Genomic DNA, 576,716 nt, shown 5'->3' on the forward strand with positions numbered 1-576,716 from the left:
CAGAACTAATGACAGTCAAACAAACACCACCACCCGCCCGTGATACATGAACAAAACCGGAGTCTTTCATAGAATCATAGAAGCATTGAGGTTGGAAAAGACCTCTAAGATCATCGAGTCCAACCGTCAACCCAACACCCCCATGCCCACTAAACCATGTCCCTAAGCGCCTCATCTACACATCTTTTAAATACCCCCAGGGATGGGGACTCCACCACTTCCCTGGGCAGCCTGTTCCAATGTTTAACCACTCTTTCAGTAAAGAAATTTTTCCTCACATCCAATCTAAACCTCCCCTGCCGCAACTTGAGGCTGTGTCCTCTCGTCCTATCGCTTGTTACTTGGGAGAAGAGACTGACACCCACCTCACTACAACCTCCTTTCAGGGAGTTGTAGAGAGCAATGAGGTCTCCCCTCAGCCTCCTTTTCTCCAGGCTAAACAAGCCCAGTTCCCTCAGCCGCTCCTCATCAGACTTGTTCTCCAGACCCCTCACCAGCCTCGTTGCCCTTCTCTGGACACGCTCCAGCACCTCAACGTCCTTCTTGTAGTGAGGGGCCCAAAACTGAACACAGTATTCGAGGTGCGGCCTCACCAGGGCCAAGTACAGGGGGACGATCACTTCCCTACTCCTGCTGGCCACACTATTTCTGATACAGGCCAGGATGCCATTGGCCTTCTTGGCCGCCTGGGCACGCTGCCGGCTCACGTTCAGCTGGCTGTCGACCAACACCCCCAGGTCCTTCTCTGCTGGGCAGCTTTCCAGCCGCTCTTCCCCAAGCCTGTAGCGCTGCATGGGGTTGTTGTGACCGAAGTGCAGGACCCGGCACTTGTCCTTGTTGAACCTCATACAGTTGGCCTGGGCCCATCGATCCAGCCTGTCCAGGTCCCTCTGCAGAGCCTTCCTACCCTCGAGCAGATCAACACTCCCGCCCAACTTGGTGTCATCTGCAAACTGACTGAGGGTGCACTCGATCCCCTCATCCGGATCATCGATAAAGATATTGAACAAGACCGGCCCCAAAACTGAGCCCTGGGGAACACCGCTCGTGACCGGCCGCCAACTGGATGTAACTCCATTCACCACAACTCTCTGGGCCCGGCTGTCCAGCCAGTTTTTTACCCAGCGCAGAGTCCACCTGTCTAAGCCAAACAACTTTCAAACAACTAACTTATCTTAGAGCGAATTACTTCAGTCCCACTTAATCCAAAAGAGAACAATCAAATAAAACATAACAGTGAATTAAAAAGCCATCTCATGTGTTGTATACAAACTCTAGATTCCCTGCCTATTCTAAACAGATAAGAAACTACAATTAGTATACTATCATTAGTAGTATAATAGTATACTACTATACTACACTAGTAAGAGAAAGACGCAAGTCTTTTAGGCATATAGATACATGGGCAAATAGACCATACAGTTCTAACGTATGAAACTGCACGGAGAAACTAAATTCCATAAAAATCTGGCAAAAGGTTTTATATATACAAACTGAAAACTGCTTTGAATCCCCACATAGAGTTAGTTATCTGGCAAAAATGACTCACAGCTAAAATATTCCTATTACGAGATGTCACTAAGTGCATTTAGGATTTCGTATCAGAACTACTTGTAATTCTTGTAATTCGTAAACAGCTCTACCCCAGTTCCGCCTGTCATTAGCATATCACTGCAGCTAAAAGAAGCAGTCATCAAAAAAAAGAATAAACCAAATAATACTGTAAATATATCTAAGTGGGGAAAAAATAATCAGAAAATGCTTTGTATTTCACAAAGAATGGTTTTTAATAATAATTCATTGTTTAAGCCTGCTTTAAAAAAACCCTGCCTTCAGGATTTTGTAACAGGTATACCCCAGTAAACAACATAAATACTTGATTTTTACTTTCACAACATTAAAATGTGTCATGTCAAGCCCTGGTGAGCAGAAGAATGCTTGATCAGATGTGTGTACTTGGTAACTTCCTTAGTCCAAATAAAAGACTTGGAAGAACATCTTTAAGGCCTTTGTTTTTTGTGTTAGCTTGTTTAAACATGCATACAAACAGCTCTCCAGAACATCATCCAAACAAAAATTGGCTCAGACATTTTGAAATAGTTGTTTGTATTGTTTAAAAGGCAAAAATGGGAAAGAATTTATTGGACTCATTCTTGAAGCTTTCAAGAATTCATGAGCTCTTCTAAAAACAATACTCTTAATAAAGGAAGATATAAGCAGAAATCCAGAAAACATGAAACAAAAGCAATGATAGAGAATGTAATTTTCGAGCCTCAATTTCAAGGATTGTTTCTGTTGAAATTCTGTTTGATGAAACACTGAAAGTATGTACCATAAAATAGCTGTAATGCAGAGAAATCTTCCCTCACAAGCAATCATGTTACTTACAAACACACCACAGAATACAATGTGTTTATATACTAACATTCAAAACAACTTTAATTTTTCCATGCAACTCATATTCACCAGGAAACCACACATCACCACATTGCTTGGACTTTTCATAGACAGCAAGTATTCTCTTTTCCTAACTTCCCTCTATCGGTTTGGCTCTAAATTTCAAGCAAACTGCTGATGTACAGCATAGACTGGTTGGGTTTTTGGAACGATGACTAAGGCCTTGATCCTATCACTTGTTCCTCAACGCAAACCTTAATATCTCAGGTAAGCACTACTGCATATCAATGTGCAATCCGATATGAGATTTAGGCTGTAGCCATTAAGTAATATAGTAAATAACTGCAATATCCATTTTTGAAGACACGCCAGAATCCAAACAATTTTTGGAAATTGTTTCGGGGAAGCATAAAAATATGTATTTTAACTGTTTAGCTGTACTCTTAAGTTTCCTAGTGCAAATTTATGGCACATACTATTCAAATAAACACAGTTTTTGTTCCCCAAACCTCATTTGTTAATGTATTTTTATTTCTCTAAAAAGAAAATGTATTTTTACAAGTAATTTAAAAACTGGTAGACGCTGTGTATTAAAGGGATTAAGTAATTAAATCCAAATCGTTCCCCTTATGCACATTACACAAAGTAAAATATAATTTTAAAATATGTCAGAATAAAAATCCGTAGTGATTCTGGAAGAACTAAGAAAGCTAAAAAGTTATTTTTCTTGTTGTTATGTGATATCAGATATTGCTGTCGACCACTGCTTCATTCTTCAAGTTGTAGTTTTTCTGCGAAAGTCATGAGACCAACAGAAGATACTGTTGTCCTCTACCCTCAGCTGCAGAGACTTGCCTTTTTTTCCTCTGCCTGAATTTGAGATTTTCACTTGAAATGTGTCCACTGAGGTAAGAAAGGGTTAAAGGTTTATAGAATGTTTCAGCTGTGGAGGCATTTCCCCTGCCAGCTTGTTCTGGCTCCTTTGAAGCTGCAAGAAAGCCTCAGATTTTTTTGTTTTGTCTTGTCCTTCTCCAGGCCATACTTATCACAGCATGGTTCAGCTATTCCTACTTCAGCTGCATTTTGTTGTACTTCATTTTCCACTTTTTCTTCATCATTCTTTGTTTGCAGTAATTCTTCCTCAGCTTCTTTGTAGCCACACCTTCATTTCTAACAGGCTTAGCTGGATTGCCTTTTGTTTCCATAGCTACTGGCTTTCCCTCATAGGGTGTGTCCGATTGTCCTTTTGCCCCAGTCATCTAGACACATATGGGGAGAGAACAAAAAAAAAAAAAAAAAAAAAAGAACTAGAATTATTAATCTTAAATCTGTATTAAGTACAAACATATAAAACTACCCTCAGAGAACTGCCTTCTACTTCTTGTCATTCCAGCCAGACTCAGAGGCCACATCTGGACTGGGCGACAGGCACAGCTAGTCTTCCTGTCACCAGTGGGATCTGACCAATCCTGCTTCTTTCTTGCCCACATGCCTGGATTTCCTTCTGGCAGAACCCAAAGTGCATAACGTAATTAGGAACTTATGCACAACTCTATTTTGCCCTCATATGAAGTCAGGATGTGGCTAAAACATATAACTGGGCCTAAAAAGCATCCCCCAGTCCGCTAAGCTAGGCATAGTTAGCATGTGGCTTTTACACACATGAGTAAATCTATGCTGAAGATAAATAACGCTTGAAACTTTTCTTACTTTTTAAAAGTGTCATACTACCTGTTCAAAACATTAGGGGTGAGAGTGGGATCTGTGGGAAATTTCCAAAGCATGATATGCATCACTTATTCACCAGCATAAATTACAAAGCAGACTGGATTCCTAAAAAATTTCCACAAAATTTCTATCAAAAGTTGCTTTAGATACAGACAATTAGTTATTCTTCTCGTAATAAATTCTGTTCTGTTTTAAAAACAACAGCAACAAAAACCAGATGTTAGTGACTTTTAGACTATATTAATTTTTACTTATCCTAATGATGTCTGGAAGGAAGATCACATTTAAACATTTTATTTCTTTAGATTTAACTGCACTCTGAAGAAATGCAGAATATAAATGCTGTGTGAGGTTGTTCATTTTCAGTGAAAACGAGTAAGCCATCCACACACGATTTTATATTTATGTCTGAGACACAGAAATTGTGTTTTCCTAAGTTAAGTTACTCCCATGCCTCTAGACAAAGTATATATGTCTCTACACAAAACAACATATTACTCTTATTTTAGAAACGGTATTGCATATATATTGTTATGAATGTTTCACTGTATAGGGAACAGCACACCCATGAGAATTTAAGTTTCTGTATGTCAGGGAAGCCACCTGAATTGCAATGAAAGTTTCCTCAAAGGTGAAGGAGTTCAGAGCAACCAGAGACAATGGCAAAATCAATGGCAATTTGTCTGACTGAGCTAACATAGGGGGCCAAAAGGAAACCTTATTTTTGCTGCAGAGAATCATTGTTATCCCTACATGAGCTTCATTTAAAATTACAAACAACCAAGAACAGATGTAAGATGCTCCACCCTAGCTGCTGAAATCAGGAATCAATAAATTAAGACATGAAAGATTTCAAAGAGTGGCATGAGGGGACTGAGGAAAGTACTTAAACTTTCAGTAAAGAGTAACGTCATTTGGTGTCCTGGTTTCGGCTGGGATAATTTCCTTCCTAGTAGCTGGTACAGTGCTGTGTTTTGGATTTAGTATGAGAATAATGCTGATAACACACCGATGTTTTAGTTGTTGCTAAGTGGTGCTTACACCAGTCAAGGACTTTTCAGCTTCCCATGCTCTACTGACTGAGAAGGCTGGAGGTGCACAAGAAGCTGGGAGGGGGCACAGCCAGGACAGCTGACCCCAACTGGCCACAGGGACATTCCATCCCACGGGACATCGTGCTCAGTGCATAAACTGGGGAAAGCTGGCCGGGGGGGGCCGCTGCTCGGGGACTGGCTGGGCATTGGTCGGCGGGTGGTGAGCAACTGCACTGTGCATCACTTGCTTTGTATATTCTTCTTCTTATTATTATTATTAGGATTTTATTCTATTTCAATTATTAAACTGTCTTTATCTCAACCCATGAGTTTTTCTCATTTCCACTCCTCCAGTTCTCTCCCCCATCCCACCGGGGGGGTGGGGCGTGAGCAAGCAGCTGTGTGATGCTCAGTTGCCAACTGAGGTTAAACCACGACATTTGGCGTTCTGTCTAGCCATACGATTATCCCACACCTAGAAATGTAAAAGCTCTGACAATATTTTTTTTGTGTGGCTGATTTGCTTACAACCTCTCTTGTCTGCATGACATTTCAGGTATCGAATATTACAGTTGAATGCTCATTACCGTCCCCACAGAGGAAGCACTAATCTGGATCCCTCTACTCTGGATCCCTCTACTCTACCTGACTACTTATTTTCACTAAGCTGGTTAGAATTCAATATCTTAGGCCTCCAAGACATGCCAGTTTCTGCTGAAATAGCCCAACAAGTTCAAAATTTTGAGATCGGGGGGAAAGACAGAGGGACAAATGGAGATGGAAGTGGGATTGAAAAAAAAGGAAACCAGGTTAAAATGTCCTTCCTGAAATTGTTTGAAGAAAAAGTATATCAACAAAAAGCACCATCACAGAGGCAAAATTAGAAAATCCTTATAAATGCAAATATTGTATCTGTTTCAGCTGTACTGCAAGCCTATAAATTTGAAAGATTTTAATTAAGCCAAATGCTACATTCTTTTTGCCATCCAAAAGTATTATTAGCTCATATTAAAGATGCAAAACTTCATTTTGAAAGAATTTTGCCATCAAATGGGGGGGGGGGGGGGGGAGTGTATTTAAAAAAAACCCCACCATTTAATGTATCACAGAGAACTACAATAAAAGCTCAATGGAATAGACCATGACAGTAGAATTCACCTTACCTGATTTTACCTGTCCACAGTTGTGCTTTAGATCTGCAGTCATCAGAGAGAAAATGACAGCTCTACAGCATGAGTCCTACAATCTACTTAAGAGGCCCACCCTGGTGTGGAGATGCATCTTGCAAAATATTCCATTTCCCTCTGTTAACAGCACAACGAGCTTAAACGTTGTTTTTCCATACTGTAATGTTTAAAGCTAGGTGAGATAAATCTCACCTGAAATATTTTTCAGGAAAAAGGCATTCCTATTCTTGGTAGCGGATCCAGAACTCTAAAGGGTCTCTCTGACCCCCAAAGATGACAGATAAATATATCAGCTATATATCCAAAGGACTGAAATAGATTATTTCGAAACTGCTAATCTGCTTTTCCATCAAGTGTGATACTGACCTTCTGTTTCCACGTGGCTTCCTGGGGTGCAGGTGGAAAGGTGCATGGAACTCTTCCATGATTCATGTGATAGGGCAAAGGGAGGCTGGGATCTAGTGGCACCCAGGGGACCGAAAGGGTGGCAGGTACAGTAGGCAGATCACAATGAGCTTTATGTAAGTTATATGATGCTCTTGTCGTCTTGTCAAGAGAACTCTTGTAGATTCCAACGGATGAATCTCCTGCAGCATGAGTCAATAAATAAGAGCCCTCCTGCAAACTAAAAAGATAAAGTTCAAAACGAAAAATATTATTTAAATGTTTTTCTTTTGTTTCATTTGATCAGGATAGCTAAGTTCTTAATGCAAAAGCAAAACATCTTTAGATATTTACTTATCAGTCCCTGTTTAATAAAAAGACTATAGACAAATCCCACAAATTAAACTGTATTGATAAATACATACTAATTCATGTGTTTATAATGTATTCATAATGAACTAATTTATCATCAATGTAAAGATTGTCGTCATATTCAACAAAACATACACTGAAAAACATCCATATTTAGCAGACTATAATTCTTTAACCAGCGCCTTACAAAGTATAATGCATATATGGACACAGACACAAGAACAGACATGCTTTAAATACATGCCGGATTAAACAGGTTTTCAGGAAGATAAATGTCAACCAACTGCCCATATCAAAAATCTTAGTTGCAAATCACAAAGCTACAGAAATTATCAAGTGCGGGAAAGCTCTTCTGTAATTCGAATTAAGAGGCTTCACACACAGTGCAAGAAACCTGCTCCACAAAAAAAAAAAATTAAAAGACACTTGCAGACCGAAAGCCTTGAAGTAGCTAAATAAAGAAAAGGAAGGAGCAAGAGAAAGGTTGCAATGTTGTACAAAGACATATGCTGTTTTAAGTCAAGCTAAGCAGAAGGGAACACAAACAGTATTATTTCTACAGATTAAGCAAAAAGACTAACAAAAAACAGAAGTCCAAATTTTAAATGTCAGCCTACATACATAATATTACAACTGTCTCTTGTGAACTGTTAAATCAGCTCAGAAGTGTCCAATCTCCTCTCTCAAGTAAGTGGTTTATAAAAATCAAGTTCTTATTCTTTTGCATCACTTATACAGAACCTGTAATCCTAAACACATTTTTACACAGTACTGCATTATGCTATGCTACACCTAAAAGAATCTGTAAAATATTTCCTGTATCTGAAGAAATAAAAATCAAAGCATAGACAAGCATTCTACAGAAGAAATAGGATGACCTGGGTAACATTGCAAATAAATACAATGAACAAGAATGGAGCACTTACTCAGACACTTTCTTCAAAATGTGATGAAGTATATTTAATGAATTTGCAGGCCTGTGAAGAAGAAAAAAAATTTACAAAAGTAGTAACTTGCAACGCTTGTTAGGGTTTCCAATTCATTGCTAAAAAGCCTACTAAAAATACTCACTTAATCAATCCAAGTTTTTCTCTTAAAATTTCTGGAGAAATCTTTTCTAGCATAATAAGCTTTGATGTAAAAGCATCAATACGTCCTGAAAAATATTAAACCAATTAATACACTAAAAATAAAAGAGAACAAATGCAAAAGCATAATTTGCAGACCTAATGCATTTTAAAAGGAATAAAAAATTTTGTTCTTTCACAGCATAGAACAGTGAGAAGTATTTATCAATGTTGTACAATAACAGAAAGTAAAACATATACCTGCTTTAAGTACAGACATCTGTATTTGGGCTGTCTTTCTAAATCAGGGAGATGCCCATAATTCCAGCAAATCTTACATCTTGGGTGATGTCTGGGATATCCAACCTCATTTTGCCATGGCCTTAATCTCATCAGTTAGTTTGTATCTTCTCAAGTTCTTTTGATCCTTATCACTATGCTTCCTCACTGGACAGATCATGAAAGTTTATCTTTTACAAGAAATTTAATATACTTGTTTTTCTATGCTGATACATTATACGAACAATTGTGTTATTTGATTTTCTGGGGATTCTGTACCTTCGTCTCTTGATTTTTTTTTTTTTTCCTCTCCTGAAAAATTACAATTTACAGTTCAGGCCTTGTTCATGGCAAATTGTTAAAAGACTATTTGTCCTTGACATAGCTAGGAGCAACAATTCAAAGCTCTCCTCATCACCTTTTTAAAGTAAAGGCTGACAAGAACAGTTTAGCCACGTTTTCACTTGATAAGCAATAAAGATCATTAGCATAGCTTGTACACTGATGTGGTGACCGTGCCTTACCTTCAGGTTCTCTCTCATGTTGAGGTTTTCATAGATATCTGTTCTATTCCAGCTCCCACAAGGAGGATGAGGAGAAGGCAGCATAATAAAATACGACCTACTCAGTGGAATTTACTGCCTTACTACAAATCTGCTCTCACAGGAAGCGTAAATGCTTCAGTTGTACAGTTAAAACTGCTAAACCAAAGCGTTTCACATTCCAAGCTAAACATTACTAGCAATTTGTTATGTGATATGCAAGACCACCAACTAAGAATGCTCATTTTTAACAAATTTTTAAAAAATGCACCAGGACAACTAATTTCTTTTAAACACTGTACATTCGTTACTTTTCTTGATATCAGTATTTTGTGCAAGACTAAGCAGCTAGATTTAATATTCTGCATTGCTGACTAGAGGAAAAGAAACTCGAAGTCGTTATAAACACAGATTTTTTTTTTTTTTCTCCATTCCTTATCAGCCTCTCCTCAAATCAGAAACTTCTCCATTTCTAAACTCATCGACAGCATAGCTGAGAAAAAAATATCTATGAACTACTCATATCTAATTTATATTACTGTATCTTATATTTGAGAAGTGACTGATTGAAAACACTTGACATTCAGTAAGTTAGCCATACAGTAAGTACTTCTTTCCAACCCATTTTTCAAATAATCTTTATTTAAAGGCCAATATTATCCTATTCAAGTGAAGGTAAACTATTCTTTTTGTAGTAAGTTTTGTTTAGGCACTTAATGCAAATAAGTGAATAATGGTCGGGGTAAAATGTTCCTATTAATCAGCACAGCTTATCACAACTTTATTTACTGCTTTGATCAAGTACAAGTATCTTATTTTAGAAACACGTCACAGAGATTACTCCCTTTGCAGATGCAGGATTTCCTATCTGAGTAGCAAGAGGACTTAAATCAACAACGAAGCAAGGTGCTCTACTAGCAAGAGGAGGACAGCACTCAAGTTTGTTTGATGATATCCCTGCTTTTGTGCAAACAATCACTACCTTCTTTGACAACATACAAAATAAAAAATTCAACTTAATATCACACCTTGCAATTTCTTCAGGAGGCCATAGTTACACTTCTGTTTTCTTTCTCACCTCCTGAGGTGGCAGCACTGCTGAGTCACTGCGCTGAGCTATGAGATTCCTCCCTCAGCCACACAGAGCGATACAACACTTAAAAGCAATGCTGGACAATCACGGCGCACAGACCAAGGTCCAAAGAACTTTCCATCCATACTTATTTGGCAATACAAAAGATTGTTGAGACAGTGAATTAAGTTTTTTCAAGACCCAGGAAGTCCTAAGCAATTTAATACTGAGGTCTGCTCATGCTCAAAACTTCAACTTCAGAGGCCTCACTTAAGATCTATACAGTCTCAGGACTATCTGAACAAGAATGCAAGTTGTAGGTACTGTGTTAGTAATCACAGTTTTCAAACAGTAGTTCCATACTTCCACACTCATACTGTGGGGTAAGTTTAAAAAGAGCAATAAGTCTATGGCTCTACTATGGTTGATTTAAAAATTCCTTTGTTGTAAGACATGATATTTCACTTAAAATAATTCAAATTATAGCACGATCTGAGAAGTCAAGTCTGTCTTTCTGCTTACACCAAATACATGATAGGAGTAGTCTTCTTACTTTCAGGTATCAGATTAATGAAAAAGAACGAGACATTCACCCCATTTTAAGTTGTCTATAATACAGGGATATTGTCACTCTTAGAGAATTGTCCCTGAAGTTTCAGGACAAAGCTTTCTGTCGCAAAGAGCCATCTAACTAAATCAGGACATTTGCAACATTGTATTTTTCACAGCTCCCCAAAAATACAAAATGAAAGGCAGAATTTCACAGCTACGTTCCAATATTTCTCAATGAGAGCAAAAAGAATCCCTAAGTAGAATACGATAACAGTTTCCTATTAAAAGCTGCAGTAGATGCTCTTTCATAAAATGGATCATTTACTTCCACGTATGTCTTTATACCTACCTCTATTAGAAAGTACATGGCGGTACCAAAAATCTGCAGTACCCAATTTGCCTACCTGAAATCACATATTCTGTCAGTATCAAAAGTTGGTGACATGCTAACAGTCCAACTCCGTATTTGTAGCAGACTACTACTATATATATATATATATTTTTTTTTTTTTTTTTTTTAAAGTGGTGGGAGGGCGCCTGCCCCACACACTGGGAGTACTAATTTACTGTGCAGGACAGTGACAACCCATACAGTAATCCTGTGCTTCCTAGGAGCACGCAAAAAGAGAACCCCTGTGGACCCCAGGGTTTGCTGCTGGAAGAAGCACATCCAAGAGCTGACAAAACAAACACCACTGGAATAACCAGTGTTTCTCAATGCCAACGACTTTTTCTCCCAAGCATGCGAACAGAGACAGCATGTTGGAGGCCAGGCCGCTGAAGCCTGCCAGCCTAGGGCTCCGTGCCTGTCTCACGGCGAGCAGGTTATCTACGAAGGAGACACTGAGGAACCTCTGTATCAGAAGGGGAGGGCTGTTTATGCCAGAACAACTCCTGCAGCATGCAGCCTGCTTTCTCCTACACTCCTGAGAGCCTCTATAAAAAGGGGTGTTGGCTGGATGAGCTGTCTGCAAACTTCTGCACACAAGCCATGCTGTAACTGATGGGAGATTAGATAGACTTGCATTCTTTCAGTTTGTGTACTTTGTAAGCAGATTAGCCCTCTCTCTACAGTTTCACTATTTCCTCACACTGCTTGTGACTCTGGAAACGTTAATAAAGATGTTGATAAAATTTCCTACAGAGGGTTAAATTTCAGTGCAATTCAATATACTGTTCTGCTTGTTTAAAAAAAAAAAAAAAAGAAGAGAAGAAATGCTTCAGGACTGTACGTTAAGATATAATTAGAAATGGAGAACTGTGTACATAATTATCTTTGTGAGGGTATTTTTTTAGAGAAGGGAAAAAATACAGCAAATATTGCTTTTAAAATTTAAAATTAGAAATATAATTTCCATTAACTATGGACAGCAGACAAAGATAGCTGTAATCAGCGAAACTATCACCTCAAATATACTAAATTTCACATAAACCTTATAATTCTATGATAGGATGCAAAGTTTGTATGTAAAAATTAGGAAAGAGAGAACTCAGCATTTCTAAGACAGTATTCTGACGTGAGCCACCAACAGCAAAAGTGTAATTCAGTGCACAAGTGGAAAGGTTAGGCAACCACAGGCCACAACTGCTGCCATAACAACCATAAAAAACAGAGAATCTTTTCTACAACAGGAAAGCGAGGCAGTTCCCACTGCAGAACATTCATTCACTGTACAAACGGGATCGCCTTCACTCCGTAGCAAGTGCCAAACATATTCTAAAATGCATGTTGACTAACCACTTTTAAAACATTATTAATTATGGGATAATTGGTATCAGAGAGCTCTCCATATGCTAAAAGGGTTGTTAAAATAATTTTTTTATATGCATCGTTTTCATTTCTCTACAGAACATATATATCCTAATAGACATAAACTTTCCTAACATTTAAAATGTCATTGTACAAACATGAATACAGCATTTTCTACAGGACATTTGTTAGTGAAACTTTCCTTAGAACACTGCATTCCTAGTGTGCTTGGTTTATGTGACTTTGGATAAATGGCCTTTACAAGTAAGATAGCTTTCTGCTAACATTTCCATGCTTTTTATCCCTGCTTTATTGTGTTTTTATTTTCCATGCTCTGAATTACAGCTGTCATCTCTTCTACACGAGATTTGTAGTTTCCTGCTTCATTCTCACTGAATGTATGTTATTTCTCATTCATAGATTCTATTACATTATCTCCTGTTTCAATCTGCTACATGATACAGGACACGGAGTATCAAGACCATCCCTTTGACAGGGATGTTTCAAGTCGTATCACATATCAGGAAATTAAATTTCATGGATCAGTTAGAGATGGACAATTGAAAACCTGGAAAATGTGTTTGTTTAAGTAAGATCATCCAGTGTTCAGACTCCTGAGGAATATCATAGCTATGGAAAGAAGTTTTCAACAAACTTATGCTAAGTATTTTCCTTCTTCCTGTTAAGAATTTCATTTCTGCAAAGCCAGAAAATTATTTCCAGTACCTTAGATATGAGACACATGTACATTGTTTTCAAAGCATGTAATTTCTCTTATTTCTGAATGACAGAACTTGGTTTAGCCCTGTCTTGCTTGTTTTTCCTCATTCTCTTGTATCTTATCTGTCTACATGTCATCAGTGTAGAAATACGAACATTATTGCTTGTTTTCAAGGAAAAATAAGTAACGTTTGACCTTTTCTTATACTGCAAGCTCAAAGGCCAAGGAATCAGAATCCTCTGAGCCACATATCTGACCCTCTGTTCGTCTTCTATTTTGGTATGTAATAACAAATTTATTTAAAATTATTTCACAAAATGATAAGATATATTTACAGCTCATATTTAATCAAGAAATATTTTTACCACTCCTGCAATAATTCATGTTCTATATGACTCACAAAAAACCCCCAAAGAAAAACCAACCAACAAACAAAAAACCCCAAAACCAAAGATACTTTAAGTCATGAAGATTACTAACTTCAGAGAACTAAATTCATGCTTACAGACACGTTTGTCTTTGAAAGGCAAATAAATGCAGTTCTTGAAAACAGAGATTACTGGATGCTATTCACCTAAAACCAAAGTTGAAATATCCTCTTTCATCACCCAACAGAAATTTTAGACAAAGTGCTTATTTAAGATAAAAGTGAAAACCAAAGTTAGAAAGTTAAAATAAATAAGGACATATGGAATATACATTTGATAAGTATTTTTCTCTTCTGTTATTCTATGAATATTCAGACATACCTGTTTCTTAAGCAAAAATCAACACATGAACTTACCAATATAAAACAAGCATTCAGAATGCAACATACTCTCTGTCCACAACTGACATACTTCACTTTCTGTAAGAGCTTCAACACCGTAATAGGCTTGGTATTCTAGTTTTGGCAACAGGAATATTGGAGTAAGCTATAAAAGTGGAGGTACAAGAAAAATCAGCACTTGCTGTCCAAAAAATGTCCACAACTGAACTATATTTTGTAGCTGATAATCATCATAGTCTTCCACTACAGCTGAAGCAACAAAGACATTTCACAGATTTTCTGTGATGGCTCACATTCTATGAAACCCACAGTACAAACTTCGGACTACAGAGACTCTACATAGAGGAAGGTGAAATGGACAAAAAAAAAAGCCTAGGCAAGTTTTTACAAATAATAAAGCTTTGCCACTAAGTAATTTTTCCATGCAACTAAATTAATTTGAAGTTCACACTTCTGTGCTCTACTGCCCTCTGCAGGAATTTAAGAAAAAATACATTATTATATTTCTGATTTGCTTATTATCAGTGGAATCCTGCCATTTATTCCCCTTGTCAGAATCTCGCTTGAAATTAGAACCTAACGTTTGGACTCTCATTTGAAATCAGAGGCTAACCTTTGCATGTTAACACTAACAGAGAAAATATAAGCCTCTTCTCACTGACAAATCACAGTGGAATTTCAGCAGGAATTTTCAAAAATAAACAACAGTGCTCAGTTTCTGATGAACAAACTAAGCAGCTATTCACAGGCATTTATAAACAGTGGATCAATAGCAAAGAGATGGTATTTCTCCAAAATAAGAATCTGAGCAGAGAACCTTAGCAAGTAATTAGAATTACAAAGATCTATTTCCATTTCAACAAAGCACAAACACCTCACAAAATGCCTGCCTACCATAACTCTAGTATTCTGGGGAGGGAGATACCACATCAAATTTATTGAATGATTCAGAGGACTCTTGAAAAAATAAATGGCTGAGGATTCCAGAATAAGCCTTTCTTCTCCTGATGTTTCATGGAATATTCAGATAACATCTGCATTTAAAGGATTTTATTCCTCAAGACAATTTGCTAAGATGTATATCATAGTCTTTTCAAGCAGAATGAATAGGATCTCTTTTTATCTTTAAATGTGTCCTCTGTTGTTCATTCTATCTCCTATTTCTCTGCTTAACTAGGCATAATAGCAAGGCTGAATCCTGCTTGAAGGTATTTATGATCATGAACATTCTCAAAGCCTTGGCCCAAAACCCTAATTACTGCATTAACTTTTAAGAATAGTTCAACCTGACATTAGTTTATATAATTACCTATGCATATTACTGTAATGCATTTGTAGTAAGAAATGCAGAATCACACTTGCTTATCTTCTAATCAAGTAGGTTTAAAGAGACCACAAGTCATTCTTCCCTCTCTTCCTACAACAAATATTTACTTAAAAGACACACACTGTAGAGTTACAATTAAATGTACTAGTTGTCTGAGTGAAAACACAGATGCTATGAAGGACTGGGAATCCCAGAGATGCCAGTTGAGCACAACCGTTTAAAAAAAACGAACAAAAAAGCTAAAAGCAGAATCTGTACCTTTTGCGCTTTTTTCTTTTTATGGTATCGTGGCACTGACTTCACTTTTTGCACACTGCAACGCACAAGTAACAACAGATCGTTCAAACTGAATAGCTTGTACACAAGGTTGCCATCCTGAGGTGCTTTATACTCTGAAGGGTCTTCTTCAAGCATCTGAAGTTCATTTGGCAGCTTTCCTATAGAAAATACATAAAACAGGAAATGACAAGCTTGCACATTCTTTAACATGAAGCTAATTAGTTTTTTCCTCTTGCAGTAGACTTTTTTTTTTTTTAATATTTTTTAATTTTTTTTAATAGGATCTGTTTTGTTTCCTAAGATTTTGGAGTGAAAACCATCTCATTAGGCACAAGAAGTCACTTATGTATTAAAAAAAAATGAAATTTGGAAAATGTCTGCTATAAATTTTAAAGAGTGTATTTTTAAATATTCCACATATTTTATCCTAATCATTATATTTCTTATACAAACAGAGCTGTGAGACTCCATTCTTGTACAAATGGAGTTCAAAGGCTGGTTTTTAAGCCACAGTCACTCAAGCACAAAGGAGACAAAAATTTTATTTACAATGAATGCCTCCTGAGAGCTGCCATCCATTTGTCAGTTACTGAAATAACTCAAGCCTCAGGTTTGGACGGTAGCATAAGCTTCTGTTCCAAACTGAGTTTGCTTCAATTCAACTTCAACTTCAATTTCAATACTAGCATATCAAAAGAAACACTTCTTAGATCTCCAAGTGCAGCTTTGAGGTAGGTTAACAAACATCCCTGCATCCCTTAGAGGTATTTTAACAGAACATTTAAAATAAACAAGAATAAACTCCAACTTGTTTAAGATTATTTATTGAAAATTTTTTCAGCTCTGTTTTGTTGTCCTGCAGATATATGGAAATATGTGTCAAAACTACAACTACAAATAGGTATTTGCTGTAGTGCTACGAATAAATACATTTAACATTAAATTTAGAGTTTAGTGCATCTTTGAATAAATGTATACTGTGTGAGATATTATCATCCAAATGACCAGAAATAATTTTCTGGTTGTAAAATATTTAACTCAGTTCTGGCTTTCTGCAAAGAAGACATGCATAAAGGCTTATCTGCTTGCTATAGAACTTTCAATTTGTAGAATTACGCTTTCTGTTCTTTCACAGTCACACTTCAAGCATCTTAGCAATATTGGTTTCACTACCTCTATTTAAAAAAAAAATATTTACTATTATGAAACACCTGAATTCCATACTCTGGCTTTTTAAGAGAAGGAGAAATAGAAAGAGTACCATGCTGCTCAACCCTTCAAACTGAGGGAGGAGACATCGTCTTTTAGTGACTACTTGTGATAACAAAATTTCAACTAAAACAGAATTAGTTGTGTTAACTGTTTCCATTACAGATTAAGTAGTTAATTAAGATTAATTCCTAGGTGATCAAATGCACAGCTAGTCAGAAAATACCAGCAAAACATTTTCCCACCAAAAGCATTGATTCATTGGAATTAAATATTTGAGAAAAAGAGTATCTGTCCTGATGCAACCTGTCTGGTTTCCTGTCAATTTACCTAACACAATAAAGTGCTTCTAACTTCAGTTGTACAGAGCTCAGAAACAACTCAGGCATGTGAGAAAAACCTCAAAGTTCACGATCCCTAGGACCTTCAAGACTTCTCGGTTGAGGTCTGGGTGCAGCACAGGTTCAACTTCCAGCTAAATGCCTGTAAACCTGTAGAGGTGGCTTGTAGTGAGTCCTCATTAGTCTTCTGGAAAAGATTGCTAGGAGCTAAGAAACAGCAACTGAACTGGGAATCTCAGAACTAAGACACCCAAATTTCAAGTTTTCTTTCAAGTTTTAATTGCATAATTTGCTTAATTTTTCTTCTACAGAAAATGTAAATTAATTTCATATTTTTGATTGACAAGAAACTATTTTTGCAGACCAGACTACTCAAATATTTGAATTTCTGAGGAAAAGTAACTCATTTCACTACCAAATTATTTCTTTTCCTTGCTTAAAAACCTCACGTATAACAACTTTTTGTTTCGCTAAAGTAAAACAATATTTCACATTCACATTCACCTCTGTGGACAAATGACTCCCAAAATGCTCCCTTATATGTACAAGTAATTCTCACACAGAGAAGGAATTGTTAAAAAAAAAAAAAATTAAGTCACATCTCTAAATAAATGTAACAGGTACTATTAGGATGTTCTTCAGATGAAGGAGTTAAAATGTTTTTCTGTTGAATTTTACTGAAAATTTGAAATTTTCCTCCTTAAACAATGTACACCATTACTTACTCTTTGGCACACCCTGAAAAAGCCAAGTCCAGGTATTTCTAGACGAGCCGTTGGGATTTGAGGCAGGGGCTGGCACAGTTTCTGTGCTAGAGGTCACCAATGGTTTTGGAGATTGAGACACATGGGCTGGTGAAGCATTACAATTATCACAGCTCACTACTGGCTGCTCATGAGCTTTTTGGGAAGGTGACTTGAGAAGTTCAGTTTGCATTTTCAAAATCTGTCCGACAGGATCAAATTCTTTGGACAACTTTCTTACAGGCTTTCTGGAGGCATTTTTTCCCTGATCCATGATATCTGAGCAATCAGTCATGCTTGCTAATGGAATCTGGGTGGGGGAAGGTGATCTGGCAGTCTCTGCTGAGGTATGTGAAACAGTGTTTGATACAGTCCTTTTGCAACAATCAGTGTTTTTACATTCGGTATCAATTATCAAACGCTCTTCATCCGTGTCACTGCTGCATAAAGAAGTGTAAGTCTCATTTTTTTGTGCAGAATCAGACTCCTTCTTGTAACTAACAGCATTAGATAGAGTATTTAATTTTGTTTCATTGCCTGACACTTCTTTGGTCATGACATGCTGTGCTTTGTTCAGTCCTATCTCCTCTGAATTAAAGCTCGTACAAGATGAATTTTCTTCAGGGCTGAAGTATAGAATGCCATCTAACGATGGAAGCTGCGTGCTGACACATGCTGAAACTCCTTGCTCAGAAATGGTGTTTTTCTCTTCTTCACCTCCACTGTTTATGGTGGATGTATTTTTTTTCCCCATTTTTAGGCCATGTGATAAAACTTTAGCTGTGTTACTAACTGTAGGAAAAGTATTCTCCATTTTAGACGTTCTTGAGAGCTTGACGGTTGCTCCAAAAGTTTCCAGTTCTGTAACGTCATCATCGAAGTCCATCCCTGTGTCATCTGGAAGAGGAATCTTCCTGTACTGGTAGGTATCAGAAGACATCTTAACACAGGGAGGAAAAAATAATAATATTAAAAAAAAATAAAAACCAAACAAACCAAGAAATAGAACGTGTTAATCACAAATGAGACACTGTCAAATTGAAAACATGAAAAATGTTCTACTATCCATATTTTGACTGTTGGGAGAGAAGGACAGTAATTGGAAAAAAAAAAAAAGTTTCCTGTGTTTAACACTGAATATCTTAAGTCCGAGGAGTTGAAACGTCTTTCAAAAGAGAAATAATGTTCGTAAAACTTTTCCCACTTAAATAAACTGATCAAAATACATTTTAATGAAGTAAAGATTAAAGCCGAGATGCCGATGTAATAGAAGCATTTAAAGGAACTAAACAGACATTTTAAAACATAGGGTCCATAACTCAGCAGCAGAAAAACTACCAACAGGAAACCTAAATTTTCCTTCATTATCACAGAACAAGTAACTTAGGAATTATAACATAGGTTTTTGGTTTTTTGTTTGTTTTTAGTAAGAGGTGAAGCTACATACATCCCACTGAAACAGACTGTCCTCAGCTGGTTTGTCCATCAATACATCAGAAATTGAAACATAAGACGTTTTAGTTGCTAGGAAGTCCATTGGAATTTCATGGAAGATTTGGTTCTTCTCTCTTACTGTCATTTCCTTTCTCAGCAGGGGTGAATCAACATAAACCACTTTAGCTGGTTTGCTACCTTTTCAAGAACAGAAAGAGATTGAGTACATATTAAATGAAAGGAAAAAAGACTGTTGTATAACTTAAAAAATAAATTTTTCAACTTCCAATTATGGTCGAATCCATTCCACATTCACACTAGAAGAAATGAAAAACTATCCTCTCATTCATTAACGACAGAAAACAAAAGTATGTCCAGATACACTGTGAATTATTAGGATCCTGCAGCAGCAATACATACCACATTAACAGTTGATCATAGTTTAAATGCAGTTCTAAATAGAGAATTGTAAAATAAGAATTTAGAATTCATCATTCCTTAAGCTGCATTATATCATCAAATGTATTGTTTTCCAAAAAGATCTTTTTTCTTCCTTTGATGAACTTTTTTTTTTTTTTTTTTTTTTTTTTTTTTTTTTTTTACAAGTCTCATTGCCCCAAAGTGATGGGAGCAGTTTATATTTCTTCTAATCAGTAACTATGTCCAGGCTCTGCTGTCCCACTCTTTTGTTTACACCTTAACACACTTACGCATGAAACATTCATAGATTCATCCAGAAGTAACAGCAATACCCTGCCCAGTATCATACAGAAAGCAAAGGCACATGGTGAACATACTATCACTGTTTTAGAAAAAAAAATACCCGTGGATGAAAAAAAATTCATTAATGCAAGAGGTGGGTTACAGGAAAAGTGGAAAAGGAAGGAGAGGAGAAACGCTTCAGGAAACAGTATATATTGCTAACAATATTCTGAATGCCCTTTAGGTATTAACTTTGAATCTAAAAATTAAGTTTAAAAAATGTAAAGCTGATATAAAGGGAGTCAGACATATCTTTACAGATAAAGTAATTTAATTTCACGTAGGAAAGTGCAAAATTTGTGAGGTTTGCAGATATTCGACAGCTTATTTACTACGATCCAGAAGTCTACTATACAAATTTGTGTGAAATACACACAACACAGACATTCCAAGACAACAATCATTATAAATACTCATCATGAAAAAAACCCTAGTGTATTACACCCCCCCCCCCCACAACAAAAACAAACAAAAAAACAAGCCAAAACCATAACAAGAGAGGAAATCTATATTCATATTACTGATGGAGTGCTTGACAACTAGGAGTATAGCATTCAGATGAGTTAATCAGTTTATTCAAAACATTTTTTGTTGCAAATGGGAAAAGTGATCTCCATGGACATTAATTATTTATTCATTATTTTATGATGTAAATAGGTCCTTTTAATCCCAGAAAATGTTTGCTCTTTGTTTTTTCGTAAAACTTCAGAATTTCTCTTTTTTAGCTTATTGAAATCCGTTCACTTGATAATTTTAACAGCTTCATGCAGTTGTTTTCTTTCCAAGAATCAGAGCTTACAGTTTTGAAAAGCAAAAGGACATTTAACTGATATTTTTTTCCCCCCAAGTGGAAAATACCTGTATGTCCAAATTCAATGTTAATGGTGATACCTCTAGAGATTGTTACTATTCTCAGTAACAAGGTGGAACAAGGTGTAGAAAACTACGAAATGACCTTGCTATCAGCTTTCCTCCTTGAAAACAGAGGACAAACTACAGCAATGGCTTTTTTTAAGTTCATTTTTTACAATAACTTCGATTGAACTAAACATTTTTCTTTACAACACAAAGGTCCCTGACTCCTTACCAGCCAACAGCTGAAAACTATTAACTTCAGAATTCTGCCCTTTAAGATGTGTGAACTAAATAACTCACATTTTATTACTTTGTTTGATTCCTTACATTAAAAACATTGAAGTACTTAAGAGAAACTATTTTCTTACAGCTGCATTCTAGAGCGCTGCTTCTTCAGAAAAGGTAAAAATCTGAGCTTATAATTACAATTATGATTTTCATTAACCTTAGCTTCTTTCTTTTTCAAATAAAACCAAAATTAAACTATTCTATTATTGTGTGAACTAAACCAGACTACCTCCTACCTTCCTGCAGTTGGTTTTACTGGATTTTCTAATTTCCTGTTCTTCAGTCAACTTGAAAAGGATTATGAGAATATATAAAGGTCTTTGCAGACAAAAAAGTAATTTTTATAACAAAAACATACTATACCTGCAACAGGGATCATTTTAATACAAACTGGAATTTCCCATTGTTCCTTGTAGTTTAGTCCATGATTATTCAGTAAAGTAAATAATGATTGATTACTTAAAACAACTTGAGGACAGTATTTCAAAGCAAGTTTTTCTGCATTTGAATCTGAACTAATATCCTAAACAGAAAAAAAGTTAAATTTTTAAAGGCTTTTAAGAAAGGCACACATAAATTTAAATTCGTAAGAAAAACCCCAAACCCAAACAAACACAGATTAACCCCCTCTGCCCCCAAATGCCCAAATATCACCACCGTGCTAGGCTTCAGAATCAAATGAAAAAGCAAAAAATTCCCCTGAACGTTTCTGGCTGAATCTTATACATCCACCTTGCAGCATGAGAAAAATATATCTTCTTAACTTGTATCTTTCAGTTCATTCCTATTAATTTGAATTACTAGGTTGAATAGGAATTTAGATGATTATGAAATATGGGAGTGCATTGCAGAAGAAAAAAAACATTCACTCGCACATATTACAGATCTTATGAGTTAAGTAATAGCACAATAAAGACATCTAACATTAAAATATGGTTAAAACTGCGCAGTTGTTTGAATATAGATTACATATAAAGAATCTTAAAACAAATATAAAGACATGAAGAATACAAATTAAGAATTTAAATTATAAAATTATTAAACATTATGAGTACAGGTTTCCAATGAGAAGCAGCTAAGAATGCTCACAAGGTGGGAGGAGAACATCAAGGACTAAGAAGGTAATGGAAGCCCAGAACTGAGGACCATGAGAGAGAAATAAGAAAAACCTAGCTATGTTCTTTTTTCTGCCACCTGAGACATCATCAGAAATATTCTCTGTTTATAGCTATAACATCTCTTGAGGTATGTATCCTTCTCATGTGTCACCTCTGCTACTTTCTTAAGCAAAAGTGTCTTTGCAATCACAGTGCCTCTGTTGAAAGTTTGGGTTTTGAGATGTGAACAAACTCCTTAAATTAGCGGATAACAAATTATCTGAAATAAACAGGCAGAAAAAACGAGTTCTATAGAATGAAAAGCTCATTGATTTTGTCTGTGGAAGAACACAAACAGAAATATCAGATATTTAATGGTAAGGTGGAATGGAATCTAAAAATTGTTCAACTCGGAAATGGAGTTTATGCTGTTTAGCAAAATAAATTCCCAGGGTAAGCTAACCTAATCGACTTTTCAGAAAACTAGACAGTCTAAAGCATTTCTTCTTACCCTCAGGACTTCTTTCTTAAATCGGAAGCCTTTACACCTACATGCATTCATATGTATGTATACACACTCACACACAGAGAGGCCAGCTTAGAAATTGCAAAGCGAAGTTTAAAAAGAACACCACTGTAATAAACAATTCTACCTAGATTTCACAGACAGTGTGTTCCAATTTAAGGACCTCTCTAATGTTTCATTGAGGGAACAGAGGAAGTCCTTTCAAGAGGCACTAGGTCCAAAAGGTAATAACCCAACTTTTGAAGAGGGCAGTGTGATTGCTGTAAATGAAATACTAAACAAATAATGATACAGTATATGTTCCTATGCTACAAGATGTGTAAGATTTGGGGGGGGGGGGGGGGACGGACACACACACACGACACAACGGGATGGGGGACAGAGAAGAAACTTAATGCTGCCACATAAAAAGAACCACATTGGTCTTCTCTACAAAATATGCCTTAAAAATGACAGTAAAAAGGCTACTTACGTTGTGCATAATAGAAGCTTTCTTTTCTGGAGTTATAATAGATGTAACAGTTTTATAATCTGTGGGCAGTTGAACAGGCATGGTAGGGAAATCTGTTTTACCACGTCTTGCTGTACCCTTGAAGAAATCAAGCAGTATCAGAAAATAGCTTTAACTGAAATCATGCTGACCCAACATTGCACTTCTTATAATGAAAAATATTAAGAATTTATAGAGGTACATTATAAAGTTAGTGTTATATTAATATCATCTTTTTATTGCAAACATACAGCGAAGGGTGTTAACAGCCTTACTACCAAAATAATTTCATTAATGTTTTCATTAACAATTTTAATTATAAATTATAACCCCTAACCCAAGCACTGAATAATACTTGCAAAAAACATGAATCGTTGCATAACACAATCCACATGTAATTCTACTTATTTGAAAATAACAACAAAACAAGATGTATATGTAAGATATTACCATTACAAGAAGATTTTTTTCCAGCCTAAAGGTCAACTGTGTATGAAACTTTCCTCCCATGATACTCATGATCTCCTGGAGCACGTAAAACTCAGGATACTTTTGCACATGTCCAATACAAGCACGGAATAATTCCTAACATAAAAAGAAAAAATAGTTTATGCATTTGTGTCTTTCATAAGAATTTCATTTAGAAAAGTTTTTTCTGCAATTGCAAGTTGCATTTACATATACTTTCTGTAGAGAATACAGATATATTTAGCAGATTACTGCTAACAGACTTGTTCAACTTTTCCAGTTAGAGACAGTGTTTAAAAACTTAGAGATAACAGTACGACTCTATAATAACCTTAGAATCACTGCTATCAGAACTGAAACATATTCTAAATTCTCCTCAACCCTTCATACGCAAGGCTAACAATGTATGCACACAGGCTCAGACCAATCATAAAAAAAAAAAATTTAGTACAGTTTGAACTGTACTTAACCAGGTAATGATTTTATTTTCAGTTTATTTATCTTCACTTTCAGAGGGACTAGTACTTTTTTTGTGTTACTACCTAATTTACACTAGGCCTGGGTAAAAGTCACAAAGGTAAAGACACAGGAAGATTCCGTATGTGTTGAAACTTGCTATCATGTCAACTCTAGATCCTAACATAGTTTTTTCTGATAACTGAACTATGTATTTAAGGCATAATGTTTTATTTAGTAACTAGAACGAGTTATTTCTGCAAGTATTGTTTAATATGTGCCTCTGTTTCATTTTTAACTCAGGATACCAACTTAACTATAAATAGGACTTCAAGTTTGGAGATACATTTTGTGACCAGATGACAATATCACTTAGAAAAACAGACACAAGTGTAAGATAAAAAATTACAAAGCCAATCCCAATTTTTAGGAAAAAAAGCAAGATTTTTGTCCTCACGTGTGCCCAAACCGTGTGTTAACGGGAGAACACATTTATCTTGTGCATGAAAATGCAGGTAATAAAAAGTGTTATGGTGAAATAGAAGCAATCCTTCTGAATTTAACTAAATGCTCTACTCTCTAGTAAACACATTTATTTTTCTGTTTTATTCTGTAAAAGAAAGTGATGCAGCACTTACTAGGAAAGATTGAAATTTTAACAGAAAGTATATAAGTAGGCCATTTCAGTTAAGGCAAGAGACTATGGGGAAAACAAGCAAGAGCAAGTCAACCCACTGATGGGAAAGTTTAACGAACCTGTACTCTGGAATTCTTTTCCCGAAATGTGCTATTAAACCAAGAACAATATATAAGGTTGCATTCATGTTTGATTTTAGAATCATCAAAGTGGATATGTAACACAGCATGAACTTGCAGATGATTATGGTTAAAGCCTGAGTAACTTCTGATTACAGTGACTTTGTAACATGCTGCTGTGGAGGAAAACTTAACATTCTGTCCAGTAGTGTATATTTGGGAGCAGCTTGTTAATGTAAAAGCATACTTAAAATGCAATTACTCCCTTCCCAAATATAAAGATGTCATTTACTTAATTGATGATTAAATCTTTGTACAGTATTGTATTCAGTGACCTCACTTATATCGTACCTTATTGGCTACAATAAACTGTGGGCCAAGCCATGCTGCACAGCATAAAGGAAATGGCAACTTGTCATATCTCAATCCCAACGTGGAATGAGCAGAAGTTCAGGGAACATCAGATCGTGTGAGCAGTGCCTATGTATCTCAATCACGATTCCAATATGATTATTTAAGAAGAGAAGGAATTAAACACAGTATTGGTAATTACCTCAGTATAACATAGTGCATCTTCAGAGATGGCATCATAATCTTGGGCGCAGCTTTTTGCAGCGTTCTGGGCAAATTTCATAAATTCTGCAATTTCATTGTTTACTACTTCTTTCATTTGCTGGGGGGAAGGAAAAATTTATTTTTTTAAGACAGAATGGAATCCTGTAGGCTAGGTATGTAATCAGCAAAATTTCCAGAGAGGTAGTACAGGTGATGGTATGAGGGAGGGCACAGGTTCCTCTTGCTGCTCGATTTGGCAAGTCTTTGCATATGTTCAGAGTTTCACTTAAGTAAAAAAATATTTTGCAAGGCCCATTTCCTTAAAAAACATCCCAAAACAACAAAACACTACCCCCCAACAAACAGCAAGCTTCTTTTGATCATACGCTGGTGGTTTATAAAAAGCAAGGTTGCAAGACATTGTTGGAGCAAGTTTACATGACAGAGCCACAAAGATATCTGAGCTCTGACTTCATAAGCAATTATAAGTAACAACAACGCAGTAGGTACTGATTTGCCTGGGAATGACATTCCCATTATTACAGCATAAAATAAGGGAATTAGCATGAACAAGGAAGCATGGGAAACCAAATGCAATGGCTCAAAAACACGTGCTGATTAATTACATTACACAGGATTCAACTAAAATGATACTTCCAACCAACATGAGACATAGCCTTTCACTATTTAAACAACATTGCTGAGACTGAGCAGCAAGTGTGAACCTGTGCCTTTCTACTCCCGTAAGCACTGATGTGGCAAGCATAGAAGGTGAACGCACAGGTCCCCTCGTGCTAATGAAGAAAGTTCCCATTACAGGGTGCTGTCAAAGATCACATCAAAATGTATCCATCTCCTAACATTATACAAGACTGCTACATGCCATTATGAAATGCTAAAATCACATTAAGGTCAACTCTTAACTTCCTTCTCCTAAAGAAATGTGGGTTTTTTGGGGGGTGGGTGGGTGTTTGATCAGCTATCAAAGATCTATGCTTACCATCAGTTGTTTAGACTACTACTGAAAAACAAAACAAAAAACCCCACAAAAACCCCATCCACTTTCAATGAAATAACCAAATACATTTTCAATTTATATTAAAAATGTTATCCTGAATACTTTAAACCTTTATTACCATTCATAATACTATGTTAAAAGGAAAATACGACAAATTGAATTTAAAAATATTTTTGCTGCCTTTTCCTTAACTCTTTGTAACAAAAAAATTGTATGACTCCCTCTGTGATGTTCATATGTACATATATGCACACTTACCAGATACGTGAATAACTCTCTTTGACTTGCTGCATTAACTTGAAAATGGTTTATTTTTTTTGAGTACTTAGTCATCAGATATAAGTATGTTTTCTGCTCCTTCTCAGTCAAACAAGAGGTAAATGGATAGGGGAGTCTAGGTTCTGGAAAAGGATGATCGTCAGTTGTGCTTTTAGCCTCCACCTCAACTGGGTCTGCAGCCTGCATGCTACAAGTCTGTCTGTTTTCTGAAGAGTTTGCCAATGCCGCCACATTTTTCTTTGCCTCTCTGAAAGAAAAGTAATAAATGAAAGAACTTACAATTCTCACATAAATATTAATATTTGTCAGAATTAATAAAAGGCAGTCATGCAAGCCTAAACTTCAAATCCAGCAAAATGCACTGTGAGATACTGTACTATTCCAATTCCTAGTCTATGTCATAGGAATTTTCTTATTCTGAAACTTCACTTGGACGATCAGACTAACCCTTAGTACCAACAGCAGGTTTGCCACAAGTTTAAAGATGGAAAAAAAAAAAATTACTTTTTTTTTTTTTTAAACGAATTAGTGTATATATTAGTCTGTATACTCAATATTGAGGTGGCAAGTGAAATATGAAACTGATTCTTTGTTCTGGAAACATTAATGAAAAGATAAAGAGTCTCAACATTTCGTCATTCACTGATGGCTGGTGTTCAGAAACAGTTTGCACTTAGAAAGGTCTAACTTATGAGTCAAAGTTATGATAGTAAAAGAGTAAGACTTAACTAGAAAAAGCCTTTCTTTCACTGTAAAAGAAGTAAATTAAAACTACTTAATTGTAACAATAGAAATTCCAGATTTCAATGAAGAAATTCCTAAAAACAGAGTACACAATTCGAGAGTTTCATTTTCTACTCTAAACAATGCTGAAATCAGTTGCCAAAAATAATATTGGGCTAAGGCAAGGGGCCTAGCTGCCCTAACAACAACAAAGAAGTAACATTATAAAGCTGGTTCTTAAAACAACTCCAGTATATGAAGGCCATTTTAGCCCTGCTCTATTTAAAATAACTGTTCTTAAGAGAGAAAATATTTAAGGTTAACAAAATGAACATTAACTGCTGATCTTGGAAAAAGCATATTTTTAAGATACGATTTCAGCAGTAGAAAACATCTCGAGTGTTATTCAAACCCAGCAGTATCACGTCCACAGTTCTTAATAATACTTCACAGCTGTCTCTCTGAATATGAGAATGTGTCCATCCTCATGGCACAAACTGGCAAATTTAATTAAGCTGCAGCAGCAACAAGATGCTGACTCAGATATGCCAATGTAGGAACATCAAGAAATTCTAGCAGCTTAAATTGGTTATATTCAGCACTGAATGAAATGGCAGCACATCAAGATCATTTCAGTATGCAGTGCTGTCACAGTCTTCATCGGGGTGCAAACCAAAATAATCTGACAGAGCTTTTCTGTCCATATTTACAGCATTATGCTTTATTTGAGCTGACGGCTTAAATTTTTCCCCTTCATTTTATCAGCAACCTGCCTTCACAGCTTCTATGGTGAGAGAACATACACTTTAGTAAATATCTATCAGAAACCAATATAAAAATTGACAAATTTCCTCCAGTTTTTACCTTCATATTTGCCCCAATAGGTTCCATTTCTCTTCCTCTTGACTATGGCCACACAACCCAGTTCCATCAATTTCTGAATTTTTCTGGTTGCAACCTCTTTTCTGGCTATAAACCCACTTCTACCATACACAACTGAACACAATTCCACTCTTGAGTGCAGTCATGTCTACTCCAGAAACCCTTTTTCTACATCATCTAAAGGAAGAATCCTACAGTAATATCCAGAGTACCCAGTAGCAAGCTGTGAGGGCTGTGCTCATCTCTGCCAGTTCAAGGAAAGTTGCTCCAACAGAGATGAACCAGAAAAGCCTTCTCTAGGTAAAGATGTGGGATATAGAGAGTCACGTGATGTAGAGAGGTATTCCCTTCAAATGCGCCTTCTCAGCATCAGTTCATAAAAATACAGTAATTCCCCTTTACAACAAATTATTTCTCCACATGCTGAACTCCCCACTTAGAGCACAGTAGCTACCTTGGTCTCCCATCCGCATTCTTTGTGGTGTGAATGTTCATCCACCGTGAGACACTTGTCACTTGTACCTCCCCACCAGCTTAATGACTTCTTAAAAAAACCCAATAGCCTCAATACAGTCCTCCAACTTCTGAAATCCAGCAGCACGAGCTATGCTTTTCACTATGCAAAACAAATGTTGATTCTACTTCCCCAACTTAAGAAAATAAAAAGACATCGAAACTGCACAACCAATGCTACCTGTACCACCTGTGTTCACATAATTTCATTTCCCATTCTTCAGCTAACACTCTATACAGTTTCTTCATTACTCAAAGAATTAATTGTATCGCCACTGCACCTAAGACAATGTTGGATCTATGTAAACAGTGTTGGCTACTTCCAAAAGATACAAGTAAAAACCATTTCAGTCTACACTACTGTCAGCCTTCTACAAAGTGAGAAGACATGGACAGATAGCAAGGCATTAATTTCTAAAAAGGATTAGGTCTGGTTTACGGGTTACAGGATCCTTACCATGACCAGTTAACAGTGTGGGTCAAACTTCATCCCTCTTTGGTATACATAAGAGAAAGCAAAAAACAACAAGCACCACCCCCCAAAAAAATAACCCAAACCCCATCCCCAAACCCCCAAAATACCACTCTACCCCCCAAAAGACACGAAAGACCAGAGGTCCCAACCTAGTCTCTTCCTGCTTTCTGAGGTTTCACAATAGGTAAAGCTTGACCAAGGAGTCAGTAACAAATCCTTGCATACCGGATAACATGCAGCTTTCCCCCAAAACAGTAAGGTTATGTATCAACAGGATGATGACAAACAGCACAAAATTATAACATAACAGAATATACCTGTTTGATAAATGCCATAGTTCAGAGAGGCTCGGAGCCAATGAATATTTTTCATAAATTTTGTGTGAGAAAAATACTTCACTGCCATTTTTTGGTGAAATATCCCTGATAATAAAAAAAAAACAAAAACACAAAACAAGAACATTGCAATACACAAGCAATTAAAGGCCACATCTGCCCCTGAGAAACAAAGAACATAATTATTTATTTTTAAAAAAAGAGGCTATCTACACAGCATTTCCACATCCCCTCTTTATGGAAGTTACATATATACTAATTCCCTACTGGTTTTCAATAGCAAAACACACGTTGTCCGCAGTCCAAAAAGAACCATTTCATTAATACAGGGTATAAATTCTAGATTTGATGAGAGGAATTCTGATGGAACTACACACTTCCAGATGTTCATTAATTAAAACCACACATTGGGTTGAACTTGCTGGAATTTTGAGAAAAACACAACCACCTTGGTTTTATTTTTCACAAGAGATATTTTGCCTTCTACACAGACCTTACCTTCTAAACTTTTTTTTTTTTTTAATATAACCCTTCCAGTGTACAGGCTTGATACAATGCCAATCTTCCCAAACTATTCTGAAAGGCATGAGAAAAGATTTATTTCCGTCTTCCTCACAAACAAATTCAAAACCTACTCACCTCTCTAGGCTTAAAAAGCCGAATTACTTCTTTGTGGGGCTATTCGTATTAAAAAAAAGAAAAACATCACTGCCCCAAATTCATATCGTGGATGTGTATTACTTAATTGTTCCTCACGTCTGAACATACATAAACACACAGGCTAACCCTCCCCCAGGGAGAGCGCACTCACTCCTCCCTCCCTCCCTCCCTCACAGCTAAGAGAACGACAAAAAATGGCGCCACCCCGCCCTCCCGCAGCGACGGGGCGGAGCCAGGCGGGCGCGGCAACCCAGGCCCGCCCCGCTCCCCCCGGGCGCATGCGGGCCCCCGCCGCGCGGCGGGCTGGGCGGCGCGTTCTCCTGTCGGCCGGGCAGCGGGGAGCGAAGGGACGCCTTCCCGCCCCCCGCTCTTCAGACGCGCCCTGCTAGGTTAGGGGGAGAGGGGTCAACGCGCTCACCAGCTCAGCAGCTGCCCTTTGGCCGCCATCTTGACGGACCCCTCGGGGAAGCGTGTTCGCCGGTTCTTCGTCTCTCTGCCGCGTGAGCCTGCCTCACGGCATTGGCCAATCAGCGTAGCAGAGCGCCCGGCGCGCGGGATCAGGTGTTGCGAGCGGGCCAATGGCAACGTGGGCTCGAGCAGCTGCTGGAGGGGCTGCGGCGGCCATCTTGCGGCAGGCGGCACTGCTGCAGGGTGGGGGTGAGGGCGCGGGGGGGGCGCCGCCGCCGAGACCCGTGCCGGTGCCGGCCCCGTCCCGTCCCGTCCCGCCGGGAGATGAAATGTGCCCAAGGCCTCTCCGCGCTGTGGGCTCCGCTCCGACTCCACGTTCTTCGCTAAGGTGTGGCCCTGACCAGATGTTGGGTGCCTCGAGCGGCAGTTCCCGCCCTGGGTGTGCAGAGGTGGCTCGGCGGGGCTCTGCCGGGAGGCTCGTCCCTGAAGGGGTGTGGGACCGTGTGTGAGAGGGCTGAGGTCCCCCGTGGAGGTTGCTGCCTTTATTAGCTTCTCTCCTCTCCTGGGTTTCCAGTTTCCCTGGCTCACATCCCACCTATTAACATGGGGGCAGAGCCACAAAACCTTTTTTCTGATGATCAGGCTTCCTAGTGTGGTAAAATGTGGAATTCAAATATTCTGAGGACCTGTAGGTCTAGGTGATGGAAACTCATTTGCTTTTGGTGTTATAAGAAAAGGTGACCCCCTTCACAGCTCTACAGATGGAGAAACAAAGAGGGAAGTGAGGATTGTGGCATGAAGCAATTGAAGCGTTCACAGTACCTAGTCCTGTAACTAAAACTGGGCACTATACATAAATACATAAAAATACTGAGATGATTCAGAATGATGTCCAAACCCACCAACAAAGGAGTCTCTTTAGCTTGCCTGCAGATCAGTTTCAAGAACACTGTTTGATTTTAATTCTACCCTTTTTTGGTTTGTGTTATCTCAGAGAAGCAGAAAGGTTTCTATGTCCCTACTGGATCCACTGAGAGCCCAGTCCTGGCGGTAGCCTTGTAAGGAGTAATCTTACTTCAAAACCCAGGTATGGTAACAGTTACAAAGCCAAATGATTAGAAGACTTACCCCAGACTGTGAATGTGGCAGGTTAAATCCTACTTCAGTCTGCATCTCTCTAAAACCTGCAGTGTCTGGTTTTTTTTTTTAATGGTGCTACTTTCTACATATGATCTTTCTACTTCCATGACATAAACGTGAACAGCAGGAAACACTTCTTCACTGTGAGGGTGACCAAGCACTGGCACACGTTGCCCAGGGAGGTCATGGAGTCTCCATCCTTGGAGATACTCAAAAGCCGCCTGGACATGGACCTGGGCAACTGGCTCTAGGTGGCCCTGCTTGTGACCTCTGGAGGTCCCTGCCAACCTCAACCATTCTGGGAAATAGTCGGGGATCAAAACCACCACCTCCTAACCCACAGTTTAGCTTTCCTTATGGGTGGGCATGGGAGTACCTGGTTTGTCTCTCACTTCAGAAAAATTCCGGTTTTTTACATTGAACATACCTAGTTGTTTATATAGTTGTTGCCTAACCTGTATCTTCGTGGTTAGCAACTCCTGTGAGTGGAAAGATTGGGCAGAAATCATGTCCTGAGGATGAGGAAATTAAATCTGGATTTTCAGTGTGTTGAAGACTGCTTTAGTCATGGAGCTGCTGTAGAACAAATGACACTACTTAGTGCTACAGTTCTAAGAAAGAGATGACTTCCACTACTTTTTTTTGTAAACTTGATCTGTAGGTGTAGGCTGCTTCCAGATACAGTCCTTCAAAGATGAATGCTAATACCTATTTCTGGATCATGGTCAGGCATATAAATACTGAGCTGTTAAAGCTCTGTCAAGACTGAGGCATTTCTGGGTAGGCGCAGAAGTAGAATTTTACATGCCTGAAGTCTTAAGACCAAGCATGCTGCTGACATTCAGGTGCTCCCAAAGTTAGCACAGCAGAGGGGAGTTGCAACTTTGAATTTTGATGCCTAAATTGTATTAAAACCTCAATTTTGATACCCAAATCCTCATTTAGATCTAGCCCGAAGTGGTATTTCCAAAGTCACTGGGAGGGCCTTAAGCCAGACTTCTTTTATCTTGCACTTCATGCAGTGAACTGTGATTTCAAACAAGACGACACCTTCAAGGAGAGGGAAGCTACATTAATCCACATTCATTCTGAGGAGGTTTAAAGCTCTTGTTGGCCAAAAGGGGAGCTTAAAAGGTGCTCAGGAGTCTTGTTTCCCCACTGCCAAACATTACTTGATGTATTTGCTAAACAGCTCTGATACGTGTGCTTGGAAGCACAGCCTAATTTTGTAATGGTGCATTCCTTAAGGAATAAACCTAATAAACCACAATTCAGAAAAACAAACAAGATGCTACTGATAAAAAATTAAGACAGATTTTTCCATTAGAAGCTGAAGTTTTATTACAGGATAACAGTACATAAAGCACATCTAAAATCGATGTGTTCAATGCACTTAATAAAGGTAATGTAATATTAAAGGTACAGTTTCTAAGTACAATATAACAACATTCATATTAGAATGAAAATTGGAGTATTTAAAAGACAACATTAAATCTCTTATTTTTACAGTCATATTTACAAAATGAATAAAATACTTTTTTCGGGACTGAGTAAAATAACAAACTTGAATATAAGCAGGCTATCGTGAGAGTGAGTGGGAAGGGTCCATGAAAGTGAAAAGTTAAGTGATTGGGTAAAGATCATTAGCAAAGGTTTAGTACAATACCACTTTAGTATTCCTCTTGATGGCTTACATTTTATTGTGGCTAGAAAAGGAATTTATACATACTGTACACATAACAGACAGCATATATTTACATGTACAGTATAATTGCATTTAAACTTGTGTGTATTTACAGAAATTTGAGCATATCACTCAACGAGGTCTTTGAAGTCTATGTGCTTAATCTTCAGACCGATGTATATTTGTAATCAGCATTTATTCTGGTCTTGTTACGTTGAACATTTAGTAAACAGGGAGAATATATGTTAACCAAATGGTTTTGCATAAATATATCAAACTATTAAAATTAAAACAATAGGGAGAACATGTTCCTAGCATTATGTATAGGTTAGTACATACAAATTTAAGAGCGACTCCTTTTCTCTTTGAAAATATCAAAAGGTGACTTAAATCAACAAGGGAAAATAAAATTGTCATGGCTTATATTTAAGTAAGATTGTAGCTTCAAGAGGTTTTTATAATTGTCCTGATAGTGTTTGCAATTAAACATTCCACTTATGAAAATATACCCACGGTGCAGTAAAGTTTGTATTTATTTTTAGGACAACAGTATGTTTGCTGTTTAAAAAAAATTATTTATATATATATTTTCCTTGGATTGAGGGTATAAAAGCAGTGCATGGAAGCCAAGAATCACGGCTTTAAAATTCACTACCTTCTATTATCAAAAAGTGCAGTAAACAGAAACACTGTATTTAATAAATTGCTCAAAAATCTTTGCTAAAGATCTTATAAATTCAGTAATATTACAGAAAAATTCTAATAAATATTTAAAAGGTTAATTACCTCCTTAGTTAGATATTTGATATCCATCAGTTTTTAGGAATTAACATGAAAACAGTATCTAGAATGAAAGGAACAGGGGATAGGAATACTTTTAAGGGTACATGACTACGTAAATTAAGGTACACATTAAAAATAAAAACAAAACCCCCAGACCTGACAAAACGTTGCAAATTCCACTTCTTAACTAACTTTAGTTGCTAATGGCTGTCCTTGGATATGTATGCATGATTTATAAAGCATATCCAAGGACTGAATTTAGCCATCCATCATGGAAGATTTACAGAAAATTCCTATTTACAGTAACTGGAGTTAAGTGTGTAGGCATGGCCTAGTAACATCCACAGTTTGAGCGTGTACAGATCCTATTTAAAGTGAAGAGGGAGGAAGGCACCCAGCAGAATAACATCTATAAATATCAGATGCGACGACAGGATAGAACTCTCCCAACAAGCCAAACAACTACCTCCCTTTCAGACAGACAGCATATTGTAATTACTTTATACTGGCAGATTAGATGTTTTTCTTTTTTCTGATACAATACAGGAAGACTGTTTTAGCAACCAAAAGGATAACAAGCTGGACAGAACATTTTTAATAACGTTAATAATTAATAATGTTAATAATGTAGAAAAAATTCTACATTTGATATCAAGTATCTGTACCGGTGAAGTAATTTTCTCCTTATTAAATATACTATAGAATAATTTATATAATGATACTATGCATTTAAAGAGAAAACCATGTCCCAAATCTTGTACTCTGATACAGGTACTTGTTGGGCATATGTTGGTGTATATATATATATATATACAAATATATATATATTTATATATAGTTATACTCAGTGAAATTAACAAGACCCAAAGGTGGTATTGTCTAGGAATAAAAGGGGTTTGTTTGCTTTTGTTCACAAAAGTAACTTATCTAGCACCACACATCAGAAAAACACAAAAATAGCACACTCTAGTTCTAAACAGCTATGTCTAAAATAGATTATATAGTAAAACAGATATTATACAGCATAATGTGGTATTTGATAAACAGATAAATATTTGCACTGTGTAGGCTGTTTATAGTATAACTTTATCTATACAGAATGAAAGCAAAAAGTTAACTGTATAGAGGTGAGCAGAACAACATTAAATATTATGACTCCAAAGCAGAGACAAAGTTAGAGTTGAAAGAATAGAGCAAGATAAAATGTTTACAGGCCATTACAAGTCCTTAAATTAGTAGTAAAATAAGGAATCAGTTGCTCAAGTTTAAGAAAGCAGTAAACAAGAGATTGCATTTACATGCAGATGTCTAAAACTTGTATTTCTTTTAAATCTATGCACAAAAAGTCATTTGTTTTTATTGCTTGACATTCAGTTATGGCTAGAGTATTTTTAACCTTTTTTTTTTGTACTTTGGAAACAAGAATATTGTTAAAGGTGCCATAAAAATGGACAGCATTGAAAACAGTTTGCAAATAAACCACCTAACACTGCAGTTCTTTATACATTTTAAAAAGCCTTGTCTGGGGTTTGTCATATGTTAAATATATTTAATCTGGGAAAATACATTGTAGCTTGAAGCCTCCCATTGGCCCAAACATCCGATACAAAAACACATCTCCAGAAAAGGAGCAGGCAGACAATACAGTTACATATAAAGAAGCAGCCAGTTAATGTCCTAATAGTTCAAATATTCACCACTGTTCTGTAGCTTGTTTCTAAATCACTGTAGACATGAGGAACATTTTGGATTTAGAAAGGTGTACAGTACGTATGCCTTTTTGTGAAATAAAATTCACTGTATTGCTTATGAATTCTCTGCATTAGATATAGATAGAATTACAGATTGCAAGTTCCTGTAAAGTTTGTGCATCTACATTAAGACTTTGTGGGGTAATTTAGGCTAGTGTTTCTCAAACCGAAAGTCACAACCATTTGAAAGTTGCCACAGTGTTTAGATTATTATCAAACACTATGCAAGGCAAACGTAGCTCGGTTCTCCAGCGCAGAGCGTGCAGTTGTGCTGGCTGCAGATGAGCACGCTGGCCAGGGAACTTGTCCCACTTACTGGATGCAGCTCAGCTCCCGCGGCGTGGAGGAGCTGCAAGAGCTGGCTGTTGGCTGCAAGCATTTGCAGGAGATGTGGAGTTACCGAGTACTAGCAGCAGCCCAGTTCCTTCAGTTAGGAAATGCCACCAGTAATTACAGCTGGTTCGCACTCTCTGCCTCAGCAAAAGTAAGTTAATTCCAACACGGAGAGCCCTATGAACAAATACAGCCCGGAGGGATTGTGCTTTCAGAAAGCTTGAGAAACACTGACTTATAGGAAAACAAGTATACAAAGGACATATGAACACCGGAAACATGCAGATGTTAACAAAAAGGTGGTGTGTCACACATCAAGTTGAACAACTTGATTGTGACGTTCAGCTTGAAGAAGTAATGAGATTATGAGGGAAGACATACAAGTGAATAGTGGCAGAAGAAATGAACCTATGAGTATTGATCTGAAGCCTTTATCATGTTTTGTTTCTTATTTGGATAGCCTACTTATTGCTATAAAGTTATTGCTATATTCTACCAATGATAAAGGCAAAAAAAAAAGATAAACAGCAACATTACATATGAAAAAGGTAGAATACAGCTTTATTTTGATGTTAAAATTCTATTTAGTACCTGAATAAAGTTCCAAAGATAGACTGTATATTATCCTAAATGTCACGTATTTTTCCCCTCAAGTCCAGTGACTTAGCATTATTTAGTGAGCTATTATCACAGTACTAGTATTAAAGCACATACTGCAATGATTTTTAAATAAATACTCATTTAAATTTTAAAACTTCTCTTTTATTGTTGTATTTGGTATCTGTACGCATTTGCCCTCATTTCCACCAAATGATACTGACAGGAATATTTAAGCGTAAATAAAATAGCAGGCTAATATTCAAATATATTCATGGATGAAACTTTTAAAGTAATAAATACTAGTATTAATAATGGAAAAATAATTCAAATAGTTGTATTTCTCCAGCTAAGGAAAACAAGGATGTTTCTTCTGTGCAATCTGAATCAGCTAGCACAGGTAGAATTTCATAAACTCAATACTCAAGAGAAAATTGCATATTATTTTTGGATATTGGAGAGTAAATGCTGTTTCTGACATTTATATTAATAAGTTTATCTACATCGGGGAGTTTCGGAATGTGTAGAGAAAAAAATACACATTGTTTGTACAGCTTATACTGTGCAACCTGTTTCGTTCATCAAGTACGGACTGGGGAATGTCTACGCCAATCCAAAAAAAGATACTGTAATGTTTGGATCACCCCACTACATAGTTAAAACATCTAATAGATTGTACATATTAGCAGTATGTTTAATTGATCGCAAGTATGTAAAGAATAGGTTCTCCTGTGAATCAGCAACGGCATTTTCTTCTGCTGAAGATGCCAGAACACAAACTGGTCAAGAGGTCATACTTGCTAAGCCGCTGTCTGCCTTGGAAGGCCATTCCAAGCTAAACTCGACCGTCAGCTTGTAAAACCGTAAGAAAGGTTTCCCTATGTATTAAGCAACTGAAAGTAAACAACTGGAAGCCAAATACCCAGTGAAAAACCCTCAATAACCTAAGATACTGGAGAACTGATGCTTTTTGCAAGAAGAAAGTCATGTTTGATGGAGAAATTCAGTCTCTTCCCAGTCTAACCAAAGTCTTGAAATCTTGCTCATTTCGTTTGTAGTTGCTTATTTACTTCTCTACTTGCATTTTCAAAAGAATGTGAAGCCATAAACCAAGGCTAATTGGGACAGGCTTCCAGAATCCTGCAGTTTGGCACTTGGAGACTTCCTAGACATTGCTGGTTTTTGGTGCCATTGTACTCACTTGGAATTGCTGTATTTGATGTACTAGATATGCAAATGTCTTCAGCCTCAGTGTTTCTTTCCAGTCAGGTTTTTTCCTTTACCATGAAGCATATGCAACAATGACAGACAACGTCTGAATTGTTGTTCTTGTATTCCTGCAGATCTATGTTCCTTTCTATGCGACGTCATTGCCGAAACCTAATCATTACCTTTTCAATCTTACTGTACTATCATAAACTGATTTGTTGTCTTTGACAATAATTTAAATACTGAAAATCCATTTTCTATGGCAAAACACTGAAATTCAGCTGGAAAAATAGTCCTATCATTATAAAAATGTCCAGAGGTGACTGAAATTAATTTCAATCACTTTTTTAATGGGTCAGCATTCATTTATTTTCTCAAATACAACTGCAAAACCTTTGCGCTGTTCGGAGTACTTTTGTTTTGAACAAAATAAAGACCAAAGAGCAGCTATACTGCAAAACTGAGTGAGAGAATGAGGCACGCATAGAGCATTTAGTTAAAAAAAAAATCCAGTTCTCCTGTGCCGGGGGGGGGGGGGGGGAAGGGAAGAAATACTAGCATTTTTTTTTTTAAGTAATTTGTTCCGCCAGTAGCACTGGCCACCCTGTTGAAGAGTTTTAGAAGATCCCTGAGCACATTAGTTTCTGACTCTTAACCCCAGCTCCAAAATGATAGGGCTTCTGTTGTTGATAACGAGATGGATTGTCATTCACAGTTAAGTCAATCGTAAGGTGCTTATCTATTTACCCTTTTTTTCACCAATCAGCACAAAGAACTGTCAGAAAATAACTTTTATTTTTCTTTTTTAAATAATAAAAGGGAACAAAATTTAAACAATCAATGTTTTGTGACAGTGGCTTAGGATTATTATCTGGCTGCCCCTCAACAACAGACAAGTGATTCAATCGACATTCCTTAGCAAAAGAAAAAAAAAAGAAAAAAAGGCAAAAAAAGAAAAATCCTGTACAAATATGTATTTTTCCCTGAGGGATCAAGGTTACACCCGCAAGTGCTCTATGTACATATTGCACTGTAGAGGAATGAAGAACATGTGCAAAAAAAGCAACAATGATTGAAGCTTACTAATCAAACCTTTTAATCATGACTGCTATGTCATCTTGCATTTTGGAATGTCGGAACACAGCTATTCCTTTAATCTAAAATGTAAAAAACGAAAAAAAGAAAAGAAAAAGAAAAACACACCTCTACTATGGCACATTCAATGAAATAAAAAGTTTTCCAAAGACAAATAGACAAATTCCATCAAGAAAATAATACAAAGTTCGTTCGTTTGTTTTTTTTTTTGTTTTTTAGAAAAATTACATTACTTTCTTTCATTGTTTCACATTACAAAATCTTTTTTTTAATGTTTACACAAATCACATTTTATTGCAGGAATATTTCAAGTGCCATCAAACATTTATAGAAGGGTTAAAAAAATAGAAGTCTCTCTAAAGTGGTCCAGACAAGGCTTTGTATAGAATAAATCTTTTTTCCACCTTCTATTTTTGACTTAAGTATTTTGAATACATTTTCTTTATTCCATTGACACTTAACAGCCTAGAAGCAGCCGCTCACACGTACCCACGCATATATTCATGTGCGCACACAAATGTACTCTCACACACACACACACAGGTGCACATACACACACAGATATCTTGGTATCCATACTAAGATAGATAAGCTTTAATAAAGAACAACCAAACTTAAAACCAGCCTCCCTTTTCACCTAATCCCATAGTTTTTAAAACGTCAACCAATGCTGGAGATGTTGAAGTGCATTAGGGTGGTTCAGATGACAGTATAGTATAGTATCCCTTTCCTAGAAAGCCAGAAAACATCTCTGCAGATAGAGATAACACCCAATGAAAACCTCTTTGCAGACTTTAAGGAACAGATCATTCAAACCCAAGACATTATTCCTTTATCTTCAGCTATCCTCATGTTTTTGTTTGTAGTGAACTGGGCAGATTATGGAAATACTCACGTGCATATCCATTGACCCCGAATATGTTTTTAACTGAATATTCGGTTGATCATCTGATACCAGGCCATAGTCCCAGAGGTTCTGCAGAGTGCATTTTCTCTGCTGCGTTGGGGTCTTAAATGGCCGTTGCTTGGACCAGCCACTCCAACGTTATTCTATGTCCCCTTTCATAAAACCCTCCTTGGCACCAGAAGTCTTACCAGTACACCTGCCATGCTGTACCCCCTTTTTCCCCTGTCTACGAAGAGCAAAACAACAACAATATTCTACTGCCAAGTGGCTGTTAACTGTGATCAGGAAAGCGGAGTTACTTGGAGTATGTACGCACAGCCTGATTTAACAAGGTGCCGGTACACAGGAGCTCCCACGGACAAAAATGATGGCACTTTCTGGCCTGGAAGATCACGTCACAAGCTGTTTTCAGATGCAAAGGGCTTTCAGCTAAGGCCCTGTCTGGAACCTTTTTATGGTTATGTATTTTATTAGTAAATGCTCCAAAAATCTGTATTGTCAATGACTTATGGGTGTAAATACGCTGAACTAGATACCAAACAAAACCACTGGTACCTAGATGCCTGGTAGAGTACTAATATTCATCAGGAAAAGGCAAGAAAAGGACGTGACTGAAAATTAATCCCAAAATATTTTGCCTGGTAATCTACTTATTGTCAGAAGTAGGAGTTGTATCTCGCTCTCTAAAAAAGTACAGGTCTTACTTCATTATTCATTAGTTGACACTGAAATTAAGTTTAGTTGATCTTTACAGGACTAGCACCTAAGGCTGGTCACATTCAGAAAACGTTTGTTAGTTAAAAGGGTTGCTTTAAAAATAGGAACACACATTAGAATTGAAGTACCATATCATGCCAGTTACTCCAATAAAGTAAACAATGATTCTAGGAAAAGTGTTTCAGTGAGGCTGGAGAGAGCATGTGCTGGGCTGTGAGCCGCCTCTTCGGGAGCAGGCAGGATGGAGCAGTAAAAGGATGGCTCTATGGACTTTTTCCAAAAGCCCTCTCATGCCTCCACCCCAGTGCTCACGGAGGTGCAGGTGTTCCCATCCCATCCTGCTTGGAAGGGGAAACATACGATGCTCGTCTCCCCCTCCTTTCAAACCATAGAGATGAGTGATAGCTGTAAGCTTCCCTGATGTGGCAGACTATAAAATTTTTAACAGGTGTCACAGCTAAATGTCTCAATTTGACCCCAGAGGAAACGTGTTCAAATCACAGAATAAAACTCTATTTTGCTTATAACACCCCACTGACCTAGTTCTACTTTTTACAATAGTTAGGCTTCAGTGTGCTTCTCTTCACTTCTGTTACTTCTCAACAACTATAATATGTGTAAGAGATTGTTTATCCTTGGAAATTAAAGCAGTGGAGCGCATTCTGTCTCGTTCCTTTTTCTTTTCTAAAGTTCCTGGCTTTGTCTTATGTACTTGATCAGAAACTTCATTTGTGTAGGCCTACAAGGCATCCAGTTATACATCCTCATCTCATCCAAACCAGGTATGCGCCTCTGGCTCAAACAGCCACAGTTTCTTTTGTGATGTCATTTACTGTGAATCTGCTTCCTTCAGAACTCGGTTTGCTTGCCAAATTTGTTCAGAGACGGTATTCTTCCTAAAGCGAATGGTTATTAATAAAGACTGCAAGATTCGGCTTATTGGTTGGTTATGCAATACGGGAATCACCATTTCAGAATTACAGAATGCAGATTTATGATACTAGTGATTTCCAGGCATTATACAGAGCACAAAACAACGCCTTCTAGCAACAGCGTGCCTTTACTTGGTTAGTCTGTCCTCGTCTGATAAACTTTAAAGTGCATCTTTTTAAATAAGGAGAGCAATGGACTTCTCTGTTCAGCTACCTGAAATTGAACTGCCGGATGCTGGAAGAACATGGGTCAGTGTCTCATCTCACTGAAGTCAAAGACAAACCTCCTATGGATTTTGGTAGGCTAGAGTTTGGAGTTTGAAGGCATTGTTTACGATATGGAGTACAAAAGTATGTAATATTATGTATCAAAATTACCTTTCCACATACATGTCATACACACATACTTTTACTGTAGATACAGACTTGAGTAAATACCTTCAAACCTGGATTTAGGGTGGGCAGAAATACACTTTATTTAATAGCCTGATTTTCAAGGATGCTCTGTTACTCATTCGTAAATGATCTGTAATTGCTTAGTTTAACTTTGACCACGGAAGCTCAGCACCTTTGAAAATGAGGCTTTTGACTTGCGCACCTAAATCTGAATTTAGGCACGTAATTTTAAACATCCAGGTTTGAAAGATTTGAAAATAAAAGTACCTTAGAAATTAACAGCTGAAAAGCTGATTTTAATTTACAAAATTGTCATTATTTTCAACTCTTTAAAAAAATCTGTGTAACCATTTCAGGATATGACCAGCCTCTCTTTAAAAGTCACATGGAAAACAGCAGCATAAATACCTCCCAATGTACCAGTACCTGCCAAACCTTTTTCAGTTAAACTTGAATTTCTGGTGCACATGCAACACAACAATGAACACGCTAGCATTTAATTTAAAGAAAAAGGTGCAAAATGAAAGTGCCTTATCAATTCAACAAGAAAAGCTATACCAGTAACTACATTTTATATTAATTAAAACAATATATAAACAATATCTCTTTTGCTATATATAGTCTTCATGCCCATTTACCCTGTAATATATTATAATGCTATTGTTGCTATTGCTATGGACCCTTTTCATGCCGTTCTGTCTACTGGCAAACAGTGGTAGGTGAAAAAAATTGTCCTTCATGAAACAATGAGCAAGTTGTGCAAACTGATGCTGAAATCTCTGCAATGCACACCAGTCGCCGATTACTAGGTGGACTCTCTGTTCTGATCAACAAATTGATTGTTCTGTCAAAAGTCTGGGCAGTGAACTACAAGAGAAAACAACCTTCTGACATTAGTACCCTCAGTCTGTGTAAACAGAGGTCAAGGATTGAGAAGCTGAGACAGAAAAAGGGTCCATATTTGTAGGCATAATGGAAATCATATGCATGAGAAAAACAAGTTCAACTTTGTTTCATTGTTTCCCATCCTTCGCCTGACCCCGACCGCCAAGAGATGTGCAGTGTGTTGGCTCCCTAGGTCTGTGCAGGGCCATATAAAGTGTCTTGGTTTTCTTTCTTTTTTTTCTTTTTTTTTTTTTTTCTTTTCCTTTCTTTTGTTTTAATGTTTGTACTTCGGACATTCTAGAAGTGCTTAGGTGATACGTTTACCCATCAATTTGCATCGCTGGCTCAAATTCAGAAGTGAACAACTCCTTGTAAAGTGGAGGAAAATGAAGTCGTACAATGTCTGGGTATATTGCTTTAAATGCCATAAGCTTTTCTGTATGTCGTCCACACAGTGCTCTTAAAGTAGACACTTTGCATATTAACTGTAAAAAAATGAACAGAAGTCATACGGTCATATATATGGAACCAGGCCTCCCAATCTTGCTCTTAGGATTAAAGTTCTCAAACACTTTGAGTTCACTTCGGTTGTTTACCTTAACAATGACGTTTCAGATGCGTAGTCATCGATGTTTGTTATGTTAGATTTAAAAAAAAAAAAAAAAAGAGGAAGCCACTAAAAGGCTATTTAAGTAATGGATTAATGCGCTATTTGTGAAATAGTCTTTTCTTTAAGTTCCTAGGAAAACGCATCATTAGGTTTCCTCACTTGCCTACCAAGTACTGGATTGATACAGAAGTATTTCATGGCTGGATCTTAATTCATGCAACTTAGTCATTGTGTTGGAAGAAGGCAGTCCTGACTACTTTTAAACCCACTGTGAATATTATGGAGGGAACTGGCAATGCAATTGATTAATCTGTTTTAATTTATTGCCAAACAAGGTGAAAAGGAACAGACCAGAAAAATCCGTAATTCAAAAATATCACTACAGTACTCCCTGAACTTACTGAGTAAATTATTTTTATCAAAGCACATGGAAGAAACTTTCTTCCAACAAAGGTATCCAAAGTATATGCTGGGAAAAGAATTATATGAGCTAGGATTTGAAATGAGGACAATTTGCAAAGCCTGGGCTGGACCATCCTGCTTCTATTGTAATTAATTCTGTGGTGTGAAACTAAGCATAAGCTTTCCGGCTGTGTAGAGTTCTAAAAGGAACTACCTCTGTAAGGAAGTGCCTATCCTTCCCCGGTTCTTCAGATTTTTTTTTTTTGTAACACCACACCACTTTTCCATTTTTTAAAAATTAAGTGAAGATACTTTAGATTAGTGTAATAGAATGTAGTATCCCTTTTCTCTTCCCTAGGTATCAATATTTGGAAGAACTGCTGAGAAAAAGTCTGTGTGGGGAACTTCTCATGGAAGACTGAAAAACAAGGTTAGTTTGGGTATTGCATGTTATAACAACTTAATTGTCATGCAGGCAGAGATTTCACAAGGATTAAGGCATGCATGTTGTAGAACTGAAATAGTATTCTGTGTGGCAGAAACGTTGTGTAGGGGGAATAGGATAAAAACCTTCATCGCTTTTCATGAAGTTCAGCATTAAAATACTACTTTTCAGACCATTATCAACCTTGGTCACTAGTACATCATCATTTCACCCTTCTAGATTTTAGTAAATAGTTTCAGCTAAGCACCTTGGTTTTGAACAAAGAATTCTGGGTTTATAAATTAACAAATAATTGCAAATTAACTGCGTAAAAGCTTTTACACCGTCATTAGGATACCGTTCATAAGAAAGCATACTTTCACAGCCATGTGACACGGCACAGTATGAGGCTTACCTTTGTTAGAATTCCATCTTCTCGGTGGTTCTTCTGTAGGACGTGCTGAAGTGCTAGCTGGATCTTCTGTTGGAGTTTCTCAATTTTTACTTTCTCCTGAAGCCATGAGCGATCTAAATATAAACGGAGTTAACACCTCTAGTACTGCACACATCAATCACAGTGCACCAGGAAGTACTAAGTCTTACAGGTTCATCTTTCTTGTTTGCAACCTTCCGTCCACTTCTTATATACTCTTATACAGAAAATGAGTTTCAAAATTAATAGGTTTTGGAGTATATTTATTACGTGCATTTAAAATTACTTTTATAAAGCCCTTAATTAGAAGAATGCAGTGTATCCGAGTAAGATTTATTAATCATGTGCTAACAAGGTCTGTAAAATGCAGGGTATTTACAAAATGAAGCTAGCAACTTTTTAGTGGGGAACGAATAGATCACATAATGAACAAGTAGTTGGAGTGGATTTTCCTGCTAAGATCTACAGCGACATACAGAAAAATCAGAAGCAAATATTTGGCTATTATAAAAAAAGAAGCTCCTAAACTTCCTAGCAGAAAAGTAGTATTAGCTGCTACATCCTCTGTGTGGCAGAACTGTGGGATTCTGTGGGGTTCTGTGGCTTACATACTAAGACACAGGGCTAACATACTTCCGATCTGGCAAACAGCATGAGGATGTATTTACGACAGTCTCAATAAACCCACTGTTGCTAACAGACTCTTCCACCACCACTCCCGAGTCCACTATACCGCAGTCTAAAACCAGCATTTATTTCCTTGGGTGTTATGCCAGAGACGAACTGACTTTCTGCACTGGTATCTTGTTTCACCTGACCTACTGAGCCTTCCCAGAACCTGGAGTGCTGTGCGTATCTACTTCAGATTATTAAGTTATTTCAGTCATGGGTATGGTAGACCCAGGCTGACTCTTGGGGTGATCTGTATGTCTGACACCATAGTTCCCGGCGTACCCAGTTTCACGATGGGGACAGATACCTAAGCTTCCTTGGTACCTTTGTACCACACTAAAATGGCAACCCTGCTTAACAGACCTGCGGTGACACCGGAAGCGCTCTGTCATGTGCTTGAGATAATTCTGCTACAGATGCAAGCTCACATACATTGAAAGCTGACTACATAAATTCAGTGGCTACCTTCTGCCTGTCTCACCTAGATTGACCCAGTGGTCTCACTCACATGCATTTAAGCTTTCCCAAAGAAGCTGAGTCCTCAACAAGGTGAAAATTTGGAAAACAAGGGCTTAGATTAGGATTTCCAACTTAACAAATTTATTCCTAAATTCATAGTTTTAATGTGTTTATTAAAATAAAAATTCTGGTCAAGAAGGAGACACTGAAAAAGATGATGCCATTTCACACCGTCCAGTAGTCTTAACATTATCATTAAAAAGACTTCAAAATAAAAACAACCTCTACCAAATAAACCTAGAGCAAAGCTTTATCTCTTACCTGCCGACATTAAAACAAACGCAGAAAACAAAGCTATCTCATCTTCTGTCAGGTGCATAGAACATAAACTTTTTCCAAATTCAAACACAAAACTAATGAAGTCTTCACAACCTGCCAAAAAGAAGGTACAGCTCATGCCACATTGTTTAAAGCTACTTCAGAGCTACAGAGTTGTTGATTTATTCTGATGGAAGTGAAAAATGGATGTAAAATACTTCATAGGTGAATGGTCGTCTCCTTAAGGACTGTGGAGTGATGGTAGTGAGATCTCACTCATGCTTGAGCTTTATACCCCGTTCCCACGAGTCCCCAGCTCCCACACCCTGACAGCCAGTATGTTGAAGGTTTTGCACGCTGTATCTTTTCCACATTTGGTTCTTCTGGGATAAATACGGATAAAGCCCAAGCCATTTTCAAGCTCAAAATTGGTTTAGCTTTGTTTCTGTTCTAAATGGAACTTTCTCATGTCACTGTGGACTGGAGGTTTCGAACGTGTACTTGAAAAGTGCTGATTTTAAGACTATTGAGTACACAGAAGAGGGAGGGGAGAGATGCATACAAGGTACATGCAGGAGCAAAGGGAGAAGCCAAGGTCTGAAAGCTTTTCATGCAGAAAAGGAACTCTGTCTCCTTTCGTCCATTCTCTTGCTCACGCAGGTGTAAGTCAGGTTACTGCTGCTGTTACACATGCTGTTACGCGGTTTGCGGCAGTGGAGCCCTGCTCTGAAGGGGATTGCAACCTGATGGAAGAGGGCTGTTCTCTGCAGATCTCAGCCCCAACCCAGCCTAAATTTCTGGATGTAGTTGGTAACAGATTAAAGTTATGTTTCATTGGAACCCACATCTGATACTGCATCCTCTGAATTGTTTGCAGTCAGACCTTGTACCTTGAGGTGTTTTAGAAAGGCAGAGAGTACTTCAGTAATTGTACAGCATTCTCTGCTGCTGTATTTTCACTGCCCTCCAAAATGGCTTACATCCCAAGTCTATACCCAGTGAAATGCATCCTTTTAAAATTAGCAAAAATATACAGAAAAATTTTTCAAAATTATGAACTGCAGTTTAATATAAAAATTGATTTACAGTATTTTGCTTGGAAATAACTGGACTTTGCATATTACAAAACACTACTAACATCTTCAAAGCAGTAACGTCAGTCTATCCAAAATTAGCTTAAAATCTGCTGCCCTTTCCAACAGGATACATAAAATGTTACACTAGATATGAAATCTGGGCTTCTGTCCTTAACAAGTGTGTCCAAACTGCTCTACCCCGATCTAAGTGTTGAATTTCAACACCAACAGTCCTTTACTGCATGGAGTTAAGCTGTTTTAACTCCTGGAATCAGCTTGGCCTCAAACAGAGCCAGCATGACTGCTTGCAAAATAAGCAGTTTGAGCTTTGGAACTCTTTTATTTGAATACTATAGCCTGAATTTTTCAAAGCAGCTGTCCCCTTGCTTTTCCACCTTATTATTTTTATTCTGTTTTTTTAAGGTACAACACTTGACATTTCCTTACCTAAGGACTTGAAAACCTCTGGGCTAGCATACTTGCCATCAAAGTAGACTGTGTTGTTCTGGGAGTCAAAGGCACGGCACATTCTGATGAACACAACCTCTAAAGACCCTAAAACAGAAACAATGTATGTTTGACTATTGAAGTAGAGACTTCAGTTGCAAAGAGCAAGTGAGGATTTAAAAATTTCCTATGCTCTGCCTTCAAGTATCAATCGAGTAGGGTAGTAGGTTTCTGTGGTGTAACAGAGCATAGTTTGATTTGCCAGTAGAATTAAAAGAATTCCCATAAACCCCTTTAGAAGTTTTTGCTAAAGCAACTTAGTTAATGCTAATAAAGTCCAGTAATTTTTTATTAGAGTAATGAAGTCTCTGAAGTCAAAGCAGCTCATTTAGATTTATGTTCACGAAGCTTTGACAACTTTGTCCAGTATTTGTACTTCTAAAACAACTCGCATAGAACAATCTGGATTTTTACCTTGAAATAGGTTGTTCACTATTAGTAAGCCAAATAAAAAATTTGAATCCAACTTTTCCATCTTTACACACTCATTGCTCCCTTTGTTCATAATGGAAATTTCATACGTAGACTTGAACTCGTTCTACGCAGAGCAACTAAGAAGGTATAGTACTTCAGACAGACACAGACAATTTGTAAGGGTTTTCCCCTGTATTATTTTAAATGATTGTTGTACAACATATGCATATATGTGTATACAGTCACTGTATACAGGTAACACCTTCCTCAGTCAAAACTAATAGAAGCAGACCTTAAAACTGACCCACATACCTGCTTTTAAAAGCACAATTTGATCGTTTTGACACAGTTCCATAAAGCCATCAATGCGTTTGGCAAATTCCACTACATACTGTATAGCTTCTGTTATTTTGACTGCGCATAACTGCCACATTACCTCCCTTTGCTGTTTGAGAGAGAAGAAAAATTGAAAAATTACTAATCAAGGTATGGAAAGCCCATTTTCATAAAGTAAAACTGAGCTGAAAAAAAAAGCGGAGTGAATTCCCTCCAGCACTCCTGCCTACAGTCTGCTGATAAGACAAGGGGAATTAACCTCAAAGCCAAAGCCTCATGTGGATGAGTGACAATGCAAACACGTAAGACTTCTTCAGCGATCTCAGAAGAGATCCAGGTTGGAGTGTTTTTACTTCATAAGCCAAAAATGTCAAAGTATAACGATTCTGGTGATTTCAGTGGGAATTTTATTCACTGCATCAAAAGAAAATGCCAATTTATGCTAGCAGTGTATAATCACATTTTTCCTACCAACTTCTGTATTTTGTACTGAATGTAAATTATCTAACTAGCTCATCCTCATAAAGATACATATTAAGATATACTTATATGAAGACCATCTCGTTGACAACATAAAGAAGGCATGCAAGTAGGCATTTTTTCTTATGTTGATAATAATTCAGAATGAGTTTACCTAACGGGTGGAAAAAATGATATTCTTAAAGGCTAAATATTTTGTTGTGGAAATGAAAAATATGTTCAAAGAACAGTGTGCTTTAATAGTGCGCTTCCCAAGACAGTTTTCCAAAAGTAGCCATTTGGTAGTAGTTTGTGGATGGAAGGCATATTGGAAATACAACCATCGATTAAATCTTACAATACCCACTGGTGGTACAGCAGCAGTGTGCTGCTATTCTATAGGTAAAACTGAAACACTGAGTGACAATTGTCGAATGAATCAGGATTACAACCAGGCATTGAAGGCTGGAAACCTGACAGAGTTCTGTGTTTGTAAGCTCAAAACAAAACACACCATGTAAAATTACAAAACTTGGTGGCTTCAGCTTTTTTTGGTGGTGTTGCTGACCCGGGAGATTACAAATTAAGAAATGAAAATAACGTGCCATTTAGGATTGAAAAAAATTTCTCTAGTTTCTTATCCTTGTTTATCAGTCACAGACAGATAGATTTTAGGAGTATGGCTTTGCCTTTTCCTGTACCTGTAAAAATCACAAATGCAAAGGATATCCTAACCGTCCTGCCGCTTTTGATTCTAGCGTATTATTTTTTTGAAAACACACAGAAATATACATTCCTGATAGTAAACAGAAAGCAGTGAAAAAGTGCATTTTGCAGTGTGTTATGGAAATACCATGCTTTAAAAAAAGCATGCCATAGTTTGGCATGCTTTTATACCTTGTTCTGATAGTTCTCAATTTCTTCCTGCAGAAAAGTCTGCCATGTTATCTGCTGTAGCTCCTCTCTCAAGTACTGGCAAGTTTCCATGTGTGACTTGGAAATATTCTGTGCAAGATGTTCTAAAAGAAAGACCAGAAAGTGACACATGTTAAAAAAGCAAAGCTATACCTTCAGACATGAGAAAGATAACATATTCCAGTTGCAACGGGGGAGGGGGGGGGGCGGGGAGAGGGTCAGCTGTTGGGAAAAAAAATGGTTTCATTTCAGATCTTGGATTTTGCTTTATGAAAATAAACACATCTAATGCCAACCGCTAACAGACTCGAGGAAAACAAAGCAGAAACCTGGTTCTTGACACAGCTGGCCCGGCTCCTCTGGCGCATCCGTTAGAGGGCACTCCGTGCACACACACGCGCCCCGCTCGCCCTCTCGCAAAGCAGGTCTGAGATTTTAATGCAGGAACACCAAGCAGAGTCCTTCCACTACGTTATAAGATGTTTAGGTGAACTTGAGTTTATTTTTGAATAAATAAACTTCTGCTGGGGACAAACTTCTCTCTCACACAGCAGTGGGTGCGCAAGAAAGCTTGCAAGATCAAAATCTTGCAAAATAAAGGCAAACTTGGTGAAACCTGGGAGCATTCGAACCATTGCAAATTCAGTAAGTGGCCTTGCTGCCTTTAGTAAGGTAAAGACAGCTTTGAAACCTGGACTGAGAATTACACTATGAAGTAGAGCCATAGGAGAAAAATCCGAATGAGCGAGGTGATGGACCCCTCAAGTTAAGAGTACTAGAATCTCTGTGGGGACAGCCTTGCTGAAGACAGGACACTATGTATCATGTGTAGGGAATATAGCACTGCCAACCAGGCAGTAGATCTTCAAAAGCTAAAATCATTTGCGTTTTATACAACAGAAGCTTTCTAATAAAGAAATACAGATAGTTACCACCTGTCTAGTGAGGCTGCCTGTGAGGGAAAAGTTTCGTTTCTTTTCTACTCTCATATCATTAAAAAAATACTGGGAAAATACACTTATTAGAGAATCCAGATAATTAATATAACACACTGAAGACTCAAAGGTCTTTTTTCCTCAGCTTTAGAGTAGTCGCTTAGTTAACTGCACATGATTTAAAATTTCCATACAACATTTTACTTCCAAATAAGCTATTTGCTGCTGCTATACTTGGTTAAAAGACCCGTAAGGCAGATTTATATTTATTAATAAAACTTGATTCCATAAACCTTTAGGAACACCTTCAAAAGCATGAACAGCATTTCGACATCAGAATTCCACTTCTACTTTGTCTTTCTCTTTTCTACCCTGACTCTTCACAGGTGTCTGTTCTCCTATTTTAGCACGTGACAAGTAAAGGCCTGGTGACTTGTCACACAATTCTGCAGCTGGTGCTTTTGCAGGTTAGGCCACTGAAAAGGAAGGCTTAAAATGAACAAGAACGGTGGTCATTAACAACATGGGAGTATTCTGAGGGACTCGTGCGTTGGGTCTTCTGTGAAACTTGCTTTGTTTAATAACGACCAAACCCAACTCTTCAAAATTGAACTGCTGGACCAATCAGTCTGTTTAGTATCATACTTACTGCATTAATAGTTTGATATAAGATACCACCTGGAAAGTATTTAGCATACAGCTGAGGTAAAAGCAGATTATATGCACTACCTGAGCAATCAATAATGTAGATTATATAAAGTCGCTTATACTTTGGTTGTCATCATAGCTTTCATGTATTTCAGGGCAATTTTTTTTTTTCTTTACAAGTGTGTACTTAAAACACTTGCTCTCACTAGCAGCAACTGACAGCATTATACCTGTGCCCTTGCAGGATACCGAAGGTGAAATAATACTGTGTTATTCACAAACCTCAGCCTCAGTTCTGGACTGTATTTCAGCACACACCTAAATACTTTCATTGAACAGCCACACCTTTCTAAATTGAAACCTTAGTCTGGAAGACAAACATTCTTCAAACATTGTTTGGCAATGTCAATGCTGGGCACCCAAATCACGCTCTGTAGGGCTTAAATGCAAGCACTATGTAAATAAAGGTAAGCAACATGACAAACTTATTTTAGGCCAGTGTTCCAAACTCAACACCTGGCCTAGGAAGGAAAAGCCCTTTCTTTTTCCTGTGGGTTTAATGTAGATCTTTTAATAACTCCCACGAGAATATTAACAACCCCTTGATTGAGACAAAGCTGGTAGCATAGCCTTTATCCTAATTTTTCTTCTCATTTTTACTTATCTGTACGTGATGTTATTTGAACTCAGGCCAGACACAATATTTTGGCTGTCACAACAAATTATATCACAGAGAACTGCATTCTGCAACATAAGGACATTAAAAAGTAAGCCTTCTTGTCCCTTCCCCTCTGCAAAATTTCTCAAAAGAACATAAACTACAATAATCCAAGCAAAATTTCGTATCATGTACTTGCCTTTAATTAAAAGAAGTTAGCAAAAAGAGAAGAATTTAACTTGGAATACCTGATTTTTCAAACTATTTTTAGGTTTTCATAATGGAATAATTCGCAAAAATGTTGCTTAAGCAAGCAAAATCACTGTTTTAAACGCCTGACTGCTTATATAAGTAATAGACTCTTAAAGCCACTTCTCTAATGTCCTGTTCCAGTTTGCTTATAACCAGTTCACACAGCACGCTCTAACTCGAGTCTCGGATGTTGACAAGTCATAGTTGTGGAATTCAGCCCCAGTGTAATCATTGAGGAAAGAGTTTAAAGTAAAACGTGCTCGTTAATGTGGTCCTTATAAGGCTCTTAGGGAAAGTATCAAAACTTGCTACATTCAAAAATTTTCTGATGTATCTGGGGCCAGATTCTCTTCAACCAGTGGCAAGGAGAACTGCCCTCAGATTAGACCAGTGCTTTGGTTTCATATTTCCCAGGTACAGGTGAAGAGTGGAAGAAAATCAGCCTCATCACTTTTTGTTAGAAAATAAGAGTACTGAGGTAATGAAAAAGAAGATAAAATGTTCAAAAATAATCTGCAAATTACGAAATACTCTGTTTGCTCAGCACTAAAAATTAGCTTGTTAATCAGTATTCAAAGGGTTCTATTACAAGGACTGAAAAGAAAAGCAACACTACTAGAGCTGATCAACCACAAGATCCTGGCACTTTTAGTCCAGTTCCGTAAGGTGTTCACCATGTACCCCCGGTTAGGGTACTGTGCACTTCACAGAAGAATGCCCATACATGCTCACGGCTGTACTGAAGCAGCATTCTCACTATCAGCTGCCTAAATGTGTCACTTTAATCCAAAGGGTACTATTAAGACAATTACAATGGAAGCTTTTCTCTCTCATTACCTAATTCTGCCATGGACACAGTTGGAGAGGTCTCCCCATTTGTAAAAGAACAATAAGGGAAGAAGCCCGATGCTGGTGTGTAGTCACATATTGGTTCTGGTTTGATTCCATTAATATCAAGACCCGACTGATCTGGAGAAGGCTGTATGTCTAAGTAGAAGCTGCTAACTGCAGAGTCTGCTTTGCTACCTTCAGGGGTATGCCCATCAATGTAATTACTGAGGTCATCATGTAGCTCTGTTAACCCATTGGTGGTGATATTGTATGTTGGTGTTAGTGGTTCTGCCTCTCCTGGTTGCTGCTGATGATCTCGCTGCTGCTGCTGCATTCGATGTTTCTGCACCTCCGCATACAGGCTGTCCCTCTGCTTTTTTGACATTCGACCAAACTTTACAGCTGAAATACAGACACACAATATATTACATTTCTACAAATCCACTACTGCATTCTAATTGTCTTGGGTCTTTAAATACTACATGTAAGGACACAGTCTAAAAGGCAAACCAGCAGGATGGGCAGACCTAAGAATCACTTCTGTCAGTTACAGGTAACATAGCTGCAGCATCTACTCTTTAAAAGACCATTTTAACATACTACTTAAATGGACCATTAGAAGTCACCGTTTTAGCTTAATTCATTAACTTTCCACTTCTATGCTGAAAAGATTTTCTCTTACATATCTACTGCAGTTGACAGATGCATCTCTTCAGCATTCAAATCCTACCTGGAAAAGTAGAAGCTAAACCAGAATATGCTGGCCTGAGATGAACTGTCCAATTCCTACTACCTGTATATTCATACTACAGAGTGAACCTAGAGTTAGGTATAAACATGTGGGGTCTATCTCAAAGGGTACCAAAAGCAAACTTTATTGATATTAGGACCGAAGCACAGTGGAAGAACCACAGAACCTGCTTGCAGTGCAGCTTACTGTGACAAGCAGAAATGTTTACCCGGTGAATTATTGTTAAAACTATATGTATGTGTGTGCGCGCACGCGCGCGCATGTGTAACTCTCCACAAAATTATTACTACTTTGAGAAGTATTACTATTAAGCGTAAGCCAGAAGCAACTGGTTTGGCACATCCAGGGAATTCCTGAGAACATGGTATGTGATTTCTGGGACCTGTATCAGCTGTAAAAGCCTCATTGTTTAGGAAGATGGCTACCACCTTGTGCTTTTCTACAGGAAAGCAAACATGTCGGAGGGACTAGTCATTACACGATCATCCGTTTCAGGTTTTTAGTTTCATGCCCAATAAAAAAATTAAGACATCGTAATTCAAGAAGTAAATGCAATCTGAACATGATCTCGTTAATTGGGCCTCATGTACATAGAGTAATGCGTATGTATTTGTAGAACATGTAGCGTTGCTGTCGCTATTGCAGGGGAAGACTGAGTCAGACCTTCAAACTGGGGAAGCGATGGCAGCTTTATTACATCTGTGGGGGAGGTGTGCAAATATCAGCTGCAAATCCAGTTCTAATTGAGTTACATAAGCTTCCATTTTACAGAGGTGGGTTTTCGTCATTACGCTAGGTGTAATCTTGAGCTTAATATTAACAGCACTGGAACACATTTTCTTCAGAATTCTATCTTTGAAGAAACACTGCACTGTTTTCTCTTTGCATTTTTTCCATTATTCATTATACACACGCTTAAACTTCTCTATATATTGTGAAACAGTTCTGATCTGTAGCAATATGGCAGAGTGTTACTTCCAACTATAGTATGTCACTTAAATTGGAATGAACACATAGAAAAAGTATTAACATTAGACTAAAAAATGCATCTTCAAGAAGTGACCAGAGGCAAAGCTCTTAACTGGGAACTATAATAGATGAGTAGGAAACAAAATAAATCCAAGAACTTCATACATGCCCTGATTTATATATATTTATGTGAATACATAGCAACATATGAAAACCACTCAATGATCTCAACTATCAGCCGGATGTACAATTAACTTTCAAATCCTACGCTGTTTTAGTTGAACACACAGTATACTAAACATTATTTTACTTTTTGCAATTAAGCTATGTGTTAGCAGAGCTTACCATCTCGAGACATCCCCACAGCAAGGCATTTCTGTAATCGACAGTGCTGGCAGCGGTTTCTACTAGTTCGGTCAATCAAACAGTTCTTCTGACGAGGACAGGAGTACGTAGCGTTGCTTTGCTGACTCCTCCTGAAAAAGCCCTGTAATAGAATTGCAAAATACAAATCAAGAAGCTGTTAACTGGTGGAGCAAATAAAGACTCTGAAAGGTAGCATACCTAACAGAAAATGAAGTTCAAGTGCACTATAGTCAACTAAAGGAAGTTAAGAGGTGGATTTTTTTTTCTCTCTTAGAAGCAAACAAAAACCAGTAACTAGTAGGAAACAATTCATAAAAAAGTGTTATGACACATAAAGGAATTACACATTTTTTCACCGATTTTACAGATCCCAAATTACATATGGTACACCGATTCTTCCCAAATGTGATAAAACTAACTATAGATCTAGATTTCCTTGATTTCCTATCTTTCCTGGGTCAGCACAGATCTCCAAAACAGGGAGGATTCAACGGCTAGTGAAGTCAACAGCTGCTACCCTGTTCTGCTCTTTGGGGATGACCATAGCAGGCTCTGATGTTCAGCCTCACCAATGTATGTATGTGTTTAAAAATACAGAGCATGATGCTGAGCAGTTCCTTCTACAAAGAACAATGTTTTAAAATATTTTTTCTTAATTAGTTTGATGCTGACAACCAAGGTTTTGTTCAACTCGGTGCAGGATTTAGATTTCTAAGGAGGGGTGAAGCCGAAACAGATTTTATGTGTTCTCTCTTTTCTGAGTGAACTGCAATGGGTAGACCCATCTCCAAAGGAAGTTAGTGCTGGAAGGTTACGCAGTAGTTACAACTTCATTCTCTCCATCAGAATGGTGCATGTTATTAACCACTATGCCAGCTGTTTGCTTTGAAGTTCATTTCATCTTTTTGCCACAGACTGTCCAAACATAAGCTGGTGCGTGTGTAATACCTACTTCACAAGGATTCTGCGAAGATGTAGTCATTCTAAAGAGGCATTTGAGATCAGCGAGCACAGTATTTTAGTTTTATGTTGCCACATAATGGATTAATTAACAGCGCTGCAAAGAAAATACTTCCTCAGAAAGGCTGGGCACCTTTTAATTAAAGCTGGACTTTTACCAATTTTTTATTTATTTGAAGGCCACATTCTGGAGTCCCTCGGCACATGACTCTGTCCAGACACTTGGTGAAATAAACAACAGGAAGGACTTCTGCATGACAAGCAAGAGATTTCCTAGCAAACCTCCTGCAGACAGAAACATGACAAAACACTGAGATAAAGCCCCCTGCTCTATCTTATGAGGAGGGCACCAGTCTCCGTCGATTATACCCCTTTTATTAAAGCTTTAATGGGGAAACATGGAGTACAAAAAAAACCCGAGGAAACTGAAGATGCCTGTCTTTAATCCTGTTTTCCTGTACATTGTTTCTCACCCATTTATTCTGGTCTTTGTTTCTCTATGATTGAACTTTCAACTGTTTTTTAATGTTTGTCAATAGGGAGATGATCGTCCCTGAGACTGAAAGTATTGCACATATTGAGCTCTGATGGAGTGCATTTCACCCTAAAGAAAACCTGAAATACCATGGGAATTTCTACATTCCAACATCATGACTGATCCCTCTGGAAGAACCAACTCTTAGGTAAGTAGATAGCTTAATTTCCAGTTCTGTTAGCACCCTTAGTGGAGCCTGTCACTCCAGTGCAAGTACACATGCAAATGCAATGCGATTCACTAGAAAAACAGGATTAGGTATCGACCTGACCGGTGACTTACTGATCAAGGTTCTGTATCTCGGCATTATCAGTCCCTTAAAATTTCAGTTCTCCAAACACTTTAAGAGTTGCACTGAATGACATGCTCACATATGAACTGTATGAAATCTTCTGCCACCGCTGAGATCCCGAAAGTCAGCTTAATCGATGTGTAAAGTGAACCTGGCCCAATAACCCCAAAGATCTATACGTTTTCCTTTAGCTGGGACATATACTGAGTCTGTATTGCCAGTTTGGCATATTTCTCTTTATTAAGAATATTCTTGTCAAGCTGAGGATTATTTTTAGTATTATAATGGAGAAAATACTGGGCTGTTTGCTTTTCCAGATTTTCCCTAGAGACACAGCTGCTCAATACATTTTAGCGTACAATATAGCAGCTAAGTTACAGCTTGAAGCTAAATTTTCAATAGAGCAGAACTGCCTGAAACTGGGGCCTTTAAAAGCACTTGCACTTTACAAACCGGAGATGTAGTAGAGTGCTTTTAAAAACAAACCCTACAACGTTATGTGGGCATGTTGAAAACATCAGCGGTAGCTAAAGCAAAAAAACCCTTGCCTCAAACTTCAGAAATGAATCTACACTTGTGCAGAGCTCAGAAATAGGTCAGAAATCCGAGATTTGGGATTGAATTGACAATGAAGTTAAACTGAGTGTCTTTTACTCTCAAAGTTCTTCTATATTGTTGTCATTTATCTGTGAGTTTTCTAACCTTTTGGGGGTCCTTGGGCTCCCATATCATTGTAAGACATGTGGGAAAGCCCCTATTACAGGAGCCTTCTGAAAGTAAATATAGTTTATTCCTCGGTTGGGTTTTTCCCCCTTTTATTAGAAGAAGAGAGAGATGCTGTATTCTGTTGTTCTATTTCCTCTCTTTTGCCAGAGGCACAGAACTAGCTCTACTTTTTCCACCAGGAAGGAGGAGGTGGATGCATGCAGGGTACACGTGTATACATTCAAGCATTATGCAAACCAGCCCAGGCCACATGCTCTTAATTGCATGCATGTTCACAACCATTATTTCACATTCAGACGATTGCCTAACGCGCCACAGGCAGAGTGGACCCCTCTTGATCAAACACACGAACAAAACTACTCCTGCACTGAAAAACATCACCGTGTTACACCACTCTGACCGATGGCATGGCCTGAACCAAGGTCTCTGGTAGAGAGCGCTCCTGTGAGCGCATGGAGCCCTGCCGCCGTCTGATGTCAGTATAAAGATCCAGCTGATTTTGATGAGGCGTCGTTGAGCTCTGCATGTCTCCCTTTTTATGTAGATGTATTAACACAGTGCCAGAAGAAGAGTAGAGCAGATTACAAGCCATAGCTTCATCTCTGCATTTCAGACTCCTATTTATATACAACACAATATATGGTTTTTCATATGCTGCCAAGAAATCAAGTTTGGGAAAAAAGGGCGCAAGAACTTTTCATCTGCAAGTCAGTTTGAATAACAACTTGTTAAAAAAGAACTTTGAAATGTAAATAGCAGTTTTCGCAAAGTCTATTAATAGTTTCAATAACTTCACTGCTCAGTGGCTTGGTATTACAGATGTTTGTGTCTAAGCTTGCTCCTTAGGAGGGGAAAAGCCAGTTGTGCTTCCCTGATGTCCCAAATGGCACAGCACAGACTCCCTCTCCACTGCGGCACAGGCTGAAATGCTGATCTCATGTTTGGTCTTTTGACAAATTTTCATTTAATGAATTGATTCCTACAGTTCATTAACATACCCACTTCCACTTCTGTATACACATATGTCTTAATTAGCTGCTCATTGGCTGTTTAATTACAAGAAAACAGCTGACAGCTGCCTTGCTGCATCCTAATGGCAGACGTTTTGGAATGACTGTATGCAAGCCTGTGACAACAAAGGCTTATTCATAATCTCATGATTTATGGCTAATACTTAAAGACTTCCACGTATCATTAAGTTTTGCAATATTCTGAGCCATCAACAATTAGGTGGGGAGGGTTCATTCTTTTACTGTTTTCTAAAGCAAACTATTGCAAATTTTCTTCAAAGAAACATCAGAAAAATACACTGTCATATGAAAGACAAGTGAACATTCAAATTGGATTTTTAACCCTTTTTGACAATGAGCACCTATTTTAGTTGTAAAGGGAGCAGAGTGCTGCGACAATACTGTTTAATAAACTTTGTTAATAAAGTATTTGATAACAAAGTTATAGCACCACTGAAAACAGAGAAAAAATGTTCAGTTTTACATATGTAATAAAGACAGGAGTGAGATTGTGTTTACCAGGTTATACAAGGCTTCTGACTAGCCCTTTCTGTAACATGGCTCATCTCTTTTCTAACATGTTTTGCTTGAAATTGGCTAGGCAAAAAATTAAATAAAGAAAAACTTCAAAAGCATGAATTCAAGGGAGATGTTTGCAACGCCAATATGACACTCCATGTTCAGTAGGAGTAATGAAAAATTGGCTAGCAAAGTGAATGAATGAAACGAATGAACAAAAGTAATGCAAGATGGGAAGTGACAATACACCAGGTTTCTGAAGTAACGAGCACGGACATTCCTTGTAGTTAAAATGAACAAGACCATCTTAGGTCTTGAAAGACACAAGAGACAAAAGCCGGTACCTACAAACCTTTGAAAATATGGTAAAAGCCCAGAAATGCCCTGCTTGGATGGTTTTATGAGACCAACTGTGTACAGTCAAGTAAAGAGAGGGATCCCACTAATGCATTTGTGAGTCAGGTGGGCATGAACTGACACTATTGACAGCAAAAGCAAGTAACTGCATCTGCAAATTAAAAGACATAGTTTATTCACAAAAACTTCATTTCAAACTAGATGCTTTGCTATGTCCTTTTGAAGCATTTGGGTATTTTCTGACAGTGCTGAACTGGATTCAGCTTGCAGCTATGAGGAAAGAATATAGATGTGTACAAACCAGTCTCCTTTCTCAGCATGGTCCCTAATACAGAGCAAAAGGTTGTTAACGGGTTCCCACAACTAACGGCTGAGGAAATGCTCCATACAGATACTAGTTTTTTCAGTAGTGCTACTACAATAGTACTATTTCCAATCTTACACAGGAGAATAAACTTTTATTTCTGAGTCGTGGTACAGTCTTTGTGTCATTCTTCATCCATACTTCTGAGTAAAATTCTTATATGATTAATCTCATCTTCTCTTTTCCCGCATTATATGTTGTATACTGGGCATCAGCGATGGTCGGATAGAAAGAAACCTCTCTTAAAATTTATTTTATTTATAATAAGCCACAGGAGCCCTCCTAGATAAAGTATAAAACAGAGCCTGGCTCAAAACTTAATTTTTTCACTAGGGGGGAAAAAGAAGAGAGGGTATTAAATTTTATTTTTTAAAGGCAGATTCAAATTCAGCTAAATAGGTTGATGGGTTGGGAGTACTCAATGATGTTTGTGCAAAACATAGATACTAACTTCATAAAAACAGCCAGTAACATCATAGCAAGGTAGGAAATGAAAACTTCTCAAGAAACACTAATTGGCTTTATTACAAATCTTCAATTCTACTTTTATGAAATGCAATGTAACAACAAAAACTGGTCAGAAAACTTTCAATTATGTGAAATGCAAGGGTCACAAACCTGTAGAAGAGCAGCAGCGTCAGCAAAAGTCAATTTGACAAGAGCTTGTCTGTGATTGCATACATGATACAGATTAAGATTGCAAAGTAGGTCTTTGCGACTAAAACGTCACTTTAGGTTTTAAACAAATAGTATTTCTGGTAGTTATTAGTATTTAAACATAAGTAACGTTGAAGTTCACATCAAACTGGAGTGGAAAACAGAAAGGGCTGAAAACATTCCACTTTGCTGCTGCTGCTGCTATTGCTGCCTGCAGCTCATTCTTGACAGGCCTGGCTTGAGAGGGCAGCAGCACATCTGTTCACTTCTGATGACTAAGGCCCTGATCCTGCAATCTGATGCACATGGATGGGTTTGTAGCACCTGTGCGGAACCTCACTGACTTCTCTGGGACTGTCTGTTGGTGCAGGACATCGGCTCCAGGAATCGGAGCGCAGGACTGGGAACTAGGTCTTCATAGCAAAGTACTTTTTACAAAAGAAGGTTTAGCGTAACATGAAGAGCAATCTAAGCATGCTCAAACCTGCAGAGATCATAGCCACAGAAAAGCTGGGAAAAAAAACATACCAATACACACCTGGCTCATTTGGCAGAAGCCAAGCTATGCCAACATTTTCACCAGCCAAAATAGTTCTGTTGGGTGAGACTTTGTTTACATTACTGTGGAAGAGCGTAGCACAAACAAAATCCATCTGCTACAGTACGGCATTTTAAATGCTGTCTAGGCCGTGATCATTTAAACTCTTCCTGTGACTTGCGCCCACTAGCACTCCCCTATCTGTCACTGCTTGCAGGTCATCTGGGCTCTGGCATTAAAGAAGAGTGAGCTTCAGAGTTATTTTCCTCCTGAAAGGGAAATAACTTAGTTAACTAAGTTGATATCCACTGGCTTTAAAAATCTGCCTGAAATTGTATGGCCAGAAAACTTTATTCTGCTACTCCAAGAGAAGGAGAAAATGCCTAACCATTCATTGGACCACTGTCTTATTCATGCACTCTGCTTTCAAGGTTCAAACGGGTTTCAGTGTGCTGAGCATACTTGCCTGCTTGCCTTCCTTTCTGCCCTTTCCCACCAGCTGACCATTCTGGTGGGATTCTCAGAAGCAGATCGAGGATTGCACAGAGCTCCCAGAGAACTCAATTTATATAGAATTCGAAGGAAAACTGTTTGTTCTGAAACATAAGGAACTGCACACGTATTTCTCACTATCAGGCTAGCATCTGTTGTTCTGACTGCTGGAGGTACACAAAGGACTTTTTCTCCTAATAACTCACGTTTGCATTTATTCCTGGGAAAGTACAGTCACTCTGATGGAGGAATTCTCGATGGATACGTCTGTCTCTTACCGCAGTGTTAAATGCCTACCAGCTATGTACTAACTAATGTGACTGCGAGTATGGCATGCTCTGTTGCTTCCTTCTGCATGCAGCCATCCTGCTGCTTTTGGTGGGGGCTTTTCTCACATACAGGCCTTTGGAGAAGGGAAGGCCGAAGACCTGCATGAAGATGAAGCAAAAGGTAATACGGCTGGCAACTCTCCTTTCCATGGCAGCCTGTTCCTGTTCTGCAACAAGCCATGTTGAGAAAGGCCTGTTTTCTGCATAGACAAGCGTTAGCATTATGCTAACCTCAGCCTGTTGACAACAACGTTCGTCATGGATCTTGAGGCAGTCTCTCAGGTATACTGGTCCCAGACAATTTAAGGATTAAAGAGGTCTCGGACCTTGAACATAACTTGATACTCTTTGACAAGACAGTCATACAGCAGAATTCGCACTGCAAATGTCTGCCACTTCACACAGCGGAAATTTGAAAGTGCTGATCAACCACATAAAGCTGAAAAAAGTAACCACTTTATTATCAATGCATTTTAAGTGCATTTCTTGCATTTTCCATAGCAACAGCAGTACAAAGGGCAGAAGGTGCTGTTCTGTATCATTCTAACATTCTTAGATTTTTCCTTTTTTCCCCCCTTCCTTCTTACCAATGCTTCCATGAGACTGAGAGAATGTGTTAATGAAAACACAAAAATCTTCCTTGGAAAAACACAAAAGACATCTCTATAACGTGAAAGCAAGGAAGTTACTTTTTGAAGATGGGTGGTAGTATCAAGCAAGTCAGGAGAGCAGACTAAAAACTGTCATAAATATAAATTCATCACACCTGAAGTGTAGATTAACAGTGGAAAACATATCAGCATGGGATCGCAACGCATACATACATGAGGAAAGCAACAAGCTAGAGCACAGCTGTGCACACTGTGTCATTCCCAAGCTAGCGCTGTAATTCTGTACTAGTGATAAAAAGGAGTTATTAGCTCCACAGCACTCTGGCCTAGTGTTAGCGTTGTCTGATTTAATTATTCGTTGTGAGAGACAAACTAAACAAAATATAAATACTAGTGTAATCCTTGTTCACTAGAGTTACTGAAGGTACAAATCCAGGAAAAAATCCAAAGCCTAAACCTTACACAGCAACGGTTGCATTGCAAGGAATAGGCACTGCTTCCAGGAAGACCTGAGTATGCTTAACACCAGTAGCATGTGCTATTTGTGCAACATTATCTTCCATACCAAACAGAATAGATTTGTAACTGTAGCAGATTACAAAAGAAAACTGAGAAGCCTTGAGAGTTCTCACGTATTTCAACACAGCTTCTTAGCAATTTGCAAAGCAAAAATGGAGAGGGAGATTCAAGAAAGCCACAAACTCCCTCTCAAGTTAACCCACAGAATAGATTCTTTGTGGTATGCCAGAAGCGGATCATCTTTCTGTACCTCTTCTGCTTAATTCACAGAGCGACCATTTACAGGACACACAGCACAACTGCATGATTTTTGAAGCTTGTCCTGAAATATGCCTCTCTGTGTGTGTGACAAAAATGCCCTATTTAAAACCCAAATAAAACCAGTACTTCAGAATCCCCAATTGATTTCATATTCTTTGAAACAGAATCCACCAATCCAACTTTGGCACAATGCTTGCTCTTTAAAAAAGGAAGGAAAATAATCACTATCAAAAGGCTAAATGCTGTTTTAAGACTTAGTATTTCAGAAGCTTACCTTGCAGCCTTCACATGTAATGACACCATAATGGATTCCTGATGATTTGTCTCCACAGATCTTGCATGGAATAATTTCAATTTGAGCTGCAACAGAAGCACGCAACCAGTTAATTACATTTTCTTTTAAACACCTTATAAAAGCATTCCCTGATCAGCATTTGTACAGTGAAAACTAATAACCTGCTAAACATTATACTGCATTAACTATTCATTGCTGAACTGCAAGGGTCCCCTAGAGCTTTGGACTAAATTATGGCTGCTCGTTATATAATAGCTTTTGGGTTATTAAAATGGGTCATTTGAGAAGGTGTTTAAGAACCCCCAAGAAGGCTAGAATCAGCATTTCAAAGCCAAAAAGAATAGGAGAGTTCACATTTTGGCCAAAGAGCTACGACAACACTAGAAAGGTTTCTTCCAATCTTATTCCTGTGAGATCATAAAAGGTAATTTTAAAGTTTGCCCTGCCTGAAAATGAATGCAACACCTTTACCAGCGGGGTCACCATCATGCCATCCAGTTCACGTGACTGGCCAATCCGAAAGAGAAGTAACAAGGTAAACAGCAACTACATTTTACACGAGAAATCCAAAATTCACATATCTGAATTGAAAGTGAATTATCAGTACATATTTGTATATTAGCTACCACAGAACAAACAAGGGAGGAAAATACAGCAGTATTCTAGTCAACTTACAAAAACAAAGGAGTCAGTGCAGACTGGAAAATGCCATAGAGATACGTGATATGAAAGCCCTAATTTTTTAAATTGAACTTCATACATATAAAACATACCTACTGAATTCAGTTTAGTGTGTGACAAAACTCTCTGCATCTATCTCTAAATCACAGCACCTTCCCATCTGAATACATGGATTTAAGAAGGGACTCCTGTAGGCTCGGGAATATCTCTTCAACTGCCTTTGGAGTATATGGCTGCAGTCATTTTGCTGGCAAGTCTTTTTGGATAGGACCGTGCTGAGGCAGTGCTTTACAGTATCGAAGACCAGCAGTCCACATTTTACATATGCTTGCATGTGCTCACACAAACACAGACTGTACACATTAGGTAGACAACCAAAAAATCCCCAGAAAGCACTTTCTCTGCCACTGTGTTGTTAGGATCAGGATATACATTAGTTTTCCTGAACCGGCTTAGTCCGAACAGGAGTACAAACCCAACTCTTGCTGTGTCTCTAACTGTGATATATTAACATCAGAAGTGTTATTAATCTCCCGTGAGGCATGGAAATCCATCCACAAGATGCCCGATTGTCTCAGAGAGCTTTTATTTCATCCAGTTTATGGCTATCCAGACTGTGACAACACATAAAATCGCACCTAATACTGTCTTACAATGCATTAGCTTAACTTCAGTTGTACGCTTAACACTGTTTTCAAAAAGTCATGTCCGCTCTTACAAACATTGCATTTTACATGCCATTAAATCCCTAACCAATTGCTTATTATTAAACAAGAATCACCTCCCAATGCTACTGTGTACTCCATTTCATTGCAGCCCAACATCATAGCTCAGGATCAGGCCAAAACTATAACTATAAACTAGAAGACCAGAAGACTTTTAGCACAGCACTGACTGTGCTAAAATACTCCTTCAAAATGTTCTCCAGATGACATCAAATGCAACGATCGGAGCAGCTGAGTAGTACCCGAAATAGTACGCATTTGCTCCCAGGAACCTAATAGCAGCTAAAATGCTCTGCTGAGGAAAGCAGTGCCCAGCAGCTATGGGACTACATTGCTGTTTTCCTGACAGTTCTGTACCAGCAGCTTTCAAAATATTTTCATACAGCAGAACACCACTTGCATCTGCTTCCATCATAAGGATCTTTGCGTTCTTGACCTTTAATCCCCCACCTTCCCTACAGCAACAAAATGATGGGCTGAAATTAAAAGGCCTGATTAGGACACTTAAGGAAGGAAGTACTTCCTCCCTGCAGTTCTCCAAAAACTGTTTTAATATCACTTTGCTCTCAGCTAACACATTAAACACAATGGAGCAGGAAATGAACTAATAAAAGGGAAAAATAAAGTGTATGCTATTTTATTAATGTGTTACATTAATTATTACTAGAGCATCATATGTTTACGAACAAAGCTTTGAGCAGAAAGGGTAGCATAACCCCACTTCACATGAGCGAACTGAACAACAGAATGAAATTCACAGAAACTCAGAATTTGTATAACGTGCAGTTCAAATTCAGAGAGCAATCCTGTGGGCAAATTCCGCAATAGATTACTGACTCCCAGTTGTACCTTTTCAATATATGATTATTTTTCTACTCTGCTACAGTGAATCAACAGCCTTCTCCAACTCCTCTGACAGGGTAGTGACAAGGCTTATCTCAACAATGTATGTATTTTGTATGGCAATGTATTTTTTACATTTCACTTTTATATACATAATTACTGCCTTGTTTTGAATAGGTATGATATAATTGGATCTTGTTTATCTACAATATCCAGCACATTAGTTAAATCACCCATGAAGCCTGTCTATGCAATCCCTATTTATTAAGCAACAGGACATTTGCAGAGCGTTTCTGAAGGAACGTAACATGCCTTCAAAGTGATGGCCTAAAGCTTGGTTACTAACAGTCTAAAAGGTGCCATAATTAGTCCCAAATGCATTTTCCAGGGTGCTTTACCGTTAGAAGAGAATCTCCACAGATTCACAGGCTCCAGCTGTGCCAGCATTTGCCAACCGCTGTGCGTATTAGCAGCGGCACCAAATCAGGTGTAAGTTTAGAATTCCAGGTTTCCTCAAATTTACTACATCTTCAAGGTACTTACTTTCAATTAAGCACGCAGCATTTAAAACTTCAACTTACCGTTTCACTCTGAGATACAGGACAGTGCGATGAAACTCAGAAGCATAAATGGCTTGGGACTGCCACAACCAATTGTATTACAAATTAATGCACGGAAAGACTTCAGATCAATTACTGCTCCACATGGTTGCCTTTGCAAATCAACTCATTGAAATGGAATCCCTGTCGCAAGTTCATACACTTTCCATATAGCATGAAAGGACTTAGGTACTTTAAACTTACTAAATGCAAATTGCCTGTGCCAAGATTATGCATTTTTCTTACAAGGGTGAAAATATTTTCCCCACTTTTAACTTTGACATGCAAATATGTACTTGCTAAAACCTTGTTCTTATGCAAACAAGGCAGGTGGGAAATATTTTTACATGTCAAGAATATGTTCCAACTTGGTTTCTCACATTCCCAGAGTTACTTAAAGCTTCCTACTGTGCTCACATTAATTGTACCTGTTCTGTGCTTACATATATTTATATGGTATATTTTCCAAGATTATATAAAATACTCTAATTCATGCTTTAGACTAGAATTAGCCTAAATTACAGTTTACAATTTCTGTCTCCTGGGGTGGTGCTCAGGCTGATTCTGGTTCCTGCACGAGCAAATTATTTCTTAAATATGAATTGCAGAAAAAAAATAAACTCTTGTGGTTGCTTAGAAACCGCTACAGATACCCAGGTGACAGATGTAGTTTGTATTCCCAGATTAAAGGCCTAAGAATCTTTCACACCCTGAAATAACAGTGCTCCAGAATACTACCAAGGATGTCCTGTGCCAAAGGCAGCAATGAATAGGAGTAAAAGCCCAAACAAACCACCAAGAGCAACAAATGCAAGCTCAAGCACAGAGACCCACCACAAGCATCGAACAAGTTGCTACAGAAACAGCTCCTGAGAGAGAGAAGTGACCATTAAGGGCCGGAGGTAGTAATCATTACAAACTGATGTCAAACACAAGGCAAATTCATCTCCATAGGAAAGGGCATCTAACATCCACTAAGATCTCTCAGTATATATGACTAACATGTAGCTAATCCTATCACTGGAATGCCTGGTAATCTTCCTTCTGCTGTAATGTCATCTGATCTTCATTTTACAGCAGGAAAATTGAGTGCAGACTTTGATTTGCTCAAAATCAGACAGAACAGGAACTTGAGCCCAAGTATTACAAGGGAAAAAAGCCTGTGTTTTTCCCCTGAATCCTTCTTCTTCCTCCATCCACTGCGTCTTCACTTGGCAATTGTCTGAAGTAGCTCTGGTATGCTTAAATTACATGATTGCCTCCACCTAATTCCTAGTGAACATGCCTACCAGACAACCAGAGAGAGCACTAAACGACATCGTTTCTTGGCATCCGGAATAGAAGAATATGCTTTATTCCCTCCTACGCCAGGCTTCACTTCTTTCCCCAAATCTGGAACGGTTTCACCAGGCTTGCCTGCCTTTTTCAAGCTCCGTCCCCCAACCGACCCCTCTAGACAGCCTCTCCCTCTTTATTAATCCCCGCATCATGAAATGCTGCTTTATTCCTTGTCTGGTTTGAGCAGTAGAGAAGGAAAGAAATCTAATTCTGTATTTGTAAGGAAATGCTCTGTACAAGCTCATCCTAATCTTCAGTTTCTTCTTTTCTAACTCCTTGGGCAGACTCCAATCAGGACAAGAGCCCGTATAGCCAAGTAAAGCACGGGGCATCTTTCTCCCCAGTTCTGCCGTTTATGTAGCATCACATTGAGCCTCAACACAGGAAAGCGTATTACCAGTCCACCCCAAAGAAAACATTTTTCAAAAGAAAAAATTATTGTCCAAAGACAGAAGTTTTTTCCTCCCTGTTAGTGTGTCTGAATGAAATGTTTGTTTCTAGTGAATTAATCGTCTTGGGGTAGAAAAAGGATTTTCCCATTCCTCCTCCTGCTTTCACACTGTTATTTTAAAATTGTACATACACATACATCACATTTTTTCCAATTCACAACAGGTATGAAACCTCAGATTTGGTATCCTGGGATGGGCTCTTCAATGGAAGCAAAAATTGGTCCCCATTCCTGCCTTTTAGGTGAGATTCACCTAAGCTGACCTGAGCTATCTTGAAAGTTGGGTAGTTAGCTGAAGTTAATTGTCTTGTCTGCTCCTAGAGTGATGAGGAAGGGAGGAAGAAAGAGAGAAAAAAAGAAAGGGAGATAGCGAAAGTGAGAAGGAAAAAGGGAGAAGGGGCATGATTCACTTCATTCAAGGCAAGCGAAATGAACCCGAGTGGAGATGCCTCCTCTTCACTCACCAGAGAAGAAATTTAACAATACCTTAATTACAAGCCTAACTTTTAGAAGGTGAAAGGTGAATCCTACTGCCTCTTACTATTTCTGAATTGAAAAGTTAGTTTTTCCTTTCCAGAAAATGCGATGTAGGAAGTGCTCCCTTCCCCTCCCGTGGTACATAGGGTCCCAATCGCCTGTGTACGCTGGCACCATTGAGGTAAGAGCATTTCTATGGAGTTCCCCATCACAGCTCCCACCCTTCAGCTCTCCAGGCAGCGGTATCACAAAATTCCAGGTATACACATTCCTTTTTGACTCAGTAAAGATGGACTTAAGCACATACTGGTTAGTCTGCCAGACCGGTCTCTATTTCTTAAAACCTCTCTGGGCACTGAGCATCCTTCTCTGATCCACTGGCTTTCTGGAGAAAGCACCCTAACCAAAATTGCTAGCTGGACTGAGGACTTTCCTCGAGGCTAGATGTAGGGTACATACAACAGCCAGGACTGCAGCTGGTATCTCCTGAGTCTCAGCGTACTGCTTAAGAAGCTATCCCTTCTTTGACTGCAAGAAAGGTTTAAATTTTTTTTCCTGAATGTAGCTCGCCTGTCCCCCACTTCACAGGGTATGTACAATTTTGCAGCTAATTCAGAAGGGCTTTGAAATAAATATGATACATGTACAAATTGGGCTAACCTGCTTCTAAAGGGATGCAGTTTGTGCCAGACATCACTGCTAGTGCTGTTTGTAAGGATATTGATTAAATTAGGAGGCATACATATTCACCGACATATTCATACATATTCATTGACTCAAACAAGGGTACTGCATGTAATGTGGTATTTAAAGCAACATAATATCTGATCACAAACTGAATTAACAAGGAATGATTTTACTATATAATATTCTAATCTTCCTGCATTTTCAGCTTCATTACCTAAATAATTTGCTGTCATGTACCCTAAGTAATTTGAGCTGGCTGCAAATTACTTGCCTCCGAACACCTGCAGCTTACAAATGCTGCAGTTCTACTGAACTGAAAGCCAGTGGCAGCACAGCTCTGCCCTTTCCATTAATATACTACGTTAAGTGACCATCTGTCCACTCATATATATTAAAATACTTAAACCCTGTGTACTTCTAAGGATGACAGCTGGTTGGTAGATGTCTGAGGCATTTTTAGAACACACAGTAAGTGTTTTGATCAAGAGCTGATGGAATTTACCTGCCCACTCCTTGCGCGAAAGGATTGTTTATTCTATATACAATCCCCACCGTAACGGCATTCTGGCCACGAGCAGGCCCGCTGGAGATTGCAATGATATGGCTAGTAGAAGAAGCTCCTGAGAAGAACGAACAAAGCCTGGTATCCTGGAGATTTGTGTCTCATGGTTGGATTTTCTGGGGTCTGGTAAGGTTGAAGTTCCAGCAGAAGCCTTCCCAGCACGTGGGACATTCCTTGCATCTTCCTCTCCTTTACAAATTCTCCTATCTATAGCTGAGCTCAGGCTGCACGCTGTCCCTTGGTGGAGTATTAGTTGGGTGTCTTTCTGGGTATGTTTTTCAATTTTCATGAAACGTGTAGGAACACATCTTTGGAACTGCTGATGCTCTCAAGCTTGGCTGAAATAGTTTTGGAAATGAGGAGGATTGGGGTGATGGGCAGAAAACCAGACAAACACAAACAACCTCTCCAAGCCTTGTTTCCTAAGGAAATCACACTAGTAATAAAATAAAATAAATACTGAGGTTACGCTGGTACAAATCCTTTGAAGTCTGTGGGTGTGATGGGTGGAGTAGAAACGAACATGGCCACCAAAGTATTAATTAAAAGTAAAGTATGAGCAACACCTCAAACACACAAGGCAGAAATGCTGCAATGCCAAGACTAGATCTTTGGGCCTGAACACAGCTGGATCCCTCTTAGTAGGTCACTTGATACTGTGCAGCACTCCGTAATGCTAAAAACATTTGGCTTCGAAGAGTATTAAAGGAGATGCACGATAAATAGTACCGAACAACCTGAGCACTTTTAGGGCTTGCAAGACTGACTTTTAGGAATAAATCTAAATTCTTTCAACCTCTCTTACTGATTTGGACACGTCAAAGGGAACAGTGCAGTAAGAGCTCATATTCTCATGCCAGGATCACTGACGTTTATGTTTATTGTTTTACTTTAAGCCAAGAAATTTTACTTACAGAAATTTTAATTTAAAGAACTAAAGCTTTGCTATTACATGAAGCACTGGCTTCAACGAAGACATTTGAACACCTAATGAAAGAAGGCTATACGGAAAATGGTTTGGATTCTCTAATAGGCAAAACTATTTCTGTGAAGTTGTTGCGGTGAGGTCTCTATGTATATTTTTAATGTTATATTCAAATAGAAAATTGCTGGAAAACCTTAATAGACCATCATAATATTCTTAATTCTTATAAAGAAAAATAAAACCAAAAAGAAATCCCAACACAAACAATCTAGGGCTTCTGCAAGTGTTCAGGAGCACAAACAAGCTAAAACCCAATTCATGGTTTTGAGGCACTTGAAGAGATGACGTTTGCTCCCTCTCAGTCATGTGTGCGACACTAAGTGATTTTTATTTTCCTTCTGTATAACAGTCTTACACCTCTCCACTGTCTTGGCTTTATCCATCCAGAAATATTCTCATTCTTTTTTGACCCAGCAGTGCAACTTGGGATCTCAACATTTGTATCACCAAGCAACTGAAGACATATTTTCACTTGTACTTTTGAGGAAAAAAGACCAGCAATCTAGTTTGCAGCTGAAAACTAGATGATTTGATTCTCCTTGTTGAAGGAATGACAAGTAGAGACAAGTCTAGCTTGGGACTCTGGTCGCATTATGAAACCATACCACAGACCAAACTGTAATAGCAAACCACTGAACTGCAAGCCTAGGCTCAAAATAATCAGGACTGCCACATCCGGATGTGTTCAGTTGTCCAGGAGCATGGAAAAGTAGTTCTTTGGAGAATCAATCTCTCATTACTTCCCGGGGCATACAACTAACATCTTCCCAGTTTGTGAAGTCTACGAAGTTCCGAAAGCTCCAGCTTTGTTACTACTTTCATGAACTTAAACACAAATCATGAAGATGGCTGAAATATACACCAAGAGATGTACACTGTAGCAAGATAGAGAATAATGATACTAACTCTTTGAGGAGAGGACAAAACCAAGAAAACCCGAAGCACCAACTCTGAATACAAATTCTATCTTTTTCTACTGGAGGAGAAGATTCATTCACTAGACGTAACACACAGGCACAGTAACAAGACACGGTAACCGAACTTAGTGGCGAAGAACAAGAACAGGGAAAGAACGAAGGGAAAAGCGTTACTATGCAATGTCCTATGCATTTCAAACCCAAAGCATTTGACGACTGGTTTGTTTATTTCAATACGGTCAGAAGAGACTTCCAAATCTCCTAAAACACCAGTTTTGTCCCATAATATTTCCACTTCTCGCTTTCTTTCTTGGTGGCTCAGGTGCTTATGAATAAACATTTAACCATTTTATTCCTCTCTTCTTCTCTGGCTGAAAATTAACAGTAGTTATACTGGCTATGATGAACACAGTTTGGAGTATGATTAATTTGAAGACTAGGCTAAAGGGAATTCTTGTTAAATAAAGCAATTCAGAAAAATAGGTTTTTTTACAAGAAAAGAAAACACACTGACACTGCAATCATGTGACTCTCTAATGAAATGTAATATAGTTTTAATCAAAGCCCTGAACTGCATGTCAAGAAATAGATACTATAACCCTCATTCTAGTGCTGATTTGCTGTGTGAATGGGGATGCTAGTTGGTGTTTCATTTGCTCTATCTACATAATCAGGATAATCGTCCTTTATCTCTACCTCTATCTACAGCTATCTTAGGTGACTGGTACTTACTGCCAAATCTTGGGTCTTGATCTTATGACCCAAGAAACCAGTGAGCAGATCTCCAGGACAAACAAATCTCCAGCGTTTTGCATTGCTTAGATAAAAGTTGCCACAAAACTATACAATAGGACTGCTAGTTGTCTGAATACTGTTAGTTTCCTTTTTTAGCTTTTAAAAACAAAGCTTACAGGTTTAACTACACAGCTACAAAACACTGCTCTTGACAAAATTACACAAAATACAAGTTTTAGAAGCAACATAGGTGTGAGCTATTACCACAGTAACTGCCAACGCTGACTTTTTCTGCTCTGATTTGCTACTGCATTTATTCAGTAAACAGCAAGCTAGTGCTTATGTCAGTTCACACTGTATGTTTTTACAGGATTCTAGAGTTCACTCAGGTTTTGACATCCCTAATTTCTTCCTAGAGATAACCACTAACCTTGGGCATTTGTGAAGAGGAACACCTGCAGCAGGGGCATAAGCACAGTTCTACTATGAAACAATCTGTACCACGCTGCTGTGCTGCTAGAACAAACCAATGCATATTGTCTGTCAAATAAAAAAAAAGAAAAAAGCAGCGAGCTGGTAGGCCAAGACGCATGTGCACCCTGAGGCAGGGAAAGTGCCCTTATACACTCAATCACACTGAGGTTTCTCACAGTCTTTGCAACTTATTTTTCTCTTACACTGGGAAAAGCTAATCGATACCGATTTCTCTTTGCTGGTGTCTGTATGTTGGTCTTCCATTTTGTAGTATTAATGGAGAAGAAAACAGAACGTGAAATTTGCAGGAGAACATAATTCAGAGTACATTTATTTGCTGGAGCTAGCTGGACAATACTAAATACATTCTCCCCCCTCCCACCAAAAAGAAACCTGTACCAAAAAGCTTAGATGTATTTGTACTTCTGCCCAATTTCCCAATTCTCTGGAAGAAACTAATAAAGACTTTATTTTAATAAAGACAGTATTTTAATAATGTAGCGTTTCGGAGTGAAAATCTAAATTACCTCTGACATTTGCTCCACAGATTAATGCACAGAGCCCCCATTTTATATGAAATTTCCCATTCTCAAGTGTTGGACCTGGACTTCTGAAGGCTGGAATTTGTTAACTCCAACACTGCCCTGCCACCTTCTCTTCCCTAATTAAATGTACTGGCTTAGGGGAGCATCTCAACATTTCTGTTTATTTGCTTGCAGTAGGAAAACAACTTACCAACCACTCGTCAATTTTAAGCACCACTTCAGCAGGTCAGATAGAAGTATCACAGCACAACCTTTACTTGAATGATTTTTCATAGGTTGCAAACAGTCTTAAATTATCAACACTTTGAAGGCAATCATTTTAGTCCCTATTACAAAGTGTATAGTTACTGTATGCAGGATTATGAGAGTAACTTAGTTGCTGGTTAAATTACACTAGTGTTCATTAAGGAAGGATCTTTTACTAGCTTTTTAGAACGGTGCTAGTCTTAGATTTCCTTTTATACAACATGAAACTGCAGTCATTTGATTTTGTTAAGAAGCTACGTACATTTGTGCCATTTGCAAAATTACATCTCAGTTCAATGGTCTCATTAGACTACTAGCACAAATCAAATGACACCTACAGTTACTAGATTAAAAAAAGCCACCTGGGAAAGCCAATCACTTGCAACATAGTGTCAAAATTATTAACAATTTCAACTAAATTCATTAACAAGGTGACAGGCTCCTGAATCATTAAAGGGACATTAGGTCAGTGAGACTATAGCACTATCTAACTGTGGATAACGCTGCAATTTCATTCCTTCTACTCATACACATGTAGCTTTCAGATCAAGCATTAATAATTCCTGATATTACTACTTAGAAGGTTGTCTCCAATTAGCAACCCATCACCACCACATATTCTCTATCACAACACACATACTTTCCTTTATATTTACTATTTGGCCAAGTCAAGTTCCACTTCAGTAGTTAGGTTCCCCAGAGATAGGAACAGTCAGTTTGGAAAAAGGAATACGGAACGAATGCAGAAGAGGTAACAAAGCAGGGGGGAACCCAATAAGGTAAGCGTTCCTTTAAACAAAGTGTTTGTCATGATTCAGCTCTGTCCTGCCATTTTGCCAGGCTGCACAAATTTTATTAAGGGTTTGGCCTCTGCAGAAATTGCAGGATGTATCACTGTGTGTATTGAGAAATGGGACTTTGTACGATTAAATTAAAGCCAGGCAAACATGCCTGGTGCAGAAGCCACTTCCTTACAAGAGAGCTGTACTTTGATGAAAAACCACTCAAAACCTGAATTTACTTCTAGAAGAAAAAGTTGCAGGGGAAAAAAAAAAAAAAATCACCCATGCTAGAAACTCCATCATTGTGAAGTGACTACATCTGCATTTTTAAGATATTTTCTTTTTCTTTTCGGCTGTACATGAATTTGATGTCATTAAAAAGGCTTCCTTTGATGCTGTATGCCAAGTAGAATCATTAGTTTCTCACAAAGGTGTGCTCTAAATGTCTAGTTTAAATTTTCATTTTCAGATGATTCATCTAAGAGATGAACAATAACCAAAACCAACTTCAGAACTCTAAACAGTAAAAAGCCTTGTAGCTGCACTCGCTCATTTTTAACTCCCTCCAACACCTCCTTTCTGGATTCACATGGCAGTCAATACTGAGGAGCATGAATTCCACAACTCCTCCTGCAATATACAGCTGTTAGAAGCAAACCACAACCAGATTCCCTCAAACCTCACAAAAGAGGTTCTTCTGAAGTCTGTATCCTGCATCTTTCTAGCTGACACGGGGTCACTTTTTTTATCCAAGGATGCTTTCCATTGCCACTGTTTCTAGTGTATATGTGTTGTTTTGTCACAGCTCCTCTTCACAAGTCCTCTTCAGAGGTCATTAGAGGATTAATGAAACTGAGGGACACTTCAGCCAGTGTAGCTTCAGCTACTCCCCTAGGTTTTGAAGGGGGGAGCACAAAATAGATTACTTATACCTATGTTTCCTCCATTTAAAAGAAAATGTCACTGAAGTCCAAAACCAACCAATGATTTACAGCTGATACATGTCTCCTGATACATATTGAAGACATTAGAAAGTACAGACGTTATCAAGAGCTTACAGCCTTTTTTGTGATACAGGGTCAAATCTCTGCTGAACAAATAATCATGTTTTCCTCTCCAAGAAAGATGCTTCTTTCAGCCCCTGCCCCATCTCAGAGGGAGCAGTATTTGTGTAAATGTGGGATCAAGAGGAAAGCTACATCACTTCTACAACAACTGCCTAGAAGACAGCCTGGACAGTGAAAAACTGATGCAGAGTATAGTTTTGCCATCGTTCTTCCCTAACACCTGTACAACTTCTCTGAACACTTAATTATACTGCTTTGAGAAGGAGACTTACACACTCCCCCCCACACTGACCATTCGCTCAAGACAACCTGGATAGGTTGCATGCACACTTGCCAGACCCTGCTACCACACAGGTCTATAGAAACAGACACCTGCACACACTGCACTAAGTATGGCCACACATGCTTCTTGCTAATGACGATTTTTACCTACCCGCAGCTTTTATACTAGCGCCTCCCATCACCTAGAATGGTTTTACAAGGCATTTCTGTCATACTTCAAACTGACACCCTTCCCCTTCTCTTGACCATTGACTGCATCAGTCTGGTTTCATGGTGGTAGAACTTTTTTCTTTGTAATCTTAGCGGTACTTTCTTGACTTGCATGAAGTTACATGACAGTCCTTCATCCTTGTGAAGTGGGCTGGGGCCGCCCAGCTGGCCAGGGACCAGGGGGAAGCCACGGGAGGGCGGCCAGCTCTGCCTGTCTGCAGTCGGGCATGCGTTTTTCTCCTCCCTCAGATGTTGTCTTGTAGAAGGGCACAGGAGGAAAACACTATGACCTGTCCCCAAAAACTGCACCAGGAGGGAGAACATGCAGGATGGTATCAGAGAAGATGAAAATTTTATAGGCTCTAGCTTACAACAAAATAAACCCACCATCAGTCTATCAAACAGTCTCAAAAACACTCCTGCCAGAGAGAAAGATTTTCTCCCAACATGTTCTTCAAACCATGTATTACAGGTTTGTCCCCCACCAACCATGCTCACGCCATCTCCCTGGACTCGGCTCTGTTTCTGTGCCTCTTTATATCCTCATGATGTCTGTATATACTATACTCAGTGTTTGAAAACCACCTTCATTTCGTGACAAGGATCATGAAAGGAAGAAAAATGTAGCTGCCCACAAAAATGTTTTAGAAAATTACAAGCTTGTGAAAAGAAAAGGTCTAGCAAAAGCTCTTCCTTTGCCACAATTAGATTAGGTGCTGCGACCTTCATTAAAACCCTTTATTTTGCCTACTCATTTCATAGCATTTAATTTCCTGCCTCTCAGTGATTAAACCAACTCAAAGGTAGTAGATAAAGCAAGTTTGCTTGCTGTTTCAAACAGATATATTAATGCTTTACACTTAAAAAGCTTTCAGAGCGTCTTCAGATGCTGATTAACAAACATTGTACATAAAACCATGTCTGAGGTCAGACTGTGGCAGCAGATATGTGACTGAAACTTACTACAACAGCTCTGTTGCAATGCTCTATGCACAGGATACCTCCATTGCATACATTAAGGAAGCTTAAAGTTAAGCTTCACATATTTAAACACTAACAAAGTCTACTTAATGGCAGTCTTCAAAATGACAGTGGCCTCCTAATCTGCTGGAGATAAAGAAGTGCCAAGATTAATGATTACATAAGTGCATCGCAGAGCCCAGAAACAATAATCAGCTCTTCTGTTGTTATTTGTGTACAAAGGCTATTAGAGTCATCTGACATTCCAAAATCCAATTTAAAGTTGTTAAACCCCTTTCACGTACTTATTTGAGGTTGGAAAACCGAGAGGTTCGAAAAGGGAAAGGAAGGGTTTGATTTCCTAATTCTTTTCCCCTTACTGATTTTGCTCTAAGCCAAATCTCTCTTTAAGAAATGCAAAAAAATAAGCTTTTAAACAATGCCTGGAGTAACCAATATTGCTGTTGAAGGAATAATACCAATAAAACCCTAACATGCTTAGATAGCAAATTTTAAAATAATGATTACAAGCAAACCAAGTAACTATTCTACAGGAAAAGACCCCCTTGATTTGAGGGTGTCAATGACATCAGCTGCACAACTCTGACAAAAGTGGCTGTCTTCAGCAAATCAGCAGGGTGATAAACCAAAGGTGCTCAGGCACCGAACACCCATCTCAGTCTAGTAATGGGCTCAGTGAGAATTCACTCTCTGGATTCATATAGGCACAGTATTGTTTGCAAGAGACCAGACCGCTCTTGGCAAAATAAGGCAAATGACAGGTCCCACTGCAGCCTCTCTAAATATTATACAATCAATTATTTTTCCACAAAAATCCTTTAAAATTCAAAAGAACCCTCTTTGTTTCTGACAGAAGACTGAAAAGCAAGTTTAGAAACAAAACAAACAAATTGGTCTTCTCCTGGTTCCTTCACCTCCACAGATGACACAGAGAATGGGACAGGAAAAAAGGTGGCTACGTCCCTGCCCTCTCCATCTGATCAATGAGTCGTGCCTACCCCCCGCCAGGCGGCCTGCACAAGTGGGACAGCCCGGCAGCTGGGAGCTTTGTCAGCAGCCATGTGTGCAGCGGGTAAATGGGCACGCTGCACGTTGCACTTGCCTCTCAGGGGAGCCGTCAATTACAATCCCATTTGTAGCACAAATTGCTGCAGCCCTGAATGCAGAATTCCCCGCTGGCTTCAAAACTCACAGAAAGGGCAGCTGAGCAGACCCCGGGTCTCAGACAGGAGGGGTGTGCATGGCAGACGGACCTACAGACCAACTGCTGCAACTTGATCTTGTGGGCGATGAGCTGGGCCTTGTGCTGAAATGGCAACTACAGCAGCCACTGCCCTTCTGGGGAAAGGACTAGTCTGGGAGCCTCTGGAGACCACAGGCCCCACTCCCACAACTTGGTGGTGACTCTCTCCTTGTATCAAGAAAGAGGCAAGGTGACAGCTGTGATTCAAGCTAATGAAGGTAATCATGAGAATACGTGTAAAGGAATGGCAAGATGCTGACTGTCACAACTGAGCTTGTGTAGTGGCAGATCTGAGGCAGGCTTTCTCCTTCCTCGTTGTGACATCGGTAGTAAAACAGCCTTGGTTTCTTGCATAGCAGAACAGAGCCGTTACGGACTATGTGCAGAAGTTTTTCCTTTACAGCTGTGAAGTGATTTTTTAGTGTTCCCTAAAGTAAAGTCAATTAAGTGATAACTACATCTGTGCAGAGAACATTCAAAATGCTAATATCCCCACCCAGATAAGTCTTCAACTTTGCCTGCTTATTTATCTCCAACTCTTAGAAATTATTGCCATGAATGCTCCAGTGCCTTCACCCATTATCTTTGCAATCCTGCTTCTTCCTAACAAAAAGGCAAAAAGCACAATGCATAAGACCTATACCACTCTGATCACACTGGGGAGTAAACTGATACAAGCAAAGAAGTATCAACTGATCTACTGCAGTGTAGCTACTGGCATATTTTGCTGCTCTCAAAGTCGTTCAGCTTTTCATCTAACTTATAGAGGTAAGAAAATCTGCTATGCCATCAGAGGCTCACATACTCTAGAAATAACAGCAGTTTGCATCATGAATTATCTAACACTATTTACCACCCAGGGAAAAGAAAAGCTACCATGTTTGGTGTTGTATTTTAATGTTTGTTATCTTTGCAATGGAGATAACACAATGCTGGTCTCGGGCACTTGGCTCTAAGATGGCTTCCTTACCTCAGCATGGGATCACTCATGTTATGTAAGTCTCCGGCCACACATGTTCAATGTGTCCCCATGTTTTTAAGTGACACCACCCCCCACCCCCCCCCGAAGCTGAAAAACCCAGTACTGAAAACAAAGGAACTTGATGATGTGCTGACTTACCATCAACATTTATATGAATGCCTTAATACTTTATTACTTTTGTTTATAAAAATCACGAAATTGCAAAATGGCCACCAAAAAAACTCAAACACAGAATACTGATATCTTTTTCAAACAAGTCTGAAAGTACAATAAGGAGAAGACAATCCTATGTCCCACTGAACTGGGCAGAATACACGCATTGGGTAGAATACAAGTACGAACCGGAGATTACAGAATAAAATGATTGACTCAACTGTTGCTAAATGCATTTGACAGATTAAAAGGAAAAAACCCGACTTGCTTCACATGGTTAACACTAGGTTCTAAAGGCCAAATCACCCAAAAAGGTAGAAGCTGGCAAGTAGTGAATGTATTGGATTTGTTTCCTCAAATAAAGGAGGCTTGATGAAAGTTAGAAGAAAATAATAGAAACTGCACCTGTATTATTGTAATCATTTTATCCAAAGACAATCCAAACCACTTAATGAGCTAAGCTTCATCACTTTGTCAGGACAAGAAAACCACCTTGTAACCAGAGCTGAATGAAGCCATACAACAACTTACTGAGAACGACAAACATAATCTCTCAACCCTTTCAAGACAGTCTTTACCCCTCATTCTTGCTGATGTTTCTTTCTATGCTTATGTTCTGCATGCATCAGAAAATAGACAAGAACGAATGCCAGGCAGCTCCAAATTTGTACTGTTTTAACAGTGTACTATTTTAAAAGGCTCACACACACAGTCAATTACTATGCTGTCCTTGATAAAGACCCAAAACGTTTAACCAGAACTTCTCCATTCCTACTCTCAGAAGAATACTTGCAGCATAACTTTGATTATCCAAAGCTCCCAGGGGACAAATGGAAGCAGAGATAAGTGGGGGAGCAGCCAGAGATCTTCTGAGAATAGTGGAAGTGAAAGGAGAGGAAGCAAACTCCACAAAGAAGCAGCTCAGCCCTGAAGTTTCCCTATTCTTGAATGGAGCATTCATAAGTAAAGTAAGCTTCTCTAAGCAAGCATTCCAAATGATTGTAAAAACCATTTGACAAAGTGAAGAATTATTGTTCCTTTTGGTATTTGACTCTCCAGAGAGACAGCTGTTGTTCTTACTGTAGCAATGTATTGACCAATGGTACAGCTCTAAGAACACTCCTGGTAGCATCTCAACGGTTAACAAGCAGCCAGATTCTTTCCAAATCTGTGTTTCCCAAAGTATTATTTGGAAAACATTGCTAGAAGAAGTTCCAAACCGAATAAAAAATACAAACAGATACATCACAAGCCTTAGCATCAGGGCAGAACATCCATGTAGAAGAAATCTGTTTGGGGAGTTGCGGGTGCTTTACACAGAAAGCAAGTTTTTATTTATATTATTGCAGCACAAGTTAATGCCAATTAAGTAGGAGAGTCACTTTGGATTTAGCACAGAACCTGGCCCAGGGCACTGGCACACAGAATAGAAATAAATACTAATCATGCTTGCTCACACTGAGAGGATTAGATAACTACAGACGCAGGAAATTAAAACCACAACAAGATGACCCCACGCTCATGATTTCCCTGTTGTACCAGATCAGTCAATATGAATAATCGACAATGTAAATTGAAATCCTCAGATAAAAATAATGGTTTTACCGCTTTATTTCTCTTCACTTGCACATAAATTGAGTTGACTATCTCTGACAATGCCATGGTTTAATATTCTAAACACACTATCTCCTTTAACAATGCCTGGAATAGAAACAAGCTGCTGAGCCAGATCCTCAAGGGGTGAAAATCAACATTGCTACACTGACTTTAGTGGAAGCACATTGATCTCCACCAGCTAAAGCTTTGGGCCCTAGTGGGCAATTAGGTTTCTATTATATGCTAATTTAAATAATGTACCACAGAACATTTGCCTTACAATAAAGCAAGTCTACATTCTTCTGTGGAGAAGGACAAGCATTTGCTGTGGCATGATGAGAGTTATGGATTCTGGTTTCAAATAGCAGGATGAAGTTTCGGTATAAACTACTCCTCATAATAACATTTTAAAACCTGCAATTACTCATACTATACTACTTTAGGAAGCTTGTAATTATTTGGTAAGTTCTTACCAATGTCTAGTCTAGATCATAATTGCTAACACTGCCTCCTTCAAAGGAACTAGTGACCATGTTAAAATCTGGTTTTTGTTAGGCTCCTACTACACAAAGTGGCTGTGCTGTAATGTTACGATCTGTATTCAGTGGAGAAGGAAAACCAAACTGATTTATGTCCCAATCATGAGCCTTTGAGCAAGGCCTGAACAAAAAAACCGAATACAACAATCCCACACATGTTTCTTTTGAGGCTTCTGAGATGGCTGGGTTGGAACAGTGGCTGCAGCTGACACAGGCCAGAGTTTTTTTGCACCAGAAGTTTATGGCACTGAGAACCATCTGCAACACCCTCTTCACTCTCCCATCGAGGCTTCACGCTCCAGCCAGATGAAAAAAGCAGAAAAGTGGGGGGACAGGGTTCAGCCACAAAAACAGCAAAAAAGATTTTCCGGGGGTCATAGGGCAGTTCAGGTGAAAAGATAGCATCCCCTGTGTAAAAAAATGTTAACAGGAGTTGTTAAAGAAAATGTTTTGTTCTCTTCTGTAGCAATTTCTTAAGTACGAGAACTCCTTCTTTCAGTCTCCTTTTAAATGTCATTGGCACCCTTCTTCCTGCCTTAGTCATCAACAACCAAGTTATTAGCATGCCAAGGTCCCTACTTAAAGTTTTCTGGACCTCAGATGTAGTCAGGATGAGGGCATCATTCCACACTTACAGGTTCTCCTATGTTGCAGTCCTTCAAGTGAAGCAGCAGGATTCAACACATACTGTTTTGAAAGTTGAAAGCACACCTCGGCACAGCAATTTGGAAGCTCTCCGAATGCCACTTTTCAGAGACGGATCAGCAAAACAGGGGGTTCTCCCCATATGTATGACTCTTGCGTTAAAGTCACAGCAGAAAGCTCCTGGAGAGAATACTCCAACTGAAGACTAAAAAACATGCACGCAATTCCAATTTGTCTTGTTTTCTATGGAATCACTCAAGCAGAAAGGCAAAGTAACTTGGGCTCACATAGGTCAAAGTAGTGCAAGGTGAGATGTGGCATTAAGCTGCAACACATAAACTATGTGATTCCCTTTATAAACGTACTTACCCCGGTAATAGTGCTCTTTTTGGGTTGCATTTGTAACTCCTCAGAAATAGTTTAATTTCAAACAGAAAAAGCTTATATAGAGTCAAGCATTTTTAATGATAGCAGCCATACAAGACCAACTTGCCATGCAAGGAAGGCCTAAAATGTCACCACAGTAAGAACTCATCCACAGCTTCCCCTGCACTCTGAACTTAGCTGCCCCGTCACCGTGCTTTGGGTGGGTTCTACAGACATGGGGAAAATTCAAAGCATGCAATCTGCACTTGAGAGAAAGAAGAAACCAGAACTGATTTTGGTTAAGGTTTTGATTTTGTTTACATGCCCAACAGGGAAAGGAGAGTACAGAACTCAACCCCACTAACTCCACAAGCATTTTAGCGAGCAGAAATCTCCAGTCACTAAACAGAGCTGGCCTCCCCTCCCTCTCCCCACCTTGTCCTGGTGCCTGTACAGCTGCACTGCGAGAGCCAAATGAGGGAACAACTCAGGTTGAAACTGTTCTTTGGGGGATTAACTTTAACCTGAATCAGTTTCCTGACTTAATTCCCCACGTGACTGCAGAGATGCTGCTTGTGCTCACACAAGGGAGGGGTGCATTTGTTTGGCAATGCCAGCTTATAGGAGGTTAAAATACTCACAGAACTATACTGTTAGTCTGCTAAATCGGTAAGAGATCTGGGGTAGCAGGCAGAAGTACAAGGAACACAGGGTTAGTTTTCCAAGAAACAGAATAGTCTATGAATAAGTCATTGGTTTCTATGTCCAGTATTGCTGTGAAACTTTAAGCAAGTCTCTTATTTGATGTGTCAATTCCTCAGCTGTGAAATGAGGACAACGCTTTCTTACATCACCAAAGTGTCGTAAGTTGAAAATTCATGACTGAGGTACTTGGACACTGGTGCTGAGGGCCAAGTCAGTACGTAGCTACAAGAGCAGAGTGATTAGTGACAGGGAGGGGCTAAGGAATCAACGTATTATTTTTGCTGGACTATTTCCTTAGAGGATAAATGAGAGTAACTGCTACTTACTTGATTGCAAGGAATTGAAAGAGCTCTCTGTAGCTCCCTCATGGGTGGACACCTGAACAATTAAATAGCTATGACCTAATTTTAGTCAGAAACCTTATGTCACAAGGAATTTACAGGGAGGTGTCTTCTGTATGTGCAAAAATAATTGCACTGTGGAAGGATAGTTGACCAATGTGTTATTTTAGCTGTACAACATTTAGGGACAGACTGTATCCCATTCTCCTTCCTCATATTCCCAATTCCAAAATTTCTGACCGTAAGAGATACAACTGCATGATACAAAATATCATAGGATTAGGACCAAAATAAATTCTGCGAACACGCTGCTTCCAGCATCAGAATGGTGGGGTCAGTTTAAGGAAAAGTTTACAGAAACATAAGGGTGGCAGGTAACGTTCTAATCAAATCGCATCTTCTGTGTGATAGAAACCATGGAATTATCACTCAGCAGGTTTTGTATGATGCCCATATACACCAGTGATACTAGAAGGCACTTCTTTTTAAAATGCCATTATTATGCGCATAGAGCCATCAAGCAATAGAAAACGCACCCCAATTCTAAAAGAAGTTGTTCCAACAGCTTGTTTTCCTCACAATTAAAACCTGTCCTTTCCTTCTAGCCTGAATTTTCCTGCCTTCTTTCAGAGGAATACGGTAAACATTTCTTCCTCTCAGGCTAATGCAGGATTGCTACTACAGGATTGAGAAGATCTGACTTCGACTCCCTGTGCTGTCACAAGGATTGTGTGTGAGAGCCAGAGGAAGTCACGTAACTATTACAGGGTTATGTGTGCATCTAACTTCTGTAAGATGTGTAGGTCTCACTGAAAACACCAGGAGTTAAATGATTAAGTAGCTTCATGGAGCTGGGCACATGCCTTTCTGTAATTCAGTTTATACCTATAGAACACTAGGATTGGAGGCTTCCTATCTGTGAGGATCCATTAAATACCATATTGTACTTGGATACATCAGTAGGAATAGAAGCCACATAAATACTTGAATAGGTAAATAGTGTTTCAAGTCTTACTGAGCTTATTATGTCTCAAGAGCTTATTATGTCCTTGCTAGATTAGAGAGCACATATTCAAAAAACAAACACAAACATAAGGAAAATAAAAATCCACCAAAGAAAGCTTTAAAGTTGACATACCAACCTCAGGATTTTAGCTCCTGCCTTGTGATTTTCAGACATCAAGCTGACCATTCTAAAAATCCCTGGAAAGGAATAACACTGAAATTCCTTTTCCTCAGTCCTCTGGGCCAGGGGATCAGCCCTAAATAATCATTATTATGAAGTTGTATCAGTGGGTTAAAAAAAAGAAGTGTCAGTAGAAAATGAAAATCCTGCACTATCTGGATTTGCACCGAAGACCACCGAAATACAAGGCAGGCTGAAATCTCTGCAGCCGGACTGGCAGTTTGCAATTAAATTGCCAGGAATGCATAAGCATTATTGGCCTTTCAAAGCAGACGCTTCCAGTTTTATGGGCAGAGAGTTAAGCACCCTGTAAATCGTACCCAAGACTCAAATCCTCAGTGTTGCATCTGCTTTTGTTCAACATTTTATTTTCTGAAGTCTTGTGGTTAGGCAATGAAATGTGAATCTTTTGGTTCCTGGCTATGACACAGGCTTCTTGTGTGGCCCAAGCCAAGTCTCTTAAGCTATACTTCAGTCCCCTACTTGTGAAACAGGTAAAACACATCCCTCAGTGATGTTTTATGCATAAATTAACTTGTGGAAGCTCGTTTTTCAAAGAGTTCACTAATTAACATTATAGACAACCCTACAGATAAAGAGATTGTCAGAGGGCTCTGTCTGGCATCCTTGGCCCAGGGAAAGAGCGCATTCCAGAAGTGATGATAGAATCTGCACACAATTCCAGAAAACCAAGTTTACTGAATTCCACAAAGTTATTTTTTAAGAATGCGTACTTCTTGGTAACATATTGTAAGGATTTCATACAATGCAGGGCATCGCCTACATTTAATTTTATTTGGAATTAAATGCCGCCATCAATTTTCCGCATAATTTACATATGTTACCTTGACAAAATTTTACTGGAGAAATTTTGAGACATTTAGTAATCTTGGAACAAAGAGTTTCATGTTGGACACCCTGTTTTCCACTAATACATACTTACAAGTTGCTGGAGAATGCAAAGACAGTTCTACAAAAGCCATGTTGATCATCATATATTTTCAGATGTAAGCTCAACAGGGTAGAGAATGTATTTTTCCTGTGTTTATACAGTGCCTAGTATCTGGCTTGCGCTTAGAACGTGGAATAAAGTCCACAAATAACTTCATTTTCTAGTTTTCAAACACCAGAACAATATCTAAGCACAAAACTCAAGTACAAAACAAATTAAATAAAACACAGTTTTCTGGATGACCAGAAATAGACTAGAAAGAGGACCGAACATTATTAATCCTTGTTCTGCCTACACTGACAAAAGAGGCTAAAATGAGAAGAGACTAAACCATGAATCTTATCTTTTTTTCCTTTTCTTTAAATGGTACACGATATAACTTGACAGATCTACAGTCTTCACTACCACATGATTTACTTAACCTAAAAGTCTTAAACCTTTTAAGCTCATCTCATTTTCAAACACACATCAATTCAAAGAGTCAATACTGAAAGACACAAACAAGATAAAGCTTTTACTAAGTCTGCAATTACGGTTTTCAGGAGCCACTGAAAAGTGACTGTACAAGTAGGAGCTGAAATATGCTTTCAAACAACAGCTGAACTTCTGTCATAAGCTACCGCCTAGCCCCCATACCAAATATTTCTAGTTTTCTTTGAAACATAGCCACTTACTGATTACAGGAACTAAATAATAATTTCTGCCTTTGATTTTAAGACCATAATCCAGCACCAGAAAATGGATTTGTCACTGTTGCTGTGCACCAGTGAATTCACTTGCTTCATTTCAAATGAAACAACATTACCATCTGACTATAAGGCAAATATCTGAGCAGTAAGAGCAGCTGATGGCAATCCTCAGAACACAGATAACAAACTATGATTTTTGGGTTTCTCAAAGCTCAGGTGAACTTCATCTTTGTTTGTCTTGCGTTTGCTCACAGGTGATGTAACCAATCCATCAAAAGCTCTGTTGCAACATTAATGACATTCAAAATCAGCATGCACAAAAATTGTTATTAAGTTTATTTAAAAAAATAAATTGCCTATGATTTCATGGCCAACTAATCACCACCATTACTTTTCTAAAACATATATTCAACTCCACAGTGCGCAGTGTTACATAAGGGAGGAGGGCCTGTCTGCTCCTTCACACTTCCATCCCAGAATAGACAATACGGAGCTAAAACATGACCAGGGCTTCCCTCATGCCTTCATACAGTCCTACGTCTGGGACTCTGCCATCACTACGCTTCAGTGGAGTTCCAGCCTGCTTTCCATCTTAGTCCCATCAAGTGTAGTTTACCATCTTTACACAGAAAAGAACGTAAGTTATTCCAGAGGAAATACAACCATTACAATACTGCAACTTTTAAGTATTTGGAATCACTTCTTTATGTCGGGGTGGGAAGAAGTGCTCCTTGCCATAAGAAACTAGACACGCCACTGCTAAATTAGACTATCCATTTTTGGAATATACACTATTAGGGCACTAAAGTAGTATTTTGCTAGTGATGGTGCAGCTCTGAATCCTCCCAGTAAGGCAACAATACTAACCTTTCAAACCATTCAGCTATTTTACACTTGTCTCAGCGAGCTTAATGATGGGGAATTTTTTGAGCGAGATACTTCTACATTGCAAGTGGAGGCAGCAGAAAAAAGCTAAATACCTATTCCAGGCAGAAACTACAGTCATAATCCAGAATAACAGGCAGACAGATCTCTTATGTGTGTGACTGCCCGAGTGAGAGGAGTTGGAAAACAAGCATTACCAAACTGCGCTGTAATTTTCATCTTTGTCCTTAAAATTTAAAGTCTTCCCAAAACTGAAGAGAGCAGTTTAATGGAGCCTATGCAAACAAGGGATTACTAGCCCCTTATCTGATGTCAGCGATCCTCCAAAATTAGGTGTTACCCAGGAAGAGCGGTGGGAAGGTACAGGCCTTGCCACTCCTAGGTGGTACCCACCTGAAATACATTCCCACGGTTTTTCACATTGCCAGAGAGGAAAAATAAACCAAGCAAGGCCAGCAGTGGTTCTCTGAGAAAGCTGTGAAAAGGCAGTTGCAGCTCCTACCACCTGGTGCAGTGGGGAAACGACCCTCCCCTTTCACCAACCTCCACCTAGCCCTAATACACAAGAAAGCTGTGGTGGTCCTGCAATAGGAGGGTGCCAGGCTGGGAGGGGGAAGGCTGACGGCAGCTCTCCCAAAGAGGTAGGAACAATCAAGGAATAAGCAATGACTCACACTATATGATTTATTGCTGGGCGCTGTTCCCAAATGTGTTAATAAAGTTGCAGCCAAACAAATGCACATCCCTTAGGTCTTGTCTTTGTTCCAGCATGGCCAAGACAACTGAGTATTATTTTCAAGTAAAACAAGGATGGGATTCTAGACAATATTCCTACCACAATTAATATTTATGTTTCACCGTTCTACTTCACAGCATTGCCAACTCTCGAGTATTTAATAAAAAAAAAGTACGAAACAAGAAAGAAGCAAGCATACATATGTACACAGAAAGTCATAAGATTTTTAACAAATACATTTGAGCCATTCTATTTGGTTTTTAGTTTATCTTCGGTAATTTCAGGTGTAAAAGACAACAGACAGAAACACTCCATAATCACCACATGTAACTGAAGCAAAATGCCAATACAAAACCAGTTAACTCTGTGCCAGGTAGCAAACGGCTTCAATAGTTCATGGCAAAGCTCTTCTTGGAGCTCTTTTGGAAACTGAGAAAGGGAGGGAAGGGGGGAAGAGGCCAAAGAATTGTTTGAATTGAAACATTTACTTGATTAGCAGTGAAGCTCTGGGGAAGTAGTGATCAAGCATTAAAAAACTGTGACAGGTTTCTGTAAGCAGCCCGCTCAGGTTTCACAAACCAGTTAGTGACAAAGAAACATATTTCCATATAGTGTGATCACTGTGCAAGCAGATGCTTCTTTTAGCTTTAATTAGCATTAAAAGAGAAGCTATATTCATGCTTTGACTTCCAATATAGCTTTGAATCATGAGAGACATGAGAGCTAAATATTAACTGCCCGGTGGCGTATGCATTTCACGTGGCAGTTCTGTGAGGGAGAGAAATGATGAAGCCGTTAGAAGGGCAAGGAAGTACAAAGGAATGATGCAGTTTGCAGGATATGCTTTCCCTGGTATTACCCACAGGTAGGTTCTGCATCGAGTCTGGAGATTCCTTTGTTTCAGAAACTAGATAAGCCATGCGTTAGATGCACGGAATCACAATATATTTCCAAGCTATATCCATGAGTAAAACCACCAGAAATATTTTAAAATTATAGCTGAGAATCAGCTGTATCCATCTATTTCCAAAAGCCAGAGCTGGGCAAAGGGGGAGGGGAAGGTGGAAAATAGAAATACACTATAAAGTGCATAATTTAAAAAAGAAAGCATTTTCCAATATGAGTTATGCTTCTCATGGATGAGTGGAAAATACATATTATCATGAGTCAGTAGTTTGTCAAGAAACTGCAACAAATTAATGAAATTGGAAATAACGTCTTCCAAAACTGTTCAAGACATTCACGATCGATTGATTTATCTAGTAGATTTTATTAGATGTAGTGATTTTATAGCCCACTAGCCACCCATGGGAACTCCCCCACCTCAATTTCCGTTCACTCTTACAGAAGGAGTTAGGTAGTGAATATAAAGGTATACCTTACTACACACAGTCCAGTTCATCCATGCTTCTAGCGCATGGACCTCAAAAATCATCATCTCTATCTCATTCTTCTTTAATTTCTATTTTTGTGCATGTTTTATAATGCACATAATATTACTACAGTAGTACATGTATATAATTTATAAATAAATATACATACATTGGGGGTGCATGCTCAAATTTATTTACTTATTTTTTAATGATAGGGGTGCGTGATCAAAAAAGTTTGGAGACCACTGTTCTAAGCAACCTGATATGCAAGAAATAATGTCTACTGGCTACCTGTGTTAACAAACGTACCAGCATTAGGTCCTCCTCTTGAAGATAAAGTTAGCAGTTTTGAAAACCACTTAAATAAAAGGGAAGGACAGATAGATAGCTTGTTCACCATTGTCACTAGAGTAGAGCTGAGGAACCGTAGTTTTGGATCAGGACCTCATATGCACAAAAAATATGTTAAATGCAGATAAAAAGATGGTCTCTGTTCCAAGGATCTTTAACGGAAATACAAAATTGTATGTCCTTTTGCGTTTTCCTTGCTCCCTACTATTTAGTTCCAAAACTTGTTGACCAGCTCACTTCACTGTAATTCTGGCTTTGTATACCTCATATGTGATTTAGACGATGACTGCTGTGTTTTGTAAAACAACTTAAGAGTAATTCCATACAGCTTTCTTCCTTCATGCCAGTTCATTTTAATAAACTCAAATTTACTAAGCAATCTACGAGCAAGGCAGAGGTTTCATCGACACCTTCCTAAAAATCTAGCCTGTGGTTGATTTATTATTACTCACGCTGGTAACCAGAGCAGTTTGTTTATGTTTAGGGAGCTCATGATACAAAATTAAATGCTTTAGATACTGCAGCAGCTTGGCATGGTAATTCCACATCTCTTTCCTCCAACATCGCAAATCTGAGAGCAACAGTTTTGCTCCAAGTAAAACAACAAGCAAGAACAAATTAAGTTTCCTGAGCGTGCCAATGAGCGTATGCTGGTGTCCCTGGCACAGACTGTCAAAAGGTGATAATAAAGTCAGAAATGTTTTGGAGGTGGGGGGCGGGGAGCACGGCTTTAGAGACCAGATGTGAATTTTGGTAGATGGAAAGACAATTAAAGCCCATCTGGAGAGATGGTTTCTTCCAGTTGTCATGACCCTCTGGTGCGCTTGGAACTATTCCAGAAGGCTACTAGAGGAACAAAGATCTCTTGAAGAACTGAGCGTGCAGTGTCAGAAAGGTAAAGCACAGAGGTGTCCTAGAGGGCTCTATCTTTCATCCTTTCATGATGATCTGAAACAGCTGGCTATAAAGGGCCTAAAACATATAGTTGTGTTGTTACCCCTCACTACACTGATAAAGAGATTAAATAAGGCACTGGCAGTTTGCTTTCAAAAGAGGGTGAAAGAAGAACACAAGAAAGTGAATTACAGATGAAGAACGTTAACATGAAGGAGAAGAAATGAAAGTAATGAAATGAAAGAAATGAGAAACTAGACAGCAAAGGAAAGAGGATCAGGCAATTACACAGCACTTCAGCGAGATGACAGTTCTGCGTGCAGCCCATGCGATCCCAGGGCAATGTGAATTCCAAGCGGGAAAACTCTTACATCCACCTAAATGGAATAGCCAAAATAGAAGGATAATGATGGAAATGGCAAAAGTACCACGCTCAGTCTAAAAATATATACACTACTTATTTCTCAATCTGTCTTTGAGAAACTGCAATCAGCAATGCCTAGGTTTATTATTTTCTCTGTAACTCCTGGAAAGAAAAAAAAGGAATCCTATTAATAAAGTGTAATGAGCAGGCTCACAAAAATTGCATTAATATCCACTGTGTTTTGGTTGCATCTAGATTTTAGTTTTGATGATCAGTTAGCACTTTATCGTAAGCTTCACACAATATATATAAGAAGCCAAAGCTGTAACATCTCTTTCTTACATTAAGTTGTTTGAATGTATCAAACCAATTATTCAATTGAACATTCAGAAGAAATTCACCTTGAAAATTTACCCATCTGACAAGAGTTAATGGATTTACTACCAAAAAACAAGTTGTTTTTTTTTCTGCACAAACTAGTAGGCTCACTGCATAGCCAGATCTTATTGCAAAGCCAAAGACCTTAACATGATAAAAGCAAAAAGCATTAAGTGTATTAATGTCTGTTCAAAATGAATTGTCTTTGCAGTATAGCAATGCATTATCTAGCTTCTGTTCACACTTCTTTGATTAAAAAAACCACAACCAACCCAACAAACCACTCGCTCTTCACAGCTTAAGAGGCCCAAAAGCCTTCTCACAAAACAATTCTGTTGTCACTTTTATATAGGGTTAGTTGATGCCTTTCCCCCCTCCTTTTTTCAATGCGCTAAATACAGTTAGTGACTTCAAAATGGAATTAGTTCAACAGCATTTGGCTGAAAGCATTTATTTATATGAATCCAGTTATAAATCATAACTCAAAGGCATATTGTAAAGAAATTTACTTCACTGAAAATTCAAATAGCAGCCTTCTATATAAAAGTGGTATTAAAGCTTAGACATTAGTACAGTCACCATAAATTCTGATTTTAACAGGCTTGGATAAACATATAAATTTTGGCTCAGCAAGTCTGCTTCGGCTGTCAATACTCTGAAATAGATACAAGCTTTAACAAACCTTTAATTCAAAAGCCCATTATTGTACCAACTGAAATATAAAGATTTGAGTATCAAAGAGGAGTTCTTCCCCACTTTCATGTTATTACTTCTGTAAGACACCAATTGATCTACAGCCCTTGAAAGAAAACAACTCGCTTCCCTCTCCTGGATAAAAGTCAGTGCAGTTTTTTCATCCATCACAGTGTAACAGCATCAAAATACACCTTCTGCATTCAACTTAAAACAAGGGAAAAAACCTGCAAACCACAAAGCCGTTGCATAACATGTCAATTTACTTTGTCTGACAGATTCACTACAGAAAAAAATGTTTTCATTAAAAAAATAACTAAATGAAGATTTGTTTAAAGCAGTCAGTAGGAAAGAAATGAGGAAAAAGAGAAGCAAGAATTTATACAGATTTACCTATCGCTAATGTTTTTCTGAGGTGCTCTTCAGCTTCATAAAGAAAACATGGATAGCTTCCTGAACCCAGTAAGTTAAACATTACCTTCATCTAAACACCAAAGTGCAAAGCCCCCTTTCCCTGGCAAAGAAAAGAAGAGCTCTGCAATCAGCACGGTGGTCCGGAGCTGCTGTTCTCCAGCAGCACCTATGGGAAGAAGCTGCACTAGCTGGGCCTTACGCAAGGAACAGGCGGGTCAAGGCAAAGTCTGCCCAGCAGCAGAGAAAGCCCCAGCTCTGGCAGCCAGCTGCGAGCAGACAGTTATTACAGGTCTAACTTTTGACAGATTTAAGCCCTTTACCAGCTTAATATCAGATCATCTGGAAAGGACATGAAAGACATAACTGCGACTGTTACAGGCTGTTCAGGAGTCTAAAGAGCACTCGGTGATACGTCCTGTCCCCACTGCTTCGGGGTGGATTCCAGCCCACTTTGCTCCTTTTAACTCCTGCCACAAAGCCTGTTTCTGCTGGCTTTTGTAGAGGGCAGGGTGAAGTTTCACCAATACTTTCATAGCGCAGGGCTGCCTGGCACAGGCCCATTTCAGATGGTGGCAGGACATCTGTCCAGAGCATCAGACTGGATACTCACCTTCTAAACTGAAGATTATTTGTCTCATCTAGGACTATTTATGCAATGTCCTGAGATTTAATATATTGCCAGACTAACTGCTGGTTACTTAATAACTAGTAACATCCACAACATTTAGCAGTGTCTGATAAATTGTGTAACCAAATTAATTTACCCTCTCTGACATTAAAACCAGTTATTGTTCATAAACAATGCCTTAAAATATTTAGGTGGGTTCTTTAATTCAACTAAACAATGTACTTAGAACTACTGTGATGGCATTAGTAGATAGGTAAACAAATACATGCTTATTTTCACTCCTTTAGTGCTACAGGTATTTTCTCTTTAAGAATACTGTCCTTCAGTTTCTTCTTGTGTTCTATTACTATACACTATTTTCCCTAAAAAACACCATAGTATTTACACTTAACTTTTTTTTGGCTGGGAATGCTTTTTATTCTTCCAGGCCATGCTAAATCCTCTTTGATTAGGTTGTTCAAATACCTGATATCATAATGAAAAGCGTATCATTTTGAGTAGTAGTAATAACCACAGCTTCACCGAGAGACCTAATTTCCTTACTGGTCCATATTAAAGGAGGGAAGAGTTCTTCTGCAATGTTATCGGAAAGGTATTGCATAGAAGCAGCTCAGCCTGCCTGCATTCGGTGACAGGAACCACTTGCACGTTTGATGCACACAAGTAACTCCGCTAATGTGAAGAGAAATACAAACAGTATCTGCTACACCAACCTTACGGCCACTCGCTATGAATCAAGCTAAAGGACAACTTCTTCCTTTAGATAGTCTTTGGGACAACAAACAAGTTTTGAAAAGAAATGTAAAAGCCTAACAGTAGGTTTGGAATAATTTCTCCCATTCTACTAATATGATTTACGAGCATTTAAACAGCTTAGGACATGACACTGTTTTCAAAAGGAAGAAAAGAGCAGGTACTTAAAACTAAATGAATCTCAAGACTTCTTTCTACTGACATTGTTTACAATGGGCTTAATTATTTACGGGAAGAAACCATCCCATTGTATATCTGCCTGGATTTTTGAAAAACAAGTGAAGGGAATAAAAATTAAAATCTTGTTTGTAAAGCACCAGATTAGCAGCAAGCAATCTGGGTTTTGTCTCCTTGGATAAATCTCTTAGATAGCTGGATCAAAGTAGTCCTTTGTGAAACAGACACTTTACTGAAATGTTTGGAGACTTGGAACATTTTCCAAAGTGATATCAATTTTGGTATCCAGCTTAATACAACTTTGAAAGCATTTTCTGAAAACTGGAATTAATTATAATTAAATTTAATTCTTCTCCCACATTGTATTTGATGATTACATTTGAAGTCAAGCTATGTAATTTCAATTATTAAGGTGCTTTTACACTAGAAGTAGATTTTTTTTTTTGAGAGTCCTCAAAAACTGTAAAACTTCCACCAATGAAAATACGCTTGGCTAACAAAAACTTACTCAAATTTAAAAATAATGCCTTAGCCAGTGCACAGCACTGCTTCTCATGTGAGACACATAGCTTTATGCCAGCTTTGGACATGCTCCTAGGACTTTAACTTTAGGCTCCAAGGAGACAAGTTGGACATCTGTGCATGTTGCCCATTCAGAATATTCATTCATGTGTAAAGAGATGCCACCCACTGCTAATACAAAATTTGAACTTAGCATAGTTACCAAATCGCTAATAATGCGGCAACAATCCAAGAAAAGAAGATAAGCTACACAACCCCACATTATTTTTTGTTGGCACCTCCCTAAGAAATTTTTCAATTCAATTCAATGCCGGGGGGGGGGGGGGGGGGGGGGGGGGGGGTACTGAAGGATTTCATTTTGGGATTTTGATTTTACGAGTTGCTGGCAACTCTCCCTGTGCACGTGCGTACGCACACTCTCTGAAATAACAAGCTATTAACTTGACAGTTCAGGTATTTTAAAGATGGGAAAAACAGTCTCTAAAGAGTTGGTTTTTTTTTAATTCAAACGTAAACTCTTTCAAAAGTTCCTTCAATTTAGCATATAAATTGAATTCATTTGATTAGTCTTTCTAGAATGTAAAGCTCTTGTTTCTTCCAAACACACGCTATGCCAGCTAGCAGGCCAGGACTTGACATACTCGAGTGAGGAAACCTCCACCTTCTTTTAACAGCACAGTACAAACACGTCTGCTGTTAATTCCTCATAGCAAGGTACACACACAGCCATTACATTTACTTAAGAGCAATGGTCACTATTTACAACCAATGATTATAATTTCCTGAGAAAAGGCTTGATTTCAGCGAGTTGAGCATCCTCAACTCTCCCCAATGCCCTTGTATGCAGAAGTGAGCAGTGCTATTAGAAGGACTCAAACATGTTGCAAGATCCAGGTAAAGCCACTTAGTTGGTAAAGCTCTTCAAGTACAGCTCATTTCTCCCCATCAACAGGGTGAGGCAACAGATACAGAAATAGGCCTCCTTAAAAATAGCTATGTTATATTTTTCTCTAAACAGAAAAATACGAACCTATTTTCCCTGTAACATCTTCCTCAAATTGCCAAGAATTAATGTTTCTGAAATGCCAGAAGCTCATGGTAATAACTCCTTCTTCCTCCGTGGCCACAGGGACTCATCACGGTACACATACTGTCCCAGGATGGAATTCTTTCTCCAGGTAACGCTATTGCAATGGGGTAGCAGCAAAGGATTTGATACAAGTTTTAAAACATATTTCCGGAAGAATAGTTCATTCACGTATTATCACATCCACCCTGATCTCTACATACACGCCTACTGCATCTCTTTACAGTAACGTTATAGAAGACCCTGACTTTTCCAAAGAGATAATTACAGACTACTTGCTGACAATTATTTCTAGGTCTCAAAGCAAACAAGACAAACAATAGCACAAATCAGTGTTCCATTTCATATCTCAAGCAACAACTTAATTATTACAACAAATGTATTTAAAGCACAGTATTAACAAAAGGAACACTTTAACAACACTAACCTGACACTGTTTTAAAAAAATAAGAATATAGCCTAGGGAACTGTCAGAACATCAACTTGAAGGTAGTACGGAATATTGCCACCAGTAATATCAAAGGTGTTTACAGCCGTTTCATTGGCAAAAGAAAGCGCTAAGCACAAGTCTGAGCCTTCACAGTTCTCCCTGTCCTGGCCTTCTGGAGAGCTTTCTGTCCTTCCACCAAATGCAAATGCTGGTCTCTCCTGAGGTGCCCAAATTGTTATTTTCAAGCCTTGATGTCTTTACACAATTCCCAGCAGTTCTTCTTAGCCTCTTACATTCTGACTTCTGTTTACTGATGCACTACTTCTCTAAGTGTAGTAGCACATCAATTAATTATACAGTAGTATGCCTAATCAGGTTTCCCTAGGGTTTTAAACAGAAACCCTTTGTATTTCTTAATGATTCCATGAGATTGTAACTATTTTTAGTTCTGCAATAAAAGAAGTAAGAGTCTGCTGACAATACTATCTCCATAAAAGGTGAAACTGGTATTAAAACCATTGATCCAAGCACACTTGAACTTTGGAGAATTCAGATTTAGTCTGGATTTTATGATTAACATTTTTATATACCACATAGGCAGTCAGCACTTGTAGACAAGAAACACAAATGAAGAAGAAACACTGGAACTGAAGAACTGATGTGACCTACTTTACATTTTAATATTAAAACAGATACAGTCAAATTAATAGCAAAGTCTCCGCTGCCTTCAACACAATGCTACCACCAATTGGTCAACAGCAGTCCGACAATTTTCTCATGCCCTGCCTTGTTCTGAAAGAGGACATGTGCTTTAGATACCCAAGATTACTTTTCTTTAGTTCTAAGGCAGGCATCCACAAACTTTCTCATTAATTTAAGGGAGAATTCAGGATTTAAAAAAAAAAAAAAAGGCAAAAAACCCAAACCCCACAACAAACTACTAAAAGCCCAGATCAGCAAAAATACATTCAGCTTCCACACTACAAAAGCTCAGAAAAAGCAGTAAAAAAATCAGTTTGGTGGATTTTCATTGTGCCGAAGCTGGTCACATTTTTGGCTGAATTGTGTCTTGTATTAGGAGGGGTCATAACTAAAAATATAAGTAGACAGCTGCCTTACTATGAAAGTGTTACTCTCATAGAATCATAGCAGAGTTGATGTTGGAAGGCACCTCTGGAGATCGCTTGGTGCAGCCACTGCTCAAAGCAGGGTCAACTACAGCTCAGTGTTGTGTCCAGTCGAGGTTTGAATATCTCCAAGAATGGAGACTCCACAACCTCTTTGAGCAACATGACACAGTATTTGACCACAGGCATAATAATATATATTAAAAAAAATTAATCTGAAAGTAGACATTTAGCTTTTATTTATGCATTTTATGTACCTTTTGCCCATCCTCCCCTACCCAGTGAATAGGCAGTGTTGCATATGTACTTCCTATCTGTCACCCATGTTTATACACTTGAGTCACACTGCACACAGAAACAGCTGACATCACGTAAGCTCAGACACTCTTACCTAGTATATTGGCAAGACTGGATTCTGAGACACTGCTTTTAATTCTTAATCTTACCTATTCCCCAAATCAGAAATGAAGATGTGCCAGAGATCATTTCCACATTATGAAAGCAGCTCTCTCTAGCATTCCACAGGGACCTGTCTGCAAGGCTGAACTGTATCTCTATACAGTTCCTTTTGTCCTGTATTTGTTCTTTGATGTATAAATATGCCACAGACTAAGCGGTGATCTCTTTGATGTTGAACTTTTATACTTTATTGCAACTAGCGTGCTTACAAGAGGAGCTGCCAGTCATTTTCCCTTCTAAACATTCAAATTTCATGAGGCACTTGCTTTATGAGTCAGATTTCTTAGTAACTTGTTTTTCAGAATTTCCACAAGAACTGTGCTACTCTTCTGGAATGATAACTTGATTAAAAACCAAGATCCGATCAGGTTTTTCAAGTATTACAAATTAATACAAGCATTAGCAAATATATCTGAATGTATTTAACATAAAGTATAATTACCTAGCCAAGTATGCATTTCCTCAGTTTCTTTTAGATAATTCGGGCTGGTGCCTGGACTCTAGCAGTGACCAGAAGTAGTTGCATTGGGAACAGTGTAAAGCCAAGGCAAGCATGTAGTGGTACTTCTCCGGCTCCTCTGCCAGCCTCCAGCAGTTTACAGTTCAGGGGCTTCCAGAGCCAGAGGTAGCCTCTGCAGTACAGTTTTTCATAAGGCAGAGTGTATACATAAAATTTTAGACTGACAATACCAATTAAATTACAAAGTTAGTTACTTCTGTGACAAAACATTAATCAACATTGGCAGGAATAACATGTTATAAAGTGCAAATTTACCACCAGTACATGCTAGAGCTGCCAATGTGAGACAGAAAAGAGTTTCCATTCTGAAGCACTTTTGCGAGGGCTTTTACATCAATCCTAAGAGCAGAAATTCTTTGGAGTGAGATTTTGCCATTCAAAAGGTCTCTGCTTTAGTGACCTTTATGTTTGGCTATTTTTCCCTTCTGTAAGTATAAACACTGTGGTTGAGAGGGAAAACATCAGAAGAAAATTAGAATATTTTGGAACAGTGACAGCAAGAAGGGAACGCATCCCCATACTGAGCTCTAGGTTTCCACAACAAAACCAGTATTGCTACTGAAGCCCCTCTCCAAGCCAGCTAGTTTAAAAGATACATCGTCAGTGTACCGGCCAGAGAAATGCACTACTTTGAACATTTTAATTTCAAGTTAACATTTTAAAGTGAGGAAATCATATTATAGCTTAGTCATTTTTAGTAAGAGAGAAAAAAGAATCTATAATGAAACAAATTTGTTACAGATACCGATTCCTCTTTTTCAAAAATATCTAGCAGCTCAGCAACAAAAAGTGCATGTTAAAAGCTAGATGTATTCAAAGGAGGGAGCACTCTAGCACTAGCCATGCCAGGCAGCCAGGTGCTGCACTCCACCTTTCTGGCTGGGAACTGCTAAGTTATTCCCAGAGATACCAGTAGATTTTGAAGAAATCTGGTTAAATAGAGCCAGCCGTAGCAATACTGGAAACATCACATTTTCCAGATTCTATCATGTGCAGTAAAATAACCCACCAAGAAAAACGCAAGGGTGAAATATTGCTCGTGTTACTGAGAGGTTTCACATAGAGTTTCCATCGAAGCACCCTGGGCAGGAGAGAGAATTTTGATCCTCCTTGAAGACGACAACAGGAAAACCAATTCCTTTATTTAGCTCCCTCCACCGGCCCCACTCCAGCCCCTATGCCTTAGCACCAGCCCAGTGCCTTTCCACACTTCTGGCTGCCACAGGTACTGCCAACCACTGCTGCTCTTCCTGCTATCACTGGGGAGCATCTGGGGAGGGAGGAATGCTCTGGGCCTGTTTTCCTCAGCCATTTAGAAGGCGCCTATGTATATGAGGTTTCTCAAATGAAACATCTCTGGCTCTTTAATTAACCTGTCTGGTTTTTTTATTATCTGTTGATACAAGAATCTATCCAGCAGTTATAAACATCTTTATGTAGTCATATTTTAAGCAAATACTTCTTTGAATTCAATAACGCACCTACGGTACAAGAAAAACTCTACCCAAAGCTTAACACAATACATCTCTGTCAACCTAACAATTGCAGGGAGTGTCCCTTTGAAGGAAAACAACGCTAAGCGTAAGCTCAGCTACTACAGACGATCGCTAACAATCTGCCCCTCTCTGTGTGGCAGAGCGTGACCCCGCAGCGATAGTTGCAAACACACCTCCAAAACCCTAGAGTGCTCCAGCCTGATGTATGAGGCCTAGCTCCAAATGGTCCTTTCACTTACATTTATACTCTCCAAAATTGGTTAGTAATATAACATTTCTACAGTAAACAAGAAGGAGCTAGTCCAAGGAGGGGAAAAACCAGTGGCAATCTACAACAAGCAGTTTTCTGCAGTGCAGAAGACGGGCTTATTAATTCCCAAATCGAGCTTCAAGCAATCACTATAAATTTACTAGGAAATGTTTTCCCACAATAACTACTCTGCCAAATCAAACACAGACAAAGATGAGCTAATTAATTCAGCTGAATGGAAAAATGCACCCATTATGAGTAACATTACAGTTGATACAGGAAGAGAGCAGCTACTGCTGCTCCTGTCAAGTAGCAGAGCAATATATACCATTCAAATGTAAGTCAGAATTAAAGCATGCAAATGCCTATGTACAAAAAGGAAGCTCCAAATGTTCTGATGACCAGGGATCACTTTTTTACCGGCTTTCTACATTCTACCTAGACTAAGGGCTTCCAGCAAAGAGCACCTGGGGCTTAGAGAGAATTTAACCTTCTTTTGGGGTGAAAAGAAGATAAATGACACTTCCAATCATGTCCCATTAAGCACAGGGCCAAGTAGAGGTGGCTGGACAAGAGAGCGCTTCTCTCCTCAGAATTAAGAGCCAGGTAAACATCAGCTCATATAAGTTTTAGGCACACTTAACCCATGGCACAGTATCAACTCCTAAGACCCCCGGCAGTCTCACAAGAGGTGTGAATTAAGTGCCACACGCAATGAGAACTTGATTTCTAACTGGATCGTGTAAATTGTACTAGGTCTTAAACAGCAAATGATACTTGGATGAAGGGAGAAAGTTGCTGAGCCAATCCCGACTTTCCTGGTGTTTTGGAGAAAGCAGCAGAAATTCAGTACCACAAACACATGCCTGAGCACAGCCTTGTCCCCTTTCAAACTGCGGTGGAGACTGAAAACCTGAGGTCCTGTATACAATCCTATTCCCACTGTTCCAATTCATCTGTTCTGAAATTACTGTTTAAGACAATTTGTCCAAAATAAAAGTCAGCTGAAACAAACACGGCTTTCAACCGCATTTCACATGCACGCCACCCAGTCTTTTAAGATTATTTAACTAAAGCAGTTCAAAATACCACCCTGCCTCACTTGTATAACTTGGTATATAGAAAACCTCAATGCCCCATATGCCTCCCCCTTTGCCTCTGGGGCAGTGAGGTTGATGCACCAGCAGAACCAAATACATCAGTTCTCGGTATCCGCGAGAGCTGGAAGCAGAAGCCATGGCCATACTGCATCCTTCCCCAGGTTTCAGTTTCATGCAGTTAACAAAATAACAGCAAGAATAACAAAGTCTTTAGGACTTCAAGAATACCAAACAAACAACACATTGCAGAAGACAGCATGTGCAAATGGTGGCAAGACCTTTTCCTTATTTTCAGTCGACAGCGCAGAAAGTATTCTCAGCACACCAGCTGTGAGCAGAGGTGACAGGAGGCCCAAGCGCACCCCGCCATGCCCACCCCACCAGGCCGGGCGCCCGCAGCGCCTCTGACAAGCACCACCTAGAGCCAGTGAAAAGCAATCCTGGCATGCAGGAACACAGCCCACGGTACTCCGTCAACCAGACAAAACTCCAGTTTGTGGTCACCGCAGTTTGAAAGAACACTCTGACAAACCCTTTGTCACAGTGCATCTGTCTATGTAAAGATTTAATGTCACTTTTCCGCCCCCTCGTTTGAGAATGATCAACTTCTTCTAAAGGGTATAAACAGAAAGTCACGCAGTTGGTTTTATGAAGCACGTTGTCCCAGGATTCAATGGCAATAAATAGCACAGTATTTCAAAGAACGCAAACATTACACAATAATTACATGGCTGATACCCTGTAAGTATGCTGACTATTCTATTTGCATTGTTCAGAAGTGAAGAGGTTAGACTTATTTACATCCAAGTAGCTTTAATTAAGCTTTGAGATAAATGCTCTTAAAATGAAAGCTGGGATGATTATACCTCTCTCGACATTGATTTTAGCCTAGATGGCTATGTATGTAGCATGACAAAAGGCCCAAAGGCTGGAATCGCACAAACAGAAGAGCCACAAGCTATGGGTCCTGCATCACTCTCCACCACATAGGAAAGAAAACAAAAAATGCAGTGAAATCATGACCTTACTGAAGTCACCTGCTTAAGTGTAGTGGAGTCAGGCTGTACGTTAAAGGGCGGCGGCGGCAGCAGCAGCGGGTGCTGCTGACCACTGCAAGTTCACACCAAGATGAACTGCACCCAGCTGCACTCACTAACAGCTGTGAATAAATGGACTATACTTGATGGTGAGGGCAGCAGGCTACCCCCCACCCCCAACAGTGCTGTGGAACCCCTAGACTTCTTTGGGGGGACTCTTGCACTTGTGAGAGCTTTAAATGTCAGAGATTCTCATTAGGCTGCCTCCAAAGACCGCAAGGAACATTAGCCATCTCAGAGACTGCAACTCCATGGCTAGTAACAGCTTCAGCTCTGTGCTTCTGAGCAGACAGTAGAATCATAGAATCATTAAGGTTGGAAAAGACCTCTAAGATCATCGAGTGCAACCGTCAACCCAACACACACACACAAAGCGAGCGGCGTTACGATAAGAGAGATGCCCTAACCTTCACAACACTGGACTCGGATTTTCCTGGATATCTGTTTGCTCCTGTCAACATGAAGGCTTCACCCTCCCCTGGTGCCAAAAAGGATAAGGGAAGCAAACACTAATTTAATTACGTTTTTCCACAAGAACGGGAATCTGTGTGGGAACCAGTGCAGGTAGGCAGTCTCAGTGTAGAGTGCTGGTACTGCAAGGGGCTCTCTCCAGCGCACTGAATTTTCCAAATCCGCCAGCAAGCTCCCTACTGCAGTTAACCCCCACTCCGAAGAGGGGAATAGCATGACACCCCATGAGTCACTGCTGCCCTGAGTCACTCCCTGGTGTTCTCAACATAAGGTGCAGGCAACTGGGAAGCAGCCTGAAACTGCACCGAGCTTGCCAACCTATATTTTGCAGAACTTCTTAGCCTAAATGCCTCTAGCAAGAAAAGTGAAAAAAACCTGGGCAAACTAAAGACTTTGTTAACCACAGGCAAGGCTCCCTTTAAAACAGTATGAAGCATAAGAAGAAAGTCCATCTTCCAGATCCCCTAACAAAGCCTTCTGCTTCAACTTTTCAGTCTGGGTTTGGGGTTTTTTTTTTCATCCAACAAGCAGAGAGGTCTGCACTGTATAGAGTCACCTTTTTCTCATAACATAGGTATTCTTGGAGGACAGAATCCTCCCCTCCCCTGTTAATGTTTATTGCAAAAAAGAGAAAAAAATGATCTTCAAAAAGGAACGAGAGGATTAGAATACAGTTTCTGCACCATTAGTTATGTGCATATCCCTTAGCTATCAGTCCCTCAAGGAAAAGACAAATCACAAAAGGGGGGAACTACTGCTTGCCTGATCTCAGGAGTTATCAGCTGTAATTGCAAATTGCAGCTCACAGACAAATACAAGAAAGGTGAGTATTTATTTTTTCTCTCATTGCAAATAAAAAAACCCAGAATAACATTCTAAAATGTATCAGGTCTGACTGTAGTAACTAATTCTTGTCATATGCAGTTATTTTGCACACTGCAAAAACTTATGGGAATGCAAAGAAAAAAAAAAAAAAGAACATGCTGCATCTCAGCTTCCCCTAATACTAGCTAGAGAATTGCCAAGTCAAAGTTGTATGTATCTACTCAGGAGAGACACAAAGATTTGACAGTTTTGATTTAGTACGTATAGTTTAGAAACAAATATACCAATTTAGAATTCTGTTGTGTAGTGAAGATGAAATACTAACAACCCTGCCAGTAATTAGTACATGATAGCAATCATTTCTATACTGTACTGTAGGCAAGAGAAGCAAGAAAGAAGATTTAAAACCCCTTAAGGTTAAAATTGAGTGCTACATCATCCTAGGAAAAAAACCAAACATGGAAGGTTCTCTATAATGGGGAATGAGTAAAGAAATCAGTCTTTTTCATACATGTTGGGGAAGTACTCGATATAAAGAGGACTCAGTTCTTGACCGAGGTCTCTAGACACTACTCCCCAAACTAATAAATGCCAATACAAACATTCACCTCCCCACTGCAGAGCCAAGCTGCAAAGCTGCAGGCCATTACCCTGCATCACATGCTGAACCAGCTGCCACCTCCCCCTGACCCCCCACATCAGCTCACTGGATAAAACGTGATGACATTTCATATTTGTGCAGAGCCCACAGCCCAAACACCAGCAATGCTTAACTACCCACCTCTACAGCCTCACCCCTTCAGGAATTTTTTTTTTTTTTTAAAAAAGGGCACAGAAGTCCTTACATGGTGTCCACAGACCACTTCAGTTTTGCCCCAATTGTTCAGAATTATCCTAGAAGAATTATTTTTAAGATTGTATTGCCAGCCAGTTGGAACAGGCTCGCCATTTTAGGCAAGAGCTGTACATAAGTTTAGAGAGTTAGATCTAGTGAGATGTTCAGCACCTACAGTTTTCGCTGACTTAAACAGGATGTACAGATTCTCCATACTTGAAAGGAGTGTCCCCAACTGAGACTTGTACAGAGCATGCAACTGCCTTTGATTATCACAGAGTGAGACAAAGACAGATTTCCTCTTCTTTTACTTGCAAGTCTTGAGAGTCTTTCAAAGGGCCTGAAAAGTACATTTCAGCAATAAACCTCAAACCAATCTCACCCTGCGAATGCGATGCAACAAATGTCTTAGGTACAAGTAAGTCATTCACATCAGTCACATGAAATTAAAGCAGCAAGAAAACAGCCTCTCAGCTAGCAATTCCAAAGGCCAGATTCTGTTAATATTTAGTCAACAGAAGTTCTGTAGCAGGGTACTTGCTAAATCAGATTTAACTTTCAATAGTGCCACAGTGAAGGCAAATTTAAACATACTTCAATTTGTAAAGCAAGTTTTTTTTAAACCTATGGCAAGGTATTTTTCCATAGGCAGTTGTTTACTGGTGAAAAACAGAGTAATTACCAACGTGCTGGCAGGTTGCTGCCAAGATACGTGACAAAAAACACGTCAAAAGGTCAGGCTTGACAGACTCAGAAAAGCTCACCCACAGTAAGCAGTACTGCATAAATCCCCGGACAGACAGCCTCTGAGCAACCTGGCTCTGCTGAGTCCAGAGCGTGGAGGTCGCTGCAAGTAAAGCATGCTCCCTTCAGCGCTACAACCAAGCAGCAAGGGAAATCCTGCTTATCTGCCCGACCACAGTTTGGGTAGTCAGAAAAAATACAGTAAGATCCAAAAATCATATGCACTAATAAGAAAACCAACAGAATCTATTTCCTTAAATAGGTATTTTTAAATGATTGAATTTTCATTCAGAGACAGTATCAGTTGGAAAACTAGTTATACTTTCAATGATCCAAGCACAGACCCCCAAAGTGAAACAATTTTCCTTACAACCAAGTAGCAACTGATTCTACTCATCTGGTCTATCCTCCGCAAAACAGAAACAGATTCAACTGTGTTGATGTCTGTGCAGCTAAAGTCAGGATTAGTAGCTCAAATTCTACCTTAACAGTAAATACACCCAGGTAGAAAAAGCTTAGAAAATTTACATCTACTTTCCCATCAATGTCTATTTAGAAATATCCACGTGAAGGACAGTTTTACTATTGCTAGGTTTATTTTCATACTTTATAAACTCATCAGTAGACCGAACCCTTCTGTTCAGGACAGCTCCCACCAACACCGGGCCTGATTCACCCGTCTCTCTACAAAAATACCACACTTTTGACTCTAGCTCCCTCTGTCTTGGGCTCACCTCCACTTAAGTACTGGTATGACAACTGAATCCATGTTTCTACTCCAGCGCAGAGTATTTACCCACCAATTCATAGCACTTAGTGCTATTCTCCTTGAAGTCAACCTTGAAGCTTCTGCCAGTGAAGACTCTGGCAGGAGTAAGATCTGTACCAATGAATACGCTGGCGAAATTATCAAATTCCTTTGCAAACTTTTACTGGTAAGCACATAAAGTTGCACTCTCCCTTAAAGCTGTCCACAGGTTAACTAGCCTGCATATATGATAAACTAAGAACGCAAGGCTTCCTGAATCCTCTACGCAGACTCGCAACAGTTGATAAATAATTTTTAAGAGCCCATCAATCTACAAAATACTTACTCAGCCATTATGAACTTCGATGCTTCACCGCTGCCTATTTTCTTAGAAATAGATAGAAAAAAAACCTCTTTCCTCTCTGCTTGAAACCAGAAAGTTACATTTCTTATCACGCAGCCTGTCTTAAGGATATGTCCAGACTCTTCATTGGACTAGTCTGTTTTCCAGCTCTTGAAGCGTAGTAGCGCAGCTATCGATGTGCTGACAGCTGGCCAAAATCTTTACTCATTCAAACCTGTATATAGTCTGGAAGCCTGAGGACTTTTCAAAATGAAAGAAAGCACGTTTGCCAGAACATTATGTTGCATAAAAAATACAATGACTCGCAAATTTATTTCACGTGGTATCAATTTGGGCTACCTAAACAGCAATAGGAAAAGAATTAATACTCTTCTTTTTCACTTAAAAAAAAAAAAAAAAAATCCAATCTGGAAATCTGTAACATCCCATATTCTCCTGCAGACCGTAATTTTCTGCACTTTAACTTCAAAACTGTAGAAGATCAGAAGTGCCAAAAGATGTCATTACAGCACCGAGAATAAATAAAATATTCAATTCACCTACATGTTTTATGTTTTTCCCTTGTACCTTTGAGCTTATATAAAACTACATTCTCTATGCTACTGGTCTACTTGTCTCAAATCACAATATGGGATTGCAGATCCATTATTTCATAGCAGTCAGAGATTACTTTAAGACAAATGACAACACATTTCCTCCAGCTGAACCCTGTCCAGCAAATTAGAGAAAGGATAAGAAACCGAGAAAGTTTTTCAATACGCTAGAAAACTAAATAGTATGAAACATGAATGAAACGTATCATAGGAGTATTCTGTAAAAAGTACAAAGACCTAAGCATTTTCATAATAAAACCATTAGAAATTGAACTTGAAAACCCAAAAGCTGGGCTCCACCAAGATTTTACATCAGTGTGGAAATTCGTTTAAATGAAAATCCCAAGAGAGTAAAAAAAATATTTCAAAGTTGAATTGCTGAAAATCATCTGTCGGCTCTTTTACAACACACCTTAAGTCTCTATCCAGAAGCATACAAGGCAATCACACCCCCTGAATTTTTTTAATTTGTGTATTTTCTTTTTTTTTTTTTTAAATTTGTTTATGTGATTTCATGGTTCTAACAGGCTTGTGAGGAATATGCTGAAAAACTCTTATCAGAATACGTAGAATTCTAAGGGACTGCTAAAATATCCATGTAGTTCGCACTTAAAAAAAGCATTTTCTTTTGTTACAGATGCAAGTATTTGAATCAACCCAATTACGTTTTCTTGCCAAATACGTTCAGCATGGCTAATAATTAATGAATATAGTGCTTTTCTTTTCATTCACATAGGCTTCTCTCCAAGACGAAAAGGAAGCCTAGTAATTGAAAATTACCGTGCCTCAAACAGTATGCTGCTATTGGTACGCATTACCTACTGGTCTTGCAAAACGGGGGAAAAAAGGGAACAGTCTCTAAGTGAAACAGGATTCAATCTTCTTTTTCCAAATAATAATATTTTTTAAAAAGACAGACTTTAAAATATTTTCACGGATTTTGTAGGTAAAGGATACAGATTTGGCATTTTAGTAGAGACATTACATTCAAATGCCAACAGCGATACTCTTCAGATTACTATAAAAAATATCATATTTAAATACGATAGTTACCGGGTTTAGATTTAAAAAAACCCAAACTATCACTTTAAAAATGCTGCAACACAAAGTTCTACTGTGGACCTCATTTTATTAGGAAACAGGGCAGACTTAAAGCATACCTCTAAACTTTTGATTTCTCATCAAAAACTTCGTTTGACTCTCCTCAGTCTGACATTGCCCCTCATTAAGGACTCGGATCAGCAAGCAGAGAAAACTTCAAGTTAAAAAAAAAAATAAAAATCACTACGTAGCTCCAATTTTTCTTTTTATTCTAAAGCGTTTTAAAAACGAGCAGCTATCTCTTAAGATGGCATTTTAGTCCCCTCAGCTACCTACAGGATGCTGCACCTTCTTTTCCCCTTTGCTAGAGAGATTTTATGGTACGTATTTTCTGCAAGGGTTTGTAGAAAGATCAGACCGCTCGTCTCCGTTTTATGCGACTCCAACCACGTTAATCATAACCTCTCCTTCCGAAAAGCCATGTTAGCAGATAAGCTATCTCTTCCCCTCTAACTTGTACACGACAGTGTAAAGTGCAGCGGCTCCGCGGGGTTACCGCTCCGCTCCGCTCCTCTCCCTGCGCGGCGCGGCCGCCTACACCAAAACACCGCGGCAGCGCAGCAGCGGCAGTCCCGGGCGCTGCCCGGCACTCACGGGAAGGACTGAGCCGCCCCATCCCTCCGACAGCTCCTAAAAACCTCCCCCGGCTCCAAGGGCCGCCCGGCCGGGTCCCCGCACCGGCGGCGGCTCGCGAGGCGGACACCGGCAGCGCCGCCCCCCGGCCCGGGGCTCCCGCAGGCCGCCCGGGGGCGAGCGGGGCCGCCCCGCATCAGCGGGACGCCGAGCGCTGGCACCGGCGCGCGGAGAGGGGAGGCCGCGGAGCACTGTAACTCCAGCCAGTCCCGCGGCGACGCGGCCCCGGCTCCGCCGCTCCCGGGCCGGGCTCCCCCCTTCCCCGCAGCACGGCACGGCACGGCACAGGCACGGCGCGGCGGCTCCCGCGGGCTGCGCCTACCTTTCATCGCGGCGAGCACAAAACACATCATTTGTCAGGGGCGAAGCGGCGGGGAGCGAAGCGCGGCGGGCAGGGAGGCGGGGAGGGGAGGCGGGACGCGCGGGGCCCTCGGCGTGAACCGCCGCCGCCGCCTCAGCAGCAGCCGCCGCCGCCGCCGCCGCCTGCCAGCGGAGAGCCGCGCCGCGCCGCCATCCCCCGGCCCATATGAGGCTCCATGTGACCCGCTGACATCAAGCCAGCCCCGGCCCCCCGCCTTGTTTACACCGCTCGCTCCGTCCCCTCCCCTGCCGGCGCCGAGGGGCGGTGCGGGCGGCCTGTCACGGGGCGAGCCCAGCCCGGCGGCACCGCCCCCGCCGGCGCGGGGTTCCGCCGGCCGCCGCCTCGCCGCCCTCCTGCCCCCGCCCCGGGGCCTTTCGCTCCGCGGGAGCGCCGCGCCCGCCGTCAGCGGGGGCGCCCGCCGCGGCCCCGGGGAGGCGGCGGGCACCGCAGGTACCGCGCAGCCCCGGCTGCGGCCCGCGGGGCTCGCCGGAGCCGTCCGCGGGGGAACAGCCCCGCAACCCGCCCCGGGGCAGCCGGTGCCGGCCGCTTGGGAAACTGAGCGCGCAGTTACTGGGGTTTGGCTGAATGAATTAGAGGCGGACGGAATAGAGGGGCTGGGCTGTGGCGTCAGTCCTGGCAGCCGCGCGCGTAACGGAGCGGGCGATAACGATCATCGCTTCTGAAATACCCGACAGCACCATCCGCTTGCTTCCCTTCTTTTCCCGGTCACCTTTTCTTTTTTCTTCCCTCTGAAGGATTTGCAAGTGTTGTTTTAAGTAAAAAATAACCGTATTGAAGCTACATCTTGGCATAACACGACTATACACGTAACAGTGATTGACTTGATCAAGCAGAACAGCATTTACATTTTAAATCTGTCTGGTGATGGGTTCATATTCTCTTAGGATTTACTTGGAACATATGAAGCATTATACTACCGCTGGGGTTATGTTCATATACTCTATAGCATCAGCTGTCACCATACTGTCAGTTTGCGAGATGAAGTTTTGCATCATTGATGTACACATATCCATGCTACAAGAGGGATAGCGCAAGACTGAACACAGAAAAAAACCCTAACCTATTAAAAAAACCCCTGCTTTGGTGAAAACTGCATTAACAAAACCAGTATTTTCTTCCAATCCCTGTCTTAGCCACTGGAAGAGAGTGTCACAAAATATAAAACTGCAGAAAAGCATTGATGCATTACAAGGTATTTAATAGGGGACAGAATATAACATTTCAGAATAACAATCTGAATTACAAGCATTTAATGAAAATAAGGGAAAATAGAGAAACAGAAGCCAGAGGAAGCATCTTAAGATTTGAAACAAAGGCCTATATTTAGAAAGAGCCTTTAAGAGATGAGGACACTGAAACAGTCTGTTATTAAATGGCCCCTAATGGCTAATTCTCACCTATTTCTTTAATGAGTTCTTAATACAGTATGATATTATTTAAACATGATTAGAAGCTATCCAGGTGTACTTACCATTTATCAGTCTAGTCATTCAAGTCCCATTAATGCAAAATACTGTTTTAAATCTTCCTTATTTAAAAAAAATTCAAGAGCTAATCTGGTGCAGTAGTGTAAATTTAGCAGATATCTGGCATAAAGTTTCTGATCTGGGTTTGTTATCCTAACTTACATTAAGCCATTCCTACCAATAGCACTACATGTATAATGAGATACTGCTCAGAAAAGTTACAGCAGCAGATCTGGTCCCAGATGGGTTTGTGTTCATGGAGTTTTATCTGCAAGCACATGTTTTAAAGTTGCGACGTACTGAACAGAAACCTTCCAGGACAGCCTGGATTGAATCAAATACCACTAACAGTGCTGTGGAGAGCTCAGAACCTGGAAATGCTGCTTTTACACGTGGGCCAGCTGCTGCTGCTGCGGTATTTAGATGCAGTCAGAAAACCTGCAGCACGCACAAGAGAAAAGAATGATGTCTTAATATATTGTAATGTGGAGTTAGATCATTGCGAACGTTTCACTCTGACAGAGCAAGTAATGTCAGACCTATGGCTTGAAAAATGTCACAGTCCATTAGCACTAGTTGTCTTGTCAGACATTTAACCTTAAGGTACACAGCATTACATTATTCCTGATCTGTATTTGTTTCTGGTCCAACTGAAATGCAACTGGTAATCTGGAATGACATCTGATGTGCTAAATGGCTTCAATAATAAGCAGGCGACACAGATTTTGCATTCTTACAAATGCCTTACAACAGTTGCTTCATAAAATTATGGAAGATTGGTCATCAGACGTTTTAAGTGAGAAGAGCATACTTAAAATAGTCTATTATTTGTTATCAATATCCCATCTAGAGCCATCTGCTAACTGACTTCTGGATGTATAAACACATCCATTCGCACTTTAGTTTTCTGTCTCGGTTTGACCTCATTATGAAAATTCCATTCAAAATCCGTTTCCTCCCATTTTACCATACTATTGCAATACTGAAAGTCTCACTCGAGTTCAGACACCGTATCAATGACAACACAGACAAATGTGCCAGTCAAATAATACTTAGCTCAGTATTACAGTTTACTCGACACACAATTGCTCTCACTGGTTTGTACAGCAGGGTTTCATTTGACTTATACGAATGCTTCCTATTTTCCAGAAGCTTGTACTTATTGTGCTTGTTACTTAAGCATTTGGTAAATACCTGTAAAACACCGCAAGACTGCGTACTCTTCATAGGAGTGAGAAACTACACCTCAGGTTACATGCAATTCTTTCCTCGATTTCTGCGTCCAAAGACCTCCTGAAGGTGTCAAATCTATGTATTAATGGTTCAGACTAATTAGCGGCCTGCAAAGTAGACCCTGACCATGGTATGTGTTCATCCTTTGCATCCCCTTTTCTTCAGAAAAGACAGTAGTTGGTCCCAGGGGCACGGCTGGGCCTGCTACTCAACATTCAAGTCGCCATAGCTCCCTTTTCCAGGAGCACACACATCTCCCACTTACATACGTGCCCTCAAACGTGGGTGGTTCCAAAACTGCACTGCAGCTTGGCTGCAGCTCCAGAACGTGGCCATTTTGGCAAAATGGAAATTTGCATTTCAGACTCAGCGCTGGTGGGGAGCAGGCTGCCTGGCCCCCGCATGGGGCTGGCCTGCCGCCATCGGGGCGCAGCGCCCGGCTCCCACACGGCCATGACCCAACCGCGGCCGGCACGGGGCGCGCGGCTCCCGAGGAGGTGCGGTGTGCTCCTCCTTGTGGTAGACGACTCATGAAAGAGCTAGCACTGCGAGGGGGGCCAGGAGGATGCAAGACGCACTCCTGCCCTTTCACAACAGCTAAAAACGAGTCAAGGCAGTTGCACTCTCTCCTGCCTTTGATGTGCCAGTCCTGAGGCCCGCCACAACTGAGGGAAGCTGTGAGCACTAAGGGTCTGCTACGGCGTAAACTTGAACTCTAACCACACTCAAACATTCAGGAACTATAAATGTTAGATTGCTAGCTTAAAGATGTTAACATATTGTGTAACCTTATCAGGTATTGTTCTGTGTTGTATCGCTATAAAAGGTGTTCAACTTGCTAGCCTAACCACAAGCCTCCGCAACAATCGGAGGGAAACAACTGTTTCTAGCAACCTTTTCAACCTCTGCTAGGCAAAAAAAAAAAAAAAAAAAAAGTGTTAAATTGCTAACAGAGAAAGGGAAAACACCTATGATGGCTATTAGTGCTAGTAATCGGGGAACCGATATTTAATTGAGTATTCTAAGCACAGGACAGAAAACACTGAAAAGCTCTCCTTCTCCACCTCTTTTTAAACCTACTGAGCAAACTACTCCTAACTACTTGTTCAAAGACATCCCCAAACAGAAGTAGTTTAAATGCAACTAATTAAAGAAGGATGTTTGTGTCGTCCTAACTTGGAACGTGAGTGGAGAGCATTTCTGCAGACTGTTGGGTCATGTTTTGCATTCTTGCCTAAGTGAAGCTGCACGGTTCGGCTTAATTCAGGAAGAATTTTGAGACCTCCTTATCACTAAAATTTAAGATTTGAATAATAAATATGGGAGGTAGCCACCACCTTCCTTCCCTATATAGCATAGAGAAAAAAATGCACTTAAAAGAAGAAAATGTGTCATGTAATAACCCCCTGCCTGAAGGAGGTATAACCACACAGGGTTGTTATGAAGCTGAAGTTGTCAAACCACTATGAGGTACAGCATTTACCCACTGCTCTATCACTGTCACATACACAACTGCATGCAAATCCTCTTGCAGGGAAATGACTGCATGCTGCATTCTCTCATGGAGATGAAAACTTTACTTACCGGAAAAGAAATGCAATATAAAAACATTTCAATAAATCGTCCAGGGCCTCCATATTTTCAGTTTTAGCAGAGACAGCTTCTTCACTTTGTTAAAATGACCTAGAGCTAAGTTTTCCACATATATTTTTTTGCTTTAAAAAAAAAAAGGGCTTAGACTGTCAGTAAAAATTTACATAATCATGCATAGTTTTAATTGTTTTTCTGAAGTTTTCATACACTTTTAGCAAAATAAGTTCTTTAAAATGTTTAGGAAATTTTGTGTTGATTCAAATAGATAGCAGTAACATTTAGAAAGGTTCAAGTATTTTTCAGTACTTCAAACACCTATAGAAAATTCATTCCTTATCAACATTTAAATAGCTCCTCTATTTAAAGGAGCTAAACCCTGCCCAGAGAAGATGACAGCAGCTAGCTGGCAAATGGGAAAAAGCAGGTGATACTGAAAGTGAAGCCTTTCTCCAATTGCAACACAATGACATATCCTAACGTCAGGTGAAGTGTTCAGCTCCCAGCTCATATTAGGGATGCAGCTCTAGATGCAACAAGAGTTTAAAACACACAAGTTCCAAGCGTTGGAAAGCTGTGCTGTTGCCTTTTTGGCTTCTTACACACCAATAATCATATGTGAAACCACGCAGGTGCAGCAGTCACAACAGGCTTGTTTACCAAATACAACCAAAACAAAGGGTAGGAAAACTGCAGCTCTAAATAATCTTTAAAATACAAATCACAATTCTGTCCACCTTATTGACAATCACTTTTTAAGGGGTTTCTAATTGGTATATGCAACACCCACAAAAAGAAAATTATTGTTCCCTAACACATTTCCCCCTCTAGATTTAGTGGTGTTTTAATCCTCATTTATTTCTAGCCCTCCAAGTAGCACACTGTCAAAGATGAATCTAACTGAGGTTGTCCTCATTAAGTTGCCTCGTTTTCATCTATTTAAAACTGCTACTATGCTGACCCTGCAATCATACCATTTTGCTTCAGACAAAATACCTTCCTAAATTCTTGCTGAGGAGGTGTGCTTTTGTGCAGCATGGGCCTGCAGCTATACATCTTAATCAAGCCATTTTATAAACTACCCCACAACTTCCAATTAAGTACATTGCTATCCACAACTGTTGAACTAGTTGCTGTGCTTTGCCAAACAGCTGCTACAGTTCTGCACCTGGTGAACTGAAGTACGAGTTGACAAAATGTTTTGGGGTTCGTCTGGATGAAAGGTAAGTCCAAAGTCATTATTATCAGCTAGGTATGCTGTTGGTAGTAAGAGATTTTCAAGATCGAGTCAACTGGATTGTCACCCAGTTTCCTCTGACCTTGAAATCCCTTGAAAGGATATAATATTTGCTGCTTTTCAAAATGTAAGGTAAAAGCAGTACACTTTGGAATTAAAATGATTAGAAAGATGAGATTACGGCCAATTAATCATCTGCCACCAACTGCAAGTGGGTCCATGAAAAGATTACAAGGTTCTCAAGAAATAGATCAAACTGGACTTAGTAGCATCCCTCTTTTCTCTACACCGAAAATGGGGTTATGAAGTGACTAGTATTGGATTACTGATCACACTGCCACTGCTGAGTCCCTGTTTGATCTCGGAGAGATTCTCGTCTATACAGTTTTGAAGTTGTCTTAGATCACATTATCAAATCTTTCTACAATGTCCTAACATTAATGCTGCCAAAAAGCAGGAATTTTTTGAAAGCTGTTAGAGCTCTCTTTTTCATGCATAATCTTACCTGGCTATTTTTGGCCAGCGTTGCTTGCCAAAAACTGCAGCTGGGTATTGTTCACAGTATATCCCTTTTGGTGGGGAAAAGTCAATGGATGGTCTAAAACGTACTGTTGAGATGACTGTCAGTAGCACAAAGAACAGCAAGATACTGGTTATCCTCAAAGAAGCAATTGTTAGACCCTTGTTTAAGGATCGTCATCATATAATCATTTTTTTGCATAAACAGGCTCTCCAAAGAACCGTCTTTCCCTGTAAACCTACTCAGAGAATCACGTTGGTTGTAGTGAAACATCTTCAACATATTTTGGAATCTTCGAAAGTCCTTTTGCTCCTTATCAGCTTGATGTTCGGGCTTCAGTAGCGTAGAAACAGCCCTTGTGAAGTTGCTCAGTTAACAACTGAACATCCTGCTGGTGACAAATGAAAACAAATGCCTAGATGCAGAGATACTGGCTGTCAACTGTACAGGTGCTGGTGCCTTTCGGAGGCCTGCCGAGAGCAGACAGAACTGTGTAAGCACTTTGGTCCCGTTCTGAAAAATACCTTAGTAGTATTGGAAAGGTTTTTACTTGTCTAGAAAGCCTTTGGCCTGTACCATTTTTAGTCAGTTTTATGGGCAACAACTGGGTTTCACAAAGTATTAGGTCCAGTTCCCAAAATTTAATGCATACAGTCATTTGCAGAAGAATTGCAATGCTTGCAGGGATGCCCTGTTTGCATGCATTCCCACAGGAAAGGAAAATGAGAACTGGTAAGAACGCTCCAAGCCTCCTTGCTTCCCCCAGCAAATTTATGACTGACCTGACCACTGCTTTCAGGTCTTCAGCCAGTTACATATCAGGGATAAGTAACAGTTTTTTTCCTGAGGCACACTGATCAAATGGTGGTGTTCTGTTTCTTTAATCCTTGGGTTTCTCTTTCTGCCCTCTTTTGAACCATCAGGGATGGCCAAGGCGGGAGAAAGGGTAGTAGTGAGCCGTGCATGAGATGAAGCAAGAGAGATTTCTTTCTCAGAATCTTCCTCACAAATGCGTCTGGCCAGGTGCAGCATCAGGAAGGAACCTCGTGGTTTTCCGGCCGATTCCTGACGAATGGTTCAACAGTCAAGATGATATGGGCATATCCCAGGAGATCCTTTGCCACTCCATGTGCCTAGGGCATTAATAGCACTTTAGCCTCTTTTCTTTCCTCTCTGCTTATGGCACATGCTCTAATCTGTTGACAAACAGAATGCTTCAACTATGCTTAAGAATAACCAGAGAAATGTAATAGTCTGCAGTCTACGGCCAGCCAAACAAAATTGTCCCTTCTGCCTATAAACTCTGGAAACTATGTCTAAGTCATAGTTGCCAGAGAACAATTGGGGTAGTCTCACGTACAGAGCTAAGGCATAAGGATGAGGATGCTTCGTGTATTGAATTTGCCCTATACCTACTTCCAGATTGAGCAAAATTAACCTGAGCGAAACTGTAAGTATGCCAACATTTAAATTGTTTCAGGTCATGCCCAGTGTCAAAACTCCCTCTTAGGCTATGCAAGACCAGCAGGCAAGTTTTCCCTATTTTCAAGAATGTGATTAAGATTAAGAATGCGAGCTTTAGTGGGACAAATAAGCTGTGCTGGGCATTCAGAGAACTAATATGGAAATTATTTTTCTTTCATGAAAAATAGAAGCATCTGTCCAGTCAAGCAAACCAAGCAATGATTCTGCGTTATGAAATACTCTTTTTATAACTATTGACGTTTCAGTCAGTAGTGCCACATGTCAATAGCGGTTTTACTGCTCACATTTAAAGTACAGCTTTCAGGACAGGATTCATCTAAGTTGACATTGTCTGATCAACAGCGTATTTCCTGCTCCTGTGAGCACAGACATTATTTATACAGCTTGGCACTAGAGAGTATTTGTGCTGTTATGAGAAAAACTTTAAGATCTGGCACGTTTTCTATGTCTCAATGCAAAATACAAGCTTAGAACCACACATGCTTTCTAAGACAACTGAAATTCCACGTTAGGCCTCTCTCCAGAATTAGTCTTCAAGCCACAGCTTACATGGGCTTCTAAGCCCATCTGACTCCCTCTTTTCCAGCACAGTACTTAACAGACAAGTCTTAAATACTGTGCGTATCACATTTTCTCCAGTTCCTCCTCAGATTAATAGTGAACTCCAGAACAGAAATACTGGCAAGTCTAGCATACCCTCTGACCATGTACTAGTAGGTCACTGTTAATGTCTCCCATTTCTCACTTCTTGGTATTCCGATGGTAGCTGGCAAACTGTTTTTTTTACAGATCAAATGCTATTGTTCTAATGAAACTTAAGAGCCACTCCAGCAGCCTTCACTCCAGATGTCCTCCCCCACGGCACCATTACATTCTTAAAATTATCAAAGAAAATTCATTACTTCTGATGCTGTTAGTGAAAAATAAATGGCAGCTGATTATGGCTTTTAAGGCTTCAACTGTAAGGATAACATAAACTTTAATGATCTATTTTCAAAAGTCAATACAGCCTCAACTACTGTACTTCAAACAAACAAAACACTGCATACCTACTTAGAGTGATAAATAAACGATGATACGGTTCCTGGGCATGAAATCCATACAGATACTTCCTTTGCATAATTCTGATTATCAGACATGATAAAGTGACACTGTTGAAGGATATTAGACTTTAGTAGAAGCAAAATAAGAAGATGATTCACTCACAAAGGAAGATAATTATTTGAAAGCATTGTTTTACTAATAATCACCAGGTTCAGAGGAGAACACCTGCACAGTACCATCTTTTACTTTAAAAGGGGGGAGAGCAGTATTCTAAGCTGATGAATTTGATTACAAAGCAGAGCATATAGGACAGACCACCTATAGGGAATGATGTATTGCTTCATACAAAACCTGGTTTTATAACCTGCATTTGTATTAATTTAGCTCGAGACAGCATTTTTTCATCCTATTTAGAAAGCAAAACAGGTAAAGGATTTCGAAACCTTCTCATTTTCTATCTTAGTAATTTAATCTGAGCTACTACCACTTGCTTGATAAGAATAATTTTAAACTCATAATTTAAAACTCATTAGCATACACCCATCTTACAGAAAAGAATCCGCCAAGCATTTTTCACATAGGCACATCATTTCTGATTATTTCAATTCAATTTTAAAGGATCTTTGACAGGGCTACTGAAAGGCTTGTCAAAGAACAGGGAAACATTATGACATTCTTTCCCCATATCCCTTTCCAGAGCATGAAATATGAGGGACATTTCTAATAGAATCAAGGCTAATTTAAGACACCGTTAATCTTTACTTTAAGGCTGCTATAGCTGGGGAGGTTACCTTTAGCACGTGGCAGCTGTTCTTCAGCGCACATCTGTAGTCAGGTTCTCACATCTACCCTGGTTATTAAAACACAAACTTCTTGACTCCAAAGCAAATGTATTGCAAGCGTGTACTTTACAAGCTACAATGAGCAGAGACACCTGAATTTCAATACTGGTTGTTGGGGTTTTTTTAAGTGTCCAGTAATTTAAAAAGTTATCTGCTGCTTTTAATCATTCTATTCATTTATAGCTGAAGGACAAAGAGTATTGTTTTTTACTGACTGGAAACTGCTTCCCCAAAATAGTATCTTTGCTATTTTAGGAGAGTCATTTATCTGCTCTCTAGCATGAACAACTGAAATGGATTTGTATTTTGAGTTGAAGTGCATCATCAGAGCTGTTATACTTTACAGCTGTTCATCAAGCCTATTACAATTACACAATCCACAAAAGTTGCATGATAGCTACAGGTAAGATACACTGCATATAGCAGGCCAAACCTTGCCTCACGTACACATCTGAGCAGTCCTGCTGAAACCAATGGGGTCGCTCACACTTTTGGGGCAAACAGCACTGATCCAGTATGTTGGAGCACTGCTCTTCTGTGGACTGCATATAAAAGAACCAGGTGTTCTGAAATACCTGGGACAGATGAGTAATTGTCAAGTGAAACTGAGAGGTGCATGAGCTGGGGTATGAAACAATGAAAAATGAGATACATGCCAAAGAACAAAAAAACTTGAGAAAATAATTACTAAAAGAAATAGGAGGTATATCAATAAAAAGTGAAGATGAAAAAGACTGTACAGGATCAAGGTATGTTAAGTTTCTCTATGTCATCAGCAGAATTGTAGCAGCGAGAAGAACCCCTACAATTCACTGATCAAAGACAAAGTGACAGACTGCCCACTGCTGAGGTAAAGCCAGATGAGGGATAGAAACGAGCTCTTGTGCAGATGACTAAATGGCTGCAACGTACTGAATGAACAGATGACACCATTTTTTAACAAATCTGAGATCAATGGAAGCTGGATCACTTCTAATAGAAGAACTGAAGAAAACTTCAAAAGGAGGTGAAGAAGAACTGAAGTTCAGAGATATTTATGAGATCCGCACCAAAATGCTGAGGGAGGAAGCCTCTGAAGCACTGCTAAAGATAATACAATACAAAATGAACAGAAATTGCTATCAAATAGGAGGAGAACTACCAATGTGAAATTGCTAAGGTAGGGCAACTTGACTCTCCTCAATATCTATGATACATCTGCTGTATTTCCATCCAGTATTGAAGTGAAAAGGAGACAAGTAGCAAATGGGAGCTGGCGCTAACAGAACGTTGAAAGCTCTGTACTCAAAATCAAGCATACTACAGGAATGCTCACCAATGCACAGGACAGAAGAGACATTTCCAAAAACTAGCAAGTATATGCAGTTGCCCTCAAAGTTAGGAACATAGTGCCTGTGGTAAAGACAGTCTGCTAACATTCTGCAGTATGCTGTAGATCCAATAGCAAGGGTCCCCAAACCTTACTGCTAGGGCCAGCCTATTAAGTGACGGTAACTATATTTGATTTTGGAACTGGGCATTTTTCCACAATACGAGGAGGGAAAAACTGAGGTAATTCTGGGTCCTCAGTATCATTGCATGCTTACACAGTCGGGGTCTTGAAGCCCCCTGGGAAAAGGAGAGAAATTACACGTATGAACTAGCCTCTAGAAACTCCTAAAGAGTAACCGCTCCTGCGGATTGAGTGCCATGTGTTCCTTAGGGCTGCAAGCCACTTTGTTCAGAAGGCATGATCTCCTTGAAACACCCTCCGAGGGGAGCCCCATGGACACTCCCAACCCACAGCAAGTTTTCAGATGTGCCTTGACCTGTTACAGGAAAGATACACCATTCCAAAGCCCTAGACGTTTTACTTCTTTCTACCTAACCTTGCCTCCTCTTTTATTTCATCTATATAGATATTCGCCTTGCCATACGGCATTCAAAGCTACACAAAAGCATTTATTCTATCTTAGACTTCTTTTCTATTTAAGGTTGGTACTCTGCAAAGAGCAATATGCATAGTTTCATAAGGGGAAATGAGTGCGTTATTTTTGCCTTCACAAGCTCTAGCCCTTCCTCTTTAGTTGTCTAGTGATCCCAAACTGAAAACATGCCAAAACATTGCAATATAAATGCTTCATTGGTTTTGTCAACCAAATAAGAAAACAAGTGTTTTCAAGCAATCATTATGTTTAAATTAAGCCTGCAAAACATTTAACAGTATTAAGAAGGAATACACTGAATTTTTGTATGATGAAATTGAAAGGAAAAAATTATAAAGCCTATTAAAAAAGACCCAGATTCCCTGACACAAGAACTAAATCTCAAATCTGGCCCCAAAAATCCACGCAGGATCGGTAGTCTACCTGTATGAAAGAGGCAGCACCTGGGGTTCACACTGGGGTTTCAGCTGGCAGGGTAACAGTAGGCAGGTCTGTCATTTTCCTAAGTGAAAAAGATGCTATCTTTGTCAGGAGAAAATTGGAGTATGTTTCGTACTGCTATACCAAATCCTCAGGTCTGATATAACTTTAGAGGTGTATCACAAATACTTTGTAAGCACTGATGACCCTACAAGCAAGGGCAAAAATCACTGTTTGTAGAGGTCTTATATCAGGTGAAAACTTTCAGGCAGTTCGTTACATATATGTCTCCTTCTTTAAAGGCTCAAATACTTGTTTTCACTACTTGCAGTGCTGATTCAAGTTATTTCACACCCAGCTGTCTAGCTCCTTTTTGCTTTCATTTTCTCATGAAAATAGAAGGGCAACCCAAGGAAGCACCAGCTTGGCATTAGTTGGTCCTACCAATATCATGGTAATGTCTCAGTTTGTATTTATTTCATGTACCATGATACTGAGTAAGATACTATCATCCAAAATTATGAGATAATGTTCTGCCACATTTCATGTGCTTGTTGCTGGAGATGTGACAGATTACTGATGTGATCCAAAATCCAGCAAAGACATAAAACAAACTTAGACACTGATAGCATGAGCAGCTGAATGCCTGTATGCTTCTCACTCTGGTAAGTAAGGTGGAAAAATCTCACTAGAGATAGGCCTAATTGTTTTCCAAACTGATGAAGATAAAGAAATAAATAGGAAAGGACTGGCAAAGGCAACACAATACTACCAACGGTGTACAGCGGGTTTACAAAAGTTAGGATTAGGGATACAGTAATACTGCAGTATCCTGGTGTTTACAGTACTATTATAAAAAATCAAGCCAAACGCAACTAGGTCACATTTGAAAGCATTATCTTGCCTCTTTAAAGGATATTACTAGTTTACTTCCAGGTTATTATTTTTTCCCTTATCACTAAGGCCAATCAATATTAGCATGGATATTATTATTCCTTTATGGCAATTCTGAGTTTTGCTACAGGGGACTAGTGGGAGTGGTGCGTTGTAGTTCCTCCCATTAGTAGTAGGCAATGTTGCGCATATGTGCTGCAGGATGTGATACTGTACTGCCCGCACAGCACTCCTGCTTGTGCATGTCAGCTACATTCCTCTGAGAGCTGTGTTTGTAGCTGCGGGGTTTGCAGGGAAGCGATGTTCAAGATCACTACTCAAAAGGCACATGCACAAATGAGGGACAGGGTTGTCACTGACAATGCCTTATTTCTTCAGGCCTCCCACTAACTGAGTTACTCTTTCTAAACTGGGGTTACTGGGTTAGGGGAGTTTTCCTCCGTATCTGTGAAACCAATCCCATGCTGGCTGTCTAATGGTTCACATTTAGGTTAGATAGACAGGAATGAAGGTGTCCCTGAATGAGTGTAGTGTGCACATCTTCCCCTCTCTAATTCTGATAACAAATGTGGCGGTGTCTTGACAAAACAGGAAGCTTTTCAAAATTAAAAGAGGCAACACAGAGAAGACAAAAGTTTCACATCACATCATTCCAGAAAGTTTGGAAAACATTGTTTTTTTGAACAGTAAATATTTCCTGATCCTTTCTCCTGGTTTCTAGACTGTGTGGCTAAATATGGACCCTCATTTGCTGTCTCAGTAAGCATATTTTGTTCAAATATAAGTGTGATGAAATAGTTTGAGGACTAAGACTTGAGATCAGAAACTCAGCAATGGGGCTTACAATGTGTTTCACAAGGTGTCAGATGGCCTGTAATGGAACATTTGGAGTAGAATTCAAATGTACTTGAGGTTGTAAGAGTTATTCAACAGTGAGTTAATGAGAGCACTCCTTTATAAAATGAAGGACTACAGAGTGCTTTTATTGAACCATAGCTTTTTTAAAAAGCATTTACTATGGAAACCAAGTTCTGTGAAAAGATCCAGAATACAAGGGAAACCACAGGTATGGTGTCTGAACCAGCTTTCTGACCAGGGAAACAAGAATTTTAAAGCCTGGTGGTAGGGGGTGATTGGATAGGAAGATAAAAATCCCTGTTCAACAAAGCAATGTCTGATATCCTATCTTGAAGACTGCAGTTTTTAGTGATAAAGAGCAAGCTGTTACACTCCTCCTCTACATGCATTTCCCTGGCTTGAGAAAATTTCATTAAAGCGGACTTTTGAAAAGACTTAGCCATTTATAGTGGTTTTTCACTCATCATAGGCAATTGTAAGCTCTACTGATCATTTGCCTAGCTGACCTCTCTATAGAGAAGTGCTGGAAACAACATTATAAAGACTAAAAAAATCACGTTCACCTAGAAATGTCTGGATCAGCCATTGGACACGGAAAGTAGAAACTCTGCTGTGAAGTGGTACAGACCTGGTGCAAGCTCAGGAAATGATCACAAAGCAAGAAGCCTTTCACCTCTGAGAAACCAAAACTTACAGATAAAACTCCCATGTTCTACCCAATCTTTCAAATCCTGGTACATCAGAATATGGATACATGAGCTCTCACTAACTAAGCACTCCACTCCTCAGCTAACAACACTGTTTATATATCTGAAATGTGCTTCCGTGTGCACACCTGGAAGGTGTTAGTTTCCTTTATTCTCTGTATTTGCAAAAACAGCTTCATGCAAAAGGTTCAATAGTTACAAGGTTACAAAAGTGCACTACCCATAAGTACGGTGTTAAAATAAGCCTTTTACAAAGAAGAAGGAGGAAAAAAAAAAGCCCACTTAAGAAAAGTGATCTATTGGGTTTGTTCACCAGAACTAGACAGAAAGCAAAAGAAAATCTATGCTGCTTTGCAACTTCTTGTCAACCAGGTGAATTGAAAATGTGCTGAGCTACACATTTCAGTATTATATGCCCACACCCAAAGGATGCACAGGGAGTGGAGATGAACAGAACTACATGTTCCTTCTTCAAATTGCACCTATTATCTAATATACCAGTAGAAACATTTCCCACAATAATAATATGCATACGCCTCAAAAGCTGTTTATTTGGCAACCTTGATGTATACTTCATTAAAGTATTAACTGGCATATCACCCTACTAGCTTATTGCATTGATTTAGGGGAAAAAAAAAAAAAACCAAAACAGCAGAGCCATCTTTTGTCCACATTGTAAGCACAGCAAAAAAGAAGCACAGACTGGCATTTTCTTGATGAATTTACGCAGCTTTAGAACCACAGACTGTTTACACGGATGACACAGACTAAAGTGTTTGTCCTGTTAAGTGAAGACAGCTGGATTCTATTCTACCAAGAACATCAATCAATAGAGCTGCCAACTAAATTCAAATGAAGAAGAAACCAGTTATCGTTGAAACCAGCAAAAGTCAAAGGAAAGGCAGAACTGGATGTAACTAGACCACAGATCAAGTTAAAAAAAGAATCAGAATGACTTTCAAATTGAATGAATTAAATGTGGAACTTAGGAAAACAAAAATGTTGCACTTTGAGTTGTCAAAGAGAATAATGGCTCCTTCAGTAACATTAGTAATTCTTTCCCACCTTCACTAGGCCAGGAAAAAGTAAATGGTACCTTTTGGATGGCCGTTTTGTACCTGATATTACTGCAAACCAAGCCTGCAAGCTGTCCACGTAGTTCAGAAACCACTTCCTCTTGCGTATGATTTGCAGGAGACTTCATCGTGCACTCAGAAGCAGTTATTTCAGATTACATCTAAAACAAGCTGCACCACAGGCCTAAAACTTTGGGTGTTCAGTTCTTCACCTGGACATTCTGGAGGAGGGCTCTCATGCATTTGGCAAGTAGTACCGATAATTACATGCTAGTTTTCCTACCCTAACAAAGAACTGCCCAAAACACTTAGGGGCAAACTGTTTTGGAAAGAGCCATGCCATGGGAGCATATAAAGCATTATGTTAAAAATAGTCCATTTAGCTTGCAGTTTAAGCAAGGAGTGAACCAAAATGCAAAATATTTCTACACACAAAAAAGCTAGCAGGGACCTTCATGTATTTATCTCTTGTGGCTTCTCTTTGGGTCAGAAATGATCACGGTGCCAAAAGCATAGCACATCAATGATTACCCCGTTCTATTTATATTTCCCATATGCCAAACAACTGTGACAGAAGGCTCACCATAAACTCCGTCATTTTCCACTGATAAATAATATACAGTTTGCTGAAATGATTCCACAAATAGTAGTACTGCACATCTGCAGTAACATAGAAAAATAGGTAAATCTGCATTATTGGCAGGTTTTTAAAATACCTGTAGACAAGTTTGTAGTTTGGCTACATTTAGTGCAGCTGGCATGATCCAAACTGTGCGTATTTACTGGGTATAATGTTACTATATTTACATTACTAGTGTATCCAAATATATTTTTGGGAGTGTAGAAAACTGAGGGAGTGGTGACTGAGTCAGGATCCCACATATTAGATTTCCATTTGGAATAGGTTTCCCAATGTATCTAATTTCACTTGCAGCACTGTATGTCTGGGATTTCTCAACATCTAATTGATGGAAACTATTATGTCTGTGTTTTAATCCAATTCCTAAAAGGCATTCCCTTTATATGGTTATAAGTACTTTAGCTGGGTATGCCAGCAGACTTTTTGGTATTGCCATACCAAAGAAATCATGCTCGATTTTCCGTAACGGGCATAAATTCCTGTGGCTGCTGAGTCTTGGCTTTTTTAACTATCAACAGTATGTCCAACAATATACTCTTAGGAGTCACAAAATATTTGGAACATCGTATATTTGAAATTAATTTCCTAAAGGTCTACATGGATCAAAAGAAATCCTTGAGTTAAGGCTGAGTCCTGCAGCAATGAGGGAGAAGAAAAACAAAATAACAAGAAATCTATTGCTAACTTTGACATGATAAGATGGAATGAGAAATATCTAAAAAGAAGCCTCATTTGTTAACACTGAGTCCACGTGTTGGGTAGGTATATCAGGAAGAAGCATTTTGCTAGGAGAAGAAATAGCAGAAGGTATTTTTAATTTAAGTTTATGAGGATCATATTCACTCCTGATTTATCTCCATTATAACTGCACTTTACAGTGGGAGTTACTTTGCCTCTGAACCATCAGATTGGAATCTGATTCCGCAGGCGTATTATTAGAAGCCCAGGGCCAGGCACCTGCTTTGTCATCATCTGCTTTCCAACTAAGACCAGCAGAATGGACACAAATGAGACAAATTACCATGCAGAACTAGAATACATCTGTCATTCCTCTGCTCTACAAAATGGATCACTGTATTTGGAACTGGATCACAAAAAGGATCACTGAGAAAAATTTTTGATTAATTTAAAGAAAGTGGAAAAACAATAACCAATAAAAGAGGTGACCCGAAAAAAAAATTTGATATTCATATCACCAGTTTCATTTACAGTTACAAAATCATCTCTTTGGAGTGTACTTTGCTCCAGTCTATTGGCAGGGCCAGCGTACAGTTCAGAAGGAGCTGTGAAGTTTAGATCCTCAGCAAGCTATTCAGCAGCTCAGTGATCCATCCAGACCTGCTGTTCTGATCAAGGCCCATTCACGCTAAAACAGATGAAAGAACACTTCAGACATGGTGTTCCAATTGCTGTTCAATTCCCGAGTGGCAACAAACAGCTTACTCAAAAATTACAGGTCCAAACCCCAACAAACTTACTGCATAAGTAGAAAAAAAAAAATTACATATATGATTTCTGAAACCAAAGTTACCGATTCTGGTTTTATATTCACATTGCTCCAGGAATGTATCATTTTAAAGTTGAGACCGTTACAAGCTTGTGCCTTATGTTAAAATAAATATGGTTTATATACATTGTTTGTAAGCTAACAATTCAAATATGCTTATTTGTAAGCTAAGTATAGTACTAATCACATGAAGACAAGGGTATAAGATCCTACCATCACTATGAATAGCTCCTATTAACTGTGCGCGTAATGGCAGAACAGATTCTCCCTATTTTCAGTTACTTACCACACTGAAAACTCTGAAGAATTACTGCTCAGGGAAATTCAGGATTCATTAACAAACTGAGCGTCCAAAAATCTGTACTCCAGGAAGGAAGAACTATATGAAACTGCCATCTCCCACACACAGTACAGAATAGACAAAATTCAATTAAACCCATGTAAACAAAGCTGCAGACACAAGAACAAAAATGATGATGCTTTGCCACAGAAAGAACAGCTCCTTTGGGAAAAGATTAAATCAATATACTTAACCTTTACATTCCAGAGAACTGCCAAATCACCTCACTTTGGCAAGGACACTCATGTAAACAATCATCAATTAAATTAAAAATCTGGGAGAGAAATCTAAGTGAATTCCTTCTGGGAATGACTCTTGCGGATATAAATCAAACACCAATGGAAGGGAAGAACATAATAACAATTCCTATAAATCCAAGGTTTATAATTCTTCAAACACCTCCAACCAATTAAGTCCATGCAGTCCTTAAAAGCCAGTATCACGTACGGATATTCAGGCAAGCTCTAAACATGCTTATACATACAATACAAATAGCACCTCTAGCACACTTATCAGCAAGGTTTCAGCTGGAACACCAAGAAAACTGTCAAAGATGCTGTGACACACTGAGTTTGAGAAGCCTGCGATTGCCGCACTAGGAAGGTGACTTGTCCATTTCAATGACAGACAAAACAGGTCAGGTACATACAGGCACACTTGCACTCCGGTAACCACGTCCAGCTAAGGGTCAGCAAACGATAGATGAAAATGCTAACTTTGCAAACCATCTGACTGCCCCAAAGCACATGCGATTACATCCGAATACAATTATACCAGTTCCGCTACCCAAAACTAGCCGTACAGCTATTTTTACACAGCACTGAATGGTGCCATTTAGATATACCTGTAGTTTTAATTCAAAAAGCAGACAGTTGAAACCTACTGAGTAGTTTCAGCTGACTGGGAGACTGGCACATCAAAAGAGCATTTTGCTCTGGTACATCTACAGTTCCACATTCTGCTCATCAAAAATTTACTTAGTCTTATGGCAGTTTATGGAAGTCTTTCCAGAGATTTAAGTATGCTGCAAATGAAAAAAATATCCCTGACCTGAAGAGTTTCCCCTTTAAGCTGTTAATGACTTAGTCATTCACCAAGAAAACTAACAAGCAATATGGTAGGGAGAATAAAAGGATGACAAGGTTGCTTCTGCATGAAGTTGGGTAGATCTTCCCAATCTTTACATTTACATCTTTCTAAGTGTAATTGTTCTAAAGAACTGGTCATTATGATCTGAAGGTTTTATGAAAAAGTCTCCTTTCTTATCTGTCCTGTCAGCCATGGGACATACGGCAGTAAAGCTGGCAGAAAGCATCTTTTGGGCATACTGTATCAAGAATGAAAACAAGCCTACCAGCCGCTACAGTATTGCTGTAATCAGTCTGATGGACAATATTATTTTAGGCTGCCTGTCAGCTTTCTGGAAACACTGGCCTTGTGAGGGTGCATCACCAAAACTTCCGCTTGTCCCTTGTGCAGCTGTTAAACTGCAGGAGATAATGGTTTCTTTATAGCAGAAGGGCAATATCCTTCTCTCCTCTTTGCTCTAGCAGCAGACTTGGGAGTGTGCCCAGGCGACGTGGAGAAGCTCTGGCAATTTAAGAGACCTACATTTCAGCTGGGAAAGAACTCCAGGCACCCATTAATTTCCAAGTGCCTCCTGTCTCCCAGGTAGCATGGGCCTGGATAATACACTCCACAGGCTCCACAGGAGACCAGGCATACTATAAGGAGGCCTTTAGTAGCTGATCATCACTGCATACTGCATTTTGATTTTTACAGAGTAGTTATATGTCCTGCAACATTTCATCTGGCAATGCTGACTCCTGGTGGAGATTTGCCAGAGTTGAAACACAGGTTCTAAAGGTCATCTTAAAATATGTCGGCAGAGGGCCAGGGAAGGAAGGGGGTTAAGGCTCAAAAGCAGGAGAGCAAATTTTCCCTGTTCAGGGTGTTCTTGAACAACACCTCTCATTTTTGCTCCCTTTCTTCACGGGTCAAGATCCGACAGATCACAAGTCAGGAGAGCATCAGGAAAGAGACATGCTTTTCCAAGATCCTTAGTGAGATAAAATTAACTCCCATTCTAATTCTATCACTTGCTGAGGACAAAAGGATGCTATGCAAGAAAAAAGGCTTCTAATTTTGGATGAACAAGGGCCACGAGCACAGTGGAGATGCACCCTTTGACAGATTCACTGTTTCGAGGGTTTGGGTGTGACAGCGTTTCTCCACATGTCCCTGGACTATTATAGAAAAGATAGCACTTGGCGGTTTTTTCCCCTCCAAACATGCTTTGAATGGAACACACAGAGCTGTGTTTCCTCATTGGCCTATCACACACGTGGTGAGCTCTTGGCACACACAACCAGCCCATTTACTCAAGAAAAATATACACGCACCTATGCAAATACAGCCCATGGCAGGTTTCTTCAATTATCATGTCTCAGTCTCTCACTGCAAACCCTTAGGAAATCACACTTTATTCTGGCACTGTTGCTTTTGATACCTCCATTTTACAGCTAGTGGACATGAGACAACTGGAATTTAGATATGCCCTTGCCCAAGTCAGAGGGAAGTTTATGGCCAAATATGTTCTTATTAGCTTTCTGGCAGAGATACTGGAACTATTGCTGGCCTGTACGTGCCTGTATTAGCAAACGGTGTGCATAATGTTCTTACCACATCTCTAGCTGGAAGCTGTTCTGGCTATGACTTCTGCCATTTTGAGTATTAAACATGCCTTTGAAAGATTAAGGTGGAAATTTTCAAAAGAGTCTAAGGAAGACAGGTGCTCAGATCATAATGGAAGTCGGTGGAGTTTAGCTTCTGAAATGTTACCTTAATTAATTTTGGTTCCAGTTCAAACAGGACATTATAAAAAGTCAAGTCACGTTCGGAATATCAGAAACCACAATAACTAACTTAAATTTTGCAATTTCTAAGTGATTAATACTTTGGTTAACAAGCCAGAAACCTTCAGACCCCATTTGCTTTCTGTGTGTCAGCCAGGTTAACAAAACACAGAATAGAAAGAATGTATTGCCTGGCTCTCCGTTCATCTTCTGTAGTTCCTGCCACCAAGTCATTTGCCTCTACTGCTATGACTTTACACAACACCAATCTCATAATGACCTAGCACTGGCTTAAAAATAGAGATGCACTACATCTCTGAAACTGCAGTTATGGAGAGGCTGTCAGGCAAAGGAAATACTTACTTGTATTCTTCAGTTGGATAGCAGTGTTACTTACCTTTTTTGTGTGTGTACTGGCCATTAAACTTCACTGTGACAGATTCTTTACTGTGTACCTCAGTAATATATTTGGCTAGAAAATGCAGCTGTTCAATACAGATGGCAAGACCAGCAGTGGTAGGGCTAGGACAGTTGCTTCTCTCTCAGCGCTAACATCATATAAACTGATGTACCAAGAATCAATCCTGTCTTCACCTCCAAAGGTTACATTTGGTACAGTTTTACGGAAGGAAGGGATAAGTCTTGCAGAGAGATAATAAAACCGGGCACAGCAAAGCAGTGATTATTCTGCCTGCAGAATCAGCCTCCTCTAGGAAGGTGCACAATAGCACCTAAGAAGGTAAATGTTTAGGATAGGTCTGAGAGGGAGGGAGGATCCTCTTCTGCTTGAATCTTGTTCCGCTGAGGAAACCTCTCTTCCCTTCATAAACATCTTCCTCTTGCCACTTAACAAGTAGAAAAACTGATTGAGGAAGAACAATAACAATGCAGGAGCTATCTGAAGAGGAGGCGAGGGTGGTATTTAGATAAACCACAAGTTCTCATGCTCATTATCTCCTCACCAAATGAAGTAGTCTTACCCACCTGTGCATTGTTCTTATCCAGCTGCCCTACTTCTGTTTATTATGTAGCATTCATTAACTGGTTCTAGGGATAGCAATTGAGAGTGAGTAATTATCTCCCTAGCTGAAAGAATAAGGGTCAGATTCTTAAAGGTGACTGCTGAAGGTTTAAAAAAAATAGAAATGAAAAAACAATCAGGCCTATTTTGCCTTGCTACTGCATAAAGAAAGCCTGGATTTAAAGAAAGAGAAATACTTTATTTATATTCCAAAAATTTTGCATTGTCAAAGCAGATTTTGACAGGACATTCCCAGATTTCAGAGGCTCTATACTGTCAGCTCTTCCTTCCAGATGGATAAATACAGTATGGCCACTCTGTGTGTTCTTTATTCAGAAGGTCAATTCAGTTATCAATGGTAAATCACAGTCTTCAGATCTGTTTCACTAAAACTTTTGCACATATTATCACGCATCCAGGTAACATGATTTAAAATAGCAGTAAAGATATGGTAGCACAGTATTTAGCAGTGATGGAAGTGCATAGGTAAGGCCACTGGACGGTTATTAATCTGGTTGCTGGAACATATTAAGCTTGTGCTGTTGTGAGGTTGCTGCTATTGTTACCTATGCTAGTTGTTTTTTATCATAATATAAACTTTCTAAGCCCATGATACAATCTTAGCCAAGAATACTGCAATTGTTATACTTTATTTTAGTATTCCTCGAGTAATTTCCTCATTAGTAATTGCAGAATGCCACTATTTGCAGTGGTGAATCATAATGGCCCCCCGTAGCCTACCGCTAAGGAAAGCGGTGGGACAAGAGTAAGCAAAGATGGAGCAGTCTAAGAAAAAGGACATATATCACTAGTATATAAAAGTTCAGGGGCCAACTTTCACAAAGTGGTAAGCAATCCCAATTCAGAAAGTCTTCAACAGCTTAACAAAGGTCTCCTTTGCAGAAGTGAATGTTTCAGATACTTGATTTTTCTCTTCGTTACAAAGCATGGTCTTACCTTCCCCCGAGACTCCTTCCTAAATACCAGAGAGTGCTTCTTTTGGCATTGGCAGGGCCTGGCCTTCTGCATGGAAAATATTTTTCTTAATAATAATCATAAATACTAGTATGTTCTTCTATATAAAGAATAATGTAAAAGGCTTGCAAATGAGGAAGAAAGGGAAGAGAGGCTTCCCGAACTAATTTTTATGTCTCATGAAGCAGCTGTTACTAAGGACAAGCCTGGATTTCATGAAAGGAGGACAGACAGAGGGAAAGGGATCACATTTAATAAGTATCTGTTTAAGTTCTATAGCAAGGGAGAGAGAAACAACCTTGCAAAGCGTGAGCAGTGCAGTAGAAAAACATTTTCTGATTGGAAATTATCAGCATTAACGCAAAAAAAAATGTTAACCAGAAGCATCAATCAACATTACTCGTTCCCACTTAAAGCAGTCTGAATTAAAGCTCTATCTAAAAGCAGTACATTTGTTAGAGCCTGGATATCTACACAATATAAACTTGCTAATAGAAAGCAAAGCAGTTACATTGAAAGGTCAGCAGGGGCTACTTCGTCCCACAGAAATTTCAATTAGCTGACAGTGCCAAAAGTTTCCCTATTTACAGATGTTGCCAGCAGCAAAAATGAAAAATAAGGAGCATGCTCAGGAAACAAGTAGTACCCAGTTGGTCTACGTAACAATGGAAAGCCATCTCTCAGAGGAGGGATACACAGCACAGAGGACTATCACATAACCAGGAGGATAGGGGAAGTTCTGTCCTGAACACACGGTGGTAGCTGAAACTGTGGTATTAGTTGGACCACTAAACAGCACTAGACCAGTAGTTTCAAGAAAGAGGAAAACTGCTTCCAATGGCATCTGACAGAGTTTGCTTGGCCTTGTCAGCTTAACAAGGCCTGTGGTGTTGGAGGAGGAGAAGTGCACATGCCACTCGGCCTGCGGGACAGCAAGTGCTAGAGCAGTAGATGCAGATTAGCTCTGAGGCCGTGGATCGATATTTACCCTCAGATCAGCAGCACACAGCAGTAACGCAACCCTCAATTTCTGTTGGTAGAACAGCTTCTGAGGCAGTTTAAGTAACAACTCCCTAATCTACAATGGAAAAAAACCTAAGCAGTCAGAATTGCTGACCAGGGCTAATTGGGCTGATTTTGCTGGAAGGGGGCTAGGGCACATTCACACAGTAACACAGCTGGGAGCTGAAAAAGGATTTGTATCAACTTTAGTTTCTGTATGTCTCGGTTCTCCTTGAATAGATGAGTGTGCTCCTCTGCCTTGTTCAGATTTTGAGATATTAAAAACTGTGAAGTACTTGGCTCTGATGATAATGAGCGCAACCCTAGATATGATTACATAGATGGACAGATTCTGCTCCAAATTTGGCATTTGTCATTTTTCAGATGAACTTGTGCAACCAACATGCTCCCAAAAGACAGACTGATCCTTACTGGCAGGTATGTCCCTCTTTGAGACACTGGTTTATGGACTAGTTTGGGGGTTTTTTAATGGGATTTGTTTTTGTGTGCTAAGAAATGTGCATGAAAGATCATGTTTGGAAAACCCCATCATCAGTTACCCTAGCTTAGCTACAGATAACAACAGCTAAGCTGATACCAAGACTGATCAAGTGACTACAAAATATCTTCTCATTTATGCTTAATTTGACAACTGTTTGGGTTTTTTTTCCCCAATAGTCAGTACTGAGTCCTTTAAATTAATCCTTTCAATTGTTAATGTGAAGTATGAGTTGGAAAGTAAATTTAAACACTAAGTGGGACCTACATGAACCTCTTCACAATGAATTCTTGTCTAAGCTACGGCTCCTGTATTGGAAGCCCACCAAATCTTGAAATGGGCTAAACACCATGTGCTGATCAGGAATGAAATAAAATGTTAATGAAAATTTCAGAACACTGTGAAAAGTCTTGGCAACAACTTTAATTATTAGTGCCCCAGAGATTCGCTGTATGTCTTTATTATTTTTCCATTTGCCTATAACAGCAATTTTTATTTTTATTTTTTAAAGATTTAATTTGAAAATTACAATCTTGGAATCAGTAATCATGCAGTAAAGAGCGGAAAAGCACACAAGTCAGACCCAGGCTTTTGCCCCTGTGCAATGCCTCAGCTTTTTCACCCCTACACTGGGGACAGGGCACTTTCCTAGCAATCCTTTCGCTGATGGATGAAAAGCAATTGCGTATGTGTGCCAGTACAGCTAAGCAATTATTAGAAGCAGACACAGTAATATTCCTCCTCAGAGCGAAAACAGGTTTTATGTAGCATGGGTTTCATTACAGTGTTTTTCAGGAAAAAAAAAAATTCTGTCTAGGCTCATCATGGAAATCATACTTGTTTCTAGCTAGCAGAACTACAGATTTGCATTGTCATTCAGAAAGACTTTTAGAGATCTAAGCTGACAGAGCCAAGTTCAGAGTAGTGGTTTATAATACTTATTAGTAAGCAAACCAGACTGTGTTTAGTAAGCAAAGCCAGGATTCTTTCCCCCCAAAATAAATCCATTTGCAGCAGGTAATTGTTAATGTCATTCAAGTTCTTTTGGAATCACTCATACTCTACAAACAAAAAAACCCCCTCCGCCCAAGTGTGACTCAGCCTGCTGGCTAGGGACCATGGTAAGGCATAGGACAGTGGTCTATGAAAACATTACAAAAAAGAGCAGTAATAGTAAAAGTAACATAAATATACACTTCACAGAAACTTGGGTATGTGTCAATACCAAAGCACAGTTGGGAACTGATTCGCAGTCACTGGCCTACACAGGAATATTTTGTGGCCGGCAATTTAATTAAAATCTTTGTAATTATAACAATAAGATTTTGCAATGCAGCTGTTTACCTAAACGCTTTAAACTTTATTTACCACCTCCCCCCCCTTCAACTGCCAAATTATACTGAAATACAAAGGAATTCTGGATATTTTTTTTTTCCTGAGGATTACACGGTAGCTGGCTAAAAGAGATTCAGAAACACTGCACTAAGGAGTTAAAAACCTTAATAACATAATGGTTAAAATTCTATTAGATGAAAAATCTTACTATTTCTGGTGCACTTGAGTTAAGGAAGGATGGGCCGTCTGTACAGGGGACAATAGGAGTATTCCCTGGCTTACAGCCAGCTCATAATTCATAGAGTAGCATTATCAGCCAAAGTTAATTTTTTTTTTGATTAATCATCTGCCAGAGCTTGAGAGTTTGTGGCTAACTGTTCCATTCTTGACTGCAGAATGAATTAGAGAACAATGTGCAGTCCCCTAAGCTAGGGAGGGAAAACATAAAGCAAACCCATGAGCACATAATGAATAGTTCAGGTTAGTTAGGTACTTTGCTCTTCTGTTCATAAAGATGTGGTGAAAATCCACTGCTCCAAGGAACAGCAAGCATAAGCGATAGATGTTAAAATCCTACACCGTGTGCTCACAGGTGACTGGACTCATGTTGGACAGCTTGGTTTATGGAATAATAGGTTTAGACAAGGAAGAAAGGAGAACAGGATCACATTAGAAGGTTAATTCAGATTTAAGAAGTAACTGACTGAGGTAGCAGGTGTCCGAGGAATGATGAATGGGCAGCAATATAAAACAGACACCTTTCATTACAGGTGGATGAAAAATACTGTTTAAAAGAATATTACAGAGCAGTTCTTGTGGCTATATCTCTATGCCTGCAACGTAAATTAAAGGTCTGTCGGTACTGGCTTGTGTAAGTGAAGGACTGAAAAACAAAATTCTCAGTTGCACCAACCATCATTGTTAGTGCCTTCCCAGCCAAATCATCACATTTCCAGCTTGAGGGGGTTTTTTAATTTTTAAATTCTTTAAAATATATTTCTAAACAAAAAAGAAATATAACATTAAAAATGCAAATGTAAAGAAACAAAAACACAGACTACCACATTTACACATGAGCCACAATAGGGTCATTGTCCATGACTCCCGCTCATTCACATTAATAACAACATGTCTGCAAAAAAGCACGGAAAAACAAGATGAAAGCTAGAGAAATATAATATATTGAAATTCTGAGAAAAAACCGATGCATTCTCTGCTTGGGCTTCCCTGTTCCATTGAGAATGAAGACTTGGAGGAAAAGGAAACACCAGTGCCAACAAATAGAACTATTAAAGTAATGACAGAAAAGGACAGCAATGTTTAGATTAACCCTTCAAAAGAAACGCCAAAGTTATGATGACCTAAACATAAATAACCAATGCCTAATACTATTAGATACTTTTGGGGTGAAGAAACAAAGTTGACTGACTGTAGAGAATGAACTGGCACTGACGCAGAACAAAAACAGTGACTCAGAGGAAAACGTGTCCTCCTAAAATCTGAGGAGATTCTGGAGCCCCATTTCTATGTAACACTATAAAAAAAAAAAAAGAAGGGTAGGAACATGATTTTTTAGCTCACCATGAACATGCAAATGGATGAAGGCACTAGCGATTGCTGAGCTGTTCAAAGTACCAAAGAGACAACTGTGAGGAACTACTGACACATTTATGGCAGCAAGTGACAATCCATATATTCAAATATGAGAGAAAATGTTATCTTGTAGGAGCTAATTATCACAGTCTTTTTACAAGTTACTAAGCCAAGCAACACATTGTCTGCACTGTAACAAATCACACCAAGTTAGTATTTAGTAGGGCTAACTTCAAGTGAGTAAGCAAAGGCAGCTTTACCGCAGTACATAAAACTGCAAAAAAAAAAAGTCTGAATCAGAGACTGCGTGCGCATAGATAATGACAAGAAAAAGGTCGCACCTGTACGCCTGCAAAAGAATTGGGTTCTGTGTGGAAAACTTTTCTTTACAGAACACCTTGTTTTCCTCTTTTCTTCATGGATCTCCATTGCTATGAGCAATGGAAGCAACATACACCATAATGAGCAATGTAGTGTTAGGGCCTGAAATCCACACAAAAATAATACAGAAGAGCATTAAAAGCTGCATTTCAGTGATCATTTTCATGATGTGCAGGGGACACAAAATCCTCTCTCCCCTCTACCCCAATAAATGTTTTCTCTGTATATGGTAATATTACCGATACTGAATCCCAGCACTCCCTTACATACCAGAATGAACTCCAGGTTCTTATACTGGATATGCTATACATAGAAATAGAAAGAAAAAAACAGAAGATCAATCTGAGTTCCCTTTACAAACTGAAGAACAATATAAAGAGCATTCTCCAACCATCAGTTAATTTTGAACAGGGGCAACGCTAAAGGATTAATACGATTAACCTTCAGCAGTTATTATACAGTGTAATGAAGGAACATTTCATATTTATAGAAAACCATGTCCTTTCACAAACCTATTCACTTTACAATGCATCTGTGCATACGGGTGGCTTCTGGAGAAGCGGAGGAGTCAGCTGTCCCCATGATGTGACTGAAATGGGCAGCAGTCATGGGGACCACTTCAGAGAGAACATAAAGGCTAGAGGAAAGCAAGGAGACTTGCCACAGACAGTTTAGCAGAGTTGGTACTGTGAACACTACTTTGCTAGGAAATTTCTAGTCCCATTCAGAAATTGCACATGCAGCTTTTTAGTGTGTGTCTCCAACAGTGTTTTAGTTCAGATCAGGAGTGTGCTTTTGAAGCAGCTCTCCCCATTGCTTCACTATGTTTCCCCATCATAGAGTGGCCTCAGAGCGCATGAACAGGATTCCTTTCCGATGAAAACTAAACTGAAAGATGCACTCCCAGACAATATGTAATGCACTCGAGCTGCAATAGGCTTCATGAGACCAGACTAGATCTACTCTGAAGTCAACAAACAGACCAACCCTGAAACAGGTATAACGTAGATGTCAGATCCTCTGTGTCAAGTGCTCTGCCGTATAGATCTGCTCCCTTTCATCTGCACGACTTGGTAAAGTAGACATGCCTTTAGTGTTCCAGACTGGAGTCTTTACACTCGGTCTATCCCACGTTCAGCTATGAATAAATTATAAACATGTACTGAGAAGTCTGCACAGAGTGTATCAACGTTAATAAAAACAGATATTGATACATCTCCAATAAATCTTCCTCTGGCTTGTGGGTAAGGCTAAGAATTTATAATTTCCTTCTGTTACACTGTTAATGTAAGAGACAGAGAGAAAACCTATTCTGGGGAAAAAACTGGAAAATTATTCTGCTACTATGTGGTGAAAAATGACAGTACAAATACAGAGTATAAGCAGTACAAAGTTTATGACATCATGGCTCAGCACCACTTATATAGTTTTCATCCTTCCTTTAAAATTAAATGACAGCTTCATACCAAAACACCTGTATTCTGATATGTGGTACAATACCTATGACAGTTACACACACAGGTCAACACTCAAAAAAAAATATTGGCAATTGCAGCAGAATTATAGCCAGTCTTGCATATCCACTGTGTCTAGCGGTAAGATGAAATGAAAAATGGCTGTTATTCAAATGTCTACAAACGTTCACTACCTCTTTCAGATAATCAAACACCCATTTCAGTCACCTAAATCTGAAAGTGATAAGTTTACTATCTGCCTTTGTGTTTGTGTGTAACAATAAATAACCAGCATGTGCCCCGAGGGCTAGGATTTCACGAATCATTAAACTTGTCACCAGGTGGATGTCTGTCATTAACTATAGTTTGAGCTGCTAGGAGATACGTGTAAGGACAGAATTGAGAAAGTTATGTGTAAGTGATGCTCATGAAAGAATCAAGTTCTGCAATTTGATCTGTGAAGGGAAAAACCAGGGTCTCAGACAGATATCCTAGCAGCCACAGAGGGTTGACTAGGAAACTGGGTTTTCTCACAGCTCCCCGTGAGACTCCACATAGGCACAAGCGCGGACGAATGGTTATTTGTCCACAGAGAGAGTTTGAAAGATGAGCAGGTGCTAGGCAAACTCTGTGTAAGGAACTTAGAGCATCTGTACTACTTTGAGTCAAGTGCTACAACTTTTTCCAACAATGAGAAATTGTCTTCTGTTTTGCTGCACAGAAGAGACAACCACAGAATAGAGTCAAAAAGATATTGAAGGACATTTCCTGTGTGATGTGAAAACTGGATTTAAATCCCTTCCATTAGGGTTCAAAAGAAACCAAACCATTTAGTTAATTCCACTGTGAAACTTAAAATTCATTGTAGAGAAATGTATTAAAGGCTTTTCTACAATCACAAGAAGAGGAAATATAGTTTAAATGTGCATGTAAAATATGTGTACATTTTCCCTATAGAGATAATAAATAAACTAAATAGCTATTTTTTTTCCTAATTATTTGCATAATGTGATAGGGTTATATATGCAACTGCACTCATACCTGCAAATTACTCCTTAAAGTTTTTGCACGTAAAAATGAGCCATTTCTAAGTACAGTCATATTCAATTAAACCATATGATCAACATCAGTTTATACTATAAAATACAGCACAGCATAATAGAGGCAAAATTGATTTTACTGCCTTTTAACCCATATACACTGGAAACGCCAAGATCAGTAGGGCGATAGTAGTGTGTTTTTTTTAAAGTGTAAGAATAATGGGGGCGGGAGGGCTAAAAGGGCTTTTCTTGTACAAGTATTTCCTGTCTTAGTCAGTGAAGATAAAACTCTCTTTACTATGACCTTTGCATTGTCTTTGTTCCATATGCATCACATACTCTTAATCTTTTCTTTAACAGCCTGATGCCCACCACACCTGTCAGTAGAGCAATGACAGACTTCGATGTGAGTGCAGTTTCCATGGAACAAGGATCACCATTCAACATGCCCTACCTTACTGACACAAGACTTTTTTGCTTACCCAGTAGGCTCTGATCTGTCTTCCAGGAGCCAGTCTGCTTTCAAAGTAATTTTTCAGCCTGTTACAATGTGACTCAGGAACCTGCAGTTACAATTCCCAAAAGGTTAGGCAATGCCAAAACCCTTGCTACAGTCCTTAAGATCCATCAGCTCTAGTAGCATAGGGTACCTACAGTCATGTGGAGCCATTCCTTCCAGCTTCCTTGCTTTTTAAAGCAATTTCTGCAATGCATGAGCCGAGTGATAAAGTTAAATGTGCAAAGACACTTCAAGCTCCACCAGCAACCCTGATATTTATAGTCAGCCCTTAGTAAGCACAAATGACTGACTTCGACAGTGACGCCACCTCTTCATCAAATATTTGAGGATACTCAGACTAAGGAGTTTCTATTATCTTAATACAAGCCTCAAACAAGCCTCAAACAAACATGTCTAAATTACCACCACCTGCTAATTGACAAGAGCCTAATTTCTCCTCCTCCACGTGCGAGACTTCAGACCTTTTAATGTCTGAACATTGACAATCTGACAGTTTTAAACTTACATGATAAAACACTGACACAGTAAATGTGCCAATTTCAAGATGACTGCCATGAAAACATAAACTGTTTGACATTTAATAAGCTTGTGTTTTCATAGAAATACAATGTGTTATAGACGGTTTGTTTCCATGAAAACACATGGTTAGAAATGAAATGGGAATACTTTTCTCAACACTAAGCACACACACAAAAAAAATCATCTGCTAAACAAACTAAAAATCAAGAAGTTTAGGATTCACATTTATATTAAATAACCAGTGAAGGGTCAAATACAACAGCTAATAGAATTATTTTCACCTCTTTTAAAATTTGGAATAAAGATGTTTTTGGAAACTCATTTAAAAGCACCAAAGGACATGAGTGCTGCATTTGATAACGCAAAGTAGAGAGAGCTAACACACATGGATGGGGCGGTTTGGGAGAACTGTATTACACTATTGGCAAATAGTCTGATAAGATCCTAGTTTCTTTCCTTACTGAAGTTAATACCTGTATAATAGTGTGACAAACAACTAAATACGGTATGCTGTACCACTATGGGCATAAAGGAGAAGCTATACCACTTTGCAATGAACAGGATCTTCTGGCTCTAAAACCAGGGGCGGTTTTTCTACTGATTCCAAAAGGTACATAACTTCCCTCTTTTCTTTTTGTCACTGCACCTGTCTGATGATCTCTCTTCTCTGATGGGAAAAGTCTCATGAAGAAAATCAGGAGTGCAACAATTAAAGAAGTGAAGGTTTCACGTAGAAAGTGAAGCCTTTAAAGGAAAAGGATGTTTTTATGAATATGATATGTTCGGAGTACGGACAGTATCAGATTTAAATTAGTAGTTGCTGTTACATGCCAATTCTTACAGGAAGTATCCTAGACGTGATTTTTTGAAAGAGGCTAAGCACTTTTGTTCTAATCTTGTAATCTGGGCATGCTTAGCTTGATGCAAGTAGGTAGTGGTGTGATGAGTTATGATCTCACTGGAAGAAAAAAGAAGTTTAAGAGCTTTAATGGATCAAATAAAAAGTTTGCCCTCACTTAGTTCCTGTTGCCATTCCTTTATACAGAATTTGACCACCTACTTCAGCTGAAGCTTCTGTTTCTCTTCTTACCCAATAGGTGCAAATATACTGAATCAGCACACAACTTTTAGGTAAAGAGTAACTACATCCTTTCCCCTTTCTTTTTGCTTCTCCTTTCCTTTTCCTTCTGTGTCTCTAAAGTTCTAAAAGTAACAACAATCATAATAGAAATATAACCTCAAAACTATTTGGAAGCAAATGTGTAGCAAGCACATAAAACCCATCAAAGGGGCTGTCCATTTAACTGTGTTCAGTGATCGCAAACTGGAAAACAATAGAAGCTAAAAGCAGAAAAGACTAACGAGCTAAAACTACTTAAATAGTCAATTAAGAACTTTTTCTGGTTTTATTATCCAGCAATGAACTAACCTAATAAAAGGAATGGTTATTTTTGGGTATGTCACTCAGAACTAGCTTACTGGATTAATTTTTTTTTTTTTTTTGGCTTTGGGCAAATTATATTTGCACTTTGGTAATTTATCTATTTAGAAATAGAGCCATTTTTTAATGACAAGTGCCTAGGAGTAAGATTTTGCATGGAGATTAGCAAAGGGACAGGAAAGCTAAGAGGGAAAATGGAATGATACAGGCACTAAAAAACTTTTGTAGTGGATATTAAAGTCTCTCAACAATTGCCCAAATCCCACCAGTGGGAGGGGTCCACGTCCAACTAACACTTACTCATTCAATTTATAACTGCCGAATAGACCTTTTGGTTGTCAAAAAGAGCACTATCAAGTTTGATTTGGAGAGAAGCATCATGGAGGCTTACTATGCCAGTGCCATTAAGTCATTTTGTATATGCAAGCCAAATCTGACACAACAGAACACATATGATTTACTGGACAACCTATACCCACCCACAATACATTAGAAATATATATGTAGATAGTCTTTTATTGCTTATCCAGAACATATAGTAAAATGTCAATCACATTCATATGCTCAGCTTTGTGATTTCAAGACCGGGAACTCAATACCTTGAGTCAAGAAAATAAGTAGCTACACGCAAGCCTTCTCAGTTTTGCACTTACCAGAATACAATACTACTTACCAGGCTGGACCCGTAGTATAACTGCAGATTTAACCACGGAGTGGAGAAAGCAGTCTATTTGCAAAACAAGTGATAGGTTCCTACCTGGAGTGACTATCGTACAGCCTCCCATCCAACGTCAGTGAAAAGCAGCAAATTAACATGCAGTAAGGGAAATTTTCTTGGCAAACTGGGATTGCCAGGTATTAGTTTCACAAAGAATACTGGTAAGTTAGCAAACTATTTGTTCCCAAGTCAAGGTTCTCTGTCTCTCTTTTCTAAGGTTCCCTGTTAGAAATGGCTGGGGATTTTTTGCTGACAACATTGCTTGCTTGTCAAAGATGAAATATTCCAGAAGAATATACATTACCGCTTCATCAAGGATGGGATTTCATACTAAAATCTACGCTCAAAACAGCTGACAGTGAGATGGTGAAGTTATGTTAACAGGACGTGGGAATTTAAGGTTGAAGTACCTGAACCGCCTTCTAGGCCAGCTCTTAAAGTCACATCACCACCATCCCATGTGAAGGACTACTCACCTTGTTCTGAGTTAAGAAGGGGTTTTCTTACCTTCCTCCTGAAAACTGCAGAAAAACCCTGAGACTATTTCAGTGAAATATTTTTTGAAATGTCAAAGGCTCTGTTTAACAGGAAAATTATTTTCAGCCAGCCTTTAGTACCCTTATGTCCCCAAACAGCATGTAAAATCATCTTTTTGGATGACCCCTTTACTTCCACTTTTACTTCAAGGACCATAACTCTGGCGTAAGCTGGCAATATAGGGAGGGAAAAGGAAAAACGGGTCAGAGTGAAAGAAATGTTAAGAGTTTAAACAGGAAACTTGCCTTATCTGTAAAAGTTGTCTTTGCAGCCAGCAAGTATCACACCTACATATCAGTTAGGTAACAGTAACAAAGATAAGGAAACAGTTCTTCAGACAAACATTGGTGGGAAGGATGGTTATCAACTGATGACTATATCTAAAAGGAAATCACTAAATGACTTTGGTCATATACTGGCTTTCTGAAACCAGAGGTTTCCCTACCTCTGTTGCATAGAGATTAAATAAAGACTAATTTGAATTTCCAGAAAACTGCAAGAACACCACCACTATTGTGAACTGGCTTTTGAAGTCAGTGGTAAACACCTCAAAAAAAAAAAAAAAAAAAAGAGAGAGGAAATTGCTTTGAGGGTGTGCCTAGTATGTTGTTCAGCAAGTCACACTGCTACAACTCGCAACTGATAGTTTATGTTAACCTTAAACAAGAACCTATCATACACACAGGGGAAGCTAAGCCAGATAGCAAAAAGGTCTCACAACAGTCTTAGATTTTGCAGCAAAGTCATCATCCTCTTTGTCAAGGCTTCCTGTTTAATTTACTGCTTATATTTTTTACAATAACTCATCAAAGGTTCAGTTCTATTCCCATTCAAGTCAAGGATTTTACCATTAACAGCTGTAAGGTTAAGACAGGATGCTTCCTGAAGTCCCAGTTGCTATCCCTTAAAACTGTAACTTCTGTTTAGGTGAGATCTATTCCTTTGATAAAATGAACATTGAATCCAAAACCAGACAATACAGTAATTTAAGGAAAGGTGACTGCATTGGGGTTAAAGACCAAATCTAGGTTCTGCAACTATAGTGTCTTACAACAGCAAGAGATAAAGTAGCAAAGGATATTCACCTGGAATTTCAAAGGTATTCAGACTGGAGGATGTAATTTTGGTACTTACTGACTCCCTCTCTGTCTCTCTCTCTCTGTGTATAAAACATATTTAGAAAAAAGTTATTTCAATATTGTGATGCTTATTTCAGTGTGCTAATAAGCACATCTGTATATGCCAAATCATGCATATTTTAACTATGCTTTCATAGTGCACATACAGTTGATTGAAAGGAAATCATTATGGCATTACAGAAAAATTGTGTTGTTTTGTTGTATCATGAAAACGCTATATTTCTTCTCCTGTTTTAAACTGAAACACAACTATTAAAATACAACAGGAAATTCAACTACTCCCCTATTCTAAAGTAACACCAGGCACTGTGTTTTCTGAGTCTTTCAGTTTAATGAAGAATTCTGCATAAGCAATTTGTATGTGAGCATAGTTTAGGTAAGCAGATGACCATCTTCCCACCCCTGTGCAAATTACAAACACAAATGCAGATGGCATTTATGTACTCTGAAACTCAAACCGAAGTATCTGTCACTACCTTTCGATCCATATAAAACCCAAGAATCACCTGTACTCCTACTTAACTATAACTCATATCTGGCAAGATTTCTGAAAAGCTGTCTGCACTGTTCTCCCTGCCTGCTCCCTCCCCACCCCCCTAATTAACCAATATACCTCAAAACTATTCAACTGTTATGAAGAAAGAAAAAAAAAGTTGAATTTTAAGAAGTCTGTATCCCAAATTCCATCAGGATTCTATTCAATTTTGGGCTAATCTGTTTCTGTTCCTACTTTTCAACCACAAATTTTAGTTCTTCAGACTGACCCACGCTGCCCTCTGAGGCTTTTCGTCTTTTTTAGGTGAGCATTAATTACTATACTTCATCATGTTAGGAGACTTAGGGGAGAAAAGTTCTGACCAGCAAAACTGCTTTTAAAATAAGAGCTTCACAAATATCATCATCATTTGGTCTTAAGATTAAGAACAAGATATTCAGTATGAGTTACTGAATAGCTGATCTGCCATAAGGGGCTGCCTTATACGTTGTCTGCATGAAACTGTGCTCCCGGCTGGGGTCAACATTTAAATAATTCCAGGTTGATGTTCTCAGAGAAAGGCTGCAAAAGCTTCCAGTATTTTTACAGTCCTAATAAGGTTAGCCATCAACATACATTAAAAAGCCCTTTTCAGTTTCAATAGTTGTTTCAGAATGGTGACTGCACAAGTCTAGCAATGCACTGTCAAATAAATGAGTCTATTAGGAATGATGGAATCAGTCCCTGGTTTCAAAATTCAGATAATAAAATATGCTTTTTTTGGTTCAGATACCAACCTTGGAGAAGTCCATATGACTGAGCTTGCTTTAGAAACATTAGAATTCAGCCTTACTACAACAAAAATGCAATATTGTGTTATAAGAAACAATGTCATGAAGTGAAAAGAATATGAGCAGAAAGCTCTACGGACAGATTCTTCTTGATGTGTAAAAAAAGGTAGCAATGATACGTCCATGGGAATAAACCATCTACTTCAGGAAAACACCTCAACTTTTGATCTTTGAACAAATGGGCAACCAGGCCTAAAGATCATATTTTAATCCTAATCTAATCCCAACATTTTGCTGTATTTGGTAGCAATCCATTCACAGAGGCAAAGACTTACCTTTCTATGAAGACTGAGGTGACTTTAAGGAACTGTTCAAATTAAACTGACACAGTCTCCCACAAGTCTTGTTTAGTAAGTACAATTATCTCTTAGGAAACTATTGCCAAGGATGTAGTCAAAAGACTTCCTGGGTATTGGTATTTCTCTGTATGTATAGTTAGAGCTGCCTAGACTCAGACTATTCAGAGCCAAAATACGCAACCCACATATTAAAGAAGAAAGTTGTGAGCAGTAACACTTCCTATTTGTTTTCACATTGTTTGCATTGAAGAATGTCCAGAATGCAAAAGCAGATTTGGAGAAGTCTCGTCTGTCAGTTTTCTGGTGCTCAAGCCACTCAAAAACTGAAAAAAAAAAAAAATTTAATTTCATGACTTTGCCAAGAGTAACTGCTACTGCTCTCAGAGTTGGATTAAAGTCTTTGTGGAGAGTATCACATACTTTGGAGCTTACATTCAGCCCATAACACAGTTCTCTTCTGTAACCAATGACCATATCAAAATTGTGGATGGCTCTTCTTATCAAGCTGGAAACATTAACTTCATATAACAGCTGTGAGTTCTAAAGACAGGAGACTTTAAAAACAACAACAAAAGAATAGAATATGTTTTAAGGGCTGATCAAAGCATGTTTCAGCCAATAGGAATCCTTAAAGCAACTGCAACAGGATTCAGATCAGTCCTACGCTTTCTCTGTTAGACTGCTTTGCACAAGGCACAAGGGGTGTTCATGACTTAATTCAGTATTTCTAACATCAGACAAATGGCCTTAGGAGTTAACAGGTGGAAAAGAGAAGGGTACAAAAGGTGTAAGAACAACTTTCTAGGGAATTGTAAGGCAAGATTTGGGTATAAAAGAACACTGCAGACATTCCCAATGTATTTACTGCCTACATCCACAAACAGCTTGAATTTATTTTTGAGTCACATCCATAATCTCTTAATATCCATCAACCACACTGACAGAATTTAGGTGTCTAATGTCAGAAACCTCCTAATGCTCTCCCAACACCTCATCATTCTTAAAACATAGGCCTCCAAATCAGTTTTTAAACATGAAAGAGAATGTCTCTGGCCATCTTGTATGCTTCCACAGGACAGACCAGAAAAAGAAATGAAGTGTGAGCAGAACTGGAATTTACTGATTTGTAATCTCTATTAATATGTATTAGAGGCATGGAACCCCTACATAAAGACCTGCAAAATTTAAGACAGCTTCCTTTCTTCTGCCTTGTCTAATTGAGTTTGCTAGGTAGCCGTAATTTAGAAGTATCTGAACTATAATCCAACATACACACACACACACATTTTAATACTGGATGATTAACATTTTGCAAATGCTTTGCCAAAATTAATTTTCATCTGTTTGTAGTTTTTTTACCTTGCTACTTTGCTATAAAGGCACAGAAAAACCTATCTTAAGGTATTTACCAGAAAACTCACAGTAAAATAAGTCCAGAATTCATGGTTACAGCCAAAAATCCCATGTAGATAGAAGCTGCTCCATATACTCAGAACAGAACCAGAAAAGAGACCTGACATTAGCTTCAAGTGCAGCTAATAGACAGAGCTCCCCCTGGGACTTCCAGGGCAGTGCATTTAATTGCCTGTTCTATCAGCCTTAGAGAAAACGAAATGTTCCTTCCAACTGTGCCAAAGAGTTGGGGCCCAGGCAGAAGCCAAGCTTTTGAGTAGCTAATGGAAGATTAGAGGCACCAGATTTGTCTCACCTTTGACCAGTTATTCTGTGAGGGCATAAAACATGCATTAACAAGAAGTTCTCCCAATGCTTTACCCACAGCTGCTTCCACATGGCTAAAGGGCCAGTCTCTCTCACAAATATCAGAACTTTGACAGAGAAAATGTTTCACTGCTATAGACCTACCACGAAGAACCAGAGCATCCACAGATTTCCACCTATTTCCATGTCATGAAAGTCACACATTCACATGCAGCACTGTCACTCTGCATACACTTTCTCCCAAGCCAGCCAGAAACATTTTCTGATTTTAAAAATATTCCCTCCTCTCCTCATTATTGGACAATGTCTTCACCTTTGCCGCTGTACTCAATAACTTGGCCACCACAACAAGAAGGTAACATTCATTCTCTCTCAGGCAACAAACAAGTCACTGACATAGTGTTTTGTGTGGCAGGGAATAAAACTGATCGACTGATGGTGCTGGCACCCAAAACAAACTTTTTACAGGGATGGCTTCAAAGTGGAATTAAAGGTACAATTTCTAGCTGCTGATGAAGAGGCTTTCTTTGGCTCACAGGAAAAAAGAAAAAAAAAAATCAAGTGTAGCAGTAGTTCAGTAAAAGTTTTGAACAAGAGAAAAGCCCTAGATAGTTGTCTTCAGATTCTTCACCAGGGCAAACAGTGCTTCAAGGACAAGTAGGAAAGTAGCTGCTATTTGAGGCAACTTCATTATAAAATCATTTTTAATAAGCAATCTCAACAAAGAGAGGGAGTGCTCTTGCAGAGAAGCCCCCAAGGGATCTTAAGGCTGCCCAGTAAAGTTATTAGGAGGTTACACACAGGGGACCAAACAGCTATTTTATTGGCCTCAGGGGACAGGGTTTAGTTTTCACCTGTTCTCTTTAGGCCTTGGTGCTAACAGCAGATCCTGTTAACCATCAGTTTTCTGCAGGCTCCTATTTTGTGAGGGAAAAGTATCATTTACTTACTTTAGCCAGCACACAAAACACATGAGGTGAAGTAGACAGTACAATGCACAGTAGATGCACTAAGTAATTCTAAATCAGATAAGAAAAAAAAAATCACAGTTATTTTCCCTTTAATGCAATTAAGCAAAACAACTAACAAACTTCAAGAAATCTTTAGCAGTGGCTATAAATATAATGTGGAAAGTAAAATCAGAGAAAAAGAGAAATCCAGGTCTTGGGTTCAATTAAGCTGCAAACCTTAATATGTTTGTAGATCCTTGGTGAACAACAGTTCTAGGATATTTGGACATCTCAGAAGCTGAAGAGCTGTCCTCCTGCCCCAAATCAGCCTCTTAGTTTCTAACAAGCGATATCCTTTTCTTAGCAACTGCTTAGAGCCAAAGATACGAAGGACGTGATTTAGGAATGTATCTCTGCTCAAGATAGTATCAAGAGCGTGCCTATGCCTAAAGAATAAGACACTCCCTTTTTTGGCTAGTCGTGCTGCAGCAGCAATGAAGATACAGGACTCCAAGCTCCAGTCAAAGACTTAGGGGCTTCTCAGGATAATGGGTATCTATTGAGACACCTGAACTTTGTCACTCCAGCTTCTGAGGTCTTGTTACATATAGTAGGCAGTATACAGTCAAGCTGATCTCCCTACGGTATAATCAAACCTTCCAGCTGCAGGGTAAACTTGAAACATGAATTGACCACTTAGCCTGAAGGTAAGTCTCGCTGAAGTACACAGTCAAGATACTTCTCTAGACCAACACCTACTACAAGATGAGTGTAGGAATAGTCCCAGAGCTTGATACGGGCGTGAGGGAAGGGGTTGGGATAGGTGCTTGGTGTGGGATCTCAGATAGCAGAAGGGATGGGTTTACTTCCACCCTTTGCCAACAAAGCTGCCAGCTCTTCATGCAAATGCTTTTATTTAGTGATAAAAATTAAAAGCACACAATCCCCACTTAATTTTCCAGCAGGAGCTCATGTCATTAAAATCAGTGCCTAGCTCTGGAAACATTTCTTATCTGCCAGAAATTAACTGAAAGGATAATTTCAGTATAAGCAAGGAATATTTCATCCAAAATTAAGGAATTCATACAGAGATGCCAACTAATATAACTTTTAAGAAAAATTACTCTAGAACAACTATTTTGGTAAATCACGAAAGGCAGAGAAGTCCCAAGTCTAAAATAAAGGGCAAATATCTCAGAGTTACAAAGGAGTCTTAATCTGTAGAGGGTTTTGGTATACATATTTTCTGTTAAATCTGGAATTAACTTGGGTTATGAAAATACAAAATACACAGTGCTGAATGTGATACCCAAGTACACCTATTTGCATTACAAGCAAACACAGATAATAAAGGATGAACAAAATTAGTCCACAGATCACTAATGGTGGCTTTCTCACTGTTGTACCTACCACAATGCAATCTACAAAGCACAACTGCCAGACACTGTTTCTGCCAGTATCACACGATACCAGGCAGTGACACAGAATAAAGAAGCAAGTGTCAAAACCTGTGGTAGTTCAGGGTGTAGGTAACAACAAGTGGTAACATGCTGAAATGCGACAGTCCACACCAAACCTGTCCAGGTACTGAGAAGGTATAGCTGCCCTGGCCTAATTCTACCTCAGGAAGCAATGCAAAGTATTCTATACGTACACGCTTGAGATGAAGCTGAGCTTCTCAACAGCTTAACTGATCAGATTGCTGTGAACAGAGAATGTGGTGCACATTTTGAACACCATTTTGCAGCAGCCTTTAATATCTGACTCTCTTGAGTCAGAGATTTAGAAAAGAATAGTGGCAAAGTACTACAACTAAAAAGTTCCACTACCAATAAGGGAAATCCTTATCACAAAGGCATGAGAGAACAGACTGGGCTGGTAGGTCTTAATCTTAAATTTTCCTGAAAAGTGAGCTGGTCCAGGGTGCTGGTTTTGGCTAGGATAGAGTTAATTTTCTTCACAGTAGCTAGTAGGGGGCTATGTTTTGGATTTATGCTGAACACAGTGTTGATAACACAGGGATGTTTTCATTATTGCTGAGCAGTGCTGACACAGAGTCAAGGCCTTTTCTACTTCTCACCCCACCCGCGAGCAGGCTGGGGGGCACAAGAAGGTGGGAGGGGACACGGCCGGGACAGCTGACCCCAACTGACCAAAGGGAGATTCCACACCATGTGATGTCATGCTCAGCACATAAAGCTGGGGGAAGGAGGAGGAAGGGGGTGATGTTGGGAGTGATGGCGTTTGTCTTCCCTAGTAACTGTTACGCATGATGGAGCCCTGCTTTCCTGGAGATGGCTGAACACCTGCCTGCCGATGGGAAGCGGTGGATGAATTCCTTGGTTTGCTTTGCTTGTGCGTGCAGCTTTTGCTTTACCTATTAAACCGTCTTTATCTCAACCCACGAGTCTTCTCAATTCCACTCTTCTGATTCTCTCCCCCATCCCACTGTGGGGGGAGTGAGCGAGCGGCTGGGAGATGCTTTGTTGCCAGCTGGGGTTAAACCACAACATCTAGGAACTGAGGTACTTGGCTACCCGTCACTGGGACTGGCCAAAGAAACATGCTGTTTCTCTTTAAATGGTGATTATTTAGTCTAAGTGCATGAAGTAGGCAGTGGTCAAACAGTTTTGGACTCAGCTCACAAAGGGCCATCATTCACACTGTGTTGACAGTGATCTGTAGGTGCGCTGTCACTGGAAAGTTAAACCCAATGAGCAGACCTTAGTTCAAAGTAGCACCTGGGTTAATCTAGTCCAGGTAAGAGCACCCCCACAGGTCCCTGCCTCTGCACTAACAAGTATGTGTCACTTGGAGCTAGGGCTCCTGATTCTTTTCTGCTGCAGAACAACTGACCAATGGATGGTAGGAGCTCTTGCGTGGCTTTCTGGAGACATAGACAGAAAATTGTGTGAAAGGAAGGCTTGCAAAATCCATGCGTTTTTTTCTATCTTAAAAATGTCAGGTAAGCAAATAACTGGATGTACCTGGACCTCTATGCAGATATGAACTCCAGCTATGTAATCAAACTCCTTTGAAGCTTCTGACTGTGGTTCATTGCAATTCAAATAGCAAGAGAAAGAAGGTTCCACTACATTGCAGATTCATTACAATATTAGCCTTCTGGGTGCATCCGCAGGAAACCACCCCTTACTTTGATAGGCAGTCAAGTCAAATTCATTTAAGAAAGTCAGTGCCCAGGATATAAATATGATCTGGAGAAAAACAAGGTGATTTATTTGTGTGATAGTTCTCAGTCACAAGTGGTCTGGTAGAGGCCATCAAACTCACTGCATGAAGTATGGAAAGATTTAGATTTAAGATGCCAGAAACGAAATACTACGCACTTCAGGACTGTGCATAAACCCAAGTCAGTAGGTATGAAATGCCAGGTCCTTTCCAGCCCCCTGTTCCCCAGAATTTCAGATCTTTATTATCACTGATACAATGACACCTGTCTGAATTTGCAGAAAGGCTGAAGCTGTGCATCAAAGTTACCATTCACTTTGAGTACTTTTCTATTCAGAGCATGAAACATGAGAGAAAGAGGGTTGTATTACAAATATTAGTGCAAATTAAATGATCAGAAAAGAATCTAAGTGTCAGTCATATCTTTCTCAAGTCAAAAAAGAACAGAAACACCAGAAGTCCCACTCTGTAAGGAAGATGAGATAGGACTTGGCCTCTGCCATCTGACTTAGCTAGACTAAAGGTTATGTAAGGCGATGGTTAACCTAACAAATTGCCATGTGAGCCCAAGAGAGAATAGTTCTACAGATAAAAAGACAGAAGGCATGAATTTTTACTTCAAAAGCCTGTTTAATCTACTGAGGGAAAAACTGCATTTTAGGGTGGACAAAATTTATTCCCTTAGTGCTGCCTGGAAGAGTATTACACTCCTTGTTTAAAAATGGCAGGTTTCGTAATGCTCAAACTCAGATAAAGAGAGGATGTGGAGAAGCAGCTAATGAAACGGAATACTTGGATAAAATCGGTTGTATCAAGAAGAGTGAAAATCTATCAGGTTTTATTTAGCTAGTTACGTTATGAAAGACCTATATTTCTTCAGCATTATATTGCATATGTACGAATACTGAATTACCATTTGATTCAGAAATGACCTAAGCACCTGTCATCAGCACAGTAGTTCAATTTCAGCTAACAGAACACTTTTGTCACAGACTAATGCCAAGAAGGGTGTAAAATACACCCAAAATCTCAAACAAAAACAGGAAGAACTAAGTAGTGGAGACAGACCACCACCGATTTCAAAACCTGCACAGTTAAAATGGCTATTAGGATGAAGTCTGAAAAGGATTAATCTGATGTTTCAAATACATAATGTATCAAACTTTCTAGCATTATACTCCACTAATTAAGTCAAAAGGTCATTAGAAATAAGTGCTAGTTTACAGTCACTCAATACCCTCATATGCCATATGTTGTAAACTCAGAATAAGACGACTTCATCCATATTTCTAAACACTAGTGCAGACAACGTATATACACTTCACAAACTGTTTGTGAGAAAGTTTTTTGTAATTTCTTTGCAGAAATCCTACTCTATGTAACTTAATATAGATATGTTATACATACTGATACAGAGTGATAGGCAAACTCTAGATCAATTTGATAATCAAAAACTCTCTCCTTGTCATTTGTAGTTGTTAACAACTCAGATTTGAGTTGTAATTTTTGCATTTAGGTGTTTATATAAAATTATTTTTTTTCCAAGCCATTCCAAAACTGTGAATTTTGATGTCTGCTTCCTCTATTCAATAACAAAAAAAATTCTAGGCAATAAGGAAAAAAAAAAATGCTTATTGTGCGTGATGCCGAAATGCCAAAGATGCACAGTTTACATTAATTCCTGCTCTATGAAAATTTGTCGTAACAGGAATGAATTCTAAAAGAACTTCGACCAAAACTGAATGAAACCTCAATACATATTTGCTAGCAAACGTAGCCTGCATTTTCATCATGCCAATTACAGCATATTGCTCCTTCTATTTTTATCCTTTCTTAATGGGCAAGCTTATCTTCTCATTATTCAGGAAACTTTTTTGTTCATGCTTCAGCAATTGCATGACAACTGATTAACAAATTGGGGAACTACTCTTTGACAGTTCTCTTAGAATAGCACAGAGTTCTCAACATAGAAGACGCTGGGACCCTAATTTCTGTCTTAACTAGATTAAAGGCCATATATGATGAACAGTAGCTAATCATCTAACACAGTCGATGAATACATCTTTTTTTCATCGTAGGCCTCAAACATAGCATCCACTGAGATATACATGGTGACAACACTTTATCAGTCTGGCATGGCTTAAGAGCGTATTTCCTATGCTCTTTAGGTTTGTGGTTACTATTTAATCTTCCGTACAAAAAGTATCGAATACTGGAACTGGAGATGTGACTCTTCTAGCAGGTCAGTACATGGTGGCACTGCTGTATACAAAATATATAGGGTGATTTCAGCTGATTACCAGGTGGAGCGTTACAAACCACCATGTACAGTCATTAGCCTCTATACAAGAGAGGCCCAAGACTGAGCTAGCATAAATACCGAATTACTTACCACCTCTAGAGAGGGTGGTCGCTCCAGGCCAGGGTTGAGCTCATGGGCAAGGCTGTGCAAGGAAGCTGTCTGTACAATGCCTGGCCTGCGGATATACAGAGGACTTCAGTCTCCTGTACTGTCAATCTCAGTCAGCATGAGCTCAAATATTCACCAAAAATGTAAGGGTCAAATTCTGCCCTCAGATGCCTATCTGTAGTTCCCATTAAGTTCAATGGAAACCATATATGCATTCAGCCAAAGAGGATCTGACCCTAAGAATGCATTAAGCAGCAAGCCCACCTAAGCAGAGGAGGACCATGGTGCTCTAAAAGTTTGTGACATTTAACATTTGCTTCAAAACTCATACAAATCAGCTTCTCATTTGAAATTCTTAAATCAAGCAACTGTATTTTGTAACTCTATACGGTGAGAATTCATAATCTCAAGTCAGATTTTTCATTACATGAGTATTTCAAAACCAGGAACGAAATAAGAATTAAATTAATGTAGGACACTTTATGACACCACCTTAACCCTAGAAGCTGTGGTGAACATACTTCAAATGCATAACCCTGTTAAAATGCATATATCTTTGTAAATTTTGTGCAGCCTACCACCTGTTTTGTTAGAAGGCTTTCACGAGTCTAATAGCCTCAGCTTTAGCCTACTCCTGTTTCAGATTCTGGGCAAGTACAATTCCTGCACTACCAGATTTCCAAACCTCCACAGTATCCAAAGAATCTCAACATATCTCCTTCAGCTACAAATCGTAACATTTTTTTGGAATTGTGCTTTTAACTCACTGCAGAGTAGATAAGAGTTGATCCCCAATAATGATGTCTTTGAAGAAGATTCGGAATAAATGTATACATATGTAAATGCATGCATCCACATCCATTTCCAAGGTTGCCATTTATGAGGACTGTTTGTTTATATGGTTGAGAGCAAAACAATAACCTCCTCATTTTCATCAAGAGCTCCTTAGGCACAAGCACAGGATGATTTACCTTACAGATTAATGCATAGGAAGGGACAGAAGACTTTCAATTAAATAATTTATTTTTATTTGAATCATACTACATATATAACAGACATATAAAAATATAACCATTCTCCTCACCTGTATTTTCTGGATACGTTACTTATCAGCTAGCTGTAAGGTATACATACCAGAATAAGGAATTCTGCCTTTCTTCACAACTTTCTTTTTCTGCCTTCTGACTTAACACATATGTGAATGCACACACACACATTTACACACACACATGCACTGTATATTCATTTAGACGACATTTCAGGCAAGGACTGGAACTGCTTTAAAGCAGAAAACCCACCAGAATTTTTAAACCTGAGCCTTCTTAGACCAGACTGACACCTAATAGTCTGAGTGCCACAGCACAGCCTAACATGAATTCCATTTGTAAGAGAAAGCCAAATCAAAAGATATTACTTACATGTATGAGTCTTCTTTGTTACAGAAATACCTGTAGGGAAGAAATGATACCAATGTTAGCAAAGCGACCACTGAGTAAATTCTTTTGACATGTATTTCATCATTAAACTATTTTATTTCAGACATGCAGCGGCCACTATAAAAGAGGAATGAAAATTGCAATGATTTGTACGTTAGAGGTCGGAGGATCTCCCTTCTTTGCATGCAGACTTTAATGGTATTCTCTCCTTACACCACATCAAATAAACGTTTCAACATGTATTGCTTAAATTTTGTTCTTGGAATGCGTATCTAGATGCTGCTGTTTTAAAACTGAAGCTGATGCAAACAGAAGATACCAACAACACTATGGAAGCCCCCTTTTATTTTCCATAGTTAAAAATTTTCCCACAGTCTCATTAACTAGTGCACATCAAACTACCCAGACAGAACAGATTTGAGCAGTACAACAATTCATTTGCTATGTTATTAAGTTCAAGTAGTTCATTGACTGCAAGCTGTAGCTTATGCTCATTAAAACCAAGTGAACAGCTCTCTCAATATGAGTATTACTTGCCATAATTCCAATCCAGATGCAAATATCTCCAAGCTGTTAAATATATACTTTCTCAACTAATAAAGAAGTTTTTATGCTAGACAGGCATGTGGCGGCAATCACCAACGATGGTCCAGTGCCAGTGAAATTTGAGAGGCATTTTAAAGAAAGCAACAGAGTGAACAGAACGAGGCAAAATTCATAATACCAAATAAAGATAAAATTAACTCTGTTAAATGTCATTGGAATTCATGCTTGAATACAAACAATATTGTCTCCACTTTAGTAGATAACTGGTGCTGTACTCAGACCCCTCAGTATTTAAGCTTCACTCTCCTTGGGGGGAATTTCATGAGAAGAGAAAGAGGTTACTGGAAGCAGTACAAGTATTTGAAACATTTCATTTGTGATTGAGGCCTGTAATGAAATTTTGGAATTGGAATTGTTTGGCTTACTATTCATGAAATACAGAGAGACCTGAATCTCCTTAGCTACCCTCCTATTCCTTTAACCACCTCTTCCAAAAATAAATTACTATGGAAAAAAATAGGTTTTTATTTCAGGCTTCTTTGTTGTGGAATATCTCGGGGAGGCAGTAGGTTATAATAATTCAGAAAAATATAGATACCTTATTTGCAAATTTAGAGCTAACTTCCAAAGCCAACAGTTTTCAAACTATTCATGATTTTGATAGATACATAAATCCACAATGCCAACCCCAAATATGTAGCTATCAAGTTTGACATAAATGTCATGAGGATTTTTTTTTTTTAATTGCACTTGTGTTGCTATTGGCCTTCTGGTTTTGAACCACCAAGTTCTAAAAGTGTGAGCACTGTAACTTTTCTTTTCCCTAAAAAGAAAAGCTGAGCGGCTCCAGGCTTTGGGAAGAGAAGTTCTGAGCAGTTCCTTTGAGTAATTTTGTAAATGTGAGACACTGGTAAGCAATTTACAAAAATCAGAATACTAGGACTTGATTATGTATGTGTACTGACTTAAATTGAAAGGTCCTGGCCAAATCTGCACATTCCTCATGCTAGGAATTAAGGTTGTAGCCACAAACTGTAGAGCCAGGGTAAGCAATATGAACAAAAAAACCAAGCGTAACAAAACTAAAACTTTTAGTTACATAAGTAGCTACTAAAGGGGGCAAATTCATCCTTTAAATTCGTATTTTCTAAGAGCCAGCTTTCTCGGATTTTCATTCCAGTCCAATCATTACTGGCTGGCTCAGAGTAGGTGGACAGGACAGGACAGCTGTGTGTGTCAAGGAGGTGAGCATTATTGTAGGAACAACAGCTTAGGGCAAGAAGAGGGACAGAGTGAGAAGAAGCAGAGAGATCTGAAGTATCTATGTCAAAACGCACGAACAATGTCTTGTGCGCTCTTTGGTATGAGTGCAAAAAACCCTCTCGCTAGGTTTTTCTAAAAGTCTGCCTTACCCTTTGAATTTGAAATTTCAACTGCCACTAGAACATCTGTTCTTCCACTAAGGAATAGCATTTTTGCTGCTGTTCGACTTCTTGAGCGACCACTGAGCAGCTTGTACAGCTCCTGACAGTCGTCTTCATCACGAACTGTCCTAACATTCCCCTGCCAGAAGTACTCGTCCCACCCTTGCCTATCTGGCCAGCTCCTACAATTTTAAGGATGTTTTACAGAATGGGAATTGCAGGGAAAAAGGTCTTAAATCTGAACACCATTTGCAAAACTTCCTCTCCCAACACCAATACTAATAAATGGATACATCAGTGCTCTTTCAGCATTTTGGGAGCCATATATGTACTTTTCTCAGAAAATAATGCTTTCTGTAAAATCACTTTGAACACAAAGTGCTTATGCTGTCACTTCTGATTACTCACAGCCTCTTCACAATGGGATTTGCCACAGCACAAAACAGACTTAGCTGTATTCGCTGGCTGAGGGCCTACTTTCCCCTGATACATGAAACAGCGATGGAAATATTAGTGCTTATATTTTTCTGCCTTTTTTTTTTAAATATGAGATGAGTGGTGGGTTTTTCCAATCAGTGTTTCCATAATAATTACCAGTTACCATCTGGTAAGGCCTTTTAGCTGTTTTATGCAGCTATTTTTAGATAACCTTTTAAAACAGCTTATAGGTAGGCTTTTTTGCATCATCTTCATAATTACACTGGTAGTTGCAGTGAAACCAAAGTATTTTGCTTTGAACTGTGGTTTTACAGTGACTAACTGCAATCTGGTGTAACAAGGATAAATGTTGCCAGTGAGTTCAACAGGATTAGATTTGAATTAATCAGGAATCTTTACTTACATTAAAATGAGTTGTGAATTTTTAAGAAGCCTTCCCCTTCCCACCAGTAACTGTAAGTGACTAGAAAAACTGAGCAAAATACGTACCAGCATATCCAAACAGTTACTTAGGTTAGATACATTATAACTAGTGCTTTAAGCACGCAACACATTCCTACATCACTGTGATCAGTTTTAGTTTTAATGCAGGAAGCCAATGACTCTGCTATTCAGAACATTCAAGAAGTATAATAATCTCCTAGAAATGAGTGTATTATGAAAAAAAAAAATCAGTCTGAAAACAACTTAATGTGAAAAAGGGGAGTTACAAGATCTTTGGCTTTCTTTGGGCCAGTGCTAACTCCCACTTGCATATATGTTTGAATGCCTTTCCTATGAGCCGTATCCTAGAAGTCACACGCAGACAACTCATCAGTTCTTTTGAAATCAATAGGATCTCTTGAGAAACTAATTCTGCAAGTGCAACATACATCAGTAATTTTCTTGTCAAGATTAGGCATGATTAACTGGGTTTGCTCTCGTTTGTAAATATTTCTGGGACTGGACCATCAGTTTACATAGATTTGTGTAGACACTATATAATAAAACCTAAACCTAATACATCACTGAAAGACAAAGATTTATTTATTTTTAATAAGTGGAGCACAAAGAATCTACTGATGCATTTCAAAATGTTACTTAATGCAAAATCCCATTTTTTAAATGGGCTTCATTTCAAAACGTGATAGACTGGAGTAGTATGGGATCGCTTGCCACTATTAGCATTATCCTAAACAGCCAGCTTTCCATTCTTATTTAACAAATAAAAAAAAAATAGAGAGGAAGAAACAACCCTAACTTCAGTGTTGCTAATACAGAAAGACTTCCTGACTTAACCAACTAGACTTCAAAGTAAAGCAAAGGAAATGTCATGAAAATACCACAACATATCACTGCCATGGTTATCAGTGAGTGAAAGTTTCAGTATTACAGTTATCACAGAATTTATCACTTCAGCAGTGCAATTTGACATTCCTGATCAACACCAAATCTTAAACAAATTAACTTCTTAGACTTTTCATTGTTGCTATGCAATGCTCTTCGCAACAACAATCGATTTTTTTAAATGAAAAGAATTCATACGCCATTCCCTTCCCCCTCCCACTAACAATATGTAATTTGCCATGATGGGTGGTATTTACAAAAATAGCTTTCTGGATGCAATGAACTTTGAAAAGAGTATCTACCAACAGAGACAGGATATTCTTTTGCAAGCGGTTAGCCTGACTGACCTTCACTAGCCAACTTCAAATAGAGATAACAATGTCTTCAAGTACAAAAAGAGACTCGGATATTTTATACATCATAAGCTATTTCTCATAGTCGCCCATCCAAATAAAGAAACATAATGAAACACTGCTTACTCTGTGAACTCAGATCCCTGCTGCTGTTGTACAGTTGTCAACTTCCCATATTTCAAGGCGAAAACATACTTTGATATACAGAAAGATAAGTAAAAAGTCCCCTGTCTGGCAGAATATACTACTCTGCAAAATATCAAAGGAGGATATTCTTGAGTGCAATTTTCTTAAACCTCCAAGAAAACTCTTCCTCAGAAGTTTGTATGGATAAACACATTCAACACTGGCAAAGCTCATAACTAATCTCCAGGACTTCTGTATGCACCATTGTGTTTCCTCTGCTTTGCTTTTTGTGACAAAATCAGGTGATTAACATTGGTCTGATGACAGTATATCTATGTAGATGGTATACGTACACGATGCTTTGCTCATGTGGGTGTGTGTATCAATACATATGGGGTTTTTACTTTCTTCTACCCTCCCCTCAAGCCAGCATTATGGCTCTAGCGTGTTTTGGAACTTAGTCATTTTATGATGGATTGGAAATCTTGGGGAAAAATGTTAAAAATTTAAACTCTCAGCTTCCTGCCTGACGTATTGTGTAAAATCAGAAAGAAAATGTATTACAAGCTTGGTTCCCACTGTGTTTCATCTTGTCACTCCACTTCTTTCTTACTCTGTCACTACACAAAGCTAGCAATTAAGGTGGAAGATTATATGTAACACTCAGGCACTTGCAGAGAACCTACCAAAGCAGAATAATAGATTTGAGTGTATTCAGAAAGGAGTTCATTCTTTTAGAAACTTTAATAATGGTTTATATTAAAGTCTGTAAGGATCTCTGGCTCGAAGGAATTTTGTGATCTTTGTAGGCCATTGTTTAGGGTGACCAAGGTAAAAATAACACACATAAAGTACTATAAATACACCTTAAGTGAATTTAACCAAACAAAATGATGTTGCAAAACAGTGTCCTTGTCTAGGACAGAAGAGCTGCTAATGATGATCAGCACACATTACTGAAAGTGCTCCAACTAATTTTAGTATTTTGTTTCAAAAGTTGTTAATGGACACTAATGCTTATAGTTTACTCAAAAGAGAAATAAATTACGTGCTAGGGTAGCAAGGATCAAGGAGAACATCCACTAGGCATGTAAGAACAAGGAAACTTTCTATAATTATGAAAAAAAAAGAAAAAAGAAAAAAGCATCAATTTTTTTCAAGACAACTTCAAATACGATGACTGTAATTTTTTAATATAATATTCCAGTTTTTCCCAGACTTGTTCAAAGCTTTTACTGAAAAGGAAAGAGCTCACCATGTGAACGAGGGTTTTTCAGCAGGTCTAGATCATTCTTTTGTTCTCAAGTCCATAGGCACATACCAATGTCCCAGGAATCAAGACTGACCTAAATGCTTCGGTACTAAAAAAACCAACCTTGCTCTCCTAAGATTCACAGCTGTTTCTTATACCTAAATTCTACCAGAGCATTATTCAGAGTTTTATTTTTGAGGTGTTGCTTTAGTCTTACTCCTAGAATCATATGGTTATATCAGAATTAGCTACAGAAAATTTTCCACAACACAATTGTTTTAATTTCTACTTAAATACGGATGCAGGATATTTGAGACAGATTAAAAAGCCAAGGATTTTTTAAAAATGTTTTGACCTTATTTTACTGGGATAGATGACCTTTTTAGCCCTGGCAACTCAGACTGGCTTCCTGATTCCAAGAGTGACTTGCTGCATCATCTAGGCATTTTATGATTTCATTTTTCAGTAGCTGACAGCCTCCCCTGCCCAATACCCCTTAAAATGATAGTAGCACCTGTGAAAGCGTGAATACAAATGACTAATTCTTTCAAAGTTAGAGTACTCATAAGAGAGAAAACACCACTATCATGAGCTATTTGTCATCTGTACAATTCTCAGTTAAAAGAATTCCCTGTTCTTTCTAGATTCTTTCCAAATCAAAAATTCTTAACAGACCACAAACTGATTTCAAACGTCTGATGCCAAAACTGCTCCAAAAGAAACAAGAATTTAAGAAACAAATTCAAGATCCAAGTGTCTGTTCAAAGCTGAGATAATGATACTGTTGTTATTATAGATGCACTTACTGTTAGCCCAAAATTAAAATACTAAATTCTCATTTGTGATTAGTATTGAACAAACCATTTCCCCCTCATATCATTCTGGACAACTGACCACATGCAACTCCTTGTTTCAAATCGTCCTATAAACAATCTGTTCCTAGCTGTATGGAAACCTTAGATTAATACCAGTTTGATGCTGGACTGAAGAGTCATCTTTTTATGTGTGGATCTCACACACACAAATAGTTACTAGGTGCTGGCATCATATGTGGCTGCTGGCACAAAGTGCTTACTTTTTTTTTCCCCCCAATGTGAGATTAGATACTGAACAAATCTGGGAAAAATTACAAACAAAACTCTTAATTGTAAAGATGATGATCTTTAACTACTTCTTCATTCTCATACAACCTCATAGAAGGTCCCTCTGAGCTTTAACATTTCTTTTGTCCTCACAATTTAACAGTGCCTTAGATTAAGAGAAATGAAATGAAGAATCTTCATTAAATAGCCATTTGTTCTTATGTGACAAATGTCGCCATAGAACATATGGCCAGAGAGCAGGCTAAATAGCCATCCCATATTTGTACTGTATTTCACATGTTAAAAGTCTGCATGTAAGAGTGTATTTCCAGCAGAAGTCTTTATAGGAAAACCATGAATTAGCTTTGTTTCAATGACTATTAGTTACACAATTGACTGAGCAAATAAAAAAACAAGGATTTCAACACAGTCTTGCAGAGCAAGACAGTTACATTGACAGAATCCAGCCGAACATACAACATTGCATAAATCCAAGCAAGCCCCTACAGTTCTTGAAATAGACTACAAAGCGTAAGGAAAACCAACATTTCTTAAAAACTGTCACAGACTTTCTTAGTATTGTATATTTACTTAAACTGCGAGCCTTACTGCAAGTCACCATTTTACATAGTTTTAACAGTGACAGAACATTGCCACGAGTATGGCAGACACCACCACTGTAAGCACTATGCTTTTTCCTCCCCGTGACATTCAAAGAACAGAGTCTCCTTCAGCTAAAGGCTCTGTCCTATCACTAATGGGAACAATTCGTTTAACTTGCACTAGATATACAGGCAAGAAGCTCTGTAACGTGTGTAGTTTCCTGAGGGGAATCAATCCTCACAGCTGGCCCTCCCTACCATTTGATTCGTTGACTACAGTTCTACTTTCTTTCTACTTAGTGTGATCTTGGACAAAGAAAATATCCCAGCAGGTGTGAACCATTAAACGAGTAGCACCATTTTTGCAAACTCCCTGCTTGTTGATACTAGGAAGAGTCAAACAGCACCATCTGTAAAAGCAGCAAGTTTGGCATGTGCATGCGCACACATGTATGTGTGCTGGAAGCCCCATAGTCCATACTATTGTAGAGGTAGTAGTATGGCTTTCGTCCTCCATTTTGAAGCATAAAATTACATTTTACTTGGCTGCCCTCCCAGACCTACCATATCAGACACCTCATCCCAATAATACTTCTGAAGCAATTTCAAAGCATCATTTTACTTAAACATTGCACTCTCCATTCTTATACAAGCCTTGTTCAAAACTACTGACAACTTCACGTTTAAAAGCAGGAGCCAGGCCTCAAAGAGTTCATGGTATTTTCATAAAACCCAGAAACTTATCAAACTGCAAATAAAAATTGAGGGTGGGAGCTATCTTCCTGTACTCAGGAACTCAGGCCAACCATTTTCAGTCATTTCTCCAGGTGCATGGAAATCTAACTGTCCTTAGAGCAAAACTGAATTCTCACAGAGAGGCCCAGGAGCTGAGATATTGGCTGAGATAGCAACCACAAGGCTGCAGCGGTCCCGATTACACCAATTCTCACCTAGAGGCAGTCCTTAAGATGGGAGATAAAAGAAGCCTCAGTGCCCCAATTCTGTGCCTTCAGGTAGCTAGGACTATGATGTGAACATTTTCACACAGGCTGCCAAAGCTCTTTCACATATGTAAACCAAAACAAAATGAAACAGAACCAAACAACTATCAAAGGTGTAGCTGTAGTCCTTGTTACTTACATTTTGTGCAATAGGAATTCATTATTTAAGAATATTGCAAAGTTAAATACATTGGATTATGATTTAAAATGATCTGATGGATATTCTTATGTCAGGGAAGGGAAAATAATGGGTTTCTATTTAGAACACATTTTAAGATATAACTGTAGATTATTTTTCTTCTTATTCTACCCTGTAATACCTTTCAATAAAAGCTGTTTTATTTAAGAACATGTCCATTTATCTTCTATGCTCTCACTGATGCTACAGGAGACAACCAACAAAATCCTCTCAGTATTTCTATGACCAGAAAAAAAAACTGTTCATGAGTTGTCCATAAGTAGAATATGATCATAAAACTCTGGAAGCTGTATACCTTCATAAAATACAACAAAACAAACCCAAAAAAAGAAATACATTTCCTTAATTCATGAGTTACTGATCCACTCAGCTTTCTGAAATCACATCCAGTGATTGTTGGTGCTGCAGTGGGCTACCTGCATTTTATATACAATGTTTGCATCTACAAGATTATTCATTTAAAATTTAGGCCTCCAGCATTCAGTAATACAAGGAACAAATATTTACCAATCACAGAACCCAGTCTTGTTGAGCATTAAGCCGTTCATAGCATATTGTACCATACACTGATATAGCAGAATCTATTTGAAATAGCATTAACATGCCACGTAAGACACACTATTTTTTACAGAATGCAAGTACATTCTGGAAAACAGTCTCCTGCACTAGCTACACACTTCTCACCCAGCTGCCCTTTCTGTAGCTTATGTTCTAGTCTAATTAAAACTATTACAAGTCATCGCTTACAGATATCTGCACACACCCTGAAAGTATCTTTCTCCAGTTCTGTCTCATACAATTATGTAGCATTTCTTTGTATTTCTGTTGGAGAAGTATCAGCAGGTGCAATGTCAATTCTTTCCATCATCCAGATTTCCACTTAGTGTAACTATTTGCATTAAAACTCATTTAATATTACATCACTCGAGATGGGAGTGACTTGTCAGCATCAGGTAGGCTCTGTGTGTCAGACTGACACCAAACCCCAAGGATTCCTTCAGGTGGAAGGAAACAAACGATATAGCATCATGTTCTGAAGTATACTTTCACAGGAATACACGGTTTTAAATGATTGCATGTATGTACCTCTTCCTTTAAAATTAAAACAAAATTGAAAAATAAATTAAAAGGACAACTGTTTTGGACTTCAGAAACTTCAAATCTACATCTATGCATCTATCCCCTTTTTTACAAGAGCTTAAATCAAAGCTGGCATCCAAAATACTTCGTTAGTAGGTATGCTGCAACATGCCCTGCTGGTTAGTTACATCCAAGTATTCTCCCTCCTTTTGGCCTTAGTCAAGTATGTTCACTTCTCTTGAAATAAAGAGATCATCAAGACTGCTGTCATTTCAAAAATTCAAAAATTCATTACCAATTCAGATGTCAGTCTTAACTGCCTGGTTCTCAGGAATAACCATGAAAAGAGAGATCGTTCACAGATGAGTTCTTTCAAATAAGCAAAATTCACCTAATGAGAAAGTAGATACAACAATTCTTCTAACACCTTTCTATGAGAAGTTAAATTTGTACACTCATCAGTAAGAGAGATAGCCACCTACAATTTATTCATATATTCAAAGCAGAGTAAGCCTTCTGCACAGCCAAATAGAAATGCTACTTGTTTTTGCCCCTTGAAGCCAGTGGCAATTGTATACGGCAGGCAATTTCCAGCAAATGGAAGCCCTCACAGAAACCCAGTATTGGAGCATTAAGTATGGTCTTAATCCATGTCAAAATAAAATTTCAGCTTCATAGAGTTTTAACTGCTGGATAAAGTGAGTACAATGGACAATGATTATTTTTAGTAGTAGTAGTATTGCAAAGATGCCAATGAGAAGAGCACCTTGCTACTAAGTTCCACCTGTACCACATTCCAATGCCTTTAAGCAGGTCCTACTGTCCTACTACAAATACTGCTTGGTCAACTCTGTGACGATGGTCACTTCTAATAAAGAACAGATGCATCCATGGACTATTCAAAGGTACAACTCTGATGGCAGTGGAAAGGAGCTGCTCAGGTTGTAAAATTGGGATGAAAAAAGGATATAGGAAAGTTACAAAGTAATTGAAACTTGCTATATATTTTATCTGAAAGATGGCATTTTGACTAGCACAATCCCCCCGATACAACACAGATATGGCTTCTCTGCTGAGCTGGAAGAAATGGTGCGGGGGAAGGACACTATCAAGTGATTTATCAACCCCATTTGCTCTGACATACAAGTCGCTCTGGGAGATCTCTGATCCAAATATAGCCACAATGAAGTCCAGGTTAACTTTTGAGAACAAGAAGGAATATCATACAAGGTGATATGCTTGCAAGATACAAGCACTTTTTTTTTTGGTCAATTCCTTCTCGAACTTACAATCAACCTGTGCGATTGCACTTTACCAAGTAACTTCTGTGACTGACTATAGGTAGAGTTGTAATGTTTGCAAAGATGTGAGGAATTTAGTCAAAAGAATATGACAATTAATTTCAGGCAAACCCAAAAATGTTAAGATTTATCCCACACCAAAAAGCAGGCAACTCTACCATGGGTACTTTTTGCGTTTTCCTTGGTGTTACTGGGTTGGCTTTTTTGCAGTACTTCCCATTATCAAGTTAGTGCTTATATATCCTCAAAAACCAAACACTATCTGCAGTTTACAAAGAAACAGAAACTAAAGTAGTTACGTAACTACAAGTCATGTATTTATAAACTGGGTTGCCTGGCTTATAGCAGCAATCTTAATTCAAAAACTCTCCAAGCAAGGATTTTCTCACTGCATCTTTCGCAATCAGTTCATGACTTCATCAAGGTGACTGAGATATCACAAGATAAGCAGTATAACGTGTCTGAGGACCAGAATTTTAATGCTGCATCTCATACTGTAGCACACGTATATTTTGGAAATGAAATTTGGGCCTCCATTCTAAAAGTAGTTCATGTAATAATGTGCTACGGTCACATTATTATATGTATATGGGCTAAGATCTCATCATGAATACACAGAAAATAAATGTCTCCTAAAGGTTTTTCAGATCATTCTATAGTATTGAATAGATAATTCCACACTGACTACAGAGAATTCAGTATTGTTTCATAGATTTCTACAGGATTTAAAATTACAGCTATGTCATAACATAGTTATTTCTCTGCCACACAAGCCCTTTCAAAATCATGAAGGAAGTTGATTAGGCTGACTGAGTTCCTTGGTTCACCCCAATGACTTTCATCTACTTAACAGCGTGTATGAGTTTGGCCCATTGTGCATCAAATGAAGCCAACTTTGGATATCAGGTTCTTACTATAACTGGAGGATTATTTTAAGTTTAATTGAAAGGTCATCAATATTTTTAATAAGGAGCATATTTTCTTTGCTCAGTTGTTCTGTGAAGTATTTAAGGTAGTATTTTTGATCCAGAAAAATTGATTCCTTACACATTACTTCATCTATCCCAAATGAATACTTTAGCTGCAATGTGCTTGTACATTTGCCTTTCAGTATTCTCCTGAGACTGACTGTTGCAAAAATTACACTTTTTTCAAGCAGTCTCCTATCATGGTAACTTTTTTTTTTAAATTTCAAAATATACTGAGGTTGAATCTCAACTTTTCATTGCTTTGCTCTCCTGAGGAAAAGAAATAAGGTCCTATTATGTAGTCTTCATCAGCTTCGATGAATGAGGGGAAAATAGGGAGAGGGAAGGATTTGTGCTAGAAGTTCATGCAAAATTTGAGACTTGAATATAGCACAAGTAGCACTTCAACACTTCAGACTCCTTCAGTGCTGAGACCCCTGGAGAGTTGAGTTTAAATCACTAAACTTATTTCAGGAAAGGGGAGAACACTCTGGAGAAAAGTCTGTCGACTCCAGCAAAATTAATACACTGGTTGCTCCTGATGTGAACTACATTTCTTGACAGGAGTTTGGCAAATTTCTAATTCCCTCTTAGCTAGCTTGTGAATACTGCACTTGTTGCTCCTTTTTAACAGTTATTTACTACTACAGCACAACAGAAGTGATAAAAATTGCTAAGTTTCACTCACCTTGCACTTTCACTGCCAGTTATAAGCTATAAAGTAAAACTATGTCCTTCCTCAATGTCTGTCAAAAAGGGTAGCCTACTCTTTCCTCATTTAAAATGTTCATGTACAGAAAAAAGATGTTTAATCCCCATTAGATAATTTTTGTTTAAAGAAATCAGAATTAATGAATTGAAACAGATCTCATAAGAAGTCCGTAACATTATGCGTTTTTCACTCAAGACGGGCTGGTTGTCTTGTCTCATATGTGCTGCAAATTTAAACAGAATTAGTGAAATTTATTTTTCATCTAACTGCATTCATCTAGCATAACTACACCCCGAATGTGTCTGGACACTCACTTTTCAGAGTTTTTCTTTTCTCCTTCTTATTAAAGACCATTGCTGTTTTCGCTTCCATGTGTTTAGGATGCCAGCTGTTTTGCAGTGCTCACTGCACTGCTGTGATGGTTGGTGATGCACAGTACAGTCAAAAACTCAGCAGATCCCTGTACTCAGGGACTAGTGGAAAAACTTAATTCCTTTACAGAGACGATTATGTTCCAGAATTCAAATGCAGTTCATAATATATTTATATGTTTTAAGAAATAGAATAAGGTGTTAATATCCCCTTGACCTAAAGTATATTTCAGAATTTCTATAATTAAAATGCTTATGAGATATCTGAATTACACTAAATAAAGCCATAAAACAAATAAGAATAGAGTCCATTTGCTTTTTATAACATATACTAAAAAGTGGCATTTACCATCTCAGGAAGATAAGTCAAAAAGGACATGCTGAATCAATGCCTCAAAAGTGACATAGTTACTTTGCAGCACAAAGGCCCTTTTTATTATTGTGAGATAAGGTTTTGTTTGCTTTAACTATTCAAATATAGAGCACAGATACCACCCCAATACATTTTTCACTTACATTAGGGCTCTGGCATGCCTGTAATCATATGGCAAGGTTAATATGCTTCCCATGATCCTGGACCTAGGAGCACCTTTCCATTAAGTAGGAAAGATCTTCCATTAGGAGATCAAAAGAGTTTCCCTTAAAAGCTCTACTCAAAAGTAGGAAAATACCTGCTGTGGATAAAGGAGGGGAGGAAAGATCATGCTATGTTAAGAAGTGTCCTAAAATACTGCATAGGTATGTGTACTGTACACAAAAATAACGATCACACCACAGCTAAAATCACCTGAAAAGTACAGTTGGGACTCTGCACTTGTTACTCCCGTCTTCTGGCAGCTCTGTTAATAGGCAAATGTGTGTTCCTGTTTACAGTGTATGACAGTAAATATGTGTGTTGCATCCACCGTTCCAGTACCTCCTACTGCAATGCACACGGGCTTCACCCACAGATTTGTGGAATGTGATTTGCAAAGCAGCCTACTGCCTACCAACTCTCAAATCATCCTGGTCAGGTTAGCCTTGTCCATTTGTTCTTTCAGATCTGAAAGGTTTCTTGTTTATTACACATTAAATTTGAAATGTGGCAGAGTACTTCAAACAAGTATTTACCACTTTCAATACGTACATCAACTTGGCACAGAAAAAAGAAGGTTAATTTTAGATATAAGCCCCAAGCAAAAATCCTGCTTCCAACACACGTTTCAGACTGACTTCAGCCTTTTTTTCCCTTCTGTGCACTGAACTCATGGAAGCTATCAGTGTCATGTATCTCCTCTTATACATAAGCCTGTGGGAAGAGACCCATTTCTATGACTTCAGCGAGCGGATATGATTGACACAGCATGGTTGAACCTGCCAGGCTGAAGTCACGTGGTTAAGATTTCAACAGTATGCACTAAGACTTGAGGGACCTGTACTCACATTCTGGTTTTGCCATCAATTCCTCCAACAACCGTGCAAAATTCACATATTTTCTATGTATTACAGTCTCCTACCAACAAAATAATTAATTATGCCTGTTTCTTCCTCTCTTTGCCTAATCAGTTCATACGATAATCTTTTTAAGATGAGTCCTAATTCTTGATATAAGTTTGGATCAACTTTATTCATTGGTGCTTCTTAACTATTAAAAATATTCTCTAGAGGTCAGAATCACTGAGGATCATCACAATGAAAAGATTTTACTTTTGGAAAACAGAAATTTGGTTAAATCAAATTATTTTTCCAGTCTATTCTGTATTTTATATCACCATCCACAACACCTACCAGAAACTGTAACTATCTTTAACCACATTAGGCCAGCAAAATTCTTTCCTTAAACTTTCAGCTCCCTGAAGACAATAGTTCCCTCAGGAATACAGCAAGAGCTTTTACGGATGCTTGGAAGCAATATGAAGCTGTGTAGCAGAAAAAAAAAAAAAGGCATGAAAATATCCAAATAATCCCATATTAGTTATTCTCAGGGCTCCAGGGAAATTAAACAAGGGTGCAAAAAAGGCATAACCTGACTCCTTTACATACACAGCTCAAATTTACAGCATTAGCAATTGAAGCTCAAGACAACAAAATTGAGCATTGGTCTGTAAATTCATTCTAATGACATCACTGCCAGGATTATCCTTTTGGGGATGGCTTGTGTAGGGGGTTGGGAGGAGAAGGCAAGGGATTGAGGAAGGGAGATTTGATTATGTTTGAGCTATTTCAATTTGAGGTTGCTCTTAACTGACAAAATAGAAAGCATCTTATCTGAGAAGGGATTTCGCTCAGCTGCTTTAAAAATCCTCCATACATACTGAAAGTCAGCACATTCCCTGGAGGATCAATTGGCTTGACAAACTCTAGACATCCTCTATACCATCTTAAAAAAAAAAAAAAAAAAAAAAAAAGAAAGTATTTCCATATAAAAACTTTCTCCAGGCAAAAGCATGACATGCAAGGGTTTGTCCTGGGGCAATTAAAAAAGAACTTTTTATAAGTAAATTTAGTGCTCGCAAAAGTTGCTGCATTGACAACACTCGATACCAAAGGGTTCTCTTTAATCCAACAAGCTGCAGCAGGGCAAATGTCTCTTCTGCCACTGCTCTTTATCTCACAGTAGGATGAACTAGATCTAAAGGGGGGGTGAGAGGGACCTTAGCTCTGCAGGCTCATTCATCAAGAAAACTTACTTTTAACTCACAAGCTGTCTCACTGATTTAAAGAAAACTCTCATCCAAATATTTGAAGTGCTTAAATGACTTCCTATATTTTAAGCAGTGAAGTATCGGTCTCTGCTGAAAGGGCCAAGACGACTGCCAACTATAGTCAACAAAAGCTCTGAATGGAACTATTTGGTACAGAGGTGAAAAGCCGGTAAGAAAATGACATCTGCTTCAGAAGATTTCTCGGATTCCCTGCACTAAAACACTGAGTTTATCTAAGATATTGCCTAACAGTAGTAAATTTCAACAAAGCTGTTCCTCTTGAAAATGATACAGAATAGTATTTGTAAACTTTTTGTATAAGATTATACTTTTTGCATTGAATTTATTACTGTATTTGTACACCACACATTGATATAATTGTCCCTAGACAGCAGTGATACCCACAGAATTATTCCTAAACAGACAAAATATAGAAAGAATGTCATTTAAGAAGAAAAATATTTCAGTTTTAAAAATCTGAAATTAGAGATTATCATCCTTACAGGTGGACCTACGATCCTTTGCAGAACACAGAACATTTAGCAACTAAAACACAGAAGTCAGATTGGCTGAAACATGATCCTTAGCTGGAGATCAAGGGAAGGACTGCCAAACCACAGCCAGATCCTTACACAGCAGGAGGATCCCCTAGCAGTTCTCAGTTGGGTCATCAGCTGGGGTAGCTGAGTACTGCCAATTCCCAGACTGGATCTGATCTCCACAGCATGGAAATCAGCCATGCTCATCCACATCAACTAATCCAGAGCTGCTACAGCACTGCCTTGGCACATAAAGAAAGGAACTGCAACTTACTTTAACTGTAGGCATCTAATTAAGGTGCCTAGAGTTCCTATAACCTGACATTTGGGGAATACAGCTCCATGCCGATAGAAAGTGTGAATGCTGCTTCTGCACGTCAACTAACTGATAACAATTCACTTTCCATTCTATATTTGTTTCTGAGAAAATTTAAGTTGCCACTACTGTGCATACTTACTACAACCAGTCTAGCATTCTTCCCTCTTTTAAACTTGTCTGCTATCAGATTTGGCACCAACTAATGAAATAGGTGAGGGGTTTTTTTCAACTGCTTTCAAAGAGGACTTCACAGCTGAGGCATTCCAAGGTTCTGTGGGGCCACCACACACTCCACATGCAAACAAAACTCCCATTAACTTCAACATGACCAGTATGGGACGGAATACCATACCTTGACCTGCTGGGCAAGAACTATGTAATTCAGCATGTGCCTTAAGCCAGACAGCATGGTTTATCATGCTTATTTTGAGATAATACAGCCTGCCTGGAACAAGCACTTCCGGGTAAATGTCTCTGCTAGTTAATCCACGTAATAAACTGAACAAAAAACTGTAGGATTAGCTTCACTAAAAAGAAATTAGTTACTCATGCTCATTAGAGTTATATCAAGGTTATTGTATGCACTAAAAAATGATGGGATGTCTCCAAGCGGCTCTTGTGTTCTACAGTCTTAAACATGAGAGTTTGTTACCTTAGAAATGACTTTTTAAGAGACATTACTACAGCTCTATCTCACCACAATGCAGAAAACTGGACAGAGTTAGTTTAGCATTCTCTTGTGATCCAAGTATTTATGCTAACCCAGGTATCCCCAGGAAGATATGCATGCAGTGTTCCATCAATCCTTAAACAGCTAACATATTTTTGTTTTCTTATTTCTCCGAACTGCATACATTAAAGAATGAGAAACCTAGGAAAACTACTGCCTAAGACACTTCACCAAAAAATAACACATTACTTTGTAACATCAGTAGCACTGCATAAACACAACCAAGAGTAGTACTTGAATGAAAAGATAAGAAAAGGACACAGGAGAGACAACTGAAGGAAGAAAAAAAAAAGTAATTTGGGGGAATTTTGAAAGTTAGAATCCACTAACAACTGATTAAAAACACTGGAGAAGTTCTCCAAGCAGCTCCTGTGATGTTTCCATAAAGGAATTCAATGCTTCGGTGCCCACTTTCATTTGTGCGCACAGAAAATAGATATTTGCATATGCAGCTAAATGTGTACGTGTGAATAGCTGGATATGTATTTTCCCATACAGATGGGCAATTTTGTCAATACATCTAAGGCAAGGATTTTGAATGTGTCCTTGAGCCAGGCATTCAATCTCTGTTCCCCATCTGTGTTACAGGGATAATATTGCCTCACAGGGATTCTGTGGGGGAGGATAAATAGGATTAAGTTTGAAAGGTACTAATACATCCCAGAAAGCTCATATAAATATATCCTGATAGGTTCCTAACTAATATCATCAGACCACAACATTCAGTTATCTGACAGATACTCAACTACAGTATTGGCCAGTTGGTTTAAATTAGTAATTGTTATCCACTGGGTTTTTTCCATTTTCCACTCAAACTCCTGGCAAATATGATTAAAAGTGATGATATGGCAAAGCAGAGTTCAGAAAAAAACCTTCAAAAACCGACAAAATTTAAATTTACCTTTTCCTAACCTGAATTGCCATGCTCAGCAGGGGTCAGACAAGGAGTTTGTTAATATGTGGAAAGAGCCTCTTTTGAACGCACTGAAAATGAGCAGTATTCATTACTAAAAATCATACATGAGTTGTATAAATATTTACTGAGCTGAAAGAACATGTTGGCCAATGTTTTCCACAAATCAGTGGAAGGGAGTCTCTAATTAATGAAACCAAAGCTGTAGGGTTTTACTAGGCACTTAAGACCAGTTCTGGAAGCTAAACGCAAATGCCATAGTTCAAACACTAGAGTCTATTAAGTCCTAGTGCACTCTTGCTCTCGGCTCACTGCTTGCAAACTGTGAAGAGGATTAAGGTGGATGGGATCACTGCCAACTTGAAGCCGCTAAATGCCTGCGTTACAAAAAAAGCTCCATAACTCACTGTTGTTGAATATTTCTCTTACAAAATTCTCAGCCACTGGAAAGATAAACAGGCAGGGGGAAAGGTTACTACTTTTTTTTTTTTTTGAAGTTAAAGTGCATTTACTGCACTGACAACAGCAGGATCACAACCACCTGACCCACTGAATACAAATAATAACTGAAAAAAAGCTATAATTAATGACCAAGTCTATGTGCATTCCATTAAGTACTAACAGCTGTCATAAACATCTTAATTTAAAGAGCTGCTGAATAGGGAATTATAGCACTGTAAAAAGCTTCTTCCTTCTGCTGCTCCACAGAACTGGAACATATCAAGGCTTTAAATTTTTAAATATGGCTTTCATGTTCTTTGGTGCACAAAAAAAAAATCCAAAAAATCAGCTTGTTAAGAGATTCATTTAGCAGCCTCCCACCTTTCTTTCTGTCTGGAATGCTTCCGTACACTGAACAGAGATAATTCTGCTTATCAAGGTTTTTAATAATTTTTTAAAATTGTTTAAACAGTACAGTAACTTAACCTCATTCAGAGGGATACTCTTCCTCATTATATCCACGGTATAAGCAAATCTTCTTGCTAAAATGTCACATCTTCTGTTAAATTGGGCAGACCTCAAGGTTTGTCCAACTTTTTCTTACAGGTAACAGTGTTATCGTAATTAAGGTCTGGAGTATTTGAAAGCCACAAAGACAGACTACTTCTCATACCCAGGGTGTAGCCAGAGCAAATTTAGAGAAGATCATCGACTCTACAGTTATAATAACAAGTTATTATCAAAGGAATAAAAGAATTTTGTGCATGCCAAAACCTTCTCAAAATGGCAGTCCACTGCTGTCTGCTCATTGTATACAACATTTTCGAGATGAACAGATCCCAGCACTACTGCCTCCTCTATTAAGAAAACTCACTTTATTTGCCACACCATATTTGAACATGTGGGGGTTTTTATTGCCTCCTCTTGCCAGTAAAGAATGACTAATAACCGTAATCTGTAATTTCCCAGCTTTTGTGGTTTCTGTTTTAAGCAGCGTTCCTTATCTTTTCTGAGTTTCAATTTGGGGAAAATTGTCTTTTATACAATATTTTTTTCCCATTTCGTGTCAAGTTAACACCTTCTGGGTCCTAACTATAGTGTAGGTAAGAAGTACACCGACAGACGGAGTGATTGAGACTTTTTTTTATTTTGATAAGGCTGCAAACAACCCAGGTATCAGAAACATTATCTGCCTGTGTTGGTCAAGTGAAGCATGCTGGAATCGAACTATCTTTCAAATTCTGAGACTGAACCATGAAGACAGGTACCAACAACAGGAAACACCACTTCCCCCCTGAGAAAGGCTTTTCTTTTCAAAAGAGCACACTCTGCAGTGTCCCTGCCAAAAGGAACACTTGGTATTCATTTTCAGTCCTGGCATACATTAAATCCTTCTTTTTAGATGCACAACAAGCAGCTGACTTAGGCCTTTGAAGACCTTGATCCTCATCTCCCTTCCTAGCTGGAACTTAGCTCCTCTGCTGCACAACCCCTGGAAAATAGGCAGTGAGAGTACAGGTCACAAGGAAATTCTGGGCCTAGCCTGCCCTAACTTCATGCCCTCTGCACAGATTACTGAAGATGAGACACGGGGAAGGACCTGTTTTCCTGTGGAATGCTGATCTTTGTTTTGAACTACGTCTTACAAGACAAACAACTATGTATGTGTTCCCTCCCAATACTCCTCAAGCTTCATAAAGCTCCACTACACGTTGTTTATTTAACAACAAACTAGAAAGCACAAAAAACATTTGAGTTATACCAGTGTATTAGGAAAGAAATTAAAAGTACAGATTTTAAGGAATATAGGCCAATCACCATCACATTTTCACAACTCTTTCAAATCCAGAACATGGGGATTTAAATGTTTCAACTGAAAAAAAACACACAAATGAACACAGAAAACCCCACAAACCAAACCAAAACCAAAAACACAAAACCAGAAAACTAAATCAAACCCCCAAACTTTAAAAAATGGTTTAATTTTCTTCATGAGCATCTTCTCAAAGAACGGCAAAAGGCCAATTTCTTACTGAATCGGAGGCTGGCAAGACATCAGCCGACACAGGATACCAGGCCTTAGAACACAGTGCAGAAAGGCAGAATCAGCTTGCAGAACTGCCTCGGCAGACAGTTCAGGTGGGTCTCTTACACCTATATTTTCAAGTTAGCCCCTCAATCACCCACACTACCAACACTCCTGTTCAAGTCTTGATTCAGTTATCTCACTTGCCAAACCCAAAAATTCAACCACAGAAGATGACTAGCTGGAACACAGCCTCCCACCCTCACCCCTTTTCCAGGCATCGTGGATGTAATCCACATGACAAACTTAAACCCACAGTCAGCCTTGGCTAACAAAGACAGTGTATGCATAGTCTAGACCTAACCTTTAATTCTGTCAGATTTACATGATAACATGTAGCTGTATTTGAGACCAAGACAGCCTCTATCTATTCACAATCTTGTGAGAAAATAAAACCTAGGGTTCTGGTTAACAGAGAATAAAAAGAAGAAAAAGTCTTAAAATGATGGGAATACCCACTGTTTTCCTTTTTGTGCTAATAAAAATGCAGAATTTAAGTAGTGCTTTTGTTTCCGTATTTCCTTTTTCTTGCTCTTTTGCTGTAGGTGTTTTTTATAAGTAGGAAAAATGGAAATGGCAATCACTTATTTTGGAATCAAGGAGAGAATCCAGTAAAGCAAGGCAAGGGCATCCTAGTCCCAAGAAACACAAGCTGCAAGCTCTGCACACACAGCTGTTTCATCTCAAAAGCAAGTTGCCAGTGTGTTTCAGGAACAACACACAGTTTGTTCCTTTTCCTTCTTTCAGTTTCAAAAACATAATGCAAACCAACCAAACCTACTACATCATTCTGAGACAGAACCAGGGAGAGGATAGGATTAGCGATGGAACTAAACTTGGACTGTAGGTAAACACTGATCCAGAACTGCATAGTTCAACTATCTCTAACTGTGAAGTGCTAATAGAGAGGTTTTATAGTCTACCAGTGCCGTTGCCAAGCTACTAATTTTCAGCACTCCCCAGATCTCTGCTGAGATGCAGCACTGGAAAACTTCCCAGCAGTCTTCCTACCTAGGCTTCCAGGTTTGACAGCCTGAAAAACTGTTTTTTTAATTCTGAAACATTTCAAAATGAGTACAGACACCCAAGAATGTTTTAAGTGTGGCATCCAATGACTTACACCAAACGCGTGTTGTCATTCTCAGAGCAATGAGATGCAAATATTCTATTGGCATGAAAGTTCTAAAAGAAAAGGAAGCAATTTCTTTCTCCAAAAAATGCATCAAATATCAAAAGACATAGTAACACACACCTACTTTCATTCCAAAAAGTATTAATTTTAACTTCTGACACTTTTTCTAAAACATCATCAATATCTTTTTCCATGCAGAAAAGTAACTCTGTGCCACTTCTTCTATCTTTGGCTAGGATTGCTTTCTTCAGAACCATTCAACACCAACACCTCACCTAATACTACTTTTGTACAGAAAATTTTTAAGAGCTGTTTGTCGCTGGTTTTCTTCTTCAGATGAGCTTATACGAACTCCTTCACATTGGGATAAAACAGGGAGTGATGATATATTCTCGCATCTAGCGCTCTGAACACATAAAACAATTGGTGCTTTTTAACTGGATTTTAATTTCTCCTCTCCTTGGCCCCACCCTTATGTCTAATGACATAAGGCTTTCATAGTATCTGCTCAATATTTTTCTCTACCAACAATGCAAAACATACAGACCTCAGCATCACTGAAAAACATGGAACATGACAGTAGCCCTATTTCAGAAAACAAAGAATCACTTCCCACTTTAATCATATAGCTCAGCTCCAGGTATCCATGATGTACTGTACACTCAATTCCATGCTAACATTCATACTTGTTTAGTTAAACCAAGGACCGCAGAAGATGATAAAGCAGTCAGGCCCTATTTACTGTAACTTAACTGTGTTTTCACATCTAATTCCTTCTGAGTCTCACTTTTTAAAATGACAATGGGTAAGGAAATTTTTGACCAATATTTGACACAAGCTAACACAGAGTAGAAAACGCTCTCTTCTTACAAATTCTGATTCACTATATTCTCTACCAATGCTAACGAATCTGTTTTAATGCCACCATACTAGCACCACTGCACTGAAATGCCACCTGTGTGACCACTTAAATGAATCTGTTTGGCAAAACACCTGCATAGAAACACAACAGAAACTGCCTTTATACAAAGACTGCATCAAAATGTTTCAGTGAAAGTCTTAATGCAGTCTTTGTTATAAAGAGAGTCTAAATATATCATCTGTTTACAAATCTCCCATCAGCTGTAATACCCCATTTGGGATGCATTGAGAACTAGTGTAATTCAGGTCACTCGCATTACTGGCAGAGCGAAAAACAATGACCTTTCCATTAAGCATTAAAATGCTAATCATCCTAAAGAGAAAACTTAATATCATTAAGTGTTATCTTTTTAGCCATGCAAAGAGACTGAAGCGAAAGATATGCACATGATGCTTTTGTTCAACAGACCAGATAAAGGAAGGGATGTTGTCTGAGAAGATAGGAACCTTGACTTGCCCAATTCAACAGTCTCATGTAAACCCCAAGTGCAGACAAGGAATTATCAATATTGGAGTCTATTGGTTACAAACAGGGTAATTTTAAACAGAGCACATTGTGCTTTCCTTGTTTATGCATTCAGGTTTGCACAGAAAGGTTATGACCCGTTATTGGCCAAGTGAAAACAAGACCTCACTCTTCTTGCACGCCTGAAATGTAATGTGAGTTTATTCAAGCTTGGAAAAATAGGCAATGGGTAGTATCTTAAACAGCATCTCGAACTACTGAAGCTCTAGCCTAAAACTCATGCCTGAAATGGACTCTTTGCTAGACTTTAGTAAAGGACATTAAATGAAATCAAGCAAGAAGATGTACTTAGTTTAATTAACAGCCAGAACTCTGTATTTTGAAGTGCCCTCACACATTGGTTTTATACTATACACGGAAGAATATTAACTGAAAGGCATCTCGGGAAGTTAACAATATCTGATTGCCCAGGTGCGAACAATGTTCCTTCCAAGAGTGAACTTATAAAAACAGTTTAGCCCTAAGAGAAACATACAGAATAGGTATGCTTGTTGAGCAGCAAAATGCAATTTATTAGTTCATTTGGAGGAAAAGTAAAAAGGAAATAATCCTTGTTTCTCATGGGATCCGAAACGGACTAAAGTGTTAGGTCCTGCTGTCCTCTTAAGAATTCCAAGAAGTGAGTAACTGAATCCCATGTACTCTCTGGAAAAAATCTCGTCCTATTGCTCTTAAAGGTAATAATAACAATAATGATAAAAATAATATTCTGAAAATCCTATTAGAGGATAATTGACAATAGTCTTTTATATTAAACCCTAATGCTCATCGTTAGACCACTGAAGCAGCCTTGGAAATATCAAAGATCCACTAGATCTTATCTTTCCAAGCTGTAAAATACACTCCAAGGAAGTATCATTCTCATGCAGATCGGTTCCTGACAGATCCTTAGAGACTGCTTCAGGACAGGCAAAAAGCTGCACTACATAAAAACTCCAGGGATACTAGAGAGTCCCTCTGTGGTTAGTGGAGCTCTCACAGAAAAGAATTTCTTAGCGCTTGGTAAGCAAGAGGTTAATAGCCTATATAAAAAAACCACCTCTAACAAAAATGTTATTTCAATTGTATTACATTTAGGAGCCCTGAGGGTCATGGGGTAGATAATCAAAAAGGACAAGGAGGAAATTAAAAAAGGGAAGAAGGCAATCAAAAAGGGCATTTAGAAGGACCCATAATCCTCCATAGGAAGAATACTAATTATACTACTGCATCATCTTATAATTAACCCTGATCTAATTTTTTTTTTTATTTTAGCTGTAATAACTTTCACATGTACAATGATTTGATTGCTAATTCTTGCCAGTCTTTTTTGAACAGCTATTTTGGTTTTGGTAGCTACTTTTTACATAACTCTCATTTATAAATAAAACAAAATGTTTAAATATTTGAATTATTTTGTCACCAGTCATTCCGATTAGCACAGTGGTTTCCTTTTATTCTGACAGTGCTGGGTGGTACACTCTTTTTCTTTCCCCAAAAGTCTTTTCTATTTAGGAGTGAAATTAATCTCCGATATAAACCGTTGTGTTGCACCCACTTCAGCAGTCAAACCTGGCCATACATCTTTGTGATGACTTCCATCTGTATTTCATATTTCATCTAATAAATGTGGGATATTATTGTAGCCAGCAAACTAAATTCTCAACATACCTTCATTCCGTAGCAGACCCCTGCTTGGGCTCACCTACATTCTTGGGCAACTGGGCACACATTGCTATGATATTTCTAATGACTTACAAACAACTCTGAGTTTTTGCCAAGCTGCAGAAAATAAGCAAGCCCCAAAAGAAGGTGCTTTCCCTTAGATGAAGGCCAGTCTTTTATGTACGAAGCCAAAATTCATTCCCAAACTAACCCAAGATGTTGACACATGCAATGATTCCACAAGAAAATCGGGCAGTGAGAATGTATAAAAAATGGACTCTACAACCAATCTGGAGGAATAAAAAGATCCAGAAATAAGCCTGTCTGAAGTCTGCCCTCAAAGGAAGGCATTTACAGACATGACTTATTTTTCTCCCCTTGACCTTTTGGATTCGTTCTAGCCATACATACTCTCTGCAGATATAAAAGCAGACGTGCTCCCCCCTTAGTTTCAGATGTATGAATAAGCATACATAACAACAGAAATTACTTCTAACTGAATTTTTGTAGCATGATATGAACTTATCCTCTTATTTTCTATACTTCCTTCATGTATCTGGTAAGGTACCTTGCTAATTAGTTCTTAATGGTCACTAGATTCTCAGATAATTAACGTTTGGAGGGCATTATTCCCAAGTCACGGCCAATCTAAGGACGGTAGTCTCTAAGGCTTCCTCCATAGCATGTGGCGTGGGAGGAAGCACGATTTTTAATATTTTAACAATCACTTTACTTCAGAAAGATAGGGCCTGAGGGTTTTGGCTTACACGGTATGGGAAACATCAGCTTCACAGAAATCTGGAGACTATACTGTGTGGTCAGCAGCATTTACTCTCTGGACAAACACATTACTCTTCTGGAGAAAACAGAAGAACAGAAAAAAACAAAAGGCAATCTATGTGATTAACACTAATTTCCTTCTGATTAACCGAAGAAAATATTATTTCCAAAGCAAGAATTTAACGCTGATTAAAAGGCAAACCCTGAACTTTACTTCTTAAATAACAGACTTTAGTCTTGCATCAAGAAATTTTGTCTAGGCATGGTAACAGTTTGCAGAGAGCAAATAATGTCAGGATTTCTTCCCCTATCAGTTAAGACATCTGCATAAGAATTTGGGAAAGAGAAATACTACCTCCCTGGAAAATGAGTGAGAACAGAACATCCTAAATTGTGAGTAGGCCTGTCTGAAAATCTCAATCCTTTTTTGTTCCTTTTGAAACCCTATCTTAACCTAAATGCACATTCTCAATCAAGATTTAATAATACAAAAGCCACATCACCCTGAGGCATTCAATATTCTCCTATTCCTATTATTTTTCAATGTGATAATATTTAATAATGCCACTGAATCATTTGAATTGATGGTTGCACTCCTCAGATAATACTAAAAACTAAACTTGAAACCAGTTTAAGATTCTACTGCAGCCTGCACCATCAGGCAGCTGAAATTGGAGGTATGAAATGAGAGAGTAATTATTATTTAAAGTAACACCTCCTCTATCTTATTCAGAAATACCGACTGCAGCTGTAGTGATTTTGTCATAGGAAATTGCCACACTTGTCAGTGTTTTTTTCTTTTTGCTGGTTTATCTTACAAGGTAGTAACACAGACAGCAGTGAAATGAAGCACAGAATCATCTCATTAATGACCTCTCATTCCTAATGCCTTCCTCTTTTCATAATTGAACAAATAATTAAGAGCAAACAGAGTAAACAGCTAACACTTAGAAACATCAGAAAATGGCAAAAATTGCCATCTTGTAAGTGAACTTTAGGTCAGCTTTGAATGTTGAGCAAGCACGTGCCTGTTATGCCCACACAAGCTGTGCACTCACAGCATGCAACTAATGATGTTGAAAGTTTTCCTTATTAAAAGTTGAGCAGTTACATTATCACTTTGCAGCACACTTTTGCCCTGGATAACTCAAGGCGGTGCCTGCTTAAGCAGCTGCATACTCTGCAGTCAGACTAAGTATCAAGGAATTTTCTGCCTCTGTCACTAAATAGAGCCCTCTTATATTGCCAGAAGCCTGACACTGAAATATTTTGCTGTGACTGACAGAACCAAATAAAGATTATTTCACCTGCTTTCAGCTATTGCTTTTATGAATGTAACAAGAATACCTAGAAAGGGCAATAGCAACCAACGGAGACTACCTGCTATTGAATTTTTCTATTTATTTTTTTAACCACAGCTACCAAAAAGGTATCTCCATCATAATGAACAGGTATCAATTCCAATTAGAGTACATTCCATAATGAAAGTACCTCCATCATAATCATGGCTACCAAAACAGTACCTCTATCATAATGAACAGATATCAATTCCAGTTAGAGAATTTGAAAAATATAAATACATTTGGTAATAACTAGAAAATAACAATGTTAGAACACCAATTTGCATACGAAACAAAAATGAAAAGAGTTATCAGATAATTTTTGGTGTATATGTACAAATAATTGCTTGCTCAATTAAATGGCTACCCTTTAAGAAAAGAATTATGCTGACTCCACTGTACAAGTAAGTTCCACCATACAGAGATGGGCCGGCTGATGTGGAAAAAAGTATTCCTTGTTGGAAATGTTCTTAAACATTTAAGAACATTTCGGGGTTCGTGTGGGGTGCCCCTGCCACACACCCCCCGACCAGCTCATGCTTCTCGAGGCTACTGCTGCTGCGCTGCCCCGTGATGCTACAAGAGCCCAGCAACAGGGTTCTTGTAGGATGATGTTATCTCCTGCCTAGGGACCATACATTACATTTACATGCTTTTCCAAATCTTGTCCCTCCTCAGCTTCCAAAGGTGTGCAATATATATCTTCTGGTTCAAGGCAAAAGAAATTTTCATGATATGGCTCACAGTCAGGAATTGTCTGAGAAATAAGCCTAAAGTACTAGTCAGCTAAATATAGGCTAAATTTATGCTAAGGGCATGAAGGAACCTCGAGAATAAAAAATGTTAGCCTAGAAATCAGAGGTGGGAGATTTGTAGGTATGTTAACTTTTTGTTTTTCTCTTCCTCTTTCAGAGAACATATGGAACCCCTTTTCTGTTTCTTCCCCAAGAACTACGCATGGTGGGAGTCACATCTTCAGGCACTGTTGAGATGGTATACTGATCTTTCCAGATACTGTGGCAGCTCCCTGGTGGTTTTTCTGCAACCTTCAGCACGTACTGAGTGCTGATGGCAGCTAGAACTCATTTGTTAAATAAGCAGGCTCCCAACTCCGTCCCGCATAGCACAAAATAAAAAAAGGGAGGCAATGATTTTAACGCTCTAACTCAAATAAAACTGAGCAGAATACAGATGAAACATTTCTTTACATGAGTTTTCTCCCTGCTGAATTCCAAAGGCATTCTACAAACAATGGAGGTGTTATTCTAAGGAAAAAAAAAAAAAAAGCCTGCAAAAATCTAATTTAAAATGTTAGGCAACCTAAGCACAGGCCCACCACAGCTCCCTTTGCTTTGTTATTAGCTAACCAAAGTTAAGCAAGCCTGTTACCTGGATTACTGATAGGTTGATAATGGAATTACCCCTGGTATATAGCTGCTTTGCAATCAAATTTAACTTCTAAAGTTTGTGGGGTTTTTTAACCACTGAACTACAGTTCACCTACTTTTTGCCCAGCAAACAAACTTACTTTTTTCAGAATTTCAGTTTACTAAAGTTATCCTGAAGTTGTTCAAGGGACAAAAACCCAAAGAAACCTCATAAGATGCACCGAGCTGGAAAGAGTAAGGCTATCAAAGCTCAGAGGATTTATATATTTTCTTGAGACTGTTCTGCTTCTCTCTTCTCTGAGCACACTGCTATGCTTACACCAAGACAGACAAAAACCCATACAGAAGACTCTCTTCTTTCCTCTGAAGACCCCCACCCCTATGCATGAACTCGTAAATACTGTCTTGGGTAGTGCACGCTCAAAATGTGGGCCTGTGAAAATGTAGGCTTTGTTACTATAGCAGAAACGTTTTTCCCTGTTTAGAAAAACTGTTCTGAACTCATACAAATGACACTGCAAGGCAGAGCGGGCTACACAGATTTACATTTCACTGGCAATCCCGTGACATAACTACTCGAAAATTGGCAAGGGAGAAAGGCAGGAAGACAGAAAGATACTAATTGGTGAATATTCCAAAGAAAGTTAATTGAGATTAGCAATAAGTAATTGACACTGTGCTTTCTAACTAGGTTTCTCTGTCTAAAAGATACTCAAAGAAGATAAGAGCATTTGGATAACTAATAAAAATACTCACACATGCTTTATCTCCACGGGCCATAAACAGACAAGCTACAGGCAGCCTAAGCCTATGATGCAGTTGCCTTGAGAGCAACTGACCACCCATAAACACCTTTTTTTCCCCAGCATGCTACCTGCAGATGACTAAACTGTTTTCATGCATTTCCAATTTCATCTGATTTTCTTCTGATCCTGCTGTAATTGACTCATTTGCTTTTGGAGATGCTTTCAGACCTGACTTCAGCTTCAGTGACTTCTAAGTAGCATTGGTAGATTTGAAGAAGAGAGCTAATTAATGTCATCAGGTGTGCTCTTCAGCCACTCCATTTACAGAAGCCAATCAGTGTGAGCTATAAACAACTGCAACTCATGGAAATCTCTCCGGATAGAAGAAAAAGAATTTTAGCCATAGACTCTGTAATATGCAAAGTAGACCTGAGTGAACTATTCATAGAGAATAATCTTTGTGGCAAATTCTCCCTTTTTCCTAGTTATGAATAGGCTTTGACTTTCATGAATTCACTTGTTATTTAAAAGAATTTGCCCTTTTCAGAAGGAAAAGTAAATTAGCAAACCATTGCCATTACACAGTCAGGATACAGTCTCACACATCACAGCCACATACTTGGTTATTTAATCATGAGGGACTGGTCCTGCTCCCTGACTGGTTACATGTACATTTGTAATTAAAAAGGAACACTAAAGGATAGAGCTGATGGCTGAGGATCCTTGGTTCTTTTGGGAGTAAATACAGTATTGAGTTAACAATGATATTCACCAGCTGGGTTAGAGACTTTTACAAAATGACTGAAATTTAACCACTGGAAAAGACCGAGCCCATTTAAATATACACCAGAGCCGGTTTTAAAGTGAATGTAGAGGGTGTGTGATCTCCTATATTCAGGGGACAGCCAACATCCTCAAGTGTAACCATTTATCTAACCAAATTCTGGCTTGGGGTGGTGTGCTACTTGTCTCACCTGGAGATTATTTAACAATTTGGGAGTGAGGCTCAAGCCTGCTCAAGCTGCTAATAAAACACACTCCATATCCTCTTACCCTTAATGTTCATAGAAAACAGGAAACCCACTAGAGCTAAGTCTGGGACCAAGGCTTGTTAATTGTCTTGTAAATTCCTCTTCACCAACTTCTCAATCACTTTTATTATTATTATTTTTATTATATTTCTAATATGGATGAGAATATAAAAAAGTAAAAGCGTTTCAGGGATTTGTTGGAAAAAGAATTGACAAAAAAAATTAAAACTTCCTGGCCAAAATAATTTTAAAAGCCCCGTGCTTTTCAAAATAATACAAGAAGGCATTTCAGTTCAACAGTCTATTTCACTGTTCCTCTCTCACTACCTAATGGTTGCGAGACAAGCCCAGTTATTCCCCGTTTCTCAATGCTTTTACAGTCAGTGAAAGATTTACACAAGCTACCAGTAACACAGCCCCCCCAAGAGGCAGAATGAGAGAAGAAGTTAAACACCTCTGCCCCTTGATCTTCAACATAAACACAGGAAGTCAAGGTTTGGCCTATTTCTCCCACACAGGCTTCACTTGACAGACAGACTGCATACCAAATCATCCTGCAGGACTTGTACTAATCTACTTGGCATTGTATGTGCTTAGATATTCAAAAGAAATCCCACTGTGATGTAATTCTTCACTTGCATAGTCTGTATTGTCTCTTTGGTTGCCTAATCTCAAGTCATCCTCTGCTCACCAGCTATTTTGTTAAAAGTTAGCCACGAGACTGTATCTGCAATGACTATAATCTGCAAGTGTATCTCCCCATGCCCTTTGTTGCTTTAAAGCACTCATTTCAAAATAATTTCTACAAATGGGTATACGTATAAGCTTTATAGCATGTTCTGTTGATCACTGTATGAGATTTTCACATATTTGGGTAAAGAGAAACCAGTTGTCTTATTTTCAAGCCCATAATCTCCACATGACTGCCTGCTTTCAGTGTTTTTGCCTTCAGTTACACTGCACTGACATTATGTTTTTCCGCAGGTAGGTGTAATTTATTCCTGAGTATTCACTGATCATCCAGTCAAAACACAGATCTGAAAGTGAAACTCTGTCTGAGAAGAAAGGTTAAGATGGAAAAAGAAAAATTAAAGGAAAAAAAGAGCATCAATTACTGTCCCCACAGGCTTTTTTGGGTAGGGGAACACTTGAGATCGTGTAAGTACTCCATTCTGTAGGGTCTATTTCATAAATTACCATCAGGCTTTCAAACAAGGGTCACAAAACGCTCTCAATAATGCTAAATGCTTAACTTCCACCTCCACTTCCAGTGGAGGTGGAAACCACAACACATAAACTATAAATTCAAAAGCAAAATAATCTTACACAAAAAGCAGACTAATAAAAAAGCTTCAGGGGCATGTAAAGTAAAAACTGATCTTGTGCAAGAACTTTGACTATCCATTTAAAATGCAAAACCCTCACTCTACCAAGACTTACAGTTTTGTCTGGAAAAGCCATTTATATTCCTTGATGTGAACCGGAGCCTGAGAAATCATTAAAGGCAGCAGTAACAATACCGTTAGGCTTTGTCAAATGCAGCACAGCCTCTGTGAAATGGTTCTCTTTGAGTGAACAGAGGTAAATAACAGTAATTGCTTTGTTAGACTGCATGCCAGAAATAAAGCCTTTTATACTTATGCAGAGTAAAAGTCAAAACCACGGCAGGAAGACTCAATTTCAGCAAACAGACTGTAATGGAATAATGCCGGTGGTTCTGCTAGCCAGAAGCTTACTCGGGCCTTTGAAATGGTAATGTCCTTCACTGTATAGCGGAAACCTAGTAAATGAAGAATCTTGTTGCACGGAAATTGATATTCTTTGAACAGATACATCTATTTTCCCTAACAGCTCTATTTTCAAGTTATCTCCACTACATCCCTTCAGCCTCCCCTGCTCCTATGTTGAAGGCTACGCACAAGGTAGCCAATGTTTGCTAATCCTGTTTGGACTTGACAAGACACTGATTCACAAGGAAGCTTTTCCTTCGTCCATCAAGCACATCTGTTTTCAACATCTTACTCAAATGTCACGTTCTTGCACATGCAAAGAAAGTCTGCATCATTTGTGTACCTATGGTAAAAAGGTAATCTGTCGTCTTCTCCTTGCCATGCTCTGCCTCTTCCCAGAAAACTCTTTTCTTTCAGATTCAATAGCAGGTGTCTGCAAGGTCAGTTCACGGTTAAATCTTCTAAAAGATATTGTTTTTCCATCAACAATTCATTTCTGAAAGAAACTAGGCCACTATTAGGCAGTAATGATTTTTTGGGCATTAAACTGGGCAGCATCCTAGACAATTACATATATAACTCTTTACCTGTGCACCCCATGACATGTTACACTGCTTAATGCAACAGACAATCTTTCTAGTCTAATACACAGCTTGGCTCTTAAAAATACCAATAAAATCTCATGTAACTCTAAGCACCTGTGCTTTCTTTTATCTGTGCACTATTTGCCATACTCCCAATCCTAATAAAAAAATAAAAAAAAAATCACACGAAGCAGAAAGTGGAATATAAGGTCAAGTGACTCCAAAATGTTGTTTAGACTCTGCCACAATGACTTCGCAAGGTAAATGGTGTTCAGTCAGCTCTAACGAAGAGGTCAGTCCCAGAGCCAGATTCTGCTCCTAAACATCTGAGAAACTCAATGGGTTTTCAGGGGCTTCTTTTTCAGCGGGCTGGGGGTGATGGGGATGATTGCATATGAGGATCAAAAACCCAAATAAGTCAGTGGGGTAGTTTATGTGATGCTACAGTACTAATCAATATCAGGAATAAAAGCAAAGGCCTCACAGCTCAGACTAGGTTCTATCAGGCCTTCAAACATATTGTTGTGTTTTGTAATTCCCCCTCTTCCCTTTACTTTTCCAGAGGAAATTATGCTAAGGCGGTCAAAGCACGCTGCAGAGAACATCTGCATTCACTCATTTTGAGGCCAAGCTGGAACGCAGATTGCATTGCATTTACACAATATGAACTTTTGTTACATCTAAGCCAAAAAGAGACAACCACCAAAGTGGGGTTCCAAGTCTGTGCACTTTGTACACACAAAGCTTCCTCTAAAAGTTCCTCAAATGCTGCCTGAGCAATTCACACTGGATGGTTCTGCTATAGGTTGCAAAAGGGAAACATTACACACAGCTGAGTATCACCGGCAGAAGGAAAAACTATCAATGTCAAACTCAACTGCAAGGAAAAATGCTATCTTTTCTCTGATCTCCACTTGAATGAAAGATGTGGAGGTTACATTTCAGATGAAGGAGCTAACTGCACTCAGAAAAGATTTAATGAAACATCTGCCAGCAAGCTCCTGATAGTGACATTAATCAAAGAGACACTTTAGAGAGAGGCGTATAGGCCCATATGCCTATTTACTCACATTTATGAATTTGTTTACTCTCTGAGAAGGACGACCACTGGGATACAGAATGTTACTGAGAGATCTCATATTCAAGTCATGCAAATGCAGATAAATATACGAAGAATAAGATCAAGCAATGCTGGGGTTTTTTCTACCAACTTCCACTAGAAAATCCAGCACTTTGCACCTTTCCGCCCAAAACAGAAACATAAAAATCATATTATTAGTAGACTGTAGTGAGCAAAAGGCTCCAACTCTTAGAGAGCTACAACGTCTTCAACAGTGTGAGAAGAGACAACTGGCATAAGTGAGTATTGGTAACACTGAATCTCAGAAGTGTTCCAGCTCAGGTCCTGACCAACAGCCTATTCCGCTGACTCCTCTTTGCTATCCAGAATGTTCCCTTCTGTTATTTCTGTCTGTTCCCAATTTTGTGATGTGATTAGAGTAGATGATTACTCTTACATAATAGCATCAAATTAATTTTCAGCAGAGCACAACAGCAGAAGAAATTGTTTCGAGTTCTGAAATCTCCCCCTCCCCAGTTTATTTCAGTGACATCAGGGGATTAAGGCAAAATGGGTCAGTAGAACACTGCTGGGAAAACAACCAAAACATCAGTCCTGACCTTGTAAACGAGAGTGAGAGAGATTGCAAACAAAGCAAGCTGTTTATAGCATGTTCCATAAAAAGAGCCATCAAGGTGAATCAGCTTCCTAAATGCCTGTCGCCATCTGAAAGCTGACAGAGGACGGCAGGTAAAACCACATTGCACACAGTCTTTCAGTAGAAACAGGCATTTTGGGAATACTTTTCAAAAAATGTGGAGCACAGACTTATTTGGAGTTTTACTTTTCGTTAAAGGATGCCTTAATGCCAACAGTAATAAAAGTAGTAAGTTCCTGCTACTTTAAGCCAAGGTGGGGGCACTGAATAAACCCACGTATGTACGGTCCAAGAGGCATGACATTATACATCTCAGTTCTCTGGCATTCAATAACTCTGGATGGTTCCCCTCTCGCTTCCTGTACAACAATTTCCTACTACTGGGATGCTGAGATGGGAATCATGTTATAGGGTTATATCCACATAATTTTTTAGCACTCAAGACAGTCTTCTGATAGGTGTACAAAGACAGTGTCTGTAACTAGCAGATTTATATTGATGGTTTGGCACAGGAAAACAACCATTAACCAGGTTTTACCATACTGCACAGCTGGCACAGCTGGTTTGTGATTGCTGCTAGCCCTTTATGTACAAGGCACCCACAAAATATTTGCCTTTCCTTTGGAAAAACAGATGCTTCTTCAACAGCTACTCCTTAAAGCTGGCTGGATAAATAAAATTTGGGCCTGGGTCCAACTTCTCAGAAATATCCAAATGACTCCTTTTGCTATCTGTCTTTTCATCCTTCCAATGCAGACACCTACTTTCCATCCCAAATATTTTAATGGAGGTAAATTAACATAACTTCTTCTGGTTTAACAACAGCTTCAGTTTTACACCTTGACATGCCATAGCAGCATCCTTTGTGCTTTGCCAGCTTCATAAGCTGAGGTAAGCACAGTAACTAGGAGTGGTGTGCATTTGCATGCCACTGTTGCAGGCTGTACTGAGACAATGACGCTTTCTGCACTTTGAAAAAGGCAGTATTTTAAAAAGGTATCTAAACTCTTAAACATTCAAATTTTATCATGACAAGTAAATGTAGGCCTAACACCATTAGTTACTTAATTTCTTCCTTGTGCTCTATTAACAGCTCCATCGTATATTTTATATTGGATTTATATTAGCTTTGTATTAGATGTACAATGTTAAACGTGTAGATTTCCAATGTCACTAAATTCAGCCTCCTCCAATATGGGTACGGTCACACATACATTCAGCTCTCAAAATAATTCTGCATGGCTGGAAGTTGTCTGGTATGGCACCTACTTACTATATTTGATCAAGCGTGCACTGTCACAATATGTTGATGCATTTAGTGTCTTTCTTCACCAAGGTAAAAAGACAGGCTTTTTCTTGTTTCTAGAGCATATGAAATGACAGAAACTCTCCATATAAAAGTTTTATCAGTGATCATGGTGAAAAATGATGAAGATCACACAAAGGCAAGTGCTACGCAGTTCTTTCCTGAAGTGTCGTAAACACAACATAAGGTAGTCATGCTGGAAGTATAATCTAAACCTACTTTTCCTGCTCCTTCCTGTTTGTTTTTCTTCTCTATCAACATTATAATGCTTTGATGAAATGCAAGTATGAATGCACAGACATACTGTAATTTGTTGTGCTTTTCCCCATGTCTGTAATTTCTACGTAACTAAGACAACTTGTTAGTATTAATCTGATTTACACATAATAAGAAACACATTACTTTGTTCCTTTAACCATATAATCATGAAACTTGCCCATCATGTTACTGGATTACAGAAGTCTAACCTGTGGTCACCTTTATTAGATGTTCAGTCTGCTCAGATATCTATAGTGCATACATTAAGGAGAAAACATTAAACATGAGAAACTTTGGATATCCTAATGTCGACTCCCTCAACACCGCACATACTACTCTACGCTGCTCTCTATATGCAAGATACATGAAAAAACTGACAACAGCACAAAGCATAATGTGGAAAAGAAAAAACAAGAAAGAAGATATATACTTTAGGTTTCCTCCATTCTGACTGCTTAGTATTTTTCTATCTTACCTTCAACATTGCCCTAAAGACACTCCTCTTACACATTTTCTCCATATAAAATGAAATGGTCTTTTACGGAGGGGGAGTGGAGGAGGGATTGCAGTATTCATAAATTGTCTAAGTCAATGAAGTCTTCAACGCTGTCAATGAAGCATTCACATCTGAATCACAGCCAAGATGCTACCTAGACTGATCTGTCACCAACGCTTTCTTAACAGAACATGTTATTTTTTCATGTCTATACTGTTGCATATCTAACCAGTGCCAAATGATTAATAATTCAGAAAGACAGACACTTAAAATTCTATAAATTTACCCTCTGCCCCTGCTTGGGCACCCTATAATCAAAGTACCAAAAGCTACTAGTCAGGCTGAAGAATCCTCTACAAAATTATTACGTTTCTTGATACAGAACAATTTTGTCTGCAGAACTTATGAATTCCTCCAACTTCACCTTCAACGGTGCACCAGATTTCTCCCGTATACTGATGAAACACTTTTAATTTTTCAAAATCAAGACGACATTGCACTGCAGTCTTTTGCTCCTCACACTACTACTATCAATGCTACCAGCAAAAGCCCTTGCCCCAAGTCTACTCTAATGTCAAGCCTGATGCTACCTCTAGCAATTAACACAATACCACAAAAGGGAGCACCCCTTCCCCCCCAAACCTGTAGCAGTTGCTACTCCCATGGATATGTCATGAACACTCTCAGCAGCATTAAATATCATTTAAATTTACAGACTAAACTTAATAATTGCCTTGAAATCCTAAATCAAAACCCTGGTTTTTTCAAGGCTCTGACAGACTCAGGGGTGGATTCAAACAGGACATCTGTATCTGCACGCTACTGTCCCATTCTTCCTGTGAAGATCATGGAAATTTAGGCAGGGATACCTAATCCACTCATAAACCAGTTCCCAAACTGCCGTACTTCTCAGCTTAGTACAGTACTATAAACTGAAAACTAGACTCTATCTTCTTTGTTAGGCTGGGCTGAAAAGAGCAGCAGTGGATCAGACAACACCAATTCCGGTTTGTGACTTTTGTCTGGAGAGTGGATAGCAGGAAATGATAATATCTTGAACGATTCTGGTTAAACTGCTGCAGTTAATCTGCCAGAGCTCTCAATCCAAAAACTCTCCTGGGCCAAATATTCATGATTTTTAAAACTTGGGGTTCACAATATTGGCTACAGCTGGCTGATACTGATGCAATCAAGTCATAAGAAGCTTTCATAACTCATTTCTTTGTATGTAAAGCCAGAATAGACAGTCTAATCTATGAAAATAGCCATGAAATCTATGACAAACAGCTGCTGAAGATAAAAAGCAAGAAATCAGGCAGAAAGGCCGTTTTTGGATGGCTATCTATATCGCTTTATCATAGACTGAAGAGTTAATTCTAGTAGCTGTAAAGACAATTTTTAAAATAGACAAAGATCTGCCAATCCAGAGCACTACCACTTCTGTCACAAACTTTAAACCTTCCTATTGTTTCATACCACAAAGGGAAGCAGAGACCATGCCTCCACCTTTTTTTTTTTTTTGGGGGGGGGGGGGGTGGGGGGGGGCGTGGAGGAAGGGGGGAAGAATAGATTCTATTGCAGAAAAGTCTGTAGGGTCATATGGATGGTTGAGCTTAACTAAAATGCCAGAGATTTCAACAAGGTACTTTGAGCAATATTTTCATTAGTCTTGCATTCAAGACTTTAACTCTTTACAGACACTCCAGCCTGTATTTAGTGTTCAACTCCTTAGTAGTAACCACTGCAACGCTGTATATTTACTCTTTCTGATCTATAAGCAGAAGACAATGCTGAGTTCTAGCTTTACTCATTTTGAATTTCTGCATAGGAGAAACTCCAGCCTCAGACTCCTATGCGTTTAAGATGGATGATAGTACTTTAAGGTGACAGCTGAGGGCACTGTGCTGTAATACGCAATTTATATCTCTAATGTGTTCTTAAGTCATTAGAAGCTAATGCAGAAATCATAAAATATATACCAGTACTTCCACCATTTGAAAGCATTTTATCAAGCATCACAGACAGCACCAAAAGTAACATGAGATTGGCATAATTTGGACACCTGACTGAAAGAGACAGAGCTTTTATAAACCAACTATTTACATGCCTGAATCTTCATACTACTCAAACTTCTTTTTACTACAGCAGGGCTAAAGATTGTGCACAATAAAAACATCCAAAAAGAGGGTATTATTTTATTAGACTTGTGATGTTAGGAATATTTTTAATAGAAATAAAGCAGAATTACGTTATAAACTAGCTGCTCAGCAACTTGCCCATTCATGGGATTTGCTCCCATACACTGAAGCCACCCAAGACAAATCCCTATTGACTTACATCGGGGTTTGCCTGAGCAGACAAGCAACACGGATGCTTTAATGTGTACATGTACTTGCCAGTGCAAGAACCATGTATTTATTTCCTCAGACAGCAGGAGCCAAATGAATCTAATGAATGTAATTTTATCTGATGCTTCTGCTGTTTATAATAATAAACCTACTTCATTCCTTAGTCTCTGCAATTTCTGTAGGAGCTGACCCAAGATTATGTCTCCAAAAAAGAAAACGTTAAAGTGTTATAAACCATGGCTATTTCTTCTCTCTCTGCTAGACATGGTCTAATGAGTTCAGAAAATTACATTCAAGATGCTGTTTTGCTGATTAGAATTGTCACTACCTGATTCTTGAAGGACACAGCCATGCCTCATTTTATTAAGTTGTGGCCTCTGCTTCTTATATTTTAAGTATTTAAACCTTCAGAGAGCCAAAGAATGGTTTAGAAAAAAAAACCCTGTAACAAATAATCCACATCCACAGAGGCGATAGCAGCCATTTTGATGCATCGATTTTGAGCAGAACCAGAGTTTTATCTGAGTTTCTGGACCACAGAATCTGAAAAACAGTTCTCTCCTGAATTTACCCAATTTTTTCAACCTATGTAACACTGGACAACTAACCTAGAAATCCAAAAATTTTAGGACTGATCACAGAGTTTGAAGATTGATGACACAGATTCAGAGATATCTGTGGAGTCGTGGGGAAACAAAAGTGAAAGGTAATCTTCTATGGCACAGTCTGCATCTGCAAACTGATCCAGCTTACTCTTTCCTTCAAAGATCTAATGCAGTCATTTTTCTTTGTAAACAGATAAACCCACAAACTAGAAAACTAGAAAAATCAGACAGAAAACTAGAGCTAGCTTCCCATGCAAAGGAGTGAGACCTTTGTTTAAGTAGCCATGAGACCTCCTGCCAGCTGATGCCAGCAGATATTTCAGGAGGACCAACAGAATATGAAGTCTATTCCTGCTCCTGTACCAGCAGGAGCACTTTGTCCTCCTCTGTTTTTTCGCTGCAGTTCAGCAGAATGTCAAAGTTACCTTAGCCATGTCCACAACTCCTTGGAGTTTAACATACAAGCCTAAATATTAATATTACAGTTGTGGCTATGAGATTTTCACTCTGCCGCTTGTCTGGTTTGGAGAGGTGGAAAGAAGAAAGTGCAGGAACCAACTATCTGTGCTCTTACTTCGCTGCTATGTAAAACTTAACCCTTAAGAGTTCAATGTAAGAATAAAGTCAGGATAGTAAGGAAGCAGAAATACACTGGAATCTCATAAAACCAGAGATCATGCTCAGGTTCTTCCAGCACCTCATGTTTGACAAATACAGCAGTATCACGCATAAACCTCTCGAACTGGGCTGCAGAATTCAGAACCATCCCAGTTTTGTTAAAGAAATAAAACACTTAATAAACAGTGAACAGGTAATAAAAGTAAACAGGCATTTAGAAAAATTACTCTGTGTCCTAAACTGTTGCCAATTCTTCTTGAGCAGTAGCAGTACTGTTTTCTAACGTTACAGCAGTGGCAACTTGTAAGTTAGCACTGACTTCATTCTTCCAGCCAGGCTGAGTCACGCTTGCTCATCAGACAGAAATGACTTTACACCCTGCAACATTAGAGCCCTGATCTCCACCTGTGTTTCCTTTCTCTTAAGCCTATTTTTTGCTTCCTACCTGCTTCTGATGGTAGTACTGCTCTCCCAGCAGGCTTTGTACGCCGCTCCCAATGTGACTGGCATGTTATTAATGAAGAGGTGGCTAGTGTCTCTCATTACGCTTCCACTGAGTGAAAGCACCTCAGAACTAATTTAAGCTTTCACTCGCAGGGGAAGACACAGTACTCTACCAAGAAGTTCACTATTCTGCTGCCTTTAGCAATAAAATCCCCTTCTTTTTTTGTTTTAACATTAATAAGGTGAGAGAATAGAGTATTTCCAAAAGAAATTAAAAAATGCAGAAGATAGATGCAAGTGCAGAGGCTCCCTGTGAGTAACCACCAAGCCCAATTCAAAATGATAACATGCATACTGAAACAGATGTACAGGGTGGAGAACTCCTCCACAGGCAAACAAGCGGTAATAAAGCCCGCGCCTAGTGCACAGAGTTAAGCAGGTCTCTCAACCATTTAAACTTTCTTCCCTGTTTGTGAGAGTTCTCTGTGGCAACAAATGCAAAACTCCTGTGAAATTAAGGAGTATGGAAATAACTTTGCTCCCCAGGCTGAGAAGGTCAAATAGATTCGGAAAGTACTTCATATCCATCACTGTAAGAATAGAAACCTAATTAGAGACCAGACTTCAGTGGCTAAAAGAGATCAAACTCACTTAAAGCTATCATCTGAAACATATTTTTAAAAGACTTTCCCTTGATTATTAATTCATTTACTTATACTGCATACAGGGAGAGTCATTCACTCAACATAGCTCCGCAGTCGCTCATTCTCTGAAATGAACCACCTCTTGACTTCTAATCGCATTGTATTTGCCAGCATCGCTGTTTGTTACACTTTCTCCTTTTCCTGTTCCTATTTCTATTATACGTCCCATTTTTCTATTTGACACTCTTTAAACCAGATATTTTACATTTTATATTCTTATACCTCACTTTAACAGTTTACATTTTATGCTTACAATTTTATATTTTACTAATGGAGTAGCGGTAATACAGTGAACTACCAGAACCACAAGACGACAGCTTGTATTGTATTCATGATATCAGTAGGTTACGTGCAAAGATACCAACAGGGTCTCCTCTACCATAGGATCAAAGCCATCAAGAAAGGACATCAAGAAAGATTTCTCTTGCCGCATGCATTTAAAGATTTTCCAGCTATATGCCAATTAAGTAGTGCAGTGGAATTGTCAGTTAATCATTACATGGATGGATTTGGATCAATGTCAAACCTCATTTAAGGAACAACACACATTTGCCTTACATATAAAGAAAACCTTACTGATTTTAATAGGCATTTTCTTATTCCTTCATATTCGAATAAATTTAATGCTCAGGAAAGAGTACAAAAGAATAATAATTAACTTAATTTGGGCAGGCATGCTTTAAACTTTCTGTGCCACTGCTGCAGCAAAAGGGGTGTACGCTTCTTAATGGGCAAGAATAGAACGAGGATGAAATTACATGTACTTTACCTTTCGCTTTACCCCTCATTTGAACAACTGCAAGACTAAGTTTATAAGCCCAACTATTTTGCAATGATATTTTGGTTAGCGTTTACCTTAGGCTCATGCATTCTCTATTTCTTACTCTGTACTAAACACTAAAGATAAAAATCAAACAGAATTAGATCACTATTTCTCATGCTACTGATAGATGCTAGGTAGGCAATCCAAGTTTATATTTTTTTTCTACCCCAGAAATATCTGCATCCAGAAAATTAATCAAACTTCCTTTGAAAGGAAAAATAAAGAAAAAGCTGGACAGCAGTTACGCAATCAGAATTTTTTGCATTGTAAAAATGTTGTTGTAGTTTTGTCGTCGTTACTACCTATGAATGTATCAATTCCTCTTTCTATTATGCAGTTACTGCTAGAGAGTATTATTATTATACTTTATATATACTATTATTATACAAACTACTACAGAGATTTTGGTCATATTATTTACTTGTGACATTAAAGTTCAAAATTTGATCCTAAATTAACTAGCTTTGGCTTGATCAGCTCAGTGTCTGTAGATGTATGTACGTATATATATATGCCCACATAAACAAACCCCAAACCATAGATATTAGAACTCTGAATGCAAGCTACACTAAGATGCCTCACTATCATTTCAAAAGGCTTCCTACTGTCATCCTGAAATGCCCAGATAGGTAGACTGCTGTGAAACATGTAGGCGATGCCTGCTAACTGGTTTTCAGATGACGAGGAGCATTTGAAAGTATCAAAGATTCCTGTGTGGATGCGTGTACATTAATCCCTCACTTTGCGATATCTAGCCTTGACTATTGCAACACGTTGTTTAATAGATTGCAAGACTCACAGACTGAACCCTATTCAGAAATGTCAGTGCTCCCACCAGGCTTCTTACTGATTTTAGGTATTCTAAACTTAACATGATGGTTGCTGAGAGACTGCATTGTTTGAAGGCTGAGTTTACATCTCTCTCTCGATTTGTTGTCTTCTCTATTTCACTATTGGCAGGACTAGAACAGAAGTGCTAAGTGCTCCTCAGATAGGAAACCTGTAATGAAGAGAGGGTACGGCTTTGGATACAGTGCCTCATCTTTAAAGCTTCTTGAAAATGTAGTTCAACTTATGTTTGCTTTAATAAGCGATAATTTGTTGTTAAAAATTCCTATCCCCACACTGCTTTAAACAGGAAAGATGCTGGGATAGTTGTTTTGGTCGTGGTGAAATATATAGTAGAAAAGCTCAGATATGATGGTGAAGAAAGACACTAAGCACCCAGACTTCCAGTAACAGTTTTTCACAGCAGTAGTTGGAGTTGCCATTATTCTGTTCCACTTCATGTTTTCAGCTTCATTCTTCATTATGGCATTTCAACAAGTGGCATAAAATCAAATATGTGTTCATCCACGTCATTGAGCTTGCTGCTTTCAGTTCACAAAAGAAGACACTTGTACACTGGGCAGAGGAATGCAGAGAGAATAGCCACAGTCAACCTAAACTGTGCTTCATTGTGAATGATGAGTAGTCCCCAGTTCCTACGCTGTGCTGCATACTTTCACAGCACCTTTCTGAAACAAAAGGTTGTCTGAAACAATGGGCTCAAATCTCACCTAATATGTAGAAATGAGGTCCGTGACAGCTGGGAAGTCAGCACTTCTACAGTATATATAGTGCTGTGCTAGTTCACCATACAGCCTCCACAGTACTGAGGAGGGTCACATTGAAGAAAGTATCTTTAATATATCAAATAAAATTTAAAAAAACCCAAGCACAATTTAATGAAATAAGCATTCAAAGTTAATTTTTTAGCATTACTAAGTATTTTTATAGGTAAAGATAACTCAAGACTGACAACAGACCTTTGCTGAAAAAGAATATGTGATTTCATGAGGGACTGCAGGCCTCTCTTCTGTCAAAGCACGCACAAAAGGGAGGGACAGTTTGTAAATAGTTTGTAGCACTTCTCTGCACTGTTCTGGTCTCACTTGTAAGTTGCTAACAAATATACTCAGATTCTATGTATATTTTCGTATCTTCTTCAGGACTTCCAGTGCAGCTCTCACAAAGGTCAGTCACTGCCCTCTTTATTTGAGAACAACTTCTAGCTCTTCTTTAAATCCCTTTCTCGTCCTTCCATACAGTCAGCGTAATAATTTACCACTGACAGGACTTGCCAAACTTCCCCTACATCTATTTCCATTTCCCTTCATTTTTCTTGCTCCTTTCATTTTTTTCCTGTGTATGCTGACTCCCTAGTTCCTCTTCTACTAAATTATGCTCTATTATTTCCACAGCCTGAAGAACTCACAGCTGAAGCATTATTTCTAACCTTATTTTGTATTCCTAGCATGTCCTATAATCTGTTTTGAGTGTTATTTGCAGCCAAGATGCTGACATAGCATCAATTTTGTTTTCATGGTTTGACTGGGTAGAAGTGTACCTTATTACAGGCACTGGGATAAAAACAGTCAGCTAACATCAACACAAACACATTTAGAATGAACTTTATTTTTTCTAGGTTGCGAGTTATTGTTTTTAAATGGTAACTGCAAAGCCTCAGCCCATCTTGGAAAGGAAGGGAAAAACACGATAAATTGAAATGGTATTTTTGTTGCACATTCTCTTTCCTCCTTTCCCCATTTTAGTATGTCAGTTCTTTCCCAGAGAATAAACATTCATACCTGACCCACATCAAAAGCTACTGTAGGGCATGAGGTTGAGAGGGTCCCCAAAAGCTTTTCTGACCTGTAAAAAAAATCTGCTTTCCTTTTCTCAGAGATCACTGATACCTAAACTGACTCATTTATGCTAGAGTTCCTTGTCGTGTGTCCTTAAATACCTGAGGTATCCACACTTCTGTCTTTAACCCACATAGTTCTCCTCTTTTCATGAAAAACTATGCTTTATGAATACACTTAAACCTAAAATCCCATATCCAAGCCTTTCTGAAGCTTCAGGGGAGGTCTGGAATGTGAACCACAATCCCATTTTATAAAAAGGCCCTTCAACAGCTGAACCAACCTCTTCAACACTTTGAAGAAAGCCAGTAAGGACAGTGAAATACTAACTTCCTTAGCTCTCATAACCTAAACTCTCCATTTATTACGAAAGTCTAAGGAAGTTATTAAGAAAGCCTAATTTTTATACTTTACTTTCAACACTGCTTTGTGAGTTAGTAATAAAAATGATTGCAAAATCATCATGCTTATTTTATTTGATGTATAGATTGCAAAAATAAAGTCATTGCCAATCATGCAAATCCAATGCGTTAGAAAAACAGCCATGAAGAAAGGTATTCTTACTATAGCTTGTAAATAAGCATCATGTAAACTGGCATTAACATTTATAATTAAGAAAAAAGAAACACAATTACAGAGGAGCCAAAAAACTGAATAACTATAGGGTTTAACACACAGCCATATAGCCTATGTCCAAAGACATATCACTTTAAAAACAATTAACTAATAATGGTACTGAAAAGCCAAGCTTACCTCAGAAGAGCGAGATAACCGTGGGATGCACATCATCACCACCTCAAAGGAAAAGTCTTTTTCTCTCTCCTTTTTTTTTCCCCCCTCCCCTCTTTTTAAACCAGCAAGGAGGTTACATGAATAGTAAAGAAGAATAAAGTTAGGATGTCTAGGCTCCCTGACTTTTCAAGCCTAGCATTGTGAAAGGGAGGTCACTAAATGACAAGTGCTACCGGTCTCCTTAGAGCGATTCAGCTGTTCTGCACCTAGTGCAAACATGTTACAAAACTCAGGACAAGTAACTCAGCAAGGCTGGTTGGGAAAAAGGCTGATAGCTGACAGGTGAAGTTCAAGGCCTTAGAATTTCAAATCTGAGACTAGCCACTTGTTCTTGTGATTGCCATTAGCTTCCTGTTTTGGGCACAGCCTTTGCATATTGAAGGTGCTCCCTTTTATTAACTCCCAGAATTTCTTTGTAATAGGTTAAGTTGTATAATTTTCTTAAGAGGCAAAAAGGCAAGCTTCACCATCGGCTCATCATCAAGAGCTATGTTCAAGGCTTTTGCTACCTTTTTTATTTAGGCTGAAAAACCTGCTACAAATCATTTCCTCACCTGGAAATTCCCAGGTCTCAGCATATGAACTTCCATCTCAGTCAACAGCTTGCAGATCTCTGGACGGACTCTGTGCTGTCCTCTTGCTCACTGCAGAGCCTGCTGACCTAACCGGGCTTTAGCCTGATAGTCAAAAGCAAAAAAAGCTGCACAAACACAGTACTGCCAGAATACATTGACTTTCACTCATATAATAGAAGAGACGTGGCCCAGATTTTTACATGCAGTCTCCCCCAAACATCAGGCACCTAAGCAAGGTACTCGCATCAAAACATTACCTTAGCTCCCTGCATAGCTCACAGGAGAGACACAGGCACCCCACCCCTACAGGGTGTCAGCCATTTCAAACCTGCATCAGTCAATCTTAGCTGCCTCTATAACCAATGAAGAGATACAGGCACCTCCAGAGAACAATCCAGACCTCGAGTACATCTGAGGTTGAATCCTGGCATACAGTGAGCACTGTTTGTGACTCCTCCTTACGTAACAGGGGGGAGCGGGGGGAATCCAGAAAACTTGAGAAAAATAGTATGAAAGACAATCTAATGCCTAATTATCTTGGTCTTTAAAAATTTTTTTTATGACCCATTTTAGATATGCTAGTTTCAGTGTTAACAGAAATGCTTACTGATGTTGACAGGCTTCTGGTGTTTTTTTCAATTTACATTAAACTACCCAGGAGGTCCTCTAATACTAACCACAGCCAGGAAGCCCCATTAACTTGACCAAACTATGCTTTCTATAGCTTGACGCACCCTCCTTTTCATGTGGCTTTTGTTTTCTGTTGGCTCTGCCTTCTTCTCTGACTCATTGCTGGCTATACCGTCATATAAGCCCACACACTCATTCTCTGCAGCTTCAATTTCAATAATCAGCCCATTACCATTTTGTATCCATGTTGTATCCATTTTTTACCTTAGCAAAATACTGATTTCTATCTGACCCTCCCATGCAGAATACCACACCTGCTCTTCAGCATGAGCCAGTTCCAGGTGATACTTCCAACGCCCTAACCCCCCCCCCCTTGTGCATGATTGCTCCGTCATTTCATTCCTCTCTCTTCTTTGGATTCATTGTTTTATTCTCATTACAAAATTTATATTCCGAAACCAATCTTTGCTCTCTCTCCTATTTCTGCTACACTCAGACAATTTTTTCACCCTGAAGAACTACAGCAATCATTTCTGTATCCCCCAAATTATACCCTCAATCTTTCATCTATATCGTATTCTCTACTGAACTGAAGTATCCAGGCTTTGGGACCCCTATGCCTATTATCCTATTCTGCATAACTGTTTGTAGCTTCTTGCAAAAACATCTGAATGCTTGCTTCTTTCTACCCTTTCTCAGGAACTTCATCAACTGGTCAGAAAGACTGTAACCCTTTTCCTGTAATCCTCTGCCCTGCTGTACAGAGACAGATAATGACTTGATAACACAGGTATTTCCCAATTATTTGAAATATGCATTACTGTTAAAAGAGGGAGAAGGGAACTGGGGAGCTTTTGAAAAACTGCAACTTAGATTTACTCTCTCCCTTTGTCTGACGTTTAGCATCATAGTACACCCTTTGAGGTACAGCTGCTGTTTTCATGTCTCTGTTCAGGATGCTGCACGATAAAGACACTGCTTTTGCCTGTGAATCTTTGGGTGCTGTTGAAACGTGTTAAACAATACATCACATAACATTGCCTTATTAGTGTTTACTTCTTTTTCCCTTCCCCCCAACACCTGTATATCAAGCAAACTATTGCACGATTCTAGCGGAGGCATCTGAGAAAAAAAATCAGGATTCTTTTTTCCCCTCAGGGTTGTGCATTGTGTGCTATATATTTTATTATACTGTATAAATAGTTTTGCTAGTTATGGTATATGGTAGATATGAACATGACCAGCACAAAATAATTTTCTGCTGTTTATCGTCTCATCTTTCATAGGAAGAAAACAAAACAAACAAAACCCTAATATTTATGTCAATGCAAGAATGGATCAATGGATCAAAGCCAAAACAGTCCCAAGAGAAAAGCAATAGTCTCCTTTCCTGTTAATGAACAGTCTGTTGTTGCAAATTCACGTAGGCTTTAATTTAATAAACACGAATGGATGAATGTGCTTACAGGATGTCATCCCCTTTAGGCTTGAAATCACTGACATGGAAGAATTGTCACACTTCAGTGAATTGAGCACTACTCCCTACCCTTTCAAACCTTATTCGCTGCGGCAACACAGACATGAAAAATGAAATTTAATTTTATAACTAATTCTTGTGCCTTTGCTGAGTTCGATTCTTTTGCATTGGAATGTGGATTTTAAAAGTTATGTCTTGTTTTACCTGAATTAAAGATAAATTGGCTCAGTTTGACTAAAAAAAAAGAGAAAGCTTAGCTAGAACACAGAGTTTTAATAAATTAAAAAAAAAAAAACCAATAAATTACATTTGGAGCTCATTTGACCTCATGCAGGTGGACTCATTTTCTGAGTCCACTAATGTCAATAAGCTTCAGCCGCCACATGAAACTTATTGCAAGTTTGGACATATTTATTTAATAAATGCTCTTAGTTTCAGCTAGAGGCTAAAACTTGCAATATACAATGAGCATTATATAGAGCAGTGTTTTTAATCCACTCTGGAAAACAAGTAGCGATCACCAAAATCCAAAACCCCCGTGCAGTAAAATCTGTATAAAACAAACTCAACAACTGTTTGTCCATTGCTACTCAAGCTGGCAAAGGTTAACAATCCTTTTGTAAACACTACTTCCCTTTGCTGAGCAGACAGACACTTCCCTAGAAATAAAGGGAAAACAAGCAGGGTACAAATTCCAGAGACTCATCTCTCTGTGTAGTCTTTTAAAATAGTTTGGAGGAGCAGTACTCAAACTGCAATCTCATGTGCACAAAATACACCACAAATCTCTACCTGGCAATACCTACATTCTATTAAAATGGCTTTAGAAGTATTAAAACAGGAACAGTTTAACCCAACCTAAGAAAAGCACACCTGGAGTGTCACGTCACTCTTACACATTCTTGAATTTGAGCTCAGAAATAGAAAGTGACTTAAATTTAATCCAAGAGTCAATACAAGCTTCTGTTGTGGAGACTCTATTGACACAGAGCTCAAGTATAGCCTCCAGCAAGGGGTGCCTAATGCAAACATGCATACTGCACCGCAAAGCTATATTGATGGATATCACAGGAGTTCCTTCAGTATGAAACAATTATCAAGGAGTGCATTTTGTGGGAACAAATGTAACCCAGAGATCAATTCAGATTTCTCAAGCATTTTTTTTTAATCTATTTTACAGCTTGACTAATACCGGCTTGTTAACTTAGGCATGTCTCAGAGTTTCCGTGGTTTTGCTTTTGTTTTGGGGAGGGTTGGTTGGTTTGTTTTTTCTTCCAGGAAAGCCTTTTCAAAATGCAGTCAGAAAAGCTACACTTTCCCAAACACAAAGAAAAGTTGCTCCATCTCTTTGTCTTTCTAGAACTGATATCAGAATTAACTAGCAGAGATGGGAACTAAAAAAAAAAAGACAAAAAAAAAAGACTAAAAGTATACTCTAATGCTTCTGACATGGAACTGTGCCCTACAGAATTCACAAGATACGTAATTTCCAAATTTTGCTACCCCTAGAGTTACAGGGAGGCAAAAGAAGCTGGAAGAACGTAGGATACCAGACAGTTCCACAGAATACGCAGGCTACAACCTTCATACCATGTCAGTTTCATTAATTTAAAAGCCATCTTCAACATTTCAGTGGAGTGATTACCTGTCACGCCAACCACATCAGTCATGTCATCCAGTAGCATAGTATACTTTAGCTTAATTCATTATAAATGTCGTGCTTCAAAGTGAGAAAAGGGGATCAAAAGCTCACCTGATAGGGTATATAAACTTCAAAAATGTCAAGACCCATTTCTTGTCTAGAAAACAGCCCATGAGCCACAGCTTCATGCTTGTCTTTAGCCCTTGTGAGAAACAAATGGTAGATTTTGCTGTTTACCACAAACGGTGGCAATAAAAAGGACCACAGAATGGACATTTTAAAAAAAAAACCTCAGGCTGGCAAATTATGAAACTTTCTGGTTGATAAACTACAAGCTGTTCAGAGGACTGAAGCGGGCAATTCATGTGGAGGAAAGCGATAAAAAATTTCTTCCAAAATGGACAAAACAGAATCTCAGTTACCCTTGAAATGATGGCACAGATTTCCTAAAGAAGGTGGAGCCACTCAAAGTACATCATCTTAACAAGCTTATTCTACCTATTAAACTCATTAAATCCTCAATACCATCTGAGATCAGCCTATCTATTGCTTTGATAAGAGATAGAAGAACGGACTCAGTTGGAGCATGGTGCAGAAAAAACCTTCACAGCGTCCTCTTGCCTGAACATTTTGATAGCACAGAAGTCTGCAGAAACACTAGCTCAGTCACAAAAGAAATAGCTGCAGCCAGACTGATAATCTGTTTCTGAGGTTGCCCAGTTAGCTGGTTTGTGGGGTCATGCTGATGAGAATACGTAGCTTCTGGTTCTAGAGTTAGATCAGTCAGGGCTAGTTGATAGATCTCTGCACCAAACTCTGCTGCACAGTTTAAATGTGCCAAGCCTCAGGTAAATCCTTTATTTCACTTGAGCAAACCAAGCAAGGAGTGTTTTTCCTGTTTGTTGTCATCTTTAAAGAAATCTCCTCACTCCTAAGTTAGCACTGCAGAATACCACGGTTTTGAGATATATACAGAGCCAGTCTAGTTATAAACATACAGATCTTGTTTTGGGACTGCTAAAAGTCCTGTGTTCTCACAGCTGGCAATCCTCTGAAAAATAGAGAGATGACTACAAGTTTGCATTAATGAAAAATAGGTTGAATTCTTTCTGCATAAACTCTAAGCTGTATTTTCAGCTGAGGGTGACAACTAACCAAAAAAAAAAAGCCACAGCCATATTATTGAAACTGGACCCCTCATGCTGCCTGTCTTTGCATTTCTGGAATTTGACTAGGCTTCAAGCTGGAGAACAGAAGGCGGCCATACTACAGTTTGTTTACAACATCTTAGTGTGAATCAAAGAAAGTGGTACTGGAAATCTGATGATAAAGCTCGTGCTTTTTAAGTTTTATAGTTTCAGCTTGCAGATCCAATCTCAGATCAACATCCAAATACTCGGGGGCTTATCCTAATTGAACCCATATTTTCAGAATCTGTATCTTATCCTACAACTTCTGGTGCCTCCTTGGTGTTCTAAGAAGCCTTATCCCCAGGTGAAATTAAAAGGAAAAAAGTATACTTTGCAACTTGCAATATTAGGGCCCCATCAGATCACTCGCTACCTGTTAAGGCAGAATTAGGGTATATGTTTCCCAATGTTTTGAATCATTAATTATTTCTGCTAAGTAAACCAGCTCCAACTAAAGAGACGCTAGGACATACCTAGCCCATATCTACTCATTGGGGATATGAAAGACTGAAGTTCCAGTTATGTTCTGAATCTTGCTTAGTAGCAGTAGCTAGCGAGTCAGGGGTCTGGCTCTAAAGTCTTGACTGGAAATTGCCTCTGCACAAAGTGGTACATCGGATTACACAAAAAGCTTTAGCTTTAGCAAATTGGGATTTCCTGATAGGAAATAATTTTGCAGGAAGACTTCATAAGTGGCTCAAGTTAGAACCCTCACACAAATTCCCTAAGACATCTTTCACTACAAAACTGATCTGATCTGGTCTGATTTTGCACTGTTCTGTATGTAGGACAATAATTTTGTGCATGTGAACTAAACAACTATTAAAAAGTATTAGGTAATGAATGTGTAAGGAATATTTGTGATAGATGTCAGCAACAATTTTTCTGGATTTCATTTAGTGTATTTTTACAGAAAATGGTAAAGAAAACTACACAAAAAAAATGCTAATCTAGTACCAGAATTTTTGCATGCAGTTCTTAGATACACAAATGATTACTCACGCTAATACTGAGATGTAAACTCACATACATATTTGGTTTTGCACTGCTGTCAAGTGCTGTCAGTTACCCCATCTCTAATTTCAATGAATACATGACAGAGGTGGAGGGGAGCTGCATTACAATAAGCAAAGCCTTTAGTTTTGCTCTCCCCACTTACTGTATTTAGTACTGTATGACTTCTGGAGATATTTCAATCCTACAAAATGCAGGAAGTGCCCTCTCCATGGCAATGGGTTGGAGAACTTTCAGACACAGACTTATGTGGTACTTTGACTTTTTTGTAAACATGGCCCTTTCTGGGCCCATTGGTCTGTGCCCACCTGAAATGACTTGCTGTCAGCATTTCCATGTGGACCATCGAGATAATTCTGGCTGCTCATGGTGACTGACACTTTCTGCACGAGCAAGGAGTGAGAGCAAGCTATGCAGGCTATGTTTATTGGGTGCCTATGTCAATAGTGGAGGAGCTGAGCCACTGCTGGAAATGAAATGTAGTTAGCTGAACCCTGGCTAGTACAAACTTCATGGTCTCTTCTGAATGTCCTGTGACCCTCTGGGTTATGACTGACAGTTAAAGGAACACTGAGCTATTGAAACACAGACCTACTTACCTTTCCCATACCTGCTCATTTTTTCTTTCAAGCAGTTTTTACTGAAGTGTTTTCTATTTAGACTGGCTCGATAAAGTTGATGAGGCCTACCATTTAGGTTAACTATATTTCTAAAAAGACAGTTTTCACATATGTATTTTAGTACAAATATGATACAGAAAAATAAGTCGGAACATTCCAGATAGGCAAAGCAAGGTACAGTGAAATTAAGGGTCTTTTCTAGGGATACCTATGAAAATTGGCATAATCCTTTCTTATACCAGCCACGGCCCTTAGTTTCAAAATAAGCTTTTCAAATATTAGCAAATACTAACTACTCACCAAATATCTATTAAAATATACCATTATTAACATTTACTTCAGATTTACCCATGCACACATGCGTGCCACAATCCTGCCTGTACAAATCACTTCCATTTAGAGCAATTCAGTTGAATGAGGTTGAACTAAACAACTTTGGAGTTTAAGGTTTAAGGCTTTAGAAGAACAAGTAAAACAAAAACTCAGTCTGCAATCCAATCACTGTGTGGCCACATGCTGTTGACTATTTCACTGTTGGAAGAGACTGCAGCTTCCATGAGATGAATACTGAGTACAGTAACTCCAAGTTAATGTGGCAAGGCCTAAATGCAGTTTGGCAAAACAGAACTATTAATTTTACTGATCAGGTTCTATACTCTGCTCAGCACGTTTACCAATACTCAAACGGCATGAAGTCAGTAACCGACAGCTTAGTGCATTAAATACAGCTGCTCTGTAACACTAAGTCATCCGTTTATCCTCCAAGTGTGCTTCTTCATGCAGTTAGCACCACTGCCAATTGTACTAAGGAGAATTCACACTTTGCTACAGTTCAGTAAGCTGAACTCCAGAGCTAGTGGTAACTTGGCTGTGGTGTCAAGTCACAGTTATATAACCCGCTGAGCTGAATGCCTCCCCAGAGCTGGGAGGCGAGTGTACAAAGGCAAAAAGAAGCAGGAGCCCACATTTCAAAGGTGTTATGGTTCCGAATATTACAAAAACAGACTTTATAATCTTCTAATGGACTGCAGATTTTGTAGAAGTTTGTTTTTTTTTTCCCCAGGGTAGAACATTGCACAGTTTGAATCCACACAATTAGGAAAAGCAGTAAAGTGAATTCATCTCAGCCACTTGCATATACACTTTAGGCTGTAGTCTAAAGACAAATGATACTGAGGACTATTATCTGCATTCCTCAACTAAACTTAATGAGCAGGCGTGTATGAATTAAAGGATTGTTGCAAGACCAAGTCACTGACATCTATATCACTGATGGAAGCCTTGAATAGTAAAGAGGAAAAGTCACATGACTGAATAAATGAAATTAAATGATAGCTTTACTTCTAGCATGATGGTAGTTTTTTTGCTACAGTACACCAATCACTTCAAGAAGGACAGCAACACATAACAGATGACCAAACATCTCTCAGATGACCCCACCAAACACTACTTTGTCCAGACACACGCTCAAATTCTGTTACGGGACAAAGTCAGTATAAGTCAACTGCTGCAAGCAGAATCCTATTAATTTATTCCAGTTTGAGATCTGGCCCTATGAATCCTTGACACCAAAACAGTTCAAAAATAACAAAAATGAGAATTAAATTAATCCTCACTGTCTCTTCCCAAAATTGTCTCAGGTGGTAGGGATTTTGGTAGTGCTGCCTAAATGCTGTATTTAAGATAAGTAATTTATTTCATACCACAGATAGTTTGCAGTGTAACAAAATTGTGTCACTACTAATCTGGGTTGCTATTTAAGTAACTAAGAAAAGGGGTGGACAAGGGGAAGGAAAATCCGTACCTCAAAAATCCAGCATCTCACAATCTGTTTCTTGTACCCAAATTACTTCTGTTGGGCCTTATTCAGACTCGCAAAATAAGGGCAAGATTTGAGATTCTTCTACTGAATCAAAAGGATGAAGAAGTCTAAAAATGAAAATATTTTTCTGGAGATAGGAGCTTTGTAAATAGCTTTGCAAAACACTGATGACAGCCTGGTCCACTACACTCATTTCTATTGTTTTGGAAGCTACAAAAATAAATACAATTTCATATCAGGACAAAATATTCCATCTTTTTAATTCAGCAAAGGTATGGATACTGTTAGGTGACTAAATGAAGAAAAATCTGGCAACTACTTTAATTAGAGAGATTTTTTCCTGCCACTTAGGTGGTGGTCAAAACCTTAGATATCATGATTTTATTTAACAGTCATCTGAGCTCCTACAGTGATTTGTGGGATTTGCAGCTATCTCAATAATTTTAAGTAAAAAACCCTCAAATTTTAACCTCAGCCCATCATTAAATCTGACCTTTAAAGCTGAAGTAGAAGAGGTAACTCATTTTACCTCGCATCTCTTTTGACCAAAAACCAGAAACAGGTACTGTGAAGATAATGGGAAGTTACCTTCTTTTGGGGGTGGGGGTGGTGTTGTTGGTTGGCTGGTTGGTTATTTTTGCTTTTGTTTATCTGTTTTGTTTTTTGTTTTGTCTAATTCTAGATAAAAAGAAGTCTGGAAAATCTGTAAGAGACTGTTCTCAATAGAGAATTCCAGTCCAAAAAAAGATGAGCTTCTGTATTTTTTGATATCTTTTCAAAATTCCAAACTAACTGAGGCCCTAGTAACTCATAACTTGTGCCAGTTAAAAGTCTGGACAGCTGTATCAAAAGGAATAAATATGCAAAAAACCCAGTATACCTGATAATTGGCCCTGGGACATTACAGTAGTAAAAAGGCAGCAAATACATATTACTATAGAGGAAGGGGGCTAATTTTTATCTCCTGGTAAGGAAACATTGGAAACAAAAGAAGTCACACAGTAGCTTTAAGGATATAGGTTTGATCTCTTAGGCTAGATGACAAAAACAGTTCTGAACAACTGGATGCCTTCCTAGATGCACTGAAGACCCTGTACAGGACAGAATGAATCATAAAGAAAACAGTACTAAGTAAAATGCAACTCCACAAAGAACTGAGTACCTCTCAATACAGTGAAAAATGGAATGGAGCAACTTGATAGGATCTGGCATATAGATAACTCCAGATTAGCATGCAGATGTTGCCAATTCTGCAAATTACTTAATTCATGGTTAGGACAGTAAATTAATACTGCTCTTGTTATACTTCTGTATATCTGAGAGCACAGAGAAATTTTAGAGAGCATACCTGAAATTCTGAACCAGTAGAAAACTGTTTGTCTTCAGCTGCACGCATGTAAGAAGCTAACAGCAATGTGTATGTCTCTAAAGGATCTAATAGATGTGCAATACTAAATTATGACATTTGAAGGGGAAAGGGCAGTGGCGTGGGTTTTGAAACCAATCTTTCAGCTTCCTGAGTATTTCAACTCTGTTGAAAATAGGAAGGGAATTTTCAGTGTTTCTTTCAAGTGGTAAATACTTTAAATAAATGAATAAGTAAATGGAGTGGAGATTTGGATTTTACTTGAAAATCACTAAGGCATAAAGAAGCCAAAGCAGTGCATGCCAATACTGAGACAGCCTTATCTTCTCTCTCTCACAAACACACCTAGATGTAACGGGCATGTATAATAAAAGAAGCATCCCGAGTTCTTCTATTGGGAGGTTTCTGTAGTAACATTCAGAGGATTCCTTGGTCACCTTCACAAATCCTTTGAGACTGAGCCAAAAAGCTTAAATCCTTCAATTCTGCCTGGAAGTTCCAGTTACTGTCAAGCAAATTACGGAGTTAATAGCAGGTATCAATTTGTGCATCCATGTAAGTACTGACCACCCTCTGCTCCTTTTTAATAGTTTTGCGAACAGCCACTGAGGTCCTGCTGTCTGCTCCTAATATTTTGTCTCTCCTGCCTGCACTGTTCAGAAATACTCAGAAGCAGTATAGTAGGACTGTCAATGACTAGTATTGTGTAATGCAAAAGCATGAGGGGCTCTTCCTAAAAACACTCACAAGGAGAGTTCACCCGTCTTACCTGCTGCAGATAACCACAACAACAACGTGGCATTCCACTATACTGTAATGAGTTTACAAGCCCCAGGAAAGTGATTTGCAATATGACAGGGCTGAGAGGTAAACAGTACCACCAACTTGGAGGAATATTTGGACATCAGAGCAGCATAAGACAAATGAACTAATAACTGGAAAAGAAAAGGCCTGTTCTTTTAAAGCTGAGTACTGGAGCATAAACCTATGTAGTACTGTCAAAAGCAAAGTAAAAGGCAGTAAAAGATAAACAAAGTGCACAACATAGATCACCTGGATTACAGATAAATGTCAGATTTATGGAAATACTATTTATCAGAGTATTGCGAGGACAAAGTCCTAGGTAAAAATATGTTAGACTTCTAGGCTTACCAAGAGAGGTTATTTAAAAGGGAGGTTGCTAGAAAGTAAAACTGAGCTTGTTCAGCAGTATTGTAGGGCTCACGTGATACAAGGAGGCAGAAAAACATGCTCTGAGCTCACTGCCCAGCAACGTCCTCTGCATATCTCAGCCCCCAATGCCAGCTGGCCCTTTTGGAAAACTTTTCAACATACATTTCTCTCAGGTGATCTTCTGTTCTGCCTCTACAGAGTCCTTTAAACTTGATTGCCTAAGCATCCACAGAGACACCTGAAATTCTGGGTGTTGGCTTCTATGTTTAAACATGACTTACAGCTTCCCATCTCTGAATATAAACACCACAGTCTGAAGTCTTCAATGATAAGTTAACAAATATTACGCTCCAAAAAACATAAAATCTTGTGGGTTTCAGTGGCTAAAACCATTAGTCTCATTGCATCTTGCCTAGGCAGTAATACTGGGGAAGTTGGATACTAGTCTCAAACTCACCTATCCACAGCATCAAAAGTAAAGAGGCATGTTTAGTTGTATCCAACATAGCTTTTCAGATCAATATTCTAATGTATCTGGTTCTCTTCATAAATTTATCCAGCTGCATAAACAGAGAATAGGGAATATGAAAATAGGGTCCATATTCAGACAACAGAAGACATGAGCCAATATTTATGGAATACATCTAGTTTATAGAATAAAAGATATCATTGTTAGTGCTTTTTCATTTTAATTACAGAAAACAGCAACGTACTACACCAGTGCTGCAAGGCAATCTGCCAAGAGAACTAACTAAATGTATGAAAATACTTTTACTGAAATAACTTATGCTGAATTAAATGTTTTGCCGCTTTATTTGATTTGGCTTACTGATCATTTAACTGTCACCAAATTCTAAACTTAAGAAGTGGCAATGTTTAATGACAATAAGACACTGTAGATCATGTGTTAATGCTGATTAATGCACTTCTCAAGCATGCTGGAAGCATTTGGCTTGCCTTGTACTTTACACTGTGCACCCAAGGCATGCATTCATCAGCACTACTGCTCAGTCTGTCATGTCTTATTGCTGAAGTAGCGCACCATTCTCAGTATGTTTGCTTTGAGCCTGCCTCAGTCAATTTACATTACACTGCCCACCCAAACCCACATTTTTGAGGTTCACCCAGCTCTTGATGATCAGGGGCCTGTATGTTTAATAACATTTTGTTCTGCCAGTCTAATTAACTCCAGCACTGTATCTGCAGTCAGATAAAATGCTCATTTCACACCACATTAATTTTTATCAGCTGAACATTAAGCAACACAAAGCTATCTATGCTTGGTTTAATTTACATACTGACAGAGCTACAAAGCATTACTGCAGTGACTGCAAAGCAAATAAGTAGAACTGGCATCAAACATGGCTCCTTCAAAATGAAATACTGATTTGCAAGACTGGCATCCCAAAGTGAAAAAGAGGAAAAGAAAAAGAGAATGAGAAATTACTTTCCCCTGTCAGCACTAGAAAAAAAAAAATACACACTTTGTAACCAGTATTTCCTTAAATGTTATAGCTTGAGAGGAGTATTAAAATTAAAACTTATTCTTTGATTGGCCAAGAAAGGTTAGAGGTGATAGTAACATTTCTCATGACTTAGAAAGAAAAGGAAAAAGGGGCGAGGATGGGATGGGACATGACGACTGCATTAGAGAAGACGTCTTAAAAAGATTTTCCTGCTCTCTTCACTGGGCTAAATTTAGCTGAGCAGTCCTCTTTGTGGACTATGGCTGTAAGTTAAATTTGAAGGTAGGATGTATGAAAGACCCTGGAATTCTAATACACGAATAAAAATACAGAAGAAAAATTCTGGGAGCCTGGGATTTTATTCAGAGTCTAGTGGTGACCCTTCAGTGCTATTTAAAAGCATCCGTGACCCCACAGTACCCAGAATAATAAGTGTTCATCTGTGTTAATCTGAACACATAAAAGCTGGCCATGTAGATCAATCATTCCCAGCTTTTCCAGAATGTTGCACCACAGTAGTCAGGCGAAGATCTTAGCTCCAAAAATAAAAAGATCCTGCCTTCCGCTCAACTGGCCAAAGTCTAATCTTCACTGAAGCTAATTATGAATTGCACACCATTTAAGTGCTACAGTATACATCCTCCTTTGGGCTTTATCTAGCCTTCGGTTTGAAGTTACAGCAAAAAAAATTGGCAAGTCCAACTGGGCTGCATTGCAAAAATCTCACAGAGATTTAGCAAATGAGCAAAATTAATAAACTAGTGCTTTTCTACTTCTGCCTGTAGGTTAATGTAATCTCTCAAATCTTGGAGCTAGTGCCATTGAGTGTACGAGTGATCTTTTAACGCTTTTTTCCCCAGTTCCTCAGCCATTCTAAACATTAAGCAGTGACTCTACTGTACTAAGGTTTCTGCTCACAAAAGTAAGTACATGAGGTCATCAGCACAAGCAGTGCCTGTGTAAGCAGGCAAGGAAGAAAACTCATAGGTCCTAAAAGACGACTGAATAGCTAATGTTCAGTGTTCCTTTCCTGAAGGCAAAATCCTGAAAAAGATTTTGTAAAACTTCAAGACCTTTCTTGAGTGATTTGCTGAAGAGCTAGGATTTAGGCCCCATTCAGCTGCATGGTTTTCTGGTTGCTCTATCCTGAAAAACTGCTGTTGGCATTGATACAGTTAAGTGTCTCTCTGACATTTGAAATTTCCCTGTTCCCATCTCAACGGCCTCCTGTGCTTCCCTGCCTCTACCTCCAAGTGGGTAGAAGAGTAAATCTACACTGGACTGGGCAATCATGGAATCGTTCCCTGAGGAAATTGGCTACCACTGTGAAATCTTTCCTTGCTGTCAAAGTCACCTTTATGAGAAGCTCTTTTCTCTTCAAAGAGCAAATATAGTTAATAACCTCCTACCTAGAAGCACTAATATTCAGCTTGACTGGTAAGTGAAAAATCATTTCAAAACAGGACATGGTATTATAGCTATTTCTCTTGACTGCAGTGCAGCTTATTATTGTATTCCAGCTATTTTGGGAAACAAGTCAACTTAAAATGTCATATTAATTATTTACAAAATACTGACATAAATGAAATGAAGATTTGACTGAAATTACAGTTCAGTGCCTAACTCTGCCTTCTTAATGAACATAACAGGGAACTGCTGAATAATTTTCTGCTTACTCTACCACAATCTTTCCTTCTCCTCCTTTCCCTGCAAAATAGACCATCAAAAAAACCTCAGGCTCAGACATCTCTGAATCTTGGATGGGTCAAAAATCATAATCAAATCTAGATTCTATGTTCAGATAATGCTGGGGAACTGCTTGGTTTATAGAACATTCCTTCAACATATGTTACAGCTAGTGTCTCAGGGCACACTCACTTTATTTTCAGCTGTGCTTTGAAATATGAGAAGCAAAATAACCCAGAATACCATTCTAACTAAAATCAGTCATCATTTCAGAGTAACTACAATACAAAGAGTATTGACCCTTTCTGACTTCCTTGTCAGATTAGCAGCAGGCAGTTTTCTAAAACATTAAGTCAGTCGGAGCCCAAAGGATAACATGACTTCTAATTCAAGGTAACTGGAATAAAGAAAAGAGAGGAGAGGCTGATTAATTAGATCTGTACAGTGAACTAATTTGCATCCCTATTCTCACTGGTTTTCTAAAAAGAGAATCAACGTGTGTTTGTGCCTCACATCTTCTGGTTCTTCTCCACATTAAAAATGACAGGTTTTGCAGATGAAAACAACAATTTTTCTATAAAAAGGTACTATTTCCTATTGGGACACAAATGATTTTTACTGAAGTAAAATTTCCTTCATCACTAGTGCATTTGGGATAAGAAGCATGGAAATTTGTTCTTGGAGTTCTTCCAAGAACTTGCAGGACTTCCAGCACTGCTGTTACAGAAAATTTGAAAGGTTAATCTAAATTATTTCATGCATCCTGCCACCATGTCATCTGTCATGTCACCACTTCTGCCCAGCAGACAGAACAGTATAGCCCTTCCTTGCAACTTAAGCCTCATCCTGTGCCTAAGATGGGTACCTGGCAGTACAGAAACGATGCATTCGTGCACCATCCCACCAATCCTCCCTCTCTTTTCAAGCCACAAAAGGGATATCCGTAACAACTCTCCTGAGAGAACAGCAGGGCAGGTAAGGGGATATCAAGGAATATCAAGGAATCTTTGCCTTGTTTCTATCTTTCTAGCACACGAAGATGCAGAAAACAGTGTGTCATCATACTGAATTTTCCATTCAAGACTGCTGACTGAAACGATAGGTCTCACAGCTGTACAGTAACACCATGTACTATGTTGGAGGAGATCCCTCTCAATCCATTCACATTTCTGTTTTAAATCACGTTTTTACAGCAGTGAAATTTTACTAGTAATCCCAGCTGCTTTACTGAAGTATTTTGGAGGTCCAAAGATCCTCATAAATTTCTCTTAGCATCTAAGGCTGCACTAACTCATTTGAAGTGAAGTGGCTCTGATACTTTGAAATAAATCTCGCTTTATGGCTTGGAAAGATCTGGGCAAATATTAGCCAGTTAATTCCCCTTTGACTTCCGGCCTCAAAAAGTGATAGGAAGCCGTCCCAGGGCTATCAAACTGAACTTTAACTCTGCTTCAAATCAGCCTGCAATGCAGACATGGGAAGAGTTGTGTTATGGTCTACACTGCACTGTCTCTGCAACAGCAAACTAATCAAACTTCTTTTCATATGTTTTTTTGGTTTCACTAGCCAAAAAGCCGTTTTTCAAACTAAGACTAGATGTGCCATGACCTGTTGGCTTGCACCCTAGGCACATTTTCTAGAGCATTCCCCCATTTTGTATAACATTGTTTTTGTGTATTATTTTCTGCCTTTTCCAGAATGGGGGAACGTAACATCTATCCATAAATATTTCATCTTAAAATGAACAGATTCCTTTTCACCACCCCATTCCATCCAACTGGACTCTGCTTTTGCCAGCATTTTGTGTAAACTATGTCTTTTGATAACTCAAATAAGTAGTTTATTGCTATGCAGGCTTCAGGAGTGAAACGTCACTGGCTGAGAGGGAGCAAGTATTGGCCTTGACAGTTTGGATGCTGCTTCCTTTCTCAAAGATGACTTTTTTGACAGCACCAGAAAGCTTTGTCTGTTTTCAAACTCTAAGATATGACAGGGACTCAGAATGCAGGATAAGACAGACCATGCCAGGTCAGTGGTTTTGTCCACACAACCTTATGGTCTCTTTGAATTTATAAACTAGCAGAGGAAAAGATGCTGGGGAAAAGGAGGGGGAAGAGTATCTCAAATTCTTGCAATAGGTACGCTTTCTACAGCCAAACCCTGATGTATTCAAGAGGAACCACATAGCCTTTGTTAGGCTATACATCCCATGCTTAATTGAGAATTGATTCTTAATAAGTCCTGGAGAGCTACAGGTCTCTCTATCTCTCAAATGGGAAACAATCATATCTCACGGCAACTCATTACGTATTCTTTTTGTACCATGAGTTGGTTTAAAACCGTGAAATTAGTTCTGGCAGAGTGTACAGAGAAACACCCATGAGATGAGACTGAACGAGTTATGTAAGGTTTCCACACATTCCTCATGAATGTTAACTCTTCACGACTAGAAGTCAGCCTTTTTAGATAAAGAAATAGTCATGTAGTATATAAAGGAAACATGGCTCTTTTTCTTCTCTCTGACATTCTGTGTATACAACATCTCCGTATTTATGTTTGGCAAAAAAACCTCCTTTCTCCATGGTTTCTTTTGATGTTTAGATAGTTATGAAATATGACTGTTATCAATTAAAGTAGTTTATGTTATCTATAAATTAGTTGAGCTGGAGCTGCCTGTGCCAACAAGTAAATTGACCCTTCTGTGTGGTATACTGAAAACTCTTCAAAATGTGTCAGATGCATTAATATATGTAACCTCATATGAGAACACAGTTGCCAGAAAACAAGATCAATGCGACGATCTGCCTGATGGGTTGGACTCTGTAGCCTGGATACCTTGGACTCTCCAGCAAGGATCGCAAGTCTTTCCAAAGACTGTAGCCACTGTAACTATCAGTGAGCTTTTAGCGTCTCTAGGAAGAATATTAGCCTTTGAATATTAGCACACACACTTTTTTGTAGATGCAAGGGTTAGTGAATTGAAGGCCTTTGAAGCTGGAATTCTTCTGTTATCCTGCGTAGCCTAGAGAGGTATGATGACAGCTGGGGTCAGGTTAATGGTATAGCTCAACAAATGCACATTTAGAGCTGGGGAGAGATTCCTTGTGCTCTCCTGCAAGTAGGACAGAGGATCAGGAAACTAAGCTAAAACTTTTGCTCAGCTTTGAGAGCTATGAATGGGGTCAGGACGGAGCTGCAGCTCAAGGTACATTTAGGATGGGATCTTTTGTCATTCTCCTTTTACAGTGAGGCTCCATCCCATTGCTGACTAGACCAACAAGCCTGCCCGTGATACACACAGTGTTCAAAGAGACAGAGGGAAGAATTCATGAGACTGAGTGTCAGGACACAGTAGGGTCTGTATAAAAGCACATAGTGCAAACTCAACCTGCTTGAACTGCAGGTACACTCATAATTGTTCAGGGTATGAAAAAAAAAAATCACATGAAACTTTCAGTGAAAGTTTTAATTCGTTAAATTCATGTTGAAAAGCTTTTGTGTGAAAAACTCACTGCTTGCTAGGCCTTTAGGAGTGCAATCTAATGAATGAACTGCCTTCGCAGAGTTGTTGGAAAACAGGCTAGTCCTTTAGCAATGCAGCTCCTTTTACTTTTTGCATTTTAACAATAAATTCAAATTCTTTGACAAAAACATAGTGGAATAAATGACAAAAAAACCCAGAATTGAAGCAATATATTAGCTAGATTCAGTAGCTTAGATAAATAGAAGGAATAAATTTTCATTATATAGTAGAAGGTGACCACTGCTTTAGAAAAAAAACCTTCCACGTTACATACATCTCAACTTCTGAAATTTCTGAAGTTCTGAGTATAGAAATGGTCTCATTTAAGGCTATGTGAAGTTAACGAAAGAAAACCAGAAGATTTGCTTTTTAATTTCTAACAATCTTCTGTTGACATACTCTGCTACATACATAATGAACAACAGAAGTCAGAGGCTTCTTGTTAACCGATGGGTGTTGAAGTTCTGAATGTTATACAAATTGCAAGAAGAAAAAAGTCTCATTGGCTTGTTCTAAAACTGAATTAGGCCATTAAAAGAGGAAACAATTTTAGCTGCTTAAATAGTTCTCAAAGCAAATGGGACCCTGGAGTTCAACAAAACTGTAGTACTGTTTCCAAACATCTTATTTTCCTCTCTTGAAATGTTCTGGAAAATTGCTCTGAATATGATGCCAAAATGTAAAACTGAAAAACACAAAGGATATTAGGACTGTCTGAATTACAGATGTCTCTAAAGACTAATGGCATAAAGATGTGAAACAGACTGACCTTAAACGTCCTTATTCTCAACCTGTTTAAAGGTCTTGTGTTTGTTTCTTATAGTTTACTTTAATACTTGGGCTGACTGGAATGATGATAACCATTCATAGAAATCTTATAAAAAGAATCTAAAATTGCTCCTTCATGCAAGTGAGCCCACTGCATGTGTTACAAATAGGTAAGATTCCTAAAGTCCTTGCCAACTTTTCTCTACGAGGTACAGCATTTGAAACGAACAGGTGATCAACAGGCACATACAAATCAATACCCGCAGGGGAATACGAGAGCTTCTTGCAACATGTCAGCTTCTTCTCCCAGCCATTAAAATTTAAAGAACCATTCACTGGCAGCTAATAAAAAAAGAAACCAAAAAAACCCCAACTACAACAAACACTTCTGTTGATAAAAAAGAAAGAGACAGAAAATCTTTCAGGATGTCCTTCCTTGTTTACTACTGCAGACACTTGCCATATGAGAGGGCATAAGGAGTGAAGACAGGTAAAGACTTCCAGTGGTGTAACTCAGCTTTAAAGTTACAAAAGAACAGAACAGTCCATACCTCTTGGAGCTATTGCGTGCTACCTTTATAAAATGCCTGGTATTGCATTGCCTGCTGCCCTGAACAATGTTGGTTTTATTTTGTGTAATGGAAGGTTTATCACTGAGGTTAGTAGAAAACCAAGGCAATTCGTTGTCATTGTTTTAGTAGCAGCAAAGAAAAAAATTTGTCTTTACAATTACATCATTTAATCATTCTCTCTTTCTTCGTCCATTCCAGAGGAGACCAATACAATTTAGTTCTAAATGCAGTGATGTGCATTACTGGAAATTTATCACTTTTTTGCTCCAGTCGATACCTAATGTTTTAAAGGTATCCCTGACTTGATGCTTCAAAATAACTTTCTGCATACCAACAAAACTATGCAAAGACAGAAATTCAACCTCTGCCCCCTGAATCTCTACGGGTGCAAAGGAAGCTATATAGCACTATAGCCTGACTCACTTCAGTTAAGTTTCTTTTTTTTGTGATTTGATACTTCTTTCCAACTGACAGCGAACTGAGACTGCAGCTCTGAATATACAGTATGCATGACTGAATGCATGGCATAGACAGTTCTACCTCGAACTGAAAAGGGACAACATAGGGTATGACCCTCTTAAAAGCTGGTCTGAGTCATTAGGAATGTGTTCTGCAGCTCTGGAACACCCCTGGCTCCATTTGTTCTTAGCAATGACTAGCCACGGGATGCCTTGCACTTTCCTCACTGCTGTTTTCAGATTGGTAAAACTGAGATGGGACTGAAGAGTCAAATCTTCCAACGCTTCAGGAAAACATGATGTTTAAACTAATCTCTAACTGCAAAAAGTAGTAAAACTGACCAGCAATCCCCTTCTCCCCCTGCCATTTGAGCTTCTCTGTGAGTTTTTGTCTGTGTATGTATTTTGGGGACAGGTGGGAGCAGGAGGAGACTACTTGCAGTCAAGTAAATGGTTTTGGCAGAAAATACTTCTTGCCTGGCTGTGAAAATGAAGACATGGCTCAAATTGCAATTTCATTCAAATTATGTTACTTCAACATAATCTACAGCCTAACATGCAAGTGAGGCCGTCCAGCTCACGAGATTCAGACCTACTGATTTATCCTAATATAGTTAAACTCTATCTGCAATAGCCAAGGGAACACCCGCCACCACATGAATTACTTCACTGCTCAGTTACACTGACAACAACTCAAAGATACCTCACTCCCAAAGTAAGCAACAGGATCTTCAATTGTAAATGACCAGCTATTTGTTAGCCCAATCCAACATCCAGTATTCCAGCTTATAAAAGTAAATGCAGACCCTCCCCTGTTAAAAACAAACACCCCCCACCCCCCCCACCCCCCAAAAACCCAACCAAAAACTGTGTAATACTAAAGTAGAAGAGTAAGCGACTTAGGAAGTAGAAGACAAAATAATTCTATATTCCATATGATTTCCACCTTCTTATGGTAGAAGGCCAAAATAAACCATAGCACCTTCTAATACTGAGAGTGGAAAGCAGCATAATTCATTTACCTTCATTTGCACAAGTATTTCCACTATGAGCTTTATGGCTCATCTCTAAAGAGCCTGGGGTACAGCCAGTGCCTCTTTAATATGCATTTTGGTCAGTGAAATACTGCTTGGAATACTTCCCTTTTTCTTAGAAAAGTCAAAGCCGTCAGAAGTCTAAATTTTCTGCTCACTCTTTATTTTTAAGGCACTTAAGAAAAGGAAACACCCATCATCATCAAGTTGAAAATAGTGCCTAACTCATTATATGTTTTTATAACTTCATCTTCCCTAACCAAAATAATGCAAGTGACCAGAAACAAACACACAAGACTTTCCATGTTAACAGGATATTTTCAAGTGGCAATTTCAAGTAATGAAAAATTAAGAAATGTGAAAAATAAATTGTCTAAACCCCATGCAGTTTTACAAACAATTTAGTTACATTTTTACAGTGATGGCAAAAGGTCAATCACTGTACCAATTTTGTAGACCTTAGTACTCGGTTTTCAAAGAAATGATGACTAGAATTTCTGAACAGGGCAAAATCATTCTTCTATGCTTAGATCTGAAGTTACATCTGCGCGAAGAGCTGAAGAGTTTTGACTGAAATTTAAAAAAATAAAGCAAGGAAAAAAGGGAAGAATCCCTCTCTGTTTGTACTGATTTCAGTAAAGTCAGAAGTAACTGAGATCACTGCTTCTCTAATGGAAAATGCCAACTGACTAATTAGTGATAAAGCTTTATCTGCAATACATCAACCTGAGCTACAAGCCAAGCAATGCTCTTACTGCCCAGTAGCTTCAGAGTGATACTACCATGGCAAGTGAGAATATCAGAAATTCACCATTATTCTATGTAGCCCTATTTCTTGACAAACCAAACAAGTCAATTTTTAAAGTTTAATGTTTAAGAGAAATGTATCACTAAAATTTAATAAAATCAATTTCTTCTGTATTTCTATATAAAAAAGCTCAACATATTAAACCTAGTGGCCAAGAATTTTGGTTATCTTTCAATATAAAGCAGGAAACGTGAATTCAGCTAATTTTACCTCTCATATTTAATATTCCCTTTCCTGCTATTGCATTTAACTTACACTATGAGAGCTCTTGTATTTATCATAGTGTCTCAATGCTGCATTTTAGAAAATGCAAATGTATAAAATAAAATCCAATGAAGAAAAAAATGCACCTAAGTCTATATTGACTAAACCTACCTTGCTAATATTAAAAAGGGCACATTTCAATATTATTTTTGAAAGCAGATATAGTATTTAAATGAAAAATTATTTGTCAATATGCCCATTTCTATAGCTGTATGAAGCATTCACTGGAATTACTTAGGCAATATGTAATAACTACAATACCAGCTGCATGCTTGTGTTAAACCCAATATGCAAACAGTCTGAAAGTAAGAAAACGGATTAGACATTGGAGTTACATAATAGTTATACAGTCTTCCCCCTCTTTACATCCATTCCTCCTGTATTCTACTTATGGTTCCATGGTTTAATCTGGAGACGAGTTGTCATCTGTTACGTATTTCTAGATAGCATGCAGAAACGCAAGCAGGGTGAGAGCTGTTAAACTTCCCATTTCCTCCTAGATGCTGGACTGTGGTTAGGGCACTGATCTGACTTCCACTGCTATAGTCATGAGTCTCATAAGATCATTACTTATTGTCATTGCTGTGATAGAGACCCTAACATTATAAATAAAAGTATCCAGAAGAAAGGCTGCTGCAGTTGAGACAGTATAGTTTTGAGTACAGCCTGTCCTTTTTCTCTTTGGGCTTGTGTATGTAATAAATATTTTCATGTACACACTCTCCTAACCCTGATTCAAGACACTCATGACGCCTATTAAAGGACAGTGAACACTGCAGTCTTCACAATAGCTAAATTCTGCTGTGTAGATCGTTATCTTGTACCTAAATATATGTGGTTTCACACTTCATTTTTCTACCTCTAGGATTTCCCCTTACTTGGGGGCATAAGATTTTTTTCTTTCTTTCTTTCCCCCCACTTTTTAAAGATTCTCCAGCATCTAGTTGTATGTTGTATAGTTGCATAGTTGTCATACAGTTTTGTATCTCTGTGAAACATGCCCCTAAGTTATGCTTTCACTTACAGTCCTTTAAAGAAGTAGTTTCCCAGCTGTGACAATATCAGAGGTTTAGTTAACTAATAAATACTTCAGGAATTTACTTTGGATATTGATGATCCTTTCATTAAACTGGAATATAGATGGAGAGCATTCCTCCTTATGACAAAACGTATTCTGGACGTGTTTCCCCTAGAGACTTAGACACAGTACACAAAAATCTTACTCTTCAGTTATGAAGTTATTTATAAGGAACGTATTCTGACATGAAGAAGTTCCTGAGACTTGTTCGGAAAACTACTTTTCTCTTCTTTATAGGAAGTCAGAAGAAGCCTGACAGCAATCTAATCACCACATGCAAATGAGGTCAACTTTCTTGAAGGGTTGTAGGATTTCTCTGGAGAAATTTACAGAATGTCCTGGCACAGAGGTATTTTCTTAAGTCACTGACTTTGTCTTCTGTGGTTCTATACCATTCTATAAGGCCTCCTTGTCAGTTTGTACTCTCTGCTGGGTACAGATGCCCCAGCTGGGGAGACACTTCATTTTTAATTTAATTCTGAACACCTCAAAGGATGGTGAGCTTTAGGAATCAATGGAATTACAGAATCTTACATTTAGCCTTCCAAAGTAATAACAATCTGATAAATAATAATTTATTCAACACTGAAACTTAAGTGACTTGACTTTATTTAACATCGAATTTAAAGCTACAGTCAAAGCAACTGTTTTCTTTCACTGCTGATTACACTCTTTACCACAGTTCACATAGAAACTGACTTTGCATGCACACTGAGATAAGAATAAAATAAAGTCTCCCTGTTTTCTTGACTCTATTACTTCTCTTAGCTGTCTGTACCGTCCCTTTCCATGGCATTTGGCGAGAGACTGATGAGCTGAAGAAGCTGTTAAGATCCAAGCACATGCAATGAGCGTTAAGCCATTTTTATAGAAGCCAGATTAATTTGGCTGAGAATTGGAACAAGCATTCGGGAAACCGCACCTAACAACCAAAGGAGGGGGAGTTCTGTTAACACAAGTAAACACCACCAGAATCCTGCCTCTGCAATAGTTTATACCAGTGATATGTTAACGTGGAAGATGAAAAATATGTCAGGTTCTCTTCAGCACTGTAAAAGCACGCACTTCCATGGATTATACAGAAAAGCTTGCATGTAACCTCAAATCACCATATTTTGGTTTCCTGCAGTTTGACAAAATGCATTGACATATTACAGTCTTCCTGAAGCTTGCATTTATGGTAAACTATCTGATGAACTTCTAATTTTCTCATATTATATACAGCTTCCTGCTTATCGTGTCTCTACTGAAATTGGAATGAGGAACTCTGGCACCCAGCAATTTGTACAAAACCACACATAAGCATCTCTCTACAAATAGACCATACTGCACTTAGTACCACAGAGCTTGGTCTCTCTGATTAAGAAAAGCACTAAAGGGACTTCAGCATAAGCAGAACAACAATACTATCCCAGCCTACTAACGTACAGGGGACAAGATTTTCAGAAAGGCATATAAGACAAGTACTGCAATTTCTATGAAATGGTGACTGATTAAACACACAAACTGAAACATGCCCATTTGGAAAAGCGACTGAATGCTCAAGGCACAGGATTCAAGACTGGCATATAAAGGGCCCTAGTCCAGTGATTAGTTATTTACACAAAGTGGAAGAGCTGCACTGAGGCAGCCTGAGAGGGCTCTAACACAGAACAGCCAGGTGCCTGTTGGTCCAGGGTTCCCCCAACTGCTAAAACACACAGTTCTAAACCCTCCTTGCATTGAAGCAGGGCTGGGCCTTGAACCTGAATCGTTTTGGCAACCAGGTAATGAACTCATAAAAAGAAATCCATTCTGCATCCAGATGACACACAGAATTTTGCACGTTACTTGCAGATTAACAGGGTCAGAACTATCCATCCACACTAAAAGAGCTGGAGAGCTTCAGAGAGGGACAAACCCATTATTTTTCTGTATTTAAAGACATGACAGTCAGATGTCAAGACACTGTCCAAATCTGGTGTTATGTCTAGAAGGAGAAGGCTCTTCCTGCAAACTTTGGTGCATGTTTCTTCACGCATTCCTTTGCACACAACACTAGAGTGTCAAAAAGTAACTGGTCTATGTCTCCCATGTACACCAAAGCAAGATCAAAGCAAAGCTCATCTAACTGTACATACTAAAAAAGTAACTGGTTACTCTACTTCCATATAATGCATAATACATTAAACTTGAAATTTACACATATCACTACAATTTAAAAAAACCTCCAAAACTCTTAAAATCATACCTGTAAAAAATGGATCTCAGTAAATACAATCTAATGAAGACATTGTTACAACTATTTTTATTTTTAGATCAGATATTATCATAGCTGGATTATTGAAATACAGATAATCAGTGAGGAAATATAATGGCACCAATCCTATTTGATTATTTTGTAGAAAAATAACAAATAGTGATTCTGATGCATTTTTAAGACTTCTGTCCACTAAATATAATTTAGCAAATGAGTAGTTTTTTTCCTGGAATTGCCTAAATACTGTATTTATCCCTTTATTTTCTTATTACTTTGTATTGCTTACTTAAAGGTGTTCCTATAATTCTTACAGGAAGTATAAACTCCTGTCTGCCCCTCAATTCACATGAAATTCTGAAGAGGCAGAATTTACCTCCATAAACAAATCTGTAATGATCCTGATGCAGAAACACTTACAAAGCAGACGCTTAACATTCCAAATTGTGCAACTCAAATAGTGCCTGACAAGTAGAAATAACAGCAGAATACTGATTGTGACATCTGGATTACCTGGAGATTTGTTTAATTCCTCCCCCCCCGTCCCAAGAGGAAAGCTAGGAAAGGAATTCTCCCTAGACTTGTATTAGGAGGCTAAGTAGCGCAAACTCCCAGCTATAGCGGTACAAATTACAACCCAGATTGGTGAGGGCTCTGGTTCGTTAACTCTACAATTCTGACCTGGACACGATCAGCACACAGGTTTTCTAAACCCTGAACCAGCTACACATTCCAAAACAGGTTTTTTTGTTGCATTATATTGACAGGAAAAAAATTGGCTTCTATTTTTAACAACTCTTGATACTAAACCTCATTTGACATAAACGCCAAAGGGAGAGTTAACACGGAGTAGGATTTTTCTCTTTCCCTTACCCCTGCTGCCCATTGAGAAGGGTGTAATTTATTGAAAACTGGCTGATACTTTCCTGGCTCGGAGATGATAACTTTTTAAAAAACAGTATCATCTTTTCTTCACATTATACTGCAAGCATAGGCATTACTCTTCACTTGAATGTAAGTCATTTAACCCTTACGATGCTTTTGATCCACAGATCAAACAGCATTCATTACAGATTAATTCATTACAACCTGCAATTCTCTCAGGTTTTACTATATCATCATCCTTGCTTTATAATGGAAAAGCGATTAAGTGACTCCCCAATACCAGACAACATGCCAGTAGCTTAGCAAGTACCAACACCCATGAATCTGGAAGTACAGGCTCTCTGTAACCGTCATTCCACTCTCTCAAACAATGGGCCACAGTCTCTGGCCTCATAAAACCAGAGTAAGTTAATGCATCTCCATGGAGTCAGATTCACATCATGTAGTACAATCAGAATCAGACCCAAAATATTTAATTGGATGTTGGATGTGGATTTTTCAGCCCACAGTGATTTAGTACAACTGAGTCATTCATCCATAATAAAAAGAATAATACTGACTTCTTATTAATAGTACAGATTAGACGTAGTTGAGATGAAAGCTGCGGGGGAGGGGAGAGGTTTGTTTGATTCCTACACTATTCTGCTTTTTTCACTGGAGTCATGCCAGTGTGAATGCAAACAGAACTAAGCCCAGGCTAGAGAACCCAAAGCCTAGGGGTTCATTACTACAAGATCTGGGCTACCTGGCCTCAATCATTAAAGCATTTATGCAAAACAATTATAAACAGCCCCACTGAATTCAAGGAACTAGTCATGCACTCAGTTTTAAGAGCTGAAGATGGAATGGCACTTATTGCTTAATTGACCTCAAAAGCCATCTCACAATCCTCAATTTATAATATAAAAACACAAATGAGCTAAAAAAACAACAACAAAGCTGTGCAGAGGCTACAACTGCAGTGGCCTTTCTGCATCTCCAGATGCCAGCTAATAAATCTCAGCTAGCTAAAGTAAGTATAGCCACAAAAGCAAAGCACATTTGATTCTGAATATATTGAATTAGGAATTTCAATTGTGACAACAAATCAAGTTCGATCAATTATCCCACTAGAAGAGTAACTCTTCTAGGTGTTAAACTGCATTACAATTACAGAATACTTCTAAGAAGCCTAGCGAAAGAAACAGTTACTAAAAAAAACCATGTAGGTCAAATTCAGGAATCTTTCATAATCTGAAAAGTCTGGAACGTATCTTTGAGTTTATGGAAGAGCTTTCAATTTATATTAATACCTTGAGAATGAAGCCCAGGCTTTCAAACACACGGAGCTGAATCCTGCAGTTACTATTTAACTAGTAGGTTACTAAGTAGATTTAGAGCCAAAATGCTTAAGAACAAGGGGGACAGAAAGAAAGTGCAAGTAGCTTCCCTCATTCTCAGTATGTGCTGGATAGTATATGGAAATAGTGTGGCTGGAAGCGAATTGCCTAGGGCTGGATCTCATAGTCGATACGACACTAGATTGCTTCAGAATTTTAGGGACTTCTCGATAGCTTAATGAACAAACAGGTCAAAGAAATGCTTGTTTGCTTCCACAATCTACTTATCCCAGTGGAACTAGTCACAAATTTTCATCAGAAATTCTGAGTAAGCAACAAGAGTTCTCCACAGATTTAGAAAAGCTGTCCAAGACACAGGCATAAAGCCAACCATGAGGACAGAAAGTGAGCATATTTCATTCTTGCTCGATGGCAGAGTTGCCACTGCAACATGTTCTCCTTGTCAGCAGCCCACAGTTCTGGCAGGGTTAACCATGACAGACTCCCTCTTCAGAGTGGGCTACTGTTCAGCATCAAGACAGACATTTTAGAAGGTACTTTACTGTACTGAATTAAAAGCAGGTTGTCTTTCCTCACTTTCAGACGCTTTCTTAAATGTGTGACATTGTTCCATTTTTAAATTGTTTTCAACTGATTAGTATTTGTATCCATAGTGCCAGCCAGTGAACAAACATAAAAGAAAACATGTAATCCATCATCTAAGAAGAAACTGTAGAATGCAAGATTGCCTACTTCAGAAAATTATCCAATCTGTGTAGTAAGTATAATTAAAAACAATTCTTAAAAGGGGGAGGGAGAGGTGCTGGTTTTAAGTTTACATTTATCTTGTTACATTTTCTAAGTCCAAAGAGAAATATCTTTATGGTATCATCCAACCCAAACTCCCCCCTCCCAAAACACCCTGAACCCACCCAACCAGAACTTGCAAGAGTGCCAAAAATTCAAAGAAAACCGAAGAAGGATTAATACCCAAAAATAATAGGGGAGGAAAGAAGCTTACCAAATGTAAAGTGATTCATTACTGATCTTAGTCTTTGCAGATAGTGAAGGAAAAAATTGCTAATTTGTGTGTCTCTATGGCACTACAAAGCCCATTTCAAGCTTTGACGGAGTTTACTCATTTCTCCACCCTACACAGGTATTTGAGTTTGCTTCCTAGTGCTGTACTATAGTACTAAAACAAACCTAAAAACCTACTGTTGGTGTTTTTGTGTTTGAAAAGCAGTCTGGGATCACAAGCCAAAACTATGAAGAGAGAGAAAGAAACAAAACCTATCCACTCACATATATGTGATATGCATAATGAAAAATAGCCAGCAGCTTTTATGGCTTTGCTTCTGCCTTAAATGCAGAATAGACTTTAAGAGCTGCTGGCAGTTTAAAGAACACCAGGAGACAGGTGAAAAGCATTTATGTTTCCTCTCTGGCAGGGAGACACGGAGGAAAAACTCATCAATTCCCATACTACCTTTAGATATTTGCTGCCAAGATATGAGGGAGAAGGTTGGCATTGTTAGTTTCAGTTGGGAAAAACAGATATGGTTTATGACTGCTAATGAAATTTTTATGCTATCTTAGCATATAGTAAGTTTCATATTCTTACCTCATTACATAAAAATATCTGAAAATGTAAATCTAAAGCTTCAAAACCCCAAACACATTAGGAATCCTAATTTTTTTAAACACATCGGTGTTTTAGCCTTTCCTGTTGCTCTTAAAAAGTTTTTGAAGATTATACAACAGAGTCATCAAAAACTTTCCATGGGACCAAAGGCTAATAGAAATGGATACTTGAGACTACGTCCATACAATGTGACCTTTCAGCATTTGAGTTCTACCTTAACTCAGATCTGTTGCTTGTCATCCTCACAGTTAAAAACATTTTGGGAGACGGTCCTGAAGGGCAAAGGGGTCCAGGAAGGCTGGACGATCTTCAAGAAGGAAGTCTTAAAGGCGCAGGAGCAGGCTGTCCCTGTACACCGTAAGAAGAATGGGCGGGGAAGACGACCGGCCTGGCTGAACAGGGAGCTCTTGCTGGGACTCAGGAAAAAAAGGAGAGTTTACCGCTTGTGGAAGAAGGGGCAGGCGACTCAAGAAGAGTACAGGGATCTTGTTAGGTCGTGCAGAGAAGAAATGAGAAAGGCAAAAGCCCAGCTAGAATGCAATCTGGCCGCTGTCGTTAAAGACAACAAAAAAAGTTTTTACAAATATATTAATGACAAGAAGAGAGCCAGGGAGAATCTCCATCCTTTATTGGATGCAAGGGGGAACATTGTCACCGAGGATGAGGAAAAGGCTGAGGTACTCAATGCCTTCTTTGCCTCAGTCTTTAACAGGCAGACCAGTTATCCTCAGGGTACTCGGCCCCCCGAGCTGGAAGACGGGGACGGCGAGCAGGATGAACCCCCCGTAATCCAGGAGGAAGCAGTCAATGACCTGCTATGCCACCTGGACACTCACAAGTCTATGGGGCCGGATGGGATCCACCCGAGAGTGCTGAGGGAGCTGGCAGAGGTGCTCGCCAAGCCGCTCTCCATCATTTATCAGCAGTCCTGGTTAACGGGGGAGGTCCCGGAAGACTGGAGGCTTGCCAATGTGACGCCCATCCACAAGAAGGGCCGGAAGGAGGATCCGGGGAACTACAGGCCTGTCAGCCTGACCTCGGTGCCGGGGAAGATTATGGAGCGGCTCATCTTGAGGGCGCTCACAAGGCATGAGCGGGACAACCAGGGGATCCGGCCTAGCCAGCACGGGTTCATGAAAGGCAGGTCCTGCTTGACCAACCTGATCTCCTTCTATGACCAGGTGACCCGCCTAGTGGATGAGGGAAAGGCTGTGGATGTGGTCTACCTGGACTTCAGCAAGGCCTTTGACACTGTCTCCCACAGCATTCTCCTAGAGAAGCTGGCGGCTCACGGCTTAGACAGGTGGACTCTGCGCTGGGTCAAAAACTGGCTGGATGGCCGGGCCCAGAGAGTTGTGGTGAATGGAGTTACCTCCAGTTGGCAGCCGGTCACGAGCGGTGTTCCCCAGGGCTCAGTACTGGGGCCGGTCTTGTTTAATATCTTTATTGATGATCTGGATGAGGGGATTGAGTGCACCCTCAGTAAGTTTGCAGACGACACCAAGTTGGGTGGGAGTGTTGATCTGCTCGAGGGTAGGAAGGCTCTGCAGAGGGACCTGGACAGGCTGGATCGATGGGCCCAGGCCAACTGTATGAGGTTCAACAAGGACAAGTGCCGGGTCCTGCACTTCGGCCACAACAACCCCATGCAATGCTACAGGCTTGGGGAAGAGTGGCTGGAAAGCTGCCCAGCAGAGAAGGACCTGGGGGTGTTGGTCGACAGCCGGCTGAACATGAGCCGGCAGTGTGCCCAGGCGGCCAAGAAGGCCAATGGCATCCTGGCCTGTATCAGAAAGAGTGTGGCCAGTAGGAGTAGGGAAGTGATCGTGCCCCTGTACTCGGCCCTGGTGAGGCCGCACCTCGAATACTGTGTTCAGTTTTGGGCCCCTCACTACAAGAAGGACGTTGAGGTGCTGGAGCGTGTCCAGAGAAGGGCAACGAGGCTGGTGAAGGGTCTGGAGAACAAGTCTTATGAGGAGCAGCTGAGGGAACTGGGACTGTTCAGCCTGGAGAAAAGGAGGCTGAGGGGAGACCTCATCGCTCTCTACAACTACCTGAAAGGAGGTTGTAGCGAGGTGGGTGTTGGTCTTTTCTCCGAAGTAACAAGTGATAGGACGAGAGGAAATGGCCTCAAGTTGCGGCAGGGGAGGTTTAGATTGGATGTAAGGAAAAATTTCTTTACTGAAAGAGTGGTGAAACATTGGAACAGGCTGCCCAGGGAAGTGGTGGAGTCCCCATCCCTGGAGGTTTTTAAAAGACGTGTAGATGAGGCGCTTAGGGACATGGTTTAGTGGGCATGGTGGTGTTGGGTTGACGGTTGGACTCGATGATCTTAGAGGTCTTTTCCAACCTCAATGATTCTATGATTCTATGATTCTATGATTTCCAGCCAGGCTGGTGTGAGCCCTGAATTTATGGTCTAGATCCTCTAATTCATCCTTAGTCAACAGATCCCAATCACAGCCTTTGTAATACTGTAATCTTTGAAAAGAAATGTTAACTTTCATTTTTCACTGTGACAAACAGAGTGAAAAACATGTTCTGGTAAAATAAGAATTGACAAGAAGACTTCATTCAGCTCTACAAATAAATTTAAAAAACAAATAAAAACTTTCAAAATTAAAATAGGATAGCCCACTCTTATTCATTTTCAGATATCTGCCTGCTTCCTGATTTGTTTGCTACCATCAAGAAATACTGGAAAAACCATAAGCCAAATTACTTTCAGTGTAATTCAGCTGTCATTCAATACACATTTTATCAACATTAAAATAGGCTATAATTTAGGGAATACGGATGGGATAGCTATTTTTCAGGTATGATTCAATGGGTAAAATATATGAACATCAATACAATCATCACAGAAGTATCACCATCCAGTAAGTACTAGTCAGCATATGAATACAAGGGCTTTTTCCTGCTACTTCCCTTCCCTCAGATTGGGACAAAGTTACTGTCTTTTCCAAGCTGCCTAGCATATTTAATAGTGATTTCTATAAAACAGGAGCTCCCTTTTTTGTACATCTACAGTGCTTACCACACTACAAGCTTGATCTTGATATATAAATAATAAAAGCAGAATATATTAGATGGAAGCAAAATTATAACCCAGAAGTAAACCACTTTTGCGAAACATTATATGTTCTGAGGAAATTTTTAAGGCACAGTAAACAATCCAACTACTGTTGACTTTCTTTACTGCTTGAGGAAGAATGCAGGTGAATTTCTTTCTGTAAGACTGAATAGTTTGGGGGTAGGGGGGAGCAAAGGTGCAGTGTGTTTGGAAAGCTGGAGGGCTTAAATCTTGCTTTTTCTACTGACTTTGTGTGTGGGTGGAAACAAATTGCTAATTGAGACTGTTTTGTTTTCTTCAAATGTTAAATCATTACCTCACAAAACCTCCTGGTGGTATTGTAAGGATTATCACCAGACCTAAGAGTATTCTGAAAATGAACGAACCAACTTTGCGCTTACCTTCAGTAACACAGCTTCAATGTCTTTTAGGCAGGGTCAGTCTGATAAGAATATCAGAATGCTTCTTCAAACTGTTAGTGTAACAATTACACATAACTATGAGGATTATTGGGATCCGGGAAAAAACAGTAGCATTTCTGATGCCTACACAAGCTTTCTGAATTTTCTGAACTTTTGCACATTGTCACCATTTAATCTCCATTGTATCCTAAGCAACGGTGATTAGAATATCAGCGTCATCTGCATTATGTAAACTGCACTGAAGACAAAGTGAGGGGTTTAGGTTTACACTTTTCTACGCTTCCACTGAAATGCCAAAATACACATAAACAGGCACAAGCACAAGGTACTTCCAACTCTAGCTAGTCAGATTACTAAAAAGGATAGGCATTCCTTTGATAACACCAAAGGAATACTTGAGTTTAAAATGTTTATTGTGTAAGTCAATCGCGAGGAATGTTAACTTCTAATTTCTCTATTGCTGTTTTTCTTTCCTTTTTTTTTTTCTTTTTTTGGCCTTTGACGAAATTTCTAAGTGTTGATTTTGCAGCTACTGAATTTGAACACAGGAAAGAAATGCAAAGCTCCTTTGGTTGCTTTTTGGTATGAGACCCTAAAACCACAAACTAAATGTCATAATGAAACGGATAACAATATGGTCAGATAAACATTTTTTTTGAGAAACATTTTTGTGAAAGATTAGCTGCTTCTACCAGATTTCTAGCACAATGATACTGGCATCAGATAGCTGACAAGTAGTGGGGGAAAAAAGAAGGGTTCTTTGCCCTGCACCCCAAGAGTGTCTTCCAACACAAATAAAACAACACTTAAGAGTTTAATGCTCTTCTGCAAGACTGTACAACTGATTGCAGGACTCTGCAACACTGGTAAGATCAATGAGCCTGCATCTGCATCATGTCACAAGGTGGTAAAAGCAAGCACCCTGAAAAACTCATTTTAAACTTCACCACACTTACATTTTATTCATTTGACATCTTAAAATAAGATTGTTTAAATCCTGTTTCTGCTGCAGTTGAAATTCCCATGCAGCTATGACTGACAACTTTTAGAGAAAGCATGATTGTCTCTCATGAAGTATACTGTACACACCATAAAGTTAATATTTTATTGAACTGTTTGTGGCTGCAAAGCTGACCAGACAGCATTTAAGTGTAGTTGCAGAAACCAAGCAGGCTCAGAAAAGAGCAGAACACCATTTTTACTATAGTCATGTATGGGCAGTGACAACTCAGCTGAAACAAACCAGTAGACATTTTTTGTTAAATAGTTAAGTAACATTTTGTCAATATCAGAAGTATCATTTTAGATCAGTATTTGCTTTCAGACTGAAATGGCTTTAAATGTCATGATTCTCAGCTTCAAGTAAAAGGCCAAATTTTTGGAAGCAAGCACTTTAATGTGATCTACTCATGTATCGTTGAAAATATAACCAAGATTGTGTCTTGCAGCCACCTCCTGGCTGCTAAGCACTTCAGAAAATCTAGATGGGGTCTTTTCTTTGTCAGTTATCTCTGTCTGAGTTGGGCTCTTCTGTGAATCAGTTTGCAATGATAACAGAACAGATAAAGGGAGAAAAACATATTAATCAATTATGATGGTTTTGAAACATTCATCCCTTCCAATAGTTCTCTTCCCACAACCACAAAACAAAACTCCTATAGATATAATTGTTATAGGGCTCTATCATAAAAACTGCCGTCCACAACTAACCTGAACTGTGCAATATCAAAGCAATATTGGAAGGGTCATTAGCACTCTGTGGATAGCATGTACCAGTACAAGCAAATGTTCAGGGGTTATATAGTCCATGTACAACCCTCTGATTTCCTTTTAAGGATAGCAGGAAAAGACAGACCTATTTAAACTGAAAGAGGCTTGCAAGAGGGCTGAAGAAATCATAGCTAGATGTGGTGTAGATTAGTTTGGAAATGAGGAAAAGGATTTGACCAAAGCTATCTGTGTGTATGATGTAAAATTATCATAAGCTGTTCCAGCTAGATTTAGATCGTGAGTAGGGGAAATACATTCAGTTACTTTCACGTTATTCAATTTAGGTTTAAAGAGCTGAAGAATGACTAATACTGCGAGATTTCTATTACACCTATTCCCAAACGAGTCCAGGCCTACTTGAGAAACTTTTGCCTATATAGCACTGCTGGTTAGAGGTGTGATTTTTTACTCTTTATTTTGCAATGGCACTATACTAGCAAAAACTGTAGCACAGAGGCAGTTATACCACCATGAGCGTTTTCACTTCTGCAGCTTACCGTATTCAGGGAACTGACAGAAGCTGCGTCATCAAAAGCACTTTGTTGTTGTGTAAATGGGTTTATCCCAGATGGGTTTGGTGGCAAAGCTATGCCAGCAAACAATCCATAACACAGATCAGTAATCTCTCTTCGCCATAGGCATTTATAGTGTGCCTGTACCAAAACTGTAAGGGAGCTTCCAGTTTTGCTACAGAACACAGTTCTGGCATTTTGCATAACTCTTTTGAAGAAGTAAATACAGACGAACAAACTAAGGTTTGAAATTTAGAATGCTTTCATTTACCAGTCTTCAAGGCTCAATCTGATCTAGCTCCAGTAACATGGGGGCTTCTAGAATATGATATACTGACTTATTTGAAATGTCTACCAGTGGAAGAAATGAATTATGGTCTAGAAGTGCCTACTTGTTTCTGCTGACTACAAAGAAAAGCTATATAAGTAGTTCAAATGTAAATGTTTTCAATGCTGGCATCTAAAGGTCCGTGAGATGAATCCCCTCCACTGCCTGCTCCATACTTTTACAGCTCTCGCATCAGCCTCATTTCTGTCATGACAGAGATTCGCAGGTTATAATATAGATGTATTAGAAGAGGTATTTCTTTCTCTTACTCCTCCTCAAGCACCACAAGCCTTCAAAAAGCTAGTTGCAGAATCACAATCTGCTACATGAACACTAGAATCAGCTACTCGGATCATTCTGCCATTTGGCTGAAGAAATTGATAGACTGGAAGAAACACTGAACTGTAGGAAAAAATGCTAAGTCAGTGTTTGCCAGAATTTCAAAAGTTCTTTCTAGGAAAGTTTTCAAATTCTTTTGTGACACAATAAAATGGTATGAACATCAAGGAAAAAGCTGTCATTAAAAATCAGTAGTTAGCAAGGTAAAAGAGAAGCAGGGACACAGGACAGCATGTGATGATCTAGTAGCACAAACATGACTCTTACCACATGAGACAGGATTTGACCTTTCAGCAGAAAGACAGAGATACTACATGTTTGTTTAGCTATGTTTTTACGAGCAATTCTCAAAAATTAATTTAATTTGAAAATATTAGGTTATCTATTCTACTGTAAAATGACAGGATAACCTAAGTCTTGGTGTCATGTCTTACAAAGGTTTGCATCAAATGCCTCAGAGGAGAATGAACTCCCTTCCTCCAGTAGTCCTCATGTAGTCCTCCATACTACACCCAGTCAGATTTGCTATTCTGTGTCATATCAACTCTGGCTTTCTTACAGATCTGGTCATTATTTATTCCACAAAGCATGAAAAAGCATTTTTAAAAATCAGCAACCTCCTATTCATTATTTTTCTTACTACATATATTTATCTGTAAGCCTGAAACTAATCTATAAACCTGAAACTAACCACCAAAGCAAAAACGGTCTAGATTTTTTCTTTTTTTCCTTGGGGCAGGGGGGAGGGTAGAACAGGGAGTTGCAGCAAAGTAACAAGGGTTGATGAGTACTGGATAATCTGTGGGTTTAAAAATTCAAAGTACAACAAAATCCGGAAAACAGTAGAGAAGGCTAAAACCTCAAAAAGGCAAAAGCAAATGATAATCTGAATAGACAACATATCTGATAATAAAATCAATCCGCCCTTCATTTGAGCTTACATCTAAGAAAAAGTGTAAAAGTCGCACAACAGCTGGAGCTCATTTGTTATAGTAACTGCTGATGATTAAGCCAAGTATTTATTTCCATATATCTGCGACAAAGGCAGATATAAAGGTCTGCAACCATCTTGGCAGCAAGCTCATTTATAACATTAATGCTCTCGGACATTTTCACATTACTAACACAGTAACTGAAGTTGGGAGTGAAAGTGATTCCCAAAATATACTCGTGCCATTCAAAAGAACCTCAAACCCAAAAACAACAAACATGGCAAAGAATAAAAAGCCCAAATCATATCACCCGGAATGAACAACTGTGACCCACTTTAGACCAAAAGGTCACTGTACCACAACCTTGGCCATTAGCTTCAGCTCTAAAGGTCAGGTGCTTTCAGCCACGCTCAGAACTTACTGCAGCTCTGACGCCTAAAGTAGTCTAGGCACATTCAATGTAAAATCAATAATCTTAAGATATGGCAAAACGCCAACCTTTTCACTTGCAGTTTGTTTGGTTTCCTTAAAGCAAAGTCACACAATATAAAATGAGACATTTCCACACTCTACAAAAGACTACAAGTCTAATTGGATGAGTTACAACCAGCTACAACAATTTCCCTGCAAAATTTACACCAGGTGCTCAGTAATAATGAATAAAAATAAAATTATAATCACGTTTGAAGTAACTAGCAGAAGAAAAGGGAATCTGGTAAGACATATAAGGCCACTAACCATTCATTTTCTTGACTGTTAGTGTTGAGCTGGCATCTTGGTGGCAGTGTGCTATGATCTGCAGTTGCCTCTGCAGTATTTCAGTTTCAGATGAATATGTGTTTTCAGTGTGAACCAATCTGTTGGACTCTGGATCTTTATCTATGGTAAGCTTCAAAGCTCCCCGTTCTATAAAGCCCTAATGAGAATAAAGCACACTATGTACAGGATAAAGTTGTGTTACAAGTATAGAATAGCAATTAATTTAAATTAACTCAAAACTGGAATTTAGTGACACTCTACGGCATCTGTAACTATACTACTTTTCTTGTTTGTATGCATCATCATAAAGCTGAAGTCACAGATATTCACCAACCTGAACTGGAGTCGAGCTTTTAATGATTTTGAGCTGATTTACAGAAATCATGCAAAGCTTTGCGTATTGCATGGACAAAACTATGGCTGCCTTAAGGTACGTTAAAATTTTGGAGTTAATCTAAGTCCCAAATAAAGAAATAAACCCATGGAAAACTATGCTCAGATGCAATTTCCACACTGCCCAGAGAACCACAAACCAGTGGTTTTTGCTGAGTGCAGCTATCAGCCTCCGAAAGCAGACAGATTTTTAACTGTCACACACCCCCACATTTCAGCTTTGCATGCACGACATCCATATGCAATAGATGTAAGTAATCTCAGTAGCAATCTTGACCTCACACAGGGAAGCGCCCACATACTTCTCACACCCACAAACACTTTCTCCCAAAAGTAATTCATGGAACATATAACAATACTATTAAATAAATGTTTAATCATTAAATGCATAACCCAAAATTAGTGACGTGGGGACCAGTTACTTTTGAAGTGAAACATCAGACTAACCAGAAGTACAGTCCGATGAACTCTTTTGAATAACCAAATTAAAAATATATTATATTTTGACAAAGATGGACAAAACTGAATACTGAAGATAGACATACAGGATTCTGACAGCACTGATTTGTTGTTTTTTTCCATTGCATGTGGTAGCATGTTATTCAGTAGCATATTGCTAGATACTGGTGTTTTACATAGTAATTGGACATGGTAGAATTTTGATAAGTGCGACAGTTCCTTATAGCTTTTAAGTGTGCTTATATCCCCTTCAGTAACGGGCATGCATAAAGAAATGGGGAACAACTGTTGCATCAGGTCCGACTGGAAGTGTAAAACAGATCTCTCCTCAGCAGCACGCTGACAATAAGCAGTTTACTGTGCTCCAAACTGCAGCCCTCAAGGGACCACACTATTTTATTGGAACAGAACTGCTTGAAGTAGGCTCCGTGCTCTGTGACTTACGATATCCACAGGGGTTGTGTACATGATTCATTTTTACATACTGGTTGGCCAAGATAACGATTGTACCTTTGCTGAAACAACATTCTTGAGAGATCCTTATGCATTCCATACTTGTAGTAAAAACACAATAAACACAAGAACAATTGTACTATATATTACTCAGTTTGGACTGGAGATACAAATTTTGGTCTCGTATCCAAGGAACAAAATACATTTTTTCAACCCAAACCAGAACTCAAAGCACCCATTTTACTGATGGGCTGGCAATGAACTGACCTTTCTGCTACTAATTTATTTCCAGTCACCTCTTTCTCCCTATGGTGTATGTGGATTCTATGCTTCATATAGATTCAGTTTACTCTATGGTATAATAAAAAGATTGAAGGAAAACTCTATTTAAGGATTTAAGGAACTCTAAGGTCCATGTAGAAAGCAATTCCCAGAGAAACCCTCTATTTTTTTCCAAAGGAGCCCATCTTCTCCTCCACTACTCCCATTACCTTTATGTCATGCATGAAAAACCTGCACCAGACTTTACTTCTACAAAGTGCAGCTTAAAAAAGTCAAACTACTATCAGAATAGTTTCCTTAATAGATTACAGCTATTTTTCTTGCCTCATTAAGAGTAGATTACACATAACAAACTATTAAATAAAAAGCTACTCAGGACTGGAATATATAACCCTTCCAATGCAAGAAAACCAGTATTTCTAAACAACATATACTACTGCATTCAGACTGATTCTGCATAGAATATTGTCTTATTCAGTGCAATGGTCTTTCTGAGCTAGATCACAGCCGAACAGAGTTAGGCTTTATGGATATCTGGAACTCATCTGTTGAGCCAAAAGAATATAATGAGAATGTCTAGTGAAATCTGTGAGACACCTGTTTTTCACATTCCTCTCTGCTCCCTGGAGCAAGTTGAATCAAAGGGAAACAACAATGCTTTATGAACTCCTCTTTCTCCTTTCATGTTGTCTGAGGAGATAAAGAGTGGCTCCCCAAAGCCAATGGTTATTGCACAGGCACAGTAACTGTATTTAACACATGCATATATATTTGTATCACAAAACGGCTGCAAATGCAAATTCAGAAAATTTACTTTACATGCAGACTATTACCAGCAAATTTCACAACAATCTCATAGGAAAATAAAACCAAGTGGCTTATTTTAATTTTTCACCCTTTTTCCCCCCAACAGAATATATGAATTAAAAAAAATGAGTTTTTACAATTTTTGCAGCTATTCAAAATATTCAACTCCAATAATCTGTGCACTAAAATATATGCATAGCTATACATTTTGGATAAATCTGTGTCATGTATGAACATCTTACCAAGAGAAATGTATAAAGTAGAATGTATCAATTCTCAAAGTTCACTCAAAATTATTTTAATGAGTCTTTCCATGATCTTCCATTAAGTTACCGTATCGGGAAACAGTAACAGGTTACCAAATGCATTAGGTACACAGGCAGTATGCTTTTCTGTTTTTCCAAGCTGATATGTGATAGAAAGAGTGGTTGGGGAAAACATCAACTATCAAGCTAAAAGCATTTTCATACTCAAGGTGACAGTATCAATCGACTTATATAAAGAAATTTACTATGATATTTATGATTTAATAAAGGGACAAGTGTGTGTCTTCATTACCTAATTACTTAACTACTTGGTTTAATTTTGTAAACAATCAGAGGTAGGAAAAAAAAAAAATCACCAGTCACTGTGGTTCCTCACATCGTTAAAGTGCCTGAACTATGTTTAAGCTCGCCACAGCAGCCCACTTGAACTAATATACTGTAAGTCAGGTTGTCTTGTTTCCCAGCTTGCAGAAATTGATAGCGCTTCTCCTCACTAGAGTTGAATGATTTGTACTCTGGGTACAGGTACAAAAACAGTCACTAGTCCTTGGCGGTATTTCTTTTGCTTTCCCTCACTGTGTATTTCCAATACAGTAACAAGCAAACCCATTATTGAGAAGGTCCTTTGTTAAACCAGTGCCTAGCTTTTTCAAAAAAAAAAAAAGGTGCTACAATTGAAATCAAGTATTAGAGTTCTGTTGGCATGCTCTTCTCTTCTGAAGACTGGCTGCAGCATAACTTTAAGCCATTTCAAAGAGCCTTCAACCACACATCCCAACACACTTCCACTCAGTCACTCAACAGAAACAATCTTCATGAAAGAACTTCCAAATCTTCTAAGCAATCTATTCTATTCAACAATGTGGGTTCCCTCCCAGTTTATCCACTTAGTATGCTTGCCTTGTAAACTCAACATGCCTCTTATTCCTTAATGAGAGTCCTCTGGAATATTTTCACCACACACAAAATAACACTGCCTGAAACAAGTGGTGATAACATTATGTTCAGATTGTTTATAGCATTACAAGAAATGCACAGCATGATTTGGCTTTCATCCAGATGCATTTAACTACAGAATCCTCAACTAGCTTTCATTTCTGTCCTGTCTTTTACCCGTCGAGGGGAATGGATGAAGATCTCTACACCAATAAACTTATTGATGGTATTTAAGTAATTTGCACTTTGGGAACTGAAGGTTCTGGCACACAAACGTATCCTTGCACATCAGCTTACCTGTAGTAAGTGTCTTTGAGTGTGCTTACAACCTCTTGCAAAGGTGTTTAAGAGATTTTTAATACAAAAGACTAAAGCAAATCTGGTTTTTCTTCCAACTGAGGTGTATACCTATAAAGCATTTGCTGAAGGCCACATAACTTCTGATCAGTTTATGTCTGTAGCTGGTTTATACACTAAAAATGCTGAGAGGATACTTTGCCCATACTGCAACCTTAATCCACCGCAGGTGTGAACAAAAGACTAGCATTCCTTCTAAATCCTGCACACATGGTAACTTAATGTTAAAGTGAAATCATGTCTATTCAGCAAAATGGGTGCCAGGGTAAAACCTTGGACCTTTACTAGAATTGTGTTCCTGCGTCAGCTTGCATCTGTATCACATGTTGGTCAACATTCTGCTACAGTATTTTCAGAGACAAGGAAATAAGCATGACTTTCAGTTCTGACAAGCACTTTACTAGGTCTCAGTATTGACATGTATAGTATTGTATTTCCTTTGTACTATCGCTATTTATTTCTAACAGAAACAGTGGCATCATTTCAGCGTGAAAATATACAGCAGTTCAGCCAAATAGAAAACAGACATTGCCCTCTGAATACAGCTCGGGAAACAGAAAACAAGCGACCCAGTCCAACTAACAATTTTGTGCGGTACAATAGGCTGAAATGTGGTGACATTTACAGTAAAACTAACTTGCACTTAAAAGCAGAACTAGGATGGATACCACTTAGAAATAAGTAGATGGTAAAGTAATTTCAAAAGGAATCATTCTTGTGCATATGAGGGCAGATTTGAAACAATATACTGTAACATACAACGAGGTCCTGGCAATAACTAACCATTGGGATATCTTTTTCACTTCTTTCTACCAACAGAAACAAACAAAACCTTTATTTTCCACAGTTCTTACAGTTCTATTTTTCACCACATTGTGATGACTTGCTTCAGTGTTGTTTGCCTTCAAAATTGTCTGAGATTTATTAAAGTGTGAACTCCTGTGTTTGCCTATGTAAGTGACATTGTGTGAAGAAATCACGCTCCACACAAACCAGTGAGAAATTCAAAGGGCCTTGACATAAGGGTCCTGCAAAAAGTCATCATCTTCTGCACCGATTTGCTTTTACCGCAGTTCTTTGTAACTACTTAAAGAACTAAATAAAACCTGCACTAAATAAACACCTGGCTCTGGCAATACTGGTAGCACAAATTCTTAAACTGCCCTTAATCCAAAGATGTTGCAAAACACATGTATTTCCGAGACCTCTCTGGCACATTCCTGGGTGTACACACATTATCTCCTCACAGCATTGAGCCAAACTCCCAAGAAACAGACCACAAGAGTCCTCAATGGCTTGAAGCGCATCCTATCTCAGAGCTCCAAACTCAGTGAATTTTGGATTAATGGCTCAACTTGTCAGGGACTAGAGACAGCTGAACCGAACACAGACGCTGTGTTAGGGTCCTATGAAACCAGTTTTTACCTTCAATCACAATAGAAGTCTATTATCCTAAGACTCCCTGATATTATTCATCTTTACAAGTGGGTGAATATCTTGCAGTACCACATAAGGAAAAATCCCAAAACTGTCATTTAGTGATATGTCACATTTCCTTAATAACAGCAGCATAACTAGTTTATATGGCTAAAATAACAAAAATGGCTATAAAAATTAAAAAATACCCCAATCGTTGCATTTTCTGCTGAGCAGAAAAAACACAGAAAAAAGAACTGAAAGATGGGAGCAGGGAGAAGAGACAGAAGATGTCTCTAGAATCCTTAAAACAACTGAAAATACTTGTATGCTTCTAAAATGCTGTAAATGCTTTTTTCTGTACAGGAGCTCAAACTGCTTAGTCTGTAGACATTAACCATTCCAAAGTACATTCCCATTTTGCTGAACACTGCAGTATGTTCCAGTGCTCAGCTCAACGTCACATCTCATTCTTTCAGGCTTTGCTCTCCTTCTACACTTCGTTTTGGTTGTTATTGCCTCTCACCAGTGAAGGAGAGATTAGCTGTAAAGCGTTACCATCAGCATATATTTAGTACTTATAATTGTCATACCCAAAGTACAGCAGTTTACTTATGAACCCAGTAGCACACCAGTGGCACCAATATGTTTCCTCTTAACTCAGACATATTATACTAGATATAGAGCAAGCTACTCTTCATGTTACTAACGCGTGAAGACCTTAAGCTGCACAGTAAGAATTCAGAATTTTCTTCTCTGTGCCGATTTCTGTCCATTTCTGGTAGTAAGAATAGGGCATTTGTGTATCAGTAAGACTGGTAAAGTAATATATTCAGAGCTGCAGTGACCGGCTCTGTTAATAACACCCACAGTAAACAATGGTGGAATATCCTCGACATGAAGGGCTGTACCACTATCACAGGAGTCATCAGTTTCTTTCCAAAAACCTCTTCAAGAAAGTCTTTAGCAGCTGATTTACGCACAAGATTGCAACTATATCTAAAATACAAAGATATAAATGATTGACAGTCTGTCTGTTGGAGTCCATTAAGAAAAACATAATATACAGTAGAACAAAAAAATGTCCCCAGTTGCTGTCAACATATTTATACAGTAGATCCTCAGAGAACAGTCTTTTCACCTCTCCGTGTGGGAATACAAATCCCTTTAATTTAATGATGCTCTTGGTTCTCATTGTCAGGGGATACACATGCATAAATAGCGTATAAATAACAGTCATGTTCAAATTCGAGGAACTGCAGATATACACTTTGCTTGCATTTGTTTTGAACCAGTTTTAAGCAACACCACAGAAAATTCATACTAAATCTGTGTTAATATCATGCTCAAGATCTAGAAAATTGGGATAAAGATGAACTTATCTCTTAATTATTAGGCTGGCACTCACAGCCACAGTAAGTTTTTTCAGTGCTGTGGTCCTCTCTAAGGAATATTCAGACAATGGGAGATTTGCATACAATGACCATTCACTAAAGCATAACAGGCTGAATCAAGACTTCTATTTCTGTTTTAACACCAGACTTCATGGCTTTGGACAGCTTTAGCTCAATCTTAAACTTTTTTCTTTTTTTTCTTATGAGAAATACCTTTAAGTTGGTAACAAAGCAGAGAAAATTACCGTCTGAGCTCCTGAAAGTGACTGTTGAAGCAAAACATTTACTTTATTACAAATTAATAATACAATTCATCTATAATCTATTATTGATTGCTTGAAGAATAGTTTGTACTCAAGTGGACAGAAATTCTCTCTAGAACCCATTTATTGCAGAAGATAAATTTAAGAGTAGTGTCACATTTTGAAAAATGTTATTTTATTGGCTGTAATTTTTCACTGTACCTGTGGGGACTGGATGACAGCTCAACACTGCAATTGTCCTTCATGTTGATATCCTTTTTTTAGTTTAGACTGTCCTGGGAATATACTAAAAGTGATTTATTTGTCCCTGGACCTGTAAAAGGTTTCAGGAAGGTGGAAACGGATGTACGGCTAGTTGAGAAGAAATAAGAAATGAGCCCAGCATACTTATTTAGCCAGGAAAATAACAACCAGCAGGGAATATTTAATCACTTCACATTACAACTGAGTAAGACTCCTGATGGCTCATCTCCTTACTGCTTGCAGTGAAAAAGCCAGCCACCCCAGAATCAGCAGCCCACTGCTTCACAATAATGAGATGTCCTTTGGCATCTACTTTACATTGTCATTCTCAGGAGCTAAACAGTATAACAGTATGCTGCATGTGCTGCTGTGACTAATTTTCCAAATGAAATAACCCTCCCAAGTTAAGTTTTACTTAATGAGTAGTACTCAGTGTTCTCTATCAATGGCCTATAAAGCTCCTGTTTTAACAAAGTCAACTAATTTTAAGACAGAACTTGTACTTGTTACCATCTATATGACAAACCTACGTTCTGTAACTGTATTAAACCTGCTGACTATTGGGTCACCAGTACAACAACCAGTATTCCCTCAGCCACAGCAGGTAAGATGACAAAAATAAAAGAAAGGCTAAAGTCGTATTTGAGCTTTGTAACAATTTTATATTCATCATACATCCTCCTGAAAGCAGGTGTTTGCTTAAAGAAAAAAGGAGATATGCCTTTAATTTAAGTAGGCCAAGTTTTATTACTATTTCATGAAATTCAGCCTTTTGGAATAGCACATTTTAAAAGCACCAAGCCTGCACACTGCAGTTTATCTCAGGCAGAAGACTGTGGGGCTCAGAAGGATTAAGGCAGTCTGTCTAGACACAAACAACCGCAGGATCAGAACTTTGCTCTACAAATGACAATACTAGCAAACTCTCATTTGGTTTGATTCTGAGCAGGTAACTCGCTAACAACAGTAATTACAGTCAACTGTTAGGGAAAAGAAAAAAATAGAACAAGTTTCCACAGAATTTCCTTGCTTTTGGGCTGTTCAATTTATTGCACCATATGTACATAAAGAAATTATCTACTATAGAAGCCTCACGCATAATCTTTCTTCCTCTCAAGCCCAGTTATTACTACCTGGATTATTCAAGCAAAGCATCCCCAATGGCATTGCTGCTATTTAATTATTTCAAAGATGACTTATGCAGACGCACTCTAGAAACATGCAGGTTTGGAAAGAATGCGTTCAGATCAGCAGTGCTCGTAGCATGATTTAAACTGAAACAAAAAATATTTATTAAAACAGGAATAGTCTTTGTCTGAAAAGTCCAAATGCATACATGCAAATTTCAGTTACCAGGCTCCACCTCATAATGCTGCACTGTGTGGCATTTCTCTAATGTACACATATGAAGTTAAAAAGATATCATAAGGCATAGCTAACCAATGTATTTTTAAAGATCTTCGGCTGAAATTTGGTCATACTGTATTCCTTGGATGAAAGGACTACAGATACATAAACAAAGACATTTCAACAAGCCAGAAAACATTCCACCTGGAGCATCATATAACATCATACTCATTTCGAACCATGAACCCTTTCCACCAGTCATGGTACACATGTCCCTTTCATGAACAGATATTTTGCATATTTATACTATGTCAAGTGTGGTGCCCATTACGACATAAAATTTGCAGAAGAAGGACATCAGAATTTATCCATGCTGTAAATCATATTCCTGTGCAACAATAATAAAATTAGACCCCACTTGCAATACGTTGTCACTTGTTTGTCCAAACATGTTACTTCGGCTAATTACTTAAGAACATTTCCCAGACTCATTCTGGAAGTACATTTCAAATGTTCAGCAAACATTGACTTACTCCTTGTTTTCGTTCATAACTTTTCAAGTAATTGAATTATTTTTATCCTTGAGAAAAGTGGTTTTTATTTGTGTGGGGAGAAACACATTTTTATTCTGAGCTACCATGAAATTACCTTTTCTTAGAAAATCTACTCAGATGCAGCCTTCAGCCCTTAGAAATGATAAAGTATACTAAAACACTAAGACAGAGAACACCAAATTAATTATCAAGGTAATGTATTTGTTGTTACTATTTAAAGTACATAAATTATATGATACTGACAAAGAAAGCTTGAATATTATTATGTTTTGTTTGGGTTTTCTTGGTTTTTGTTCCTAATTTTCAGGGCTACTGTCACAAAAAGGCAGGCACAGCTATGTGACCAGGACATTGATCAGGAACACAACATTTCTGTTAACTTCTCTTTTAATTTAGCAGCTTTACTAACCAAACTTTATTGCTGCCAAATAATTTTACATTCTAAAAATTAAGTGCAGTCATACAGATCCATAAGCAAACACTATGTATTTTAGTCTTTAAAATCAAAACAGTAGCACTGTCCTCAGAACTAGCAATATGCACTCTGAAATTTTCTTTTCTCCCACTACACTTGGCCACTTTCAAAAATAGACCAAGGTAATTATGTGATTAGACAAGGGAAATGATAAGCATGTAGACACTCATTTCAATCTTGAAACTATAAAAAAAAATACAAGACTAGACATTTCCTGTAAAATTAACTCTGTAGAAGCAGTAATTTCCTGCAATTCAAGTTATATTAACCAAAGCAAAGCTAGAATGACTGGGACACTGCCATAAACTGATACTTCAAAAAATAAAACAAATGGATAAAGAACTACAGGGCAGTTCCAGACCTCCAATGGTCCATGGGTAGAATTTATAATAATTTACCGATAGAAGTAACTATTCCTGCGCAGCTGTATGTTTTGAATGACTTTACCAGAAAACATCAGATACAATACCTTAGCTGTTGGAATACTGACTATCCTTCTAATGATGCTCCTAAGAGCAGTAAACTTGTAGGGATGGAACAATTTGGGATGTCTGACAATTCAATAAATATCTTAATGATTTTGGCTCCATTATATTTTCAGAAGCATAGAGCTCTTGTAGGGTAAAAAAGTTTTTTGAAACTAAGAGCTCTGAGTTTTGATTCAATATTGTTCAAGGCCACTCAAGCAGATTTCAGGAAGTCTGCTGCTCAGCTTTTGAGTTCAGCTCTCAAGTGCAATGTGCTCTAAATACATGACCTGCATTGAACTGCTGCCCTAGCAAGCTGTAGCTATTATTCACTTCGCAATACAAAGTCCATAGTACTTGAAGGCTGGATCTACATGATATATTAAATGCTTTATGAACACTACTTTCTTTAAGAGAGCACAGCCATCCAAACTATGCACAATATCATTCATCAACTATACCTCACAAAGACATTTTTCAAGTCCTCCACCTCTTTTTCACCTAGATACCATTCTTAGGCAGAACAAGAAAGTGAGTGTTGTGCGAGATACAAACCTACAGTGTTTTCTGTCATTGAAAACTTTCCCCTTAACTCCCATTACTTCCCCAACAGGGCCCAATTACAACCTCTGTCCAATGTTATCAGCCTTTCTATGTCCTGTGTAATTAATAGTTTATGGACTGACTCAATGAACTGGAAAGTAATTGCTCATAAAGTGAGAAATGATCTCTAAACAAATGTAACATTACAGTTTGTCTCCAGTGCTTCTGCCTTGATCCCATGTAACCTTACATCTACAAAACAAACTAATCATCTGTTCCATTAGAGATTAAGGGTAGATTTTGTCATTTCCAATAGAAGCTATGAATGGCACAGAATAATTAGCTAAATCATATTTCTCCTTTTATTCTTTTAATTCACAAGACATTAACACTTACTCATTTTATATCTGATGACTGGATATTTGAGGCCCTCTCAAAACATAAAGACAATCAAATATTTATTCTTAAATGAATAAAAAAAGATGCTTTCTCGACACACTGGTATCCTACAGTGGTTCCATCTGAAGAATGAACACCTGAGCCTCTAACAATGAGTTTACAGAAGCATATAGATACATATAGAAGGGAGTATTATATGAAAGCAGGCATTTCAAAAGTTTATCATTATGACTTGATAGACAATCATCGTAAAGACAACAAAAGTAATTTTTTTTTATCTTGCTTTGCTCTAGTCAGGGTAAGGGAATTTCTGAATAAGTAGGGCAAAGGAAGGAACAATAAGACTAAGAATGAAATTGCTCTGCTCGGTTTTGAAAACAGAGGACTGTTTGAAGGAATCCTTTGAAAGATTTATTCACAATTCTGTCTAATTCTTATATATTTTGATGCATGAACTGATGTATAAAGTAACATCCAGCCAGCAGTCTCAATATTGAATAACATGATATGAACTAAAACAGCCATTCAAAAGGAACCTTCACATTTTTATTCATCTATCCCTCACTGGGAACTTCTTTTGTATCAAGCACCAAGAAGAACATAAGTCTTCCCCCGTTACAGTGAGTTGTTTAATGCATATGTCTAAGCAAGTTTTGAGACTAAAACTCTACATCATCCCAAATACCTGCATTTTCTCTAATGATCTCCAATAGCTCTCATTTCTGGGCAAGAGCATCTTTTCCAGTATGAGAAATAATTTCCTAATGTGAGGTCACAATAATTTGATACTGAAGCAAGTTAATCAGAGAAATGTCTCTGTTCCACCTGAGCAATGCATGAACTAGTAACAGTCTCAGTATTTCACTTCATACTTGATGTGAAATATGTACCTCAAATTTTGTGGGCAAGTCACGTTTAGGATGTCAGTTTTATGTTACCAAGTACTGTACGGGAAAGAAGAAGTAGTTTTTCCCACAAAAAATACTGTAGGTAGCCATAAGTTCATTATACAACCTATCTTCCTTGCAGACTTTTTCAGAAAAGTACATGACCATGTGTACAGGTGTCCCTAACTACTATCAACTACGTCAACACAACAAAGAAAAACCAAACCAAACCAAAATGATCTACTGCTAGCATAGTGAGAACCCATCTTACACCTTGTCATCTGTCAGGGAATATAGCGTCCAAGATACAACCTTTTATATTGTTAATAAGAAAAGATTTGGGGGTCTTTTCTATATTCAGGAGAGTTCAATTCTTCCTCTGAACATTACTTTTGCATACTATTTAAAAAACATCCCAACTTACACATTAATCCTTTCAACCCACAAAACTGGTCTCACTTGATTCTTAGGCTTATCTTCTGTGTTCCACATCATGGTCCTTCAAGTGCACTATCATCAACACTAGATTAATAGATTGCCTTTCATTCTGAGGGGTGTGGGAAGCTATGAAATTAATAGAGGAGTGCATTATTTTTGCAGTGCCCTAAATACTGTTCTGTCCCTTGCTCTTTAATAAAAACACATGTGATCACCTGCCATTGGCCCAACTATTTAAGAGACAAGAAAAATTTCTTAAAGCAGAATCTACAGACACAAACTTTAGGTTTCTTAGCTGTATGGTGAGAGGGAATTATTTGCTGGAACATTAGGATTTTTTTAAATGAAGTTTGACTAATCCAAAGCTCCACAGGAGAAACTAAAAAAAAAACCTGCCTTCAAGGATCTCTTCTCTCAGTCATTCATCAGTGGGAGTGATCTTCACTGAGACAACTGTAGGTAGTACAAACTAAGACCAAACAGGATGTGTGTAAATGAGTCCAATACTCTGTACATTACGTTAAAAAATGAAGAAATTTCACAATGTCCCCTGAAAAGTTTTAAGAGACGGCTCAGAAATAATTAACATTTTGGTAATAGGATCTTACCATTTTTACATGGCCAATACAGGGAATAGAAAACTAGCTGTAGAAACACCAAGCTTCACTTCCCAAAGGAATTCTTCAGAGAGAACCTACTGAATTCTCTTCAGTAGAGAATTTCAGTATTTTGAAGAATTCTATTGTACCAAAACTCCAGCTTTCTTCTTAAGCTAATCAAAACTTTGACAGTTTAAAGTCTTTGGGTTCAGCAGTCTTCACAGCTTCCTGCTGCTTACAAATACCCACTTGATAAACACAAAGTTATCCTGTTTGTAACAGAAGTTGCAGTGTGTGTCAACCACCTGCATAAAGCTTTGTGCTTAGGCCATTGCTTCTTTGGTAATTTCCCAAACTACTCTTAGGTTTAGATTAAAATTATGATATAGAAAAGCATTTTGTTGCGCTTTTTAATAGTTATCCTGTATATAATATGTATATGTAATACATATCCTGTATATAATACCATTACACTGTAGGGTTGTACTGTAGTAAATTTATAACAACACTGTTACTCACCTAAGAGAACACCAAAAGGTTTTAGATTTAAAGTAGTCACTGAAAAGCTGTAGCTGAGAAGACGAAAGATAAAGAGTAGACCGGTAGATTAAATAGACGATAGCATGACAGGGAGAAATTCAGGCAATCTGAAAAGAGCCACACACAGGGAAGACCTCTGTGAACTGAACTGTGCCACTAAGCATTCTCAACAGAGCAGACCAGTGGGAGCCAACTGAAGCAAGAGGCAGAAAGGGATCAAAAGTAAAAAGGGTGCAAATTACTTGAAATGAGAACTATACATGGCCCCTCCAGTCAGTTCTTCACTGCCAGTCACGTAAACAGCTTTCGTATGTGGCCACATACATGTTGATATGAGTAAAGAATTTGAACTTGGACATTTCTTTTTACATAGACAGTCATTTGATCCGGGTGTTCACAAAACATGTAGCATGACCTCACTGAAAGATCAGTCTTTCAGCAGATCTTAGGCGTATGTCAATGAAAACCCAGAATAAATTTGCTCTCGCATTGAGGTTTTTAAACATGCATTTACCCATTGTACAGAACATTTGCAGAATCTCATCTTCATTTGCTACTCACAATTGCACATTCACAAACACGTCTGGAGTTTTGATACTAAGTACCGCTTAGAAAAAAAAAACAAAACAGATTTTGTATCATGGGTGGGAGAAATATTTTAGACCTTTAACATTCCACTATTAGACCTGAACCTAACAGAATTAGCTATCAATAGACTTGAAACTGTAACATCTATGACAGACAATCAAATCTCAAGTCCACCTACAACACTCTTTCTTCAAAATAACAGTGAAAATAGGCTTAATCAAATCTATTAAACAGAAAAAATAGTTTTTTCCACAGTGTTTAAAGGTGACTCTATGAAATGAACCTCTAATTAAGGTTAAAATACTATAAAATTATAGATATTTATACCCTCTAACTCTGAGGAATTGATTCCTTGCATTTTTATTTATTTATAGCACAGATGGGGGGTAAAAAAGTATGACTCCTTCATTTTTTGCTATTTAGTTTCTCATTTTGAGTCTGATTATTTTTTCTTACATCATTAAATACATCAGTCTTGTTTTTAATATAAATATCAGGGTGATGGATACATTCAAAATTTGTGAATAGATTTAGAACTTCTTTATTCCTTGCCTGAATACAATTAATCAAGAGTACTTTATGTGGCAAACACAAGTCAGCGTTTTTGTTTGTTCCCATGGAAAAAAGATCCCTCTAACCAAAGATACTGTAGAAATACATGGATAAGCATAGACATATTGCGCTGTGGGAAATGTTAAAAGGTATCAGTACGTTTTTAGGCTTCACATATAACTAAAATCAGCATATAGTAGTAATGACAGTAAGAAATAGTACTTTGATAGATATTAAGCCAGTTAAACTCGGATCTGCTAATGAAGAATATTCATGAGGTAACTGACCAAAAGTCTGCTTTGAATCAATTATAGTACTAGAAAAGTCATCAGAATCCTCAAGACTTGCATTCCCTTTTCACCATCATGCTGTGAGCACCTGTGACTTGGTGACAACCCATTTATTTGCAGTGTGGGAGACCTGCAAGTTCAAACCTAACTTAGCATCACAACTTTCTCAGGATACATACTTTCATGAATAACAAGCTTAAGAAGGAGCAAGCCCCTCATCAACCGCACTTGTTAATAGCCTGGTGAACACCACAAACACCAAAAGCAAAGGCACTAAGAAAAAAGAAAGGACACTGAAAATAAGCTTTGTGCATTGAAGTAAAATTAACATCATTAAAGTCCAAGAAACCACAGACCGAAAGGTCTTTTTCTCATCCAGTTCAGGATCAAATGTCTGACCATAATCAGGCACAAGAGAAGCCCAGCACTGGGAGAGGTAGGGAGCAGACAGCTGTAAACCCATGGGAGCTGACTCTCATGGCCAGGAAAAGGTAAGGTAAGGCTATACACATCTCCCTCAACCCCTAAGGATCACTTCCTTTACTCTCAGAAGGGCAAACAGGTAATGCAGACCAACCTGTGGAGTCCAGAAGCCTGGTTTCATTCTCAGGACAGAACTATACAGCAAAATAATTTACAGTTAGACTCTTATGGTCTCACTAAGCATTGGGCACCATCTATGAAGAATGTTTGTCTCATACACAGAAGGAAAATTAATTTAAAAAATACAATTGAAAAGTCTGAAAGCTAGGTTCTTGCAAACTTTGACTAAGCATGAAAGCCAGTATGAAAGCAAAATATCTGTGGCTGTTCATCATGGGTGGCTGGAATATGAAGCAACTGTTAAACCACTCAAGAAATGCCTCTGTGCAGTAATAAATGTCTGTTCTGATTTGGTTTTTATTATTGAAAAAAATCTGTAATAACGGCACAGAGGTGGCAATTAGTACCCAGAGAGGGAAATCGGACAGACTGACTTTCAGAACCACTGTACTGCAAATTTATAATGAAAGAACTATACACAGTATCAAGGGCTCTGAACTTGCAGTATTTGGGGTAGATTTTTGGTTATTGTAAAAGCAATAAAGCACCCATCATAAACTAAAACTAGCATAGATTTGCTGTATATCTCAATGTCCTGGGTTAGTGTAGCAAAAGGAGTTTGACGGGTAGAATCAGGAGTACAGGAATCAAGCAGTCAGACTAAGTTAGACTCCAAGACTACTGAGAGTCACAATTTGGAGCAACATAGAGCAAAAACATACTCCATTGTTTCTTTGCAAGGATTCTGTGAGTAGTAGAGCCAATGCTCATGATCATCAGTTACAGCTCTCAATTACATGCATTTACAGCATTCCCTGTTGGTCCATCTTGACCACATAAGGAACTGATATATTCCAGCTCTGATGCTGCAACCAGCTCACTAGCATTCTCTACATAGCTCTGTTTGCAGAGGCCATTAACACATCAGACATTTTTTTCCTCATAAATTTCCACAATTTTTCCCTTATTTAAAAATATGATTTCACATTTTACCAATATAACTAGACAAAGGTAGGCTTCATTCTCTTCACCTCTTTCTTACGATATTAGACAACCATATGTGACTTTTGGGTAAAATTAAAACAAACGGGTTCAAGATTAATTAGTATCACTGGAAGTTACCATGGCTAAGTTGCAGTCTCCTACGTTATTCACACCACAGCTTATTTTACAGAAACAGCCGGTAACACATCTGCAGCTCTTCTTACATTTCATCCTAATTCTTGTCAAGTGGAGCTGACAGACAGCATAGTCCATACTTTGTCGAACTGGGGCCCTGCTTTATTCCTAAAATGATGGACTTCATCCAAGTAGGGACAGGCTATGTATTTCTTCTCATCTTCTCCATTCAGCAGTTGCTTTTTTTAAAATGGTAGATATAGAAAGCACAGCTAACAGAGCAAACTCTTACCACCTGTCTCTGTATGAAGTTAGTGTGCAGTATGCATGTACCATGTTCTAGCTCTGTTCCACTAAATCCACTCCTGGGCACTTCAGTAGGCCTTTGCGTGAAAGGAGCTTTCTTCATTTTAAAAGCAAGTACATCTGGAAAGAAAAATAGAGGCTACTTCTCCCCCTCCCCCTGACATTATTAACTTCCTCATAAGAATTAGAGAATCCTTCCTGAAGATTCTAAAATACCAGTTTTTCTTCATAGTTACTTTTTCACTTTTTATTCAAAAGTAGGTATTTGCAGATCTGTGTTCCAGCTCCACCACAGTAATTTCCCATACTAGTTCAGGAACAGCTTTTTTCGGAGTGTTTCCAGAACTGCCAGAAGTGAGAAATACCTGGTATTTTACCAGAAGCTGATTTCCTCAAGAGATTTCTAGACAACTTTATCAGAATGAGCTCTGCAAGCTGTTTCTTGTAAGGTTTGTTACCCTAAGTAACAGAAACTACTATTTCTCCAAAAGCAGAAAGTCAGGGCAGTATAAAAATAATGGTAACAAAGGGCAGAATAGTTCCTTTATTGGTTCTTTGGCCTTAGATTGCTACATCAGGAAGTCTTTATCACTGAAATTATCCTTCATTATAAATAAATTACCATATTTTGTTGCAAAATTAACCCACATTCTTTGCCAAAAAACCCAGAACTATTTGCTCTCCAGACCTGAAATTCAAACAGGACGATATTTGTTACAGTGATCATCTGTTGGGTCACTGACAAATCCAAGTTGTGAGTGAGATTTGGGTTATTTAATGGCAGTCATTCTGAATTGCCCCCAAACTAGGTATTTTTTTCTTAAATTTTAGAGGAACTTAACTAGAGAGAGGTATGCACTTCTTCAGCATGTCTCTACTATTACAACAAAAATTACACTATGATCCAGGATACAAACGTTACATTGTTGTGTTTGATAGAAGGTAGTGTGATTTGCCACTGAAATGGTTTGGATAGTCTGTGCAGTGAGCACAAACTGTGTTGATTTAGACTAAGTACGTTCATTAGAATTAAGGAAAATATTTAAAAACAAATAGTTGGAATAAATTAAAGAGGTTTAGAGGCCAGACTTGCCTTTGAAACATAGTTTTCGTATCACTCCAGTATGCTCTATAATTTTTGTTTCTATTCAGATTAGAAGAAAAACATTTACTCTCAATATTAACACTGGTTAACAGCCATACTTGTTTTCTGAAGCAAAGCCAACAGATGAATTAACTACAGTGTCAACTACATAGACAGTTCCTCTAGATCATGGACGAGACAGTTTGGCAGGAGAACGATGGGAAATCATGTGAATGTGATCCAAGATCTTTTTAGCTAAACAGCATGACACCTTTTTATTAGACCCAGACAGTATTAGTAATGCAGCCCTATCTTCCTAGATTATTCTGTAAGCTGAACACATGTGCAGTCACAGAGCCTATAAGATAAGAACTGGGAAAACTGACAGAGCTAAGCTGTTCTTCTCAGTACTGTCTTTGATTTTGAAAAGGGACGTACAGTTGGATATTTGAGTTCTTCATAAAAAAGGAACAAGCAACACAAAGGCATTTCAAGAAAGCTGGTTTATTCCCCTTAACTAGCATACCACTGTAAAACCAGGACTTTCTGGTTACCTGTGAAAATTACTAGAAAATGGATTGAAATCTAATAGTCGGCGTTACTCTGAACATAAGGAAATGTCTTCATGCTTAGAAAGGGCAACAAAAATACATAGTCCACTGTAAAAAGAAAGCAAAGCAGGATCCATTTCCACAAACTGCTGAGCAGGCCACATAACACACTAAATGAAATGCAGACTCTTAAGTACCCTGTGGGCTAGAAAGAGAACTGGAGATCCAGAAAAATCCAAATCTTCCCACTTTTTCACAGTAAACAATTCTGACTGGCTTTTCTTCCTCATTCCTGTACATACATGAACTTCATTAATGAACATGCATCAAAAAGGTGCTTGAGGACAAATCAGTAATTGCTCTTTTATAACAAATCAGAAGTTACTGAGAAAATCTTCTATAAAGACTCTGTCAAAACAAGTCCCTTAAGGATTAGCAGAAGCTAAATCCTCTGTCAGAGAGATTTTTCTCAACAGCAGTAAAAGGGTTTTAGTATCAGAAGATCTTAGAAAATACTCTCTCCTCCCTCTCAGAAGGGTTATCTGAATAGCGCTGCCTTCTTCAGAAGCACAGATTCTATTTCTTCCCTTTTGTTTTTATACAAGCTCTACTTTTCACAGCAAATATAGCATTTAGCAACTCTTAAAGCAAAAACATTGATTCCTTTCTCATTTCACTGGTATTATTATTGGCTAGGACAATACCTTTAGGAACGTTTGCCTAGCATGAATGAAAGGCAATTAACAAGCTTTGAGCTAGCTACATGTTTTCAAATAATAGCCCACGTTATGTCTGGGGAATACATTGAGTTAGATTTCAATTTTTTTTTTTTTTTAAATACAGACAGACTACAGAGTCTTATTTCTAGTCATACAAGTCAACATTTGCTCTTTCAGTCTATAAGAAATTTTTGCGGAAGATTGGTTTTAAATAGTCAGAATCTTGACACATGTCAAAGCCTTTCAAACTCACAGCTTGAGAAATTAATATTTAACATGCTGTCAATGAGGAGCCATCATGTTTATTGTCTTAAAGTAATTTGGACAAGTCTTTTATTTTGACTTGTCACTTGAGCTTACATCACTAACAGAACACAGTATCTGTCTCACTCTGAGCTACTGTGAAGTAAATAACTGCAATCAATAAGCATTAGAAACAAGACAGGATTTTCTCCACACACAGAGAATGGACCAGTGGTATGTGCCAGCATGATCACATTCACATTCACCCCCTGGACCGGAACAATAAGCATGATTTTCCCAAACACTTTTCTGATTGGAATTTGCAAAGCTTCTCTGGATTGTATGCCCCTAGCACTCAACAACAGCAAGACAGAAAATCACTTACATGTTTAGCTTATGAATGAACCCCCTTATTTGCCAATGTTTGTTTTTCAAATAGTGTCCAAACAGTTTCCAGCACTCGATTTTCTTTTCATCACAGCAATTCCTTTCCAGAACTGAATATATAAAAGCTTTAGGTTGGCAAATTATGTACCATCACAACTATTAATGAACAGTTGGTGTAACCTAAAAGCAAACAATGGTTTTGTTTCTATGTCACAAGTGGGCCATTAAGGGGGGGGAAGTGGCTGTTCACTGAATTGGAGCCTTTTTCTTTATCACAGAATTGGCAGTATTTCCTACGTAGAAAGGGAAATCTCATCTTGAAATGGTGTAAAACTGGCTATTGTACATGGGAAGTCTCGATCCACTGCAGGCAGCCAGCCTACCAGTGCATTGTTGCACCGTATCACTTACTTGTAAAGCAGCGTACCATATAAAGTAGCCATACAATTACTTGTGTTGTCCATTTGTTTTTGTACCAATCTTCAGCTACATGTAAAAACCATAAACTTGTAGATGCTATCATGCCCCGATTCAGCAAATCAAGCAAACGCATAAGTCTAATAGATTTAGCTGACTGAATTAATGATCTGAACATTAAGTTTATGCTGGTTTTTGCCCTAAACATCTCATGCAGTCTGCTTTTATCATTAACATCTCAGAATGCTTAAGAGTCCAAACTGCAACGCAGAACCTTTCAAATGTAGAACTCAATATAGAAATAAAAATAACTTATAAATCTAACCAATTTAACAAAAGTAACCTCTTGCTATTTCTTTTTGTTATTAAAAAGAAAATCTATGGGTTGATCATGAACAGGTCGCCAAGTTCAGCACTGGTGATTAGTTGGCTCGCTTAGCAATTCTGGAACAGATGAACCATATAAAAGACGTTCTTTAATCACATGCAAATACTTCTGCATACAATACCAAGATCTGGTTAATAGGAAGAACCAAATTAAAAACTTTAGACCTTGCAGCTTCTGTTTTTTAACAGTTTATATGAACATGAAACATACTTGCTCTCCCTTAAAAAAAACTTGCTTCTTGGGAAGATAAGCTCAACTGGCTACTGACTGCCAAGAGACTCTGTCAACAAAACAAGAGTCTCCAAATGGTCAGTGTCACTATTACATAGGTATGATAGAATCAGAAACGCATTGTACCACATAAACCTATTCCTCCTATTTGACAGACTATACATAGAAAAAGCTACATATAGCCTAATGCAGCTACCAGAAGCACTGGCATTTGCAATATTTTTATGGAATCTCTAAAATGGGAACAGACATCTCTTTAGTATCTTGGCTGCTCCACCAACCCATACGCTTGAACACCTACTGGAAAAGAAAAACCAGAAATCTGAAGAATTTGCACAAGTTACTGCCTTAATCTGCATATTTTAAGGAAAACTGTACTACTGCCTAAGCATTTATTCTAATACAAATTGTAAAGATTTTGCATGAGCTGATCCATTTATATATCATCTTCTATAAAATGTTTTACAATGTATTATTCATTAATAAATCAACTGAACTTTTGAAAAAAATTATGATCAATATATACTGTTAGAGGCTAATTCTTTTTGCACCCTAAATTCTACAGCTGTAATCCTCAAACTTCCTGAGAATTTTCTAATAGATGCAACAAAATGAACTAGTAAATTCTAAGCTGATGAGTTATAAGCATCCTTCTCTATTCAAGAGTAATCGACAGGAACGCAAAACTGTCAGCTACAACATTGTAGTTTTGTTCTTATTGTAAAGCAGAATGCCAAGCAGAATGCCAAGCCTCAAAGAGACCCCACTAGAAGCAATGCACATTCCCTAGCCACTTCCATTCATATCGTACATTGGAAGTGTTATATGCTACTCCATAGGAAGATGTGTTTTTCTTCAGGCATCCCTAAGGGAAATCAACTTAAAATGCTTACATTACTGGTTAAAGATGTTGACAACATACACTTTAGCCAGTTAGAAGTTCCAAGTTCTAACTGTTCAGACATTTCCTCTTTAAAATCTCTGCTAATAAAATACTTCATTGAGGAACCGTATCAGTTGCCTAACTTTAGATTCAGAAATTAGAGTTCTTCTGAAGCGCATGATTCCTCGAGATGATACTTCAGAATACCATAGACTTAAAAACCTCATCTTGCACACGTGGCAAGACAACACACAGCCCTAAAGGCAACTGGTTGGTTGACTTATCTGAACTGTAAAAGACTCATTAGCATTCCTTGAAACAGTGACAATTCCTTGGTTATTCTAAAACTACCTTAAAAACACGAAACCAACAGAGAATTCTCCTTCATGTAAGGCCGTAAGCTGATTCTAATGTTGCAGAATAAATCATGAACTTCAGATATTTTTCTGATTCATCACTAAATTAACATACATTTCAGAACGTTTGATAAATAATTTTCTGAAGCATTAATAATTATGTCTTCCCTAACACAGATTTTAGAGAGAAAAAAACCCACTGTCCCAGTTTTTAAATGAAACATCTTGTGATACATAGCGAGTTAGTGAAGCACAGTGAAGCTTTAAATGTGTACAATCCTGTTTTCGTCAGTAGGCAGCTATTCAGTTTCCAGCCTCTCTAAAGCATACTTTCATTATAGACTTAGCTCAGATGATTAGTATCTTTCCCTAAGCAGAGAGCTTCCTTGGATTAGGTACAGCAGTCACCTCAGAAAACTCCCTCAGGTTCCTGTGTCTCTCTTTCTACAGGAGCTGCCAAGCTTTTTGTCATGCTATGACTTCCAGTACATCTCATAGTGTTACAGTAAGCTGAGACCATACTGATTCTTTCTCACTAGCTTAGGCAATGTGCTTGTATGACGTAGGCTCCGCGCTTTTTGAAGTGGTCTAGTTACTTGTCAGAATAAAAGTGGCATTTCTTCTCTAACTCAACCAGCAGACTAGCTCAAGGTACTGGTAGTTGTAGTTAGATCTGGTTGCAAGCAGCAATCAGCAGAGAGAATTGTGTGCATGGAAAGAAGGGAGATTAGAGAAGAACCCAAATAAGAATGCAGTCAAATTCAATGTGAAGCCATATCACAAGAAACGAAGAATTTCAAATGATTTCAAGAAATTCAACAGATGATTCTTATATGAATCCTCATCTCTTTTATTGAGAAGAATTTCAATGAAATCCTTGAATATATCCAAATCATTAGTGAGTTCTGAAACAACAAGGTTATATACTGAGCAAGAACTCTTGAGTGCATTTGTAAAGCTTCTCAGCTAGGAAAAGCATTACTTATTATCTATCGAGGCTATGAACCTAGTCATGCCAGCCCTCACACCACAGATATACTATGCTAAAGCAATAGCAGATGACTGGTAATTGTAGACATTCTTAACTCTTTCACCTGCTTTTGAAAACACAGTGGAATATCAAAATAAGAGTCACAGAGACAACCAGAAAAAATAGAACTATTAGAACTATTAAATAGAACTATTAGAAGAACAAATACAGAGTATCATTGTCGGTCTAAAAGAGCAACAAATGAGGAACATGAAAAGTATCAGTACTGTAAGTATTGCCAAGATACTGGTTACTCTTCCTGTGACAGTCACACGTATTTTGCTTTCCTATTTTTTAAGCTGTTTACAAGAGTTTTGTCAGATAGTAACCTTCAGACTCTATATTCACTTTGCAAAGTGAATAAAGAATGCCAGTTGCTTGCTCTTTATAGTTATCTCATCCAGCATGAAAATAAGTGAGTGATTCATGGTTTTGGCATGGTATACAGTACAAAGTTGTCAAGGAACATAAACACTTCTATCAGACAAACCATCTCATTCCACAGGGGGCTGGGACAGAATCAGTCCTCTTATACACACCAACTGTAAGTGTTCTGAAGTATCATTGTTTCTATTTCTGTTCTCATTGACCAGGTTCCCTGTTCATATTTAATCTATGATTTTATTATGTCAGTTTACTAAATTTCAAACAGACCAGGTAACTTTCTAGCTTTAGTGATATTTAGGCTCAAAATAAGAAGACACCAAGTTAAATAAGAATAAAATTATTTGTGTTAATGGGATTGCTAATGCACTAGAGTTATGGAAAGAACTACTAGACCATGCTGAATACATCTGGAACGGGAAAGTGCTGCATCAGTAGGAAATATGTTTTATATCCTCAGCTTACTTTGGGATTATTAAACCATGGATGTTTTGTACAGTTATTGACACAGTCCCATGATGTAAGAAGCTTTCTATTTAATCTGTATGAGTAAAGTTTTAGGACAGCAAATAAACGTAACATACCCCCAGATACAAGAATATTAACTCTGTGGAGGGGAACTCTGTGCCGCCAGTGTGAAAGAGTAACGAAGACTGAACAGAGAGTTCAAACACCTTCTTCAGATGACAATCACACAAAATCTTGTAGTCTTAAGCAACTGACTTGGTTCTCTCAGTAGGACTTTTCTGGATTTCAGGAGCACTAATAGCAAAGTCTTTGAGTTTGAGCAAACGTGACTAAAAACACGTGACTAAAAACTATGTGTCCTAAAAACATATTCAGAGAACAAAGATATTTTTGCACAGAAGTCTTCCACTTGAAAGAGGAATGCAACTGGTTTTGTAGAAGAAAAATTCTTGTGCTTTTTACATAAACGTGTCACATCAGCAGATATATGAATTAAGTTATTTTCATACAAAAAATTCAAAACAAACTAACAAGTGATGGAAAAATCCCACCCTTTTCCAGATTAAAAACCCATTACTTTTACCACATCTCTTAACAGCTTTGACTATAGCTCAGGTAATCAAACAAGTTCTCTGCAATAAAACTGACTGTCTGAAAACATTTTTCTGAAAGCTTAAATAATCTAAATAAATATTCTTTTTTTTTTAAGTTGAAACTACCTAAATTCAATCCTTGACCTTATTGAGAGTTTAAGCACCTAGCCAGCTAAAAAAACTGCCTCATTGTTAAATTATCTTCATTCACTGCAACCAAAATTACCACAAACTCTCACAGAAGCTTTATGAGATGTTCCAATTACCAAACAACAGTCATGAGAAACTGCTCTGCTAGTAAGTTCCCAGTCAGCACCTTCTGAAAGATGGACTCTCTAGAGATGACACAAAGAAGAGAAAAAGGATAATTTGAGAATGGAAAACTTTTCATTATAATTATTCATGCTCATAAACACTGCATGCTAGCCAGAGTCCCTGTGCAATTTGGAATATACCCGATCATCATGTTTATTCACACCTTAAAGGGTATTTGTTTAAAACATATTCCCAGCATGAATCTCTGAAGACTTCCTACTGGTTTGCACAGTATTTAATTGAATGACAGACAAAAAAGACATGGTAGACCTAGCTATGAGAAAAGCAGAAGGTAGACAAGAAACAAGAAAAAAAAACCTGAATCATTTCCAGGCTAAGAATTCCTGTGTTACTTTTTTTTAACATAGATATGTGTTTGCATATAGCACAATTCACGTCTGCTTGAAACAAAAAGAACAGTGCATAAGTAATTGAAACATCAACTCAAAGGAATGTCTATCAAACTCTGAATTTGGACAGCAAAGACGACCATTTCCAAAGATCAGTCTAGGGCCCACTACTAATCTGTGGGGATACTGGTTAACCCTGTTACTACTAGTTTTCATCTGTCACTGCTACTGACTAACAAATGAGTCTGTCAGAAATAAATTATTGTGAACTGAAGCCATGCATTTGGAGTTGTAATTGCATGTAAACAAGGCAAACTTTAGCTGAAACTACTTGCTTCTACAAACGCGTATCCCTCAGAAGAGAGGACACTAGATAAGGAAGAGATTCTGCGAGAAACGTAGAAGAAAAACTTAGGGAAGAACAAAGAGCTGAGGTGGTAAATCTCTTCGAGAATTTTCCCTCTCATGTAGGTGGCTACCTAATTTATTTAGGGGCGTAACAAAGAAACCACAAACCAAGGCATGAAAAGTAATTTAAAGTCAACTGGAGAAGGCTCAACTTTTGCAAACAGTATGGCTTAGGGTGAAAAGCGACAAACATTTTATTCTCAATTACACATTTCTCTGTGGTGACTCTTGCAGATGAAAAGAACAGTTGCCAGGACCTTTGCATGAAGATTCAATTACCACTGGAAGAGGAGAAAGTTCTAAGCTTCAATAAAAGAATTTCAGGTCCTGAGTGACATAGTCTTTTCCATGGTCAGTTTTCTATATACTCTGAGATTAAAAACAATTAAATAGAAATGAAGCAAGTGTATCAGAGAGATGGATTAAGTCTTCTCACACACCGGTTTCAAAAACAGGTCCTGTCAGACAATAAAATCCATATTCAGCATGTTCTGATTGCAGCAATTCATTTTTGTCCATGGCAAATCGCCCCCCAAATGCAGCTTCAAGACAAACGGCCTAGCATATAACTACAACTTCTTCATGCTGCCACCTGGTGGGCTTTAGTGACAACACCACCCACATGTAGCAAAAAAGCAGAGCGAGGATCGGGATTTTCCACCCCATTTCCCCCACGGGAGAGTTCCACACTAATCTGGAGGTTTTGTTCTCTCACTTCCCTCCTCCATACCTTGTCTACTGAGATGCAGAAGCCATTTTCAGTAGTATCTTTGTTTCTGCATGACTACAAAAAGTACAACACTGCTCCTGGAGTAGAAAACTACGTATCACCAATTTTGTAATTTGTCAAGGTTGCACCCCTGCTCTCACACCAAAGGAAGACTATTAGCAATGCTAGCCTTCCTCCATACATGAAGCATGAGTCTACTTTCATAGTTAGGTTGTCTTTTGAGGTGCTGCAGTTCCAAACTAGCTAGGCTTTCAGTTGACCCAGTATTACCATTTCTGGTTTTTAAGTGTGCCTTTCTTCCCCATCATGTCATGTTAAAGATTAAGTGCAAGTGAAAAGATCAATATTATTTCTACTTTGTCTGTAAGAAAGAATTGCAGTATGGATGTTCTGAAAGGGGATTCTGACACAGCGAACAGCTTGTTTTATGACGCATACGACTTTCAGACATGATTTTTCCCTTGCTCAAATAAAAACTAATGAAAGGAAAAGGTTGTACCTGTATATAATCTCTCCAGCTCTTTTCTCCATCAACTTTTTTTGCTGCAAATGGACAAGATGCTCTTTGATAAAAAAAGCAAAGCAATCTTTTTCTAACACATTAAGTTACAAATCACCCAATAGAAACCGAATCAAACAGGCAATGTCCCACAAGCAGTAGCAGGCACCCAGGCGAACAAACACAGCAGCTGGCAGTGACCAAGCAAATGATTCAAAACAATATAAGTGTCCGTTAAAAACAAACCCCAAGTCAGAATTTTTTTTTCCTATAAGGACGTATCAGGAAAGAAATAATCTATTATTTGAAAATCTAAACGAAGCATCAGGGAAAAAACCCACACTTTCTCCCCACATAACTAGCCAGCTTGGTTGGCCACTTTGAAAATCTCATATTACTGCTAGTTAACCAACCATGTAATTCTAATTTGTTATCACAGAGCAGGTACTGTACATGCTTATTTAGGCCATCCACATGACAGGGTAATTTGTAGTTATGTAATTTCATGGTAATTATAGTTGGAATTACTATGTACAAACTGGGCATTTCCGATGTAATTACCAAAAACTAGAGGCTCAGTATTGACATCATTAGTAGAACCCTTGCAAAAACAAAGTATTATGTAAGACTGACTTGGAGGTTGTTTTTCCCTCCTCCTTTAGCTTTGTAATCGACAAAGAACAAAAGTGCAGAAAGCCGGAGACTGAAGCCAACATTTTTTGGTGTGGGTGGCACTTACCTCCCATGAGCTGATTACAGTTGCTGATTCTGCTCACTCCTGTTTGTTATCAAGGATGACACAATTTTTCAAATGTTACCCCTCCACCGAAGAATTTTGGTGGATAAAAAAATATTTTTATTTTAAACCTTGTTCACTTTGAAGACAGACACCAGTGCGACTACCCTTCTTTCTGGTATATTCATTACTACACAGTACATGGTTTCTACTTGTGTCACAGACAAAAGAACACAGCTGTAGCTGCGTAAGTCTGTGGAAAAAAGCAGCTTCAATATTTGAGATCGTGAACATGTTGCTAGCTGAATCTGCCTCATTTATTTATAAGTGGTCCAGGAATTAAAGGCCTGTTAGGCTACGTAAATTCTGTAAACTGTTTTTCCTGAGTTATCTTCAGTTCACAGTTCATGGTCTCATTTGAGAGAATTAATTCAGGGAAGCCTACTCACATGGTTACAGTATTTGAAGCCCAAGAGATGGTGCTGTCTTCGCATGCTGTGATGGTTAAGCCTTTGTATCAACATCTGGAAACGAAGCAATGGGCACATGCAAATATGCAGAGTATCCATTCAAATGTCCAAATAATATCAATAAAAATAAAAAATAAAAATGGGATAGTTTATAACTATCTCAAGGCAGTGAGAGACTGAACAAGAAAATTCATGACAAACAACAAAAAAGTATTTTCAGATTATGCCTATTAAGAACAGAGACAAGATAGCATGTATGAACTTTCAGTCCCATCAACAATGAAGAAAAAAAGTTGGCATAAATGAACTTGAATGCAGTAATAAACCAGAATTATTTAACTACAGCTCCTCATCATCTACGGATATTGTACCATACTCACCATGATGTGCTGCAAATGTATACCAATGGTTGCAGCCCGTGAGCAAAAATTTGTTAAGTGTACTTAGTCAAAATCCTGGAAAACTGACAGCCAGGGAATACTGAAGCAGTAATGAGGAAGCAGCAGCTCCTTAAGGATATTTCAGTCAAAGCATGTCATTGATGGATCTGTTTCTTGTGCTAATAATGTGGCCCACGTTATTACAAACATTTTTTAATCAAAAATTAAGAAGTGAGAAAGATTATACATTGTTGAATACTTTGAAAAATATTGTAACGCTCAATTTGTTTGGTACTATAAAACAAATAAATCACATACCCTTGTAACTGAAAAAGAAAGCCAACTGCCTGGGAAGAAAATGCTACAGAGGAAGGACACAATTACAAAATGACAAAGCAAAAGAGATCGTGCTAAACATCGAGCTCCAAATCAAAGGATGGAGATGGGGGAGCAGGATGCCATGCTGGAGGTGGTTCTGCCCTAGTTCAGTAGAACTGGATGCTAGTTACAGCTGTTTTCAAAACTGGCAGTTGAAAGTTGCCCGCAGCTAACTTTTTTCCCTACTTGCTTTATTTCTCTCAGACTTTTCCTACCTATGTGGTTTTCTTCTCCTTGCTCGCACTCAACCTGCAAGGTTCCACTTCCTGGCTCCAGAAGTAGCTGCTAATATTTTCGCAATACAGCGTAGGAAGACCTATAAGCAACACTCACATTTAAGTTACTGCATAAAGGAAGAAGACGGAGGGTGAGCAAGAAGGCGGCAGGGTGTTTTCCAGCACTGGACAGATCCTTGAGCAACCAGTTTACCAGGCCTCCAGATCACATTTCAGTTCAGAACAGAATATAACAACATTCTTCAATGTTTAAACATTAAACCTATCCAATGTAGAACTACTGTTCTAGAAGGTGGCAAACCCGAGCAAATTGGTGCGTGCAGGTTTTCTGTCAGGGTTTTACCTTGCTGTGGAGTGGTTTGGGGAGTGGGGTGGGGGAAGGACACTGGTAACCAATCAACTGCTAAACTGAAACCCTCTTGGTCCAGGTGCTATGCTGGCTATCACATCCTTATTGGCGGCACTAAGTTTCCTAACTGACAAATTAAGCACAGAAAAGAAACCAACAGAGATTGCTACCACTTATTGTGGGGTTGGGCTGCCGTTCAAAACAGAGCAAAGGACCTTATACTTTGGGTCCAATTCTCCCTTGCTCTTAATGACCCTATCCTCTAGATCAAAACAACAACAAAAACCTGCTAGAAGTTCATCTTTGTTATGATTACAGCCCCAGTTATATTGTTTTTACATAAACCTGAATAGAAAGGAAATAAAAACCTACAGGGAAATGAAACAACAGCATCTGTTACCAGGCAGACCTGTAGATAGGAATTAACCACTCAGAGAAGCTGTACCGCAGGCACCACCGTTTCCCAGCCACGCTGCTGCCAGCAGGGGGAAGCTGAAGAGGCTCCACGCACGACACGACGCGGGCATGAGGCAAGTCCCGCACGTACAGGAGCGGTCGCCACGGAGGAGCAGAGAGGGCGTGCCGGGCCGGCAGCACCCGCCTTGACCGCCAGCCACCTCAGGGCCTCGCCTCGGCACCTCCTCCGGGCGGGCGGGGCGGCGGCGCCGCTGATTGGCTGGCCGCTCTCGATGGCGGGAAGGCCAGCTCGCGCGCCGGTTTGCAGCAGGCGCGAGCAGCGGGCTGCAGCGCGGCCCTGTCGCGGCGGCCAGCAGCGCGGCGGGAGGGCGGCGGGCGGGTGCTCCCCGCAGCAGCTGCAGCTAACGGCCGTTTCCCCGGGGAGGGGCCCGGCCCTGCCCCAGGCAGAGTCAGACATGCAGGGCCGCAGGGGGAAGGCAGGCACAGCCTCATCCCACCCGCACCAGGCTTTTACTTTTAGACTTCTTCCACTGTATGCAGGCGAAAATTCCCCGGGAGATAACTGAGGGCCGCGCTATAGAACATTCCCACTGCCTCCACGCTCACGGTGCTACTACACCGCATTAACTCTTTTGTTAACATCATGTTTAAACAGGATAGAGGAAAACAAAACCGACAGGGGCAATGCTGATGCTGTTCTCATTAACAGCACAGGGAATGGCTCAGCCTTTTGAGAGAAGAGCAGGCTCCGCAGGGAACAGAAGGGCCAGCTGGCAGTGGTGTTTGGGCCTTGCACCTCTATAGTCTGCCATTATGTTTCCATACTAGCTCCAAAGTTATAGCACCCTTCAATGAGTCACGACCTATCTACCATGCAGAGTTACAGCACCCGTATGTTACGGCAAAGCCTTCCAACCAACAGCTGCGGTTGCAAAACAGTCACCGTTCAGTAAACAGCACTGCTTACAGGCAGCCCACTCCCGACAACCCCAAGCGCCCTCTCCCCCAGGCCAGATCAACACCTAGCTAAACAAGAGTTTGGATTCAAAGTAGGTTTCTGAGTGTCATTCAGTTTGCAGTCTTAAAATTAAATGACCAAGTATAGCAGTTAAAAAAGAAATGACAGGGGCTGCTACTGTAGTTTCAGTCAAAGGCCACTTTTCAGTTCAGGGACATAACCAGCCTTCCAACGAGCAGCAGTGGCGAGCTGCATACATAGGAACTGTGTATCACCTACCAAGAGTTTGGCAAAATACTGTGTCTTCCCTACTGACAGAATGACACACGGAGAGGTCGCCCTTATACCCAGGAAATCCTTAAAGGAGAACATAAAGGAACTGCACCTGTATTTCACTTGGGAGGCTGGAAAACTGTCAGAAGAGGAATTCATGTTCATAGTCAGTGTTACCTGATTAAATTCTGTCCCTGCAGAACCACTTGCTCAATCTCCAGCTAAAAGAAAAGTAAAGCTTTATTTCACACCTGGAAAAAGAGACACACCAAAGCCGTAAAGTTCAAGAAGTTTGATTGGGCCTACAAAGCTGATTAAGCAGCTATATCAGAGCGAAACTCAGATCTCTTGACACCCAGTCTGACTACTCCCTCTTCTACACCATACTACCAAGGGACCTGTCAGTCATCAACTGATTTAAGAAACTCCCGAGCTTGCCACTACAGAAGGGCCTGGCTCCTTTGGAAGAGACGAGCCCAAACAATAAGTGCATGAGTAATGCTGCTCATACTGCTATGGAAATGTGAGCATTTCAGATTATGTTCTCCAGCAAGGAGCTGAATGGTTATCTCAGAATCTTTTGATAGAAAAACCTGCTCCCTTCTCGGCCAGGCTTTGCAGGTACTCCTGTCTCGAAATACTCACAAATGATAATACTCTCAGGAGTCAGTTTACTTAATTTCCTTCTAGGACATAGCTTGTTAGAAAAATTTCAGATTTTAAACAGCTCAGCATCAAATCTACAGTTCTTCATAGAAGCAAGCTCGTCTGCCTCTATTTATTCACTGAAGAAGATTTTGTTCTTTCTTTTATCATCCCCCACAATGACTTTGAGCTACGTTTCCTGCAGACACCTCTTGCATAACAAGTGTAGACAGCCACCCGCTCAGATCCTGTACCTCTCCCTTTCCTGTTTACACTGCTACTCGTCAGAGAACATGCCCGCCCATACTGCCACAATAGGATGTTTGGTCAAAAGACCTAGCCTTTAGCAGTGGCAGAAAGCTAGGATCCACAAAGGTTCCGCAAATGAGTGCATGTCTGAATTAGGCATATATTGCCCAAAAAGAATAGCATTTTGTGTTGGTATAGAATGTTACACTTCTTCAGTGTCACATCCGCATCCTTCCTTTTCGCCCACTATCATGTCAGAATCTCACTCTGGGCAATAGGGTACTAGGAAAGAGCAGGGAAGACTGCTACTAGGGAAGTGAGGGATGGTCAAGTCCAGAAAGACAGGCTGGATGCTTGCCTTCATATGGGATTGATAATCCCACGCTTCAGCAATACACAGAGCAGCACAGATATAAGAATTAAAGATGAAAGCATGAGACAAACATACACACTCCTACTGGGACATCCAGGAGGACCGAAATGAATGCTTCTGAGAGGACTGAGAGCACTTGCTACAATTCTGGACTGGTATCTCACAGCAGCTAGTTCTTTTCAGTAAAGAGTACACACATGCATATATTACTTTACCTTTTTCTTCCCCTTTTTTGTTCTTTGGTTTGAGTTCCAGCCTACTGGAAAAGCATTGTACAATACCCCTGCTGTGCTACAAGTCTCCTTTTCGGTTCAATTAATGAGCCATAAATAACACGATGAAGGTGTCAACAAAGAGTGTAATTTATCATAACTTGTCAGAGGGGCGATTCTTAGGAGGAGAACGCTCATTTGCAGTCTGGCGTAACACACAAAGATTTATTCCTCGCCTAGTACCTCCCTCGGCCTGCCAAAATTTATCTTACACTGGAACCCTCACAGGTGCACTGCTTTGACAAATATGCTGTGAAGTCTGGTATTCATCACAGGCAAGTCTTTGTTGGTAAGGAGGCAGCAAGAAATAAATTTGTTTTAGGAAGAAGGTGCTTGTGATTCAATGTGCTCAGGGGTATGGGGAGAGGCAGACAGGCTCATTATTTTTAACCTCCCTGTGTCTGCAAGAGAAGAAAATGAGGTAATGTAGTTGATGTGACATTATAGTCCCTTACTTCATTACTTGTTGCATGGTTAAACAAGCACCTAGCTAATTGCTACTACGGCAGTCTGTCTTAGCCTCATTTTCGCCTCATGCTTGCCTCCAATAGGTAGGGCAGCTGATGGCTGCTAGTACATTTTATGGAAGGAATTTTTCTCACAGCCAAGTCCTTTACATAAATTAAGATTCACCAGCTCAAAGGCTGCTCTTACAAAGCCCAACCGGATATGAAGCTACTAAAACCATTTTTGGATTCATGAAGCAGCACTGTAAGACAGTACACTGAGTAAGAGGAGATTCGAAAAACCGTGTTCAGTTTTGGGCCCCTCACTACAAGAAGGACGTCGAGGTGCTGGAGCATGTCCAGAGAAGGGCAATGAGGCTGGTGAGGGGTCTGGAGAACAAGTCTGATGAGGAGCGGCTGAGGGAACTGGGGTTGTTCAGCCTGGAGAAAAGGAGGCTCAGGGGAGACCTCATCGCTCTCTACAACCACCTGAAAGGAGGTTGTAGCGAGGTGGGTGTTGGTCTCTTCTCCCAAGTAACAAGCAATAGGACGAGAGGACACGGCCTCAAGTTGCACCAGGGGAGGTTTAGATTGGATGTGAGGAAAAATTTCTTCACTGAAAGAGTGGTTAAACATTGGAACAGGCTGCCCAGGGAAGTGGTTGAGTCCCCAGTCCCTGGGGTATTTAAAAGACGTGTAGATGAGGCGCTTAGGGACATGGTTTAGTGGGCATGGTGGTGTTGGGTCGATGGTTGGACTCGATCTTAGAGGTCTTTTCCGACCTCTATGATTCTGTGATTTTCTAAAACAATAAGATTCAGAAAAGCAGATAGAGGCTATGCTGGGGTAAAAAGCTAAAACAATTACATTGCTCCAGATTTACACCACTACGGCATTACACATCAAAACATAACTGTAGATTAGTGTCTTCCTTGACAAACACAAAGTGCAACATTTACAGGCCTGAAACAGAGACTCACAGATCCAAACTGGAAATTTTCAGCATGCAAAAATGAGGACAAATTCAGCCTGCACCTGAATTTGATGTCTGCAAGAGGGCATACTGCCTATAATGGTCTGAACCAGTCATGAGGATTTATCATTGCCAACAACTATAGTTCGACATTCTGAATGCAAACTGGCCCAATTCTACCAACACTGGGACTGAGGGTAGTTTGAAAGCAATTCCATGTTAGAGTACTAATACAAAAAGCCTCCAAACTGTCATATTGGAGTGATACATGCCTGCCAGTTTTCTAAGTGTGATACAGAAGAAGAAGCAGAAAGCTCAACAGTAGAACATCAAAAAAACAAACAAAAAATGACCCTGATATAAAAGAAGAATTTGCTGAAAAAATAACAAGACCAAAGCATTTTACTCCTTCGTCTTTGGACTGACCAAATAATGTTTTGCCAAGGAGAGAGAAGCTATTTAAGACAAGCTTGACAGTCATTATATTTCTTGAGATTATTTCTGAGCACAGAGCTAATTATTTGGTCTCTGGAAACCAAATTGCTAAGGATGGATCACACAGACTTTAGCAATTTCTCTGAATAATTTACTTCCCTACCTGTTAAAACTGAAAAGTGAGTTAAAAATTACAGTTTCTACGTGTACAGAATGCTGACTATTCATAACTAGTAAACAAGTCTGTTATGTACATACACAAGTATCATCCTGCTCTTTAAATAGACACACTTCTGCTTTTATGGCAAATCACTACTGGTATCTCGCCCAATCCTGAAAGTCATGCTAACACCAGGAATCAGTTCAGGACTTCATCAACCTAACCTATTATCCTACAGGTTTGAAAAGTCAGTGGGCTCCACCACTGCCCCCATTCTTCCACCTCTCTGAAGGGTCTCTCTAGAGCATGCAGCTTGCAAGCCTCAAAACTGTCAATTTCTTTTAAGCATTGAAAACCCTATTATTTAATACAGTTCTGTTAATTTTGTGCTTTTGAGGTTGACCTAGTGCTACCACAGCGTTTTTCATAAAAAAAGAAAATTAGCTTTGTAGCGGCTGTAAAAGCCAAGTGCAGAGAAAAGCACAGGCAGCCTAGAATTGTACACATTCAAGAAACTTTCATCTGGCCCCCTCCCCCCCCCCCTTTTTTTTTTTAAGAAAAAGAAAGAAGTTTTGAAACTTGGAACTGACAAGTCTCTTGGTTCAAGAAATACCTAATTAGCATAACAGCAGCAACATGCGAAACAAATTAACTGCTGTAGGGTCATAGTGGCCTCCCACTGACACAGATTCAGGCAAGCATTTGTTTTGTTTTGCTTTGTTCTAAGGGTTGCCTTGGTCTGTTCAAGTCTCCACTCCCTCAAATAATTTACTACCAGTTTCCTACAAGACACATACTGCAAGAGTTGTTCCACATTAGAAATACTTTTTAAAGCAATTAAATCTAAGATGTTTGGATGCAGCTTGTGGTTCTTACCTAACACAATTTAAAAATCACTTGGCAGACAGAGTTTCTGGGGAAAAATTGCTTTCCAGTGACACAGCAAGGGCATCAGCTGCTTATACACCCCTGATAATTCAGTGCTAAGACTGTTTTCACCCCAGTCCAAGCAATACTTGTGCATGGCAAATATGCTCCATGTTACCATATGAGAACATGATGTAGGATCCTGAGCAAGGAATTCTAGAGGAAGCAAAAAAAAAAAAAAAAAAAAATCCCTCATTGCAAACAGCTCAAGGACTCAATCTCTGCAAATATATCTGGATTTACAGGATACACATTAGGTGTATGTATATACGCGTAAGAATAAACATGTGACAGATATGTACAAATGCCTTTAACAGGAAAAAGAAAATATCAGTGCTCTAAGAAAATCTTTTCCATCAAAACATGGTATCTCTCAGCCCCTTGTCAAACATAATTAAGGGGAGCACATGCGCAACACATGCAGGTCTTAGGTCTCAGCATGCTTGACACAGCTCCGGAGGTGGGTGGCAGAACTAGCTTTAGGCCACTCTTCTGTTTTCCCTAATCGTGGTGCTGACTGGAGTCCAAACTGACTCTTGCCAGAAGTTACAGTTGTGGCTGGCACAAAAACAAGAACTGTATTTCATGAAGAGTTGGAAAATACTTTCCATTCTGTACTGGAAGAAAGATGAAAGCCTTGAGAATTTTGCAAAAGCTCTATCTTAGAACAGTTAACAGTCTAGTAACTTAAGCAGTTACCTGAGTCAAGGGTGCCAAATCAGGCAGAACTAGGACTTGAACTTCACCATTCCACATCCTAGTTCTCTAATGGCTAAAAGCTAGAGAGTCAACCACCGCATATATTTGGCCCAGTGAACGATTAATCATTATTTCAAACGGGCTATCCCCAAAATGAAACTAAGAGGTACCAGAGCTTGTGCTGATTTAAGCACACTTGTCTCTCCCACACCCCAGAAATCTCGCTGTCCATCCTTCTCAGGTGACAGGATCCTTCCTTCCTTTCTGGTTGCACAGCAGTGAATATTCCTTGTGGAAATACTCAAATTCCCATTTTAGACAATGGATGTGGCATTTTAGTTAAGACGAGATCTACATCTCAGGCTCCAAACCGAAAAACTTTTTAAGTGGGCTTTCTTGCACCTGTAATTTTCTCAAGTGTACTAAGAAAGCTAAAATGTATGAAGAATGTACTGAGAAAGCTAAATGGTATTTACCAACAGGGACCTTTTTATCAGACCACAGGTTACGATGTGAAGTCAGTGCCTGGCAATCAAATATTGTCTGTTATCTTGGAATAACATTCTAGGTACATTGACCTGTGAAAAATAAAATCACATTCACAAGAAAAAGATAACGTACACTTATACACAGTCATTTATTTATATATACACATGACAGGTAATTTTGTAAAAGCTGAAACTAGCTCCTGTACACATCGCTATCGTCTTTGCTTTGAGCTCTCTGTATTTGAACTCATCTTCTGACTTCAACACAGCAGGGGCAAATACATTTACTTGTAAAACAAAGCCAGACCTGTTTGGAGGTGGACACAATAATCAATCCACTTGCCACAGAGGCAGTAAGTGTTCATTTACCATTATATAACCTGTAGCAATACATATTATGTCTTTTGCCAGCAGGAGCCTTGCCAGCTGCAGTAGACCACAACTTTGTCAGCAGTCAGTCACAACCATCCTTTGCATCCTTTTGTTTGCTGTTCATTACAGTGAGTTTATAACAGCGGGATGGAAGATTTTCTGGAGACCATCCTTCAGTTCTAAGTGATAATGTTGATGCTGCTTCAAGTCAGCACTTACCATTAAATTGCCCTATAGATTTTATCTCCTGCATTTTCACTCCTAGTTCAACTTCGTGCAGTCTGAAGAAGGCAGCCCTCCCTCCGTGCAGGAAGGAAACCCTCTCTGTTCTTAGAGCCTGCATTTGGTATGGCTGTCATATCCCAAAAGGCCTCGAGAGAACACTAAACTGGTTTGTAGTACTGTAAGAGAGCTTACCAAATTGAGTAAGGGAAGTTACTAAATTGTGACTGAGATGATATATATGCAGGAGATCACAAATTATTCCTTTCAGTACTGGAGGCCTGATTCCCCAATACATGACGCTAGCAAAGCTGGCAGGTATTTCTACAAATTTTTAATAACTGTTTAACAACTTAATTCCCATCTAATTACTAATGGAATTACTACATTAGAACATGTAGGTTTTTTTTCTTTGTAATACTATTAACCCCATCCAAAGTTTGATGACAGACAGGATCCATTAATCATGCCATCAATATCCAAACATCTGTGGTTAGTAACCTATATGCAGCTGTGGGAAAACCTATCAGCTGCTATGCTAATTACTTCTTGAATGTAGGAATATCAGCTGCAAGTTTCAAATATATCTTTTTTTCAAATATATCATCCACCTTCAGAAAGAAATGGATGTATGTTTCTGTGCAGTTATAAGCTGCCAATAATCAAGTAAGACGCCCCGTGCCCTAGCATCAATGTCTATTTGTAAGCGACACAAAGGCCAGGGAGTTGGACTTGATGCTTAGTTTGGTTTTGTAACAATCTAGATATATGCTATATAATAAATATATACAGTATGCTGTATACTCTACCTCGCTTTCAATCACCAGGAAGACAAAAGAAGAAAGCAAGGCAGGCAAAAAGCACTGATTCCGGCTATGCCGCATCACAATGTTCGCTTCTGAAGACCAATTACAACAATACAGTTGAGCCTGTGTCGTCTCATACTCACAAGCCTCATCTATAAATTACAGCTACTGTAGAAAGCTGTGCCATAATTCCAACAAGCCAATTACTAATCATAACTGCTCATTTACTATAATTTGAAAAAAACATAAAAAGGTCTGGAATCTACAGAGTTTTGCTATAACTGAAGTGTTCGGCAAATGAATACTACTCTAAAGGCTCTAAAAAATACTAAATATTGCAAAAACAATCCATCTTAAGCCAGTGATAAAACCTTGGCATTGCTACTTTCTTGATTGTATTCACATTTTTAATGATTTGAAGATTTCAATAGGTTCTTATACTTTTTATATAAGCAATTTATATCATTATTTTAAATTAAGAAATTAAATTTATGAGGAGTATTTTCAATTACTTTATTATATCATTTAATATCTATTAAAGATGCTTTTCCCAGATAACAACTTTGTCTAATCTCACAATCATGTCATGAAGTGATTTTAATTTGTTTTGCTTTTAAGAATGTCTAAATGAATACTTCAGCTCAACGTTTTGGGGCTTTTTTTTTTGTTTTGGGGTTTTTTTTTTTTCCTTTTCTCTCCCAACTGATGATAATCAAAGACCAACCTCAGGTATTTTGCTTATAAATCCATCTCCTTCATGAACCACAGAACCAGGTTATGGTCACTTGCTTTCCTTCTAGCCACCTCATCAGTCCAGTGTTAATTGAAGACACTTAAATCTTCTCTCTTCCTACTCTCAGTGATGCCTTGTAGAGAGCTGGGGGAGTACCTAGTCCCCCACACTCTTTGCTTGTCTGAGCTCATTGCAATCTGATCAAGGATGAACTCTCTGCTGGCAGGGAGCAATGCTTATGGTGGTAAAGGAGCACTCTCTAAATTTTTCCCCTGGCATTATCGAGAAAAGACAATTGCTTAGAAATTAAAAGTATGTAGACTCTTATTCATTTAATGATGTGACACTTACAAGTGTTACACAATAAAAGCTTACAAGTGACATACAAGCACATAGTAAGTGTGTGATATTAAAGCCCATTTGATTTTTCTCACCTTTGTGTTTTACAGTTAAGGAGCCCATCTCAATTCTCATTGAGGTCAAGAGCCTAATCCCCCAAAAGGAGTGCTTCAAGCTAACATACATCATGTATTTTTCCATTCTTCTAATTTATGGATGATGAAGCCAATATTAAGACTAAATGCTGAATTCTTTTCATGAGTAATCATCTGTGAACGATTTCTCTGCTCAAACAATGTATTGAAAGTGATTTCCTAAAGATAATTTCCCTAGACTGCCAAGGAAGTAAAAAGTCGTATTTTTCCTAAATGACACCTAGGGTACCAAGCAGGAGGAAAAAAAAGGGAGCAGAGGAACATACTAAAACGATGAGTCTGGAGAAGCAACACACAGGTATGTTACCCTAAGGACTATTGGCAATATAACGAGTGCAGTGATAGATGGGACAAGTATGGGTCAGGGCTCCCAGAACTGAAGACTGAAAAGTCCCTTTAAAAGAATGGGCAAAAATGGGCTGACAGGCCTTATTTTATTTTGAGGAGACACTCTGAGGTCAAATGACTTAACCTAGCTTAGCCCTGGACAGATCTATACAACCGATCAATCCTAACATTATCAGTAGAAAAAAGTAAAGGTATACCAAAACCAGACATACAGTCCCTTGCACATGAATTATGTGCCAGTCCTATACTGGCTTATAGACCTATTTAAGCAAAGAAGAGCCTTCACCAGTTCCAGTTAGACCACTAACAAACATATACAGCTAAACCCATGGAAAGGTCGGAAGGATCAGATTCCAACTATCTAAGCCTGAGCGTATTAGGAGGACAACAATTCTCTGGGGAAGAAAGAAATGTTGGCACACTAGAAGGCTGCGTTTTTGCCAGCTGGACCAAGTCTTCTATTGGTATTGTTTCAGGAAACAGCCACTTACTGGCAGTATTTCACAATAAGGAAAATACTTTGTCTGCAAACACTCTAAAGGTGGGAGGGGTCACAAGCAGTGTGAATGAAGATGAGAATTCAAGTGATCTCAAATTGGAGAGCGATGCAAAACAAATGGTAATTCAGCAAGGACGAAGGCAAAATACTCAGCTTGGGTGGTATAAGCGACTGCATAAAACATGGGGAAAGGGCTGGGTAGGAACTCCTCAGGGAGGATCTGATGCTTCTAAGCATCTGACAGATGCTGCTCGGCTGGAAAGAGCTCAGAGAAGAGGAGTGGGTAATATGGATGTAAGGAAACATTGAAAAAACTATTTGATTTGTGGTCTGGATACCTGAAGACTGAACAGATATTAAAGGAGTCTCCAAATAACTGAAAGCTTGCTAAAGAGAGGAGTCATCACATTTTTCTCCCTGACTCCCGAGGACAGCACTGAAAGCATTGAGCTTAAACTGCAACAAAGCAGATTTGGATCGGGTGTCACAAATACCTGACATGGATTACCTGAGCAATTACAGAATGTCCATCTTTGGAGTTAAGGTGAGCAACACATCTGTCAGTCAGGAATGCCTTCCAGATAAAGCGCCTACCTTCAGGCACAGGAATGGCTAAGATGACCTCTCAAGGTACCTACCAACCCTATTCACTATTACCTTTCGTGTTTGCCACAGAAAACAACACTAGAGAGAGTAATAACCTACAATTAATCCTCAAGTCACTGCATCCAGATACATGGCTTATTAGAATAGAAATGACTTTGATAAGTATCTCGGGGATCAAAACAAACAACCCAGAAGGTGTTCTGTCAACCACTGACTATTAAAACTAAACAAAGAAAGCAGATGCTCCATATCTTGGAAAGAAATTAGTAATTAACAGCATGGCCTTCCAGCCATGTGCAGGACCAATTATTCAATTATCCATGGCCAACTGTTAGCTAACTGTATTTCCTGTCTTATTACACACACTACCACAAACTTCATTTGCTGTAATGCTTACTACTTTGTTGTTTCCTCCTTACTCTATCATGCAGCAGTTGTAGCTCTATGAATTTCTACTCCAGTGCCATTCACCACAAAGACTATTATAAACACTAAAATAATTGTTAACAGTAACAGGACAGTGAAAAAAGTTTCCATACACCTACAAACCACGCAAATGTAAAGCAGAGAAGATCTCCATGTAGTAGATACGGAATTCCTTTTTCAGCTGAGAAGCATCTCCATCCGTGGTGTAAATAAACAAACCGGAACCCAGCTAATTTTTACAAGCACAAGGAATGAAAACGTTGTACTAAGACTCTCCTACATTCTTTCTTCTTATGTTATGCGCATGAGGATAACTTCCTTTGATATGCGGGGGCTACAGCTTTTGGAGCTGAATTCCAAGCCGGTGGCATCATCAGCTTCTAAGTGACCATGATGTGTCCCATAATGATGAGAAAGGAAATCTTAAAATAGAAGTGGATTTGTTAAATTCTGCTTAACTGTCAAAGGTGCTATGAAAGCTAAATACGATATATTTGAAGTACTTCTTAAGCCAAGGACAAGAGCAGTCAACATTTTCAAATGCACCCTTATCATTTTCGCAAGTACTTTTTTTAAGAGCTTGAGTCCCACAGAAAATCAATGGGACTTGGTGCTTGTCTGCGCAGCCTCATTCAAGTCAAGTTAAATCAAATTAACTAAAGTGAAAATTACTATGTATTAAAGATCATTAAATTATTTGAAAGACTCCTCATTCAGAAGCAAAGTGGCTTTCGTTAGTTCTCATTTTAATTTGTTTTGGAAGTGCTCTAGTGTTCATTTTGGCAAAACATCAACCTTCAGACTATTTGTCCCAAAAGCACAAAGACTCAGATTAGAACCAAAAGAAATCAGAATAGAGGTTCACAAAGCTTTTAGAAAAAGCAAACAAATACTGAAAACAGTGATTTAGTCAAAGACGACATGGCAATTACTAGCAAGATTGTTTTCCCTGGCTGATATCACCACGCCTCTCCCCAGATAATTATTTCACCTGCTGTAGGTTTGGAATGAGGGCAAAAACCCCACCAAATTTCCCCCTCTGTTTATGTCCTGAACGCAAATTCTGCCAAGTGCAATTACACTTACTGCAGAGCCAGATCTTGAAGTCCTGAATGTATGACAATGTTTCTGCTCTAAGAACTCTGAGTGGCACCCAAAGGAGGGTAGGCGATGATGGTAGGCTGGGGTGACGGCATAAGTGACATTTAAAGTTGAAGTAACAGTAAGATGTAGCCTCTAAATGACCAAATGAACTTCTACTGTAGGTATTTGCATTGCAGGGGTGTCTTAGTCTTGTCAGGATGGCAACCCCACTTCTCTGGGCAACAAAAACAAGCAGAAAAATCAACATCCCTGTCCCAAGGAGCCAATAGCCTCCTGGGGCTGGGGGGAAGAAAAAAAAAAACAGGCAAAAGCCTTTACTTGCTGGTGTAGACTCAGACAAATAGGACTGGAAGGGATCTCAAGAGGTCATGTAATCTGCATCCAGCCCCAAGCTGAGATCCACAATACCTATGACCTTCAGAGAGATGCCCGATTGCTCTGCCTTTATCAGCTTCTAAAAATTCCAGGATTCCAGAGCCTCTCCAAGCAATCCATTCCTATATTTCTTAGAAGTATAGGAATCAGACAGTTCCTAAATGTCTTGCTTAATACTCCCTTGCTGCACTTAAGTGAAGTGAGTGATCCACTTCTTAGTGGTGGACTACAGGAACCTCAAAACTGGATTTCAAGACAATTTTCTTTGCATTCCTCTTCAGAGGGAAACAACAATAAATATAAAATTACAATTTCAAACATTCAAAGGAAAACATTTTATTTCTAACATTCTTAGAAAACAATAGTCAGGTAGGACCAGTCGATTGACTGAGCAGTGAGCTGAAGGGAAACACTGGGTAATTCTATATCCTATGGAATAGGATATAGAATAATTCTATATCTAAGTAATTCTATATCCTAGGAAAATGTGGCCCACCAACTGTGGGTCACAATGCTAACAGCACTTTAAATATTGACACTTTTAAAGCCAAGGTAAATTAAACAGCAGGTATTATTGCATGAAAGTGAGAAGAGAAATGTTTCCTTATGTATCTCCAATTGCACAGAACGAACCAGAAGAGAGATTTCCTTTGTGCCCTGAAACTGTATATCTTAGTAGGCGCAATGCAAATTCTCAAACCAGTAGCCGGTGTAGTAAAATTGACCAGGTCCCAGGGCTCTGTTTTGCCAACAGGCACTGCAGTAGAAGCATCCCTTTTTTAATGGGGTTTCATCACATAGCAAAGTCTCGTTCTCCTGAGAATTCAGAAGGAGCGAAGATCAGCCCACTTTGTTAGTACATAATTTATTTTAAATTATTTCACCTTGTACCAAAGCAGCCTGAGTTAAAACACACATTATATTAATGATGTTGACGGAAATAATGACCATCTTTTACTTCAAGATTGCAACTAAACTGAGTAACATGAAATAACAGATTTTTCAAATATGACCGCTCAGTCTACACATACAATCTGCAGTGGCTTTAGATGCCAAAATCCTCAAGCTCAAATACTTACTGCACACGGGAAAATACAGAAGTCTTGTTTCACAACTACTTGACTATTACTCTGAAAAACAAATCATCACAGAAATGATCAGTACTAATTCCATATTCAAGTAATTCAAGTTTCATGCTTTCTAAAGTATGGCTAGCAGTGCCTGAGCCATTATTTCGCTTCTTAGCGGGGATGAAGAAAACTCTACCCACTATTCAAACAAACAAAAACAAACCAGGAGCCTCAAAGCCGAATTTCAAGGTAAATCTTTTTGTGTTGCTCCCCAGAAGGAAAGAGGAGGCAGAAATAGCCAGTGAAATACATGCAACAGCGAATGGAATGCAGAAAAATCCCCCACAGCTAACATTAATAAAGGAGCAGAGATGTGGAAAAAGGAAAAAATCCAAACTAAAACAATATTTAAAATATATTATATGGAGCAGTGGCTTATTTTGCCAAAGATTAATTTAAAAGGATGTTTTTGTTCCTGTTGTCCTACCTCTGGTTCTTTGCCTGGGCCTTCCTTTAAGTAGAAAAACATGGCAACATTTTTAGCTGACCCACCCCGAGGGAGAAGAGAGACTGACTTCTGCAAAGTTGTCCGTTCTCAATATTTTTTCTTTCCCAGCAACTTTGTTATCCATTAATTATATATCACGGCAACGAGATCTGTCTTAGGTATCAGCAGGTTTTCTAAGAATCCTTTTTTGATTTTGCTTCTTTGCTGAAGATTCTGAACGGGAAGTTGCAGCTTTGAGAGAAAATTTGCACGCGCCACTATAAAACGTAGTACTTCCTTATGTCTGCAAGGATGGCCTCTCAATGGGTTGGAAAGACTAGTACTGAGTAAGCAAGCATGCGACCTTCTGATCTGATTCAATGCTAAAAAGGAGCAAAATACTCTAGGTTTTCCTATTTGAAAAAGTCCTTGAAAACGTGACGTCTAACAAAGTAAAAGCAAAGACAGAGTAAGTCACAACATTTAAATCCTTCCGTATTTGTTATCAGTTCAGCAGGGCTCCGAAGGCAGAGATCTGTGCAGTTCAGAACAACATGGGTGATCACAGATTTAATGGCGTAACAAGACATAAATTACATAGCAGCAGAAGTAACCAGGATACTTTTACAGTTTGTCAACAGCAAGTTACTAATTTGTGCTTTTTCCAGTTGCACACTGTGTATTCCAGTCTGTTTTTCAAAAAGAATCAGTTCTGTTCAGCTATGACTTTTTCCTTCCTCTGTTTATATTCAGAGGCCATTATTTAGTTATTTATTTTTGGTAATAAAGTCTGCAGGCATCACTGTTCAAATTAATAAAATCCCAATGTCCCCACCACAAATGCAGAAGTCTGGAACTTTCTTCGTTGACTAGCGAATGAGCTGGCAAAGCTAAAAGCTTAAGCCAAGCTTTTAAGATTTTTCTGATTCCTTTCTCTCATTCCGCTCCCCCCTCCCCCGCTAAATCTTGGAGTAAAAGAAGATTAGTGCAGATGGATGAAAATATTTTTTCCACTTCAGCATTTGCTGTCACTATTCAGTGCTAAGCGGGTTCTCATATGGTGTCACTGGAAAGATGGAAATTCCTACTCTTCTCTTAAATATAATGACCTTGCCACAAAGAAGGAAAAAAAAAAAGAAAAATTGGCTGTTGATTTTGCCTGGGTTTCCTGTGATTTATCCGTCAGGAGAACGTGTAAACATAGTAACATCTCAAACTGATGCCTTGCTTTTTATGAAAGTTCAGCTGGCTGCTTCTGCGCCACACCACACCAATCTGTTTCTTGCTCACTGTGCCCAGCCAGTAAATTGACCTGGACCCAGGAAAGACGAAAATATGCAGACTTAAAGTAATCCCCCTTGCTGAGCACGCAGACACATGGCTGGATTAACCGGGGAGGGGAGCGCGGGGGGGCGACTGTAGCAACGGGGAGACCTTCAGGAACTGATGGCCACCTCTCCCGCCGCAGCTGCAGGCTGCCTCTCTGCTGGACTTGCAGGAGCGCAGCACTGGCAGGAGGAGGTAGGGAGCCAGGCCCCGTCAGCTCCCCGCCGCTCAGAGCTACGCACTCCCTTACACCTTCCTTAACTAAGTGCATATGATCCAACACACAGTCATAGGAATCCGAATCCTGTATTTCCACAGTCAGATCGGTCATTTACCGTGAATACCAAAGGGGAAAATGGAAAAAAATTAGCATGATACTTTTACACATTGCAAATGTTGTAACATCAAATAAATATAAACCAAGGTGTAAACAAACACTTTCATCCCCAAGTGTTAACTTAGAAAAGAATCAGCTTGCTAATGACTTCATATTCCTAATAAATATTCAGATTACAGCTGGATTCAGTCAGAAGTGATCGCCCATGCTTTTGTAAATAAGAGAAGTGGTCACACTACAGATTTCAATGTAACAGCATTAAATGTCCTCAAACCACCCCCGTCTCCAACAGGGGAAATACAAGTAGCTGCTTAGGCAGTCACATGAGGATAAATTACTATTGTCATAAATGGCCTATGTTAAGCTGTACCTTGGTTATTTAACACTACTTGAAAATAATATTATACTTAATACATATTGCATAGTTATTAAGTCTGATTAGTAACCACATTTCCTTTCCGTCTGAAAAATAAACATTTTAATTACCAACAGTTCTGCATAAAGAGAGGGAAATCCACTTCAGAAATCTCTGCATCTGATCTAAACTAGCTTTGTCATTCATAATGAGGATATTTTCAGTTCTGAAGCCCATGGATTATCTGAAAAAACAAAATGAAAAAGCCCATGATATTCAGCAGCTCTGCAGGCCACCAGCACATGTGGATACTATGATGCTCTGTATCTTCCCTTCCACTGCTTCTCCTCTTGTAATACTGATCCCCCCTGATTCCTTATAGCCCATCGCTTCTAGCTCTGTAGCCCCTCAGTCTGCTCTGATTTTACGTAGGCTGAGAATCATGGGACTTTTTTTTTAATGGATGCAGATTATTATCAAGGCAGGGGTTATATGCACCTTTTTTTCATCTGTATAAAATCTATGCAGCTTGTATTCTTTTTATATTATAGAAACTTCATGGGGATCCCCCTAGTATCAGCCATCGACATAAATCAGGCTTGGATTTGCTAAAACATTCTGACTGTTAGAGTAGGAGATTCTTCCCGTTTCCTTCACCCTTTCTTATCAAGGCCAAAGCTGATTTTTAAAGGTATCCTGAGCAATCATCTAAATCAAGGTTCAATTCAAATACATTTTGAAGCACTCTGTTCAGCAGGGACCTCAAAAAAAATCAATCTTGAACTGCAGAGAAGGTCAGGAGACTCATCTGTTCCTCCACAATAGCATCTGCAGTGGCAGATCAGGGTTGAAGCGCACAATTGCTCTGAACAACATCACGAAAGAGGTTTGAAAACAGGGCGTGAGAAGCGCGTGTAAAGGTATCCTTAAGAAACCATTGACACAAACTTCTTTGGAAATAGAGGGGTCCCTTAGCCCTCAGCCTCAAAGAACAGGCTCTCCTGGTCCTCATCTCTTATCTACTAAAAACGTTGACATTAAAACTAACTTAAACAAAAAGAATGCTCATAGACTGGCAGCTGTATCCCTCTTGGCAACACAGCCTGAGAAGTTGTTCCTGTAATATCTTGATGCCAGTTTAGGAAGAGCTATGTATTTACACAGCACTGGAATCTGGATCTGAACAAGCTGAAGGGCTTCTAACAGCCCAGCTAATTACAAATAGCCAAATATTTTGGGATTGACCGAAATTTAGTGTTTTTCACATGGAAGTATTCCCTAATCCTGGCAATCGGAAATCAACTACGGTAAACTAGTTCCCCCATAAGTTAAACACACAAAGAAGATCAGAGGTAATAACCCATAAGGTAGGAAGTATCTGGAGTGAATTTTACAAGCACTTTGCTGGATATTATATGTTCCTCTCAAGGCATCTTTCACATACTTACAAATCACAGAATGTATTAAAAAAAATTTCTGAATTATAATGGGAGATTCAGAAAAATCTTTTTTTTTTGCATTTGGAGTTCAGTATTTACTTTGCTTGCTTACTATGTTGAATGTATCGAGTCATAACACACCAATTAGGTTAAAGAGAAGTCATACAGAATTCTCTTTTTTTGGTTACACTTCTAACACTGGCCATTTGAAAACTTCTCATTTGAATTTACTGGACTGTAAAGTACCACTGCTTTCCGAGATCTGAAAAGATAACAGAATAGCTGGTTTCTGGAAGCTCAATTACAATCTTTATTTGAATGTCAAGCCATTTAACTATATTTTAGTTATTTCAAGATTTAGTGTATTTAAACAATTATGGGACTACCGTATTGTGTGTGTTTTTAAAAGGAAAAAAGTGGGCTATAGTTTGTATATTTAAGAAATGAAGATTGAAAATGTGAAAGGAACAATATTCAGATTTCAGTAGATAGTATACATTATACAGTCCAAATGTGCAATAGACTTTACAGAGTGTTCACAAAACTGATGGACTTTTTAAAGATAAAAGTTATGGTAAACAGCATATTCAAACTAATTAGTTACAACTGAACCTCTACAGTGGCAACTTTTCTGTGATCTCTTATACTTCTTTCTTGCCAATATATTTATATATCAGCAGAACATATAAAACCACAACAAACAAATGTACCAGAAGTCAACATCCTATAGCATAAGTTTGCAGAAAGTTTTGCATTTCTACAGCTGTTTTGTGTAACAGTAATAAGAACACACATTTAGTTTAGTCATTTATAGAAATTAGTAACATGAAGAACTCCTAATCTGCATCTGAACCCTCTGTTACCGTTGTGCTATCTAACAACTGTTACGTTGCACCTTGGAAGTCCTTCCAATGTTGTACATGTCAGAGCGAATGAGATCTGTTTTGTTTCTACAGAAATATTGCAGATTTTGGATCCAAATCCAATTTTAGAGGAGAAAAAGTGTTACTATAAAAGTTTAAGATGTCTTTATACACTTTGGTTGGGTGAGGTTAAGAAAGTTTTAATGCAAGTTTCTCTGCAGAGTAGACCCCTTTGATACCTACGCATAAGCAGGGAGCTGACCGCAGCTGAAGAAAGTGGAGCCGAAAGCCAGGCTGTGCTGGTTGAACACAGAATATTGCCATTAAGAGTATTTCTATAAATCCGCATTACTCGTTACACTGCAAAACAATTTTTATTTTCATGGTTAAAGACAAACCAAACCCGCAACACCTTTAGAACTGAAAGGCCAACTGCATATCTGAATGCTTTTGAAACTCACATTTTGTACGATATTGCTAAATAAAACTTTACTGCTTAGTTTGGCTAAAATCAATAAACAAAGCAATTCATAAATCAGTCACATAACTTCTTCTGAATGATGAGCAAATAACATTTAAATAATCTTCCAAAAAGACTTTCCAGCAAATGCCATCTGCCACTGTTCCAGCTGACATCCTGACCACAGAACAGTGGGATTATACAGAGTTGCGTGCTGTTTGGCAGAATCTATTTTCTGAAAGAGAAGGGGGAAAAAAATATTCGCTACACTTACTTTCTCCTGTAATGTTAATTTCCCATGTGCTTGGTGAAAGCATGTTCTTGAACAATCCACATTCTGCAATGTCGACATGAACAATTCTACAGCATAGCTCCACTACACAAATTATGTTTAATATCAGAAGAAAAAGGAAAAGCTTTTCCCAGAGAATGCTACATTCTCAAAGGCAGTTCAAGGTCACATTCCTTATAGTGTATTTACTGTCACAGACTTTCATATTTTCAATATAACAATTCAGTATCTATTTAAGATATGCCATCCTCAAAGGCTCTGAAAAGAACTCTATCCTCTGAGGTAGGAAAGGGTAAATAATCCTATTTACAGCCAGACTTCCGAAAGTCTTTAGCCTATTCCTGTGTCAGATGACTAGACTACAGGGCTTCAAGTTTTTCCTCCAGATTTTACATGTTTAAGAAATTAGAAAACACTGTTCCAGCAAGCACACTCTTTCAGCCTGTAATCAAACAGCCTTGTAACTTCCAGGGGAGTTTAACTGACACTATAAATAGAAGCAGTTTTTATGCTTTCTTTGTACATAAAACACTGTAGGTGCTACTAAAAGCAGATACGTTAGAAATAATTCCTTTTATTTGATAGTTCTTAGTTTGCACAAGAGCTAATTTTTAAAGGTCTTTGCAGCATAATTGGTGTTACTCTATTGTAACTTTCACTATATCCATTTCCCACCAAAGAACATAATTTCTCATAATGATGAAAACCCTGTACATCCCAACACAGAAGAAAAAAGTGGAAGAAGAAAACAGACTCCACCATTCAAGCAAATGGTGCCTGAATTTCAGGGACCCTTCTAACGCTGCTGAGTAATACAGCAAAGCCCGGCTGACACTTCAGCTTTTATGGTTTCAGCCACCTGGTCAGTGCAGACATCCCGCAAGCAAGTTTGAAGAGTCAAGATCAGTTCTAAGATTCTATCTGATGCCACCACACCTGAAGTCAACAAAATAATACGAACAAAATTAATTTTATTGGCCACCTTAGAGTCACAGCTTTCATGGTGAGCAGGAGTTTGGCCTGAAGAAGCTCTCCACCCCAGCATGCATCCAACTCAATGAGCCCTGTGTTTTGGTGATGTTCTGCAACAGTCAATTGACCCTACCTGTTCCAGGCTGCGTGTACACAACTAGAAACGACGTTTCAGAAAGGTGCCATGTCCTGTTGAACAGCAGTTAACACAAGGTTCATGCTTCTGTCATCTGTATTCAGAGGCCTACGATATGCAGAACCATTATAGATTTGTGGTAATTATGTTTTTCTCTACCAATCCCTCAGAAGGTCAGCTTGAACAGAAGCTATTATAACATTATTAAGAGTTTGGAAATGAGTCCATTGGTAAGGAGCTCCCAAAGTTCTGTTTCCACAGCGTTTTGCTCCTTATCATGTGTGTATATTGTTCATATGTAGCATTTGCCTGCACTGCTAGTTGCACAGACTTGTTCCACGTTTCCGCATCACTAACTCTTTCCATCTTTTTACTCTCTGTCATTCCCTTGTACTGAATCTTAAATCGCACTGATTTCCTTTGCCAGAAATCATAACAGGGACAACAACAAAATCAGACTTTACTGTGAACGGACTTAAATTGATTTCTCAAAGGGATTTAGACAAGTAATTCCCCCGGCACCTAGTACAAATCCTTGCCAATAATTAGGGCTGTAATAAGAACAGGGTGTTCTCTTCAAGGTGCTATCAAAAAGAGCAAGTCGCCTGCCTTTGGGAGGCCTGATCCAAACCCAGCTGTGTGCGTCCCTTCGCCCTGCGCCAGGACCCAACAGAAGTACTTTTTGTTTGCCTGGTCCCACTCCCCCGCGCAGCAGACAGCAGGGTCCCAGTGGGAAGCAAAGGAGGAGTGCCCACCAAATACCACCATAGCTCACTGCAACTCTGCAAATGCTACTGTCAAGACCTTCCCCTAAACATAACTTCAGAAGCATGTGTTTTCCCACATACATTGCAAACCATTGTTCATTTATATTTTAAGTCAACTTTCATTTACTTATGTGATACAACAGGTTCCTTTATTACCTTGGTATTACACTATGTTTCATCATGTCTGTTAACAATTGCTTTCAAGCCACATTATATTCATTGTGTGTTCTGGCTGGCTAATAATTTAATCACTAATAGCCAGTAAATGAGTGATTTTCCACCAGTGCAACGTTCTAGCAACAAGTTATAAAAATAGCAGAGAAACCGAAACACAAATTAGACTACCAAGTATATACTTAGGAGTAGGAATAACTTCAGAATTAGATCCTTACTAATACATGCTCATTCAGAAAATTAACAACTTTCAGGATCACCTTAATTAGAAGATTGTTTAAAATACAATCTCTCAAAGAAGAATTTCACTTTACTGAAGAAATCAAAATATTTTTTTCCTCTTTAAATGTAAGCATTCATTACCAATTTTGTGTAGAATAGTTCAATTTTTAGCTGTAAATATGAAAAGTCCTAGAAGGATCACTTCATTAACTACTTAACCACACACAAACATAAAAAGTCCCATTACTTAACAGAGATTTTTAGTAGAAAACTGTTGGCTATTGAGTGCATCCAACAATACCGAGCTGTATTTCACAACTCATAAGTCATTTGGGTTGCAACATTATCATTTTAGGACTTTTGTCACTAAAAAAACCACCTGGGAGCCATTCCTGTACATACCTACTACTGAATTAGAACATCTGTGACCAAAAATGCCGCTGCTTATTACCCAACGGACACAGTGAGAGAGAGAGAGTGTGTACATCTTAAAGTTACCTAATTTTCATTTTTTATTTTTTAAACAACGGCACATTTCATTTCTGCTTGGTCTAAGTTTTCTGTATAAAGTATAAAAGGTTTACTTACAGGAGTTCGAGAAACCAAACGAAGAAACCAAAATAGCCACTAGGAACTGTGAAAGAAAAGTGTTAGGTGCTTTCAAGGACAGAAGAGTGGCATTTGAAGCACATCAATGCTGCTGAGGCACAACTGTGATGGAAATAATCTGAGAAGAAACACAATAGAATCTCTTACTACTGTTCCTCTACAGTTAGATTCACTTTACCAATAAATCTCGAGCTCCAGGTACCTACATTTACAGTGCTTTCCACATGGAGGAACTTCTGTTATCAACTGTCATTGTAACACAGCTTTCTACAGACCATTCAACATGATGTCAAAACTGGGGCTTGACTGTATGACTGAGTGACATTTGAGTCACAGCACCTGTAACTAAGTACTACATGCAGCATAAATCTTCCACGGCAAATGCTCCTAAGCACATGAATATATTTGCTTCTACAAATTATTTAGTTTAGTTGTTTTGTTTTAGCAACTCTTCCAGCTGTACAGCTACTGTCTCTAAAAATGACCAGTATGATCATTCTTTCAGGTCTACCACCACCTCACTCATCAGCTATTACGGCATAGGAAACGTTACTGCTTTAAAGCAGGATAACACTTCTTTCCAAAAAATCTGTTAGAAATTTCTGACTACAGCCACAGAGGTGAGTAGGAACTTTCTCTTTTACCATCAAACCCCAAATGGTTATTTCCCCATTTTGGAGCAACTGATGCAAACTGGGGGGGCATCTGCACCTCTTTCATCATCAGAAACTGAGCAAATCTTGTCTAAAAGTGGAGGGATTTTTGTCTGTTATGAACAGAAGCAATCCAAATTTTTTTTCTTATGTATATTTTTCATTTGACTTTTCCCCTGAAAAGGGTTTCTGCAGCAATGCAGTGGCTCTTGTCTCATCACTAGGGTGTGGATACACAAATTTATTGCAGAGGGGAAAAGGAGAAAGCACAACCTGGAAGAGGTCTTCAATCCAAGCAGCAACCCAGTCAACCCTACTTATTTGAGGGCTGCAAGTATAACCAGAGCACAAACGGATACAGATTTTGCATTTAAAACTCTTCCTTGAGAAATTATTATTGATAGTACAAATACAGACATGTTCTATGGTTTGCTCCACAATGATCTTATGGACAATCAACATGGTTGGTTTTCCCACAGTTGAAACAAGCCAAATAGCATCAATAAAAACCATTTAAGACATCAACGGACATTCCAGGTCTCAAAGAGACAGTATTCACAAGTGAAAATATTCAGCAATCCAAGTAGAGGTGAGCTAAATCCTAACAAACTACTAAGGAGATGAGAAACCAATGCACTCCTAACTGCAGCACCACTAGAGGAATTACATCTCCTAAATGCTATCTAGTATAAAATAATTAATGTTTCTGTTATCTATTAACTCTTGTGACTGCTACTTGCTGATCCCTGGAAAATGAGCTGAAAAGGAGACTCGGCATATTCTGATCTTTAGATAATGCACAGAAGCATTTGGTCTGGGGCCCAGGAAGGTTTCTATAGTATTCCTGGCTTTGTCACTAACCTGCTGGGTAACCTGGGACAAGTCACCTAACTTGAAGATGTCTTTGAGAACACCTGTACCCATCATGAAGTGATGTGCAAACACCTACAACTGTCCCATCTGGTAGTATGTGCTGGATACATGGCCTTTCAGTGACAAAAGCACTCTTCAGGTACAAACCAGAAGTCAGTTGACATACCGATCCCAGACCTAGGAGACAACACGGTACTTGGCAGGGGAAGGTGTCAGATCACAGCAGCAGTGTTGGTCCTTATTGATATTATTCCCACACAGCTTGAGCAGGGGTAGATCAACATTCCTAGTAGAAATTTTTCTCGTGGAGGCCCTGACAGAAATCCCCCTTTGTGGGAAGAAGAGGGGTAGGAGCTCATGAGACTTAAAATTCAAACATCACTACCCCAATAGGGAGCGATTCATCAGCCATTTTACCTTATTCCCCCCTCCAACTCCAGCAGAGAACCCTCTTTGGTGCCATAAGGGTACTAGACTTTAACAAGGACAGATACTCCAGTGGGATTTAGAGCATGCAAGAGTTAGGCAATTTCAGCTTTTTATCAGTGGACATTATAACAAGACACTGTCAGGACAGAGCATCTATCTGCAGGAGAAGAGACTGGAAAAATTCCAAGATTTCAAGGTAACAAAGGTAAAAAGGGTTATAAACATAGTCGAAGGAAAAAAGAAAAAGAAAAAAAAGGACGAGATGAGGGGGGAAGAAGTGCATAAGAATAATGACTCCAAAACTTTTTCTGGGTCTGTACTTCCCTGTTCAGAGAGCTACAGCTGAGACAATGCAGCTGGCTCTGTGACAAATGTGAAAAAATAAGCCAATTTGAGCTGGTTGTTAGCAGTCGGAGCACAGCGTCTCAGATAAATGAGTGCCTGCCTCAGGTATGGCAGCAGATCTTCCTGAACCATTCCTGAGAGACTTGCCGGGATTGCAGCAGCCCTTAGCCATCAAAAGCAGCAAGAAAGTTCTCTTCAATCTCCCATGCCTGTGGTAAAAGGTGACCTTGGAGCAGGATTTTATTCTTCTTCGTGCCCTCTGCTCCTCATACCAACTCCATCCTTCCCCCTGTCTTAGAGCTAGACATGTTGTCTTAATTTAACAGTGGATAAAACCAACACTTTCCCCAGCACAGTTGCTCAAACTGATCTGTGTGGGTTGTCACACCTCCAACTGTATCACTGTCTCTAACTCGAAGTGGTATTTTCAGCCTGATCTGATGTTTGCCAGGAGTCCCAGTTTGGCTCGGAAGCTCTCGTCTGTCTATCCTCATTTGAGCTAACGGCCTCTTATAAGGGAACGGCGTGCAGACAAGAGTCCATGCAGTACCCTTGTGCCTGCTTCCCTTTCCAGTCCTCACATTTACTGGGGCTGTTTTCTCCCTCAGATAAATATTTCACCTGCTGATGCTGCTCCACCTACTACTTTTTTTTCCCTAAACAGGAAGAAAAACAAACACGCAAAACCCACAGAGAAAATGAAAAGAGAAAACAACAGCCATAGTAGTACTGTTCACCCACCCTTGCCTTCAAAGCCTTACAAAGTAAGAACAATGTCTTTGGCTCCTTTCCTAATTCCACAGTAAAAGGCGCCACATAGAGCAATCCTTGTCAAGGGCTGAGGAAGAAGGCTTGAAAGAGAGAAGAAAAATATAGAAGGAATGAATAAGGACCAAGGGCAAAAAAACCTATAAAACTCCTTAAATCCTGAGAGAAAGGAAAGGACCTGACATTTCCTCTCAAAGAGGAAACAGAGCTATGGGTCTGTTGACCACATCTGACCAACCACATGGGGCCAAGGAGGCTTCTCTCAAGGGCCAAAACTTCACCAAGAGATAGAAGTAGCTGCATGTACGGAACTACAGGTCTTCTTGGCAGGTCAGTGGGCAGGCATCCATGCTCCGAGATCTCTTGTGAAACATTCCCTATTCAAAACTTCCTTCTGTTCTGAGACTGCACTGTGGTTTCCTATATAAATGCTCATATCATCACACCACACGTAATGGAGTATGCTATTTTCAAGCAACAAAACAGCATGATTTCCATAGCAATAGCAAGGAATTTGGCAAGGCTGTTTGATAGACTTGGTCTGGTGAGAAAGTTTTTGAGAAAAATAAAAATACAATTGAATCTCTCAGCACTAAGATAGTATAAAATTCTCCGTATTACCTATCCTGTTTACCAGCAGGCTCAGGAGCCTCTCCTTATTTGGAGATCTGCACCAGAAAAATGTACTTACTTATTAACGGTAACATGCCAAGGCTGCACTTGAGCTAGTCCTTGTGGCAGCGTAAGGTGAATGAATGCCTGCCTTGAAGAATTTACAATACTTTTTTACAGACAAAACATTTAGTATTTCAAATGGAGTCCAAGCTGCTTTGAGGATGCCACATAACAAATTTCTATGGGTCCTGCGATTTATCATGCACCTGTGATTTTAACCTTACACTCCAAATCACCAAGCCAACTTCTAACTACTTCTCCCAACAAGCAGTCTTTACATAATCAGATTACAAAATATTACCCCAATTACATGTGGGGACTGAGACAAATGGGGGTAAGATGATTCACCCATGGCCACTCAGCAGATCAGTGACCAAGTCAGCAATAGAAGCAAGCCCTGGTGTCCTGACTCTGCACACCCTTCTCTCTCAGCAGCACCAAACCTGTCAAGAGCAGAAGAGAACCTTACAGGAGGATACGAATTACTTGGAAATTACCTGCAAATAATCCATGCCTAAACAAAAATGATTCTTGCAGAGATCTGCTTTTATAAATATACAGGCTTGTTCCTCTTTAATTTTCTTTCAGCTTCTGAGAAGACTTCAGAAATCTCAGCCTTATGGGACAGGGACTGGCTCGTGGCCACAGATTTCACACTTGGTTTCATGAGCAAAATCTAAACAGGCCTCAATTGCAAAGACCGTTGTGAGCAGCTGAACTGCAGATGGATTTCTGGGGAGGGCAAGAGAGGTAAGAATTTAAAAAAAAAATCTATCAAACATTTAGAAACACTTAAGAGACTGGAAAAGCAACTTCCTGTATCACGTTTAACATTTCAAACGGTTTAGCAGCTGGAATAGCAATCTTCTGGTGTTAACGTTTAATAGTTTGTGCCACTCAACTGATGGAAAAATGTAAAACATATTTAACCTGTAGAGGTCTTTTACAGGAAAGAAAAATAACTTTCCAGAAGTAGTGTTTTGGTGTAGTGGGGTTTTTTTTAATATTTTATAAAAATAAAGCCTGAAAGAATGGTAATGACATTAGCTACACATTAGTTTCCAAACGTTAAATAAACTCTCATCTAAAAGCAAGCATCAGCAGTAACTCAGCAGTTTCATTTCATAGGGGCTTATGCAATCATCTCAGGTTTTGATCCACACAGGCGCATGCCTTGCAAGCTTTTATTGAAGTGTCAAAGCCCCATGTCTCAGAGTTAAGTTACCAACCAAACAACAGTTTAAATTCATCAAAAGCAGGCATTAAATTTAATGGGATTTCAATTAGTGATGGACCAAAATCCAAGCCCTACAATCCTCTCAAAATGTAAACAAGCCTACAAACCCACAAGTAGGCCCGTCTCATTTTGAGATCAGAACCAAGTGAAACAAACAGCAAAATTAAAACTTGCATTTTTCCAGGTCTGGACAAGCCTCAAGGCTAAAAATTTTTGCAGTTCTTACAGGCACATCACAGAAAACAGCAGAAAAAAAGGACAAGAATGTGTAAAATTAAATTAAGAAACAACCAAATATAATGCTCCGTAGTGACATTCACTGGGTACAAATCCTGCAGTCACTGATGGATATCATCCTAGGACCTCAGGGCTCTGACACTTGAGTTAACATGAGAAAATACAAACATTTCGTTTGTAGCTAGCTTTTGTGTTTGGCCACAAAAGGAGACATGTACACACAAAATAAAAACCGTAAGAGAGGCTAGGGATAATGAGCATTATGGGCAGAGAAGTATCAAATAGTAGAACAAAACAATATAATTAAAAAAAAAAAGACAAAACTTCCTTATGATATGACAGAACTACAGTGGTGTAGAAGAGAACATGAAAATATAGCTGCTGAACAAGTAGGCATGGCAGTGGTTGGTGCTGCCAGAAGGTATGGCCCAACCCCTTCCCAGAACCCATTTGTATTATCATAAACATCAGAGTGAATCATTTCACTGAGCCAGCAGTCTAAGCCATAACTCTTCAAAAGTATTTGGGTTTAGCAACAGGTAAGACAATACACGTTATCCAAGTCATAGAAACACCTTGAGAATTTTTAAGCATACACAGGTAAAGTAAGAAAGCCACATGGAAATTAATTTACTGTACTAGAGATAAAATTATTGGCTTCTATGTCACAAGCACATTGCATTTATGACTGATCATGTGTGTCCAAAGTTTTTATGAAAAGTATTTAACATGTCTGACAGACACATACTCTCCACCATTTAAGTTATAACCCCATAGTACAGACGCTAGTTATTAGGTGGAAATTATGGGATCTCAGTGGTATTTCTGCCACATGGCAGGCTTTATTTTGTTTAATTTAACAGTAAACTCATTAACTGAATTCAATAGAAACAGCAGGGGGAATCCTGATAATTTAATCTTGAACATCAGAGAGCCTCTGAATGTGCTAAAAGAACAAACATGGAAGGAATTAGAGGAATGGTTTCATAAAGAGGAAGGAAGTTTCCATTTCCTCAGAATACTCATACTGAATTTAAAATGACTATGTCTGATTTGATATTAAATGGTTTAGACATATGGTTACTGTTTGAGACAGGATACTGGGCTTGATTTGACCTAGTATAGCCCTTGTCACATTTTTTAGTATGGAGAAATCCTATATAGTGGTTGCCATAAAGAGACACCACTTCTACCCCTGTTAGCACATGGGTAATATCAGCAATGCCATTCTTCCTTCTTCTTCGACTGTGGAAAGCAAGAACAGACTCATACACATCACAGCTCAGACAGTAGCTATTAGTTATCTAGTCATCACACTGGTCTCCTCAAGTGACAAACCTTTGTTACCAATGACAAAGTCTTTGGGTTGAAACTCAAGGGACTACTCTTAAATTACTTCACAAAGATTACAGCAAGCTCTACAGGTTTCTCCACTGTATTAATTTGTGTCTTTCTTGACTTTTGTATTGGAAGAGCACCCTGGAGCATTTGACAAACCCTCCTCCTCCTCCTCCTCTTGTTGTTTTATTCACCTATTCAAGAAACCTGCCACTCCCTGACAGTAGCTGTAGCAGCAAGGGAAACGGGCATACCTCGATGCATTCCAATGCTTTCTATAAGCAGAGCCAAGAAAAGACACTTGGAAACAGTCAGTAAACATCCATATTAATGGCTTACGTAGGTACTTCCTCTGCTTCATATAGGTGGTAACTGCTGATCCCTGAACACCTGTGCAGATCCAAACACTTGGACTTGTACTCCCAAATCAGAAACAGAAAGCGGTGTGAAAGGTGGGGTGTGCCGAGGAGAAAAGCAGATGGGATTATGCTTTGGGATGAAAAGTAACGTTCAACAACAGGAAAGGGAAGGTTAGAAAAAAAGGCACGTTTCTTCCTGCACATACACTTGCCCTGACACAGGAGCAGAAGTCATTGCCACTCATCACACCGTTCTCAGCCATAGCCACCAACAGCATCTACCTGCCTGCTGTACTACTGTCAAGATAGAATCGAGACACTCATAGCCAAAACCTCCATAGGTGACGTAGATGACCCAAAGACAAGTTTTATAGACCAATGAGGATGACAAGCTCTGGCAGGTTTCTGACAACCAACAGATCTGCCCAAAACAACATTCTCAAAATGGAAATTTAATGAACAAAGCTGATTAACTGCATAAGAAATTGCAGTTATCTTACCCGCACGCGCACACCTGCAACAAACTAACAACAGCATAAGAGGTTCCACATAAGTTGGTGATCTGATCAGTTGTCCTTTTGGAAGGCAGTTAAAGTTAACTTTGATAATGGATATTTACCAGGTGGAAGAAAAGAGACTACCTCTGCTAGATCCTGGATTCACCATTATCTTCTGAGATATACAGACATTATAAGATAAGCAGTTTGTTTAAATTTTTCACAATGTTCAACATAAGAAATTCAGCTGTGAATTTTCATAAATTAGCAACCTGAAGAAAACACTTGGCAGCAGCCAATACAGACCATTCTCAGAAGGGTGAGCTTATGGGCTTCTGGCATGGCTAAGCACATCACTGCAATTAACTGAAAAACACAGCAAATTTTTTTTCCATGCTTTGTGGGCATCTACTAAGTAAGCCTCAATAAAGCCATAGAAGCCATGGTGAGAAAAGTATTATTTACACGTTTTCCAGTAGCAGAAAGGGAGACAGCTTATAAGCCTTTCACAAAGTCACTTAACAGCCTGGTCACAGAGCTATTAAGAGATGCCTGCACTTCTGAGTCCTTCATCCCCTGCTCCCTTGGCATATAACACCACTCCTCTTAGCTTCTAATTTTGTGCGGAAGACATTTTTGAGAATGTGCTGTCAAGTACAAAAAAAAAAAAAAAAAAAAAGACATTGGTAAGCAGGATTTTCTCTGAACTAAAGAGACAAGCCTCACCTATTCTGGCCTCCAGGTACAGCCAGCGTTGTTCTTTAAGTCCAGATGCATAGACTCCTTAAGAAAGGCTGACCAGAATGACATGACTGACATGCTGTGCACAGTGTGGTTTGAGGGAGGGCAGGAAAAGCAAGGTGGGAGAAGGAGAGGAGGGAGGAAGAACACTGATGCTAGGAGAAGAGTGAAACCAGAGGCAAAACACCAGTCTCTAGCGGAACAAATTTTGTACTTACTGTGCTCTTTTTACATTTTGGTTTTAACTATAAAAACCCAAAAGTATAATGATACCACTTTTAAGGAACGTATTTCCCTCATTCTGAGGTTTGTCACTCAGAAAAAAAAAGTTTACAAAGGGTTGTTTCCCCTTTTCCAGTCAGTGGGAACTTCTCCGGACTGCCACGACTTCTCAAATACGATGGATAGTGGCTTAGCAACTTCATCCGCCAGTTCCTTCAGGACCCGCGGATGGATCTCATCGGGTCCCATGGACTTGTGCACCTTCGGATGCCTTAGATGTTCTCGAACCTGATGTTCTCCCACAGTGGGAGGCTCTTCATTCTCCCAGTCCCCGCCTTTGCCTTCTGCGGTTTGGGCGGTGAGACTCGAGCACTTTATGATGAACAGAAACAGATTTAAAAGATCCAATGCATCCATCTCGGTCTTGATTCTATTAGTGTTCTGCCAGGGCAGAGTCTGGTCACAAGACCTCTTCATTAAACAAAAGAAACAGAATGGTAGAAGTGTGCTTTGTGCTGTTAAGGTGTATAACCGATAATGAAAAACAAAGTTCCTTCATAGTCAGAGTAAGGGGACATGTACCTTTCCTGTGTGTACAGTCAGACTCCTGGAAGCCAGCCCACCAACACCCTTTGCCAGCGTGACTTTGCATTTTGATATATTTGCTGATACGCTTTGAAAGATACAGTTATATCAGGCCAGACCATGATGAAGAGTTTACTGGTTTATTAATTTGCACAATCGAAAGGAAAAGAAATAAAACCAGGCAGATTAATCAACACATGAACTGCAAACGCTGCTAGCTTGTCTCCCTTGGAACTTTTTAGTAAGAATGTCTCCATATGCAACTGCTGTGTGCTATTAACCAAAAAAATGTTCTGAGGCTTTACCTGACTGACCAACAGATGAAATAAACTGACAGCACTCTCATTTCCTGAGCTCAATTTTTTTAAGTCATTTCCTTTCAATGTTAAATTTTGGAACGACTTGTTTTTGAACCCAAATCTACATAAATAAACATAGAGCAATGCTGAGCATTAAACAGCTAATAGTAGAAAACAGCTATGTAGAACCTCCCTATTTCAATTGACTTCTAAAATACTGCCTGACTTACAATGGGCAGGCTGCCAAGTATTTTACAAGTTCCCAGCTTAGCCCGATTCTATTGTTTCAGAGCATGAATTTAAGAGCAAAGCATTGTAGAGATTTCTCTAACTTTTCATTACAGCTATACTATACGCACTGTCTTGCAGTCCCCTCCACAGACACGTTTACCAGCAGCTCTTGGAGATCTGCATGCTGGATAGATTGACTGGATACACTACAAATTTAATTTTTCACCCAGCACATCAAACTGCATTAGAGACAGTATGCTAAAGATTTCTGAACACCTATTTGACAAGCCATATGTTAATTGCCCAAAGGACAGAGGAACTATTCTGGAAAAACGTTCTCTGTTTAAATGAGTAACAGCCAAGCAATACAATTATGAAATAAAGGCATCATTTCCAAACAATCTATATATTGTGCATGAAATGAATACAAAAGATTGATGAGATTTTGTACATAAATTCTCACAATTCCAGAACATTGCCTTTTAAAAGTTAATAGTAATTCTTAAAACATGCACTAAAAGAACATATGCCACCATATATTCAACATTTGGGAGCACATGTGCTACAACAACAACATTCCTTTGCTATTAAATGCCAAAGGCTGTTTAGTGATAAATCCAAATAAAACCCACTAATAAGTAGATTGGAGTAGGAACAGTGGTTTATGTTCATGTAATTGAAACATCAAAAAATGTTACATGTCATTTATAATAATTGTAAGAAGCAAATCGTATTTCATTATAAGCCAATAAAGACTGGGCTAAATTCAAAGCTAGCTCAGGTTGCTCAGGGCCACAGCCAGTTGAGTTTGAAAGTCTCTAGGGATGAAGATCCAACACCCTTTCTGGGAAACCTGTTCCGGTGCCTGACCGCTCCCATACCCAGAAGGAATCAGCCCTTGCTGCAAGTGTAGGCTGCTCCCTATTGTCCTTTTGCTGTACAGATATCTGAGAAAAGTTTGCCTCTTCTCTGTAGCCCTCCATAAGAAAGCCGAAGAATGCAATGAGATCCCACCCTATACTATAACCTTCTCGCTTTCTCCTGAGCAGGCTGAACACACCCAGCTCAGTCAGCCTCTCCTGACGTGCCAGTGCTGCAGCCCCCTGACTCTCAATGGCCACAGAATCCCTTGATAGTTGAGGTTGGAAGGGATCTCTCCTTCTCTCCCATGTATTCTGTCTTTCCATAAAACGACTTTAGAAGATCTTAATTTTGTCCACTATGCAATGGCAAAAATTTTGACGTCTTCAGGCAGCTTCTGGGAGTCACACCATCCTCTCTTCTGGGGGATTCACTAGTAGTTCTTAAATCCTACACCAAAGTCTGAAGTTTATACTTCTAATCCTCCCAGTCACATTGCAGCACTAAAAATGTGAAGGACAGAAAAATGCGAAGGAAGTATCAACTCATGCATGCCACCTGCCTGAGTCTGCTGACAGCCTAAAACAGTATTTGCATGCTATGAAGGGTCTAACTGATTTCAGGGCATTGCTAAAATTGATCTTTAAGGATGACTATTTAAATGCCAGTGTAACTAATTATTTACAGCTGATATCAACAGCTATAGCCAACTCATGTTAATTAACAGTCCAAAAAACTCCCCGGGTGAAAAAAACCACAATGATTTTTGTATTTATATGGACTGAAAAAAAAGAAACCCAAAAGCCATTCATTCCCTTCCTGACAAATTTCATAGTGCAGTTAAGCTTTGGTAGTACAAAGAAAGGAGAGCAATACAATCAAAATAAATTCTAATCATCAATTATACATAGAGCATTTTGAGTTGGATTCAAATCTCTCACTTGTTTTAGTACCACTTGTTTACTGTGGGAGTTTCTTTTCCTTTTCCCTCTCCTTTTTGTGCTTAATCTGGAAGATTTTCATTAGTAAAACATAAATTTTTTATGCTCTATTCTCTTATGCCTTAGTTTCTCATCATTTAAGACAAGAGCAGGATCTACAATCACCCTCCAGCTTTTTCAACTCTCATATAATAGGTTATAAGCAACACATTCATTATCATCATCCAGATAATTAGAACGTCTGTCTGTAAATATAAAAGCAGAAACATTACCTCAGAAGAGCACTCTCCAAGGAGGGGACACAACAGAGTTCATGTGTTTTGAAACTAAGCTCATATTTTACTAAGCAGATATGAAAATAATTTTCAGAACTTATTTTTACAGAATTCATATGGTGTAGAATGCACTTACAGAGAAGCTGCTCTGAAAGCCTTTTGTCTGAAAAGGGCTCCTATGGAAAAAGCTCTTTGACTGCCTTGGACAAGATGACGTTATAAAAAAAAGTGAACGTCAGGAAGCACAAAGTTAATATAGAATTAAATTACTTAAACACAATGCAGTCATTTTTTTTCAGGAGCAAACCCAGCTATTTTCAAGCAAGTTTTCCCACAGCCACAAAAGATTAGAGATCCAGGAGCTGAGCCAAGTCTCACAACTGCGTGCTGTCCTAGACTTGTAAAGGCAAAGCAGGTATTGCATACCTGATACATGTGCTATATCGTCTTCAGAGTAACTGAAGCACAGTGCAGAGGAGGGAGCAGGAAGGAACCGAATTTCTAAACAGGCCAAAATCCTTGACTTAACTTCAGTATTTCTGAAGTATTTACCTCACTGCAAATCTTCACTCGCACGTGCTCGTTGAGATGTAAATGTTTACATCACTGACAATCCAAAGTGCTTTTGTCTACATTATCATGATTATTAACATGAAAGGTATTTGATTTTATAAGGCACTGTATCGACAGAATCGTAGTCGATTCAACTGCACGGGAAACATGGCAATCCTCATCCCCTGTTAATTATACCAGTCTACTGGTTAATCCAGTGTTAGCAACTCCAGTTGATGAAGCCACATCATCTGGCAGACGTGGTGCTATACTGGCTCAGCTGATTTCACACTGTTACAGAAACAGTATGCCAGTTCGTAGCTTCTCAGTGAGTTCAATTGTGCTCAATTTGTAGAGGAAGCAGACAAAAGAAACTAGTGATACAAAGTTCAAGAGGTTGCATGATTTAGAACCCCTTTCCATTTATCTGGGAATACTGCAGAAGGCAGGATTCATTCTGTTCCCGACCTAATAGAGGAACACATGTTTCTAAGGCATCTGACCAAGATAATGGAAAAACTCCAGTTAACTTCAATATTGCAAAATCAAATCCTTAATTCATCAGCTTGCCAACTTGCCAAACCTCAGCTGCCTGTGATGTCTACCCAGATGAAAGCAGTCAGATAAGTAAATGCAAAGAAGTAAAATTATTTGCCTGCAGATGAGAGATTGTAGAAGGTTTTATTCATCCTTCTTGATTTTTCCTATTACTTAACTGCTGAGACATAAATTAACTTTTGACTCTGCTGGTTTGTGCAACTCATCTGTAGCACGAACATCAAACTCCTTGTTTCCACCTCAGAGAATCAGATTTGAAGTCTGTCTAAAAAGAATATGCCTCCGTCTGATCTTTACTAGCCTAAGCACCAGCTGACTCCAAGCTCTTTTCATGCGTTTTTTAAGAAAGTCTGAAAAGGTTTTGACATCATCATAATCATGAAATGAGAAATGTCGATCTCCCTAAGCAAAAAAAAAAAAGCAAAACACCAGACAGTTTTGCTGCATAAAACAGACACTTCTGCTGGCGTGTTCTTTAAATTGACTATTCAAGATGTAAATCTGCATCTCTTGGACTGAATGCTTGGCCTAAGTGTCAACACACACAGATTCTTTGCTCTGCTAGGTAACTCACTTTGTTTCTTTTGCTGACTTCCTGCCACTTGTAGATTCCTTTTCTGATTTGAGATAAATGAAAAATTGAACAACCCAATAAGCTTCCACAGGAAAATACCAAAAAGACCTCAGGATTTTCCACCATTGACCATTAGCAGTACTTTTGAAAACAAATTAGTAAACCAACAATCTTTTTCATGCCAGAACTAAAATCCAATAACCTCAGACCTTCCCAGAGATCTGTTTTTTAGCTACTGTTTAAATTCAGAGTCAGACCAAGCTGAAGTTCCAGAAATGAATGCCACATGTGAGCATCCTGACTGGTGATGGCACTCGTAGCAGACTGTATATGCTCAAACTCTGGGTTAAGTTTTGATGAGTATTGGAATGGTTTGACAGTCTTGCACACGTAGGTTCTAGTTAAAGCAGGTGCTCTAATCTTTAAGCTCCTCTAGCTCACTTGTTTGTGGGAAATATCCCAGCAAACTTATGGTGCTAAAAAAGAAATCCAAATTTCTCAAGACTGCTTGAGAAAGACGACTGTATGCACCCATATTTTTTGTATGGGTATTCCCATGAACCCCAGGTATTTTGTATGCTTATTCATAATATTGACTGTCAATGGTACTTGTTTAAATGATTATTGCACACAGCATGGCTAACTTTTAAATGTAAATTGTATGCAAATATATGCAATGCCATCTTTAATGCAGATGTAGCAGAAAGTATTAAGATGTGTAGGACCTAATTAGGTCCTACATCAAAAACTATATATAAAAACTTGACTCCAAAGTCTCAGCAAAACAAATTTGAGCTAGAAATCCCAGTGTACACTCCTAGGGAAGCAGGGGGAGTAACTCTTTCCCTGCGACTTCTGAAAGCTGAAGAACGCAATGAACTCCAATGAATGTTTTGTCCGTTCTTTCTTCAGACAAAGCGCTTCCCTTTTAAGCAAGATGCAGATATAATGGCATGGCTGTTTCATTCTCTTCAATCTCTTAATATTTAAAATGCTGAAAGAAAGCCTTCGTTTGTCATCTGGGCTGTAAATGAAAGTCAGGAGTAGGGACACAAATTCCTGGGCAATGTAAGGCTCAGCCTAAATAAAGGAAAAAAAAAAAGCATGGCTTATCTTTTCTAAGCCAGGGGCTGCTCAGCACTGGCCCTGCCAGTGGGACTTTGATTATTGAATTCTTTGGAATAGAAAAGCACTTGCACATAGCAGACTCCAGAGACAATAATCAGCCTTAGGGACTTGCATTATTAATATCCTGAAATAAATGAGGCAGTTGACAGCCTACAGTCGCCGATCAGGTATATAGCACTGAATGGGATTTCCCCCACATACACACACTTCTTTGCTTTTAAACACTTTTGTTTCTAAAAAGAGAGGCTACATTTTGGGGTGCGACTGGTGAACTCCACAGAGGGCAAGGACTGCATAGAGCCTGTATATGTAGATTTCAAATCGAAAGGAAATCCATCTTACATCAGGTCAAAATGAAAGCCAAGGAAGACAGACTTATTTCAAGAAGGGTATCAGTCTGAGTGCTGACTTGAATTGCAGACGGGTCTAGCATCAGAAAGACCAGAGAAAAACCTGACCACATCACCCTCCTGGAAAAGAAGGAAGTTTAAACTCTAGTTGTTTATAAGCAGCTATGGAAAAGTAGTAAGACCCACTCCACCCTCCAGAGGTACTTGGAGAAAAGGACACACAACTCTCCAGTGAATCCATATCCCCTTTTAAGGAAGGAGCTAATACCTTCCCTTCCTGCCTCAATATGTACAAGCCCAGGGATGTTCCTTGGCCAACTGCAAGCCAAGAGTTTTCTCATTCCTTTTCTCCACCCTACTGTCTCCTCTTTTCTAACATACACCTGGAATTCTCCTTTAGCTGGGCTGCTTGGAGGCACCTCCCAACCCCACCCCACAGCTGCCCACAACCATGCCTTTTTCCCAAGTCACAGAATGGGGCTGCAATTATTTGGATATTCAAGTGGACTATAAATCTGCAGAAAATTTTATGCCGCTTGCTTCCTATCTCTAGTGGCAGCCCAATTTCTTTGAGGAAAGATGCTGCAAATTATTCACTGTGAAATATAAAGCTTGCTTTTCATTTTAATTTTGTTCCATTTCTATCTCTGTATTTCCCTTATATCTATTTTTCCAGCATTATGAGAAAAAAATCTGAGGCACCACATCAGCCCAGTCCAAGCCAGACATAACATCCTGCGTATGCTGCCCAGGGTATTATAAAAAATGCCTTTCATTTCTCTCCCTCCAGCCCTCGTCGCAAGGCCCGTTCCCCTCTGCTGCCCATGAGCCAGCAGCGCTTTCCAGCAGGCTGCACACTGGAATTTCTTGGCTTTTGCATTCCTACAGACGTAAACATAGTTTACTGCTCTCAGAGTAGGACAGACTCAGCAAGTGTATTCTTTCCATCTTCCAAAAAAATAGGGTGGGGGCTAATACTGGCCACAGTTCAATTTTTTCCAGCTTTAGAAGTCACCAACAAACCCTCTTCAAATCCTGTCTAGGCATTGCATCACCAACAATGAAGTCAAGCAGTTCACTGCTATGTACCGTGCCACCAGATAAAAGAGTATCTGGGAAGGCTGTAATTATGGGATCCCTAGAAATGACACTAAGGATATAAAGGAAAGCAAAGCTGGCCAAATGATCATTTTATTAGTGCCCAGGACTGACAGAGGAAAGAATTGAGGGGAGTAGCTTCAGAAAGGAGATCTTCAGGATATTGGCACCTTTCAGCACAGGCATCGCAGCCGCACAGGCTCTCTGTTGCCTTTGTGCAGACGATTTGCCATTCCCGCATTCTTGCCGGCACTGCAGCACTGTTCTGAGCCTCGTATTTGAATTAACCAGGCCCAGAGGATAAAACTTTCAAATTAAACACATTCCTACAGGATTTCAGGCTCATTGTGTATGCACCAAGGAAACATAACATCCTAAAAATAATACGTATACAGAAAGAAAGCACATTTTGCAGGCATATTAAAGTGGAATATGAATTATAAGCAAGCTCATGGGAGAAGACGTCAGATTCCATGCAAAAAGAAGCTTTTGTAAATAACATCATTCTTTGTAAGCTATCACAATTATCAGCCGCCATTTAATTTTGCTCATTGACAACACCTCTATCATTGTTGAAATTGTCCACTTCCCCCCTACTGAATTGTAAAGCCCCAGATTTTACAGAGTTCAAGCTAACAGCTGTATAGATTACTAATCATCAGCTACAACTCAATTTATATTCATTTCAGTAGATGCCATTTCATGTTTAGATATGTATCTCACCAAGTTGCCATCATTAGAGTACAATATTCAGAAAATGTTAAAGCTTTTGGTAAGATTTAACCAATGTCAGTGCTCCAAGTTTGTGTGTACCAGATTGCATTGAAATCTTAACACCGAACATGGAAGAACTCATCACATTAAAAATATTCAAATATTATACTATTGCTCAGTAGTGATTCAGAAAACTTCAGTAAAGGCAACATGGGTTTAGTTTAGAAAATTAAAGCAAAAACTTTAGCATTATTTTTGTGGGGTTTAGCCTTTTAGACATAGATTCACAGGGTCCTGGTATTTCAGATTATTAAATATGACAGAATATTTAAGGGCTTTGCACATTAAGCCCAATAAAAAAATTCAAAATCCCTCACTGGAATTAGTAATTTAGCCCCAAGCTAGTCAGAGATGTTATTCCAGTAGAACCAAAGTCTTCCAGTTGGCCCTCAGCTTAATTTCACTGATTAAAAAAAATTAATACAAGTCAGTTTGCTTTGCTACAGTCCCTTTACAAGCTAGCTGAAGCTGGTACAGAGAAACTACAATCAGAAAAATATATTTTGAACATCTGAGAAGCACTTATTCCTCTTATCTCTTATATTAACTTATGACTGGCTTTAAACTCAAGTTTGAAATTAATCAGAAGATGGTGAATGGGAGGCTCTTAGCGGTTAGAGCCCTCATTTGAAGAGATAAGGCCTCTACTCCCAGCTCCATCAAGACGAGCTTTCTCTTGCAAGTTACCCTTCCAGGAACAGTAAGTCGGGAGTTCAAGCTTAGGCACTTACACCAGTGGTCCAATTTTCAGAAGCATCAGACAACTCAGGATACACAATCAAATCCTCAAAAGTTGAGAGTGAAATTCAGATGACTTTTGGTTCTTCAATCATTTCTCCCTACATTTTGAAGGTATTAAAATGCGTCACTATGTACAAGCAACACTCGTATGCCGAGACAAGTAACAGCCATTAAGTAAAATAAATAAATATTGTAACGTCAATAGGTGAAAAAAGTGTAATTCCATTCCCATCAAATGTAGCCGACCTTTTCCAAAGGTCGCCGTTTCATCCAATCTGTGTTTAAAGGGCTTTATGAAGAGTGCCCTACAGTGGACCACAGTTCCTCCATCAGAGACTCAGTGTCCCTCAAGACTCAGAGCTACCTGTGTCAGTGACCTCAGGGGTGCTGCCTAAAATAAACCCGAGTTATGCATTTCAGGCAGCAGAAAGATGAGAGACATTATACCACATTAAAAGCACACTGGGAGGGCGGGGGGGAAGCACATATTCAAGAGATCTGTGGAGGGGAAAAAAAAAAAAAAAAAAAAAAGAGGTAGAGTGGGGTCACTCGCAGGCAGAACTTCGTTTCTGAACATATCGTACTTTCAGCCCGGGCTAGCCAGCAGGAACAGACCCAGAGTGAAAGACACATGCAAATCCTTAACAGAGATCCAAAATTTACACTAGGCTGTATGCAGTGAAGCATCATCTATTCACACTGGAGCTGTACATGTGTGAATAAAGTCTCTCTAACCACAGTTAATGATCAACATTTTTGTATTTCTCTCAAGAATTATAAAAATATTTTCCAGATGTTTAAACATGGGTATTGGGTTGATTCGACTGTTTTTAAGCTTTGGCCAGAAAAACCACTTCTCCATTGACACAGAGCTACAGGAAGAGAATTATTATATGACTAGCTGCTTCCCAATTTTTCTCTTTACCTTATGCACTGCCCTGCCCCCCCCCCCCCCCCCCCCAAGAAATATATAAAATAGACTGTTTCAGGTATTACACAGGTTCTCAGACGCCAAGTATCGCATATCCAAGAAGAATCATTGAAGTAGTAATTAGGGAAATATATACCTCTAACTGTAGAATCCAGACAACGATCTCTACAATGCTTCATACCTCACCAATTGTGCATAACCCTTTATAAACTAGCAAAAATAAAAACCAGAAAAGAATCTAAAGCAAATACTGTAGCAACACCCAAGAGTTAAATACAACAGCAGACACTTTTAGCTATTCTGTATCTAAAGCTTGGCAATACTGAATCTGTGAAGAGGCGACAGAAGCATTTAATAGGCTCTGTATCTCAAACCTTGGACTAACAGTAACGCATTCTCTCAAAGAACTCGATGCCCTTGAAATCAAGGCAAAACACCATTTAGAAAAATCACTACCTATTATGGCACTGTCTGCAATGAGGACCCAGAAATGCAATGCCTCCCCCCAAAGTCTGAGAAAACAAAATTCAAGCAGTGGCATTGCCTAACATGATACCTTTTCTACAAGCGGCTGTACTTCTTTGCACAGCAGTTCTCACACTCCCTTTCTAAGGCAGGGAGAGCAGGACTGCGGGACAAGACAGGGATACAGTACAATACACAAGACAAATGGAAGGACGTTTCCTGAGCCTTACAAGTGAGACAACTCCTCGTACACAAATAAATTCAAGCCATAGTCAGTGTGACTTAAGCCCACGAACAAAGCCTTGCAATTACTGCATTTAGATTTAAGTCCTGAGCACACTCGGCATACATTAAAAAAATGTAAAACCCTCACACAAGAGATGCTTGGTCTTTCCAGACAGATCTTACAGCCGTCTGAGCTGAGTTACTGCACAGACAGACTGGCATAGAACTGGGAGACACCTGACCCAGAACAGGTTTTTGCAAACCAAGTCAATCTGGGCTGATTCGCAGGCATCCACACTGTCTTTCCTCTGGAAATGAGGAACTTCTGTAACGCGATATATTGCACTACTACTCTAAAACCAATCGTATCCTGGGCTGCATCAAAAGCAGCGTGGCCAGCAGGTCGAGGGAGGGGATTCTGCCCCTCTGCTCTGCTCTGGTGAGACCCCACCTGGAGCCCTGCGTCCAGCTCTGGAGCCCTCAGCACAAGAAAGACACGGACCTGTTGGAGCGGGTCCAGAGGAGGGCCACGAAAATGATCAGGGGGATGGAACACCTCTGCTGTGAAGAAAGGCTGAGAGAGTTGGGGTTGTTGGGTTTGTTTGGCCTACAGAAGAGAAGGCTTCACGGAGACCTTATTGCAGCCTATCAGTACTTAAAGGGGGCTTATAAAAAAGATGGCAGCAGACTTTTTAGCAGGGCCTGTGGCGACAGGACAAGGGGGAATGGCTTTAAACTAAAGGGGGGTAGATTTAGACTAGATCTAAGGAAGACATTTTTTATGCTGAGGGTGGTGAGACACTGGCCCAGGTTGCCCAGAGAGGTGGTGGATGCCCCATCCCTGGAAACATTCCAGGTCAGGTTGGACGGGGCTCTGAGCAACCTGCTCTAGTTGAAGATGTCCCTGCCCACGGCAGGGGGGTTGGACTAGATGACCTTTAGAGGGCCCTTCCAACCTAAACTATGATTCTATGATTCTGTCTTTGGCTTAGAGGCAGCCTATTACATTTATTTTTCTAAGCAATACATTGTTTTGACCTCGATATCCCTATCCTTATTGTGCACTTCTCCATGTATGCCAAAGCCAGCATTTTCTTTATGTTCTTGCTGAAAAAGACTTGTGCATGCATACGTGTGTGGGTGGGTGGGTACATGCACTTATGCACAATCCTAAAGGAGATGCAAGGATTTGGAGGGTGGGGCAGCAGGGAGAGACAGAATTTGAATTGCAAAGTTGTACACAACCATATCGCCAATGTTTGGCTTTGCTTTTTAACTCAAGGATCAAGAATTATCACACACCACCTAATACCTGTAACTTACGGATAACTTAAGGACGCATAAGAAAACATGAACACTAACAGTCACATAGATGAGCTTGAAAATACACAGATCACTGAAGGAATATCCTGAGTAGTAATTCAGTTCTCTTTCTTAAAGGCAGATCTTTAATTCTTATGGTTTGAGTAAATAACTGGAGCACTAGTAAAGCTGAAAAGCTCTAATTCTATCCATAATTTAAGGCAGATTTTGGACCAACGTCCTGATGAGTCCACATAGCAGCCCTGCAACCACAAAACAGACCTTTACTAGCTACCTCTTAATAAACATACTCCACATCTTGATACAAAATTTAACAGCTCCCAAGGTCAGACTCGGGGTTTTGTTTTGAGCAGTTTCTGTCCTCCCGATCACACAAAACCATGAACATAACTTAGCATAATCAGATTCTTACTGGACAATGTCCTTTAGTCCTGAAATAATAGTGCTGCAGTGAATGAAACCAGAAAAGAAAAAAGAAAAAAAACAAAACCAACAACAAAAAAAATCAAAACAAACAAACAAAAAACCCACACAAAAAACCAAGCTAAAGCATTTCTTCGGCATTTTCCTTTCCTGGCAAGGAAGAAGTTCAAGTAAGCCAAAAGGAGCATCCGGATTTGAAGTCAATATTGCACCAGAACATATGAAAACACCAATGTAGAAAAGTACAATGCCTAGATTAATAAAGGAAAATGATTATTTATGGGGTACAATGGCAAGGAAAGATTTTATTTTTCTTTACTCTCCAGTGCTAAGTGAGTACTGTTGGCAGCTTCCCCCCTTCCCCCTCAGTCTATCCGAGTAAGCTTGCTTGCATACTTATTGCATCTGCTTCTCATTTAATGACCATTGTTTTGGTCTGTCAGAAGAACTACAACAAGTATCCAAATCTGCAAGATTAGGCAAATATTTTGACAACGTTGTGTGTCTCATTTTCTTGGAGAGAAAGGATAAAGAGGATTTTCACTTTTCACATAACTTCACTGGAGCTCTTAATCAAAATGCTACAGGAATCAAATAGCAGATTGAACATACTTCTAGTGACAAAATAAAGCATGCCATTTTGTTTCCGAGAGCTTGCCAATTCTCTGCACATTGCTATCACAAGAACTCAAACACAGGACTTTAAAATATCATTCACATCACATGGCAGCTGTTTCTAAGCTGAGAAACCAACATGACAACTAAATGGTAATGTGGGCTATCAGGAGGCTTTGGGGGGGGGCAGGAAATAATTATAAAATGGATGGTCCCAACCCTAGGTTTTTAACCTGACAGTGCTGGTTGTCCTCTCCATTGAGGCTTTTGTTTGACTCACTGCAATAGCAAATATTCATAAAACGTAAATTCATATCCAGATGCTAAACGTCAAGTCTCATGCCAAAGCTAAGATTCAAACTAGGACTTGGGGTACATCTTAAAGATAAATACAACCAGCCCCTACTCAAATCATTATAGGCTGTAAATCAGTGCTGCAATCAAGAGGAGCTACACCAGTTTCTATATTACTAGAGGATCTAGACTCTAGACGAGAAGCCAACAGTAGCGGTTGTTTGGCAGTGAAGGAGGAGAGCTCAGGTAACATACTCATTTCTAAGCAGGAAAGTGAATGCTCTGAACAGTGATGAAAACCACGGCTACAAGTTTTATGAGGACTTGGTGTCTCTCAAATCTTACTCACATTTCTTTCGGCTTTTCAAGGGCTGCTTTACTCCCGTGTCACTCCAAGGCCTACTTCTTTTGTAGCTCTGAGTTTAGGCCAGCTGCAATGCAGTCAACAAGTTAAGCATCCAAAATGGCAAATAAAGTTAATTCCTCTGTGCTGCTGCCTATGATAGGCTACTTGCTATGCTGTCAGGGAAAAGAAACCACTTAGGCAAGGTAACCTAGTGGCCTCCGTAAGAAACACCCCATTAAGGACCCAAACACAAAAGTAAATTTGTTAAGCTATGAGTTTGCTTCTACTTTCAGTCCAAAGAGCTCATCTGGGGAATTAAAAGACAAGCAGAAGAGGTCTTTTTCATGTAGAATTTCAGAACCACCTCTGTTCAGCTTGTAAATCCCCCTACTCCTCTTCTGGTGGGGAAAGAATTATTTACTATAAAAAGATTGCTTAGTTTGGTACTTCCCACATTTTCCGAATCAACTGACATATTTTAGACATATACAAAAAAACCTTCTTTGTTCTGAACACTTCATATCAATTAGCACATGGCCAGCCATACAAGAATAACATGCAACTTCCCTTTGCACTTCTTTTACACCTTTCCATCTTCATTACAACAGAGCTTTTAATTAAAAGCCAAGCTTGGCCAAACTTACCCACCCGTGGAAAGCAAAAATTACTTTAGAAATAACAACTCTATTTTTCAGCTTGGATTGTTGGTGACATCTCAACAGCAGCCCAGGAAGTGCATACTGACCACAACACCTGACGGCCACAACCACTTGCTCCAGCAAGCACCTGAGTGCAATCCCAGCGAGGACAAAAGTGTTGCTCTCAATCACTGTCATCAGCCATCACTAGCCAGTCATTGGCTCCATCAGCCACACTTCTACCACACCTCCTCTGTGGAATGGTCAGGTCAAGAGAGACTGTTTTGACATTTAGAAACAATTTCTATACCAAGTCTCTTGCTATGCCAGGCTCCGAGGAGACGTTGGAATTCACATTGGTGCCTATGCGCATCACAGACAGAAACTGGGATAAATCTGCAGCAAATCTTAACACCTACAAACAGAAACCATAGTCTTCTGGCCAACTATCATAACCTTAAGACTTCAGAAATGATATTCATGTTCAGGCACTCTGTAGGAGCCAGGACTGCTAGAGCAGCTGGAAATGTTTTCCCACTCACAGCAACCCTCATTTCCCTCATGTTATGTGGCCAACACAGCTACGGCAACCTCTCCACCACAGGTAACCTATAGTTTCAGTTTACAGGCTAGGATTTTTTGTTGGGTTTGGTTGGGTTTTGTTTTGGTTTTTTTTTTTTGAGGGGGGTGGGGAGTTGTATTTGTTTTTGTGGTGTTTGTTCTTTTTTTTTTTTAAAGAGATGAACAACAGTTCTTTGGGTTTGTTTGCACCTTCCTCTCACATGCAATGATAATTTTGTCATAGCGACAGGTCAAATGAGTAGCTGTTGTAGCAGTACTAAAAGTCTTTTCTGATCTCAGACCTCCCTTTCCTATCTTTCCTTAACTTTTACTGGTATCACTGAGTCACTGTAATGCAAGACCAGAAAAGTCAGAGATGATTCAGTCTCAGATCTGGCTCACCCTCTCTTTCACACCATTCCCTTCTGCTACTATAACACAGACAGAATGATTAAAAAAAAAAAAAAAAAAAAAAAAAAAAAGAAGCTGACCTCTTCCAGTATAAACACTCCTTCTGTTTGGCTAGCTTCCCTGCAAAACAATTACTTCTCTGATTTCACTGAATCCTGCATCACCATCATGGTTGTCTTTTAACTGCATTTGAGTTTTATCTGTCCATCTCCATTGTTTTTCTGCACAGGATTTTAATGATTTCTTCAAAGAACGCTGGCAAGCATAATCTTTCCCTTCCTTTCAGTTTGACACGTCCGTAACATCACCCTCCTTTTCTACCAAAGATAAAGGACATGTTAAACTTTTTTCTTCCTCCAATACATCCATTTTCCCCATGGCAATACTTCATCACTTTATCTTTCTAGTGCCCACTATCTTTCCTTCCTGCCTACTTCTACTCCTTCATCTCATCTTCTCTTTTGACTCTGTTCCAAGACAAGTCAAGCCTTAATCTTTGCCACATCAGAAATACTGACCTAGCTCACCATCATCACCTTGATGTCCTCTCTAACCTCACAGGTGTTTTACTGCCAAGAACTCTTGTCCACATGCAGTACGGGACCTGTAAAATGAATTCTCTATCTCTCACCTGGACCAAGTCTGGTATCAGTGCAGACTCTGACCCATAATTCAGAATCAATACTTTGCAGTTATTCTCTTCAACCTGTCAGCCATCTTCAGTGTAGCCAAGTGCACTCCTTTTCTTTCAATAACATCCTTGCTTTAGCTCCCAAGTTTGTTTTTTTACTCATGCTTCTTCCTTCTTCAACACTTATTTATATTCTTTTGAAAATCTCCCATCTTTCCATGGACTTACACAGGACTTGTCATTTCATTCACAACATAAATTTAGCCACCAGCTCTACCAGTTTCATAACACTGTCTCCATCTATCCTACTCTCTTTCTGCTTAAGGATATATCACCACAAATTCATATCTCATCATCTCCCCTTCCTAGCTGTTCCTGTTGTCTCCTTACATAGTTCACTATAGACAAACATCGCGCTCATATTTCGCACCGCAAATGGTAACATGATAATGTGGCATCTTATTTTACTTAACCCGGGTATTAGAACACTAAAAAGGACTGTGTCTAAATCCTGCAAGTATCTACTCATGGCATCATTAACATATAGCCTTCTCTACACAAACGATGCTCACACCCAGAAGGAAGATAAGCCAGTATATGCGTGCACTGAAGTTGCTGGAATAGCTCAAAAAAATAATTTTATTTCTATAAACAAAAAAAATCACAGAAGATGTCTCTTAATAGCGACCAAGTGTTTTTCACAAGTCAGAAAACAGAGTCCCTGTCAGCTCAGCCACCTGCAGCCGTACAGAATGCGCTGTACTGGCGTTTCCCCCACGCCTGCTCAGAATCGGTTACAGCAGGAGAAAAAAGCTAAAAAGTTCTAAAACAGGGCTAAAGAAATTCCTAAAAAGGTGGTAAGTCACTAGCATTGAGGGAACCGCTAAACCATAATATATTGTAAGTGAAATTCTAGCCACATCAAATCAACAAGCGTTTTGTCAATAGCTTCCACAAGCCCCGAGTTCCATTTTTTGGTTCTGCGTCTTATCTAGCACTTTGACCTGTACCTGACAGCCTGCCTCGTCTAGGATAAACACTCTTACTCTTCTAGCAAGAAGCTGCTGATTTTTGCTTCCCCCATAATTGCTTTTACAGTTTTGGTTACATACTTTTCCTGGAGGCCTTCAACCACAGAGGTCTTCCTCCCACTTTAAATACCAGTAAGAACTAGGAGAGGGAAGGAAAAGAGGAAGGACTGCGTGCCAGATTGCTTTCACCAAACTGACCTCAACACTGGGACATGTCACAGGTCATTCCCAGCTTTTCCTCAAGTAATTGTTACTTTATATTTTCCCCTTATACTATCTTAAAAATACACCTCCTTAAACACTCACCATTCCCCTCTCTGGGATTAATCTCAAATTTCACCTTCATTTTTCTCATTTCACTTATGTTCAGGATTTGTGTTTGCTAGGTTGTTTTTTTTTTTAAACATTACATATTTATGAATGTACTTTTCCAGAGCATGTCTTCAAACACATTATAGAGCTGGACAAGCATTATTATCCTCATGCTACAAGCAATATAACTGCAACACAGAGAATTAAAACCACCAACACAAGACTGAGCAAAACCAGCAGCTGACTAACAAACAAAGTGTCCCTGAATTCTCTGGCTTTTAATTGATTAACCACTTAGATGCAGAAATCCCTACTAGCTTACTGTGCATATACAAGTTAATTAATGATTTTTCACATGAACTACAGCAAACGTAAGTTGTAAAATCATGATCCAACTTTTACCCTAACTCTGCTGTCATCAAGAGCACTCCTGCCATTTTGAACTAATTTTATAGTACAAAACCGATCTACAGTATAACAAAAGCTTTCTAAAATGTTTCCAAGTGGTCCTTTATTTTTAGGCTTCTGGGTAGAGTTGACCATTTTCAGATTGTTTCTGACAAAAATCAAGAGTGCTATGGACAACAGAAGCTTAAAAGCTTTGCTATGGTTTGTAAAAGGGGAAAAAAGGTGTTGGCTGCAGTCTCAAAGTATCGATTTACCAGAACTCCTTTTTCTGACAAAAGAATGTGTGAACTTGGTCAGCTACAGGTTATTAATTTGTATCTCTCAGGGGCTGGGAAGGCATAATGATAGCTCCATAATGGGTGCTGGAAACACATAATAGAGCTCTTGCTGCAGCTTTTCTTCCCATGCCTGTCATGCTGCATATTGTCCTTCTATGGCCTACTTAGAGAATTTCTCCTTAAAGAGCTTCTCTTTTCAGTGCCCTAGGGTCTTGTTTCCTATTAAAGGGGATTTTGCCTGACAGGTTTTAAAGATACCCTACAGAAAGGCTTCACTTTGAAAAGACCACATGGATGCACCCACGTTCACTTGCGTAGTTTTGGGACCACCAGCGTTAAGGAAGTCTGTCTTTATGTTGAGATTTCCACCATCAGTATCGATCGACTTTGATATCTAGGACACTAAGTGTCCACTGACGCTCCTCCAGTGTTTGGCCGTTTTGTTTTGTTTGGTCTCGAGCAGATTCTCTTATCATTGTGTGATCTAATCCCACATTTCTCTCAAGAGGTGGAATAGGAAGCAAATAACTAACAAAATCCAAGCAAAGAAACACGTTTAGCAAGATCTAAGAGCTTTTAGAGATTATACATATAATTACCAGGTGAAGTCTGTAAAGTGCAAGCTAGAACAGCTTTTCTGGTGTTGGTAATCACATACTGACCTTTTGCATCAACCTCTATCTTAATTTCAACAGGAATGTTAATTTGCACCTGTTTAAAAGGGCTAAGCACAGTCATGGCATTTCCTGCTGACGACTGGCAGAGGAACTTCACTGCTGTGAGCATACCCTATTATCTAGCTAACATAGCACAGGTCCAAGACACAGGGTGAGTGGCCCAACATCCTGGTTAATGAACAAAATAAAAAGAACAGCACACCCAAAGCAAGAAGTCTGTCAAAGCACTGTATTTTCTCCTAGTCCTTTTCATCTCCCTAGCAGGACAAAACTGATGTCAGCACAGGTAAGTCAGTTTTCCAGAACAAGCCTCCAGTTACATCTCCACAACACTCCACACAAACACAGGGTATTTTTCAGCTCAGAAAACTGCATGAAGACATCTCTGAAATTCAAAATTCCAAGTGGTCCTGCAGGCCCAGAAACCGAAAGGACGTGTCAGAGTACCCAGGAAGACAGGTAGCAAATTAGGGGACGCTCAGGGTACTTTCCTTAAATAAAAGAGGCAATGTGTACAAAGTTTACCTCACGTTTGCTTTCACAGAGATAGTTTAGAATAGTTTAGCATATGACAAATAGAATCTGAAGCTATGATGTTAACCTATGGTATCACCTGATCAAACTGTAACCGGTTCAAATTCTACTGTTTTTGCTCAAAATTGGTATTTATATAGGGACCGCACAACACCATCAAGAAAATTGATTCTGGCAGGCCAAGATATGGTGGTGATACCCACACAAAAGCAAAGAAAAAAGTAAAGGTAAAATCTACTTTACGGCTCTGAGCTATAGGACTTAAGAAGTCCTCACGCACTCGCTGTTGAAAACTTTTTACAAAAGTAGAATCTGGAAGCATACATGGAGAGGTGATTGCTATGACAGTTAGTTGGTGTCCTTCCCATCTGAATCAGATTTAACTGAACTTAAACCTCCTGGAACTCAGGGAAGTCAAAGCAAGAACAACCGAATTCAGCACAGGTACCAACACTGAATTTATGAAGTTGCTTGTGTGAGCAATTCTGCATCTCAAGTGAGAACAATTCCTGGCACCACCCATGCAAATTTTTCACTCTAAGAACTCCTCATAGCTGGGTTTTGCTATGTGCTACACAGGAATTTTTAAAGCAAAAAGCAGGAGCAGATGGTGTACCTAAATCTGACCTCTCCACTGCAAGAAGGAAAAGAAGAAAGCTTGCCCTCAGTGTTGTCCTCACCTCCTCCACGGTGCACCAATGCAAGAGAGGATGTCTGGCTGGACTTGGTGTCGCCTGTCTTCTTCACATCACATTCACTGTCAAGATGAAACCAGCATTTCTAAAGCAAACGCTTCTCTTTCCAGCGGGATTAATGCTAAGAGGGCTTAACTTTAGGCTGTCTAATAAGATCTGGAAAATATATTCTCCTGAGTCTGTTTCTTAACTTCTCATTTCAAGAACACTTTAAGAGCAAGCGTCTCAGGGACTGTAACTCTTTCAATTTTTTCCATGGGCACGGAAGTTAAAAATAACCTGGAGATTTCATCTACATTTTCCCACTGACCTGTGGCATGCTTTTGGCCAAGTTGCTTTGTGTCAAAAGGGGACAAAGGGGAAACAAAGCAAAGAAATGGAAGGCACATCAACAGACAGGATTAGTACAGATCAACACAGCTACATGCACATACTCACCAGCACACACAGAAGTACATATCTAGAAGTAAAATCAGGCCAGAAGTGATAAGGAAGAGGGAAATGGACAGATCACAGAAAGAAAAACATCTCTTTCAAGACATATTAAAAAAAAAAAAGGGACCAAAATAAACAACATAGACAAGGGACACACACAAAGAAGAGCTATGTTTTCCACTAAGGATGTTTTTATTTTCACACAGTGATTTTAGAAAAGCTCCTTTTCTGCCTGCAAAAATCTCCAGCGCATCACAGCCAGGGAGCCAAACCTGCTTGTGATTATTCTGCCTGAGAGGAAAGAACTGCTTGTCTGCACGGCTTCAGAATTTCTCCAGTCCCAGGCTGTGGGCGAGCCTGATGTCAGTCCCAGTGTGAGCCATAAAAATCCTCTTCAACAACTAACTTTCTCCTGTGTGGGAAGCCTATAGCATTATTTTAAGCAAGGATCCAAGATTATCCTGGTGCTTTCTTGCAATGTTTATCATAGAGCCAGGGATGGGACTGAACCCAGAGCAAATGCAAGTGTGTCCATCTTAAATACTTCCACGTGATCTCCATATGAAGAATGGTACCTTCTAAAGGGATATACATGTTAGGCTCCCTAAATCTATTCTAGCATCACCACCGTTGTCCACTGTCTCAGCATAAATGTTCCTGTTACAATGAAGAAGTTTTTTTCTTCACAGCAGAAATAAATCTGATATTTATGCAATATTCTGACAACGGGGGGCCCTTGGAAAAAGATCTTCATTTCTTATTATAGGCAAGTCATCCTCAATCCCCTATGTTCAATTCACAGCTCTGAGGTCTATTTTACCAGACTATTCTGATTTTCTAGGAGTGTTTTGATGAGGGATCCTGGAAGAGACTTTTATTTTGCTTTTGATTGGAGACCAGAATGGGTTTCAAGCTACACTAATAGTAGTAATAATAATAATAATACCACCACACGCTCTCATAGCATCTTTCCTTACAAAGGAAGTTGAAGCCATGCTTTATTTTATTTTCAGACAGCAGCAATCTTTTAAATAACTGTCACTGCACTTGAAAACACCCAATTGCGGCAGCTAAGTATGAATACAACCCATGCACAACATACTTAAGCAGGTAACAGTTGTTCTTTTAAGTCATAACTTCTAAATCATAACCTCTTGTTGTAAATTCAAACCCACATTCCACTCTTAGACACATCCCTACCACTCCAATTAAAATCACTGCCAACAAATCAGCATGCCTGAAAGCTCACATTGGTTTAGAGCAGTGAATCGACACATCACAGTTCATTGAGTTTACTTTAAAAATAGACACTCATCAATTGCTGAGAATTTTCCGAGTCCTCAGGACTGAAGACATTTTAATTTAAAAAAAACTCCAAGTAAACTTGACTTGGATCCATCTACCTCTCTCATAGAGTCCATCCTACAGTTTGATTTCTACCAAATGAGAAATGAATACAGAAACCATCATATATCTTTTAAATGGACTTCCCCCAACTAGTTTCATAAAGAAATACTCAGAAGTCCCAGCTCAACAATACACTTAACTGATACTCACCTTGAGCACAAGATTCATATCACTATTCTTCATTTCTCTAGTGAAAACATTTAAGCATGTGCTTAAAACATAAGCACCTACAATAAAATGCTTTATTTAAACTTGGGATTACATACTGGATTTCCTGGAACAAATTCCAAAAGGCTGAAACAGACCTTCACAGGAGCTTGGTAACTTGACAGGAAGATTAAGGTATGCATCTGGTAAAACAACATTTCAAGAAGCTTCGGAAACGTCATTTCAATTTTTTTTTTTCCCCAAGTAAGCAAAATCTTCAGGTTTTTGCCTGTACTGCCTTAGTAGAAGCAGGCCAGGTTTCTCAGGACAGCTCTAACTTGCATAAGCCTGAGCACACACGCCTATCTGCCTTCTGCCTTACGATTGAGTCCAGTGATTAAGTGTTAAGAGTGTGCTATAAAAGACCAGGACATCGTGTCTTTTAGACGGGAATTATTTCAAACTATAATCAAAACCTCAGTTGCTACAAATGTGGTTTAACCTGGGTAGTACACCAGGGTGGCTATGCCACCTAGTGATACTTGTAATGTACTGTTCTCAGTCCAGACCAGGAGGAAAGAAAAGGGAAAGGCAGAGAAGAGAAAGCCTGAATAGATAGGCCTCAGCAAAAGTCAATGCTCAAAAGCGCTCCTTGACTTGCTACACAGCTGTTTATATAATTCACTAAACAGCAAGCAGCAAAAAGGTAAAAAGAGTAGGTGGCAGCCCCTCTCCTCCGGCCTTTGCAGCCACAGAAAGAGCCTTTGAGCTTCACAGAAATCAGGGGGCGGAGGTGTGGAGGGGAATGTCAAGACAGATGCACAGGGCAAATAGCAATCAGACAAATAAGAACAAGGCAGGATCAAGCTAACATCACCAGGGTAGTATCGCCAACTACTTCAGAAGGTGGGTATTATCCTGTCAACTATTTATGACTTGTTTTATTCTCCTTGCATGCTGCAGAGTTTCTGCCTTTCAGACAAGAGGTAGCTACTTTGTGTGAATAAAAAAAATCCTCCGAGTTGGATGACAGTGCCCATCAAACCCACAATCTTTGTTAGGAAAATATCACCATATTCAGTAGTTCCTTTTGTCCAAAAAGATCCTAAATGAGCTTACAAGAAAATGTAAAGCAATAACCCTATTAGGAATGCACGTGAAAAAATTAACACAAAAAATCTGACAAAGATCTATAATTGCACGTCTAAATTACAAATCGCTCTGGCTGTGGTAGGAACGCAGTAGTTCTTCAGCACAGGACACACCATGCCATGGCAATAGAAACCCGAGTACTGTCCAAACCACTCTTTGCCATAGTTCAAGCAAGAGGTGAAAGTTTCTAGGGAAGGAGACTAAGGTCACAGAAGTCTTAAGAAATAGAGCTGGCAATTACTTAAAATCTAATTAATTGAAAGAAAAGTATTCCGGTGGTATTGCACCTGCTAGCTAGGCTACCCCCTGCACAGGCTGCCCACCTGTTTCCCAAATAACAATTTTAATTCATTAGTTCCCAGCTTCTCCCAGCAGCACGAGAGTTCCCCTATGCAAACATTGACATACCACCTTAATAAGCAAACATCTGGCAAGGACGGAGTGATCTCCGGCATCAAGATAATGGGGAAAGAAAAATAAACCAAGAACAAAATCTCGTCCTGGCTAGTACACGTCAGGCACATTCTGCTTTCTAGCTGCTCAGAATTGCTGTTGGTATGCTCTTTGTCTTATTTTTCCTCTTGGTATGTTCTGAAAACCTCCTACAGCTCCTACCAGCAGCGGGCCGATAGGACTGCATCTTCTCCCTGTTGACAGCACATCGCTGCTTCTCAGGTAAGGGCTTTACTGACCAATTCACAAGTTTTTCTAACGCAGAGGCTCATCACACACACTACCTTTCTGTTTGCACACCTATGACCTAAGTTCATGTTGGTACAATTAGTGTTAAGACACTGATAAAAATCAGCCATTACCACATATGCCACAATAAAAGTGACAGGTTCGACCATGACTTTTAAGAATTAGAAATTGCCAGAGTTTATTACCATTCAGCCAAGCAGTAAAACGGCAACGAGCTGCTGTGATACACATTTTGATACATTCTTATGAAACCTACATCCAATTATTATAAGTGGCAAGAAAAGGATTTTTAAATGGCCTCATTATCATTTAGTGTGCACAGCAACTGTTCCAGTTTGAACAGTAAAATGAACTCATTTGTTGAATATCTTCAAACTCTTGACTAGCTGGATTTAAAATAGCACTCAAGAGTATGCCTAGTACCTCTACTTCTTTATTTGCTGGTAACTGAAGACAAAATCAGACAGCTGAACAGAGCAGTTAGTCCTTGTTCCAGTGCTGTCAGTAGACTGTAATTGATTAAGAGGGGAATGACCAAAATGGGAGACATCCTGTAACACCCTGAATTTAGCCACGTAACCCACAGACATTTCTTTAAAATGCCAAGTGCCTTGGAAAGCTAGGCTCCACATCAGGTATGCCTGAGCACTTGTATCCCTACATCCCCACTCCTCTCAGGCACTTGGAGACTCCAAAGTCACTGCAAAAAATGGAACCTTGGAGCCTAAGCTGCTCTGCTGTTTACAGCTTTCTTCCACACATGCTTTTCACTTCAGTTCAGCAGCAATCCAATTTTTAATTTCAGTTCTGCCTCAATTACAGCCCTTCTTGAAGCTGACCATGACTTCCTAATTGTTTTTTCTGCCCTCAGCTTTCACACGCCAATTAGGAATGAAGTGCTCTCCAGGTGCACCTTCGGTTCACACACAATTAGGGGATGCACAGAAAAGCAGAGCTGCCTGGTGACGGAGACATTCCCTGTGTTAAAACAGTAGGAAATGTGGCACATCCTTAAGAACACAGCTTGACAGAGCTGTAATCCCAGCCTCCACTACGCCACAAGTGTGAGGACACTAGAGTGAGTTACCTGACTTCTCACTGCTCACTTGGGGGGGGGGGGGGCGGCATCGAGCTCAGTAACCAATTAAGTGACATATCCGAGTTATGCTAGGAGAAGGAGAAGGGGGGGAAGTCGCCTTCTTTTCTAAGTGCCCTCGCCGAGCCTGAAGATTTCATTGTACTAAGAGAAAAAGAAAATATAATTACTTTCTTGGCAATTGTTAAAAAAAACCCTAAACAACAATTTAAAACATAACCTGTATCTCCTATTCCTTCAGCATTTGTCCATTCAGAAATCTTTCAAATGCACTATTTGTGGTATGACTGATAAACAAGTATTTTTCCCCAACTTGATGAATCTTCAGAAAAACCTATTTGTTTTTCAAAAATATGTTTGAAATCCTGTACATTTAGCCTTCCCCAGTGAAATCTATTGCATCCACAAAGAAACTAAAGCCCCTGTTTACTGCAAACATACAGCATTTCTTCAAAACACAAGTTTTGAAGGGGAGGGGAAGAATGAAGAAAAACAATGTTTCAAAAATATTTTACCCAGGTATTTGTAATCACTTTACAAATCATTCCATAAATCAATCCTAAAACCCAGAAATCTGAGCAGGTGTTCAGAATTCTCCTTACCCTTTCAAAATCTCCCACAAAAAAATTGTATAGAAGTGTTTCTCTCCCTTTAGATTTTTCTTTGACAAGACTGAACACAGACCAAATTAGGGCGTCATGCACAAATAGATAAAGGTATTGTTGGTAGATGTAGTGCTATTTAAAGTATCTATAGCAATTCCTGATCGTCTTTCTCCATAGGGAGTGGAGGGTGAAACATTCCCACATGGAGGGGTTATGCATCCACAAGCACCCTACGTGCACAGTTATCGGGCACTTGTGTAGCTGCAGCGGAAACTTAGAACCAGCCCCTTCTCTCGTCCTTCTGAAACCATTCTAGGTGCATCCTTGAAAAGGCATTGACTTTAATGGTATAAAATTCAACAAGACTTGAAATTAACCTTTTAGTGAATCTTTCACATTCAATGTGAAATAACAGAGCAGGTTGTGATGTGACATTTTTGTAGGTGAAAACATCAAAGGCAGCCCTGCCGCAGACTGATCTACCTTTGAACACCCAAGGGTATCTGAGACTGCCAAGTCTCTGTAGACTAGACAGAGAGAAAGAAAAAAGGAAGAGAAAGAGATCTAAGATATTCCACTATTTAAGGTGAAGTCATTCTAACTAGGATTTAATTCAATCTTTTACATTTTGTTAGTGCTGGTGTTTTTTTAATACATAGTCAAAAGAGAATCAGGATAAAAGGAAAATAATATTATTTCTGACTGTCAGGCCATAATAAGGCATAAATACATGAAAATTTAACTGGCACCACTTATTCTTTCTTTCCTCTTTAGCATTCATGCCTTAGGAATTCCTTTCTATTGGAGTTATGCAATAAACAAACAAACAAAAAAAAGCAGTATCAGCCTTTGAAAAGGCTGCACAAAAAGGTAAGTACCTGTCTAACAACTCAGAAACATCTGAATTAATGAACGGCGACTACTCTTGCCCTTCTTCCCAAGCACACACATTGAATGCTCTCCTGGTGTTCTGGTTGGGGTCTTGCTGGAGTTATTGAGTCACTCTTGAAAGCATTCATAATAAGATCCACTCCGGACCCTCGATCTGGGCATAACAAGAAATGCCAGCCCCATTTCTGGCTTGCACCTCCCTCCACGCTAACAGGACACCTTCGGTGCATCTGCCCATGCCAAGCCCCTGATCCAGGGAGCTGTGACCAGTGAACTCACCAAAAATTCGGATGTATTGTCATCAGAATGGTGCACTACTGGATCCTACAAGGTTACAAAGCACATAGAGCGATAGGAAAATAAACACGGTTTATTTGGAGGGTTCTCCTTCCTGCTGAGTTCCTTTAATAACTCCTTTTTACTCAAACTCCAGAGAGGTCACCACTGTACATAACAAACATAAAACATGCTTTCTGTTCTCTGGGATAATGCTGCTAAAGGTTTTGATTTATCCCCTTCTCAAGTGCTTTCAATACCATCTTCAAAAAGTATCAGTGAATGTCAGAGTGAGGATACAAGAGCTCAGTGTGATGGAGCAAGATGTTACTGACTCAAACTGTGCAATCCAGTCCATCCTGTACAAGCTGTTCTGTTTCGGGTGCTAGAGCTGGTGTTCGGCTCTTCGCTTTAGAGCAAGGCTTTTCTGCTGCAACTGCATCAGAGACCAGGGCAGCCAGCTAAGAGGGACTCTAAGCTGGTACTCCTGGCCCTGCTTGGGAGCTACAGCAGAGGAATCTAGAGCCATCTGCATCATCTTTCAGCAATAGCCAACGAAGAAAATTGTGCTTTGAGACAGAAAGAGGTTGCAATTGCCAGGTATGGCACCTGTCTGGGAACTTAGCACCTCTTTCTGCTAATGACTCAAGTGCCTTATTTAAGGAAATGGGCTATGGCAAAAGGCTACACTAGGCCAAGGAAAGAAACAAAGAAAACCAAAATCACAACCAGAACAGGTTAAAGAGAAGCTCAGAATATCCACAGCAGACTGTACAGGCAAGTGGGAGAATAGGAATTCTAAAGTTGAAACGACCGTACCAAGTTTATAATACCCTACCCTCTAACAAGCGGCACGCTCCCTAGGAATGACTTCATGCCGGAGTGATCAACAGCAAAACAGGGAGCAGCCCCAAATTTTATTCTAGGGTTTGGGTTACAAACTCTGACTTTCTGAACGGCAGAGGTCTGCATGCAGGCACCGAGGAAACGACAGTCCACATTTATCACACTTGAGCCAGGAATATATGGGATCCAGAAGGCAGATCGACTGACAGAGAGGTCTTATTTCAGAGAGGAACAAGATCAGGATGTAACAGAAAAATTACCTACGTGCCAATATACAAACCCAGCCTCCCAGAGACAGTGGAATTTGTATCTTACAAATACTGGTGGCATTTTCATGGCTTTCTAAGGACGTGAAAGAACATGCCAGAAAGTGGAAGTAGGAGGGGAGAGAAAAGAAGGGAGGAGAGAAATTGCTGCTGCCTTCAAGTTATGCACAACTTCTTCACATAGAATAATACCATCTTGACCATGCCTGAACTTCCTTCACGAAACAACGTCTTACACAGCCTGCCAGGAGCCTCCGCCAGGAGCAATCTGCCACCTCCTTTCCAGAGCATGTGGTATTAAGTGAACCACTTGAAAAAGTAAAGAATTCTTAAATAGCCTCTTTTCTGAATCAGCTTGAATCTATTTGAACTTATCTTCAAAAAGATCCTGAGATCTCACATAATGGGGAAATTATATATATATATGATACAATTTCTCATGGCTCTTTCACAGTCACTAAGAGACAGAGGAAGACAGACAACTTGGAAGCAAGCTGAGATATAAAGCCTTAGATGAAGTTGCTAATTCTCACCCAGCTTCCTCCCACACACTGTGGTATCTTGACCTTGATTTCATCTCTATCAATGATAACTTCAGCGCAGCAAAGATTTTTCTGATGATCATTTTTCTCAGAGTCTGTGGTGCCACACAGTAGACGTGGGGTATAGTTTCATGCATTAAAAATCTGAACTGTTAAGTTTAAGATCAAAACTGACAGTTTTTATCCTATTTCAACACAGAATTCTGATATTTCTGAAAAAGTTTTAATTTGAAATGTTCACTGATGCACCTGTGAAGCTCTCAGAATCATCTTTCTTAATAGCATGGGCTAAGCATTGACTAAGTGGGTTGAAGCAAAATCAACAAACTCCCAGCAGCAGAGCACAGACTCCTTTTTTCACCATACCTCCTGAATCACACACTGAAATGCCAGCCAAGGTTCCTACCTTCTACACTAGTTCTTCCTCTTTGTATTGCACAACTGGGATTGCAACTTACTCTATCTGCTCCTTGGAACTGCTTTTTCAGCTTTCCTTTTTGGAGGAAGAGCTACTACAAAAAAACCCCCAAAACATAGCAAGCAACAGAATATAGGAGTTTATGACTCAAGCTGCATTTCCAGTAAGTCAAAAATTTAGCAGTATAGCGCACCACAACGTCAACAACTTACCAGTGCAGGATGATATGATCAAGGATGGAAATTTTCTTAGTGTTCTGTTATCTCTTCTTACAGCTCTTTGAAGAAGGACTGTTAAGTTGTTATATAACCGCATTGTCAAATTCTAAGAGGAAGAGAAACATGAGGCCTGTTGATATGACCCAGACCTGAGCTTAAAAGGAGCCCCTGGGCCCTCGGGCAGGGGTGCAGGTGGAGGGCCCAGGTGAGGCTGGTGAGGGCAATTAATACCCTCAAGGCCCTAACAGGGTCCAATAAGTATTGACTGACATCAAAATGCTGAAGAAGAGAGAAACACCAGAGATCTGCTTCTGAAGACAAAGTAATGCTTAAGCAGAAACTTCTGCAACATGACACTGAATATATGCAAGTTGCTACCGTACTTTTTCCTTAAAGCATAAAACAGCTTCCTTAACACACGAGGTCCCTTTCTAACTTATTTTGAAATAGTAACATTGCACAGGTATTGAAAATAACTAAGACGTGAGGATTATATTACTGTGTTGCTCCCCACAGCCTCTGCTTTGGCAAAAAAATGGGAAGAAATAGAAATGAAGACTTCTCTTTGATGTACGTGGGTATCGGGAATGTGAATGCATGATTAGACAGTGCCGTACTGTCACACATCACTCCTGCGCTTCTGAGAGCCTGATGTCTGAAGATACACAAATGAGTGCACACCAGCAAAATATATTATTGGTGCCTTCTACCCCCTTACTTCTGTGACAGTCCCCTGGACCCCTGCTCAGAACCAGACCAACATATAAAGACACACAGGCAAAGACAGACCCGTCAGAAACATTTTACAGGCTAGGCCTAGATCCTAGGGATACAAATTGTGGGCAGGTATCAGTGGAGGGTGTTGCTGCTCTCCTCAGAACCGTATCTCTATCGGCAACTTACCAGGAGAGACATGCAGCAAAGGAAATGACTCTCCCCGCCTACAGAGTAAAAATGTACCTCTAGCACTTTGGAATCTAATGGCTCTACCTACATTTCTGAAGTAACCGGTGATTTGGGATTACCAAAGACTAATTTGGAAATGGACTGATTATTAGAAACTTTTTCAGAAATCTTTCCCATTCCTGAAAATTGTATCATTGGAGGAGCTTCTTGAGGGCATCTAGGCTTTGATGACCAAATAAGTTAGTGGGAAGATACGGACAAAACAATTAAAATGGATAATGCAGGAATACTTCACTGTAGAAAGAGAAGATTTTTTCATACACTCATAGCAGGTACACTTAGAGCAGGTTCTACTGATGAACCTGCTTTTTCTATTGCAGACCAGAGATTGCAACACAAAACACTCAAATAGTTAGTTTAGCTTTCTGGTTTTTTACAGCTAGTGACACTAACCTGACAAAGCACAACGCTTAGCAACATACTGTAGCCTAAGACGCATTTCCTTCTGCAAGTGTGTCTGAAGATACAACAAAATGACTAATAGTCAGTAAATTGTTTCAATTCCAGTATGATAACAATAAACCATTTCAAAAAAGGGGAAGTTACCAAATGCTCAAATTTCCAAGTATGACATCTCCTGTACTCTGTTCTTTCTTGTTCATGCACTGGACTGAATGCACTGCACTTCTACACTAGATCCAAGGGTATGAACAGCAGACTTGAGCAGAGGCAGCATCAGGCAGCCTAGCTGCAACTAGTGCTACTGATCCAGCATATGCAGGTCTGCAAATCCTAGGCAACAGCCAAATTCCTTCTTTTCTACTTGCACAAAATTTCCAGCAGGAGACAAGAAACATACTGGGAAAATCTGGACTTATGACAGCTCTAAGACTGTATGAATTCAACCACATAACAGCAAAAGCAGTCTTTCCACACCATACTGGTTGTGTACATTCCCTCCGTCTTTCCAAGAACCTAGTCCCTTTGGTGGTTCAGCGTAACAAAAGAGACCTAGGGATACAAAGAAAGATTTGTCAAAGATTGTGCAACAGAAAACCTTTACGGGTTGTTTGAAGAATGATGAAAAGAACATTGGAGTGAATAGCACATACGTCCCTCGATGCATTTAACGTCTGCTCAGTTTAAAGAAACATTGTAATTTTGTTTCTGAACTAATATAAACATTAGCCTTCGCTTTTCTTTCCTAAATTCTGTAGACATTGCTTAACTAAGAACTAGTTATGGGCTGGTACAGCAGAAGGACAAAATCCCAAATTACCTGAAATATCATTTGTATTAAATGCAAGATCCAATTTATCACTGGGATATACCTCAAGTCACACACACAAGTAAAAAGTGCATTTAAATGTTTGCTTAAGGTCCAACAGCTGTCTACCTTTAGCTTTGAAAAAACTGGTCTTCAGTAATAAAACAGAAAAAAGAAAGCTACAGTCCTTTGATAGAGTCCTGGGTTTCTCAGTTTCTAAAAATTATGGAATGAAGAATCCTGACAGTTAGTTCTCAGTCAATGAAAGGATTTTAATACGGGTTTGAACTGCTAGTCAGAATCCAAAATATCTGGGGCATGAAGAAAAGATGGAAAAAGCTAGGAAAATGTAAAAAGTTTTATCCTGCCGTACAAATGGGGCCTCTGAGGCAAGGAGAAGCAAAGTGGCTTGCTGCTAGTCACACAGGAGACCTGCGTAGATCTAGGTACTGAATTTATGCCTTCCAAGTCTCCCTCCCCACAAGGAATTTTTTACACATCATTTTTAAATTAGTCTGCCGTCAGAGGAGTCACACAAACAAGAGGGAGCATACGTCCTTCAAGATTTGTCCGACTTCATAATGGGAAAATAATACTAAAACCAGAAAGACATCACCACTATAGTTACTACTAAAAAACTAGCCACGAGCCTATTACAAGAGGTATAGTGATCAAAGGCTCTCATAACATAGCCACACCACCTCATCAGTGGTTTTGGCCTACTCATTAAAATGCCGTATTTGTGAATTGTGTGTAGGCGTTTGTGCACACAGGTTTTAATAGTACAACTGGCTGGGCCGTACTGTAGTCCTTGCTGCAAAGTCTCCCGAAGCTCAGTTAGCACGAAAAATGTCATGGAAAATGAATGCGTATTGTCTTGCACTGCATCTACTTTATTCTTTATTGCCACAAATCAGGAACGGCACTGATACCATATTAAAAACTCCAGATGTAGGTGGCATGACACGTTCAGGGCTTACCTATGCTTATCATACAACGGGGCAAAAAAAAAAGGGGAAGAGAAAAAAACTTTAAACAATTAATTCTAGAAGTATAAATAGCATAGGCAATTTATGAGCCACTTCCTTCTGGGGATTTATTTCTACTAGTCATTAAGGTCTTGAGGCACAGGCCAGCAGTGTCATCAACCTTACCAAAGCTGGGCTATCAGCTAGGGCAAAGCAATAGCGGCCCTGCCTCAAAGCAGGGGAGAACATGTCCTACAGCACATCTCTATGCAGAGTCCTCACAGTTTGTCCCTGCCTTTGGTTATCATCATTTCTTTGTTAGCTTTTTTGAGAGAAGAGGTGGGTTTGTCACAACAAATGGAAAAGTATTTTCAAACTTCTCAAATTATCTGAAAACCGCACCTTCAATCAACATCTAAATATGCTTCAAAAGAGTTAATATCTGTAAAACAAATCAGGCCCAAAGTGATGAAAATGGGCATCAAAAAACCATACCTAAAATAATGCATTTTGAGAGCATGCTGGGAAGAAGCAAAACTGAAGCAGAGACAAGTGACAGAAACTGAGATCACAAATTTGTTTTACAAAGTCACAATAAGAAAGGGAGACAAGAGAGCAGGAAAAGGCTGGTGCATCCAGGGAGGGAAGAAGGGGTGAGTGGGAACAGCTGGAATTGTTCAGCTGTGTCAACATTCGGCTGTTTCGCAGATTGACTAGCAAAGTGTCATCTGAAACCAATTACATTCCCAAAACCCCATGGACCCAGTTCATAACATTGATTAATCCACATTGTGAAAACGTCCCCAAGCAAAACTAGAACAGCTGTCAGCCCTTGGAGCTCAGAAATAGCATTTGACTTTTTTTTTTTTTTTTTAAAAAAGCCACGCACACTCTTTAATACCATCTTCATAATTTACAGAAGATGATCATACACCTGTTTCTATGGGTTAAGAGCAAAAAAGATCTCCACTTCTTCCTACCCACATTGCTTTTCCTGCATTACCATGGCTGGCGATAGAAAAGATTGTCAGCATTAGACACAGGCCAGCACTAATCCCCACAGACAAAGCACCTGCCTGAGAACTAACACACTCCAGAAGATGCCACCTTTTCCTCTCCTTTGCAGACCCTGGGGGACCACAATTTACTTTCTGAAGGATGGAAACTTCCTGATCCCAAGTGCCCTGAAATTATTTTCTTCAGGCAGATTAATTCTGCAGAAATCAACAACTCTACTTCCGAGACTCCCGACCCTACCTGACTGTAAATCAGCTGCTCTGCCCAAGCGAGGCGTGGGTCAGCCCTGAGCACCTCCCCACACAGCACTCCTTTCACAGCTCTTCCTGCTCAGCTCGAGCACTGATGAAGTGCCTGCTACAGGAAGATCTTGTACTTGATGAGGCGCTTCACCGCTGCCATCTCCATGGTCCCAAGGACCTTGCTTGCTACAAGGTGCTTCACAGCGCAACCACGTCCTGGTCAAATCCCCACTCTGTCCATCTGAGCAGCACCGACCTGAACCAGTGTACTCCCGTTCAGAGCTCCTTATTGGCCGTGAAGACATAATTTATCTGTCGCGTTTCCCAAGAGAGTATCAGACAGATGTATTCTGACAGTCTATTAAATATTTCCGAGCTAACCAAAATCACTGCAAGAATGTCATAACAAATAGGAACGGAAGTGTGCATAAATGAAATCAAAAGAAACGAAGAGGGAATGGGAAGATATTCAGTTTTCACAACTGTCAATTAAAGGCTACAGGAAAAAGAAGCTACTTTTTGCTTGCATGTTAATCAAATCACTTTATTAAAGAAGGCATTTTTATGTGGAGCTCAACGTATTTTTTTTTCAGATGTATATATTTATTTTATCAGCTATTATAAAATACAGTTTAGAGGAGCAGGAAGGCTCCACCAGCTAGTGTCAAAGATCAAGAGACCTTGCACTTCAACCTGCAATATTCTTCCTGCAATTCTATCAGCAAAAATTGCTGTCACTGTGTAATATCAAGAGAAATTCTGTGCTGCATTTATATTTTTATTTCCCAACTTCAGAGTGAGCAATTGTCAGACTGACAAGGTAAGTACCAGAGCATAAGTCCACAGAAACAAAAGCATTCAAATCATATTGCTATTGTATGATTCCAAGACACTGATAAAGTGACAATTTCTTTTCCAGTGAATACTTGGTACGTGTAACTCATTCATCATGCATCTTTTGAACGAGTTCATGGATTCAAATACAGATACACAAGAAATCTTTAGCATTATTGCACAGCCTGTACCAGAACTTAAATGAATAAAGTCAACATCACTGAACTTAAGACACTCCTTATTCTGTACTAGAGAGAAATACTTCCCGGCTTCAGAGAAGCTGTTTGGGAGGGCGAAGTATAACATTATCAGTGTTAGAATATCTTTCACCTTATCCCTTCCTTCACTCAGTCCTCATACTTTTTTATTTCTAAGGACTTCTCACAGATCAAAAAACCCCACATTGTTTAAACTTCAGTATTTCATTTCAGTTTCACAATCAAATACACAAGATATAAACCAAAATACAGCACACACAATCAACTATATCAATTCATGACTCAGAAAATAAGTAATGCTAGAATGGTTATTTATTTGGGGACAACGGTGTACTGTTGAAAGAATTTATATTCAGAAAGGTAAACACATTTCCAAATTCAACAGAGTGAATTTCCTTTTGACTCTTTACAAAATACTCCAGCAATATTAGTTAGTTACCACCACTGGATAGAATGCAAAAGCTACCACCATCTGGTATGTGTTTCCAAGCCCCAACGAGGATCAGCATCCAACATCATGGGTTCTGTATAAACAGAGTAACATCCAATCATTAGGCTCCCCATTTTGCAGGGTACCACAATGTATCAACTCAATGGAGCATTATTCAAGCCTATAAAATGTTGTAGTACTTACACGTGTGCTTACTGTTAAGTATATGCCAGTAATAAGTTACACTGCATTAAAAAAAAAAACACAAAAGAAAAATACTACTTCACACATGAATTCTGTAAAGACACTCACAAGCTGTTCTTGTTTCCCGTAAGTGTTAGAAATAAAAAATAGTCAGTGGATCTAATATTTCATATTCTGCAACAGAAAAGAAATAGACAGTGGCATTAAATACAAACCAGAAAATTGTGAGACCACAGCAAACCCGAGTCCAGGCGGATGGTCCGCTTGCAGTAACCAAGCTTTTTACAGTGGCCAGTATCTGATCTTCAAAGAACAGAAGAATTCAAGAGCAACTAGGTACTGGATTCTGTGCTGTTGAACATGCAAGCACCGAGTCATACTTTCTGACCACCGAGACTTATAATTTTCTCATGAAAAAATGTTGAATGACTCATAACATTTGTCTTCAAGAACGTAGAGTTAAAAGTCAAAATTACTTCCACCTTATCAAAATCCAGCATGAGAAAATGGAATTATTTCCCAAGTAATTCTTACACCACCAATGGCTGGTTTCACACAGGTTGCTAATAGCAGCTAACAGACAGAGAATAATATGTAAGGTATTCTTAAGATTATAATGAGAAAAATTTGTACAAAGACTTGTAGAATTAGGGCAAAGTGTACAAAGAGTTATTCAAGCTGTATCACTAGCAGACATCCATCAATTCACAGAATTTAAAGTCAAAAAAAGACGAGTGGGATGATCTATTCTTGCATATCCCAAGATATGCGTATCATAGGTCATTGCATTTCACATCATTAACCCCTGCACTGAGCCCCATAAGTAGTGTTTGATTTATTGTTTGATTAAAACTTTTCTTACAGCTGAATCTGAGGACTTCAGGAAATGGTGCAGCAGCTGTTCCTCCTAGCAATCCATTCCAATGTTTAACCACATTCAGCGTTGAGCATTTTTACCTACTATCCAATTTGAATTCATCTGCTCCAGCGTTCCAGCCACTGGTTCCCCTTTTGCCTCTCTCCATTAGATTAAAGAGAGTCCTTTAGTACCCAGTATTTTCTTTCTCTGAAGACTCTTCAACGCCGTTATACTACAGACGCCCAGTTTTCTCATTGATAAATTTAAGAAATGATGCTTGAAGTGGTTGAAGACCAACCATTTTCTCCTACCCCAAAGATTTTGTGGTGACTTTCTGAACCTTACCCAATACTTCAATGTCCCTCCTAAAACATGGATCTTAGAATGACAGGAATTATTCTACTATTGTCTTGTCAACATACACAGGCGTACAAGCAGGCAAAACTTCTCTCGCATCTCTCATTCCCATTTACACAAACAAGTATTGCATCACAGTTCTCTTCTACTAGAAGCCTGTGGTCAGCTGTTACTTGAGGACCGTCTCTGCTTTGCATGACAGTGTCTTCTCCCACTAAAACATTTACTTTTCTTAGGCAAGTTGATTTACACAGTCCCTCTGCTTAAACGGGCAAAACAATTCAGAGCTTTTTGTGTAAAGTGTCTACTACTTTTTTATCTTGTATTCTGCCATTCTTTGTGCTACCTGGAAATAAAGCATCAGTGATTCAGATAGATTCTTCCAAGTAATTGACAGAGATATTGAAGAGTGTTGAAACTAGTCCTGATCCTTGTCGAATGCCTGTACCAGCTTACACTGATTCTCCACGAACGTTAGCCAGAGCTGCATTTAGTGCACAGACTGCTGCAAACTAAAGCAGAACTCACAGGAAGAAGCAAGAAGGAACTTCAGATTAAATCCTGGTGAACAATGTGCACTGAACCCCACACTGTGATTGTATGAAGAACTCCGTTATAAACAGGAGCTGCAAATGAGTTTACAGTTCAGATCAAACCCAGGAATCACATCTGTAATGTCAAGGTGAAGATGTGCGGATGTAAAGTACTAATTAAGACAACCAGGAATTCCTAGCACTGCCACTAAGAGCATTTTTGGTTCCAAGTTTTCTGAAGAAAATATGGATCATCACCACAGATTGGTTATCTTGAAGGGTCAAGTGTTGAAGAGGAGGTATGAAATGGGTGACTAAAATAAGCAAAGGAGAACAACAGAAGGAATGTCTGTTACCAAAGAGAGTAATGACCGTATATAGCATGCCTTTTTTTATATATAGTTGATGTGTTTGATGGCTGAGGACCTTTCGTCAACTCTGTCATCAAGTGGTATTTCCCAAATGGAGGACTGGTGTTCTGTGAGTGCCAGCAGTTATTTATTTGAGCTTTTGAAAGCATGACTGCTCTATTTATCCTTATAGGCACCATTACACCAAAGAGCATACTGTAACATTTGCTACCAACAGCAGGCAATCAGGCCAGTAACATGGACACTCACATGACTAACCCGTGACATCTCTGTAGATGCTTAGAAGGGCAAGAGCTTCCCATGCAGATCACCCGTCCAGAACTGGGGAACTTGTGACAACGCCTTGAGCTGAGAGATCCTGTGAGGTCTCCCCAGGCACAACAGTCACTGGGCTTAGTTACCGTGCTTGAACATCTTTGTAAAAATAAGTATGGATTAATACCTGCATGTTGACAGTACATACCTTTAAAAATGTGCCCGCAGGCTTGATCTTTAGTATCTTTCAGGGTAGTACCCGGGAAGACCTGCAACTATAACTATGTAACCAAAAACAACATAGTATCAAGTAGTAATAACTGAAAAGCAAAACTATTGGATGACATGACAGTTTGTCAGATGGCCTAATCAACAAGCAAGCCTTGGACAGAAATACAGCAGAGGTTATAATACCTAGATATACCAAAAAGATAAATCATTTTTGATGCACTGGAAGTATGAGATACAATGAAAGAGTGAATCTGAATCAAGGTCCTTCCCTTCTCATTCTAGAAAATCATCTTCTGCTTCCTTTTCCTACATGCTGAGGAAAAAAACAAACAAAACACATAGAGGCATATTGTATAAGATGTTAGGGAATACAGCTTTTTATTTTTAATCATTCCCTAAGAACAAAAATAGGGAGACATGGATAATTACTATCATGAAGGCTTACACTAGGAAACCTACTGTAGTAACGTGACACAGTTGTTACCAGCCCATGGGTATCTGCCTACTTCTTCCACACTTCAGCAGCTGGATTCGCTGAGCCCCAGGGATTCTCGGAAGGGACGGCAAAGGGACAGCTCTCAAAAGCTGAACTCCCACTGTGCTTAAACTGATCCGATTTTGTGCCTCCTCAGCCTCTGCGCTGGGACACAGTGGACTGGATCAGAGCAAAGGCAACATACCAATAAAGCTTCCCTCTCTCCAAATTTATGCTTAGTCACCGCTAAATTTGGCACTGAAATCACCTAAAAACCAAAATGGTGTGCAAATAGCAAACAAATTAACTTTTTTTAGTACTCTACAAAAGGGTCTAGAGACTACCAATTTGCAAACAGAAAACTGCCAAGAAAAAAATCATCAACACCTTTAATTGCTTTTTTTTTTCCCCCTTTCAATGTTTAGGAACAAGTATGTAGTAATTTAATACAAGATTCAGATGCCGAAGCTATCTAGGATTTAATTTAATCAGTTTGGATTTAACACTGCAAGAACTTTATTTTCTTTTCTCTGCACAAAGCCATGACTGCCCTGTCTGCATCTTATCCAGCCTCTAAAAGCATCCACAAATATGCTGATACAAACCTGGACGCAGTAACAGCAGAGAGCAAAATGTGTTCTCAGTTCAATGACCCGGGATACGCGCTGCACAGACTAATGCTAAAGGAAGACTATTGCTCCCTCAGCTTCTGTAGTACAACATATAATTGCATAAATAGGGGGTTAAAGTTTTGGAGGAAGGACCTTTGGATCCAAGATTCCTCACTACTTCCCACGCCTTCTTCCAGCACTGCCCTGATAGCTCATTTTTAAGTGACCTATTGCTATTTTTTTCCCCAGATACACGCTCTCTAGGTGCCTTTGCTACTATTCCTTTTTCATCTTTTCAAATCACTAATTTTACGAACACTCAACCAACCCCGAAGTGCTAAATATCAAACCATCTATTTGAGTGGAGCAGGATCTGTTTGTTTGCAGAGCTTTCCAACCAGGACAGCTTCCTGGGTTACATTTCAGTATGAACTAGCATTGGTACAGAAACAGGTTTTCCAGTGTACATGCTAATAAAGTGACAAAAACCAGAATCCACTTGAGGACTTGCTCCAGATTACACAATGGGTAGAAAAATACCTATCATCTGAGCTTACATTTTAACTGTACAAGAAAACAACCATGCCATTGATTTATCTACTTTTCCCCAGGTATCATTTTACAGATTGCCATTGTTTATTAACACTTTCATACCAAGACTTTTAATTTCTCTAGACTGAAAACACATTTTAAGATACACTTGGACAAAAAGCCAGTGTGAAGGAGTCTGTCTGCATTTGTATGTTGCTGAAATGCATCATCATACACACCAAAGACTTCATCCCACAACATAAGCCTCTGCAAGAGGGAAATGTTTTCTGGAAATTGGGAATATTAACCTGAAGGTTTCTAGAAGCTATTGAAATTACACAGATAAAATAAAATTGAACTGTAGTGCTTAATCCTAGACATGTTGAAAGGAAAATTTTATTTAAGAGAAAATACTTTGGTGACAGCATGATCTGAAAGGTCAACATATAACTGAAGTTATGTTCCGGTCTGCTCCTACTGTTGTAAAAAGAGTACTTTCCACAGAATTCATACATTTTATTTTAAATCCTTGAAGCCTGTTACTAAATTCCTGAAGAAGACATGATTGTCTTGTTATTGTCAACACGCCCACCCACCCAATCAACCTTCAAAACATCAAAATTCACTTTACTCCCACTATCCCCTTGATGTAAACTGTTCTCCTATTAATAATTCTCTTTTGTTATAATCATCCGTTCCTATCTTGCACGAATTGCTCTCATCCTAATATGACCGAGTTTGATCTTACTTCTTGGGGAAAAAAAACACCTCATTGGAAAAAAAATACAAATGTTTGGGGCAAAATCCTTGTCTCCCTCCAATCACTGGAAAAACTCTCACTGTTTGTGGTGAATTTCATCGTTTCATCCGCATGATCTAAAAGCATCCCTGTTGTTCAACTGGATATATGACGTTGGAGAAACTAGCCGCTGCTAACAGGCATGTGCCAACTCACTTTATACTCGTGCATTCTACTTGGAAGTGAGTAAAGACTTGCTTCGCTCCAGAACACGACTCCCTCTCCAGGTCATGACAATTCCAAGCATCCCCAAGGGTGTCATTCCTTGGAATGGCCTGATGAGTCACATTACAAAAAAGTAAACATACACTGTATGCCTTCCTGGCGAACAGGACTGAGACAGTCACCAATATTTGTTCGCTAATCCCACATTTTGTCACCAAAACAAAGCAAATTTCCTCCATCTCTGAATTATTCTTTTCATCCTCACTTAAATGGGTAGCTTTATGCTGTTAAACTGTTATGCCACTAAAGGAACAGTAAAGGTATCATCAGAGTTAGCCTGTATACATTACCTGCTGCAAACATTATGTTCCACACATGAAGAATGGACTTGTTGGCAGAAAAATCGAGGACGCTTCCAAAGCCAGATCCCGATAGCAGGAGGCATGAGTTCTGCAGTAGGATATAGGCTTCCTAGTTTTACAGTAAATATCATTGATTATACTTGATCCTTTCAATGGTTTTCCAGTTTCACTGAAATATTGCTAAAGCAACCCATCTTCTAAAAGTTACACTATCTGTTCAGCTTCTGGTAAGTATGGTGGTGAGGGGTATTGCTTATGGCAATAGTTTCAACTCTGTCAAATCACATGGAAGCCCCAAAGGTGGAGAGAAAAATCTATGGGCTTGACACAGCACAAAAGTTTCTGGCTGGTGTTAAACCCAAGTCAGATTAGACAATTATAAAGGTCCCCTTCCAGTCCCTTCTGAAATCTACTAGAGATGCAAGTAGTGCAAAATACAGCCTTTCGTGTTTGCACTGTTTGTTTTCTGCCATTAGTTTTAACAATCTGTTTATGGGACTGGGTTTGGTGTTTTGGTGGTTTGTTTTTTTTTCCTGGATAGCTGAATTCTCCCCAAGCATCTCTGAATCTGCAGCAGCAATTACCAGTGTTTGCTCCAACATGATAATAATAGTGGGACTGCAGCTCCCCAGCTGCGAAATCCAGCCAGTGATTCTCTGGGGCTCCTGTACAGTCTGGGGTATTTGAGTTTGTTTGGTTTTTCCTTATTCTTTTCCTTTTATTAGTAAAGATTTTTTTTTTCTTATTTCCCTTTGTTATTGTTAAAGACACTGGTACCCAGGGAGATCATTCAAATTGTCAAGAAGAAAGGGATTCTAAAAGACAGAGGGAGCAGATAAATTGTCCCTTTCCTGCTTCTCTGTCTTCCTACATGCTTTTAGCACAGATTTTTTTCATCAGACACATATACTGATGTGTAATAGGTGCCAGAATCAAATCTCTCTTGTGCCCGACAGGCACTGGATTATAGAAGGTGTCCCTGTAGCAGTTGGCGAGTTGGGCAAAGTGGTTTTTCATATCATCACTGCAACATACTGTGCTGACTTTCCTAATAACAACAAGAGGAATTTTCAATTTTAATCTACTATCCCATTTCAGCTCTTCTATTGCACCCCATTTCTATGGGGTAACAGTAACAGCTAACAAACACACGTGCAAACTTGCATTGTATGTGAAAATCCAAAAGACACAGGCAAATTAATGAGTACTGGCTGGGAGATATATTACTGTCTTTTGGCAATGAACATTGAAAGATGAATTATTTTAGCTTGGTTTGGAAAGAAAGCACAGGTCAAACAATAGAACTGTGTGACAGAGAGCTACAAGCACATACAATAGCAAGGAGCCACTTTTAGCTGAAATTGAAAAATGTTTCCTACAAACTCTGTCCAGCATGGCAGAAAAATGGTATTTTTGGGGGGGAGGGGGGAGGGAGGGGGTGGTGGTGAAATTTTTATGCTGTTCAGCAACCTTTTTGTATTACACAGTTGAGACTTTTAAAATACGGTATTTTCCTCCTCCACACCAAAGTCTTCTACTTAAAAAATGCAAGTATGTAAGTTCTGATAATACTTGTACAATGTAAAGTGATGCTGTCAAAAATGAAGCAGCATTGTACTTCGGACAGTCCTTCACACCTAAAGCCACTCCTTGTTGCTATAAACATGTAATGTACACTTCAAGAAGCCCCCTGTATGCAGATTTCCTTATGTCATTATAGTGAGAAATATTAGCAAGGCTTTGATTCACATGCTTAGAACTGGGTTCTGTGTTATTCATAAATGCTTTTACACCTAATACTTATGTTTTATTACTTTTATAATATGCTTAGAAATAAAGTCAGGAAAATATCCCTGCCTTAGAATAGTACAGTGTAGATTTCCCAGGAGAAAAAAAAAGGTAGAAAGTTCTCCCAGAGAAGGGCTGTGTGCCCTGCTCCCATAAAACAAGTTTAAATCACTTGAAAGCAGTTACAGAAAGTACCCACACAGGTATGTATTCTCTTACCGGTGGAGTTAACTCAGTGGTACACTAGTTGAAGAACAAAGCTATGCATTAGCTATTTATACACTTACGCAATCAATACTGAAATAAACACACGTATAATTACGTAATTATCACATTAGGAAGTCCATAATGAATGATTTAATCAAGTAAAAAAAGAATATCATAAATATGGCCACATGATGATGAAGCTGCACTACATGAATAAATCTTATTGAGAAGAGGCAAGTAACCAGCAGAAACTGGTAGGGGATCAGTAGTTTACGCATCAAAATGTATCACAACTACATTATTTAAGAATCCTGAGGACATTCCTGTACTTCAGAGAATGAAAAAAAATAAAAACCAAACCCATTGACACCAAAAGTTGAAGTAAGTAATGTTTACATGCAGATTAATGTTGTTAGAGATTAGAGCCATAAAGATCACTGTCTGCTCATGAAGAAAGACACATGATAAGAAAGACGCCAGATTTTTGAGAGAGATCTTTTCTGCTCTGAGGATTCATTTCATGACTCTATATTCGGTAACTGTTCCATTCGTTTTGTTTGCTTGGGCCTGGTTACCATCATCCTCAAGGTTTTCAAACTGTGTCTATGCAGCTCGAAAATGAATAATTTATTAAGTCCCCTGTATTTGCATCTGGAGACTTTACTTAGGGCTATATCTATCTGGCATTCCAAAGGCTGAACAAAGCAGGCTTGCCTATGATGCAAAGCAGTACACAAACAGTTGCAATATGCTAGGGTGCAGAGATCGACAGCGGCCGTCACTGTCTTTGCTCCAAAACAGTGGTACAAAAGGGCTGGCAAATGTAATTATGACCACAGAAGTCACCAAGGCCCTAGCTTTGCAAATACATCACGACTATAAAACACGATAGATTTAGCTGAGCTCACTAAGTTCCATCAGAAGAGCGGGTCGCAGACTCCAAAGGGGGACTGCAACTCAGAAGAGCTCCAGCACTGTTGTTGTAATTGCAGCGAATTGGCAGCCGGGGGTGACTATGGAAACAACCATTGCAGGGTCGAGAGCAGGAGACTATCACAGAGGAATGAAATCAGGGAGAGTTTAAGATCAATAAAAAGACAGAGCCTACTCGGGCCAAAAGGCCTTCCCCTCTCTTCCTGCAGTGTCTTGTGCTCTGTTAGCACTTGTGACGCTCTCTCCCCAGTGCTACCTTTGCTCCTAGTTGCTATGCCAGCCATCGGAATTGCACCCCGGTCCAAGGTGGTAACCAGCAGTGGTGTGTTTATTAATGAAGCAATAACTGTACCAAGCCTTCTTTTCCTGACATAAAGGTTGCTATAAACACATTTCCATTATTCTGTAATTTCAGCAAGGGGAAGCACAGAACTGGACGGGAGAAAAGGACACGCTAGGGAGTGGCAAGAAAGTCTCTGGAGAGCTCAGACCAACAAAAATGCATAGTCTTGAATGGGGAAAAATATATGGCTTAATAAATCATCATCTGAAGTTGCCATGGTAATAGTAAATGTCTAGTTCCCTATACTGTTTAACTCCATACATCCACTCCTGCAGGAGAGGAATAACACCAATTTCTCCACCGTACCAAATGACACTGGAGATTCTTATTGAAAGATGAGGACAGAGCGTGCAGCTCAGCATAGTCAGGCTCACGACCTGCAGGGTACTTGAGGTGAAGGAACACTTTCTTTATGCAAGTCAGCTCCACACCACACACTCACTGTACTTTTTGCAGAACTCGCTTCCTGGTGCGGTTGCCTCTGAAATGCAGTTTGCCACATAACCAAGCAAAGCAGCGTTTGCTTTCTAAAACTAGAAAACACTTTGCGATTGACTGAAGATTGCAGTCCCACACGGAATACCATATATTAAATTATCATAGCTGTAGGTAAATATAGATACATAGATAGAATCTGAAAGATCTTTTTATGTACCGACTTCTTGGAGGGAGGGGCTTAAGTAAGTAAAAAGAAAGAATCTGACAAGAAAAAGGATGGTGCGTGGGTCTCTCACAGAATAAGGTCAGCTCCCACAGACTTCCTCAAGCAAGTTTCTTAATGTTCCCGTATCTTGGTTCCCCCATCTGTACAACAGTGTTAACATGTACTCTGCTTATCTAAGCTTATTAGCATGTAGAAAGTGATTTGTAATCTGAAAGTTCAGAGCCTATGAAAAAAGAAAACTTTTGTTTCAAAACTTCACTGCCTCCAAGAGTCTGAAAAAATAGCCTGGCTGGCAATCCCTGTGCTAAAAAGCACTGTCAGTGTTTATAAAGCAAAGATAAAACATTTCCACATCACATAAAGAAGCAAATTGTCTAGTCATACTTAAAGCACTATAATAAGATACATGAATAAAAAGACAGTCAAGAAATAAACTAAAGCGACAGCAGCACTAGGAGCAATTACTTGTTGGAGAAGCGCAGCTGAAAGGCAAGGGGAGAGAGAAAGTCAGATTCAGCTTTCCAGCAAAGGAGCATGCCAAGGCGATTTCAGTGTCCTGAAAATCAGTCAGGTTTTTCCAGCTATTCTTTTAAAATGCTCGCTGTACCATCTCAGAACATAATCATGCCTATGGCACGTGATACCAGTTTACTTAAGGTCAGGTTAAATACCTTTCCCGGTTTCTCGAAAGCGAGGGCCCTTAAGACCACATACGGACCATGAAATCTCATTGCCAAAACCCAAGCCACAGTCTATGAAACATAATCTAGGAACAAAGAATACTTATTTTTATTAAAACAGGTCTTAGAATGCCGTGCCAGAGCACTAATCATAAGCACATGCAATTCAACTACACTTTCCTTGCTGTAGTCTCTTAAGCCTTCGTTACTGCGATTTCACATTAAATACAATACGACGTTAACCTAGAACACAGACCTTGTAAAACCAGGATTTTTTAAGAGGTGCTACCAAGTCTTTTCCTACTGACCATTCTAGGACAGTGTCAACCATGAGTATTTTCCTCTCAGTCTTTAGAGAAAGCTTTTTATCAGGCTACCATGTATGTGATGTATATTAAAGTACAGTTCCTGGCCTAGAGCAATTTATCACAACTCCACGTTCTCTTCTTCAAAGAAATATGCTATCTGAAAAAAGGGATAGGATTTTTAATCAAACTAAAACTTAATGTAAGTCTGCATCCTTTCTAAAATGAGCTCTTTTCCTAACCTGTTAAAGGTGAACTTAAAGTTACAAACTTCTCGAAACAATGATAAAATTTTGCACATGGTAAACACAGAAAAAATCATCCATTCATCCCAGACTACATCTCATATGTAGAGGAACACATATGCATCTGTTTTAAAGAAGTGCAGCAGCTGAACGATTTCAGAGTGGTTTACACATTTGACTTTCTCGATAGAATATTTCAAACACCCATTTCTGCCTCTTTCTGCATGTAATTTATATTCCTGAGACACAGAAGTAACGTCAAAACCTGAAAGAACAGAGAAATCCAGTTGTGAAAGGCTCCTTGGTATCAACAGATGTACATCAAATACCATGAGCTAAGACTTCAGGGTTTCATGGTGCCTCCACTTCTTTTACTGTGTACCTACAGGACGCCTGCTCGATTGAACTGCTGCATAGAGCCTTCACAGTCTCACATTGCAAATCCAAGCTCCAGATGGAAATATAAATTCGTAATAGGTTCAGGGCAAATATCCAACATACCAAGTTACATCACAGTGGATGCAACTTGCAACTTCAATGGAAAGACAGTGAAAGGAATCAAAGTGACCCTTTGAGGAAAGTGTGATTTACTAGCTAATGCAAGACTAGTATTTTGTGTCATCTGCACAAAGACATCCATAGCTTGACATTAAATATGTAAAAGACTTGAGCTAGAGCAGTTTCCTTGGAAGCTAGCAATGCTATCTTTCTGCGAACCCTTTGCTTTCTTTCTAAAAGAGGCCAACATATCAAAATATTGCCAAACTGTGGAATATACAGGTCAAATGATGTCTCACTAAATTAAAAAAGAAAAAAGAGGACACCCTTCCTTACCTGAGGAAACATTATGCCAACAATGAACACAAAACATGGCCTCTAATGATAGAACAGGAGACGCAAAAAATAGTGCAAAACCATAATGAATGACTGAGCTAAAAATCCAACAAAAATTTGACCCCTAGTACTCTCTTTTCTTCCCTCCCAAGGGACACAGGACTCTCATGAGGTCTGCTAGGCACTTTCTACATAATGTCAAACAAAGCAGACAGTATCAGAAGACTTGGCTGCTAAGCAGGCTTGGAGAAAAAAATGCACTGAAAATTATTTTGTCTCTTCTGAACAAGGACCCTGCCAGCATCTTCAAATTCACAACTACAAGCTTATTTTTATGTAGTCACATTTACCTTAAGTTTAAGAAATTTCTAAAACATACATTATTTTTAAGATGATAAATGTTTCTCAGTACATTAATAATCTGGCTCCTCTGCCCATAACTTAATGTCTCTGCAGCTAATGAGTAAAGTAGGCACCCACAGCACAACGCAGTTATGGTTTTCTATTTCTCTTAGCCATTCTGTGGACAAAGGAGGAAAAAAAGAAAGTACAAACATTCTGGCTACTGCAGGGTAATACTAAAAAGCCAGCCATTTCGCATACTATATGCCACAGAGGGGGACCTCCCCAGAACGGGCAGCACTAGCATCACCACACCAGCCTGGAACTCCCTGCACTAGCACTCACCCATTTCCACCCTTCGCGTGACATCTTATAGGTTACCTGACATACACACATGGTACAGTACCAGGGCTGCTGCAGCACTCCTCTTTACTGTACACCACACCTAGTACATACTAAGGCTGCCTACATATCAGGGGCAGCCTTTTAAAGGACAAGAAGTCACAATGGGATTCTGGACAGAAAGTGCAGAAGAGGTTAACAGAGAAAAAATTGTATTAATAAAACATGAAGTTATTTAAAATAGTTCAAGTATAGCAGAACTCACTTTCAGTTATGCCAGACTGGATGATGAAGTTTGTGTGATTAATTCCATTCTCTTCCTTTTCATCTCAGAAAACTGTCAGCTCTGTTGTACCAACAACATACTGTTACAGTGGCATCGTGAATAGCTCTTGGAGAGCAAACAAAAAATATTAAGTGAGCTTTGCCAATTACCTACCACACGTTTTGCTCACAAGCTGCCTTATTCTCTTAAAATTCTATTGTTGGATTATCTAACCTTTTAAAAATAATAGGTACCACTTAAAAGCAATTGTTATTTTAATTGTGAATTGGGATCGTAAATCCATTCTTTAAGAAGCAATTGTACGTTCTGCTGAATTCTTTTGAATGTGCCTCCTTTAATTCCCTTGCAGGCAACTTCTGCTATAATGAAGTTTTTCATTTGCAAATTGGATTTGCTTGTAGCTAGAAACAAAAAGCCATCATCAGAGAGCCAGTAAGAGGGGTGCATCCTTACCTAGTAGGAATAATTAGTCGCACTGACTGCAGTTGTAAAGGCTGACTCTTTTCTCCCTTCTCCTCCAGCTCTATGATCTGAAACAGGACTTGGAAACATGGGCACAAAGGAAATTGTGCGTGTTTATACACAGTAAAATAAAATCTGCAGAGCTGTGCCTCTTTACAGTGTCTTAAAAGCTGACTATAGTACGTAGGATCCATTCCGTAGATGTCATTTCTACATATGAATACGTATACTACACATATATATTCATGTTACAATAGAGAAAGGAAAATTTAATTATTGATGTAGAACTACCACTCAGCAAGGGACTTAAGCATAGGTCCACGTAATAAATAATCTGTTTAAAGGCAACAGTAATCGGCTTGACGAATGTCACAAACTCCACAGTGTACTCAACTTGTTTTTTCTATGTCTTATTGACACAGAGAACTCAAAATAACACCACAATCAACCCACCTATAACCCACTTTTCTCAAGTAGAAAAGCATGGTTATTCCCATTTTGCTTTCAAAAAACCTGCCGACAGAAATCAAAAAACCTGCCGCCAGAAAACAGGCATGAAAAGATTAAGCAACTAATCCAAAGCTATTCAAGAAGTCCATTGAAGAGTTAAGTATTGAAAAGGGATCTTGCAAGTTCCAGCCTCATACCTTCACACACATAAACCCCTGCTCACTCCAGAACACTGGGTACAATTTAGACTTGAAACCATGTTTTCCCTGATATGCATTTTGTTTAAACTTGCAAGACTTCATATTTTCTTGAGACTGAAATAATCCTGGCACTGTACGATCCAGTTATTTCAATAACTAAACTCTGTGTGAGAGAACCAAGTATTGTATTTTTAGGTTCCCTGCAAGAAGCATTGTTCATTTTTATCCTTTCAGTGGGTGATCTTTATCTCTGGCAGCCTTTGGGATATTTTCTTCCTATTTGAACACCAAGGACATTCTTATTATGCTTCACTCTAATGAATCCTGTAGTCTTCGGAGTGGGCCACAACTCATTTGGGGAAATTAGTGAAAGGGAATAGCTACCAGATGACAATAAGGAGACCTGAGAATGATCCCATTTTCAGGCATGAAAAGGAAGTAGCTGGAAACATACCTGCCATTAGGCACAGCAGGAGCTGGAAGCTTTGAAACTATCACTACATAAAGAGAAAGTTCTGCTTTTGGAAAAGAGGAAGATTTTATCTGGATACGTAAATCTGTCAATCGCCACATGCCTTATTTCTCTTTGCAGCAGAAACGTTTGTGAGGCCTTGCTCTTTTTTTTTTTCTCTATCATCCATTTCAAATACAAAGTTCTGTTCTTTATTCCAGTCAACCCTGCACATCAAGCTCGGGAACACTTGCTGAAAAAGTTCTTCCGGCCTTTTATCCCAAGCCCTGTAGAAACCAATTTGAGAGCCATAAACCAGGTTATGTGCAAAATGCTGATGAAACCATCACTTGTGGCTTTGCATTGCATTGTTTTGCAAAAATTAAAGAGCTGGGACTCTCTAATTCTCCTCCCTTTTCTGAAAGGAGATATTCTGCTATGGTAGGGTAGGATTTGCAAATGCTCACAGACCACAGGAACAGGGCAGTCAACAAGAACAGAAAGTACAACCAGAATTTGCCAGACTGTATCAAACCACTGTCCCACAAACTCTGTAAGCTGCCTTGAGCCATATGCAGTGCCTGATGAGTGAGAGAAATATACCCTATGCTTCTGAGGCTCCATGCCAGGCACACCGTGTTTTATACTGGAGCAGCAGGGAAATGAGGCCAAAAGTCTCTGAACTTCCATCTTTCTCCACCATTTGGTGACCAATTTAAACTTTAAACCTGTGAATGAGATCATGTTCCCTCAACTGCAGTACATTTCAACTCCTGATGCTCTTGGACTGCACTTGCTTATGATACTTATGCATTTGAGCATTATCACAAACCAGTACTTTCTGATGATTACTCGACAGCATACTGCATCTAGTTAAAAGGAACAGGCAGTGGTAGCGGTTCAAACCTGGAATAAAGGAAGGACGTGCTGACAGCCATGAATTTGCAAATAAAGGCTGCTCCTTAGCGAACACGCTGACCAAGCTTACTGACGCACACCAGTCAGCTGAGAAGCAGGAATCAGAAATGCTTTTAGTAAACAATTGTCCAAATATTGCGCTTCTGCTTCTTCTCATATCTGATAGATAAAATTTCAAGATAAAATAGATTGGCTTAAACTAAGAGGATGAGATAGGAACATACGACAAGAGCATAACTATGCAGTCAAGCTTTCTTGCTAAATAAAAACATTTTATTCCTACATCAGCATGAAATCTGGCTCAACAAAAAAACAAATCTGTAAAATCCAAATGTCCTTGGCTCCTGGCAAACTATTTTTGGTAAAGCCCACTGTTGTCCCAAAGCTTCTGGGAAGACAAGGACTTAGAGTCTCAGGCTGAACCACCTGCCCATTACCAGCTTACAGACGTTGAAAAAAGTCTTGGTGTCAGTTCCTGTAACAACTTGGCAAGGTCTTCAGACCTCTTCCACAGCTTTAAATCCAGGATGGAGCACACCCCTGAACCCCGGCTAACTGTGAGGCTGAAACAAGCCGCAGCAACCCCTTTTAAATGGCACAAAAGCTGAGGTCTTCTGTTTTGCACTTCTCGGAGGGACCTCAACTGTCCTCAAAAAGAAAGTAAGTCCTGCCTCAAGCTGTGCAGTGTGTATTCCACTCTTCTGTAACACCAAGGCCATTACACAGCCCTGGCTCCCCAGATCTCTTCCCCTCTTTTCTTCAGTGCCATTTACTCTTTATCTTCACAACCATCAGTCCTGTGTGATAAACGCTAAGATCTCCTGTATAAGTACTACTGTTTTCTATTTCTTTCTGCCTTACTGCACACATATTTCTCCCATGTGGTGGTAACACACATAGATGCAGTTCTTGTGGAAACTAGTTAGCGGGGGGGGGGGGGGGGGGGCAGCAGAAGAAACAGGTGTAGGCAGACAAAATGCCTGACAATACAAGCAGTGAGAACAGAAGATGGCCTGACATGCTGCCAAAGGCAACAGGGATAGAATCGTCCAGACGAAGCAGGCAGCTACATTTATAGCTCAAACTGCGTCTGCAATCCCATTTCAGCAGCTGAGATCTCTGCTGCTGAAAAAAAAGGAGGTGGGGTTAAGGATGACCCTCAGGTAAGGGGTACAGATAACCTTCTCTCACAGTGTGATGGAAGTTCATAGGAATTGACCAAAATTTTTAAGTACCTCAAAACCAGAAGAGAAGCTAACACTTTATGTGCCTTTACAGTTCTAGCATCACCCCCCTAGCACTGAATAGGTCCAGTCTCCAGAACTTGATGTAGCACCATCCTAAAACGATAGAAAAATTGAGACCTCCTCCCCTCTGCTCTTAAAAGTACTGTACTATACTGGCACAGCAGAAGTGAGAACAAGGAGGTGACTCTTCTTGCCCTCTCACAGCATGTACCCTTGTACCCTGGAGGAGCAGAAGGAAGCCCCATAGTTATCTGAGTGTAGGGGGTAAAGAAGAGAGGTTCTAGAAACAGGGCAAGGCTGGAAGGACGTCCTGACTGCAAAAACGGTCCAAGGTGGAAGCAGACAGACTGGAAAGAACGCTCCTTCTCTTGCATCTAACGAGATAACAACTCTGGATTTTCAGAATATCTAGTAAATCAATGCTTCTGTTACCAAAAGGTAACTCTCTGTGTTTCCTCCTTCTGCTATTGCTGGTCCCCAGGCAGCAAAAGCCTACTAAACTTTCTCCATAACCCAGGCAGCAGCCAGCTATACCACAGACCTGAACCCTACTAGTGGCCTAAGCGTAAGTCAGCACAAATCTACAAAAGTTATTCTGTCACGTGCGTGTACACTCTTGAAAACAGGTAAGTCCGTGATTTTTCTGGATTTTAAAGGAACAGAGTGAGATCAGACACAGGATTTAAAAATAATTATGATCATGCAAGTAAGAAACAGTACCTTAACAGGAATGCAAAGGACAGAGGTGCACCTATTCTAACATTTCTAACCTTAATGTGCAACATTTCGCAAACTTTAACTTATATTTATATCAGAATATATCTGAGAGATGATAGCTTCCATGGTGATCGTACCTCACAACGGTTTGACAATTGTTTTATATTACATGGACCCCAAAACCTGTGGTACCTGATAAGGTAAAGGCCAGCTGGGCTGCTCAAGCTAGACAGCAGAAAAAACAGGGGCCAGACAAAACGTAATCCAGCCCTGCTCTTACTTGCAAATCAGACATTGGCAACAAGGTACTTCTGCTATGTTACAGGGGGGAAAAGCCCCATCCAAACAAAAAACCCCCAAATAACAAACAAAAAATTAAAAAACAAATCACTGGCACACAGTATGATAAATAAGTTTATGACATTTAATAACACAAAAAATATTTAGATCCAAATAAATGACAAAGAACACAACACATTTTGTTTGGAGCGAGCCTGTGGTGTGAGCTCGGAAGGGCTGCATTTGTAGGCAGCAAACCTCTGCGGCAGTTACAGAGGTAACTCCAAAGGAGTACTGATAAAAATCTTTGAAATTAGCCATCCATTTCAGACACAACCATACTAAGCCCTCTCTATTCTTCCACTAATTCTTTAAATAGCATTCAAATAATCTTTTCATTTTCCCTCCTTACTTCAAGCTGATGATTTCTCTGTATTTTATTTATTTTTTAAGTCTTCCATAGCAATTAGCTTCCTTAACAATTTCTTATTGCTGGCATGAAACATCTTTAGATTTCTCCCTGGAGGGCCATCCCTCCTGCCTCCATAACCGATTTTTTGAAATCCGGGGGTTCCATAATTAATCTGAGAGATACTTTCTGTAAGGGATGTATGACATTTAGAGTTACAGTAACACTGCCTTTGGTTATGTTTTGGCTTTGTTTTAATCTTTAATACTGAACTTTGCTTCGGTCTGAGAAGAACTATGTGAAGTGACTGTTAAATGTCCTTTATTTTCCTCTGTCTTGAAGAGATTTGTTGACACTCTAAGCAACCTGCACACTTCCTAAAAATTACCTTGGCTGATCCTGCAAAAGCACAAACTAATAGGTACAGGATATTAAGTAGTACATTCCAATTCCTATCACATTCATTGACTCTTGGCTCCAGACACATCGGAAACCTGTGTCCCAGAAAGCTAGGATACAAAGAAAAGGATCTACAAACAGTGCAACTCTAGATCATTTGCATGCGGGAAGGGATGAAATCCTTTTCCCTTAAACATGCTGAATTTGCCTTGCAACCACCCTGAAATGCCACTTTGCAAATGCAGTGTGTTTCATTAATCTAGAAAAGAAGCAACGTCAAACTCCCTTAGATCTTAAGAAATTTGATAGAAAGGGTTATTTTTCTGGGTGTGTCCGTCCCCCCCCCCGAAACAATATGCTGATCCTTTTCCTTTTCTTTTTATTAACTCAACAATTAACCCATTTCCTGCTATATTTCAAAACTTATTTCTTCCTAGGAATAGTAAGGAAAGACATACATATTAAATCACACCTTTGAATGAAAGCATCTCGGGCCTTCTATCTGCCCCGTTTATCTCACTTCAAAACCCAGACTTCTTTCTCATGACCCACAAAGCAAAAAAAGCCTCTTGTTCCCCCAGTCAGATTGAAGATTGTGGTGCTCTACAGATCCCTTATCCATGCAACTAGGAAAATTAGCAAAAATCACATAGGTTTGTCTTTTTTGTGGGTTTGAGGTTTTTGGTTTGGGTTTGGTTTTTTTTTTAACTAAGTCTCAAAGTCAGCAAGTTCTATCAGTTTCCATTGAACATAAATTCTAACAAGTGTTGAACTTTAGCTATTACTTGAACATCTTTAATTTTCCTAAATATCTTACTTTATAACGAAGGTATCCCCTTCCACCTCCAAAAGCTTTCCCTAAACCAAAATGCTTATTTACAGAAGAGACATGTGACTGTAACACCTAATCTGAGAGGTACCTAAAGATTGACAGCTCTGTTTTCTTTTCTTACTATTTTCCTCTCCAAAGAAACATCTGACCACTTCCGTAGCTTGAAAAGGTGGCAAGACTCAGGATGTTAACCCAGGAAATGTATTTATCATGTGCCTAATCAGCATGTTCTTACAGCCTGAGTATATCGGAGAGCACAGCCTGCTGCCATACCCCTCCACTATTGTTGTACCCCAACAGGAGTAATAGATCCACACATGAAGGTGCAGAAAAACTGAATGGCTTTGAGCTCTGAGAGGCTGCTCTGGCTGTGTCCCCATGAGGAAAAATGGTTTATTCTGCTCCCGTGGGCCACAGTCTGCAGAATCCAATAAAAAAGGGCATGGTTACTCTAAGTGTAAGCTACAATATGGCTTTCCCTCCACTGAATTCAACTGGATTTTACCTCATTAATTAACCCAAAATATTTTACCTAATGAAAACAAGACCAATGTTCACAATCACTGTCTGTATGCTTGTGTTTGCTCTCTTCAGAGATCTTCACATAAAAACTAAATACAGTGAAATAAGCACAAAAATTCAGTGAGCTTTAAAACTAAACCACAGACAGATGCTGAATTATTTCTCCATAAAGAATCAGATTTTAAAAATCCATTGTACAAGTGAGGACTTGCTCAGTTTAAGAAAAAAGAATGTCCTTTTTATGACACACACAAGGGTCCTGACACTGCAAAGCGTGTGCTGGGCATTTTGCTCAATTTAGTAGGACCTAGGTACATGATATGCTGGAGAATTTCACCTAATCCATTACCAAATGAAGGCTGTATAAAGGATCCGATTTCAACTCTATGCCTTCAATATTTCACCATTATAAACAAACAAACAAAAAAGACACAAGCATGGTTTTCAGTACACACCTGCTTTAAAACAGCAAAGAAATACATGGTTTGGTGTTCATCCTCACTTGCCTAAGTAGGCTAACATGGTATTGTGATAAAATTGTTAACAAAGGAAAATAGACACGTCCAAAATCCAGTGGTGATATTATTTTGATTTTTTATTCTTCCTCGTATTTCCTCTCAAAATTTAAACTTTGGGTATTTGACAAAGGACATCATGAAAATTTTTTCCCTAGCTTATGATTTGTAATTTATGCAGGCTATCGTAATGTGAATAATGAAGTGATGCTTTGCATAGTTTTATTCCTATGGGTTATAAAAGGAAGAGCATCAGCACTGTCCTGTCATTGCAAATGGTCCTGGATTTCTGACATCTCACTTCAATTGATGTTAATGAGAAAAAGAATACTCAGGCAAAATCTGCTGTTGGCACAGCATACAAGAAAAAAGCCTCACAGAATCCCAAAAGGGGGAGGGTGGAAGCAGGCAAGTCTCTAATGCATAAAGTAATAGAGTTTCAAAAGATCTTTACAAGCTGTTAAGTAGCAGTTGGTGAAGAGACAAAATAAAAAAGATTACCTAAATGGCCTCACAAGATTTGGGCAGGACCCAGACCTTAATTCAGATTCCTGCCCCCCGCAATTTGTGTATGCCTGCACTATGCATTTCAGCTGAACCAATTTAAAAAAAAAAAGTGGTCTCACTCCATCTGAAGCCATTAGCAAGGTCTGACAGTTTCTTTGGGTAATAAAAGTTAAGATATTAATTTCAACAATTTTGGCTTAGAATACAGTGAACTTTACCCAAAGAAAATGGCAAACCTTCTGAGGCTCAGCCATCGTGGCTAATAAGTACTGCAATGAATCAAATTGATTAACTGGATTCCCTACAGACTTCCAAAACATTTCCTTGTAATTCATAGGCAAACATACATATGTGCCACGAGCCTGTTAGATAGATGACAAATGAAGAGAAAAGCCTCAATGTACATACAGCAAACATACATATGTGCCATGAGCCTGTTAGATAGATGACAAATGAAGAGAAAAGCCTCAATGTACATACAGCTGTTCCAAGTTGGAAATCCCCGATTTAGAATTTCTAGTCTTGGGAACTCCTCTAGCATCATTTCCTCCCTCGAACACTTTGGTGAGAATGCTGAATTTTCTAGATGAACACTGCTCATTTGCAAGCAGTTTCCCTTCATCCTGCTGGTCTCAACACACCAGTAAACTCATTAAGGATCAAATAATTACAGGTAACTTTTCTGTGAAAGTGAAATGTTACCAGTTAGACTGAAAAACTGAGGTGAAGGAAGAAGGATCAAGATCCCTCCCCAAAAAAATGGGTAATTCAAGGAGGGTAAGAGGACTGTGGGACCCCTCACTGTTTCTTTGAGCCCACCAAGTCCTAATAACCTCTCAACTTCTACAAAAGCACCTGATATGCAGGAGAATCCCAGGCCCAGGCTGACAGGTTACTCAGCTGGGACCCGTTTCTGAAGCTTGTAAAAGACTTAATGAGCAGTTGTATTGTTTTATCTGGGGGAAGAGGGAAACATATATGTCTGATATAGGGAGAAATCAAGCACAGCTCTAAATGTTAGCAGTTATTCTAAACCATCCTTGGCTACACTGAGGAAGGAACTGAAATATCAGAGGACAATATAACAGAGTCAATCATGGTAACTGTACCTGCTTTACCAGAAACACATTATAGAGAAGAGGGTTTGTTCATTACAAATCAATAAGGCACTCATTAAGACTTAAGGAAGTAATTCTTTCTTTCAGAGACGCATTTCAATATCCATAGTGAAGCTACTAGGTATTTTCTAGAAATATATGTATTAAATATAACTCAGAGGAATTCACATTTCTACAATGCATTGAGAAACAATGTATTGTTTTAAACATCCAGCGGTTATCTATTTCATACTTGCAGGCTAAAGGGCTCAAGGGAAAACTGATTAGGACTATTTTTAGTTAAAGACACTTAAATGATAAGTAAAGCGAGGTGGCTAATATACCTTTTTTGGTTATTAAAAACTTTTATATTCTAAAAAAGTCTTGCTGTATTGCTGCTTCTTCAGACAAAGTATATATACACATATACTTTAAGGTTGTTATCGGCACCTGATAAAAACCATGCCTTTTTTGCAGGTTGAAAAATTTATTTCAAGAAATTAAGGAAGTGGCTTGCATTAAGAGTCTATTCCCCATCAAAATAGGAATCCTCTGCCTCCCACTCTGATTTCTGCCTGCCTTAGAAATTCCCCCTGCGTACACTGAGTGCACTAGGCACAAGCTTTCCATCAAAGTGCTGAGAACTGCCACATACACAAAGTTCTACTCAAATCGAATGAAATGGCAATTAACGAATACGAATCTAGTTGCACATCTCCCTTCAAATTCTCCTTAAGCCTGGGATGAAGCCACTGACGTGGAAGGCTACTTCCTAAGTTCTGGTCATGAAATATATAGGAGCCCAGGACTGCATGTGTGTGCATTTCAAGGATGCGGTCTTTTTCTAGCATTAACACTGCCCTTGAAACCATAGCAACTCATCACCCAGTGTGATGTCAAAGTATTTCAGCTTCAAAGACTAATGCATTCCTTGGGACACCATTAAAAAGAAAAAGACAGTTTATTGTACCATTTGTTAAAGGACTAAGTAAACCTGCTTCTTATAATAAAATATTGGGTAAATACCACTTCTTAAAGGCCTTGTAATTCATTAAAACAAAAACCATGCCCCAAAACCTTAATGTGAACATGTCAAACCAAGGGAAAATCCCACATGAAAGTTCCTGCTGAAATTAAGGAGTATATTGGTATATCATCTTAACTATGCCATAAATGGGATAAGTTGAGGAGTCTTCTCATAAAAACTGCAGATTTGGCAAACAGCATTTTACCCTGCAGAGTGTTCAGACGGCATTGTATCAACTAAGCTCGGAAAGGCCTTGGAAAAGAAACTTCTTTTAAGGTACCTAAGCAAGTTGGTAGTAGCTGGGCAAGTTCCAGACAGAGTGAACAAAGAGGTTAGAACGAAGCACAGATTTTCCTCTCCCTCAGCCATCCCTAGCTGTCTCTCCCATTCCTCTGTCAAGCAATTTGCAAAGAAAGGAAACAAGAGCAGTGTGTCGTTTTGTTCTCAGGCTTCTGCTTACCTCAAAGATTCCAGATCTCAGTAACTGTTGACTGAGCCTTCATTTACCTAGGGAAATCCCTACTCTTATTGATGAGCCCATAAAACCAGTCTCTAGCTGGTGATAACTCCCAACAGCCTCCTCTCAGGCCTTCTTGCCTTGCAGAAACTGTTCCCACTCAATTATTTGCTGCAGCTGGAGACCCTCCCTTCGCCAGGTTATACATTTCTGGCACTGCAGATGTTAGATAATATATTGCCAATGTATCTCCATCTGTAGGACAATTAAATGCTTCCTATTTTAGTCCCCTGGGAGAGCTGGTGTACTTCACCACAACCCTTCTCCCGCATACCTCAACTTGTATATCCTTCTGTTCTGAAATCTATGAAAATAGTTCTGCTTAACAATTTGGCCAGGTACAAGCGCAGATCCACCCCTCCATTCCCGCTCCTCTTGTACACTCCCTTGTGTAAGAGCGGTTGGGTCTCTTTTGAAGTCAGGGACAGGAAAAGTGATGAACATCACTTTGTGAAATACAACAAGCAATTTATTTCTTTTAGTAATAGTCAATTAGAAGGCAAAAAGTTCTTAAACCAATTAGCCAGCAGTTTCCAGGTGGAAAACTGGAACCTGACTTCATACAAAACACTACTATATTTCAAAAGAGACGGTGTTCTTGTCCAGCTCCAAGGTGCAAGTACCTACTGTCCTTTTCTCAGCAGTTTCATTCCACCTAGAGCTTGGCAGCACAGGAAGAGACCCAAACTTGTGTTCAAGCATCTATCCCCAGAGCTGCCTCAAGGCACAGTCAGAGTGGATGGCTGCCAAGAACAGCTGCCAGCAGCTACTCCAGCCGCAACAGCTTCTCTCCTGCTTGTATGTAGGTGAATAGGTTGGAGTTTGGAGAGCAATAAGTCCTTATTACATGCCCCCTAAAAACCACAAAAGAATGCTTTCCCCATGGAGCCACCTTCTTGCTTCCCATCCAGGCTCCATTTAGTGTTTCCCTCTGATACAAGGTGGTGTATTTTTTTTTGCAAAAAGACTCTCCCATTTTGCAGCTGCCCAACAGATAGAGGGAAGGGACAACAGGTGGCTAGGAGGAGGCTCATGGGGCGGGGATACGAGTTCTAGGACAGGCACAGGGAAGGAAGAAAGTATGCCAGGAAAGAAAGAGAGGAGACGAAAGGGTGGCTGCCACCCACTTCAACACCCTCTTGAAATATTTTGCATCCCCCAAGTTCCTCCCAGAACAACCCCACACTCCGTCTTCTTCCCCTTTCATGTCACACATCTTACCCCATTTCAAAATGGGATTTTGCCTGTATGACTCAGCCTTGGGCTGTGCCTCTCTCAGCTGAACCTCCTCACCTGAACACACATTCTGTCTAGCAACAATATTCCTCCCACTCGAGACTACAGAGCAAAGGTAGTATGACATGGGCACCTGTTTGTCACCTCTCTTGGATCTGTTGTCTCTGATTGCAGTTTTAACCATTTCTTTTTAAAACACAGCAGAAAATATTTCAATATATTTAGCATCCCAGCCAATTAAGGGGCCCTAATTTTTATTTTTCCCTCATTAAAGACAACTCCTTTGTCACAAACCAGTCAGAGTATGACCAGATTGTGTCTGTGCTGAAGGTCAACTGAAAAATATCAGTTGTTCTTTCTCTTATGGCAAGCTCTTCTGCTTTTGTACATACTCTGATGGAAATGATTCGTGAATTTCTTCCACATGTGGGAAAACCTCTTTCCTTTTCTCTTTCCTAACAAGACATCTTTCTTAAAAAATATATTCTTCCTACTCAAAACAAGATGGGATATAAAAGTACAGAACATGTCTTATTCCTGGTGGGTGTGAAAAGATGTCTTTTATTAGGATACACATCATCACTCATATATGAAACAATTTTCCCCTCTTGGCAATAGAGCTGTTTGCTCAATTTCCATTAATAATTCTCACCAAGGTTTTAACCTCTTTTTACTTGACTACCAATCTCTTGAGGCACACTGAGGGTTTCTTATATTTGGCGAACAATTCTGTACTTCACCATTTCAATTTTATTTAGTAAGCCAGACAACTGGAAACCCTGGATGAAAGCTCAACCAATTAGTTTCTACTCTTCAGTATTTCAGAGAAAACCCCTCTACCATTTGTAAATCAGAGGAAGTGACTTGTCTCCCTATCATTTCTCCTATTTTCCTTTTTAACTCCCACTCCACACTGTATGGAGCTGTATGCTGCTCCTCTAATTTTAATTATCAGGCAAATGTTTGAGGTATATTTGAACTTCGGCTTCAGGTCAGTGCAACAAAGAAAAAAAAGAAAAAAGAGTACCTAAAACACTCTGCCAGGAAAAAAACAACTTTCCTTAACACAAAAATGTGACATTCTAAAACTGCCTGTAGTTCAATGACAGCTATCACACAAATTGCAGTGGTGTCTGGGGGCTAAGATACTGATATATCATCTCTTTGGGCATTATAATAAGGAACAATTGGAGGACAACACTAAAAAAGAATCCAACTAGTATGGAATATCAACATCAAGTAGGGAGATATCCTCTGGCACCAGGAGGTTTAGAGTTCATTTCCTTGGAATATATAAACTGGAAATATCAAAGCAATATTGCAGAAGCAAAATTTTTAACGCTTAAAATCACTGACAAAAATATTGAGATTTTTCAAGTACCAAGAATATACAAAGCATCCTCTAAATACTCACGTGACTGAGAAATCACATATAAGAACCAAGACTTCATTTGGCACTTCCATAGAGAATAGTCTCAGCACAGGTGTATGTGTGAACACTGGCTTCTATTTATCTCAGTTCATCAGTCTGGTTCTTGAGAGCCAAGTAGAAAGATTTTTACTTGCAAACCCACAACTTCCCAGCAGAGTTGGAAACTGCCACATATTGTGTGTTTATGTGTGTTAGAAAGACAGCAGATGCTGTTAGGAGACTAGTATATTTGGGAAATGAGAATTCCATTTACCTACGAAGTTACACAAGCACCTGACCTAAAACCAGATCCTTGAATGAAGGGTTGGTGTTTTTTTTTTTTTTCCTCTGAACTGAAAATGCTGGAATTAACATAATTGTGATATTATGACAGGAACAAACTATTAGGATAATTAAGTCTAATCTGCAACAAATCTGCAAGATAACGTACGTTAGAACCTTTGTATATTAAAAAAAGTTCTTTGCTTTTTTTTAGTCTTACCTTTATCTCTTATGCTTATATTTTTATCGTGTTTAGTAGAGTTGGTCCCTGGCACAACCGAAGATGGTTGTCACCACATGAATGAGTATTAGAAGACAGCCAAAGAACGGAGATCCAGATACACAAGATAATCGGTGCTGCAGCTTTTTAAAAGGTTTTGAGACTAGGCTAACGAGAATATCCTGTATTATATTCCACACAATTCAGTAAATGTGGAAGGGATAGAAATCCAAACGCTTCACAGCAGAAGCCAGTCTTCAGCCGAGATGGAAAACACAACGCATATGGCCACATGACTCCCTAATTGGGCGTTGTAGGTTTTCTTACACTTTCCTTCACAGCAGCCAACACAGGGCATTGTCAGATAAAAGAGACACTAAATAGGGCAGAGATCTGATTCAATTACATAATTTTCATCTGGATGGAAACAGCCTAAATTTTGGGGAAACCCACCTTTAATGCAGCTACTGTTTTAAAAACACAGAAGTAAAACAAACCCAGTTCAAAGCAGTGCGCATTACTGCCTATATTTCATGCTGAATCTTCATAATGTCTTTCTAAAAAGAAGAAAAAGGAGGATTTTATGTTCCAATGTACCTTCAGTTCATCTCATTCCCTTTTTCAAGCCCTTGTATTGCAGTAGGAGCACAGAATGATGAAGTCACACTGCTGACCTGCCCTTTAACGGGACCTTAACTTTTACACTCCTCTGCATTCAGCCAAGCTAGAGATGAATGGCTACTGTAATTTCTGCCATCTTTAACTCTGAAAGCCAGAGTTTATCTTGGTTCCACTTCATATTTTTCTTAACCTTCCCTTGTTCTCTATTCCCATCTTTCATCTCCTTTCCATTTCTATTTTCACCAATCGCTTTTCTTCTACATTACCTATACTTTTGTAAAGTCATCTTCCTACTCACACACTAATTTGCACCTTACTTACAATCCCTCCCTTGATATAGTCAGGTAATTTTTTTTTTTTTAAACTAGTATCTTAATAGTCCTTTTTCCAGCTTATTTATGTAAAAGGACATTCTGAAAATTACTCTTCCTGCACTGCTATCCATAATCTGCACCAGACAGCAGTGTTAAACATAGCTGTTGCTAGGACAGTTTCAGCATGAGCTATTTATCAAGACAACAGTTGTTGACTAACTTGAGAAAGGTAGCTGGGGAGGCTGGCTACCTCCTCTCTTTCTGCCTCTGCCCCTCAATACTCAAATAGCTCTCTTCCACTTACCACAGTTGATTCCTCTGCCCTATGTATGTGCAGATGATATTTACCCCCTGCTTAATCGTTCCCATCCATTTCCTGTATTCTTGGATAAGTTATGTAGCAAGGAGGAGACATTCGTGTACAGCACTGCTGTGTTGACACCATCCACTGATAAAAGTGAGAAATCAGGTCACTACTGAGATTCAGTAAATATACACATAAAGCAGCTGTTCAGGGGAAAAAAAACCAAAGGAAGATAATCTTTGAACAGCAATAAATTTTAATCTATGAGCTAGTTTCACAGCTACTGTGATTCTCCAGTCTCTAATCTGTGTTCAGCAATGCCTGCAATATAGCTCTGTGCAGAAAGAAGCAGCTCTGAATCTCATGACTGAGTAGATTTAGTATCACTATTACCCAGCAACATACTTCAGAAGATGACAAAGAAAGATTATTAAATCTTCATCACTCAAATTATCAAACAAGTGAAACTGAGTGCACACCACTGATGAGACAGAGAAATGCTAAGGATTTACAAGGGAAGGGATTTGTCCGATGTGAAGACAAATCCCATAAAGACATATGCATAAAGACATGCATAAAGACACTCCACATTATGTACTGTAGTACCCCACAATAACCAAGAACATTATCAGTGTTATCTTCAAGATTCAAAACGCTTGCAGCCGAGTTATGGCAAACACACTTAAACTATAAAAACCCCTAAAATATAATTAATCCCATAGTTATATTTATTCCCCTTTAGTTTTGAGCTTAGTAATGTGAAGGAGCAATATTCTTGAGAGTCTTGCTTTTACACATATTAGTATAATAATCCTGACAAACTTGCTGTTATTGCAATAAGCTCATTGCCTTCGTTCATACCACAACCACCTGTCCACACTTCTGCAGGGCTATCAAAGGACCTTCAGGAACCCGACAATACAGACAACTGAGGCACTGAGACACCAAACGACTTGTGCATGACTACATCGGAAGTCTGTGACAGAGCTGGGAACAGCGTCCAACAGCGTCAACATACGTGCCATAACCACAGAACAATACTTCTCATAAATCAGTAGAACTCTATGAAGCTTACGGGAGTGCCTCTGTACCCCATCAATTAATTTTCCCCCACCTTCTTCTCTAAGTTGAGAAAATCTCCAGAGACATGTTCACCACATCTTATGACAGGGTTGTGCACGTGCATATGTATGCATCCATTTGCAAACATCCTGGTCCAATACACCTTTCCACACTCTACCAAACAAGCCGTTTCCATTCAAGTGGGACATTGTATAAAAACGACTGGAAAAGCACAATGCAGAAGAGTTATTAAAAAAACCCTTCACTGTGAGCTTTAAACAGGTAATTTTAAACAAGGTTTCATTTAGTAATACACATGAAAACATGTCCACACATGAACAAAAACAACAACAAAAAATAGACTGAGTACATAGGTGGGAGGGTGTTATATAAAGATGATGTAACTTGATCCCACGAGTACGCAACCTGTGTGTAACACAGAGCATAACAATAGCTCTCAAGGAAAAGTGGTTTCATACAGATTTTAAATCAACCTTCATAAGTGGGTTTTTCTAAAATCGCCAAGCTCCATAAATTAAAATGAATTAAAATTATAAAAATGAATAATAGGAGAACTCAGGTTTTTAAAACCACTTTTCAGCTGGGCAGAAAATCAAAACATACATTTGGCATTTTCACAAGCCACCAAGGAGATAACATGGGTCTATTCTGTATTTTGTCTCCTGCTCCTGAGCTACTTCTCTTAATGCAAAGAAGCTCTTTCAGAAAAATACAGTAAAATAAAGTAATTACTTACCTCTTTGGGGCAGAGCTGCAGATAAAATGACAACTCATAAGAAACATAAGCTAATTCAGTCCAGTTACAGTGACTGGAATTTATGTTTCAGGGAGCATCAAATGTGAATGTAGTAACAAGAAGAACCTTCCCAGTACCTAATGACTACTAAGTAACACCAATAAAGCTTCTAACACATGCTAGGTATTTGAACAGAAGATAGATGTCTAAACATCTTCAATAACATTGTCCTCTGTGGGACTTCTATGCCAACTTTTTCTGTATGAACCACAGTTTTCACTCTAAAAAAAAGTCCTGCAGTCCTTGATGGATGCCAGCCACAGAGGACGGTATCTTTCATATTCCAGCTAAATACTCCCAAGGATAAAATTCACCTCAACACAGAAGGGCTCTCAATCCACAATTAAAAATATCCCTACATCAAAGAAGGCTGAAAGAGTCCGAAAAGTCTCATGAAGCTGCTTTGCACTTCAGGGGCAGGAATAAATTTCACCCCCCCCAAATACAGTAATACATTTTGTTTCTATGAACAAAGCACAAGAGCTTTGTGTTGATGCTTCATGTTGATCCGCCTCTGTTTCAGAGTAAGTTCAATAAAATAGCAATACTGATGGTAAAAATGGAGAATCTTGGACAGAAGGGAATAAGCTATACAGTATTTTCTCATCTTACTAACACTTCTCATTTTGTATTTTCTCATTTGTATAGCTGAAAGTTGAGCATAAAGATGTTTTCACTGAAAAGGCAAGAAGTTTATCTACTATAATGATATTTTAAAGATGATATATGTGTTATTTCAGAAAACCAGGCTTTGTCACTGCTGGTGTTGTGCAGGAAGGTTGGCCAGCAAAACATCATGAAAAGCATCATGTTCATGAAAGTGTTGTATAACTTTGTAGAGAAAGAGTCTATGTCATTGGTAACAAGATAAATATGAAGGAGGAATGGTCATATCCAGAATTAAAATTATTTAAGAAGTAGGGGCTCATTTGAGGAGCATCTCAAGACACCAGTGAAAAAAAATGTTGTTCTTAACTAAATTTCAGAACAAAGTAGAAAATTACTGTTTTTATTATCCTTCCAACAACTTTAGCTGAAATTACACTAGAAATGCAAAAAGTATTTTCCCTACTTCCAAACCAGAACTAGAAACCAGGCCATTTCTACTGTTGGTGCGTTTGATTTTTCGCACTGCAAATCAGGTCCATAAATACAGCGGCAGGGCAGAACGCAGTAGCTCAGTGCTCTCACATTATTAGAAGGGACTGGGGCAAAGGACTTCATCTGAGCCTGACTAATAGCCACAGATGATTTCTAATGACAACACTGACATAAAAGGAATAGATATCATAAAGGAGAAGAAACATCACACACAAAGAGAAAGAGAACAGAAACTTATGCTGTTGCTACAACATCTGAGAAAGTGAAGCACAGAAAAAAAAAAGTCTACAAGCCTGATAAGTATTTCTTCAGACTTGCGCAGTTTCTTTAAACAGAACGGTTGTCACAACAGTTCACACCACTTATTTGTCAAACCCAGTTTCCCAGCAGAGGGCAAAATGCTACTTCTGTATCTGCTGTTTAAGCTGCTTTAAGGGACACCAACAAGAGGATGAACCGCTGATGGTCCTGAAAGTAACAGCTCCCAAAGAGGAGAGAGGGCACTGGAACACCGCCCAGCTCCCCTGCCCGGACAGTGATGGGGACAAGAATATAGAAAACCGAAGAAAAACTAGCTAGCTTCCTCCTGGAGATGACACAATACAGCATCCGCTCCCCATCATGCCCATATCTGGTCTACCTCAATTTGTGAAAATAAATACTATGTCCCTATGCTTCTCCATGATCTACACAATATCAACAGCTTCTCGGAAGATGATATTCTGTAGTAAATCAGTGATTTTACTTTGCAGAAGAAAAAAAAAAAATCTTTACAGCTCCAGAGAGTAAACATCAGTAATTAAATTATATTGCAAAAAGGAAATCTAAAAAAAAAAAGAGAGAAAAATATTTGTATATAACAAACACCACATTCAATATTAACAATTCTAAAACAGATGAGCACATGGAATACACTGTAAATAATTTAGGAACCAGTGCCCTCATTAATGATTTGATACTGTCAGAACGTTGCTTATTCCATTTTTTCCCCCATATTCCACTCCTCAGAGTGGTTTTATATTTATATAAAGCAAAATATGTATTTTGTACTTGCCTTATGACAAAACATTGCCTGAAGGGCTTAAATACTACGGTGAAAATAGCCCTTACAAGCCCTGGATTTGCTAATTTCAGGACGACAACAGGATACATTTACAACACCTTATCACAGATGCAATCCACTAGACAACATGAATAGAGATCGCTATATCCAATTAGAGAGTATCAAAGATAATAGAGTTAGATTTGCAGAAAATTTTCAAAGATGTTGTATCTTTGAACAAAACTTATTAGGGCTCCATCAGCCGTTTGAACAGTTTTAATGAAGTTGAAGCTCAGCTAAATATGGAGTTATTTTACTCCATGATTAACTTTGAAGAATTTTATTTTTGAAGCCTTAACATCCTGTAATTAAAAGGAATCTTTAACACATTGCAGTAATTCAGTATTCAGTAATTTATGTTACAAGTTTTACTTCCAGAAACGGTCCTGATATATAGCCAAACGCTGTTAACCAATGGGTGCACTCTCATTTATTGCTACTGGCTTCTTTAATATTTTAGATCTCTCAAAGAAACCATATTCTCAGCTTCTCATTCAACACTACAGCGATCCATTTGAAAAATGCCCTTCTTTTGGCAGCCAGCTCATCTGCCTGCAGTGTTTGCTGCATGTTAACATTTATCTACAGCAGTGCAAGTCAATTCAAATGCCAAGGTGCAGGCCCAGTCCAACCAAGATATTTCCATTGAAAAGATGAAGCATTTGCAGTTATTGATACTTACAGCTATTTGAAGCTACATTTTTAACATCAACATTTAACTTAATTCCACACTCTCGCTCGCTTAATTTGGGTCTCTAAAATTACTCAAAATGCATACTAAAGCTGGCAGCCAGCAGCCTATTGCTACTTTAGCTGTAAGATTTTTTTTTTTAAGTCTCCAGGACACTAAAAAATATTAATGCCACTGCTATTTTACCAATGCTCTCCAAGAACAAAACTAAAACAATCACAGAGATCACACCAATGTATGATACAAAATAACAGATTTCAAATACAGAGCACAACAAATAGCTTCGCTAGATTTCACAAACCTTGTTTAAAAATCACACTGTTCGGAAGCATTTAGTAGCTCAGGACTGAAATGACCTCTTAACAGCGCATGCTGTTAGCACACAACCTTTCATCATTGCATGAAAAGACTTAATACTACAAAGTATATGGTATTTTAAAAACAGAATATCTTGCGTCCCACTTACAAGCCAGCCCTCTTGCCTTCTTGGTTTTCTTCAGCTTCAGTACTATACATTATATTAAAAAGAAGAAGGAATGGAAAGATCACCTATAACATCGGAAATAATGAGCACTATATAAGTAATTACCTACAAGCAAGAAAGTAAGAATTGTCATCCTTAACACCACGAACTATTTACAACGTATGTTTTTGAAGGTTATACAGGCACCGTACACAGTCCTCTCAAGATTTGTTTCTTTTAGAGCAAAACTTAGAAATTTCAATTGGGACGAGGATATATTGTATTCAAACCATAAAGATAGTGCAAAAGAAGCAGAAAGTCACTTCTCAAACCTGTTAGCAGAGAGCAAGGATTTCTCACTGAAAGCACCAACTGAAGATTTTGAGATGTCCCAGTGGCAACACGTGCAAAGACGCTTACCAGCCTGGAACTGCAGCCTGAAACAGTTCTCCATAAAAATGACTGCTTTCCTATTTTTGGAATGGAAGTAATGCGCAAAACCACTACCATCAACTGAAGAGTTAATTTTGAAAAACATCTGTATTTTATTTTGCTTTGCAAAAAGCTGCCTTTTGGTAACATTCCTTGGCTTTAATCCATATCCAAAAGTCACTCAGCCTACTCTTATATTACCACAGTAGCAGCTTAATGAAAGACTAGCGGACCCCTTCTTTTGTGACTCTGGAGTATCTGTATGCCTTTTCTTTCCCAAAGGGAAGCCATGAACAAAAGAAGCAGCTTCGTGTCAGGATCGGGCTAGTTTTGTGGTGGCAGCCATGCTGGGAGCCGAGAGGCACGCATCTGTCTTATACCTCCCATCACCCTGACTTAGCCATCACATCACAGAACTTTGGGGGGATCCAGCCTGCTTAGAGAACACTGGAAGCTGTCCTCCATCACTTGTTCTTTGCCAGTAGGACACCTGCAGGGGTCTGACCGAAGGGAAAGCACCACAGCTCTGTCTCCCTGGCAGCTCTATGACAGAACAGGAAATAAAGTAAGAGAAAAAGCTACTGGAAAGAAACAAGCCATAAGTAAGGAGGAAGAAAAACGTTTCAGAGATGTTTGTTATTTCCCTCTTCTCTCTCTCCCTCTCTCTCACACACCCTCCCCCTACACTCCCCATTATTATTATTATTGTTTTCAGCTCTCCTAACCTGTGGGGAGATATTTTGGGTAAAATGAGACAAGTCTATATGAAATGCAAGCTTCTGATGTAGACAAGAAATCTTTTTTCCCCCCAGAATATTTGGCTTGACACTTCAAAGGCTTATTTCTCACATTCACAGCGATTCTTCTATAAATACAACCATCTATATGCACATAGCGACTGCAACAAATCCACGGTCACATAGGACTTCACAGTCATTACAAGCACACCAAACTGCAGCCCTACAGACCTCACAGTAAACCATGGGGAAGAAACCGCAGACCTTCCACAAACACCCCAGTTTGTATTAATGGGCTAGACAAAAATATTAGGTGCAGTCTTCCTAGATACTGCTCCATGTTCCAATCATTATCAGACAATGGGGCCAGATCGACTCCTTTCACTAGAGGACGGGGGTCTTAGTTCACATCATACCTTACGTGGGCATAAGGTGCACAGAAACTCATCTTTTTGTCTGCTCAATCAGGCATTTAAATAGGGGGCTACAGGAAAGAGTTTACAGCATGTAACATTGTGGCTCTTTTTTGGATAGGAGAATTAGTTTTAAAAGCAAAGGTGCATTTGTACTGTTTTCTACTCTATCCCTGATAGCTCTGTGGATCTCTTATTTTTCCAGGGGTTATACTCTACTGGTGTCTGGTACCAGCCCACGCCCAAACCATACTATTAAGTCTTCCAAAATGAATAATAGATGAAAGGAGGTGCTGCTGAAAACAGTGACAAGCAACTCATCAAGAAAAGCTGTTTTTCCACAGTAAGAAACCTCCTGCTCAAAAACACTGAGCCATACCTACCATCATACAGAGCATATTCTATTTACAGTACATCTATCTGGGTTTAATCACATCAGAGGAGTGTAAATTCTAGGAGTGAATCCTTTTATCTTTAAAGCCAAAAGATGTATCAAAAGTTAAAAACACAATATCAAAATATTTTCATCACATTTTGAGCTTCATCAAAGATGTATTTATAGAATCAATGAGGGGGTGTTGTGCAGACTTTCTGAACCAACTTTTATAGAAGTGCCATACCTATGCAGTATTATCATATGAAGTACATTCTTCATTATTTGAAAAAGCTCTGTGACTTCTCCTTTTAAAAAGACACCACTCAGGAATTTAGCTCTCATACTAGGTTTTGAAAAAACAAGTATTTGTAAAAGGATGGGATACTTCACTAAATGCAGCGTGATGTGTTCCCGTTATTCTTTTTATTATAGCCCAATGGGCTTTTAAGATACTGGAAATAACAAAAAAGGGTATTGTGCAATCTCCACCTAAAAACCTCCGTGCAACAGCTACCTGCACATTCCAGATAAATACATCCCTTAAGTAAGGGAATGTATTCAATAAGGAATATAGTTCACATCTGAATATATTCAAAGGGCCATATTTCATATATTGATGTTGTTTTCTTAATGTATACTTTAACAATATAGGTTCCATTCTGTATCTAACAGTTCCCTGACCATATTATCAGAGCTACTTGAGTACTTTGCAAACCCGAACTTGGGTACTTTGCAAACTGCTTCTTACATTACTGTAGAGTGCTCTTCCCGCTTCACAGACAAGAATTAGAACAACCACACAGATCACACCAATGTATCTGCTTTCCCAAAGTCTCTGGGAAAGCAGAGAGCTTGGACTTGGATCACCCACCTTTCAACCTTGAGTTTATTCCTACTCTCTGCCTAGATACAGGAATCTGTTCCCAAGTGAGTCATTGCGGGATAAAGATCTTTAACGCTGCAGGCTAAAGATTCTCAAGTCTCTGCAAGTGCCGAAGCATGGACACTGCTAAGGTCAGAAAGAATCAGCACAAGCACAAAAATATTTTACAGTTTGCTTTTTAATCTAAATATGAATAAAATTCCAAATCCCAGCTATCACAGCATTCATTCCCCTACAGTAACTTCTCATGAAGAGGCAGACACTGCAAGTGAGAGTCAGAGACAACGGCACAAAACAAACCCCTCCATTCCTGCTCACTTGAAACATTTTTTCAATGTCTACGAGGTTTACTATTTCTTCCCTGAGGCAATGACTGGGACTGCATTTTTCCAATCCCCCTTCAGCTCATCCAGCCACATTTGTCATCTCTCCTGGCATCTCTTAGCTCCTTGGTGATATCCGCTAGCTCTTCCATCTTCATCTTTCAGCTCAACCAGACATATCTGCTAGCTCTGTTATGATTGATCTAATTTTGACAATTAATAAACATGACACACTTAATGTCCTGTTACTTTAACACTGAGAATTCATGGGAAGGCATTGTCTTTAAACAAGGTTTTCATGAATGAAAATTTCATCAGAAACTAAACCAATCCTACTTTCAGGTACAATAATATAATCTACTGTCTCCAGCTAAATCGCCACATCTCCACATTTCTAACATCACAGCGATACACACTCCAGAAAGTCTTCACATGACAGCAAATAGCCAATTCAGACATATGTGACTGCACTGGTGAACTGAATTGCGTTCTGATAGCTGTCTCCAACTAACATGGTCAGAATACAGGCAAACAGTGTACCTTCTTTCATATTAAGCTCTGTAGCATAGTTGCTGATTTTATGACAAGTTAACTCCTGCAATATGTGGTGTAATGACTTTGTCACTGTAGCGCACGGTCTATCAAAAGAGAGGTAAGGCTGCAAAGCCTTTCTTCATCAAGCTACCTGTCAGGACTAGAGACAAGAGTGAATACCAGAGGAGAGGGAGAAAAAGTTCCTTGCCTCCATTCCTTGGAGGCAACCTTGCGTTCTGGTAATAGGATGTGATCTGTCAAGCCAACAGAAGTTAGTCACTTCAACAAACCAAACTCAAGCCTGGGTAAGAAGTAAAAACAATGAAAATAAAGAGGCGAATTATTTGTGCCGGCATTCCAGTAGGCATGAAACTACAGAGTGTCCTCAGGACAACTGTGCTGCAGACAGTTTGAGCATTTATGATCATCTGCAAAATCAACATTATAGGGAAATTCTGCATCCCCTGTGCTGGGCATTTGGAAGTGGTCCAACCTCTGCACACCCCTATGCAAGATACACAGAAGCTGACGTGGCAGCAAAATAATTGTGCGGCAAAAAAGCAGTTAGTGTGATTGATGATGATGTTCTCTGCTGCACAGTGATAACCTCTGGGAAGGCCCCAGCTCCTACTGGAAGCTTGAGACCATACATGTAGTTAATACAGAAGAATGAAAATGCTTCCATGAGCTTCACTTACTTATAAAATGTATCCATAACCTTTTCTCCGACTCCAGCACAAGTACCCACCATTTACATAAGATGCAAGTCTTCCTTCTTTCTGTGCAATATGCTTCAGAGCAGTGGGTAAGTCACAGTTGCCTGAATCACGGAAGAGTATTCTCTTTCCAGTTGAGCACGACTGAAAATGCAGCGGGTGAAAATGGAGCAGTGTAGTTTGTGCTGTTATTACCACGTGGTGCCCTGCACGCACCATTTATACAGCTGTAATTGAAAGGGGTGAATTTTCCACACACACAGTAAGTGATGAGCTCTATTCTCCCCTCCTCTTGAAGCTGAGGATTGGTAAAACTATAAAAGCATAGTCTCATTTGATCGTAAGTCACCAGAAAGAAAACATACTGCTAAAAATGCTAGAGATTAACAGATTTTCCTGGAGATTTTTTCCCCAGTGTCTAGATGAGAGAATAAATTGCTAGGGCTTCGCTGTCAGTTTATCTTGTCATCCAGACCCTCCAATTGAGATTACTTCTGTTCTTCACTACAGACCATCTGTTTCCCTGTATAGAAAGGATGTATGCACACTGGTGTTCATTAGTGTACATCAGGAATGCCCTCTTCTTGCACAATAGCACCAAGTAATTGCTGTTACTTTAAGCTCCGAGAGAGAAAAGTGGAGCCTAACACCACACATACACACAGTGACAAAAAAACCCACTTTCATCTATAATTTAGGAAAGTGGATGCAGTTCAGCAACAGTTAAAGACTAATCTCTCATGCTTTTTGTGCATTTACATAATTGATTTGCTAGATAATGCACTCTGCTTCCTTATTTAATAAACATGTTAATGATTTCAGACAATTACTCAAAACTGCCTACAAGTGTCTGCCTAAGAAACACAAAAAAAAATTAAAATGAAAATACACACCAAAAGGCACATCCTTCATATCACATTACACAAGATATTAAGTCAATATGTCACCCTGTCAACAGTCACTTGCTACCTGCTGTTATACATTTATTCAAACTCTTGTGTATTAGCCGGGGCTAAGGCACTGACTAGACACCCATGTGGGCTAAAAAGAGAGCTCGAGAATAAAACTGGTGTGCTGTCAAAAGTCTGTGTGTGTGTGTGGGGGGGGGGCGGGGAGCTGTGAGACAGAAGGAAAGGAGGAGGGAAAGAAAATAATGCAGGGTTGGAAGAGAAGATTAGAGAAGACATCTCTGCCACGTAGTCTCCTTTGGGCAACGGGGGGAAAATTATGGAAAAACTAAGCTTGTTCTATTTTTCTCTCCACAGCTTGAAGAAGGCCCAGCAGACACATGTATCACTTTGAATCTTGTAAGTCAGCACACATTTTAGCCAGTCTTGTTCAGTTTCAAGGCACTAGAGAAATTGCTGATTGTAGGGCTAGGATTGGGGCCCACATCCCAACTGTCTCTGCTATTCCAGCCTGCAGCGAAAGCCCCAGCACGTGGAGTTGCTACTAGAAGAGGCAGAGGAGATGTTACTGCTAGCTACACCTGCACAGAGCAAGCTCCACAGGGAGCATATTTTTAGGCCGAGATGCTCAGGACTCCCCTTTCTTGCCCTGCCCTTACAAGCTGCAGCAAGGATTTCTACAGACACATTTAGAGGTAGCCTGGCTGAATCGAAAAAAGCAGGAGGGGGAATGGAGGAAACACCAACTAGCATAATAGCTGGTATCACCATTACAACAGAAAATCTAATACTGCACTTAGAGAAGATTCCAGCACAAGCAGCTGCAGGTCTGATCTCCTACTTGACATAAAACGTTATACAGTAAAGGTCAATTTGCTTTTGGAAAACTGGCTAACGCGAGGCACTGCATAAAGCCATCCACAAAGCTATTTCCATGGCCTGCACTGTAAAGAGATCCAAGAGGGTGCTACTTGTCCACCCTCCCAGCTGGAGGGTAAATTGCTCCAATAACAGCTGACAACCAAGAGAGCAGAATAAGAGAAAAATTGTCAGTGTCTTTTATCTACAGTTTTTAATCATAACAGGTATTTTTAAAATAGCTGTTCACTCCTCTCTGTGTTGGCTTAGCAATTCGGGGAGGGAAAGGAGGGAATCAATAAGAAAAATATTATGCTACACCACTGTAATCTTCATCCAAGCAAGGTTAATGGAAAAGCATCAGCAAGATGTTTCACTAACTTCAAGCTAAAAACAAGAATGTAGGTATGGCTGTGCAGTAAAACCAGCACATCATGAAGAGAAAATGAGAAACGGAATGGTTTTATTGTGGCACAGTCAAGAACTTGACCACTGTACAGTGGCAATAGCAATACTTCATATTTCTGAATTCACTACTTTTTAATAACACGCAATATTTTACCTGTATGCACCATATCCACAGCCTGGACACAATACCAGTCTTACAGAACTGTCTGCTTATAAGATGGGAATTAAAACCATCTTACTCATCTTTCCTAATAACAAGCGGGTGCAGTATCAAGCATTTTGATCATCATTTCTATACTGAAATTCCTTGCACTGAAGAAAACAGGCACAGAGACTTTTTACACTTCAGACCATGGCCTACAAATCCCACGCTTCCACAAAAAACATTTTTAAGCTATGAGTTTAGCACTGTTTTTAAGGAAACACACTCACTAGTTATACTTAAGTTTCTACTGGTTTGACATATCTTAGGAGTCATACCAGGATGCTGTATTTGACATACGATAACTTCTCTTGGACTGGCAAACTTTTCCATGCACTGGAAATATTTTACAACCATCACTGATGGCGTATGGACTGAAAGGCAAAGTTTTCCATAACTCCAGTGTCTGTAAAGTTTCCATAACCAGACTGTAGGTCATTAATAAATTCTGACCATTTTATGAGACCAGCTGAATGGCAATGACATTACTGCTCTAAAAATAATTGCCACAAACTAAAATGCTCCAATTCTCTCTCTGGGTTTCCATTTCTATCTCTGGGTTTCCATTTACTTTCCATTTCCAATGGATACGGAACAAGTCAGCACCACCATACTTTCAGACCCTAAACTCACATCCACTCTCAGCAACAACAGCTTATCTCATCATCCTCCACAGGTGACTGAAAAGCAACAGACTTCCCCCGGTTTCCATCATCCCCCTGTTATCTGCTACCAATACTCAGGCTGATTGCCAATATTTCAGTTCACAACAACATTGTTCTCATTCTCCCCAGCCTAAAGAGATACACACAGTCACTGGCAGAGACACAGATTAAATGTTTCAAACAGGTTGTAAGCACCTTGCCTACTAGACACCTCGAAAACAAATGCAGTGCGGGGGGGACCCTCTTAATTGAGCTGTGCAGCTTCAGAGCATGACCAATTTTTTCAGAACAAGACACCAGTGTAATAAAAATAAGTACTATTACAAACCCTTCAGATCTTTCCTCCCAAAATTAACTAATGTAAAATCATATTGTATTTGTCTACCTGAAGTGGGCATATAAACTGGCCAGAAGTACCACCTGGAATTTTCTGTGCACCCAGTTAGTTTCTAACCTGCAGATTTATTTACATTTAAGAGAAGAATATCTATGGAAATGACAAATTTAAAAGAAATCCCACTCCAGTTTACCACACAGCACCAGAAATTTGGTTACTCTACTTCTTCCATAGCTATCATATCCAGAGCTACGGGACCATCTCCTAGAGTGCACTGTGGACAGGATGTTAAATATAAGAGAGAAAATCATGGTAGATGATACATCATCTACATCTTCTGTGAAGTTGGTTTCCACTTTCTCTGTCATATCATGATTCAAGATTTCCAGATGATACCTAATTTGGGAGAGGACAGCAAATTCAAACCTGGAATTAACTCTCCATGTTTGTGTGTGTACATTTAAAACACAGCACACGCTGTCAAATCTAACAAGTAAAAGTTTTAGTTTACCCTCTCTCTCCAGGAGGGCTAACTGCTTAAATTCAAGACAGCAGCTAATACTACAAAACCAGAACTGTAGGCATAGTTTTGCATGTCAGGCCTGGCCCTGTAAAACTCTGCTTTACAAATAGCATTCTAAGTTACAACTTTTGCAGGTACTTTGTCATATCTGAGAACTATATATATATATATATGTATCATATACATATATGGAAGCAATGCCCTTCCTTATACATATATAAGGAAGATTTTTTTTCTTTGTTACGGTGAGGGTGGTGAGACACTGGAACAGGTTGCCCAGAGAAGCTGTGGATGCCCCATCATTGTGTTCAAGGTGTTCAAGGTCAGGCTAGAAGGGGCTGTGAGCAACCCTATCTAGTGAGAGATGTCCCTGCCCACAGCAACGGGGTTGGACTAGATAATCTTTGAAGGTCCCTTCCAACTCAAACCATTCTATGATTCTATAATGGCTTCAAAGTTTTACTTAATTCTGTTGCATATGTGTATATGTATATTTCCTTCCACACATGTGGAGGAAGAGAAGGGTCAAAATTACAAACTGAAACATAACTACTACTTTTAGCTCTGTACAACATCACTACTGTATTGCTTTTCCAATAAGTCTATTTGGAAATTGAGTGAGAACAGGGAGATCAGGGTGTCCTATCCAAACCTCTTACATTTGTTAGTATTTGGTCACCTAAACGTCTTCTGCTGATCCATCAGTTCTGCTCAACTTTCAATTTCTAAATGTTCTTTCTTTCTCGAGGTACCGTATTCATTTTCCTGCACCACTGCTGGTATTCCACCAAGAGCAGATTCAGGATGATGACAAGTAAAAATGGTATCAGCTCTGTTAGTGAAATACCAAAGCCAAGACTACCCTGTAAGTCAAAATAAAAGACAGGCAGCAAGTGAATGCTTATAGATTATGGCTAATAAATATCACAGTAAGTCACAGATTAATGCCTAGTGACTCTCAGATTTATTTTATTTTTGTTTCAAAGACTCTGATGAGCAAACAACATAAAAAGCAAACTTTTTGCAGGATGAAAAAACCCAAACACAAAAAGCACAGCATGCCCGTTTAATTGAAAGTGCACCAAACTAAATCAATTTTGTTGGTTTGGGCTATTTTTTTCCTCTATGCTAAGAAACCTTAAATAAACGTAGCATCCCATTTTTGCAGTCTCTATCAAACACCTACATGTCAGAAGGCAGGGAAGAGGCAATGTGAATAACCCTTATTCTGTTTCTTCAAGAGGGCCAGCACAGTAAGTAATTTCTGTTGTGCATGATATGCCAAAGCACTCGCTTAGGAGCAAAGGTGAAATTCAGATTGCAAGGCAAAAGGCTTAACATAGGTAAAAAAAAAAAAAACGTCCTTTTCCCCTCTAGGTCTATTACTTTCTCCTAACTGCTCCCACTGGGTTATATCCTCAGCTGGAATGAATCAAAATCAATGAAGCAAAGCTTAGTGACACTAGTTGTTCACCTATTGTAAAATTCCCTTGCAAGGAGCATATTCGTGCTACTCCTAATGTCCAAGACAGCCTTTCTTCTCCTCGCACACAAAAGGACACCCTTCTCTTCCTCTACAAAACTCATCAAGACCGGTGAGTCTCTTCAGCGAGCTCTGCTCCAAAACATTATCTGATTCCATTATAATGACAGCAAACAATATTCTTTCTAAAAATAAGAAGTCAACACAAGAATATATTTATGCCCACCTCCCTTCCCCCCTACCCACTGCTTCTCCTCTCTTCTTTGAGCCTTTCTTCCTGGTTATCTATTTAATTTAGACTATAAGCTCTTTGAGGCAAAAGCCAGTATTCTCAGGGGCTTGAAAGCATCATTGCAAACTTAGGGCATTCTATTAAAGAGCTATTTATAAATAAGGCTCTGTTGCAGGATGAAAGTGATTTATCCATCATGACACCGACATCAATTCAACATATACCTTGTATGGTGGTTCAGCTCACTGTCCTAGGAAGGGCGTAAGGTGTCATGCAATCTTTACTCTCAGGATTTAATGTTTGTAAGTCATTATACATGTTCATTTCATTTAAGAACTGCATTTTAAAATTAAAAACAGATGGAAAAAAATTCCACTTCTGTAAGTAGAAGAGTTCCAGTTGTGAAATTCAAATGTTATGTTTATTTCACACGTTAAATTATATATAAGGTGCCATGTTAAATTATACATATAGGAAGAGCTCATGTAAGTGAGGTAAAGTCTCTCCAGATTTCTCTACTTTTCTCTTTCAAAAAAAATCTGCCACTTCCTTCTCTTTTTTATTTTGTCAGCAGAAGGCGAGAACTGTGTTAAACTCTGATCACAGGCATATGCCACAAGCCTTTAAAGGACATTTAGCTTCATCATGCCCATCTAAACCTACGGCATTTTCTGGCATTCAAAACACCTCAGTGGTGTCTACATTTCCAAGACAAGAAGGCATCTATTTTCTCCTGTGCATAAAAGTACCCTTTAAGAGGCTGCTGTATCCTTTCGTTCTTGCAATCAATATGCTGGATTTTCCAGACAGTACCATCTCAAATGACACACCTATCAGTAATATAGCAGAATCATGAAAAGGTAGCTTTACAAGAGAGGAGGGGGGGGGGGGGAATCAATCACTACTGTTCCCAATATTGGACAAATATATTCAATTCGGATAATAACATCCATCCCTGGATGAGATCACTTAAAATGGGAAGGAAGTCAAATACAGTAACAGGCACAACATGTGGACACCACTCAAAAATTCATTACCAGGTCTACTGAAAGCCAGAACTGAGGCAATTACGAGGTTTGGAAGCAATTTATTTAGGGTACATAAAGTACTTCTCTCAACTGCTCATTATTGCTACTACCAAAAAGAATCATTAATAAGTACCACAGTGATGAACAGTTTCAGTGCTCACTTTGTTTCCTCTCCTGTTGCTGGGCCACCGTCCTCCTTCAGATTCTGAGCAGCTGCACAAGTGACCTGAAGCCCTATTCCCAAAGAAACAAGGTCTAAGACACAAAACTGTGCATGGAGTTTAGCAAATTTTCACTGCATTTTGGAGGGAGACAATAGTTTGTTTTCTTATCTTCTTCCAAAATGTTTCTCCTTCTCTAGCACTTCCAAAAGGTCTTGTCCACTATTTCAATTAGAAGCGCTAAGAGCTCTTACCATTCTACTGTCTTAGTGTAAAGCAATTTCACAGCTCAGTCTCAATGCTGCTCCTTTGTCCACCGAAGTTTCATCTTGAAGGTGCCAGTAACTAAGTGCACCACAACTCTTGCTATACAAAAAGAGCTATTGAGACAAATGGGACTACTGGCATCTCATCAAGACGAGGAGGCAGCATCATGCGAAGAACACCAGAGTGATGGATCTTTGTCACTGTACGTAGCAGAGCTCCAGCAAACCAGCTGGAATGTTTATCCATGCCTTCCTTCTCCTTCAAAGTGTAGTTACTAGTGGTAGACATGGGAGTCTTTCAGGACAAAGGTATATTCAAAGAGTAAGAGCTATCATCTGATACGTATGGTATGACACCTATGCCCAGGTAGGTACTCAAGATGTAGGCAGTCCTAACAAGATTCAAACTACATCCAGCACCATGATAAAGACAAAACACTTCAAAGGAGTAAGAAGTTATCTTTTCAAAGTGTACTCCTTCTCCCACCACATCATCTCTCTCTGTCTTCGCTTAAAATTTACCTGACAGGGCTTTGCCTTGCTGAGGTACTGGGGGAAGGAAATGGGAAGACTATAGCCTCTGCATTGTTCGCTACAAATGTCTGGAAACGTCTTCCAGCTGGAAAGAAACAAAAATTCACAACCTTTTCTTCCGCACCAGAAATTATCACAGAATAAACATGTTGTGAATGCTGGGGATGTATTTTGAAATTAACTATGAGCTGATCAATCTGGGACACCGAAACAAACCAGCACAACAGAATAGCATGAGAGATAACAGCCATCATCCAGACGGCAGAAAACAGATCAACCCTGTGAATGTTTCTTCTCTCTCCTCCCAGGCTCTCAACTAAACGGCCTAAGTCATCTGAAGAACAGATTCCCCAGAAGTCTCACCAGGTTCATAACCCTTTTATTCCTCTTCTTTTTCCAGCCATTGTTCATTTCTTCTACCTCCATGCATACACTCCTTGCACCATCCTTGATCTTCCTGCTTCCAAATGGAGAGATGTAATCTGTTGCTTCCCTTTTTTAGCCTTTGGAAGGAGAGACCTTCCACATAACTCTGAGGACATAACTTCAGGCCATCTCCAAGCATACTACTTCCACTTTATTTATTATTGTTATTATTCACCCTTTTCCCATATTCCCTACAGCAACCAAGACCGTGGGAATAAGAATGTTTTTACATTTCTAAATGTTACTTTAAATTCTGCCTTTTTTTCCCTAGCAGAAAACACCTTCAGAAATGCTCTTTCTGCATGCTAATCTCACTGCAAATACCTGATCTGAATTCTGAGCAATTAGCAAATGAGGTGACCTGTGACAGAAGCTGGTCTGCCCTAATATATGTATGAAAGCTTATCAGAGAGAGTATTTTCAGATAAAGAACCTCTATTGCCTGAAAAGCTTACGGGATGCTCAGGAATACTGGAGAATGTTATTTATGTACATTAATAAAACATTACTTCAGTACCAACCTGGAGAAACTGCAAGAAACTATGTAATGTACCCAATTCTGAGTGAAACAGCTCACCTCATGCCTACATGATGCATGTTAATTTGCACTTCCACATTAAAAAAAAAAGTCAAATTTCTCTGCTAGACCAGAATTACATTTTCTTATACCAAGATACTACAGATAAAGGTATTCCCCATTCAATGTCCTTAGCGCTCCTACTTAAGTTATAAGCACTGAAAAGGAATGTCTGTAGTATAGGAGAAAACGACCATTTGTTGGAGAAATGTACATTTCATTGAATGAGTAATTCTCCTTCAGAAAAATAAATTGCCAGTTTTAATTTTTGACTGCATTTTTTTGCCACAAACCAACACATACAAAATATTTAAATTTGGAAATATTAAATAAGCAATCCACGCGTAGTAACTAAGCAGGCTGTTCAGTTATGGCCCGCAAGCCATTCTGAAGGCAAAAAACCATGTGCCAGTATATATTTATATAGGCATATATGTTCTCACTTACACCGCAGGAAAAGACAAACGTGTTCTCAGATGTTAGATAGAGTTTAGAGTTCATGGGGATCGTTTTTAATTTAAAAAACAAATCATCATCTCTGCAGAGGGAAATCTAACATGTAGAAGCCTGTGTTTAAAACTTCCCCCAAAACTCTGAAATACCATGTTTTCACATTCATAGCCATATATAAAATATGAAAAATTTAAAAGCAAATGTTTGAAGCTGCTGAATATATGACAGAATCACTCGGTATGTCCAGAAAGTGTCTTCTAGAAAAGGCAATCTCTTTCAGTGAATGTTAAGATACTGAAGTAAAGAACTCAGTCCAAAAAATGATCACTGGAATATCTTTTAAGTTAACAATTAACTTGGTTCATAGCAAGGTAATCCCCATCTAGCTTAAGTTATACCAACCTGAAACATTCATCCTGTTGTCTTTAGGGAAAGGAGGGAACCGTTTCTAAAGGGACAGAGCATGAAGCCTCAGTACACCGAAATAAGCTGTTCAGTAAGAAGCTACTTGGAACTCACCACCATGCAAGAAACTGTGCCTGCTATCATCACCATACAGGTGCAGGGGGCCGCTTCCTCGTACGGCTGGTCCTGGGGGAGCGGAAACACTGTAGTTCCAGCCAGGCTTTAACACGCTGCTGCTCTAGAGTCCCTGAAGCTGTTTAAAACGTCAAACAAATTCAGACTCCCTATGCTGTGCAATTAAGAAATCGGTACCCACAGTGCGTACACAGATGTTACCCTCAAAATGCTGAGCGACTGGTGTCAAATGACAGAACCTCCTCCCATTTCATTCAGCTACTTTAAGAAGAGATTCCATTATCAAGCCAAGAATACAATACAATAATGCAGCATCATCTTCCCACTGTATTCTTTTACATACATACTTAAGTTTACTGCAGAAAAAGAAGGTTTCCAAGATGATACTTAAAAAAGATCCGCTATCTTTTCAGCTTAGGCTGACATAGGTGAGGAGGCAGTATATATTGCAAAACATGCACGCTAGAAGACAGACAAGTTTAGAAGGATTGATAAGAGGTAAAAACAATACTAGAGAAACCAAGTAGGCAGGTGGGAGAGGTGGATGAAAGCTCTGCTCCAGCCAAGTTGTATCACTCACGCAAACACTGCAAAACTGGTTCTAGGATTGAGCTCAAAGAGCCTCTATCTAAAGTAGAAAAAAAATTCTTGCCAAGCTAAACGCAGACATGCACACTGCTGTTACTGTGCAGCCCACCGCATTTGTTAGTAACAGCCCTAAGACAGATCTTTTCTCATTCTTTACCTCACATGAAACTCCAGATATCCACACAGACCACTGCCTTAGTGCTATGGCACATTGCAATCATTTGCATTCTCTTCTCAATATCTCTATTGTTAGGGAGTATTGGGGGGGGGAAATCACAGAAAAATGGTGAACTTTTAAATATGTTTTTCCACTGGGAGTAGAGCTTGAATGGCCGGCAAGGAGCCTTCCTCTCCTTCCTTGGTCTCTATCTCCCCTCCACACTTCACCAGTGCCTCCTTCCGCTGCTTCTTCTCAGTTACAACATGAGCCTGCAAAACACTGTTCAGCAAATGGTAGCAGAAGTATCTTTTACCCCATTTAAGCTGTTCCTTTAGTCATCCCCTCCACACCATGGGAAACTGGCAAGTTGAAAAGAGGTCACCACAGTTTGTATTCCACGAAGACAAAAAGTCTTCATGGAAAATAGGTGTGACGTCCAAATGTCTCTGTCAGACAGGACCAGCGTGCACTAACAGCAGAATAGGTTATTCTGATGCAATTCTATACTGCAGAACGGCCAGGACTCCAGCAACCAGTAACGAATGTCCTGATGTATAAGGCAGACACAAGAACTTAACTACATTATTTATCCCTTTTACATAATAGGTGGAAGGAAGGAGGAGTTACAGAAATGACTTCAGTCTTATCCTAAACGTCTCTGCCTATATAGATAGCTTCAAGGTAGTAAAGAACAGGCTTACATGATGTTTTCACTAGAAAAGATTTCCAAAAATCTAGACAACAAATCAGCCAAAAGCCTCAACACATGCAAAAGCATTTTAAGAACTTGCCTGCAAAATGGAAAATGAAGCAGTCCTTCAAGTGCTAAATACCAGATGCTTTAAAAAAAAATTAAGCATAAAAATACCATTGCAAAGTAATTGCAGGTTCAAATTGAAAAAAAGTCTTACACAAGGAAATAAGTTTAAAAAGTCTACACAAAGCTGAACATTACTCCATACTGATTAAAAAGCTAGGAAACTTTTTTGATGAATATAAATCCTCACCCTTAGACTGAACGTGTCAGAATTCGAGACTGGTGAATAAATTCCAGTTCTACTTTAAATGATTGCACAAATGAGGAAATAAAAAAAAATAAAGATCAGCCACTAACATAATACAGTCACTGGCCAAAACCATTTGTGGGTAATGTGGCATTTTTAAAGACACCACTGTTTTCCCAAAACTTTTCTAGTGTCATAGATTTCTATCTGGAATTCCATGAAGTATCTTTACCTTAACGTAGGGCCTTTCAGAGAGGAAGAAGGTGGCTGTATCCGAGATCCTCTGACACACACCTTTTGCAGTCAGGCATGGTGCCCTGCAACCAATTTATGTCTTTAAAAAAAAAAGGGAGAGAAAAAAAAGGAAGTTCCCTAACACATTCTGGATCTCATCAATTCAATTACAGCACTGCTGTGAGGTATATTCAGATATAAACCTGTCTGAAAGAAGCATGAACATATTAGCATATGGTGGCAAACTGCAAATTAGGATTTTAAGCTTTACACAAGAGACCATTTAGCCTCTGTAGGATCTTATAAGAACAATACATACTGCAGACATTTGAATATCCCCCCCCCAAAAAAAAAAAAAAAAAAAAGGAAGGACAGGAGCAAAAACCTACAAAAGGAAGCACACTAAGTTAGTCCAAATTTCTGACAGTGAAACTGAGTATTGAGCATTTGGGTCTTAAGACAGATATCCTTTTCCTGGGTATCTGCATGCTCTAAACAATAGGCGTATCACAGGATGGTAAAAACTATAGCAACCAATATACCAGGAAGGTATTTTGGTACTCCCTAGCTGCAGCAGCAGATTCTTGTGCTCTTTCATAAAGTATTTGGAAAACCAGAGCCTATGAGGTAAGAGGATTTCTGAAAAAAATTCTATGTTAAGAGAATGGTAAGAAGCCATTTTGCAAGATTTTCAGTGACAAATAGATACAGAGCATAAGGAATGGGGCATAAATGTAGTTATTCTTTTCCCAGCATCCTTTCTCAGCATCTGGTCATCAGTGGGTGCAGGACTTCCCTAGCCAGGCAATATACTTGGACTACCAGTTTTCAGTCAAGGAAATAACATGAGATCTGCCGTTAGTTTTAGATTCAATTTTTATTCATTATTAGGAGATTTATTTGAACACTTGAAAAGTAGTTTAAGATAAAAACCACTATTCAGGTTTTATATGCAGGCTTTATATTGTTCATACATGTATCGTATATTACCTAGTATCTTTTTACATTGTTCTTAGTGTTGCAAGAAGTAATGTACACAAACAATTCTGTACATTTGTTGTCATTAATGATAACCTGGTAGATACCACACTGAAGTGCCTGTAATTAGCCTGACTGTTTTCCATAACCACCGCAGTTTGCTTTTGCATAGTTTCTCTTCTGAAATTCCTCTGTTTTCAAATTGAGCTATATACCTGCCAACCTTATCCCTGTCTTGCTCATCATAAAGATGAACATGCTGGAACTTGTTCTGTTTGCAGATATACTTTACATAAAATCTTCATCACCACCAAGAGAGGCTATCAACAGATTGTTCCCGTACTACATTTATATGAAGCACTTCTGGGAATAAATCAGAAGTCATAAATCCTTATTTAATTAACTTGTGTAAGAAAACACGAAGCCAGACTGTACTAGCATTTACACACCTAGGTTCTGATAAACCCAACGGCAGATCAGTGCTGCAACTATCAAGCCCCATCAGGTAAATTACACTTTTTGTGTCTGTATAGCCATGTAGAACATTACCTAGAAATCACAGAGAGACTGAGAAGCTGTCCACATTATAAAATACAGGGGAAATTTCCAGTGCTAACAGCTGTCAATGAAAAGCTCAAAGGAAATGCAGGAACTTTTTGGCAAGTACAAAGCCCTGCAACTTTCAGGCAATCTTAATTTCTATATTATCAAAAGCATAACATGTCATGACCTCCAACTTCAAATAAAGTAGTTATATCCAACACATATTCATAGTTATTGATAAACGATGTATTTTATCTATAAAGTGTATGGCATGAACCCAACAAGGAGAGATGATCCCCAAGGTAAAGATTTTGTAAAAACCTCCCATCTTGATTTATAACTGTTATTTTTCTTCATGCACAACTTTTTTTAGACAATCCAGATAGCACTGTATATTTATATCATCAAAAGTAACAGAACCAAGAACTATTTTATTTTTTGAGGAATGAATCTTACAATGAAGCAAGAGCTGAGAGGGATTCTTATAGATAGTAGATGTACAGGAATCAAAGTCTGCACTGCTATTTCATTGGAAAGTGGACAGCCAACAATACGGTATTCACCCTCCAAACACTGTAATTCAACATAAGTTTAAATGGCAAATAAGCTCAGCATTGAACAATGCTCTAAAGACACCCAAACCCAGTCAAATAAATCATCTCTCTGAACAAGTAAGCTTTTAAACAGGCATACTTGGAGGAGACTAGGCTCTAAATTATTATTTTTCCTAACTTCCAAAATAAAGCTGCAGCAATAACAAAACCAACAAGATATTTTAGAATATCCCCTGTATGCCAAATTGGAGCACTAAGTAGTATTTCAATTTTCTTTTCCATTTCAGCTTCCGACTCACTGAAACATCCTCCTCAGTTTTTACATTCTTTTCAACAACTCTTTGTGTAAAAAAGGATTCACTTTTTTACTGTGCTGCTATAAACAAACCAATTCTCTTTCCCCTATTCCCCTAAGCACATTTACTAGCAAAAGGGTTTGAACCTGCAGAAGGCATTCCTCAAAGCACGCTGCCTAAGCAGCCCACATCGCCTCCTGTGTACAAAGGATGCAGGGAGCTGCCGTTGCCCGTAGCGGGAGGGGGAGGTAAGCTGTGTACTACAGTGCAGCAACCAGGACTTGGATCCTGCGTTTTGATTTTACATATACTAGTTGTTTCTGTGTAGAGCCTACATTTTTAGAGAACCTTCCGAAGACTGTACTATCAAGTGCTGCCGTTTCTGACTACTAACTACAAACAAGCATTGCATTATCATCTCTCAGCAGTCCCATTTAAGAAATCAGCTGCAGAAATACTTCCAGACTTCTGATTGCCTTATATCAATCTCCAAGAATTAGAGCAATACATAGTACTGTGCTCCCTACGCACCCAGGAATTTAACTATGTGGTGAAACTTGGTCTTCCTTTTTTTATGGATTAAAGCTGAGTATATCAAAGCATTTTGGAAGCTGCACCCACATCATACTTTCCTTAAGAAGAACTTGCACAAATATTGGGAAAGAGACAAAAACCCCAAGCAAGCAGCCATCCACATCCTTGATTCTGACTGAAAGTACCACTTCTAAATGAAAATAATTGTATCAAAATGTGGTTATAGAAGGAATAACCTTGGAATAAGGCATCTCAACAGCAGCAGAAAGGAAACAATAGTTCAATACCCTGAAATAAAGCCCTCTCACTACAAGAACAACTCTCTGCAAAGCTCAAATCCAACAATAGCTTTGCTTTCAGCAGTACCTGTGCCTTACCAAAGTCTGATTTCTCATTCCTGTAATCTACATAACCAAGCTTCCTTGGGTGTTGCTTAAACACCCAGCTCATTTTGTCGCCCATAGTTCCTTTGATGCTCTCTCCTAATCCTCAAGCACAATCACCCCAAGACAGCTCTCCTACACTGCTGATCACTGCCAGCATTCTCCTGCCTTCCTCTGCTACATGGTGATTTGCAGCATAGTGGTAATTTAATAACCCAGCATCTGCTTTCCTCCAACAGCACACTATTGTAGATTACACCACTTAAAAAAAAAAGTCTTTAAAGCTAAGAAATGAACTATTTGGGTTTTTTGCCTAGAAAACACGGATTTGATTACAAAAAATTACTAGTCGGAAAGACAGCCCCAACTTAACTATTTCTGTGAAGGCAACTGTTGTTCAAAAGAAAAAATGCAGCCCTTTTATTATGAAAAATCATCCACAGAGACACAAAGGCGGGGGGGGCGTGCGGCGGGGAGCGGCAGCAGCTACAGAAGGAACAGCAAATCCCAGGAAGAACGGAAGGTCAGGTCTCTCAGATCCTACACTCGCGCATCACCTCTGACTTCAGATAAGTAACTGAAAACAACTCAGTGCACAGAGCTGGAGAGAAACACACTTCTGCTCAGCTGTGTTCTTATTCTTGACATCCAGACAAAAATTGAAGGAGATGGCAGTAGTTTAAAGCTTTTTCAGTAATGAGGGAACCAAAGTTACCAGTTATAATTCTGGCCAACCTTCCCCCTTTTTAATGCTGGGGGGGAAAGAGACAGCTACTATATTTTCTGAGACCATGAGGCTGCCAACTGGCTGTTCTGTTGGAAGGGATTAAAGTGTAACGTCAAGGAGAACTGTTGGAAGAACGGGACTAGGAAAGGCATATAGCTGGGAGTTAGAGACTCTTCCTTTTGTCTGACAGTACAACATGGATTTTAATACTTCTCCAGGACCTGCAGAGCAAGGAGCTGCTCTTCAGTAATTTAATACTGACACTTTTACTGATACTGGGCAACAAGATCAGGAGGGAAATTCTTCTCTATAGTTTCACTGGTGTAATTCCAAAGCAGTGACAGTGGAGTCAGTGGCACTACAGATTTATATCATCATGAAAGAGTTGGACTCACTTCGCATCTTTTACCATGTCCACAATGAACAGGATAGGGAACTTGAAAAAGCAACAACTCCATATATATTTGACAATACTCTTCCTGGTAACAGAGACATTACTATGGTTAAACAGAAGCACACCTTCCTTTTTAGCACCTGATGCATAATAATTGCTGCAGCTCCATCGCCATGACTGCCAAAGCTCTGTAAGCATTGAGAGGCATCAGGAACTCAGAAAAAACGTTGAGTGTATTCTTGAGTACTAGCCCACCACGCACATACACAAAGTCATGAAAGCCTTAGTCTTATAAGGCACCCAGGCTTGTAGGTGCTCTCACCACTGCCATCCTTCTCCACCTCCAATCCAGCATTTGCAACCCCTTCCAGCTTCACATTTAACTTGCATAACAAGTTCTGCCAGAGAATCCACCTTTGTCAGTAAAGCAACATCCACAGCCATAACAAATTAATAGTAATAAATGAGTAGTGTCTTATATTGACAGTAAACTGGTGGGTGTGATGAAGAAAAGATGCTCATTTGCTTGATACATTGTGGGATATTAAAATCAATGCTTGATATTTCCAGCTATGAATCTACTCAGTTGTTTCAATAAACTTGAAGCCTCTCCTTTCCTAAAGCACTGAAAAATAACTTAGCCTAAAAAATAATCACCAATTATATGGAGGCACATTCAGAAAGTCGAGGAAAATGGTGCTAAGGGTTAGATACCTTTTTTGCCAGGTCAGAAAATCCAAAAGGGCTTGCTGTTTGCAATTTGTTTTCTTTACATGCATTCACATTAATGTTTTTCATTAAGTTTTCTTTGATAGAAATTCTCTGGCCAACTTCATATTCAACCGTATTCCTTGTTGTACTGACCCTTCCTAACGAAGCATGTATGAAAGGTGGTGTCAAGAAGGAACTGCAGCTGCCTGTGCAGGAACTAATGCACAGAGAGCACTGCACAGATGTCAGAACATTTTTGTTTATAATGATATGTTCATGAATAAACACATATACCATGACATCCCAGATCACCAGGGCCACCAAGGCCCACTTCCTTGGCTTGAACAGAAATATATCAGTGGAAAGGGTCTCGAAGCTAGAGTGTGCAAGCAAATAGTATTTCTAAAGGGAAAGAGAGGGGTGAGAGTAGAAGGCAGAACAATATTTTTATGTAACACAGCCCAGCTTATACTACAAAATTTTGCTGGCCCAGTTATGTCAGTAGCAAGAAGAAAAAACCCAAAACACACCCACAAGTAGCATCACAGTGCCAACAAAGCCTCCCATAGAGATGAAACTTTTCAGCAAGACTGTCATTTGGTCAGTACAGTTTCTACCATTTAATCAGATCATTTTAGAACAGCCAAAGGCATCCCTCTGACAGTATTTCATTGTCCTCTCGAGTGAGGAACTGTGCTACTACACATCCTGCTTTTTGCAGGTGTTACACACATCTTCCCTAAGGGCCCTCTCTGTGCAGGGCAAAGCCTCGCAACATGGACTACCTCTTATGTGCAGCGCTGAACCTCATCCTGCTCCTGTCACGGCACCGAAACAAGACACACTGCAGTCCCTCCCAGCTTACCATCTCAGAGGCTACAGAAAGGAGATCCTACCTAGAGCATCTACAGCCTGCTAATCTGCTGTCTTTGAAATGCCGAGGCACTTTGTCCAATTAGAACTGTGGAGAAATATTCATCCTGTCCCTGACTAAGATGAAGCACTTCTTTCAAAAGCTACGGTGGCATGGCGCCAGCACTAGAGAGTCCAAGTGTTCTGTGTGGAGCCAAGAGTTATTAATTAGTTTTATTAGTGGCAGGTCCTTAATGTGAAGTGACAGGGAAAGAGAGAATATCCCATCACTACTGAAATATAAATTGTCCAGATTTCAGTTTTGTTGTTCCACAACACGTACAGGCGACCAGCCAGGGAAGAGTGAGGAAGAGTGAACACAGCCAAATGCCTGTATTCAGTGTTCCTGTATATTAATGGCGTACTGAAAAGACTCTGTTACCTCAGGTGGCTCTCCGGGGAACTGCTCATGAATTTTAATTATGAGGGAGGGAGCATTTTGAAAAATAATGCTGCCTGCACGTTAGCATTAAGCATGGCCTAAGCTACAGCAGTCACTTCCCATGAAAACAAAATAGTCAAGATGAGGGCGACAGAGCCTACTCACTTTCGCTTCAGTAGGACTGCTAGTCTGAGAAGAAGATTTGGCCTCAAGGATGAATTCAACGTTCAGAGATCAGCCTAAAACTGTTGTGAGCACAAGCAATATTAATTCTTGTACAGACTAATACAGGCATGTAGGTAATCAGGTCACATCCTTCAGAAGACAGATGTTTGGAAACAACAGTCCCATCTCAAACACCTCAAACAAAAGACCGTTACTGAACAGGTTAGAAATAAGTCTCAAGCACAGTTGCATCCAGTGATGCCTTCAGTCCTGCAGCTTGTTCCTACTGTCCACTGTGTTAGCAAAGACTGTGAAGCTGCCCAGGCTGGGACTGCCATATACTGCAACAGCACTGAGTACCCGATTGCCAATTTGCTCCTATAGGCTGACGCATTAAAGTAAGTTTATCTGTAGCGGGGGTTTAAAAGTATTTAGTTAAAAACAACAACTTGAATTCTAGATTAGATGCACTGATAGAGAGCAAAGAGAAAAACATGTCTGTGCTGAAAGAATTAAGTATATTGAACAAATGCGTAATACAAGTTTCACCGCCACCTATTAGTTGCACCAGAGTAGTACTGAGATCTAAACAGCTATCAAGGATCATGCCAGACTTACAGAAACACATGGGAAGAGAATACTCATAAGGAACGTCAGATACAGAATGGAAAGTGCAACACGAGAATGGAGGTGAAGTCACCTATGTGAGGTCACACCACAACTTGTTTTAAAGCACAGGATTTACACACTGCTCTACTCTATACCTGTAGATTATATGACATAGGACTTTAAGGTTGCTTCCAGCATCCACTACAGTATGGCTCCTCTACAGTACAATACAAGGAATAGGAAGTATAAATAAAAGCCTGCAGACCAGACCTCCAGCTAAACAAGCTGTCAATGTTATTGCTTAAAACTACTAGTGAGAAACAGAGAATAGTCACATAATTTCCCTAGCAGTGCCCCCCTTCCCCCGCCAAGTAAAGCCAAAAAGTCCTTGGAGCAGAAAATAAGTACTTCCAACAGTCCATACAGCAAAAGGCAACTTTTTCACTTGGAAGGAGAAAATAAGGGGAGAGGGGCAGGGAAGAGGGAAAGAAAAGGGGTAAATAACCAACCATCCAAAACAAATCATTGTGTCTCCTTTGCCATAAACCCCTCCAATCTGAGCACTGCTCTGCAGCAAACCCTGCAGATCTGAGCAATCAGAGTTATCTCTGAATAACAGTGTACCTGCAAGAAAAGACCTGGAAAAACGTTAATCTGATGGAAAGCTTTAAAGCAGCTGCATTAAACAAAGCCAGCCAAGGCTACTCTCGCAAGTTCTGAAGTAAATAATTTCCCAGTGGAAAAAGGAGCCCCATGGACTAAACTAATAAAGAGAACTGTATGATCTAATGGTAATATTTTTAATTAAGTTAGCTTTATCAGATTGGCAGGAATGAAGCGATACCCTAAAGAAAACTAACCTTCAAACAGGAGGGAAAAAAAGGGGGGGGAGAGCACATTTGCATTCAGACACCCATGAAATTCCAGGAAAACTTCAGAACACCAGTGACAGACCTTGTTGTATTAAAATCTCTTATGAATGTTGTTGCAGCTGAAAGACAAGCAGCTTCACGTTGCGTCTTTTCATAAGGAGGAGGTGAAAACAGTTAACTTGTTTAAAGAAAAAAGTCACCAGTAGCAGCAAAAACCCCCTAAAAACCTTTCACTGCTTTGCCTGCCCAGGCCCCTGGCGGGAGGGGGGGAAATGGACAAACCCCCACAGCAACTTTATGACCCTACTCTCAAACCAGAGCTTCTGGAACATAGAAGATTATTCCTACTGACAAATAAAAAAGTTTTGAGGAGAAAGAAAAGGTTTCAAAAAGCCAAAGATGAGCTAGCTATCGAAGGCATTGACCACTTCCACTTTGCAGATCTCCATAAAGTACTTAAACTACACGGTAGTGCTGCTCAAGAGACTGAGTCACAGATTAGAGCTGCTGATGTATAAAGATGGACACAAAATGTGTCTGAAAATGGTGCTGTCTTTATTAAGGGGACAGTTTCATTTAACACTCAAAGAGGTCAAGACCAGGCCCTTCCCCTTGTCCCTTTTTTTTCTTTTGAAAGCAAAAACATATAATGCATCAACTCTACAGTTACTAACACTTTAAAAGCTCAAGTTTGGACTCCAAAACCATGACTGTACTATCTCTGATTTCATTTTTAAAAGGAAATGACTCACATTAGCACATCCATTTCTGCTTTTTAAGAACTTGGAATTAACTATACAAAGATGAAGCTAGGGAACACAGTTATTTACCTCAATCAAAGAGATTTTTCTAGTATGTTCAAAAGAGACAGGAATCATGTTTTTCCTTGTCATTATTTTTCACTGTCACACTCTCTTGAGTCTTCTCATCCTGAAAGTAGTAACCAAAACGGCTCTTCATATAAAAGTGTCTAAGAAATGGAACACAAATTATGAAACACGGGAGAGCTGAATAGGAAGAAAAAAGAAAAATCAAGTGGTTTTTATCTCCTCATTCTAATTGGGATGAACAGTACATGTGTCCATTGAAAAGAGAAAATAAGCCCATTAGCTTTCAAATAAAAGACAAATATCAGGCAACACTCACAAATGGAGCTCTGTCTGTCCAAAATGAAAAATAACAAAACAAAAATTGTAATCCATTACGCTGGGGTTTTCAGATCATCCTGTAGCAAGAGCGAGCCCCATCTCTGAACACTCAAATATCATCTAGCTATGGCTCCTTATCAGCTCCTGTAAGCTTTGCTTGAGACAGAAAGAAACAAACCATTTTGCTCTTGGACACCTATTAAAGCACTGATTCCTTATACTGCAGACTGCAGCACTGATTTGGCTTAAGAAAATTATTTTTGTATTTTTCTGAATTCTTAACCAAGTAGTAAAAGCTCTAAATTTAAAGACAGATGTGTGAGAGATCAAAGGTAATGTATCCATGCAAATAATTTCAGTGTGCTCTTTCCAAGGCCAGCGTATAGCTATTTAACTAATCTTAACAGTTCTGTGCATAAAAATTGGTAGGAAGACTACAGTTAAGAAAACCCAAATAAATTATATGGCTAAGAAGAACATACGTAGATTGTATTCACCAATAGTGAGATACTGTTCTGAACATGCATTTGAGTCCTGTGTTGCAACTTTTTTTTTAAATTGGTATCTCTGACATTCAACAATGTTTCTGAATGCACTACAAATGAGTTTGAAAAGCCTGAACACTAAACAAGTCAACTTCCTCCACTGGCAACACCCTGCAAAGTTTATGGTGACCTCCATTCTTTCGACAGCTTGGTTTTATGCTCTTCCTTTTAGACTCCTAAGGCTTCTCCTCAACACCCAAACCCAATCCCCTAATGATTACAGCATAGTTTCATGACAGTTATCCCCCCTGGTACTATTGCTGCAATTCTGCCCTGGGCCCCTCTCACTGCTGTGCTCAGGTCTCTTTTGCACGCTGCAGCTTCCCTTACGAAGTTAGCCCAACAGTGTACTGTGCAATGGAGCATGAGAGATTTTAATGGCTCTTTGCCAGGCTCCACTGCAGACCACAGGCATTTTGCCAGGGAAAAGATACAACCCCCTCCAGGGATCATCCGGGGTACAAACACCCAACCTTCAGGCTCTTCATGTGGCATGAAGGATCTTCATTTTTATTTAATGAGTGGCAAGCACAATGCTAGCACAGAATACACAAAAACTATTACTCCTTCAGAGGTGTCCAAAAAAAGACAGGGATGAGGGAGAAGCACAGGGGCTTGGCAACGATGTGGAGGAAATTTCAAGAAATATGCAGCCTGGGACAAGCTGTCTCCCAACGCCAAGCCCTTGCAAGAATCCAAACCTTCAGCATCCTCTGCCTTCCTCCCCATTGCCTTTCCGCACCTCCTGGGAGAGTTCATATTTTGATTAAACACATGAGAAGTTGGAGAAATGTCTTTATTATTTAACAAAGCTCTGCAAACACTCCCATGGGGAACTGAATGCCTACACTCAGAAAAGGAACTCAACAGTGCATTTGGGCATGCTCTCAGCAGGGCTCAAAAGCCGAGCCATAACCCATTAATGATAGGATATGTGATAGATGATCTGACCACTGTGGACTTGTGAGCATGAAGAGGTAATTGCTTTACACTAGCACGCGGATTTTCCTCCGAGTACTGCTGGAAAGAGCTGCTGGGGAACTGGGGTAAGAACAGTTTCAGAACAGTACATGAAAGCTGAGCAGTGTTTAATCACCATAGCACCTTACAACGTGCCAGCCTTGATACTATTACCTAAACGCATACAGCGGTGTATGCATGTTACTTATAAACACAACCATCTTCTCACCCATCTTCATAACTTAAAGTTGTGCAACAACATTATCTGCCAACACACCAGTTAAAGCACTAAATAAGCCACCGGATGGCCAAACACCCAAGTCAGAAAATAGTTTCAGCAACATAGAAAAGAAAATTAAAAAGCTCTTATCCTCCTGCCTATGTAACATACCAAAAACAGCCAGCTTTTTCATGGCCTGCTTTATCACTGTGTTTGGATTAGTGCAATGTGAAACGCAGCAACTGCTGTTATGTAACTAAACCCTGAGTATACAGTTGTCATTCTGGGTAAATTTAACTCTGCAGGTTTAGGACAGAGGTCTATTGCCAGGCAGACCATGTGAAATAATAGAAATTTAAAGACACAGGGCCCTTTTTTTTTTTTTTGCTTCTTTGACAGAAATAACAAGATGGGTCACTCCCACATCAAGGCCCCAGCCTGCCTGTTACAGAAACCTGGTGGTAAGAGCCACTGTAATAGCGAGCTCAAATACAACAAATCCTGAGGAAAGCACGGCTTCCTTCTCCTCCGCATGCATACAGACAGTTCCAGGGTTTAATGCAGTGAGGAGCCAAAGTGCACGTGCTTGTACCGTGATGAAATCATAACAGGGAGCCTTATAATGAGAATAGAATGTATTATTAGCGCTGTTATGAAACTGTTTTAGCACTTGCAATTAGCGCTTCCCTATGACTATCAGTTACCATTAATCTGTGAATCTGTTTTCCTTCTTTTATCATTTATCAAGCAGCAAGTCACTCAGTTACCTTTAGCTGAAACTGGTGAATAAGCACTGAAGTCAGAACAGTGTCAGGTAATAATAACATGGCTCAAACAACTAACACCTGAAAATAAACACAAGAAGGAGTAGCAATAAACACATGAATAGCTCAGAACTGAAGTATTTCTAGAAAAGCCTCCTTGAGCCTGATTATAGTCTCGTTTTAGGGCCTTTACATACACCATTCTAATAAATCTGAAATATCACAAAATTGCCTTTTTTTTTTTTTGCATTTCACACTGCTCGAGAGCTTCATTTAGGTAAAGAGACACTTCTACCACCACAGATTCCTCCCCTGCTCTACTGGCATAGCCGTGCTGCTTCCTGACCGGGCCAGAGCCCAGAGGTCACCGACTTCTGTCTAGGAAATACCTTCAAGGTTTCACTGGGAAATGCTTGCACTTACTTGAGAGTGAAAACTGACTTCTGTCATTGCTAGAACAGTTTTCACTTTTCTAAACAGAAACTTGTATTCAAACTTAAATGAATGAGGACGTCGCAGAGGGAAAGAAGATCGTATCATTGACTTCCACTGGATTACCTCCTGATGACAATTTATCCTCCAGTTCACAGGTTAGGGATAGAATGTGTCCAACCTTTTTGTAGATTATTCTGTTCTGAAGGAAAACCATTTAAAGCAAATATGCTGAAACCCTGCAAACTAAAAATCTGATTGTGACATGACGAAAGCATGTACTGAAGCGACATCCACAGATGTTTTAATACATTTAAAAGACAAGCACATCAGAAAGTCTCTTGAAACTCATCAGAATAATTCTGTTCATAAGCAAAAGTACAACAGACTTCAGTAGGATGAGAACTGAAAAAAGAAGGGGGAATGGTGAAGAAAAGTCCATAGTTTTGTAAAATTAAACAAAAAAGCATATGCTATCTGATACATTTATAAACAGGCATGTACCATTTGGGTTATGAAAATGGCAAGTTTGCTTTCTTCCAACTGCAAGTCTTGTTGGGGCTGAAAAGCAGGGTTTACAAGACTTACCAGGGTTTTCTAGACATGCTGCAAGCCAGCCAAGAAAGTAGCTTCGACTGCACTGCTGGACAGCCCAACATCCAAGGGAATTCAGCTAGGCATGTCCAGATCACCTATACAGTGCATGGCTGGCCAAGCCCAACCCCTTCCATGCCAGTAGATTCACTGCTTATGCATTGCACAATAAATGTCTTTTTTTTTTTTTTTCCTTCTTTTTAAGGAAACTCCAGAAAGAAATTTAAAAGCCCCATCAATTGCCCAAAAGCATAACTTCTATAAATAAAACATAATAAACTCACATAAAAATCAGACTGATGAGTGGCTAAAGATCTAGTCGCTATAGCATTCTAGATCTGTACATCTCTTCCCTAGAGATAAAAGCAGCTGGTCAAAGTGCTTTTCAGCAGTTAGTGGATGGTGCAGCTTTGACCAAACCAATCTTACAGGTTCAAAACCTGTCTGACACAGACCTAGCTATACAGTACTGCAGAGTACTAAGAAAATTCAAAGGTTAAGACCAACAATGAATGACATAATGCTTGCTTTATTTTCACTTTCACTGTTTCGCCCCTTCAAAAATATATATCTACATATCTACAAAAAAGTGAATCTTCAGTGATAAGAATAGAGGAAAGAGCTCAGAATTAGGTTTGACCAAGTACTCTTTAATTTCTTCAACCCATAAGTTATGTTCACATGAAGATGCATGTGAATCTCTTCCACTATCTAGCAACATCTGCTAGAAGAATTATACACTTCTATTATCAGAATCATTCCTTTGCAGCACTACTTTAAAGTAGCTGTGTCAGATAAATGCACTGGCTTTAAATACTTATCCCCCAGCTGTAGTATTAATCAACAATTTTCCCATTAATAAGTGAACTAAAAAATGATCTTTCAACCAGAGGAAAAAAAAAAAAAGTGGTAGTAGCTAGCTGTTAACCTTCGTATACAAGCTTGGCATCAGAAACCCTGCCCACCTACAAGATTACATCAACACAGACACTCCTCATACATTCAATGCCTGTTGATTACACCCAGAAGCCACACCCATCTTTCCAATTACTCCTGGCTTCATCATTCCCGTTTCCCTCTAGGCTTGTAGACAGTTCTGTATCTTGTTTCCTAATAAACAAAGCCTTCGATGTTCTCATCACTTCTCTAACTTCCATTATAGTCAGCATTTTCATTGAGACTGAAATTAGAGCTTAATGCTCCTAGTTTAAAAAGACTTTCAAGTAAGTTTATGAAAATGTATCAAGGGACATTTTTTTTTTTTTTAAATGCAAAAACCCTACACAATTCATTGAACTGGGCTTTTTTTACTTGAGACCACAATGTTCCTTTCAGAATCAAGCTGAAATGCCAAGCAAATAACAGAAATCCTGAAAACACCCATCCTAATGAGAGGAAGAAATTTTAAGTCTATACCTCCTTAGTGTTGAACCAGTTACATTTATTGTATGTGAGATTGGTATCGTACACTCCTCTGGCTTACACTCTGACGACAGTAGGAGAAACAGGGTAATATATAATTATAGGAGGGACAGTTGGAAGCAGTTGCTCAGGAAGCTGGCAACTAAGCTGGCAAGGAGGATGTGCCCAAAGCAGAACATTGACTTTCTGATTCCCAGGTTCACACCTAATAACATAGAAGTTTCATAGGTAGGACTTGAAAATTTCATGTTTCTGATACATTTGAGGAATGAAAATTAAAGCACTCAATCAGCAAACCAATGGAAGTTGCCAAAGTCTACTAACGTATTGATAAAATGCTTCTTGGGACATGATTATAGTAACATGCAGAGGCCCCCGTCTTTGTATTAGATACTGAGAGTCAAACCTGGTTCTCACAAGGGACTTTCTGCTCACTTTGTAAGAATTTAAAATCACAAAGGTTTGTTAACATTTCTGATCATCTTAGACTATGGAAAGTTATGAATCTTCCATGAGTCCATGTTTGAGGGCATACAAAAAGTATTGTAAAAGCTATGTGGTTTGATAAGAGTAGTTAAGCCGCTTTTCCATGAGATGAACATTGCTCTTCCCCTGCCCTGTCCCACTCCTCTTCTTGAATATGGAAATTTCTAGTGTAAGGGGAAGGTCAATTTTCCCCCCCTCCCCTTTTCTCAATTAAAAATGTATTAAAGTCTTAACAAGTTTTCATTTGAGCACTCTGCATTTCAAAGTGCACCAGCAGGTACCCACATATCACAGCCTCCTCCACAGGCACCCCAGGTTTTGGTTTTTTTCCTTCCGTGTCTGCTGTTTTTATCCCACAGTTACATCCAGGTTTTTAAGATGCCTGCAACGCATTTTCAGGTTAGCAGCAGACAAGTGGCTTCTGCTTCACCTATGAGAATATTTTGTCTACTTTCACTGGTTTCAATTCCAATTTACCTTGGACGAAGCCTGGTGCAGGGAAGACATCATCCAAATGGCAGTGTAACATCAGCAGGACCTCCTCATTACCCCAAAGTTCACGAAACCTAGTAATTCATGAGGAAACCAAAGCTGCAGGGACTGAATAGAGGGAACAGAAAAGCAGGGTCTTGCCTGCTCAGTGAGATCAGCACCAGGAAGAGCTACTTTAGTTCTTGGGGGGCAAGAGAGGGTGAAGAGTACACTCTAGATTTTAGCTATAATCATCACAGATGGATTTCCAAATTGCGAGGAAAAAACCGTATTAATTTATTTGCAAACAGCTGAAATATCAGAGCAAAGGACAGTTAGTTTGGGGACTGCCCGACAGCTCCATCATAATAGCTCATTATTTTCATGCTTTCATAGCCTAAGGACTTTGGGCACATTAACAACAAATAAACTTCTGAGGATAATTAAAACATAATGAGAATTCCTTACTTAAATGAATACAAGAGTGAAAGCAAAGAACAGTTCCCAACATGCCATACTGGTATGTGACAAAAAGTAAAATCAATGAATAAAGATAACAAAAACCTGGGAGTTGTTTTATTTTTAGGCACCTCCCAACCTTTTCTTCTACTTGCCAGTGTGCCTTTCTGGCTGGCTGAACTAGTTACTCAAAGCACCTGACAGTTTCAGCTGACTCAAGGAACACATTTAAGCTTTATCTGTGCCACAGAGTTATTTGCATCAACTCAGAGTCTGTTCTTTTGACAGTTGTCTCATTTAATAGAGTAAAAAAAGCTGTCAGTCTAAAGAAACTGAGCCCAAGGTAAACTCACTTTGAACTAACCATCTGCCAGAGCATCTCTCAGGACAGCCAATACTTAAGGATACGTTGAATCCAGTTCTCTGGATCCCTAATTAGATCATTCCTGAATTAAATTGTCAATGGCCCTAAAAATTCAATGTGCACCTTGCAACTACAGAGACAAATCTCTTTTCCCTAAAGATAGGCACGAGGGAAAGCCCACAAAATGTCTTTGATAACAATGCACTAGAACAAAAACATTTTCACAACAGATTAAATCCATACAGCAAGCCCCCAAAATAAAAATTTCTATGGATATACTGATCCAAATACAGGTTTCCATGTTATATCACAGCATAAAAATAAAAAGCAGCAATATCACAGAAGAGGAGAAAGCAGATAATATTGCCCTGGGGAAGATTTTCTTTCCGTTCCCAACAGTCCTGTGGGTCAGGCCTGGTCAGGTAATTTACTAATTGGAGTGCATATACAGGACTCGTGGTTGTTGCAGGTCCATAGCCTTTCTAGCTACAGTAGTAAAAAGAATTAAATGTACTTTACATTAGTAAGCCAGTGGACGAAGAACCAGATTTACCACTAACGTTACTGAGCCTCCATCATAAATGCAGCATGATGCATACATAGCAAGGAGCCTGGCACTATTAAAATAAGATTTCACAGGGGTCTGATGCTCATTATCAATTACAAACTCCACTGGCATTTTTTCCTGCAGAGGAATCATTTTTAAATTCACTCCTCTATATGGATTCTCTAGTGTCTAATAATAAGTACTTTCCTTTAATTGCATGCAATTAAGCCTCTTCTGTATGCCTGTTCTCACAAAACTTGCAGATATGTCATTATCTTTGAAACATCTGTCCTTCTGTCAAACATGACCAAAACTGATGGATAAAAAAAAGTGGTGGGAGGGAAAACATATCTAAAATTGAAATCCCCATGAAAGAACAAGAATGAAAGGGAATATGAAGATGACAACCTTGAGGATAAGAGAGTAAGAAAAGAAAATGAATGAAAACATCCTATGATTAGTTTATTGACAAGAAACAAATGCAACTTGGAATTCTATCTGTGTTCAATACTGTTAACTAATCTGCCACTTCAAACCTTCCACCCTTCTTAAACCTCACCATTTTCAAGTACAAGCAGGTGAAGCAACATAGCACTGGTATACAATTATTAGAGACCTTCAAAAGCTACTTGAATCTTGTTAAGCTTCTCTAAAAAGTCTAGACAGACCATTTCAGGGGCTGTAACTGAATGCTGGAGAGTTAAATATTAATTTAGCACTCAGCAGACAAAAATTAGCCCTATTTATCTTCATTTGAGGTTAGAGTTGTTAGGGTCCAGTCTTGCACAGAAAACAAAGCCCTGAAATGAGGAAAATGTGACTGAAAAGGCGAAGTAATAAGGCAGCTGTTTCTGTGCAACTCCATTTACAATAGAAGGTGGGAAGGCAGGAAGAACAAAAACTTAACTCAATGTACAGTGCTCCTCTTGAGGCTTTTTCACTGTCTTACTTTCATCCTCAGCATCCTGGCTTATCTAAAAAAACTATTTGTCAGCTAGCTGAATTCTCAAGTCACTGAAAATTAATTCCACATTTGTAGTTTCTTCAGTATACTCTCAGCCCTTTGAAATACACGAGGAATTAATCCATTCAAAGAGGCCTGTTGTTAAAAGCTACCCCTTCTCTCATTTTTTTGAGGAAGGATTCAAGCAAATATAAGAGCCTGGGTTTTACAACATGCATTTTGTACCTGGTCATGACCTGCTAATCTTCAAAGCCTATTGATCCATGAATGTTTCTAGAGTAAACTCATTGAATCTTTGGGGTCAGAAAGAAGAAGCTAAAAAGAGGATGTCTGGAGAGATCTGTATAAATAAAAAGTGAAATTTCAAATTACTGTAATTAAATAAAGATTTCCAGCTATTAAAGTGTAGTATGTGTTATGACAATTTCATGAGGATTCCTGGTTTTGGGTTTGGGGATTTTTGGTTTGTGTTTTTTGTTGTTTTTTGTTTCTTTTTAAACACAATATAGCGGTATAAAGGGCCAAATTCTACCCTCAGTTTATGCAATGTGTAGATTCTGACAGCAGCTTCATAAGTGCACATGGAAGCACATTTAGGCCCTAGAGTCAGCCATTAAAATTTAAATGATATTGCACATATAGAGCTGGAAGTGTCTTTCCACTTCATTCAATCTGAAATATTTCTCAATCGGTGGCAGATGTAAGTTACTCGAAGATGAAGAATATTATATAGCACTTGAATAAAAGGAATTTGAAAAGGTCTCAGTTTATAACAATAGTTGCATTAGATCTGAAACAGACCAACTGCAGCGGGCCACCTATTTTCAACATACAGTTTTGACTTTTTTTTTTTTGCTCATAATGAATTATGAGTATGACTTTTCTGATTGTTGCATTAAGCCTGTAAAGAATGCAACAGTCATAAGAAAGGAAGGACTCTTCCTGCATTAACAAGTACACATGGCTGCATCTCTCTCAGTAAAATCATGTTCAGCTTCACTGGGTTGACAGCCATGCTCAGCAATTTGAAAATTATGCTATTTAAATACACAAAGATCCAATACTCAACCTCACAGCAATTAATTTTTTATATCTTGGCTAGAAGGAAAAAGTAGAGAGAGATTATTTGGTCTCAATTTATCTTTGCCCTGGAAGTTGTAAGTGGGGGAAGTACTCCTTAAATAAACTTACCCACCTCTAATTCTTACCTGTAAACCACGCGGGTGAGATTGATTCCTTTCCCACTCCTAGCTTTAAACACCCATAGTGTCCATATGTGAGTTTGTTGTACTCTAACACACTAGGCCTTCTGTACAGAGTTTTTATAGTTTAAAAGGAGAGAAACAGGTACACTCAGGGTGATTCCCTGACTTAATTTGGACATCAGTCTTCAGAAGAGTTACCCTCCTACATTATCACCTAAAAATGCCCACTTCATTTTGTTAGACAATGGGACATTTTGAAGAACTAACTTGGATATACATATCTACTGTGCAAACATCTATGTATTGTTAGATGAATCCTACATGAGATGACTACTCCATGTGCTGTAGCTTGGATGAGTAAGAGGTATCAATATTGCATACCTGAAGACAAGTAGTATTAGAACACCCTATGGTAGCTATCACTGTGGAAAGCGAAACACAGTAACACTTCTTATCAACCTTGGAGACCTGCCCCTTCCCTTCTAATGCTTTTCAGACAACTAAGAAAGGGAAACCAGATGAAAACAGATAATGTAGACCTTACTCTCCTGTTTGCAAGGGAAATGGTTGGAGCTTCATGGCTACTACAGAATAACTGAGGATCAGAACAGGTGTAAAGTTAGACTAGGTAAACATCTTCCACCACAGCGCTTTATGTTGTTGGACTTAAGACAAAATAATGCAGTTAAGAGTCAGCATGCATATTATTCCACCATGGCTTAAAGCAACTCCTATCAACATTAAATACCTAAAGCAATCTCAAAACCTGTAGAATACATTACTCGCTCATCTGGTTTCCAGGCATCAGAAGCCTCTCAGAACAGGTTTCTCCCATTTTCTGCTGTTTCCCAGTTCATATTATGCATTTTCTTAATTTGCCCATTAATCAGCTATTACACAAACAATATTTTCATACTCCTTTCCTCAGCCCAAACAGCAACTTCCATTTGCTCTTCAGGATTTATGCTTCCAGAGACAAGATCTACTCGGGATACCACTGGGATTTTTCCAAATTTCTGCCAAAACTCCTTAGTGTCATTGGCACACACATAGCCTCCACATAAGGATCAAGAGAAAATCTGATGTAGGCATCAGAATATACCCTCTCTTACTTGTCAAATCTAAATTAAAGAGCACTAATCACTTTTGGAGGGAGTAACTCTTTATACCGTAGGTTAGAAACTGGCAGCCTTATCTGCCATAGAAGGTACAAGTTCCTCAAGATTCCACACATAAGCCTGTCTGGAGAAGAAACAGAGCCTACATTCAGTTTTTTTAAAGTTATAGCTATTACCATATAATAAGTAATGAATAAGTAATGGCCAAAGTATTCCCCCTCCAAAAATTCCTTTTACGTACATTACAATGCCACAGTTTTGATTGTGTAGTATATCAATGACAATAGCAGCAACGCTGTTCTTTGAGCAACTAATTTTAGGAATATTGTTCTTTTTGCCTTTAGGAGCCCACAAATTTGATTTTGCTTTTTTGGTAAAACTTATTTGCATTGCATGACTATTTCATACCACGCAATACTGATCACATTTCCAGCATCACTGAGTCGAAAACAAACAAAAAATCTGGCACTACTTTTACTTTTTTACAAACTCTAAATAAATTGATATAAAAGTGAAGGATTATGTAGGAAACATTCCAAGAGCCATTTAAACCTCTGCATATGTTTATTGCCACTTCCAGTGAGCTGAGGGCATACATGTAGACTACACCTGCAGGGCTTCGTGGTCTCCTCTCAGCTAACCCAAGCAATTAAGTTTCAGAGTATTTCACAAAAAACATTCCTTTCCCTCAGGCCGAGTCTTACCAAAGAGAAGAAAAAGAAACCAAAAGCATTAGTAATCAGCATCATGGCAAAAAAAACCCAACCAAAACACAAACCAAACCTCTGGTCATGGTACCTCTTAAAGCATGGCGAGACTTGCAGCTCCCTTTACCGAAGTACCAGTTGTAACAGGGGCTCTTTTCCCAGCAAACGCTAGATACCTCCTCTTTAATATTCAGAATTGGTATTGACTACTGCCAGCCCGTAATCTTAGCTTGTTTTCAGCAATCGGCTGAAGTTACTTGTCAAATCTCTACTCAAAAATGTCTTCAAAGAGACTGGAGCTTAATTTTGTCCAGCCAAAAGGAAGATTGTTAGGACAACAGTGAGCAAAGCTAAATTTCATTAAGCTATCATAAAGTTTACTCACCCTGAAAAACACTTGGCTATAAATGAGAAATAAGATATATAAGGTATTAATAAGTGAGAAATACCTACGGGCAAGAGACTGAGAAGGCTGGAGCACAAGCAGCACAGAGAAGAAAAAGCAAAATAGTAAAACAAAGTTACTCCAACACAAGGCACAAATGAAACAGCTTATTAATTCTCAGTGGAGGGCGACCTCAATTCCATTACACTTTCAACACACAAAGCATACAAGCCAGTAAAATAATCATCTACTGGAACATTATTTTTGTTAGTGTGATTGTCAGCACTTATCTTACTAAGACAAAAATCAACACTTCCTCAAACTCTTTCCCAGCTGTTTATCTTTCAGAAGCAGTACTTCAGTGCATCAATTTAGCAATTTATGAGCATACCTGCATCTGCTCCGGTTGTTCACCACATCAATTTTCCGAAACAAAATCATCTCCTTGTTTCCATTAATTGGTCATTACAACATGTTGATCCCAGCAGTCCATCATTTGTTATAATTTTGTCAATTAAAAAAACCAGCCTGGGAGATGATCTCTGCTAATGGGACACCACATCCCCTGCATTCGCTGTTATCTAAAACCTTCCTTTGCTATTTTAGAATTGCTTGATAAAGCTTCTTGTTAAATGCTTTGAATGAAACCTTCACATTCAGGATGCTTTACTGGCTGGTTAATTACACCATAATTTTAGTTTGGCACCTCCATCTTCCTAACTGGCACCCAATCTCAAATTTAGAAAATCTTACTGATCCCATTTATAAAAAAGCTTACATTCAAAGGGGTCAGTTTCAAAATCACTGAGACCCATAAGGGGAGATGAATTTTCACAAATGTTCACTGAAAGCAAATACAGCACATGTGTCACTATCAATTAAGCAAATGTTCATTTTTTTTCCTGAAGATGCACCTTTCCTCTAGGAATAGAAATATTTCACTTAAATTTTAATATCCAGCAGCTCCCGCTGTCTTCATGTTGGAAAGAGAGCTCTTTAGAAACCTGCTTAGCTCGGAAATGAAAGCTTAAACAAGCTGCTAGTCTGAATAAATATAAGAGTATTTTTAGAAATAATTCTTCTGTTAGAAAAGTGACTCCCATGCCCACTTGGGTGTGATAAACACTAAGAGCAAAACCTCTTCTCCTTCCTTCCACCGTAGAGGAAAGAATGAAAGAAATCAGTGTTGTTTCACTACAGATTTAACACATAATATCTTGGTAACACTTGCATTAGCAGGATTCAAACAGAAAGAAGAGCAGAAGCTTCCCTAGTCTCTTGGGAAGCAGTGCAATCTACTTCAAAAGGACAACGTGTATATATTGAGGACATAAAGAAATAGAATTTCAAGAGATATTTCTACTCTTAAAACAGGAATTTTCATTCAGGACATTAGTGATCTCAGGAACGATGCAAAAATTAGAGAGTCAACAAAAACCTAAACCATTTTTTAACAGCTGAATATAAAAAGGGTCTTCAATATAACTGACAAAATCATGATGAATCAGGTAGCTGAAAATCAATTGACATAACAGATGTAAGTTAACAGAGAGTCACTACGTTATTAACAGGATTTGAGTGACACTCCAATGCGAGGTCTTCATGCTAAGATTAAATTTTTTTGTTGTTGTTATTTGGGCTGCTTTCTGGAAGAAAAGCTCTAATTCAAACCTACTGCTGAATTTGATCTGTGTTTAGAATATGTGGTGCACCACGCACAGTGCAATATTCAGTTACGTTAATTGCTGCTTTGGATTTTGATATGAGAAAAGTCCATAGCCTACTGATGATTGGGATTCCATCTCTTCTCCAGCTTCTGAAGGCTACACAAACCTCCTGTCCTGTCAAGGCAGACAGCTGGCATTATCGCTATTCCAAATTTGTTTACCTAAGCTAAGTTCAGAACCAGGAAGGAGGCAGCAGAAACCTGTATGGTTTTGTTTTGGTTTAATATTTTTACCAGTTCTCTTATACTCTGAGGGAAGACTTCTAGCCTGGTTCTCCCAGAAGAATCTCAGCATTAGGTCTCTGCCAGAGAATCCATCTGTGTCAACTGCTGCAAGCAAATCTGCCCCTCTTCTTTTGTTAGAGAATACTTTCTCCCTTCTCACCAAATGCGTACGGATATTGCATCCAGAACACGCCATTCCAAATGTAGTGATAATATATTTACCAGATTTTCCCAATACCAGAGAAGATCCATAAGGGGTCAATCATTTCTTCTTTGGTTCTCTCTTCCCTGTGCTAGCATGTTTCTCAATTTTACTAGTTACTTCATTTGTCAGAATACTTGAACTGGTTGTATTCAAACTCCTTTTTACTCTGAAGTATGTCAAACACAGGTTTCTCCAGCGCTCCCTGAACATATGAACCAAAAACCAGGTATCGGGCTCGTTTCTCTGGCTAAAACCAATGGCAGTGACCTATCTCCCCTTTGCTGGAAAGTTGACTTGAATACAGCTTCAGACTTTAACTACCAACCAGCCTTCCTTACCAATTTTAACAATTACCTGCCTCAGCCAGATACTGTTAATAAAAAGCTGAAAGGATGACTAACAATATTTTGGATATCTCTAGTTCTTGAAAGTGCCTTTGGATAAAACTTGCCCTTAATCCTTCTGTAATACATAGGTTGCATATTAGCAACCTAAAGTTACATAACATACTGTATTTCAATTCTTTTCACATCCTGGATCTGAAATGCCAGTTCACATTAAACAGTCTTTGATGGTTGATATCATCAACTTAGGCTGAGTGAACACTTGCATTTTAAGTTCAGAACCTGCAGTAGCATTTGATGTGGCCATCAAACCAGAGCCCTCCCAACGCCCTTTCGTCCCCTAGCGCTGCCAAACCACGAGATACTCACTCTTGCTAATACCTGCTCCTGGCTATAATGTGTCAGGCACAGTCACTGCGGTCACCTCACACATACTATGGCTGAACTTGGCAAGGGGGTTGTGGAAGAGAAATAGGTGTTTTTCCCTATGTCCGAAGGAAAAGGTAGTTCTAGAGAAAGGGAGTTTTAAAGCCCAACCATCCCTTTCCATTTCGAAGTACAGATTTGATCAGGTAGACTAAACCACATGAAACACTGCTACCAAAGAGTTCCAACAGAGTTTGTTTGTCGCTTTTATACTCTCCTGCAAGACTTTTCCCCCTTGGTAACTCAATGGCCACAGTAAGAACTCTTATCTGAGACAACGAACTCAGTTCGCTTCTTACACTATAAAAAAAATATACAGTATGAATGTTTCAGAACCCTATCCCACTCTTGACCACAGTAACTCTGTGGACACCTGTATCGAGACAAACAAATGTGATATTCAAGAAAGCACATCACATCTGCACTACATCCTTCCAGTTTCACCATGTGATGCTTTAAACAAATTTGAAGGAATGGACATCTTCCCATTTGGAATATTCATGAGCAAATTTCACCAGCGATAGAAAACAAATAACCACACATCTGTGCCACTCAAAGGAATTTATTTTTCTTCCAAATTGTCCTTAAGGAAAATGTGAAAAAGCTACTTATTATGGCAGTGCTTTGAATAATGTGTTTTTACATTGTATTAGAAACCTCTCCACAGTGCTAGAAGCCTACCTGGTTCTGCAAAACTGAATGATTGCCATATTACTATTAACTGCACATTAGAAGACAAATTACAAATCAAAGTATAACATCTAAAAGGAGGCAAGTAGACTGCTTAGTCCTTATAAAGGCTGGTGGAAGTCATGCAGAACAGCTTCATGATATGATTTAAATCTGAAGTATGTTTTAAATTACCTTAAAGATATTAAAAGTTTCAAATGCCTTAATTTTAAGATAGCTTAATTATTCCCTATATGTTCTTGGTTTAGGTCTATGGCTTTTTTCCTCAGCGATGTCCAGCAGTTACAGGCCTCTGCTTAAAACAAAACACATGGGAAAAATATGAAAGAGAAATGCAAATCAAAAGTGATCTGTTTACAAAGAAAACATTACATTGGAAAACAGTAACAGAAATATTTACTTTTCTGGAGAAATATCACATAGAAATGTCAGCATTACACAAAAACTTCAACTGCTTACATTTAAATGTGGTTGCAATAATCAGACACTACATGAGATAGACTAAAAACAAATTTCTCTGTGCTGGTCTGGTCAAGATTTGCTGAAAAAAACGCTCACAAACAAGTAAGAATTTATACCAAAAGAAGGAATACTGCTTCCCCCCCTCTCCCCTACCATTTATCTATTTCTTATAAAGTTTTAGTACATAACATACTGCAAAAGCTTTTTGTAGAACACCACAGAACTGTAGTGTACAGTTTACAGGGGGATCTGAAGTCTTTCGTATAAATTAAACCAGTTAACTCCACTGACCAGTAGTAGAGTTAATTGCCACTTGGCAAGGGCTAACCAGAGAGAGATCCCTACAATCTCCTGAAGATTGTTAAGCGCTGTCTATACAGCAGAGCCTCTGCTAACACAGCTATGACAAAAAACCATCGCCCTCCTCCCCAGCCCTCACTATCTCCAGCATGACAAGCTATAGCTTGACAGAGGACAATTTTTAAGGGGAAAAAAAAAAAATATGCTGGCATAGCTACACTCTTCCCCTGAACAGACGATAAACTGATAAATGCTCCCTTCTGCTGGCGTCGCTGCATCCACACCAGTAGTTTCGACTGCAGTATCAGTGAGAGAGTGTGGATTTCTTATTTCCTGTACCAACAAAACACACGGGTATCCCAGGGACACGTGGTTGCATAGAGCTAGTCTTACGAAACAACACCTAGAGCAGATGCTGGAGAATAAGAAGGAAAACCATTTAGGCACAGCTGCTGCCTTCCTCCTCTGACACTGACAGAGGAGAAAAAATGCCAGACTTCTGCCTACCCCTTCCTTCTGTAGGAAGTAAATGCCTAAAAAGTCAAACCTTGAAGTACCTTCTATGGCATTTCAATGGCCTGGTGCTGCTAACTTACTCCACAGACAGGGAAATAACGAGTCAATTCTCTTGCATCTCCTCCCTTTTTCTGTCCTCATGATTTGAAACTCAATGCGTATCAGCCTAAACCTCCATACAGCGTAGTCCATAAGCATTCCATGACTTCTCAACCCTGATCATGATCTGAAGAGGCCCCAAGGCACAACATTACCGATGTAGCAATACACAATCTTGTTTCTTATTTCCATGTAGGGAAATAAGAGAAATGAATGAGAAAGCTACAGAAATAGGAACCGAGTCCAGAAGTACGATGCTCACTCTGACATCATAGCATTACTCTGTCCCCTCCCAAATACATATTACAATAACATGTGATGTCTTAAGCTATTGCTCAAACACAGTAAGACACTCTTTTTATCCTAAGCACGTCATGTCTGCAATAATTTTATTATAGCTTTAGACTTTTTGCGTGACAAATACCACACAGGTAGAAGAGTAGTTATCATATAAAGTGTCTTGGAACATTATGACAATAAGATTAGAGTAGGTCGGTAGAAATAAAATACTGCTGTAACTAAAATATATTCTACCCATAAGGGAGGAGGGACTGATACACAAGACAAATTCAAGAGAGAGTAACATGAATCCTGAATTTTACGCATACCTCTGTAAAGCCATCACTTGACTACTTTTGAAAGCAATTTCTCTTACAAACAAAAAAATAGCTGGTAGTAGCCCCTAATATGATGTTTAGCACTTTTCAGAACAGCCCAAAATCTTTCCCAGGACCGTCTACCAGAAAGTAAACGTAGCCCTTTAGTCACTGACAAGGTTTTGAAGAGGAACTGCATAGCTGCCTAGGAAGTTAATTTCAAAAGACAACAACAACAAAAGGTATCTTAGTAGAAACTACCAATCCCAAGCTCTTCCCCTTGATTTAAGGCACCAGGGAAAACAATATAAACCTTTTCAAGGGAAGCTTGGAACTTTTCTCACCATTTAGGTTACAAAATGCATTTGCTTCATAAAGCCTCCTCACAGCACCCCACTGTTAGATCACAACTTTTTTTTCTTTCTTTCTTTTTTTTTTTTTTTTTATTTGCACTGTTTCTGGACCATAAAAACAGGCTTTCATTTTAATCTGCTTAACACACTGTGGGAAAGGGCTTCTAATTTCACAGCACTGAGATAAGACAAATAATTCATATAACACATTAGCACAACATCTATGGCGAAAGCATTTAGTCAGAGCTCATTGGAAACAACAGGGTGCTGAAGCAAATCTGAGAGAGGCAACTGTTTGAGAACCCCACCATGCACTAAAATACTTCCTATTACATTCCACAGTAAAGGCAAGATCACAGAATATTAAAATATGAGTTGTCCAGAGGCAATAAGGCAGTAAATTCCCCTCCTCTCAGTAGACACCGTAGCTTCCCCCAATACTCCAGTCCTTTTCTAAATGGTTGGGGTTTTTTTCAGGCCATTCTCCGAATCAGTCATCTTTCCTTTGTGCCCTTTCATTACACTTCTTCCTTAAGTGCCACGTCTTTCTGTTACTGTTCATTACCCAAAACTACCCTGCTCCCCCTTTGGCTTCATTTACTTCCTTTCTGGGTTTGTTTTTACATTTTCTATTGCTGCCTCTCCAGAGCTGAGTTTGCTTCCAGTGTGCGTTCTGCTGTGTGCAGAGAAAAGCAATGCAACGAAGTATTTTCGGTATATTGGCACAAGTCCCCACCTAGCCGCTTGTGATCATTTGCTCTCAAATCCCTAAAGACATTCTGCTTTGAACCTCTGCTGTGGAAAGGAAAAAGAAAAGATACACGGAAGAAATTCAGGAGACTTGCCAATTGCAGAGATCTGTGACAAGCCATTTCTACAGTCTCTAAACTGGGCTGAAAACAACAGGAAGGTGGACTTGGGAACACCAGTCAGCCATTTCAGCACATGGCTAGAACAGAGAAGCCCAACACTGGGACTAAGTACAGCCTGCTAAATGGAAGCTCGTCGTTATCTGTAAACCTAGCTGCTCTGCTGATCCTGGCTTCGTCCAGAATCTTTTGTCCACATCCCCTCTAAGGTGAATGTTCTATGAGGGAGTGTTCTTTGGGGAACTGAAACCAAAGATTTTAGTGACAGAACTCCTTGAGCCTGTTTCTAAGAGATGCAAGCACTGCTGTGGAAAGTTAATGACTAGTTAGAGTTTTATAAGGATTTTACTTCCCTTTTAAAAAAAATTATCTTCCCTTGTTCTTTTGCATAACCTTGGATATTACGCTACTAGTCACACTAGAGCATCTCTGGGATGCTGCTGACCTGGCATGGGGTATTATGGTAAAAAAAAAGTAACAACTGCAACTTCTCACGAACTAGAGCCAGGAATCTCTAAAAAGAGGTGAAGTGGCAAGAGTGTAATTTACCCAGAAAACAAAAAAAGGGAAGAGAATTCAGTTATGGTCAAACCCTGTTAGAAACAGCATAAACAGATTTTGACAGCTAGCCAAAATCTAGAGAGATAAATACCAATAAGCCAGGTCACCTCGACAGTCACCTTTCTAGATTTTCTGCAGGTAAGTCCCTACAATTTGTTGCCCTTTCCCTCCCTTCTTCTCTCCATCAGGAAACAGAAAAGACTTTTTGATTGTTATAAGAATAGAGCTAGGATTTCAGCAATTACAAAGTAAAACTTCTAGTAATCTTAGCAAACACGTTCCACGTACAGTGACAGACAATTGCAACTCAGGTTCTGTACACAAAGCAATTCTTGCTCATCCCCTAGCAGCTGTTCTTAAATAAGGGTATAAGTTCTTCTCCAGCAACAGAGCCACAGTATGATCCTGCAAGCAACGTTATAGCAGGGTAACAGTATATCTGCCAAAGTAATTACAACTCAGCCCTACCTACCCTGAAAACAACAGTTAATTCATCCTTTTTCCAAAGTAATTTTCATTGGTATTTGTCTTTATTTCACAGTGCAGTTCTTGATTGCTAGCAGTCCTCCCTTGATCTTTACTACACATACACCCCTAGCTCTATACAGTGAAGTAGTATCACTGACATCAACAGAATTATTCACGACGCTTAGTATTAAACACACATATAAACCGTCACAGGATGAAGTCTTCTGCCAGTAGAGCAGAACTCTTCTAATAGCCAAGGGTAGCTTTCATGCTGCTAACATATGACTGACCTTGGTCTGATCTCTTGCAGATTCATGTTCGTGAAAATCAGATTACTTCAGTTTTTAAAAATACACCTGATTTTAGCAGAAAATAATACACTGTTACAAAAGTCAAGTGTATTGAATGGTACTGAAATCTGTAGAAATGACTTACCAGTTTGTTTTTTAAAGACTCTAAGTGTAAAAACTGGCTGGCCATTGACAGATGGGCAAAAACACTTAGAGACTGAAAGTATAACGCCACTACATGTTTCTTCATCCATTATTCTTCCAAGCATCGACCCTGGAAAGAGTTGCTTTTGTGCTTTTGCTTAGTTTTACATGTGTTATCTCAGAAACACTATGACCCAACATCAGATGTTAATAGTTCAGAGAATATTTCATTAGAATTTTTAAAAGGCCTCTCTGTAACAACCCAGGCAGTAAAGGACCCTTCCTAACTTCTATAACGACAACACAAATAACTAACAAAACTTCTCTTGAAGATTACACAAATGAAGTATGACGCAGAGAGAGAAGAGGTTTCTGATATGCCCTAGTTTCCTTTGAGATTGGTTTCATTTTATTTTATTTTTTAATATACACAGGATTTAGAAGATGCTTTATGCTGACAGTTTTTTACTTCAAGTAAAGTATTAACAAAAGCTGTATTTTAGCCTGTCTTATCAAATTTCAAGTCTTCTTTGAAATGAATAGTTTAAACCTTACCTTTCTGCCCTTAGTTAACAGATGTAATGCAGCACAGCCCTCTAACTGATTTACATTTAGGTACGGACTTTGGCAAACTCATCTATCAGTTGATAAAAAGGCATTTTTTTCCCCACCTCTACCTTTGAAGAGAAACTATGAGGGGAAATCCTACTTTAAAGTATTCTCACACTTCCGCGACAGGAAGAAAATAAAACCTATAATCTGTATTTCACAAGCCTTGGCCTTGGTTTTATCCTTGACTGTATCTAACAGACCTTGCTTCAATGCCAAAACAGTCAAGTCAAGCTCTGCTAATACATAATTTAAGTCTTCCCCATGGTGTCTACAGTTTTGCATATATATGTATTTCAGAAGTGTATGCCATACACTTCTACATAACTATGGAAAAAAATTCCTCTCTCATATGTGAGGAGCTGGCAATGCTATTGGATGCATACTTGATAGCACTTATGCCAAATGGTCTACCTCTGGTTTTTTTGGTTTTTTTTTTTTCATTTTGTATTCTTTCAACCATATTTTCAAAGCCAGCTGCAGCCTTCTTGGCCATATATTCACCATTCTTCACACAAACTGCCTCTTTGGATGAGCACACGCTTTTTGAGGATTTTTATGCGAGTAATTAAAAAAAAAAAAAAAAAAAAGGTGTGGGGGGCGCTCTCTTCAACCCCCTTCTAGGAGTTCAGGAGTTTTCACTCCCATCGCTGCTGCATATTAAACATTTTCGATCCATTTGAACAGTTGCAGAATTAAAGCATACAGACACATTGTCAATTAATGCTGTAAATATCCCACAGTCTGTACAAAATGAAACATTTAAAAAGAACAGCAGCACAACAGTTTTTCACTCCGTGATCACTACACCTGCCTCATTAATCTCATGTACCCCTGTGAGGTAAATACATAGTACAACTACAAACCAAAAATCAATAAAACCTCTAAAAAGGTTTAATTTGATTCTACAAGGGAGATTATCATAATCCAACTCCGCTTTCTCACATTCTGCTAGCAATCTCTCTCAGCTCAGTTTCAACTGCTAACTTTGTTCTCCATCTCGCTATCTATCACGCTGTTATAATGCCAGCTCAAATGCTGTTTGTAACAGCACAGCAATTTCTCAGAAGTTGCCAGCTTCATAGTGTGTTCCTTTAGAAGTGCATGGAAATTATTAGATTAAATTACAAATGAAAGATTCTGCAGTTGGTCATGATTACTGGAATATTTATGTACATTCAGTTGAGCATGAATTTTAACTTTTGTTCCTTTACATCCTTTACAGATCTTCTGTTTCTATTCTGTTTTGCTGGATTTTATGGGAAGTGAAATTGAAGACAACTGGAAAAGAGCTACATGTTTTCCCCATACTCTCTAATATCCTCCAAAGAAAAGACTGTGACACCCACCTCCCCCATCCCCTACTGGAATAGTGTCAACAGATCCCCTATAACCATTTTTAAAACCTCTGTTAATGGGAGCACATTTCACATACAGCAGAGCAACCCCCTATTTAAAGAACACGACGCTACAGGAATCTGCTTTACAAAGCAAGACCTGCAACATCCCAGTTGTGCCCCCCGGTTTGTAAGACTTCACACACCAGCATGGAACCAAACAATTAATACATCCAGAAATACCTGAAGAAAACATTGATCATACCACGACTGGTGATCACAATAGGGTAAGCAGCAGTATCTTTGATTATGTCACTGCTGAAGGTATTATTTTCAGGAAGATATTTCAAACCAATTTCTTGACCATACACTGCCAACGAAAATATCTAGTAATTTTCTACAGGAATAGAGCTGTTTGACCCAATTCCAATGCAGATAATTATATTATCTGTACCTAAAATCCCTCTGAGTGTTTCAATCAGGTATGGTATTCTTCACTTTCTGTTCTGATCTGCTTAGCGTGGCTGAGCACCATTAAACAGCTGTCAGATTCCACACAAGAAGTGGCTGGATTTCAGTAATAAGCAAAATGGTTCCCAATAGTGTTTAAAACACCTGGGGATCCTTCCAAATGAACAGTGCAATGAGGCTAAACTATAAGATTAAACTGCTGCAAAATAAGCCCCACAATTTCTTCATAAAAGTACACACCCTAATACATTTAGTCTCTGAAGAGCTCAGTTGTTGCTGAGAATGAAACGTACCTAGATGAGACTTCAGATAAGAGTATGAAGAATAATTCACAACCTTTACATTCAAGAAATTAGACAATTAACTCCTCGTGACATACAGCCCAAGCTATTCTCGTGTTTCTATCAGCACAGACCATCTACAACAGATATGCTGAAGTGCTAAACCGCAAGTCAGAGAACTGAGCTCGCTATGTTAGTTCAGCTATCACAAAATACAATACCAGCCTCTTCTTCATTTTCAGTCCAAGAAGATTTTATAACCTAAGAAGCAAGCGAACTAACTGATCATGAACGCAGTGAGTGAGAAGCGAGAAGAGGCTTTCTAATCGTCAGAACAGCAAGCTGTAGAAGAGCATCCTATCAAAACACCGGGGCCAAAAAAGCTAACAACCCTTAAAATGACGTTCGATCTGTTTATGACACGAATTGTGTAACGTGGATCTAGTGACAGTAGAGGATTTAGACTCTGCTCTGCAGGGCCCTCCTCTATGTATCTGCAAGAATCTGTGCAGTTAAGGATGCATGGATTGTCTGCCAGCCGTAGGTAATAATTTTAAAACCAACAGCTCTGTAAAATGCAGTTCCAGAAGCGATTATCAAGGCTACAAAGACTGCCTCAGCAATAGGTGAAACACAAGATACTTGAAAAAAGAATAAGAGGAAGAGAAAACAAGACAGCAGGAATCTGCATATGAAGTATGGAAGCTTCCACACATGCAAAAGTTTCTCCAACACCTTACCTGTAGGAACTTCCTCTTCTACCAAAGCCACAGAAATTCAGAAAACTACAGAATCTGCCTGGCGAGCTCAGGTCCAGGTGTAAGTGTACTGTGACAGAAAAAATTTCAGCTCCACTTGAGAAGCAGCCACTGCTTCCCTCCCACAGCGTCCTGCCCCAAGGAACTGAGATGGCAGGAAGTCTTTGATGGTACAGGTGCCTATAGCCAAAAGGTCTAGCATGGGCAGACAGCTGAGAAGGTGACAATTGCCTCGCAGTACAGAAACGGAAGGCCTTAAGTCAAGTGTATTGTTCCATTTTGACAGCTCCCTGTAAGCTATCTGGGCCCAGCATTCCCCTTTCCCTTCCCCTGCCTTACACAACCACGCGACACCAGCTACTGCTGCCTCTGACTATAGCCCCTTTGCTTCGTGTTTAGAAGCAAGGAAGCACGGAGACTGTAAACAATCCTTAAGCTACACAGCACCCAGACTTGCCAGTGCATTTAGATATACCCCCAATTTTAATTTTTATGTATTTACACCTGTTCCTACAACTGTGTGTCACTGAAAACACGCTCTTAAAAATATTTCAGTAGAGAATGGATGATCTGTTCGTGAATTAATGTCAAGAGTGATACAGATATCACAGTAATTTAAAACTAGGTTGGGTTTTTCCCCCCCTCTCTTTTTCACTGGGACAGCTCTCAGATTAAATCCACTGAGATCAATTGAGTCATTCCAGATTTTCCCCAGCACATTTCTGTAGCTTAGACAACAAATACTAGAAGGGGGGTGGGGTGGAATCAGACAACCTCCCAAAGCTGAAATTACCCTTTCCATTCAAACACAGTACTATATCTGAAACTGAAATTGTCACACAGCCCATTAATCTCCATTACAAAACATGTTCTTTATTTAGTAAAATTACAGCATTTGGTTGAATGATAACAGTATTTACATACTGGTTTATGAGCTCCTGAGATGTTTCTCAAGCAAATAAAATAAGAGAATAGGTTACGGTTTATTGAAATAAGAGAACTGCATTGTTCCTAAGAGAACAACATACTGCTGCTATTATTGCTCCTATGCTACAAACATTTAAAACAATCTTGTCCTTTAAAGGATTCATAGCACATATCATTTACCAAAATAGGACTAAATCAGTCGTGCATGCAGAATAACCCTCAATGATGACAAAGGCAACCCAAAGAGTCTACAGAAAATGTTCAAATTCACAAAAATCAAGGAGGGCTCCTGAAAACAACACACGAAATTTTGTACCACGACAACGCTCCGTGGAATAGTCTAAACCCAGAAATAGAGAAAATCTAGCAATAAAAGATTTTTTTAAAGAAAAGAACACCACAAACCTACTGTTGTCATTATTAATGATGTCACATCCCTACTTGTGGAGCATCACCCAAATTAAAACAAAAATAAAAAAGCAAGCTCCCCCCCCCCCCCAAACTATCAGTAGAGAAAGGGTCAGGCTGAATAAATGACATGATAATAAATTCCAAAGGCTTCTAGAAAATAGCAAATACTCTCAGTACCTCAACAGCAAGGAAACAAGAACAAGTACCTATGTAGCTGCAGCTTTCTATTATTAAATACGAAGCATCATAAAAATATTTACACACAGCATCTTCCAATGATGCAAGAGCTGCTTTTAAATTTTTTTCGGCAAGACATTCTCTCTTCATTGACTTACCACTGAGACCAAGAGCTCAGTTCCAAAAAACCAGAGCATTTGTTATCACATTAAAAAGCTTTTTATATACTTTTCATTTTTAATGAGACAATAGTTCTCTATTAAAATATAGTTTATTCAATTACGACTATTTCTAAGGGGACTAGTAGAACATTAGGCCTTAGACTGCAGCATGGGGAGAACTCCATGGATGTCAAAGCCTGCAAAGTGAAATGAATGGCACTTAACAGTCACAGTCCAGGGCCAGAGCTAGTGAGTGAAACATTCCTTCTACTAACCATGGCAAACCACAAACCCTTGTTGCAGAACACACACGGGCTGAAATTCAACGTGCTGGACAGTGACCGCTCTCAGGAAAATCTTAACTATTAGTGTCAGCAGTAAAAATATCCTTTGGGGGCAAAACCAGGATTTTATCCATTTCCTGCTCTTTCCATGTGTGGTGTCAATTTTGTAACGATCAGTTTTGATATCAGACTGCAGGTAATTTCCCGAAACATGCAGGTATGCATGGGTGCTCCCGTATACTAAATAAATCAGGTAACGATTCTCCATTTGAAAGGTGCTTTTGATAACTCCTGAATTTACGTTTTCAGTTAAGCATTCTACACAGCAACACAAACAGCATAACCTTAACAAAATAAAAATCAAATTACATATGGATCTGGCGCTCCAACCATGCATGTATATCAAGGAATAGGGTATTTTGAAATGCTAGCGTTATAATAGCTAAAAGCTTCACTTAAGAATTTATTCCACAGCAAACTTTCCCCACTTCTTCATCAGCAGCCCTTTCTTCAATTTTGTTTTCTTCATTCCCTAGGTAAACTGGTTATTATAAACTCTGAAGTATCAAAGCAGCTTTGCCGCAGGTGCAGCTATGAAAATAAAGGATATGAAACAAATATTTCTAGTGTTTTAAAAGGTTTGCTAAGTCAAACAATAAGGATTTTTACAGTTAGAGAGATGTGTGCATGTGTACGTATATCTAAGTATCTATGTATCTGTATCACTCCTCCATACAGATTGCACGAGAGTCCAGATCTGCCAGCTTACAACGTGTTGCAGAATCACGACCCAAACAGGTAAATTCTTGAACTCAATACACAGCTGAACATACGAGTTTATAAGGTAGCTGTTTTAAAAATAATTTCATCTATACTGGTCACATATTAAGGTCACACTGTTGCCATAAGAAATAAAGGACCATATAAAAAAAAGGCAAGAAATCAAATTCTATTTCAATATCTTTAAAAAAAAACCAAAACCAAAACACCAAACTACGAGTCTATAGGGACACCTAACCCCTAATCCATCGAGTCCTGATTTCAAGGAGGCCAAAATGTTAATATTGTCGTGTTTTCCTGCACGGTTCTGTATCTTCAGATTTTAACTATTAGAAAGACATAATCAGCTAGCGTGTAGTGTGTAGGTCAATTTATTTCCAATACGCTAATTTATGCAACATTAGCACAAAACGCCAGCTCCAATTCTCTTACTGTTTGCGCTCTAGGAGTAGACTTGTATTTTCTGCCAACTCCATTACATCATCCGAAAAAACCCAAACATTTCTTTTTTTTTTTTTTTTTTTTTTTCAAATCCCTGCCGCTCTCCTTTGCCTTCTCCCCTCTTCCTCCCCAAGCCCTTCAAAACCATCCGCCAGTTACCGCCGCCAGCTTTATTTCACTTCAAAGACCGCAAAGGGACGGCACCCAGGAGCTTTGGCTATTGTGTCGCACGCGGATGCCTCCATCACTGACCTTCCCTTTCCCACTCGGGCTGTTACATAACCCAGCGCCTGCTGGCGCGCAGCGAGCCAGAGCCGCGGCGAGCGCCCGCCTGTGCCCGACCCCCTCCCCTCCCCCGTTTCATCCCGGGGGGGGGGGGGAGGGACATGTGGGTCAGCGGGTTAGCAGTACCAAAGCCCAAACAATTCGGGACGGCGAAGAAAACACCCTAACCACCAGAGCCGCCCGGTCTTCCCAGCCCCCCCCCCCCTCCTTTTCGCATCCATACAGAAACGACAGCCGAGCGTTACATAATTTATGGGTCCCAAAGTTACCCCCTCCCCAAGCCCGTCGGAGCCGGCTGCCGGCTCCCTGCCGCCGGCCCGGCTCCCCGGCAGCACCATCTTGCCCGCGCCGCCGGAGCCCTCGGCCGGGAGAGCCGGGGCGGCGCTGGGGGGGGGGGGCGTTGTGTAACACCCGCGAACTACGGCCGCTCCGCAAACATCCAGAAAACTCCCCGACAAATTCAGGAAATTTTCTCCAGTGTTTCTGATTAACCTCGTTACATAAGGCGCTTGCATTCCAAATCCACTCTCGCAAGCTCTAAATATACCCCGCGCAGCCAAAAGCTCCCTGCACACACGCCCGTGGCCACCCGGCCTCCTCCGGCCGAGCCCGCTCCTCCTCGCCTCGGCACCCGCCTAACTGCGCGCTCCCTGCTCGCAAATCGCCTCTAATTAAACGTTTCGGCGTGTGTCATCTCGATGGCTTTTACTGTACGCGGATTCCCTGAGTGGGAAGCTGCCTGGGAAGGGGGGGTGTGGCCAAAAGGGGAAAAATACTGTAAAACAGAAGCCAACACATGATCAGCCATATTCCAACCTACAACCAAAAATCCCTCCGTCCGAGGAGAGACGGTCTCCCCACCGCCGGCGGCCGGGCATCGCCGCCCCAGCCCCGGCGGCGGCCGCCGAGGGGGCTGCCGCTCCCGCCGGGCACGCACTTTTCTCCGCCCGTCGTTTCTTTCGACAGCCATGTGTATTATTACATAGCGTTATTTAATTAATTTTTACCCATCACCGAGTGATTTTACCGAGCGAAGCCTCCCTAGCGCGCTCCCCCTCTTGTAAATAATTTATGAAGCGTTGCTCCTACAAGTAATTAAAGCGGCAGCCTCCTCCCTCTCGCACGTCTCGGCAAACTCCGGCGGTGTTTGAAGCCGGCGCCCCTCACCATCCCCGCGGCGGGAGCAGGGGCGAGCGCGCCCTGCCCGCTCCGCTCCGCTCCGCGGCGCGCAGCCCTCCCGCCGCCGGGGCTCGCTTCCCGCCGCCGGGGCGGCTCGGGCACTACCGAGCTGACGCCAAACTTCAACCGCCCCGAGCACCTTCAGAGCTGACCCGCACGGCTAAAAGACGCAATGTGAGGCAGGAGCGGGCTTGGCAGTCGGCGACAGAAAAGGGGGGGCTCGTTTGTTTGTTTGCATTCGGGGGGTCGGGGGGGAGCGAAGGAGAATCCACGGGAGCAGAGAGAGCCTCTGCAAAGTTGTGCACCTTCAAGAAACAACAGCACCTACGAGATCATCCGCTCCGCGAGGAAATCATTTTTAAGATACACTTAAATGAATTAAGAGAAGGCAGCGCGCAAGAGAGTGAAGAAGTCACCCGCAAACCGCAAATCTCCCGTTTAATCACAGATCCCCCATTCACAAGAAGCCACAGCACACCAGTTGAGAAACTGTCAAAAGCAGACAGACGAGGGGGAGAAGAAAGGGGGGGGGGGAAGGACACTGCAGCTTTAAAAGTTTGTTCCCTTGAATCTCAATATTCCTGCTGTTGCTTTATATATTTATAAAATTATGTAATTTCAGGGGCACAGTACCCATCCGGATACCACACGCAATAAACGAGAGAGATAGCAAAGCACCAAACACCGCTCAGTATTTTCATTGCATTTGTCCCTCCTCCTGCAGCAATTAAAAGAAGCTATAAAAGTTTGCAAGGTTTTGCAGGGGGTAGAAGCGTGGCTTGTTTGCGTGCGCGGCTTCACCAAGCACGAGCAATAAGCCAGAGGATTAAATTGCTGCATTTCCCCCTTCTCTCTTACCCCCCTCTTCCTATTCCCACCCACCCCCCGATCCCACTCCCCCGGCCCCCTCCCCCTTCCCCAAGTCTCCCTACCTCTGCTGCTGCTGCTGCTGGAGTAGCTCTGCCTGCGGACGGGAGCCGGCGCATCGCTTTTCCGGGCAGGCTCCAGGTTCACCGGGGTGTCCCTGGCGCCGGCGGCCGCCTCGGAGACGCTGCTGCCCGGCTCACTGGCTGCTGGATCGGGGGCTGCCGGAGCGGACTCCATGTTTTTCCCAATGTAGATCGCTTGGAGATGGCGAGCTCCTACACTCCCTCTATCTTCTGTTTCCAGCGCAACTCTATGGTAGGAAAGCAGAAGGGAGAGCGCGAGCGTGATCCAGATGGGATGTGAGCTTGCCTGGCTGTGACCACAAGCAGCGCTAGCGAGAGCTGCACACCCCCCCGCCCCCGCACCCCCCGCGCTCCGCCGCCAGCCGCGCGCCCCGCGCCCGGCATCGCCGCCCTCCGGCGCGGCCCCGGGCCGCGGGCCCCGGCCTGCCGCCGCGGCGCGGGGCGGCTGCGGGCCAAGCCGGGCGGGCGCCCGCGGGGGCGGCGTGCGAGGCGCCTCACGGCCGCGGGCGGCGGCGCCCCTGCGGCCCCCGCGCGGGGCCGGGGGAAGCGAAGGTGCTGCCGTTGCCCAGGGCGGGCGGGAAGCCGGCCCGACCCTCCGTCGCGGCTGGAACCCACGGCTCGACGCGTTTGTGGGGCCCGTCTAACGAGGGCACCGGGCCCACGAGGAGCTCCTATCTCTAGCCCCAGCACTGGTGGGAAGAGCTTCCAGGCGGGGCTGTCTTTTCCCCCATGACTGTTTCAGCTGAAGCCAGCTGAATTAAGTATCTCATGACCCACACATCTAGCAGCCATGCAGCCGGAGAAGGCAACGTTTCAGACAATACCTCTCTTTCAAGGAAGTACGCTCTGACATAGGACAAAAGGTGACTAGCAAGGTGCCAGAAAACCTCCAGATCTGGTCTGACTTCTGCAAGCACTCTTGTGCGTTCATAGTCTCAGTAACGGTCAACTCCTTGTCCATTACCCTATTTTAAAATAAAGTAACAGTTGCCACGAACAGCATACTGAAGAACACATCCCTCTTGTATAACAGAGGCCATGCTACACAGCCCTCCTGCCTCCTGCACAGAAGGTGCTAAAGCTGTCTGCTTTGACTGTTCCAACTGGAAGCATGGCCTGACTGAGTAGACCACGATATTTGTACTGAGAGCGGTACAAGCTTTTTCAAAATGGTACTGGGTCATGTGCAAGAGGCTGATATGCCACCTTCTGCCGACCCGGACTGCTGCTACAGCTTTCAACACTGCTGGTGCTGGTACCTGATGAAACTCATAGGTAAACCCTGGACAAATCCACATTCTGCAGTCTAATCACCAGTATTGCACTGCTGTCGAAAATGGTGGCTGCTCACAAACAGTTGTGAAACATACCACGAGTCCTATTTGCCCCAGGAGCTTGTCCACAAATTGGATTACATCTTGCACTGCTGATGGTTCTTTTAGTGGAAGGGTAAAGTCTTGGGCAGTTGGTTTGGAGGTCCTGAAGTTCCAATTACCCATGTCTGGGAAAAAAAAAAAAAACCCCACACCACCACAATAGTTGTGATTATCTACTGGCTGCCTACATCTGAGAGGGATGGGCAGAGATCGCAGAAGAGTAGCATTAAGAATGATTCTGCATTTATTTTCAGAGCGCGAATAAATTTGAGGAGGTCAAAGCTGGACTTACAGACCTTGCCCACTGAGTAAGCCAGTGCTTGTTCTTGACCATTAAATGTCCAGTTACAGCAGGCCTGGAAGCCCAGGGGTACGGACACAAAAGGCTACAACGTTTTTCACTAGTGACAAGTGAAATGATCTCGAGTCTGATAGAAGCTGTTCCTAGACAACAAACTTGGAGCAGGGGCGAGTAAAAACTGGAATAGGGAGACAGGAGTAGTTTGCTCCCAGTCTCTGATCTTGAGGCTGTGGGGAGTGTCCCATCGTGACACTAACACATGCTGGCCACAGACAGGTTCACAGTTTTTTGGCATGGTCTGGCTGGAATCTGCAGAGGGCAGCGAGGTGGTCCTTCTCTGATGCAAGTTTGGTGGATTAGAGTTGCAATTTCCTGCAAACTCTCTCCCTTTACTTTTCACTAATTGGCAGCCTCCAAATAGAAGCAAGAATTATGCGAGCTGTGGAAACTGAACTGCCTGTTATCCTGAGAGAAAGCTTATCCCTCCCTCTTCAGATCAGGGTTTAAGCAGGCTGACCAGGCAGTGTGTGTTGGGAAACTTGCCTGGCTAATAAAAAAAAGGACTTCATTCCTCAAAGCTGCCAGACCACTGCCTTTCACCAGCACTGGAAACAATTGGACTACTTGCCACAGCAAGGATTATTCACGCGAGTGTTTTGCAGGACTGTTTTTAGTACTGCAGATACTTCAAATTATCAGTGTGGTGTGGGTTTTTTTCCCCTCTTCTCCTTTTATCTGTTAAAGGCTGCTGAGAGTTAGTACACCTACCTTAGCTATACAACTGTCATTCAGTGTATCTTTTCCCCCGTTTTCTAGAACTAAACAATTTTTCAGTTTACTTTCTTAGAAGAGAAAGAAGAGGGGGAAACACTGAAGGCTACAATAGGACAACATACAGTAGAGCTTTGTTTTTCAAAAGAAATTGGGGGGGGGGGAATCACAGAAGAGTAAACCCAAGTGCCTGGAACATCTGAATCAATAGAGAAGAAAAATTAATTTTATGTTGTTTAACATCATCTCTCTCAAGTCACTAGCAATAAGAACGAGCTGAAGCAGGACAGACTTGTAGCATGCCTACAGACTGTAGGCAACAGCCTAAGAGTTTTTGTAGCACCTACACAAGCAAAGAGACAAAGCAGCTTTGCTCTTTTGCAAAAAGAGAGGGTGCCTGAAAAACCTGAAAGCACCATGAGAAAGAATAGGGTGACAGTTCACTTGAGCTTTATATAATGGAGGAAAACCATCATGACTTTTGTCAAGCTCGCTCTCCATGAAGCTGCTCTGCTGAGGCATTTCCTGGGCATAGAAGAGGTCTTCCTCGTTCTTTGATCTTTTATTTCTAGCTTCCAACCCATACCAAAATGGTTCATTAACTTTGATCACTAAGCTTGTTTAAACAAGTGAGATGGCATTAGCAGCAGAGATAGGTATGCTGAGAAACTTGAGGAGGAATGTTTGATTAGATTAAAAAGTGCTTTAGAAATTGCTGCAGATGTTACCTGCAACAGATCCTACAAGAAGTAACAGTAACGAGGAAAAAAAGGACAAGTATCACCAAGCATTTCCTGTTAATTTTGTTGATTCCATGTAGATACAAAAATTAATAATTTTAAAATTTTAATTAAAACACACAGAAATCTTGTGTGATTCTGAAGTAGACAAGATATTAAGATCATACGGACACCTTTTCAGAGCACTGACACAGTGACAGAGTAAGTGGCAGAAAAGCTATAACGCACACAGCCAAACACCACTGAAAGCACACCCTCATGCGGGACAGGCACAAGGTACACAGAGCACACACACGGAGAAAATCATAGTTCACAGAAGAATAGCACACCACCATTTTGCCGTAGTGTTCATGGTCTGTTAATATGCAAACATATTTTGAATTTGAGGTGGTCAATAACAGTCTTCTACATACACTACTAATACAGTTGTTGAAATACCCCACTTTAAAAAGAATGCCAAAGTACACTCCTAACCCAGGAAGTACAAAATAGCCCACATTCCCTTCTGTGGATCTGGGCTACGGTGACCTCTGGCTACACCGTGCACATGTCAAAGGGGACTGTCAAACCTTCCTAGGAAGCTTTCTTAGCTCCAGTCCAGCAGTTGTAGAGAACATACTGCTGCAGAGCTGAACAATCATGAGCACAAAGCTTGGATAATATTGCACAAAAAGAACTAGCAAGGTATTATGGCACTGGTGGCATTTCCTGTCTTAGGTGTTCCGTTGTGACATTCCCCCACATTCTTACAGTTACAGCTCTTCCTCCTTGGAAGGAGGAAGACAATACCAGGCTGCCACATTTGCTTCCATTGGACACATTCCTCTGTCTGCGATTTTGATGTCTGCAGGAAAAGAGAAAGCAAAAGGTCATGGGTTGAGGACATTCATAAGAGCAAATTTCAGAGTGATGCAAGTAGTAGGACATCCACTAGGTCTTCAGTGGAGTCAGCTAGTACAATTCTGATGTCCCTATGCTTATAAAAAAATCTTGAAAGAAGAATTTAAATCATATGCATCTATTCTTTGAAACCATATTCTGTGGCATGTCCTTTAATGGTTTACAAAATTTTAGTTAAATTTTACAGTAGGACAAGAAACTGCTTCCACTTGAAACACACAGCCTATAATACCTGAAAGCAACTTTCTCAAAGTTATGTACCCCATTAAGCTTCAGCAAAACCAGGCAGTCTAAACTACATGTATAGAACCTGAACTAATTAGTGAAGCTGAATATTTGGCAGTAATTAAATTAAATACTACTTTAACAGCATTCTGTCTTACTCTAGATGAAAACAAAATAAGAAATAACATGAGAGAAATAAGACAACTGTGCTGGAGGCACGGTAACTGGATGCAGTTTCAGTGGACCCTTTCCCACAGCCTTTATCTCTAAGCAAAGTAGAAAGCTCATCAAACAGTTCATCTGGAATTTACAGTCACAGATATAATTTTGTTTGTTTTAAAGACTGAGGAGCATTTGCTAACTAGCTAGCAGAGCACAGATTTAGGGCAATCTCTTCCTTCCTGCTGCAAACTCAGTGTAAACGATGAGCTGCTTTTCATTGTTTGTTAAGCCTCTATTTCCACTTTCCTCTCCTGCCATTTGGATTCATTCCTTACTGGATTTTCTATTTCTGAAAGAAACTGAAGTGGAGAAGCATACAACGTACAAAGTAATGAATCCTTTGTGCTTATCTGTACAGCATTATGTCCACAATCAGCATCCCCTGATATAAAGAGTAAGCAGCAATAGCACAGGCCAATTCTTAAGAATTCAATACTTTTCGTGAATTAAGGCAAAAGGCCCAGAGATATCTGTCTTTCTCAGCATGCTGTCTTTGCTGCCGTTTTCTTGCAGATGGTTAAAAAAATTACTGAATTTTTCCCTTTAGCAAGATGAACACCTTTCTCACATTCCACACACTTGCAAACAACCTCTTCCTCCCACAAAGGCAAGCTAATTGAATTAGAGGAGCAATTCAGCCTGCCCATATTCTCTGGAGAGTTGAAGGGAAACAGGGAAGAGAAAATCTGATCCAAAGATACATTTTTCAACTCAAGAAAATGGAAGCTCCTTTAGTGAAGATCAGTAAATGCGACACCATTTCTGAAATCTTGGATCTCTCCCAGTCCAAAGTCAAAGTAGTTGTTTTTTAATTAACTCTTGCTTCAGTACCTTCTCCTTAACTGTGTTTTTACTCAATAGCTGTTCCCTCAAATACCACATTTGTTATAGAATTCATCCTTTATATCAGACTGATAACTCATACTTTTTGTGCAAAAATATGTGTTTCTCTAGAAGTAGTAGTAGGTTAAAAGCAGATTAAGGCAAGGGGAAAAAATAACTTCTCCTTAAGAAAAAAATGTTACTATTGTCTAGATGATTGTTTTGCATATGCCTTCATACATCTCCGTCATTTTCCCAGTGGATTCCATCAGTAACCCCTTTCAAAATACCTTACCTGAAAGAACCATTCTAAGTTATTTGGCTCACTGGCAAGATCCTAAAATATTAGGGAGTTCAAATGAATTTGGAAAGCTAACTTCCACTCAAAATCATTAAGAAAGTTTGCACTAGCCAAGCAAAAGCGTATTAGACTAGAAGTTCATAGTTCCAAATCATCCTGAATAGGAAAGATACAAGTTACCTTGTATTACTGTGCATTAACATGTAATTAATAAGATACTTTCTAGAAACTGTCTAATGTATGCACAGGAGGGCATAGTTAAGCCAAAACACGGAGTTGCACATTGGCAGGAATCTAAAACATGGCCAAGTAATATTCTTTGCTATTAACTTTTCCTAAGTATCTGGAAAGAAAGATGACAAAAAAAAACACCTGCATATCCAAGGTCTGTGAACAGCATACCCACACTGACACTTAACCACTGTGAAGTACTCACACAAGCCTTATTACACCACTGCCATGCTTTCCTTTCAACAGTCATGATGCTAAATAGTAGTGCACTTCACCTCACCATTAACTTGCAACTATTTCCAACACAGTACCTTCGGAAAGGTGGGGAAGTTATGATAGAAGCTATCTGCCTTTTCCCACTCCGTCACAACCCAGCCATCTAAGAAAACATTCTGAACAGGTGGGAAGCTTTCTCAGGTATCCCATTGCAACGGTAAGGAGCCATGCCTGTACACCTTCTGATTTGCTTCCTTTTTCTCCAGGTCACAGAACTCCATCTTCTAGCCAGCTTAAAAATACAAAAATCGCCTTCACTGAACACGTACCAAAAAATTACATCAACCATCAGTTTATTCCAGCAGCCCAAATACACAGCAGAGACATTACAGCTTAGATGAGCATTAAAACTGAATTACGCCAGAAAGGCAGAAGTGAAAGTTGCAATTTAAAATAATTAGTCAGGTTTTACATAATTTGAAGCCCCATTTGATTTATTTAAAGACTGTATCTAGTAAAATATTTTTATTTCAAGGAAAACGAGAAAGCCATCTACTGCACGCAAAGGTCAACTAGCATGCCCAGCATTACAGAAAACATTCTCCTGTCTGCTTTAACTCTTTGAGAACTTAACATTCCACAATAGAACACAACAGCCTCTGTCTTTTATAATAGTAAGTCCAAAATTTTGTATATTTTATACAGACTAGAAGGATGAATATGAAGCTTCAAGTATTATGCTGAAAAAAAAATCTTTGGAAGAGGAATTTCATAGTGAATATATTCCAATGTGTTAATGGAACAAAGGTATAGTAAGAAGGAAAAGATCCATTTTTCCCTGTGCTTGGAGATGAGAGGGAAGAGGGCAGAACTATTGAACTTTCACAACTGACAGTTCTAATAGTGTAAAAAAAAAAATTGGTTGGTGGAGCTGTCTTCATGTTCTATAAAGCACCAAAATCCAAAATAAGCTTTGCAATTTTTCTCAGCTTTTTTCCTGTTATGAAAAATAAGATGGGAAAAGTACCTTTTAATCAAACAAAATTTTTAATTAGACCTGAAATTAAAAGATGCATTTTGCACCTTGATTTTTTAACTTGTTAAAAGTAAAGTTTAGATATGCTTCAAAGTAAAATGATATTTTCCTTTTTAAAAATCCCAAAAAACCTTTTGAACATGTTTAAAAAGGAACAAAGTCTTGGATATTTTCCAATTTCTTCTTCAATTGAATAAATCAATCACAAAATAGAGTTCATTAAATTGACCCAATTATAGTTTTTTCTAGCCAAAAAAAGCCACTCCATTTTGGATATGGTGAAGCAACTGATAGCTCTTTGGTAGCCTTTGTACAATAAACATGGTGATTCTTACACAATTTCAACTGCAGAAGTACACATATAATGAAAAGTAGGCTATTCAGTAATAGCATCGAGAGGCTCTCGGTATGTCTTAAACCAGAAGACTCAGCTATCCTCAAAGCCATTTACATATCACCATGAAAAAGTTAGGTCTTCCTGTAACATTAAAGATGGCTTTCATACTCAGGTTTGACTCTAGCACAAGTGTTGTGAGGCCTATGTCTGCATTAGGCCATAAGAAGCTCTCCCAAGACAAGGACTTAGACCACTGACAAGCTATTTTCATGTCATTTGTGTTGAACATCCTTCTTATTTCATGGCTATGGATCCTCACAGGACAAATCTCAACAACTAACAGCTGCTTACAGCAATGCCCATCACCATATTACCAAAAAAAAGGCAACTTCTGTCTCTCCAACCACCAAGACAATCTAACCAATCTACAAACACCAAAATAAAGCTTATTACAGAATAATTTTCAAAACTTCTATCAATTAAAAGTCAAAGATCATGCTGGAGGGAAGAAACACACATTGACAGATGCGGTCCCTCTCTAAAGTCAAGGAATAAAATATAAAATAGGCATCCAAGTCTAAATAAAAATAATTTCAAGGGTGGATTTTTTGATATTTTATTGCAACTGATACTTATTTGCAACTGTCTTTAAATTAAAAAAACTGGACAGGGTTGTTAGCCAGATAGCTACTACCTTCAACTCTTTTGCCAGAGGTTTTGATTTACATCTTGAATTATGCAAATTATATATCAAAACATCAGATTTTTTTCCTTCTCATTCAAAGAACACAGAAAAAAAAAAAAGCAATTTTCAGCTTAAGAAAGCCTAGCAATGCAAGATCCTAGCCCTCTATTTCCAAGTCTTTCCAAACCTATGAATGCAGTATCAACTGAGATAGGTAAGGCATTTCTCCTCTTTTTCTTCTTGAAAGATTCTTTAAAAGAAAGCTATTATTTAAAAGCAAAACCAGGCTATGTAAAATATCCTCACAAATGTATTTAGACACACTATATTCTCTCATTTAGAAAAATAATTGCCTTTCAGGTTTCATAGTCAAAATAGGAAGCTCTTTGCTATACAAAGTTCATTTTAGTTGAGGTTTGAATCTTGTGGCTGGGAGACTTCATGATAACCCACACAGTTATTTTTGAAGTTTAAAGCAAAAATAAAACCTGCCATGCTCCAGAGATTCTTAAAGTACTCTTCCATTTGAGCTTGTCACTTACAGCAGATTATATTATGTTTCTTTCTAACTTTACTATCTTCCATAATGCATGGGATTCTTTCATAAATCACCTCGGCAATCCTTGTTGCTATTGTAGAAATTTAACCACCATTTGAAAACAACATAAAGCAGCAACTCAGTCAAAACTACTAAAGATTAACAAAAAAAATAATCTATGAAGGTAAAATCCTAGGTGGTGAATAACTAACATGAAAGTCAAGTTACTTAAATAAAACAGAATATATTTTTTCCACGTCCTTCACAAATATGTTACCCTACAGACACATTAATGAAGCGTCCACAGGATTCTTCCCAGTTTCTTTTTGCATCTTCCACCATGTTTCATCTCTGCAGGCCTGCCATTAGTCAAAGTAATCAACACAAATTTTCACTGGCAACAGTATGCTTTTTCTTCACCTTAACATGATGGCAATCATTTGCCTCCAATTTAAATAGATTAAGCAAATAATTTAATATTTATAGCACTAGCTTTACACTAATACAATTTTACTCTTCTTCATATTATCTATAATCTTTATAATATACTGATTTTTTCCTGGTACATATACCAATGAAAACTACCGCTGTGCCTCCCCCTCCACTGAGACTTACAGTTTTATAAGACCTTTATGGTGATGTTCAATTACCATAAGGAAGAGCAAGATCAGTGAACAATTTTCAAAGGAACAAGAAGTGGTTCACTTTCAAGTTCCTTACTAATGTTTGTGGCTTTTCAAAAAATCAATACAAACATGCAAAAACAATGTAGAAGCTCTACCTAAGAACTTTTGATTGTCTGAACATAAAACTGAACTCATAATAAATACTAGATTTAAACTCTCTTATCTTTTCCCTAGTGTTGCAAAATTTGTCTGAGGGGAAAATGTTTGAAATCGACAAGTTTAGATTGAGAGCCAAAAGATATATATTTCTCACAAAAAAAATCTTAAGTATTTTATATCTATTGTTCACCATTGTTTTTCACCATGAAATTTTAAGTCTTCCCCACTTTCTATCCACACCTCAAAAAATGCCAAAATCTAATGAAACTAGGGGAAAGAGGTTTAAAGAATAAGAAACAATTAACATGGCTTTTATCACAAGTGCTTCATGCCCCTCTGCTTCAAGTAGACAAGAGGGAAGAAGCAGCATAAAATGATCTTCCAAAACGGATGGTATTAGCTATTCTGTCATTTCAGGTTCACAAACAAATCCAGGAGAGCAATTTCTTACTTCGGATTAAAAAGCCCTTAATACTTTTCCACCTCAGAACCTTCCAGTTACATTCAGGGATCTTGTGTTCTTTCATTTGGCATGCTAGGCCCCCGTCTGGTCAGCTGTGAAATTATGTTCCAACACCAAAAAAATTTTAGTCATACTCTTTGCACTGGTGCTCAAAGTACAAGCTTCATGCAATATAAAGTTTACGTTCCTCCTAATCTGATCTCATAACTCTATTCCACGGGGACATCTTTATCAAGGAATAGATTCTTGGCCTAGGATGCTGGAATTAAAAATTCCTTACTAATTAATTTTTAGCTGGCACAAATCACAGTCTTTTTAAGTTCAGTAGGAACTGTAAAGTCTATTCTCCTTGTTTAACCGCTTATAATTAAAGATAAATAAATAGCTCAGCTCTATTTTTTCCCCAGATGAATGTACCGACTACCACAGTAGGTTTCTCTGCAGAACTTTGGTTTGTGGATGAGAGATTTTTTTTAAGAGTCCAACTCTCCAAATGCTTTCCCCCAAGAGTAAAGGGACTGGGGGGGATAGTTCTGAAACCAATCATAAAAAGTTTCCAGATTTTTTTTTTAAAGTCCACAATTATTTTTAATACTCAAAGATGGAATATTTGTTTAAATGACCATGCTTGCATATGCTTCTACAACCCTTTTATAAGCAAAACTGTGTACCCTCTAGACTGCATACACAAACATAGGACAACCATACACTTGCTCAATGTTTTCTGTATCAGGTAATGACATCTGTGTGCCCCTTTTGGCTACGCACAATTAATAGAATGTATACCTCAGACTTTATGGGCAAGCAAAACATCCAGAAAGCAAGAAATGCAGTGTCAATGGAGTTACACATATTTATACATATTTATACTATTAAAAGATTAAGTTTTTGGAGAAGTAAGGCTTGGGAAAGCATACAGCTAACAAAGAGTGAAACTAATCACATGCTTTACATGACACATGCTTAAATGCTTTGCTGAACTAGGACCTCATAAATGCCAGGAATACGGTCTTTAATATTCTGGGTTTAATAGTCCATTTTCAAATCACAATATTTTTAAATTATTGAAGCTTCCTTCTGAGAAGTACAAAAGCCTAAATTAAAATATAAGGTCTGTTACTTTTTTCTTTTTAAAATACCCCCCCCATTTTTAAAGTTTTGATTCAAGGTCAAGAAACTCAGTGGTACCAAGATAGGCAGACAGCTGAACTATATTTCACCTTGCTCTTTCCCCAAAAATTATTATTTTTCCATAGAACTATTTCACTGTTGGAAAACTGAGCTGCCGCTTTTGATTGGTCACATGATGCCACCTCTGTTCCCCTGACAGCATCTATGGAGTTACCAAGAGGAGAGTTAGAAAAAGCCACGACAAAAACAATCCTCTATATGATAGTTGTGTTCATTCTGGAATACGGTATATGTCCATATACATATGTGTATATACACAGTGTGTAATCAGACTGCTCACTGTACACACTTGGTGGTTTAGTTTCTGGACCATCAGGAACACAGAAGAAACAGCACAGTGGTTCAAAACAAGCCCCTTGTTCAATAAAAACAAGCTTGTTCAAAACAAGCATCACTTTATGTTTTCAGTATTAGCTGTAAAGGAGCTTAAGCCAAGTTTCAGTACTTGTTTTGCCAGTACAAGGAAGCAAGAGATCAAAAGGACCACAAATAGTTAAATGATATCCCTCTGTTCTTGTCAGGCAGTCTCACACAGATGCAGCAACCTGCTTGAGCTTCTGAGGAAGTTAGACCAGGGAAATGGCAAGCCTCAGGGATAACAGACCTGTTCATCACAGGCCTTCCACCACACTAACAATCTTTTCTCCCTTCTCCTCTTTCTGTTTTGCTTTGCTCTGTTTCTGCTGTTAAAAACCAACATCCCAGTTTAAGAGCTGCCTATTCACCTGAGCCACAAACTCCCAATAGGAATATCTCCAGCTATTCAAATCACCATGCTCAGGGTTTCAAAAAAGTGGGACTTGACCTACAGCTGGGAGAATTTGGAGAACCACCTCAGAACTATCAAAGCCCAGCAGCTGTAGCAGTGTGTTGAGAGAAGTCAGTCATATCAGAAGCCACTTAACCATGATACCAGTCAGCTTTTTCAGAATCCTGATTCTTTCCCAGATGTGTCAGGGTGATGTGTGATACTACAAATACATATATTGAAGCTTTTATCCAGATGCTCCTTGGTTTGTGACTGCCTTGAATTCATACTGTGCCCACCTTCTAAAGTGCTTAAATGGTGGCAGAAAGCCATTAAAGGTAAATAGAAGAATGATTGAGGATATGCATGGTTGAAGTAAATTTATTTTTACGTTTAAGTAATACACACAGAAACTCGTCTGTGTTATTCAGTGATCTGCACTTTCTGAAGCACCGTTCTCCACAAATACAGAAATTCAGTAATTAGCTTTCAAGCTATTCATTAAATTTCTGGGGTAGATAAATAATGAATAAAAGCCAGCAATTTTCATTAGTATGCAATACCTGAAAACTATCTGTTATCCCTTTTGATGAATCTGACTCAAGGTTTCCCTGCTGTTGGAGGGAACTAAAACTTTAGCTGACGATAGTGTCCTTTACCTATAAGCAAGCAGAAAGACCAAAATGAGTTTGTTACTCAAATAAGCAAGTGGTTTATCCCAAATTTGTAAAAACTATGAAAAAAATTCATTTTAGGAAAATAGTTTAAAGCATGCTACTGTTGGTCTAACACATCCAAACAGCATGCAAGCCTTCCATGATGCAGAATAGGTGTCAGCTGCTCATGACTTACACAGCAACAAGTTGTCCGCCTAACCCATTAAGTCTGTTGCCTATGAACCCTCCCTGGTAACAGGGAAAGGGAGAGAGGCTCCTGCATGAAACCCATCATTTTAAGACTTCAGTCCCAATTCATCCCTGCCACAGACTTGCTGTTGGTTATAGAGAAATTGTTTTGTTTTATTTTAATTTCATTCTGAATTGGAACAGCATTATTATTATTCCCAGGAAGTAGAATGGGTTAGTGTGCAGCTGTTTTATATTTAAGCAAGATTGTACTTAATGCCTTCAATTTTAGTGCCACTGCCTCTGGAGAATCTGTGATATTTCGGTGCTTGGTCACTGCTACTTTCTTTATCCCAGCAGGTTCCCAATGCAAGCAGTTCATATACTGCTATGCCAGCTCAGCCGAGCAAGACTAGGAGTTTTGTGTTTGTACTGCCTGTGTCTAACTTGAGTAGCAGCTATTGATGAACATTCTGAAAAACAAAAATCTCTAAATGCTGGAGAAAATAGTTAGAGCAATTGGCTCTCCAAAAAGAAGAAAAGATCAGATTGCAGTGCAGTTCGGAAAGTGCTACGAAACCCATTAATAGCAATATGTTCTCCACACATGGAAAAGATGGAGCTAATTAGTAAGTTTCTGCAGTTCCCCTCAAGAAGCCTTGTAGATTACTAAACAGGTCCACAATACTACTGGCATCAAAGATGTGCATTTACATTTGATCATTTACCAGAGTGTTTCTCACAGTTCTTCTAATTATGGTCTGAAAGCCACACTTCTAGACTAAAAAAGACAAAGAGAAAAGTTGGCGAACTCTGCATTATCTCCCTTCCTGTTCTAACTCCGGAAAGAGCAATTTTTGGATGGACTAACTTGCGCACACCTCTGTAGCTTCATTAGGAAGAAAAGGATTACTGCTCCCCATCACCCTCAGGCTTCCTCATGAGAGGCGCAATTCCACAGTCTTGTGCTGCAAGCAGGGCTCCCCCACTTTTTTACTCAGAGAAGGCCTAATCAGCAACAGGCTAGGAACCACACCACTCCAAAACCATGTGTCAGACAGTATTGTTTTCCCCCCCTACACCCTCAGAAATAAAGCATTACTGCATTCCCAGCATCAGCATACCTTTGGAACAGACTTTTCCCCCATCTTCTCCCTGCCTTGCAGATTAGTGGGATGGGAGGGATTCTTCTGGAATCAGGAACATGCAAAGCCTTAAACCTGCAGGCTCTGAGCAACTGACCGCTCTAGTCCCTGGAACACAGGCCCTCACATAAGTCCCTGGGTAGCTGGAAGAGAGCCTCTCTCCACTACGGCTTTGGTGATCAGGTAGTCTACTGAGTACAGCCAAAATTAATTTGGCCACTGCAATTCATTCAGCAAAATTAATTGCAAGCCACTTGCTCCTGAGAAAGGCAGTTCCAAAGTATGTCATTCCATGACCATACTTTGCAAGTTTCTGCTGTAGACAGTGTTCTGCCTGGTCAGTCAAAATGCTCAGAGGCATCCATGAAATAGGAAGGATCCTGATACTCATTAACAAACAGCAAAATTCATGCCCAGAAAACACAGTAGTCAGACAACGTAATGCAAACCCAGTAGTGAGCACATTAAGTTGTCCCAGCAGTTTTCCCACTCACTGCAATTTTACAGTTGTTTTCAAACACAGAAATAGAAGTTGAGATTTGCATTGTCCTGAATGTTCCCCAAACTGGGTGCACTTGAGATCATCTGAAAGTGGAGGAAAGGAGTAGGAAATCCAGAGCTGGGTTCATCTTAAAAGACACCTCTCAAACACCAGGCTTTTCACATGCGCACACACAGTTTCAATCTGGATACCTACACTTGCAGAGCAAGTCAAAGAAGCAAACCTAGGCTGTCTAACAAGTTGTGAACAACAGTAGGACCTTATTGGAGGCTGGCTGTTGTCAGACCCACAGACCAGTGTCTTTCACATTAAGCTAAGGAGGTACTTTCAGATCTTAAGAACAGCCCAGCTAGAATTGCTTTTGTGCTGTATATGGATTTGTCAAGCTGAAGATGTTGAGGAGCTAGAACTTGTGAATTGCAGCTTGCCCAGCTGAAGTTGCACTGGGGACTTGTACCAAGAGGTTGGGTTGTGTCCGAGTTCCTATTTGTCAAGTTTTCTGCCTCTGAAGCATGCAGAGGGACAAAGCAGAGTTACTGAGCTGGGATATTACCCCACTGGTGTGCTACAACCACCTCCTACATTTTAGAAGCACCTCTTATACACTTAGAAGGATGCTCCAGCTGCAGACTTTCAAGGATAATTTTGAATCACACTTGGACTTTAAGAGGTTCTAACAAAGTATAGGGCTATAGGCATATAGATTGATGGATGCTTCAATATTGAGTATAAAGCATTCTATGTTATTTGATTCTGTTTTTATGCTTTAACTCATTAATGGGTTTAATTATGCTGCACAAGCTAAAAATGCAGCTTTCTCAAGTTATTTCTCCATATAAGGGATTCAGATGCTTTTCCTCTTCTCTAGTGGGGGGCTTTTATATGATGTGATAAAATAAATACAAGCTAGAATAACAGCCATATATTAATCTGTTGAGCATTCCCAGAAAGGAAGAATCATCTCCTGTTTAAAGTTTCTACACATCATTAAAGAAGCCAGAAGAGGCAGATGGAAATGCATTCTGTACTGGAACCTTAGGAAGATCTCTAGGGGGAAAAATAGTAGGTTTTACTCTTCATAAAGGGAGAAAGGGATTTACTGAAAAATAGATAAAAAACTAAATGCCACTTTCTGGATTCTGATAATCATAACAAACCACTCATTTTGCTACTTTTTGCAGTTTTTACTTTTATCACTTTCCATAGATAAAAGTAGCTGTAAACATCTCATTTGCATCCATCTCAGCTATACTAAGATGACTTAGGAAAACATACTGTAGTCAATGACCTTATATCAACTTAATATGGGCTACATTATGCATCTAGAAAGTCATACCTCAATAGTAACGTGTTGAGGTTTGGCTAAAGATACAAATAAGGTTTGATACTCTGTCAGGTTTTCCATCAAGGAAAGCTACATATCTTCATAAATAATCACCCAGGTTTATGCAAGTCTGGAAAAAACAACAGATGTCCTGAAACTCTTGTTTCTTAAGGGAATGTTCTGAACATTTAGTTTTCTGACGAATTTCAATTATGTCTCATTTATTCAGAATACAGGTTTTTCTACTGGCTTACCTGGATTTTTCTCAAAGGCATTGGTACAATGTATGAAATAGGAAGATGAGAACAAAGACTACTTGCAGAGGTCATATCAAGATAGAATATCACATAATAATACTGAGAATGGTTACATTGGAGCGAAACATGAGAATTATTTTTGGATAGTGCTGATTGTCTGTAGATCATGAAGTTCAAGTCCCTTTCAGTAGAGGCTCCTGTATCAATTTTTTTTTTCCCTAAGCCTGACTTTCAAAGGTAGGTATTTTCATAAGCACTCACGAGACTTTGGAACGGAATTCACAAAAAGGCTTCTGCATAGTGACACTGAGCTTCACGATATCTTAACTCAGTCAAATGAGGCTTAAAACAATCCCCAGTGCCCAGTTAGGTGCCCAGGGTTTCTCTACAATGCAAAAGGAGGGTTAGACAGAGATGCAGTTCACGCAGAGTAACAAAGATGTCTTAAGGCAGCAGACACCAGGTGAGTAATCCTCACTGCAGGGAGATAGCTGCCCCCACTCTCTAAACTTCCGATACTGAGGCTTTTTCTATCATGAAACAGAGGGTACACCTGTCTTTTATAAATAGCTGTCAGAAGAACTTTTTCCTCATCTAATAGCTCAGCAGTTAGAGCTCTCACAAAAGTTTTAGGATGCCTCTAATTCCTCCTCCACCTGAGGTCCACACCTTTTACACAGGGGAGCATAAGGTAGATACACTTTCAACTGATGTTGTTGAAGCTCTCTCCACTATCCAGAGGAGAAGAGGGAAAGAGAATGGTATGAGTCTATAACCTAGTAGTTACGCACTGCTCTGTAAGATACATACCTACAACCTGCTTCCCATTATAAAAGCAGTGAACAGACTTGATTAGGTAGTGAACTTCCTTAAAGCGGCATGAACTAAAGTGCATCACTGTCACTGATACCTGCCCTTCTGGGGGAAGGCATCCAGAACATGCACGGAGAACTGCAGTAACCAGTTACAGTTTGGCTTGGATGTCAGTTTAGCTTTTCCCTCCCAGTGCCCCAACACCAAAAAAGTCCATCCCGTAGCAGCATAAGGCTGCAGTTCCCATGCCTACAATGGCTCAGGAGCAGCCACCACTTCCACAGAGACAAGTTTGCTGATTGGCACCATCACACCTTTGAGTGCCAGGAGCTCCCAGCTCTTGCTGAACTCTTAATAAGCAGAAACTGAGTAGGAAGCCAGTGCCTTTTCAGAAGGAAATTAACAACTTGATTCTATGATGGGCAACAACCTCCACATCTTTCTGTATTCCCAGCTTCTGTTGAAGTTAAAATTCAGTGGGAGCCAGGAGACACTGTTTCTCTCAGCAGTTCACAAAAACAGCTGCAGTATACACAGGGGAAGCAGAGGTGCTGAGAGGAACATGATGATATCCCCACTGTGCACTGACCCCAGCTAGGAACCTTCAGAGGCAAGCTCTATAGAGCAGAGAAACTTCCCAGGTTTAGATGCAAATTATCCTCCCCACATTATCCACCTAACCAGTGTTGATTTGACCATAGTTCAATCCATCTCAAGAGACCCATGGAAGTGGAGGAAATTTTGCTCAAATCTAATGGATGTGCCCTTGAATTGGTTTAATTGCTCAGCTCTACTTTTAAATTGAATGGGCCAACTTCAATGCATTACTCTCCTTTTTTGGGGAACTGTCATGAGGCTGCTAAAAGCGCTCAAAATTTCTAGTCTACTTCCTCATAAGTTATATACAGTCTCAATCCAGTAAATGCTTTCATCTCCGTCCCTGTGATGGTAGTTTACTTGCAACTAGTATTTAAACTGTTGCATTTGGTTTTGAGTTGAGTTGAGTGACACTTGCACCACTTGAAACCAAATTTGCCATGGATATGCAGAAGAGAAACAGGCTGTGCTCCACACAGTCATTACTATAAAGATAGTGTACCTTCAAGCTCAGACAAGAATTATAGACACAGCAGTATCTTAAAGTCTTTGGTTTTTTTCCTGGTTTGTATTGTATCTTAGTCTTAACACAGTTGCAGTGGAAGATACTCCCTGTAATAATTCTTTTAAGAATGCACAAAAAGTGGTATATGACTCAAAAAATCTAAATATTTACCATTGATAATGAAAACCATTGAGCTGAAAAGTATAATATTTAGCATTTTTATCCGACTCAAAATATGTATCAATGCTACTTTTTCCACATACAAAAGAGGTCTTTAAAAGGTACATTTGGAGAAATTTCACATCTCAAAATTTATAGCATAAGACAAGATATAATTTATGCTCTTTGCTGCTTTAAACCTCTTTCACTTGAGGAAATTACAATGAGAAAAGCATCTGAAATGTCAGACAAAGAATATTAATATCGCAGGCACTCTAAAAAAACAAATATTCTTCTAATTAAAAACTTATTTTAAGTTTCTTGTCAAAATAAGAAGGTAGGCTGTGTCATAGCTGTATTTAGGCAAATGTAAGCAGAGTTCTCAGGCCTGGAGGAAAAGAAGTTTAATAAGAGTTTGGTACATCTGGTTTGGCCATTGATGTTTCCCATCTGATTGAGTTCTGACCCCAACAGATCCTTGATGAGAAAAGCTCAGCTGCCACACATTTTCTTCACAAGTACTGGTAAGCCTTGGAAAAAAACTTCAAATCAAAATTGGGGAAGAGAAACAGTGGGAGACAGAGACTGCATATCTTTTCCCTTTCTCTGAACTAATACAGAATTAAAAGGCCTAACTTCTTTGAAACGAGGTGTACTGATATGCCTGAAAATTATGTACGAAAGTGCAGTTTACTGTGTCTATTAAGACAGCTACCTAGGCAAAGCTGAAGTTCTGGAAGGAACTGCTGACACGTAGGTATTTCTCCCAGGGCATAAAGGCAATTCATTCTTTTCACCCAGACTCATATGAAATACGTTAGCCTTGGCAGTGTTTCACAATTGTTTCAACCTAAAGCTTTAGGTGGAAAGACTGCGAAATACAAAGGCCTTGCCCCAGCTCCAATCTTACTAACTTAAAGCTTCCACTGACTTCAGAATTGTGAAAAAGGGTTGGTCTGTTTCTGTGAGCCATGCAACTGAACTTGGCTCCTCTTCACATACAACCAGGATGAATTACAAAGCTGTCAGTCATTACACATGGTTGCAACATTATTTTGCTGCACACACACACCTCTGAAATTTCTCTCTCCCCTCCCATTCATCCATATTCCTCAGGCTTTTTTTTATTGTATTCCATACTGGAGTTGTGCTTCTCAACTAGATATTTTCAACCAAGAACTCACCTGGATTAAACTTTCCCTGAGAGTTTTACCTTTTCATTATGGACCTGTTTGCATTTTCATGCAATGATATTCCAGGAATAGTTGTATTACCAACCTACAAATTAACAACACCACCAGATGGTGAAATTATGTCTGACTGATTATTCCAAAAACATAAAATGTGACTTTGTTCATAGTCCTGTTTGTTAAGATTTGTAAAGGCTTGTTCAGCTCAAAATCACTATCATCTATTCAGTGGTCAAATAACATTACAAAACCATTACTCAACAGTGAGTTGCAGTCTCTAGAAAATACACATTCAACCAGAGATTACAAGAAAAAAACTCATTTCAACAGATGTCACATTTTCAGCCAGTGTGCCATAAAGCTTATATATCACCCCTCCCCTTGTTTTTGTTTCTGGAAATTCTACATGAAGACTATCACTATGGGAAGCCATTTGCATTGAAGAGCTGGTCATTTTACATGCATCATTTTTATTTTTTATATGATAGTATATTGGCATCTTCTCACCCAAGCTTGTATCCCACAGTTGGGTTTAGCAAATTGACTAGAATGAATCTGTATTTTGCCAAACAACTTGCAGGACATACTGAACACAAGTCTAAAGCTACCTGATTTTCATAGTTACGTACAGCAATATTAAAACTGAGAATTTATGATTTGTCTTCAAGTTATTCACAAGATGACTTCAACTTCCTTAATATATTCTACTGTAAAAACATTCACTAGACATATGCAGTAGGTAATTCTTAAGCTAAGTATTATGGATATGAGCCTATTACCTCTCCAAAGCTCGTTAGCTAGTTTAACACATTTTCATATGTAAAATCTCTGTTTAGATTGGCAGTTTGACTTTAACCATTCTAGCATTCACTCACAGCATGCTCTGTCTAGGGCAGATACAGATCACCCGGTGCCCACTTAAACAAAAGGACAAATAGGAAAACATTAAATCCTGACTGAACGCAGAAGAAATGCTTCCCAGACCTCTTGCTGTATTCATACACGGTTATCTTACTGCAATTAAGAGTGTAAGGAAAGCAGAAATTGTATAGGTGTTATCCTCAGTTGATATATTGCTAGCATTCAGTCCAGTTGTAGAAAAAGAGACTGGGACCAAGCCTTCAAGGAAGGAAGCACTCTCAGCTATTATTAAATTAATGGACACAGAGGCACTATGGACTTACAGAATTCAACAATTCTTCAAAGGCAAAAAAGGCATTTTCCTGCACCAGACTCAAACGTCAGAAGTGGTTTAACTAATGCAATATACAGTAACAGAGGTCATGACAGTTCTCCTCTAATTTATCCTTAACTGCAAGCTAAACTCCTTTTTCTTTCAAAAACCAGAGATAAATAAGCCAAACAGAGAAACTTCTACACATTGCATAATTTGGACAGCTCATCCTGTCCTTTAGCGGGAAAACTTGGACGCAAATGCTCTTGACTCTAAAAAGAAGTGAAACGGTGATCCCAGACTGAATTATTTGAGTACATTTAGTTAAGAGATACACTGCAAGAACTAAGGTTTTCCATATTTTCCAAAACTCAAGTGCAAACATCACAACACCTTGTCTAAGGCATTCTTCGAAGAGCTTTAGAAAAAGACAAAGCTTCTTGCATTCTTACCCCAAGGCATTAATGTTTTTTTCCTCGTGCAAAAACATTTCCAAATCATTACTTTCACAGACTGTTAAACTTATCAGACTCTTCACATAAAAGTTGGCTTTAGATCAAGCCCTGATATACTCAGTTCTGGTTTTCAAGGAGCACCCATAGCAAGAATTTTATTTGTCCTACCATGCAATGTTATCATAGCCTCATCTTCTATTCCCTGTTGCAAAATTAAATTCCATGTGATTTTCATACAATATAGACAAGAAAATCCCTGAAGGAACTTTTTACTGATTATGTTTGTAAGAAATTCTTCTCAGTCATTATACCAATGGATAAAGACTTCCAAATTCAGGCCTACAGAAAGCAATCCTAGAAAATCTTGAACTATACAAATACTTTTTGTCATCCTTTTCGTTTTAAAATTCTTCAGATTTTCTTAAACATCAAGCTTTTTAAATGCATCTTAAATATTTAGGTATGATCTTGACACAGATTTTATATAAACATAAACTTAGATAAGGTTTGTTTTTTTTTTTTAGATTTACTTGCTTATTACACCACAATGACACAACCGTATGCATACCCATGTAATTGAAGTCATACTGCTTGGTGTTACTTAACCTACTCTGAGTGAACGGAGGCAGATGAACTGGTTTTCAGAAAAATAATACCTTGCAGTGACAATTTATAGTCAGCATTCTTTTCGGAGTCCTTAGTAGTCAGTATTTTGTTTGCTAATGCTACAAAGAAACACTTATTTACAGCAGCTCCTCCAGTATGAATTTTAAAAGGAGTCTCCAAATTTCATTTTATCACAGTTTTAGCAAATGCTTACCTTGAGCTCAAATATGAATACTAAGTTGTACTGAAACACCATACCAGATTTTCATAACAAAAATAGGGCAGTAATGCCAGAAAAACCTAAACTGAGCAAAAAAGCAAGCAAGCCAAACTATAACATCAGATTGCAAAAAATCAAAAACATCAGAATAAAAAGCCATCAGTTTACTCTTAGTCTCTCATGAGAAATATTCTAGCCTTTGATTATACAATAGTATACTATTTTTTCCATTATATTCCTACCTCATACAAAAAAAATATGTATTTTTCATGCAATGAGTAATTCCTGCCTTACGTGCCATGTAGTCTTCAAACTTTAAAGAAATTATTTTTGCCTTTTTATATTTTTACCAATTGTGTCTACATTACCAGTGCTCTCAGTGTCTGCTTCAATTAAGATGATAGTTTTATAAGCACATTCCTATAAACACGTACAACTATATAAGTAAACAGACACCAGAAGAGTGCAGTAAGAACAAGCGCCAGCAAAATTGCAATGAATTTGTGCATTTAAGAACTATCTTCTAGATAAGCCTAAAGATTAAGATTAAGAACCTTGCTTCTTCCATATTTCAATACAGTTTAATTACTTCTTCAGTTATTTTCAAGAAAACTAACTCCACTCTACATATATTTTCTTCCTTTTTGGTCTCTCTGGTTTTGTCTTTATTTCTTATCATTTCTTTTGTCACTCTCCATTTTTCACTGGCCCTCTTCCTTTTCCAGTTGGTCTTTAACACATTTCATTCTCCTGAAATATTTTCTCCATCTTCAGCTTTATTCCCTGTCTCCCATTTCTGGTTCAACCTTGAAGTTTCAACAGTTGTCTTATTTTCATGATAGAGTTTGTGTCACAGATCTAGCATAGTATCAGCCGCACCCTTTTCCTACCCTTTTGATCCCTGCAACCTTCTTGTTTTTCTAAGCAAAAGGCTTTGATAAAGAACACTGTATTCTGATTAAAAGTCAGAGATGCTGCTCTCCTCTTACTTCCTCTCAAAAAAGTCAACAAGGAAGATATAGAAAGGTTTTTTCCCCCCTGGTTCATCAAGACCTAGGGAGCACTGATGAAAAATTAGAAAGTTTGACTTGAAATCTTTGTATCTCTACTTCAGATTTTTAGGATATAAGGTAAAGCTGAGGAAAAAGCAGGCCCCAGGAATGCATACATCTTACATAAAATGCAATACTTGAAATAACACTATATAGCTGGACTTCTAACATCCACTGCTTGTATTACAGGAAGTCCGTAGCTGCCTTGTGCCCTTTGAAGCAGGCCCATCCTTGTCTCTTCAAGATGTCACTACAATTCATTTGGATACTTGAATGTGCTGCTTAGTGGAAGCAGCACCTTAAGGAGTTGATATGAAATTCAAGTCTATGCATAATTGCATTTTGATCTGTCTTCTGATGTCTGTAGAAGCATGCAAGCAGCTCGACACGTTCACAGATTCTAAGTTCTCCCTCACAAGGCTCCGTTTGTGTTCAGATAGCAAGCATTGGAGGTATGTAAAGTAACACAGGAGGATCTAGCTCAAGAATAAGATTCTTTTGCCCATATTTGATAATGGGAAAGGTAACCTTTTTCTGTCAGGCTGATGCAAGTCTTACATTCTAGAGACATGCTTACTCCATGAAAAAGGCAAGCTCTTTGCTGACAAAAACAAAACACATTCTCCAGCTTATTACTTTAGAGACTTCTCATAAGGGACAGTGTCCACCTTAAGCTTATGTCTAGTATTTCAGCCCCTTCACTCTATTCCTTCTGTGCATGTGCTTGGCCACAGAGTTCCAGCACTACTGCTCCTGTTAACAGACACCCTCTTAAAAGCATGGAGAATAGCGCAGAGAAGAGTCCCGGAAGACATGCATGAGGATAATTGCCAAACCAGGGAAACCTACTATGCAGAGGGAGATCTCACCTGCACGAGGCAAACAAGCTGAAAAAGGCAAAAGGTTTAACACATGTTTTTTCCTTCTAATCTCGTGAGCTCAGGGCTGCTACAGAATGGTTCTAGTGGAAATATGATTTACAGGTTTATAATTATTATCTGTTTTAAGAATGAAAGATTCTACAAGTAAGAGCCCCTTAAAATTACATAATGGATTAAAGCAGTTGCTTGATTTACGGTTAGCCTTCAGAAAACTCAGGATATTAATTTCTGCAGTGAATACCCTAATTGGAGTTACAAGAGAATCAGTCTTGGTTTTTTAGTCAATACACATCTCCAGATTGTCTTTGTTGTTGTAGAGTTTCAAGAGCTACCTCAAATTCTCATTAACAGTAATAGAATATATTAGAGGTTAACTCATCCTCGGTAAGGATTTTCTTTTGTAACCTTTTTGTCTTTTCCTTTTATTGTTAATTTAAAATTTGTGATTTTCTTCTTCCAGAGGACTACAAGCATCAAATTCCTACTGTGGTTGGCAAGAGACCTTATTGCTCTATCAGATAGCATTATACTCCTAAAAACTCTGAGCATGAAATGGAAAATGTCTTTTCAAAGACGACATTAAAATAAACTCTCTCAAGCCTTTTAAAAATCAGCAATGATGAGTTTAAGTTGTCCAAAAGTTCAAAGCCCTGTATGGAGCAAAGACTGAAACCTAATCTTGCTCACTGTAAGAGATTCAGTGAGTCCCTTCTGCACCCTAAAGAAGCCAAAAAAGTTCCATATTAGGGACAGGGTATGTATGTCACACTGTGGCCCAAAGAGGGATGATTCTCTGAGCAGGCAGTATGTAATCTTGTCCATCTCTAGAATTCACATAATTCCTACAGATGCAGACCGAATAATGTCATAACAACATGGATGTTCAATCGCCTGTGTCAAACTTTCCTTGAACAAGGGAGTCGTGCTGCCTCTTGGCTGTGAGGCTAAAAGTTATTTCTCTACCACGTAATTTTGTGGTTTGCAACCAAGTGTTTTCTTTGGGAGATGGAAACATTTGAGAATCATGTTAGACCACAGAGAAGTATTTCATCTCCACTACATCATCACCTCTGAACCATTTGAAAAGGCTGTTGCCAAGTAGTTGTCGTTTCCATCTCAGGAAGCCTTTGAAAAGGCCACTTACACTTTTGTCTTTCTTCAGGATTAGATTACTGTAATTCTTTATTGACTGGCTTGCACAACAGGGCTCTGCACAGTCTCCAGCAGGCACAGCCTGCTGCTCTGTTTTTTGTGAGAAAGGGATGATTTGAATATAACGTGCTGATTGTAAAGCCTTTCCATCAGTTGCAACAAAGTCAATGAATTGATTACAAAATTGTTCTGTTTACTTATGGCACAAGTCTTGGTCACTGCCTTTTAGCTGGCATGTTTAATCAGAACTAACTAATTGAATCCTTACAGAAATTCTGTACTATACAACGTAGGTCACATCCTTTCTTTTCACAGCATTGCATGAAGCAAAATATGGTAGCTACAAGCTCTTAAGACCTACTGCTCTACACCTCCCAGGATGAATGGGGTTTATCTTTTTAAAATTGAAGCTGAAAAAAAAACCCAACCACTTTCTGGCAGCTCATGGTGTTAAAATTGATTTTATGGTGGGCTATTTCACTTGAAGTACTGATTTTGTGTTTTATTAGCCATGTTTTTGATTGCTTGCTATATTCACTTCAGACTGCAGAATTTTGATTATTTTCTAGCCTCTCTATTGTTTACCAAGATAAATACTCAATTGCACTTAATATAGCAGGAGGCTCATTCCACCCCTTACAGATCTAAACTATCATTCACATTTACTCTGATAATCCAGCTAATGCTTCATTTACTGCTATAAACTAAGTATTTTCTCTTAGTTACTACTTTAGAATAATAACTAAGCTCAAGCAGTTTCCATCTAATGAATCTAGAGCTAATATTTATTTGTCCTAGACAAGTTTTTAGCATCTTCTGGCTATCAAATTATTTAGCATTATTATTATTACTCATTCTGTTAAACACAAGGCATAATTTCTCCAGAATTGTAAGGCTAATTAAGAAATGCATACATTAGACCTATATGTTAGCTGTATTGAGAATATTCATCAAAATTAATGATTTATAGAGTTGCGTTGGATTAGCAGAGCAGAACTGGGCCTCATCTTCAGCAGACCTGAATCTCTGATCAGCAGTTAGCCTTTCCAAGTTCACCACAGGCTTTTTCCAGCGCTGGTTCCCACTTGCAGCTTCTTGTCCCCAGAATGCCAGGCCGTTTCCCACAAGGTGCTCCAAAACTTTTTTCTTCTGGGTCTGGTTCCTTGTTTTATGAACAGAACTCTCCTGCCTGCCTTCTAAATAATTATAACATGTTCTCAATGTTTTTCAGTATTTGATAAAGCAACAAACAGATGATTCCAGCAAGACATCTACCTCCAAATTTGTTTTCTTGATCCTTAGCCTGTATTTTATCTTGTTTAGATCTTCAGTTCTGTGCGACAGGGTCCTTTTTGTAAAGTATAGCACACTAGCGTGTGTAGCAAGGAAGACTCAGCAAGCCAGGAGGACTCAAAGGGCATCTTAACACATTCACAGTGAAAATTTCCTGCGGCATAATAGGCTTGGTGCCCACTGACACCCACTAGAAAGTTGACTAGTGACAATTTGTTATTCTAGTCAGACTTGTTCCCAGCCACTCCTGACATTCAGAATTGTAGTAAGAAAGTATATTTTTATTGTACTGAAAACATTCTTTGAAACAGACTCAGAATTGCTGGAGATCAATTGATGTAATTCATTGCAGCTGAAACTGAAGAGCAGTTTGAGGCTTTTTCTTCCTTTCTGTGTTTGCATATTTGACAGTAGCTGTTTCTGTATGCTTAAGAGAGTGATGTCTCTGTCGGTTATTATTTAATTCTCCTCTCAATCACATTAGGCTGAACAAAGACAGGTCAATTACATACTATTTTTTTTTTAAAAGACATGTTCATTAAAATCAAGTTTGATCAAGAATCAACATTATTTGAAGTCTTTTCTCCTGTCATCCCTAAGGCACCCAGAGATTTGCACTGAAGTTTCTCAGCCAGAAGCAGTGGAGAGATTCCCTTACCTAATCTTTCTCTGAAGAGGAAGACATGGCTTGCATTTACCACCATAGTATAAATATCTAATGCAAAATGTTGTTACAGAGTAGACTTTTGGTAGGATGGTACTAGCTATTCTGGCAGATTTTGATCACACTGGAAATATATAAAATAAACTAGAAAATCATCAAAACAGTCACAGGAAGATTGGCCCACTTCTGAGTCAAAAAAGTATCTTGCAGAATTTAATCTACTTTCTGCATCAAGATGGTTTCCCCAAAGCTTGTGTAATATTAAAAACCTTTAAATACTTGTTATATGAAAATAGCTTCCCAGAAGTTGAAAATAGCACAAAAGATTGTGATCTGCAAGAATTACTTGAAAAGAAGAAAGAATATCTATTTAATAAAGAATCCAACCAAATCCAATTAACAGAAGTTTAGCGTATATGCTTGCTCCCAGCGTAAACCTCCAGACAGAAACCATGCTGTGAGTGGAGCTGTGAGATTTTGGATCCAGAGTAACAGACAGGATGACAGAAGATCTAGTCCCTTTCATTTAGCTGGTAGTTCATGACCAGACTGCATTACCTTCTACTTACCTACTTTTAGTAAGGATCCCGGAATACATTTTCTATAAGCCTGATTTACGTTTTCAGTCTGCTCTCATGCATTTTGGAGATGTTTTAAAAGAGAAGATCAATGGAGGACTTGAAACAGAAGATCACCTCCTCTGAAGGTGAAGCAGAAACTGGGACAGTTTCCAAATGTTTAACAAAATCATCTAATACTACTGGCAGTTCCAGAGATCATTAGAGTCTTAAATGAGAAAGTAAATCAGGGAAACATACCCAGGACATTTGATAAAAAGGCTAGCTATTTAGAAAATTAAATACAAAAAGTGTATCAAAAGAAGATTAAGTGCTGAAGAAATAATTATGCTGTTGTATCTCTGGCACCTAAAATTATCGGAACAAAATAGGAGAACAAGGAAGACCCTCCCCCTGTGCCAGAGCTCCACTCAGCATGGAAATGGGAAAAGGGAGTGCTGTCACATACCTGGTTACAGCTCCTTACTTCTGAGACAGGTTGCCCTAATTTATTCTGGCTCCTTTAGGTTGCTCTAATTTATGCCATCCGTGAATGACTAGAAGAATCACAGGCCAGAGGAGGATCAGCAAGCAGAAATTGATTTCTTTCCACTCACAATTCATTCTTCCTTTCTCTCAGCCATTTGCAGATGAAAATCTCTTCACTGGTGCTAGTTCACCAGCTCAGAGGGGCTGATAACATGGTAATGAATCCAGCCTTACATCTAGAAGCCTTAGTTCTTTAACATAAAGGAGATTTTCTATTTTAAATACAACACTTGAAGAGGTTTACATTTACAGATGTTTCAGTGCAACACGTTCCTTGCTCTGAAGACTGTCGGAGCAATTTAAGGTATTAGTGTAGGTGATGCTTGGAAACACAGAAGAGATACCTTGCAGAAGGTCAAAGTAAGATAGAAAGATTGCCTGAAGATTCACACAGTAGTGAGTTTCACAGAGCATGATAAAAAATATAGAGTATGGAATGTAGATACCAAGGAAGAAGTTTCAATAGTGGAAGGAAACAAGGACAGAAATTTAGCTGAAAATACATTATAAAAATCAAGATTCTAGTACCAATGAACTACTACTCTCAAAGAGAAACAGGTTTGATCATGGTATATTCTGTGTTCTTTCCAACTTCCTCCAAACTTACGTAGATTTTAAGAATTAAGCATTCAAGCTCACCCATTGTAGGTTAGTGCCACACAGACATTAAATCTTCTGAAAATCCCATCAAGAACATGCCAAACTTTGTCAAAATATATTCTTGATGCTTTCTATAATAGAGCCAGAACAGAAAACTACAATTTCTGCAGAAGTATATAACTCTCTAGCTTTTTGATAAATATTTAGATTAAATACCTTACAAGAGGAAAATCATACTGTGTTTGACCTCTGTCACAAGACACTTTGGGGCACAGAAACTCATGCATAGCAAATGGACACTTCTAGTGCACATAAGATGTTCATAACCTGTTCTCATATGTATCTACAAATGAAAAAGAACATGTGCATAGGCAGAGATGACAGTGGTTTACAATACAAACAGATGCTTGTGAATACTGCCTGTGTAGTAATCAACAAGCTTAAGGGTTTCAAGAACAATGCATTTGCAGAGTGGCTTTTCTTATTTTAACATGCCTAGCAGTAAACAAAGCGACTTTCATTAATGGATAAATCGTATCTATTTGTAGTATGAAGTCCGCGGGACTCCTGTCAATCACAAGCAGTATAGAAACATTCATAGGCTAATCATGGCTAAGCTCTTTCAGAGCCAAATTATGGTGTTTTGTGCCAAACCTTATTATAAGTTAATTGCAGTCCTAGTGCATAGTCAGGAATTCGAAAAGCAATACAGAAAGGTGTTGCTGCACCTGGACACCATTCAGAGTTATGCTATTCAGTTTTTCGTCTTAGATAGAGAAAACAAAGCCCATCAGGCATAATGCCATTAAAATTGATATCCAAGCCATCCAAGAGATTATTGCAGAACGTTTTGACGAATTAAGCATTAAGTGTCTTCTCTTGCAACTCAGCTGCTTTAGAAATAAAGACTGAAGGATAGTTTGTGGTTCAATTCCCAACTGGCCTCCAAGACCTAAAAGCAGATTGGCATTGTTATATAACTTTAAGCTAATTAGTCTACCTTTGTGAAAAACAGTAATGGCAGTCCTATTTAGACTAAGCTCTTTCTTTTGACATATGTTTACCGGAAGCTGCTAACGTGCAAAGCTAGTTTGTGTCTTTGGCAAATTTGTTTTTAATCCTTTCACCTATTTCTCCACGTGCATATATAGCTTCACATTAGCAAGCCTAACAGCCACCTTCTTCCATTACTGTTCTCCAGGTAAAAGCCATGAAGCAAACATGGTTAAGACTTTTTGACAAGCCTCTGTGGATCTACTAGCCCTTCATGTAGGACAGATGTCTGGTGTTCCCTTTGAAAATCATCTATCATGAACCTAGATGGATTTTTTCCATTATTTATGCTTTTCTTCTGTTACCTGTCCAACAGGAGCTCAAGTAAGTCCCAGTCCATTTTTCTCACCGTTCAAAACCAGCTCGGTGTCTACTGATTCATCATCACTTTGACAGCACTGGGATATACTCAATTGCTTGAAATACTGAACTCACCTGACAGGTCCACTCACTTACTGTCAACCACCAATATGGAACTGGTCAAATGGATGGAAAAGGAGGAAGTAATCTGCTACCAGATCTTCACTGCGTCAGCTTGACACTCACTTCAGTGAGAAGTTACTAGCTAGTGTGGTGGGATGTTAAATTCAAAGGGTAGTGGAAAAATCCTTGCTAAGTTGCTGGAAGTATCTAGAAAAAGAGGACACCAAAACAAACATGGAAGCTTGCTTCCATTGTAGCATACAAACCTAGAAGTGGTATGCACACAGCCTTTTCCTCAAAGCTACCCTCCATTCTGATTTGTTTCTTAACAGTATAATAAAGAAGCCATTAACCACACAGACATTCCAGGCTAAAAAACATGCTGGGGAAAAAAAAAAAAAATTAAGTGAGGCAAGCTTGCAAGGATTCCAATAATTCACCTCTTCTTTTTTCACCCCAAACTGTACACCCACCTCCCCAAATAAAAAAAAAAATATATTGAATTGAAACCCTCAACCATAGAGCAATACATTGAGCCTTGCTCCGGATGCAGCATGCCTACTAGTATGTATCTCCCTGTTCATAAGTGTGGCTCATACACCAGTCTTCTATAACTGCTTGGTGCTTCTTTTGACAGGAGGAAGCAAAGCTGACCTATTTTTGACAGTTTTTAATGAGATGAGGCTAAAAAAGTTATGAGGAAGCCTTGCTGAAAAGTATTCCTCTAAGCAGACATAAAGGTTCTAGCAATTGTTCCTCCAGTGGCCAAGGGGTTTGACCACTGCAGGTTGAAACCTGTTTAAAAGATCAGGTAGAAGAGTAGATATCAAACTCAGATGAGTTAAATCCTTTGTCCAGACTTACATTTCTTATTATTGGTACAAATGGGAACAGTGAGCAAATCAAAATTGTCCCCATAATATAAGAACATCCAGAGAAGGATTTTAACTAGGTAGAATATAGCATTCTGGTCACAGCACAAGCTCTTCTTTCTAGTTGATTTTGGACCCGCTGGAGTACTCTCTTTCCAGTTGTCTGAAGAGAACAACTAGCCAGCTTATACTAAAAATCCTCCCTCCCCCCCAATCAGTCTTTTAAAAGGCCATGTAGAAAAAAGCAGATTCTGAACAAAGAGTAAAACTAAAAATAAAACATACAGAAAGAAACCTCCCATGTGTCCTGTAATTGATCCAATATATTGAAAGAGATATCATCTGGTAGCTGGCCACTCTGTGCACACTGGTAAATGACTATTTGTTAGCAGAATCCATGCTGCTTCAAGCACTGCTGTAATTTTGAATGATGTAGTTTCACACTAACTTCTATAACTATTTGTTAAATTAACAGAAAGCCTTTTGCTTTGCAAAAAGTTTTTGGCCACTTGGTCTAAAAGCAACTCTGGTTTAACTACTCCTTACATGCTTAGGTCTGAATCAAATACTGGTAAGTTTGTCTTAACAATGTCTAAACATAAGTCTAAGCAAACTCTTAAGCATGCAGATTCCTCTACAGAAATATCCTGCTCTCTAAACTCAATGACTAACTCTGTCATTAACTCGACAGCCTAAGAAATGTATTATTAGCCTCCTGAAACGTCAAACTTACTATTAAAGCTAAAATTGAGGTCAGTTGGTTTTTGACTGCCTGACTTTTGACAAACTGATCCTAATAATTTTCTTGACTTTACTGGAATAACACAGCAAAAATAGCTTTTTTTATTTTACCACAAATACATTAATCTCCAGACAAACTCCTCTGATAGAAACATCATTGCAAGAGCCATAAAAAATACAGACAAAAAGAAAAGCAAGTTTAAGGATGTTAATAGTGAATAAAAATAAAACAGAAGATCATTTCTTCACTGCCTCCAAGGTCTCATTGGCTTTTTCTGACTTAAAGGATGAGGAAAAAAAAAAAATCAGGAACAACCAGGACCAAACTGAAGTATTTGGCAGTTTTATTTAGGAAAAGAGACTATTAAGCCACTTAAAGGTTAACTGATATGCATGAGTTATCATATACTCCTTGTCTTCAAGGTTATAGACTGTTTAGCAGAACTCTGCCAAACGCCAGTTATCTGAAGGGAGCTAGAAATCATCTCTGTTGATGACAGACCTCTGAGCAGATGGTAAGTAAATCAAGGTCCTGATGTGAAATGTTAAAGCTTTTATGCTGGAAGACACTGTTAAAGCATTATCCAGGTTAAATCAGATTCCGAAAAAATACCAGTTTATAGTAGGCAGGCGTGAAGTCTTCCACTAAGGAATTCTACAAGTTTGGTGGCTTGGTTTGTTTGAGTTTTTTTTAAAGACACCCTAACAGATTTAGAATTTTTTTTTTTTTCGAGTAGTCATTGCAGCAGTTCTATCAAAAGGGCAGGGTGAGCAGGGGAAGGGAGGACCATTTGTTTATTTGTCATTAAAATAATTTCTGATCTTGTTTAATTAGGCCAGTAGCATATAAGGCAGGCAGCTTTCATAAACATCACTGAGAATATAGTTGGGCAACGTAATAATAGATTTTTTCTAAAATTTCTACTTAGATACGCCCAGGCAAATCTGGGAGTTTGAAAACCTTTCCAAATAATATTTTGGTGCCTAAACATTTGGAAAGGATCTAGTACATCAGAAACAAAGTAAACGTCTACTTTTGTTTTAAAGACTACAGTTAGCAAAGGACATCTGCTAGACCTGCATGGGCAGATTAGGAAAAAACTCTGTAAGTAATTTTGTGTAACTATAGATGGGGTGAAACAATTTCATTGAAGCTGAGGAAGCAAAAATGCTCCTTTAACTTGCAATGCTTTGAGTCAGCTTGACTACCAAAGTTAAATATAAAGCATCAAAATCTAGTGTCTTCACAGGAAGGAAGAACGTTTATTGGTTTGATAATTTGGACTGCTAAAATTTAGGAATGATTAACCTACATCAAATAGAGATGATGACTTGGATGACTTTGCTAATTGCTCTATCTTGTTCCATGGCTGATCCAAGCTACTCATGTTGCAGAAAATTGCCTTGAAAATCATGTTGATTTGATCTATAATATTGAACACCTGATTGAAGGTTATGGAGCTATATACCCAGCTAAATTCAACCAAAACCCTTTCAATAGCAGTCATGACATTCAGTTTCTCCAAACCCTAAAGTTGCCACAGGACTGTTACAGGGAAGTGCTCAGAAAAACGAAAGACAATCAAGTATCATTCATAGAACCTATCCAGAAGACTTTGATTAAATCAATTACAGAAAGTCACAAGCTACTGGACAACAATTCTTCCATTGGAAGAAACACAAATACATGTTATTTTTCTTAAAAAATTTCTTTAGACCCTTACAATAAACTTGCAACCCAATTATTTATTTGCCAGCTATAGAAAGAGTCCTTGTATACTCTCTTCAGTGGCCTGAAAAGCTTCATGTGAATAGAGGTTGCACTATTGCTTCTTTCTTATGTAGAGGTAAGCACTAGTCTAGCCACATATTTTAAGTTTCCATCCTGCCAATAGCAGGTCTCTACATTTTTCCCCCAACCCCCATCTTGCACATGAAGATCCATAATCCCTGTGCTAATGCTTCCATTGTCCTTTAACTTCTGGAGTCATTTCCAGCTTATGCTCCAAGAAATGGGGGGAGGGAGAAAGAAAAGTACATTTTTGACAAAGACCCTAAGTGATGAATACAGCTACAGGGGGGAGAGATTCCCCCCCCCCCCCCCCAACCCTTTAGTCTTTTCATTCACTCTCCAAATGCATCGAGATTAATAATGCCTCTGGGCCACTGTATGCAAACCTCCACTGTGCACGCAGAGAAAAGATTATAATTGAATACCCTATTATGATGGGCAAGGAAGAAGAAAAGCAGACAGACAGGGCTCAAAGGCTGAATTGGCCTCGTTTGGCTTTCAGCCCACAGCACCTACAATTATCCTGCAATGATTTTTATTTATCTATTAAGTGTTCCCACTAGGCAGAGAGAGAATCTAGTATTTATTTAGTGCTCATGGTTAGACAGAGAGCTTTAAATTGAAAAAAGTTATTCAAATGGATAACGAAATGTGGCTGGAGCCCTAATGTCCTGCTTTGAATGAAAATAGTACAAACCATAGCCCTCTGCAAATGTTTTACAGTCTGACAGTTTATGCAAGAATTCTGCTAAATTACATTTTTACAGAACAGCCTTACCAATGTAGCAATACTAGACCTTTATGTAGATGAGCAGCTAGCTGTTGCCAAGCATCCCAGAGCCTCACAGCAAAACAAGAAGTGAAGGACAGGAGCAGAAGAGAAAGCAGCTCTGACTGGAGCAGCTCTGATATATATGAAGGAAAGGATGAAACGTGAAAACCAGGATGGCACCTCTATAGCTATTTGTTTATGGCATCTAGATGAAGTAATCTAGTTTGCTCCTAAGCATCTCATCTATCTATGGCAAAACATCCTCTTCCAAATTAGTACAGGGTGTTACTAGCAGTTACTTTCTGTGAGATGAAGACCTGGCCAGTACCAGCATCTAACTAATGACCCTAAGCAGCACAGGTAATAGGAGTAAAAGAATGAAATACAAAAATCAAATTCTCATCTTTAGACCACTGTAAATTCAGATGAGCTTCACAGAAGTGCCTGCTTGAATTAAGCTGGTGCTCTCTTCAAATGTTTGAAACTGCACTTCATGATAGCAAGTTGTAGCATAAAGAAAATAGTTGTTGTCTTAATTGTAAGTCACTTCATAAAAGCTTTACAGAAAATACAAATGTAAGATGAATATAAGACTTCATATGAAAAAGTATGTGAACAAATTCAGAGAGGTAGCAAAATGCTGAGTGTACAATCAAGAACGTGGAAGTTTTGACCAGGACAATTCAGAACAGTTGCTCTTACAAACACAGGGACATTTCTCAACTCATCTACAATTTGAAGTTCAAAATATATTCCATAAATCTAAGGATCAAGCTTAACTTCCATGGAACACTAATGCTGCATTCCAGAAAATAATCTAAACTGATTATCTTAACTATATTGTCACCGCTTTTTTGAAAGACACTAACCGCCACAATTGCTCCATTACTCACCACAGTGCATAAAATGTCTAAGGCTTTGGAAAGCAAATAACTGAAAAATATGGATTAAACTGATAAAAATGATAATTCCAGACATGATTAGATTCACTGTGTTGTGTAGCCTGCACAGCAGGTGGGGGATCCTTCAGAAGAATTAGGGAAAGGTTTAGGGAAAGCAGATTAATGGGAAAAATATTAAATGTGCTCTAAAAGCAGGACAAAACCCATATTTTTAAAAATCACAATTTGAACAGCAGTGTTTAGGGATGCTCTGGAATGCAAAATACACATACTCCATTTAAATACCAGATGCACAAATGTCTCCTACTTACAATTATGCAGTGCATTGTATGACTTTAAATCATAAGCTGAATAAGCATTTGACATTAAGTGGTGCTAGTGACAAATATTAATCAAAATATAGCCAATAGTTTCTAGCACACAGTAGTCAAGCTCTACTTTCCCCTTCTCTGCATGCAACTTTTTACAAAACCGATCCTATGGATGAAGGCCTACCAATCTGTTTTATATCCAGAAATATATTACAGTTGAAAATGAAACACAGTAATAGCAATTTCTAGAGCCCTGAATAACGTACATTGATGCCACTGCCCTCTCTCCAGTGTTGAAGGCTTTCTATCTTCTAATAGAAAATGCTGTGCTTTTAACTAGGTAAGAACAAAAATCATAGGCTATAGAAGTGGGCCCTTTCCACTAAGAGGAGAAATGCTGTTTAGCTGCTGAATATAGGTTGCAATTGTATCTGCTGGCACCAAAACAGGAGACAACTGCTAATGCAAGACCTAATGTATCTTACAAAAGCATTAGCAGCAAAGCAAATATTTCAGATTGTTATCACCCAAAATTTCACAGTCCTTTATGTAACAAAGTAATACTGGTACACTTTTACATCCAAAAAACACGAGTTACACTGCCTCCAATGTTCATAGGAATTTTAATGGATCCCTCCTTGCTTTTTTAAATTTAAGGGGTTTTCATAACTCTTGAGGACCTCCTCGGTAAACTTTTCCAGCTTTGCAGCCACCATGACTACGTTTACAGATTACTCTGTAACTATGTAATGCAATCACATTGCTCCCAACAAAAGCCAAATTGAGTTTGCCACACTGGGAAACAGATTTGGATTTCCAAAGTTCTTACAGAAACACCCACAGATCTTTTTAACATCATCTCACAGAAAGAACATTCCCTTTTCCACAGAATCATCTAGTAAATGTCTATCACCCAAGGCTGATTACTCAGAAAATGCGAAAAAGGCAGCTTGAAGTAGAGGTATTATATCTGGTTACTTCTACTCTCCAGTGAACTGCTAACATGAACTTTTGGAGTAAGCCCACTGGGCTGGTCCGAGCAAAGCGGCTAGCACTATGCTAACAGAAGGCAGAAACTTCTGGCTTTTCCCACGCTTAAACCCAAGTACTGTTTTGAGTCAGGCAAGTCTCACTCAAGTCTTAGCATGCCAGCCTTTCTATTTTGTTGTCTGTGGTAGATGAACCACTTTTAATCTGCTTTCTTCCTACCAATTTGAACTATATGCTGCTTAGCATCATTTTACCTGTATCCATGATGCTTCTCAAAGCTGTCCCTGGTTTTTAATTCTACAAGTGTGACATCACTGAGAAACCTGAAGTCTTACAAAATAAAATCCACAGCCATAACGCTAAGATTTTTATATCACTCTCAAAGTGACCACATGGTCTTGCAGCCTCTCCTCTTTTCATTCACCCCAATCTCTTTTGTTCTCTTGTATCCATTTGTTACGTTATGCCTGTCTTTATGCTGTAATCTCCTCCAGGCAAGCATGTCTTCGGTATGTTCTGCAAAGTGCTTTTTCAGGCAATGAAGCAGAAATTATGTCTCTCAGTTTCCCTATTTGTAGCAGCAGCATACTAACACAGTACTCACCTACCTCACAAGACAGCTGGCAAGTTAAATTTGTTAATGATTGTGAGGCACGTGGAGATCCTCTTATGGAAAGCTCTACAGAAGTGTGAAGTATTGTCATAGGTCAAAAGTGAGGCTTACAGCTAGAGTTAGTTTCCCATTCTGAGGACAGACCAATGTCTTTTCATAATTAAAGAGGGGTTTAACTACAGAGTAAAAGCACTGTTTATATAGCTTGGGCATGTTAGCTTGGAGGTACATAAGGGGAGTGCTTACAGAGTACCTTGGGATCACATCGAGAAGAATGAAAATAACTGTTTCCTCTTTTCCTTCATTTAATATTAGGGCATGGGAAAAAGTTCCTTACAGGATGTCATTAAACTCAAACCAGGTTTCTTATCTAACGATCTTTCAAAAAAGAAATCTAGAATTTTCTAGCTTCTGTCTAAAATAAAACCCATCTAACTGCATACTACATTAAACATGCAGAAAGGAATGTTATTGTTATAGTCCAAGAGATTTCAGCCAGGCACTCTGGTTTTATATTTTATTTTTTCATAATTAAATTTGAAAGTGCTCAACATGCTACTTCCTTAAATTTTTTATAAGAGTGTAAAAAGTGTTTGGAATAGATCCAGCCTCACTCTAAGCTCCTTATATTCAGCCCTCCCTTATGGTGACTATTATATGACCAAACATCAATTTATAAGGGCTCTCCCCCTCAACTTGTATTTTTATTTTATTACTGGTCAATATTCTAAAATTCTAAATAGGAAGTTCTCTTCAGTCTTAGATATCAGATATTCTCTATACTCATAATAGCAAAGGACATTAGAATCAGCAGTACTGCCAGAACACTCTTAAGTTGTGCTCCTCAAGCCTCTGCTAATCCCACAAAGCTGTAGAACACTCCAAACTATGATCCACCCCTCCAAAAAATAAAACACACCTAGCAAGTACTCTCCACTGCTACACTGAGATACAGATGGAGGAATACATCCATCCTCCTCCTTTCCTTCACTTCCCCACTCAAGTAGGCAGCCAAGCAAACCTTTTGTACAAGGCACTACGGTATGATATATACATTAAACAAATAAGGGTAACTCCAGGGCAGAAGGAATGAGGAGAAAAGGTGCATGTGACAGTGAATTTGCTAGGCTTTGTACCATTAAACTACAGTGTGACACATTGTCATTCTTCCCCACCCAGTGGGTAATGGAATAAATTTTAGCATTTGCAATACTTAGAATTACACACTGCTGAAAAGCAAAACCAGAAAGTATACACTATATAAAACAATATTTATAAGAGGTTCTTACATCTCCTTATTTCTAGTTGGTGGCTTTATTTCCATACCCTGCTCTTTTATATCTTGTGTACGGTGAGTACAGTTGTTATAAACAAGTCCTCAGCATTCCAGGAGAAATCTGCTCACAGAAGTGGGACATGTTGGTCCACAGTGAAAGTTTCTATCTTTAACAAGACTCTTGCCACAGAGAAAATGCCCTCTTGCACTTGCACAGTTGACTTCAGGTAGGATTTACCCTGCAGCAGGGAAAAAAAACCAACAGTGTATTTACTGTAAAATATAGTTTATAGGAATGCAAGTAGCTTGAGAGCTGTAAGCAAGACGACTCATTTGAAGCCTGTCACTGATGTTGACAGTCCAGGTGACAGTTGGTGTCACTACCACGTGTGCATACATCTCTCCCTTTGTCTTTGTTACACTTTGCCTTTTTCCTGGGACAACTGCCATATTGTCATGAGGCTGTTAAACAAGACCTTACTGAAACCGCAGAAGAGCCACAATCAAATATGAAAAGCCACATAATTCTAAGCCGTACACGTCAAGAAGCCACTCGCTCTCTACAGTTACATAAATTAAAATAATCATAAAAGCACAGAAGTACTTTGCAAGTTGGTGATGGACTTAGACATCACAGAAGTAATCGAGCTGCCATTTAAGAGTCAAAATACCAGCAGAGAAGCCTGTTAAGCGGAGGAAGCCACAAACCAGTCCCGCCAGGGAGTTGAGGGGCTCAGCTAAGTGACAGTTTTTAAGCTGTTGCCTCAGCCCAGGAGCACTTAAACCCTGGCACCGGCAGAGGTTCACCGGCTCAGGCCTCACAGCAGGCGAGAACGAAGGCCTCCCCGGCGGGAGGCGCAAGGTAGACCCGGCACCTCTCCGCACAAGGGAGACCGGACAGGTCCGGGCCCGCCCTCCCCCTGGGGGCCGCGGCGCCTTTCTCTGGAAGAGGCAAGTTGTTCGCACTTGACCCTGGCGGTCCCCAGTAAGGCTCAGCGACTGAACCGATACCAATTCATGGTGTGAATCGAGCCGCCAGCCTGCGCGGGACGAAGGGCTCGGCTGCCCGGGCGGGTCCCCGCTCGGAGGCGGGAAGCGGTCAGGCACGCGACAGCGCTGCCAGGCGGCGAGGCCGGGGCTGCCGGGCCCCGGGGGCCTTCCCGCGGCCGCCGGCCCCTCTGCCTCGCCGGCAGCCGGCCTGAGCTCCCGGGCTGTGCCGGGAGGGCTCAGGGCAACCCGAGCAGCCGTGGGGAGGGCTCCCGCCGGGGACCGAGCGCTCGCCGGCCGGCGCGAGGGGCCTCCCCAGGCCAGGACCACGAACAGACCATTTCAGAGGACTAAAAGGCCAGTATTTAATTCCCTGATAATTCACTGTTAGAGCTTTTAAGAAATACTCTGTTTAGCTGGCACCTCATTTTTCTATTTGTTTTGCAAAGTACTTGGTAATTAATTACCAATTACTTGGGAAAATAAGTAAAATTCAGTGCTTTGCACATCTCCACATAAGCGGGCTGCGTGCAGGCATGATCTGGCATGGGATCGTCTACTGCAGCATGGCTTTCCTTATTTATTAGGATAGGCACATTTGCCTACCAAGTCCATTTCTTCTGCACCCACTCCTGAGGACAGTGGAGTTCTGCAGCAGTAGCAGTGGATTTGCAAAGCCACCTCTGAAGTACATTGAGGGAATAATCACAGCTTTTACTACAGCTTGATAAAAGGCAGCAGAATGAGTCTGAAAGGTATTTCCTGCACGTTCTAGATGGAGAGAGGATAAGGCTCTCTTCATACAGCTTTAGATTAATAAAAGCCTACACACCTCCGTTTCTAATGACTAAAGCAACAGTAAAGAATCACCTTGAACAGTAACGAACACTTCTCACGTAGTTCAATTTTGACACTGAAACATAGGTCAATAACAGTAAACATTTAAATTTAATTATTACTTTAAAAAAGTGTTTCTCTACCTGAAGGTTCCCCACAGTTTCTAAAGAAAGAGCAGTGGATAATACCCACCCCTCTCATCAACACATTCCCAAGACTTTCTGTATATTTTGTTCAGCACCTAGTGATTTCCATTAAGATCCAGTTTTTGGCGTAAAAAGAAAGAAATATAGCTGCATTTGAACTTGCTGACAAAACAGGCATATAACCAAGTGTAGTAAGATTATTTTTCACTTTTCTTCCTTTGAGAAGGATACAGAAGTCTTAATGCTCAAGAAACAGTCTGAATACTCAGACTTCGCCATGTCATGCTACAGAGTGGCCAAGGCAGTTCTCAGCACCCGGCCTGAGAATGCAGGCATACAGTATGTCATAGCATCCATATAAAAGCTACAGAAGGCTACCTCTGCCTTCCTCAGTTTCAAGAGTTTTCTTTCACTCTGTCCTCTAATTGACATTAAAACTTGGTGAAGGCTCTGTTCCCCATCGTATTTCCCCAGAAGACCGTGCAATGTTAAGAGTTCAGACATGGTTCTTTGCTTCATTGTATAACTGAGTCACTTCATATTCCAAGAAGCTTTTGTGCTATTTTAGAGCTGTCTTGAAGACGACCATGCAACTAGTCTCAACTGCAATAGTATGAAACATCTGGGAGCAGGATTATTTCTGTCATGTGCTGCCAAAATAATATTTTGCTTATGGAATTAAAATTTTAGGGATTTTTCAAAATCCACATAATGTTCTTGGGTGCTTAAATTTGCATTATGACATTTACATTAGCATATACACGTGTAAAAGACCATCTTGCCAGCCAACTCCTATTGGTTATTCAAAAGCTTAACTCCACCTAAAGCTAGGATTAATGTATGCTCCTGAAACAGGTTTCAGTTACAGTAACAGATTTTCTTCAGTGAAGTGCCTTTTCCCATCTGCTCTTACAGTCACATCTGCAAGTAAGTGTCTTTAGTGATCACCTTGCCATAATTATGGATGCCTTCCCAGCTCCCTAGACAGGGACTGATTCCCTGTTTTCTAGATGTGCTATTTCTGTATACTTTGAAGTTTCAGCTCCTTAGTAGAAATGACCACAGCAAAGTGCTGAATATGATGCAGTAAAGGAATCTACTACTTGTCCTAAACTCCTTTCAAGTACAAATGCTTGCTGAAAAAACAAGCCACCTTCTAAACATTTTGCCTATATATCCAAGCTAGCGCAGTACACAGTAACAACATAGTAACTGTATGTTGTTAATTGCAATGTTTATTTTCACTCTTTCAACAAAAATAAGCTTTCCTGCTGAAAGGATCATTTTGCTGTGTTGTTTCTAGGTGTTATAGCAGGCAGATCAACAGGCCAGGGCTCCTACTTAGCTACCACCCCAGATGAGAGAATGGAAAAGTTTTATCCTTCATTCTTGTAGTTAGACAAAAATCAAGAAAATACTAATTGTATGAGAACCCATTCAACACAACTTTCTTGGATTTGTTGAAAGTCAAAACAATAGTAATACAGTGTGAACTATCCATGCATGTCAGTTGAATTGCAAGTTGAAACTATATTGTTTGCTCCTTCAGTGTTGAAGGCAGAAACATGCTCATACCCAGCTTCCAAATTATTTCCCACATCACTCCCAACACTGATAGTTCCCAAATGCCCTTTACTCAGCTGCCAGAACATCTCACTTCCCTGTGACAACCTCTACTGTGCAACTATATACATTAACACGTATCTGTCACATCAGAAACAAGAAAGAGAAGACAGTGTAAAAAAACTCCATTTACTATCCAAATACCTGACAGAGGACATATCATAACCACATCAGTAGATTTCAGAATTCATGAAAACTCTTGTTGATTATACTAGGAAACGTTGCATCAGAATACCAAGTCAGTACCAGTACCCCCCAATTTTATCAGTACAACATTACCTCACTCACCAAGCCTGAGCTGTACCAATCGCCATAGACTGCATGCACTTACTATTTCTTAGAACAGGTTCATATGCTTTTGGCTTTTGTCACCGAGGCAGACACTCTTGAATAATTGCATTGGAAAGTAACTGTCCTGCAGTGATCTCAAAGAAACAAGGCTTCAAAGGCCCGTTACTCACACAGGCCTCCACGCTGCAGAGCTGGAAGCAGTGTTAGTGCTGCCAGCCTCAGAGCTGCCTACCTACTGCAGCCCCACTCCCACCACCCAAGGTGAGCCACTGTCTCTGGGTGGATTACAAACCCAAAGGCTGCTAATTCCACACCACTGCAAGGACATGCTCTTCAGCCCAGAGTTTACTTGCTTAACCTTTCTCACACTTAGGTTAAGTTTTTTTTCTTACTTTCCACCTTCTTGGTAAGAATAAAATCAACAGTTTCACTGGCCAGGAGAAAATTAGCAGATTGATAACTGCATAGATAAAACAATAACCAAAAGCTCTCATTTCCCACTTTTGTATTGCAGTAATTGTTTGATTTGTTCTGTTTGAGCAAGTTAAAGGGACTGCCCAGAAACATCCATCAAACCCTTGTAAATGCCACTTACGCCTCTTCACAATCCCAGAAGGGAGCATGGGCCTGGCTGATCACTGACAAGGGTGATGGTCAAAGTTAACTGACTTCCAGGAAGCTAGCAGAATTCAAAGTTCATTATTAAATCCTGTTGGCAAGCCTTAAAACTCAATCATATTTTTCTTTTAAGTCAAATGGTCTCTCTACAGAAATATGTTTTTCCCAGAAATATACTCGCTCATATCTGTAGCTGAATCCTCATTCAGCACAAGACATCTTTTCTAGTCAGTCCCCCATAGCTTTACTTCCTTGTTTTAAGATCTGTTTAAAGAGCATGACCATAATTTCCTGAAGCAATATTAAATGAGATCATAACATTCACACACTAAGTAGAATTTCTCTTCTCATACTCATCTCCTATTATAACCCAAACTATATAACACTGTTGTTCATTATATTATGTTACCTACTGCTCCCACATTTTTTGCTCCATACTTGGTTTTAATATCCTATGCACATATTATTCACAAAATAGAGTAGTTTATTTTTTAAAGATGCCAAAACCATGCAGCTAACAAGCCTTTAAATGATCAGAGCTGTTACGAAGGTCATATTTGCTTTTGTTTCCTTAAAAGTTACATGTTATGTATACATTTTGGCATTTTTTGTTCTTGATGATTCACATTTGACACCGGTAGTATAAGACCTTTTAACTCTTATTAACAGTTTATGCTACATCACATGTACATTCTCCATCCTCCTCCTCCTCTCTTACTTACCTGAATTGAGTGAACTTTGTCATCTATTCATAGGCCTTTAAAAGGCTCCAGACCTCACATGCCATATACTGTGTTCTTTCATGAATTATTCAGTGCCAGTGTTCTTCCATCATCCATCTCTGGCTGGCTCTATTTCTTCTGTTCTATTGAGGTCTTGACTTACGAGCAGAATCTCCTGTTATTCTTTTTGATTGTCACACTTTATTACAATTAATATTAATTATGTGGATTCTTGTCCAATATGTAGCTTTCTGGGCATAAAAGATTGTCATGTTGTAATGTTCAGGTTTTTCTTTGCAAACTTCTATGTAATAAAGCATTCTCCTGTCAGGAGCTGTCAGCACCACATATATCTACTTGATAATAACCGTACAGTAATAGAGTTAGCTAAAGAAGTCGCGTGCAAGCCGACATGAATTCCCATAAAGAAGCCAATCTTGTAGCTTAGCCATGATTTCCTACAGCTGACGTGCAGTTAAACACAAAGTGTTGCAAACAGCCTGCTTGATGAAACGAATAACCTGTTACAGCCTTGAAAGAAATGCTGGCCTAGGATGTTAAACTTCTATTGGAGGCTTAGGTATAATAAGTAGATTCTGACAAATACTGTTCACACAAACGTTTGCAGAATGAGAGTGTTCCATGAATATTAATGAAAACACATTCTCATGAGCATTTGCATTCCACACAGTAAGCATAGGAGTCTTTGACCCTTCAAGTATCTGTCCATGTCAGAAGGACAAATCTGATGTGATTTTAAGCTAAGATACTTCATCCCGTGGTTGAAAAAGCAGGAACACTATTTTAGCTATACAGGTCAAAATTCACAGCAGATGTAACAATAGTTTTTTCTCCACTTCTTCCTATAACTACAGTTGTTAAAAGACAAGCCACAATTAGATATTCTGCATATTCTCATGTAACATCATTGACTTCAAAGGTGGCCATCAGTTATGGATTACAAGCAGATTAACAATAAAACACCGGACTATCTATTAAGCCTGATTAAAGGGTCACACTTGGACTGAAAAGAATAAAGAAAAAAGTCTAGAATCAGTTGGTCAATGTGCAGTAATGGCAGATACAAAAAGCCCCGCCACACACTGTACTGCAAGGAGAAAGTTGCCAGGTCAGGAAGTTAAGGTGACACAGAATGATGCAGCGTGATGGTATGAAATAGAGAGCATTAAAACTCAGAAATACATTGTGTTGCATGGGAGACATTAGGAGAAGTGAGGGTACCAACAAAAAAGGGACTGTAAGATGAAAATTCAACTTGGCATGCAGCTGTGAATTAGAAACAAAGCATAATTAAAAGAATTCAAGCTGGACACACGGTGAGTATAACTAGGGAAGAACAAGCGCTGCTGCCCTGTCTGCTAAGTACAGAGTAATCCCTTCCCCTCAGGTAGGGCCTAAAATTAAAGATGAGAGATGAGAGAGCATCACAGCCCAATGATGTCTGTTGGCATGGCACTGGCAAGCAGCCAAGGAGACAAAATAAAATCTGTGTTCTCTCAAACTATTTCTAACTACTAGAATGAAACATTCATTCCTTGCTGCAGCAGCATTTGCTGCAAAAGGAGTAATACAGCTAGAGAGCATTAGTCCAAAAGCGTACTATTGAGCACATGTAGTTACCAGGACAAATGGAGATCAAGTATAGATGTGCTGGGTTTTACCAGCTGAGCTGAACAGGCAATGCCCTAAGGGGAAAAAGTAAAGCCGAGCACGTGATATTGACAGTCTGTTGCAGTTGTCATCCTGCCAGCCAGAGGAGCCACCAGATACACAGCAACAATTCCACTTTCCAACATAACTAACATGGAAGGCTGCGGAATATCAGCGGTCTGTGTCAAATGCTCAGTTATCCCATCAGGTGTTTGTTTTAACAGCACCTCCTCTGCTCGAAGGTCAGCACGTTGGTTTTGCTGCTTTGGAATTGTCTATACTTCTGATTACCTTTTTCCTCTTGCTAATACCACCTTTAAGTTGTGTGCTGTTGTTTATGTTGCCTGTTTACTTCAGAGGCACAAATATTTTGAGAATTGGGGGAAGAAAGATATCTAATATAGAAAGGAAAGTATTAGAGGGTACAGGAAAAGAAAACAAATTGAGTCTTGGACCATAATACTAGTTACAACTTGACTGCCAACGGCTACATCGTAAGATCAGCCAAAACCAGCATTTTTCCCTAACAGCATCAGAAAAATACTGGTTTTGTGTCTGAAAGTGCTGTACATAAAGTCCCATTTGGATAATAGAACTGTTCGTCTTTGTGACATCTATCCTTAACTTAAAAGCTGCTCAAAGAAAAAAATTCATCTGGAGTGGCTAGCGATTTCCTCCACTGAAAGAAATACTCTTACAACTTTTGTTCACATCATGTGATTGAAACAGATTGCCAGTAATAAAGAGAAAACATGAACAAACTCGTTAATGGGTTTTTCTACATCAAGTAACCCTTTTCTAGGCATGGTACATGCCCTAGAAGTCCTGCAGGTTCTAATGTGCTTCATGATAGTAAAGAGCAAAGCAAAATGTGTTCCTTTAAATTCGTGCTGACTAGTCAGCTTCTTTCCATCACAAAACTAAAATAGCAGAATGGTCTTTGAATAAGTTTAAAAACAATTTGCTAATATGTAGAAAAAAATTTACTAACTTTGGCCTATAATTGCACCTGCACCTTGATGATGTATTGCCTCAATAGTCAGGTTTCTCAACTGGAGTTAGTAAGTGACCATAACTGAGTCTGAAAGCTTGTTCTCTGCCAGAGACATTACACTTCCAGTACCCTCCAGTAATCTCTCGGGGCACAAGCAGAAAGGTCAGCATAAGAAGAGATTATCCTTCACAAGAAGAAAATGTTTTCCTCTCTCCAAGAACGAATTTTATTTTTTGCAATCACAGCAAAGTTCCTATCCATGGGGAAGGGAGAAAAGGGTCTAACAGCAGCAAGGAAAGTGATAATAGATGAAAAATAAAGACATTAAAATATATTATCATGCCTATGCCATAACATTATAGACACTTTTCAGCACATTTATCAGACTGATCAGTCCCCAAAGTTACGTAGTACTTAATTCTTTTGAAAATTCTTTTTTAAAGCATTGTCTCAGGGTAACTGGATGTCTTCAAAATTTATTTCCCCTGAAATTCACAAAGTATTTCTGTTACAAATACCAGAAATCAGGACTCGGTATGCAAATGAGCTATTGCAAAGTAAACCGGGGTGTGAACTTGGAGCACATGGGCCTCTCCAGTGTAACTGGAGAATGAAACTTGTGCAGGCTCTCCCCCGGCAGGAAACCTGTTACATCAGGGTTTCTGCAGGGTAAGAACACGCACTCAGCAAGTACTGCAGATTAGCTGAGGCACTGTAACACACACCCTGCTTTCTCTCTCAATGTTTTATGTGCCTATGGCCATTATAGCACCCTGTCACCTAGTGCAATGAGATACCCTAACAACCAGCCTGAGCTTCCTTTTGAGGTAAAAATTCGTCACTGAAACCGCATGCCTTGCAACAACTTACAAAAACACATGCAGCTTTTGACATTTCTAGGCTTTTGATCAGTCAAAGCAGTTATCTGCTTTAAATTAACTTTCAGTAGTTACGTGAATTTTCCAGGTAAGAGACATTATGCAAATATTTAATGTTGTTTAGTCACACCTCAAAAATAATATTGTCAACCAAACTTGAACACAGGTGTGGACTGTATCCTGATCCAGGCATCCCTGAATACACTTAAAACCAGAACTGTTTTCCATGGACACTGGATGGATACTGTGATTATGTTGACATCAGCACAGTAATTAAATACTGCATATCTTTGAAACCTAGTCTGTGGTGTCTTGTCTCGAGTCACTTGTGATACTCCTTTTCCACTGTGCTGTTTAAAAGTTTCTCACAAACATGTTAAGTTATCCATTAAAGGATAAGTTACCTTACCCTGCCTATTTGTAGATGCAGGAGGCTACTTGCATAAGGCACTTCCAAAATGTTCTTCCCTCCCTCCTGGATTGAGCTATACCCAACAGAGGTAACATTTCCTTCAAGACCACTTTATCAACAGCTGCTAGAAAAGGTATTACTTTCCACCTCACGAAAAATGTGGCTGTACCAGTCAGAAAGCCCCATCTGGTGCTGCCTTTGCCCTCCTCAGGTCAAACAACAGGACTGCAGTCCAGCAGCAAACTACCACAGATTTACACTGGCAAGTAGACACCGTGGTTATCTCTGGAGCGCCAGGTACATGGCATAAGGACTGCGTTAAGAACGTGATGTGGTCAGGAATACATCCACGCTAAGTAAATCCAGTACTGGCACACAGCCCACCAGGAAGCCTGAAGCCCGAGACAGAGCAAGTACCCAGCAGCAGCTCAAAGCGGCACAGAGGGCTGCCCTGGGCTGAAGGCAGGGTCTGGACCTGGACCCCCAACGCCCACAACAGTGCCCTAAAGCAGGGGGTACATCTGCCTCAAACTGCATTTCTCCAAACCAAGCCATTGCCACTCTGAAAGTCTCCCCATCCCCTTAAAAGCACAGTTTTTCCTTTAAGTTAACGCAACCAGACACAGCTATGCCTTTAGAGCCTGCCAAAATTGCCCTGAATACAAGCAGGACAATATTCCCTTCTGCTATTTCTTTCATGCTGATGCACTTCAGGTTGTGCATCCATAGAGACATCTCATCATAAAAGCCTATATATTTATTTCTCAAGACACACAGAAAGCAGCTGAGGGAGAGGAATTGTGTGTTTCAATGCATCTAATTTAAAAACAAACATACATACATCAACAGAAAGTGTTTACAAGGGAAATATGCACAAAACACTATCTGACATTTATCACCTTCTTGTATTGATGGGTGGGCATCCACTGACCTTCCCTTGACAGCATTTGCCAGGCAATAAAGAATGAGGCAAATAGCAGATTTTTTTTTTTTAAATCACTTTTTCCCAGACTGTTATGATAGTGAAAATGATCATGTCTGTTCCCTATTCTGGGCTAATAAATCTTAGGCAGGACTTTCAAGTTACACTGATACGTAGTCTCTCACTGTGCAGTGGTTGCAGCCTGGCTTGAAACAACTAGCTTTCAGGCAATGTAGGTACCAACACATAACAAGTATTGAGAGAATTGGACCGATCTGGTTTACCATCCATGCAAGACCCACCTGCTGAACAAGAGCTGCCTCTCCTTGTACTAGAATCTGAGAGAGCAAGGCACTTAAATCAGGGACCCTTATTGCACATTTGTCCAAGTAGTTTTGCATGCACCTAAGTGATACAACAGTTACATTTTTGTCAGATTCAATTGAGAGATTTTAGTTCATATTCTAAATTTGGCACAACTTGCTACTTCATGTCAATAAAACACATATTTTGTATTGATGTCTGCTTAATTTGCAAATTTAGTAGATACACATGACACTCAAAGTGTAATGAATCATGCATTTTTATAATGAATCCAATGGTGAATGTAAAAATCACTCTGATCTTTTTTCTAACAGCCCAGTTATTCCTGGATTTATACATAGTAAGTGTTTATGGATCACTTTCATAACAGAAAGTAAAACAGGTTGTTTAATTGAAAGTAAACCCTTTTTAGTCTACAATGAAATAACACATGGCTCAGTACTCCTACTTGAGTAGGTAGGAGTTTAAGCTCCTGATCCCTGGTTTGCATTACTGTTGCTGAAAGACCGCCCCAAACCCAGCAAGCCATCCTCATCAGGACTGGACAAAGAGGACCAGGGCATGAAAGCTAAAACAAGCACAAAACTACAAGCATTTTGCCATTTTTCTGCTCATTCTGCCCCACTAGCAGTATCAGAACAAAAAGCAACAGACAACTTGCTAACTTTGTACTATTCCACAAATTTCAGCAATGAAAGGAAATTTATTCCATGCTGCTGTTACTGATCATAGACCTGATATGAAATATCACAGGATATGCACAAATGTGGAGAGCAAGGAAGAGAATAAGCTACTGCAATGGTTTGTGGCAGCTTACACCTTTAACATACTCCAATAGCTTACCTGTTTCCCTGTTACTGTACATGTCCTTCCTAGCCTGCTCTGCAGCCATGAGAACTTTACAGTTCCCTAGCAGGTCTCTCGCATCCCCATCTAGGGCTGAAAGCCTCACAACTGATTTTTTTCTAGTCCCTCACTCTGGTTGTTTTGTCTTTCTTGTTGTGTCACCTCTTGCTCAATCACCTGTGCTGCTGCTGTTTCTCTGCGAGTTGAGGTAGTGAGGAAAGGAGAGAGAAAAGCTGGAAGAAGTTGGGAAGATGAATCAAAGCAGCATTGCTCCAGCTCCTCCATAAAGTTACAGGGCAGATTCTTTTGAAGCAGTTTTCCTTCTTTCTTGAAAAATGTGCCTTAATACCCATTTTGTTTGGCAGTTTTCTCAGAAATTCATGTGAGTCACTCTGGAGAGGGCAATTTATATCTGCAAGTACAGATGAAAGGTATTACAGAATTTCAAACATGGATTGCAAATTTATGTTCTGATGAACTGTAAGTGCCATTTGTTCCACAAATAAACACCCACTGACTGCAGAAAGCAATAGGGCTCTTTCATACCTGCTATTATGGTGCTACAATTGCTTGCACAGGGATACAAACACAACTCGCATTTCTCTGGTTATTTAATTAAAAAATAATGCATCCTCGAGATCTTAGCATGGAATCAATTCAGTAGGCTATTTACTAGCAGAAAAATATTGGACACCATGTTGTAATCTGTGCAACACCTACACTGCAAGATCTACTTTGTTCTGGACACTCGAAAGAAAGGACAAGATGCCTAGGCTGTGATTTAATTAAGTTTCCATTTTATTAACTCACTACATCTGGGAATTGTCAGCAACAGCTTGCATGATGCTGACCCAAGATCCCATCAGCTGTGGAGAACTGCTGTTTCTACTCACATTCACTATAGTGTGTTCCCTACATATTACTTGGACCCTGTCAGAGTCGTGTTATGAGCTAGTTAAGTAGAGTGACAAGGATGCTCTCTCCAGATGCAAGAATTTTTGCAGTATGTCTCACCCTGAAACAGTCTTGGGTTACCTGTTTGTAGGCAAGAGATCACACATGAAATATGAAATGAGCATCTCCACTGCCAACCTAGGTGCACTCCTGACTGCTACAACAGGCAAAATACTCCACTATTAATCTAGAAGCTAGAAGGAAAAGTGTCTTTGCAGTGCCAAAGTTGGGAACTCCTTATTGAAGGGATGACAGAAAGCCAGACCAGTGGGATTTACCTTCCCTCCCATATGTAGCATACCAACATCTGGGCTGTTCTACATACCTTAGAGTACCAAGCCATATATCAAAGGGGAAAACTTGAAAGGGATGTTCCTTTCCATACGTTCAAGCACAGTCCTCTACCTGAGCACTGCAGAAGTCACACTGAAAATGAACTCTCAAGTCCTCATCTGAAAGAAGTTACAATTGCTTTAGAAGCACTTACTGCCCAGTAACTGCCCAACCTAACTCAAATGTCATATAGAAGGTAAGACACTTACAAAACATGTATGTTATGTGCATACACATAAATCAGATATAGCTTAAGCTACGTCTGAAATCATTAGAGGTAAATAATGCATGTAGATGTTGAAAGTAAGCGACTTCAAGTTATTCAGTTCCAGCTACCAAAAGCAGTGAGTTTATACTCCAGTCTACTATAATGAAATATATATCAAAAAGATTTCTAGAAAAAAAATAAGGCTTAGGAGTAGCTATCTTCTAATTGGAGTAATGACTATAAATGATTAAAAAAATTCTGCATAACTGCTAAAGGTAAGGCATGCAGTAAATCTCCAGTCCAAATGGCATCTTGTTATGTGCAACTTCAAATCAAATGGAACAAACAATGGTTAGAGGCATGTTATGTTCCGCATAATGCTCTTTTGTATCTATTGTTTAGCTTATATACAGATCCATCTTGAATCTAGTTATCTAGTAATTAAAGCTCTGCAAAATTCAGTTTTGTTTCAGATACTGCTGCAATACATACCAATTCATTCACATGCTTTTGCAGTGGTCCTATTTTGCTTGTTTGCCATGACTTGAAAACAGACATCTGATACTGCAATTTGAGGTTACAAAATACATTAGCTTTACTTCTTGTGGCTGGTATGAGAGACTTGCACTTGAAAAATAGAACCATTCCGATACCGGAACTGGCTATGTCACAAGATATTAATTTCATTCTTTTCCTAGAAAATTCAGGTACCAGCACCACTGCAGAAGTGTCCATTAACATAGGTCCATTTGTGAATTGATTTGAAAAGCTTTGAGTTCTGAGTAGAATTTTATTATGAATACTTTACATAGCATGCGCTAATTTTACAGTTAGGACTAAATTTTTTTTTAGTTTCTTTTAGCTAGTTTCAAGGACACTACATATCTACTGAAACAGTATACTGTTTTTCCTAAGAGTTACCTAGTTAATGTCGTAGTTTGACACTATTCTTATTTTTGGGACTCCAACTACATTAGTTAACATCAAAATGCAGTTCAAGTAAGTCTTGTATCTGAAATAAATTCTATTGAAAAAATTTTAAGTGTAAAAAGTATTTGTGATACAAACAGCCCAACAGGCCCAAATTCAGATAGACATTTTTCTCTCTTTAAGAGCCGAGTAAAGAAAGCAATTCACAAAATATTCTTTACTGCTGGTCTTTGCAGTTCAAGTAGCCAAAGTGAAAATAAAGAGTTCTGGAAAGCACCTTTCTCACTCTAGTTTAGAAAATAACTATGGAATGAAATCTGAAAACCTTGCAGCTTTGCCCAGGATCTTAGCTTTTAAAAAGCTTTTGAATGTATCTGGCTTTTTAAGCTTGTCTTGATGTGCCAGGTTATGCCAATATAATCAAGAACATACAAGCAGCACCAGAAGCTTCTGTTACCAAGGCTGATACAGTGGAAACATCTCCCAGTCTTCCCACTGCGAACACCAATAACATATCAAATGATGACCAGAAATAGGTCTCCTGGTCAAGGTTTGTTTACAAAATAAATGCATTTGACACACCCCACACAATCCCATTAATTTCCATGCAGTATCTTGTATAACTAAAAGTCATCCTTCAGCTTTTCCCATCTGTTCTGTACATTGATTCTGACTTCCTCAGCATTCACTCATTTACTGCAACTGAAACTTTAATATACCATTAAATACTTGACATCATACACAATCATATTTTCAGCCATTACATTTGCACATTCAAGTGAAACACAAGCCAGAAGCTACTAAACTCAGACAGATCATAAAGTTATGAAAACAGCATCTCTCCCTGTGCTTTCAGACAAACCTGGGACAGAGGAAGACGACAGGCAGCACACTAGAAGCTCTCATTACCACTGCCAGTCTCCTTCCTTCTTCTCTCCAGAAGTTCCCTATGTCTGGCTACTACACTGAGAACATACCACACAATTTGAGATAACGGAGATAAGAGACAAGATTGGCCAAAACCTACAGGCTAGGGCAAGGTGTTATGCAAGTGTCTTGACAGCCTCCTCATCCTTTATGCAAAGGCAAGCTGAACCCCGCCTGAAGGGGAGGGCAGGTGCTGTGCCAGCCCCATGAACAGGACTGCACGTCCTCTCAGCTGCAGAGAGGCAACTGTCTGAACAGGCTGCTGTGATCAGAACGGTATGTACATGCCCGGGGGAGCTGACTCACTCCAAGGTTTCTGCGCAGGTTGAATAAAGGAGTGAAAGACAACAGGAGAACCTTAGTGGCACTATCTGGGTTTTGGAGGAGAAGTGTGGGATGTGACGTGGGGTCTGGAGAAGGTATTAAGCTGGATAATCTGCTGACAACCCTTCCAGGGGCCCCATGGGAGTTCCAGCAGGAACGATTTTCCTCAGGCCGCAACTACTTGAAGAAAAACATTTTGAAGACAGAGTTGGTCAACTTGAGTCATCCTACGTTCTGTAGGCAAAGCTAACCCCTACCCATGATTTTTTGGTTTAGCCTAGTTTGAAATACTGGAGCTATAGCTATTGTGCAGAGACCTCTCCTCACAGGCCATCAGATGGCCCCTGAACTCCTAAGGTAGAGTTGAGAGGAGTATCAGCCTGTAAGCTTTGTCAAACCTGTCTTTGCAATCAAAGTCTGAAGTAACAAAACACAAAATGATGTTAACATTTGAGAATAAAAGGTCACATGCCTCCAGCCAAGCTTTGTAAGATTTCCCTTCATCGAGTAACAGCTGGTCTGTCATCGTCCTACAGCCAGCCTGACTTAAAGACAATCACAGAACAAAAATTAAGGAAATCATCTCCCTGCAGCAGGTCGATATTGGCAACACACTACTATTGCAAATATTGTCTTCCATTTTCCTCCACTTTTACTGCACTTTATCTGCTCTGAGAGTTGAGCATATCCAATCTCATCCAATCTAGTTTTTCAAAAGACACTGGTATCTTGTTTCTGTGTGGCTGAACATCAGCCATCAGTAGCACGGAATCTCAAAGCAACTTCAAGTAATTTGTGCTCCATAGGAATATAGGTAAAAAGATCCCTGCCATACCCAACCTGACAGTGTAAGAAAGTTCACCCAAAATTGCTGTTTCCACCCAGCCATCCCAATTTCCATGCTTAATAGAATTAAGGACAGCTGACAGATATAATTAAGTCATCACGGCCATCTTATCCTCATCTTTTACTAGGTCAAAGGAAACTACCACTTACTTTGTATTATGGTAGTATGGTTAAAACATAATATAAGGGCAGTAAACACATTAGTCCCTTCATGGAGAAACAGTCCCTCCCCCCAGAGGGACTAATTGCCTAATTAGAAGATCCTGTTCTTTTTACTGCTCCTCAATCACAGTGCAAGAAATAAGACTATTTGAACTTGAATATAAGCTTCATGTGTTTACGTACTGCTATGCACGTTATTTATACATTATTCAGCTCAAAATCTAGCCAAGGTTATTTAAGCTCATGCTCCTTTGAGGTTAGCTGTAAGGGAAATTAAAGTTGTTTTGTAATTTAAATCTTCTCTGCAATAACTACTCTGTATGCACCTGTCACAGAATAACTGGCCTCATTAAAGGAAACTTAGTCCAGCCGGGACAGCATACATGTGGCCTCCTACCTCCCACCTTTGGGCCAAGCAAAGGACCTGTGTCACCAAGGGAAGCTGGACTGGCTATGGAAGAGGAAGGCTGCAAAGTGCCATTGAGGAGCGATAGTGAACAGAGACAGAGGGGCTGAAAGGCTCGCACAGGGATTCTAGAGGGAGAACAATGGAAGCTGAATGAGCTGTGAGGAATTCAGGAGCAAAGAGTAGCTGAGACAGGAGCTTCTTCCTCATCCCTTCTAAAAGCACTAGAGGTCATAAGGAGGTGAAGAAACCAAGTACCTATGTATTAATCCTCGAGCAAAATTAAACCCTGCAACGCAGACACTCTAGTACCTTACACGGCTTCAACAAAGTCTGCTCACAGTTTGATTGAAAATAAATATTGGCTAATGAATATGAGATCAAATGTGCCCTAAGGCTGGTTATCACTTATTCTGGTACGTAGATAAAACAGTGCAGGACTGTGCTTGACCAGAAAGGAGCAACAAGAGCAAGTCTGGCAGCATTTTAGCCTACCTTAAAGTTGTAAGCCATCCTGCACAAATATTATGTCTTTCTATTTTACCAGATGGCTGCTATCATAAAAGGAGTCTTTGGTCCCTGTCACAACTTTTCATCACTGTGTGCAAAATACAGCAAATATTTGCATCTTTTAGCATCAGTTACAGAGAATTTGCCATCATCTCTGGTGTGTATGGTAACATGATTGGACTGACAAATATTGCTTTATGCCCGAGAACACCTACTAACAATTTTTCTATACCATATCCCATTCAGATTACAAGGTAAGCTCTTGCACCAAGATAGCATCTAGCTCTTCACCCTTACGTCATTCTGAAAGACACATGTATTTTATTTGGTTCATCTTGCCTTGAACTGGAAAAGAGGATTCATTAGGGTCACAGCAATTAAGCTGGCTGTGACACAAACAGATATCTACGCAGCACCAACTTCTACACTATCTTGACCAGGTGAAGAGGTTTTGGCACACTGTGAACAGTATTACCTGCTGACCAAACACCGCCACTCTGCGGCAGCCACACATGCCGTGGGAAGAAAGGGTTGCATTTCTCCGGGTGAAAGTAGTTTCCCATTGCAAAAAAACATTCCTGAATTAGCAATATGGATACCAATCCTAAAACTAAATTAAAATGTATATCCATGTTATTGCAAGTCTGAAGTTTATTTTCTTCCTGTGTACAGAATTGTAGGCCAATAATGTGAACCAGATAGCACCACGCCCACTGCTACAGCTCTGCAGAAGTAGGTGGTGTTGGTGATAATGGATGGCAGAATCACACTAAACATTGTAATCGTGCTCCCAGAATTGCAGTACCTGAGAAGTGCAGTTAACACCAAGAATATCTTGTCAAGAAGATGCCAGCAAATTTAACAAGTATGGAACTTCAAAACTTTACTTTTTCAAAAGCGGGAGTACTGAATCACCACAGAACCACTGGCAGGGCACATTTTATAACTGCCAGAATGTTTTGTTAAACAGGTAAAAATTAAAGTGTAGAATGAACAGTGGCTGTGACACTGACATGCCCAATATGAGGCTAGTTTTGGGAATTAAGAATATATCACTCATCTCATACAGTACAACTTGTAAGCACTGACTGAAATTCACCTGTTTATGCCAACTATTACCACATAAAACTCAATCATCAGCTTGCATTTAAGTAATTAAAAGCTTGTGGTTAAACTTTCTAGCTGCCAGAATTAACAGAAAACTTAAGCAGTCCCCACTAAGATAAAAATAAAACAGTCTACAACACTCAACAGAAGTCCTCCAAGTGTTCCTTGTGACTAACTTCCAAATCTTGCAGTTGCTGCTCACATCCAAAAGGACAGAAAACAGCAAGTTTAGAAACAAAGACATAGAAGTAATTCCTTCTGTATCATTTACGTTTTCCTAGGAGGAAGCCCAGGGAACTGGGAAGTTCTTCAGCTTGCTACAGAGCTAGCTAACCTGGCTGATGAACACTCCTCACTTATTCATGAGCCTGCAGATTCAGATATCTGCATGTGTCAAATTCTGGAAAAGATCCTTGCAAGATTGTTCATACGTCCTAAATATCACCTGTCACCACAAACAAACATACAGTGCTTTTTGCTGTTACTGATAGGCAAGGTTACTACCAACACGCAAGCGTGATTTAAGTCACTCCTCATTTAAACTTGTTGCACTGGAATACAGACCCAAACACCGCTGCACTGTAGTGGCAGATCAGAGATGACGACAAACACTGCATACTTGCGGCATGTGCTAATGCAGTACATGGTCAGGTTTTCCCGAAGACAAAATTTTGCAGGATTCAGAGATTTTCTACAATATAGTCCTGCCGCAATAGCTCAGCAGTGCTGATGTTCTGCCAAGCACTATCCTAAGAAGTCCAGATCAGACCCTGTTGGCACACGTGAAGCATTAATATTGTTTCTGGAGGAAATATCTTAAAGACAAAGAAGTTACACATCTGCTCCTGGTCCTCCTATAAAGCAAGGTCCTAATCTATTAAGAAAGGAAACAAAACCCTTCTGTGACTAATTACCAACCCTTTTCACCTGTTCTCACTTCTGCACGTGGTAAAAAAAAAATCATTCAGGCAAGTCTGAGACATGCAAATGTGCTCCATGCTTATCATCTCCCTGCTTCACTCTTTAATGCTCAAGCTTGGACAGACACTTGCTCTGTATTCCCTTCTAAATTTTTATGGCCTTTAGAATTCAAACATTGACACCGAGTTTAAGGCCTAAGCAAAGAACACCAACTTCTCTCCCAGCGCTCACTGGATTCTTGTTGAAAAGTTGTTTTGCAATTCTCCCTCGTATCTAGTATCTTTCCTACTTAGGCCCTCCTAATGGGAGTATATCGTGCTCTTTTCCTAAGGTTAAATGCTAAAAACACGTATTTTGTTGGACTGCTGTTTAAAATTGTTTTGTCTGAAAATCAGGAGAAATAGATATTATAGTAACAAAGGAAGATGTTATGACAGCAGGAAATAAAATACAACAAGAAATTCAATGCATCTGTTCACCTTACAACTCAGAGGCCTAAACAGGCAACCCTGCATCATCTGCAACTGCACACAGAAAAGCTGTTTTACAGTCAAGTATTGAAGTAAACAGACATTATTCTTGATCTAGCATATCAAATACAGAAAACTGGAAGATAGGAGCTGTACCCAGAGGTACCATAATTATCTTTTATATCAGATGTGGTACCCAAACCCTCAGTTGCACTGTGCAGCCTTCAGTCACATGAACTGAAGATGCCATGGGTAGCAGCTGCAGGTGGTTATTCCCACAGCCAGCCCAGAGATGAACAGAAATTTCCTGCCCAGTACTGACAGCCATTTGTCAGACAGCAGAGTGGGCACACACCTCTACTTTGCAGTTTCTGTAATACATTGTAACATGCAGTTATACTTTAGCAGAGTAGAATATTCTAAGTACACAATGCAGCCTAAATCCCATGAAACAGTAATGCTAATATTTTATAACCCACAAATCAGTACATAATAGCTACAGTAATGCCTCTTTGAGGAAAGAGAATGGAAGAGAGCAGGAATTATTCCTGCGCAATAAGCGAAGCTCTTTGATAACTGACTTACCTGTTAGCACACCACCAGGAGAAACAAATTCATTTGCTGTTCTGTGAGCCTCAGAAAGGGGTGCAGCTCTGGCCCTGCGCTGAGGGTGCAAGTTCCTGGCATTGAAGAAGCAAGGGCTGGACCCAGCCATTTGAACTCAAAACAATTTTTGTGCTATCACTCTCAAAAGCTCAACTGAGCTCCATAGAAGTTAAGACACAGATCCCAGCTTTAGGCTTCAAGCCACATTCTTACACAAGCATCAGAGCGTGGTGAGGGCCAGCCACCCTCCAAGGGGTCCAGACCAGCAGGTTCCATGGCTGGGCATAGATATAGCTGTGGCTGAGCTGGAAAGAGGCACACCTCCAACAGAGCTCAAACAAAGACCCCAGGCTAAGCTTAAATGGCCCCCTAGGGCTATGGGAGGGATGTGGGGAGGCCCCAGGTAAGGCTCATCAGGGCAATTAAGGGCTGTTAGGTGCCTGGTGGAGAGCTACCTCCCATCCAGCAAAGCATCAGCTGTGATGGTACCCTCTCACACCCAGGGAGAACGTATATGGTGTTTCTAAAATCCCTAGTTCTTGTTTCTGCCAAACCAGTTCAGAGTTTCATTGTTGACAAATATTTCCACAGCAGACCATGCACTTTCCTACAGTATTTTCAGCTTGCTTAGGGATTCACTGCAGTTTGTATTTTGGCACCCTAAAGTGAACAAACACCAAACTGAGTGGTAATTGAGTACTGGGACTCAGTCTTTTGTGTGTGTCTAAAATGACTTTTTAAGCCAGTTCTTACTTTGTTTGAAGTGATTCCCTCTTCTCCAAGTCTCTTTGAGAGTTACAAGCTTTCTGCCTTTGAGCCATCTGAATTCACGGGTACACACCTAGTTTTGTGCATCGCCCGTCACCGTTACTCGCTCGTGCATGGCACACTGAGTTACAGGTGCACAGGCAGCCGTTTTAGGCACTTGCTTGTCTCAGAACCTGGCTCACAGCCGGGCCCAGCCCGAGCACCCACTAATTGCCTAAGAAGAAAGTAGGTTGCAAACGAAAGCGTGACAGGCACTGTCACACAGGGTGATGAGAAGGAACTGTGGCAGTAGAGAAAGCACAAGGAAATAAATGCGGATAATTGGAATGATTTAATTTGCTAATGTTGCATAAGAGGCATAATTAGTTCAGTAACAGTGAGAGAAGCAGAGGAATCAGACTAGTAATCACAAATAATTACGTGCCAATTACACATAGTAAGGGGTTTTTGTTGTTATTGAATGGTCAGAATTTGGGAACTAGACCAAATAACAGACCTCACATTCTCCGTTTCAGTCACTTTTTCTTTCCTACAGCAGCAAAGCCTCTCTACCTTTTCTCTGGTAAAAAAAAGAAAAAAGAAAAACCAAGAAAAGACAAGATGTGATGTGCATCCAAATTGGACAGTGTTCTTATCAGGAAAGATAGACTTCTAGTGTCTTTCCAAAGCTCCCTTTCTGTAGCCAAAATCTTTGTCTTGTCCACACTGTCAATACCATCTGCCAGCAGCCTCCTCAGCTCATAAGCCATCTGCCAGCCACTGACCTAGAGCTTTGCCTGCTCTCACTGCCATGCTTGCCTAAGCTTCTGCATTTCCAGATCTCTCACTATCCTCCTACCCTGCTCTCACACATCCTCCCAGAAGAACTGATCCAGACAAATATTACTAAGCCAACAAGAATGGAAGCAGTTGAATACTGATTGTCTCTCCTGTGTAAAAACCCCTCTTTTTATTTTTTTCTAGTTATTTCCTAGGTAGAATAAAATAGAGACTATTCGCTTTGAGTTGTTCTGAAATAACAGGTTTATACAGTACTAGAATAATTCACTATTCAACATGAAGCATGAATGAGTTGATTTGAATAGATTCTTTCTTATTAATTACAAAACTAAAATAAAAATCAAGAAAATGGGGACCTATATTTTATTACCATACTATAAGACACCGGTCACAGATTTGCCCTCATATCTGACAGTCTGAGTGAAACTATAATCTCCTTGGATTCTAAGTTGGACACTTTTACTTTAGTTTACTGCCATTAGATCAAGTTATTATAACAAACTAAGAAAATACTGTATATAAAGTAGTACAATGCTGCCGCCACCACCACTGGAGTTCGAAATTCATGTCTACTGAGGTAGAATTTTGTCCAAATCTGAAATGATATATTTAGGAATACGTTAACAGTTTTTGCGTCTTTCAAGTTTGCACAGAAGAGAAAGGCGTTCATGACAGTCTCCACTCTGATTCCCACACATCCATAACAGCATTTAATGAGATTCATTATATTTTGCGCCAATGGAAAAAGGGCAGTCTTTCAGTTGCAGATAATACACTACTACTATGGAAGTCAGTATCTGGAAATCCAGATCATGGTTATTTTTCCTAATGTAAGAAAGTACCAAGTACCCCTTTTCTCAGAAAACTTTTACGGTATAAACCACAGCCGACTCCAGCAGATAACATCACCATTCCCGCAGAAACCAGTTCATTGGATCAGTTCGGAAGCAGCTCTTCTAATACTAGCTTTCCTTGCCATAGTTATCTTGCAACTAACTTCTAAACAAGGTTTTAACATTTTAAAGTGTATATATACACTCTTACCCTTTACTGAGAGACAGTTTTAGGCAGCATTTTGGTTCTCTCCAACATTGTTTGTAGCACATCAACGCTTGAAGGTTTTGAACAAAGACGTTATAGTAATTTTTCTTAGGAGCAGGGACAAACATAAGAATAACATGGCACAACTGAAAAAAACCTATTTCGCTAGCAGGAATATTAGAAAATGATTTAGTCCCCAATCACTAGCCTGCACAAATATATTATCTACTCACAAATGCATAAAGGAGCATGCTGCTGATGTAACCTCATATGGGTACACATCCCTGAATCTTCAGTAAAATTAATTGGGCCAGTATAATATATGATCTAATGCTTTTGTACATTTACCTCATTTGTGTAACTTTCTGAGAATATGTTTGTTATATGTTTCCTTGTAAAATTGCACAGATGAAGCTGTTTTGTTCACACGGGATGGGGGCAGAGGAATATTGCTTCTTCTTGAACTAGGTGACAAAGCAGGGACACAGCCCGTGCCTGCTGTGTTGCATCGCGGTGAGGGGGTTGCAGCTGACTGTCTCCTGCACAGTGCTGCAGCTTCTCTCCTGTCCTGGAAACTCATGACACAGTTAACTGGGTCTGGGCTGTGCACTCAAGGAGCTACAGAGGTGCTGCAGTGCTGTGCAGAGGCATCTCATGAGGAACAGAAACTTTTCTGCCCCTTCTAAATTTGTCTGCACACTTGTGCATTGCAGTGGTACCATGAGGTCTTTCTTGCATCTGTAGAGCCTGAAGACTACCTCCTTTCTCCTGCAAAAGATGCCTGATTTGGGATATTTCAGATAGTTATGAACAGGTAATAAATTCAGGGAACATGATGTAAGGTTGTGGTGGTAACACACAACTTTGTGCCCCATGCCCATTTGCTAGCCTCCCAGTCCCACACCCCCGTGCACTCAAGGCACCAGGAAGCACTCCTCTCGCGTGTTCCCGTCCCAAGGAGCCATCTCCCCTGTATCTCTTTCACCTCTCTACAAAGGCACATTCATGCTGCATGTCCACAACATATCTCTAACCATTTTCTCATCAACCCTCCCCTCCCCATCAGAGCAGCACACCACCCCTCTGGGCTGCCTGATCCACGGCGACGCCGTGTCAGTTAACTGTTGCCTTAGCCAAAGGTCCCCTTTCCTCCTTTTATTAAGTAAAACAGAGGGAATCAGTTTCACTGGGGCTTTTTTTGAGCTTTTTTGGAACTTATATTTGTAAGTTGCCTGGAATACGCTTGCTTAAAAAAATGGTTCTGATTGCTACCCCACATTCCCCCTTCAGATATAAAAAAGTTCCATGTTGAATTCTTTCCCAGTATTTCCTCTGGGGAGGTGCTGGCATGTCAGCCTGGTAAGCTTTATGCCATTCTGTTTGCAAAGCTGTTGTGAAGCTTGTAATTTTTTTCTTATGTATTTTCCTTTGGAGATTGTTTGCTTCTTCTCCCTCTGCCTGGTACAGGGGAATACTTACCTAGGTCCTGAGAATTCCCTGGGAGAACCAAGAAAGCAGAGTTAGAGGGACAGAAACCTCATTTACAACACTGAAGAGAAACAGAAAGTCCCTTGGCCCTTCCCTGCTCTGCAGCAGGAGCTCTGGTTCAGTTGGTTTGTGTGCTGTTTCAGCCGCTGGGAAGTGCACAAATGAATCATGACCCTGAGTTCAACAGATTTTTATCCCATACCTCTCCCCTTTGTCCTGTGGCAAGTCACAAGCATCTCCTCAGTTTGCAGAGAAACTTGTGATCCTTCTGCAGAGAGTATGTTGCTTTTGTTTCCCTCAGGATCACAACTATGGCCTTTATGTTGCTTTCGGGTGCATGAAATGCTTCAGGCATTCGACCCCAAGTCAGCTCAGATAATGGAACTCAGATATTGAAAAGGAATGAAAAACCCAAATTATGCAAATCCACTGCACTGAGTAATTCACAATTCCCGTTCCCGTAGCCCCATTGGCAGCTGCAGTTTTCCTGTGTGTAGGGGAGGAGGAACAGATTTAATTAGAGGAGGCTTCCATTCTAAAAGTATCTACGTTTGTAGAAGGCAGGCAGCACGATCTAATGCACGAGAAACTGCAGGGGGACCCAGGAGATCTTACGTACCTCAGTTTCCCATCTGTAAAATAATGATAACGTTTTACTAATAGAAGTCAGTATCACCCTGATTTATCTGCTGCTAAGGGAGTTATACAACAACTAGGTACTTACATATTTGATTGTTCCATAGATGGAACCAAAACAAGTGACATTTCATACCATTTAATAACTGGGTTTGGGGGCCCTAGAAATTTGTTTTCATCATGAAAACTACTTGAAAGGCTCTTCTCCTCTTGTTATAAAATAGCAGCATATACAAGTTTTCTCCATATCTTAATTTAATATGGACAATTTCTTTACTACTTCATTGTAAAGATTAAGGGAAATAACCTATAAAGCATGTCAGAGCCTTTTGTTCTATGTGCTCAATAGAGAGATGCCTTTTTCACCTTGATGCCCCTTGTAGGACAAGGCCCCGCTGCCTGTCTGCACAGCAGGTTCCCCAGTGGGGAACTATTCCTTCTGTGGACAAATACAAGTAGTGAATCTAATCTATAGCACGTCAGTGCTCTGAAGGTCGCAGTGGAAGAATCTGCCTAGGCACTTCCCTTTGCCCACCATAACTTGCTTTGTATCATTCAAAATACTGTTCAGGATTCAATGTACATGTAGAAAAGGGAATCTGTGCCTTAAGAAATTAAGGAATTTTAGGGCTTTTTAATAGGCTATTAAAGCTTGCAATTTGAGACATGAAAGCCTACAGGTTATTAAACTCTACATTAGTTTTGCAAAAAGTACTATTCACACAGGCAAAAGATTTTTCAAAGTGTATTACAACAGCCATTTCTACCCACCGTCATCTGTGGGTCAATGTATTAGCTCTTCACTCATACATTTTCCAAAATAGCTTTGGAAGCCTCTACTTCCATCCTTGTTTCACTGGGTGTTTGAACATGGAAAAATACAGTGCCTTTGTGCCAAACTCCCCACGATTTCCAAAAAGGTACAAAAATACTCCTCAAAACACTTCAGAGTACAGGGTTAACTAAAATAAGGTACAGACCCGGTGTAACCTGAAGCGGTTGCCGATTAGTTTCAGAGAAATAGTCTTAGTCACTTTGCAAGGTTTCCCCTGCTTAGTGAGAGATTTTGCTTTTCCACTGAGGACTGCAAGACCTAATGAAACAAGGCTTCACTGCTGGCTCCAGCTTTACCCATGTAAGGGGCACACACGCTGAATTCCAACAGAAGCCTTAAGCTCCACTGTCAGTGTTTCTCCTTCAAGAAGCAGAAGCAGTCTCCTTCCAACATTCACTTAGCTAACATATACCTGAAGCTTTACAAGCAAAAGGCAGATATATCAGGCTTTAGAGTGACACGTGTCACACATTTCTCCCACATGCAACAAAGGAAGTGTTTATAGAGCACTTGAGCTCAAAGAAAAAAGTTGCAAACAGAACATCCAGTGTTAAATCCTAAAGTTAAGCAAATAGCTCTCCAGGAAATTTGATGCAAGCCTTATGACACAGAAATGTGAGTAAGTGAAAGGAATATCTTTCTTTTTGCCAAAATGTAACCAAAATTATAAAAATGAGAGATGGTAAAACCATTTCTGATTCTGACTATTAGGACCAGAAGCAGCAGGAGGCTAAGTGATGCACGCAAACTGCCGCTCGGTGACAGACCCTGCACCATCCCAGGCGCAGCCCGCTCTGTGCCCCAAAACAGTAAGGGACAGACGCACTCCCGAATCAGATGTTGGCACAGGCAGGCTGGGTTTATCAAGTACACGGAGGCTTGCAGAGGAAAAGCGCCGAGAGAAAATAACACTAACTGGAGGCCAAATTTGATGATTTGATTCAAGTGAGAATAGTTTCCCTCTTCAGCAAAAAAAGACAAAAGAAATGCCCTTCTGTAAGTCTCTTTTTTTCTGAGAAACAAGTCTACGTTGTAGCTGTCTAAACAAAGAAGTTGGAACTAAGAAAATAATGTGATGTAATTGGCCCCTTGTGGCGAAATAACCACGAGCTGCTGGCTATTTCTATCAGTCTCTTCATTCTTAAAACAAATTTAATACTATTTGTAGGGAATAAAGTTAGGATATGAATTATGAAGAGTTAATAACAGAATTTCCCTGCTCAATATATTTACTTTGATTTCCAGCTCTCAGGTAAATCATAGGTTTTGCTTTCGTGACACAATAGCCGGTTAGTGCTTTTGGCGCAACTCTTCGCGGAAATCCAACAGTTGGTTCCCACATGTACTTATATATGAATCTAAAATTCTCTTTTTGCAAATATTCTTCCTAGTAAAACTTGCTCACCAGCATGCTCACATAAAGATAACATGAGCTGTAGGAGTATTGTGATAAATTCATTTCAGTATCTGAATTGGGATCTAAAATAGATAAAAAGGGCAAACCGGATTTATTACATCCACTGTGAACAAAGTCATCTGAGGGAATAACAGCTTTATGTTTATTCAAACATAACTAAACCCATTATTCTTCAAATGTCAATTAAATCTTAAGAATAGTTCTCTGCTCTGTGGGGTAACATGCACAGAAGTTTTCATTTTAACTCCGACTAAAAGCAAGAGTGGTATATGGTAGAAATCACCTGGTAGAGCCACAGTTACCATGACAAAGTTGAACTGGGCATGGAGAGACTTTATCATTTAACAAATTTTCACATTTAACATTTAACAAATATTCTATCAAGACCTCTACAGGCCCAAAATGGACCTGTTAAACCAATATGTTAACAGATACCATTTTTTGCATCTTTTTACCTTCCTCCACTTTTCCTCCAGCTGTTTTCACACAAGCTCCTGTGATTGTAGTCTTCTATCCAAAGCCAAATCCTACCCTTGCAAGGTTAAACTAAAAAAACAGGCTAACAAAACACACTTCCAGCTCTTTCCCTAGGCTTTTTGTGTTCCTTCCACCTTCCTGCTAAGGTCTCACTTTTAGTATGTGAGCAGTATCCTCTTCTCCAGGCCTCAAACTGGGAGTCTTTCCTGGGCCTCTGAATGCCTACTTTTCTCTTCTGTTTTACTCTTTCCCTGGCACTTTCATTAGACAGCTTCCATACAGATGTAACTTTTCCCTGGAAAGTAATATGGAGCAATTCCCACCATGATCCTCCCTTTTCATCCTTCTTCTTTAGCTGTATTATGACCTTTTGTCCTGCAACTCCCACCCACTTCCAGCATCTGACTTTGATTCCTTCCCAATCACCGGGGCCACCTTAAAAAATATCCACCGTCAAAATTGCTTTACTCTGAAGGCAGGTCAAAGCTAATAAAACTGTCCTTTCAAGTGTCTAAAATCTTGATGCGTTCAGCATGGTGAGAGTAATTCAGATCTTTAGCTTTAAAGCAATATTATTTCTCAAAAGATGGCAACTGTAAAATATATGTCTACAAGGCCAAAAGAAGTAGTGGGAGTGTTTAAGGTCTTAATCTGCATCCAGCTAAATACTCCTCTAACTTCTCTCCAAAGAAATAGTACGCAAAAGACACAAAGCAGCATCTTGAATAGATTTCAAAAATAGTAGAGAAAAAAAGAAGATTTTCCCTGAGGAGTAGCAAGGGAGGAAGCTTCTGGAAGTCAGTGCATCCACAAAGGGCAATAAGTGAAGAAGGTTTTGCAAGAACAACAAACAGCTAAAAATCTAAGAGCATTTGAAAAGGAAAGACTTTTGATATGTTTGTTGCCCATATCTCCACCCATTGCATAATCTCTAATCATTAATATAATGAAAATCTCTGCTGTTTCAAGGAGCTGACTACTCAAGTTGGCCAAAAAGGAGAAGTTGATATGAGCAGATGGTAGAAACTGTAGGTGCCCTAGGAAAGACAGATTACCAAGAATTTATGATATGGTAATTCTGTTTCTCTGAGTCACAGTAATGAATCTACATTTTTAGATCAAGCACTCATTGTATGTCTTATGCTCAAAATACGTCAGGTTGGAACACTCAAAATATATAAATTAAAAGCCATAAAGTGACATCGCTGATTTAAGAACCTGAGGGCCAAAACTCTGCTGTCATAAAAAAAGCCCACCACTGCTTACAATCTTCAAACGTGAAATTGAGATAGATACGTGTATATAGTCATGTAATGTAAACTTTCCTTGAATCAACTGTAATAAACAACTGGAGTAATATACAAATGGATTTAAAAATGTGCGTGAAGCAGGGCTGCAAGAAAGAAAAAGAGAACATTATAAAGGTTAAGTAAAAGAAAACTTCCGAAAAAGATGACTGTGGTCATTGGGTCTAAATAGCATAGGGCATAAATAGTCTGATGGGGAGAGCACAAGAACGAGGCTCAGGAGATGGGGGGTGTATTTTGTGCTTTGTTTCCTTAACTTCAGTGAGGTCATGTCATGTCTCAATGCCTCAGCTTCCCCACAGAGAAAGTAAGGAATAAAGACACTGAAACTCTTACTGAAGTATTTAGAAATCTGTTGATGGGAGAGCTTGGCATTATGACTTACGCAATATCTCCAACTCATCCAGGAACGGATCTTCTGAATTGGTCAGAGGCAAGAAAAAGGTTAAAAAAAAAGAAATTGGGGGTTGGACTAGGTGATCTTTAAAGGTCCCTTCTAACCCAAACCATTCTATGATTCTATGACTTAACTGATCCACAGAGATGCAACGTGTACCACACACTAGTGTGAAGCAGTGGAAGATTAAGGTAGGAGTTTCCCCACAGGAGCTGTATCCCTGGTCCATTTCTCTAGGTCCCAGCGTGCAATGGCTAGTGCCTTGGGTAAGTACTCCTACAGTCACTGTAGTCAGCTGTGCAGAATTCTCTCTTGCATTTTTTCCATAAACTATTACCTGGGGCCCCAAAGCATGAGATCCCTTGTCTCTTTTTGCAGTATTTAATAGCCAAAAAGTAGTTGTTTTAAAGGCCTCCCGGATCACTGAATCCCACAACTGGAAAACAGATCACTACAGTAACTCAAAAGAGGTTAATGACAATTCTTGCTTCTCTCAGCCTCTGTTGGTGGGTTTATCATCGTTGTTCTTGTTGTTCTGTTGTGTCATAAGCAGCTATATGCACCAGAAACTTGTCTGATGGAATTTGCTTTCTTGGCTTCCAGTGGAACCATTAGCCAGCACTCTACCCAGACCGCTAAGATCATGCAGGGACTTGTAGGGGACTGTTGTTCCTATTTATCAGTGGCCAAAGTCCCAACAACTTGAATGGGAGGATTTGTCTCTTGGCAGTAGAAGTTTTATTTCTCTCATTAGCCTGCTAGTGAAAAAAGACTCCAATCAAATGTGAATTGATACAATTGGTACAGATACATCCAAACCAGATGCTTTCAAGGCTCTCTATTCATCAAAAAATTCACTGTTACTTTTAAAAGATTCATCATTGTTTTCAGAGCTGAACAAATAATTCATGAGTAACTTATTCACTAAATTCAGCCTACTTTGGATCACAGATTATCAATGTGAAGATCATGATTTCCTCAAATGTATTCATCTTTGAATACGATGAATATGTTAGCACATACTTTGCTCTGTGGATCCTGATAATCCAACTGTAAACTGTATTCTTTGCTGTGATTTGTCAAAGTAATCAGATGGCACTTAGTGTTTGATCAGTGAGTGTGAAGGTACTGCCAAACAACCAAGATCGTTTCCATATTTGTGTCCATAACACTGTAACACTCAATCTGATAACTCAGAAGCTGGAACATGAAAAGTAAAAATGGCACCAAAATGGAAAACAAATTTATTTTAAAACTGATACACTTTACAGAGATGTAAAGTGTATGCCTCAGAAGGAAAAGTTACATGCAAATTTCAGACACGTTTTCTGCTCTCCGAATTTAGTCTAGGTAGGTACTGAGGACAGTATGGTTTTTTTACTCTACTACAACTGTAACGCTACTTATCTCCAATTTAGAAAGCTCAGAGGGGCAAAAGGGGTCTCCAACTGTATCTACGGCTATGCAGATCTTCAGCTTAATTATGCTGTATTTCTACAACAAACTTTAATACCTTTTCCAGATCTAGTCTTTTATTAGTTTAATCGAACAGGTTTTAATTCAGGTGTTACAGCTCCCGCGAAGAAGCTATGATCCAGAGACCAAAGAGCAAAGAACTGTTTTTATAGCTCTTAAAGAAAGGCTATAGTAATATCAGTGTAAAATCCCTAACAAAAACTAGTCATAGAACTACCCCTTTTATTATACGCTTCCAAGTCTTTAAATAGAAAAAAAGAACAGATGCCAAAGCAGAGCCATATGTTTTAATTGTAGCTGTATACAAGCATGATTTTATTTTTTCTGACAGAAAATCTATAACTTGAGTGGGAAGTTACTGAGTGGAATCCTCAATGCCATATTTCTGGCTAAAGAAATAAACTCCCCATAGAACATGTCAAAGTCTGAGCTGAGGGATTGAGACATTTTGATAACAATTCAATACTTGTCTCAAAACATCCAATTGCTTTGAAGTAATGGGTGGGAGGAGACAAGCTATTAATATTGGATTTATTTGGCGGAGTTTGTGTCTTACACTAAAAACAACCACTAGCTGCCCTTTAAATTGCTGGCAGGTAGCATGCATTTAAATCAATGGTTGGAATCCAAACTACCCTACTACTGCAATAGCCCGATATGCCTCTCGCTTATTATTTAAAAAACCCATATCTTCTGAATGTAGATGATGGGAAAGAAACTGGTTAATCAGACCTCAAATGTCCCTGCAAGTTCCAGTCCTGGCTGCAAAAATACATTTTTCTGTAAACGCTTACTTCACTAAATAAACTTCAAAGATGTTGTAATGAACACACTCGTGCCTGCAGTGAACAGAAGTCACTCTGGTGCGAAGGGCTGCAGCAACCTCCCTGCTGCATTCTACATCTCTAAACTTAAATTCTGTATCTTTAAATTTGAGCACTCCACGTGCAATTCGTGCAGCCCAGTCCAGAGGTTGTTTTCTGGGAGTACAACAAACCCGCAATTAGCCAAAGGGAAAGCTCTGATGTAAGTTGATGGATGAAAAGTTTGTATGTGTGCGTAGGTGGGGAGGAACAGGGGATCTTATTTTGAACTTATTTGAACTCAATTTACATATCCCAAACCAAAAGACTTAATTTAAATCTGAAAAGGGTGGAGAACTTCCTGAATATCTTCCTGGAAATGTTACCCAAACACAGCCTTCTGCCTTCAGGTGTCTAGTTCAAATTCAGGTCACACCACAAAGAAAGGAGAGTTATTTCCATGTGAGAGCTATTCAGCAGCTTCTGAGTTGCATGGATCAATCCAGTTTCTGCTGGGCAGAAGTTGAGAATGAAAAAAAGCCACTCAAAACAATCATCCTCCAGACTGGCAGCCCCACCACAGCCACCATCAGCTGAATGGAGAGGAAGCATTAACTGTTTGTGCTTTTGCTAAGGTCGTCTTCAGGACAGGCTACTGCGGGTTTGTGCTACAGTTACGATGCTCTACTTGTTATGGACACAGCCAGCAGGACTGATTTGCTTCTGCTCAGTCAGCTGCAAAACTGGACAGAGTTCCTCTGCCCTCAGCTCTGTGTATGCGCTAACAGGCTGGTGGATGTTTGGAGGCAAGAGGAAGCAGCTGGGTTTGGTACCACCTTCCGGTTCTTTTGAGTTGACCCTGTGCTCATCTCACTGCTGGGTTTTGTAGCCCCGCTTAGCCATGGATCCCTGATCTAGAGCCAGGAGTCTTCTAGAAGCTGGAACATTGCAAGAAAACACTGGCTGCACATGAAAAATAGCCACAAATTAAACAGAGGAAGATTAATTCAGAAAATATTTTCAGAAGATTAAGGGTATGGACGCACAAATGAGAAGGTAGAGCTTGATGCATAAACCAGGAACATATACCACTGCACCAGCTGTGTGCATTTGAAACTGTAAGAAATGAGCAGGCTGTACATTGAAAAGTCCATCTGACAGATTAACAAATTCAGCATGGATTTGTCCAGAGTTAAATCTGTCACTGGTACGATGGTGCTAAATTGCTTTTAGGGGTTCATAGCTTTTTGAAACTGGGACAGCTTGACATGGAAAACTGAATGCGTTAACCTGAAGCAAGGGTTTGGACCGAATTGTTTTTGTGAAGTGTCATTTATGCAAATATCTGATTAAAAAAAAACCAACAAAAAAAGAATAAGAAGAACAGAACAGAAGAAAACATCCCATATGATTCAGTAACACTTCTGATGTAATGCTGGGTTAAAAACAACCCACATAAATCAGGACCTTGCTGAAACCTATCAACATCCATATTATTGAAGACTAAGAGAATAATCCATTTGAAAAAAAGAGTTTTTCCTACTGATTTATCAAAAGGCATCTACTGTAATAGTGGTGTTAGAACTGTGTCAGCTGCCTCAACTTCTCAACACAGTGCATCTGATCTCAGATACTTGGACAACATAACTAGTGACAAGGTTGCAAGTCAGAATTGTTGCCAAGGATGCAATCCGAAGAATTATGAAACATCCAGGAGGTTAGAGCCCACAGACAGCATAAATTTATGGTATAATATGTGAGAGAGATAAGCAGAGGGTATTGCAGTTGCAGGAAGATGAGCTGTTTATTTAAAGAAAGCAAATGGTGTTTTCTGCTTTTGCTGCTGATCATTCTTAAACTGTTCAAATTAATGTAATGACTAGAGGGTCTCTGACCTGGAAGAACAAGGGAAATTCTCTGTCAACATGAGTGATTACCTAAGCATACAGACAATAACAAGAGATATGCACACGCAGTTGAAGCTAGAAATCAGGTTTTATAAGCCTTGTACAACTGACAGCAACAATCAAACGTTACTAAACAGGGGAGAAAAGTATCAAGGAAGGATACAGCAGCTGCTATCTGCTATTACGCAGTGCTCAGCAGGACACTTGTCTTCAGGTGATTTCAAAACACTGATGATAATTCTTTCTGGGCTAGTAGACTTCATCAGCAAAATTTGGAAAGGACAGCTACAGACATGGCACTGGGCATAGTAGCCTCAATGTTTCATGTTATGAGCCAGAAATAAAGCTGTGAAATTAAGTAATTCAGATTCGAGACCTGTACTAACACGGCTGGAGGAATAAGCATTTCCTACCCAGCCAGGGCAACCCTGTCTGAGGTCACTGTAGCATATCAACTCTCTGGAACAAGTACCTGAGATCTTTTCACTAGAACAAGAAGTGCATTTTGGAAAGGGAAATATTGAAATTGCTGCTTATTCAGATCCAGAACACAGGTAAAATCAAGCAGATATCCAGCAGGCTATTGCACATTACTGAAAATCTTTCTATTTAAACTTTTTTGCTTTCTCGGCTTCAACACAGGTTTTAAGTGTTAGTGACAAAGGTACAATATCCATGGCAGGGTGCCCTTTTCTTGAAACCGGCACATTGGATATGAAGATGCTTTACTTATTAAACTGTCTTTATCTCAACCCACGAGTTTTCTCACTTTTACTCTTCTGATTCTCTCTCCCATCCCACTGGGGGGGAGTGAGTGAGCAGCTGGGTGGTGCTTAGTTGCTGGCTGGGGTTGAACCATGACAGTCATCCAGACCTTCACATGCTCTAAGTCTGCAATATCACAGCAGCCCATCTCACTGTGGTGTCAGGCTGTGCCCTCTTAAGCAGAATGTGATAAGGAGCGCTTTGGGAAGCAAAAGTTAGAGGAAGAGAGAGAATCAACCATTTGTTTCACCTTTTTGTCCCGCTTACAAGCCCAGAACTGAGGACTGTGGGTGGTAGGAAGAAGTGCAGGGTCCCGTTGCAAACCAGAGGCTGTCTGAAGTGACCCTCTCGCTCAGAAAATGCAAAGGTTTGGCCGTGGTCAGCCCTGTTGTACTGCGGTGCCCTTTCTTCCCTCCCCTGCTGCAGCACAGAGGCAGGCACAGGTCCCTGCCCTCAGGGGGGGTTGCTCTGTAACACAATGACACTAGAGCATGGCAAGTGTGACCCCATTGCCTTTCACATGGTGATAGAATCACAGAATCACAGAATCATTTAGGTTGGAAAAGACCTTTGAGATCATCAAGTCCAACCGTTAACTAGCACTGCCAAGTCCACCACTAAACCACGTCCCCAAGCGCCACATCTACACGTCTTTTAAATACCTCCAGGGATGGTGATGCAACCACCTCCCTGGGCAGCCTGTTCCAGTGCTTGTTCCAATGATAGTGATGGCTAGACCAAAAACATGAAATGAGGAAACTGTTGCCCTCTGGGTTGGGTTGCAAGAGCACTTTGGGAATTAAGAGTTCACAGTGTGCTTCAGTAGCACCTAGTGCAGTAGGATAGGGGACACTACACAGTGACAGACAAGCAGCAAAGGACAGAGACCACCAGACCAGAGTCCTGCACAGTTTGTTGCTGCTTCCTTTGCTGTGGACACCTCTAGCCACAGCCTTTCCTCTAGCGGCAGCTCCTTACCCGGCTGTCAGTGCTGGAGAGACTGAGCAAGCAGGATGCCAGCAAGCTTCACAATTATGTTCTCTCCATGAAAGACACCTGCTGCAATTCCTTTGTCATAGTGTGGCTGTGATGTGAAAAGGAAATTGGGTTTTATTAAAAAATTGAACTTTATGAAAACACCCCCTCCCCCTGCTATCAAATGCATTTCTACAAACAGAAAATCTAACTCTGCAGTAGGGTTTTTTTCTTTTTCTGGATCTGAATAGTACAGAGGAGACTGTGATATAAATGGAAACATAACAATCATATAACAGACAAAGCAGTGCTAGGCTGTATCGCTAGATCACTATGGTCTCCTTCATGAAAAGGAAAAGACTGGTTGACTGTGAAAGGAAATATTAAATAGCTGTAGTTTACCTATAAAGCCTTTAAAGCACAGATGGCCATTATCTAGGGGATATTGATGCAGAGAGATAACATGGGTTATGCACTATTAAAAAAGAATAATAAGACAAGGACCACATCTGACACTGTTGAGCAAGAAATATTTGCTCTTTCAGGGGTGACCAGACCAAGACTCTGGTTCTGTTCTCAGAGCTGATACCATTATTGAAAAGGACCCATACCTTCAGCGTAATGCACCCTTTGCTGCTTTATTCTAGACAAAGTAGCTGGGCATTCTTCCTTTCATCTTAAGAGATGGTCTTTAATTTTTGTTCAGAAATTGTTTTTAAGTAGTTTTAGGAATCTGCTTGTTATGCTTCTGTAAAGACATCTGTAAAGACATCAAAGTGTGGGTGACACATGCAGTGATGCATCTTCCCGCACTGACACACAAAGCTCAGTGTGATTAGGCTGAGGTTACACGAGCATCCAAGAGGTCAGATGCTTATTGTAACTATACAATTTGAAATTAAAAAAACTGAGCTGTGAAGCTCACAAGAGTAGACTTCTTTAAATCAAGGATGACATTTTTCTTTTCTCTTTTCTTCTCTATTTTTCCTTCTCTGTCTTTGTAACAATTTTGCCACTAGTTCGGTTTTAGAAAGAAGTTCCATGCCAGACCAGTGCCGAGGAGGAAGCAAGCCCATGAAAGCAGAGTACGTGGCAGGCAATACTTCTTGGTCTGAACTCAACTTTGAAAGATTTTTGATAAGTCTGTTGAAACAGTCTTTAGGAACCAATTTCATTTTCATCAAAGGTATCCTCTTTCTTTGCCAAAAAATGTTGCTTTAAAGCAGGACCAGCTTGAACTGTACAGCTTTCAGTTTTCACATGAATCACACAGAAAAATGCATTACTGGAATCCCTATTTCAGAGATCGCTGCCACGTCTTGTGGAGTTGTAGCCTGGGTATCGAATGTCCCCATTCGCCTTGGGGAAGGGAAAACAGAGGGTTTCCCTTCTCCCACCCTAGAAAGTTATAAAAATGTCATAGAAGCTTTATGTGAAAACAACCCAATTTTTCTTTTTCATCTATACTTTCAGGAAGTGATAAACCTGTGTGCTAATGACCTATCCTACAAAAATAATTTTTCAATATTTGTGAAAGGGTTAAAGTCTGTTCCCCCTTCCCTTTTCAGCAATGTTTGTCTTAAAGGGAGTGAAGAGATGGTAATTCTACGCCTTCCCCATGTCAGCATAAAATTCTCATGAGTATCCGAAATGCTGCAGCATACTATTTCAATCGAACACAGAAAGAGTGTATCCAGTTCTTGTGATTTTATTGTAAAGCATACAGTATTTGAAGTCTTTGATTCATACGAATCTTAGTTTTCTTTCCTGTGTAAATTCTAGCCATTCTGCCTGCAGAGAAAAGAATGGAAGTACAATCATGGGACACCCTACAGATGGAAATACCAGGAAGCAAATGAAAATAATCTGCAACATATAAAAGTCATGATGTTTCAAAGAATAGTAACAGCTTCGTTAATACCGCTCCAGAAATAGTAACTTTGTAATAGCATGGTCTACCCTAGGAATGCCCAGCTAGGACCTTAAACATCTGTGTTAGTTCCAAGAAGCATTTTAGAAAAAGCAATTTCATCCCTATGCCACATAACCAGCTCCAATCAATATGTTTTCCACAGTGTAATGTCTATTAAGTGCATCCCTTGGTGACAGAACTACATACAATATGGACACAACAGTAAAAAAAAGAAAAAAAAAAAATCCACAGTATAGAATCACAGAATAGTTTGGGTTGGAAGGGACCTCTAAAGGTCATCTAGGCCAACCCCCCTGCCATGGGCAGGGACATCTTCAACTAGATCAGGTTGCTCAGAGCCTCGTCCAACCTGACCTGGAATGTTTCCAGGGATGGGGCATCCACCACCTCTCTGGGCAACCTGGGCCAGTGTCTCACCACCCCCAGCGTCAAAAATGTCTTCCTTATATCTAGTCTGAATCTACCCCCCTTTAGTTTAAAGCCATTCCCCCTTGTCCTGTCGCAACAGGCCCTGCTAAAAACTTTGTCCCCACCTTTCTCATAAGCCCCCTTTAAGTACTGATAGGCTGCCGTAAGGTCTCCCTGAAGCCTTCTCTTCTCCAGGCTGAACAACCCCAACTCCCTCAGCCTTTCTTCACAGAAGAGGTGTTCCATCCCCCTGATCAATTTCGTGGCCCTCCTCTGGACCCGCTCCAACAGGTCCGTGTCTTTCCTGTGCTGAGGGCTCCAGAGCTGGACGCAGGACTCCAGGTGGGGTCTCACCAGAGCAGAGCAGAGCAGAGGGGCAGAATCACCTCCCTCGACCTGCTGGCCACGCTGCTTTTGATGCAGCCCAGGATACGATTGGCCGCCTGGGCTGCGAGCGCACATTGCTGGCTCATGTCCAGCTTTTCATCCACCAGTACCCCCAAGTCCTTCTGGGCAGGGCTGCTCTCCATCCCTTCTTCCCCCAGCCTGTATTGATACTGGGGGTTGCCCCGACACAGGTGCAGGACCTTGCACTTGGCCTTGTTGAACCTCATGAGGTTCACAGGGGCCCACTTCTCCAGCTTGTCCAGGTCCCTCTGGATGGCATCCCGTCCCTCTGGCGTGTCGACCACACCACTCAGCTTGGTGTCATCTGCAAACTTGCTGAGAGTGCACTCGATCCCACTGTCTATGTCATTGATGAAGATATTAAACAGTACCGGTCCCAATACGGACCCCTGCGGGACACCACTTGTCACTGATCTCCATCTGGACATCGAGCCGTTGACCACTACCCTCTGGATGCGACCATCCAACCAATTCCTCATCCACCGAACAGTCCACCCATCAAATCCATACCTCCCCAGTTTAGAGAGAAGGATGTTGTAGGGGACCGTGTCAAAGGCCTTACAGAGATCCAGATAGATGACATCCATAGCCCTTCCCATGTCCACTGATGTAGTCACTTCATCATAGAAGGCCACTAGGTTGGTCAGGCAGGACTTGCCCTCGGTGAAGCCATGCTGGCTGTCTCGAATCACCTCCCTGTCCTCCATGTGCCTTAGCATAGCTTCCAGGAGGATCTGTGCCATGATCTTCCCAGGCACAGAGGTGAGACTGACTGGCCTGTAGTTCCCCGGCTCTTCCTTTTTTCCCTTTTTAAAACTGGGGGCTATGTTTCCCCTTTTCCAGTCAGTGGGAACTTCACCGGACTGCCACAACTTCTCAAATACGATGGATAGTGGCTTAGCAACTTCATCTGCCAGTTCCCTCAGGACCCAGTTCCCTCAGTATCTAGTCAGCATCTGTTTACCATTCAAACTTCTCTCTCCCCGCTGCCTGCAACCTATCACAAAAGTGATTTGTGCTTGGGAGTGTACTCTAAGGGGGCTCGTGCAGGAAAATGTCATCACACATGTTTATGGTGCACCTACTATGGCCAGGCCATTGGCCATTAAGACTACCCAACTAAAACAGCTGGTTTCTGCTCCTTACAGGCACCATTTGCATAGTAAAGACCCTATATTAATTGTGAACAGTATGACCGCATAACCCAAATTAACCCTAAAAATAACTTCCAATATAGAGATGTGAAATACTTAGTTCATGCGTGTTTTCATTTCACAAGAGCCTTGTTACACCAATTACTCTTGTTGGTTTGGCAAAAGTTAGATTTGCTGAGTGCCAAATTCTGCACACAGATGTATGTGCCTGGCTACCGCTGAAATAAAAATCAGAGGCTTTGACTTCCACTTTTCTTTTTATCCCTCTGGTCTGGAAGACAGTCTATCAATCATAGACAAATTGAATATGATGCACACCCACATGCACGCCCAAATGGCTTTATGCACACAAAAGAAAACCGGGCCATTTGCATTTAGAAGTGCTTTTATGAGGTATGCATTTAGTAACTATGTTTACAGCTGGGGTCTGGGAGATGATTTCAGGAAAGGCATCCAGAGAACTGAATACTGCACTGGCAGTTGAATAAACACTTGCAGCAGCCTGATCCTCATCCTGAAAGTGGGTGGTATCCCTTTTTTTGGCAAGTATACCACATCACAGGGACTGGATGGTGCTATTTCCCTTTCTACCCCTTCCCCATGCTCTTTCCCCTCTTCCCATTTGTCCTCCTTTAACACGTTCAAGGCTCTGGGCAAAATATCACAGGAAAGGAATTAAAGAGAAATGGGAATCAACACAAGTTAGTGTTCTTTTTGTAGTTTTTTTCCCCATGTTGGAGTTAGTTGAAGAGAGAAACTGATAAGCATTCAGCTGCGGGCTTTATCCAAACCTCCACCCTTGGGTGTCTTTTCAACCTTGTTTTCTCCCCTGATGCCCACAGTTTGGCCAGTATGAATGTAATTTACAGGATGTGCAGTAAGGAGCTCTTTCATGAAGTGGACACCTCTTTGAGGATCAGAGATAAGAAGTACCAGTGCTGATCTAGATGGCTGCAAGCTCATCTTCCCGAGAGAACTACTGCTCCTAAAACCAGCGATTGTGTTATGGTGATTCTCAGCTCACACACAGACATGGTGAGCACCACAGCAGCAAGCGTATTGCTAAAGCAGAATGATGGTAAGGTCATCAGGCTTGAAACAGCAACAACAGAGAAACCCTCCCAAGACAGCTGCTGCTTAATTGCTGAATAAACTTTTAAGAATTTAGTATGTAGCCAAAAAATCTCACAGTTCCTTTGTATTTCAGTGGCTGAAGCGATTTGCATTACGTATCACCTTGGAGTCTGATTCCGCATTTCATGTTTGCATGCAGCCCCTATTAACTCTAACTGAATTCTGGAAAGCAAGAACAGCACAAGATTGCACATACAGTAATGAGCTCCTGCTTCAAAATACAGCTCCTTCTTCATAAGGACAAGCCTATAATTCTGTCTTTAATAGTCTGTGTGGCTGAGGGGGAACAGATGCTTTGTAGGCTAAGTTATCAGGTTAAGTACAAATTTGAGAGAGCGTCTGAGGCATGTAACAATATAAAATTCTGCTCAGAACTGTAACTGGAATGCTCCCAGTCCGCCTCTTCCTCATCATTATTAGGCAGTAAGAGGGAAAGTAGGAGACACGGCAAATAGGTGTGCTGCTCACCTTGTTTAATTTTACCATCTTACATGAATAAAAAAAAAAGATGAATATTTTATAACCTTTGCTTTCATCATAAATAATTTTGTGACAGTTCAGCATTCCTGTAGATTATTTACAGCTTTTTGGTTGATGTGTGCTCCAAAACCATAAAAAAATAATAATGGTTTTTTGGCTATTGCCACAGTAGCATGAGTACACCTTTCAGATTTCCTATCCTCATTTCAAGGACACTCCAGGCTGAGGCTCCACAAACTCTCCCTTTTCACAGAGCTGTTCTTTAATGGAGCACCAACACTCTTGCTCCAAAAATGCCAAATATAGTTAGGAGAACTCCTTGATAACATGTTTTTGCTAAAAACTATTTATATTCATAGATTCCTGACAGTTTGCTTCATTTTGATACAGTCTTCTCTGCATTTAGCCTTCCCATTCTAATTTTTTAAAATGTTGTTTTTGGTTTAAGATTCGGAAAAGAAACAAAAGCTCTAATCAGGGAAATAGATATATAGCTACGTAAATGACTTATTCTGTGCACACAATTACATGTAAACAGCCATGAATCTGTTTTTAAAGCAAGACAAAACATAAAATAGACTGCTTAGCTGTAAATTTAAACCTATTTCACTTTCAGGCTTCACTGCTTCCAGTGTGAATCAGCCTATTATCTTTAAGTATGAAATTAGAAAAAAAGATTTGCTGTTTGTGTACACCCAAAGATTAACATTTCCCTAAGATTAACAGTGTGTTTCTTGAAGATGGAAAGCATATAACACCAAGAAACACATTTTAATACTGCTTCTCAAGAGCATTTTTGTTTTTATAGCAAATGCAGCTTGAGATTAAGAATATGCTTGAAAACCAGCTAGTGAAAAAGTGATATAAACCAAACCAATGAAGCTTCGTGGTGAAAGCAAAACAAATTACTACATGGCCCAAAAGTTAAAGACATAAAATCTGCTGTTTACAGTACATTTGCTTGCATCTTTTTGTGGTATGCAAAATAATGCATAAAAATTCAGGATTAAGCATATTTAAATGTCACTTGAATCAGAATTAGAATAATTGTTAGAATGTTATAATAAGGCATCTGTTTGGAGCAGTATCTGCTCTATAATTGCCTGGTCAATATTTTTAAGTCTGCTGAGGAATATTTAGCCAGAGGAAAAGCAGAATACATCATTGTTCCTTCCTTCATGTTGCCCGAGCCTTCAGTCTTTCCAGGAATAGTAAAAATATGAAAATACTAACAACATGTGATTTCTCTTCTAAGTTTGCTTTAGGCTAATTCTCATCATTGGCAGACACAAGGACAGAGCAGGCTACCGCATTTACTTCCCAGAGATTTACATACAAGACAAAAGTAAAATATACTCTTTACTTATTTCCTCCAGTCTGCCTGACTTTTCTTTCTTATCGAGCTCTCTCCTTTCTTTCTAGCCCGCAACGGGCCCTGCACTAACACTAGCCTAAATACCATCTCAAAATATATTACTGTGGGTAACAATATGGGCTGCTAAGAGTGACTGATCCCATAAAGAACTGAGGCAGCTTTGGATAAAAGCTAGAGAGTTTCCTCATCCATTGGCAGTGGGAGTGCCCTGTGCCTTGGTGCTTATACCCTTGGGTTCCTCTCCTGCTAAAGTCTGGAAAGGCTTTTAGCATCATACTCGGCTCTCTTGATCTCAAATCTTTTAACGGTAGTGAGGCAGGAAAGATACCATGTGAAGCCACCACCATTTATTGTTTCTGCCGACCTCCCTAAAACTCACACAGTTCTTGTCAGAGGAAAGATATGCTGGCAATATAAAGACTTGAATGACTGTGCTAGGTTGCAATATTGTCCACTAAATTCTGAACGAATTCTGATACCCCTGCCCACATATGTTATTTTGTCATATCAGGACCAAGCAAAGGTAGGCAGCAAGTAAGGCGAGGAAGGAAGGGCCAAGTGCCGTTACTAGGTACTTCATGATCATTCTGAGGACATCTCAAACTGGCCAGACACTGGCTAAATCATCATAATGAAGTGCTAGGCGAAGAGACTACAGGAAAGTGGAGAGTGTCCTTGGAAGGCTAGTCTGGGATGCAGTCATCTACACTGTGCATTGCATGCTGGATGAGACATTGAGATACAAAGAGAGACTGGGTGTGTGTGGGGTGTGTGTGGAAGGTTTGGAAGTTTCAGAGACTCATTCCCTGAAATTTTTGTAGTCAAGCCCTTTACTTATAGTGACCTAAATCTTGATAGAGAGCTCTTCAGACTGGGAGGCAAAATTGGAAAACACAGGAAACACAGGTTGTTTGCAGTTCTAAGTACAGTTCATAAAACTTGTACAATTCAATCAGTGTCTGCAATGCTGGATAAACCCCTAGTTCCTACTTAACATGTAGAATCCAAGGTCTATGCATAATTTTTGCATATCAAGCAGCCCATGGTGCTTGAAGTTGCATATATGTGCAGCAAGAATAGTGGCTATCTGCCAAAGATTTTCTAAACTGAATGAACAGGCTCACATAGAGAACGTCAACCTGCCTGACACCATCCAGAAAATCCCAGGAATGGGGTTGGTAGCTCTGGAGTCTAGCTGCGTTGCCACAAACATCCCTCTCTTGTTTATATGTTCTTTCTCTCTTCCCTTTTGTTATTAAAATTGCAAAACAGACTTACGCCCACTCCAGACAGCGTAACTCTGTCTGGAGATTGTTAGCAAGGTGTCTGGAGAAGGTGTACAAGCAAAACAGGGTATGTTATACTCAGATTGAAATTCTGAGGAAGTTGTTCTTAGAAGGATATAATTTTGTAATTCTTCAGAGCAAATCTTCTCAGATACCATAGACACAGCCACCTATAGATACCTCACTGAAGACCAAATCCTAAACCTGCAAGCCACAACTCCACCTTCCATTATCACTGAAGGATTAACTCCTTTAGTTGTGTTATTTAGGGGCAAAAAGCTGAAAACCAATCACAACAAATAATTGGAGAGAGGCCTTTAACATCAATGAACTCGGAAGTCATGAGAGGGAGTAAACAAGGAGCTCTATGAGGTTTTATTTAATGTTTTTCAGAAGATAACTGTATTTTGACTTATTTCCTAGGTTTTGCAGTATCGTTTTTCTGCTAACACCATTCTTGGCAGATTACTTTAGCTTAAATATTTAGAGAATCAGTTGGCACAAAAAATCCCTTGACAATGTAATTTGACAAGATGAAAGGTGAGCAATAGGTGATGTGGGAGTTCACTGCGAGACATTCCACAGACTGCCACAACGACCAAATGTCCTGTGGGCAATGGGGGAAACAATAGCCTCTTGGAAAACAGACTCAATATAGAAAGGAGAAGATGTAAAAGCAAGAGAGTTATCTATTTGAGAGTATTGAATCAGTGGAAGGAATGACTACAGAATGAGAAAACAAGAGGCAGATGAGAGGAGATTACAGACAGATGCATCACATATGGGTTTAAGCTCTGATGGAGTAGACTACGTCCACCCTGGTCTTCTAGGCAAATGATCAGTTCCTTGTTTCATTGCCTACCAGTCATAAAGAGCAGCTGGAGTATATGTGCCTGAGCAGTACTTGTTGTGGGCAACCACTGCAAAGCAAAGCAGTTTACACATACACACTCCTCCAGATACAGAAAACAGATCCAAGAAATACACACTCCTCCGGATACAGAAAGAAAACAAATACACATGCCACTTCTCAGAGATGGAGTACCTCAAAGCAGCACTTTAAACTGAGTACTCTGGAAGATGAATGTTAGGCTTTCAGAATACATTACAGTAAAATAGGAAATAGGGAGAGAATAGTGAAGAGAAACCCTAGCAAAGAGCTGGCGTATGCATCTTCTCAACACGCAGTAAAGTTCTAAGAAAAAGGCATTAAAACCCAGTTATTACCTAATATACTGGCATGTTCCATCTAGTAGCTACCAAGCCAAATGGGATGTGAAGGAATGAAAATGGACACTCCCGCAGCTAGGCTGCATACTGAAAACAAGGCAGGCTTTGGATTTAGACTGCATCAGTGCAGATCTGTGTGACACTAAATCCATCACAGCCTTCAGCACTTCATCCAACCTTCTGAAGTAAGCAGTGTGAACACAGAGCAGACTGACCGAACCACAGAGGATGTAAACACCTCTCTGTCAGAGAGCTTTGCAGGATAGTTTTGACTACTTCTTCATATGCCCTGGAGCTGAACTTTCTCAGAATAGGTCAATGTTTAGATTTCAGAGTGCTAGTCTTTTTAAGTGAGAATTCAAAGGTCAATGGATGTGGTGTAGCAAATGAGTATGAGCAAACAGGACAACTACAGGTACTAACAGTTGAACAGACTATCTCTACCCTGGTCTCCTAAGCAAATGACCACTGAACTAAGTCTTTATACAGATTGCAAATTAAGGGAGTCTTAGCCTCCTCACTAGGCAGACAACTTTAAAGGAGAAAATTAACCTCTGTGTACTATAGCCAGTAAAGTATTAAATCTGTTGTAAAGACTGTTCAGTTAAATAAGAATGTTGCAGATTAGCATGACAGAGAGAAACGTACGTCCAAATACGAGGAAGACCATGCTTACTTCTGAATAAGGCAGTATTGCTAAATACTGTAATGACGAAAACCCGAGGAGAACCTAGAAAAACATAGTTTGTGCCAATATTTCTCCAGATGCCAATTTCTTTTTAGCAACACAAAACTATTCCTAGAATGACAACTTTCCATTTCCTAGAAAAAGCAAGATTTGGGAATCTTACAACTCAGAAGTTAGTTAGGATTTTTATTTGGAATCGAATGCTGGACTAGGTAAACCAGCTTCCTGCCTTGACTACAGAGGGCAGGACCTAGTAGCAGGTATGACAAGGCTCTTGTTCCTAATATATAGGTAACACAGGTAATATACTTCACTGACCCTCTGTGAGACTATCCCACTTTATATAATGCCCCAGTGGAAAAGAGGGCCAAAGATGAAAAGAATATAATCCTCCCAGGGAAGAGAACTGATTAACCCCTAAATGAGAAACATATTACAAATAGATTGAGAAAGCTGCCCTGCAGAACTAGAGGTTGAAAGTAACTCATTGGAAATACCGCAATCCTCACCAACAGCACTTTTTCTTGAAATTTCTGGAATTTATTTGGAAATTGAATTTCAAGCTGAACCACCAGTGGACTTGGCAAGCCACCGTGAGACTCACTGATGTTGTCACACACTGGTTTTACAGGGTTACTACTCAGAAAATCTGAAACCTCAATAACTCTGTTGATACCTGTTGTGTCTTTTCAGATGAGTCCTTTTTTAACTGAAATCTATCTTACCCTTTGCTTCCCTTAGTCCTGACAAATAGTGGTTTCATTTGCAGCAATATCCACATTCATAGGGAGTGACACTCTTCCTAATGCAGATCATTTAAAACAGTTAGCAGAAGGTCTTATTTATAGATGCAACATATATGTGTGAGGTGGATGGGACCTCTATGCAATAAGCAAGTGAGTGTCGAAAGCAGACATGTCACTAGCCAGTCACGATGACTTATGAGATGAAAATAAACGTTTAAATGCTGCGAAGTGATAAAATGTCAAAAAGGGAGGCAGAATGAAAGGCCTAAAATGGAGGGCTCGTTTGAGTGATCCGGTCCCAGAAAGTTCAGTCATGCTGTCCTAACAACAAAAAATCCCTGCAAGTTTCTCCCATTGATCATATGCTTTTTGTACTTGTCAACAGAAATGTATATTTAGTAACTCCCTGAAAGATTTACATCTATTACATTGACACAGAATACAAATGAGGCATTTTAAGTGGCATTTTATGGTTATGTTGTAAAACAAATTGCCACATCTGTTTGAATTCCTGTTTTACCATACCCATCCTTCAATCTTCTTCAACCTGTCTTTACTCTGAGACCCTTCTATTCCCCAAGCCTCTGATTCATACCATCCAGAAGATTATGTCTTTATTTTTTAACTTTATTCTGTGGAATATAGCCACAGCAGCTTTGCAACTTGCCATACATTCCATTAAGTTAAGATATTGTTCCTGTAACATAACAGAGGAACAGTGCAGTCGCAGTTTTCTCAGATAATGTCAGATTAATCAATCATTTTTAAATACCAACAGGCACAAAGTATAAAAGTACTAAAATCCAGTGTATATAAAGTGCTTTCTTATGAGGTATAATTCATCACACACCTTTGCCATGGTATCAGTAATACTAATTTTGCCCTTGCACTTCAAACAACATATCACTTTGCACGCATTTGTCTATGCACATTGTTAAGGCATGTAGGCTGCTAAAATTCTTCATCCTTCCCCACTTGAAAAAGACAGAAAATAGCCAAGTGAGAAACCGTAAAAGCATATGCACATATTTCTTCAGCATTAAACACCAGAAATCAAGAAGCTTTGCATTGTTCATTTAATACTTCCCATGCAAACATAATGGAAAGCAATTTAACTGAGCATGGTGTAGTAGGCAGTTACTCAAATGCGTGATATTAGACACTCCCAGTCCTGTTCCTTCAGTGCTGAATGTAGCTTTTCTCCAGACAACTGGTGATCCCCCAGCTTGCTGCAGGACGTAGATGTGCTATGTGCAAGTTGACATTTATTTTGTCAATATTGATCATAAAAGAACATTCAGCTTTTGAAAGTTGTGCTTATTGATACCATCTTGTAACATAACACACTGTACAGGGACATCTAAGTTGCACAGTAACCCAATAATGCTGCTAAGATCACATAGTAGTTAGAAATGGCACAGCATCACTAAAAGACCTGGCAAACCTTTTGAAACTAAACATCTGACAGAATTAACAGTCCACTGAGCAGGCATTGCCAGAGAATCAATTCTTCAGCAATTTCCACTTTCTCTTCTCTTAACTTTCCCTCCCATCCCTGCCCTTCTCTTCTCTTTCCAAGCTCAGTTCTCCTGTTAGACCTAGAGTGCAACTGCGTGGAAAGCAGATAGCATAAGCACCAGTACAGCACAGAACAGCAGCTCAAGAGTGCTGTTTTCTGTCTTCCTAGCGATATCTGTTCTCCACTGTGCACTGGTGGTTCCAGTTCCTCCCTCCTGTGGCTAATGCTCTGAGCATTGATGCATCGGCACAACATCCATAAACTACACACCATAAATGATCTCCTCACTAGCACTATCCAGGGCATTAATGGATGCCACCAGCATACTCACCACCACCCTCTCCATAACCTGTCTAGAGAACCAATAAGAAAGGTCTAGTATTCTCTGTTTCAGTACATATATGACACCAATTTCATCCGACTCCTCTCCACCTACAACTTTGCATTCAGTAACAAACACTTTCCCCGGTCTGTGAACACAGCTAGAGATCTCAAGCTGTCTGAACAATACGCCCATCTCATTATGTCCCAAAGAAGAGATTATTAATAACTATCAATTATATGAGTATTAATAATGCTAATAATCATCTACTTCAGTGACACAGATGCCATCTTCCTCATCCAAACCGGGAACTTGAACTCCTTCCTTCATTTCACCACAACCTTAGTGAACACTAGCTTTCCATCCAATTGTCTCTGCGAAATTCCTAACACCCACACCAGTTTCCTAGTGGCCATAGTCAGCATAAACAATAATATATTATAAACTAAAGTATGTTAAAAAAACCAGCAGCCATCTAAAACATACAAACAAGACTGTAATACATAACCAGCCCCTCAAAGGTGTTAGTTTTTGCTTTCAGCAATCTAAAGAGTAGTTTTAACCAAGAAAAACACTTCTCCAGGGACACAGGTCACATTTTTGAGCAAGCCACTCACTACTACGCATGAATTCACTTCATGCAGAAAGGAACCCCGCGGTGCTCATAGATCCACGCATTCAGGTGTCTTCCCTCACTTCCTGCAGACACCTTTCAGCCCTTTCAGTGAAATCTAACGGTGTCATTTACGTGGACGTGAAGGACATCTAGTGGAGTCTTGCTTGCTCCCAGCAGAATGCATAGTTTTAGCCTCTGATCCCCGATTTCTTATTCTTGTTCCTGCAAACGAGCATATGCTTCTGTTCTCTAAGGACAGGCAGAGAAGTCCAAAACCGTACAGATTTCTCTCTTCCTGTTGTCAGTACAGATGTGTAGTTCCTCTCTGGCGTTCTGTACTCCCTCTGTAGAGCGGGCTGTCTTCTGGTCTTTTTCGCAGTCTCCTGCCCCTGTATTACCCTCCTCTCCACTCAGTCTCCCAGCACAGAGGCATTTCTCTGCTACACCAAGAAGTCTGGAAGAGTCAATACCACAACCTGCTGTCTTTCTAAACTGCATAGGGAAATTGGTGAGAATATTGTGCATTTAACCTGTTCTGATCCACCAGGGATTACAGCCATGTAAACTTTCGCTCTCTGGACTCATCCACACTGTAAGACTTTAGGAGTGTAATTCGTGGGCAAAACCCTCTTAATTTTATCCTAGCTCAACACCTTAGCACTGAGATTATGGAGGGCCTGAACTTTCCACAAAAAACAACAGAAGGCTTTTGCAGCTAGGGAATCAAACTCTCATATATGGCTAAGCACAATTAAGTCTGCTGTGGAAAAAAACCAAAAGGCTTATTCAGATTGCCTTGTAAAAGCTTGAACATAAATATTTAATTCAGAATATTTTCTAAATTCACTTTCAAAAACCATCATTCACAGTATTTCAAAGGCTGAGGCACAGAGGTGTTTTATCTCTAGAAGAACAAGTAAACAAATGCAAGTTTCCCCCTGTTCATTTAGCTGAATATGTCAAAGCAAGAAGTTGCTAAAAAATTAGGAAAGATGTAAATAACAACCACTGCAATAAGTGGGTACTTCTCATGGTAAAGATGTAACTGCAAAAGGAGGAAGGGAAGTCTTATAAATGAGATGTTTCTACTGGAGTAAAAGCAAATCGCTGTGTTTTGCATCACAGAATTGCTGGACTTAACATCCCCTTCCCACAGGGTATCTCTGGTTGCCTGAGTGCTACAGCGGATGCCCTTCGGGGATTGGTGGATCGCATTCGCCCCGCAGGACCTGTGCCTTCCAGAGGCTGCCCCACCCAGCCCCATCTTTCCCAGCCCCAGGATAACAGCCAGATCCATACAAGAGAAGCACAGTGGCAATGCAAGCACAGTCAAATTGTGAGCACTTTCCCTCTCTGTTATCTTAATTGAGACCAATCCTATAGCTAGCCAAGACAGCTGAGCCCAGTAAAACAAATCACAAAACCATTAAGGAATTCCTTCTCTCAGATTGCAATGAGAGGGTTGAGTGCAACGGGTATTGCAATCTTTTTTCCTCAGCCTGATCCTAATCCCTCTGTACCTCCATATAACTCAGCTTTGGATGGCCAAACTCTGCCTGTCCTTCCTCTGCCGCAGCTGATGTAGCCTCATCCCCACTGACTCCACAGGGTGAGCCAAGGCCAATACAGGGCAGATGAAATCCCCCTACATTCTTCAGCAGAAGTGCCACCTCTCTGCAAGAGACTGCAAAGGCTGTGGAGGCTCACATGTATCGACTGGGGCAAATCCCCCCGTGTGCAACACAGACACAGGAACCACAGGCACATCATCGCTGTGCCCCAAAACCTGGTTCACCCCACCTGTCCCCTATTCACTCTGGCCTCCCCTGTTCTGCAGGTGCTGGAGAAATCCATCCCGGCTGGCAGCTCACCATGTGCACAGCACTGCACAGTGAGCCTGAGACCCAAACACTCCACAAAGGAGTGACTCAGACCATGCTGAGAATAGGTGCAGTTTCCATTCCCAGCCTCAAATATTTTTAGCTCCTCTAACAGAACAACGTGTCAAGATGACCCCGGAAGCGTTTTAAGAAGAAAACACGCTGGACTTTATGGACAGAGCTACACAACGTGGATGCCAAGACTCTAATGCAAGAAGCACCTTGTGCTGGAGCCGGGAGGTATGTATGTCTCCTGGCCCAGGCAGTGTATAACTTTGAGTCCAACGCTTGCATCTACTCCACTTACCCTCTCCAGAGGATATTTCATTCACCCTGTGCATGAAAGCAGCATATTCGTGATGGGTAGGAAAGACAGAGAGGGGATATCCAGAATTCACTAAATCAATGATTGGAACACTATCAGCAACATACTCAATTTTTAACAGTTTTTGAAACAGACATTGTAATTTTTTTTATAATTTGTTTTATTTCTTTTTGCAGAGACCAAATTCAAGATTCGTTATGTTCAAATTTTCTCTCTGCCTCACATGGGAGCAGGATTCAGTCCAAACAATTCCTCAGCAGAGCTAACCAATACAACTTTGGCTGTCCGTCAGCTACTAATGCTGTCCTACTTTCCTCCCTTTCAAATTTAAGGGAAGTTCACACTTGATTTTCTTAGTAAAGGAAAAGTTCATCTATCTTACCTGAATGCCAACACAAGTGTTGCAAATTATTCTATGGTGGGATTACAAACCTTTTATGAATTAATCATTGTCCACTGTGTTGGTGGAAACCTTAAAATTGGGCTAACATATTGAGTAATGGCTCCAGGAGTTACCAAACACCTCACAGAATTCTTCCAGACTGAAAGTTTTCATCAGCTTCCACAGCATCCTGACTAGGTCTATGGCCTTTTTGTCACTGCCCTTAGAGCTTAGCTTTCCACCGTCATTTTGGAACAAGTTCTACTTCTCAGAGCAAATGTCCCCAAGCAGCACATGCTGGACATCACACGGGCAGTTTGAGAGTTAGCCATTCTGCTGTTTTCAGCACATTGAGAGCAAAATGAAAGGGTTTAAGGTTATTTTAAAATAATATTCAAGTAGATTTCCACCAAACACTAGAGGTGCAATGACTGCCATCTGAGGAACTGAATACAGGCATAAAATGCTCCTGGGAATTTGCCCCACAGCATCTAAATTTTCAGAGCAAGCAGCAAAGTCTGAGTTCTTTGATTTCTCATTGTTCAGGTAGAGACAAACAGAGAAGCTGGAGTGAGGGGTTAAGGTGGCTCCGCATTTCTGAAAGTTGAACAGACGTGCCTCAGAACTGAGAGCTTGAGAACGCCAGGTTCACTGATACGATTTTGGGAATGCATACCATGAAGTTGTATGCAGGTACACAGATGTGGTGAATTATGCCTTCAATGAGCAAATGCTCTTGCATATAAGGACTCCGATCCAGAGTAACCATTCAAAACCTAAATGAATAAAGGGAGTAGAAGTACATAAACACCATGAACCACTCCTGTACCCACACATGTAGGAACTCCTTTTGCTTGCTAAAGATGCCCTTCTCTCTGTGCTGTGATTCCTTTAGACTATACAGTTTTGCTACTCTCAGCTAGAGAAGTCACTAGTAGCAATAATAAAAGTCATTAAGAATACATTTAACAGCAAGGTACCATATCCTGTGGAAATTATTGCTTTGTATTAATATTTATTGTTTACCAACTGTATAATAGGAAGGCTAAATGGTCTACTTGAGTCGTTTTGTGAGGATGCATTTATACTTACAATGTTTAATAAAACATTTGCCAATAGCTATCTGAATAATATATACATATTTTAAAATTAGCCTGTGGGCTAGTCTGTAGAGGAAAGTAACCTCTGTTATGCTGGTGTGTTTAAGCCACTTCTGTCATGCCATTACCTCTCACACAGACACTCTCATTTCAGCTTAACTAAAGCAGAACTCGGTGGTTAGAATGCTCCACGGGAGCAGTTATGCTAGAAAAGTAAGTGGTTTAAAATTCACACCTTATGTTAGTACAGCTTTCCCAGGGCCCAGATCTGTAATTCTGCTTCACAGAATTTTATAGACATGCATGTACATACACACACACATACTGCTCTTAATTTATATAGAACAACCTGCATTATTGTCACAGAGCAGCTACACTCTGGCCAGGAAAATTTAGGTTGCTACATACAAAAAAGAGTCCTACTGCTTATCCAAAACCAAGGATCACATCTGTGCCGACTGGCAGTTAGGCAGAGCCATCTGTCATTTTGGGGTATCCTAATGGGATCTGGCATCAGAAGATGAGGTTCTGTAACCAGGTAAAGATCAAGGGACAAGAATGCCTTGAGGCTTCAATTACCCACAACTTCATATTGTGCTGCCTTCAGAAATCTGTTCTGGGAACCATATTAAGTGCAATTCATTGATGTTTATGGTTCGCATTTGATGTTCCTGGCAGCAGAATAGCTTGTAAAATTAGCAGCTGTAGCTCTATAGCTGGGAAAAGGGCAAAAAAGTTGAAATAGTGGAATTTTGATTTTATTTCTTGATACTTCTGACTTTGGCACAAATCCAGTTTAACAACGCTACTTCAAAATGCCCTGTATTTCCAGGTTACCATTCTGTATTTACATCCTGTATAGGGTTTATTTTATTCTCTGTGTACAGTCTGTATCCAGATGTGGTTATGTAGAGATGTGATTTTGTGGCCGAGGCACTGCACTGATGCAGATAGCTATTTGTACAAATTAGAGTTACAAAATATCTTCCCTGCCCAGAGAAAAGCAGAAAAGTTCTCAGTAATATTAGTAATGTATAATATGATTTGGAGCCAGGACAACTTGTATAAACTTGTCTAGATGTTATGAAAAAAGCTCTTCTATGAAAGAATCCACATTTCTGAGTCTACAGAAACAAAGACACTATTAAAGCCAGAAAAGTTTAAATGAAAAAACAACCCCAAAACCCCCACAATGAGATGCCAAACCAAATATTGTTACTGACAGAAGATATCAAGTCTTCAGGCCTGAAATATTTCTAATATCTTCTATTTTAGAATAATCTGTGAATCTGTTTCAACATAGCTTTGCAACTGCCAGTATAATGAAGACAACACTAGTGATGATGCATTGAATTTTTTATTTGAGAACTGCCGAAGTTCACAGCAGATGTAAAACCACTGCTCCACTTGATTGTCACATGCTCTGAGAACAGACTAATTAGGTGTAATTCTCAACTGAGAAAGCAAAGTCAAGACATTTGGTTATGTACTTCATTTATGAAGTTTCAGGGACCTGGACAAGCTCGAGAAGTGGGCCCCTGTGAACCTCATGAGGTTTAACAAGGCCAAGTGCAAGGTCCTGCACCTGGGTCGGGGCAACCCCCAGTATCAATACAGGCTGGGGGATGAAGGGATGGAGAGCAGCCCTGCCCAGAAGGACTTGGGGGTCCTGGTGGATGAAAAGCTGGACATGAGCCAGCAATGTGCGCTCGCAGCCCAGGCGGCCAGTCGTATCCTGGGCTGCATCAAAAGCAGCTTGGCCAGCAGGTCGAGGGAGGTGATTCTGCCCCTCTGCTCTGCTCTGCTCTGGTGAGACCCCACCTGGAGTCCTGCGTCCAGCTCTGGAGCCCTCAGCACAAGAAAGACATGGACCTGTTGGAGCGGGTCCAGAGGAGGGCCCTGAAAATGATCAGGGGGATGGAACACCTCTGTGAAGAAAGGCTGAGGGAGTTGGGGTTGTTTAGCCTGGAGAAGAGAAGGCTTCGGGGAGACCTTATTGCAGCCTATCAGTACTTAAAGGGGGCTCATAAAAAAGATGGCAGCAGACTTTTTAGCAGGGCCTGTTGCGACAGGACAAGGGGGAATGGCTTTAAACTAAAGGGGGGTAGATTCAGACTAGATCTAAGGAAGAAATCTTTTATGCTGAGGGTGGTGAGACACTGGCCCAGGTTGCCCAGAGAGGTGGTGGATGCCCCATCCCTGGAAACATTCCAGGTCAAGTTGGACGGGGCTCTGAGCAACCTGCTCTAGTTGAAGATGTCCACGGCCCTCTGTCCACGGCAGGGGGGTTGGACTAGATGGCCTTTAGAGGTCCCTTCCAACCCAAACTATTCTGTGATTCTATGATTTCCTCTGAGACATTTCTGGAACAGTTGCAGTATGGATAAACGGGGATTTACCCAGAAGTTCTCCACTCAGACCTTTGGCTAAATGCAGCTTTAAGAGGACAACAGCTAACAAGTTCTCAGCATAACCTTTCCACACACGATTTTTCTCTTGGCCACATACTTCGTTCCTTCTTAAAACAGCTATGTTAGGCCCCACTGTCTGCTCTCTGGCTGGCACGGCGGCTCTCCACTTCAGCCAGCCAAGCTCTCTATTGTCTGGCCTTCCCTTCTGCGACGACTGCCAAGGGAGTGCTTTGAACCTCCTGCTCACAACCCTAGCTCCCAAAGCTGATTCCTTCTGATATTGGATAGCTCAACTGGTTATTGAATAGCTATTTAGATAACTGGTCAACGATTCCCTTTGCAGAATGGTATCCCCTAATAAAATAGCTAGAAAGTCACTGTGTATGTGCAACGAGGTGGGTTGGGATGTTATGAGGCACCCATGTTAGAAACCTGGCAGCCAACAGACTGCCACTTTGGTGCTTGTGACTGCTCTTCTCCCAAGCCAAGCATCACAGGACACAACCGTTGCCTGGAAACTGGACCAAACAGAAGGATGCTCGAGAGTATTTTTTCAGAGTGGCACTATCACAAGAAGGATGTAATTTCCATGTTATGTTAAAATATTTCAGCTTTTTTTGGTATGCAACTGGAACTTTCTGTGCATGTTTTTACTAAGAAATAATTTAAACAATGTATTCTCTTACCAAGTTTTCAAGTAGCCAATGGTCACAAGCAGAAAAAAAAGGTAATAAATAGGAAAAAGTCCAGGGTGTAAACACTGGGAGAGCCTTTGGTTTTTAATTCCCCCTGTCAATTCCATACAGCTATGTTCAAAAAGAAAGAAAAATAAATATAATTGTGTGAGGAGCTTCTCTCTTTTACACAGAACGCTGCAGCAAATGCACATCAACAGACGCAAGGTAAATTTTTATATACTGCTACTTGAACAACAGATATCAACAGCAGAAACAACAGCACTGCCTCATGCTTAGCACCATTAGAGAGGTGCTGTGCGTGGGACTCACTGCCTCACGGCATGGCACGACTTCTGCCCTCTCACCCTCCCCACTACAGCAAGGCAACATTGAGAGCACCAGCCCACGCTGCAGCAGCAGAAAGGAAAAAGAATGTTTAGAAGGGGATGCCATAAGTCCCTTGAGCTTATCTGCAGGACCCAAGCAGCCCACAGCCACTACGAAAGAGAAAAGCAGGTTGTCAGCAAATACTATTTTCTGCCTTTGAACCTGGAAGAGAATGTGATGGACTCACAAGTGTTGCAAAGGAAGAAGAGCATACATGTCCAGTGAGGCTTTTCTTCCGGATTTAAATATTCCTTTTCCAAACTTAAGAAAGCTGCATTGTTCATGAAATTTAATGCTCCAACTTGGTCCTTTTGCAGAAGGTAAATCCTAAAAAGCTCAGTGTGGCATTTTTAAACAACTGCCACCACAAATCTCCAGAATTTTGTGTTTTTAACCTTGCTTTTAAGTGCTTGCATGACTAATGAAGTGTGACATTGCTGAGATTTGCTAGCATTCTTTTCTGTAACATAAGTTCTAGCTGACAAAAATATGGCTAAATTTAGATACCTGCCACAAACAAGAACCTTCGAAACAAAAGCAGGCTTAAGGATTAAAATTGGCTATGACATGTTTGTGCTCCAACATACGCAAGTTCACATAACCCCTTGTCTGCTGCCCCATTCGCAAAGTCACGGGCTGGCTATGAAAAGTAGTTTGCTGAATGCTATCTATAAAAGCATTACTTAGTTTGATATGCTGCTGTTCTAGCGGGTTGTGCCAGTATGGCAGGTGGAGCCTGCTGGGTCTTTCAACTACAGAATTTTTTTTTAAAAAATAAGCCATTAACTAGGGAAAACAGATGGAAAAAGACCTCCTCTGTAGATAACGAATTGGTGTAAAGAAACATTGCTTGAACTGCACAGAAGTCTCATACCAGGATTTCAAAACTCTAAATACATTCAGACACTCTCTTGCATTTTCCCAGTTTTCTACTGTCTACATGTTCTTTAAACGGGGCAAATCCAGCTGAATCCTTGCTTGTTTCTCCTTATATATTTCCTCACATATCCCTGAAAAATACGAACCGCAGTTCAGTGTTAGTTCAATAACAGTCAAACTGAAGTCAATCGATGGTTTATCAGACACAAATATAGAAGATCTACAATGGGAATTACACCTAGAAAAGAGAAATAAGAATGAGACTGTTTAAGGCCTGTAGCTGTATTTCAAGTGCCCAATTGTCTCCTTTTTTTCTTCTGTTTTCTTTTTTGCATTGTCCCAGACAGCTACTCTAGAAGCCACATGAGGATGATGAATAAACACCACTGCTTTCTAATACTTCTGCTGGTAGAATTAGCCACGTTATTTAAATGTCAATTTACTGCAAAGAGAAATTCTTTTAAAAAAAGAAAAATCAAAGTACCATTCAAAATTGATTTTTCAAGCCATTAACTTTACTAGGCTAGTCCTGCTGGCATATTGAATGTCTGCTAGGTATTCTCATAACAAGGTCACTTTTTCTAGTTCAAACTTGGCATTAAAGCATCCTAAGAAAAACAGTCAGCTCATGCAACAGCAGAAACTAAAGTAAGAAGCCCAAATAATACGGCTGCTGTGGAAAAGCCTTCTTTTCTTTTCTGAAAAAAGCCACCCAAAATATGCTAGGACCTCTCTGTAGTAACAGAATTCTACAACATGCATGAAAACTTACATATTCTGTTTCCTATTGATTTTCTTTGCAACCATGTACTTAGTCCTGGAGAGAACACTTCCTGTTCTAACTACATATTTTGAATTCACTGCCAGATTTAAAAACAAGCAAATGAAATACCCAAATACAACAGTGCATCCAGAAGCATTTGTAGCCTCTTGTCCCAGAAAAAGCCAGAGCTGCAGCTCTGTGGGAAATTCCTGGCACGTCTGATGGCTCTGTATTCCCTGTAGACTGTTCTGATCATGGCAAAAATGAACACAATTTGCTGTCATCTCTAAAGTTCGCAGAAAAATCCCATGGAATACCCAGCATTACTGACAGAACAGTTATCTTGTGCCAGACGCAAAAGCTTCAGCCTGCTAAGGCCATTCATCTAGATTGCACCATGCCAAGCACCTCTTAGTTGGCTGTGTCTCACAATCTTACACAATTTTGTTGATCTTTAAGATCTTTAAATCAAACAAAACCTAGTCTAAATATCCAGAGCAAAGTCACAGGTTTAAATATTCTCTGTCAGATTTCACTTCATCTCTCATATGCATTATTACCAGGAATGCTGTCTTCCATATGCACCGAAGTCAGTTCCTCCACTCTGCCAGAGGAGGAGTGACCCAGAGAGCTGATTAACCCAGTAAGTAGCTTCCCTTTCAGACATTTTCACTTGACAAATCATAAGCAAAACCCCCAACTACTTCACTTCTATTGTTAGCAGATCAGGACAAAGCAAAAAAACCCAACATCAAAAAGATGCCAGTACTCTAAATGTATGCACACTCTGAGCACCTAAATAACTACCAAAGAAATCATCACTTTGGGGAAGTATTTTATTAGTGAAAACCACGACTTTCCTCATAATCAGCATCCTGTTCTCATTTTTATTCTGACAGCTGTAGGACCTGTGACATTATTTCTATATTTAATCGAGACATCTCTGGAAGTTTCAGAAATCAGCAATACTTTAAGAGGCAAAAAAAAAAGCAAGCAGTGAGCTCTGGTTGCCCCCCCCACCCCGTCCTCTCGCTCCTCCAGGGAATGAAAATGAGGAGTCAGGTGGATTCTGCCAGTTGCGGTCCCTATGGAAGAAGACAGAACACAAGCGTGCGCTGCTGGTCTCGTCTGTCACCCACCAATGAGTTCCCCAGTACTCAGCGCTTAGCTGACCTCCCATGCAGTTTCCCTGTGTCAGGATAACTGCAACATGAACACTACTGTCGCATTAGCTGCCATTAGCAAAAAGCTTCTAACAGCAGTGGCAGACAAAGGCAGATGATGCTTCTTTTCCTCTGTATTGGGGCAACATGCAGTCAACCCAAAAGGGATTAGCAGAGGCCACGTCAGACTGGAGATGCCAAGTGGGAAGATGGCCCCAGGCAATACATGCTGCCATCCAGGCTCTGGCTGTTCTAATGGCCCAAGTGCTGAGATTAACTCGTCTCCTGCTCACTCCCCCCTAGTAACACAGCATGCGGACACAAAGCAAGACACCTGCTGCATAATCAGGCCTCTCAAAAGCGCTAGCAGAGTTCTCAGCAGTTCCTGTGATACCCAGTGTCATCAGAGACTTATGGCAGTGTCATGCCTGGAGCTTGAATACCAGTAAAATTCATCCTACTGCCTCTAGGAAAGAATGCCAGGGGTCAGGAAAGGGCAGTGAAAACAGGCAAACCACACAGGAAGGTACGTTGTCCTCTAATGCAGAGGAAGAGCAGAGATATACCAAAGAAAAGCAGGGCTAAAAATATCAAGAGGGCAGAGGTGCTCACACGGTGCAGGCATGCTGGGGCCACAGAAATGCATTTGCAGCTAGTTCTAACCTGCACTGATTGAAAGACAGGTACTTGCGTGGGGAGAGTTGAAAAAAATGTTTTATTTCCCACCTCTCTGTACCCTTTTTCCCCCAGTTTTGTCCCTAGCAAAAAAAAACCAAACTTGAAACAAGGGACAGAGAACAGGGAAAGAGAACAAAAAAGGTGTGGGGGGAAAGGTCTTAGAAAACCCATAGCTTTTCACTGAGATTTTTAAAGTTTAGGGACATAGTTTTGAAAACAGAATATTGGGTTTGCTTTGTTTTTAATTGAAAAAACCTCAGCCAGCCCTACTCTTAATTAAGTTGCAGATAAAGAGATTGTTAAACTACTGACATGCACAAGGCAGAATAACATAGTGTCATCAAAAAGAGAACAAAAACGCAACTGGAGAGAATTAACTGTACAGCTCCATCCTCCATGGCCACAACAGAGCAGAAGCACCTAAACCACCCACTTAATAAGCAACGAGAACTGCAAAGCTGCAACCTCCTCTTGTAGAGACTGGGAACAAAATGCAAAGCTGTAGTCTCACAGTCAGGGTTTCAAGCCACCCACGCTAAAATTAGTTTTAGAGCAACCTGGAGTGCAACACAGACAAGTCAATTCACAAACTAACAAAAACAACAAAAAAAATTATACCTATTAAAAAACCCCCAACCAGCCCAACCCTTCTAGGACCATTAAACTCGAGCAGTTTAGAGTATGCACCTCGACAACATGGAAAGTAGCTAACTGAGTCCAGCTCTCAGACACTGGGCTCTGTTTAAGAATAGATTAATTCATGATTTATTTAAATCGATCTAAGTTCAGATTACCTCTGAAAGAGGTGGATCTGCTCTCCTTCTGCTCACCTATGTTTTCTTGGTTGTTCCCTTGAAAAGGCTGCCCAGTAGTGTGACTCAGGACCTGAACTGGTTGAAATATTTCTTTTTTCTTTATGGCTTAAATTTCACTCAGATCAGCTTCTCATGAATATTAGGGTAAGGAAGGGAGGTGAAAGAGGAAGACAGGAGGGCTGAACTCTTCGTTTTAATGGCAAAAGAAATGTAGAGAGCCTTAAATCAATGGTGAAAGGGCACCCCACTTTGGATAAATGTTTATTGTAGGAAATATTACGTGTGGTGCACATATCAGCCATATCCACAGCAATGGTGGAAAGTGCCCTTTAGATGTTATTTTGGATCGTTACTCATTTGTAAAGTAAAAGTGTATTTATAAGAACTTATTTACTTATCGATACTTGTCACCAGGTCCTTCACGCATCCTCCTTTTTGTTTGTTTTTGTTTATAGAGGCAAGGCCTTCCCAGATGAACACAGGCACTCCTGACACTGAGGTGTTCCCTCTGTTCATCTTCGGAAGTGTCAGTGACTTGGGTACGTTCCTGTGAAGGCTGGTTTCAGGGAGCTAGTATTTTCTTGACCGGCAGTCCCTGTGAATGAGGAAGGGTTACAAACTCATCTCTGTGCAATTTGAATATACTAGCAAAATGCTCATTTTAACTGGAAAAGAAGATGCTTTTCATCTTTTATCTTTCATTTTCATTGATGACATTCATGCCATAGTTCAGAAGACCACCCTTCAGCTTGTTCTTGGCTGAGACATAGTGCTTTTAATTTATAAATTATGTCTTCTTAGAAAAAGAAGAAAACACTCCATTCTGCCAGTCATATTGTCCTTGTTTTTTAATTACCACCACCAAAGAGAAAAGGCTTTAATGCCTAGAAGAAATGTGCACATATTTTCTACCACAAAGAAATTCATCAATGTGTAGCACAATGGCATGTAATTAATAGTTGTACTTTAAAATTCAAGCTAGGCTCATTGTAGTTGTTTGCCAAGAGATATACACTAGCACTGCCATACAGAATGTATTTTTCCTATTGTTTCTGTTTTTCAGTAGGTAGCAAGACTGTGAATACAAACCAATGCGGCAATGGCACAGCATTACCAGAACAACCAGCTGTAGCAGTCCCTTCCACTACAAAGGTTCACTTTACACAACAGTTACAGGTGAAAAATGAAAGAAACGTTGTCTCAAGGCCCCCACCCACCTCACTGTACAACTGCCAGCTGCTTTGGGTTTTTTTGGCCCCCCCCCCCCCTTTTTTTTTTTTTAAATCAGAACATAAGGATGTTTTACGACTGCACTAAACAAACCCTTTCGCAGGTGCTGCTCCCAGGTCTGACCCCTTGTTTTCAAACAGCTGATCATTGTCCTGGTAAAATGCTGTGGGATAAAATTTTCTAACTAAGCGCCTAGTGTTCACTGGCAGAGAAATAAGACTGGTTAACTGAAAGGTGTTGTGTACACACAGCTCACGTGAAGGGCTCCAAGACACAAGGCATGGTGGTTTTAGCTGACACTAGTGTCCCCTGCTGTGTCCCTCTCCCCTTTCCCCACTCTAGATCACTGTCCTATTGCAAGAGCAGCTGAAGGCCCATAAGCTTACTCCGGTCAGCCTAAATCTTCCGGTTATACAAACTCTTCCTTTAATGGCAATGATGGATGCCAAAATTCACCTCAGCCTTGTCTCCCCCTCACTTCTGCCTGCCTGCTTGTTCCCACCCTAGTGCTGCAGATCTCTACTCTCTCATTTTTGTCAGTACAGCTGCATGTGGAAACAATATCTGAAACTATCTGGGTTAAGGGCAGGGAAGCTTTTGATTTTCATTTAAACCAAAGGGTGAGATCTTGCTAAGAAGTCGGGCGTGAGCAGGATGACTGGGGCACAGGCAAACGTTTCACTGTGCCACCTGGCATAACAGGAGTGGCACCTTTGAGCAGAGGCAGCAGTGGTGGTTTGGCAGTGATGGCCTCAACTGCTGCAGTCACATCTGCTAGGTCTCATCTGCCACTACACTGACTTCCAAGCAAATGGCACAGGTAAGGTCTGCTGGAAATCAGGCCTCTTATTTACAATCTAGTTTGCTGGCCTTACTAATGCACAGAGGAAAGCTCTGAAGTGAGTTTTGTTGGCATTGACTGGCAGTGATCACCTCCCTAAGCTGTGCTTGTGTCTTTCTCCTTCTGACACCGCCGTGATGGCAAGCTGACCCATGGTGGAAGCTGGGAGGAGAATCCTTGTCTGCAAGCAACAGACATGGAGGAGAAAACAGCTTACTAAACGTGATACCATATCTGAGGAGTTCAGATGCAGCAAGTTCATTTTTCACGCTGTCACATTCACAAAACCCTATCCACGTGTTTACAGATTTACCTGTGCATCCTTGTGCCCGTCCACTCCTCCAGTTGTGCTTTGGAGATGAAGGGGAGGTTTGAGTCAGGAGCTTCCTAAAGCCTCTGAAGTGACAAATCCCAGACATCACATACAACTAGATTTTTCAGGACTGCTGCTTGCATGAACTGCTTTAGACCAGTATAACTGGTAACAGACTAATGGCATTTGCCTGAAATACCCTCTGCCAGGAGCTGCTGTTGGTCCTGCAGGAAAAGTGTGAAGTAGGTTTTGCTGACTCATTGGCAGAGCTGACTTGCTACCCCACTCTGATAGAAATTACGTTGGAGCAGCCTTCAAGCAACAAACCCCAAACCTAGGTTTAAGGACAGGTATGGGCGGGGAATGGCACAAATCCTTGGTGTAGCTAAGCCTAAAAACAAAGCTTATTGTTATTTTGAGAATATTGTTAATTCATAAATCAAACTTCAGAAATATGGCTTTGATCTTCATGTGTGTGTAGCTCGAAATGAAATTGGGATCTCCAGCTGTTTACAAATCTGCTAGTTCAGGAAGCAGAAAAAATTGAATCAATTATTTGTTACACTGTCTGCTCCCACCTGTAGAGTTTTGCCTTACATTTGCTTGCAACTTCTGCGGAGCAGGGGCGTTATTTTCCTCCTCTGCAGTTGTATAGCACCAAAGAACCTCAGCTGCACACCACAACCCAGGGGCAATTGCTATACAAATAAGAACGTTACTAGTCCCGATGTACTTGCCAGTATAAACGTAACCCTGAAAAACTTTTGTTGCCATCCGACACTTAAAGATCCTGACTGCCCACAGAAGGTGGGTTCCCACTCTGGGCTAAGAGGTATCGCTCCTGTTCTCCAGCGCGGCCAGCCCTCGGCCACTGGTTTTCTTCAGAAATATGACCCATCTAATGGTCAGCCTGCACCTCTGTTTGCAGTCAGGTGAAAAACTGAGGGTCCCCCAAAGAGATAGGGAGCGCAGACTGGAGAAACAGAGACGGAGAAAGTATTTTCAACCTACCCAGCAGTTTCCGCAGCAGTACAAATATGACCAGGTAGATAAAAATGACACTAAAAAACCTTCCTTCAGGACCATTCCTCTTCTCCCTGTAACAGCATCCTCCCAGGTGATAGTCACAGAAAGGACCACTAGATGCAACTTTTCTTTGTAAATCCCCAAACCAAGTTAGACAGTGAACTACTGAAAACAAGTAGTGCTTCAAATAATCTTTCACTCAGTGATGATTGTTTGCTTTTTGTATTCAGATCCGATTAGTTTTTAAAATAGGTGAGGCAAGTTCCAAGCTATGGAGTTCGTAATCCAGAGCTTATTAGTCTGAAGAAGAAAGTTTAAAGTAAAGCGGTACTGGTTTTCTTGTTTTGTAAATTACTTACACCCTGATTATCTGACATTTTCATCTATGTAAAAAAGTGGAGAGTTTGGCTGTTAGTCTTAAATATTGGGAAATCTATCCAAAAGCACCTTGTCAAGCTGGTCAGAGCTGTCAGCTGTCAGTCTTGTTGAGGAACAATTCAGAGATTCCATAGAGATGAACATGCTGTACACATATCTATAAATAAAAACTTCTGTTTCATTTGTGGTGAGCTAGAATTAGATATGCACCTACATACATCCAAGGCTATAAATAAAAATTAGTATCTTGTTCATGGAGTTGAGCTGGACTTGGATATGCTAACTCTCTCTCTCTGTTTTTACAAATACATACATATTGTTAGCATATACATAGCTATATCTAGGACACAAAGTTTCTAAGAAGATATCCAATGCTATGGCCCTCAGAGCTCAGGTTAGGGTCACCTGCAAGGAATTTCATCTCCCTACAGCCCCTTTCTAAGGGGAAACAAGAAAGGAAGGAGGGAGGACACCAGAGTAGAGAAGGTTCTCGCCAAACCCAGATATGAAAGACACAATTCTCCCCAAAACGTTTGCCATAACAGACTTCCACCTAGAATGAGAGGGAGGAATAACTGTGACCAGTCCCGATGGATAAGTCATTACTATAGCACAAGGTTCTGCTGAGCAGTGACTGAGCCAAACTGAGGAAAAACACAAGGCCAAGCTGTGCATGCAGGTAAGTGCAAGAGGATGTGTGGATGGAGGCCTGCAAAAGGAGGCTGTAGCAGTTCTCCATCATATGACTGAGATCACAGACGCCACATCAGGTGGTGGTAAAAAAGGCAGAGGAAAGGTATAACATGATTCTTAGCTAGTATTAGCTACTCTCCCTAGTTAATCTCCAGCAGGTAACATACGTCCCTCTACTGTTACGTACACCTGATGAATAGCACTTACTCACATTGATCAATGCAGCTCAGATTCCCACTGTAGTGCCCAAACAGGCAAAAATCCTACACACAGGCCTTCAGCCATGAGTCAGCCTCAGCTACAAGAGAGGCGTGAGCCACGGTTCTGGAACAGAGATTACGACAGGCTATGTACACCTAGGCATACCATGTGCATATCTACAAAATAGATACTGATAGATAATAGATAAATCAGAGAATAGACAGGCATAAATATAAACAAATACAGCTCAGATAATAGGCATAATTAGGCAATAGGCACTAATAGATAATAGTTTTAATGGAGAGATGAGTAGGGGAAGAACAAGCATATCTTTTCTCTGAGCTGAACCTCTAGTATCTCCTTCATTTCTTCACATTAGTCTTCAGCCATAAAGACAAAATTTAAATCTTTCAGTTACATTACTGGATACTGCTCCTGGGAGACAAATGTTTGCTTTGGTGCTGGTTATTTTCTGTCTATCTCTAACACCAAGAGGACAGAGCGACCCAGCTCTCAAACATCAGGATTACAGAGTTTCAGAAGGGGTTTTCTGTAATTTTTGTTTTAAGCATTTTTCATTCATCCCTGCAGGACCTCTTCCTGCAAGATGCCTCTTGTTCTCAACAGGACTGAATGATGCTTAGGTTTATCTTTAATCTCTCTATTTTATTTCATAGGAGATGAAATAAATAATTGTTAGGTTGTTCTGTGGCCAACAGGAGCCTCCAAACCATTAACCAAGGGTTATGGCAGATGCTGGCCTGTGGAAGTTGCAGGGACTCAACATCTGCAGAAATCCAATCCTTAGATTTTAAGGCACTGCTTTGTACAACATTACATAGTCTTGAAAATGTTTCTTATGAGATCGGCCAGAGCTAGTGTGGCTTTTTAAGTTCATTCGCTCCGTCTTACAACTATCTTCAATAAAATATATTCATTTGGCTGGAATTACGTATTCACTCAGTTGTCGTTTGCTTGCTAATAAACCATGCACTATGGAGATTTTCACCAGCTCATGATCTGTAATTAAGTAAATATGCAAAGTATTTACCTCAAATCTTGTTAAACTGATAGCTTTGGCTCTGTTTGTTCAGGACACTGCTTTTAGAAAAGTCCTTAAGTAAATCTGTCTTGTACATACAGCACCATGAAAGAGCAACACATTACCACAATCTGAACTATTGCTTATGCGTTGTGCATTCTGGAACATAGCATAGCCAAGCCAGAATCACAGATGGTGTTTTACATGACAGCAGTCATGACTATTGGCCCTCGAGTCATTTGGAAAAAAAACACAACAAAACCCTCAACATCTACCAGGATCAGGTCATACTGGAGGAGGGGAGAGAAAAAGCAGCGTCACTGTTTTACGAACATCTCATTTACACCCTAATAGGTAATTATGCCACAGCTGGTAGGGAAAATTTCAAACATGCAGTTAAAGTAAATTAAATATCAAAATAAAGAATGAACTTAATCCAACCAACATGGCCTCCTCAGTGCACTGCATCATGCCATTTTGATATGAAAAGGTCCAGAGCAAAGAATTTATTTTGGCAGCTTTTAGGGCCAAAGTCAGTCCTACAACTCCTTCCTTGAGCATTTACAGCTACGGAGACTACGGTAGCTTTCAAACAGTTTGTTGTGCCATGTGTTTGTCAGGTCTTTTATTTGACAAAGGCAAGCAAGAACCAAATTTAGCATGACTCTCCAACATCAAAACTAGGCCTTGAGCACAATTCATAGACGGGATAAAGAGCATCTCCTTAATGAAACAGGCATCTTCACAGCATTACCCAAGTTCAAAGCTCCTGGGTCAGGAGTGGCCAGAGCACATTTTGCTTTTGAATTGCTAAATATCTCAGGTTTGGAAATTTATCAAGCTCAAATTAATAATTGATTTGGGGAAGCATTAGATTTCAGGCCACTGTATCCTGTGTGCTGCCCTCAAACCATTTGTAGTAAATGTATCCAGAGTGTCAGGCACTCTGGTGCACTGGTGCATCCAGACCTAAAGCCAAGTCCCTGCAAGGACACCCTGGACACACCCTTACTTGACAGGTGAGGCAAAATCCCGTATCCACGTTAAAAAGCCCAAAGTGAGTACCTTTCTACATACTTGCCAGAGATTTACCCAATTTATCTAAAGTAGCTGCTTAGAAAAAAGGACTCCATGTGATTGTTTAACATAGCATAGCACAGAAGACAGGTCTGTATCCATCCTTGCCTCTGCCTGTGAATGCTCCCGGAAGAAATCCCCTAGGTTAAACTTCACAGAATGCAAATGGGAAAGAATGGTGTTTCTAAGAAGTCCTTATGCCTGACACTTAGGAAAAATATCTACAATGCAAAGCATGTCATACTGCTAGTGGGAATTGCAGGAGGAGAGGGAACATTTTCTAAGACATCTGCAGGGAATATTTTACAAATTGAAGTGTGTTTTCTTTTAGGGGACTGTTTCATTGCTTCACTTGATTATCCATGATGTTTTAATGACCATGTTTTTAAAGGTTTTTCATAAAAATGAATTTTTGAATCAAGAGACTATGAGATCCCAAAGGGGAATAGTGTTTTACTTAGGTAGCCAACCATGACATTGGGGGATTTCAAATGAAAGTGTGGAAAATAAAGGAGTGTATGCAAAAATTAAACTAGACTGAAAAAAGAAAATGGAAAAAAAATGCCGATACAAATTGGTCATTTGTTGAATTGCAAAGTGTTCTGAGAAACTTAAACTAAGCAAAACAAAAAAGCAGAAAGGGGCACTAAAATAATTCCTGTAATACTCCCATTCAGATCACACTGTCCATTGCTGCAGTGCAACCCAGTGTAACTGGACTAAACCCACCAGAAATAGCTCCATTCCTCTGCAGATACTATTCTCAAGTAAATAGGTAAGCCAAAACTGGAGGCCTGAAACCACTCGCTTCCTGATCTTTAAACTTTAAAAGTTGTCATTGCCACACTAGCACTGGTTTTCTAAAATCTATTGATTTTGTTACGCTTGTTTGCAAAGGTGCAAGACCGGGGTAACGCCAAGTAAACAGAAGTACAGTAGTTCAAAATAGAGAGGTTGCTGATCATTTAAAATTTCCTTTCATCTCTCCAACTTTTTCATCATAGCCGCTGAAAGCAGTTCTAACACAGACAAAGGTCCAGGCATTTTAGTCACTGTGCTCTGCAGGTCTCCGTGAGGCTTAGCCAGCCACAACCAAATCCGTGTTAACAGCCTCACTCTCACACTTACCCCGTGAGAAGGAAGAGAAGTTGCACTGCCTGGATGTATTAGCAGAAATACTAGACAGCAGCTGGAAACCTATTTTCCAAAAAAAGGGTATGTTGGGTGGATTACTCCTCACATTGTTTTCAAGTGTCTTTCAATGACAACTCGAGAGAAAACACCAAAAAACTGCAGTCTGACATGGTTTCTTGATATATGTTGTGGAATTAAGAGGGAGAAGATTCAGGTGATTTCATGAGATGGGTGGGAGCCTGTCCAAACCAGTGAAACTGCAGGGCAGGAAGGTTCCTGAAAAGAGCTGCCTTTTTGTCACCCTCACGATACAGTCACACGGCTACTGGCCAAAGGCACAGGCCCCGTTCTCCCAAGACCAGAAGTACCCCGTTCTCTTACTGCCTAGTCTGCCTTTAACTCCCACTGTTGTTTCCTACTGATCAGATCTGTTTAGGTTTGCAGGAGAGAAACAACCTAAACCCAAGTGCTTTCTAACATTAATCCAGCTTTCCCAGCTTACTGAAAACCCCATTGTGCCCCAATGAAGGGCTGGAGTGCCTGGCTGCTACGCTCTGCCTGCTGCCGTCCTCAGTTAGAATGAAAATCAAACTGTTTCTGCTGACTCCCACTCCTAACCATTTGCAGCAGACAGAATGAGAGCAAAAAAGGGATTCCACTGAGCAAAGAAACCAGGAGGGCACAGGCGTGGGCAAAGCAGCCGAGGAACAGAAGGCAGCATTTGTTTTGACTGATGCAACCTGACAAAAGCCAAATAACGTGTCCATTTGCACAGCTGCATATTGCTGTAGATGTGGCATGGACCACACAAATGATATTTAATGTAACAAATTGGTAATATATAAAGACGGGTTTTTTCCACTTTCACACATAAAAATTTAATACATTTCTATTTCAAAGAGATTCACACCATCCTTTTAGGCAAACCCTTTTTTTAGAATTAAACATATGATGGGTTTTATTGTGCAAAGTAGCGCGGGTTCATGTGGGACCAAGCCATGAACAGTGACACCACCAGTTGTTCTGCTTCAGAAAGTCTAGTTGGTTGAAACCGGGGTTAGTAAACCACAAAACTTAAAGAAATGCCTGTCTGCAGCTGGTTTAGGTTCCCAGAAATGTGCACTGCATGGTCAGAGGAGGGATGCTCAGGGAGAACTAAGCAGCTCCAGTGTTAGCCTTCACTGCTTTTGTTTCCCTGAGAAATGCAAATCACCATCTGGTTACTTTTTTGATGAAGGAAGGGTTAAAAAACAGGTGTAACTGGAAAGAAGATTTCAGCTTCACTGAAGAGACACAGCAAAAAAAATAAATAAATGCATAAACCTAGCTGCACAAAGCCATCTGGGATTCTCATTACATTATGGTCCTGAATTTGAATTGCACCTAACCAAACGGTGCTGGGGCAACTGTTAACTAGGGCGTAGGGGCACTGGGCTGCCTGTGCAAGAAGACTCTCAGTACCAAACACAGCCAAGACTAGGTTCTGATCTAGGTCTTGCCACAAGGATTCAGATTCACGGAGTATTAAAGCAGAGGAATGCTAGAACCTCTTAAATAGGCAGTTGGTTTCTCCTCCCCCTTACCAAAGACTGTCAGACCTTACCTTCCTGCTTAACAGAAGAGGTGAATAATTACTTTTCAAATTTATAGCAAGGTGTTGATTAAAAATATATAATTTTGAAATTTATGATATGACAAACTTACATTATGATATTACATGACTCAATCTGCCATTATTTTTCAACAGAAAAATGCTTTGATTGAGCAAATCCATTTCCTTAAACTTCAAAACAGGACAGTTGAAATAGTGATTTCCAAAGAACAGCAGAAGCATAAAATATCCTCTGGCAGCTTATCTGCAGGGTTTAATGCATGGACTGCTAGAGCACTACCGGGGTGGGCTCTTTTCCATGCATGGTATGCCTTATTGTAACCCCAACAAAATGCTGGTCCTAATTGCTTTAGGACCTAATTGCTGTAACACTTTTGAACCCAAGGCAAAAGTGTTTTGTTGTGTTTTATTGTTTTTTTAAAATAAAAATAAAAATTAAAAAATAAACACCCCCCCACACACCCCCCCCCCAACACTACTTAGGGAGCAACCCTTCAACCAAGGCTGTACTGTGCTAATCCACCAGCAAAACCGTGGAAAGCAGAGACAAGTAACTTTTCAATCACCTTAAGCACTGGTCCTCCTCCTCAGAGATGGCAGAGTGCACTGTGGTATTTCTCAGTTATTTCTCTATAAGAAGAGGCATAAGATTTGCATCATATACGAATTCAAACTGGAGGATCCCCAGCCCCTGCCCACCTGTCCCTGCTGTTTATTCCTATTCATGGAATCATGTTGTCGGAGCATGATTACAATCTCCAGGTCCTATAACACCCTAGGAATAAATGCAGGCTGCGTTGCTATACGACATTAAGACTTTGGTCTAAGGCTATAAAGGAGACAGTCCTCAAAAAGGTACATCGGGGTGTGGCCAGCCATTGGGCCGGCCCTGTACAGGAGGGATCACCCAGCAGTGCCAATCTCCACAACAGAGCCAGAGTTTTGTTTGCATTAAAGCCAACATATTCTTCCAAATCATTCATTACAAGTAATGTGTCCCATAAAGTCCCAATGAATCCACCCTGCCACTGAAATGTATATTTCTAAAATACACCGGATGTTTTCTATATAATTTTCCTTTTCTTTGTTTAAACTGAAAATGCAAAGAGCTCTAGCTGCAAGAGAGTACAATGATTAGTGCTTTTAGGTTAAAAAATTACCATGTTCTACATTCCTCTCACACGCAGAGGACAGCATCAATGACTTTTGCAATGTGCAAAAATGTACAGACTGTATTCTCCTAGGCTGAGGCTTTGTACGTATAGTCAGCTAGACATACAAGCTAGCTTTGGGATGTCTGCCTCAAAATGTATTCCAACCGACTTCCAGTCCTCTGCTATGTTGACATTTTCCTGTGACAGGTCTTTTTTGCACAGCGTAGTTAGCTTTGCTTGGAAAAATTAAATTATTAGCTTGTGTACAACTTGCTTAGATTATGTGATATCCATCCTGTCAAAAATGTATCTTAATTAGTTAAGACAACAGGCATTTTCCAGAATTGGCCTGTCAGATAACATATCCTAGTATAAGAGAATCTGAAGGGTGATTTCACTTACAGAGCTTTAGTAAGACTATATTTCTTCACCTTCTACATGCAAGTCTTTTCTTTACCTTCTTGAGAGCTGATACAGCTTATCTTCAGGTCACTGAATATCATGAGACATCATTCTTAGAGCTTTAGTAATTTTTATTGTTTAAATATTTAAACAACAAAACCTCTGGGGATGTGGAATTGCAGTAGAACATCTACCAGAAATTTAAGGTGGAATACATGACAGAGATGTTTTAATTGTTCTTCTTTGGTGTTCCCTGCTTTCCCAGAAAGCATTATTTACTGAGATAAATCAGAATAAAGTTCAATTTAAACATACTATTATGATAAAATAGAGAGATGACAGTTAGTACAAAAGTTTATGCTTTCTAGCACCACAAGAGAGAAAAAAGAATCAAGCCTACCTTACAAAACCAACCAACCAAAACTGTCCAAACTGATCAGGGACCATAAACCCTGTAATACCTTTATTGTGCCGACATGGCCCTCAGTACAGGTCACAGAGAGGATGGTAATGTGCCCTTCTGCTTAAGTTTCTTTCTTTGAAATTAACCTCAACGCCATGTTTGTTGGCTTTACAGTAGTTGCTTTAGGAACAGTCAGGAATTATTGATGTAGTGTTCACTGTATTACGTTTATTTAGCCATGAAGGACATATTTAAGTCTGGTTTAAGGTAGCAAGCCATGTACTCATGCAGCTGAACTCTTGAGCTGCTATGGCAACAGCAATATACACCTGGACCTGGTACCTACTTACAGGAATACACAACAAAGAAATGCAATCCTCTGAAATCCAAAATGCTGCAATTTGGGGGTGAGGGCTGGGTGGGGGGGTGTTTCTGCTAACTAGGGGAAAGGAACCACACAAGCTGGACAGTAGACACCCCATTAAGAGCATTTCCTGGGAGTAAACTAACCCAAACTAGTTATAGCTCCAAAATAATGAGCTTTAGTATCAAGCACTTCCAATCTGTATGCTAACCACACATTTTTTGTCCACTCAACTCACACAAACTGCAGGTGTTGTAGTGCTAATAACCCATTTGCTGTTTCTATTCCCTCTGCGCAGTAAATTGCTGACCATTACTCATTCTGTAGGTCTTTTAAAAGCAGGAGACAAAAATACATGCAAAATGTTTAAAAACAATGCAAACAAGGATTAAACTGTTGTGAAAGGCTGCTACTTGTAAACACTTTCCCAGACTGACTGAACTGGTCTCAGGTTCTAGATGTGCGTGACACACTCCTATTTGCAAGCAGTGCCAAGGAGATATGACCACCAGCAGCTATCCGAATATTTGACTTCTACCATGAATGAAGCATTACACACGAATGAATGTGTCCTTCCTGTTCAGGACACAAGTCTTAGCTTTTTTCTTTCACACAGCATAACATTCACTGCCAGTGCCCTGGCTTTGAATACTGCCTGAATACCCTCCAAAGGCACCTGGAAAGCACTGGACTAAAGCTTATAAGAGAGAGGGCAGAGGGATAATTTTAAAAGAAATAGTTTAAAACACTTTCCAGAGCTTGAGAGCCAACTTTTGCATGAAAACAGCCATCCTGTTTCAGGTAAGAACTGCTTCTTGGAGTGGAGTTGTACAGAGCTGAGCCGTACTTGAGGAATCTCACACTCACCACGGGACACGCAGGCAGGCTGTTGTGAGACTGCCAGGAGATGGTTCTGAGAGGGCAGTAATGCCACTGTTCACTAGCTGTTGGAAGTGAATGTACTTGTGTTTGACAAATAGGAAAAAGATTGTTAAAAGGAAAACTTGGGAGGTGAAGTTGAATACAAAGGAAGGAGGAGAAGAAAAGTATTGTAGGGTAATCATAGAAATGGACATGAAGAATTATTTGAACCTAAACTGCAAAACCTGGGAGACTCTTTAATGCCAGTTACAGCTGACTACATGAGCTCATTAGCCTCCACAAAGCTCATATAGCTAAGAAAATTATAGAAATATTTCAGGATTTTAGGTGTCACAAATTTGATTTTGATATTCAAAATTGCCTAGCCAAACCTTCCCCTCTCCTACATGCACACACATACACACACACGGAGGCAACTTCAAGCTGTATCACATTTAATGGGAGTCAGCTTGGTCTGTCAGTGTCAGAACAGGGACTACATAGACAGGAGCTAAAATCAACACTTCTAACAACAGCAGAGCACCCACGGAGACTCTGAAACCATCCGCAGCCTATGGACAAGCCTGCCTTACCCTTGACAAGACATCAGGGTAGAGGGAGCCTGCTTCTCTTGTTTCTCCTACCTCCCTTCCTTTTGCTCTGTAAAGGACTGAAGATTTGGTCCTTACTAAGCAGAGAATAAGTATTCTCCACAACCTCTCCACTACTAACTGCCTGGCTTTTATTTTACCCATCTTGTTTGGCAGTAAACCTAGAAGTCTGAGGGATTTATTATCCACAGATTTCTAGGAGCCATGAGAAATGCAGGAATACACTCTGTCATTCCTTGTCCTAACACCCCCTTCCATCCCTGAATGACAGGTCCTTCTAAGTGCTTCTATATCGCTGTGGGGCACTCCACAGAGATAGCACTAAGTATAATAATATATCTGGACGGATAATGATACAACTGTTGCTATTTACTGTTGCAGTAAATTTTCTTTTCTTTGAGTTGTTATTTTTTATTCTTTTTCCCTGGGAAACAGGAAGAGTTTGTTAAAAATTCTTGAGCACAGTTATACAGTAACAGATCACAAAATTCAAGCATTCACATCAGAAAATACCACAGTATACTCTGGAGGGGGAAACAGTCTATTTTTTCCTCAAGAAAATATTTTCTATAATAAATATATCTGGACAGTTTACAAAGTCCTCAGAGGCTAACCAGTTAGCTGTAACAAGTTCTACACCTGACACATTTTTCTTCAGGGTAACTTGCTTCTTTCAGAGTTTTAATGTTTAAATAAACTGCTGCCCAAATCAATAATCTACAAAATCATTCACTCTGGGAAAGTCTTCAATCCTTCCCCCCTGTTTTAAGTCAATTTGTATGCTATGCTACAGCTACCTCCGGCTGCATTTCATTACCTTCCCACTCCATCTTGTAGCAGCCACTCTGTAGTTTTGGCTACTATTTTCTCAGTGAGGAGGTCCACAATATTTTATTTTGTGCCAACTTGTCTCTGACAGCTGAGAAGCCCTTCTGTCTTGTCTCAGGGTTTTAGATCACTGCTGTATTCCAGCAGAGATGGTGAAATCTGAGGCCAAACAGCTGGAACATATCCGCTAGTGTTTGCCTAGTGACAGTAACTGAAGAGGTATCATTGCTGTTGGCTTTGATAATCTTAGATAAAGCAGGTGTGGGAGGAAACAAACCTAGGCTGTATTGATCCGATCCTATTTTATTTCCTTCCCAGCACCAAGTTTGTAGATAGCGGCTCTCCTACTCTGACATTTTTTAAAGATACTTAAAATGTCTATTAACAAAATAGTTTCACAAAGACTTCACAGAACAGCATTAGCCTCTTCAAAAACCTTGTAACTTCAATGATGTATAGTCCTGACCTAGCAAAGCATTTAAGTAAATGCTTTAAATTAAGCTGGTGAATATTATTGTGCTAACAGAGATGGGACCACTCATATGCTTAAATCCTCTTCAGTAAATGCAAAGGTTCATTCTGTGTTGACGGGGGCTCACCTGAGCAGCAGCAGATGTATAACACATGCAATTTCCAGAATCCTTTCCCAGGCATACAGCACCATAATATCCAGAGATCCAATTAGATGCTCGGACTCACGACATGAGGACACGGAGGTTACAGAACATGCTTCATCTCAAATCACACAAAATAGGCAATGGCTGTACAGATGAACAGCCTGAATGAGACCGATTCCAAGCCTTGCCTTTTGCCTCCTCACACCAAGGCCGTTGAGCTTGTTTTCCAGTTATCTGGAAACAGGATACAGTTTCCAAAGGAAGAGGCAGTAGTCAGGAAGCGCCTGCCCTTAATGCTCTACACAGCCTCAAGCTCCCATTTATTTACCTGAGAATTTAAATTGGTCGATATGAACATTCAGAGGTACGTGACAGAAATTTTGTACCTCTTGAAGAATACCCTGCATACTCTGTGAAGACCCTTCACTCTACAGCACAGGAACCTACAGGAAGAAACAAGCCCTTACCACAAAACAGACCGTTGCCAGAGGTGGTGCAGGAGATGCAGGGAAGAGATCCAGCTATTCTAACATACTGCTTATTAGTGAATAATTAAAGACACGCTATCCTCCAACTTTTTCAGATACAGGAAGACCGTAGTGATTTCTTTTAAAGCCTTAATCGAAAAAGTAGGAAAAAATAAAATTACTTTGGGAAAGTTTTTCCACTTACGCCTCCCCTTCTCTTTAGAATTGGGGTTGCATTTCTCTCTATATAAAAAGGGATCATTAAAAGGAAGGGAAACAGATTTCCCTCAGGCTCACTCTTAAATACACTTCTAGCTTACCTTAAGTAATGGCCCTCATTTACCAAACTGCTGAGGGCCTAGCTGTTCCCACTGATTTCAGCTGACTCTCCATGTGAACTGCTGAATACACTGAAAGGCCCTTACTCATCACTTACAAATTTAATTTGAGGTTGCTGCTTCTGAAAACCCACAAAAATCCTGAAAATTCAATATACTTGAAAACTTGTGTAGTTAGTGGGCAATACCTTACATTAATTTTTCAAATCTCTCTAGAAACAAAGCAATGGTGGAAATACTCAGAGCCACAACATCAAACATCTGCATCTAAGGCACTGATTAGTGGTGGATGGCCATCCCTCTTGCTTCTTCCGTCTCTATCAGCTGTTCAAGTACACAGCTGAGCCTTGGAGCTGAAACAAGAGAAAGCAGCAAATGCACATAGCTTCTTCATGTCTTCATCTTTGAGGAAAGATGAGCAGGTTTCCTCTCTCTCCTTTTTACACCAATACAAGATGGAAAGCAGTATGTTTCCATTTACAGAAAATCATTGTCGTTATCTACATAAACTCAAGAAACAAGTGTTTGGAAAAAGTGCAAATTTTGTGAAAAATGAAGCAAATGTAAAGAGAAGAACTTCATAGACCAGGGAAACATCCAGAAACTACTTATTTGTTGCTGCTTATTGTTCTGAGACTACGAACAAGGGGAGATGAGAAAAAAGTAGAGACAGGGGGAGAGGGAGAGAGAAAAATCTCTAGGATAGAATATTTTTTCTCCAAGAAAGCCCTGAACTCTTTTTGTTTTATTTCTACTTTGGAAGAATGAAATATCCAGACTTGATTCTACCTGTCAATCACGGTCGACAGCAGCCTTGCTTGGCTGCCTAGTCATGAGGACTAGCTAATACATTCCTTCTCCTCTGCCATCTTACACCAGGAAAGCTACCAGCTAATGAGATCCATACCAGGGCATGATGGGGCCGTCTCAAAATAATATACCAGAGAAGATAACTGGCCAGAAACATTTCAGAAATTTTTGCATTGCCCATGGCTGTAAAAATGTATTTTTACTGCAAAAGAATCAAATTAAAAACGTCTTTAAAAGCCAACTGAAAAATATCAGAGCTTTCTGCATGTGGGGGGGAAAAAAGCCAATACAACCAAACGAGGACCTTCTTACAGATTTGCCCAGATTACCAGGAAAGCTATGGGAGAACACTAAAAGAAAACATCATGGAGACAGACCGAGGAAGATTCTGTATCCATAATGCTGTCATCCCAGAATAAACCTGTCAGTTTGTTACATATCCAGGTGGGTTTTTTTCTGTAGCTTTTGAGATATTTAATGTGCAGTTCTGCTCTTCAGACGCGACACTGTGAAGATGGCACCTTCTTACTCAACAGATCATCTCTGCATGGATTTTCAGCCTCATCTCTGCTTACGTTAGGATTTCAGCTGCCTTTCATCATTACAGTTCTGCGGATCCAAGATGAGTCTGAGGGAGTTATCTATATCCTTGCGTTCACATGTCACTATAGCGCAATCCTGTACTAGAGCATCTCAGGAACTGATCAGGGACCTGAATCCCTATTCAGTCAGAAGTTTGCATTAGCCACAGAGCACAACAGAGCAAAAAGGCACTGCCAGCACTGCTAAGTTCAGATTCTTGGACCAGCTGTGCAGCCTCATGGGCTTCAAATTCTGACACCACTTACACCTGCACAACCTCTGCGAAAGTCATAGGGTGGCACAGGTAGAAATGAGGGCAGCATTTGCACTGCAAAAACATTTCATGTGTGAACCAAAAAGAAGCTCATTTCAGAAGGTCAGTTCTTCTGCAAAGCCCAGACTCTTATGGAAGGCTTTTTAAACCAAGTTTAAGGACCACAGTGGCAAACAAAATGCATGCAAAATGTTATGTAGGCAAGAATGTAGGCCTCATCAATGTTTCATTTGCAAAGCCACTTTGCAGTGGAACTGTTCAAAGCAAGTCAGCATCACCACACTGTGTATTTTCAGAGAGAAAGGAAAATACAAATGGATCTAACATTTCTGTATGGAGATGCAGGGTTTGCTATACTGGAGCAGACGAATTGTCCAGTTTCATTCCCTGTTTCTGAAAGCAGCTTGCACGGCATGGTTTGAACAGAGGCAGAAAACAAAGCACTCACTCACATGACGCATCCAGCCATTTTCACCAGACCTTATCATGAGAGAAGACCTTCTCCCAGACCCCTTCAGATTATCTGACAAAACCACACAGCCTCATATTTTGCAGTCCAACTTACCATAAGTTGATCTGAAACCAGGCTCAGGAAATAAACCCAGGAAAGTGACTCTTGAACTATGAGAAGTATTTGTTGAAGGAGAGAACATGTTTTTAGCCAAACAGATATTTGCAATTTTTTCTTTAAAAAGATAGTGTAAAGTAAGAGATCAAAACATCATTAGAGCCAAGTGTTCTGCTTTGAGTCTTCTTGCTCAGCATACTTTGTAATAACACTTTCACTTGAATTTAGAGATTCTGCTCACATATTCTAACACTCACTGGGAAGGGGAGGAAGGCAAAGAGACAAGGACAGAGAGTGTGAGAGTCCATCTGAAGGCAGAGCAGCATAAGCACATACACTTGTATCCAGTCTACGTTTTCTAGCATACTTCCTACCGAGCTTAACTAATCATCTCCGTGTACAGCTAAGAAGAAAAATTTCTTTGTACTTCCTATAGTATAGAGGAATGATAAGAATTATTTTCTTGGGAATATAGAGACTCAAAGGAAAACAGGATATGGAAAAAAAGAAGGAACACATAAAAATAAACTATACTGTGCATTTGTTTGATATGTTATGTGCCACTTTACATCATTTGGGGTTTTATTAGTAGGGTAGCTTTGACCTTAAGGGAGAGTATTTCAGGACCAATATTTCAAAAGCTACCAAGTTTCTGTATAGTGCTGGATAAGACTTTGGAAGTGAACACAATATAAAAAGAACATGGGATTGAGAATAGATCTAGCAAATCTCAGAGTTTCCTCTGTTTTGTTGTTTACCGAGAAGTGTGCAGGAAGAGGATGGTATCCTTTTAAATAATTTGCAAGCCCTTTACATTTCAACTTTTAGAAGTCACCAGAGACCAGACAAGCATCAGTATACATGCAGCTAGAGCAGGCGTATCTGTACATAAAGAGCAGTGTTTTCAGGTTCAGCAGTTTTTGAGTATGAGGTTCCCTTAAAATGCTTCAAATACAAGACACAAGTCAATACCCATAGTTGCAAACTCCTACTGTGGTTTGTTTCCCTCTTTGATCCAGAGGATTATTAATGTGCTTTGTTACTAATATAGTTTCCAGGATCAGTGATCGGAATCTGTGGTATGTCTATGTGTGTACTTGCTAATCTATACAAGCCACAGAATTGACAAAAGAACTGATACAGGCCCCAGCTAAAGAAAACTCCTGAAGAAGCCGAAAGAGCTCTCAAAAAGCTTACACACCTGAGTTCATTTTTCATAATATGGGGACCACATTATTCTGGCAGCTGGCAACAGAACAACTGAATATTCACAGCTGCATAATATCTGTGTGGAAACAAAGCTTTTTCATATGGAAAAGTAATTTTATTGGAGCATTTACAATTTTTCCAGTATAACGCACAAACACCATGGTGTTTTTTGACAGGGGCACTACCCAGACAGAGTGAGAGGATAAACAGAGACCCAGAGAGCACAAATGTCTCTGGAGTCTGAATTTTGATGTATTAGGTCATTGGTGGAACAATGGAACAGGACCCAGATCCTTGGGAATCTTCTGCAAGGCCCTTTCCTATGTTCTGCCTTATGTCAGACAAGCAATCAAAATAACCCGTCCAGTAGCAATGGGATAAGCCCAACCCTCCCATTGGACTACTCAGACATTTAGGGGATATCTCGAACACCCCAACATTCTGGGTGCTGCCCAAGGGTAAAACCATGAGCCATCAGCCACTATAGCTGAGAAAAAATTATTTCTAACAGGCATAATATTGGGATTCCAAGAAAGAGTATTTCATGTCTGGAAACCACTTCACAGCAGTCTTTCAGTTTCATATTTTAATATATCATCTGTTGAGAACAAAAAGAACCATCACGACATTAAAGCTATTTCTCTTTGACTTGTAGTGATCTCTAATTCACTGGATGCTGTAATTTGCTTTGTATTGGAGGTTAAGTATAGCTGCTGTAGCTGAGGACTGAAGGATGACATTATATCACTCTGCAGTGTATTTCTCTCTCTGCAATGCATATATCTCATTTCTTAGTGAGATGTACAGAGAAAGGAAGTTCAGAATGCATATTCATATTAGGATGTGCTCACGCTCTGGAGATGACTTTAATACAAAGCCATAAAGTTATATTAGCTTTGCCACACAATTTATTCTTAAGGCACAACACTTCCATTTGAATAGGATTGTTCTGCTACCCAAAGACGTTTTTTACTTCTGTTGAAACCACGTTTCTATTGTGAACAAATAAAATTAATAGCATAAAAGCTTTTTATAACACCCAAATCTTATTCAAAACATACAGTAGGGGCCAACTCTTGTTCTCTGACACTGCACCAATGCAGTAGATATAATGGAGATGTGCGTATCAACATATAAATACGTTACAAATGTATTCAGTGTATTTCCAAAACTAATTGGTTTGTCATCTAATTGCCCTTTACAAAGTAGAGCTGACAGGACAAACAGTGGCCTCATCATTTCATTCACTTTTTGGAAAACATTAGGAACTCAGGTCTGGGTGTACCAAGTTAGACAATGCAGATTGATGAGGCAGAAAAGACTGAAAAGACAGCCTTCTTCCTGAGATACAACATCAGAGACTCCTGTGTCGGATGTCTTTCATGGTAAAAGGCTTTCCCTGAGAATGCATAGCCCCTTGCTGCCCTACAGAAATAGCTCTGGAGGCTTTGAATAAAAGTATCTTCAATTCAACTAGCGTGGCAGCAGTTTCTAACTGAAGGTGCAATCTTCAAAATTGCAGGATAGCCAATGGAAAAGAGCTTCCAGAGTAATAACTAAGATTAGACCTGCCGCACCACAATATTTTGGCTCTAGCTTCAGGACATCCCCTCCAAAAGAACTCATTGCAGCAATCAGCCAGAGACATAGATGTTAATAACTAAGGAGAGTACCGTATAACAGACTGCATTTTCCTGCTTTGTTGAATATTCCCGATTGTCTTGCAGAAAAGCAGCATGTGCCATGGAACACTACCCTTTTACGTACAGAAATGTAGACATAGTCACAGAATTCATGGAAAAACTGAGGATTCAGTAGTCCATTGTAGTGGGTTTGCGTGGCAAGGTTTTGGTAGCGGGGGGCTACAGGGGTGGCTTCTGTGAGAAGATGCCAGAAGCTTCCCCTATGTCTGATAGAGCCAATGCCAGCTGGCTCCAATATGGACCCACCGCTGGCCAAGCCTAAGCCAATCAGTGACGGTGGTAGCGCCTTCATGACAACATATTTAAGAAGCGGGGGGGGGGGGGGGGGGGGAGAAATCTGAGCAACTGCAGCTGGAGAGAAGAGTGAGAATATGTAAGAGAAACAACTCTGCAGACACCAACGTCAGTGGAGAAGGAGGGGGAGGAGGTGCTCCAGGCACCGGAGCAGAGATTCCCCTGCAGCCCATGGTGAAGACCATGGTGAAGCAGGCTGTCCCCCTGAAGCCCATGGAGGTCCATGGTGGAGCAGACATCCACCTGCAGCCTGTGGAGGGACCCCACACCAGAGCAGGTAGATGCACCCAAGGGAGGCTGTGACCCCGTGGACAGCCTGCGCTGGAGCTGGCTGCTGGCAGGACCTGTGGACCCGTGGAGAGAGGAGTCCACGCTGGAGCAGGTTTGCTGGCAGGACCTGTGACCCCGTGGGGGACCCACGCTGAAGCAGTCTGCTCCTGAAGGACTGCACCCCATGGAAGGGACCCATGCTGGAGCAGTTCATGAAGAACTGTAGCCCGTGGGAAGGACTCATGCTGGAGATGTTCGTGGAGAACTGTCTCCAGTGGGAGGGACCCCATGCTGGGAAGAGTGTGAGGAGTCCTCCCCCTGAGGAGGAAGGAGCGGCAGAAACAATGTGTGATGAACTGACCGCAACCCCCATTCCCCATCCCCCTGCGCCGCTGGTGGGGAGGAGGTAGAGAAATTGGGAGTAAAGTTGAGCCCGGGAAGAAGGGAGGGGTGGGGAGAAGGTGTTTTAAGATTTGGTTTTATTTCTTATTACCCCACTCTGATTTCATTGGCAATAAATTAAATTAATTTTCCCAAGTCGAGTCTGGTTTGCCTGTGATGGTAATTGCTGAGTGATCTCCCTGTCCTTATCTCAACCCACAAGCCTTTTGTTATATTTTCTCTCTCCTGTCCAGTTGAGGAGGGGGAGTGATAGAGCAGCTTGGCGGGCACCTGGCAGCCAGCCAGGGTCAACCCACCACTTCCATATTTTGCAGTAGTCCTTTTCTGTCTTCCTGAACGTGCTAATTAAGTGAGCAATGAGTTACAGATCAGTTACTATGCAATTTCTCAGAACAACATTTTAGAAGATCTGAAGGCGGCTCAACCTATGTTTGTCAGATAATACATATTAGTAAGCAAAATCTAACAACCAGGGGTGCCAGAGTATCCTGAACAGAGGGGTTTTGAGCCTTAGTTTTGAAAAACAGGTGGACTGAAGCACATCTGCAACTCTTGGGTATCTGCAGGTGCAGCAAATACACACTTGCAGATGTCAGGCTTGTCTGCCATCGTTACAACTAAAAGACAATTGCCTACAAAGCTTTTAGAAAGGAGTTAAATTATCTGTAATGGCCTTTCTGCTTGCTTGTCAAACGTCTTTCTTATTTGAGTTAAATGTCATTAACAACTGATTTGTTTACTGTTAGATTCAAAACAGAGTGGAACCAAACTAATCAGTTCAGGTTCGACTTCTATCCTTTTCCAGTTCGATTTGCAGAAATTAAGCCTAGAAAACATCTCACAGATCTGCTTTATCCCTCCCGGTGATTTGTTTCTCTTACTATGTGCCTTCTAGCACATCTTTCTTTTTGGGAGGCAAAAGTCAACTCAGACAATCTGAACACCGCTCTGTTCTGGTTAGATTTCCAGCACTGCAGGAGATTGCTTAACATTTACATCCCCCGAATCTCAACATTAATTTATATTTAGAACAATTTATAAGAGACGTTCCTATTGATAGGAAATTTAGCAATGCTTGACAGAGTTCCTTTAACATAAGATTTCACCAGCAGTTCAAAATTTTCCTATATACAAATGGCTGCCTTGCCTAAGTTTTTATGGCCTGGTTATAGGCCTGAGAAAAATGGCTTTGAAATAAAAACGCTGATGCAACATTAACTACAGCAGGCATCTCTAGAATAACATCTTTTGCTAACACCTAAAATGTCTGGGTTTTAAGGATGTCGTTATAATGAAAAAGGAGGGTGTTTATGGCTGCAGGTGGCATTGTTTCCAATCTAAGAACACAACTGGGTGCAGAAAACGATGCATCTCTTACTTTCAAATAATAAATAAGACTATGATATATGTTTCTCTGAAAGGTTATAGACAGAGGAGTAGGTGGAAAGCAGAGGCCAATGTTGCTGACAGGGATATAATGGCAAACAAGTGACTTTCTAAAACAACATCTAGGCTCTGTACCACGATGTTCAAAGACATACTACGTGGCATTGCATCAGATCCACCTTGGGATTTTGCTAAATATTGGAAAACGTTAGCCAAATGTTTGATCCTTAGAGAAGGCTGCTTTCACAGCGATCCACATGTCTGCACCCCCCACCAGTGAGAAGAAAAGAAGAAGGTGGTGTCTATAGCCCTTTTAACATTTCTCTGTGGAAATGGGCACCCCAAAGTACAACGGGATCAAGGATACCAAGCCAGCAAAAGGGATACGCAAACTCAGAAACTTTTTCTTACATGCACATATGAAGCATTAAATCCTTGAATGGGAAGTACTAACTTAACGCAAAAAAGAAAAGGGACAAATGATTTATACATACAGATATTTCCTTGTTTGGAGGAGGGTCAGAGTAGGGCTCCCTACTCCTCTCTAACAAGACTGAGAGATAGTAGAAGCAGGAAGGAAGTGAGCAGGAACCGATCTCAGTGCACGTGCCAGACACCCTTTTAGGGACGGCAGCAGTTTGTCAGATTCTAGATGAGTATACGAGAATGGTAACAGCTGAGATGCCCAGCTGGAAAACTACTGTCTAGTTAAACCTAGGATGAATTTATTATCTAGCAAAACCCTTATTTCCTGAAAAAAACCTCATTCCCACAGTTCATATCCTTGTATCTCATATGCGTACCACAATCTTACAGTGACAGTTTAGTGGTGTTGCTTTATGGCTTTATCAAGCTTATCATTTATCAATATTGCCTCTCAGATAAATCAATCTGACTAAAAACAAACATACAAACAAACCTCACCACACATTTTCCATGAAGTTTTCGAGGTAATCACCACTGTGGTAATGACTTGTGACATTTTTCTTCTGAAAACCTGAAAGCTAGGAGCTGAGCAGAATTTGGACTTAAGTTAGACATTGCATAGTAAGAGGAAGGATCTGAACTCTTTAAACTCACTGGTGGGAATTCAGCTAGAGCAATCACTCAAACACAACAATGTCTGTTCAAGAGCAGTTTAACGAATCATCATATCAATCTTAAAATATGAAACAATATTGAATTGTAAAAAAAGCGCTACAGCATAATACTGAAAAAATTATTACAGTTAAAGATTATGTTGGTTTTCTTAAAACTTTCAAAAGTTACATGAAAAGAGAACAAAAATCTGAAATCACCATTTTTTATAGTAATTTTTGTTCTACAGGTTGCTTGCAAATAACTCTTTTCTAATATTAGCAATTTAAAGCCATTCTGTATTCCTAAATATACTTGCGTAAATCATCCAAAGCAAATGACAGAAACAATAGCCTGCATCTCATCTTGCAAACAGGAACGTGATCTATTTAATCAAATTTCAAACTTGAGTTTAGCTGTCAATGCAAAAAAAAAAAAAAAAAAGTAAAAAGTAAAAACAGCCACACAAAAGGGATTTAGAAAGATAAGAACTGCCTTTTTTTTTTTTTTTCCTTCAAAATAAATTACATAAATAAGAGGTGAGATTACAGAAATATTGTGAAAAGAGCTGGCAATGTAATCAAGTTGCCCCTATAAGTTTGCCACCCAAACTAAAATTTTCTCTTTGGTATGTTCCTTATGTTGAATTTCTGGGGGAAATTTGCAACAAAAACATCCCGGTTTCAGTGATCTGTAGGCATAACATTTCTGTTTGGCTTGTGCTGAAAATCAGCAGCTTTAGATTATTTTGGAGCAGTGACTAGAAGATAAATAGATGTTCCGAGTCTCTTAATGACACCTGCACCCGTCAATACAAACCCCAAAGCTTAAGGCAAATTGTTTTTTTGGTTTGGTTTGGGTTTTTTTAACTTGCATCAAATACACGTAATATAAAAAAAAAAAAGAGAATGCAAGTAAAACACTACATAATAAGTATATATGGGTCAAAGAACAAGCACCTGGGCATCTCTGATTCTAGTATTCATTAATAGCCAAACAAATAAATGATTTAAAAGCTTAATATTCTTTTATTGCTGTTTTCTGCATGTGGTACAGTGCAAAATGTTACTAGGCATTTCTAATGTATCTACTTGAATAGCACAAGAAACTGGAAGTGAACAAGCAAAACTGCCAGGCAGAAATTCTTTTAAAAAGCATATCCCACAATGCCACACATGCCCAACTGACACAGCTGAATCGGATCTCAAAAGGTATTGCTGGTGCAAAGAGTTTAGCAGGATTTAGAGAAATGCCCTCTCCTTCCAACATGGCTATAATCATTAACCACTGCACCGGAATTCCAACTTGTTGCTTCCTCTCAGAAGCTAAAGTTTTGGGTTTGTTTGGTTTTTTTTTTTTCCTAATTAACATTGCAAATCAGCGCAGAAAGAATTTGCCAGATCTCATCTGTCAAAACACTTACTGATATCGTGTGAAATCTGTGTTTCTACACTTTGTATTAGATGCAAAAAGTATGCTGGGGGAGACCTGAAGAGCAGTTAGCTTGAGAATTCCGAGTCAAAAGATAAGCTCACCATTATGTTCTTTAAGAAATGAGTTAAGAACAGCATTTCCACAAAAGCCAAGATTTCTTCCTTACTCAAGAACCCTGAATCCTTGTCCTATTTGGAAGTTGATCTTGATCATGCACTGTATATCCAATTTCTATCCAGATATAGGGATACTGGCAAATATGAAACCAAAGATTTTTTTTTATTTTTCTCCCTCTCTTTCTCTTATCTACCAAAGGACAGATTCTGCCTCGTGAGTTTCAGGGGAAGTACACCATTATAAATGAAGGTAAAGGAGGATAGAAAGTCAACATTAATCAAATATAATCAATGAGTAACTAACTGTGCTTTTGTAAGAAACTCTAGCTGATACAGTAAATGTGTTGAATGAATGCTGCACCACAGATCACTTCATGAACATATTTTAATTGCTTTGCTTTATTGCTTTTCTAACCCCCTTTTTGCTTTAGCTTTATATTGTGTGATAGAAGCCTGAAGATATTAGTCTTCACCACCAGCCCTTTCCAGCAAGCTTTTAAAATGCATTTTATATTAATCATAACAGGGAAATAAAATGTTGTCTCCTGGCTTTGCTTTTAGCATTTGGGGATTTAAGGAGGTTGATTGTACTGCTGTTCCCTGAAAGGGCAAGAGTGATGTATCTGTAACAGAGATTTCTTTCCTACCTCCATCAGAGGCAGAGAATGACAACAAATATTACAAATAGTTTGTACAACGTTCGGTTTCCCTGTCAGTAAGTCTGTAACCTCTTCTTTTCCATATTGCTCCTCAGTAGCAGAAAACCATTGAGACCAAATTTTGCAGTGAAAAATCATACTACAAATCCTACAGAAAGAACAAAGCGTGCTCTGGAAACTCAGGCCATGGGGTGAGGTGTAGCCATCCATTACATATGCTACTGCATGAGAGGGGATACTTTTTATTAAGGTTTTATGAGGTGAGTTCTGACAAGTCCTTGGGATCACTGACTTCCTGCTGGGCAGCAGAAACAGAACCCCAAACCGTATGAGAAGCTGTAATGCTGGTATTTGTAATGTGAGAGGGGCTTCTAAGTCACTGACAGCACTTACTTATTTGGGTGCTACACATTTCAGGGAAGACAGACATGTTTCAGTTAAGATGTGCTTGCAAACATGATTCTGTGTGTTGGAACTCTAGGTACAGTAGATGGCCACATAAGTCTTATTCAGTAGGAAAACATTTGTATAGAAAACTTGGCTATATATAAGCTTTAAATACTCCAGCACTTTAAGAAAAATCTATTTTATGGATTAAAATACACATAAGTTTAAATTTAATCTGCACATTTCTTCTTTGGAAACTGTTCCTTGAGAATAACATTAATATTTATTACATTTTCCATGTCTGAGCAATTATACAGGCATAAATTCTTCAAGACCTGATTCTGCAGGACCTGAGTGGTTACATGGCATCCTGTTTATGTCACTGGGATCTCAGGTAGGGACCTGTGCAAGATCTGTGCTTGGCCTTTAAGACATCCTTTGTTACATCAGCATTAGCATCCCATTTTATACCTACGGGAGGTGAGGTAGAAGGCCCTGGCACTTGTTTGCATTCAGCTCGATGGCCTTTTTCCCAGCAGCGTATTCAGGGCTGTGGAGCAGCTTCCCTCAAAAGTCTTGAAGGCACAACCCCCTTTTCTTTCCATTTTCTTAGTGTGACCCCTTCAGTGGTCACCAGCTCAATTCCTCTCCCGCTGAGAAAGGAGAGGTAGTAGCTAAAACTACCGGAGGGGCATCCTCCGCTTCCCTCCCCAGTGGCGCTGAGCTGCTGGCAGCACACAGAGCAGCGTGCACTCTCCTAGGGAAAGCCCCCGCTGCAGCCACTGCTTATAGCCAACTGCCATTTCCCCATCTTGGTATCAACAATAAGCCCGTTGCCTCCAAATTCCTCTATGGGCTTACCCAGAGGTTTGCATGGCTCTGACATGCTTTGATACCTTTGAGCATTTATTCTCATTTTCTACTAGAAAATATTCATTGTTACAGGATCTTACACAAAAATTGGCAGAGCACATTGAATCATCAGATTAGCTGGCATACTTGATTTCTTCATGGTGGGTCCAAGAAAGGAAGCTTTCTGTCAAGAGCACACTGTCAATTCTTAAATACTTGATTTTTTTGCTGAACTACAACTAAAAGTTTTACTTGCAGCAATCTATAAATGCAAAAGACATTGCAATGCAGTTACAAATAAGATACAGGCCAAAAAATCATGGATCCACGCTGTCTGCATCCCTGAGAGAAACGGCAAAACAAATTACACTGAATGGAAAAGTAAATGATGGATCTACCAAATGAGAATGATTCTTCACAAGATGAACAAGTTAACCTCACAGTACCATTTCCACATGTACTTGCTACACAGCTGAAAAACCCACTCTTTTTCTAGCTTCAGGAGAGCGTACCTTCAGCTGGCAAAGACAGAATGCTAGCCACTCAGAAAGGTGACTTCTTTTGGACAAATGGGGAAACTTAATGAATTCCCCACTCCACAGACGGCTGTAGTATATGTTAGAGCACCTGCTGCAACTCACTTCATATCACATTGCAGTTATGAAAAATAGTTTGCTATTTTGGAACCCCCTGGCAGCCAGAGTGAATCACTGAGGGCCCAAAGCTCATTTATCTTTTGTCAGAACTGAAGCCAAATGAACGCCATCTTGCCCGGCAGCTGAAGAATGGGGAAAAAAAACACTCTGCAAGTAAAAATAACCAGAGGAGCATGCAAGAGTTACAAAGATAAGTGACTTCTGGCAGGTAATAAAAAGCTTTTCACAACTCACTCAAGCTTTTTAGACCACAGTATTTCGCTGCAAGGTCCTGAGAAAAGCAACTTGGGGCAGGGGTGGGGAGGTGGGGTGTGGACAGAAGGAGGGAGGGAGAGGGTGTGGGGAGATGATCAAGTAGAAGGAGGAGAGTCTGAGCCACGGTCATACACATGCTATCATGGCCTGCCGTTAGCTATGTGACCTGCTGAGTACATACAGACAGAGAAGTTTAGGATTTTAGCTCCAGGTCTCACGTGACAGACGTAAGGAAGAACTACTCTGACAGTCGCTCTATACCTCCAAAGCAGGAAAGGCAAACCTGAACACTTGCTTCTAGTCAAAACCTGTGAAAGTTGTAAGACTACATGTGGAAGAAATTGGGTACTATACATCATGAGCTGGGGAATAGCTGCTCTCTCAATACTACTAACCAATAGAAACATTATCTATGCCACTCTCAGAGATCCACGCTGCTTTGGCTTCCCACAACTCTGTTGAGACCAATACTTTCACCATGCAAGTGTTGACTTCCTCAAGGGTTTTACGTAGTCTAATAGTTTGCAAGAAGCACACAGTGCAAGGTGATAAACCCACTACATACATCACAGTAGTTCATACGGGATCCTTCTTCATATATTTCCATTTTGAACATTTCAGTGAATCACTAGGTGAATTATTTGATTCATTGCATTCACTAAATTGAAAATGTTTCCTGATGCACACATGCCCCTAGCAAATCTCTGCGATGACTGACAAAGCAAAACCAGCTCCGCTAGAGTTCTGAAGTCCAGCAACGTGTTGGTATGTTTTCCTTAGTAAAGCACGGTAATGACACAGGCAGAGGTACTAACTTCTACTAGACCAACTAGAAGAGCTTGAAACCTAGAAGGTTTTGGCACAAAAGCTCTTTTCCTCTTGCAGCTATGCTAGCCGGTCTAATAAAAGATAGGCCTCTTGCAAACCTTGCCATGTTTAAACTATGCAATAATTGTATAATCTGAATGTGAGGAGTATGTCAATAGACACAGACACACTATCTTTTCCTTTCCTGTTTCCCTTATCTCTGGTAACGTACATGCTCTTTCTTTGTGAATAGGAACATGTTTTGGTTGTCCATTCAAGCTTTAAAAGCGTATATTTTGTTCTGTGGCCATCAAGGATACAGGAATCCCTGCAACCATTGTAAGAGGAATTTTAAGGCAATCTTTTTCAGGGAAAAAGGTAAAGCCATGCATTAACCTAGGTTTAATATGTACGACTGTTACATAGGGTTCATGTTTCTATGAGTAGCTACACTTGCCTCTCGTGCTTCCTAATTATCTAAAAAGTACTATTTCAGCTATTAAAGACACTATTAAGGTATTATTAGACATATACTAATAGATGAAATACACCAAAATATGGAGTGATTCACAGAAGGAAGTTACACTTTTAAGTTCAGTAAAAACTGAACACAGTTGTGACTTTTCTTTCCCCCAGGTGGAGCCACAAAGATCGTCCTTGGAGTTTATAATACAAGCAGCATTAAAATGAAATAATTGCTCTTTGTTTTCTGTACAATTAAGGGTACCTCTAGTGTAACATGATCTTCATATGACTAGATACTCTATGTTTTACCTCAAATGTTTGAGGTTTTTACTAGATACTAAGGTTTTACCTCAAATACAAAACTAAAATATGGAATAATGAAGGGAATCAAACAAAAACAGGTTTATGCTTTTAGGTAGAAAGCCTTTGAATCAATATGTCACCAAAATATTTCATTTATTTTGTTTGCAGATATTTTTTAAAATTTATTTATTTCTCTAACTTACAAATAACCACTGACTTCCAGCCTATAAGCCGAGCACCTAATTTAACTCTGACTGAAAAAGGCACAAGCACTTCTCTTGACTTCCCTGGGAGTCAGATCAGGTCTTTTAACTAGCTTTTATTCTTTGCCATTTTGATAATATGAATATGATCTTAAACACTTGTCTTACTGGACTTCAACTGGAAAGCTAAAGAATTTTAAATAATTCTCACAAATCCAATTCCTTTACTTACATCAATCTGAATACACCACAGACTGTTCATGAGCTGAGAAAGAGTCTCAAAAGAAAAGCACGAAGTGAGTGATGCAGCATCATAATTTACAAATAAACAATAATACAGCCTCCCTCTTAATGCCCTGAGAAAAACAACACAGAATTCTTACGCAATAATGTCAATGTTCATGATACTTTGAATTACTTCTTTAAAATTCTATTCTATAAAAGGATAATATATAAAGTACAGAAAAGCTGCCATTATAGCACCCAACTCTGTACAGGGGCACGATCACTTCCCTACTCCTGCTGGCCACACTGTTTCTGATACATTTTTTACATGGAGAAAAAGATTCTCGTTTCCCCTCCTATGTTGAAGCCATTTCAGCACTCACCATTTTAAAAAAAGAATGGCGTATGTCACTTGAAATTTTCTCTTGAAAAATATTTATTCATTGAAGGAGCAGTGCTTCTTCCCCCTTTTTAAGGGCCTACAATATAAAATAAACCTAGGAAAATCAGGTATGTCAAAGCAGATCTCCCTATAAACACACTCAGAAAAGTTAAATTATACCACCATTGGAAAAGTACCAAGCCAGTTATAGCAGAAATGAGACTATACTAGTACTTACCCTGGTAATATAGCCTTTGGACATGGAACTCAATTCAAGGAAATACCATAGCTAAGGTGTATGGAATTTTGTGAACTGTGTTCTGCTCTTTCTTCTGCCAGAGAGGAAAAAATCTACTGTGTTACTAGAATACTGAATTTTTTTCATACGCAAATATGTCAGGCAACAGCATAGCCCCAAGGGTACTGGCAAAACCTGTGAGACACCAGACTCCAGCGAGCTGTTCATTAAAGGTATGTTCTGATCAAGACAGCAAACTAACTAGATTCAAGTTGTATCCATTCTCTTCCTTCCCATTTCCCTTTTTAAGGGTTTGATAAAGTACAGGACACCCAGACTTACAAAAATTCCTGATCAGTTCTAGTTTCCTCATCAGGAAATGCAAATGCAATGGATTGGTCAAAAACCAAAGAGCTTTCATAGGAATGTATCGAGTTCAAAGACATGCTAATCAGAAAGGGTTTCTTGGGTCCGCAGCGGATTTTCAGGTTGGAGTGAAAACCATTCTTCTGTCTCCCCAGTCACTAGCAGCCTGGCATCCACTGTGGGATGCCAGTGGGATGCCAGTAACTGATCTGACACAGGGTCTTTCCCCTTCCTCTGAGCACAGTACTGGTAGGCTTGTTCCCCTCTGCAGAGATACGGAGGGATACTTCCAAATCTGAAATCATCATGGCTAAATAAATTTCCTACACAGCTCTAAACTATGTCCCTTGGCAAGTTTCCTTCTGGCAACACAAAGGTTACGCTGTGTCATCCTCCTGACATAGGAAAGAAAATATCACTTTGGGCAAGAATGCCCTTCAGACAAGGACAGGCTGGTTTTTGTCCTCAAACAGTACAACTAGCCCTATTTCTCAGTGGGATGCTCAAAACATTTCAGAGAACAGACAAATTTTAAAACCAATGTGATGTTAAACAAACCAACCAACCAACCCAAAACCCCACCAATTTGCAGGTAGGAGAAATGAGGTACAGAAGAGAATACATTTCCCCAAGACCATACAGAAAGTGAGGGAGCTGGGAGAGAAGAGCCCTGCGTCTGCATTTCTGACAGAAAGCAGCACCTTCTTTTTCTTATACATGCATATCATAAAAATTACTTTGCTGCTACCTGTGTGGGCAGCGAGCCTGTTGTATGTTGTTTAAATAATCTAGCAGCTTACTTCCACAGAAAAGTCTTCTCAAATAGTTTTCACTACTAAACATCTGCTGGAGCTGTTTCTTATGCCAAACAAATGTCACATCGAGAAGGTCACTCACATTGTGCTAACATCTTAAAAAGTCATTCTTCCTTTGTTTGGCTTGATGCTCTAATATTTAGAGACGGTTTGAAGTTTTCTACATTATTAGCAAGCAGCTTGTTCGGAACTACAGAATGAAGGTTACATTGAAGGTATCCTTTTTCTTTCAGATGAAGTTCATGTGCAGTACTCCAAAGCAATCTAAGAAGCTCAGTTCTCATTAATCTAAGTTTTGAGTCTGAAAATACAGTATCAAAAGGCTTGGCTCCATTGCCTGTGCTGTTTAATTTCTCTCTCTCTCTCTCTTTTTCTCTCTGTGTCCACTTTCCTCCTCCCCATTTTATCTTTGTAGCCATAATATATAGCTTTTTAATGTTTCTGTGTTTGGGTAACAAGATGAACTATGCACAATGAGGTACAGAACAGAAAGTTATCTGTATTTCAGATTCCAACTCTTTTGTAAATTTTCCGTGTAACGGTCTGTTCTTCACCATTTTGCATTACACACCAACAGAAGGAAAATAAAGATCACTAAGTACAGGTCTGTGAAACTTGCACACCATTTTTATAGCAAGACTGAATACCTGCTTATAGAAATTACTCACTGTTAAGACAACGCAAATGATCTGTCATAGAGTAATTTGGCTCTCCATGTTGTAGAGGTGGCTGTGTTTACGGCCAGACGCTCTGGAGGCTGCACTGGGTTTTTGACAGGGTATTTTGAGAAGGGTATGGGTCAGTACACTAGAGAAATAAGAATCAGAGAGCAAGACAGATCGCTTTCTAGTGAGGCGGTGGACAGCAACATTGCAGATTCATCCAGCTTTGTGGATAAAACTAGCAGAATTTAGCTAATCCTCACACACAGGAGCAGTGCTGTTACAATTGCTCAGTCAGCCATTCTGGGGTGAATCTGGATCATTTGGGTTTTAAGACTATTATGATGGCTTTGTATTTCACTAAGCAGACTATTACATGTTTAATTCAGAAAGACAGTGAATTCTTAAATGTGGATTTTAAGTTTACTGTGCAGAAGAAAACAGTGGACAGTTCAGATCACTGTGGATATCATCACTCACCATGTATCAGGACAAAAGTTAGTTTTTCTAGCAACAGATATATAGAATACAGCATTTCCACACACTTTGGGAGCAGTTACAAGAAAACACGCTTCCGGGAAGAATAAATAGTCTTTATGCCACTTGTCTTCTGCCCTTCAACTCCCCTATCCTACCTTAGATAAAGAAAACTGAAAATTAGCTGACCTTTTATATGCCTGAAATTAAATTTCTGTATTTTACTATACTACCCTAACATACTCATTGTTTTGTTCACAAATTCTTTATGCCTTCAAACTGCACATCCGTATCATTATTTTCTAATCAGTGGATTACTGCATTTTGTAGTTCACTGCTTTGAGAATAAGCATTTTTAGTTACCTTTTATGGTTAGTGCACAACACCAGAACAGCTCTTATAAGGAACAAAGCAAAAGGGACATTGCTGAAGAGAAAGAAAACTTCTTAAGACTCACCTGTATTTTAGAGCTTTCAAGCAAAATACTGCAATTCTTACAAATGTAATCAGGATTCAGGTGAAAATAACACAGTATATTTTTATAAGAATAAGGCACAGAATAGGAAGAATAGCCTTAAATTTATTTTGATTAATAGCATTGCTTCTTGCCATCACTGCAAAACTGCCTCTGTCCAACTTACAAGTTATTTTTACAATAAGACAGCTACATTTGTGTCTTCCTGAAAATTCACTTTTGAATAGTTGCTTTGCCTTCCTCATGTTTTGCCTTGAAATTGATTTGAACATGGTGGGAGGATGCAAGAGGAATTCTTGCAGCAGAGATAACTGATCATAAGGCAACTGCACCTAGTCCAAAGACCCGTATCGCACTGCATCCTGCTTTTAACAGTGAAAAAAAGCAAGTCCCTAAGGGACAGTATAAATGCAGAACAGGCATATATGATGATGCTTTTGAGCACTCTTACTGCAACTGAGTCCCCAGCTATTTGCAGCTGGGGGATCTCCTGAGCTAGAGCAGTTTCTATGTGTTTAACATCCTTCCAACGATTGCTCTTCCACAAACTTGTACAGCCTCCTGTACAACAGCTCTGCTGGACTTACAGCTGAGAGTTTCACGAATGAATACAAAGCAATTTTCAAGCCAGAAATCTATGGAAAGAGCAGAGGCATGGCCTCATGAGTAAATGAGAAACCTGTAGCCTCACGAAGGAACTTGAGGGAAAAAAGTGTTTATCCTGCTGAAACATCTGGGTGATCGACACCGACTCTTGAGCAGCTAAGCTGTGAGGGCCCGCTGCTAGCAACTTTATCCATTATGGAAGATGTACTAGGAAAGAAAGAGTCAAAGCTGCCATCTTCTGTGGCCAGGGAAAACAGCCTCACAAATCCCAAACAAGTCTCAAATTTTCAGACCCAAACAAGGCATCCTGATGCACATAGTCACACCTGGTTCATCACCTGGGAGAAAGGGCATTCAAACAAGAGTGGACAAACCAGCAAGTGACCCTGCGGATTCCACAGCTCAGCTGTGGCATTCTGAATGCTTGCAAAACATTTGTGTCCAAACCTTTAACAAGCCTGCTTTTTGCACACATCCTGGATTATTTTACTCACCTGCACATGCCCAAATCATGAGCAGACCAGAAATTCCCTCTTCAGACCGTGGGCTCAGCCTGCTGAATGCCACCAGTGATAGCATGCTCACGCCCACAGAAAGGGAACCAGCTTGAAACTCCAGTAAGGCAAAGGGGTTTTAATATCACATATATAGGATGTCAATTATCCCTATCCACATTCAAATGTCCAAAGCATTAGTCCTGTTTTTCTGCTTCTCTGAGACACAGTTGAAGTTTAACTGATATAATTCAGAGGGTTTGGTTTTTAAATCTTTCTGCAAAGTCTGACCTCTTTTAATGACCCTCAATAATATTGCTTCATTTCATATATGTTAACACCTTTTTATTTCAAAACTGGTACATACTTTTAAGCTACTTCTTAAAAGATTAATCATTATTGGCAGTAAATTCCAGGGCATTTTTTCCAGTCTTTCTGGTCTGTCAGCCATAAAAAAAATTGTAAATTATAAAGATGTGTGTAGGGATCACCCTTGGCTATATAGGTTCTCACATGAGATCAAAGACTGTAGTATCTTATGGTAACAGCACCATGGGGCCACATACTGTTCTAGAAGACATGTATCAATGTGATGTCTAAGTTAATCTGCCCTTTATGCCAAACTCCTACTGACATTGAAGAGTTCTGCATACGCAGAAAGAGTAGATGGAATATAATACAAAAATAAAGTGGCAGCATCAACTGAAGTTCCTTGTTCTCCTGAGTTTGTCAAGGCTTTGTTACTTGGCAGCTTTTCATACAATATTTATTATGGCTGCAATTTTTCCCCATTAACATGTTTTAATCTGGGAAAAATGTCATATTTTTCTACTTTAAATATACGAAGTCTGACATTTTTTGTGAGCTCATCTTTAGTAGATCGCTTTTTGTTCTAACCTCAGAGGAGTGGGGAAAAGATGCTTCTCCTCTCTTCTTACTTCTTTTTCCTTTGAAGTCTATATATTCCCTGTGTTTTGGGTTTGTGTGGTATACGGATTCTCACAATAGAGTGGAGCTTCAGGCCTTAAGCTATTATTGCTCAAACTACAAGTGGATAGAAAACTTCTTTGCTAATATCAAAGACAGAACAAGTCATATATCAAAGAAATGGGTCAGAGCTGACTCCTTGGGCAGCCTAGATTCTCTCTGGTGCATCAGCATTTCAAATTAGCAGGTGCACATGTGCAGTGTATACAACAAATTGGATAATCTACTGCTTGATAGCTCAAAAACATTAGCATTCAGTCAGATGGTACTTTATCACTTACTCCACTATAGATGATGTACGTCGCAAGCAGCATGGGGGGAAAAAAAAAATCTTCACAAGAATTCTTTTAGAACTCACCAAAAGGCAGTTTCTTCAAGCTAGTATTTCTTTTTTTCTTTTTTTTTTTTTCTTAAATAGTCAACTCATACAAACTGAAATTTGTATCTGCTCATCTAGAGCTCATGCCATGCATCAGAAGTGAAAGCATAATTTTCATCCTTCTACATGAACTGAATTATTGTTGTTATCCAGTTTTCCAGATGTGAAAATCTGTCATCTCTGTCAATGTCTGTGTATCTAAATTTGTATTTCAGCAGTCTGGCTTACAGGTCTGAAACCATGCTGTGCATCTAAAAGGAAAAGGTAATTTCTTTCCCTCCTACGAGGAATGTCCCATTGTTACGATTCAATTTTTCTTTCAGAATTGGTCACTATTATTTTTTAATTAGGCATGTAATGCATCTAATATCCTTCATAGCCTTGAATTCCTTACTTAATTTGTATTCTTAAAGTTCAGAAATACCAGTTGTCCATTTAAATAGCTGGGGAGATCATTCATAAGATAATTTTTTCTCCATGTTGACAGGCTAGTTTCCCAAATCATGAAGGGTCTTTTAAAGGTAACATTTACATTCACATCACAAACATTCCATGTGAGAATCGTGTTATGAATAAACAGATAATATTGCAAAATAAATATGGCAAGTTCTGATTTCAATGTCTTTAAAGTGAAAGCTTTTTACCTACATTTAATGTCTTGATGAATCTGTAAGACAGCAGTCTTTTACCATTAGTAGATCAGATTCAACAATATATGTGTTGTTTTCAGCATCTTTTCCCCTCCAAACATTGTTTAATCACAGTGAAAACTCATTCACTGAGCTGCTTATCCATGGTACTTAGAAAGCAAATTCAACTTAATATGCATTTTTGAAGCTAAATAACTATCCCAATGGCTTACCTAGAGATCTGAACAGAAGTGATGCTTTGTCTTACGGAAAGCAGAAGACATCCCTGACAGAATACAGAGTGCCTCACAGGAGAATGCCTGAGTACTTCAAAACATATATCCGTAATCTAACTCTAGATCCTGATTATGTTACAGCAAGCCAAGCCACTTCCATGTAGCACATCTTTTCTTGTTAGTGCCCATGGCCTTTTCCAAAGCAAAGCAGTGTGTCAGCAGCTGCATGAAAACAGCTGAGAGACATAATTAAAAATTCATAGAAATCTCTCTGCTGATGGCATGGTGAGAATTAGTCAACAATTCTGCTAGTACAAGCGCTGTCCCATGTTCAGCTGTCAACCAGACTGAACAGGGGTCTGGACATTATAAGCATTCTCACCATTTGGTCACCACCACTTTCCTCCATAATATTTTCTACCACCATGAAGTTCAGTGTCGGCCTCCAGCTGGCAGAATACTCAATATTAACAGGCAACTCCTCATCTTCAATCACTGAGTATATCTGCCACAGCACCATGAGACAAGAAGGAAGAGGTTAAGAGACACATTAATTCCAGTTCCTGGTAAGAGATTACACTTCAATACTGAATGTTGATTTTGAGCACTGTGTTTCTTTACCAGGAAGGATGAGAATTCGCAGAAATTATCACTACTGGGAGTTTACATCCGGAGAATTTACCAGCTACCTATGAATCTCTGCTAAAATAATTTTAACTGAAGAAATGTAAAACTTGTAACTATATGAAATCTCATTTATCCACATTCTGGCACATGTAGAGCTCTTGGACCATTCACTGTTGTCTCTTCAGAAAAATCTGCATATGGTGCTACCTAGAACTGTACTAGATGATATTTGGACATGTACCTGAGCCCTCCTCCCCCATTCAGTGGCTTCCATATCACAAAGATCTACATGATGATGAAAATAAAGTATGAAGATATAGAACAAGAGCAGCATGGAGTCTAAAATTAAATCTACACTGCACAAGGAATTTGCTTGTCTTCTGCACCAGACTGCAGATCACACCTATTGGACAATTACTGTAGCTGCCAGTTGTGGAAACTGCAGTGCCACCTGACACACAATTTTCATCCAATATATTATAAACGTTATAAATATTTCACTATATAGGCAACATGAGGCAGCAAATATATCACCAACTTGACTGCTACAGGATTTTGCCACAATTCATGAGGCGAAAAAGTTGTGGGTTTTTTGTTTTGTTTTCTTTAAGGAATGCAGCTAGTTTTGCTATCCTGCTGTAACAGTCACCCTGGCTTCTATTCCAGCAGCCCTTCTGCCAAAGTGGAGGGCACTAGATGGCTTTTTGCAAATCTTCTTAGGTCAAGTGTGTGCAGAAATCATACAGATCCTTCTGCAAGCAAAGAAGGATCATGATTTTGTTGATCAGGAAGGAATTGGGGGAATCTTTCCCTCTTTCAGACTACCTTGCTTTGACCTTAGCTACTTCCCTCTCTTACATTTTAGTCCCAGAAATAGCTGTGTCAACTTCATTTGATTTCCTTCCAGTGCCAGGCTCTCCTTTATGCCATTTCTGAATTTTATCACACTTTATATGGAGCTGATGATGTAGAAAGAACACAGTGGAAATGGTTTCCCCATTTAGGCAGTTACTATTCACAGGGGATAGAGAAGTTAATGCTATTTTACACCAGTACTGGTAGACTCGACCCTCAACAGCTCTCCTGGGGCTAACAACAACATGCCAGTTAGATAAAATCTAACTAAATTTCACTTCACAGTTGCACCAATATAGACAGAAAAGCCTTTACATGATGAGCCAACATATTTCTTTTTACAATCATCAAATTCCTAAGAATAGGCCTGTGCCATCTAGTGGGCAGAGAACTTGCCTGGGGTTTAAAGCAAATTTCCCAGAAGTCCCACTCTTGTGCTGAGAGGGTTGGTTCTGTGTCTCCCCTCTCCAGCCCTGAATTATTTCTCTATGTAAAGGATGAGTTCAGATAGAATAGGGCTACCTCCAAGGACATCTATATACAGAATGTCTCACAGCAACTTGTTCTGGATACTCTGGAACTGAAAACAGATTAGTTTAATAAGTGGAAGTCTAGTTCTTGATAGATGTACAAATGAGAAGTTCCTGAAACTTCAGCACCTCATGAAGGAATGAAGAGCTAATGCCTACTACTACTTTTTTGGGAAGTGTGTAGTTTTGCTTGAATTAACTTCTGATTCTATATCTCACACCATATATATATATATATATATATATGTCGCAAACTTAAAGTTTGCAACTTGGCAAAGTCTTTGAAAAGTGCAGGATTTCTGTTTGAGAGGCAGCGAGAGTATTTTACAGACATATGCCAAACATGTTTCCTCACTCTGGAGTGTTTTTGTCTAGGGGAAGCAAGGAAAATGAATTGGCAATCTTCATTCATAGTGGACAGTCCTTCACTTGACAAGGAGTCATCCTAAATTGACCCTCAGGTAGGAAATATAAAGAGTTGTTAGAATTCTGTGCCAGCACCCATTTTAAAAAATGTACTGCTATCATTATTTGCATTAGAGTATTACCCAGAGGCCATAATTGAAGCACTGTCTCATTGTGCAGGATAAATACTACACAACTCTGCTGGTTTGAGTACCACATAGCACATCAATGTTTTTAGTGCCACAATAACTTGGCTTTTTCTTAGTCCGATATTAATGCTTTAAAAATGTCAGTTTCTGTCGATTTAAGACCTGACACAAAAGCTTTAGCTGTTCCTCTAAAGAAAGCCAAACAGGCAAAATTACAAACCTGAAGTCTATATTTATTGTGTGATTTCATAAGACAAAGAGAAATATTTGTTTTCAGCTGCTGTTCTGGTTACTGGCATGTTACCAGAGCAAATGTAAATACTAGTATAAAATCCAGTTTTGATGGAATACACTTCATCCCTACTTTGAGCAGCAAAGATAGCACAAAAGTATAGCATTCATGTCCAGAATATTCTTTTGCCTTAGGAACAAACGTGAGTTACAAGACACGTTTAGGATGAAACTAACTTCTGGAGCTGAAAAGTGCTGTTTGCCCTCCAGAGGAACTTAGTTCCTCCCTCCAAAGAAACAGCTGCCACACTAAACCATTGGAGTTCAGGACCGTTAAGCTGTAACAACTGGATTTCAGTTGGTCTTTAGCTCTGCTTTTGATACAACATGATTCTGTTTACGCGTCAGCTCCCTCATTCATGAAACGGGATCTCTTACACTGATTTAGGGCTATAGCAGATCATCTCATTTGCAGAGACTAATAGTTACCAAACATCCATCAAGCCACTGTAACTGACAAATTGTGCATCCTTGGTGTGCAGCACAGCTTGCAGCAGCCCAATTTCAGGCTGAAAAATACGACTAATTATTTCCATTGTCTCAGACTAGGAGTAACCACGTAGGCAGACACCACTAAGCAACTGGTGGGCAAGCATTTTTCATGTTGCAGCAACAGAAGTCCTTCTCTGATTCCTTCCCATCCTCACTGGGTGGACTTCATTCACACCCGTGCAAGTGAGAGCAGGATGGAGCCACGCAAAATACTTCCTATGGAAACACTATGTGAAGAGAAAAAACAGCTGAATGACACTGGAGAATAGCATCTCTTAAGAAGCACTTGCAACTTATTGACTCCAAATCTGGGAATTCGGCAGCTGATTCTTGAGCCGGGCTAAAGCTGCTACAAGACGACAGACATTTAGGCTACAGTTCACAATAGGTAGTCTTTGGTGACAGCTCTCCGTAGTGACAGTATTTCCTTACATTTCCTCCACACTCCTGTTATTGCTTGCTCTTCTTCCTCCTTTACTTGTGCCAGCACAGGCACTTAGCCTGCTGAGTCAAGGAACTGATCTGGCTTAAATAAAATCTGATCAACAGAAAAGTGGGACTACTGAGAAGGCAACATATAAAAGAGCAGGAGGAGGAATACTCTCAACTAGTGTTGCAAACAAAGGTACACCGTCCTTGAGACCACAGCCTTTGTGAATCAAAGCAGAATTTGGGACAATTTTTTTTGTGTCTGTGTAAGATTCAGACATCAAAGTAGAGCTTGATGTAATAGAGCACCAGCAATAGAACAGAAGTGGTATCTGAAGACAAAGCATGAGGAAAAAAAAAACAAAAACCAAACTTGCCAACACTGCCAGGAAGCAATGAAAGCTTCAGGAGTTTGATCAAGGGGTACCCCAAAATTGTAGAGGGTGGCTCTTTCTCCTGATTTAAGATCTAGACCACGCTGGCATGGCTGGAGAAGCTACTATCACATGTGGCCAAATCAGGTGGTAAAAACAGGGATACAGTGCTTGCAGTTTATCTCTGGGAACATGATCCAATTATGGGTCACTTACACCAAAAGCAAAACAGGCTATAACCTAATTACCAAGAAGATAGATTATGGGGAAAAGGGAGTGAGGCTATCATGCAGGAGGAAAAAGTCCACAAACCTGAAAGAGTACACAACACCAGAAATTCAAAACAAAGTGACTAGCTAGGCTCCTCACCCCCAACTACCTACCACAGCATTTATTCCTCAAATGAATAGATTCAGTTAACCAGGCCAAGTGAGGTAACTTGCAACAAGGCTATCTTCTTGTACTACCTAAGACTGTCATAGACCTGTTCAGTATATACAGAGACTCAAATACAATTCAAACAGCATAACATGCTAAGAAGAACCCGAAACAAAAATCGGAATTATTGAAACAGAAAACCCAGCCAATCACCATGACTGCCTCAATACATAAAATGAAGAAACTCCTACCTAGTGTCAGGTGTTGCTTTCTGCCTCTTTCTGGTATCATCCATAGAAAGAAAGGAGGGCAGAATGCAATAGTCTCCAAAGATGGACAGTTTACCAATGAAGATATTCTGGCACTTCATTAGCTCTGTGTGGGATGCAAGTATCAAATTTCTTTCCTATCGTCAGCCACATAGCTTTATTTAGCTGAACTAGGTAGTGTTTGTCTGTGGAACCAACTATGTCCAGTCAGGTCCAGAGTTTAAAAAAAAAATGTCCCAGTCATTTATGCCAAAATACTTCCAAGGAAAATAGCCCCCCCAAAAAAGGGAAAGTGACAGTCATTTATCTCTACTACCTGTTTATTAGGGCATTACTTTAAAACATCTGCAAGTCACAGTACTACCTAATGGCACCGAACAGGACCATCTCCCAAAACAATACCCATACAGCATTTGTCTTGCACAGGACTCAGCAGTCCGGTAACTCTAGTAATATACTGTGCATGTGAATAGCACATGGAGAGCGGAGAGGGGCATACATGGACCTGTGGTGAGGGGAACAGGTGGTCCACAATGCTCATGATATGGGGAAAGACAACTGCAGGGAAAGAGCCTTACTGCTCTGCAAACATCAAGTTGTCTTTATTTGTACAGACTTGCTCAGTGTCAGTAATTTACCAAGTTCCCCTCTGGAAGGAGAAGAGGCAGAAGACAAGGGGTCACTTCAGACATTAGCTTGCTTTATACCTCACTAACTGCATCACATGGCTGGAAGCTAAAGAATATTGCATGAATCTTGGCACTGAATGTAGGCTGTGGATTTGAACAGCGCAAAAATAAGGACTCGTGATATCATAGCTAAAAGACAACACATCATATAACACTAGGATGGTCTCTGTGTCTCTTTACCACCCAGGATATTGGATAATCTCAACCCTATTCCAATGCACTCTTAGAGTAGATAGAGTCACACCATCAGAAGCCTTGCACATACATTTTTAAATAAATGCACAAACAGATGAAATCTGACTGTAACAAACTACATATATTCAGACATCACATAAATATCAGCTGTTATTTTCTCTTATAAATGCAATTGCCAATGTGTAATAAATAAAAGAACAAACCAACACTCTACCCTGCCAGGCAAGAAACAGCCAAGACAAGAACTCATCGCTACAGTTTTATCCTGCTGCCACTGCCGAGCTTCACTCAAAATTTGCCAGGCATAAGCTTCAGGTTTAAAATAACAGTGACTGCAAATTGGAATATAAGGCAAAGCCAAGAAACTTTCATTCTTGCAAACTAACTGCACCGAGTTTAAAGTACTCACATAGGGCAGAGTTTTGGGGTTCTTTTAAAGAGATTTTCAGTTTTCAGTTTAGAAATAAAAGATGAAGTTTGGTGGTTTTGTTTGTTTTTTTCTTTTTTAAACTTTGGCTACAATCTATTTTTCAACTTCTCTGCTCCTCATGGTTACGTGTACACAACAAAAAATTCTTCTAGTGTTCCTTGACTGGAAAAAACATAACATCATTCATAGCACCATTCCTTACAGTCAAGTACCTAGTTGAAAACCCAGATCCAGCCTCCAAAAGGTAGCTGCAAATGGGAGCAATCCCTAGAAAGAAGTTCCAACTGTCAAGTTAACTTGGCTGCTAGTTGGAGGATTATTAGAAAACAAAGCTGTCCTGTGATTCCCCCTTCTGCAAAACAGAAAGAAGGGCTGGGTCAGGGGGAAGTCTATGAAAACCAGTTGTTGGGTTGTTGTTTTTTTTAAAAAAAAAAAATCAGAGTTCTTAAGCTATTAGCAGCTGAACACTTGAAGGGAGTATGCAGCTGTTTTGATTAATGATTGAATTTTAAATATTTATGATGGATGAAGTATGTATCTGGAAATGATTGGGGGTACTGCTGTTTGTCATATGCTTCTCACCAGGACTCTACTGAAAATGAGATAATATCACAACAGGTTTTAATTCTAGGATAAAATATGGTAAGAAATTGTAGAGACAGAAATACCGTGGGGAAAAAAAATAAATCTAAGCAGATAAAAGCTGATTCAAGACTATTTTCAGAATATTTTGCAATGAGCTTTTTTTTTTTCCCCATTAAAAACCATTTTCTGATGACTTGGTATTTAAAGCACTCTTGAATCAACTTTTCAAATGCATTTTAGCATTCAGTAGGAATTTGCATCACCTGTGTTCCACCTGAAGTGTTTCAGGCAAGGATAAACAAAAACTGGGTGATATTAGTAACCACTACAGTACCTGCAAAGAAATGATGGCCAGATTGCCTCTGATTAAGTTGTTAAAGCTTGTCACTGCCTATCCAGACTGACACCATAGGTATGGACCTTGCTAGAGGGCAGGGCTTGGGGATCTGGAATTTTTAGTCTTTCTTCTTCAGCAAGGAGGATAGGGGAGGGGAAGATCCCAAGCAGACCAACTCCATGTTCTTCCTCTCCATTCCCTTTTCCCCCAAGGTAGGATGGTAGCAGAGGTAAAAATAGTCTCCTCATCTTCTCTCCTTTTGAGCTGCCATAAGGAAAAACATGCATTGAAATTCTTTAGTCTTCCATCCAGCATTTGGAAAATTTTATACTGCCACAACGTTGTTGGGGGTTTTTTTAGGACAGTTGATGGCTTAAAGAATATCCCCTGGGAAGATCCTGTCACCTGGTAGATTTGGGCATGGGAAGAGATCATAGCTTCCCTAGGGACCATACTGTACAATGAGATAGGCCCTCATAGTTAATGCAGTTCAGAGCTCAGTTTGTGCCTCCTGCTGGTAGAGAGGCACAGTGTGAGTGCCTGCTTCTAAACAGCAACACTAGACAAATAGAAAAAAAACCACCACCAAAAAAACAGAGAAAGCTGACTGCTCACCAAGACCTAGAGATTTAAACCTGGAGGTGAGAATTAACAGTGACGCATCAGCAATGGAAAACACAGTTGGATGCTGTGGCATTGTATCCCTGCTAGTTAAAGCACTTTAAATATGCTGCAGTCTTTACATTAAATGATAGTGATGTATCCAAGATTCTTAGAAGTCTGATTAGGGTGATGCATAGTTGAAAGATTAAAAAAAAAAAATCAAAAACCGGCTATGTATGAGATACAATTCATAAAGGATGTAAAATACCTGTACCTCATATTTTTGTTGTACTTCTTTTGGAAAATGCAAATGCATAAGAGAGAGTTGCACAGAAAATGCTACATATAATCTATACACATTTAGCTCTAGTATAATGTGAGGAAATTATTTTTTTTAATGAAAAAATACAGGAGCCCATGATTTTTCATGGTCCTTTGTGTTTTGTTAAATAGTTATGAAGTAACCTAAAGAACTAGTTTGTAGCTTTCTGCAGCAATATTTTCATATCAAATGAGCACATTTTGCTTCAGTCTCTAAAGACACATCTCCAGATGTATTGGTGGGCAAGTATATTGCAGATTATAGTAATGTACATTATTGATCCATAGCAAAAACTTTGTGAGTGGAATTTAAATTCCAAGATGGTTTGACTATATCTTTTTTATTTTAGACATCTTCACCAGGGCTGAAATTGTTTATCATATACTTCAGCCTAAGGCAAAATTTTAGACCTGAGCTAGGATCCATTAAAACACAAGTTTGTAAGGCAGGTCTGGACACAACAAGGAATAATATGCCACTGCAACCAGAGTATTTCTCTACTCATGATGACAACTACTAAAATCCTTCAGATATTTATCAGCTCCTGATGCTTACTTTTTGAAAAGTCTCGATAATTCCTTCCTATACTTGGCAATATTCAGAGATTATTTTCTGCTGCCACAAGAAATATTTAGGATGAAAATATTCTTCCATTGGCACCTTTCTGTGTGGTATTAAGACTAGGAATGTATTTATATTTAGGTTTCACCCAAGAGAAAAAGATTCTTGTATAATTCAGTACTACACTTAGAGAGGAAAAAAAACCTCTAGGCCATAATATGTAGTTAATATTCAGAATTAAGTCAGTTTATTATGCATCAACTGGTAGGTCAAACTCAGCTTTGTGTGCTGTAATTTATAATACAGCTTTATGCCCAAAGCAGTATGGAAGCCCTGAAGCAACACTGTGAATTATTACCACTGAATCTGAACACTACCTACCAAAATTTATATGATTTCTTATATTTCTATTGCATGCAGGCTATAAACATGATGTCAGATAGCTCTATGCTGCAAGGACATCTAAATAAAATATCAGTTTCATGACCAGCGTCAGCATTTGGTAGTCTACTTCCTGCAGTCTTTGTAAGTGGTAGTCCAGCTGCTTCAGCTGATTTAACTAATTCTGTAAAAGTAATATAAGGAGCTTTATAACTTTCTAAGAACTAACAGATTTTTCTTCCGTAATGGCATAGCAAATAAAACTGCACAGCAATTTGGTAACATTATAGTTTTGCCCAGGCTCAGACTTTATATTTCTATTTTATATCTAGTGATCTACATGGGCAAGGCACAAAGCAATATGCTCCTGGAAATTCTCAGGAGCTAAAGCTGATCTACCCTACTCTCTTCTGCTTCCACACTTGGGCTTCTTCCTGCTCCAAAGCGAACAGACACCCCATTGTCTAGGGGTAAAGCTGGGCTGCCTTTGTAGTGCCATCACTATGGAGGCTTTGCTTCTGAATAGTTTAAGCTATCCTATACATGATAAAGGAGAACGGTGGAAATGGACAACATTGAAGCAGTCAAACCAGTTACAGTCTCTTCAAATGCTGGGGAAATGAACTCCTTCCCTCTCATTTATCCAGACAGTAGTCTAGAGACAAGATAAGATGTAAAACATACAGCGCCTTTGCCACCCCTGAAAACCAGACATGTTTTCATCTTCATTGTTTTAAAAGATAAGCGAGCTTAAGATCTGGGATCATTAGGCCAAACGTGTGTCAGAATTATCCCCCTGAAGGGTATTTTCAGCCATGATGAGTGGCATGAGCAGAGATAGAACAAAGTTTCCATGTTAAAACTGTTAAATTTTATTTTTCCTCGCTCTCCTTCCATCACTGAGAGCTCTACCCACAACAGGTGCATTAGCAGTAAGTTTGCCAGCTCAGGCTTGGTAGCCACTTTTGTACATTCCTGCTAATACTCTTCAAGTAATATGTGGCCCTATGAAGAAATAAATTTTAAAAATAAAAAACCTCTATAATCAAACCCCATCAACATTGGCTAATTAATTTCGAGTATTTTGATGTTGCTTCTCACCATAGTGTAGCACATCTCTCTGAACTCACAAAGAGCCTTATTTATACATTCCTTGGAGCAGTTTTTCACTGGTGTATCCCTATGACTACATTATAATGGATTTATACATCCTCCTGACTTACACCTCTTTGAGAGATCAGAACTAGTCCCAAGAGGTTTAAGCCTCACCTAAATTAGTTCCCAACGTGAAAGAATCTGCAAATAAACTAATTAGAGATTAATTGGCTAATACATATAGATAAGTTAATTAGGGATTAATTAGTGTTTATATAGCGTGGTCCTTAGAAGATGTAAATTGCTCTTAAAGTACTAAGTATTATATATCAATTTCTATGGCTGTCTGACAGTTCTTAGTTGCTGTATATATAACTGTACTTGCTCTTGTATCTACCAGCTTACACATCTCCACACAATTCCTTCTGTATAGTTTGTCATTATGAATTCGATCTTCTCATCTTGCAAAAGAATTAACTGGAGAAAAACAAAAAAAAAATCAAATCACGGTGCACTATTGAAATGCATACACCTCCAGAGAGGAAAAAGAAATGTCCTCTTCTGTTGTGCAGAAAGGGGGACGTAAACCTGGGAAGTCATGCTGAGCTCTAAGTTGGGTGGTTTCACAAATCCCCGTGTGACCCTGGAGCAAACAAGGTCTCTCCAGAATTTGGATCCAGATGCTTCTTCACAAGCTCTTCTTCTTTAACCTGTCAACCTTCCTGAGGTATAGGCAGGATTCACAGGAACATACATAAGCAAGAGTGTGCCGGTACAACCTAGTAATATTCCTATTCTACCCACCTATAACTTCCCCACCTGGTTTCAACTGATAAGAATTTTATTTTCCTGGATCAATCTAACTCCATCCAAGAGCTGGTGTAATTCCTCAAAGACTGTATTCTATGGGCTATGGAAAATTTCTTATGTTGTTAATATACTTCTATTTATGAAATGTATTATGAACTTTATTTTATCAAAGTTTTCAATCCCAAGCGTATATATTCCTACATATTTTCCCCAGTTCTGAACCGGTTACTAATTTTAAGTAATTCGTCAACGAATGGGGGGCTATAACTGAGTCTTGAGTCAGCCCTAGAGAGGGAAAATTTGAACTGCAAGCTTTTCATGGTGAAGTTTTCAGAAGTCCTGTATGCTAATTTGCACTCTAAACCTGATACTTGTTATACAAATATTAATAATACAGGCTGAGCACAAAGCTAGTGAAAATTAACCAACTAATGCAAAACTCGTAACACAATTGACTTTTAGGATAACTGTTCAATTTTACAGATTACTCTGCTGATGTGCATACAGGTAGAGCCTCAGCGACAGAACAAAGCCATAAGTTACAGGTCAGTAAAACTGAGCAGAGTCCAGACATACAAATCCTACAGAAACATTCATCAAAGCTGATACTTGAAGACCACAGAGGATAGAATCAGGACTAGTCTGCTGAGAAAAAGGAAAAACCTTGTGGTAAATTTGTGCCCTGGGAAGAAAGGGGGGTAGATTTAGACTACATATACGAAAGAAATCTTTTACACTGAGGGTGGTGAGACACTGGCTCAGGTTGCCCAGAGAGGTGGTGGATGCCCCATCCCTGGAGACATTCCAGGTCAGGTTGGACGGGGCTCTGAGCAACCTCCTCTAGTTGAAGATGTCCCTGCCCATGGCAGGGGGGTTGGACTAGATGACCTTTAGAGGTCCCTTCCAACCCAAACGATTCTATGATTCTATGATCTTGGCTCTGATCAGTATTGGCAGAGTCAGTAACCCAAAAATGAACAAGTCTTCAAAGTGAATGTTTGAGCAGAAGGACAATTATTGCAGGACTGAACATTAGCCAGGAAAGGCTTTTCTTGCACACGGATCCACATAGCACCAGCCAAATGAGATGTATACGAAGTCCCCTGTTGTTTCCAGCTACATGCACACATCCCACATGCTAGCAAAGTAATCAGAAAAAACCTTTCACATAACTCACGTAAATCGAGCTCCTCAGTCACGCTTCTGAACCTTCTTCTGGCTGTAACGGAGAGCTTCTGCCACAGCATGCTGCTTGTAAGCACCTCTGGGAACGATGAATTGGACCAATAATTCTTTTCAGGTGGCTTCAGCTTAGCAGATTTAAATGGCATTTTATTCTCTTGGCAAATAATGGGACTTGTTATGAAACTACCCACAAGACAGTTTGAACAACTACAACAATGACGCAGTTTTCTTTTTTCTTAAGGTTTGACTGCACAATCCAAATACTGTCGTTAGCAGGCAAATCCACAAACTGTGAAGACCTTTTTTAATGCAATACACAAAGTTCTCAATTTATCTCCGTCTTTGGTCTTCATAAGAAGAGTTCTACCTTATATTGCCATACTGGGACAGACAACAGACACTTGAAAACAAAACCTCTGTAATAAAAATATTTAAAGGTCTAGGTTTGCTAGAAAAAATTATGTTCAGCTAACAAACTTCTTCAAGACAGCACAATAAAACTAGTTAGCTAAAGAAGTTTGTTGAATTTTCAAGGATGTACTAACAAAAATAAAAGAATCGAGAACAGTCCTGCATTATTTTGGATACCAAGAGTTAACAACCCACACACGATTTAAACCATACAAGATTTCAAATACAGGAAGTAACACGAATGAATACCAGGACAATAACACCACCTCTAATACCACTTACATACATACTGCATAACAGCATTTACCAGCTGTTTAACACTAAGCCTCAGTTGTTCTGTGCTGATATGCAGAATACATCATTCACATGAGTTTTAAATTAGTTTAAATTCATCTCCAACAATATTTTTTTTTAAACTTACAAACATCTGACCTGCTTAATCATGAAACTGATCCAGTAGAAAATTGGATGTAGAGTTGAAACTTCACTCTGTTTACAAATTTCTTGCTATGTAATTTGCAAGCTTTATACTTTCTCTTCTGTAGTGTTTCTGCCACATTTAAAAAGGAGTTAACATATATTTCAGAGCATCAGCATTTGTTCATCTATCTACAAAGCCTCAACTCATCTTGTCATTCATCACCCATAAGTCTTTTTCTTCTTTTTCCACGTATGCTAGTCCCTACGCTTTGCTGACAAAGGATATCAGCAACAAGGGGCTGCCTGACTATGGAACACGATTAGCTTCAAACATAGGTAATGACAAATCATGCTCAGCACTATTTCTGTAACTGGGGTTAATCTTCAGCCCCGTAACCACATTAATTGTGAGTCCAGGACAACTTGCATTTGCCTATAAGCATGAAAGAGAACCATGCTTATGAACTAGGAACATCTGCTGGAACAGTAAGGGTGATGGGAAGTGTGCAGGATGGTGTGGTATGTGCGGAACAGAGAGGGTCAGTTTACCAGTGTAGATACCGCCAGGGTTTGCCATTACTACTTTTGCTTGAGTACAATCAGAGTGGGTCTAACTTCAGGCAGAAGGTGACAGATTCTCAGAAACACAGCAAAAGATGCACTGCCTGGGCACTGAGATTTAACCATTTGCAAAGGGCAGCAATAACTAAATGGCAGTAGCTAATACAAAGTTTTTGGAGTGCACACTTTAAAGGGATTGATTTCCTCCTAGCCTGCCTTTCCATCCTCCCCCCCTTTCCCTTTCCACACAGAAAGCACTTTAGTTACATGCGATAAAGAGTCTGTGCTATTTCTAGTCAAGGTCAGTAAAATCAGTTTTGTATTTTTGTCTTTAAAGAAAAATCTAAAAAATCATTATTACCCTAACTTGGATGGTCTTTTTCAACACAAAGCCATGACTGTGAATCACCTTCCTGTTCATAGGTGCAACTCTGGCAGCTGAGACATAAAATCTTCCGTATGGAAGAATGTATTTCCCTGGCAAGGCTGAGATTGGTGCATGTGCATTACTGTTACCTTGGCACATGGGAAAATTATTCCTGGATTATCCTGATTTTTTTTTTTATTATTATTGTTTCATTTAATTGTAAAATTCTTCAAATCATGTTCCCCATCTGGACTCTTCCAGGCTTTTCCAGGACATTTGAAAATGTTTTCATTCCCCTTCAGTGAGTACAGCCATCTTTTCAAGTGTAGCCTTTTCCCTGCAAGCAGGCACCACTTGCAGAGCTTTCATACCCAGAGAAAGTAACATGCAGTAGAAAATGTGCAAAGCTAGTGCAGGATGAGTAAAAGCTCTTAAGTGTATGTTGCTCATTAATTAGTCAACAGAGTCCCCAGCTGCATCTCTCATTCAAGGCTGTTTTCCTTTGCTTTTCTTTTTTTCTTTCCTTCTCCCCCAACCCCAGGGAAACCAGCTCCATACATGCAGCTTGCTTTAAAGAGATTTTTGCTGTGTCTCTGATATCACCTATATTAAGTGCTCCATATAAAAACAGGGAGCACATTTTAGTAACATTATGCTGACTCTTTTTCCTTGGAATCATTTATAATGTTTTTACTTGGTTGTTTGGGTTTTGGGGTTTTTTTTGTTTTTTTTTTTTTACTGTTAAATTTACTGGTATTGCACAGGGGTGTACTTTAATATGGACAAAAGATTATAAACCCCCTAACATCTACCCGTGTAAGAAAGAGTATGTTATGCACATGAGCAAAAAACAGAATCCAGGAACTATATACAATAAAATCATATTATCCAACTAGAAATATGGGGAATCAGTATTGTTAATTATCTTACAAGATAGTTCAAAGGCATCAGTGCTATGATCAACTTAGCAGTTCTAGACACTATGCAAAAAAAATATTAATAGCTTCCGACCCCCAAAACTCACCATAGGTGCTAGTGTATAGATAAAGTGCATAAATGTGGAAAGTGAGTTTTTCCAGAGCCAGGAAAATATTTGTGATGCAGCCTGGAAAAGGAACTTGTATCCCCTGGAATATAATCTAGGGCTGTAAACTTGGTTTATCATCAGTGATCTGTAACAATTGCTAACATTTCTCAAAAGCAAGCAAGATCTGAAATCATGCTATTTCTCTGAGCATAAAGGCTTGTGTATTAACATGCATACATCTAGATGTATAAATATACACTGCGCAGTAAAAGTTTTCCTCTTTGTTTTAAATAAAAGCTGAGGTTACTTTAACAGTAGCTGAAGGTTGACACCTTTATGGGTTATTCTGTTTACCTTGCTTCTCAGTTTAAACAACATATCAGATAGAAAATAATTCGGAAGTTCACGTAGAACATTTTGTTGGGATGTCAGATGTTACAATGTGAGGGAAGTTTAATGGCTCTGCTTTTAAACCTAGCTCTGATAAAGGCCTAGTCAGCCTGTAAGTGTCCCATTCAGAAATGCTTTTGGATTGTTTATGTCTTCTTTCACCAAATTTGTATGAAGGACAATCTTGAGCCATCTGGTGCCTATTTAATTTTTAACCACCTCTCACTTGGAATATTTCTTTCTTTATACTTATTTTGTCTTAACAAATTGGCCATAAGCTAAACTGCACCATCTGTGACTTCCAGTAAATACAACTGTTGCTAATGAAATTACCCAGCTTCATCATTTTGATTTAAATGCATTGCCTGCTTTTTCTATGACCTTTCATTGCTTGCCATCAAATCACAGCTTTCGCACATTTAGATACACACTCATGTAGGTCAGGCTTCAGGAATAAATCTTATCTGTGAATCTCAAGAAGCCTGGCCAAGCTTGCTCAGCAGGCTGGCATGAGCTACCACAGCCAGGGCCATGCTAAGAAATCATTATGGCATTTGTGACCATCCAGCTTAGGGGTTGAACTCAGCGTGTTTCATGCTCCAGGGCAGATCCCCCGCCATGTGACCAATTGGTCACTGTTTCTTGTTCTCTTGCCTCCCATTTGTTTGACTGACTGAATTAATGATTCTGGATGCACTAGCCCAGTCTTTTGGCTACCCTGTCTTTTATTCAATCACAGGACAAATCTGACCAGATTGAACTGGAGGAAAAGACTAGGACCCTTACCTTAAAGAAAAATAGCAGAAAACTAAGGGAATTGATAGAAGATTAGTGGTGGGGGTGGGGTATATCATCACACCAGTTAGTTATATAGTATTTTATGTATAAAAGTAACCTGGTGTGATTAATTTGAATCTAGAGGAATCCATTCCCTTGCCCTCATGTTAAACTGGTAGGTGCCAGGCATTTAATAGCATGCAAAAGAACTGCACCTCAACTTACATCAGCAGGAAAAGATACAGATGAAATTTCTTTAGTCAGAACATGATTTACTCAAGTAGGTATTCATCCAGTAGACATAGGCGATTTCAGTGGCCCCTGCAGTATTTTTGGTAGGAGCACAGTATGTCTGATACCAACAAGACCTCAATCCCTCAAGCAGAGAGATGTAGCCCTAGCAAGCTGGAAAAATGAGAAGTATCTATTTCACAGGTACAAGCAGCTACTTTGGAGGTCCCTTAGGTGCTCTGCTGAGGCTTTGGTTCAATATGGATTCCAAAGTACCATCCCAAAATTGCTGTCCTGGTGAGACATGGCTAAAGACAGGCTTTCCAACCTCACATCCAGAGATACCAACAGTACTATGAAATCAGTTACTGAAGACACCAGCGAGTCAAGTGTAAGAACAGATCTGAGTACAGCATACACCTACTGTACCCTTCCCCAAGCTTTTTCTTATAAAAACAGTAACATGTATCATACAAATAATGTTTCATTATTTTACAGTGTGGTGAGACCACGAAGGAGTAAGAAATGAGCAGCCAGGTTCCTAGGTCACATAAATTGGCTTGCTGTCAAGCCACATATTTGCACCAGTTTGTGATCCCTCTGCCATGGATGAGGAACTCATAACCTAGGTGCATTCTGCATTCTAAAATGAACCCTTATTTCCAGTTACCCAGAGCTGTGGTGAAGAATAAAGCATATCAATTTAACATTTAAAATCAAAATATGAAACTGAATAGTTCAGACTAACTTACTTTAAATAAGAAAGAGGAAAAGCCAACAGAAACTTGCAAAGCTCAAAACACAGTTCATATTTAATCGTTCCTCAGAAATCTAACAACTAGTCAGCATTAGAAACACAATGTGATAAAGACACCAATCTCCTCTGTATGTTTATGCTCCCCATAGCAGATGCTAGTCAGGATTATCACAATGGGCCAATGCAGGCATGGAGACAGCTTTGGATATGCAAACCCCTTTCCCCAAACCATCCAACTGCATCCTTTCTAAACGGACATACTTCTGTTTGACTCCCACTCAATGCCTACTCAGCATGTCCTTCTAGCTGGTCATTCATTTAGCGAGGTCACAATCCACTCTTGATCAAGCTGATGACAGGTTACATTATCATGTAAGTGCCACAATTTATGAGGCAGGCTAGAGGACTGATGAGTTAGTAGGTGGGCTATGTTTATACGGAGATATGTTGGTATCCAGATGGAAAAAGCAAACAGAATAAGAACAGATGGCAATTACACTGGCATTTTTGATAAAATTTCAAAAGCTGGTACATTTTGTCAGAAAAAGACAGGGCTTTTGTAAATATGTTTGATACTTTCTTCCTGTCAAGGAAGGGGAATCACCTTTACAAATAAGCTTACTAGTTTTATTTAAACTTCCAAGAAGCCTGGCAGCGTCAGCCAGCCTTTGCTGCTCCTTTTTCCTACTTTCAGCACAAAATACACTGTTCTATTGCTCCCAGAACTGCTGTCAGTGCAAACTACAGGTGAACACACTGTTTACTTGCTTACTCCACTACCACAATCCCAATAGATGCTCATAAAAAATTAGAAAGCTTAATTCATTAACCAAAAAGCACTTTTTGGTGTAGATTTGATACCGCACATTAAGGAGACCAATGAAGGGAACGCATTCATACTTTTGGAACTTGGGCCTTGGGGTAATTTTTAAGTATACTTAAAAGTAATTTTTAAGTATACTTAATGTATATGTATGCCTGGTATTAGGGATTTTGGCAGTGTGATAATCTTCATTATGTCTGGCAACATGAAAGTTTCTGCAGTATCAAGGTGATAATGCTTCCTTGTATGGTCCTGTTTCTGTGTATGAACAGCATTGTTCATTGGGGAAGACTTCCAGAAGTTGGCAGAAACTTTAGTGTACAGCCCACAGAAACTGTTAAAATCTCCAAAATACAAGATGCTATATGGCTACCGGTAGATAAGCTGACTTCCTATGTATTTAAAGCAAGTAAAAACAGAGCTAAAAAAAAAAAAAAATGTGTAAACTCCAGCCAAACCCCCATACAAATCAAATGTACTCAGCTTTAATGAGAGAGAAGGTATTTAACACCCCCCCCCCACACACACACACCAGAAAAACAGAGCCCAATGCTTCGTGCAAACACCAAGAAAAATAGCTCCTCAAGCTTCCTTCTGCAACTCCCTTCTGCATGCGGGTGCAGTATTCAAGAGACAATCACAAAAAGTGAAGCCAGGATTATAAACTTAGGCTTTATAAAGTGAAATGGTACATTTTAGATGGGAAGGAATACAGCAAAATGAAAGTACTGCCTCAATTGACTTGCTATGAACAGAGACAAAGACAACTTAAACCCTTAACAGTTTGGGTTACACATGTTTTAATCTATATCAGCATGTCAACAACTGATAACAGAAAAGCACAATGTAATTTGGTATGTTTTGTTTGATGGGACTGGGCTTAATGTAAGAGATAAGGTTCTGCAAACCCCTTCCCAGAGTCAAGGCATACATGCAGTTAAACCTGCCTGATACCAATTACCCTGCAGGCAGGTGCGTTTCACAACATACTCATGTTATATAGCTAGAACAGGATGACATTTAAACTCATGCAGCTCATGGGTATTACAGCCACACGGATTTCTTCGGAACTATCATTTTTTTATATTAGAAAAAAATACTAATCTTGTTCAGTAACTCCTTAAGAGATTCAAAGCTGTCTTGTCCTGCAGCCACAAGTGTGATATGCATCCAGCTGAACAACAAAGTACTGTGTAATCAATTGTATTTTATCTGCACATTTGAGTATCAAACCGTTTATCATCGTGCCCAAAGGGGAAAAAAAAGCTCTCCAAAAACTACCTCAAGTAAATTAGAATGATCCAAGAAGAATCAGAAACTCAAATATCCCAAAAACAATAATGAACAGCTATTTTTATGGTAAAAGTTATTTGATGAAAATCATTATGCAACTGTTATCACAGCTTATCAACCTCTGATGTTCTGTGTGCCTTTGTATGTTCAGACAAGGAAAGAAGACAGCCGGGCTAATTGGAGAGAACTGGATCTAGAAGAATAATCTATGATAGGAAACGTTTTGTGTGTTTTGTAACACACACTTCTCCATTGCCAACAGTATCATTTCACATACATCAGGATAACAGGGTGACCAGGCTATCTAGCCAGCCAGCACAGCTTCTCAGAGAAATATTAACTCATTCTACAGATGCAGTCAAGATAGAGCTATGAACAAGTTTGACTGCAAGTAGAAGGCAAGGTTGAATCTTGGTTGAATTCAGATCCAGGTAATTTCTTTATAATATTTTTAAGTGAAAAACAAGCTTAAGAAGAAAGTTTAGGGGAGGATTAAACTTCTGTTTTGTTATTTAGGTAGTCTTTGAAAAAAACCCTAAAGGCAGTTGACATATGGTCTCTCACACAGAGGTTTCTGCGGAAGACAAGTTCATTTCTGGTTTTAATAGCATACACAAGACCAAATATTGGTTTGGCATTACTAAGATGACAGTTTTTAAACAGATGCTGTATTTCATCCCTGTCCTTTTCTATAACCTCCACCCTATGATAATAACATGTATAGATAGGATAACTAATTATCCCTAGAAACATATTTGTTCAAGGCAACACAGACTCCAGGTCGAAGTTTAAGAAGTAGCTTTGCTAGTACCTTTCCCCTTTAACTTTTGCTCCTGTTAAAAGTACTAAATTAGGGAAATGCAAGTCTTCCTAACATACATTTTCACTACTTAATGAAAGGTTGAAATGGTACAACAGTGCCAGAGCTGGCATTTAAAAGGGCAAGTGCTCTGACCTTCAATTCAGAAGGAAAATCTTTCTCTCAAAAAACTCAGAACATGCAGTGTTACACTAACATCAATTATTTTTAATAATTCACAACCCAAATTTAAAAGTTTGGTGTCCTGGTTTTATTAGCCTTCTTCTAATTCCCATTTATATTCATTAGCATTTTACATCTTATGTTACTTCTAATGTTGAAGTCTTTGTTTCAAACGTTACTAAATAAGTCGCTGCTATTCACCAAAAAAAAAAAAAATATCTAAGGGAGACAAAAGGAGAAAATATTCTTCATAAACCAGTATTTACTGACAACACTGGAAGAAACAAGACTCAGTATCTGAAGTGAAGTATATCATAAAGGATACACACATACATGCATACATACACTTTGCCACCAGCTTTCAGATGAAACACACTGTTGATATGCATTTGACTCTTAGAAATACCTAAGATGTGATACCAAATTTTACTAAATAAAGAGCCCTATTATCTGCTGAAATGTTTAACTTCAGAAATATTAAAGGATAGTATTAAGGAATATCCTTAATGCTAACAAATTCTCAAGTTCTGTATCTGTAGTGGCCTAAGGACTGTTACCTCAAAATCTAAGATACGCATTCTGAACTGATATCTTAGGAAGGATATCAGGCCCTCAGAATTTGATGTCCTGATATTTTAATGTCCTGAGAACAGCAAAAGCAATTTTTGATCTGTGGTCCTAAAAAGAAAATGAATTATGGGCTGGGTGAAATTTAATGGCTTTTTCAGCCTCCTTTGTCCTTCCTGGGGGGAAAGAAAAAAAAAAAAAATCTGTGTTTATGTTTAAAAAATTATTTGTAGTTGTAAATTATTTCAAATGAGCATACTAAAAATCTCTGCTGAATTAATGACAGGCACTTGCATTTCAACAGCTGAGTCTGAAAAAACAACTTTGTACATGCAGTGGAAA

At 39.4% G+C, this 576,716-nt stretch overlaps 2 protein-coding genes across 7 annotated transcripts; both read right to left on the minus strand.

Moving 5' to 3' along the window:
• Positions 1-1,769: 1,769 nt before the first annotated feature.
• On the minus strand, positions 1,770-30,818 carry ICE2 (interactor of little elongation complex ELL subunit 2). 3 transcript variants are annotated; one of them, XM_076348369.1, is made up of 15 exons: positions 30,744-30,818; positions 29,648-29,752; positions 26,717-26,984; positions 25,439-25,558; positions 23,656-23,790; positions 23,188-23,304; positions 21,456-21,615; positions 19,201-19,385; positions 17,736-18,693; positions 15,440-15,618; positions 13,870-13,999; positions 8,174-8,258; positions 8,029-8,079; positions 6,713-6,971; positions 1,770-3,656 (listed from the first exon to the last, which is right to left on the minus strand). In XM_076348369.1, the coding sequence occupies exons 1-15, from the start codon at positions 30,770-30,772 to the stop codon at positions 3,465-3,467; spliced, it is 2,973 nt and encodes a 990-aa protein (XP_076204484.1). In that variant the 5' UTR covers positions 30,773-30,818; the 3' UTR covers positions 1,770-3,464. The 3 variants fall into 3 exon arrangements, with proteins under 3 accessions (XP_076204484.1, XP_076204485.1, XP_076204486.1); XM_076348370.1 differs by lacking the exon at positions 30,744-30,818 and adding an exon at positions 30,305-30,433; XM_076348371.1 differs by lacking the exon at positions 29,648-29,752 and having other exon boundaries at positions 30,744-30,799.
• Positions 30,819-43,265: 12,447 nt separating this feature from the next.
• On the minus strand, positions 43,266-420,729 carry RORA (RAR related orphan receptor A). Of its 4 annotated transcripts, none has more exons than XM_076348372.1 (11): positions 420,505-420,729; positions 155,601-155,630; positions 64,042-64,127; positions 55,577-55,718; positions 53,518-53,913; positions 50,170-50,291; positions 48,790-48,922; positions 48,004-48,111; positions 46,484-46,594; positions 45,014-45,126; positions 43,266-43,647 (listed from the first exon to the last, which is right to left on the minus strand). In XM_076348372.1, exons 1-11 carry the CDS (start codon positions 420,674-420,676, stop codon positions 43,483-43,485), a joined length of 1,578 nt encoding a protein of 525 aa, XP_076204487.1. In that variant the 5' UTR covers positions 420,677-420,729; the 3' UTR covers positions 43,266-43,482. The 4 variants fall into 4 exon arrangements, with proteins under 4 accessions (XP_076204487.1, XP_076204490.1, XP_076204488.1 ...); XM_076348375.1 differs by having other exon boundaries at positions 53,707-53,913; positions 420,505-420,727; XM_076348373.1 differs by lacking the exon at positions 46,484-46,594.
• Positions 420,730-576,716: the final 155,987 nt, after the last annotated feature.

Source organism: Aptenodytes patagonicus, chromosome 10 (assembly GCF_965638725.1).
Source record: "Aptenodytes patagonicus chromosome 10, bAptPat1.pri.cur, whole genome shotgun sequence".
Lineage (NCBI taxonomy): Eukaryota > Metazoa > Chordata > Aves > Sphenisciformes > Spheniscidae > Aptenodytes > Aptenodytes patagonicus.

What these genes read in the sequence shown, in the direction of transcription:
- ICE2 (XM_076348369.1), bottom strand. Translation starts at nt 30,772, where the DNA reads ATGGCGGCCAAAGGGCAGCTGCTGAGCTG. An exon ending in TGAATGCTTGTTTTATATTG is followed by an intron (nt 8,259 to 13,869) that starts GTAAGTTCATGT and finishes AATATTTTTCAG; the next exon opens with GACGTATTGATGCTTTTACA. An exon ending in GAAAAACTTGGATTGATTAA is followed by an intron (nt 8,080 to 8,173) that starts GTGAGTATTTTT and finishes TCTTCTTCACAG; the next exon opens with GCCTGCAAATTCATTAAATA.
- RORA (XM_076348372.1), bottom strand. Translation starts at nt 420,676, where the DNA reads ATGGAGTCCGCTCCGGCAGCCCCCGATCCAGCAGCCAGTGAGCCGGGC. An exon ending in TGTGGGGATGTCTCGAGATG is followed by an intron (nt 53,914 to 55,576) that starts GTAAGCTCTGCT and finishes TCTGTATTTCAG; the next exon opens with CTGTAAAGTTTGGTCGAATG. An exon ending in GTTTGTTTTAATGTCGGCAG is followed by an intron (nt 45,127 to 46,483) that starts GTAAGAGATAAA and finishes GTTTATATTTAG; the next exon opens with ATCGCTCATGGCTTCAGGAG.